The sequence below is a fragment of the Sebastes umbrosus genome, chromosome 12, assembly GCF_015220745.1.
Source record: "Sebastes umbrosus isolate fSebUmb1 chromosome 12, fSebUmb1.pri, whole genome shotgun sequence".
NCBI classification, from domain to species: Eukaryota; Metazoa; Chordata; class Actinopteri; order Perciformes; family Sebastidae; genus Sebastes; species Sebastes umbrosus.
In genome coordinates, this window is record NC_051280.1 from 3,928,540 (window position 1) to 4,505,255 (window position 576,716).

The window sequence follows — 576,716 nt, forward strand, 5'->3', positions numbered from 1 at the left end:
TGACCAGAAGAGCCGGGGATCGCACCACCGACCTTCCGATTGATGGATGAACCGCTCTACCTCTGAGCCACAGACGCCCCCCTTGTGATGCGCCGCTCCGCTCTGCTCACATTAAATAGATTATTTTTGGGTCACAACTCGTGGATTTGTCTCAATCGAGCTGCTCTCTCTCTCTCTCTCTCCTCTCGTCCGTCTGCTATTTTTCCCTCAGTTCAATGCATGATGGTATATAGTGATCGGTTAGTGACCATCATTGTCCACTACTTTTTATGATGCATTGTGGGATACTTTGAGTCCACTATATAGGGTATAATAATTCCCACTATACAATCAGAAAGCATTACAAAATGGCAAACACACTATATAGTTGGTAGTGAGTGATTTCGGACACGGTCATTGTCTTCCAAATATTCTGAATAAAAAGTTGGGCTGTATACTTTACACCCTTTATGCTGCACACCTGGCCACAGGTGTCCCTCCTCTGCGATGCTGGGGGACATTTGCAAAGACAGAAGTGTTTGGTCTCTGTCTCTCTTTCACTTTTTCTCTCTCTCTCTCTCTCTATCTCTCTCTCTCTCTCACACACACACACACACACACACACACACCACCCAGATGGTGGAGGAGCCACTCAGTCGCAGCTCTTATCTTTGAAAATTGCTCAAGTCTGCACGTCGAAAATACCTGCTGCTGCAGTCTTTGATTCCCAGAGAAGGCAGGAAGACACATGTCTATGTGTGTCTATGTGTGTGTGTGTGTGTGTGTGTGTGTGTGTGTGTGTGTGTGAAAGCCTTATAAAGAGACACATAGGAAGGAAGCGAGTGTGTGTCTGTGCATGATTGCCACAGTGGGGAGTATGTCAGCTAGTGTGTGTACACTTGTGAGAATTAGGATTGTGCAAGATGCTGGGAGGTTTGTGTGCGTGTGTGTGTGTGTACCAGATCCGTGACAAGCCAACTGTGACAGGCTCTAATAGCTCTCGAACACATCCGTCTGAACACGCCGCCGCTCGTTGTGTGTGCGTTTCCTCTGTCTGTTTTATCTCTGGCTCCGTTATCACCTCAAGTCTTCTCCTTCGCTCCCAGCTCAGCGCGGCTCTCCTCCACTGCCAACGCCAGCGGAGCGAGACAGATAGAGAAGGAAGTTGGCCGAGAAATGGCATCGATGGGAAGTTCAGCTCGGCGGCGAAAACTCTGAGCTCAGACCTTTGGCAAACACGAGGCGCCCATGTTAGCGTGTGACAGTAGATTTGAGCCGGTCGATGAATTGAGGAGGTCGCTAACATCCGTCTTCACACTCACAACCTTTAAGCTGCCTTAGATATTATCTGAGGGAAGACGGCTTAGAGTGAGTGACGGGATGAGGACGGAAATCAGCCACTTCCAATCACAGTTTCCTCGAGTTGCAACCCGGTCTTCTAAACATTGGGTTCATATACAAATCAACATGTACTACTTTGTGCTTCAAGTGAGTGTAGACTTTTTCATCATTTAAGACTGCAACCTTTTCCTGTCTTTAATATATACTAATATTATGATAAATCTAATCTTAATAAACAGATATCTTCATATGCAGATACAAATACAGATGCTTTGGCAGTGGCCCGTGGCATCTTGATAACGACGCACAAGGCACCCGGTAGCGTCTGTATGAAATGCCCCGGGCTTTCAAAAAACTCCAATGTAAACCCATCCGCGTCATTATTAGATGCTCAGAGCAACTGATGTAGTATTTAGAGCAAGAAGTCCTCTAACAGCGGGAGTGAGGGGTGGAGGATGGGTCAAACAAACACAGGACTTTAACTCAGGGGACGTTCGTGTACACTGTGGAACCAAAAGTTGAGTGTTTTTTACTGACGACGTTTGATCACATGACGCTACGTCTGTAGCTTACGTTATGCCAGGCACACACTACACAAGAATCAAGTCGATTATTGGCCTGATTCTTCCTCCCGACAATGGTCAGCAAAGCCTCGATTTTTTGATGGTTCTAAAGATTATCTTTCCAGATATTCCTGTGGGGTTAGCTATGGTATTTAATAGTGATTTTTACATCGCCCAATCGCCTCGGAAGTCCATTCTGGCTGCACCGATTTGAAATCGTAAATATTAAACATGTTCAGTATTTACGATCGGATCTCCCATTGTGTGTGGGGAACCCCGACGACAGCTGATGAGGCAGTCACGTGGGAAAGAACGATGGCCGATTGAGAACCAAGCTGACTGAAGGTGAAGGACAACTAGCGCCAACCAACCAAAGTAGTGCTAAAACTAACATTGCTAATTCTTCCTGCCTGTTATCTGCCACGTTTGATTGCAAGCGATTTTGCGAGGTTTAAGTTTTTTTTTTAGTCGGGACTTGTTGTCCATGAATGAATCTGTTAGTGTGTGGTGTGATGTTTTGGCCAAGTCGTTGCTCACACTGCAGGAACAAAACTGTTCAATTTAACACAACATGTCGTTATTCGTGGGGTCTCTCACATTTTCAACATCTGTTAAGATCTGAAAAATGTTTTAGTTTGGGCCAGACTTTATGTTTCAAGCGTACTTATTTTAAGCCAAACTATGATGTTCTGTCATTATAGCGATGCCGGGGCTTCTATCCCAAGCTGCAAAATATGATGAGTGGGGAAAGGATCACATTGGCATATGAATGTAAAATCTGTAGGCAACAGGACAGGATTTGGACCGCTCGGAAGAGTTCTGGTTTCCCTCTGTAATCCAAGTAGTATTGACCAATCACGTTTGAGCAGGCTTTGGTTGAATGCAGGTAAAGAGTCCATGTGGAGAGCTAAAGAGCGGAACGCTTTGGACGAAATGCAATCTGGGAACTCGCTGGCTATCGGCTGACGATGATTTAGCTTTTTATTAACTTTGCTACTTGTGAAAGAATCCGGTCGTAGATGTCGTCTCTCAACTCCAACTCGTCTCAAGCTTCTAATTAGACTGTAAATAATAAGCAGTGCACGGAAGAGGAAGTCTAAGAACCTCAGAAATCCCATAAATCAAGTTACGCTGGGTTATGCGCCAAAATCCAGAAGTTACTCGTCACTTTTTCATCTTTCATACTGTATGTTTTGGTGTTTTTCAGTGCCCGTGTTTGGTATTCTGTTTCCCAGGAAGACTGACTGGTTCTCAGTGCTGTGGCAGTAGTCGTGGATGTTAATAAAACTCAACATTGAATGCTGAGCACAGACAGTCCTAGAGTCCTACTGACTCCCCTCATGGGGACTGATTAGCGCTACTGAACTCGTTTCACTCAGCTGTTCCATAATATATGTCCCAACATGCGGGAGGGATGACTGCAGTTTTAGGCTGCTGCATCACTCTGGAGCTGCTTCATAACACCAAACAGAATCCAAATCGAGCATCAAATTTACATTTGACTGGAAGAGACCCGGCTCTTTTCTTAGATGTGCGTAAAGACTGATTCCTGTGGAAGCTGCACCCACTGGACACCGAGGCGGTATAGATGCTCTCACTCAGAGGGTTGTTGGTTTTGATACCAGACTGGAAATCTGAGGGTGCAGAGGGTGTGGAAGAAAACCCTTCATTAACTGCCTTCGATCAGAGAAATTCACCTTACAGCCCCATGTAGTTCTCAGGTGTTGCCCTGCACTTGATTGTTAATCAGAAGTTGGGATTTCCCACATCCTACTAGAAATATGCTCTGACTCGGGAAGTCAGACAGTTTCTCAAACCTCAGTTTCTAAATTCAGACACATGCCTCAGGGACACTGGCCAGCACCAAACAACACCCAGACGAGTTGGAGAGCAGCTGGTGGGACATCTAGCAACTAAAGAGACCAACAGTTTTCTCAGGAGTTTCTTAGACCAAACCAGAGCTTAAAGGAGAGTGAATATTGGACTTACACCTCCACTTGAATGCTAAAGTTGCTAATATGTTAGTCAAGAACTTTGTTTTGATATTTTTTTTCTTTAATTGGCTAGAAATGGATTAATGTGTCAAGTAAAAGTAAAGTTACTTCCATAAAAATCTGCCCGAAGGAATAGTGTAACATTTTGGGTACTAGTCTCGATACTACTCTCATGTCTGTGCATTAAAGGGATAGTTTGGGTATTTTGAAGTGGGGTTGTATGAGGTACTTATCCATAATCAGTGTATTACCTGCAGTGGATGACAGTCAGCACGCCCACAGTTTGGAGAAACAGACAGGAGTATCAGCACGGGAGCAAAGCAATGTGCTGCTCTGGACGGGGGCAGCAGCTAAACGCATTTTAGACACCTAAAGAAATCAATATCAGTTTAAATGTACTGATGCATACTGCATTCAGTTTATCCATTTGATATACTGTCTACTTATTTAATATTTATTTATGTGTTTATTTAAGCCCTATATTTTAACTTGTACAATTTTATGTCTTAGATTCTCATTTATTTCCTTTTTATTTTATTGTATTTTCATATTTGCAGTGTATTGTGGTTTTGTTATATAGATAGTTATATATTTAACTAGATGTGTACTTGGAGAGCGCAGACCTCCGCCAAGGCAGGCTTCATGTACGTCGCTTCTGAAAAAGCCAAGTCTGCTCTGATTGGCTTGTGAGAAAAATATGGTGCACCTTTGTAAAGGTAGTTCTCGAGCTGTGGCCGATATATTCTTATGAACCTGCATGTGACATTCGAAGGGGAGCCACATCTGAACGGCTTGTTGAATCACATGTTTTCTGATCTAGACAGCCCAGAAAAAAACTGACTGGTTTGTCTTATTTCACAGTTTGTGGCGGTAGACACTTCAGATACAGAAATGTATGAGCACAAGCACTGAACAAGTGAGTTAAAGAGAGATATGTCACCTTTACATTTTTTAAATCTTGATTTAAGTTAAAATTAGTGCTCCGGAGCGAGTCACGTTATCGTCTCCGACCAAAACTCCGGTGTCTCCCCTGTTCCCTCCGGCCGCGGTCGGGAGGCTGAAGCAGGAAAAACCAACACTAGGATCAGCATTGATTCATGGAGAGACCTTCGTCTGGTCAGCTAACATTACTGCCAAGCAGCTGAAATATAGAGTGATATTGTGCTTTTAGCTGATGTGTGTCGCCTCACTGTTTTGAGCGATGCTCATTCATGTCTATGTAGAGCGAGCACAAGCACAAACAACAGGACGCTGACTTTCGTTGACTTAACGTCCACAGGTGGCGCTGTTACCAAGACATTTCTGATTCTTACATAGAGTCCCTTTAACAGTTACAATCTTTATCTTTAAAACCTGCACTTAAAACATACCAACATAAAAATAAACCACCTTGCAACAAATAAAACCAAAGCTTTTTCATTTGCGATCGTCCTTCATGTCCACCGACACACATCATATCTATCACAGGCCCATTCTCCTCCTAATTCTCCCACGTGCACATGTCAGTCTGGTCCGGCAGCCGCACATCATTTGTAATTATGCAAAACCGTCCTTTCTCGTCGCATGGAGGAAAGCAATTTTTCTATGCAAATGGTTAAATTCCCCGTGAGGGCAGCCATTGGACACATGCTTATAAACGTGCTAATGATGAGTGACGGCGGGCGATATTGGGGTCACCACACGTGTGACACCGATGAAAATGATCAACTAAATGCCAGAAGTGTCTTCACAACGGGTGAACTGGGCAGGGGAGATGGGGCCACGCGGCATGCCGAGAGTCACAGCCGGGGCCATTAGTAATCCAATTGGACGAGGCAGTAATGAGAAAAGATCTGAGGGGTGATTTAAATTAAAAGAATTTATTTTTTCCATTTTAATAATTTTCTTCCAGCGTCTTTGAGATGCTGGTTGAAGTGGTAATCGTTCAAATCCTTCACAGTGCAATACAAATACACCTGAACGTTTTATGATCTTAATTGGGTTGTAAATATCACTGGAAATTGGGCTCAAATCATATTAAATTGCCGTCATTCACCTTCACTCTGAAGATTTCACAGCAGTGGAACGACCTCTTGATTGTCACACTCATCAGTTTACATGAGAGGAGGCAGAAATCTGGAGGTCAGGGGTATTTACTTCAAGCCTGCAGGGCTCCATCATAACCCCTGCTTTGTTCAGGGTTGGTCTTTGGCGTCCAGTGTGATAACAATTTCCATGATTCCTTTTTTTTTCTCACTTATCAGGGTGTGTTCTAACGTTCTAGAAGTAGCGGTTATCCACAGCGCTGTACAGTGCTGGAGTGTACAGTACACAGCCACGGAAAGGGCAATAAAGGGAAGCTAACGCCACATGCACAACTTCACGCATTGTCGGATTAAGAGAAACCGGAAGTCATTGATTCCAATGGAGGTTGAATGACAGACAGTAAGGCATCAGTACCCCTTGTGGCTGTTGAATTTGATGCATTGGATTTTTCCAAACCGTGTGTTGAGGCCGGACTGTCAGTACTACCGGAATTAGGACAAAAGGACAAAAGGAATCCTGTAAACAAAATATTTTTTAGGCTTTAGTCAGACAAAATGAAATAAGTTCTTTGCCCAAACAAAAAGTTGAATTAAGATTTATACTTTATACAATTATAATGTAACTTGCTTTTTTAAATTCCCTCCAAAATGCATCATTATCGGGACGCTTTCCTGCTCACGATCACATGAATACATGACATTCGCTATCGTTGGACCATTTCCGAATCATGCACCGTGATTTCAACCCTACTCCTCATATTTTGGCGTTAGGGCAAAAGCCTCGGCATCATTTTAGTCATGCCTTCGGCATGTTATCTTGAAGCTGAAGGTTTGCACGTGGTTAACGTTGTGAAACGGTGGCGGTTGGATTCAGGCAACAAAACCACTTAGTTAGGGTTAGAAAAAACATCATTTTTACGAAACCTAACGAGGTAATTTTGTTGCCTAAACCTAAAAAAGTAGTTTTGTTGCATTTTTGTTTTGTTTTGTTTCAATTTACAACGTTATCCATGTGTTTAAAACTGTTTAAAACTGCAACCATAATCCGTGAGGAAATACGTTTCCCTTGGAAAGTAATTGAGAATGCAGTTTAGTTGTATAGAAACGTAATTTTGTAGAGGACAGGGTTGGTATCAAGATGCCATGGGCCACTGTCCAAGTATCTGTATTTGACGCCCTTGGGAGAGAGACAAGCCTGAATCACAAGAACCCAGCTTCGCATTTTGGTCACGATAACTGTCTGCTGTTTGGTTATAATGGCAGGGATACGTGGATACAGCAAGAATTAGGCTTTCCTCAATGTTGTTTTGGTGATTTCGTCCAAGTTCGTGAAGCAAAGAGCTCAGCTGTGCTGTTGCAGACGTGGGGACTACATCAAGAAAAATGAACCACCAAAGTAGCGGAGCAAGTTGTGCACGCAGTGTAAGATTGTACCTTGATTATGATGTCCGACCCCTGTGTGCCCTTTAGACGGGTACTCAACCCCCAACAGCTCAGCTAACAGGAGTCTGCTGATGCTGGAGGTTCCCAGGTGGGAGATTTTACAGCTGTGTTTTCATGACCGCATTTTATTTTATGTGTTCAGTAAACCCTCGGATAGATAATCAGTTAAAACTGACTGTTATGACAGTGTGTGTGTGTGTGTGTGAGTACGTGTGTGTGTGATTGCCATTCACAGTGAAACACTGACATTTCAGAGATGATGAGTCACGCTGTCTACAACGCCTTCTATTGATCACGGAAAATCCGACAGTGTGCGTACGCTGCTCGCAGACTAATGTACGAAAGGGGACACAAAATATTTGAACCGCCGTTGTGAAACTGCAGACATCTCTTTTTTCGGAACAAAACTCCTGCATCCGTCTGTGAACTGCAATAAGCCTTTTCAGATTTCTTCTCGCTGCGAGAATAACAATGGCCCATTAGCAGCCCCGGCTGTGACACAGCGAATAGCTACACCATGCTTTATTACAAATAACAGCAGATGATTTTGAACTGCACACTGACATGACTGCTGACTTTCAGGGAACCTCATTAGCCAGCAGGAGAATAACTGTATATTTCACTCGATGCGGTGCGGAGAGCCACAATGATATTGTAACTGCATGCCCGGGCATCGTGTTTAGATGTAAAGTAAAGTCGACTACTGTGAGTCTCAGTGCATGCTGCTGCTTTCTGAGGGGGAAAAAGTCGAGGCAATTATGTGTTTTTTTTTTCCTTTTTCACTTGTATTGAAAGTTCTCACAGGCGTTTATTTGCTGAATGAGTTTCATGACCTCTCAGGCCCTTGAAAACTTCTTACAATCCCCATTGTACTATTTCAAATATGCCTACGTGTCAAAGGGAATATAAACATACATTTCCTCTTTTTTGAAAACTTCATTTTTGCAAATCCATGTCCGTGTATGTGTGATTTTTTTTCTTCAACATTATAGTGGCAAATTACACCACAGTAATAAAACCTTTCCTGCGTCAAGGACAAAAATCCAACTTGACTTGAAAACAACATTACACAATTATTAATTACAGTAGCAATGTATCAACTACAAGCTTATTGTAGATTTTTTTTATAATACAATTCCTTCAGGCTTTTCTGTGATTCTGTATACACTGCAAAAATTAAATAATAACGTCTCAGTAAAACAGACTGTGGAGTCAAATGTACAACTTGTACAAAGGACAAGTATATGTATATGCTGGAGAGTTGATAAGAGGGTTGGGAACAGGAAGGTCAGGTGATATAGAGAGGCGGAGACATACTGGAGATAACTGATGGACAGAAGACATCAGTGACTGATGAGACTAAGGACAAATGAGGTGAAATATTCTAATAATATAAAGTGGCTTCATCCTTGACAACTTGAGCATCAGTTGTGAATGGTGAGCTGCGGCTCTTACTGTTAGTTAACCAGCGATGGGGGGGTGTGTGATGGAGATGACAGATGGTCTGTTTTTCTCTCGACAAGATGTCTCCATGAAATGTACTGTGGGTATTCATGGTCCCCGGGGGAAGAACCCTTATCATCTCGGCGACCTTGGACTTTTGCTTTATAGCTTCACTTTCCAGCCCAGTTGCCAAGAAAAAATGTTGGCATTGTACATTGTGCTTTTTGGTATGTATGCAAACCACGGATACTTCGAATGTGGATGTTTTTGCATTCGGTCAGAAGCAGTGATGTAGTATATCAAGCGACCGTTATTGAAATTTATATGGTATAACAATGAGTGTAACAAGCGATAAAAACCACTGCGGGCGAGACGGAGGGTCAAACAAACGCAGGAAACCGCTGTTTGTGTCCCATGTGTGACCAAAAGGAAATGTTGACTTTACGCTTGTTACGAAACAATAAAGTCCGCTAAGGGCAGTTATTTATTTACGCTAGTTACATTGTTACGTTACGTTATGTTATTACATTATTACAACATTATCTGTTGCCTAAACCTAACCAATTGTTTGACAACGTGACACGAGGTTGACATGAAGCGTATTTTGAAACGTATTCTGATTCAGAAACATCAACATTCAACGTATCCGTGGTTTGCAGAAATGTACAATGCCAACATTTCTTCTGGTTTATTTAGGATAAAGAAAATAGAATTGTCACTATGTTGTTTGTACCTCCAACACTCCTTCTATTATGGGCTGAATTGAACATTAGATACTAGAGGGGCTTTTTTCCTGCTTATGTATGATTGGATATTTGTAAGCTGATCAACATCTGAACTATGGTCTCATACACTGTTCTTAGCTATACCTACGAAAAGCAATGCACCGTAATTCATGTACAGTATTTCCCACGATATCAATTTGTGTGTAATTCATGTAATTGTGAAGCAGGAAATATAAAGAGTGACGAACGCCGCATAGGAAGGAGGTCAGGGTGGATAGGTGGGTCTAAAAACACAGGACTTTCGCCCAGGAGACAGGCGTTGCTTTATTTGTCAAGTAAATTACGTACTTAAGTTCCGCCACTTCTGAATTTATATTAAGCCAAACCAGGATCTTTTCCTAAACTAAGTAGTTTTGTTGCCTTATCCTAACCAAGTTAATCTTTTCCTAAGCCTAAATAAGTAGGTTTCTTACCTAAACCTGAGGAAGTAGTTTCCTGTGAAGACAGAAGTTAAATTTTTCGTTAAGATATCATACGAACCGTTGTATGGGAATACCTTGATAGAGTAAACAGAGTTGCTTGGACATTATTACTGGAAAGACATGCTCTTGAATTTGAGATCTCAAAACCTCAATAAAACAATAACAATAAAACCAAACCTATGTACATGGCTAAATTGTAGGGTATCGTCTTTCACCACCATTGCAACTCAATTCCCAGTGAAAAGTTTAGCCCCAGTACAAATTACTGGAACCACTAGGTAAGGCAGGACAAGTTTACTTGTATAGCACCTGTTCAAAGATAAAGGTAATTCAAAGGCTTAGAAAAATAGACACAGAACATTCATGTCAAAATATCATATAATGAAGTCTTTAATGCAGACTTTGTAGCTGCATGTGAACCAAATCTAAGGCCCTAAACTTGTGTACACACTTCACAAGTCTATCCTTACCACAGCCTACGGGTTTGCATATAGAATGGTGGAAGGTGGTGTCTGTGTGCAGCTTGGTGTGAAAATACAACACTTAAGACACTCTAAATCTACTCATATGACTCATCATAGAAGATAGCAGCATCTTGCTGAATCGATTCCCCTACTTCCTACTCTCTAAGTCAACACTGCTGGCCGGCAACACAAGCTTATGTACCGAGAGCGTTTTCTCCACAATCAATACCAAAGCTGATGTTTCACCTGAATAAGCACTCTAGAAGAGCTATTCATCCACTCGGCTTCATCTGTAAAGACGCCGGTTGAATAATAATGTCATGCTGGTGTCGTACCTATGTGTAAAAAAGAAAATAGACATTTCATTCTGGCAACAGAAAGGCTAAGAGCAGTGATTAGGGCCACAGATGATCAAACTATTTGACACTGTCTATTTTTTAAAGAACTGAGCAGGTATCCTCAACCCTTAGCTGATCATTATATTGAATTCCGTTTACCTGCTTTAGTTTCAGTCTTGCTATTGTGCATGCTGGCTCAATGGGACACGTGAATAGAACGGAGCCATCCTTAATGTTATTAGTAACACCTGCGCTCGAATTCCTACTATGACAAGTCAAAATGTCAAATCAGATGACAACATTAGTGGGGCTGCTCCTATAGCTCAAATCATGGTATGGTTCAGTTTCAGTCTCCGTGTGTTGAGACAAAGTTAGCGTCTGGCAACTAAAGAGCCATATATTTTTTCTCTGCAAGGCAGTTGCATTTTACAAAGGCAGCTTCCTTTATCATTGATTTTTCAAAAAATGCTTCCTTACATTACTTCTCTCATGATTGTCCGTTTAGAATGGCCTAGTTGCCAGGAAAAGAAGTTGGCATTGTACGTTTCTGTAAACCACGGATACGTTGAATCTGGATGTTTTTGCATTCAGTCAGAGCAAGTGATGTAGTACAACGAGCGTCCGTTATTGAATGTTAAGTGGTATAATAACGAGTAGAAGAAGAAAGAAATTCAATTAGGGCGGGTTGTACGGGTGGTGAATGGGTGAAACAAATAGAGGGCTTCCACGTTGTTTTACGTCACGTTGTTTTACGTCACGTTGTTTTACGTCACGTTGTTTTACGTCACGTTGTTTTACGTCACGTTGTTTTACGTCACGTTGTTTTACGCAACGTTGTTTTACGCAACGTTGTTTTACGCAACGTTGTTTTACGCAACGTGTTACGTAGAGTTGCTATGCTTTTTACATAACGTTACTTAACAAAATTCGCTAAGGCTGGTTGTTGTTTATTTATGCTATTTACATTGTTGCGTTAAGTTGTTACATAACATTAAGTAACGTTGTTAGGTTATGTTGTTACGTTACGTTGTTAAGTTATGTTAAGTTATGTTGTTAAGTTATGTTAAGTTATGTTACGTTAAGTTATGTTGTTAAGTTATGTTGTTAAATTGTTAAGTTATGTTGTTACGTTATGCTGTTACATTACGTTGTTACGTTACGTTGTTACGTTACGTTGTTACGTTACGTTGTTACGTTACGTTGTTACGTTACGTTGTTACGTTACGTTACGTTACGTTGTTACGTTATATCCAAATGTTTCAGTGCCTTTTTACAGCAGGAATTATGACCATTGTGTGTTCCTTACATTTTAAACTCTATGAAAGTTTAGCTTTTGCATTTTATTGTACATTACAAAACCACGACCCCGAAACCTTAATATAAAACCATGAATTCTGTGAAGCCTACCATTAAGGTTGTGGATGTACTAGGTGGCAACTCCCCATGAACAACTTCAAAGAATGATATTGTGAATGAGAGGCAGAGTGAGTGATGCTGAAGGAGAGGAGTAGGTGTTCTCAGAAAACTTTCACTGGATGAAAAAAAAAGGGATACGGATGTTGAGCAGCAAACACTATCTACTACAGGATGCTGCTTTGTATCACGCCTAACCCGACGACTCCGTGTCTGATTTAAAATGCAGCCGGGTGTTCAGTGCTCTATAAAACAGATGTTTCACCGCCCACCCAGATGGTGGGCGAATGATTGTGTATAATTACGTCCCGAGCATAAGTTTTTATGAACAGTGGTAAGACAGAAAAAAGACAGAACTAACAAGTCAGGATTGCATTACAATACTGCATCGACAATGAGACTTTATTCACAATTTGTTTACACCAATAGAACAAAATATCTTCTGTTGTTTTTTTGTTTTATGTACAGAGTGTTAATGCAACAGACCAGCCATCTATTGATACTTGATTGGAGTGTGTGAAAGACAGAACAGCATTGTGGAACATGACCTACTGAGCTGCAAAAACAATACCCATTATAACATGTTGACTTGCATTAAAAATGGCCGGTAGAATTTCAATTATTTCAATGACGTTTCACGTATTTCCCTTTTTCATACATGATGGTAACTTTAAAACGGCAGAAACATTAAGATCCAACTTTACATTGAACAAGCTGTTATAAGGAGCATTTCTTGCAACATGTTTCACTTTTGTGATGAAAAATGAGTCGATTCCAACAACATGACACCAGCTTGCTGCAGTGTTACATCATATTGATACTGCACCACCTTTCAACGTGCTTTAACCATGATCCGCACAGTCGAGAGATGATAATCCTTGGCTTTTGCACTTCTAAAGTCCTTGGAGCTTCCCGTGCAGTACATAGTCTGGAATAAAGTGTTTGTTTGCTAAGATCAACTTTAGGCCACATAAAAGTACAGTTGAACACTCATTTGTTGAATAAATAGCCATGCACTAGTAGCAGAGTGTATGCAAGTCATATCATGGGTGATTCAAATAAGATTTGACAAATAAATCTACAATTTCATAGATAGACATTTGAAATCTGTTCATTTATTGTCAGCTAATTGAAAGTAGTGAAATTAAGTTGATTTTACACAAACTATGAGCTATTTCCCAAAGGCATCTTTAGATAACGGATGTGTTCACCCCAAGCAGGTTAGTCGTGTTTTGTTCAATTAAACCAGATATTGAGCTCCGTTCTCTTACTTATCCCAAAACCTAATGGTTTATATTATTTCTCTCAGCCCACGAACACAGTGGTTTATGGGTAAAACCATGTCCCTGCCCTCATATTTGGAAAGCCAAGAAAAAAATTAAATGACCTCTAGACTGATGCTTGTGTTTAACAGGTTACCAGAATTCTCCAATATACAGGCTACTTGTGAAAAATCTTAATTTTGTTTCCAGGCCCATGGAGGCATTTAACTGGGCAGCGTGAATCTTAAATAAACCAAGTAGTATATCTTTGACTGCATGTCAGAGACTTTCAGAGTTTTAATGCAGTTTGTCTGCTTTCTAGGAAGCCATTGGTTTCCATTCATAGCAATAGCAATATAGTAATAATTTATCTATTTTGGTCCTTATTAACAATTTCTCAAAAGGAATGCATATAATAAAGAATAAATAACAACAAGGCATTAAGTATTTTTGGTTCAGAAATGTAGGATGAAGCTTTAAAGCTTATTAGAAATACGCATTTTACGTAGCATAGTCCAATAAGCAATTTATTCACTAGGTTTAGGCTATACAAAACAAGACAAAAACAATAACAAATGTACATATAATATAAATATAATTTTACATAAAGGCCTATTTTGAATAGATTTTTTGGCTCAAGTTCAATTATTTTTGTGTGGCAATGTGGTTGTGAGTGAAGACTGATTTGAAAAGTTCACTCTGTATTATGTTCTGACAATAATTCATCCACCAATAGATTTTAATCCTCAGAAATGAACGGAAATAAATGGCTGCCTGGAATATAGGCATAATACTGTATGTTCAAAAAAATTGAGAAACACAGGATTTAGTTAGCAGCAATAAAGTTCAAGTGGTTTGAAGTAAATGGGCTAAAACATGTAAAACAATCACTGATATGGTCATTTAATGCTGCTCCTTTCATTTAACAAAACAACAGTTAGTCTCAGGATGCTTTTGGGAAAACCAGCTGAGTGTCACCGCAAACTAGTTATCAATGCAATAAAGGTTCAGCTACCGTACATGTACAAATCATCCATTAATGCTACATAGAAGAACTGCTATTCAGAAGCAAGACTATCCTCTTTTATCATAAAAGTTCTGGTCAGAAACACTTTATTTTACAATGGCCTCATTCCAGCGTTCAGATTGATTAATAATGTATTATTTAAAGTACACAAGATTGCTGCTGTTGAACTGATTCAAAGACTCTCACAAACTTTTGGACTGAAGGGAACTTGCTGCCCTCAACTTATTAAAGCGTGCAGTGTTTATCAGAGGGATTTTCATTAAGCAACAGCACAGCAAACCTTTAATCCACAGGTTAATCCGCTGAAATAAGGCCATTTTAAAACGGAGCGTTACACACGAGCCTAGTTTCCGCGTGGCTGGACACATTTACGAGTCCATCTACTGTGTTTTTATTATTAAGGCAGACATGAGTGTAACTTCACTGACAAGCCACACTTATTGGTTGTCCACGAGAGAAAATGATTCAGGTTGAAGAAACACAATATTGCTTCTACGAGGATAATGAGAATTACACATTGAAAAATATATATATATATATATCCATGTTATTTCACCTCACATCCAGTGCCAGCATCTTTTTTTATATTTCTCACAATAAGTGGAAAATTGCAGATGTTTTAATGGAGTTGGCACAAGTTTTTGGAGACAACGCCCTATTGGCAGTTTTTCATCACTTACTGTTAAGAAAAAGAAAAATCCTCACACTCTTACTGCATGACAACATATCAGAAAGCATGGCTCTAAAAATCAGACACAAATATGATTGACATGAATGTCAACATCACACACACACTCAAAACAAAGACCAATGAAATAGAAACTATGATAAATATACTACAGAAATATTTTTTTTTATCAATCTATGAAAATGTGTTTGAATGTCACTTTGGAAAACAGGCTGCATGGATCGTTACAATAGAAGGAAGGTCTATCTATGTACAGGACTGGTTCAACGGTTTCCCTACACAATGTTTACTAAGATGGGAGGAGAGGAGGAGATGGGGAGAAGTGGAAGGAGGAGAAGGTAAAAGGAGAGGAGGAAAGAGGAAAGGAGGAGAAATTTGGAAAAATAAGGGAGAGATATAGCGGGAAACGTTAGGAGACAACGAGGAAATAACAAGGATAGGGTGGTTAAAAAGATATACAGGAGAAGAGAAGCCACATCACAATGGGAAAGGAGGGGAGAAGAGTATAGGACAGGACGGGAAAGACTGGACCAAATGAATAACAATTGGACTGAAGGTAGAAAAGGATGAAAAACTGGGATGGGAAAAGAGGAGATGAAATGAGACAAAAAAGAAAGAGGGGATAACAAGTGGAGAAAGTAGGAATTGTGGTGATGGGAGGAGGAAATATAAGGACAGTCCTCTAGGTGAGACAGGGGAGGAGGTAGAAGAGGACACAAAAGAATAAAGAGAAGGGAAAGGAAGAAAGTTGGGGAGAGATATAGCAGGAGACGTTTGGAGGAAACGAGGAAATAAAAAGGAAAGGGTGGGTAAAGATAGAAGAGGAGAGGACAGGAAAGACTGGACAAAATGAATAACAATTGGACCAAAGGAAGAAAAGGAGGAAAAACTGTGATGGGGAAAAAAGGAGACGGGACAAAAAAGACAGAGGGGGAGGATGAGGAGAGGAGAAAGCAGGAATTGTGGTGATGGGAGGAGGAGATATAAGGACAGTCCTCTAGGTGAGACAGGAGAGGAGGAAGGAGGTCCATCAGAAGGAGGTTGCTCCTTCTTACTGAGGAAGAGCTTTCAGAATGGCGTTCACCTCCTCCGCAACGGCCGTCAACGCAAACTCAAACTGATCCTGCAGGAACAAAAAGAAAGAGAAAAAAAAGAAGAAAGTGAAAACGCTGAAATGCACATATGGGAACAAAAGTCTGGAGAGCAGAGTTTGATTTCAGTGATGCGTGCTGCCAAGGAGCCCTTTGGCAAGATGATGAACCCGGTGATCCTGCAAAAAAAAGCTTTGGCTGGTTAACAAAGTCCTACTTTTGCTCCCAGTACTTCTGTAGTGTCAGTTTGATTTACTCACTAGAGTCTCTTTGAGCGGTGTCCTTTGAACAGCAAGCTCTGAGTCGCTAAAAGAAATGTCAGTCCAAAAGCCCTCGCCCTATCCCTCAGAAAAATAACTCCCCAAAATGAGCACTAGCTCCTCAACCATAAGGCTTAGATGCAAATATCTGGTCTCCTTTGAAAGGTAAGAAGCCATGGAATAGGAGTCCAATGTAAGTAAACTAAACTATATTACCATTTTCATCCTGGCCTAGTATAAAATCAACATTTCAAAGGCAATATCACCATTAAAACCAACCTCCCAGAGACAATGATGCAACTGGATGTTTTCTCCCACTTTTAGAGATATACTCATGCACTGGGACTTCAAAACACTATTTATTTCTATATAGTCATGTTACAAATAACATAAATATCCCAAAAATATTTAAATAATAATAAACACGATTCATACTGATCAATACTCCTATATGATCAAAGTGATCCACGCTTTACAGCAGATAAATGGAGAAAGGAAGAGCCCACAGTGTTGGTTGATATACCCACAGATTTGTTACAATGACACACAAATAATGATATATAGATTGTTGATGTCAGTACTTCGATACAGTCGCCAGGTGATGACAAATAGCCAAAGGTGGCTTGGAACTGGAGGTGAAATTTGACACAAAATGGTGCCTGGCCTCTCTCCCTGCAGCTGTTCTGGCTCTCTGGTCTTTTATAATCGCTGCAGACGTGTAAGTAACTAAAAGCTGCCGTTTTGGGGCAAAAATAGCATATGCCTTGGTGAAATACTGAAACAAGAACATCGATTTATGTCAGGGTGAGTGTAAAATGTGATGTTTGACGGCTTCGTTTCCTCCGATTCGAGGTGCATATTCGGATGCATAAGAAAGGTCGGAATTTCTAGTTTCCAAACGATACCAAGCATGATATTGTAGACTTTTATAGAAAATGATCGCAGATCTTTTGATCACAACTTATATTTACGAATGTTTATTACTGTACGACTTTATTGTTAAAATACTTTGTGGTAAGATATAGTTTGGAAAACATACAATTGGTTTACAGATTTTGAAAGCTGGCCTCATGTTTTCAAACCAGTATAACATTCATATCTTCTTTGACTTCTAGACCATCATGAAATAGCAATATTTCGTAACTACGTCACGGGTTGCCCCCCCCCTCCACCTCTAGGGTTCAAGTTAATCAACCTCCACTTCTCAGGCTCTTATTTCTCAAAAAGTAGTCGACTAGTCAATTAATCGCAGGACATATATCATATATTTTTTCACCCAAGATCAATGATCAATTCTCCTCAAAAAGGTCTCAAATGCAACCAGTAAAAGGTTAAGTAATGTAGGTGGGGGGTAGGTGAAATAGCAGAATCCTTGTTTGGCTCTGAGAATCTGATTGATCTAAACCTCCAGCAGGCTTGTCTGTCTGTTTGACTGCAGTAACAACATGACTGCTTTCTTGCAGTGACAGCGGGAGTCTTTCCTTTTCTAAATACCTTAAATTATGTTTATTTAACGTAGCATCACGTAGAAAATGATTGTTCAAACAAATCTATGATCAACGACAACCAAAGTTATGCCCACGTTTCTCTTGCTGCGCGTCCAACGCATTCTCACTCCCTTCCGAGCCCCACACTGAGACCCCTGCTGCTACCTGAGATTAAAACACTACTCAGGGCTGAAAAAACTACCTTAACCTCCTCCGCACATTTTTTTTTATCTACAATTTTGATTTACAGTTGACAAAGTGTAATTATGATGTTTTTTTCTAAAAGGATTTGCACACCAATCAAAGATTAAGTAACAAAGAACAGAGTTATTTTTAGTATAGATGCAGAAACAGCATTATCATTTGATTTTAAGTAGGATTAAAAAGCCCTGGTGGTAAATTTAGCAGCTGAGAAGCCTTTATTTTGAATTATTTAGAAGTTATATTTAGTTATGTTTATAAGACCTACACATTTCGTTTACTGTATCAGAGGAGGAGGAAGATGAAGGGCCCCAAACAACATCTTCCCTCATCAAAATCCGAAATGAAATCCGAGTGCTGAGGCTGGGACTCGTGACCACGAGGGGAATCAATGTGTGAGAGACGCAGCGAGAGCGCCGTGACAGCCGTTTGCTGAGGATACATGGTTTAATAAAAGCCTGGATCGATACTACCGATGTTTTACACACATCCCGGCTTTCCTTTCTAATTACGTTCACAGATCAGCCGGTAATTGAAGTTTCCAGACCGAACTGGCGTCAGCCTGCGTGCACTGTGACCGAGGATGACTGTGGTAGTTTTAGGTAAAGCTCTGAGGCTGTGCATAAGTGTGATTTACTGTGTGTGTCCGTGGATGAAATCATCTATTAATGGTCACTTTTAAGGGTATATCATACCAACCAAGGACTTAACTACTTCTAACCTTTAAAATGAGGTGTGTTTACCTTTTGTGACCTTGTGATTATTCACTCTTCAAATACTGAAAAATAACTCAATGGAACTCTATTTCCATTTCAAATACAGATTCTTTTGTAATTCAGTTCATAAAACAGAGATGGCTGCTTCAGAACTTCTGATAGTGCTACCCTGGGAGCAGGTTTTAGCCCAGATTATCACCGCCCATTTGAATTCTATACATATTCCTCTGTGATCTGTGCAGACCTGACTATAATCCCTTCTCAATTACTTTTCAGAAATCGATTGATCTTGCCTGATGTGAAGGAATGAATCTAAAAAAACCTGCAAATCCAGCCTCAATCTAACAACGGGGCACGAAGAATACCAGCCAACTTTCAGATAAAATGAAGTTTTAATGGAGGTGTGATTTATTGTTAGAGGACGTATACTGTGACATGGAGGTCGCGGGTTTGATCCCAGCGACTGTCAACGACTAAATGTCAGATTCAAGAATAACAAAATGACATTTGAGACTCTATGGAGACGATAACTCAACTTTCTTTCCAAACTTTCCTGACAGTGCAGAAGCATCTTTAGCACGGACAGAGATGTGTACAATCTTCTCTCAGCTGATTCAAATGAATGTGCGTTAGATTACACTGTAGTTCCACCAATGTAATATGTCATCAAACGTTGGTTTTCCCTTCGTCTCCTAACGTTTGTTGCAACAACGTCGTCAGATGAGCGATCAGAATCTTTTTTCTGTCTGGTCGTTCATTTTATGCCACGCATGCAGCGGTGTACCAGCTGCAGGAGCACAACAGATACTAGTTGACGGGAGTCCCCAGTTCACCGTCCGGGAGCGTTAACTTAGCAGCTACGATGCTGCATGTAGTGTTGCGGACATGCAGCCACTTTCCCAGTAAAAGTCTCCACCACACATTTAGTTTAGTTTAGCAGGTTGTCAGCTGTGTGTCTGCCCGGCGTTACTTTAGCGAGTGTCCAACAAACAGTGTGTGTATTTGAGCTACGTTAGCAGCTTTAGCATTGCCGGAGGCTTCGTGCTCGCCGCCGCACACGTAGTCTGCGTAACTTTAGCGAGTTTCCAACAAACCGTGTGTGTGTTGGCGGTGAGTGTGAGGTTGTTGGTCGGAACGTAGGTGTAGCAGTGTGTGTACAGTTTATTTGTCGGTGAATAAATGCTACGAAACTACAACTACAACCCAGAGACCGGAGCTGACTTCCTGTATCCTGCAACTCCGGCTCCGCCTCTTAAGGTGGGCTGTTAAGGTGGACCAGCTTTTCTCCTTAAAGAGACGAGCCACTCCTCTGAGCCGGCCAGCTTTTGAATTAATTATTAAAATGTTCTTTTAACCGTTTTAACTGACAGCGTTAATCAGTTAAAATGCTTAATGTCGGTTAACGGTTAAACGGTTAATCATTAACAGCCCTAGTTTTTCCCGTTTCAAAACAGAATTGGAAAAACAAAAAACTGTCGTTTTTGGAATGGAAAAAACCCCCCCCAAAAAACCTGCGAGACAACAGCAGAAGCTCTACGTGGCAATCACCGTCCTTGAATACAGGTGTGGCGATCGGCGAGATTATCGTCCTTGGCCAGCCAATCAGATGTGAGTTGATTTGGGTACTTAGATGTTTGTTTTTCCGTTTTGGTTTTTAAAACAGAAAAATTATGTTGTTTTTTTGTTCGGTTTGAAAACGGAAAAAAACAAAGAATGATCCACACACCGATCTCTGACCTTTCTATGCTATCATTCCGGTTTGAGTGCTGTGAATGTGTATAAATGAATGAACCACACTCAGCAGGATCTTTAAAATGAAATGTTAGTTTGTTAAAATAGGTTGTGTTTTTGCAGTGTATATCATCTATTGGCCTCCCTGCTACAGAACAGCTTTCCACATGAACAAACAGATCCAGGTGTGTGTGTGTGTGTGTTACCTTGGTCTGAACCATTCCCGGCCTCTGGTCCCGCAGGTGCTCCAGAGTCGCTGCAATATCAATCTCCTTGGCACCTGTCACACGCACAAACACAAACAAAAACACACACATGAAATTGTGTTGGATTGTGTTCAAAGCGCCACAAAAGATAATCCAGCTAACATCTGTCAATCTGGTGTTTTATACCGACTCCCTTTAGAACAGCAAAAGGCGATTACATTCATCCTCTTTGTACAAACACACACACACTCACACACACAGACTCCACAAACAGCTAGGTGGTGGTGGTGTTTTGTTGTTGGGATGAAAAAGAAGATAAAGAGGGAAAAGAAACTGTTGGAGAGGACTTTGTGAAGGAAATCACAGGCCCACATGTCCGCGCCGTTTTTCTAAAAGAAACTGAACCGATCTTAAAGCTCCTCGTCGGCCTTTGATAGTCGTCCTGTAGCCTTTGAGCTCATGAAGGTTGCCCACCAGAGCTCTGTCAGCCCCTGCCAAAATCTAAACATGCCTGAGAGTGTGTGTGTGTGTGTGTGTGTTGGTCCCAGTTTACTTGCCAATCAGCCTGTCGGCGTGCCAGACTGGCAATACGCCCCGCAGCTAATGACAGTGTGACTGCCGGCAGTCGGCTGAATGACCTCTGGCCAAACACTGGTCAGATTATCAGACATTGTGATATATGACAGACAGATGATAATCCTTTTAGAGACAAACACAGATCTGTATCTGCATCTGAGGTGTGTTATCATGTGACCAATTTATTAATTACTTTCAGTTTAGTGAAGATCTGAAGAAATACTGTATATGAGAAGTACACGTAGTCTCTGGACTTTGGTTTGAAGCCTTGAGTTCGGCATTTTGTCCGTCGCCATCTTGATTTTTGCCCGTCGCCATCTTTTTTTGTTTTTTTTCAAGATTCAAGATTCAAGATTCAAGAGTTTTATTTGCCATTTGCACCTAAGTACATTGGAATTCTGAGTGGTTTACAACCAGAAGTGGAGCTGAGTACAACCGAACGCTGAATAAGACAATTTTAAGGCACCAAAATACTACAATTAACTTTCATGAATTGAAAACACTCTAAAGTCCCTTTCCCACTGGACAAAAAAAAAAACACCAACAGCCACTAACATCTGGCTTTTGTCTTCAGCGGGAAAGGTCACAATGGACATTTATTCCTGGGACAAATGACTCTGCAGTAGTCACGGGTATTTATCGACTCCAGACTCCAGTGCAATGCTAGGAGATGTGCGTTGAAGTGAATTTAAAATAAATAAAATCAACAGGGATTTGGACAATAATCTAAATTTAGTAACGTACAAAACATACAATTAATATGCTCTCCTCAAAACCACCAGACTCCAGTCAGACAACTTTACCTCGCTGATCATCGAAACACACTTCGTCCAAACTCGACAGAAACGAAATAAAGATCATGAAAACCGTCTTTGTTAGCTTGATAGAGAGACTGAATATGTATCAGATATAAAAAGAAGTAACCACCGAAGCATTTTCACTGTTTACTAACCCTGCTTCCGGTGCCGTCCGGAGCGTCTGTGACGTCAAATATGAAAAAAAATCACCGAAGAAAATACTTGTCTACTGGCAATGGGAAAGGAGTCTATTGCCTATTTTTAGCAGGTTTTCCCTTTTTTTAATTTGTGTGGAAAAAAGAGTATGCGAAAGGGTTAAAGGACAACACCCAGACCGGACAACGCCGTGGTAGCGACCTGTTAATCACAAGGTAGCTCTGCCCTAAAGCATCCCCTGCTTTATGGTCTATTTGACTCTAAATGGGACCATAATTTACTAAATGAACATCATGCTGTATTGAAGAAGACTTGAAACTAGCGATTGAGACCATAAACTCATGTTTACAATGTTTACTGAGGTAATAAATCAAGAGAGAAGTAGGCTCATTTTCTCATAGACTTCTATACAATCAGACTTCTTTTTGCAACCAGAGGAGTCGCCCCCTGCTGGCTGTTAGAAAGAATGCAGGTTTAAGGCATTTCAGCTTTGGCTTCACTTTTCAGACCTGGAGGTTGCTGCCTGGTTCAAGTCTCGTCTCAAGTTGTAATAAGAACATTGTTTTCTTTTCAAAGCTTTGTTAGTTGTGTTTTCTATATTATTCAGGGTGTGTGGCTGAATGCACAATCTGCTTGGCATCATCTTATTAATTTCTCAAGATCTTACCAAACCTTAGAGGTTTTTGTTTTTAAGTCTGAAGTGAAGTTCTAGTCTTTAGGTTGTCAACTATTGGTCACTGAGGTCAAGTCTCCACTCTACTGCTTCAGTGTCAATAACCAAATCTGTATTGCTTTACATGCTGGCAGATCTGCAAATAGAAATTTGATTATGTAAATATTATAAAGGGTGAGCCTTATTTCGGTATACTTACTGTAGGTCCAAAGCAAACATCTCATCAAAGATCTTTAATTCTAGTACAACATATTTTTGCTGTATTAGTGTTTTTATTTATGATTGCTATTCATAAAGATACAATTATTAGTGACATGTACTACTACAATGTTACTTTCATCTCTTACAGTAACTGTAAAATATTCTGCCTTGGTATATTAAATTACAGATTTTTTTTCTGCGAAAAGGGAACATTGGCTTATGAATTCTTATTTAGTATGTTTTACTTTCAGATATCAAAAAACACATTTGCGTCAGTCTCTATAAGGAGTGAAAGGAGTGCAACCTTGGGAAAAGGAAATAAAAGGAAGGTAAGAAAACCACATTGAAAAGCCTGGAACACTAATGCTTTCCAGAATGTAAAGTATTCATGCAGACAAATGAACGACTGATAAAAGGGACTCCCGAGGTTTGATGCTCTAAATGCACTTCATTTCACTAGGAAAAATAATATTTTTATATATATATTAATGTGGCTTTCTTTTATTGAATAGCATTTCTGTCTAAAAAAAATATCTCCATGAGTTTATAATGGCCTTATGTCATCTCATAATGTCGTAGGAGTACGACTAATAGCTACAGGTACACAACCATTCACCATGAAGAAGGAGCAGAACGATGAAGAAAATGGGAAAGAGGCAATTTGAAAAGACAGAGAGGAAAAATAGATGTTAAAGGGGCAGGAAGACATCTGAAAGAAACAGAGAGAAACGGCTGAAGAGAAAAGAGATGAGAGAGAGAGGTGGGAGCAACAGTTAAATTCACAAAGAACAAGAGACAGAAAAAACATTTAATTTGTTTTCTCTCCTCCTCCTCCTCTATCCAAATTCTGAGGAAACAAAAAGCGCAAGATTTCTCTTTACTCCTTTCTTGTTGTGACACATAATAACATTTCTTTGTCTTGCCTGCATGAAGAGGAAAATGAATGGAGGGAGAGCTGCTCATTCACACCATTTTCTTATTCTGTTTCACAGGTTTTGTGAGTCTTTTTTTCTTTTTTACAACACAATAGACTCCCTTCTAGCCAGGAAAGCTGCAACATGCTACTCACTGCTTTAGTTTTTCTTAGGGGGGGAGGACTTAACAAGCCGAGGGCTATTGTGCAGGTTCTGATAAACCTCAAAATGGACGGTATTAAAGAAAAAAAAAAATCCGAGCTTTCTCTCTTTGCAAAACTCTCTCTCTTGAAGGAGACGGTGGAGGCATGGTATGAAAAACCCCGGCCTCATTTCTAACTTCCCTCCTCTGCAAGACCCTCGCTTCGGGGTTGAGGTCGAGGAGGAGGACTGAGGAGGGTGGGAGGGGGAGAGCTATAGAAGAGGAGAAGGAGGAGAGAAAGATGAAAAAAAAGAAAGACAGGGCCCTTGAGGAGGCCGCAAAAGAGCCCCGAAAGCCGAAGCCGAGGACCGGGCTCAGCAGCTGGACCTGGGAAAAAAACGCAAAAAGAAACGGAGGGATGCTGAAAAGCTCTCCGGCACTCGATGGGTTTCATTGGATTCTTAAGATGAAGAGAAGAGTGGCGGGTGGTGGAGGTGGCGGTGTGAAGGAGGGGGTGGGGGGGGATGAGGGAGCCTTTTGGAAAAGAAGAAGCGAAAACAAAACGTGAGAACCACAGCAACACCTCCTCAACCCTGCAACACCGCCATAATTCTCGGTCGAATTTACAATTCATTCCTTGGGAGAAAGAGAGAGGGTGGGGAGTGATTTTGTGTCTGAGAGGGAGGAAGAAGAGGAGGAGGAGGAGGAGGAGGAGGAGGAGGAGGAGGTGGGCAGTGTCTTTGATCAGGATGGAGGAAGCCTGCAAACCTGGGGCCCTCTAGCTTCTCAGGACAGACAAAAAGCCCCAACATGAGGGGGGTGGAGTGCTGAGAGCAGGGATGTAGTGGAGGGAAAACCAGTCGAGAGATTTTATAAGGCTTAGCTACTCACAGAGGTCTAATTCTACATGACACAAGCTCAAAAAAGACAACAGCAATTGAGGCTTATCTGGAAATTATTATTATTTTTTTGATGATCACTAGATGCCAACCTGTATTTTTAACAGTGGACCAGTAGAAGAAGTATTTAGTTGCATGTAGTTGAGTACTACTGAGCTTATGAAAACTGTTCCTACTTCCAGGGTGTCAAATGTCGACGCTTGGGCAGTGGCCCTCGGCGTCTCGACGTGCACGAGGCATCCTTTATCTTCTTTATGAGACACATCAGGCTTTCAAATAATTCCAATGTAAACCCATCAATGGAGTTATTAGACGCTCAGAGCAACGGATGAAGTAGTATGTCCCTTAAGGGCGGGAGGCAGGACTTTTACTCAGGGGACTGGCATTTGTGTCCTGTGTGAAACCAAGAGTTGAGTGATTTTTTGACGACGTCACATGACACTAAGTCACTGAGTCACATGACATTATGCTCACAGCTTAAGTAACATTACAAGCATAGTTAATTTAAGTCAAACCATAATGTTTTTTCTAACCCTAACCAAGTTTTGTTGCTTAAACCTAAACGCCACTGTTTCACAACAATAACTACATGTTACAATGTTAACCGCGACTGTTTCACAACGTTAACCACATTTTACAATGTTAACCACGACTGTTTCACAACAATAACTACATGTTACAATGTTAACCACGACTGTTTCACGTTAACCACATTTACAATGTTAACCACGACTGTTTCACAACAATAACTACATGTTACAATGTTAACCACGACTGTTCCACAACATTAACCACATGTCACGATGTTAACCGCGACTGTTTTACAACGTTAACCACATGTCACAATGTTAACCACGACTGTTTCACAACGTTAACCACATGTCACAATGTTAACCACGACTGTTTCACAACGTTAACCACATGTTAGGATGTTAATCGCGACTGTTTTACAACGTTAACCACATGTCACGATGTTAACCGCGACTGTTTTACAACGTTAACCACATGTCACAATGTTAACCACGACTGTTTCACAACGTTAACCACATGTTAGGATGTTAATTGCGACTGTTTTACAACGCTAACCACATGTTACGATGTTAACCGCGACCGTTTCACAACGTTAACCACATGTCACGATGTTAACCGCGACCGTTTCACAACGTTAACCACATGTCACGATGTTAACCGCGACCGTTTCACAACATTAACCACATGTCACGATGTTAACTGCGACTGTTTTACAACGTCAACCACATGTCACAATGTTAACCGAGACCGTTTCACAACGTTAACCACATGTTACGATGTTAACCGAGACCGTTTCTCCACGTTAAACACGTCACGATGTTAACTGCGACTGTTTTACACCGTTAACCACATGTCACGATGTTAACTGCGATTGTTTGACAACGTCAACCACATGTCACGATGTTAACTGCGACTGTTTTACAACGTTAAGGAAGCGCAAATCTTCAGCGTCAAGATACTACGAAAAAAAAGCGTTGCTCTGAAGGAGCTTTGTCATGTATGACAATATATAATGTCGTCAGGGTTATTTGGAGACAAGTTTTAACAGAAAGCCTGCGTTACATATTGGGGTTGTGGAGTTTGAAAGACCTTAATGGATTGAACAAAAGATGCTTCTAAATTGTATTATGAGTGTTTTGTTTTAGCTTGATTCATATAGGAACTAAATGTCAGGATATTTTGCGGCATGATTTTGACAATTTATTAGAAATACTAATTTCAGTAAAAGTTGAGAAGTATTATCAGCATATTGTACCTAAGCTGAGGGTTATAGTAATAGACTACTCTATATTTGGAATATTAGAACCCAACTAATCCTGGCAACACTGTTTCACATCTTTGGGATTTCTGCCCTTATATCATTGGATTATTATTATTATTATTGATGTAAGCAGCATTTGAATCTTGTCTCAGGTCAAACTAGAGCTAATTTTGACTTCTTTACTGTCGGGCACTTTTTTACAAATCATCATTTTTGAAGATGATCATAGGTTTTGTAAGTAAAAAATGTATCTACAAAGTAGTAGAATTAAAAAGCAGCAGAAAACTGCCATGTAAATTATGTTTAGCTGAAATGTGAACAAACTATGGTAGAATGACTTGATGATGATCATCATCATCATCGCCATCACCACTTTCCTGAGCAGACACCAAAGGAATGAAAGAGTGAATCATAAATAATGCACAGTGAAACTAAGAAAGCAAAGAAAACTCCCAAACACAACGCCTCATGTCACCGCTGTCGGTTGAGATTCTCCTAACTCCACTTTTGAGAGATTTTCATGTTTTAACCTGAAGGATTACATGTTCCTCTGTGAGCTTAAGCAGAGATCCCTCAATGCCTTGGGTTCATGAAACCTCTTCAAAGGCAATTAGATAAAATATAAAGAGAGCTGTCAAGACTCAAAAACAAAGCTTTGTTTCTTTCCATGAAAACTTTTCTGTCAACATCGATGCTCTAACAGAGATTTCACTCTGAGTTATAGGTGCTGAAATCCACTCTGATCCTCACAATAAACCTCAAACACATCCTGATCCTGGTCCGTTTTCATCATGTGTTTTCCTGTTCAAATGGACGTCCATCTCTCATTGACAAAGAGAGAGTTCTGTTTATTTATATCTCAGAGTACAACATGAAGGTTTTTTTTTATCAGTCTTTTATCAGCCTTATTCACAAATATAAAGATCCTTAATAAATGTGGAGCCAAACATACAGCTCTGGTTTTACCAGCTTGAAATTAAGATTAAAAAGATAAGTCACGATGGATGCCTTTTGGGGCAGCCTAGCTAGTGAAGTAGGCTTGTAGAAAAACAAGTTTTTGTTGAAATAATAATAATTTAAAAAAATACAATGAAACTAGACATCATAAAGTTGGCAACTTTAATTTACTATTTTCCAGACAGATGATGAGTTTTGGAATTGGGCTGGATGGAAAAAAATCGATGATGAGAACTCTTCTTTTTTGAGTAAATTTAGGATTCAGGACACAGAGGGGTACAGAGGACCCCCCCTCCCCCCACACACACACACCCTCACATCCATCAACTCCCATCCAGCCCGGCCCTTCTCTCCCCGGGCCCTGGGTGCTGAGGAGGGGCCTTGGGTCCCCCGATCAAAGGCCCCTGATGCCCCGACTGACCCTTTGATCTGGAATTAAAAACCCAGGAGCTCGTTCTGCTACAGCAGCACCACCGTGGGACACTTTACACACACACACACACACACACACAAACACACACACGCACACGCACACACACTTGCAAAGAGTCGAAAATTGAAAATCAAAATAAGAAATAGTGTAAAAATGAGAAATAAATCAAATCCTCATCAGAAATCAAACATTTTTTGAAACATCTGACTTTATTCTCTTTAGTTATAAAAACTAAATAATGATCTTATTTCACCATCTTAACTTTATACTGAAGCCTGTAGTCCTTTTCCACTAATCATGTTAGGGAAAGTTACTTCACTACTTGTCCTAAATAGTAATTCATCTTTATTTATTAAAAAAAACACCCATCAGCCTCTTCTTCAGACAACTAAATAGAAACAAATCGACTGAAAAGCAATGCGCATTGAACTCCACACTCTATGAGGGGACTTGTAATTTGCAGACACAGACTATGTGTGGTGGTAGGAGAGGTTTTTCTTCAGGCACTGAGACGTGAGAATAATGTGAATGTATACAGTAGCACTAAGGAAGGCTCGTCTGTAAATATGAGTTACATAAACTGAAGAAGTAAAAGTCACTTGTTCCCAAAAAAAGCAATCTGACACTTAATTTAATGTCATGAACCGCCCCATTAAATATTCAGTCTCCTACATAATTACTACACTGTGTTTATTATATCATGCTCTAATTATAGTAATTATCATGCACTCACAATGTGCTTCAAATGCACTGGCTGTGAGTCCTGCTGACACTTCAAATAAAGTGTTCAAGGTCAACTGTGCTTCATTTAAATCAGTTTGTAGACTTTAAAAGTTGGAAGATACTACTTGAAAACTTTTCCACCAGTTGTTCCAGCTGTTATCCTTCCCTCCCTTTATCTCTCTTTTCCTCATCATGCCAACAGACGTCACACTTCTCCTTCCTTTGGAGTTTAAATGTGTTTTATTGGCATGACAGGAGAGAAACAACCTGCAGTATGGTGCCAAAGAGGCATCAACTGAGATAATGAAACTGATATTAATTTGCCGTAATTAAACGAAAACAAATCAGTGTTAGTTTTTCTCTGGCTCAGAGGCAACCGTGACTGTTTTGTGTTAATGGAAAATATTGTATTTACCTACTAATCACTGTAATTATCTAATTAAATATCATTATTTTTAATGCAATCATCCAACTTTATATAAAAAAAGATAATAGTGGTAATATTTTCACAGCAGTGTTTTTTGTTTCCTCTGTGCAATTTAAATGGTTATAGGGAGGGGGGGTGTTGCCGTGGTAACACCTCTCCACATAGACAATGAGGAAGGAGAGAGGCGTGTATCTGTGTGTGTGTGTGTGGGGGGAGGGAATAAAAGAAAACACCCACCTTTAGCCATCTTGTTGAGGACCATGTCGATCAGGACGTAGGTCCCACTTCTTCCCGCTCCGTCACTGCACGAATGGGCGAGAGACCAAGACACAGAAAGGAGGAGAGAGAGAGAGAGAAGTATTAATCAAATGAAACAGTTTGTGAGATTATTTCTTGTCTTCAGTCAATGTGTTTCATTCTAATTTTACACATCGCAGCTTTTCTATATATCGTGTTTTTATCGCATAAAATATTAAGACCTGAAGCAGCAGAATTAATCTACTGTAGTTGCTTTTCACTAAAGTATAAACTGTCATAAAGGTAAACGTGCACACTGCAGATTTGGTGACACAGCAGAGATAAAAAAAAAGATGATTTCTGAAAAAAAAAAAAAAAAAAAATGGATTTGTGAGATGTTTTAATGTTGTTGCTGCAACTAACCAACCAGACATTGTTTTCCTTATTTCTTATCAAATCTGTATTAGATCTTTTATGCATTAAATTCATAAACTCCAAGCAAAAAACAGTGAACCTGCTCAGCTGCTGCTTTTGTTTTTATTCTGACACCATCAGCAAAACCAAAGCTACAGTTACAGTTTGGTTTTCTTGCCATGATCTTCCATCACGTTGACCTTTATTCATTTACTTTTACCCAGACGGGGACAAATCAATGTTCTCTCTGTGGCTGCTGATGCAAATTCAAATAAGACTGTGAAATGATTCAATCTTTAGTGTTAACAGGCATTTAAAAAAAAAAAACAGTCAGCGCGTCCCACTGCTGCTCACAGTAGAGTTATAACATGTGAATAACACACACCCACAGATTGACTGTAAACAATGCAACTTCTATTCATGTTATTAGGGGTTATATTTCTGGAGTGGAGACAGATGTAGCCTTCCTCCAGTGTTAAGCAGGTGAGCGGCAGTCGGAGAGATTTAATACGTTGAAGGTTTATGAGTCTTCTAATGCTATTTCAAGGGGATAAACGACTTCAAAGGCGTACAATTATGGAACAGAAAGGATGAAGCAGGTTTTATTTTGGTCAGGAATTAACATCAAAATATAAACAGCAACGCTACATATTTGTTTTTTGTTCGACACAGACATAAATGCATGTTCTTTGATTCTAAACAAACTGAATCAAAAAACAGAATTACTCTGTAATGTATGAGGAGGGAATATTTTGTATCCTAGATTTATTTCAAGTGTTGAAAATTGATGTCTGCACCCCGACCGGTCTATTTCATGGGCTGCTGTGTAATCCAGCAAACTCAAGTGTAAGCGTGTGTGTGTGTGTGTGTGTGTGTGTGTGTGTGTGTGTGGTAGCTGGCATGCGTCCATACTTCCTGAATATTTCATTTTCACTAGGGCCTTGGTTATTTTCTGAAAGCCCACACACACACACATACACACAGCTGTATACTCCAACACACCCGGTGGCAGTAATTGAGCAGTACCACTGTAGTATCACAGTGTGTGTGTGTGTGTGTGTGTGTGTGTGCTCAAACAGATACTACTATCACTCTGATCTCAGGTAGTTTGTGTGTCTCAGTTGTGTGTGTGTGTGTGTCATACAGGTTATTATAGCGTGATTAGATCTGTCGTATTGCTGCACCTCGCCAGGATCATTACAAGGCGATCAAAGATATGTGATGTGTGTGTGTGTGTGTGTGTCAGCAGAAGCCGGAGGGCTGTGAGTAAACACGTCAAGATGTCTGCTGCCTTCTCTCACTCTATTTAAAATGAGAGACGGAGAGAGGGAAAGCGAGGCGGAGAGAGGGAAGGAAAAGAAAAAGAAACAGAAGACAGAAAAAAGAGAGATTTGAAGAAGAGAGAGAAATGGTAAAAAAAAAAGAAAAAAAAGACAAAGTCAAATAAAGAGCGACAGAGAAGTTGATTATAGAATATCTGCATCTGCACTCGTCTGCTCGCTCACTTCTCCTCCTGACTGCCTCGCTCTACTCTCTGTATACATCAGGCTGATTAATGGCCGGGCTCAGTCGGCTTTGACACAAAGCTCTAAGTGAAAGTGCGCAGGATGAATGGAGTTTCTCCATTCTTTCATTACTAACGTCTTCTTCACACATGATTGGCCGGTTGGGTTCAGGAATGAGTTTGGATTGGTCCGAATCAGAGGTTAGGAGTGAGAGTATTGTTCTGCGCTCCAGGCCTGGTGCCTGACATTAGAAAGGGCACAAGGCATGATAAAAAAACCAAAAAAAAAACAATTGCAAATGCCTTAATAAGCATCTAAACATAACGGAATCTCGGACTCCTCATTAAACTAAGTGGCACATTTTCAAAGGACACAGATCTACGGAGAACAATTCCACAAAGTAGGTTCATTGCTGTTTATTACCCCAAAAAACTGCCAACAGAGAAGCCATTGCAGCCATTTTGCACACAGGTTTGGATACTTTTGTAGTTCCCTCAAACACGTTTGACGTATTGTAGTTGTCAGAAATTGGGAGTTAAAACTGGGAGACTGGCATAAAACGTTTTTTTTCCACACTGGCAAACAGAATAGTTTAAAAACACCTGCCTGCGTGTACAGGGCATTTTGGAGCTCTATATGTTTCGATAATCATCCAGAAGTACAGTATATAAGTGCTAAGCATTGGCATGCACAGAAATGACTTTGGTATCAATCATTTCATCACGACCCGTTCTCAGCTCCGAGGCACCCTTTAGCATCTGTACGAGACGCACCGGGCTTTAAACTAACTCCAATGTAAACCCATCTATGTCATTATCAGATGCTCAGAGCCACTGACGTTGTATAATGAGCAAGAAAGTCCACTTGGGGAGGAGGTCAGGGTGGTGGACGGTTGGCTCAAACAAAAACAGGACTATCACCCGGGAGAAAGCCAAGTCAACGTTGACTTATTTTACTGTAGTTTTATTATGTAACAAAAAACGTACTTATTGTAACCCAAACCACAATCTTTTCCAAAACCTAACCAAGTATAGTTTTCTTTCCTAAGCCTAACCAAGTACTTGGTCAATGCAGATGGCCGCCCACCCAGAGCCGGGCTGTGTCCAAGGTTTCTAGCCGTTAAAGGTCGCACCTAGTGCATGCTCCTGGGGGCTCTCCTGTTGGGTCTCTACATTATAGCGTACGCTCTAGACCTGCTCTTTATGAAAAGAATCTTGAGATTACTCAATTTTTTAATTGATTACTTAATTCATACCATTTTCTGAAGTTATGACTCAATTTGATGAGTGCACATAGGTGACGCGAGAAACATGAGAGGGTTTGTGACAAGAAGTGTACATTTGTGGGGAGCTCTTAGATCTAACGGGCGTTGCTTAGATTGTACATTAGCTGGTCAGTTGGTACATTGGCTGTTTGTGGTGAATAAACACCAATAAAGCATGCAATGATTTGCTTCATGTCAAATCCAACTGCTGTGGCTGGTATTCCATAAAGATAGGTTTCGTTCTCAGTCTGGCAGCTTAGCAGAGAAACGTACAGTTTCATCACCCTGGAAGAGCCATTACACCATATTAAATAATAGATCACTTAGTGGAGGAGCGAGCAGACAGAAATAACGGCTATCTGTTGTGGAAGTTACTTTTTTCTCTCTAATCAAATTGTTGCAGGATGTTTCCACACAAAAAAACACTGTGGCAGATATATTTCTGTTAAATACAGATTTAATTATGTCTCAGTTGTCTGGAGTTCTTTCCTCAGGTGGTGGGGGTATGCAGATGTGAGAACACACACACACACTTCTGGCAACTTCTGAAGTGCCTCCAATTAAAAGTTCCTCTCCTCCGTGGACAGTTTGTCAAATTAAAGCACAACTTTTTTTGGCTAATTTCTCATATAAAATGTTTGTCGTCCCCCGCACACGCCGACTGGTGACACGAGAGCTGGTGAGAAATGAAATGGTACTGCGGTTTGGATAACGGAAACCACAAGGGACCTCAGCTTCGAATCATCTGAGCAAGTCATGTATCAGTAAAAGGGCTGTTTGTCTGCTTGTTTGCTCGTTAACGACGTTAAAAAGAATCCCATCTCTGTCGCGACAAACATTTTATAGCCCTGAATGTAAGCTAGACACATTTAAACCAATGAACAGTAAATACAGAGTGCTTTAGTTGTTCTTATACTTGCCTGCAGTGGACTATGATAGGACACGAGCGTCCCCGGTAGCACTTGTTAACTTTTCTGTAAAAAAACAGAGAACAGAAAAACAAGCTCAGTGTTAACATCACAGGTACAGAAACACACACAGTCGGTACATTATGTACCTGTGATCTTAGGAATAATAATCACACAGAACAGCATGCAGAGCGCTGTTAATACACATTTTTATTAGATAGAAATAGACAACAATGTTTCTTAGGACTGACATAATTCTCATTAAGTTGGTTATAGCTGCACGACTTTGTGGTCATCACAAAACTATTTTCGAAATTTGTGTTGTTGTTTTCTTTTAAATCCCTTTTTTAATGTTAATATATGAGTATTGTGGCCTACGGTTCACCGTTTGGCCCGTACCACTACCACACCTTTATCATTTTAACCCAGTCGCCAGAAAAAAATTGGTGGCATTGTACGTTTCTGCAAAACCACGGGATATGTTGAATGTGAATGTTTCTGAACCAAAAATATGTTTCGTAAATACGTTTCATATCGTACCACGCCTGTAGAAACACACAACGCCACGTGGTTAACGTTGTGAAATGATTGGTTAGGTTTAGGCAACCAAACTACTTGGTTAAAGTTAGAAAACAGTTCATGGTTTGTGTTAAAATAATAACGTAACAACGGTAACAACGTAACTACTGCAAATAAATAACAACCGGACTGTCTTACGTAACATTACCTAACAAGCGTATCAACGTAACTACAAAAAAAAAAACACCCTTATTTTTACCATGATTTTCTTATGTCATGTTACGTAACAAGTGTAATAACGTTATTTATTACACGGCTGTGTTGAATACTCAATTCTGATTGGTCAATCACGGCGTTCTGCGGTCTGTACATTTTTTTTTATAACAGACCGTTGCTATGTATAGCAGACCGTTGCTATGTATAACAGACCATTGCTATGTATAACAGACCGTTGCTATATATAACAGACCATTGCTATGTATAACAGACCGTTGCTATATATAACAGACCATTGCTATGTATAACAGACCGTTGCTATGTATAGCAGACCGTTGCTACGTATAGCAGACCGTTGCTATGTATAACAGACCGTTGCTATGGGCGCAGTTCTGATGTCGGACTCTGTAGGACCGTTTTTGTGTCAAAATATTGATTTCTTCAGTAAGTAGCCGTGTAATAAGCGGGATAATGTACAGCTAGCAGGTCATTGTTGTCAAAGAATCCCCTTCAGCCGATGAGAGACCAGCAGCATCGCTCTGTCGGGGATTCTCTCACAACAATGACCTGCTAGCTGTACATTATCCCTTACGCAAACTCCTGTTCATCTCCTGAGTGAAAGTCCTGGGTTTGTTTGACCCTCCCAAATACCCTTAGTAGACTTTCTCACTACTTATTACTATACCACATAACTTTCAATACCGGTTGCTCGTTGTACTTGGTCACTTGCTCTGACCGAATGCAAAAACTTTTGTTTTTCTTTCTTTCTTTCTTTGTTTTTGGCCAAACGTTTCTTCTGTGGTTTTACTATCAAGAATGGACATGTTGAGAGTGATTATTTATTTTCCTTCTGTCATTTTTGTCCCTTCCTGTTTGGTGCTGTAAAGCAACGGCACAATCAGTCCAAGCGGCTCACAATAGTTTATTAAAATACCACAAGTTTTTAAGAACTATGTATTAACTGGATTGATGGAAACCACTTGCTTCCAAACTGTATCCTGAGATGAAGAAACGAGAGCTTTTCTTACTAGTGCTCAAATCTTATTTTGTTATTGATTGGTCTTGAAGTTGCACAACTGAAACTCACTTGACACAAATACCATGATTTTTAAAGAATGAAAACCATCTCGTCGCTGTATCTTAATATTCCACAGCAGACGAGATAGATTTGCATTCATGTTTCTTTCATAGATGCATTGAGACGTTGAGAGACGCCTCAAAGTTGATATGCGTTGAGAATGGCACATCCCTTTTTTAGAAATTGTGGTAAAAACTCAACACCTTGTTCATCAAAATGCACAGCAGCTGGTGGATCTACACAAACATCCAGCTTCTATCTGAGCAAGAAGCGGAGAGGGCCGTGAGTTTGATCCCAGCTGGAAATCATCTCTGATTCTATTTCATGGTGATAACTCTGAATAACAATATTCAGCAGGAGGAACATATTATGTAAAGGCACGGTGTGTGTGTGCGTGTAATCCATAATGCATCACTCAGACCTGCAGTGTTGGTGCTTCACTTTTTCCTTCCTTGAACTGGAACTTTCCACGGTCGTTTAGTTTTACAGGGAATTTTGGGCCGTTTGTGGGCTTGAATCTTCATTGCAAAGAGCTTTTTCCACATTTCAAAACATTTTTCCCAAGCCTTATTTTATAGACCCTTTTACAGCCAATGCCATTAAATAAATAAATATATGCGCGCACATGTTGGCAATAGAAGTGGCGTTTTGCCCCAGCCATTCAGACGAGTTAGCAAACTTTAAACATTGAATCGAAACACTTACGAGCATCAACATATCTGGTTGTTGCATGTTCGGTTGTCCAACACATGCTCATCCCGACTCGTCACATACCGCAGCTTTGTCACGCCCCTTGGTGTCACGCCCCTTGGTGTCACGCTATTTTTGGCATCAAAACCACTATAGTTACCCTTGGCATCACTTTAGGATTTGATAATAAAACCACTATAGTAAGATTTAGGAAAGAACTACATGGTTGGGCTTAAAGGTCCCATATAGTAAAAAGTGAGATTTTCAGGTCTTTTACATTATAAAGCAGGTTTAAGTGCTTTATAAATACTGTTAAACTATCAAAACGCTCAATATACTGAGAAACACACACAGCCCGTTTTCAGAAATTGAGCGTTTGTCCATTTGTGATGTCACAAATCTACAATATTTAGACCATTACACGGTTTTAAGTGTAAACATTCTAAATGTGTCCCAATTTGTTTCCTGTTGCAGTGTATGTAAATAACATCAGCTGACAGGAAGTAAACATGGGCCCAAGCTGTTGCCTAGCAACGCAATTCCATTGTAATTCCACTGAAATGCACTAAAACGGAGCGTTTCAGACAGAGGGTGAATACAGGCATATTCAGGCAGATAGTATGAAGAAAATAAAGTGTTTTTTGAAAGTAACAGCATGTAAACATGTTCTATTAGAAACACAAAATACAAGTATGAACCTGAAGATGAGCACGATATGGGACCTTTAAAACTACTACGTTTGCAAATGACACTGAACGCTGTGAACACTCGAGTTCTACAAAATTCCAACAGGATCACGACTGTTTCGGAGGAACAGGTGTTTCAGTTTAACGAGTGGCCGAGTTAACTGGTGACTTCAGCCGAATGCGTCCGTGGTTGCTCGTAGTAACTTAATGGTTGCTGTAGATAATAAACACAGATGAGTATGGATTTAAAATTGATTGAAGGCTTTTATGCGCATGGTGCACTGGTGCACTGGTGACGCATTGAGTCACCAGTTAACACGGTCACTCGTTAAACCGAAACACCGGCGGCGTCTATGGCTACAAGGTATTAATTGGTTGACTGCCACTGGACTGAGGACGCGATCAAAAATGCTTGTGTTTGTAGGGACAATTTTTAAATGCAATAAACTCAAAACTCTGAGTCTATGTCAGGGTATCTGACGTCCTGTACACGACCACAGATAACGTGGTTGTAAGCATCTAGTGACTTGTATGCTTGTAATTTCTCACTGGTGTAACATTACACTCTAGGTTTCTCCACCAAATATGTGTATATATCTGGCCACTGACTATTGGGCCACCTGGTAATGTCTGGTGGTTAATGCCCTCGCATGGCTCGACAAGCTATTGCACTCGGCCGTACTTCCATTGCTAAACTGTGTGCGCACACATGCGTACCTCATTATTGTTTGCAAACTTCAAGGGTCTATTGAAACATTGATCATCTCTGCTAAGGTGTTTTTTTGGACCTCTTGATTTGTTTCTTAGTCTGCAGAATATCTCAAAAAACAAATAACTGAGGAAGGACCATGAGGTGTGGTTGAAAGGTCTAGAAAAGGCTAGAAAGTGGACCTTGAGTTAGGATTTAAATAAATACTTTATGACGGTTCCATGATTTTTTTATGCATTTATTAACACTGAGATATGAAATGTTTTGGACATTTTTTTTTCATCTCTTTTTTTTCTAACGAGCTCCTGAATTTGAATCATAAAATATCCAGATGAAGATGAAAATAATGTGAAACATTTCCTATTCTCAAGATCACAAATTCAGAGGATCATGAAGCTGTGGCGGAGGCTTGCACTGAATTAGAAGAACCACGATGATTCAACAAATTACAGTATATTCAGCACGAGTTCTGATGTATGCACAGGAAACAGAGGAACATAACTGTCACAGCGGCCCTAACCGAGAACAAAAACTGCTTCTGTTATGTGTAACAAAAAACAAAACCGATATTTTCAGGAATTTCTACGACAAACAACTCTCATGCTAGATTAACAATATGTGCGTTTGTTGGCAGCAGGATGTGAGAGGGTTTCCACACAAGCAGGAGCATCCAAAAAACTGAAGAAAGGAAGTCGTTCCGCTGAAAAACCCCACCCATGTTCATCCTCCACCCCACCAAAATTGAAAAGTCAGAGCTCGCTGCAGACAATTAAAAGTGATGTTACCATGGAAACAGCCGGCACGGAATCACCAACAGGCGGGGGTGTATAGAGGGACGTGGGATTCAAAGGAAACGCCCCGTAAGAGAGATTCAAGCGAGATTCAAGAGAGAGAGACAAAAGAGAGAAAGCGATAGATGGAGTGGATGAAGAGGTAGACGGATGGTGAGAATAAGAGAGAGAGAGATACAGAGAGGGAAAAACAAACTGACAGACTCAGGCTATACCCACACAACCGGCTAATTAGGGAAACGGCTGTTTACAGTTTAAAACAAGAAAAGGTTTTCAGGTCGTCCTCAACAGATTTCTGTCGTTAGTTTTGACGTGTTGCACTAATTAAAACGATACTTGCGGATACATACATCAACAGGTGAGAAGCCTGTAGGATTGGGAAACGGAACTGCAATTTGCGAGTGACGGTCATTTATGAAACGTGACACACAACAAATACAGACACTAAATGTAGTTAAGGTAAGGTAGCTACAGTATATGTGCCAAATCAGTGGTGATTTTAGACTCTCTTTAGAGAGACTCTTTTTACCATAAATTTCATCCCACTGTGTCAAACCCTCTGAGACCCGTGGGATCTCTGACCATCCCGGCCGACATTACTGTCTTTAAGAGGCTGTAGCGGTCTCAGTCTTAAAGCTAGAGTGAAGATGCTGGTATAATATGAAATTATAAAAACCTAAGGAATTAGTATCAACCATGTCATGTTAGCTTGTCGGGAAGGAGGCTAAATAATGCTCCAAAGTTAAAGGGACTGTTTGTAAGAATCAGAAATTGCTTGTTAACAGCGACACCTGTGGCCGTTAAGTCAACGGCCACAGGTGTTGATGAGCCACAACTGCTGATCCTAGTGTTGGCTTTTCCTGCCTCAGCCTCCCGACCGCGGTCAGAAGGAACAGGGGAGACACCGGAGACGATAGCGTTACTCGCTCCGAAGCCCCGTCTATCCACTCAGCAGCAGGAAACAACACTGGAAACCTCTGTTGGTCTGGAGGAGCTGCAGCAGTTATTTCTGCACAAACGTCCACTCTACATTCACTAGATATTCTCAGAGCTAAACTAACTCTTCTGCAGTGTGTAGTGTGCGCGCATGTACGTGAGAGGTGGAGCGAGAGAGTGAGTGAGAACGAGCGCGGTGTGTGAGTGAAGGCAGGCAGGCAGGCAGAGGAGCAGAGTACAGCAGAGACTCCAGTCCTGGAGACCAAAGCTACGGTCTCCTCCGCGTCCTCCGCCCGCGGCCAACACTGTTTAACAGACGGGCTTCACTAAATACAACCAAGAGGTTTTGGTGCTTCCGTGTAGTTTGTGTTGGAGTCTGAGTCTGAACAGCGTAGCCACACACGAGCGCGCATGGGACACCGACCCACAATGATTTATACGTGTAAGAAGTAACAAACAGTCCCTTTAAGACGTAAAAACATTTCCACCATAACTTGATGCAGAAAAGGCAGAAATTTGTATATAAAAATGAACCAGAATGCAGGAAATTAAGTGTTTAACACTCAACATTTCCCCTAATGTTGAAACAAAAGCTATGCCCTTGACTACACATCACATTCTTGTTAGGGGGATAAGCCCCCCTACAGGTCTGGTCCTAGAATCGCCCCTGTGCCGAATTGATAAGAAAATGTCTTCTGTCTATCTAATGGATCTCTACAGCAGCTGTGCGTGTGAAAAAAAAAGAAAAGAAAAAAGGAAGATAATGTCTTTAAATTCTGCTTTTCTGAAGAGTCAATGGGTATCGACGCTGCAATATGTAGGACAGCGAAGTCATCGCGGGTTGGCAGGTGTCAGGATAATATAGAAAACAATGCCTGCAGGTGTTTTGCATGTGCTGTATTTTACTCCCGCACTGCCGACACAATCACAATTTTCCGAACATCTGTATTGTGTGTACTGACATTTAAAATGAGTGATCGCAGAGAAGGTGAGAGGTGACAGATAGTTGCTTTCTTATCCTCACTGCCACAGAGCCTCCAGCTGTAGCTGAGCTCTATTTCTTCCGTGCACAACGCAACATTTTTGAAAAGCTTCTTTCAGGTGCCAAAAGCACTCGCTCAGTGTGGACGAAAGGCCAAAACGGAGAGTCGAACGTGCCTTTTCTTTAGTGTGGATGTATCCTCAGAGGAGAAGTCAGAAATCATCAAGAGGGACAGATAGAAGGACATAAGAGAGAGAGGAAGAAACAGACAGAGGGTGGGAGAGAGGAAGACAAAAGCAAAGAGAGGAAGGGAGGCATGGGGAGGTGGGAGGAGATCAGAGGCAGTCAAGCAAACCATGAGCAAGCAAAAAAGGAGAGAGGTCATCTCAGGTCACCGGGCACAGCGAGGAGAGAGATGAAGGAGTGGGAAAGAAAGGGAGAAGAGGAGTATAAGGGTAAGGAGGGGGGGTCCATGAGGCCCCTTTGGTTGCAGAGTCACAGTCTCCAATGATCACTTTTGTGACTATGCAACTGGGCTTATATTACTAGCTGCAACATCACAAAAATGACACTGGCAACCGCTAGTTAGCTGGTAAAACAGGGGGGTAAGGACGGAGGGGATTTGTAAGCAATGCTTCGGCTCAGTCAGTCAGTTGTGAGTGAGGTTAAAAAAAAAAAACATGCCGACACCGAGCATAAAAGAAGGAGAGATCCGCCGGCCTCCTCGAACCATCGAGGTGGAAAAAAAAGGAAAGACCAAAAAAAGAGGGGAGGTTGTTATTGTACCATATCCGCGGTAATAAAAGTGAAAAATCTCTCCCTCTGCGCTATCTTCATTGTGTCCTGACCCCGCCGCCCTGTGAGTAAAGGCAATATTTCCTAACTGATGGTGGGTGGTGACGCCCACCAGACCCTTTTATAATAGCTGTGACCACAAGCTCTCACTCTTGATATCTCACCTAATTGATGTGCGCCAGCAGCACAGCAGCACCGGGGCCTATATATAAAACCGAGTTGGGGTCTATCGCTCGAGAAAATCCACAGTGAATCAGAGAAAAAGGGGCCGGGGTGGCTCCCACCTAATAGGCAATACGGTATATCAGTTTAAAAGAGGTCGAAGGAGGGGAGCGGCTATAAAGGCGCCGGAGATTAAGGATCACTCCGGCAGAGTTCCCTCATTGCATCCTGAATTACTCTGTTATCGACTGGAAAATGCCCGGCATGTTTGAGGGTATATAGATATTGCTCTGCCTGCATCTCAGGGTCACCAGTCAAAACTCCTGGAGAAGTGGGAGGTTTGAAGTTATTACACTGTGAGTCTTTGTGGTTTAGGTGGGGGGGCAAACAACTCCAGGACCTTCTATTTAACCTCCTTCACTCCGCGTGTCCACAACCATCACACATAGACTCTACCATGCAAAGCATAACTGTAAAACATAAAAAAACTAAAGATGACTGCGGTGCATTTCAGGCCTTACAGGTTTGAATTTACACTAGTGGTGCCCACTTTCCTGCCTTTTCATCTTCTATTTCAGTTCACAATTTCTTACATTTTCCACATTGGCTTTCAACAACCCTCAGTGAAACTGAGGACATGGACTTCTTGCTAGATGAGGAGTGAATACATAGAAGAAACTCAACAACAGGACATATGCGGAGGCTGCCAAACCCACGACAATAGCTGTTGTGTTAATGAACGTGACATCTTTCATAGATACAGATGAAAGATCAGTGAGACTTTGAATAAAACGTGCAACATTTACATATTTTTTTTCAGCTCTTATCACACGGTTCTTATGTCTTTCTATCTACAAGTGGATTTCATTATATATGAAGGCTGGTTTTGTTCAACCAAAGCAAAGACAACGTAAGTTATGGGGCTCTTTCGAGGAAAAAGACTGTAGTGACTTTTTGTTCTTTTTTCAAAACATCACACAAAGTGCTCCTCTTGCTTTGGAAAATGAATCCTGTTATCAAAGTGTATTTTTTCCTCCAAAGGCCTCTTTCAAAAAGACTTACAAAAGTTCCCTTAAGGCCTTCTAAAACCTCAATGCTTCTACTATCAACATTAGAAGAAGGCTTTAGCACTTCAAAAGAAAAAGACTTCCAAGAAACTCTTTAAGTAAAATCCTAAAAAGTCTTTATCACTCGGCCAGTACAGAAAAATACATTGCAAACCGCTCTGAGTGGCATCGACCCAGTCAATCACACTCGGCCACAATGTAGAGGCCTCGGTTAAATAGCCGATGGCAACACCTCTGACTTTGTTTGTGCATTATAAGAAAAAAAAGGCAGTATATGCGCTGGGACGCTGGTGAAGGATCACAGCCTTGTTGCTCCACTAGCCAACCTGTTCTCACTCTCAACTCGTCAAACACTGCAGCTTGGCCGGTGCCCCTCGGCGTCTGATACCAACGCACCGAGGCACCCTTTAGCGTCTGTGTGGGACGCACCAGGCTTTCAACCAACTCCAACGTAAACACATCCGCCTCATTATTAGATGGGCAGAGCAGCTGACGTAGTTTAAAGAGCGAGATAGTCCGCGCAGGGTGGGAGGGGAGGTTGGACGAGTCAAACTGGACTTTCACCCAGGAGACTCCTGTACGTGTCATGTGCAAAATCAAGTCAACGTTGACTTATTTTACTGTAGTTTTGTTACGTAACTTCTGTATGTTACTAACCCCAGTCACTGTAACAAAAAGACTTATTTTACGTAACACATGTACTATTTTAACCCCAACCACGGGAAACAATCTTTTCCTAAACCTAACCGAGTACTTTTGTTGCTTAAGTAAACCTAAAAACTAAACCTACTTTGGAAGTTTATTTTGAAAAGACACTATGCTTGCAACAAGCAGAAACTCACACGCCGTCCCTGACATGTCCAAAACTGACACTTGAGGGGTATCTAGAGTAGGGATGCACCGATACCACTTATTATCAGACCGAGTACAAGTACTTACATTTGGGTGCTCGCCGATACCGAGTACCGATACGAGTACTTCTCTGTGCCAAAAGAACCTCAATATAGCCAGCTGGAGGGTGTGATCGACACATGGCAGGCTGGGGAGTCCCACATACGAGGTGGTGCGCCGCGACCAGCTCTAGGTCGGCTTGGAAAGGCTCGGGGCGAAGGTGGCTCGTCCTCACCGCCCGGACCTCGCCGCACCGTGACGGGGCTCCCTGCTCCCGGTGTGACTGTGTCGACCTGGGTGGACTATATTCAGTGCGCCCCAACCCCGTTGTGCCGCGGCCCACGTAAAAGGCGCCAGGGGTCTGTGGCGATGTCGGCAACCCACCCAACCCGTCTTGAAACACGGACCAAGGAGTCTAATGCACGCGCGAGTCAGAGGGTGCAAGCAAAACCCCGTGGCGCAATGAAAGTGAGGGCCCGTCTCGCCTGCACCGTCGGGGAAATGGAGCGTGAAGACCCGAAAGATGGTGACGAGAGGTTAACGTCACGCTGCTGTAAAGTGGTATCGGTGCCGTTGCATCAGAGCCGTTTTGCGAGTACGAGTACATGAGCACAGTATCGGACCCGATACCCGATACTGGTATCAGTATATCCCTAATCTAGAGCGTCATAGTTTGAAGTGTAGGGGCACTGACCGGCAGTATTTGACGAGTTGGGAGTGAGAATGTGTTGCATTACCGGCTCCTACTGGTTGGTTTCTTGGAGAAGCTTTGGTGGCTCCATGGGTAGCAGAGGTAGCAGTGAAGGACAACAGCACAGGGCCATCAGACAAAAAAACAGGGGAACAATCCTCCCCTCTAAAACACCTCAGTGATTTCAAGAAGTAACTGCATGAAAAACAAGAAGTCTTCGTTGAGTTTGAATGATTGTCTATAGTTTCCTGTAAAGGAGCGCCCTACCTGCGGAAGTCGAGGAGCGTCCGGCTAGTCTCCGGGACGTTCTGGTTGAGCCAGGTCAGGAAGTGGAACTGAGTGACGGTTCGTGTCTCGTTGGTCTGCATGTTCTTCAGATAGAAGCTACGAACCAGGAAATCGTCGCACCAGATGTGTTCGGACACCAGGTTCACCTGCAAGGACACACCACATGTACAATGAATACACACATATACGACATGTGCAAGACATCACATTCATTATACTAAATAGAGAAGTAAAAGTAAAACTGACTCTAAAACCAACGTATCAGTAATTACTAGTCTGCATACAACAATCATACACAGTACTATGAGTTGCATGTGTCACAATAAAACCCATTCTTTCAGATACAAAGACAAGATTGATAGATTACAGGCTTAGGACATTAACGCCAATCAACGCCTGGACATAGTTTTATATTTTTGCCAATTCTGAGCTTATTCTTTCAGTCAGTATCAAGTGTTATACATTATATGATTCAGGGGAATCTACCCTTTCTTTCTGGTGCAGTGTAAGGTCATCATCGTGCCTTACCTCTGTGTGACCATATTTGACATAAAAAAAAATGCACAATCAAAAGATCTTGTGTTTTGTTGCACTCCGTAGTCAAACAGGGAATTTTGTTTTGGTGCAAATACAACTTTTCCTCAGTGAGTTACAGCCATTTATTGGATATTGTCCTGGGCCATTATACTCTTTTGGGATAAATATTCTTATGTTTTGTGATTTGGGCTTTATAAATGTTTACTTGATTGCAGTGATGAAGTCAAGTTTGTACTATGATTATTCAAAGTTAGAGAAATAATGTTGCATTCAGAATGTGACTAAAATCGACCAATCATCACATCTATAGGGCGTCGGATTAATCCAATCAGAGCCCCTGACATGCCATGCAGCTCTTTAAAAGGACAGGGAGCCAAATATTCATGTTTTTATCTTAAAAACTTCATACATATGTTTCATAGAGGCAAATTCCAATGACAGAAAGTTGCAGTTGTGCTCATGCTGAGTCGTCTTACCTCGTAGATGTGATACAGGTTGGATCCCTCGTCGGGCCAGTAGTGGTAGCACTGCTTCACCCCGCTCTCGACGAGAGGCGTCAGCATGACGATGACCACGCAGCCGTTCTCCCACACCATCTGCAAACACAACACGCACTCAGGAAACGCCTTCATATACCACGAGACAGGAACAACGTCACCACTTTGAACAGACTCTCTCTCTTTGAAGGCCTCTTTCTTTTAAAACATGGCAGGTATTTATTTGTGGGAACAAGAAAGTGAACACGCTCGCTTTTTAATAGTGGATATATTATGCTCATTTTCAGGTTTATACTTGTATTTTGGGTTTCTACTAAAACATGTTTACATGCTTTAATGTTCAAAACACATACTCATAATGTCTGTCTGAATATACCTGTATTCACCCTCTGTCTGAAACGCTCCATTTTAGCGTCTCTCTCTTTCCCTTTCCTTTGGTGTGTTGTATAGTTTTTTGTACATGTAAAAGGTCTGCAAAGTTACAAAACCCAAAGTCCAGGCCAAAGGGAGTTACTCTTACAGAAATGCTGCTCCTGAACTGCCTGAAACGCCTTGCTTGAAGTCCCGCCTTTACTTCCGTAACATGATGACGTCACCAAGTAACACATTTGCATAACGGCTAGTTTGGCACGCTAGTTAGAGCGGAGCTGAAGCAGAGTCCGAAAAGTTAGGTATGGTTGACCAATCACAACAGTGGGCCAGCTGACCAGATCAGAGGGGGCGGGTGGGGGGGAGGTACGACTTCGAACAGAGCATTTCAGACAGAGGGTGAAAAGAGGTGCTGCAGTATAGCCGGTGTGAGAAAAATAAAGCATTTTTTGAACACTAAAGCATGTAAACATGTTCTAGTAAAGACGTACAATACAAGTATGCACGTGAAAATGATCATGATATGTCCTCTTTAAGCCCCTCCTCCCGAGCAGCCCAGTCTGCTCTGATTGGCTGGAGAGAAAAATATGGTGCACCTTTGCAAAGGTAGTTCTCAAGCTGTGGGCGATATATTCTAATGAGCCTGCATGTGATAATCTGAATGGCTTGTTGAATCACATGTTTTCTGATCTAGATAGCCCACAAAAAAACTGACTGTGTTGTCTTATTTCACAGTTTGTGGGTTGGTAGGCACTCCAGATATGTATGAGCACAAGCACTGAAAAAGTGACATTTTATGTCCCCTTTAAATATTAATATGTTCCATTTCACAGTGCTTTTTCATCAACTTTGTTTAGCTCTATGCTTGTAACCTAATAAAATGAGTGACAGCTGTTTAACTTAGACTCTTAAGAATTTTTTTTAAATACTTGCAGACATGCAGCTTCTCAAAGGTACAGATGATCTATTTTTTAACCGGGGACTTCTGTTACCTAATGTTTCTTTAAAAAAGTTCCAAAGTTTGTTTAAATGTCAAGCCGTTTCCTAACAGTCGCGCTCTTGAAAGTTGTGGCGAGCTCGATTTGGAACAAGTTCTCACACGAAGCTGTCAACACTCCACAAAAATCTGCTAACAGGAACACTGACATGTGTCCTCGCTCACCCACTCGCTCGGATATTGGTCCATAATCAGTTTAAAGTTGGTGCTATGTATCATTTTTGGAAGGGTAGATGTGTCTGTTTTTGGGGGTGGGGTGAAAATGAAATCTTAGTTTGAAACCAAACACTTCAAGACATGTTTACTGCTTTTCAAACTTTGGTAAGAAACTGCAAGCGAGTTGAGCGTTTGTGGCACGAAAAGTAATTGCTGTGGAGGCTGTTCCCTCCCCCAGCTGGGTCATTCCACAGTGAGACTCGACACTCGGTCGTATTTTTCCTGCTGGCACTCATATTCTCACAGCCGGAGGGTGGGCTGGCTCTGGAGATCCATTCGACTCTGATCAGAGGTAACAGTTAATGGAAGCCATAAAACAATACCGCTCCCCATATCATAGCGTTAGATAATCAAGACGGCCGCACCTGCCGTTTTGGTCAGCAGCGCCGCCACACCTTGCCGAGCCGAGACTTAACCGACATTAATTGCGTCGGGTGTTGAATTACTGCACCTCGGAACACACACTCCTCTCAGCCACCACCGCCTCCCTGATTGGTCTCATGGATCTAAAGATGTGACGGTGCACTTTTTCTGAGAAATGGTGTTAATTCGCTTCAGCTGACAGGGTGAGAACTCGCCGGCGCTGGGACGACAAGTTCCATCTTTTAAAAACTTGCGGTTTTGTTAAAATGCAAATTTAATTGAAACTGTTATTTATCCAGGAAAAAAAAACAGTTAACTGCACACTGTGCTCTTTTCTAAGATCTGCAGAGCTTAACATCACACAGGTCCACGTATTAACTTCTGTAAGCTGGACATTGAGGAGTGTGTCCCTTCAGTACTTTGCTCGAGGGCACCTCAGCAGATTCCTGATGGGGAACATGTAATGTGATGTATGTGGTGTAATAACCCTGGCAGCTTCTGATTAAGGAGCCTGATAAGACACAGTAATGCTGGTTAAGTTACCCGAGCCACAACACAACAAGAAGGCCTGTAAAGCACAGAGAGGACACTCAATGAACCTGAGATGAATCATGAATGATGTGAAGTAGTTCTGCTCTGAGGATTTTAGAGAACATCTTTAATGATCTTTTCAGCTGTGGGCAAAGACGTGTGTACTAAGACATTGACATTTTGAGACATGCATTTATAACGTAGTCTCTAGATTACAGATATAAAGTTGAGGTTTTCTCTACAGCTCTGTTTAGAAAGACTTCACGGGCACTGAGAAGGCCTACCGTCTGATTTCAGGTCAAAAGGATCTAGCCTGGATCTGTAGAAACCACTTCAACTTTAGAGCCTATACTATACATGTGTTTAAAGAGAAATTGTAACTGTTATTGAGTGTGTGGATGAACCTGAGATGAAGGACGGTGGAAGTACAGAGAGAAGAGAGAGAGTGTGGAGGTTAGTGGACAAAGAGGTGGTGTGGGAGAGAAAGGGAAGTGGGCCTCCCTCTTCAAACTGAGGGGGATGAAGAGAAGGAGAGGGAAAAATGGGTTGGAGCAGGATGAAGATGGTTCATCGAGTGTCCACAACGTACACCCCCTCCAACACACAGCCACTAACCCTTTCCTGAAAGAGGAGTAGTGTCCAGCGCTGGAGAGGGATTAGTGCTGAGAGGAGGAGGGAAGTGATGGTGTAGTGGGCTTAAAGTTCATTCTCTCATCCCCCTGAGACCTCCACCTCCACCATCACCACCACACCTTCTCCACAATTACACGACCAACAACCAACATTTCTGTCCAACTCAGTTTGGGCTGCCTCCGGGTCTGAAAAGTGAAGCCAACGCTGAAGTGCCTTAAATTTGCATTCTTTCTAACGGCCAGCAGGGGGCGACTCCTCTGGTTGCAAAAAGAAGTCTGATTGTATAGAAGTCTATGAGAAAATGAGCCTACTTCTCACTTGATTTATTACCTCAGTAAACATTGTAAACATGAGTTTATGGTCTCAATCTCTAGTTTCAAGTCTTCTTCAATACAGCATGATGTTCATTTAGTAAATTATGGTCCCATTTAGAGTCAGATAGACCATAAAGCAGGGGATGCTTTAGGGCGTGACTACTTTGTGATTGACAGGTCGCTACCACGGTGCTGTCCGGTCTGGAAGTTGTCTGTGTTTTTGTACGTGTTTTAACCCTTTCACAGTGTGTTTTCAGTTCATCAAAGTTAATTGTAACATTTTGGTCATCTAAAAATGTCTTATTCAACGTTCGGTTGTACTTAGCTCCGCCCTCTCGTGTCACTTCTGGTTCCAAAAAAACAAGATGGCGACGGCCAAAATACCGAACTTGAGGTTTCAAAATTGTAGACCACAAACCAATGGATGATGTCACGGTGACTACGTCTACTTCTTAGTCTATGGTTGGGTCACAACTACTAGTGTAGTCACCATTTGTGCAGCAGAGAAAACACAAACATGTATAACCTGACTAGAATGGAATAAGAAAACAGAATCATTTACATTAAGATTTTCATTTATTGCAGAATGATTTTGTTAATTAAAACAAGATGTTTGGCACATTTTCAATGGGTGACATGGTGGTTAGCACTGTCGCCTCACAGTGAGAAGGTTCTGGGTTTGAACCCGCTGGCCGGCTGGGGCCTATCAGTATGGAGTTTGCATGGTCTCCCTGTGTGGGTCTCCTACCGCAGTCCAAAGACATGCAGGTTAAATGGGGACTCTAAATAGCCCGCAGGTGTCAGCCTAAATGGTTTTCTGTCTCTATGTGTCAGCCCTGTGATTGACTGCCGATCCGTCCGGGGTGTTGCCCAGCACCCCCGCAAACCCTCAAGGACAAGTGGGTATAGTTAATAGATGGATACTGGATGGACATTTTAAATGAGCTGTCTTTTATATTTCACTCAAGTTGATTAGCAGCCACTGAGCAGTGAATCTACAAGAGTCCGAGATTCCTCTCTTTCCAGCCTGCATTGGTAACCAGCACTATTGAGACACAAGTTGTTTGACAAGGGGACCTTTCCTTCCAACACACACACACACACACACACACACACACACGCACGCACGCACACACACACACACACACACACACACACACACACACACACACACACACACACAAGTCACGACTGGCCAGAATGACTTATCGATCCCCTGGACTCAGATTCAAACCCAATCCAACATTTGGGACAGTGGGGAAAGTGTTCGGTCGTCCCCTGCATTAACAATGTGTCCCGCTGTGGATTGGTGTGTGCATGTGTGTGCGTGTGCATGTGTGTGTGTAGTGGTGGCAGAGGCGTTGCTGGGCAGTGAGCATGATGGTGAAGTAGAGATTAATAACGACATCCACAGAACAAGCCGGTCTCCCGTGTGACTCGCTGCACTAATAAAAATCGGCTAAGTCTTGTTTAAGAGAGGAGAACGTATTGATTTTTGTTTGTCAGTGTGTGGGCATGTACTATGTGTGTGTGTGTGTGTGTGTGTTTGCGTGTTTTTACCTGCCAGAAGTCAGCCACGGTGGAGGGCAGAGGGCCTTGAGTAGCGATGTAGGCCGGGTTCCTGGGATCGTGATCCATCTGAGGGAAAAGGACAAGAGGGAGAGGAGATGATACGAGGTTTACACAATTCATGCCTGTATTTTCCCAAACATTTACACTATTTCATTTTGTTTTACACTGACTTTACTAGAATGGCAAAATTCCTGGACAAAATGGCAGCACAGTTTGCAAGAAAAATGGCAACACAACAGAAAATACAGGACAAAACACAAAATAAGTCAAGTGCAAGTTATGAGCTCAAACACTGGCTCTAACCGAGAGTATTAAATAAAGCATTGCAGTTTAAAATCATTGTGCGGGATTGCAGGACGATTTTTATTTACTGTTTAATGAATTTCATCCCAAGAAAGGAGGAAGTGTTAACCTTAATTATTGCAGTGCAACATTTGAAGTTACTTCAACCTTGAGTTAATTCAAAGGCAAAAACACATAGTAGTGACTGTATACTGTAAATTCAGCTCCAGAGAGAGTTAGCAGAAGTGAAAATACTAAGTTGGACAACCTCAAAGGCAAAACTTTAGAAAATAGGTTAAATTTGAATCAATTTTTAATAAAAAAATACTTGAGATTGAGTTTTCTGAACTTTTTAAATTTCTCAGCAAAAGCTCCCTTTTCAAAGTGTGTGCGAGTTATGAAGAACAAGTCAACTATAAGTCCTGGGGAAAGTAGGTTGCGTGTTGAGTTTTATGAAAACTTAAAGTACAATGTGAAGTGAGAGGGCAACCAACCAATAATAGCCTCATAAATAAAAGTATACCAATGAAATAATCTCTTAGTGGTCAAGGAGGGCCACTTCACCTCAGCATACAGCAGCACAGAGGTGATTTAGTGCTCTGCAGCCTGTTATAAACCTCACAGCATCGTAATATACAGTACAGTACCCGAGAAATGCAACACAGTAGCACGAGCATGCAGCGTTTGTCAAAACCCTTTTTCCCCCCAAATGACCTCCTCTGTCTCATTCTCCTTGTAAAAATCCATTTGCATTAAGACACATACGTTTGCTATATAACGTCTTTTACGGCTCTTATAATCACAGCTGGAAGCTTCTTGGTGAGAATTTCCAGCAACTTCCTCCTGAACTTAATGGAAATTACAGAAAGGATGGCGTAGGCGTTGAGAGCGAACGACAGGAGACGAACGTGAGGTGAATTTGCGAGGAAGTGAGTGACACCCCTGCCTATTACCATGCAAATTGTACGGTAAATGTAATAATTGGGAAGACCAATTTAGCTGGAAGCAATTACAGAGGGAAGACAGATAATTTCTGGGGCTTTTCCTGCACACAAAATTGTCCTTAATGGCTCTCTGTTCCCTTTATGAATGCCAAACAATAAATGCACTTCCATTGAACTTAAAATGTGGTGACTTAGAGAGAGGAGAGGTGACATGGTACCGGGGAGTGCTCATTAAAACAATCCAGAATTTGCATCGCGGTGAAGAAGTCTCTGGAGGCAGAAGTGCACTTTTAGACATCTGAAGGTGGTTGGCCAGAGGGCCTATAGTATATGGCCAAAAGTATATGGACACCTCCGTCTACGTATGTTTCTTTTGGTCTTGGGCTGTTTTGGATTTCAATTAGAGGAATTCCTACTGCTACAGCATATAATGCTATTTTAGTCAATAGTGTGCTAGCAACTTGGTGGCAACAGTTTCAGTCACTGTTTCAACATGACAATGCCCTCATGCAGAAAGCCAGCTCCATAAAGAAATGGTTTCTTTCTTTAATGTTTTCCCAGCTTGGTGTGCTCTGACCTCAACCACATACAACCCCTTAAGGATGAACTGGAATGCAGACTGTGAGTCCGACCTGATCAGCCCACATCAGTGACCACGTTTACATGCACACAAACATTCCACTATTATTCCAAATATGACAATGTTCCAAATTTGATACGGGTCATGTAAACAGCATATTCTGTTTGGATATTCTGAATAAGGCCTTATTACGAATGGAGCATTTTCCAATTAAGGCATGTGGGATATGCTGATATTATTCAAGTTTTAGGAGCATTCTTTGGAAATGTATACATATGCATCTCAATTGTGTTTTTTTCTGCAGTTTGCGACACATGGCCTCTTGCCTGTTTACAGCCAGCTCTGTGCGTTGTACACAAACCAACTAACCGACAGTTTGCAGAGAAACGTGCCCAAAAGAAAAGCCCACATTTCTGTTCTGAAGGACAAACATACCTACTGTTAAACATTATGAAAGGCTCGGATATCCACACGTTTTTGGATACGTGCACATATCGCAACGCCAACCTTTTCAAGAAGGTGGCAGAAGGAATGAAAGAGGGAGGCGGTGTTCGCACGGTTGAATATGTTTGCCCGGTTACGTTAATTGGAGTATGCAGGGCTGCATGTAAACAGGAATATTAGTGGAATATTCATTTTCATTAGCCATGGAAACAGCTTAGTAGGAATAGTGTCTTTTTCAGAATAAGGGCAACAAACTGAATATTTTGTAAGCGTAGTCACTGTTTGACCTCTCTGATGGTCTTCTGGCTGAATGGGAGAAAATCTCTGAATCCAGATTTCCCAAATTACGAATCCTAAATTAGGATGGCATAGACCCTGTCCTAAATTAAAAAAATAACTGTCAAAAATGGCTGCAATACTGTTTTTAGGTCTGTATGAAAATGGGGAACAACATGAACAGTTAGGATTTTTTAACTTAAAGCTAAAGTAAGCATATTGGAGCAAATATGAATTAAAAAAGTTATTTTTATAAAACGGCCACTATATCCTGACAGTAGTACATACACCGGTGCTCCTAACAGCATCTGCAAGATTTCGCAGACCGGAGGAAAACAAGCAGTCAGAGCTGATCTGAGGTCTGCTGTCCAGCTGCCGTCTATGAGAGCCGGCTGTCAATCACTCACGAACTCCGACCAAACGGTCAAACTATTTCTCTCCTCAGATGTTCTCAGAATCATCTTGTAGTGCACGGTTTAGCTGTAAAAATTTGAAAGTTTGTGACGCCGCCACCATTGTGAAATCTGGTGAAGGAACGCCAAGTTCCGGTCAGATGAGCGGAGCACAGCCAATAGGAACACTCTCTCAATGAAATTACCTGTGACTGGTCAATGTCTCCCGTCTCGGGCTAGATTTTCTAAAGCTGAAAACAGAGCCATGAGGAGGAGCAGAAGTCTAGTTATCTCTCAGAACACGTGAATTACAATATGCTGAAAGGTTATTATGGAATTTTTTGCCCAATGATGCCAAAAATATACTGCCTACTGCCACTTTAAGATATAGGAGGTCTGAATGGATAGGACACAGCTGTGAGTTTAAGAGTTGCTTCTGTAATAGGAAGATAGGATTTCTCCTGTCTTTGAAACTTTAGTTAAGATAGGACAAGCAGTTAGGATATTATTCTGGTGTTGAGGTGTCCACATACATTTGGCCATATCGTGCATGTATTAAACATTTTCAGTTTTTTTTTCCATCCGGCCAAGAATACATTTCTGAGAGAAGCATTTAAAAACTGTTTTAACTTCAAAAGCCCATACTGGTCAAAACCCAGTGACATGAGGTCATAATGAGACTAATCAACATTTGACCTGCAAATGACCACAGACAAGACTGAAATTAGAAAAAATGTCCCTTGTCCAACCTGGAGTGTTAAGGCCTAGGAATTAGAGAAATATATCGACCTAGAAGGAATTTGAAAGAAATAACAAAACGTCCCATCTGATTCACAGTGGTAGGGTCGAGGAAATTAAAAGAGAAAGACCAAGAAGGACAGAGAAGGAGAAAACAAGTCGACATTGATAAATCAAGAAAGACAACAAAAGGAGAAAAAAAAGAAAAAGTCTCTCTCCAAAAAAGTTGGAGAGAGACGAAGGTGGAAAAGGAGGAGAAAAAGATGCAGAGACACTATGAGGATGAAAAGATGAGGAAAGACAGACACTTGACACTTTTTTTTATCCCTCTCTGTCTCCTCTTCCATCTCTGTGGACATATGCTTCCTGACATCTCAAGGTGTCTCCAGAATTAAAACCCAGCATTAATGACAAAGGACGACTTTCTTCCTCTCTGTCACACACACTCCTGCCTCCTTAATAAGGGACGGAAGTGGAGGATGTGACAAAAGCAATTATCCCTGTTATTGGATTTTTGTCTTTTCTTCGGAAGGAGTCAGATTTGGTGCGTGTGTGATTACCGTCATGTCCGATCTGCCCGATGACGTTTCACGATGGATCCGACTGTTAGTCTGACACCTCAGTGGGGGTGATGGCACTGGTAAACTGCTAGCTGTCAACTATATCAATTAGCTTTAGCAATTAGGAAATCAAATAACCTCTATTGTTCTCTGTTCTTTTGAGGAGAGACAGAATGTACTTCTTCTCCTAACTGACAGTTTTTTTTTGCTTTTTTATGGTCTCCATTTGTGGTCTAAAATGTATTTGTTAAGACGTTCTCACTCCCAACTCGTCAAATACCGACGCTTCAGGTCAGTGGCTCTACGCTTCAAACTGTGACGCTCTAGCTACATCTAGAGCGTCAGTTCTGGACATGTAAGGCTCAGTCAGAGTCTTTTCAAAATAAACTTTCAACATAGGTTTACTTAACTTTTAGGTTTACATGCGCAACAATAGTATGTTGTTAGATTTATGCAACAAACTACTTGGTTAGTTTTAGGAAAAGATTGTGGTACTTGGAACTTCAAAGGTGGTGTTTTCCTTCTTTGAGTACCTTTAAAAAAATGACTCGTTTTATAGTTGAATTGTTTTACAGTTCAATCCCCAAAGTTAATTTAAATTGAATTTAGCAACATTATCTACCAATGAAGTTTCATTAAGACATCCTAATGAGCTTTTTTTCTGAATTCTGGTGCGGTACTAGTTTGAAGAGAGTGGACACAATATGACTTACAGTCTTTTCCATTTTCTTCACTGACTCTTTTAAATCCTTAATCAAAAAAGTCAATTTAACTGTCAATAAAAACTGTGAAGCTGATTTAAAGTCGATGCTATCAGCACAAGACACGCATCAGAATGAGTGTACGTGTGTGTGTGTGTGTGTGACTGTGCATATGCATGATTGAGTGGTACCTGAGTGATTGACTATGTCTTTGGAAGTGTGTGTGATCACCTGAGTGTGTGAGGAAACTATTGGGTCTGGTTTGGTTTAATTGTGTGTGTGTTAGAGGAGAAAGTGAGTGATTGATTGTGTTTGTGAGTAGGTTTGTGAAACTGACTGATTATGTGTGTATGTGCGACATTGAGCCATAAAAGAGGGCAAACGTGGTTTCTTGACTTCACTTTAATTTTGTATTTTATGACCCATGTTCCCAGGAGTTCTCAGGAAGAATGTTTTTTTTATCCAAGATTTGTATGGTTTTTAGGCTTTTCTTTATTTTGCTTTCGTGGTCAGTCAAGGTTCAACAGGAGCTCGCTTGGTTGAGGGGCATCATCAGAAGGTTCACACCAAAATCTCTTAGGCGATTGGATCAGCAACACCCAAACCTGTACCTGAAAGGACAAATGTGTCTGGACTTGCTGAGCCTTCATTGCATATTGCTTTGGGTTTTTAAACTGGAAAAAAAAAGATTATGGTTTGTCTGAAAATGGTGTCAGATTTTAGGGATAGACCGATACCGATACCAGTATCGGGTCCGATACTGTGCTCATGTACTCATACTGGCAAAACGGCTCCAATAAAACGGGACTGATACCACTTTACAGCAACGCAACGTTAACCTCTCGTCACCATCTTTCGGTTCTTCACGCGCCACCTTCCCGACGGTGCGGGATAGACGGGCCGGTGGTGTGCCCGACCCCACTGGGACGGGATCCCACCTCAGCCGGCGCGCGCCAGCCCTCACTTTCATTGCGCCACGGGGTTTGCTTGTACCCTCTGGATCGCGCGTGCATTAGACTCCTTGGTCCGTGTTTCAAGACAGGTCGGGTAGATGGCCGTCAATGCCACAGACCCCTGGCGCCTTTTACGTGGGCCGCGGCACGACGTGGTTGGGGCGCATAGAGGACAGTCCGCCCTGGTTGACAGTCACACCAAAAGCAGGGAGCCCCGTCACGGTGCGGCGAGGTCCGGGCAGGGAGCACTGTAAAGCTGCAGCCGCGAGCCATTTTCGCCCCGAGCCTTTCCAAGCCGACCTACAGCCGGTCGCGGCGCACCGCCTCGTATGCGGGACTCCCCAGCCTGCCGTGTGTTGCTCACACCCTCCAGCTGGCTGTTAACGAGGGTCTTTTGGCACAGAGAAGTACTCGTATTTGTACAAGTACTTGTACTTGTACTCGGTCTGAAAAAAGTGGTATCGGTGCATCCCTATCAGATTTCATCCAACTACTGTACCTTGCAGATTTGTTTTCTGAGTAAATGTGAAGCAAGAACCGGATCAACGTGATTGCATCCCTTCTCGTCATATTTTGCAGCTTGGGCAGCATTTTGCGTCGTATCTTGACCCAGAAGGTTTGCGTGTGGTTAACATTGTGAAATGGTGGCGGTTAGGATTAAGCAACAAAACTACTTAGGGTTAGAAAAAACATCACGGTTTGGTTTAAAATAAGTATGCTTGTAATGTCATTTCAGCTACGGACGTAAAGTCATGTGACTCATTGACATAGCGTCACGTGACTCCCCTGAGTAAAAGTCCTGCACTTGTTTGACCCAGCCACCAACCTGACACCCTGGGAGTGAGACCAGGCTGACCAGATGGTAGTGTTGCAGAATCAGTCATCATTTTCAATCTAGTCCTGGTTCACCTTCTTCATATTAAAAATGCAGTAGTTCTCATTGCTTGCTTTCTTTTCTGAGGTCCAAGTGAGATGTTGCGTTGGAGGAGCTTATGTGAACCCCTGACAGAGAGCTGAAGTGGTGGAAGTTTTAGTCCTGGCTGATCAAACCATGCCAAGTTCAGAAGGTATAGGGACCAAACTAAAGGACTCCCCCTGATCTTCCATGTTGAGAATGATAACCTAGCCCCATAAAACAAACAATCATCACCTAAAACACCCTCCGTAGCTTGCTGGTTGGCTCAGCCTCAAGCTGCTGGGCTCAATTAAATCTCAGTGGGAGCTTTCTAGAAATATCTAATGAGAAACTGAGCATGTAGCATTTAGGATGGCTTTAATTATGCACTTTGGCTAATTCATGTTACCCTTACTTGAGCTAGCACAGACAACAACATCTGGTTGATTAAATGACAACTGTTCATCCAGTTTTTGAGGTTTTTAGTACACAGCTGTACTGCTTTAAAGGCCTCAGCCAAATGGTAGTGAAGTGGTCCAACCTCTCAGATGATCTTACTTTTTTACATCTGGGTATGTGAGACTTTTTTTGAACTCACGTCTACACTAAACTACAAATCCCAATGTGTAAGGCATGTTGGCAGCACCTGACTGATGTCTGAGGGAGAGAACTGTCTGTCCAGCGACTCACAGGGGATTGCAATCAGTAAGATCAATCAGCAGAATCAGCAGATCACCACCTGTTGGACTGCAGCTTCCATTACTGACATTTTATCATTTTAACCTTACATTTGTCTTAATTATGGATAAAAAAGTCTAGCATTGCATCATTTTCAGGGATGTTCTTCTGCAACCTGTTCTCACTCCCAACTCATCAAATACCATTGTTTGGCCCTCGGCATTGGAAACCGACGCACAGAGGCAACCTTTTAGTAACAGTATGTGATGAACTGGGCTTTCAACCAACTCCAATGTAAACCTACCCGCGGCGTTATTCGACGGTTGGAGCAAGTGACGTAGTATAGGTGAAAGTCCGCTCAGGGTTGGTGGGAGGGGTGGTGGATGAGTAAAACAAACACAAGACTTTCAGCCGACGCTCCATTTCTGGAATCGCGCCACCACGCTACCAGAATGCATTGCACAGCTGCTCACATAGACAATGAATGGGAAGCGTGGAAAGGACGGAGCCTGTGGACACGTACCATAACTTCCTGTGATTCTTGTGTTTATGAATGGATGACAGTAGAACTAACCAGCAGGAATTATTAAATGGTAAATGGACTTGCATTTATATAGCGCTTTTCTAGCCTTCCGACCACTCAAAGCGGTCAGCATTCACCCATTCGCACACACATTCATACACTGATGCCAACTTTGCACCTTAGCAATCAGGATCTAATCTAAATACTCATTCACACACCGATGGCTCAGCAATCGGGAACAGTTTGGGGTTAAGTGTCTTGCTCAAGGACACATCGACATGTGACCCGGAGCAGCCGGAGATCGAACCACCGACCTTCCGATTGGTGGATGACCTACTCTGCCCTCTGAGCCACAGCCGCCCTATTAGCTACATACTTGCTTATAACAAGATAAGAGTAAGATCCCAAACATCTTGTCTTTGCACGTCTTCTTTACGTCAAAGTGTGGGCGAGGGGAAAACTAATTGTCAGCAGAGGAGGTTCCTTAAATAACCTCAGTGTACATTCACATACATTCATCCTTTAGTGTGTGTGTGTGTGTGTGTGTGTGTGTGTGTGTGCGTGTGTGTGTGTGGGAGGAGAGGTGAGAATGTATGCACGATGTTCATGTTAGAGTGTGTGCTTTTTCGTGTCTGTGTGGGTGTCTGCGCTGCATGTTCTATGTCATCTGTAAGTGTGTGTCTATGTATAATATGTGAGTGTGGGTGAGCAGGCATGCTTGTGTGTGTGTGTAAGTGAGTGTGCACATCTCAGTGTCTGTGCAAGCTTGTCTCAAAGTGTGTTTAAGTGTGTGTTTCTTTGTGCAAGCGTGGGTACATGCGTTGCAGCTGTTTTTGCATTTGTGGCATTTGACGAGGCTGCTCCTTTGTTCCTGTATAGTTGTGATTCCTTCTCACTCTCTCGCACGCACGCACGCACGTACACACGCACGAACGCACACACACACTCAGCCACTTCTTGGTGTGATGCCCAGATTTGAAATGCATAGCGTTTCTGTTGCTTTTAATGAAATACCACTGTTTCTGCCTCGGGGAAACGTAAACCTACTATTCCAACACTGGTTTCCAAATTGATACACTCACTTACTGAATTCACATTGCTCTTTCTTCCCCCCTTCTCCTTCCTACGGGCTGTTTTGCTGCTTAAATCTGCACCGCGCCAAGGAAAGGCCTCGACAAGTCGAGCGCACCGCAACAGTAAACACAAACTAGTGTCAGATTAGCATAACCCAAGGTCAAAAACAATCATTTCCCAAGACCCCACAGATCAATTTTGTTTTCCACAAACGAGAAGCGAGCCGAGAGCCGCGCGCATGTCCTTTCCCACGCCTTCCCCGAGCGAACGCTCGCCCGGGGTGTTTGCTGTAAAACAATCATTAATATTCATGGTGCAGAACATACACACACTAGTGCGGGGCTGTCGCTGAAGCTAAGCAAGCGTTGCATCAAAATTTATATTGTACAACGGTAGGCTGCCTTTGTTCCTGCGGAGCCCCATGGGGACTGTGGGAGCCTGGCATAGCGGCGGTGTGAAGCACAGAGTTAGAATGCAGAGGAGGTACTTACGATCGGGCTGGCATTGATGTAATCAGAGTTGCCTTGGCTGTTCTCCACCTTCAAGGTGATTCTGGAGTGATCATCTGGAACACAAATAGAGGATTTCAGGGCATTTTGTCTTTGTAATTCAAGTGCTCAGTGGCCATATTACATGCATTGCAATTAGATATTCTTTGCATATCTGTTGAATATGCAGGATTTTCACTGTAGCCTTGATGTAAATGTCCACAAGCAGCTATGTAAGAATGCTTCCATGACCCAAAGAGTTATGTCAAGGTTGTTTTCAGCTGAAAATGGTTTCATATAAGGAATTAAAAATCAGCAAGTGACTTGTTTGAGAAATCTCCAGAGGTTTTTTGATTTTCCTCAGACAATTGATCAATAAAGATCCCTAACTTAGTCTTAAAGGCACCTCTAACAATTCAACACTAACCCAGGAGTAAATAGATGGCGTGGGAGATAAGGATTAAGTTCTGAAACTATGGATGCAATGGTGGGCCCATCTTTACAAAGTCATGTTGTTTGGGTTAGGTTAGGCAACAACTCCCCGTTAGCGTTCTGAAGTGGTGTTATTGTTGGCGCCGCTGTCACAAAGACAACCAGATCTGATCTAACAGAATATAGTAGCGTAAGGCAGGCTTCTCGTTGCCTTAACTATAAACTTACTTGTTACTTAATTAAACTACTGTAGGGCTGTGGGTAAAGCAAGAGCACGGGGAGAGCTCCGTCTGTGCAACAGGATCCACTTTAATGTCTCAACTCAAGCGTAGGACAATTGAACACCCATAACCAAAAGGTGGCACACATCACTTCTTACTTCATATCACTCCGCCAATCTTAATCATCACTCACCTTACAAGCACGTAAGGTGCACCATATTATATAGTTCCAGATCTAACTTAAGGAGCAGAATACAATATGTATACTGTATAAAATAAATCTAATCTTACAGTAGGCTTCAGTTTCACCACGGCTCAATTCAGAAAGGCCACTGCAAGAAAATGTGTTCTTTGTTTAAATGATCACATGGACAATGAATCATAGATGTTTGTTTTTTTTTGCTCCAGAAACAAATGTAGCTGTTTGTGGCCGGTCCTGGCTTCCTCGTATCTACTGCTTTGTTTTCTGGCTACTAGCGTTAGCAACATGGCTACTGCTAGCAGCCTGGCTACTGTCCAAAGCAAGAAACAACCGTAACTAATTTGAACTAGAAACTCCAATCTCAGCTCTATAATAAAGGAGTAAAACACCCCCGGTGTTTCTGTTATTTATATTTCTCCAGCAGGGCGGCCCTCAGGCCTTCATTTTCCCAGGAGATGGTGAGCCGGTTGCAGACACAATTGCACGGTGAAAGCAAGGCTTATAGGGAACAAATCTAAAAAACAACGTGTCTATTGCCACTTTAACTGACAGGATTTCATTTAAAGTCTTAAGGAGATCCAAACGCTTTAAAAAAATACCAAATTTGTCAAGCTGAAGATTTGGAGAAATGTGTATAGAATGATGCACAAAACATCTTTCACTCAGTTTAAACATCAGTTAGGTTGAAAGAAGAGTTGGAACAAGGTGAAATACAATATATAATGTATACGTGTGATGATGTCAGACGACGGGAGGAAAGTGCTTTTCTATATTTAAAGACATTTTGGGTAAATTGAAGCAAAAATTCAAGAGTCTGGGAGTTTAATTGAATGTGTAGCTGTTCACTGTTCGCAGTATGCAGTGAGTGTATTTTGGAAATGGATTTTAGCTTCGGGACGATCTGCCCTCCATCCTCCCTGGTCCACGGAAATTTTTAGGAGTGGCAAATTTTCCTATTTTGTACCTTTTTTCACTTACGGGCAGAACTCTCAAGTCTGCAGTGATAGTGGCAAAACAGTTCTGAACTCTTTTTTTTTTTTCATGGAGAAGCCAGTGGTGCTTCAAATAGGAAGCACAATTTATTCCTGACAAACTGCTTTCCCTGCTGACAACCTGGATTTCATTAAGCCCGGGCGGTGGAGAGAATGGGACAGCACTTTTTTTTCGATGGGCTATTTCCACAGAAGCTTAGAAATTTTAATCATTGATGAGGTCGGTGCAGGAGAGCTTTAATAGAAAACTAATTTACAACCCTTCTGCTCACTGCATCTGCTCCTGGTTTCTGATAATAGAGGCTGGGCTCAGACTATACGGGGAGTGTTGTGAGAGTAATGCTACAGTACCATGTTTGGAACGCTGACATCAGGAGGTGTATTTTGGTTCCACTTAGAAATTAAGGGTTGTCTGCCCTCCGTGAATAAAAAGGAGATAATGCTGTCTTTCCTTTACGTGTCTCTTTTCCTGCTACATGTGGGGCTCTTTAGTGTTAAACGTGCCAACAGCAAATACCTCCACGATACCAAAAAATTTAGAAGTAAATTACAGGTTGACGGTTAAATAAAATCTCCCGTACATTATACTGACAATAACACTGATATGGTACCAGGAATCTCATTAACGGCACATTGATTTACAGCCCCGCTCACTGAAGAACACATGGTCTGAGTTTTTGCAAATATGAAAACCTATGGCAACAACTGAAATGTAGATCATGTGGCCCCTAAGGAGCAGAATCAGTGTTGTTGCAACTTCCTCTTGATTGCGGATTTTGCAGTGTTGACAGTATGACCACTCGAAGGCTGGAAATAGGGGGTCTTTAGGGGAGACAGCAGTTCAACAGTAAATGTCACATGACGTGGTGTACATCGTCTGAAAGCTGGGAACCTGAAGATTCATTTGAGGTGCAGCTCAGCGCTGTGTGTCAAGTTATTTTAGTCCTAAATAAAAATAATTGATTCATTATTTAATTTAAATAAATGGTGAAAATGTATAAGGGCTTAAAACGTTAGATAAAGGTATATGATGGTCATCCCCATGCTCTATTATGTCTCATAAGTTGTTGCAGTAATTTTGGGTTGTTACCATTTGTTACACAGATTTGGTGCTAAATTTAACCTTTTTTTTTTTATCCCTCGAGATTAAAATGTTCAAAAAATCCCTCTAAAGTACAACATTAGGACACCAAGACCTTGAGGAACACCATGGAAAAAAGCATGATGTGATTTGGTATCAAAAACTTTTGACATTTGGAGATTTCTGTAAGAATAACATTTTTAGGCGATTGGATGGCAAGCACTTCCTGTTTTGGAAACTGCTCAGAAACCCCCTTATTGGTTATATACCCAGGAAAGCCACACATTTACAACTTCTGTGGCCATTTTCATGATCGGAAATCCGCCCAAAGCATGTTGTTTCAGGTCTAAAACAGCAGTCAGAGGATGTGGCAATGAAAATCCGCCCCTAAAATCAACACCTCATGCAAGCAGCAGTCGTATTAATGGTGGATATTGAAGCAGTAGCTCATTTGCTTACATGCCACGACAGCAGCGGAGCGGTTCTTCTTGGCGTTGCCATCCTTCATGCCAACGGTGCAGGCGTTGGGTTCTGCCTGATAGGCACGCAGCGCCTCCCACTCCTTCTCCAGGCGGTCCTTGTTCTTCATGTGATCCTCCATGTAGGACTGAAGGAGGAGAGAGAAGAAGAGAAGAGAGGAGGTGAGGAAATCAGCTGGAGTTACAGCAAAGGGTTGTACATATAGAATCCTACACCGGTTTCATTACCAACATATATTGGTATAAGCGCTGTCAATCCATCAAAATAACACAGAAACCCCCACAGGTACTGCATTTGATTACCCAAAACTGCATGTGATTATCATAAAGTGGGCATGTCTGTAAAGGGGAGACTCGTGGGTACCCATAGAACCCATTCACATTCACTGATCTGGAGGTCAGAGGTCAAGGGACCCCTTTGAAAATGGCCATGCCAGTTTTTCCTCGTCAAAATGTAGCTTAAGTTTGGAGCGTTATTTAACCTCCTTTGTGACAGGCTAGTATGACATGGTTGGTACCAATGGGTTCATTATTATTTAATAGTTAATGCATTAAATAAATTAGTGTTATTAACGCGTTATTAACTTTGACAGCCCCTAATCAGTATATGTTCATTATTGGGGTTCCTTTTATTTGGATTCATCTTTCTATTCATCTAAAAGCTGTCTTTATCTTCCTGAAGCACCAGATGGACAGGCTTTACCCCTTAAGGAAGAGGCTTTCAATTGGTTTGTCAATCACTAAATTCCACATACTAGCCTGTGATTTTGACTTCAAGATAACAAGCTTTCCTAAACTGTATGACAGGCTGTTTGTCTGAATCTCAGAGCAGCACCAGATGGACGGTCAGGTTATTTTGTCAGTCAAAGAAAAATAAATTCATACTAGTGCTCTTTCCTGTGACTGCCAAACAACTTCTCACTCACTGTCTTGACCTATGTGGTAAATCCCAGCCATCTGGTGCTCCACGTAAAAAGAAGACAAATATAAACCTGTTTAAAACACCAGAAGGACGGAGTTTACAGCATCACTTGACTTTACAAGAAATTCAAGATATTATATGGTGATCCTTAAAAATTCTGGCACTCGTTAGAGACTCTATCAGAATTATGAACCTCTGGTCTTTGTAAACTTTATCACACTCTTTGGATCATCCTGTGTGGCGACTCTCCTCCCTCTGCTTCTCCGTGAAGAATCGTTTAGAAATACTATTAAACTGTGTTTGAGTGCTTTCCTCATTTCATTATTTGCACTGAAGCCATCTTAATCAGAGTGTGTATCAGTCTAATCTATTAAAGCTTGGTTTAAATGTTTCAGCCTGACCAATACCTACCATACAATATTCATAATTAAGGAAGACAATGTGACTTGGCTTGGCACATAACACCATGCTTGTTGTCCGCACTGGTTATCTGATGGTGGCCAGTGTAACTTTGTTTTTTAGCACAGCCTTGAAAATCAGCGGCCCGTGCGCACAAAATATGGATGGTAGGACCGTTTTGTAATGGATGAGGGACCGAAATGAGCTGGTGTGGTTCTTTAAATGGCTTCGGCGATGATTTATGATGGCAGTTACAAATGGGGCTGATGTTAATCAGAATTAGCTTCCCAAAAAAAGGCCTAATGGCTTTCTGCTAAAATGAGAGGATTTGTTAAAAATGGAAGGCAACGCGCGGCCAGACGTCCGGCCGCTGGAAGATAACGGGAAAGTGTCCTGATCAAATGCAGATATGTGATTTTATCACACGTGTGTGCTTGTACACTCAACAAACTCTACAAACACGTAGCAGGTCAGGTTTGTTGTGCGTTAACGAGCTTAACAGGCTCAGCGGGATTCACCTCTTCACAGCTACATTATGTATAGCTGAAAACACACACACGCACGCACGCACGCACGCACGCACGCACGCACGCACGCACGCACGCACACACACACACACACACACACACACACACACACACACACAGCGTGTAACACCAGCCTTTCCTTGTTGTAGTATCAGCTCTCTATTATATTTTCTTCAGAGCTGCTAAAAGCAGCAATGATGTAACAGGAAGCCGCAAGCTGCGACCCTCCACCTGCACACAGACGCTTATCAACAGCAGGAGGTCTGGATCCTTCAAAAGACACACACACACACACACACACACACACACAAAGAAAATGTACAAACACACATCTAAAGCACGATCCACACACAAAGGTTTCTATAAAGGTCACATACACAAAAACAGAGTCCGCCCACGTACGCTCACACATATACACTGCAAACACGCACACAAAAAGCAAACACACTTGCTCACACAACTCTATATAAGTCGCACAAAATACAGACAGAGAAACACGACAAGCACACACTTATATACAGATATGCGGCTACGATAAGCGCACACAAAACCCAGCCATTCAAAGTGCAGACACCTACACACACACACATATGTACAAACAACGTGCATACATAATCACACAAACACATGACCTACAAACATTCAGATTCAAAGATGCATAGAGAAGACACACACTGTCCTACATCAGATGGCCCCCCCCTCCCCACTCTCCACCCCCTGCCCTCTCTCTCCCTCTCTAATGCCACAGTAATAGGGTTTTGTGGCTGTGTAAAGGGATTACTGCAATCCAATCAGGAGGTGCTGAGATCACCATGTGCCGACCAAACACTGAATAATCCCCTTACTGCGGGGGGGCTTACAGCTGCCAAAGGTGCTCAATAAAAAAAAAAAACCCTATGCAATAAGACTCTGCCCGAGCCGCCATTGTGGCTCTGACGCACCGTCCCTGAGCACCTGTAGGAAACAGCAGTGTGAAAGCCAAGGCCGCATGGGAGGTGATGTAATGCAGCGGCCATTTTGGTTGGACAGCAACTAAAGGGGGAAGAGGGGACACTCAGCAGGGAGGGGAGTCTGGTGGTGGAAAGCAGAAATATCAAGTGTTGTTTAAGTACCTCTACATGTCAGAGGGAAATACTCTACTTTTTACTTCAGTAAATTTATTATACAGCTAAAGTAAGTAAGTTAGGGATGCACCGATGCCACTTTTTTCAGACCGAGTACAAGTTCTTACATTTGGGTACTCGCCGATACCGAGTACCGATACGAGTACTTCTCTGTGCCAAAAGACCCTCGTTAACAGCCAGCTGGAGGGTGTGAGCGACACACGGCAGGCTGGGGAGTCCCGCATATGAGGCGATGCGCCGCGACCGGCTCTAGGTCGGCTTGGAAAGTCTCGGGGCGAAGCTTTACAGTGCTCCACGCCCGGACCTCGCCGCACCGTGACGGGGCTACCTGCTCCTGGTGCGACTGTCGACCGGAGCGGACTGTCCTCAGTGCGCCCCAACCGCGTTGTGCCGTGGCCCATGTAAAAGGCGCCAGAGGTCTGCGGCAATGTCAGCAACCCACCCGACCCGTCTTGAAACACGGACCAAGGAGTCTAACGTACGCCCGAGTCAGAGGGTGCAAGCAAAACCCTGTGGCGCAATGAAAGAGAGGGCTGGCGTCCGCCGGCTGAGGTGGGATCGCGGGCCAGCGGGGTCGGCCGCACCACCGGCCCGTCTCGCCCGCACCGTCGGGGAGGTGGAGCGTGATGACCCAAAAGATGGTGACGAGAGGTTAACTGCTGTAAAGTGGTATCAGTGCCATTGTATCGCAGCCGTTTTGCGAGTACGAGTACTAGTACATACTGGTATCGATATCAGTGCATCCCTAAAGTAAGTGTGTACAGATGTCACTCCTTTCACTTGACGCGACTGCCGCAGCAGTAAAGGTGCCCTGCGCTGGCGGGAAATGGAGGTTGGACTTATATTTCATCAGCTGATTCCAGCACCTGCTGCACCACCAACCACCAGGTGGCACATGTGAGCAGTCCTGACTGAACAGTACAGTGAGTGAACCCAGCTACTGCGTCAAAGCCGATCCCTGCACTTCAGCTCCTCATACAGTGCACTAACTATTTCAATGTAGCAGAATGGAACTTCATGTGGAGGCAACCTTTTTCTCCTAAAATGACTTTCCCATGCAACTATTTTAAATAATGGATTTTATCTCCACTGAGTGGAACGGAGAGATTTCCAAACGTTTGAACACATTATACAACGTATTCTCATGCAACGCTTCGTATGATATCTTGCGAAAAGTTATTCCTCATTTTTCGTGTGTTTTCCTGCAGCGTCAATTTCAGCTCCAGTCTTTTTAAAATATACTTCCCAGGAAACAACTTAGTTAGGATTAAGCAACAACATCACTTAGTCAGGATTAGGAAAAGATCGACTTGCTTAGGTTTAGGCAAGAAAACAACTAAGTTAGGGTTAGAAAAAGATTGTGGTTAAGTTACGCTAAACCGGAAGTGGTGTAGTATGGAATTTCCATGACAAAAACTCCTTAGTTACGTTGTGGTTTAGTCGTGGTTTGGGTTAAAATAACACTGGAATAGCCGTAACTTAAGTACATAAGTCACGTGACAAATAAATTAACGTTGACTTCTGGTTTCACATGAGACACGCATGCCGGTCTCCTGGGCAGAAGTGCAGTGTTTTTTGACCCACTCATCCATCCCGACCATCACCCTACACTACTACTACGTTGATTACATATAAATTGATTTTGTGGGATATATACGAATTACAGTGCATTACTTATCGTAGGTATAGCTACGAACGGACTGCAGTATAACATGAAAAGTATATCGCTAACAAGATATTTTCACGTCATTACGACATACAAACGTATCACGTTAGGCCTATTCTATTAAGATTAAATACATTATTCTAATATAATCCATTATTATATAGTAAAGTACCCAACAGCTCTTCATTGATCAGCTTCAACATGACAATGCTGATTTTTTGTTAATGCGTCAGTAATAATAATTCAGTGATAACTTTTATGATGAAATTACTTTGAAAACTCTTCTTAGGGAATGTGTCACTTTAACATACATAAGACAGGGGGATAAAAATCTAATTGAAATCTTTGGTGTTTGGAGTACATTAGCTTTTGATGGCCAATACTATTGAATTTAAATTTAAGCTTCCAATTGCCAACATTTTGTCATGGTATTTAATATATTAACATGTGAAACATTTCAAGCCTAAAATCCATAAAAGTATCCAGTGTTTCCCAAAGAAATTCATTCCTGTAATACTACATTTGTGCTATTTTTTTTTTTTCGATCAAAAGCATCAGCATCACTTGCATTTGCACTGCATCAATTCCGGCTTTCCATTTTATGAATTCTACAACAAATCAATCATTAATCAATCATCATCAATCAATCCGCACCCATCCATCCATCATATCACAGGCTGCTGTCTTATTTTTAGTTACAGATGACATCATCCTGGTACATGAGTGTATCTCAGCTCACCACATTACAGTGATTTAACATCCATTTCCTGAAGCCCGCTCCTCCTTTAGCCATCGCCCTGTGTGACCTCTCAACTCTACGGATCACACCGCAGCCGGCCCGCTGGTGAGCTACGAAAACCACAACCACAACACATTCCCAGCTCAGTTAATCTGGATGGAGGCCCTCGCTGCAGTATAATCTATAACACTTACTTGGCCAGCAACAAAAGACAAGATAATGTGCTTTATATATAGAGTCGACTAATCCTCTTAAGACACAAGCATAGAGGATGTTGGGGGAGGAGGAGGAGGAGGTGGTGGTGGTGTGGGCGGGCGGGGGGGGGGGTGCTCGGTCCCAGTCACATGGGACCAAGTAATACATTAACTTAGATAAGATGGTGAAAGCTGTTTCTCCTCATATTAAAATCAGTGGGTGGATGATGACATGGAATTTGCTCGGGGTTTACGAGAGGCAATTAATTTTTTGGGAGGGTTGGTGGGCGAGGTGGGGCGCCGCAGCTCATCAGCCATCACGTTATTCCTTTCTGCGACGCCCGTGATTTGTATTAATCGTTCAACAGTTGCCTCACTCCAGTGCGTGGCAGGGCGTTAGATGAAATATTTGCTTTTCCATGGCGGCGCTGCGCTCATCTTGCTTCGTGATGGATTTGGTCTCTCGCTGTGACGGCATAAAAAAAAAAAATCCCCTCAGCTCTGAGTTTCCTCCCCAAACAAGACGACTGGGTCCCGGTTTCGTTGCCATGGAACTATGCTCGGTCTCTAGTTGACATCATGATGTGAATCTGAAATGAGCTCTTTTGCAAGTGTGAATATTTTTTTGTAAAACCAAGAGCTAGAACTGCAAGAAAAAAAGCTATGAGCAGTGACAAATACGCATTGTTTAAAATTATGGAAAGAGAAATGACAGACAGAGAGGAAGGAGAGGAGGTAGGAGGAGGAGGAGGAGGAAAAGTTCATAGAAAAATAGGACACAATTTTGTATTGCTCATGAAAGAGCAATACAAAGAAACATAAAGAGTTGAAAGGTAGAAAAAGGGGGATGAGTAAACATTGAAGGGAAGAAAGAAAATTACGCAATTAAGGAACAGAAAGGACGTAGTAGAAGATGATGAGCAAACAGGAAACAGCAGAAAATGACAAAAGAAAACATTAAATCAGCGACGAGATGCAGGAAAACGAATGAATGAAAGATGGAGGATGGATGAAAAGAGGATAGTGTCGGCAAATCCATAAAACCTTTACTAAAGAGGATGTTTGGTGGGCGGTAAAAGACATTAAATTGCAATTTCCCAGATTGTCACTGTTATGGGAAAACCTCATAACTCACATTTCTTTCTTTCTTTCCATCTTTTAACTTCAGCTGACGGTTTACATGCCCTTCTGTGGGCTGACAAAACAATGTGACCTTCTGAAAGGCTCCCAAAACCCAGCGGACATGCATAGTAATCCTGAAGAAGCTGACATTTTGGAGATACATGGTTTCCACATGACAATGGCATTATGTAACTCTCCCTCTGCTGTCTATTGTGGGAGGACAAAGACGGTCTGGACCAATCAGAGCTGCAGTTTGCTTGGCTGTGTGTGTGTGGAGCTGTCCGTGGTGCTGAAACACACTTCCAGCTCCGTGTGTGTGCGTTACTGAGTCACAGCTCTCGTTCCACACTTTCACTTTCCTTCATTGCTACAATTCAAAAAGAAAGAATGAAAGCTCACAGCTCCATCACATTAATTAAGAGTCACACATTATCACTTTCTGTGTGAATGAGCATCCTGTGACTGACAAACGTCCTCACTGCTCATTCCTGTTTATGTCCTCGATGGAATAAAAACGCACAGTTAAACACGCCGTCAACAGGCACCTAATGTGCATTTGGACAGGTTTCATAGGTATAAAACATTGGAGTTGTTGTTTTAGGGTAGACCAGGGCTTTGCAACCTGCGGCTCCGGAGCCACATGCGGCTCTTTAGCCCCTCTCCAGTGGCTCCCTGTGGATTTAAAAAAATAAATTAATGGAAATGAATAACGATTATTTTTTAACATTTTTATTTATCATTCTTGTAGGTCTACGGTGATTCCTACATTCTCCAGTTGCAAAAATCTGTAGCCTATACACCGAATAATTTTGTTTTAAATTATTTAAGTCAACCAAAACGCGCGTCATCTACAGCCTGGTGCCTTATCCTCTAATTTTGCCCAACCTCAGTAGCTCAATAGGCTAGCTATGGATTCTAAATCCCCCCAAAAAAGAAAAGTCTCAGAGGAAAATAGAGAATTTAATAGTGCGTGGACGGATTCGCCAACAAAAAAAGTAATTGAAAGACATTTCCAGAACAAGCACACTGGATTTGCTGAAAAGCCAGCAGCAGCAGCTTCCAGCCAAGTGTCCTGAGATGTTTCTTCAATGTCCTGCCTCTCATTTGCACTTATAGGCCCTCACTGCATTAGACTTAATAGGCTGTGTTACCTTCATCACAATGCTCAAATGTTTTACGGCACCAGACAGATTTTTTTTAATTTTATTTGGCCTAAAATGTCTCTTTTGATAGTAAAGGTTGCTGATCCCTGGGGTAGACTATGTTTATGATCCAGTTAGTAGAGGTCCAGTGTGTAGGATCTGGTGGTATCTAGCGGTGAGGTGAGGAGATTGCAACCAACTGAAGCCTTTCCCGTGTGCCGAGCGTGTTGGAGAGCTACGATGGCCGACACGAAAACGCAACTGTCCCTCTCGTGAGCTTTGATTTGTCCATTCTGGGCTACTGTAGAAACATGGTGGAGCAACATGGAGGATTCCATGGAGAGGGGGCATTTTCCCTATGTAGATATAAACGGCTCATTCTAAGGCAACGAAAACACAATTCTTCTTCTCAGGTTATTATAACCTAAAGAAAACATAGCTAATAATATTATATTCCATTTCTACCAATAGATCCCCCTAAATGTTACAAACTGGTCCTTTAAATGAAAACTGTGATAGACTCCTACCTCTCATTAGCCTCTCTGCTGAGTCACTGGATGTAGCAGAACAAGACCATAGCAGACATTTTCTTCATGTACAATTGGATCACATTATCCTGTAATGATTTGGCCTTTTAATGCAGCTACAGTTGGACGTGAATTTCCCCCTTTCTCATATTGATCGTAATCACCGACATAGCAAATCAAACATTGCTCCGAGGCTCTAAAGGCTTCTCACTTTCCGTGTCTCCCTCCCTTCCTCTCCCTACATACAGTATACACTTACATCTATCTCAATCTAAATCCATACTGCAGATCTTTACACAACACTGAAACTGGGGTCAAATTCAGCACATCACATCCAGACTTGGATTGGTTCAACAAGTCTTCACACCAGAACAACAGAATAGGTTGTCAGTGCCTTCAGGAACTGTTTCATTTGAACCATTGCCATGCAGGATCTTTCCCTAACCATAACCATACCGTTTTACAATGTGCAGATGTTGTAGAGAGTGATCATCTTAGACATACTGGCATTTAACTATAAAAGACAGGGTTTGGAAGAGTCGTCCAATATCAATGTAGCAACATGGAACCTGCAGTGCTCAACTTCTGTCAAAGTCAGGAACCTATACCCAAGAGGCATTGCAGAACCATAACAACGTCCTTTGAGGAAGGAGTCATTATTTGCGGATTGTTAAAAGCATTTAAACTAGGGCTGTCAAAGTTAACGCGTAATCGCAAATTTGTGTTAACGTTAATTTCTTTAAGGCATTAATTCAACTTGCGATGTTTAGGTTGTAGCGGGCTAGGTTTTAAGCTAGAATGAAGATACTGGCATCATATGAAACTAAAAAACCTAAGGAATCCACTGGCATCATGTCATGTCATACTTGCAACGAAGGAGGCTAAATAACGCTCCAAAGTTACTACTTCAAAGTTTTGGTGAGGAACTGACAGTTGTTGTTGCCTGTTGGGCTGCAGTTTGCCATGTTATGATTTGGGCATATTTCTTATGCTAAATGCAGTACCTGTGAGGGTTTCTGGACAATATTTGTCATTGTTTCGTGTTGTTAATTGATGCATACATATGCATAAAGGCACTGATAAGAATATTAAATACCTGACAAATCTCCATTTAATGTACATTTTGAAAAATGTGCAATTAATTTGAGATTAATCGTGATTGAATATTTTAATCGATTGACAGCCCTAATTTGAACATTCGAACGACTGATAATGTGACAGATTTGTGACATGTACGAGTGATTTAAAAGAGTTTGTAGCATTCATCGGTTTTCTCATACTTCAAATTTTCTCCCAGGTAAGACTGAAATGCACGCGTGATCCAGACCTGTCATACGGCCCATGTACAGGTCGTCTACTTTTTGCTCCATAGAGGAAAACAACATGTTTGATTTAAAGGTTATATAATGCCTTAATTAGAATGAATTGGGGGTTTAAATATGACACCAAAATTGACTATATAACAAAAATAACCTTAGTGCAAAATCAATATACTGTTCACTATTATTATCATCATTATCATTATCAAGCTTTACTTTTAATATTTTCTTTTTGGTCCTCTGAAACCACTGCTGATGCTACATTCCAGGCATCGGGCTGAAACAAGCAACTTAGTTTATACAGTTCAGAGGGTTTGTTGAATCTGATGTAAGAGATGTAGGATAGGAAGATGAAAAGTTTCTGGCATGAGGCTCATTGTGTATGTTGAGTGGAAACAGAACTTTGAAATTGAATTGAGTGGATTTTATCACCATTCAAGTGGATATTCATCACCATCACCTACACAACATCTTACTAATCATCACGGCCACATCAGATGCACTTGGTCTCCATCCTCCCCTCACACCATTTAGTCTCTATATTATAACTAATTCAATAATCACCCTGACTAGACGGTGGCCCACACACCAAATGAATACTTAACAAAACATGAGCAACACTTCATTTCATCCCTCTTATCTCTCAAGTGATGCCACCTCTGCTGAGACGGCTTCATCTGGAGAAGACAAAGCAAACGTACTTGAAGAACTTCAGACCTCGCCGTCTCAAAAACTCGAATCTATTTTCATTCACATGTGACCGTGGCACATCAAAAGCATGCATCGCATCAAAAGCATGCATCGCATCCTGCTGTGGGTGCGTTTGCCAAAGAAACACTTTAGCTAGGATTGTGCGTTTGTGTAAAACAACAGAGCCGCTCTCTGCGGTGGCACGGGGCTGCGGAGGGAGTTGTTTCTCCTGAACACAACTCTGGTGCAAATCTCAGGGGTAATTAGTATCTTTGTGCCTATTGAGCACATCAAAAAAGCCCGCTCTGTCACATCTCACCGGCAGCTTCATAATGCATTGGAGGGAGGGAGGGAGAGAGAGAGGCTGAGGTGGGGGTGGGTGGTTGGGTGGAGGAGGAGGTGGTGCTGCAGGTGGTGGGTGGTTGAAGTGAATAGCTATATGTCGCAATTACGACAGCGCTCTGCAAAATGCGACTGAGGTTCAATAGAGATTTTTCCTCTGCAGAATAGAAGAGGGTAAGAAGCCTGTCTATAGAAACTGTGGGTGTAATGAGATGTACAGAAACAAAAAAAAAGACACAGAGGGAGAGAAAGATGAGAGAGAGAGTGAGATGGGAGAGAAAATAGAAATGTGTGTGCGAGAGAGAGAAAAGAGTGCTATATGCAGACGAGACAGAGACATGGAAGAAAAACCACTGGTTTTGAAAGAGATAAATGGTTTTAAGGGGTAAGAGAAGTAGGAGACGGGATGTTTGGGATAAAAGGGAAATAAAGGAAGCGTAGAAAAACTGTGGTAGCTGTTTGGAAAGAAAGACAACCGACCACAAAGGTAAAAAATACTGTAGAAATGTAAGGGCAAGAATATTACAGTGATTTTTCTTCTTGCAACATCCCCATTAGAAGTGAAATAAAGCTCACATTGAAATATCAGTATTTAGTAAAACACTGAGGGATGAACTCAACCTGATAATCCGACTGAATTCTTCTCATTTAATTATTCAGTCTGACCTCATTTTCATGTAAGAACATTTCTGTTTGGGAATAGACATTTAGTAGAGAGTGACATATTCATCCCTCCAATGTCATTTTAAATCAACACAGAAGCTGAAGTAATGGAGCCTGGGTTATCCTCATGTTTTTCCTCGATGTTCAAAGAAATAAGTTGATTTAAGGGTTGCTGCATCATCTTATCCGTGCTAATCGATAAGTTTTGTGGCCATTTTTGTGACGATTTTTCATGGATGCAGCAATTTTTCTGCCTGTAGAACACAACAATTGCAGCCCCATTCTTAAAGGGATGGTTTGGATGTTTTGAAGTGGGGTTGTATGAGGTGTTTATCTATAGTCAGTGTATTACCTACAGTAGATGGCGATGGGGGCGCCGCAGTTTGTAGTACTAGCACGGGAGCAAAGCAATGTACTGCTGTGTAAGGGGGCAGCAACAAAACGGATTTTAAACACCTAAAAAAATCAATATCAGTTTAAGTGTATGCTATATTAGGTATTGTTTTCACCGGCATTGGTTTGTTGGTTTGTCTGTTTGTCTGTCTGTTAGCAGGATTACTCCAAAAGTTTGCAATGGATTTGAATGACATTTTTTGGAGGGGTGGGGTGTGGCACAATGAACAATGGTGGCGATCCGGATCATGATCTGGATTCAGGAATCTTTTTAAGAATTCCGATTAGCCTGAGCATTAAGACCACAGGGTATAACACATGCGCAGTGTGACTGATGACGTATGACCCAGCCTCCTTCCTCCTTCTGAGAGCAGAGAGATACGTGTGTGGATGTGTGTGCGGGAGCTGCTGGCCGTCCGTGGTGAGAAAGAAAAAAGCGGTAGATGATGGGATGAGAGACAACGTAGTGTAACGTTACACAGATATAACAAGGCTGCTGAATGAGAGAGGCATCCGCCGATACGTTACGAGGAAACACACCGTGTTAATAATAAGCCGACCACCTCACGGTACCGCCAGCTGTGAGCTGTGATCTGTTTTTAAAGGCGGAGGTCTGTGCTCTCCGAGTGCTATTCTAGTTTAGAATATTTTCCGATGGGGAACTGAACTGAAAGTGAAACTTATCTTTACTGTTTTTGTTAACGGAGTCTGGTGGCTTTGAAGACAGCATAAGTACCTCATACAACCCCACTTCAAATGATCTGAACTACCCCTTTAATAGCGCCTCCACAGCTCGGATTGGTGCTGTTGTTTTCCAACAGGAGAAATGAGCATCAATGAGCTCAACACAAGACGAATAGCTGAAAAAGAAGTTAAGAGTTTGTTCTCTTAGAACTTCACTAACGAAACCCTTCCTTCAGAAGGTACTTTCCTTCTCTAGTATTCCATAAATTCGTGGTCAGAATTTCAGTCAGACATTTTCAACAACTCTGGATGTGCAATACGGGAAGTGGGTGGATTAGATTTACAAATTACCATCAGTCCCACTGATTCAGTCAGCACAAAAAAACACATTTGAAACCATTAGTCATCTCAGAATTTTGTGCAAAATTGAAAGACAGCTATCGATCCTCCTCCAAGACCCTGAATGTATCCTTGAAATCCACAAGTTACAAGTCGTCTGACGTCAACACATCATGCTCATTTAAACTGATGTCCTTGGTGATTTAGCAGAGTCACATCCTCATTATTGACTATTAGAATATTTACAGTCAGTGTACAGGAGCAGGACTCTCACTACCACCGTTCGGTGTGATGATTTTAACAAAGCGACAGGAAACTCACCAGTATCATGTGACCGGTGGAGATGTCCATGTTGGAGTGGGCGGGCTCTTCGCTCCAGGAGGAGAGGCTGCTCCGTGCCGAGGGGCTGACGGCTTGACCGCCGTCGCTGAACTGAGAAGACACGCTGTTGATCCTGGAGGAGATGGGCTCCGGACGCTCAGACGGAGGTTTGACCGCCATGCGCTGCCGACAGAGCTCCTGCAGGAAGGAAAGGCGGAGACAGGTGAGTCATTGTTGTCATGCAGTTAGGGACTTTGTAGTATCGTAACATAGTATTAGTATGTAATAGTAGTAGTATAACTAAAAGACATTTGGTGGTCATTTGAAGTAACATGATAGAATCAAACCCCGTCATAGTAGACACCATTGCCTTGATCTACCCCGCAACCTTCAAAAAGGAATGAAACACTTAAACCTGGCGGTGTTCACAGTGAATGTTCTTAGTCAGGCTCAGATCAGCCTCAGATGTGTTGCGACTGCCTCGGGTGACCCTGTTTCACTTTGATGAACGGAGGGTGAGAAGTATCAACTGCTTTTATGTGGAGAGTTGATGGGTTGTATTTTTACTCTGTATGTTGCTATGCTGCAAATCCCACCATTATGTGTTCACCTTCACTCTGACAGCATCATTATTTGTCTGTAACCAGAGAATATTTCTTTTTGTTAAAAAAAAAAAAAAAAACTTGCAAGGGTGGATTTTGCATGACTTTGGCTCGAGGAAAAGTCATGGAGAGACATCGCATTCTTCAAATTTAAAACGCCACCATCAATGAAAAGCTCGGCAAATAAAACTTCATATCATCTCTGCAAGTGTAGCATTGACAATGTTTTACTGCTCATGCAACAAGCTTCATTAGTTCTACTGACTGATGGGAAGTCACAGGCTTTTAAACCTCTGTGGGACCTTCCAGCCGATTAGACTGTTGTTAAATAGGCATTATCGGCCTCTATAAGCGCCATAGATGTGGGTCAATAGGGGCCTACTACACCTAATAGTAGGTTTTATCATCTATTCACATGGTAGATCAGCCACCTCTCGCAACTTTAATAATGATGGCAGGAGCAGAAGCGGAAGTCAGCCCAGGAGGCCGGGGTTTGCATCCTGTGTGAAAGCAACACCATGTAGTTGTCTTTGTGTTCACAAGTATTGAGTTTCACTTTTGAAATGTAGTTATTTTAAGCCGAAACACAATGTTTTTCCCTAAACTTAGCTAAGTGGTTTTGTTGTCTAAACCTAAAGAAGTTGGAGTTCTGTTGCCTAAACCTCACGCTTTCACTTTTACAACGTAGTAGACATAGTAGGCCTATATTGACCCACATCTATGGTACTTATAGTGACGATAACATCTATTTAATGACCTGAATCGAGTGGACATTGGTGTCACACATAAGTAGCTAAGGCTGGGTCATCCAGGTCACATGGTCATCATGTGACAGTCAGACTTACATGATTTAAGGTGTGATTCGGTGTAAAACCACCTTTGATGGATAATAAAACCATAAAACCACAACAAAACCACAATCTTAAGAGTAAAGGTAGGTTAAATCTAGCTTAAGCTAGTTGAAATCCTGCAGACTGGTTGCAAACATCTGGGCAGAAGTGGTGAATGAGTACAACATTTCTACCACAAGGCACTTCACCTCCAACTGCTGTTATACTGGCCTGCTTCCAGGATGTCAGCATGCATGCTCAGCAAACCCTGGATAAATACAAACTTTAGAAAAAGTTTTTGGGCTAAGTATGCCAGTCAGTGTCTCAGCAGCAAATACAATGTCTTCATTCAGACTCCTGAGCAACTGTCATTTTCTGTCTGCTGGATATGTGACCACAATGAAATGGTGACACCATGTTGAGATATCCCTCCACGCCTTCCCTACACAGCTCCCAGCAGGAACGTCAGTGAGTGAATGACTGCCACTTCATACCGGAGACAAGACAATTACAAAGACAATGTTCTAAATGTAGAGCTGCAATCTTTACTCATTGTACATGTTGGAGACGGACCGCAAAGCTCAATGAGACTGGTACAACTGATCCACCAAAGTGATTACAATTTATCCTGAATGGGACATGACTGTATGTACCAAATTTCTGGCCATCCATCCAATAGTTGTCGAGACATTTCACTGACCGGCTGACCAACCGACAGTGCCATCAGATCTAAAACATCTCACAATAAAGGGCCAATGTGAAGTTATAGCATAGGAAAATGGGTGTATTAGTTACAGGAATGCAATTATAAAAAAGAGTGCTACCTAGGGTCAACAATATTGCTGTCGATCACAAACCCCTATCTGATGATTAATACATCAGTAATCAATATGTCAAATCAACGGGCCCTCGAGAAAGACAATAAACTTCGAACCACCCAATTAATTTAATCCTGGATAGGCATGTAGGCAAGTGAAGCCAATGCTGAAGTGCCTTAAACTTGCATTCTTTCTATTGGCCAGCAGGGGGCGACTCCTCTGGTTGCTAAAAGAAGTCTGATTGTATAGAAGTCTATGAGAAAATGAGCCTACTTCTCACTAGATTTATTACCTCAGTAAACATTGTAAACATGAGTTTATGGTCTCAATCACTAGTTTCAAGACTTCTTCACTTAACCACAAAGTTGTCTTACAACTTTAACCCTTTCACCAGTGGTTTCAGTTCATGAAAGTTAATTGTAACATTTTAACCAAGATGGCGACGATCAAAATGTCAAACTTGAGGATCAAAACCATAGTCCACAGATGGGTGATGTCATGGTGACTGCGTCCACTTTATACAGTCTATAAGCACGAAGTGCTTAAAAGACCACAACAGTAAATGTCACCTGTCACATCCTCTACACGTGAAACCATACATCACACTACGAAGGGCACCGGCTGCAGCAGAAGATGTGGGCTGGATCTCTGTGGGTATCAGTGTTTCTTAATGAGAGCGATGCTGATGATTAACTAACAACCGGTTTGATTGACGGTGGAGGTAATGTGAGCAGGCCTTCATTAGCCTGCACCTGATCCGACTGATATTCTCGTAGGTCGGCGCGCTGACACTGATCTATGAGCTCGGACACAGACTCATAAATGTGTGCAGATTATTAAAGTGCTTCGGTAGCTGGCAGCACTGCTGCTGGGAGGCAAACACAAACATGAGAATGAAGAGACAGATACTATAGGAAGCACTGAAAAGAGCTAAATACAATCTGCATTGCTCCATTTATAGATGTTCCAGTCCTTGGACTTCCAAAATGTACGTGTTTGGTCAGCTTACAATAATTAATGGATGAGCAGAAAATCATTCGACAACAATTCTGATAATCGTTTAAGATATTTATCAAGAAAAACGGCAAACATTTACTGCTTCCAGCTTCAACTTTTGCTGGTCAGACAAAACAAGCAATCTGACAACGTCACCCTTTGGGGAAATCCTGATGGTTATTTGTCATAATCTGGCATTTAATGAACCAAAATACTAATCGATTAATCAAACAAAATCATCAACATATGATTGAGAACAATCATTGGTTGCAGCCCAATAGCTTAAGTGTCATAAAATAAACTTTTCCTGAAAACCAGCCAATAAGCCAATGTCCTGAAATCAGTTATTTTCCCAAAATGTGTTTGTTAACCCAACTCACTGTGGCCCTCAACGTTCTGGTTGCTGCAGAAAAACACCTGACATTTTAACATCACTTTCATTTTTTCAAATGTTCCATTGATAGTTGGAGGCTAAATAGATTTAACAGAATTAGTTGTGTTTCTATGGTTACAGATCCGCAGAGCTTGTAAATCATCTTATATCATAATAAAACCATTTTAATCAATATTCTGTATCAAATGATTCATTTATTTAATAGTTACATGTATAACTAGAAGGGCATTGATTAACCCTGTCAATCTCTGCGCTGTTTTTGGTTTAGTTCAATGTATATCATCCCAAAACATTGAGTGGAATACAATACAATGTACCATTGACCATAGTATGTGCTTCAATGCACCTTTACAGAATTTGGAAAACCATTTTGGATTTATTTTGTGACAGCTGACACTGTTACTGAACTTCTTGGGTTAAAGCTGCAAATATCTGCTATTTCATCCCATTGGTCACCTTTCTATTTGATCATTTTCATGCCAGAACTTTCAAGGATTTTACTCTTTTGAAATCTTGCCAGACCAGGAAGGAAAAAGCATCTGAAGCATCATAGCACATTAACGCTCTCCCTTTAGCCTCTTCTTGGCAAAGCAGATTAAATGTCACTGCATGTTTCCCAGACGGTTGTTACAGTCAGGAGAAGCATTTCCGTGATACCAGCGGTGGATCACGCTAACTGGTCAATTTGGGATGTTTAATAATAACCAAATATTGGCCCCATAAATTGGTCTAACCCCTCCTGGCTGTTAAATACAGCAGTTAGTCTGGTTCCCCGTCTGTGCGTCAGCGCTACATCCTCAGCAACACGGAGCCCAATCAGCACAAAACACGCATTGTGGGTGTTTTGTCTGGAAGGGAAACACACGATCAATAGCATTCATATTTCAACGAGCCCACACAGTGAACTTTGCAGCAGCAGCGAATTATTTTATGATGTAATTAAAACTGATTCAAAATGGCTTCCCCCCGAGAGCCAATTAGAGGACAAAAAGGCAAAAATTTGAAGGAATAATATAACCGCAAGACAGGTTTAGAGTCTAAACAGCGCAAATTTACAGCGCCTCTGAAATCCCCTCCCCGAGCTGCTTCCATACAAACACAAGTATCTTTATTTACAGCGTATTGATTTTCAACGATACATACTTCATCAGGTGGCGAGACGCGTCAACGTTAATCACTGCGGCTTACGATCTGGATGAGAGTCTGGTGTGCATTTTCCAGCTTTGTCTCGGTGTTGCCTTTTTATTTTATGCCCTTAATGACAGAGTAGGTGAGACTAAGTCAGACTCCCAAGGAGACTTACAACGAATGCATTCAGTCTTGTCTCTGCTTAGCATGGTAGCAGGGGAGCCTAGTGGATGAACAGATGCCTGTAAGTGAAACAGGATCAACTGTACCATGAAAATGTCAAGTTACTAAACTATGCACTCACTGATTATGGTATATCATAGCATTGGTTTTCATAAATTGCCTATATGTCTGTTAGTTCATTTTTTCATTTTGGGCGGTTTGAAAACTCCTCATTGTTGTTGTGTTCAAGGACATCTAATAGTTCAGTCTCCTGCCAAAAAGCAGACATTTGAACGCAATAAATGAGAAAATTATATTTTCCAGGACTTCCATATTCTTTTTTTTTTGTCTTCTGGATTAATTTTTGTGACAGCTCATGAATGAAATGCTTTTGTTTTTTCTAAGATGTTGGCGCATCCATCCATTCTCACAACTGCCTTAACTTTGACAATAAATAAAGGCGGATAAATGTTCACCATGATGGATGGTCAATCTCTAGAAAGCCGTAAGTCTTTTCAAATTGATTTTAAAACAACTGAAATTAATGAAAACAAATGTCCGTCTGGAAGGTAGAAAATCAATTGCACCATTTGAAAAACACTCAGCAGAAATTATGTGAGTTTTTTTTTTGTAATTGTTAGCAAATGAACCATCAGTATATAAGAGAAGTCACATTTATTTTACTTCTGGAAAGCCTACCAATATGATTTCCTATGTCCTGAAGATGATTTTGTTTGGTGGCCTGAAACAATGTTCTTTTAGGCCACCCAAAAAGAAATCAATCATCACCGCTAAAGGTACGAGAAAAGGGAGTGCCCACATTGAAAGCAATAAAAACAGTTACCACTGTGAAGTTAGACACATGTGGAAACGTGTGATCAATGCCGGTGCTTTAACAGTGCATGTGTGCCTCATCAACCCTCCCTGCATGAATAAAGGTTAAAAGAAAAGCCCCAACAACCCCCTCTCATGGGCGCCATGCCAGGGAATCCACTTGGCGCCACATGACCGTCTCGAATCATGCATCACCCCGGGGCGACGGCGGGCGTGTCAGCGACGGGAGGCGTGTGCCACCCAAAGTACCCCTTCTTTATAAAAGCCCGCTAATGGGAAGGAAGACTGGGTTTGGGGGTCGGGGTGTGTCAGCAGGGCCCGTCGGGGCCCATCGGGGCCCACGGGGGCGCCTCTGTTTACACGCCCTTCTGACCAAAACAAATGTAGGGGCCTTCATCCGAGTGCTTTGCCTCTGTGCTTGAACAAACAAACAAATAAAAGGGGGGAACATGATACAATATGGTGGAGTCGAGGGAGGGTGGGAGGGCAGGGGACTGAAGGGTTGAAGAAAAGAGCCAATACTGATACCAATGTGTCTGGACTGCAGCTGCTGAGAGCTTTTACAATCATATATTTAAATGTGATGAAGAAATAAATCCACTAAAACTACACGTATGAGAGTTCTGCTCAGAAAAGAGTTGAGCCGATAAAGAATATAAAGCTTCGATAAGAGATAAAAGTGGACGTTTTTGAACTTTTGACACTTAATATTGTTAGAATTTCAAAATGTATCATCATCAACAAACAGTAAGCATGTTAGTTATTGTTTCTTTTATCCCTGTATTTCAATGAAAGCAGTTGCTTAAGATATCACCATCAAAGCTAGTAGATTTGAAAACTCAACTAATTTGGACCAGAAATGGAAGCTAAACCAAAGCTACCATGTTTATTCTCATGGTAGAACCTCAGGCAGTCACCATGCTGAAAGACTTGCTATCTGCAAATCTTGAATTAAAATTAGCATGGACTCAAGTTGCTAGACTAATGACTAAATTAGTGTTGCAAAAGCTATTCTGTCATATATAGGAAGAAAAACGCTGGCTTGTTAAAATTTCCTAAACCAATCAGAATCGTAAAGGACGGATCAGAACTGAGCTCAGCAGTGATTTAATTGGACTGGGTTAAATGTTTGAGGTACTATTGGACGAAAACCCCAGATTATCTTCGCTGACAATGTCCACTTGCCGAAGCTAAAGCCTGGCACCTCCAATGCTTTTAATTTATGGTTAGGGTCTTAAACTACTTCTTAAGAGACAGTAGATGATTAATTTATTTAAGGGAGGGATGGACCCAGTTTGTTTCAATGACCCGCGACTAGTGAACTGCCCAATAAACAACTCTTTTGGTTCTGTATTCTTTAATACCACCCCCTAGCAATATAGTTTAGAGAATATTATAGATCTAAGATGAAACTGACAGAAGGGTAGGACTCAGAAAAAGTTGCTATTACAAATCTGTCTGCTACGTCAGCACCACAGACAGTGTCGTGGATAACAGCACAGTTAGGCTACTGATATTTCAGAGCCATGGTCGGGGCCACAGATTCTGATTTACTGATATTTCAGAGCCATGGTCGGGGCCAGAAATTCAGATTTACTGATATTTCAGAGCCATGGTCGGGGCCATAGATTCTGACTTGTACAACCCCCCCCCCGTGTCTAGACTGCAAGCGTCTCGTCAGCGTTGCGCTTGCATCACGACAGCGTTGACCCGTCACTGAAGCGACTGTCTATACCGGCTCAGTTTTGTGACAAGGACTTTGACAACTGTGAGGGTTTGTGTAAAACTCCAGTGCAAGACATTTATGATAAATCATTGTTGATGAGATTAACACATTTAGACTAATTCACCTTTGAGTCTATGTTACATGGATGAATCACTGGCTGCAGAGAACACCAGGACTCCACACTGAAATCCAGTATAGCACTATAAATCCCATCATTACTGCTACTAATCCCAATACTAAATAATAATAATGACATGATTTAATACTTGGAATCAAATCAAAATATTTCTCTAAAATCAGTTCAGAATAAGGCCTTCCCAAATACGCAGTACAAGACTATGATGTGTACCCAATCAAATATCAATGGCAGGTGACACTGACTGGAAACAGAGTCAGACTTTTAATGAAAGGTTGTTATCAGCAAACAGTTGTATTTGTCCACGAGCAGAAGAGAAAGAGAGAGAGAGAGAGAGAAGACAGGAAATAAAAAAAAACTGAGTTGACACAGAGAGAAAGATGGTGTAGGACAGTCAGGGAACAAGAGTTATTGTTTGCTTGTTTAATCTAAACTCAGATGTACTGGATATGTGTTTAGCACTTATTCTATGGCAGCATAAAAACGATGTTATCGTGCCTGTGAAGGTCCTCGAAATTAAATTGAGACAGAGAGAGAAAACAGGCGCAGTATGTGAGGAAAAAAAAGGGCTAAAAAACATGTTAACAAGTCATTTTATGTGATCTTGTGTCTTAAAAAAAATTAAGAAAATATGCAAATATGTTGAGATATCTGCAAAGCATTTCTCATGTTTTAAGAAATGTCATGGTGCGGGTGATGATATCTTTAAATAGGATAATATTGCTTCAAGATAACATCTCTTGATTTGAGGAAAATCCATGCAGAAACTTCCGCCGCAATCAACTGTAATGATCTCGCCCTGCTGGCTGATAGTTTCTTCTACTTCGAGGACTTTTAGGAGCAGATAAAAGTTTCAATCCGATGTAAAAGATAAACTGAAGGCGACGTTGTAGACTCCCATGTCGGCAGCGGAGTAATCCAGGGACTGACTGACTGACTGACGAGCATCATCCACCATCTCCCCGCCCAGCGCTCACACACGCTCCTCTGTCGACGCCTGTCAATCAACATCTCCTTTGTCAGCGTCGACCAATCCCTTGTTGCGGTTTCACGGGGACCGTTTGATTGACAAGCCGGGGAGCGGAGGAGCGTAAAGCTGAAGGTGGAGGGGATTCACAGGGAGCTAGTGGCACGGTGACGAGAATGGAAGTGTGTGTGTGTGCGAGTGTAAGAGTGTGTGAAGTGAGGCCTCAAACAAACGCGCCAAGGGCAAGAATCATTAACATGCAGTAGCTGGCGAGTGTGTGCATGCATATATGTGTGTGCATGTTTATGTGTGTATGCGAGTGTGTGTGTTTGACAGCCAGTATGAAGGAGACGCAGTAGTAAGGCCGTCAGGCAGCCTGCCGCTTCCTGTCTGCTTTAATTGCATGTAGCCCTAGAGACTGCACACACACACACACACACACACACAGACAGACAGAATCCAGCCCAGGGAACCCCTCTACACAGCAAGCTCTGACAAAGAGACGAGGCTTACACGGCTAAGATGGGAGCTGAACACTGAGGTCTTTCACTGAGGATGACGACGGCTCGCTGTCGAGACTCGATAAAGACGACAGAAGGAAGAGAATCAACTGGAAGGGCTTTAGGAGAGCAAAGCGGGGCTGAGTAAACCTCCCAAGAATGAGCAACACGAGTAGTTTTTTGTGAGCTATTAATCAAATGAATAATGCGTAAACACAAGTCTTACGTGTGAATTTTAATTAGCATTTTCCAATTAGAGGCTTAAAGCGAAAATCTCGGAGGCAAGTAACCGTGAAGATAAGTTTCAAACACCCGAGGAAAAGCAAATATTTTATGTAGACAGAGGAAGGTGTCATTGGACATGTTGAATGTCAGACTTTCAGTCTTTTACTTAGTTAAATCCTGTGAAGTGAGTCTTTTTTTCATATTTTATGTTTCCATCTTCTTCCTCATTAGTAAACAATAGATTATGAAAAAATTAACATTATGAGTCTTTATAAATCCCTAGTGTTGAGGTGAACCTCTGACGCAGCAGTGCGGTCTATTTCAGGAGTTAAAAATCCCCGGAGAAGAGCATAAAATGTAAGCACTTAGGGGATGGGCCGGGCTCATTATAAAATCAATGCTCACAGGACCACTCTCATTTAAAAACATGGCGGGGAAAAGGTCAGGGAGAGAGACGGGAAAAAATCTCAATCTAATTCTTTGCTCAAAAAGCCACTTAATATTGGATTCTGTAAATTAAATTTCACACCCGGCTATTCCGGCCAAAGGATAATTACAGCAAGCAGAGAGGGGAATGGAAATGACTTGGGGTGGAAAACCTGTTGGATTGGTGATATCGCTTCATGTCAAACAACAAATTATAGCAGGGGACTAAGTACGGCGAGCAATCACCACACAGAATCAATCTAGTTATAACGTAACAGTATAAAATAAAAAACTGTTGATGTCTCTGACACTCCCACACTAAAGGTTTTCACCAGTCCCAAAGTCAAAGCTTTCAGCCGCCAACACTAGAAATGCTGCTAAAGTAAAGCATCTAAAAGCATTATTAAGGGACTCAGCATTTTGAGTTTTATATACATCCACATTCTGTGTGATATATCATATACCATATAAATGAAAAAATTGGTATATATCAGATAAATTAAAGAATTGTTTTTGGCACAGTTCTATTTGATTTGTATGAAACAATCCAGTAGTCACAAGACAAATCTGAGGAGTTACTAAAGTACATGATTAACAGGATAGCAGAAAAACAGATTTCTGATATACTAAATTCTTTTTAATTTAACAGACTCTCCTCTTATCTTTGCTTTTTCCCCCAGTGAATTACTAAATACTTGTACCTCTAAAAAGATTCAAATAAATCAATAAAAAATATCACTCTTGAACTTGTTCCAACCAGTAAACCAATGCAATCTGGTGACGAGGGGTTAAATTAGGGGTCATAGGCAAAAACGTTTAGGAACCACTGTTCTATCAGCCCAGCTGCCAAGCAGGGAAAAAAAATGTACCTTTCTGCAAACCACAGATATTTTGAATGTCATAGTTTTTGCATTCAGTCATAGCAAGAGATAGTAGTATATCGAGCGACCGTTATTTAAAGTTAGGTGGTATAATAATGAGTATAACAAGTGAGAAAGTCTGCTATAAGGGTGGGTTTGTAGGGGTGGTAGATGGGTCCAACAAACACAGGACTTTCACCCAGGAGACCGCTGTCCGTGTCCCTGTGAAACCAAAATCAACGTTGACTTTACACTTGTTATGTAATGTTACGTGAGTCTACTAAGGGTGGCTGTTATTTATTTATGCTAATTACGTTGTTACATTAGGTTGTTACATTACGCTGTTACATTACGTTGTTACATTAGGTTGTTACATTACGTTGTTACATTACGTTGTTACATTACGTTGTTACATTACGCTGTTATATTACGTTGTTACATTACGTTGTTACATTACGTAGTTACGTTGTTATTTGAACACAAACCATGAACTTTTTTCTAGCCTTAAACGTGCCTAAAACGAATCAATCGTTTCACAACGTAAACCATGTTTCATTGTGCGTTTCTTCAAGCGTGAGACAAAGCTGATATGAAACGTATTTCTGGTTCAGAAATGTTGATATTCAACATATCGTGTGGTTTGCAGAAACCTACAATGCCAACATTGTTTTCTGGTGACTGGTGTTGCTTCTATACCATCCCAATCCTGCATATTTTATTACAGTTATGAAAAAATCTTTTCAAATTTAAATGCACAAATGGTGCAGTAGCATCTCCTACCTGATAGGTGGCGGTAGCATCGCTGCCAGTATCTGTTCCCAGATTGGTGAGCTTCTGTTTGAGCTTGTGGTGGGAGCGGTGGCGAAGGCAGTACACCACGGTGGAGGCCAGCAGCACGCCGACGATGCACAGGATGGACACGACGGTGAGGACGAGGAACTTGGTCGACTCCGCCTGGCTGTACTTGGTGGGGATCTGGTTGATTTGGCTTCCCTGTGGGCCACAAAAGAACAGATAAAAAAGGGTTAAAAATATGCTTTCATGTGAGGTGAGTGGCTCCGCTGTGCAGCTCAACAGGTAGAGCGTGGTATTCTCATTCGATTCATCCACCGTGCTAAAAATGTCTGCGCTCGTGATGGGAGCAAAACTGCAGGGGTGTAAAACTATGTACATAAAAGTATGCACACTTTCATTCCAGCCAAAAACTACACCAGGTGTTTTTATTGATCAATCAGACAAGAGGAACTAATCCGCAAAATCCTCTGGTGGAGTGTTTGACTGGAACTGGATTAAAGCATCCACCAAACGGACCAAAAACATAACACTAAAATCCTTCATTTGACGGTAATCTATCCCAACCCCCTTAAAAGCCTTCATTATTTTTGCTTCCAATGAACCCCCCTCCAAAAAAAAGGGTTTGATTCTACTTCAGTAGATGAACGTGTAAATCACATGCTTCTTTTATTTCCTTTTTTGGAAAGACATAAATATGCATATCACTGTGCTCGATGAAAAGTATAATCACAAGCGTTTGTTCTGCCATCTGTGCCCACGAGTGCGTAGAATGCATAAACTCCTGTTTAGCAAAGCATTCTGAGTGTGCCTAGACAGCTCAGCACACCGTTACTGCTATATTGGAGGAATTTTTCTACCATTGTGGAGCGGAGACGACAGATGTTCTGCCGTCTCCAGCGAGCGCTTTGCCAACTTCGACCTCGGCGGCACTTTAAACCAGCGCGTGAGAACCAGATCCTTCGGCAAACAACTGGAGATGAAAGATCTCTTTTCACGCGCTCTGCTGCTTAAGATAACACAATGGACACGTACTGTACCGTACGATAAAAGTCTCTGTTTGAACTGCTTCTTGAGTGTGTAAAAAAAACACCATGGCAATAATTTGAGCGAGGGGAAGTCATTGGTATCGAGCTGCAGTTCCAACCGCCGCTTGCTGTTTCATTTTCAGACACCAGTCAGATCAACATATAATGGGACTATTGCTTTTTACCGGACTACTACGAGTTAACAATATAGGCACCATAATTCCCCATTATTACACACTGCGTAAAGATCTTGACAACAAAGAGCGAGGCAAGAACCAAAAGAGAGAAGAGCTACAAATTGCACTGCCAATGAGAAGGCCTACAATTCCTCCTGACACTGAATTATCAAAAGAAATCAATAGCAAAAAAAAAAGCTTTTCTTGACTCATTTCTTCTGGGGAACAAGCGTTTTTTTTTTCTCTGCAGCACAGTAAAAGATCAAATCCCTCCCTTTTATTAGTGAAATGCTCACTATAGCTCATCATTACTCTAGCTTTCCCTGATAGTCATTTTATGCTGCATATTAAACCTGTTTGGTATATTTGTGCTAGAGAGAAAAGTGTTGAGGAAAGGTGCTCTCAGACTCACAGAAAGGCCGCAGGCTTGAGGGGTAAAAAAGAGAGGTACAAAAAAAAACTGCTCCCTGTCCCTCGGTGGTGGAGGTCACGCAGATTAGGCGAGGTGCGGCGTGGTGAGTTAATGGAAAGGAGGCTTTGAAAGCGGTAGGGAGAAAAGGGGACAGCCTTGTCGAATCCCTCCTGCCTGCCTGTCAGCACAGAGAAACCCTGAAACCCTGGGAGGTGGGAAAAGGAGCGCTCTACCCTGCACACGGATTGTTCTGGAATTCTTGTGAGGTTTCAGGGAGTGACCCCTCCCAACACCATCACCACTCGATGATGCCCCCCCCCCCACCACCACCACCCCCCTATGATTTCATTCATTGCTGCCTCTGCATTCAGCACCTGATAAAGAATGTCTGCAGAAAGACCCACAATGGGGGACAACATTTGTCCGATGCTTTGTGGGGTGTCCAATTTGCTTGGGGGAGCTCTAAGCCGTACTGTAAAAGCTGGTTGCATAGTAATGTGACGGCCTTGAAAGGAAACAGTGGGCGTCTCTGACTGGGGCGCTGCACTAAAGACCATTCTCTGAGAGCTAGCGAAGAAATATAATAATAAAGCAGAACAATAAAGATGAGAGAAATCCAGCTCTGAAGTACAGTACTTATAAAAGACTGATCTACTAGTAACGGAAAGTTACTACTGAGGCTGTTCATAAATCAGTAATAAACATAATGCAGGGCTGCTGTTTATGTTAGATTTGTACGGCTGCAGATATTAATATTGCATTCGAAAAAGCCAAACCTGTCTCCTACAAAATGATGTTCCCAATCAACTTAACTGCATTCTCAGTGACGTTTCGAGGGAGACGTTGGAAATTGAAACAAAATAAAACAAAAAACGCAACAAAATTATTGGTTAGGTTTAGTAAAAAAACATCAAGGTTTGGTTTAAAATGACTACGTTTGTTACGTTATTAAGTTACGGATGTAAATTAAAATAAGTGAGTTTTAGTTTCACACAGAGGACATGAACAGCAGTCTCCTGGGTGTGTTTGTTTGACCCATCCAACCACCCACGACGTCCTCCCTACGCTGACCTCCGCAGACTATCATTACAAACATATTTGTGATGCGTCAAAAACAAACGTAATCCGCAATAAAATAAAAAACAACATGTATGGGAATATAATATTTAGGAAACAGGGCTGGCAGAAGCCCGATTTAGTCGATTCCTCGACTAAAGAAGTTGTTCGACTAACACTCAACACGATTTTGTCGACTGATCGATTAGTTGATTTAATTGACAGAAAAAATCTGTTAAATGGAGTTTCTCAATAAAGAATCACACAAACCACTTTAAATCTTGTCTTTACTAGAGATGTGCTCATAAGATTCTTGAAAATAACCCATTCAGCAGGAAAAAAGCATTAAAAATCGACTAAATCGACTAAATAAATCTTAGTCGACTGAGACCAAAACAAGCGATCGGTCGACAAATCGACTAAGATGGTGCAGCCCTATAGGTTTCTTTTTCTATTAATGTGTAATGTAATACTTAACTACTAATTACTTAATATAAAAGATATCGCAGCAGAAATATCAGCCGTTAAAGAAGCATCATAAGCAAAAGTATGTGAGCAGTAGCATGTTGGTGTTGTGGGCTCGGTAAGGTCATTAATAATGCATTACTGCTGATTCCACATGCTTCCACTGCAATCATCTTTTGCAAAATGTATTATTTCTTTTTTTTCCTTTTTTTTTTTTAACACAGATCAAATAACTTCATTTGTCATTTTACTCCCCGAGTCATCTCGTTGTTTTGTCAAATTAGGTTTCAAGGAGAGGGATTGCATCTTGCTCGGCTAGTAATGGCCCATAATTCAAAGCTCTAACTGTAACAGCTCAGTCATCTTTCACGGGACAGATGCCGGTTTTTCTATAGCACTCCCCCCCCCCTCCTCACACTCACTGACTACACCCCCCCTCCCCCCCGGTCTCTTTATCATGGCTGCATATAACACATCTGTCTTTTAATTTAAACAAATGTAGCCTGACCCCACCTGCTTCATCAAGTTTGGTTGCAGTTGTTAGTAACAGTGAAGGGGCGGAGGAGTGTGTGTCGTTGAGTGTAAGAGAGAGAGAGACAGAGAGAGGAGAGAGAGAGAGAGAGAGTCTTGGGGGGGTGTATGACTTGTTAGATCGCAGCGATGAAGAACGAGCAGCCATTCTGCTCGCGCCGCAGAGGCAGATGTAGCAGAAATTTGCAATGATTGAAAATCAAATGTTTGCTCAGGATGGGAGGCGGAACGTTCACACATGAGCCAATGCGTGCCAGTCATTACTGTGCAGAGGACTGTGTAACCTTTTCAGTAACACAGCGTGAAACCGAACACTTGGAAATATTGAGCAAAGTGTTGAATACCTACGTCTGTGTAACGATTCCTATTCTTTGCCGTAAGTGTCACCTACACTCTGTTTCCGATAATAGGAGGTTATCTGCGCCGCCTCTGCAGCTCCGAGGCCTTTTCCTGACTCTCCCTCCTGTGGCTTAACACTTTCCATCAAATTACATGTTGAGGGCTTGATATAGAGAAGGAGAACTGCAGCTCAGCGGAGAGGAATTAAAGGACATTTTTACATCTGTGTTGTTGGTATGATTATAGGTAGAAAAAGGAATAATCTTGGACAATAATCAGTATTGGTTTGGTTGCTAAAAAGAACACAGCCAGAATTAAATAACACTCCAGACACTCAATCTGGATCATTCCTGGCTCAGATGTACGTTTTTTTTTTTTGATAATATGATGAAAAAAGCCACAGAAAATCCAGTTTGTTTCTGGAGGAAAATCAGACGTTTTGATCAAGACTATTTCAGAGAGCGGCAGAGAATGAAAGAGAAATATTGTCTCCCCAAAGGCATAGGGGAGAAGGGAGTTCCTTTCATGCCTCCAACCTCTATTGTCCATCTGCCCCAGCAAAAGCGATTGTACTTGCAAATTTTTTTTTCATTTCACATAGGCAAACGTGATTTGACATACAGTGTGCAGCTCCTCCTGGCCTGAGTATTTCTGAAAATCATTAACATAACCCGTCAAGGATGCTGGCTGGCTGTGTACGCTGCTGGGTCCAGCCCTTTTCAGCAAATATCAGACACACTCCCTACAGACAGACAGACAGACAGGCGTCTTTGAACAGGAGGGGGAAAAGAATAGAAACCCCCCAAACAGAGAGAGAGAAAATAAATGCATTATTACAGAACATCTTTTTTTTTTTTTATTTCTCCTCTGGTGATTCTTTAAGTTTTTGCATTAAAATCCGCTCCCCTTTGACTCAGCACGCTTAGTGCGATGTGTAGGTAGCATTCTAATTCATCTACTTACAATAATCTGCTTTGCAGCCGTTAAAGAAAATGTCACTAATTTCAATTAGGAAATAAGAACGAGGTGAAATCAGGTTTGGGAAGTGTAGTAGGCCTGAAAATAAATGTGTTGTAGCTGTTGTAGTTTTTTCTTTTTGGTTTGCGGATTTGAGATGGAGGTTTGGTGGTGGAGGGGTTAGGTCTCCGGGTTGGTTGGTTAGTGTGTGTGTGCGTGTGTGTGTGTGTGCGTGTGTGTGTGTGTGTGTGTGTGAAGGGGGGGTGTGGATTAGCCAGGCTTCCATAGACAAAAGGCAGATGGATTTGCACGGATCTGGCTTATTCAGAACGGGTGAAAAAAGGTCAGAGGGAGAGCGGCGGCCGGCTATTGTTTTCCACCACGATGACTGCTGTAGGAAACAAAGATCTGTCCCTCACCTCCGATTCATCCAGGGGCCTATGAAAAAGTTCAGCCGAGGGTTTTTAGCAAAAAACCTTCCAGCAAACAAGCACAGAGGAACATAAATGCAGCAGCACATGTAACTACAGTGGATGCATCTGTGCGTAATATGCACACATAATATGCAAAATGATATTACAATTTGATGCACTCACATCAGCAGGTGCACACTGGTACACACACACCCACGCATATTCAAACACTCATGTGTGCACACTGCACCCACACAAATGCAAAGTCCTCACACACTTTGCTAAAAATGTTTTAAAAAAATGCTGTAAAATACCAAAATGTTGCTCCTGAATATGGACTTTCATTTAAAAATCTAACAGAAAGATTATTAATTTCACTTTATATGTTTTTTTTTAATTCCCCTCGTATCTTTGCCAGACAACACAGTGTGAATCCATCTCTCGGTGATATCACAAACGAATCAGGATACTCCTCCAAGTTGAATATCGCTTGCAACATTTAAAAAAAAAAAAATGCACAAACTTTTCCCTCAAGCGGTGCAAAGCCGCAGCTGGACAAAATGCAAACAGCGGTGAATCCCATTCAAATTAATGTTAATACAATGTTACAGTGAGATGCAGCTGCACGAAGCCTGCCGACCGGGGCGCGCCGTCAATCACTGTCTAAACTCCACGGATACTCCCATTGCACGGACACAATTTTACTTTTGCTTGTCAATTTCTGAAATTTATTGAAGCACTTTCAAGACAAAAAAAAATGCTCCAAATGAATATGGCTGCAACAAATTATGATATGCAATATTTAAAAAAAAAAAAAAAAGGACTGTGCGTAAAATGTGCAGAACGCACTCCCCAGTACAACAGAGGAATGAAGAGAGAAGAGCAACAGCAGCAGAGACTCATCATCTTTCGTAAAGATTTTCAGGTTAAATGGCAGAGGGAAGTCAACGGGAAAACATAAGCATGCAGAACAACATATAAATCCTACCAAAAATCCATGGTGAGGTAATGCAACAGACACCTCCTCCCGTGTCTATTTCCCATTCCAGTCCGGCTGCACCGACACCACCGACTCAGAGATGGCAACACACCGGCGACGAAGGCAGAGGAGGAGGAGGAGAGAGTGAATGGGGGAGAGAGAGAGAGAGAGAGAGAGAGAGAGAGAGAGAGAGAGAGAGAGAGAGGGAGTTTCATCACCTCCCATCATCCCCTTTTTCTCCTTTGAAAAAAAAAAAAGTTCCCAGCTTCCTCTCATCCTCCTCCTTCCTTTTTTTCTGCCATTCGCTTCTCATCTGTTGCAAAAAAAATAGGAAAAAAATGCACCAACAGATTTCTCTCTGGTCTTTTCCTTGGCGCAATTTAGTACACGCTCAGAGAGGAGAGGACAGGAGGAGAGGAGGAGAGGAGGAAGAGGAGCGGCAGCCTCCAACACTTCCACAGAGAGGAATGAGATGCTATTTTTTTTTCTGAGAGAGAGAGAGAGAGACTACAAAGTGCACTGTGGGGCTCCTCCTTATATTCCTCCCATCCCTCCCTCCATTCCCTGCCTGTCTACAGCACATGTCACCTCCCCTCGTTGCCATGGCAACGGCTCCACATGTTGCCGACAGGAGGAGGAAGAGGAGAGGAAGAGGAGGTGAGGACAAGAGAGGAAAGGAAAGGGGGTGGGGGGAAATGGAAGGAAGGAGGCGAAAGGCAGGAGGAAGGGAATAAGGAGCGGCAGAGTGAACGGAAGAGGGGGAGAAGGAAGAGGTTGTGAGGAAACGAGGTGGAGGAAAGGAGTCAAGAGGAGAGAAAGGGGAGCGGTGTGGCAAAAAAAAAAATCCTCCTTACAACTCATCCACACTCACGCTGAGCCTTAAAGTCTTGTTTTCCTATAAACAAATTCTGTCAGAGCAGCGACATTCACTCCCCTTTTGGAAACTGGAGGGAATATCTTCAGGCGTGATCGTCCCTCCGCTGCTCCAGTCAAGAACATTCCTATAACTAAACATTCCTCTTTGAGTAACAAGCAGAATTATCTCCACTGGCGCTGCAGTGTCTTCTATTTCAACTTGACTGTGACTTGTTAAGAGGATGTTTAGCATAGTTATAGGAAAACTCAAGCGGATATGTCAACAGCTGTGAAATGATACGAGGTGCTAACAGCGTATAAAGAAGTAATAGAAGTAAAAAAAAGAGTGGTAACATCCAGTCCGTCCAGTCATTATTGAGAAAATAACCATTGACATGAACAACTGAATCAATCATATTCTCAGAAAATGCTCATTGTCATGTAGATGAATGAGGATCGTACCCACAACGAATACAAATACAGCCCTACAGATTTGTCGGAATTTAGCCCATCAACACAAACAAAACGTCGGCCAACAAGTAACTGGAAATTGTCGTACAGAAATTCAAAATCTCTTCAGTCTGTGTGAGCTAATTTAAAAAGAGTGTCTCCATTATATAGTTAATCCATCAGAGGGCTTAGACAAGTTTATTTTTTAATTGTAAAATATCCCTATGAGCACACGGTAACAATTTAACAACTTCATTAAAGAGCTCCTGCAAAGAACGTCCTTTTTAATCTCAAATACTGATATCTCTATTGGCCTAAAAACACAGTAATGGCTACTAAAAAATAATATGGATGTTTATGTTCGATAAAGAAAGAGGGTAAAAATATATTTTCCTCCCTCAATAGAAACTGAGTGGATTAGCCAACAATTTACTGAAACCTGCATTTATTTTAACACTAAATTTAAGCAAAAAGTGTGTCGACATTTGCTTTGAACAAAACAAATGAACGCAGGCTTACTTCAGTCTCATTGGACAACAAGTGCAATGTTCAAAAGAGGCTTTAAACTTCCTGAAATACTGTGTGTGACCTGCTGATTGAGAGCCAACAAAGGGCTCGACATTTAATCAAATTCATAAAACTGATTCCCCAGAAAATTCATAAGAATCCTTCAGTCTCTCTATTATTATATTTTTGTACTTTTAGGAACCTTATTTAGTCTCTTCAAAACACATGCTAGAAACACAGCTGACTGACATTTCCCTTTTTGTCAAAAGTTAACAATCGTCCTTTTAGGTCATCTTCACATATGGATGGATCTACATCTTTCCATCTCTATCCGTCTACAATCTATCACAATCTTCTTCTGCAACGAGAGAGTGCCGTTGACAGTAACAGTTTGTGCTGCTACTTAGGGAGGTGACCCACACACACACACACACACACACACACACACACCACAGCCACCCCAGGCCTAATCAACAAATAGGGCTAATGAGTTATTAGCTGTGGAGAGTGAAGAAGGAGGCGCTGAGACCAATGAAGGACTAACAGCTGCAGCAAACACGGGAGGAGGGTTAGAGCCTTAAGACAGGAAGGTGTGTGTGTGTTTAGATGTGGTAGGCAAAGACACATAGGTGTTTACACTTTGACTTTCCATGCATATATATATATATATATATAACAATAATACATATATCAGTATGCACATGTCTGTTTAAAATATAATGTGTATGTGGTTGTGTGTGTGAGAGTCTCCCATCGTACCAGTGTGTGTTTGCACTTCGGCTTAAAAAAAGAAAGTGAGGGGGTAAAGAGGAGATGCTGCCTAATGCAGATGACAAGGTCCTTCCTGGGGAGTGTGTGTGTGTGTGTGTGTGTGTGTGTGTGTGTATGTGTGTGTGTGTGTGTGTTGATGGGGGGGGGGCTCTTCAGTTTATCTTTCTATTCAACACCCCCCCCACTCCCTCCAACTCCTTCACAGACACCCCCACACCTCCTTTTGTCCCCTTTGGCGACAGCTGGAGGTGGCAGGCAGTGAGGACCCTGCTCTGCTGTGTGTGTGTGTGTGTGTGTGTGTGTGTGTGTCTTTTGGGGGGGTTGGGGTGGGGGGGGTGACCAGTGCCTTTCAGATTGCACCCCCCCCCCCCCAACCTACCCCTACTCTCTGAACACAAGCTAAGGGAGCCTTTGGGCGCCAATATTTCATTTCCTTTCCCTTTTAGCAGCAAGAAAATCGCTTCCCGTTAAGCTTTTATTCTCTCCAGCTATACGCCCCCTAAAACACACCACCACCACCGGCACCTCCTCCCACCTCTACCTGCTCACACACACTCCTTCTGTCTCTGTCTGCATCACAGTTGTACAACAACAGCTTACAAGCAGGAGGTTTAACAGCACGTTTCTGCCACAGCCTCGGTGGAAACGCATCGACTCTCTGAACCTTCAATCAGTTCGTTTCAATATAGTGAACTCGAGGTAACTCTGGTTAATGATTCATTACACCTATCACACCTTTGTATTAAATGTAAAATAGTACTTTTTGACTGGCCTGAGGTGTCTGTAGAAAAACAGATAACAGGACATCTAGCTTACAGTACCAACATACTATATCAGTGCAACAAGATCGATATTTTAAAGCTGCACTAATCAATATTTCTGACATGAACAGTGGACAAAATAACTATGTTTAAGGTGAAATGCTCTTCAGCAAAGAAGCCCTCTGTAAACCTCCCTTCATGTGTCCTCCTCAGCACCAAACAACAGACACGTTTCTGAACAAAGTGCAGCATTTAAAGAGGCAGATCTTTTCACTCAGGACTTGGTGGAGACCAAAGCAGAGCTAAGAGGACAAGGAATATTGTACTTACGTCAGGTAGACGCAAACATGACTACAAATGAATATTGCTCTGTGTTTACTAGACATTGGTTTGCTATAGCACATGAGCCATAACAACATATACTATAACATGAAAGTATATCAGATGTTATGGTTTAGTTTGTTTCTCTGCCAGTGGGCTATCTCCGGTTCTGAAAAGTGAAGCCAACGCTGAAGAGCCTTAAACTTCTTTCTATCAGCCAGCAGGGGGCGACTCCTCTGGCTGCAAAAAGAAATCTGATTGTATAGAAGTCTATGAGAAAATGAGCCTACTTCTCACTTGATTTATTACCTCAGTAAACATTGTAAACATGAGTTTATGGTCTCAATCTCTAGTTTCAAGTCTTCTTCAATACAGCATGATGTTCATTTAGTAAATTATGGTCCCAGAAATTAGGCATAACAGTAACAGAATATTGATTCATATTTGATCAGCGCTGTATAGTTTGCCTTTTTGATCCGAGTTTGCGAGAGATTGGCAGCTGCCACCGTTGAATGAACAGCCAATAGGAACGCTCTCTCTCTGAAATGACCTGTGATTGTCCAAAGTCTCCCGTAATGGGCTAGATTTTTTAAAACCTGAAATCAGAGCCATGAGGAGGAGCAGAAGTCTAGTTTTCTCTCAGAACACTTGAATTACAATATGCTGAAAGGTTATTATGGAATATTTGGCCAATGATGCCAAAAACATTCTGTCTACTGCAAGTTTAATTATTGTAATAATATCTTGGTCGCTTAAAAATGTCTTATTCAGCATTCGGTCGTACTTATCTCCATCCTCTCGTGTCACTTCTGGTTGCAAAAAAACAAGATGGCGACGACCAAATCGGTAGTCCACAAACCAATGGGTGACGTCAGGGTGACTACGTCCACTTCTTATATACAGTCTATGTCCTCTGGCCAAAAAAAACATTAATGCAGCTTTAAATCGTAGATATCCATAGCAACGTTATAGCGACGTACATGAAACCTGCCTTGGTGGAGGTCTGCGCTCTCCGAGTGCACTTCTAGTTTTAATCTATCAGAACACCTCATTGTGTATTATTGCTTGCTTATTTGCAGAATACAAGATTCCAACATTCCAACAAACTTGTTTTATTCTGTACGGGTTGATTATCTTGAATATTTCCTTCTCAGGGATTAGGATTCCCCAATATTTGTAGAGTAAAACAATCACTGTGTGTGAAATGGGCAACAGTAAAGTCCTTGATACAGGAGAAAAAAAGAAGAGTTTTCCTGAAAGTGCATTGATAGAGACTGTAGTAAATCACTCCTTTAATGTACTTTTGTGAACAAGGTGAATGAACATGAACACTGAGCTACACTGGATTTGGTAAACACCTCCACACAGAGCACCTTACAAGGCCACGGTCACACACATACTGTAGTGTTATAAATGGTGCCGGCATGAATGAAACGTACTGTACCTCGTTCTATATAAAAGAGGTCAGTGAAGGAGCAGATGTGCTTTGAAAGACTTGTACCGAACGTTCTAAAGATCTGACAGCTATAGATCTGTCTAATGTGCTCATAGTGAATGATCTCCCTCCACGTTATCTGTGAGCAGAATCTCTCCCGTTGGTTTGCATTGCTCCTGTCCTGATCCTCTATACCCAGCCCCGTCTCCTAAAGCTTACGTTCACTAAACTGCATTGTGAATTATGTTACGTAAACACAGGACATTTACCCTGGAGACCGCTGTTCGTGTCCCGTGTGAAACTAAAAGTCAACGTACACTTATAACATAACAAACGTAGTCACTTTAAAGGTTCCATATTGTAAAAAGTGAGAATTTCAGGTCTTTTACATTATAAAGCAGGTTTAAGTGCTATGTAAATACTGTTAAACTATCAAATGCTCAATATACGGAGAAACACACACACAGCCCGTATTCAGAAATTGCGTGTTTGAAACAAGCCGTTAGGACTTCTGTCCATTTGTGATGTCACAAATATACAATATTTAGACCATTACACGGTTTTAAAGGTAAAGATTCTAAATGTGTCCCAGTTTATTTCCTGTTGCAGTGTATGTAAATAACATCAGCTGATAGGAAGTAAACATGGACCCCAATTGTTGCCTAGCAACGCAATTCCATTGCAATTCCGTTGAAATGCACTAAAACGGAGCGTTTCAGACAGAGGGTAAATACAAGTATATTCGGGCAGACCGTAGGACAATAATAATGTGTTTTTTGAACATTACAGCATGTAAACATGTTCTAGTAGAAACACAAAATGAACATGAAAATGAGCATGATATGGGACCTTTAAGCCAAACCATGATGGATTGGAGAAGTTTTGTTGCAGATTTTCTTTTTGTTTGTTTTCAATTTATCTTTAACCACGTCTTTAAAAGTGTTTAAAACTGTGACCGTAATCCGGGAGAAAAAATGTTTCCCTCGAAACATAATTGAAAAATGCAGTTTAGTTGTAAGGGAACATGATTTTGTAGGAGACAGGGTTGCAGTACCACTGGGACAGCTGGGAGATGGTATCAGGGTTTACTACTCTATAGCGGCAAATATAATATTTGTAGCTTTGTGTTTCATTCCTTGTGACAGACAAAAGGTATCAACAATTGGTAATGTGACCAGTATGTTTAAACATTTGTAGGCTGCAGATTGTATTCAATTATTGCAAATGGCATTATATTAAAAGATTGTCGGTGTTGGTACAATCTCTGATGGTAAAAGCACAACCTCAACGGATCATTCTGTCCATCATATGTAATTGGATTACATCCATATTGGAGACCGTTGCAGGATGCGTTTCTTTACCTCAATGAAAAGAGGAAAAACAAAATCATCTTTCAACAACTTCAAAAAGTCACATCTCATGTGAGACAGTTTTGTATTTGCTTAACCTCCTAAGAATGATATATCCAATACCAATCCATGATATATTTGCATAATGGCACATTCAATCTGCTTGAAAAGTTTTGTGCGACTTTTAAGACGACATCAAAATCCTCCAAAACTGCTACTTGCATCATTTGTGTAAAAATTAGACAAAACAACATTTTAATGGCGTTGCAGGCAATCCCAAAAATGTTTGTTAGAGCAAGGCACTAACATCGCCATGGTTGGGTGTTTAAATCCTGCTGAGAATTAGAGGTACTGTAAAGCAATTTTAATTTGAAGTGTCCACCAAAATGCCATTTTATCTTCACTCATTATTTTAAGATAATAAGTTGATTTAACTACATTTAGATGGTGGTCAAGACAACTGACACCAGTAGTAATAATAGGAATTAGATCAGTGCAAAGATCTCTAAACATCGCTGCTTCTCGCCCTAAAGCGTGTATTGATAATAAGAAGAGCTAAGATTGTTTGCGCATGAAGAACATCACCCTCTCCCTGTTTTTTTGCAGTAAAGTAATCCTGCAGATTCCCTCCCAAACCCAACCTAGAAGTACAACATGTGAAATGTAGCGTGCAAGGTTGAAACCTTCACATACGGTTGCAGTAATCAGACTCGTATCTCATTACCTTTACAGTTATTCATTTGTTTGATTTCAATGCTAACCTTTAACACCTTTAAAGTGGTCATAAGTAACATTTAGAGAAGTAATGTGTTGTGATTTTCAGGAATCATCACTCATTTCTTCTCCATGATACTGAAGTATTCTGTTCATCAGTTTTGTAATAGATTAAGATTGATAGTGACCATAAAGTTGTCTTCTCTGCGTGACTCTCCTCGATTTTATTCTCTGCTATCACTCGACACCTCGCAGAACACCCAGAGTGACGAAGTCTCAGCTGTCATTAGCTGTGGATGAACAGAGGGGTTTTAGACCAACAGTCTCCTCATAATGAGCTCCGAAAACATCACTCATCTCGCAACCTTAAAAAACCCACTCGTCTGCCTCTTTGTCTGACGGCTTCGGAGCGACACGGACATCAACTCGGCCGTCAGCTCTGTCAGATGGAAGCGACATCAGAGGCCGTCATTGGCCATCGCCTGGATACCCCGCAAACAGCTTGTGTGATATTCAAACGGTCACCGGCGGATACAAAATGAAAGGCCCTTCTCTCTTGTTTTCCACCAAAATGACAGCTCATTCAGCCCAGGACCACCAAACTGATGTCCTTTGTGCGATGCAACATATTTTGGATTCCTGTGACCCACCGTCCTGCCCCCACTCGCCTCGTCTTCTGGGATGGCACCCAAGACAAAAGAGCCATCACCCGCATGATATGGTAGCCCCTCGGCCCTGACGCCTCCTGGGACATAAATCTTCAACATACAGTAAGCAAGCATAACATCTGGGCTGACTGACAAACGGACTGTGACAGGCCACTTCATACAGTTACATATATTATAGTGGACAAACTCCTAAGGGAAGTCAGCAGAGCTAATTGGACTATATAAGACAAGACAATTATGAAGCCTTTTTTCTAATACTGGGCAGAAGTGAGACTCAAATGATCTCACAACTATGAGGTACTTTTCTTTCTGCTTTTACTACATTTCAGAGAAAAATATTGTACTTTTCACTGAGAAAGAAGAAGGATCTTTGTGCACACCATTGATGCTAACTGCAAGATGAACGTCAATGGTCAGAAAAAAATAAACATTATCAATTAAAGCATACCCGATGTTCTCTATTCTTTACACCAGAGTTAATAAACGTGAGCCGAGTGTGTGGTAACTATCACACAAATGTGTAGTTCTAATTCTTTGTTGTTAGCTGTAATTCTTTTCTGACTAATGAACATTTAACTCCACCACATTTACCTTCTTCCTTCTTTCTATCTTTGTTTGTTTCCGTCCTTGTTCCCTTTCCTTTTTATGGTTTTGGTTTATTGTTTTTTTAATATATTTATAACAGACAACATATCAGGCTTTGTCAAGGATACAACGATAGAGTCCTGGACATGTTTCCACATGAAAACACTCAAAACTACGGACGGCACAATAACAGAAATTTAGTAGTCGATACGAATACCAGTGAAATTCCACAATTCTCGATAGCCAATTTGATACCACGGTAAAATACAAAAGCCAAACAAACAATTAGAGCTAGTGTTAAGAGGTTAAAACAGGTCATATTTCTCTCTCTAATATCTATTTTATATTGCTGTGAAAACATCTCCTTTGAACAACTGGATTTATTCAAGTTTCTCGCCAAAAACACATCATGATAATGTTAAAATTTACCTTTGCCTAATACTAATTTTTACCGAATAGAGCCTGAATGCAACACAATGCAACCTCCGTTAAAGTTAGCTGTTAGCTCTGCAGGACTGTGTTGCTGACAGCTAACGTTAACTAGCTCTCCTCCTGCAGATTTGAACACAGGTTTGTTGTTCCCATTGTAGCATTATCAGGAAAGAAAATAGAGTGGCTAAATAAGGAGTTTACTATGTCCTTTCAGATTTTAGAAGCCGTTAGTTTTGAGCCCTGACGGTACTTAGGGTACCTGTGGTATTGTAGAAAAATGACTACTGTCGAGTTTTCAGAATTTTGGCATCGACTTGGTACCGAAGTATCCGTTCTGTGACATCCCTACTCAAAACTGCCATTGAAGAGTCAAACACTCACTTTTCCTTCACTGTAGGTATTATCATTATGAATGAAGGATTGAAGGAGTTTGCATCTGAGGAAATATTTAAATGCTGGAACAACTTGTAATGGATTATTTTCACTTTTGTGGTATTGCTACTAAATTAAAGACACTTGTTCCACCATTGAGTCTGAATACCTCAAATGATCTCACTGATACATGGAAACACATCACATATGCACATACAGTATGCATATGTCTCCATATATACTGTAGGTAGGCCACAAACACACTGCTGACACACAGATTTCTTCCTTTCTATCTCTGCTACTCTTTTTCTAGCACACACCCTCTGCAACACAAACATTCTTCATCTACACCATAAACACACACTTTATGCCTCTATACCTTCTATGGTTCTATTGCAACGACTCAGTTTTACAAACACACACACACACACAGACACACAGCATTGTACCTATAGTTAAGCTCACTTCACAAGCTGGAGAATGGCTTGACAGTGGAGGCTGATGTAACTGTCTTCCCTCTGCAGTCAGAGAGACGAGCATGAAACAATTCTCCTGACAGCCTCGACCAGAGCTGCATCACCGCCAGCCGGTCTTAGTCTGTGAGCTCCATTTCACCGGTCCAATCGCACCCCGAGAGCTTAAAGGCACTGTGCACCGCCTGTTGTCCCCTACCATTAAGTAACGGCAGACTGTCCTCACCAGCAGAACAACAGACGGTCCGTTTGCTCAAAGTAAACGGGAACGTTAGCCTGACCAGTGGCCTTGTGGTTACGATTGTGGAAATAATCACGCACAGCTCATTCTCTCTTTTCCTGTCTCATTTTTTTTTTAAATGAATAATGTTTGTGTAGGATAGGAGGGACAGAAAGACAGACATTAGGCCAGAACCACATCATAGGTGTTTTTTGAACAGGTGTGTGTCCATTTCGAACCACGTACACATTTACCCCCAAACAGGTCTGCAAACAAACTGCATCTCATGTTTTACGTTGTGTCATTATTCATTTAATGAGCTACTAAGGTGGGGGTGTCGTGCGTACAAAGATTGTGAGTTTGACACCAGAGACTATGATTTGTTTCCCATTTCCTATCAACAGTCAAAAGCCGTGTTTCCATTCACATATGTTTATGCACATTTTGAAGTATCGTATCAGAAAAGCTGTATGGAAACGGCAAAATTCAATAAAACTTCCTCAATCGCACAAACAAGTTTTTACGCTCGATTGAGGTGTTTTTCTTTGTCTTGGTCAAAAAAGGGGTGATGTCTTAAATGGGATATGGAAATGCCTTTGCAGAATAATTTCTGACATAGCGACAATTTAACTCACATGACTGATCAGCTGTTTCTGCTGTCAGTCTTCTCGGATAAATAGTTACAGTATATTGTCTTTGTCTCTGAACAGCATGAAACATGGCCAATACTAGCTGACTATTAAAGCTTGCCCAATTGAAACAAATTCCTGAAGACCTCTCTCCACTTTTCTCTCGTGGATGGTCAGATGGCCAAGGCGACTTGTTTTGTTTCCCGTTTGCAGATTACAGCCGTGCGTTAAGTGTTGCCTATACTGCCGAGTTTATTCACTCCAAACCAGTTGAAATGCGCCTGATTTGCATTTCGTCATTTAAAAAAAATTGCTTAAAATTCGCTTGACAATTGAATGGAAACGGCTGTTTCGCTAACCAGAACCATGAACACCCTTTTTCCTAACCCTTAAGTTTTACTTTCCTAAAGTTAAGCAGACGTTAAAGGTAGGGTCGGTAATGGTGAGAAATGAGCAAGAATAGTTTAAAAATGATCCAACGAAAAAAAAACAGCCCAGTGTTGCCAACTCTTTTCCAATGAAAGTAGCTAGCAGCACTAGCTCCAAACGTCCCTAAATCTAGAGAGAAAGTCACCAAGTCTACAACACTGACAGCCCATCGCTTCAGGCCTCATTCATTCGGGCTGAATGAAATGATTGGACGGGCTTATTACGGTCCGGGGACAGTCACAGATAGCACTTTTTTGTTTGTTTTTTTGTCAGAGCATTTGATTTATTGATTACTGTCGGGATGTAATGAGAATTTAAACAAATAGTCACACAGGGGTTGTCTTGGAAGATGCTGGCAAATGATCTATTTTGTCATTTTGGTATGAGGACTTGTATAAAGGAGGAACGGGTGGCTGCAGACTAGTCTTCATATATGATGCAACTCAGCACTGCATTGAATACATTTTAAACCACTGTCCTCACATAAACCGTGTCTACTGCAGATCAGCTGCATCTAACCTCTATATTCCAGTATTACTATGTAGATACGTGTCTGCGAAAAGAAAATGATCCCATGTTTTCACACTATTTACTCCACAATTTATACTACATTATATATAAGTAATGGATTTCATCAGACATTGTTGCAGAGATCACAGATGGCATCACTGCTACAGCATGCCCTCTCACAGATATCATTCATTTTGAGTCACTGGGCACGACAGCGAGGCACCAGACTTATTTCAACACCTCGATGTGACCGGTTCAAGGCTGAGTGTGTACACCACCCGGCTGAGAAAGCAAAGACATTCTGAAAGAGCCGGCTTTTGTCTGGAAGCACAGAGAAACGTTTTCTGTCTCCCTGCCTCCTCACACATCAAACGGAGTCTTTTCTGTAGCAGAGGCAGGTTGCAGAAATGGAGGGGAGGGAAGGATGGATGGATCCCCCTCAACTATCACCTTTATCAGCCATCTTCTCTGCTGTGAGGAGGATGCCTCACAGCTCTGCGGAAATAAATTGAGGGTTATTTCCTTATGAGATGCAGACTGAGGGGAAGGTGATAACAATGACTTTTCTCACGTCATTAAAGACGTTTTTACATCTGCTTGTGGGTCCCAGTGGATTGTTTTCTTCTCTCCGTGTGACAAATAAATAATAGCTGTGCGGTGCCGCCACACAACTCTCACATGCCTGCAGCCAACATGGAGGGTTGCTGTCACGGTTGTAAACGTGCTCTTAAGGAGTTTTCATAAAAAGAACATTTAGGACGTTCTTCAGAGGCAGTTCCTGTCTCGTCTCGTATTCATGTGTATCCCAAACTTTTTTTTTACGATCTTCACAGTCAGCGTTGCTTTATTTCAAATATGACCGTAATCTTTTCCTAACCTTGACTAAGTGGCCATATATATGCGTCTCCATTAGCCTGATCGCAAATCTGACTGCAATCCATCGTGGTCTTCCTGGACTAAATGCAAATGAGAGTCGGCCCCGCTCCGGTCTAGAACGTGATGGAAATGCACCTGAAGTGGGTTGTAACGCCTACAAATGGCAGGAAAAGAAGAGCTTGTGCACCTAGCGGTCTAGTTACAACACTAACACTTTGGCCAACACATGTATGACTCAAACGGACGGACTATGATTAAGACAATCCTTTTGCTTGTCTTCACTGGCTCTCACTCACACCCACACAGATCCTTCAATGGTTGCACTGATCAGCAAAATGCTAAACAGCTCGATTCAGCTTCCATATTTATGGACTTATGAGTTGGAATCAATAGAGCTCTTTCCACCTGTTGCATTATATGTGACAAAGACAATCAATCCTAAGTCCCGCCCCCCTTAGTTACTGTTGCTAAGGTGGACAAGCTTGACAAAAAGAAACATGGCAATGCCGGTTCCGTTATATGTCGTGTATATCATAATAAATAACACCAGAAGTTACTTTGGGGCGGCACGAAGCCTTACAGAGATAAAGGAACGAAATCAGTCAAAATCAGGCAGATTCACCACAAACTCCTTCAGCTCAGACTCCAGCTGGGCCTCCAGCAGCGATCAGTCCACTGCGGACTGACCCAGGTCCGGCTCCGCTGCCGCCTTCAACCTGCAAGTCAGAGCTCCAGCGGGAGATGGAGAGCTCTGGCCAGGAGAGCTTTGCCTCGCTGCTCCGCCGGTCCCCGCTGAGAGCCAACACCGTCACCACGCTGCTGGAGGTCCAGGCCGTATCGCTGAGCCCGCTGGAGGGAAGGGAGGCACGGGAGAACCAGAACCAGGACTGAGCGGGGCATACTGATAGACCCTGCTGCAGTAAAATGAGAGGTTTTCTTAAGGGACTCTGGTGCTCAGAAACACTACCGCTTGTGTCCACAGGGACCACCAAAATCAACACAACAATGAAAGCCCCTTGTAGTAACTGTGACTACATACTGTATAATGTAATGTGTCCTTGACTTATTAATGTACCTTTGCATATCTAAGTATAACAGGAATGGAAAAGTTGACCGAGGTCCGGGTCCCAAGCTTGCTCAACTGTTATTGGAGCACAGAGCGAATAGGGGCGGGACTTAGGAAGGGTCAACTGGCTAATTTTAGTGGAATTTCAGCTGCAATCATCACGGGAGAAAGACCCTGTTAGTGGCTCCACCAGATTTCTTCCTGACGTAGTTACATTTTGGAGGAGTGAACATTACAAACATGTCTTTGAGAGGTGGATGCATTTAGTGGAGATTATCCATCCATCTCAAATGTGTCTTGGTTACATTAACACTTGGCTTTTCAGATATCAGATCCACCCAAGACTACGTGTGAGTATGGTTATCAGTTGCCTTAATCATATCTACACCAAGCAAATAAAATATCATTGTGACTGTTTGTGTTCATCATTTTTTCAACCAAAACGGCATTAACAAATTGATTTGACAGGAAGAGAGTATATTACAGTCTATAAATGGCTGTGATGGCCAGTCGTCCATTCACTAGAATTCACATAAAACAGGAATAGATTCAATATAATCAGATATCAGATGATTTTTTTCTGATTAGCTCTTATCTGCTTTTAACACATCCAACCACAAACCAAATGTGTCAGTGACCCTCCCTACACAACCCAGACAGACACACACCCACATGCAGATAATGTGTGTGTGTGTGTGTGTGTGTGTGAGAGACACGTTCTGCCCAGATTAGCTTGATAAAATAGAGCAGCAGCGTTAGCATGCACCGCGCTTCAAAGCCGAGAAAAGGCTGTTGATCAAGGTGAATGCTACGCTTGTCGTCTTGCCTCTCCCTCACATTCAATCACCCACAAACATTTATATGTTTGTAAAGATATTGTGTGTGTGCGTGTGTGTGTGTGTATGCATCTATAGTGCATGTTTTCCTGCACATTTTCCCCTTTCAACATTCAGCTCAGCGGCACCGAAATGTTCTCAAAAACTGCAAGGCTGATAGTGAAAGGGGAGCGGTTCGGAAGTTCTTTCAGGGAGCGTTTGAGGGATTCATGTGCATACGAGCTGAAAGGAGGAAAACCTTGAGGTTAAATGAGCATCGACCACATAAAAACGGCTGTTCGCGGCTTCACACCAGCATTCAGGGAGAGAGATAGAGAGGGTGAAAGACAGAGTGACAGTGGGGGGGGGAGGAGCTGAATGTATACGATGAACTTCTTTACAACATTTAATGGTGATCTGTTCAATAGTTGTTGAGAAGTTTCACCCTGCAAACTCACACTACAGTTTAGTGTAGCTAAAATGATTCAAATTTGTTACACAAAATATAAATTCCCAATAGAGATACACAGCTTTCCAGTAAATACTTTTAAACAATTAAAGCTTGTATTTGTGAGCAGGTATTTGTTTCTGAAAGATTTACATCTTCAGTCAGAAAGCATTGAGAGACGGACTAACACATTGTTGATGTTGGTCTCTTCATGGAATTTGTTGACAAAAAGTAACAGAAAAACACCAGCCTTAACCTTTAAAGGATTTGTTCACAAAAATTACAAAAATAGGAACTAGTCCTTCAGTAAAAAGTACTTCCAATAAAAGTGTTTGTTGTAACACTGTGGGTGCTGTGTGTTTCCAGCACCCAGAGACACATCTCAAAACCTGGGCAAACTCAACTAAAAGTATCTGCAAGGAAAGATACCAGAAGAGGCAAATGAGATAATAGACTTTGAATTTGTAATTTGGGCGAAGTGCCCCTTTAATCCACACCCCAACGATTCAAAGAACCCTTCAAGTAATTAGAGACATCGAAATGTCCTAGTTTTAATCTGGTGAGGACATTTGGTTCCTCCAGTGAAGAAACACCACACACACACACACACACACACACACACGCACAAACACACACACACACGGACAACAATCAATTATTTTAAAGATGTAAATGCTACATGTACCACTTCGAACACGATATGGCAGGTGCATTACTTGTTTTATCTCTGACCCTCCTGCAGTTGTATTTAAGTTCTATTATGTAAACCGTTCCGCCTTCGGGTTTTTGATCCGAATGTGAGCTTCCTGTTTGGCTTAATATTTGTTAACTACAACCTCCCTGCTGTACTGCGTGCTTAAATTCATCAGTGGAGCTCGGCACCCACTTTTAATGCACCGTGCACATGCTAGCACGGTGCCATTAGCTGCACTTGGCAAGGCTGCAAACATCCAGCCGTGGAATATTAAATACATGTGACCCGGAGAGCACATATTACAAAATGGCAGCGACCCCGCCTGAGGGGAGTGTTGTTTCCGCAGCGAACAGGACTCTCTGCAACGCCATTTAGTCTCCATTCATCAAAGTCATTTCTTGTTTTTCCAAACACCAGGAAATCAGGGGCGAGGTCACAATCTTCACAACAGGAGGAGGGAAAAAAAGAACAACAATATATAAAAAAGAAAAAAAAACCTTGCATAATTATTCATCATTAGCTGCACCCCATCGGTCCAGACCCATGTCATCGTCATGACAACGACCCCCTGGGCCCCAATCCCCCCCCTCACCTCCCACTGCATCCCACCCGCGCCTCTAACTCCAGCGGGACGGCCTCCTGACTAAACATGGCCGCCAGGCATTTCTCTGGCGTGCGGGAGCGCTGCTTGAAACCCACTCGTCCTCCTCGGCTGGAACAGGAACACTCCTGCCTCACCGCTGTCGGCCATGTTCCCTACGCTCTCACTATGACCCGACAAGTCACTCCGAATAAACTAAATGGAATTGATCTGAATTCAGACCAATAATCTTCTATAATTTCAGTCCATTATTCAAATAATAATAATAAACTAAACAGAAAAACACAAACTGTACACCGTATACATATTCTGGCCTGGCTCCTTATGGGCATTTAAAAAGAACCAATAACCTCACGGGTCAGTCAGGCTCCTATTTGCATCCCAAAGACGCACACACCTCCGTACAAGCTTGTGTACAAAACAATATGACACTGTTTTCTCTCTATAGTTCCATTAATGCCCCTTTAATGAGTCCTGTGAAGGTTCAGAGATGATAACTAGTAGCTACATGTAAGATGTAAAGAAAAACAAGTTTTATCAGAGGCTTGTGATTGGACTTGGCTGCACAACAAAGATTAAAGGGCGGGTCCATCTGTGTTCTGTTCTATTTTTTTAAAATGGAAACGTCCACTGAGCCGTTGCAAAGAGCAGTGACGTAGGTTTCCAAAGTAATCAATAAGGTTATGAATAATGTGAACGCTAGCAACAGCTGAGTCAACATGTAATTAGAGACTGTGCTAAGTTTGGAAATAACTTAGAGGGTTACTTCTGATTTTTTGAAGTGGAGTTGTATGTATACTCCCACATTCTGTGAGTTCAAATGATGTTTTGTGAATTGAGTCTGGTGTTGAAGGCCACCATATAACGTCTTCAGTTACTGTCGGAGAGCGCTGTCTGACGGCGAGGTAAAGCGGCTCTGGACCTTAGCTACTTAAAAAAAAATCAATACCAGTTTAAGTGCACTATATGTTTAGAATATTTTCACTACTTTACCTCGCCATCAGACCGCTCTTTCCGACGGGGAACTGAAACCATTATATTGCTGTCTTCAAAGCCACCAGACTCCATTAAGAAAAAACATCAGGTCACGTGGGAACAAGTTTTTAGAGGGGCTTGGGAAAATAGCATTTTGATGTTAAAATATACAGGACTGGACATACTTTGACCAAAATTTGAATGTTGGGATTTGAATACATGAGGAACACCACTTTGGAAGATACAGAACCTGATAGCTGCCCTTTAATAGAGAAATGTGCTTTGTGTACGCAGTTTTGGTGACTTTAATACACTGGACACGTGACACCGTACGTCTTGTATTTGCAGTCCCAGCTGTCTCATCAAACATCCTCTATCTACTCTTCAGTAATAAACAGTCTCACTTAAGCTCACTGTATTTTCATAAATAAAATATACTCTAAAAAAGAAAGAGAATAAAACAAACTGTATACGTGAGACAAACAAAATCCAGAGAGAGAGAGGAACGAGAAACACAAAGGATGACAAACAGTGACACAAAATGACATGGAACCTCAGCCGGGAGGAGACTGCTAGCAAAAACAACAAAATGCATCAAAAAACCAAGAGAGGGACATAAAGTCAGAAGTGAATGTTCAAAGAGAATGCACAGGGGAAGATTATGAAGAACTTCATACCGGAGAAAAGGTGGTTTCTGCAACACAGAAATGTACTGGATGTTGAAATATGTTTGTTACACAGAAATTGCATCATGAAGCGAGGATGTGCTGGAAGACTGGTAAGCATGACAATGACATCAAACTACAACAACAAATCATTAACATTACTGAATTCATCCTCAACCCATCAGTCCGTTGTCTGATAAGAAAAGACCAAAGATTCTGAGACGCCTGAGAAAATTTGCTTTACTTCACTGGCATCGCTTGATGTATGAAAACGTAATTTATTTGGGATGTTTTCAGGTGTTTTGATGTAGTTTTTGTGTAGTTAAATGCGGCCTCCATTTACCTCAATTCATCAAGACTTTTCTCTGTTTTTTGATTCTTTGTTCACCGCGGAGGCAGAAAAACATAGTGTTCTTCAAGTATTCAAGGTAACACAAGGTGAGTAATTGATATACAAATTTTGTCGGTGAAGTATTCCTTTAAAGGGACTGTTTGTAACTTTCTAAGCGTATAAATGTACCGGGTCGGGACACATGTGCGCTCGCATATGCGCGGTCGCGTGTGGCCGGCGTCCCCGCTTCTCTGCCTGCTTGCCTTCACTCAGACAGCGCGCGCGTTCTGGCGTACTCGCTCCACCTCTAGACGTGAATGCGCGCTCACTCCACACTGCAGAAGAGTTAGTTTAGCTCTGAGAATATCTAGTGAATGTACAGTGGACGTTTGTGCAGAAATAAATGCTGCAGCTTCACCAGACCAACAGAGTTTTTCCGTGTCTTGTGAAGTGACGAAGCTCTGCAGAGAGAAACCTTGTCGTCTCATTACCGACCGGGTGCCGGTGTCTCCCTGTTCACTCCGGCTGCGGGCGGAGGGAGACGAGTTTCTCGCTGCAGACCTCCGCTGCTTCAGCCTGCGCTGAAGCAGGAGAAGCAAACACAGTATCAGCAGTGATTCATGGAGAGACCTTCGTCTGGTCAGCTAACATTACTGCCAAGCAGCTGAAATATAGAGTTATATTGTGGTTTTAGCTGACGTGTGTCTCCTCACTGTGTTGAGCGATGCTCGTTCATGTCTATTTAGAGCGAGCAAGCACGAGCCCGACGCTGACTTTCGTTGATTTCACGGCCACAGGTGTTGCTGTTAAGAAGCATTTCTGAAAGTTACAAATAGTCCCTTTAACAGCCAGGAACCAATGGTGTGGAAATGACCATAGTCATTTGAAAGCAAGTTACGTTTTTCCCATTGATGGTACAAAAAGTCAAGTTAATGTCATAAATACGTCTGAATACTTTAACTACCACTGAGAAGCTTGTGAGCGAGGCATTTAAAATGGTGCTCAGTGAGTTCAGTTGGTTTATTTTACTTTTATAGCCCTTTAAATCTAGATTTACAAGCACCCAGAAAGAAAGGGAGAAAGTGGCTGACGACAGCAGACAGTGTTTGTACTGGTCAGTGTGAATGTTTATGAACTGCATGAATGAAGTTACAGTGACTCCCCTGGCTGCAGTAAAAAAAGGTTAAAAACAAGCTCATCTTGGACCAGGCCGCTCACTGGGAATCTCTATTTCACTAACTGGTCGTCTGCTTCTCTGAAAGCAGAGGGGAGGACCTGTGGCAGTGAGCCAAGCGTCCCGCCCGGCGCTGTCACCGAGCTCATGGTGTCCTCGCCGTGTCCTGACTTAAGGTAACGGCTCCAATTTCACAGTTTAATTATGGCTAATCTGAGGAAACCGAGCCAATGCTAATGAGACGGCGCGTGCTGGCGGCCAGCGCTCGCCGGGAGGAAAGTGTCTGGACAAGGTGCTGAGGATTTACAGTCTGTGGGTGTGTTGGTGTGATCTCGGCCTGGGAGAGGTGAGGAGCTGCCAATTTTTTGTGAACTTTTAACAAAAAAAAACCCCACAATGATCTTCAGAGATGTTTACCGTTTGGCTGTTGATACTGATAAACCCATATTTTAACATGGCATTAACACCTATGTTCTGATGAAGTGTTGAAACACCGGACTGGAACCTCACCTGACTCTTCACTTTAGTGTACTAATGGCCACCAGTATGAAAGCAGGAACACCTCCCATTTTGGAATTAGCTTTTGGCATCTCTGGCAATTTGAAGAAAGGACATGATTGATTTGTTATATAAGAATAAATTATTGCATCCAATGAACTGCCTTATCTGTCTGTCTGTGTTCTGTTCTGAAATCTCTTCCTGCAGCAATATTTCTGTTCAATAATACATTACCTTCACTCTTAAAAAAAGGGCATCACATTTTCTGGCACATCTACATCTAGTTTTGGATGAAATATGTTGATTGACGGCACAAGGCTATTAATCTTAGCATTGAGAGCTTTATTATATAACAGGAGAATGTTAATTAAGTAGTTTATTATTGTTTTCACCTGAAATGATCCACGGTTGTTTCATCTGGTTTACCAAGTACATTCCAGAGAACCAGAAAATATAAAGAGCGGCGGACATCGTGTAGGACGGAGGTCGGGTGGGTGGATGGGTGGATCTAAAAACACCGGACTTACGCCTAGGAGACCGGCGTTTGTTTCCCGTGTGACACCAGAAATCAACGTTGATTTATTTGTTACGTGACTGACATGCTTAAGTTACGCCATTTTCAGAGTTATTTTAAGCCAAACCATGATCTTTTCCTAAACCTAACCAAGTAGTTTAGTTGCCTTATCCTAACCAAGTTGATCTTTTCCTAAACCTAAGTAGTTTAAGTAGCCAAAATCTATAGAAGTTGTTTCCTGTGAATATTGTGTATATTTTGACCGAATGCATGTAATGAGCGGAAATTGACACATGTTGCTGGACATTCGTAGACCAACAAAAAAGGAGGAATAACTTTTTCGTTAGATATCATATGAACCGTGGCATGAGAATACGTTGAACCACTTATTTTCTATTTGTCATTTTTTACCCGTGATTCACTATAGTCTACATTAAAGAATATTCATAATGAATGTGTGCTTTTTCTCTGCTGGATGGTAAATGTATTGTAGACTTACATTTAATATAAAAGAAGGCAGGCATACAGATGTTTTTCTATGGGATTTTTGCTGTTTGTCTATTTTTGCTCTGTTTTTACTGGTTATGTTTTTGTGTTTTTTTGCACAAATTTGACCGGTGGATTATTTTTACAGCCCAATAAGCCAATGTACCAACCACACACAATCAGCTGTAAGATAGCTAGCAACGTGCATAGCAAAAGTGTGTGTTTGCAGTGTATTTGCATGTGCTCAGGCACTCAGAGTCATCTCTCCAGACAGCTATCCTTTTTTTCCCCCTTGTCTCCATACTGTATGTTTATGAACTGGAGTCATAAAGCCTCTGAAAAAGCATACATTTTTTTTGCTCAAGTTTTCAACTCGTGACTCTTTTTAACTTTGCAATAAGTCTGAATGCACCTTCGAAATGTTTATATAGTGATATTGGAGGCTTTTCTACGTTATGAACGACTTTTCTATGGAATCTATGGCTGTATTCAAAACCGCCCTCTACTGACGAACGCAGTATGCAGTATACAGTATACAGTACATACTGCATACATAAATATAATAAATATATATCAATAGAAAACATTGCTCGCCAAAATTTGTATTACTCAAACTGCTTTTTCAGTTACGGCAACAAAACAGTGGAATGTTATCCCTCCAAATATTACAGTCATGTTGTCTCAGCAGGTATCTCTCTTTCCCTCGCCCCTCTGCTGCCCTATAGCCGCTCTGTGAGAGTGACTGGCCGGCTGGCGACCGAGCTACGCCCGCGGGCGACTGTGGAGCTTTTCAACTCCAAAAAGACAGATGAACACAGGTTCCCATTCATTTATAATGGACATTGGTGTTGTGATTTTTAAACAATCCTCGTCTACTAGGCCGGTCTCTTAGAGAGCTCCAGACAGCTCATAGCGGTCTGTGAGCGTGACTACCCGGCTGGAGAGGTGGCGACCCCGGCAGCCGCTAGCTAGCTGTCGCGGCACATGCGGAACATCTAAACTCGTAGTTCAAATGTTCGATTCATCATCTAATATTGTAAAACGTTAAACATTCAAAATCTACACAGTTGATTTCCCGCCTCAAACATTTTCAGAAGTGAATTTGGTGATTAAATAAGCTACGAAAAATGTAAAAAAACTAGCCATTTTTGGCTTCTGTTGTTGTTGTAACCGTAGCCTGTACCGTTCCAGCACTTTGCATTGTGGGATGCAGTAGGCGAGGTAGACTGGTCCGACGCATACTGGAGATTTTTTCCAAATCAGTACGACATCCTGGTATTTTTGGCATACTGTAGATTTTGCTTTTGTTTGCATACTACATACTACATACTACATTTTGACCAAATGTGTTCATGTTGATTGCCCTTTGAATTCAGTAATTTACCCTACATACTACACACTGTTTGTCAGTCAGAAGATTAATGTGAATTCTATACTGTGTTAGGCAAAACATGTGCAAAAACATCAATAGACACTTTCCCCACATTTCCTTGACATCTGTGCGCCAGCACCTCGCTACAATAGATGCCTTTTCCTTCAATTCTTCATTTAAAAGTAAGAAACTAGATGCACGCGTGTTAAAAATGAGTAATTTTATTTTTATTCATGGTGTTATGGTATCAGATAAACCAGAAGCATCTCCACAATGTTCTATTTTCATTGCAGTGAAGGCTCTAATTAACTTTTCATCGTGGCATTTTCTAATTGATTGGCAATCAGCCGCTTGTGACAGACACCTAGAAGACAGGTATTCATCCATTACACCTGGTGTTGCTCTCATTTCATGGTGGGATGCATGTTAGACACTGGCTGCTCATAGGTATTATCAAAACACAGACAATTTAATTAGTCCCCCCCCCGAAACGTCTCAGCATCTATAAAGCGAAGGCAAACTCTGTCAGGGCCTGCGATTTCAAGGGGGTCCTGTCTCAGATGTCCTTTGAGGGATAAAAGATAAAATCCCATCAACATTCATATCTTCTTTTCCAAATCGGGATGAAATGATCAATTTGTTGAAATCTAAAAATCGGGCATTATCTTTTTTTCTCATCGCTTTAAGGTAGAGAGGATTGCAGTGTTTTGGGGCCGGCTAAAAAGCAGTGGTATTGGTCTGAAAAACAATGCAATCTTTTTCAAAGTATTCATCACCTGATAAAAGCTGCCAAGGTCAGACCTACGGGAGATTGCTTGATCGAAAACATTATTTGTGCACTGGGGTTGTTTGCCTTCGAGAGCACTTTTAAAGGAGCAAAACTGCTTGGGAACAGCAGTAGTGGTGGTTGAAGTGCAATAATGTCTGGTACATTAAACTTTCTTTTTAAAATGTGTGCCATTATGGGTTGTTGTGTGATGGCGTAGTGGGCTAAGAAAACCATGAGCAGAATTCTCATTGCTTTCTTTCTCCCGGTCTGAGCTCTCTAATGAAGACAAAAAAATGGTACACAGAAGATGATGCATATTGAGAGAGCTGGATTTGCATCCACCAGCGTCTGCTGCACCATGTCAGTTCTCATAGTTTCTCTCACTGGTCTGTCTGAACATGAAACTGGACTTTCTGTGCATGTTTTAAAATAAATGTGTTCCTAGCAATAAACTTGTTAACTCATTTACATTGAAACATTTTCATCTCTTACAGACACATATTTGCCTCAATTTTCACCCCCCTACTCATGTCTTTCCATTGACTTGTATGCATTCATAAATCTAAAATTTGCTTCATGTACAATCTGAACAAAACTTCACTCCTACATCTAACACACATGGGAGTTGCGGTTGTTAAATGCTTACAAAATAACCATTGTGTAGTTGTACAATATGTATCATTACTAGAGTGATCTGATTGACCTTATTCCACAGAAACTTGACCAATTAGCTTAGGAAATATTGTACAACACAAATGTTATTGCAATGCAAAAGTAAAGTGACTTCACGAGATTATTAATTCGCAAAAATCTTTAAAGAAACAACCTTGATGACCGCTTGGATGTATTATCGAAATTAGCTAGCGAGTAGATTATTGGTATATTGATACCTCCACTTTAATAAAAAAAACTGCCATGCTCCCTTTCAATAATCATTGTGTTAAACGTCTTACTTTACATCATTTAAATTCAAGCATTTAAAGTCAATCCATGTGGTTTCTTTCCAGACTGGTCTGATACACTTATCGTAGCTATACCTATGAGAAGTAATGCACTCTAATTCGTATATATATCCCACAAAATCAATTTATGCGTAATTCACGTAATTGTGAACCAGTAAATATAAAGAGCGGCAAACGCTGCGTAGGGAGTATGTCGGGGTAGATGAGTGGGTCAAAAATTACCCCAAAGAGACCGGTGTTTGTGCCAAGTAATTTACGTACTTCAGTAACACCATTTCTGGAGTTATTTTAAGCCAAACCAAAAACTTTTTCCTAAACCTATCTAAGTAATTTTCTTGCCTAAACCTAATGAAGTTGTTTCCTGTGAAGACAAAAGTTTATTTTGAAAGGACTGTATGCATGTAACATGTGGAAATTGACACATGTTGCTGGACATTCGTAGGAAAACAAACGAAAGTGGAGGAATAACTTATTCATAAGATATCATACAAACGGTTGTATGAGAATACGTTGTTCTTTCATAGACAAATACGTCTCAGGAAAGCATACTTTTTACTCTGATTTGTGCTCCGACGCCTCACAAAGCCCTTCCAGTTAACATTTGCAGGTATTGTTGAAGGTTGTGTTGCCTTCCTCGTCTACGCTTGGTTAACCTGCTTCACTTTATAATACTTCTAATAGTGGATTAAATTAGACCCACCACGGCGAGTGACTCAGTCATCATCAGCATAGAAATGCATTCCCTACTGCTTGTGATCAGCACAGCAACACAGGAGCTAACAGTGATATGATAAAGGGGGGGATTCATTTCTGCTAATTGCTCACCACACAGCTCATGCTGTGATTGAGAACAGCTACATTAGCCAACAGGAAGAAGACAAACAACAGTAATACAAATTAAGTAGTCCATTATATGCACACGGAACGACCAAATGGTAAGTAGCAACTGAACAAATGAGACCTTGGGTTTGCTGCTGTGACTGTAAATGCGAGGCGACAAAAATACGAAGGGAAATTAATTCTAAATCTGCACAATCATCTCATCAATCAATGTGGTATTGATGATCACTAATCAGAGCTCAAAAGATTTTCTAATAAGTTTGTTCGTGCATCACTTTTCACACATGTTGCAGAGCTTTACAGAGCATAAATCCAAGCCTTGAAGACAAACAACACAAAACGTTAAACGCACAACACGTCGTAATGCAAGAGAAATTTGACAAAATAGTTTTCTTTCCTATTTTCTTTTTAACAGATGACCAAAACCCTAGCCGTACCTCAATTTTAACATCAAAACTTTACAGGAAACAACCATTTTTATGTGACACATATAATTATTCATGCTATTTTCACACAATAATTGAATTATAAAAGAACATAACTGCATAATCTGTGTTCAGGACACAATTTTGTGTTTTCATGAATTAAAGTAGCAGAAATGGTTTATACTATAACATATAGTGTTCCAATAAATACAGTATAGTAGCTGTGGCACCAGTTTTGAACGGTTACTAAATTGCCTGTTTACCTGTTGCAGACAACAAAAGCCCAAGCACACATGCAGCAAAGGAGACAAGCCAAACAGCGTGATATTTTTGCTGACCTTTGAGTCCCAGCGGGCCCCAGCAACATTTTCTAGAGCTGTGCGGAAGTTTAAAATTGCTCCAGATACTGCAGGCATGTAATGCAGGCCATATGGCAACTGACACTTTCTCTACTGTCGCATTCAGTTAAGACTGGAGCATCAGCTGAATGATTAAAATGTAATAATGAATCACGTAGCCATATCCCACTCTGCTGTGTCCTCTGCACCAAAGGAGTTGCTGCATTTTGTTTGAGGAATAAGTCTTTTATTAGTCTTTTATAAGTCTTTATTAATTTGATCCCATAGGCTTTACCTGTCATTTTATTACCTCCCTGGGTAAACAGCATCTGCTAAATGCCTCAAATGTACATTTAAATATTTGTAATCACCCGGCCTGCTGCCTACTCTACAAAGGTAACAGAAATCGTAACGTCAATTGACAGTGGTGAATCACCAGAAGCGTCTGCGGATACAGTATACTGTATATATATATTTATATTTATATGTAGTGTAGTGTATAGATTTATGAAAGAAGGTCTTTTCTACGACAGCATATTAGGGCCATCGGAATAAATTAACAAATAACATTCCAATATTATTTGTAAATTTATGACAAAAAACTTGGACATTCTCTGTGATTAAAGCTTCAGTAGGCAACAATGTTTTGGCATCATTGGGCAAAAAATTCCATAATATCCTTTCAGCATATTGTAATTCAAGTGTTCTAAGATAAAACTAGACTTCTGCTCCTCCTAATGGTTCTGTTTTCAGGCTTTAAAAAATCTAGCCTGTGACGGGAGACTTTGACCAATCACAGGTCATTTCATTGAGAGAAAGCGTTCCTATTGGCTGTGCTCTGGTCATGTGAGCAGTGCTTGGTATTCCCTCAAGAGATCTCAACATGGCTGCCGGGTCACAAACGTTCTCATTTTACAACTAAACAGTGCACTATAAGATGATTCTGAAAACATTTAAGGAGAGAAATAGGCATTACAGTAACAGAATATTGATTCATATTTAATCAACGCTGCCTAGTTTGACCGTTTGGTCAGAGTTCAAGAGTGATTGACAGCTGGCTCTCATAGACGGCAGCTGGACAGCAGACTCCACATCAGCTCTGACTGCTTGTTTTCCTCCGGTCTGTGAAATCTTGCAGATGCCATTAGGAGCAACGAAGGACACCGGAGGAACATGATTTTTTTTCCGATTACCTGTTTCATGTACTACTGTCAGGATATAGCAACCGTTTTATAAAAATAACTTTTTTTTTAAATCATATTTTCTCCAATATCGCCTACTTTAGCTTTAAAGACGAGAAAAAACTCATAAATTTGAGAGATTATAAAATGATACATTTATACAACTTTATACTTCATAATCTCGAACATTTGTGAGTGTTTTCTCGTAAATTGAAAACTTTAATTTTAGAGAATATCCATGTTTTTTTCTTGTAAATTATCGACTTTAATCTTGTAAATTCTCCGAAAATGTTTTTTCTCAGAATATTACCCTCCTTCAGCTCCGTAATTATTGTTTCTAACCTACTATGGCCCCTATATGCCATCATACTTTTCAGTTAAGTTTTGAGCGGTTGTTTTTCTTGGAAAGTATACTGAGGCCTACTACTGTAGATTTACGCTAGCAAACTGAGTGCAATAGGCAACGGCAACAGGTCAAGTATGATGTCAGTCTTTTGTTATTCTGCATAGACGAGTGGATTTCAATTCGACAGCCAGTACATATTGCACCTGACGTGCTGCAGCTGAGCTGTGGTGTTTGCTGTAGTAGGTACAATGGAACTCAAGGCCGTCACCGATGAGGGGGAGCAACACTCTCACACTGTCTGACATTCACCTTCACCGGTTACCACTGAACAAAGACTGCACCTCTCTGTGAGCGCATTCGTGTGTGTTTTTACGAGTTTGTGTCAGTTTCTGAGATCCTCACCTGCTATATAAGTGTGTGTGAGTGCATGTTCGTGAAGGTAAAACAATCCCAACAGCTCAGGCGGACAGAACCATACAACTAGACTCAGTGCGGTACATGATATTTACTCAGAGTATCTCAACGATCATATTTGTAGAGTTTGGCCATCAGACTAGAGCTACTGTTGCTGACATGCGTGCAGAGGTTCAGTACCAACACCAGTAGTACTTCTGTGGTACCAGGAGTTTGAAGAACTTTAAGGTTAAGTTTCTTGTCCATAATAAACTCATGAACCAGCAAACCCCCATGCTAGTGCGAGATCTGATATTGTAAAGAGCTAGTTTTAAACAGTCAAGTGGCGCATAGGTGGCTGCTTTGTGCTGGGGGAATAACACACGGTGATTGACAGTACGGGTGGCAGTGCGAGGGGGGGCGGGGCTTAGTGGACCAGAACGAGCGAATGCTTGTGTTGTTATTGTGCTCGGTGTACTGAAAGTTCCGACATGATTCACGATGCACATATCTGGGTCGTCTGAGGATGTCACGATGACAACCAGACTGTTGAACTACTTCAGCATCAAAACCAGACCAGCTAAGCGGTGTTCAACAGACGAGTTTAAGCGAAACAAAACCAATAAACAAACAAATGACGGAGGAGGCGCGGCAGCAGCTCGCCAGCGGTCCCTCTCCCCTATTATGTACATGCATGCATTCTGCATTCCCGCCTGCGCAAACACACCCACACCACAGCTATATAAAAAGATCACTCCACCATTGACTCATCATTAACTCCGTCAGCTGCAGGACAGCGACGTCCATCAGCGAGGCCGCTGATGCGTTCTGCTCGCCCCATGAAGGGAGGGAGATATTGTGGGGAGCTTGTAATGGTTGCTGTTGTGGGTGGGGGTAATTACGGCTGAGCCTTCGGGCCCTGACACTCATCTCTGTTCCCATCCTGGGAGTGCCGTGCCAGGCTAACGGCGTCTCCGAGCCTGCCTGTCAGTGTCTGGTATGCTCTGCAGACGAGCAGCCAGCCTCCCAGCTAACAGAAACCTTTAGCTGCAGATGCCACGCAGCGTGTGGTGCTGCTGCTGCTCCCATCACCGGGAGGAGAAGGGGATTTGGGGAGGGCAGCTGTGCAGAGGAAGAACAACGCCAATAACACCCAAATAACAACCAACCGATTTGCACAAACATGTACATTATGAATGTCTGGTTCCTTCTATGTCAACCAAACACATTCATTTGTTATATTTTGTTAACAAAAAGGTTCATTTTTAAGTAGCCATATGGTTGGAAAATCAAGTTATTCCACTCTACCTGACAGTGTCACATCTGTGTCAGCTGGTTCCAACTCTTCTTTGAGGCTACTTTTGATTTAAAACTAAATCCTAGTAGTCCATGTTGAAGACTGAGCTAATTTAATGTGAAATCTTAAAAGCTAGTAAGTGGGCCTTGAGTTGTCAAACTACTGTTTCCAAATGAAGAATGACTCAACCGAGAGTGAGTGTTTTTATAGCTTTCATCTGGTTTACATGTAATGTCGTCATCTGGCTTGGTAACGTAAGACGCTGGTTTAGCAACTGTATTCAGGAATCAGATGGGTAGATTCTATTTCTACAAACTAGGCAGCGCTGATCAAATATGAATCAATATTCTGTTACTGTAATGCCTATTTTTCTCCTCATATGTTCTCAGAATCATCTTGTAGTGTACTGTTTCTGTAAAATGAGAAAGTTTTAGACCTGGCAGCCATGTTGAGATCAGTTGAGGAAATACCAAGCACCGCCCACCAGCCGGAGCACAGCCAATAGGAACGCTCCCTCTCTCTGAAATGACCTGTGATTGGTCAAAGTCTTCCGTCACAGACTTTAGATTTTTTTAAATCTGAAAACAGAGCCATGAGGAGGAGCATAAGTCTAGTTTTCTCTCAGAACACTTGAATTACAATATACTGAGAGGTTATATGGAATTTTGACCCGATAATGCCAAACATATTCTGCCTACTGCCACTTTAATAACCATTAACAAAGTGTTACAAGTGTCTGGTCCATCTATCTAATGTTTATAGATGTTTTACAATCAGTTGGTAATCAAATCAAATATTATAATGTGTGTAACAATAAAATGTTACAATAGCATAAATTATAGCATTACTAATAATTAGTATTTCATTTAATTTTTTGTTAACAATGAAATAACTATTAACTAAAGTTTAATGATGGTTATTATAATGTGTTACCGGAGTGGTACATTAAAATAATGAGCAATGAGTAATTGACTAGATTTTAAATACATGCATCCCAACTGGCTGATGTGTTCATGTTGATATGAGGCTGTGATTGTTTCAATCTCTTAATAAACACACACACGTCCTGATCTTCCTCTTCATTTGCCGATAATGTTCATGTTAATGAGTGATTGGACAACCAGCCATCTACTATCATACCAAGAGGCCGCCGGCTAATCAGGCGTGAGACGTACTTTAATAAGACAGGCCATTTCAGAGTAACAGGCCATTTGCTCAATGATGTGTACCGACAACAGCGTTGCAGTGAGTCGTCCGGTCTAAATTACAGCTCAGTATTCAGGACATTAGACGGAGCCTACAGGTGCATATTAGCAGGCTTGATGTTGTTGTCTTTTACACACCGCAGCACCTTGTTTGCTGGAGCGGAGCCTCTCGAGAGTGCATTTTGTCTGAGAAAACAAGAGATCCAGACTGTCGCGGTGCATTGAAATTCTGGGCTTTCATTTTCCTACCTTTTTTTGTCTTTTTTCTGGATGACCTCAACTGTACCTAACAGCCCATTTAGCGCCTGGGGAAAATAGGAGAGGTGGTGTGAGCCTTGTATGCCAGCTGTCTGTAGTGCCACGCTGTTTGCCAGAAAGCCCAGCGGGTGTCCACAGCCCCTGTAAGCAGCCTGCCGGTCTGCTGAAAGTGTAGCTCGGAGAACAATATGTGCTACGAGTACAGCACGGAGAAGAATCCAGACCAGGTATGAGGCGGGCTCGGCTGAACACAGAGACGCTAAGATGTAGTGACAAACTTGGATGACGAGGAAGGCTTGCTTTCCCTTTTTTCACTGTGCTTAAAGGGAATATGTGCAGCATTTCAAATAAGTTACATCAACATTCATTTTGCTATTGATTTCTAATAAAGCAATAGGGCCATAGCTGCAATCTGTCAGCCTCTAGCAGCCTCTTCTCTGCACTTTGCAATGTTAACTACTCATATGGAATTGGGAGGAATTCAAAGACAGTAGAAAAACATGAATGCAGCATCTATGACAGCACTCATAGGCTATTGAAGTGACACGTGTTCATGCCATCAACAACAAAATAGGTCATTTGTCATTTCCTTACAAAATGGTTGTTCCAAAAAAAAAAAAAAACACTAATATGTTTTATGATCTACCTCCTCCATGGTTAAGGTTTGGTTAAAGTTACTACAAGGAACTTTCAACTAGTTATGAAACAGTCCCAATGTAATACTGATGCCTTTATATGATCTAAATCAGCAGATGACACCATCAGCGAGAAGATTGGCTATTGCTATATATATTCAGCTCATGACTTCTGCGGATCCAAATGGGACCGGCCAAAGACAAGGTGGTGGTCAGGAGGATCTTTCATGTGGTCCAGGACGACGTGCACATTGTCATCGACTTTGGCGATGAGTTCAACTGCATGTGCCGGCGGCCAGCAGACCGAGAGATGCTGCTGCAGGGCAGCAGGATCCGTCTGCGGCTGCAGGACCTGGAGCCGCTCGCTTCCTTGGATCCAACACCGACACCGCACTGGGCTGGAGGCCCAGGTCATGTTGCTGGGCCCGCTGGAGGGAAGGGACGCACGGGGAGACCCAGAACCAGAACTGAGCGAGGGCTAACTGTCAGACCCTGCTGCATTAAAATGAGAGGTTTACTAAAGAGTCTGGCAGCTGCAGATCTTAACGACATGAGGCGGTGTTGCTCACAGAAACATTACCGTTTTTGTCCACAAAGGGCGCCGAAATCAACACAAAATGAATGTTCCTTGGTTAAGGTTAAGGAATGGTCATTTTCACGGTTTAAAGAAACCAACATTCACTGTTGGTAGGAGAAGGGATGCAAACGGTACTCTCAGATGTCAAAGTCACATGCTTTGTATGCCAAAATATCTGCTCTAACCTCGCTATGAGATTGCAACGTTCACACTGCCGAAGTTATACCTCTCTCCACTCAAAAATGTGTCGCAAGAGTGACGTATGGATGTAGCTGAGGTAAGTGTTGACATATAGCCACAAAGATGGATGAATGGGAAAACACTTCAACCGATGTTTTTACAAACATTTATAGACAATTGTTAGAGAGCTTAACAAATAGACCAAATAACACATTGTCCTCCATGGCAGAGGCAAAAAACCTGGATTTCTGTTGGTAAGCAAACTGTCTTCCACACCCAGGTAGACCACATACTATGTCCAACACCTGGGATGTATCCCAGCATGCATCTGGCCCTCTGGGACCCCTGCGGTGAGCTGTCATTACCATATCAAAGGCCATTCAGGCGGCGTGTCTCGACCGGAGAGAAAAAGAAGAGCCGGCACTTCAACAGCCTCTCGATTCAATTTTTCACATGGAGCCATTTGAATATCTATGGCAGGAGATCCAGATGGATGCATGGCTGTATAATACACACTCTAACGCTCACATACGCAGGTAATATTGCACGTATGTAAACTCACACGCATGCCATTGTTCTGATCTTCTATGATTTATTTTCCTCTTTGTGATGAAAATTACAGATAGAACAGGGCACCGTGGTGAACTGACAACCTTGATTCTGTGTGTGTGTGTGTGTGTGTGTGTGTGTATGTGTGTGTGTGTGTGTGTGTGTGTGTCTCTGCTTCATGAATATTCTCTTTCAAATCAGGCTCTGCTCTCAGGCACCTGGGCAGGCAGCACAAAACAATACTGTGTCATCACGAGCGATGCTATCACTCTGCTCTCCTCCAGCCGACAGAAACAGGAATATATATTCTGAGTGAAATCATTATGAAAGCCGCTCATTGTGGTTCGGTGGGTAGACGTAAAGGACGTAAAGAACGCTAGCAGTGGGAGAGGTTCTACTCAACAAAAAGCTCCTGCAATATTATGAAATGAGGAGAGGATTCTAAAACCCAGATTATCTGTTGTGGGTACGGATTATGTGGAGATTACATTCCTCCGCTGTGCGTTGAATAATGCGACAAAAGCACAAATTGGACAAACCGTTTTTTATCCGTTTGTGCCATGAAACGATAAGAAAAAGATTAGCTAACAGTTATGTTTAAACAAGTAGACCGGTTTTAGTTGAGGGTTGAGATTAAAGCCGCAGTTGGTAACTTTAATAAAAATGACTCATATTTGCTCAAGCTGTCACTATATCCTGACAGTAGCACATGAGACAGATCATCTGTGAAACAATCAGGTTCCTCTGCCTCCTTTTAGTGCTCCTAACGGTATCTGCAAGATTGTACTGCGCCCAAAGGAAAACAACCAATCAGAGTTCACTGCTCGTGAAACTCGTGAACTCCGACCAAACAGTCAAACTAGGCAGAGCTGATAGATTCTGTCACTGTAATGCCTGTTTCTCGTCTCAAATGTTCTCAGAATCATCTTGTAGTGTACTGTTTAACTGTAAGATGAGAACGTTTGTGACCCAGCAGCCATGTTGAAAACCGTGGAGCCAATAACCAAAACCACCGCCCACCGGCCGGAGCTAGTCAATGGTCATTGTCATGGTCAAAAGAAACAAATGTTGAGTCTTATTAGGACAAATTCTAATACTGTAAAAAAGTACTGAGTGTCTATACAAAAGCTTTAAGGCTCTACTTATTTTTCTGTTGCAGAGAAAGGGGTTATCTGATTATGGCCAGGCAGCTTGAGACATCAGAAAGAGGAAGAATTAGATGATCTATCTACTCTTTGGGCAGATATCTTTCTTTATTATTTGGCCAAAGTGTACAGACTGCATTTACATCCAGCTGACATCCAATCACGCACGATGCAAGCCAAATCACCTCCAGGTGTTGCAATCGTTGCAGCGGCAATCGAGACATCCTGACTTTTAGTCCACTGTGTGGCTCAAACTCCAAATACAGCTGATCCAACAGTGCTAGATCCTCCGTGTCTGATAGGTACCCACATCTTTCAAACTCAAAGCCAAAAGTTTTAATCTCCAAACCAAAGCCCAGATATATCACTTAAGTACTTCTCCCAACTGACTTTCACGAGTTAAAACAGGCCTTCCCTTGAAGAATCTAAACGGTTCGCAGTCCAACCAACCAAAAATTGCAACAGCTGATGAGTTCACTCCTCTCCAGCTCAAAGCAGCTGCTGTAATTTTTAATAGTTGAATCAATCTGAAGCAACAAGCGAGTCTGAGTCTGTGTAAATGGGAGTGTTTGCGCCTGCCTGTATTCTAGTGTGTGTTAAGTGGTGATGGAAAGGGCCATCTACTATTGTTTTTTCTTTTTGTTTCATTAGCTCCATCCCTCCTCCCTGCCTCCCTCTATTTGTGAAATCGCTCTTTCAGACAGACAGATTGGAAGCGCCTTGATTTGCGGTGAACAAAACGAGCTGGCCGGGGTAGAGGGGGATTAGTGCCACTCCAGGACAATTATAATCTGGTTGCTGCCACGACAACCTTATCTCCTACCTCCCTCCCCAACACACACACACACACACACACACACACACACACACACACACACACACATTCTCTTAATTGGACGCAAGTGCTGAGTTCTCTGTGGCCTCGATGAGGCCGTGTTCAATCGCCAAGCCACGTGAGGTAACGGCGGTCAGACTGGAGGAGAAATGGAGGGAGCATGAAGTCATTAAACAGGCAGCAGCGTGTCGTACAAACCTTTGGAAAAAAACTTAAATGAGGATGTTTGAGATTTTAATGAAGGCTTGTAATCTATCAAAGCCACTGAGTCGTCACTGTGTGAGCATGAAACAAACAACAAACATGTTCATCTCCTGATCCGACAGGCTGGGTCAGAAATGGACTTTGTATCATTTAATATCATTGGAATATATGCTCAGTGGCCACTTTATTAGGTACACCGTTATAATCTAATGCAATCCAATACAATAGCTCTATACCGTGACTTCCTGTTTTATGAAGAAGCAGCAAGGTGATAATTCTACTTTGTGCGTGTCACTGATGTTGTAGTGGGTGGTGGTGTTGTAACCCCTTTCAGAATAATTCAGTCCAATACAACACAACCACCCACTATGACCCCAATCATAAATAAAAGTAGCACTTAAAGTTCTGCCACTATCAACAGAAACTTTAACGGCTTCGTAAAAGAAGAATTCACGGTAGAGCTGCTGTATTGGATTGTAAAGGTTTACCTAATAAAGTGGCCATTGGAGTGTCTAACTTGTTATTGTGAGGTGAAAATCCCTCCTTGTTGTATATGTCATGAAAAAGATAGCAAAAATGTGGATGTTGAGTACTTGAACCATAGAAATAGAATAGGAGTAGAATGGACATTGAATGGTTTCCCGTGGTCATTTACCAAAATAAAATGGCTGGAAAGTTGTTATGGTGACAACACACGTCAGTGGGTCTATAAAGTGCAGTCGCAGCTCGCTGGGAAGAGAACGGATGCAGCTCCGGAGATGGAAGGCTGTCTATTTAGAGCAGGTAGCTTGTCCTTCTCCGAGGCGGAGGGACCGTTACACACTGCGCTGCTGCTGGCCACCAGCCCGCTGTCCAGCTCATTTTCTGTTACCCGTGTAGCATTAAAGCATGGTGGAACTAGCTAATTCCACCATGCTTTAATGCTACACGGGTTACAGAAAATGAGCCGAACAAAGCTGTCACTCAGCAATGTCAAACATTTAAAATGGCAATGGTACTTAAATATGTTTATGTTTTCCTGACAAACTCCCTCTCATGGTCATGAGATTGACTTTCTCTTTCTCAGTAGCAAAGGCAGAAGTAGTGTGACATTGTTCTACCATCACAAAACATTCTTTTAACAGGATGTCAAGATGGTTGAAAGGCCATGAAAAGAATGTGAGTCTGACAACAGAGACTATACAGTTCGTGTCTCTTTTTCCAACAGAAGGTACTGACAAATGATGAGCATCTTTTTCATTTAGGTTTGAGAACTTATTGATACTCCTTAAACTGTATTTCAAAGGATAACACGTTGTTTTGTCATGGGAAATGTGATGATAATGTCAGATGTCATCCAGGTCATCAAAACACAGCTCCGGGGTTTTAGAGCTTCCCATTACACGGTGAAGACGTAAAGCTGCAGGGGGAGGGGATGGGGCAGACTAAGCATGAACATAATACTAAACATATTGTGTGCACAAATCAGTATTTAGATGGAGTGATTGGCAATTTGTTGGCACAAATAGCATTAAATGGTTGTTAAACAGCTTTTCAAAACTACAACTGAATCCATTGATTCTTAAAGAGTGAGTGTCTCTCCGACATGTTTGGGCTGAAACTGTTTTCAGATATCTTTTTAACAAACTGATACATCCCCTGCTCTCAGTGTATTTCACATTTCCCCTGATTTATTAAATGGTTGCCTTTATTTTGTAAATTGCCCGCACTTAAGAGTTAGAAAAGCAGATATTTACACTAAACTCATCACATCAATCTGCTTACTGAAGCTTCAGTGCCTTTGCTATCCTGAATTCCAAAGAACAAAAATAGTAGCCATAAGAAAAGGCGAATTACTGCCTCACATTCTCAGATACGTGAGGAATTTGAAAGTGTGGTCACGAATCACGAATGACCCACGTAGAATGAACAGCAGGAGATGTGCTGATTCACTCAGAGACAACTGGAACGGACATGGAAGCTGTTGAAGGGACTGAACCTGTGAGACTGGTTCCTTACCCTATAAACAATATGGACTTGATGGCTTCAAGGTTCAAGTTCAAGGTTCATTTATTGTCATTCTACAACACAGATTTGCAAAAAGAAAAGCAAATCGTAGTCCTTTTCTGGTACACAAGAAAACATTCTGCTCAAAGTGAAAACAAAACCCTCTAAATGAATCCAAATTAACCTGTTAGCGATCCGACGGCCCACCAGCCGGCCCGGCCGACTTACTGTCTTTTCTTTATCATGTGAAACTATAAAATCTAAGGAATCCAGTGGTACCAACCATGTCATGCTAGCTTGTTGGGGAGGAGGCTAAAAAACGCTTAAAATTTAGGCAAAATTTTGGCGAAGGAAAAACAGGCATGGTCAAGGGGTCCCTTGACCTCCGGCCTCAAGATTTGTGAATGAAAATGGGTTCTATGGGTACCCATGAGCCTATTGTATTGATGTATTTGAATATTTTTGCATACTGGGGTCCCTAAACAGTCTTGAAATTGTATAGATTGTGTATCACTGTAAAGCTGAGACTCTTGTGGATCCAGTGAGCCCAACTGTATTCATGTGTGATGATGTTAGTCCCCATAGGAGCCAAGTTGACACACAGTGCTGAGCTGCATCTCAAATTAATCTTCCGGTTCCCAGCTTTCACATGATGTACACCACTGATGTACACCGCTGATGTACACCACTGATGTACACCGCTGATGTACACCGCCGGCCAGTCAAGTTGCTGTTTATATCCATGTCTGTCCAAAATGTCATCACTTCATAATTTTGTTAGACATTTGTGTGAAATTGTCACAATTAGTATATGAATTATTGATTCGTGGCCAAAACCTGAGATCTGAGATATCACGTTCACGAGAATAGGACGGACAGACAGACAACCCGAAAACTTAACTCCGGCCACGGCTGGAGGCATAAAAGGGGTGGTGGGGTGGGGGGATGGTATGAGGTTAAATACAAACATGTAACATAAAATAAAAGTGATGTCGTCAGAATGTCAGTGGGCCTTTTGAGGAACATAAACTAAAGATTGTGTGGCGTGCTACTTCATCTACAGTATATCATGTAACTTATGTCTTTAAAGTCTCATTTCCTGTTGATAACTGTCAAAGAATTGATCCACTGTAATTGAAAGGTTGCAAACCAGCAAACATCCACCTCCTTCTACAGTATGTGCTTAGCTATCGTTCATGTATGTGTTTATTGAGCGGGGATTCGTTCTCCCAGGAGAATCCTTCTAACCACTCACTTTCGTTGAGAGCTACCTTAAACAGCAGAGCATTTCTCCCCGAATCTTGACTGTATAATATGTATAAAAGTGTCTGCCTGCAATGCCCAACAAGGATGGCCTCTCTGACATCTATATTTCTCTTTCCTTCTTTATTCCACAATGACCCCCTCGATGAGGTGAAAGGATTACAAAATAAACACTAGAGACATTTATTGCCCGGTGATTTAAGTCAAAGCAAATACAATATAAAGTGATCTTTGGCTTCTTAAAACCTGTGAGCAAAGGACATATAATAAAATAAAAAAAAACACTGTACGCCAAATAATTTCTAAATATCTGAAATAAATATTTCTGTAGATACAAAACAGATCATTTAAGCTCATATTTGTGCTCGAGCTAACATACTCTTTCCATTTAACTACCGCTCACCCATTGCACTTCCCATGCTGGATTGTCAGGTGCATAAACGTTTACAACCCCACAATAATTTATGTTCTATTTTACTGTTGGACTGTTTTGTCTTTATTAGTTTTATTGCGTGCTATTCTTCCCCATTACCTTTGCTGCAGCAGCAACCCCACAGGGATCAATAAATGTCCATGTTATCTTGGTTTCAAACAGGCATATACATATGCACAGGCGTCAGTGAGAAAACCAGAATTCATTTCTTCTGCCTGCCAAATAAACCGAATGCTCCAACCTGCAGGCCTGTTCACAACGTCCTCACAGAGTCGGGCTGGAAAACAAACGGCCTCCTCTGCACTCCTGAGAAACTCCCTTTTTTGGGGTATTTTTAACCTGTCAGCTGTGATGTAGTATGCTAATATTCCTATTTTACAGTGATATGATAAAACCATAATAAACACCGTACGGGGTGGTGATGGATGTTTTGTTGCAGGTTGAGACTCTCTTGCTATTCCTCTATCTGGCAGCCTGTGATGGAGGGATGTTCTCTGCTTCTCTCTCTCTCTCTCTCTCCTACAACAGTGGTTCGATTGGCCATAATTGGCTCCTGTTTGCAGCTAGGTATCGATCACCTCGATAGACCCTCCATTCTACCCTCCCGACTTCTCTCTCTCTCGTTCTCCTTACTCCCCTCCTCCCCTCCTCCCCCCCTTTTTCCAACCGTTCCTCTCTCAGACCCCGCTGCTGCCTCTTTGATAAGCATGGTGAATGGCGTGCCGTCATCGGTGCAGACTAACTCTTGAATCAATAGGCGAGTGCAGACGCTCAGCAGTCTGTTTATCGCAGAGATGGTGGAGAATAGCAATGCTAAGAGAGAGATGAAAACCAGGAGGGAGAGAAGCTGAGAGAGAAAGAGAGAGGTGGAGGGGGATGGAGTGGGCGCAGAACGTCAGAAATGCTGCTTGGTTTTAGTATGCGCACAATTATAAGGATGTAGTATGTAGGGGTGTGTATCTGTCCCTCTCAGACGATTCAATACGATACAAACGCCTGACACATTTTAAGCCCATTGGTTTTTAGGACTCTTCATAGCTCCCCACTCTCTGCCTGCCTGCACCTCTCTCGCTCTCTCTCTCTCTCTCTCTCTCTCTCCTTTTCTTTCCGCTCATACACACGGATAACACATCCAATGTATCCATATCTGACCAATCCACCTCAAAATTTCAGTCGGATTCAGAGTTTTCTATCAATGTAACCGTATCTAAGACTCGTATCAGTTAATCTTTACACCTCTACTGTAGATGCAGTCCATACAGTAAGTGATAAAAATAGGGAAAAGGAAAGAACGGAAATGAAGGCAATTGGAATTTGGTTGTTCAGAAAGTTAAAAAATCTGAAGAAGAAATCTAGATTTTCTACCAAACATACAAAAAAAATAGAAATGCAAGATATCAATGTTGACATGTTAGGAAATGTTTTTTTTTTGTTAAATGCATGAACTGCATCTTTAAAAATATTGTTTTCTACGCTAGGCTTCATATTTTCATACATGGACCCTCCTGTCCACATACTGTTGTGTACTTTTTTTTGTGTCTGTGGCTATTTTCGATGGTTTCGGTCCTTTAATTCCAATGAAGGCAAATACTTCAGCATACAACGATATATTGGACAACAGTGTGCTTCCAACTTTGTGGCACTTTGGGAAAAGACCCTCTCCTGTTTCAACATGACAAAGCCTCCGTAAAGAAGTCAGCTCCATAAAGAAAAGGTTTTCCCACTTTGGTGTGGAAGAACTTGATTGGCCTGCACAGAGCTCTGACCTCAACCCCATCCAACACCTTTGAACTGTGAGCCAGACCTGATCCCCCAACCAACATCAACATCGTTGGACCTCACTAATGCTCTTGTGGCTGACTGGGAGCAAATCCCTGTAGCCAGGTTCCAAAAGAGAAGAGGCTGCTATACAGTAGCAGTAGATTAACGCCCATGGTTGGGGTTGTCCACATACTTTTTACTCATGTGGGTTGAAAAACCCATATCATAATTTGATACTACTCATACAAACCTTTGATTTAAATTGAAAGTGTAAACTAATGTACTCACATCGGTGACCCCGGCCTCCAGGATGCTGACCTTTGCTTCCTTCTCCAGAGCCTCTTTCTGCTGAACTACAGTAAGAAAAGAACAGAGAGGGGGAAAAAAATAACCATCAATGAACTGAAAAATATCAAACAGAGATTTCTTCTAAGATTTTACAGAAAATAATATGGAATATTTTCCCGAGCTGTGTGTGTAGAAACAAGCAGCCCCACATAAAACTGAAAGGGTTAACCCTAACCCTGACTCTAACCCGCATCCATGGGTGTGCAGACGCTGCTATTAATCAATGATACAAAATCCACCAAAACAGCTTTTAAACTCTGCCCTCGACTGATTCACACATCTATCTCAACACACAACATACAGTTTTTATAGGCTCTAAAACTACTTAGAAATGTTATTTGGTTTAACCAGAGAAACTTTCAGATGACTGAAAAACATCCTGAGTCTAAAATGTTCGATCATCATTGGGATCAAGAAATATATCACAGCAATGGTCACAGTTTTAGTATACAGTAAGAGCCGCGAGAACACTTTATCATTTATGTGTTTTTTCATGTCCTTCAAGGACTTTTAAAAGAAAAAACAATGATGCTAACATTTAGCTCAAAGCACCGATCTGCCAAAGTACAGCCAAGCAGAGCTGCTAGCATCTTATCGAATCTTATTGACTTTATGTGTAGAGAAGATTTAGCACTAGTGACCACACTGACACCACCATAATGGAGTTTAGTTGGATGCAGTCACTTCCTTCTTTGCTGATCCTTTTAAAAAACAGAACAAGATATCCCATGTACTTCAACATACACTCCTTTATTACCATTTGCATACTATTTTTTGCAGATTTATTATTAATACCCGATGATCCGCCTTAAATTTCTCGCCAAAAACTACATTTTACAAGATTACGTTTGAACACATCATGATAACATTATACCCTATACTAATTTTACTGAGTAGAGCTTGAACACATCATGATAACGTTATACCCTATACTCATTTTACTGAATGGAGCTTGAACACATCATGATAACGTTATACCCTATACTAATTTTACTGAATAGAGCTTGAACGCATCACTCAATGCATCATCCATTAGCTGTTAGCTCCGTTATTTAGCCAAGCAGGACTGTGCTGCCCACCAGCTGCTAACAGCTAACGTTACTGTCTCTCCACTTGCCAATTTCAACATGGATTTGTTGTTCACAGTGTAACATTGTCAGGTACGTCGTTACTCTCGAGCCCTGATAACAGTGCCTACGGTGCTGTGGAAAAACCGAGTAACGTCACGTTTTCAGAATTTTGGCATTGACTCGGTACCAAAATATCGTTCTGGTGAAATCCCTAATCACATCTCACTGATTTCAGATTTTATCTCCAGTTTGTGACGTGGTGAGCAGGTAGGATGTCTAAATACAGGGCACAATTAGTGAATGATAACGGAGCGAGGATATTATTATATGAAGCTTTGGTGAACGTTCTTTTCTCTCTTCATACATTTCCAAATTCACCTCACTACCACCACATCCTTTAAAATAATGTCTAGTCTAGACTGAAATTTGGATTTTAGCAAACAGGTGGTGACGGTGTTGATGGCATCGAGGTTATCGTGTGAGCACTTCCCAGACACCAACGTGTGCTGAATTAAGGCCAACAACACCTCCACAGGGCTCGACAATAAATTCTGCCGTTCCAGAACCAAATGAGCTATTACTGTAGCATATCTTCACGTTATGAAATACGGATTTCCAACCTGACCTGCCGCCAGGCAAATATTACAACAAATTTCCCCACAAATAGAATTAAACCCCGCACAAAGCACCCTTTTTTCATCGCCTTGAAGGGAAACAAATGGAAGGCTACAATTGAAATTCACGGCAGAGCACATATTAAAGCCAGAACAAAATGTTATGAAAAAAAAAAGAAAGGGTACATAATTACATTCACTTTACTTTGCATCTGAATACACCGGTGTGGAGACAGAGAGCGCTTCTCCTTTGTTGACACACCAGGCAGATGAAGGATATGCAAATAGCGAGCCTTGACTCTGCCACAGTCCTCTAAATTCAGATTTTATAATCAGTCTTTCAATATGTCAGAGCGTGATTCGCTAGTGTTGCCATGTGTTGTGTAACCACAGACCTTGACCTTAATGAGTAGCTCTTTGCAGTAAAACCACATCATTCACCTTTAGACATACTCAGTTAGCACTTACATCTCTGTAATATCTACAAATAACACATAAGGTACAGACATTAAGTATGTGCATGTGATTACTGCGTGGTACTTTTAAGTGTGTTATATGATGGGAGGTATGAAAAATAGACTCATCTAAGTTATATGCTGTAATAAAACCGCTGTGAACTGTTTCTAATGGAGAAGCAGCGGACTGGACGGTGTCCAAGCCCCAGACAGAGACGTATGAACACCTTGTCGGCGATAGCCAAGTGGGCCGACGTGTCTTAATAGTGCTGTCAGCAGGTAGCGACTGCAGGCTCGGCTCCCTTCAGTGAGAAATAGAAGCTGAAGTGGCTGAATTGGTTTGTCAGCGTCGCCTCTTCTTCTGTTCACTGAGGAGCATCCGAATAGACTTCTGGTTCAGTGTTACACGTGTCTGACGGAGACGTCGGCTGCTTCTTGTTTGGGTTCTCCGACGTCTTCAGCAACACTGCCGTCTCGGGTGTTTTCCATCACTCACCAAAGATGAAACAGTTGTCACGAAAATGGGTTTGTGGTCCGAAGTGCAACGTGCTTGAATGGTTCAGACCACAGAGAGCTGTGCAGCAGCTGTATGTGATTAACTGTAGATTTGCTTTTTAGAACATAGACTGTATATAAGAAGTAGACATAGTCACCGTCACATCACCCAGTGGTGCGTGGACTACGGTTTTGAAGTCTTGAGTTCAGCATTTTGGCCGTCACCATCAAGCTTTTTTGTACCCAGGAGTGACACGAGAGGGTTACATTTCTAAGACGAAAACACCCGGACCAGAGAACGCCGTGGTAGCGATCTGTCAATCATACGGTAGCCACGCCCTAAAGCATCCCCTGCTTTATGGTCTATCTAACTCTAAATGGGACCATAATTTACTAAATGAACATCATGCTGTATTGAAGAAGACTTGAAACTAGTGATTGAGACCATAAACTCATGTTTACAATGTTTACTGAGGTAATAAATCAAGAGAGAAGTAGGCTCATTTTCTCATAGACTTCTATACAATCAGACTTCTTTTTGCAACCAGAGGAGTCGCCCCCTGCTGGCTGTTAGAAAGAATGCAAGTTGAAGGCACTTCAGCATTGGCTTCACTTTTGCCGCCTGTTTTGGAAGCTGCATTAATTATCATTAATTGTCTTTTACTTGCAGTAGCAGGGCTTCTTTTGGTTTTTAAAAGCTCTAGCCTCATGACTCTTTCTTAGCTTCACTTCCTCCTGGTTACTTGATGTTAATGCCACCTTGCAACTCTCATTTCTTACTTCATTTGAATAAGTACTGAATAAAACAAATTGTACCCTTTTTACTTCCAAATATCAGCAGGAAAGAGACTCTTCCCTTGTGCACAGAGAAGGAACATTTCACCTCGCCCATCATGATCCAGAGCTGTGTAAGGTTTAGCTTAGTGTCTGGGCGTACCAGAGAGTAGATGGACTGACTTTTGCTGCGCCATTAGTTGTGGCTAGTTTAGTGAATCTACTTTGCCCCTGCTAGCAAATCCAAGTGAGTTCCATCCCAAATATTTCTGCTATATGCTGGTGTCATACTTGCCAACATTGAGACCTTAAAAATAGAGAGGATTTCAAAACCAAAGCGAGGGATCTGGGGGTCCTACCATCCTTTCTTTCCTGCATTCTGGTGACTTTTAAATAATGAAAATAACAAAATAATATATGATAATAATAATAATAATAATAATAATAATAATAATAATAAATACAACAGCATTTTTATGTTAAACTATTACCTTTAATTCTCAGGAAAGAAAACTGAATAATTCACCCCTCTGGTGTAAACGTGGTATGCAAATCTCTAGCATAAACTAATATTTATCATTTTTTATTCATTTTTCGCCCCTGCCTGAGTATTTCTCTCACTCAGCTCTCTCCATTTCTCTCTCTGTCTCTCACTCACTGAAGGTTCTTTCAGACACAACGTGACATCGGTACCACTGCACTCTGAACCCCATTATTTCCAATGGCTTGCACTGCAACACGACAGCTTTTCGCTACGTCGAGCAAAGCCAGACTTTGGGCGCTGCACGCTGCCAATGTGCGCTGAATCCAGCAGTGAGCGCAGCTAAAACATAAGCTACCAGCTAGTATGGTTGGTGTGGTGGAGCCCCGAGGGGCCGGGTTACACTAGAAAAGAGGTGTGAGCGTCATGTTGTTCGATCACGTCAGAAATCAATATACCTGTTTTGAACAGTCACACTTGAAGACAGATTGAAAAGCCGGCGGATTGAAAAGTGGCGGGAGATACGAGATATATTCATAGTGTTGCACTTGGTTGTTCACATGATAAGTGACAGAAATAGTTGTGCTAAGAATGAAGAAGAGAGCTAGAGAGAGAAGGTCAAACCCTGGCTCTTTTCTCAAGTCCGCACAGCTGGCCAATCACCTCATGAAGTGGGTGTGAATGCCGGATCACCGGTTTCGGTAAGTTATATAAATAGTCGGATGCAGATCCTCCTACTGTGACATCAGGTGGAGGGGGTTTCCGAAGATATTTGAGCATCTGACAAGCACTTCTGAAGGAGTATCCAGGCCCCTTTAGTCTGGCCTCTAGAATACAGTCAGTGGCTAAAAGGAGGCTTTCAGATTGAGATTTCCTAGCAAGGTGATACATACTGTCACACTAAACAATGCAAAGCAGTGTACCAGAAAAACTTGAGACTAGCCAACATTGTGCCGGATAGAAGGACCACATCGCCAAACATTTCCAAAAGAATTGAAGAAGACATGATGTCATGCTGCTGGCCAAAAATGCAGACCTGTCTGTTTTTTTTGTTTTTACCAGATATCACATCTCAATCTGAACAGTTTCACTTTGTTAGAGTTAAGGGTGAAGGGGTGAGGTGTTGTTTGTTTTTGCATCCTCTGGAGCCATAAGCTCTGGCCTCTATAGGGACAAGTAATAATTATTGCAGCTTCAACTTACTTTTAAATTCTACAGATCAAATCTGTTTTATTTGTTTCAATCTGATGCTGTCAATCCTTTTGTTTGTGCCATTTCTTCACTTATACTTTGAATAAAAGTTGCAGCGGTGCCGACAGATTGATTTCTCCGAAATGTTTTAAAGGATTAAATTAAGTTCAAATGAATCACAGGCAGAGATGGTAAACAGCCAGCAACTGTGGGACCAGACTCAGTGAAACAAGTAAAGACTCTGTTGCCCAAAGTGCCTTTGGTAATTGGTGAGGCAAAACCTATTTGAGTTGCATCTGCAGGAAAGCCTAATTGACAGGCGCTCATACACACACACACACAAAGAAACACCTACATACACACACACACACACACATTTAATTCCTGATACAGAATCAGAGTGAAAAGCCTGATATACCCAAACACAAACAAACATGAAAGCGCTCGACATGATTTTTGTTGGGAGCGAATCAGAAAACTCCGCAGCAACACGGGCGCCCGTCTGGTTCCCCGGAGAGACTTGCCACGCAGTCAGCGAGCGTGACTACATCACAGGCGGCGAGCACCCTCTAATTAGCCAACAAGTCTTTGGACCCCCCCAACAACGCGGCACCGCGGCCTCTCCGAAATGTAGCCAAGAGCTATACCCGGACCATCCATTCCTCTCCTCGCCTGCAGACTACAAATGAGTCCAAGTCGGATGAGAGCACTGCTCGTGAACAGGCGAGCCGAGGTGCCTCATTTGTACCCCAGCGAGCTTTCTCTCCAAAACCCAAATTGGATCCATTTTTAAGAAGCTGCAATGGGCTGGGTGTCATGATCAGAGCGACTGGCGACTTTTCTTTCAGCCTGGCTGGCAGCGCGGTGTGAAAATAAGCTGTAATGTGACAAAATGGGAATGAAGCAGCGATGGACTACAGACTGAGGGCGAGTTGAAGGGAAATGATCTATACTCAGATTATTCTCTTTTTTTTTCCATTTGGAGAATATTCCGTCTTCCTTTGTACCTCTCAGATACATTTGGACTGCGGGGGAAAAATTGGGCCTGAAGGAAGTAACGAGGACTAAATCTCATTTCTACAAAAGGGGCCCCTTTATTTTCCCTCCAAAACACACGGAGGCGCTTCATTTGTCACCCGGGCCGCCCCTGTCCTGAATTTTGCTTTATGTTAACTCAATGTATCTGAGGCGCCTAGAGGGAAACACAGCGAGTGCCAGGGATTCAGAAATGCTTCATTTTTCACTGTTGACAAAAGGGGAAAGGCCCAGGCTGGCTCCATGAGTCCTGGACCAACAGAATAGAGGCTTTTGCAGCACTGAGGGGTCGTTATTTCAACCACTAACCACACCCACCCACCCAACCTCCATACTTCTCACTCACCCTCGCGGGTACATTTCAGGAGCCGTATAATGAGAAGAAAACAACAGCCATCCTTCAAAAGCAAAGGCAGGAGAGCAGCGGCATCGCTGCGGTGACACAGTACAGGGATGTAATCACATTAGTTGATCATGAGAGCCACGATCCCTGGGCAAATTAAAATATATCGCTGGCTGCTTTTTCTGTGCCCCTGTAAGATCTGGTCCAATGCTCCAAACCATCACTGAATGTCTTGCAGATATTAAAAAAGCCAACGGGAAAAAAAACAAAAAAAATAGTTGCAGCTAATAAAAAAAAAAAAGCAAGCAGAAAAAAAAAATGTTGCAGCTAATATAAAAAGAAAAACAGATCATAAAGTCAAGAGAAGTTATGGGGAGTGAATTTGTTTCAGCGGGTAAGCTTGTTCCAGATACAAGAAGCCATCTGAGGACTTCAGTGCACTACATGAAATACAGTGCACTTACAAATACGTAAGAGGAAAGAATATAAAGACATATCCTTTTAGTAAAAGTCTACTGATACAGTCTTTACCAGTTCTTTTTTCTTAAAACGGCTGAAAACAATCTGCCCGTACAATGATTACACGTGTGTGGAATGATCTGCTTCATTCAGGCTTTTTTCAAGATTAGTAAAAGAAAAAGAAGTTTGTATAGCTGATGAAAGAGTGCTCAAAGTAAAATCAATTTTAAGAAAATGGAAGTATTGAATATGAGGCCAGGCAGTTACCTTTAAAAGGAAATTAAATTGGTTGACAAAATTGCATTGCTGTAATAGATCGTATATTCCACAGGTTCACTGTAGACAAAATAGTGTGAACACCTCTTGTAAAAGAACATATGTAGTCATACCTACTGCTGCCGAGATGTGTCATATTGGGTACAAATGATTACGTTCAACTATAGACGAAGTGAGTAACACTTTAAAGTGTGAGTTTTATAGCAACAGAGGCAATGGTAAATATAGATATGATATGATATGATGTTATATAAATTTTCATTTATGCAATAGATGTGTGTGCATCATCTCAAACAGCAGAATTACATTTTATTTAAAACTAACAGCACTCTGAAGAGGCATAATCAGTGTGTCCAACCTACACAGGCTACAGCGAAAAAAGAAAAAAGACAACGAGGAATAAAAATGATCAGAACGTAAGAGAAAAAGTGCATCAACACTAACAAACTAACATTCATGAAGTGTTTAACCCGCTGTAACATTTTAAGCAATAAATGACTGACATAGAGCAGACTTTTCCCCTATAAAAAACAGACATTTCGAACATTTTGTAAATGAACTCTTCGTCTCATCATCAACGCTACGAGTCATGCGTTTTTCTGTCAAAACAGATTAGCCTGTCGTTTTTTTCAAAAGCATCTTAATTAGGTATGGTTTCGCTCTCCCTTGCATTAATTTGATTTCCAATATCAACTTTTCAGCCTTCAATCTGTTCCTTGTTGATCCCCCTCCCCCACCCCCCCACCCCCACCCCTGGGTGTTATTGCCTGCAGTGATCTAGGATGCAGTATGAACTGGCAGCGGTGGCTTGGGTGTATTTATGTGTGTGTGAGTGGGTGTTGGGGTGGTTGGGGGGGGGGGGCTCCATGAAGACAATGCCATGTGTAATTAAATTCAAAAGCAGGGGGCCGAAATGGCATCCAGGGCCACCTGGGGGATGAGAGACCATTAAGGAGGAGAGAAAGAGACGGAGAGATGTGACGATTGAGAGAAAAGATGAGGAGAGAGGGTGATAGACAGATGGGGGGAGACAAAATGAGAGGTGGGAGAAAGAGACAGATAAAGAGGGGATGAAGGATGAGGGGGGAGGTGAGGAAGGAAGAAAAATGATGAGGAATGAGGAGACTGAGATAGAGAAAGAGGAGACATGAAAGACAAGACAAAGACGAGGAAGAGGGTAAAAAGAGAGGGAGGAGGGAAGAAGGAAAAGACAAAAGGAAAGACATGGAGAGACAGGAAACAGACAATATGACAAAGAACTCAAACAAGAAGAGAAGGAGCCCTCAAAAACTTTCCAGCCAGAAACAAGCTTGAAAAATGTGATTAATACCACAAACCTGTGACTGTACCACTGTGGTTCTGTTATGTTGTTTCTGTACATATTTGACTTAGTTTACGTCATCATTTTAAGCCCAACCATGATGTTTTATAACCCTAAATAAGTGGTTTTCTTGCCTAACTCTAACTGCGGCCGTTATCGTGGTTTTGTTGCATGCCATAAAAATGACACGCGGAAAGAGGCGTACTCATGACATGCACAATGTTCTTTTAATGTTGTGCTATTCGTACGCCTTCCCATGAGATGGGGTTAGCACTGCGCTCATACGCCACCATGTGGAGAGCCATGTGGAGGCGACTTCTCAATCACAGATGACAGAACAATGTTAAGGATTTGGCGGAATCTAGCGGTGAGGTTGCAGATTGCAAACGACTTGAAACTTGTCCCGTGTGCCAAGCGTGTAGGAGAATTGCGGTGGCCGACGCAAAAAAAAAACGTGAAAATGCGAATGACTCTCTCTAGAGCCAGTGTTTGGTTTGTCCGTTCTGGGCTACTCTAGAAACACGGCGGCTGGCTCCGTGAAGAAGACCCGCCAAGCCATCAGGAAGAGCGCCGGTCGTCGATCCCGACTTTCGTAGTGGCAAAACGGGGGTACTACAACTTCCGTATCAGTCACGTGATGCATTGGGCCCAAAAAGAGTTTTCCCATAGACTTACATTGGGAAAGAGATGTCTGTCACTCAGAAGATCATTTTTTTTTTAAAGTTTTTAAAGTTGTAAAACGCACTAATAGCTGAATCCAGAGTAATTTCCCTTCCTCCGTTCAAGTGAATGAGACCCAGACCGAGGCTGGAGCGCAAGCCATGACGACGGCATGACGTTAGGACCCGTGACCGAGCGGACGCTACTCCGCCAATCATCTCGGACGTTACTCCGCCAAGATCCGGGTACTTTTCCAGACGGAAGTCGAGCCATTTAGGGTTCATGCGCCAAATCTGCAACTCTCATAGGAATGAACGCGGCCCCGCCTCCAACGCTGGATCCAGTTCTCTTAATAGATCCATGCGACCCGCTGCCTATGGGTAGTGTCTAGAAGGAAACCCGCAAGTTGGGGACTCTCATGTGAGATGGATAAGGCTAGGAATTGATCTCTAGATTAGTTATGGTAAGGTTAGCTCGGGCAACGAGTCTCGCGAGAGTTTTTTGCAAGTTTTTGCAGATCTCAGATCAGATTTTAATTTGCGGGTCACCTTCTAGACACGACCCTCCCTATGTAATTCTAAGGTAACGGAAAAAAAAATTCTTATTTTTCAGTTGATTATACACAACCCCCCCACCCCCCAAAAAAACAACAAAAAAAAACAATGAATTTGCGTCCTAGCATGACGTTACCTCTTGCTCTAAAGTTAACATTGGGGTCATCGAGTCCACACCCTCCATCAGTGATGCTGAACTCAGGTTTATTATCCAGATACAAGCAGACAACCACCGTAATGTGTTGTTTTTCACTGTTCACCGCTTTAATTGATGACATTTACCTCTTTGCTTCTGCTCCGATTGATTCATTCCCATTTTAAAAGGCAGGTATTAAACACCTCTACTAGTTCACATAAACAATTCATTAAGCTGATATGACACCGGGGACCCCGGCAGGAAAACATCTCCCCACCACCCACAACAATTAATGACCTCCATCAACCGACGCCTCGCTGCACTGAAACAGGAAGCCCTGTTCCAATAACAAGCGTTCATTAGCAGATCACCGCTCACACTATGAAATGTAAACCCAAATAAATTTGAAACAGTGTTTTTACTGGTAGATTTTGTTTCATCCACTGGCTGATTGGCATTCACACAGTATACAGTACAGACACTGGCCCACTGGGGCCGTTGGGAAATGTGTAAAAGAGGTTTTCTTTCTGAGAGGGAATTGTCATAAAAACTAATATTCCCCAAGTGGAGGTGACCTTTGAGAAATTGAGTCTTGAGTCATAAAACTCCAATACTCCACAAATGGAACTGACCTCCAGTATGTGTGGGGGGGAAAATGAAATAAAACCCTGTTCTGGCTTCAAAAATGTGATGACAAACTGGATTAGTCTCACCTTTTACCTTCACTATCCCTTTATTCACTATACCTTACTTTCTCTTCACTCCCTTCCTTCTTCATCTCCTAATATGTCTCCTTTCCCTGCTTCCTAGTCACTACTTTTCTCTCCTCAGGTCTCCTGTCTTCTGTTATCCTTGTGTCTCCTTTTCCATCATCCAACTGATCCCTCTTCACTGCCTTCTCTCCTCTCTACATGACAACATTTTGTTTTACGAAATTTATGTAAATTTCCACATCATATCCGCTGAAAAGTACTCCTTGTAACATGGCTTTACCTTCTGTAAAATATTTATATGACTAATAATAATAATTCAAATATCACAGGACAATTGTTTGGTTAAAGTTTTGTTCCTTTTACACAATTTTTCCACAACAAAACCTGCGACTTTGACGTGAGAGGCTGCCGTTCGCGTCCCGCCTCCCTTCGGCTGTCAACATTCATTTCTTTTCCCCATGACTACAGTCTTTCCTTGGAGAGTACTCCATCGATTTAGCATTGCACTACTGTAACATTGTTGGATCCATGATGAACTGTTAAAAAAAAAAAAAAAAAGTTGATGTAGCAGAACCAGAGATATCGTCTTTTTTATTCTACTCAATCTTCTTCCTTGTCAAAATCTGGTGCCTGCATAGCCCACAATGCAACCTGACCGCAAACACTCTGGTTGGAAATTCCATGCCCCCAGGAAGAGCGCCGGGCTTTGATGCAAATTTTCGTAGTGGCCAAACGGCGGTACTACAACTTCTGTATCCGTCACGTGATGCCATTGGGCCCAAAAATACTTTTTCCCATAGACTTAAATTGGGAAAGAGACGTCTGTAACTCAGCGGAAATGTTTTTTTTGAGGTAAATCAACTTCCCAGTATGAACACTTGAATAGCCCTTATTTAAATCATCAGTTCCTAAAAGTTGTTAAATGCATTAACAGCTGAAGCCAGAGTTATTTCCCCTCCTTCGTTCATGTGAATGAGACCCAGACCGAGGCTGCAGCAAGGGCTGGGAGGCGGAGTTCAAGGAAAACGTTAGTGCGTCTACTCTATGGGCCCGATGGATACGGAAAATCGCCGGATGATCCGGGCACTTTATCACTCGGCAGTTGAGCTACTCTCATAGGAATGAACGTGCATCCATGGGAGATTCCGGTGTGTTATGCTAGTAACGGCTAATAGCATCAAGCTGAGATGAGGAGTTCTTTCAAACTTCACACCACCATTTCTTCAGCCCCAACCGGTGGCGTTGTGTTTATGTAGCATGTGCTGTAACCATTTGGCTGCCAAGGCGCTCCAAGACCAGTACAGAGACCTGATGAGTCATCAAATCACCTGACCACCAGCTGACCCTTAACCTAATCTTTTTTTGTGCTGACACCTAACCAAAACATAACACCAGCTGTCGTTTGTCACAACTATTGAAGGCACTGACAAACAATGTCATCCTGACGTCAGGATAGGAGCGCCAGATCAGAAAACACTCACACGGATCACTTTTGATGGCAATTATAAATGATGTATTTTATTGTACAGTTTGAAGGACTTGTTGGTATCAAAAACCATCAAGAACCAAAAAGCTGATGATCCCATTTGTAATCTTTTTACTTATTCTTTGATCAGATAGTTCCTGATTTGGATCAGAATTTTGACAATTTTAGACTTTATTTTGTTTAGGCAAAGTTCTTGTACAACTGCTTGGGTTTGTTGAATAAAAAAAAATAGTTTTGTGGGGGGAAAAAAACTGATTTATCAAGGTAAGGAATCAAGAAAAGTTTGGTTTTGGTACCAAAATTCAAGTACTGGCATACCCACCTATCCTCTGCTCTACTCCATCCTCCTTTCCCCCAAGTTTTCCTCTCCTCTCACCTTCTTCTCCTCCTCTTCTCCTTTCCTATAACATTTCCTCATCTTTCGCTTCTTCCCTTCTTCCCTTGCCTTATCTCCCTTCTCTCCTCTCTCTATCTTCTTCACCATGCGTCTTTACTCTCATTCCATCCTCTCTCCACTTCTCCCTTCCTCTTCGCTCACTTCCATTTTCTTCCATCTTCTTACCACCCATTTCTATCCTCTTCCTTCCTTACCTCTCCTCTCCCTACTCTTCCATCCCTCCACAGCAGAGTGTTTGTGGGGGGTGTTTATAGGGCTGATAAGTGGCAGATGACGATCGCTTGGCGGGGCTAGAGATAAGGCTGCCAAAACTGGGGACGTCATTCATCAAACCTCCCTGCAGTCGAGCCAAGCATCACCCAGCCGAGGAGCGAGGGAGGGAGGGAGGACAAGGGAAAGGTAACAGCTCTCCATCTTCACACACAGGAGGAACTCCCTGACAGGCCGGCCGACATGCACTGGATAGTTTCTGTAAATAGTGCTTAGTGTTTGTTTTAGTGCCTGACGGGGAGACGATTTAGGTGAGAAAAGACGACGACAGTAGATGGGAAAATGTGGTTTTACATGTTTTTATTTGGTTTAAAAAAAGACTAAATTAAGTGCTGCTTATTTTCTGTAAAGAAGTAACATTTGAAATTGAGGCACCGTGATTGACTGATATGTATCTGCACTTGTTTGCTGCTCTGTATGTCCAAACCTTTTGGTAGCCATCGTGCTATGCTGGGTGAGTGAACCCCTCTCACAAAAATGTGAATGATTATCTCAAAATAAACCTTGGATGGGTGGACTGCAGTACAGTATGTTCTCTGGATTTGTTAAATGTGCAGTCCAGTTTAAAAACATATATACACATTTGCCGTGTGTCTCTTCACTGTTAAACTGTCAAATAAAGGCAAAGATGCCTAATAAATCATCTTTCAAAATGCATCAAACTGAAGAGAATGAAAGTATGTCAATAAAATGTATCTAAACTTGTTTACTGATCTTCACTATCTATCTCTATGAATAATATTTCCCAAAGAGTCACGGTTTTGTCGATATATGGCTAATTGATCCACCTACATTGACTGTGTTTCCAATGACGTAGTTTGCAATATTTTGTTAAAAAATACAAGATGTGAACCGTACAGCTGTACAGTGGATAAATGGATAATGCTGCAACCTTGAGAGGTTTCTATGTCATGTTTTATACTTTTTTTTTCAATTGTGACCTTTATTGACGTGAATTCAAGCCGACGACAGCTGCTGTTCTCTCTGAAGGACGAAACTACAAACTTTTAACAGCCGGCCTTTCGGTCTACAGAGGATGAGTATTTTGAGTATCACTTGAAGCTTGCTTTGCCCATGGAGCTGCAAAGGACTATAGACTAGGTAGTAGGTTTAAGTAATCAAACTACTGATGTCCATGAGGAAATGTAGCAGGATACAGTAAGATTTCAATCGGTAATGTGTGAGCAGACTGCAGTCCTTCAGAAACTATTACCACTCCTCTTCTCTTTGACATGGCCAGCTCTGATCTGCACACATTGAGTGGGAAGCAACATGTGTTATGTGGGTGTGATTATCCATGAAAGTGTAGGATGTCTGAATTGTGTAAGCATATAATTACAGGTCCTTATGTACATGTGACATACTCATACATATCAGGCTGAATAATGGCTAATATGTATGCACCGGGTTACTTTATATAATGCATTCTCACTGCTTTAAGTTCCTTTCAGATTACTTTCGTTACACACGAGCAGCAGCTCCCCTCTTCTTTATGAAGCTTTACAGTGAGATTCAGCTCATTGTTTAGCTGCAAGCCCACAACTTGGTTTACTCTAACCGCTCTAATTGCATCAATTTCAGAGAAAAAAAAGCTCTAAAAGTCACTGTACACTAGCTGGTGAACATAGTGCAGCATTTGGCAGCTAAAGAAACAGATATTTCCCTCAGGCGTTGGTGGAGACCAAAAACAGAGCTAAAAGAGAGAGAAGATTGAACACAAACATGACTCAAAATGAATGATAATGTTGCACCATAACTGCTGGGTGTGTAAACTGTTTGTTAACAAGTTCATCATATCAACTTAAAAGATGACGATGTGTCAAATGCATGTTCATAATTTGCTTTCAGTGCCCCCAAGTGGCCAAAAAATCTGTTATTGCAGGTTTATGAAATAGTTACAGTACTAAAGTACTTCTAAAAAATGTTATTCTATTTGATCATTGTTTGTGTAGTGTTTAGATAAAGATACAGTGTGTTAATTAGTGAGCTTTAAAGATGTTGGTAGGTGTAATTTTTTTCTTTACTTAGATAGAGCCAGCTAGCTGTTCTTGCCTCCAGTCTCCATACTGAGCTAGGCTACCCACCTAAATCAGAATAAATCTTTAGGTCCATATTGATCAGACAATTCTCATACACCATTCATAAAAAAAGTAATGTACTGTAATTTGTGTAAATCCCACAAAATCAATTTGTGTGTAATTCATGTAATTGTGACCCAGGAAGTATATTGAAGACCGCATTGGAAGGAGGTTAGGGTGGGTAAAAAAATGCCAGACTTTGTTGCCTAAACCTAATTAAGTCATTTTTTTTGCCTAAACCTAACTGAGTAGTTTTCTTGCCTAAACCTAACCACGTAGTTGTCTTGCCTAACCCTCATTATGTAGTTTTGTTGCCTAAACCTAACTAAGTGGTTTTCTTGCCTAAACCTAACTAAGTAGTTTCCTTGCCTAAACCTAACTTAGTTTCCTTGCCTAAACAACTAAGTAGTTTTCTTGCCTAAACCTAACTAAGTAGTTTCCTTGCCTAAACCTAACTTAGTTTCCTTGCCTAAACAACTAAGTAGTTTTCTTGCCTAAACCTAACTAAGTAGTTTCCTTGCCTAAACCTAACTTAGTTTCCTTGCCTAAACAACTAAGTAGTTTTCTTGCCTAAACCTAACTAAGTAGTTTCCTCTAAAGACAGATGTTTATTTTGAAAAGACTGTGTAACGAGCGAAATTTGAGTGTTGCTTGACATTCGTAGAAAAACAATATACGATATACGAACCTTTGTATGACAACACAATTGCTACAGCGCATTGAATTAAAACCTAAATGTTAACACCAATGAAGAAGAATGATATTGTATTGGCTCAGTGGCCATCCTGCTGTCAGTGGCGATATCGCCGAGTAAGACTGTGAAGAAGAATCACCAGGAGAAGAAGAAGAGAGGCCCCACTTACTGCTGCTGACAGAAAAATTGACATGGAAAGCCAACACTTAACGCCTCCCTCCTCCATCACTCTCCCTCCATTCTTCACCCCCTCTATCTCCCTCTCCTGCCTCCCCCCCCCTTCTCTCTGATGGATAACCTTTACAGTATATGACTCATCTTCTCGGTTGACTGGGTGAGAGAGCATGTTAGAGAGTGAGAGGGAGAGAGCCGACAGCGGTGGCCAGGCAGCACACTCGCAGGTACTGCAGCATGGGTTGGTTCAGACAGCACTATGGCATATTACAAAGTGGGAAGGGAACAGGTTGACATGTAAAACATGAAAAATATAATTAGCTGTGAATTTCTCGGTGCCTCTGCACCTCATTTTACCATTTGTCTTTGGTACATTGTGAAATCCAATTTCTCATTCCTTCCCTTTACCAACATGCAGGTTCTCAGGTACAATATAGTTACATCTCTGACTGCTTACGTCCAACCTGTGACACATCTTTCATGTCTGTGCTTCCAGGAGAATCCATACGTTTGAATTTATTTCAATGTGCTTTAGCTCCAATACAAAGATTATCGACTCGGTTGCCAAAGCCATCTCTTGCGATTTGGATGGTTTGCATCTTCAGCTCATCTTGGCTCTATTCACACCACATGATGTTGATCTGCTGAGCTGCATTCAGATGACCCATGAAGCACGTTAGTGCCAAGTGGAGAGGTTTTATGTGACCATCAGATCAGAAAGAAAGACGCTACTGTGTCTTGGAGCGATAGTTGGCACACCTTGCAACTGTTTCTAAACCTTAACAACTGAGCCAAGACACAATGTCTGGCATGTTGAAGTTGGACCAACTTCCAGTGTAAACTCCTCTCGGAGTATATGCCACTGTCCAAGCAATCCACGGAGATGTGTCCTTTAGAGGACTCGAACGTCTGAATGAAGCTGGTCCTCGTCCTCAAATGAGACAGTCTAACCTCACAGAGACCAAAAACTAATGGCGCATTCAGGCTTTCAGGTCAAATCTATCACGAGGATGTTGAGTTTAAACAGCCAACCAAGTGTTAATACAGAGTTAAGTAGAATTTCATGATAGCTTTGTTTAAAGCATAAGTTACAGTATGGTAGGTTAATTGTGACTATTAGGAATGTCACAAGAACCGATACTTTGCTAGTCGATGCCAAAATCATGTACCGTAGTTATCATCAGGGCTCGAGACTGACGGTATCCTGTCATCCCGGGGACGATAGAAATGTGTTTGGGACGCAGTAACTCACTATCGAACAACAAATATGTGTTGAAATCGGCAGGACAAGAGCTAGTTCACGTTAGCTGTTAGCAACCGGTAAGCAGCACAGTCCTGCACGGATCTCATGTTAACGGGAGGTTCCATCCATTTACATTATGATGCGTTCAGGCTCTATTTAGTAAAAATGATTGAGTATTGCCCGAGGTAAATCCTAGAGTTATCATTTGTGTCCAAATGTAATCTTGTAAAATCTAGTTTCTGGTGAGGTTATGTGAAGGTGTGTTATAAAGTAGATGATGGAGATGACCTGTTTAACTTCCCAACAAAAAACAGTATGCAAACAGTAATAAAGGAGTGGATGTTGAAGTATATGGGATTTGTTTTTGTTTTTTTGTTTTTTACCGTGGTATCAAATTGGTATCGAGAGTTGTTGAATTTCACTAGTATTGGTATTGACTACAAAATTTCTGGTATCATGACATCCCTAGTAACTATAGCCGAATAATATCTCTAAGTTATTATTAATCACATATCCTTACAGTCATCTTTCGTTTATCCAGAGCATGTTATGCACAAATACCTTGAAAATACAACAGTTACGTGATAGTTCACAAATTTACGAGTTGTCAAGGATTGCTTGAATGCTACATTAAACAATTAACTGCAACACAATGGATTATGGGATGCTAAGAGCTGCAAATGCTAGTTATGCCCTCCAATTCAAGCATGAATTTACAGGCCAAAACTGTAACTTTCTAAAACAAACAACCCAACAATCACATCCCCGTTAAGCATCCATTGGCCTACAGTAGGTACTTCGAGGTATAACATTAAAGGGGACTTTGAACTTCTCTCTCAAGCTCTCTTTCATCATTCTTTGCACAACTTCTGTCACTTTTTGTGTGTGCAACTGAGTGCAACACCATGAATGCCTTCGAGAAGCGCCTGTCCCAAAGTATGCACCATTATTTTCATTTGTGTAATTACTTGCGTTTCTACTAGAACATGTTTACATGCTTTAATGTTCAAAAAACACATTATTTTTCTCATACTGTCTGCCTGAATATACCTGTATTTATCCTCTGTATGAAACGCTCTGTTTTAGCGCATTTCAACGGAATGGCAACGGAAGTGCGTTGCTAGGAAACAGCTTGGGTCCATGTTTACATCCTGTCAGCTGATGTCATTCACATACACTGCAATAGGAAATAAACTGGGACACATTTAGAATGATTATGTTTAAAACTGTGAAATGGTCTAAATATTGTATATTTGTGACATCACAAATGTACAGAAATCCTAACGGTTTGTTTTAAACGCACTGTTTCTGAATACGAGCTATGTGTATTTCTTCATGGATTGAGTGTTTTGATAGTTTCACAGTATTTATATCACTTAAACCTGCTTTATAATATAAAAGACATGAAAATGTCACTTTTTACAATATGGAACCTTTAATGTGGGCATATACAGTGATGAGAAGCCACCTGACAACAGATTCTTAGTGTCAGTGTGTCTTAATATTGAATCTGTATCGTCTAATGGTTGTTATAGTGAAATATAGCTGACTCTTGTCATACACCGCTCGTAGCTAAGCCAACGAAAAGTAATACACATAATACAATATTTTTTTATATAATCCACGTAATCGTGAACAAGGAAGTATAAATAGCGACAAACGGTGCATAGGGAAGATGTCGGGGTGGATGGGTGAGTCTAAAACACCGGACTTTCACCCAGAAGAGCGGCGTTTGTAATCCGTTTGAAACGAGAAGTCGACATTGATTTATAAATAACTCATTTTGTTGTCTAAAACGAACCAAGTAAAGCCTAGTTATTGTAACCAAACCACAATCTTTTCTTAAACCTAACCAAGTTGTTTCCTGTGAAGACAGAAGTAGATTTTGAAAAGACTGTTTGCATGTAATGAGCAGAAATGGACACATGGCCCTGGACATTCGTAGGAAAACGCATGAAAAATGAAGAATACCTTTTTGTAGGATATAATATGAACTGTTGTATGAGGATACGTTGAATACAGTCATCTACTTTTCTCTAGATCAGCAACTTTAGGCACTACACAATGCCTACAATGTGATTTGTGTCACATGTATGTCTATATGACATGATTGTGTGTATGCAATTGTGAAATGAAGCCTTTAGTACTGTGCCCGTTGGTGCTGATGACTACTCTGGGTGAACTGGTGTTAAACCGCCATCAAAAAGGAAAATAAAGATCATAAAAGAACATTAAAATGGAGGACTGATGCTCTGACTGGCTTTTCCAATCTGCCAATCTCGCCTTCTAAATGCTCACATACACACAACTCCGGTTATGTCTGGGCATGTTTTCATCCCCATGCAGCCCGCTAGCGTTGCGCTGCAGCCAAGGCCAGGCGGCTCGGCAGTCAGGCAGCGGGGTCTGTCACCGGGGAATAGCGCAGGCTTCTCCTCCGCCGAAATTCCACTTACAGGAAATATCTTCCATTATCACTGGAGGGAGGACAAGCAGTCCAAACGCTGGAGGAGAAAAACCTTGAGCTTTCAATTGTTTCCCCCCCGCCTCCTCACTTTGCCTGTACAATAATGTATCTGTAAGACGCTCGAGGTTGTTCAATCTCATTCACGCCGTGGCTGCTTCTCTTGGATCTGTGTCGACGGGAGGCCGTGACAAAAAAGGTGCTGCTTTTGTGCAGGAAATATTGGTAAAACATGCAGCAAAAACTGACCCTGGCACAAGACAACCAATATAAGAGGATGAGAGAGCAGTTACATGCTGGTTTTCTACAAGTCACTGAATAGGAATGAAGCATTGAATTAAAGTATCAAGTATCAGACACCAGAAAAAAATGCCTGTCTAAGCGAGAACTCCATCCATCACATTTTTATAATTAGAAAATGTCACAATCAGCTGATTTTATACACTTATTTTAACTTGGTGTGGATGATTGGAGCTATGTACACTATTTCAAGATGTCATCGCCAGCTGCATTGTCAACTAAAAGCTTTCAGAGAGTGGATAGGCTGCACTAAAGAGATATTGTTTCAATATTAGAATATGCTTTTAGCCTGCACCTGAATCCATATTTGTATCAAACCACACACAGTGAAAGACAATCATTGATTGATTTTTGTAATAATTTGAGTACAAGGGTCACTCATAACCACTGAGTTACAGACATTTAGTAGATCATGTGAAGTGCGATCAAACTCTCAGTTGTCAACTTGTTCTAAGAATTTGGTTGCATCTGTGCGATGTGTTCAAGAGTTACTTAAAGCGGCATGGAATCAAAAAAACAACTAAAGAGTGTGTAAAATCATTTCAACTCAGAGCTTTCAACAGCGTGTCATGGTCTTCATCTGTGAACGAAGGTGGCCTGGGTGTCTTCATGCGGGGGGTCGGCATCAAAATTTGGTTATTGGATCAAATTGACTGGTGAAGTAGTGCACGGAGATTATAAATGGCAGAAAATGTGTGCTGGTGGAAATGGGCTCAGTCAATATGGATACATATGTGTTGAAACAAGAAAAAAAAAGGACAAAACATGTGTGACAAAGTGCTTAATTAATCTGTCTGTCTGCACCACAACACATTTTAACTTAAAGTCATCTTACTGGCTTTTTTGAGGAGCTTTCAACCACAAGAAATCCATGAGACCCCTATGGAGCCCCACTTTCTTTTTCTCATGAGCGCACTCATACACATCCCATTTCGTGTGCCAGGTAGGCAGCGATGTGCTGGCAAAGGCAGAGAAGAAGAAGGCTGCTAGCTGGTCAATATGGATGTAAACAATGCAAGATTCAAAATACTTTAAAGAAGCAGAAGAAGGGAATGCGTTTTTTAGAGCTCAAGGATACACACAATAGGTTTTGGTTAACTTCCTTGATGGAGGTCATAATTATCTCACAACATTCACAGATTTTTTTTTTCCACTTGCTTTTATTGGCATCCTAATTCAAGCCTCAATACAAGAATGAATAACTGACACTGCATCGACATAACTCAGTCTAAGTTACACCTTGAGAGGAAAAACGAAATAGACACGCGCGCCCGGTCGAGCGTGTCGGCATCTTTACAGCAGAATCCCAGAGAGAGAGAGAGAGAGAAAGAGAGAGAGAGAGAGAGAGAGAGAGAGAGAGAGAGAGAGAGAGCTGACCTAACAGATACTGAGGCTACCATGCTTGACACAATGCACAGTGTACGTTCAAGATGTATTAACGCTCACTTCACTTGGCTTGATAGGGAAGGAGTACCATATCAGGATAAATGTATGTGTCGACAGGTGTAAAACACAAGAGAAGAGAGTATTTCTCATTAATGTACCGTCGTAGCTGGAGTCATTGTGTTTATCTGCCTGTTTACTATCAGAACAGTATTTTTTTGCATTGATATGAATCTTAAAAACATCATATTAAATGAAGGCTAACTGATTTATGGGGTTATTGGTTGGTTCGTTATTAAGAATCAAAATGAATGTTATGTTTCCTAAAAATAAAACATTGAGATTAGCCTTTTTGTCGCCTTACCAAGATCCCTCCTCGAAGGCCATCCATCCCTTTTATCAACCAGACCGTGACATCAGCCTCACAACAGGTGCGTCAGACATTACTTTGACCCCTCTGAGAAAATATGTGCAAGAGTGGTTAAAGAAATAAGTCAAAAGAAAAGGAAACGACTTTGGCCACTTTTCACTTCTACAGACACATCTGCTGCCCGCAGCGAGCCTCTCTCAGCGACGGTCACATCAGACAAACCGCCGAGCGGGACGGCAGCACACGTCGTGGTATCAACACAGCCCGGGGGCACAGTGGCCTGATGGGTAAATCCACGATAAGAGAGCCTTTCACATCAAGACGTTATCCTTGCCAAACAAGCCGTCTTGTCCCATGGCTCCTAATTACAATCCAGGCAGGAAAAAAAATAAATCTGGTAAAGCGATAAATTCGACAGCAAACCCTGAAATCTGACAAGCTGTAGCTCTATTGCACAGCAGAGGTTAAAAATAAGCTGCCTTACTACTACTGTACATCTACTAATAATAATACTAACAACAATGATATTATCAATAATAATGAACTCTTGCTGGGAGAGGATGGCTCAGCTTTGGAGAAATGCCAGATGACTTTGAGCAGAAAGAGGCGGAGTGAGGGAGTGAAGGAGGTGTTGGGGGGGGTACCGAGCACCGGCGGTCCCCCTCAGGAGCCCGAGCGATTGTAAATAAAGGGCAGCCTCCGGCAAATAAAAAAACAACACGCCAAAGCCTTGGCTCGTTGCATCGCTAGCAGACTTTAAAAAAAAAAGCCGGAGAAGTGACCGCTGGGTAAACTGGCATTAGGCTGCCAGCGCCCACTCAGAAGCTACATCTGTGGGACAGATTCAAAGGATAAGAGGCAGATATTCCTCCTCCCTGGAGCCTTTGCTGTATCCAAGGCCTGGCTTTCACCTGCAGGGCCAAGCAATTTCTGAGGTATTGACTGTCAACAACAGGCACAGAGATGAAGGAGTTCACCATCATTAATACCGTTTCTATGTTGAAAGAAAGACGGAGAGGCGGGTAGAGGTAGAGTTTACAGATGGATTTATAGGAAGGAAACAAGCAAGGTGGTGTATTATTTTAAATTACTCTGTGATAAATCCCAAATATATGGAACATCAGAGGTCTGATGCCTGATTTTGTGCACCTATGCGTTCTGCGTGCGCCAGGCATATATAATACTGTGGCAGATTGCGCGTAGCATGTCATTTCTTTTTGATTTGGACCCGTGGTTTCCAAATCCTTTGTCAGGCGGTGTTTGATTTATTTGATCGGCGTCCTGAACAATCTCCCTCACCAGGCGCTGGAAGGGCAGCTTGCGTATCAGCAGCTTGGTGGACTTCTGGTAGCGAGGGACCTCTCTGAGAGCCCAGTACCTGAAGTCAGCCACGGCCTGTAACGGGGGGGCGCTCATCATTATACCACATAACTTTCAATAACGGTCACTCGTTGTGCTACGTCCCTTGCTCTGACAAATGCAAAAATTGCCACATTCAACGTATCCGTGGTTTTGCAGAAAATGGGAATCATCCGAGGTTGTTTCTCTCTCCTCCGCTGCTTCTTCAGAGCCGACTGTTGTTTGATCGCTGAGAAGCTTCTGGTTTCAATCTGCCCTTCAGCGAGCAACTCCTCTTATGTGATCTGACACTGAGCTGTGTGCATGAGGTCTGCTCCGTCTCTCTCTCACACACACACACACACACAAGCATATCACAACCAGAAAGAAACAGAAATGCACACACACACCAGGCACACTTACATCCAGTGGTTTGAACACACACAGATACACAGACACACATTGAAAAATGAAATACATACATGCAGTTGATTTGTTGTAGTGAATAATGGTGATAGTGGATGATACCATAGATATGTGATATTTTGATGTTCTGAGTCCTTCATTAATCTGTAAATCTAATAAATTCGTTCTAATCTGTGGTGTCTGCACAACGTTTCTGTCAGATGGAGCGTTGGATTTCTTGTGAAAACAAATTCTCTTTCCATGTTTGTCACATTTTGAAGGTCGCAGTTTGATGGAAATGCAAAAACCACATTGTGATCACGCTGCCTGAGGCTGCATGGCACTCCTACCGTACCTGCATTAGTTGTGCAGTTTTGTTGTACTATAAAGGATTAGAGCAGATATTTCGCTCACTTTCATTTTTACCTCCAAATAAAGTGCTTTAGGGCGCTTTCACCGGTCTGCTGGGTTAGTCCGAGTTAGGGATGCACCAATACCGATACCAGTATCGGTATCGGGTCCGATACTGTGTTCAAGTACTTGTACTCAAACTCGCATGCGTCAGACTCCTTGGTCCGTGTTTCAAGACGGGTCAGGTGGGTTGCAGACAACGCCACAGACCCCTGGCGCCTTTTACGTGGGCCGCGGCACGACGCGGTTGGGGCACACTGAGGACAGTTCCGGTCGACAGTTCCGGTCGACGGTTGCACCGTCCCTCCCCGGCGAGGAGAGAGGCGAGCCTTTGTCCACTATGTGGCGAGGTTCGGGCAGGGAGCGCTGTAAAGCTGCGACCGCGAGCCTTTCTAAGCCGGACTAGAGCCGGTGGCGGCGCACCGCCTCGTACGCGGGACTCCCCAGCCTGCCGTGTGTCGCTCACACCCTCCAGCTGGTTAACGAGGGTCTTTTGGCACAGACAAGTACTCGTATCGGTACTCGGTATCGGCGAGTATCCAAATGTAAGTACTTGTACTCAGTCTGAAAAAAAGTGGTATCGGTGCATCCCTAGTCCGAATCAGAGGGAAAGTGATACTTTTGGTTTGTTTTCTATTTTGTCAGGTTCGGTTTCGTGGTGCACAAATTAAAGCGGACCAAATAAAAACGTTAAACGCCCCTTCATACACCCCTCAGCAAATGATCTTTTCTGTCTCCAGGGCTGCCACGTCTATGCAGAGAATCACACACTTTAATTTATTGCTGGCAAAGTTTTTTCTCTTTGACTCGGCACTGATCTACACTTCTCCTCTAGTTTATCTCCAATGACTTTATAAACGTCACTATTTTGTGGACTTTATTGAGCATATTCTCTATGTTCTCTTCGACCCAGATGTCAAGCAAACATCGGACGTATGCAGAAGTCCAGGTCAGTCTTCTCTCGCTCATATGTTAACCTGTCGTTTACCGGTGTCCATCTCAACAAATGCAAGCACCAGGTTTTCTTTTTTAGCGATGTCACCATGTTCCCAGATCTCTGCAAACACTTTGACCATTGTTTCTATTGGTTATGAAAGCGTTGTACATACCAACATTATGAAAATGAGACCAATGACAAATCATGATAAACTGGGATTATCCTCTAAAGTCTTTAAAGTTTGTTTAAAAAAAATATGTTAAAGATGGATTATGTATATTACACCTATACATCATCTGCTTATTGAGCTTTGTTTGTACATTATGCAATTTTTACATTTATTGTGAAATCTTTTGCATTTTGTTTTCCTCTAATGACTACATTATAGGTATACTGTCTTGTTTCTATATAGAAAAACCTCCACAGGTAGGCGGATCTGCTTGACTTTGACTCTCACTCATCTTTTTCCTGCATCTCAACTGTCTCATTTTCATTCAGATGGCTCTGAATGCCTTGTGATTTTCCTCTGGAGTGGTGCATGTGTGTGTGTGTGAATATGTGTGTGTATATATATATATATATATATATATAAGAGATAGAGAGAGAGAGATCAGGTTTGAAAGTCGGACGCAGACCTGGAGCCCAAGGTGACCTCATTACCGACATTTGTTCCGCTTGTCGCTGCAAATCACACACTGTGTCCGTCAAGATCCGGCACCCACCACGCAGCCACGGCAGCCGGTTACCCGCCCCTCCCCGCGGCGGGGGAGCGCAGAGCTGATGCTTCCTGATCCGTGACCCTGGAGAAAATCGGCAATATCGCATTCACATTGGGAGAGACTCTGGGAAAATCCGAGGGTCTCCCGTCGGTCGCGACAAGGACGGCGAAGGGAATGCAAACGTGACCCGGCAGCTAACCTCATTTAACGGGTTTGATCTCGGGGCATTAAAGGGAAGTTTATGTAGCATGTAGGCAGTTCCTCCCCTGACCTCCTGACCTCTAAAACGTCTGCTGGGCAGAATATCGATGTGACCTGTGCAACAACTTGCAGACAGTTTACGTTTCTATCAGGATGCTGTAGAAGTGTCAGCAGTGTCAGAGGAGACAGCATTACACCGTCTGCTATGACGAAGATAACAACTGCAACCGTAAATGTATTCTTTAAATGCAGGTCGTTTAGCTGACACACTTTGGCCACAACTACAAGCTTTAGGATACTTTAAGTGAGTTCAGCCTCCCCGGGCAGACACCAGTTACATTACTTGCCCGTCGCCCCCATTGTCGTTTTGTTTTTTTAATAGAAATAAAACCCATTTAGTTCATTGTCGCGCATCAGCGCCGCGTTATCAATACATAGTCGGATGAGGGACGTTACAATCTGAAAGTGAAAGTGTCTGCTCTGTACGGCAAGAGTCAGATTTCACAAACACGGGACGAGAGAGAGTTGACAGACAAGACGGTGGTGGAAGGTTTGGTGTCAAAGCGAAAAGCAAAAGCACCTATTTGGCAATATTTCAGATTTAAACTCAATGCTCATAGGGAACCGTAACGTTAATGAGACAATCGCCGTGCGGAGGACGGAGCAGTCACAGCCGGTGTGCACGGCGCAGCGGCGCCAGGTGGAAACCTTCTGCGTCCTCCGCAACGAAAGCTCGACCGGAAGCCAGACACGCCGCAACCCAACGGTAAAGATCAAAGTGAGCACTCTACACATATTTAGCGTCATCTTCTCTTGTAAAATGACCGATGTAATCGGTAATACTGATGTTACATGACAGTGTTACGAGCCACCTTCGCCCCGAGCATTTCCAAGCCGACCTAGAGCCGGTCGCGGCGCACCGCCTCGTATGCGGGACTCCCCAGCCTGCCGTGTGTCGCTCACACCCTCCAGCTGGTTAACGAGGGTCTTTTGGCACAGACAAGTACTCGTATCGGTACTCGGTATCGGCGAGTACCCAAATGTAAGTACTTGAACTAGTACTTGGTCTATATATATATATATATATATATATGATTGAGGGCCGTATTGACCCTTGAAAGCAAGGCAACAACAGAGGGATCAATAAATATGCTACAAAAAAAATAAATCACATTTACAGGTACCTGCTGTGTTTGTCTTTTTGAGTCATAAAACTCTAAGCAGGGAATAGGTTTATGAGGAACGGTGTGAAAGGAATTTCCAAGGTGGTTTTTCACACCTCTGCACACCTGAGCGATAAAACAGGCCTGACTGTCAGTTTGTTGGTTTGTCAGTTTGACAGTTTGTCAAAGCTCCTGACAATGGTGAATTCAGAAAGGAGCTTTTCACTACTTTCTGACTGACTTTTATATATTGCCCTCAACCCCAACCCTGAGAAAAAAGCTAAAGCATGTGATTGGCAGAGTCTTGGAGGAAGCTCAGTTCAGGGCAGAACATTCTTGTTTTTTCTGATACAAAACCTGACCGTGTGTTCACATCTGACAACTGATTTCCACGTGTGCTGCAAACAGCTATTCTATTGACAAAAATAAAATGTGTCTAGTAAAAAAACAATTGATAAATGACAAATACGGCTTTCTATCTCAACTAGAAAAAACAGCAAAGAACTGCTTGTGCTCTTTCTGTATGCAGTTTCCATGCAAAACGTGCCTGTTCAGAACGGGCCAATTGCTTGGCCTGTGATGTTGCTGCTTGTAGCTTTCTTAAGAACCGCTCATACAGACAACTTCACAATCAACACTGCCCTCCCTTCGGTCCTCATGAATACACCTGCCATGACATAGTTGCGTCACACACCCAGTCGCGTCTACTAAGAAACCAGTGAAATCCAGTCCAGTTCAAGGGGACTTGTCAATCAAATCAATCAATCAACATCTATTTTTATAGCTCTTTACAATAACCAAAAGGCACCCAAAGTGCTTTACATTAACATCAAGAAATAACAGGAATAAAAACATAACATATAAAATCATAAAAAGGTACATAAAAAGCAGAGGCAAAATGTCACAGCTCTATTACTGTAGGCATTAAAAGCCAATCTAAATAAAAAAGTCTGGAGCTTGGATTTAAAAACTACTAGTGATTATCAGGGGGTAACTTGTTCTATAGTTTAGGAGCAGCGACAGCAAAAGCACGATCACCCCACAGCTCATAAATCAACCTCAGGACTTCTAAAAAAAGTTGACCCGATGACCGTAAAGCCCTGTTATGCTCGCGGAGAGTTAAAATCTTGGACAAATAAAGCAGGGCAAGGCCGTCAATGGCTTTAAAAACAAACATCAAGAGCTTACATTTTTTTTTCGATTTTTTGATTTTAGATTCTAAAGCGAACTGGAAGCCAACGGAGTGAGTAAAGTACGGGGGGGGTGGGGGAAGGGTAATGCGTTCACGTCTGGAAGTGTTAGTTAAAAAGCGAGCAGCAGCATTTTGCACATGTTGGAGGCGCGCGAAGGAAGACTGGTTGAGACCAACATACAGTGCATCACAATAATCAAGTCTCGAGCTATTAAAAGCGTGAACTGCCTTCTCAAGATCGTGCCGATTGAGGAAAGGCTTTACTTTAGTCAGCAGACGAAGCTGGAAAAAAGCTTGTTTGAACAACAGAGTTAATCTGTTTATCAAATTTCAAACAGCTATCAAATGTTACCCCCAGATTTTTTACAGTTGGTTTGAAATAAGAAGCCAGAGCACCAAAGCTTGAGACTACAACATTAGGCGTGTGCGATGTACCAAACATAATGCATTCAATTTTACCTTCATTTAAATGAATTAAATTTTGTGACAGCCACTGCTTGTCGTCAGAAATAACAGTGAAATATACTTGGATGTATTCATTTCCAAATAGGCATATTAAGGCCCTTACAGACACTATGCGACAACGGCACCACTGCGCTCTGAAACCCATTATTTCTAATGGCTTGCACCGCACCATAACAGCAAAGCGTAGGTACAGCACAGCGCACTGCGCCCTTGAACTTTGGGTGCAACGCACTGTGATGTGCGGCGCTGAAGCCAGCAGCGAGTGCAGCTCAAACCTGTCTGAAAAGGGCCTCTAGTCACTTGCTTTGACATACTGCGCGGCTATAACGTAGAGCATTGATTTAATTAGCAGAGTTTTTTTGCCCGCCACGTTATAACTTAGTGTGGCAAAAACGTACACAATTTGAGTTGCGATGGCAGAGAGGCGCTGTTCCTGCAGTCATGCTCGTTGACTCCGGGGAAGTGAAAAAGAGTTTGGTTGTGACGTTAGTATATCCAGCATTCAGCAGCAAACGTGAACTACATGGTTCTGCCCTCTGCGGATGACATGCTGGACTCAGTCTGCTGAGCCCTGAAGCCCCGCCCCCGAGTGCTGATTGCTTGTTTATTTAAAGCTCCTTAAAGCTTCACAAGGCAGTATATTTTTGGCATCATTGTGCAAAAATTCCATAATCAGCATATTGTAATTCAAGTGTTCTGAGAGAAAACTAGACTTCTACTCCTCCTCATGGCTCTGTTTTCAGGCTTTAGAAAATCTAGCCCGTGACGGGAGACTTTGACCAATCACAGGTCATTTCATTGAGAGAGCGTTCCTATTGGCTGTGCTCTGGTCATGTGACCAGAACTTGGCATTCCTTCACCAGATTTCCCAATGGCGGTGGCGTCAAACGTATTCATTTTACAGCTAAACCGTGCACTACAAGATGATTCTGAAAACATTTGAGGAGAGAAATAGGCATTACAGTAACAGAATATTGATTCATATTTGATCAGCGCCGCCTAGTTTGACCGCTTGGTCGGAGTTCGTGAGTGATTGACAGCCGGCTCAGATCAGCTCTGACTGCTTGTTTTCCTCCGGTCTGTGAAATCTTGCAGATGCCGTTAGGAGCACCGGAGGACACAGATGTACGTGATTTTTTTCAGGTCACGATATAGCGACTGTTTTATAAAAATAACCTTTTTAATCATATATGCTCCAATCTCGCCTACTTCAGCTTTAATACTGAACGTGTCGCATGTCCAAATTGCACCAAATTTGACAAAGGACATCCTTGGGTCCCCAGCAATACACAAACCAAGTGTGAAGTAGATCAGATGAACGGTTTTAGAGATATGCAAAAGACATACAGACATACAGACAGACAGACAGACAGACAGAGATCCCTATAGTTAGATATGACAATATATATGACAGCAGAATGTGTTTGATTCAAACTACATCCAGTTCTGCTACAACAGAGGCAATCCCAACCTATGTGTGTGTGTGTGTGTGTGTGTGTGTGTGTGTGTGTGTGTGTGTGTGTGTGTGTGTGTGTGTGCGTGCGCGTGTGCGTGCGTGCGTGCGTGCGTGCGTGCGTGCGTGCGTGTGTGTGTGTGTTGCTGTTGGAGGCGGCCGGTGATGGCAGCAGCCAGTTAACTGGTGAACATATCTGCCTTGGCAGAGCCATTATGCAGGACTTGGTCCCATGCCAGCCGGCAGTGGAGCGAGAGGAGGAGCTGTGCATGTGTGTGTGTGTGTGTGTGTGTGTGTGTGTGTGTGTGTGTGTGTGTGTGTGTGTGTGTGTGTGTGTGTGTGTGTGTGTGTGTGTGTGCGTGCGTGCGTACGTGCGTGCGTGTGTGTGTGTGTGCATTGGGCTGGTGAAAAGATAGGAAGCCGTAATGGGATGGTGAAAATGTGTGCACCTGCATGTGTGTGTGTGTGTGTGTGGTGTGTGTGTGTGTGTGTGTGTGTGTGTGTGTGTGTGTGTCAGGCAGCTCTCTCTTCCTCAGCAGCTGGTGGTCGGGGATGCGATGGCCCGGCCACGCGTCTGGAGGAATGTGGCTTCGGTGGCGGATCCAAATATCTGTCTCACTCACACTCAGCTGATGCTGATGCTGTCTGGAGGCTGAGGCTCCCTTTGTTTTTTTCTCCCTGGAGAATGAGTACTTTAAACGTCTGCTGTTGGACTGCAGTCAGATTACATGTGAAGCGCGGCAGGTAAACAATCAAGGCTGCTGGTTTAAATTCCACCAATATCCGATCCCAGTGGAGAAACCACAGTATCTGCTGACTGACATCCTGCTCTACCTTCCCTCATCCCTCTGCTCTTTCCTTCCCCACATCTGCCCCACCCGACTCACTCTGATGTCTAAAAAAGAAATCATGACTTTGTGTTTCCAGTGTGAGAATCTCTTGTCTAGTGACAAAGCCTTTAACATCTAACCTTCCATCAAGGTCTAGGAAGCATATATGATTTTTTTGTCAGTTCAGACAAAATCAAGTTTCTTTTATCAGTTTTACAATTTCAATTAGCGTTCCTTCTACTCCTCTTCCTCCACATGAAGGCCAGTCCGGGCAGATGTTGTATAACAAGCAGCAGAGCACCTGGAGGAAGGCTGGGTATCTAACATTAACATTACATTTACATCATGCACGTACAACAATGTGAGTCGAGGCCAGCGTTTATATGACAGTTAGAGCCTTTATCAAAAGAGACTGATTGAACTGGCTGACAGACTGAGTCACCCGCCTACATATCCAGCTATTCATATCCTTCCATCTATCAGATTTTTAATGGATTTGATTTTAATAAAAAATCAGTTTGTCATCAAACAAGTAATCCTACTTTATATAATGACTGCAGTGTAAAAAAGTTAAAACTCTCGCCCATCAATTATGCATTTAAAGTTACTCTGAGGAACTTTTAACTGGTTATGAGACAGTCTCTATTTAATACTGATGCCTCTACATGACCTACATAAGAAGAAGATTGGCTACTTCTATATAGTTCTTCTTAATGCCTGTCATCGGGTCGATTCCCCGTCAAATCGGATGGAAGGATTTACGGCACGCAGGTTCACCAGAAAGTCCTTCAGCTGAGACTCCAGCAGCGACCAGCCCGCTGCGGACGGACCCAGATACGACCTCACTGCTCTTCTGCAGAGCTTCACCTCGCTGCTCCGCTGCAAGCCAACACCTGCTGGAGGCCAAGGCCGTATCGCTGGAGGGAATGGAGGCACGGGAGAACCAGAACCAGGACTGCACGGGGTAGACGGTCAGACCCTGCTGCAGTAAAATAAGAAGTTTTCTAAAGGGACTCTGGTGCTCGGAAACACTACTGCTTTTGTCCACAGGGGCCGCCAAAAACAACACAAAATGAAAGTTCCTCATAGTAACTTTTAACTAGAATTACCGCCTCACAGCTGTATGCCTCCACCAACTAGTCGAGTTGAACTTCACATCCATGTCTGTCCAAAATGTCATCACTTAATCATTTTATCCTATAAGACATTTGTGTGAAATTGTCATAATTAGCAAAAGCATTCTTAAATTAAGGCCAAACATTGTGATTTGTGAGGTCACAGTGATCTTTGATGACCAAATTCTAATCAGTTCATCCTTGATTCTAAGCGGACGTTTGTTGCCAAATTTGACCAAGACATGAAAAGTTGATCCAGAGTTACAGTTTTGTGTTTACTATGTTTGCCTTTTAAATGCGGCGTCCCTGTCGGACTACAGCGCCAGGATGCATCTTCCCCATGTTTAATCAAAGTAGGAGAAGATGTGTGAGAGACATCACGCTAAATTAACATCTAAATGTATACAGCCATGCTTGTGTAGGGTTTCTTTAGATCATAGGTTATAACAGCAAGGGGCCCCTCGGGTAAGAAAGAACCAAGAGGGGACAGAACGAGTCTGCATATTCACACATACATGCGCTGTGACGTAATTATTATTACGCCCATAATTGTTGGATGGTTGAAAAATGGAGAAGCTACTAGAAAATGTCATTGTGCTCATGTTCAGTGGTGATTTTAGAGATTTAGAAAAGGGGTGGCCAGGCAATGGAGGGCAGTTGGTATCTAACGCAGAGGGCCACTGCCCCAGCGTGGGTGATTGATGCCATGTGAGTGAGACCAGGCTGTCACAGGAGTCTTTAACTCACTAAAAGTCAAATAGGTCATGTCCTGATTATGCATCACATCGCAGGTAACACACAGTAAAGCGATATGAACCAAGCAGAGCAGCTCCATGCGATCCTGTCCTGACACCATCCAGAGATTCAAACCCCTCCATCATGTCGGAGTAATCTGTACAAAATGAACTGAATCTCCAGCAAAGTCATGATTCTATTCAATATTCACGCCTCGAAACAAGGCGGCGGCCTATTAAAGCAGGCTTCAAACGGAGCCGCTTATCTTTTTAATTAGGCCGCAGGTTGAGAGCGAGCGATATTGCACTCTGAGCTGATGTATATGTAATGTGAAACAGTATTGATTGTGGGGAGAAGACGACGCTGAGGCCCCATTCAAGGTGTTAGCTCCGTGAACTGTTCAATACCGGCGCTAATAAATAATATCAAAGGCAAAACCTGGCTAAAGGTGGATGAGATGAAATCTCTTTATAATGCAAAACCCAGAGGAGAAGAGAGAGGAGAGGAGAGGAGGGGAGGGGAGAGGAGGGGAGGGATGGCAGATATTTCCTTTCGCAGGCAGCCAGGGCGACAGGATATTGCACCGAGTGTGCAGCTGAAGAAACAAATAACCCGTCTTTCATCACTAGCAGATTAAAACACAAACAGACAGAGGGAAAGAAAAAAAAAAAAGATTCCTAATTATATTCTCTGGAGTTGCTGTTTTTTTCTGACTGTTTTGACACGGCTAATATGCTTTCCCATGAACCTCCCCTCCACCCACACACACACATGCACACAACACCACCATCACCCTCCACCTCGCCAGGTTATCGGGGTCTAATAGGCAATATAAGAAGCTATTTACACTTCAAGGTGCTAATGCAACACTTTCCTCAATCTTATTACCGTCGCAGTGATTTTCTCACCTGGGTGTTGACAAGTAGAATTAGACAAAGTCTTTAGACAGAAGCTTTCCCAACATCATACCCACCACCCACCCTCCAGTACGGAGGCAAGTTAGCACCCTGACCTTTGCCGGCCTATTACGTTGTTGACTCTACTGCAGGAAGCCATATGCCAGGAATTTAATTTAAGAGATGCAAATCTGTCTTCTGTGTTCAGTGGAGCGTGAGTTTTAGTTTAGCAGGTTTTTTTTAACATTTCTAATAAGACTCACAGTATACAGTACACATACGTGACAGCGTAAAGAATAATGAAAAATACAGTATAGTACATGCAATAACGTCCAACTATGCTTTAATTTAAATAACTTGACACAGAGAGAAATATCTGAGTAGAAAAGTGGTTCTCTAAAGGGGGGGGGGGGTTTCTCAGAAATCAAAAGGCAGCAACCAATTGTATTTATTTAACAGGCAGCATTTTTATTTTCTATATAACTTGAACTTTTTATTCTTGAGGTCACTAAGAATTGAGACGTATTAAAACATTTTAGTAAAAAGTGTTTATTAGTACAAGTTTAGCATGAATAAATGTTACCGTTTGTCTTAAGTTTGCCTTTGTGTATTTACATTATTGCAATCAGTTGATATAGCTTCTTCACATATAAAAACTCCATAATCTTAAACACACTTTACTCTGCTTAGTTTGCTATAATTTGCCACACCACCTTTATTAGCGCATAGCGGACTGGAGAAGATCCTGGAATTAGCACCCCTATGTACTGAATCAAGAATTGATTTTGAATCAAGGATCGTTTTGATCAAATCACGACATGTCGAATGATTCAAACTCCTAAGTTCTCTAAAAAGTGTTTCGTGACACAAAGATTCTTATTTTCAAGTGATTATACATTAAAGAAAACATACTTAAACATATTATATTCCATTTCTGCCAATAGATCCTTCTAATTTTTACACACTGGTCCTTTAATATGAAAAAAAAAGAAAAAGATTTTGGGTGTCTTCTTCTTCTGCAGAGTTTCCTGGTTATAAAACTGTTAACATTTTGCAAATCAAAAAGGCTTGAAAGATATTATTACTCTTTAAACTGCTCCAATATTTGGTTTAATTTTGTGCCAACAGGGATTTTTTTTGGGGGTGTCACTTCTTTCAAATGATGGACATCTCGTTGTAGAACAAACATCATTTCAGATTCATGTGTTTTATCAGCTTTGGCTACAACACTCTGACCTGCTGTGTTTGAGCTCGTTTTGACGTTCTTCTCTTTTTCTTCGGTCGATACATAATTAATTCCCCCCCATCACTCTGACAGGCAAACGCAACCTTCTCAATTTTCCTGACAGATCTGTACTCGCCCCTTTCCAGCGGCGAAATACTCAGCACATTAACATGACATGAGCACAGTAATGTACACTCTGGTTCATTTCTTCAGCTCTGTGTACGTCTACAACGGAGAGATGCCTCGAAAAATACTGAGAGGGCCATTTGGTTGATTTCATGTTTGATGAATATTCATAGTTTATCATGAAGAGGACAGGAGGTCACTCTATTGATGCATGTATCCAGAGTGTATCAGGATATAGAGCAAAGCCTTTGTCAGCTCGTTACTCTGAATGGCAACACTGCACTTATTTAGAAAATCCCTCATTTTGGGCAAACAACAGATTTGGACTATTTTCTCTAAAGCTGCCATGTGCTTTGTGTTTTAATTTGATTTTCACACTCCCTTTCAGCCAAAATCACAAAATAACATTATCTCAAACATGTGCCACAAGCATAGTGGCAGGAACACAAGTTCCAAATGCTAACTCTTAGGATTTAATATGTATTTGTGAAAGTATTTGTTAGTGTACAACTTCTCACCAAATGTTGCATGGAGGAAAGCACTGCTGCACTGGGCCATTATGACTTTAAAGGTGCATGTATGTCTACATGTGAATGTAGACAGGTGTGATCTACGGTACGACGCCCACCTGTGATGTACAGTAGTAAACTGTGCTGTAGTGCAAAGGGTGGGACAGAGTATGCAGCAACCCCTACACTGCAGTGAAATGCTGTTGACAGCCTGGGTGTAGTTACCCTTTAAGATAGACATTTAAATTGAAAAAGTACAGAGTAGTTTTTTATTTATTCCTATTTTATTGACTTTGTCAGGGATCATCACATACTGTTGATATGATAAGTCAGGCTTCCAGAGTGCAGGGCGAAAGGTAGGCCATGTTTTCCAATCTAGCAAAACTTTTTGTCACATTAAGGCATAAAAAACATGCATGTCAAACACAAGACATATATACGTACCAGATTCCGCCTCCGTAGCTCCTTTCTATGTTTGATGAATTAAAGGTGTATTTCAATGATAATTAAGCTAAACTAGTCAAATGTCACTGTTCAGCATAAGTAAGGGTAAGGATAGCTACTGTATTTGTCCAGGCAGCCCGGTCATACAAAAAGAATGACACGATGATGCGCAAGGCAGAAGCATGCGAAAAGAAGACATATTGGTGTATCATTTGAACGCCATGCAATCTGTACTGACTGTAAATACAGCATATGCTACGCTCAGAGTTAGTGATATAGAATAAAAAGTGAGAGACACTGCTTATGGTGGGCGGGAGGGGAGTTGGATGGGTCCAACAAACACGGAACTTTCAACCAGGAGACCTGTGATTTATTTTGTGAGTTACTTTTGTGATGTGTTTTCTGTACATGTTGCGTTGTTTCCGTATGTATTTTACTTAGTTTTGTACTTATTTCAAGGCCAACCATACTGTTTTTTGAATGCAAAAAACATCATCATTGGAAAATTTCCTAAACCTATGTGAGTAGTTTTGTTGCCTCCTGCTGGTACTGCACTTTAACACGCGCATATAATATTCTTTCCTCAGCGAGGCAAAACGTGACACTGACACGCTATCCTCTGGTAGACAGGCAGGTCTATTATTACACACTTTAGCGTGATACCGGGTTGGTCTTTTATTGTGAAAAGTAAGAACGGACGGGGTGGAACTGTAATGCGCTGGGTGGCATTAAGCAGTTTGCCATCTTGGTTCAGACTACTGAGCCTTCCTGTTATTATTTTATTACCTTCATCATTACAAACACAACTCAAGAGATATCCTCTTCGTCTGTGCCGTAAAGCAAGCCTTCATTTTCCCCGGAGATCACGACCTGGAGGTAGACGGAATTGCAGTGAAATCGAAGCTCATAGGGAACCAATCTAAATGCTGATGGTGCTGTCATTATTCTATATAGCCAAAAGTCAAAGCAAAAAAGCATGTCTATTGCCACTTTAACATAGACATGCAGCCTGAGATGTTCTTCTTCATATACTGTTTTGGGGCACTTCCGACACTCTTGTCGATCCAAAGTCGCTCTGAATGGATTCTTTGCAGAACTCATGGAGCTTCTTCTTCTTCATTAAACCTGATACTTTCTAGTTACAAAACAATCTTTGATCATATGACCACACCGACTACACACCCCCGACTCTCTAGAACCTCTCTATCACGACACACTCGGTTGTGCAAAACCTCATCAGCCGCTCTGCAGTTTTGAAGTCCCTGGAGTGCAAATTGAAAATTAAGGTGCACTCCCTTAATCTGCTGTTCTAATCCAGCTCTAAAAAAAAAAAGGAGGTAAAAAGGAAGAAAAATCCGTAGGAAGGGCTACATTAATTATACACAAAAAGAAGAACTACAAAAGAGGGCCTGGTCTTTGAAGATACTGAGCACTAAATGTCACCCGCAGCCTTTGAAGCTCTCGACTGCCTTTGTCTCTCACTTCTCCTCTACATGAAACACGGTGCATAGACAGAAACAGACAGCGACGGAGAGGGACATTTCAACTTGGGGGTACACACCCTTAAAAAAAGAAGAAAGATATGTTATAAAAGCAAGGTGCACTGCTCTCTACTTGGGTAGGAAGGTAGGAACTCCAGCTTTACGTTGACAAGTGTCTGTCAGGGTGTTAAACCTGCAGACAAACCCTAGTCCCATGCAGATCAAATATATTCAATCTCTGATCTAAAATACTACATGTACTGCTTAAACAGAAACACACTGCTGCAGGAATATTACTGAGTCCTGCTCAGAGGACTGATGCTGACGGAGGACATCCAGAGGTTTAAATATTTACAGACATCCTTGCAGATTTTAATCACATTCAAATCAGCTGTTTCTGTTATTTATTAAGTTAATGTTTTCACTTTATCCCCTGAATTAACGTCCCCTGGTAATTATCACCTGCATAAAAAAACGGATACACCTGTAGATGCCATTCAGTCATTTGTTTTAGAGGTGCTCTGTCATGAACTGAACTTTGACATGCTGGACAGAGTCGATGGAAGGTGAGGAGATCCTAAAGTTAGTAGAAGTCATCTTCAAGGGAACATTTCATAGCAATCCATCCAATACTTGCCCAGAGCAGTGCTTTTTGTGTTTGTTGTGGCTGAAAAAAAATCTGAAAAAGATTGAAAATAATGTGTTCCATGTTTGTGTCATTATTTTGTTCTTGTCGGTGTAAAACAACATTTGTACAATAAAAACACTTATATAAATATTGTATGGCCAGCAGTGATCCACTTAGTCTGTCGCAGGAAAAATCTGGGATAACGTCATATTTATTTTCAGAAATAAAAATTATTGAAAGGACTGTTTATACGTTTTCCAGACTTCCAGAGGTGACTTGCCAATACTCATTATTTAAAGGGTAAGGTTGCTGATATTCTGTATTTTTGTTATTGCCAACAAATCCCATGAAAAAGACCAAAACCAACAATGTGTTAGTCCATCTCTCCATACTTTCTGACTCCGTCTGTGGCTCTCAGCCCCAAGCCTATTGGTTCCAACTGAAGATGTAAATCTTCAAAAACAGCTCATGAATATATTGTTTTTTTTTGTTTTTTTAAGGGTCAGTAACTTCCTAAAAGAACTGGTCACTGTAGTTTTTAACAAACGCTTCTCAGCCAGGAGGAAATAGTGCATTTGATGGGGTCTAGTTTCAGCGGTGGATTAATACAGATTTTGCTCTTTAGAGAGTATTTCCTACAGCAGGTTGGAGTATGTTGGACTGAGTCAAACATCTGAATTCTTTCTGGATGACAATGAAGCTCTATGGCACAGAGGTAGAAGATCCATCAGGCTTTGGATACATACACATATTACTAAGGAACTGTGAATTAAAAACTAAAATATGGTCCTCTCTCTAGGTTCATGGTGGAGAGGAGGTCGTGCTGCTCTGGTTCTACCTATATGGCGTGGAGAGGAGGTTGTGTTGCTAAGGCTCTATCTAGTTGGCGTGGAGAGGAGGTTATGTTGCCCTGGCTCTACCGGTTTGGCGTGGAGAGGAGGTTATGTTGCTCTGGCTCTATCTGTTTGGCAACGCCTGGAAACTGCTTGACATCCTCCTGGATCCACCTTCTCATATATGTTCACATTATACATATTATTTTTTGTCATGTGGATTGTCTATGCTGCATTTTCATTATGTTGTTACTCTGTACACACAACATCTATTGCACGTCTGTCCATCCTTATCCGATGTGAGGGTCCTACTGTAAAGGACAGAGGGTGTCGTATCCTGTACAGATTGTAAAGCCCCCCGAGGCAAATTTGCCATTTGTGATTTTGGGCTATACAAATAAAATTGACTTGACTTGACTACACAGTGTAGTGTAGCAGGATCAGTTCATTGTTGGTTTTCGTCATTTCATGGGATTTTTTTACATTAAGACAATGTACTGTAGAATATCACTAGATTTATTCTTTAACAGGTATTGCTACAGAGGGATAAATAGGATTCTGAGCATTACTCAGTAGAAGTTTGGTCCCAGAGGGCTAAAGTAGAATAAAGTAGTCATAAATACAAGTGTGCAGACATGCAGCGCTTCTTAAAGACGGCAGACAACAACAGTCAGTCAGAAGCAAGAACAACACATCCCTGTTTTAGGGGGAGATTGAGCTGGCTTCATAAGGCCTCTTGGGGTTTCAGTTTGTCATTGTCACAGATTCCTCTCTCTTGGTGAAGTCTCTATAATTTTGAATTTAAAACAAACAAAAATGTGAAAAAGTCTCATCTGGGCAGAGCCACGGGTCATCTTCAAAAAACAGTTCAGATGATGAAATTGCGGTGTCATGGCTGTTTCTATTTTCTCGGGGGGAATTTTTGAATGCTGTGAGCGCCACAAATAAAATTCAATCTGCATCCACTTTATTCAGGTGGCAGCAGAGATGGATATCGCAAAAACCTGCAAAACATAAAAGCTAAATGCTCCTCATGGCTAGATAAATGTAAAGGGAGAAGAGGTGGTTATTATTTGGGTGAAGTGACCCTTCAAAAAGGTCATATGATTCTAATTAAAGACAAGATTAGATTACTGCCAAAATACCAAAATGCTTCCACCCACCAGAAACAATCTGTACTAAGGAATAATCTGTTTAACACTCTCTCTGTTGTGACAATGCTGCACAGAGCTGTTTATAAGAATACTAATTTATACAGGACAGACCGGATGTGCACGCACAAATTCAAACAAATACAAATCATCCTGTGACAGATTTTCGACACTCTATCGCTTCTCAGTTAAAATATTGATCTAATCCTCTCACATCGAAGTGTGATTCCAAATTCATCTCAAACCGAGTCCTTAACAGACGCCAGGCTCCGTCCTCGCCCCTGTTCTACTTTCCAGTGCAGGCGGAGAACCGATGAGAAGCCAAATCTTCGTTAGTCATTCTGCTCTTTTCTATTCTCTCCTCAGCTGCCTCTCCTTATCCACCCTCTCTCTTTGTAGGGGAAAAGAAATCGTGAGAAAAAAGAGAGAGGAGACGGACTAAGGGAACACGACTGGGAGAGAGAAATCAAGGGAGGGGGTGGGGGGGGCACTTGAGTGCAGTTGTAATCAAGGCCTGTGCGCTCAAGAGGGGCCAATCAATCCAGCTGTCTGCCTCTACATCTCATCAGGCATCTTGAGGACGGCTACAAATGAGTCGCCGGGTCCAGACGGCCTCCTCGGGGCCGCTGAGAGAGCGAGCAACAGGCGGCTTCGGTCAGGAGTCTGTAATAACACGAACCGTCCTGAAAACCTGAGCTGCAGAAAGAAAATGGTTCTCCTCCTGCCGAGAGGAAAGTGTTTACTGCGACAGAGACGGAGTATTGGTTAGTATTAGTGATGTCATTGTAAATACTCAAACGGCAGTCTCCAAAATCTACAGAAATCAACTCATATTAATGGAATCAGCATGATTAGCATGTTCCCTCGCAGGCAGAGTTCAACTTTGGTTTAACTTTGGTGAATGCTGACAAACATATCTGCGCCATAGACTGCTGACCTATGAGGGAATTAGGGATGCACCGATACCCGATACCAGTATCGGGTATCGGCTCCGATACAACGGCACCGATACCACTTTACGGTGGTGCGCCCGACCACGCTGGGCCGGGATCCCGCCTCAGCCGGCGAGCACCGGCCCTCACTTTCATTGCGCCACGGGGTTTTGCTTGCACCCTCTGACTCGCGCGTGCGTTAGACTCCTTGGTCCGTGTTTCAAGACGGTTTGGGTGGGTTGCCGACATCACCGCAGACCCCTGGCGCCTTTTACGTGGGCCGAGCCCCGCCCTGGCGGCGCGACGCGGTTGGGGCGCACTGAGGACAGTCCACCCCGGACGACAGTCGCACCGGGAGCAGGGTCCAACAAACCCGAGGCTTTCATCCAGGAGAACACTGTAGCTTTTTCACATTCACTTCCTGGAATTGGCATATCCAGGCTACTGTACTTTGACTACTTGTTCCAGGTAGTGGCTAGAGGGGAACCAGCAAACTAAGGGAAACTCTCGTGAGATGGTTAAGGTTAGGCATTGACCTCGAATAGTTACGGTTAGGAAAGGTCATCAGGCAGCGAGTCTCGCAAGAGATTTTGCAAGTTTTTTTGCAGATCTCGGATCAGATTTCGCAATTTGCGGGCTCCCTTCTAGACACGACCCTTCTTCCACACCTCTAATGTGCACTATGAGCATTACTGCGGCGACAGGGGTAGAGCGTGTCGCCCACCAATCGGAAGGTCGGCGGTACGATCCCCGGTTCCTCCGGTCTGTATGTTGAAGTGTCCTTGAGCAAGAAACTGAACCCCAAATTGCGAGAGATGCTACAGCTATTACAGTAGTGGTTTAAACAGATAAGAATGGAAGGGGGGGGGTAAGAGCAAAGATGCCCTCACTGTCAACACCAAGAGAGAAAACCTCCTCAGTGTCTCCATGTTCTCTGATGCCATGAATCTGCCTTTTAATATTTCAATAACTGTACTTTCATGATATTAAAGGTACCATATGTCAGATTCTGTGCCAGCGAGGAAGCTTAAAAAAAACAGCGGGGTGATAATGTGATAATTAGGAGTAGTCATCAGACAGACATGGTCATTAAATCTGAGGATATTAAGAAAATTCTACGAGATGATTTCACTCCCATCCACTACAGTTTAAAAAATTGTATATTAAATTATTCAATCTCGGTGCTGTCAAGTTTTGGGGGAGGTCAAGGTCTGTTCTTCCGTTCAGCTGGGATTACAAAGTTAGTGGGATATAAATTATAGGTAATGCAGTGGGATTTAAATTAGATTATAAATAAAATATGAAGCCAAGAGGCACCTTGACACTGTCCCATCATTTTGAATGTAAAAGATAGGACTATTATGGAAGCTATTTAAATTAAAAAGCAGTGCTGGTTGTAATGTGTGTGTATGTTTAATGTGTGTGTGCGCTGGTGGATTCAGGATGGTGAGACCAGGTTCTCTTTTCCAGGCTTTCCAGTCCAACAACTGGTGTCCTGAAAAAGCAGTTAGACAAACAGCCCAAACCACACATCACTGTTGGAAAGTGTGAGAGCTGCAGCGGAGTTTAGTACTCCCACCTCTCACCTACAGTATTCTCACGGCAGAGATGTCGCAGCACAACCAACAGAAGAACCTTCCACTACAGCTTAGTAGCCGGGGGAATGATGCAAAAAGTGATGCAAGCACGAAGCCAGCTTCGCTACAAGGTGGCCATCTGGGAGAGGTCTGCCAACCCCACAGCAAACGTCAGGAGCCGAGGCCAACTCGCAGAGATGCTGCCAGCTGCGGGAGTGGGAGAGAGGGGTTGGCGGTGCCAGCGGGCCGGTGCCAGCGCCGGGGAAATCAGGCCGGCTGCTTGGCTGCTTGGCTGAGTGGCTGGCAGGGGCGGCTGCGCGGTTGGCTCGGGGATCACGTTGCACCGCTGTGCAAACTCAAGCTCGGCACAACACCTGTGTCCCCCTCCCCCCCCCCTATCGACTCGCCTCGTATCCCTCCCCTCAGCTCGACGGCAGGACTCACAGATGCTCGCAAAGCTCCAGAGGACAGCACACAGCTCCACGCTCTCTCTGAAGTCAGACCAAAATAACCACAGGTGACTCTGGATCGGCGGGGGGGGGGGGGGGGGGGGGGCTTTTTAAAACTCAGATGAGGCATCTTGCAATTCACAAAACGCCTTCAGCTCTGCTGTGACGACAGGCGAAGAGATAAAAAACGCAGCACGGTGTCACAGCAAATTGCATCACTAAACACCAGCACACCTCTCATCTCTCTCTCTCTCTCTCTCTCTCTCTCTCTCTCTCTTTCTCTTGCTCTCCTATTTTGATTCTTTTCTTTAGCAACAGGTGAGAGAAACTTCTAGAATCGATTAGCCTCTGGCGTGCGATGAAAACTGATTAGCAAGTGAACTGAAATGAAGTTAACTCAAATAGATTTGCCGGCTCCAGAAGGGCACGGAGAGGCCGCTGGATGGATCCCAATGCAAGAGCTGTTTCCAATGCAATCACTCCGCCAATCAATGGGTAACAATTAAAGGAGTTCCACGCAGTGACAGCGATGACACAAAATCAGTTAGTGGTATTGCTAATGACAGCCTGTATGGATAGGTTGTCGAATAGGACATAAAATGTTTCTCTGCAACTGCGCATGTCGCCTAAAGAACCAAGTCCAAGGAAATGATAGCCTGTGGAATTCAAAGGTTTGAGAGTCATTTCATTTACTCAACTTCTAAACAAGAAGTTAAGATTCGACAAAGATTGCAGTTATGTGTTTTTTTAGTCAACAGTCGATGTAAATACAAGGCTCCCTTGAGAGGCAGCTGATGTCAAGACGGCATAACAGAGTTGACAATTCCCAGGTATGCAATTTACAGAGGAAGAGATGAGAATGATGATGACGATGATGATGATGATGATGACGACCTTTGAAAGGCAGTGTTAGGGAAGCACTCTGCAGCTCTGCGAGATAACTTCAAATCATCCATAATCACAGGATCTGAGAGCGTATACAAAGTCACACAAAGACATCTAGCAGTCGTAGCGACGTGCAAACTTGTCCACACAGATAACAATTTGACCACATTACTTAGGCATAATTACGCATACATTTCCCTGGCTTTGTTATGACACGCAAACACATGCAGAGAGCCGGGAAGAGAGGGGAGGAAAAGGGGACTCGACTGCAGTCTGAGGTCCGAGGGGCCTGCACATCAACAACAGGGCGAAGTGAGGTAGATGAAACACATTACTTTGACCTAAAGAGCCCAGTAATTACATTTGGCATTTTGACAAGTGTTTAGCTGCGGTGAAGGTCAGTCCTGTCAGCATATACGAGATCTATGCTAATCCACTCAGACGGAAGAAAGCGACGAGACAAGAAGTCGAGGGGAGGGAAGGAAAGGGCCCAGACGCAACTGATGCCTTTGTAAAAGTAACCTCCACCCTTCCTCCACCCGGTCATCAGGATCCGCTTTGAGGCTTCGGTGACAGAAAGATGTCAGTTGTCAGAAATGACTTGGTAACCAGTGGGATCACTGGAGACAGGTTTGTATAACACTTTACTACAACTGCTACTAATGATGATAATGATAATACCGATCCAATCAGATATCACGGACGTTATGCGGGCTCTGTGCCGGATCATTGTGGTGAAGAGGGCGCTGAGCCGGAAGACGAAGCTCTCAATTTACCGGTCCATCTACGTTCCGACCCTCACCTACAGTCGTGAGCTTTGGGTAGTGACCGGAAGGATGAGATCGTTGATACAAGTGGCCGAAATGAGTTTCCTCCTTAGGGCGGCTGGGCTCAGACTTAGAGATAGGGTGAGGAGCTCAGACATCCGGAGGGAGCTCGGAGTAGAGCCGCTGCTCCTTCGCGTCGAAAGGGAGCCAGCTGAGGTGGTTCGGGCATCTGATCAGGATCGTCCTGGACGCCTCCCTTTGGAGGTTTCCCCGGCACATCCAACCGTTAAGAGGCCCCGGGGTAGACCCAGAACACGCTGGAGAGATTATATATCTTGTCTAGCCTGGGAACGCCTCGGGGTCCCCCACAAAGAGCTGGAAAACGTTGCTGGGGAGAGGGACGTCTGGAATTCCCTGATATGCCTGCTGCCCCCCAGACCCGGCCCCGGATAAGCAGAAACTTATGTAATGTACTTAACTAACGCCACCTATGGAAGTTTCGTAACAAACGTACTTATTTTACAAAACAAACATACTTATTTTAACCCTAAAACATGATCTTTTCCTAAACCTAACCAAGTCATTTTGTTGCCTAAACACTGCAGGGGGCTTACACAGGTGCACTGATCGCTCATGTTGCTGGATATTTGTGGGAGAACGCACGGAATATGAGAAATAACTTTTCGTAAGATATCATAGGAACCGTTGTATGAGGATATGTTGATAGGTTATATGGGCTTAGAGCAAGAGTATAAGAACAATGTACAGAGATTAAAACGGTAATGTAAAAAAGCCTCTACCTCTGTCTCTGACTTTATTTATTTATCATACATGATCATCACAGAGACACAGGGATATTATATTTAATATCTTACATCTACTGTTAGGACACTTTCACATGCACAGGGTGTCCACCCTAAGACACACCTCAATATGTCGATCTTGTAATTCAACAAAATGAAACAAGTCTTAAATATATATTGAGCTTTATTCCCAAAACATTTTCAGACATGTTACCTTTGTTAAGACAGCATAAAGCACTGTATATTCAAGAGTTCTGCTATTTGAATGCACTTGTATTGACACTCACACTGGTCTGAACCTTGCTGTGTGTGTTGTCAAAGTTAGGATTGTAAGTTTTTAGGATCCATCAGATAGAAATCCTGTAGAAGTCATGTGAAAGAAAATGTCATCTGGTGTAACAGTTTATGCAAAAAAAATAAAAAGTGTTTACATCTAAAATAAAATTCATTGATGTTTAAAAAGAAAAACACCGACACCTGAGACTAAACAACAAAGTACCAACAAAAGACCTTTTTTGATTGATATGTGAACTAGGAATAACAAGCATTTCCCGCCACCTTTTTAAGGGATATTCCATTAATTAGCATGTAAATTAGGCATTCACTGGTCTTTTTAACTTATTAAACTGATAGTGACCTCTCTGCCAGGAAATTATTTACATGTCAACACACAAATTAAACTTCAGATGCAACATTGACTCACTGAGCAGCCAGCTATTGTCTGCCTATAACAAAGACGGGGTTAGTTTAACTCCAGAAAAGACTGTGATGATAGGAAAAGACAGAAGCTGACCAGCAGCAACTGTCCAAACCGTCCATAATCCCCAGAGTGGACAGCTTTTGGGCATGTGTGAGCATCTCTACTTCATGATTAGCATGTATGTAAAACAAGTGCTGGTGGGATAAAAAAAAAGAAAGTGATCTGAACAGCCGGTGCAGGGATGAGGCTATATCAGCTGCTCTCCTCCTGCTTAAGTGCTAATTGAGCTGCCCGCTGTCCTGACCCTGACCCCCGGCCTATTCGCGGGGTCCCGTTCTCACGGCCGTGACGCACCGCTGGAAGTAGCCTCCGGGCCCCCCCGCCCACCCTCAGACGGACAATGAGGGTCAGCACCTCGCTGCCCACCATCTTGACATCCACCCCCACGATTCACAATGGCCCCCCGGTGGCCCCAGAGTGGCTCACAATGGGCGGACGCGCGTGACAGAAGTGGTAAGGTGGCTTCTTAAAATGCAACACCAGGTCTGGCCGGCCTGGTGGAGGCCGGGGTCACAATCGATCCGGTGTGAGAAGGAGAAAGATGACGAGGTTTAAACTGGACTCCTGCGAGGCAGCATTCACAACTGGCTTCAGGTTTTGTCTAAAATCCGAAAATCTGACTACATAGTCACATTACAGTGAGTACTGTACATTTATGTAGGTATATTACTCCAGTGGTGTACAATACTTTTTTATTTAAATTTATAGTACTCTATACTTTTACTCTGCTAACATTTCAGAAGGAAATATTGTACTTTTTACTCTACTACACTTATTTGACAACATAGAAAACATCAAATCGGATCCATCGGTACAGATAAACTGTGCAATCATTTATTAAAGGGTTAAAACCAGCTCTACCTTGAATACATACAACATTAAAATGTTGCTTACATGTTAATAGGACAACAGTCTAAAAAGGGTACTTTTATTTATAATACTGACTTATATGTACATTTTGCTGTCAATATTGCTATATTTAAAAAAAAGAAATAATAAACAAATGTAATAATAATAACAAAATAATTGATGGAACTAAATACTTAAATAAAACTACAAAATATAAATACATAAATATAATATGTGTATAAAATAATTCATGAATAAATGAATGAATGGAATTAATGGTATTTTTATTTTCTGTGTGTGTCATACCATTATGACACGCTCTATTTCTTAGAATATACATGTCCGTGACATTAAGTATTCATGAGAAAATAGAGTAGAAAACTGAGAATACGAAACAAAACTGACTTTCTTGTGTGTTCATGTTAACGAGGTGAATTTGCCTTCAGTGACAAACATGAAATCAGGAAATTTAAGTTCAATCCCAAAGGGAACATAATAATTTCATTTTATCTGCTTGAACGTGAAATTATTTCCCGCCACTAAAATAGTTGTGGGATGGAAACATTCTGTGTTTTCTCATCTAAGCGCTGCCTATATTTACTAGTCAGTTGAGTATGGTTTAGAATTTAGAGCTTAATACATTGGACAAATTAACTATTTCATTGCCAGTGCAGTGTCATCGTTAGTTTTTATTCCATTTTCATTGTCATTACAATATCAAATATTCTCAGATGTTCATTTAAATTTTTAACTTGTATCCAATATTATCAAACTTCCTCCTTCTGTTTAAATATGCTTATGATTATTTTCCTGGATACCAGAAACACTTCTCAGTGTAACACAGTTCAATTGAACAGCAATACAAACTGCAGCCTCCATGAGTGACTACATTCAATGATTTGAAATCCACTGCACATAGTTCAATGTTTAAACCTTTCTTTGGCACACGCTGGTCTTATACTGATGTGTTCGCAGAGATTAAATCAAATAAAACTGAATTATTTTTTAACACAGCTGCCAAAAGCGTTCCACCAAAACACACACAAGTTTGTGACAGAAGAGATGGACGTCCGATCTCTACCATCCGCTGCTGAGCGGCTATAAACGATGATAGAACGACGTCATTACAATGGCCGTGTAAAGCTTAATGTTTCAGAAAAGCACTATAAATCCTGACCGGGGAGGGCGGGGGGGTAATGTACGTTTTGGGATGGATTGATATTCTAGTTGAATATGACAAACGACACTTTAAAGACGGGCCCGCCCACGCTATTGCACTTTAGCTGAGAGGACGCAATATTTCATTTCGAGCACGTTCTGTCAAATGTTTGCATTAATAACAATCGAGGCTCATCTGTGACCCTGCGGAGCCGGCGGGAGTGGCGGGCGGGAAATGAGAACGCCGACAATAGCACTTAAAAACAGGAGAGAAGCCGTTGCATAATCAGCACAAAGTGTGTGTATAAACGTGGGTGTGTGGGTGAGGAGGTGGGGTTGCAATTATCAAGCAGGGAAAAGATGTTGGGGGGAAAAAACAGGCAGTGAGCTACTCATGTTATCCGGTGTGTGTGTGTGTGTGTGTGTGTGTGTGTATGTGTGTGGGTGTGTGTGTGTGTGTGTGTGTGTGTGTGTGGATCTGGAATTGGGCCGAGGGAATATCAGGAAAGTCTCTCTCTCTCTCTCTGGACTGACAGCTTGGCTAATGGCAAACATTCCTCCTCTCTTTATTCCCCACTTCATCAACACCCTCGCCTCATTACCGTGAGTCATACTGTAGCCCGGTATACACACACACACACACACACACACACACACACACGCTCCCACACACATTCACAATGTCTCTACTGCTGGATTGCACTCTGAGAGATTATTACAGAGACCCTCTCCATGCGACAGAACAGGATGAACGGAGTCATTTGGATTTGGAGGATCTTGAAACGGAATCGCTGACGAACCATCTGCCCTTTCTCCAGACAAAAAAATAAGAAAGATGGTGGAAAAAAATCACTTGACGATGAGGAAGTTTAAATGCATATTCCTATCCCCATTTTATGGAGTCCTGGGCTGAGGTCGAATATTAACAAAAAAAATACATGCTAATGTCTTTTCCTAACCACTTTTCTTTGACCTCGATGGAAAACGTCATGAGGTAAAGGAAAGATGTCAAGGAGGATTCAGGAGGACTTAGGAAAAGACAATACGATGCAAAGAGAATCACACTGCACTGGATGGGTTTTTTGGGGGTTCTTTTCTTAAGGAAGTTTCTTTTTTGTAACACAGAGAAAATGAGTACAGTGACAAACTCAATTCTGTACAATTCACACCTCCTGATAAGATGGTTTCAATTTATCAATTATTATCAATCAAAGAGGACATATCATGCTCATTTTCAGGTGCATACTTGTATTTTGGGTTCCTACTCAAACATGTTGACATGCTGTAATCATAGACTGTATACGAGAAGTGGATATAGTCACCGTGAGGTCACCCATTGGTTTGTGGACTATGGTTTTCGGCAATTTGGTCATCGCCATCTTGAGTTTTTTGGCTACCAAAAGTGACACGAGAGGGCGGAGCTAAGCACAACCGAATGAATGAGACATTTTTAGGTGACCAAAATGTTGTGATTAACTTTCATGAACTGAAAACACACTGTGAAAGGGTTAAAGTTGTAAGACGAAGACATGGACAACTCCCAAACCTGGACAACGCCGTGGTAGCGACCTGTCAATCACAAGGTAGCCCCGCCCTAAAGCATCCCCTGCTTCATGGTCTATTTGACTCTAAATGGGACCATCATTTACTAAATGAACATCATGCTGTATTGAAGAAGACTTGAAACTAGTGATTGAGACCATAAACTCATGTTTACAATGTTAACTGAAGTAATAAATCAAGTGAGAAGTAGGCTCTTTTGGCAACCAGAGGAGTCGCCCCCTGCTGGCTGTTAGAAAGAATGCAAGTTTAAGGCGCTTCAGCTTTGGCTTCACTTTTCAGACCCTGAGATTTCCCACTGGCTTTAATGTTTAAAAAACGCTTTACTTTACTCTTACTTTACAGCACCTCTTTTCGCCCTCTGTCAGAAACGCTCTGTTTGAGCTCCTGCCCCCCCGCCCAGTCTGCTCTGATTGGTCAGCTGGCCAACTGTTGTGACTGGTTAACCGAACCAAACTCTTTGGACTCCGCTCTAACTAGCTTTTTAAGTTTCAGGGCGTGCCAAACTAGCTGCTAGGCAGGTACTATGCAAATGTGTTACTTGGTGACATTACCACTTTATGGAAGAAAAGGCAGGACGGGAGAGTAAGTCCCTTTGGCGTGAACTCTGGGCTTTATAACTTTGCAGACCTTTTACATGCACAAAAAAACTACCTAAAGTAAAGGGGAAAAGCACAAAAGCACAATAGGTCCTTTATAAACGGTGAGGGTGGATGTTATTGACGGCCGAATGGTGCGTCACTTTGAAAATTGCTGCCACAACGAATTATGGGACGGCCTTATCTCCTATCCTTTGGTAAAGGATAATTCATTGTATCCTATTCTAAAGGAGATAAGAAAGGAAGCATTGAAGCACCTTTCCTCACAGTATTTAGAGAATTCAACCAGCTCTGGATTTAGCTTCTTCATATGACCACCAAGAACGGAAGATAAGAGCAACAGAGCAGTTTATCCTTTGACTTTGCATTCATCATCAGATTTCTAGTTATGCAAACTAACTACTAAAACCCATCATACTGTACATCATACATCACAGCAGGAAACACACTCAATATAATACAACACAAACTCATGAAAGCTCTAATCAAGCATTAGTTATTGCTTCCTGTTATTCCAGCCCCAGCAGAGATATATTATCTGTTGCTCATCTTTCTGTTACTGGAGAGCCGTTTTAATTGGGTGAAATCTAGTTTTCATTTTAATATGATTATAGTTGCACACAACTTATTTTTTTTTTCTTTGGTATGGATGTGTTTCTCTGGGATGAGACCTTAACTCAAATGAGATTAGCTGCTTAAGCCAAAGCAAAATGAAGTAACGTTCCCACCACGGTCTAAAAACGTACAAATACCGAATATAATCCATGACTGTTTCAATCCACATGTTTGATCCACATTCCTCAACCATTGAAACATTCAGAGGCAGTGATTCATGTATCATTCCTCTACATAAGAGATATGTGTCAGCTGTGTTTTAACGCAGCTAAATGTGAGCTATAGCTGTGGCCTATAAATGATATTAGGCTTGGTTTGGGGGGGGCGTGGACCTGGATCAATTTGAGTAGGAAATACAGTGCAGGCCAGACCTGAAGCGTCAGTCATCACAGGTCCGGCCTCAGTCTGGGAACCAGGAGAAGTAATTTGCACTGAGCAGAAGGTAGCAGAGGTGTGGACTCGATGTAACAGGCCTTGGACTCGAGTCAGACTCGACTTGATAAATCAAAAAAGGCTTGCAACTCCTCCACTTGGACTCCACAATGACTTGTGACTTAACTTGGACTGGAGCCTTTTGACTTGAAAATACTTGATACCTTCCCCCCAAGCTCATAGATGAAAAAGTATGATATTCAAAAAGTGTGACACGAATCAATTCATTTCCCTTCATTTACTGAATCAACTAACGTTAATGCTATTCACTTCCAGCAAGTCAACATTTAATTCCCAAGATTTACTTAGTTTGAACCAATCTGACAGCATCCAATCAAGTTGAGAAAAAAATACCAACGATAATTTCGTTTGTGTACAAAAACTACGCAGTGGTCCACAAAAAAACTAATTGCAGTATGCAAAATGTGTGGGTCAAAAATTACAGAAAGAGATGCAAATGACATTAAAAATTCTGACAGGCTAGACCTTTCCTCGGTGTGTTGCGGGGCGTCCCAGACATGGCGTCGCATTACATGTGACTTGAAAAACAATGACTTGGTCCCACCTCTGGAAGGTATAGCATTAGAAGCAAGTAGTGTTGTGTTAAAATTAAGGTTATCTTTCCTTCTTTAATGTGATGTATTTCCTGTTGAACGATTTTGGGGGTTGCACATACAGATTGAAGATATACCATTTTCTAAAAAGTTTAAATCTTCATTTTATGTGGTCTTATTAAACTTGCATTGACTTGTTAAATTAAACTGCTGCCTGGTTAGCTACCTAGTTCCCCTTTAGCTGGACTGGACTCTTTTAGGTACAATTCCTACTGACTGGCGATAAAAGACCGATGGCCACATTGTGCGTCCTTTTGAGAAAACTCTACCTTTATCAGACTTTTCATATTTTGCAAAAGGCATAAATGAACTGAGTCATTTCCCAAACACAACAAATTCCTGGTGTCTCTCTTTTTTTTTCTAGCATGTGATTTTAGGCACACATCCAACTCTCCAATGGATTTCCACAATGGAGCCAAACAAACATGGCTGCTTGGAGATTTGTGACACAAAAGAAAAATCCTGCTGGCTTCTTTTCAAAATGGGCCAATACCACTAATACTTACCCAAACTAAACCAAACTCAACACAAAGCGATAGTTAAAAAAATAAATAAAAAATTGCCATGAAGTGCCAGTGTGGATACGGAGGAATACACAGTGGGAGAAAAAACCCACATAAGTCACAAGTTTTGACAAATGTTCATGTGGGGCCTCAGGTGCAGCAGCAAGCCGGTGATAATGGCTTGTCTTTTTCTCTGTCAGTATAAAGACAACATTACTCAAGGAGAACCTACCTGCCACGTTGGCCACATCTGCGGTGCTGACGTTGTGAATGTTCGGGCTCACTTTGAAGGTCACAGCTGGGCCCACCACCCTGTAAAAAAACACAAACACACAATCAGAAGCTTCACAAAAGATAACCTCACAATCTATTTTCCATGCAGGAGATGTGTTGTTTTTTTCAGATGGAGGGAGAAAAGGTGTTGTGCTCATTAAAGCTCAGCCATATGTGGTGCTTGAAAAAAAAAAAAAAGAAAAAAAAAGAAAAGCTTTAACCAGTGGCGATCCTTTAGGCTGTTGCAATCCCCATCACCACTGCGAGATAACCTCTTGAATCTCAATGTAATGCGCCCGGCGGCATTTAAGCACGCTGGGAAATGAAGAGAAAGGGGGGTCGGGGATGAGAGGATTCTGGTCATCAACAAGAGGGACGCTCCGATACGGGATTCTCAGATGAGCGAACGGATTTCTAGCAGCCTGGTTCACAATGCATTTACATTTTGATTCGACGTATGGTGATTGCAAACACATATAGTCGTGATGGATGTAAATTGAGGGTGACAGAAAGTGGGGCAGCGAAAAAAGGCAAGAAGAGAGACAACATAGGCAGAAAAGGGACAGAAAGACATCTGTATTGGTGCTTTTTTTTCTTTTCCCTGGTTCATCCAACATTCATGCCAATAAAGCAGCTTGAATTGAAAACACTGAGGGAGCGGCCCGAGAGAAGCTGGGTGGTCAGAGGCAGAGCGGAGTCTCCCAATGTGATTAACCTTTTGTTTTTCCTGCTGTAATTCAGACTAAAGGCCCAGCAGGAAGATATATTACCGGGTTCCCCTCCAGGAGGTATTGTGCGCCGCTATAGGAAGCGACTGCGACTGTAACAACACTATTATAAAATATGGTGACATCATTAATGGAGCAGGTCCCATCCCAAAGCTGCTGGCAGAAAAAAAAAAAAATCGTCCCAAAACGTTTTCAGGGATTAAGAAAAGTGGTTTTCGTCACAGGTTGATGGATTTAAATTGTTTCACATTCATTGTTTTGAGGGTGTTTTTGCAGGCTGTGGGGTCCGCCGCTTCAGTTTCAGTAAAAACATGAAAAAAACACAGAATATGTGTCCTATTTTAAAGACTCAAATAAAGTAAAATAAGTAGCACAAGAATAGGAAAAATACAAAAGATAAAAACAATTCTACCTTTTGAACAAAATTCTATCTTTTCTCAGTGCTGTTACTTTTTGAACTTTGCACAAAATGTCCAATATGCAGTCAAATTTATTCTAAACTAAGTGAACAAACACAAAAAAGTACTGAGATTTTTTTTTTCTCTCCTGGATATTCTAACAAAAGTAGGGATGTTAATAATTAACCGTTTAATCGTTAACAGACATTAAGAATTTTAACCGACTAACGCTATCGATTAAAACGGTTAAATAAATATTAATAATTCATTAAAAAGCTGAGCAAAACTCAGAGGAGCCGCTTGTCAATTTAAAGACAAAAAAGCAGGTCCACCTAACCCTAACCCTAACCCTAACCCTTAAGAGCCCACCTTAAGAGAGTCTGAGCCGGCATCTTGCCAAAAAGTGATTGTCCGCCAAAAAAACTATTTGTAACACAATTGTGGCCAAACGGGTTTTCAGTTTTGTTGTCAGGCATGTCATTTGCGTGATATAGGCAAAAAATAGGCTAAAAATGTTTCAGATAATGTGTTTGGAATGTTAAATATCCTTTATATTTATATTTGGAATTAGACTGCAATTATAATGATTTACGGATGAGTTATAGAAATGATCACCTTTGCATTATGGCTATGTATTATTTGACCTGCTCTGTGCCCTATAGATTATAAACCAGCCCGGTACTTTTTACCTTTTTTGCTATAACCACAGACACACAGTGATGTGTATTTGCACATAATGACCGTTTGATCCAGAAAACAGCAGCTGTAGACTATAAACTGGCTGCTACAGCATTAAGAAGCTGCACATGCTCCCGTGAGTGGCAATCAGTTTTTGTCGGATGATCACTTTTTGGCACGACACCGACGATGCAAGATACAGGAAGTTGGCTCGGTCTGTAGCTCGCTTGAGCGGAGGAGTTGTAGCCTCGTAGCATTTATTCACCGACAAATAAACTGTACACACTCTGTCTGCTACAGCTACGTTCACAGCTAGAACGCCACCGATAAACCCACACTCACCGCCGCCACACACACACAGTCTATCAGAAAGTCGCTAAAGTTACTCCGCGCTGACGGAGGGTATGTTTGTGGTTATGGGGGAACACAAAGCCGCCAGCAGAGCTACTTAGAGCTGCTAACGTAGCACAAACACACACACGATTTGTCGGTCAATCGCTAAAGTAACGCCGGGCGACAGAGTATCGTTATGCCGGGCAGACACACAGCTGACAACCTGCTAAACTAAATGATGCGGTGATGGTGGCGGACTTTTACTGGGAAAGTGGCTGCATTTGTACACGCAGCACCGTGGCTGCTATTCCTGTCACTTAACGGTTAATAATCGGTTAGCAAGGGTTGGTTATCGGTTAAAGGGACTATTTGTAAGAATCAGAAATTGATGTTAACAGCGACATCTGTGTCCGTTAAGTCAACGAAAGTCAGCGTCCTGTTGCTCACTCTTGTGCTCGCTCTACATAGACATGAACGAGCATTGCTCAAAACAGTGAGGGGACACACGTCAGCTAAAACCACAATATCACTCTATATTTCAGCTGCTTGGCAGTAATGTTAGCTGACCAGACGAAGGTCTCTCCATGAATCAATGCTGATCCTAGTGTTGGCTTTTCCTGCCTCAGCCTCCCGACCGCGGCCGGAGGGAACATGGGAGACACCGGAGTTTTGGTCGGAGACGATAACGTTTCTCTCTGCGGAGCCCCGTCACTTCACAAGACACGGGAAACCTCTGTTGGTCTGGAGGAGCTGCAGCAGTTATTTCTGCACAAATGTCCACTGTACATTCACTAGATATTCTCAGAGCTGAACTAACTCTTCTGCAGTGTGGAGTGTGCGCGCATGCACGTGAGATGTGGAGCAAGCTGAGCGAGCGAGAACGAGCGCGGTGTGTGAGTGAAGGCAGGCAGAGGAGCAGAGGAGCAGAGTACAGCAGAGACTCCGGTCCTGTAGACCAAAGCTACGGTCTCCCCCGCGTCCTCAGACCGCGGCCAACACTGTTTAACAGACGGGCTTCACTAGATACAACCAAGAGGTTTTGGTGCTTCCGTGTAGTTTGTGTTGGAGTCTGAGTCTGAACAGCGTAGCCACACGCGAGCGCGCATGGGACACCGACCCGCAATGATTTATACCTGTAAGAAGTTACAAACAGTCCCTTTACATTTTTTTTTTTCAAAATTAGCATCCGTAAACAAAAGCCATACAATTTTTCTAATGAGCATTTCTCGAAACCATCAATCCATCAGGCCATGCCTCTATGGAGGCGTTCGCCCTAATTTTGCAACACACTTTCTATCCTATCTCACCAACCGTCAGGTAAAAAACTCCAAAGTCTTGTTTTTCAAACCGTTGGATTAACAGCCTTCATTTGACATTCCCAGTCATGCATTTTTTTTTAAAATATATATTATTGTGGGTTTTTAATTGGGTTTCTTGGGCCCTGAGGTCAGTGTATCAAAGAAAAACACAAACTCACATTCACTCTATGCAGCAGTAGTACTGTTATACTATTCTAAGGTGCAATAACAAACTAATTAGACTGGGTCAAATTAATGACCCCCAGGGGGAAACTTGGTGAAGCTAAGTGCTTGAATTAGAAAAAGAAATAATAAGGAAACACCTTTCTCTCCTGACTCTTGTTATGAATTCCACATCATACTGCTCTATAATTCACATAATATCTCTTTTGGAGTCCAGTTCAGATAAACTGAGCCGCCAAAGAGACAAAAACTACGAAAAGAGCCTCGGCCGGTGTGTCTGAGGAACCTCCACACAACGCGCCGGCTCCTTTTTCTGACCATTATTTCTCCTCCGAGGTATGAGGCTGATATATTTGTCACATCTATAAAGTGATTTATCAGCCGGTGCAGGCGGAGTCTCCGTGTGAGATGAGGAGGGAAAATCACTCATGTTGAGTTGATCACATATCCATCTGTCGGCCCCTGCCACCCAGGGCAGCTCCCGCACAAAGACACCACATCGACTTTGAACCTCGTAAATAACCTCGTCACTCACCGAAGCTCACACGAGGTGATTTATACGTCTTCTAGTGCTCATATTTATCATTTCGAAAAAAAATGATAGACTATATACAGCAACATGTTGGAAGATATTTGCATGTGAATGTTGATATACACTATATTGTGAAGAAAAAAAGATTTGGTTAGAAATGTTCAGAAGCCTTCAATCTATAAAAACACACTTTATTACTTATGGTATTCAAAAAGTAATAAATGCATCACTGGCATGAAGTCATTAAATGCCCTCTAGGGTGCCTTTCCTGAGGAGAAAACATGATAAAATAACTTCTAAGGTGCCCTTCTAGTGGAAAAAACATCAGAGAGTGCCCTCTATAGTGCCCTTCCAATGGAGAAAATGTGATGAAATGCCCTTTAGGGTGCCCTTCTGGTAGAGAAAACATGATAAAATGCCTTCTAGGTTGCCCTTCCATTGGAGAAAATGTGATGAAATGCCCTCTAGGGTGCCCTTCCAGTAGAGAAAACATCACAAAATGCCCTTTAGGGTGCCCTTCTGGTAGAGAAAACATGATAAAATGCCTTCTAGGTTGCCCTTCCATTGGAGAAAATGTGATGAAATGCCCTCTAGGGTGCCCTTCTAGTAGAGAAAACATGATAAAATGCACTCTAGGGTGCCCTTCCAGTGGAGAAATTGTGATGAAATGCCCTCTAGGGTGCCCTTCTAGTAGAGAAAACATGATAAAATGCACTCTAGGGTGCCCTTCCAGTGGAGAAATTGTGATGAAATGCCCTCTAGGGTGCCCTTCTAATGGTGAAAACATGATGAAATGACCTCTAGGGTGCCCTTTCAGTGGAGAAAATGTGATGAAGTGCCCTCTAGGGTGCGCCAGTGTCCCACCACGTGCAACTGGTGCCCTTTTAACTTTTTCTGCCCCTGCCCCTCAGTCCGCCACTGAGCATTATAATGACTGATTTCATTGAAAAATGTCTCCAAAAAAAGTGACGGCAAGATTGACAGCAGAAAACATAACGTTAGTCTTTGGTTGAAAGAATAACAAAACCTTTACACAATGAATACTCCTTTTCTATACACATCGAAGGATGAAGCTAAAAACACTACCCTGAAATCACACTGTTGGTAATTATTACCTATAAATGTGTCAGTGGTGGAAGAAGTAATAAAGTCTTTTATTTCTGAAACCACAGTAATACCACAAAGGAGAAACACTCCATTTCTAGGAAACGTCCAGCATTCAAAAGCTTTACTGACGTATCAGCAGTTAAATGTACTCAAGTTTCCCCAGTAAAAGTATGAGATACATAACACATCAAAGGGGGTCATAATGACCCCCCCCCCAAAATGTTTTGCATTATTCCAGATTAGTTGAAGGATTACATGCTCTTTTACAAATTGATCTCTAATCCTCCAGACAATGTGTAAAGTCATCATGTCATTGAGCTGAAACAAGGCTGTCCCTTTAGAGTTCCTGAAAAGTGAACACTGTTTGCTTGAATGTCTGTATTGTATGTATAAAAACTGAAAAACGCATAAATAAAGTAAAAAAAACAGAACAGATAATGTCATGAAGATGAAGATAGTCAATATTAGCTTGGAGACTTTTAATTAAATTAAGCTTTTAGGACACACAATTGAGGCTAAATGAAGCTTTTATAGAGCATCAACTGATTGCGATGACTGTATATAATGTGTTTTGTACCCAGATTTAATTGAATCAAAATGTTGGTGGCAGATTGTGTCACTAGTTTCAGGAAAATAAAACTCAACATTTGGACTAAATGACTGATAAAGGTTGATGGTAAATTGCTTATGCAGTGTTCACACATCTTCACACATCCAGCCTGTTCAGACCCACTCTCTCCTCCTAGTGGCGGCTCTGTGATATGACCCCTCAGCTCAGACACAGACATTACATCACCTCGACCCTCCTGTTTAAATATAAAAAAACATCTAGTCTACACTCAGTGACGGTTACGCAACGGCCATGATTATTCAGCGGCCAGCGACGGTCTCTGCCAAGCCACCCACATCAACGCTTCCCTGCCTGCCCGCTGCTTCGCCCTCAACCACTACCAGTCCAACCACGCCGGCTAAAAACATTTCCAAGGCCTTTTTTTTGCTGAAAGCGCTCACCGTCTGTATTATCTAATGCACCAGTATTGAATTGTTCCAAATGAAACGCAAAGGGTGTGAGTGAGTCACTCTCTAGGTTTTGTTTTGTGTCCTGGCACAATGCGGAGTGTAGGCTCATTTTTATGATTCATATGTTTGCCAGTGTGGACATTTTCCGCTGCAGGCTCGCTGAACCGCCGCCGCTCTCTGGCCCTGGCGCCCCCGAGAGGAAACTGTTAGGAATGGGAAGTTTTGTTGTCTTTTTCAGTCGCTGAGGTTGTGCAGGTCGCTAACTACTTTGTTGAGAGACATTTTTTGTTGTTGTAATATGCTAATCTGGTGCTTCTGTGTGAGGTGTAAGGTTGAGGTGCCTGCGGTGTTGCTGCCTGGCAAATGGATGAAAGGGACTTTGTTCAGTGGCTGAGATGCAGGATAAATGTATAGGAGGGGCACATATACTGCTGTGACTGTATATAGTACTTTCAGTTCAGTGTTCAATAAAATAACACATTTGACAAATGAGACATCCTTTTCCTGAATCACTCTCCTGGTGACTTTGGATAACCCACAGACTTCCCACTTTCATTGGAACTATTTACCTCCAAAGAAATTGTTTTTCAATTGTAATTTTTCAATGTGGTCCATTAAATCAAAACTATCTGCATGGCTGGATAACAATGCAAGGAAACGGATATACAGTATGTTTTTTTTTTAATTTGGGTGAACTGTCCCTTTAAATCAGTGGTTCCCAACCTGGGGTCCGGGCCCCACTTGGGGGAGGGGCAGGGGGGGGCACCAAAGATCATAGGGGGCGCGTCAGGATTTGTCTGCACTGAGGTTGTCAATATTAGATTTGCATATGTTTAATTAAAATCATAATAACACACGTACTGCTTAATTTATAGTCTGTATATAAAACTATTTAAAAAGATATATTTTTTTGCTACTTAGTAGCAAAATCTAACAAAATATTCTGCTTCAATCCATATTTGTTGGCATTTAGCCTTTCAAAAACAACATTTTCACACAGAAAGGGAAGCCTGCACCTGTATTAACAGGGCAGTCTAGCAGCAATCTAACACCACCATAAATTAAATTTATTTAACCACAATAACAAAAAAATCTATTTCGGCTCTAAAGCTATTATAGTAAATTAATTAAGTTGTTACAAAAAAATGTCGTATCATGTATCTGCATTCGCTTGACAAATCCGTCAAGACGTCATTAATAATAAATAATTACACTGAATCACTATATTCAAATTGAAGATTTTGTTCGAGGATATGTAATTTTTTTCAGGGTTATGATGTCGGGGGGGGGGGGGGGGGGGGGGATACAAGTAGGGGGGGGCTTCAAGGAAAATAAGTTGGGAACCAATGCTTTAAATTCAAGGGATATTAACAATTACATTTGAAAATAACAAAACGTCAAGAGAAGGAGGCAGTTCACCAGGTTAATAGGTTATAAATTTACTCAAAAAGTTGAATTGCTTTCAGTACAAATGCGTTTTTCTTTAAATGTACTTAATAGAGAGCTGACCTTAAACAGCTTTCTGAGCTGTGCTGGGAAAACCACAGAGCCGGACTTTGTCCTTCAGATAGATAAAAGCAAATCAGGTAATTAATGACGTTGATAATACAGTATGTTCTCTCCTTTACAGCATCGTAAATAAATGTTAAGGCTATTCTGCTCATGCCAGAGTGTTTTTTTTTAAGTCAGTTATTCATAAAATATGATTCTGTAAGTGACAAAATCTGCCAGTATGAGGATACGATGTCAACTGTTTCTTATTTGTCATTTTCTTTATACCAATGCTGTAAACTGCCCTGGTCTGTCTTTTTTGGGGGGATTTTAATCCAAATATCCTTAAATTCATTTTGTGCGGTCTGACTTTGTTCAAACCCAATAGCTTTCTTCATTCTAGTAGCGATCCCAAAGTTTCAAAAACTGCCTCAAAATGAAGCACAAGACAGTTGCAGTACTGCCGTTTGATGGAGTGGTGCAGCCATAAAAGCCATGGCATCTTGTTATTGTTAACATCATACAGCTGGAGTGATGGGCATAAAGTTGACACAGAGTAAAGACAGAATAAGATCATGTTTAATCTTAAATCTATAAAATGGGAACACTGGATTGGGAGAGGCTAAAGGAGGGGAAAAAAAGCTGTGGAAACCAGTTGATGGTGGTGTTGAGGAGCAGGGCGGTAAAAGCCAGAGGCAGGCTGGGTAAATCAGGAGTGTCAGCAGGCTCAGTGTCAGTCTAAATCCTTTGTCTCTGGGCTTAGTTATTCTGGTGGAGGTGACTGCCGTTGCCACAGCGGTGAGGAGCCGGGCGGCCTCGGAAAAATAAGCGTGGCGCCTCTGACAAATTGTCAAGGCGGCTCCCCCTGCTGGGCTTTCACTGTGCTCGCAACAAAAGAGACCCCCGGCTTTCTCCCTCTCTCTCTCTCTCTCCTCCCTCTCTGTATCTATATCTCCCTCTCTGTCGCTCTCTCGCTTTCTCTGCCTCCAATCCATCACTCTCCCCAGTGTGCAGCTCCCGCCTTTCATTCCCAGAATAGGAGAACAAAGACAAAAGGTGCATTAGAACAGGAGAACAGTACGGGCCACCCAGGGACTCAATACAGCAGCCGAGCAGCACGGCGAGGTGCCGCGGGAACAACGGGGCCCGGGCGGCGGGGGCGGAGAGAGGGAGTGTGTGTGTGTGTGTGTGAAGGTATGTGTGTGAATCGCACGACCCAAAGCCACCCAATCCCCACCTGTCCACACACACACTCACAAATAACACAAATGTACACATGAATTCTTCCTCTGTCTTACTTCAAGTTCAATTCAATTTGGAAGTTGCTTTCTCTGCATCGCCGAGTGAATTTGAAGCATGGAAACCTCCGTGCACACACGCATACACACACACACCCTAACAGCACGAGTGTTCATGTATCAAATCAACACATTGCCGGTGTTTCTATCAGTTTAACGGTATAAAAGTTTCAACCAGCTGCTGCAGGGCTTCATTGCCTCTTCGAGGACAAACAAAACTGTCCGACGCTGAGTGACATTGAAAAATCCATACTTGAAAACACCATGAAACATATGCTGTACTAACAAGATAACGGATCAACAATCCAAAATTATTTGGCACTGATCAGAGTAATCACAATTTCATAATTGCCACCAAAACTGAACTCCACTCTACTACAGAGCCCTGCATACACTGTGTTCATATTCACACTGAGTTGTTTTGTCTGTCAAATAATCTGCTTTACAATTTCACTCCAATGGGTCATGATACAACTAAGGTGTGTCCTGATCATAGACTGTCTAGAAGAAGTGGACGCAGTCACCGTGACATCCATTGGTTTGTGGACTACGGTTTTGAAGCCTGGAGTTCAGCATTTTGGCCGTCGCCATCTTTATTTTTGGCTGTCGCCATTTTTTGCAACCAGAAGTGACACAAGAGGGTTCAACTGAACGCTAAATAAGACATTTTTAGTCGGCCAAAATGTTACAATGAACTTTCCTGAACTGAAAACACACTGTGAAAGGGTTAAAGTTCTAAGACAAAAACATGGACAACACCCAGACCGGACAACGCCGTGGTAGCAACCTGTCGATCACAAGGTAGCCACGCCCCAAACCAGGGGTCAGCAACCTTTACTATCAAAAGAGCCAGTTAGGCAAGAAAAAAATCTGTCTGGAGCCACAAAACATTTGAGCAGTTTATAGTCTTAAGTATATAGTATATAAGTCCAATGCAGTGAGGGCCAAAGTGCAAATGTACGACGGAGTATTAGAGACACATTGAGGGAAAAAACATCTGAGATTTTCAGAGCAAAGTCATATTACGAGAAAAAAATCATAATATTAGGAGAATATAGTCATAACTTTACGAGAAAAAAAGAAAATAACAGGTAAAATTAGTACTTTATAATATTATAACTTTATTCTCATAGTACTACAACTTTTTTCTCTTAAACTTATAACTTTATTCTCGTAATATGACTTTATTTTCATAATATGACTTTTTTTTTGTAAACCTATGACTTTATTGTCTCAGATTTATTTTTATTTCCTCAATGTGGCCCTAATACTCTGTCGTACCATCGTACCATAGACCTACAACAATGATAAATAAAAATGAAAATGTAAACAAAAAAACAGTTATTCATTTCCGTTTTTATAAATCCACAGGGAGTCACAGGAGAGGGGCTAAAGAGCTGCATGTGGCTCCAGAGGGGTTGCAGACCCCTGCCCTAAAGCATCCCCTGCTTTATGGTCTATTTGACTCTAAATGGGACCATAATTTACTAAATGAACATCATGCTGTATTGAAGAAGACTTGAAACTAGAGATTGAGACCATAAACTCATGTTTACAATGTTTACTGAGGTAATAAATCAAGAGAGAAGTAGGCTCATTTTCTCATAGACTTCTATACAGTCAGACCAGAGGAGTCGCCACCTGCTGGCTATTAGAAAGAATGCAAGTTTAAGGCACTTCAGCATTGGCTTCACTTCTCAGACCAGGAGGTTGCCGCCTGGTCCTGATTGAAGTCAATTAAAAATTTGATGTATTTACAAAAAGCAAAAAAAGGGTATTTAACGTTAATTGTATTTGCTTTGTTTTGTTTTGTGAGTTGTCTCACCAACATCCATTGTTATTTTTCAGCCGTTCTGTTGAGTTTTGCATTGTGGATCTGTTGTGTCCATTGTGCACTCAAAAACGAACACTTTAAGTTTGAAAGTACACTTCGTTCTGACATGTTTGGAGTTAGAATACAGTAGCAGTGGATCTGAAACGGTTGGGTATCCAAAGGAGAGGCATGACAGAAGAAGAATGAAAACTAAAGATATATAGGATACAGCTTTTTTTACAAGTTGTCTACTACCATATCACAACTTTGTATTGTTTTTTTGCTTTTAGATTCTTGAAATAAGTTGAGGTAAATTACTTGGAAGAAACGTCTTCTCAAATGGTTTGATGTATCAGGTGAGATACACGCACACAGATATTACAAGCACAGACACGCCGTACTTTTCTAACACCTTTCCGCTGTGTGTTGTCACCTTGCCGAATTATCTATCATGGTCTCTCGAACACACACATGGCTATAGTCATTTGAGAGAAAAAAGTGCATGTGCTTTGATAAACGAGTGCACGGTGTCAGCCGTGGAGGAGAGTAATTGGAAAATGGCAGATCATTAAAAAATAGCTAACCAAAACAGCTGGAGGGGGGAGACAAAGCGACAAGTCGTGATGTTCTATTTCATGGGTCTGATTGGCTCCCTGGCAATTTGGAAGAGCTGTGAAGACTAGCTTTGTATGTTGGAGGTGTGCGCGTGCGCGTGTGTGCGTGCGTGTGTGTGTGTGTGTGTGTGTGTGTGTGTCTGACGTGGTCAACCTTACATTAAGGCTTCAATGTCAGAAGTGAAAAGTAAATTACAACTTTACAACTTGGCTCTTATTTTACATGTTGGCCATTATCAGCAATAAACCAAATGATGGATGAACACAGCAACATCACTAACTGTAACAGTAACTCAGTCAGGGAAAGAAACATTACAGCAAATCCAAAGTTTGTCAAACTTATTTAGAAGAGAAAAAATGAATGTGAACAATAAAATGACTACCCAGATTGTAGTAAACATTTACATACCCGCTTTAACGTTGGCCTGTCGTTCTGTTGTTGTGCATGCAGTGAGTTTTCCTGTGCAGTGAATGGAGGAATATCGCCGACATTTCAGATGTGATGTGCTCGCTTTCATTTTTACCTCCAAATAAAGTGCTTTAGATAATCTCTGGATGAACTGACTGCTGGCCTGACTCACTGGTTCACAACCTTTCTGGTTTCGTTAACCGTGAATGGCAACATTAAGTACCACCGTTTCATAACGTTAACCTTGTGTTACAACGTTAAGCACCACCGTTTCATTACGTTAACCTTGTGTTACAACGTTAAGCATCACCGTTTCATAACGTTAACCTTGTGTTACAACGTTAAGTACCACCGTTTCATTACGTTAACCTTGTGTTACAACGTTAAGCATCACCGTTTCATTACGTTAACCTTGTGTTACAACGTTAAGTACCACCGTTTCATTACGTTAACCTTGTGTTACAACGTTAAGCACCACCGTTTCATTACGTTAACCTTGTGTTACAACGTTAAGCGCGTCCGTTTCACAACATTAACCACGCGTGAACCTTCTGTATCAAGTTAATACGCAAAAGGCTGACTAAGCGGTAAAATATGATGAATAGGGATGAGATCATGTTGAGTATTTCAAAGGTTGGGTAGGAACTTTGATGTTTACGCCAATACCTAAAACTGCTTACCGCTTAATGGCCAGTGTTGTAACCGGACCTCAGCAGTTAACTTGGTGAGGTGCAGTGTTAACATAATTGATAGAGATGACTTGAAATACACCAGAAGTTTCTCGGCAGGTTTGGATGAAACATATTGGGCCCACTAGCTGCGTAAAGCTTTTTAACAGTGACCATCGAAGCCTGTACAGAAATTGCACACACACACACACATTTATTTACACATACTATACTGTCTGTATCCTGACTATAATCCCCAGCAGTTGCTTCAACTGCAAACCACTGCAGTAGCACCTGTTTTGCTGTTGCAGCTCACCACATTGAAAATGTTCACAACCCACTGCAAAGTCACCCATGGGGGGGAAATATAGCAACAGCTCTGAAAAGGAGAGAGAGGACCGAAATACATTGAGATTGAAAGGAGAGAAGAAGAAGAAGAAGAAGAGAGAGAGAAGAAGATAAGCACAGAGAATGAGTGAGAGAGAGAAAGAAAGAGAGAAGGTTCAGGCAGAGTTCAGTCTCATTAATAAATGATTGCAGGCGGCGGCGGCTCGACTCCAACATGTCAATAACGCCGAGGAGCAGCTCTCATTGCTTTCTTTCCCCCCCCAGAGCAAGAAAATATGTTGACAGAATGAAAATAAGGCGACGTCCTTGTATTTCTACTCTGTAAGGGCACTGTTTTTTCTGTTTCTTTTTCTGATTTGAACGCCGTTTGCCACTGGAAAACCTCTCTGTTTTGATCCCACCAGTTTGCCCTCTCTGATCTGAAATGCTAGGGGGGGTAACAGCGGAGGAGCCGGTGCTGCTCATCTTCCACAGTGAATATCTGAAGAGAGTTTCAGTACGAGATGCTCGCCCTTTGGGAAAATTGCCGCCCACTTGAGCCTACAGGTACAGAACGGTTGATGTCGGGAACGTAAAGCACACTACAGACAAGATGAGTCATCTACGGACCTCTGCTCCTTCAGTGTTTCTAGTCTGAGGATGGAGGCGTTTGTGATTTTGGAACGTTATAGAGATGAATTTGAAGGGTTTTTTTTTCCAGATGTAATTCTTAATTTAATTGCTTGGCCGTCTGACAGCTGGCAGAGCTACATGTCCAGAGGCACTGCTCCATTACAGGGCAAACGGTTTTAGAAGGACATTATATGTGTTTATTTTTAGCTTCCTGAACACACTGACGGAGCTGGAACTTTGTGTGCTGGTTTACAATAGATTGTGTTGACCCGAACCTGGCAGCCCACTCCCAGTGTCAGGGCTCACCTCCATTTTATAGGGGCTGAAAAGGTGACCTGCACAACTTTATCTGTTTATTTTGAGGTTTAAACTTTGTTTTATGTTATGGTTATTCGTGCAGAACTGATGTTTAAGGATAGAGTCTGCAGACCTTTGCAGAGAAAAGTGTTATGGGTAACGATAGGTTGCAGAGCCGACACGCACACATCCCAAAATTGTAACGTGTTGTGCATATAGCGAGTCGATTGGAGGCGGTTTGAAACAGAAAAGAAAAAAATAAGGCAAGACAAGACAAGACAAGAATCTTTCCTGATAACTTGCATTTTTGACAGCCAAAAAACTGTACACAAATGACTAATTATAATCTCTTTTAAAGCAATATTTACATATTATTTTGGCCACTTGGGGAAGAGCAGACAGACACACTGCCCTGACATACTATCACCTTATAAAGTTTAACGTGTTAGCAAGCAGTTGCACATCCATCTGACAAAGAGCAATATCAGCATTTCTAATCAACATTAGCAATCATTTGTAGTCGGGTTTGTGTCCACCTGATAACGTAAATCCAATATTCATATTCTTTTAGCTTTGTGTTTGGGCTCCACCACCAGTGTTAAAGGGTAACTTTGGCATTTTTCAAACTGGACCTTTAGAAATTGTTGTCCCTCAGTCACCTACAGCACCCAGTAACTTCATTTAGGGAAAATTCCATTTAAGCTAAATAACTACCGTCCATTATGATCAACATCATCACGCCAATAAAAAGTGCTACATCACATTTTACTGCGTCTTCAACACGTTCTCACTCCCAACTCGTCAAATACTGCCGCTTGGTCAGCGCCCCTCGTCATCGGAGATTGACGCACGATGTACCCCTCTTGCGTTACTTTTGGATGGACCGGGGACGGTGTGTCAATATACGCTCGTTACATGCATAGTGTCCTTTCAAAATAAACTTCCGTTTTCACAGGAAGTTAGGTTTCGGCAACACAATCACTTAGGCAGGGTTAGGAAACGGTTGTGGTTGACATTAACTTCACGTGACTAAAGACTCACGTGATAAAATAAGTCAAAGTTACTTTTAGTTTCACAAAGGACACGAACAGCGGTCTCCAGGTTGAGAGTCCTGTGTTTGTTTGACCCATCCACCACCCCTCCCGCCCTGAACGGACTCTCACGCTATTAAAACTACATCACTTGCTCCGACCACTGAATAACGCCATGGGTGGGTTAAGTTGAAAGCCTGGTTCATCACATACTGTCGCTTATGGATGCCTACGTGCGTTGGTTTCCAATGCCGAGGGGCGTTGCCGAGTCGGCGGTATTTGACGAGTCGGGAGTGAGAATGTGTTGTACTTATGCAGCCAGATTATTATATTATAGATAATTGTGTGAAAATGTGCCGTTTATTTGAATCAGTCATTGCAAATGCTCCAGCCAGAAGTATGACACTGCCGGGTTTAATGCTTGTGAAAATACATGAATGGTGTGAAATGTGTCACTTCCAGCATGCTGGCTCTGTTTGAACAGACTTGATTTACTGGCATTTTTAACCAGAACAGGTGCGAACCGATTCTCAACAGCAACAGATTATTATTTAGAGCGCCAGCAAACACAATAAATGAGCAGGTTTGTGTTTTTTGTTTTGATAATCCGCCACACAGTTGGACAGATGAGTGGTTTAAACCTTGAGAATAAATAGCAGCTTTAGGTTAGATGGAGTCTTTCGGTCCATACGGCTCACTCGATGAGAACACACAGCATTAACACAGCAGGGAGGAGGGAGCCGGAGTGCGACTGAGAGATTAAAAAAAAGCAGAAATACGTACGAGAGCTCGGCGAAGTCGGTCATCTGGATTTTAGCCCTGCGAGCCAGGATCTCCATCAGGTGGAGGCCTTCGTCCGTCTGGAGCCCACTGATGACGATGAAGAGGAGGCAAGAGGAGGACAGAGGGAAGAGATGGGGTGAGGAGGTTGGGGAAAGGAAGGGAAGAAGGTAGAGACAGCAAGAAAGAATAGAAATTAAATTAAACTCATCCCAAAGTAGTAAAACAGAATTCATGGTATTTCCTGGGAAATATGCCAACTCACTTTTTTATTTAATTTAGTACAATATAAGTGCTACCAAAAGCATCTGGTAGATGGAGTGGATAGAGTATTTTTCTGAGAACATGGTGTTTTTATCTGTCAATATATGTAAACAGAGGGTCGTTGATGTGATGAAAAGTTCTTGCGGCTTGCTGAAATGATTAGGCAACGTTGTTTTTCTTCTATTTGTGCAGCTAAAAATTCAGAATCTGTTCTTGCGTTATGTGGCGACGTCAGGTAAACACTAATGAGGCCAAATGAAATCCTTTGAAATTCAAATGTGTGAGAACACAGGTTCTCACACAAGGTTTTAGAGTTTGTCACTTCCAAATTTAGCAAAATCAAAACCTTAACTTTGTGCCAAAAAACATATTCAAACTATTTCTCTCTAGAATCCAGTTCTGCCTTCATTTCTCATCACAGGTGGGGGATCTTGAGGAAACACAACTGAGAAAACAGAGGAAGTAATTGAACAACATATTGAGAGTTTGACATGGGAAACTCATTAGATGGGCAGTGGATTACCACCATTAAGATACATCTGAGCAGATACTGAATATCTCTGACCTGAACTGAGACAGAAGACAAGAAAAAAGTCCAAAAAGAGAGAAACAGACCAGGTGAGGTCAGAGAGGTGCCTTTTGGTGGGCGAGGTGAATGCTAAAGAGGTGAGGAAAGTTGTAGATGGAGAGCTTATCATCATCACTCCCTGCTCCCTCATTTTAAGCTTTAAAGTGTGTGCTGACAGGGAGTGAAAAGGTCAGAGCCAAAACACAAAGTATTATCATTGGACGCTCAGAGCAACGGAGCAAGAAACTCCGCAAAGGGGCGGGAGGGAGGGGTTCCTGTTTACACTCACATTATTTATTTGTAATCACTATCAAATTCATACAAATTGATATCATTTCATTGTATATTATATTTTTTAACTTCTGCACTGTTTTATATCTTAGATTCTCATTTTGTTTTTTACCTACTTTTTTGATTCTTATTTAATGAGCATTGTTGAAGGGAGTCTGAGTTCCAAGATTAGCATTGCCAATGACTGCTTTTCTGGAATTGTTGTGCATGACAATAAATAACTTGAAACAAAACTATAATGCGAGGTGGTTGCACGACTAAAATCCCTTCTTTAACGTCAGGACTTTTTACTTTGGATACTTCAGTACATTTTACGGTTGATGCTCACATAGCAGCTACATTTAGAAAGAAAAACTTGCTAACATTTCACCTAAAAATAGCAGAGTAATGGAGGAATAACAAATTAAGTAGTCAATTAAATCAGCCTCAATGCAAGCAAAGGGCCAGGATGGGGAGGGTGTGTGTGTGTGTATATGTGTGTGTGTGTGTGTGTGTGTGTGTGTGTGTGTGTGTGTGTGTGTGCGTGCGTGCGTGCGTGCGTGCGTGCGTGCGTGCGTGCGTGCGTGCGTGCGTGCGTGCGTGCGTGCGTGTCGGGAGACCACGTTTAAAGCTCAATATCCGAACTCCAAGCTAATTGCTTCCTATCTGCTGTGGACTCGTCTGACCTCCCCTCAGCTCCCTCTGCTGAATTCAAATGCAGCAAAAGGAGACGCCTCCAGACACCTGCAGGGTGCACGCTATCTCCCTCAACACCAGGCGTCATCTTCGGATGATTCTGGTGACGCTGAAGGATGGAAGGTACAGAGGAGGGAGATTTTCTGCAAGTTGTGAAAATCACTCACTTTGAAATGTATTTAATTATGGGAGTTAGCAGTTGTTTACTTCCTCATTTCCCCCTGACATTCAATTAAGTTGAGTTCTAACCTTTATCCTTGTCACGTCCTCATATCCTAAAGAAATCAGTCCCAGTTGAATTGGCGATACCTTTGTGCTTTGTTTACACTGAACACGGAAATACACCTGTATTAATCGCATCATAGTTAAGTTGAACAACAAAGAAGTTTCCCAAGAAGTCAAGTAGACTTTTAACACTAACAAGCGCCCCCTAAATACCTTTTTTTGGCCGTCGCCATCTTGTTTTTTTTTTGCAACCAGAGGTGACACGAGAGGGTGGAGCTAAGTACAACCGAACGCTGAATATGTGAGACATAAGACATTTTTAGGCGACCAAAATGTTACAATTAACTTTCATGATCTGAAAACACACTGTGGAAGGGTTAAAGCTGTAAGACGAAAACACGGACAACTCCCAGACCGGATAATGCCCTAAAGCATCCCCTGCTTTATGGTCTATTTGACTCTAAATGGGACCATAATTTACTAAATGAACATCATGCTGTATTGAAGAAGACTTGAAACTAAAGATTGAGAACATAAACTCATGTTTACAATGTTTAGTGAGGTCATATGTCAAGTGAGAAGTAGGCTCATTTTCTCATAGACTTCTATACAATCAGACTTCTTTTTGCAACCAGAGGAGTCGCCCCCTGCTGGCTGTTAGAAAGATTGCAAGTTTAAGGCACTTCAGCGTTGGCTTCACTTTTCAGAACCCGGGGTTGCCGCCATAATCCGCCAGTAAGACAGAGTAGAAAAAGAAGAGGTTTGCGAACCAGAAACTAAACAAGAGAGAACTGGAATGGCACTCGGAGAGCGCAGACCTCCGCCAAGGTGTCCGAGTACGATTACCCCCCCTCTCCATTCAGCTTGCGCCATCATCCATGTGTATTTGTGTTCATGTTAATCTCTCTGTCCCTCTCTCTGAAGGAAAGAGGTCATGCGTCATCAACGCGTCATCGGTTACACTGCGCATGTGTTATACCCAGAGGTCTTAAAGTTCTGGCTGATAGTAATGCTTAAAAAGATTCCTGAATCCGGACCATGATCCAGATCGCCACCAAAATCTAATGGATTGTTGATTGGTTCATTGTGCCACACCACACCCCTCCAAAAAATCTCATTCAAATCCATATCGGACTTTTGGAGTAATCCTGCTAACAGACATATCAACCAATAAACCAACAAACCAACAAACCAACGCTGGTGAAAACATAACCTTCCTAGGCCTTTGGCCTTTGGCGGAGGTAAATACAGAGAGGTCTTCAGGAATCTCCTCTCATGTCAGCTATAGTGTTGGCCATGTTTCATGCTGTCCGGAGACAAAGACAATATAAATATATATCCGAGAAGACGTCGACAGCAGAAACATCTGATCAGTCATGTGAGTTAAATGTTCGCTATAGGTAAGAACTTATTCGGCAAAGGCGTTCCCATAATCCATTTAGCGCATCAACTCTTTTTCAACAAAGACAAAAACCACCTCAAGCGAGCATGGAAACATTTTTGCGCAATTGAGTAAGTTTTATCGAATTTTTCCGTTTCCACCCAGCTTTTCTAATGTGATACTTCGCAGAAATGCAAAAGATAAAGACAAATAAGATACTATGGCCAACTCTGGGTGAACCAATGTTAAGAAAACTGGATTGTGTCTGTAGAAGTTACTAACAGCCGGGGATTGTTCTGCTTCCTCAGCCTGGAGAGCAGACAGCAGCTTCAACAGCCCACAGTATGAGTCAGTCCTCCACAGAGCAGAGCAGCTGCTGCTTCAGATCTGACACCACTGATCACTCTGCTGATAGCTGCACCAGGGACCTCACAGCCCATATTACATTAGCTCTGCAGCTACAGTATATTGGGATGGGATCCTTCTCAGATAAAACAGCAGGATTTATTTTTTTATAAGGAGTAGCTTTGATTTATTTTAGTCAAAATGACTTAATATTCTGCAAATTTTTAGTATAATGTCAAATTCTAAAAACAAATTAGCCTGTACTGTTCAGTGTCTAAGCAGCAAAAACACCTCTATTGCTACCAAGAATGTGACAACGTATTCTCATACAACGGTTCGTCTGATATCTTAGGAAATTATTATTTCTCCTTTTTCGTGCGTTTTCCTACGAATCTCCAGCAACACGTGTCCATTTCTGCTCGTTACGCGCACGCAGTCTTTTCAAAAATAAACTTTCCACAGGAAACAACTTCCTTAGGTTTAGGCAAGAGAACGCCTTAGTTAGGTTTAGGAAAAGATCAACCTGGTTAGGTTAAGGCAACAACAGTACTTAGTGCTACAAAACTGCCAAATTAGGCTTAGGGTCGTGGCTTAAAATAACTCCAGAAGAGGCGTTATTGACGTGACAAATAAATCAACGCTGATTTCTGGATTCACGCGGAATATGAGCACCGGCCTTCTGGCCAGTGTCAGGTATTTTTTGGGGGAAAACCAACACGATCTCATCCCTACTCGTCACATACGCCGCCCCTTGGCATCACAAAACCCCTATAGTTAGGTTTAGGAAAGAACTACATGGTTGGGCTTAAAACTACTGCGTTTGTAAAGTGAAACTGAACGTTGTGAACACGGGACATGAACGAACAGCTGATTGTAACTTGAAAGTGAATCTTAACACAGAGGACACACGTTTGTTGGACCCATCCACCTCCCCTCCCTCTGCCCCGGTGTGTGTCTTTTCGCTATTTAAACCACGTCACCACACTCACTCCCGGAGCACTTTCTCTGAGCGTTTAATGTTGCTGCGGATGAGTTTACATTGTAGTTAATGGTAAGCCTGGAGCCACTAATAAGATTCAACTCATTTGAAATCACCACCATAAAAAGTAAGGACCTAATTACTACATTGAGTGTAAAAATAAATAAATGAAATAATTAATAAAAAGAGACAAAATGTTCAGGGGAAGGCAACAAATCCAGAAGGATTATGGATACATGTTTTTAAAAATTACATAATTATAGATCATTAAACAATCAAGGTAATTCGGGAGTGAAATCCATTAAAAACTGAATCGCGTTTGGCAGTTGGGGAACAAGGGAAAAGCATTTATACTGTAGGTTGGAGGGTTAAAAAAAATTAAAAATTTGTGTGTCTACATGGTCATATGCACAGTATGTGTGGGTTTGGGAGCAGGTGTTTTCCTCCAGCTGTGATGAATCATCCTATCTTCCTCCTCCTCCTCCTCCTCCTCTTTACCCCCCAGCCACAGGAGTAGCCACCAGGAGGTTCCTGCTATCAGCCTTCACCTCTGCCACAACGCCAAAATGTCCGAATTTTACATCTGATCTGTCTTGTTACAACTGTAGTCCTGCATTGTTACTTTTTATAAAAAACATTTCTATCACTGCAGCAATGTTTTTCAAAGGGGGGGGATACACTTCTCCATGGACAATTTGAAGACAACTCAATATCCTGCATCCTCCATGTCTCACTTAAAGCTATGATTTAGCTAATTTAACACTTAAAGGGACAGTTAAGATTTTTTGAAGGTGTTGTATGAGGTACTTCTCCATAGTCAGTGTATTACCTACAGTAGATGACGGTCGGCACGCCCCCAGTTTGGAGAAATAGACGGGAGTTACCACAAACAACCGAAGCGATGTTTCCACTGCTGTGGACGGGGGCGGCAGCAAAACAGATTTTAGCCACCAAAAAGAATCAATATCAATTTACATGTACACAATATTTAGAATATTTTCACCGCTTTACCTCGCTGTCAGACAGCCCTTTCTGACGGGGAACTGAAGCTGTTATCTACGCTCTCATCAAAGCCACCAGACTCCATTGACAAAAACAGTAATTTCACCTGGGAGAACACAAGAGTTGCTGTTCTACCACTGCATCGATCGGTTAGTTTAGGCTGTAAACATGTTTATTTTCTGCTGTAAAGTCGGCCATGTTAATATGGGGGTCTCTGGGGAGTGACTCACTTTTGGAGCCAGCCTTAAGAGGCTATCTGAAGAACTGAAGATTTTGGCACATCCACGTTGGCTTCATTTCTCAGCACCGGAGGTTGCTGCTTGGTGAAACTGTGGATATTATCACTATTCTAGTAGAGAAGAAGCTTCATATCACAGAGACGGCTTTGCCAAGTCTTGAAGTGCATTTTTCCATGTTGTTGTTGGTGCTGCACGTCACGCTCTCGAGGAGAGATCTGACAAAATGCGAACAGTCAAGCACAACGTTGGTGTTCTCTTAAAGTTCAGTGACATCACGGAAATGTCAAGAGACACTTTGAAGAGTCCCTGTAAAGAGTAAGGGGGGAATTTGCCAGGCAGACTGAAGATTGAAGACATCTGTGGTGCAAAAGTGGCTGAGGACATGTTAAACCTTCCAGGTATTCACCGATCATCAGAGCGACACAGTCTCTAATTCATAAAGTTACAGGAGATGTGTCTCGATGTACAGAGTGCTGTCAGAATCTCTGTTCCTCTCACAGTATATCTTCTGCTGACTGAAGTTTTTCGAACCTTAAACATAAGAAAACTGCCTTTTTGAACTGCCTCTTGGTTTGAAGTCACAATTGGGAAAACTAATGATATATTCAGTGTAGGGGTGTTAATAATTAACCGTTTAACCGTTAACCGACATTATGAATTTGAACTGATTAACGTTATCGGTTAAATGATTAAAATAAACTTTAAAAGGGGCTGTTTGTAATTTCTTACACGTATAAATCATTGTGGGTCGGTGTCCCATGCGCGCTCGTGTGTGGCTACGCTGTTCAGACTCAGACTCCAACACAAACTACACGGAAGCACCAAAACCTCTTGGTTGTATCTAGTGAAGCCCGTCTGTTAAACAGTGTTGGCCGCGGTCAGAGGACGCGGAGGAGACCGTAGCTTTGGTCTCCAGGGCCGGAGTGTCTGCTGTACTCTGCTCCTCTGCCTGCCTGCCTTCACTCACACACCGCGCTCGCTCTCGCTCTTTCACTCCACACTGCAGAAGAGTTAGTTTAGCTCTGAGAATATCTAGTGAATGTACAGTGGACGTTTGTGCAGAAATAACTGCTGCAGCTCCTCCAGATCAACAGAGGTTTCCCGTGTCTTGTGAAGTGACGGGGCTCTGCAGCCAGAAACGTTATCGTCTCCGACCAAAACTCCAGTGTCTCCCCTGTTCCCTCCGGCCGCGATCGGGAGGCTGAGGCAGGAAAAGCCAACACTAGGATCAGCATTGATTCATGGAGAGACCTTCGTCTGGTCAGCTAACATTACTGCCAAGCAGCTCAAATATAGAGTGATATTGTGCTTTTAGCTGACGTTTGTCGCATCACTGTTTTGAGCGATGCTCGTTCATGTCTATGTAGAGCGAGCACAAGCACAAGCAACAAGACGCTGACTTTCATTGACTTAACGGCCACAGGTGTCGCTGTTAACAAGACATTTCTGATTTTTGCAAACAGTCCCTTTAAAGGTTAGATAAAAAGCTGAGCAAAACTCAGAGGAGCTGCTTGTCACTCAAAGGAGAATAGCTGGTCCACCTTAACAGCCCACCTTAAGAGAGTCTGAGCCGGTGTCGTTGCTAACGCCGGGGCTAACCGCCTTCACTGTAATCAGCAGGTGGCTGCATGGCAAGACACGGCAGCAGTAGCATTTATTCACCGAGAATAAACTGTACACACACTGCTACTGCTACAATCACAGCTATAACGCCAACAATAACCCCACACACTCAACGCCGCCACACACACACACACACACACACACACGGTCTGTCGGACTCTCGCTAGTTACGCCGTGCTCAGTGAGTACACCAGGCAGACAAACAGCTGACAACCTCACAGCTAAATGATGTGGTGGAGACATGCAGCGGCCACGATGAACCGGGGACTCAGTTGTCTGTTTTGTGCGTACTGTACACTGCAACTGGTGATAAATGATGAATTTAACCTGTTTGTGCATCGGCTTTTGTTGCAGCTGGGCGGCTCGTTAGGCACTAAAAATAGCACCGCTTCATGAAACACACTAATCTTGTCGGTTAACGGTTAATAATTGGTTAAAGCTGAAGTAGGCGAGATTGGAGCAAATCCGATTAAAAAAAGTTATTTTTATAAAACATGAAAACTAAAACAGGTAACCTGAAAAAAATCATGTCCTCTATGTGTCCTCCGGTGTCCTCCGATGCTCCTAAAGGCATCTGCAAGATTTCACAGACCGGAGGAAAACAAGCAGTCAGAGCCGATCTGATGTCTGCTGTCCATCTGCTGTCTATGAGAGCCGGCTGTCAATCACTCGCGAACTCCGACCAAACGGTCAAACTAGGCAGCGCTGATCAAATATGAATCAATATTCTGTTACGTTAATGCCTATTTCTCTCCTCAAATGTTTTCAGAATCATCTTGTAGTGCACGGTTTAGCTGTAAAACGAAAAGTTTTTGACGCTGCCACCATTGTGAAATCTGGTGAAGGAAAGCCAAGTTCCAGTCACACAACCGAAGCACAGCCAATAGGAACTCTCTTAATGAACTGACCTGTGATTGGTCAAAGTCTCGATTTTCTAAAGTCTGAAAACAGAGCCATGAGGAGGAGCAGAAGTCTAGTTTTCTCTCAGAACACTTGAAATACAATATGCTGAAAGGTTATTATGGAGTCTGGCCCACACATAGAAGACTGGGAGAATCTTAATGAGCCCTGAAAACTGCAGACAGAACCTTCAACTACATGTTTTATTTGAAGCTGTTTTTGTTCATTGAATTGCACTTTTTAAGCCAATACTTTAATCATGACCCCTGACGCTTTCTGTGAAGCACTGCAGCGTTTGATGTAAAATAAGTTAGACATTGGGCCTCATCTTTCACTAATATATATTAATCGCCATGCAGGGTAAGAAAGGCTCGTACGGGAGGAGGAACATCTTGAAATGATTTATTTGCACCAAACTGGCCGTGTGTTCCATCCTCCTCCCGTCATGTGAGGCTACTATTGCTCAAACAGAAATGATCACTGCGCTGTAGAGTGATCGAGACAGCTCCAAGCTTTCAACATGTTCTCATCCCTACTTGTCATATACTGACAGTAGCAGACCCCTCAGCGTCGCTCTTTTTAAATACGTGCTTAATGTTGTGAAGTAAACAAAAACACTTGGTTCAGGCAATAAACCACTATAGTTAGGTTTAGGAAAAAACAACATTGGGCTGAAATCTACTACATTTATACAGTAAAAATGACACAGAACGTTGTGAACGGGGGACATGAACAAACAGCCGATTGTAACTTTACGCACGCGACATGAACAGCGGTCTCCTGGATGAAAGCCCTGTGTTTGTTGGAGCCATCCACCTCCCCTCCCACCTGCCAGGTGTGTCTCTTTCTCTCTTTAAACTACGTCACCACAGCACTTTATAAATAAATGAAGATGCTCATATATACCGTAATGATCTGTGGGATAGAGTCTTCAGTAATATAACGTCTTGTTAAGTCTGAAGGAAAACAGACAGCGCTCCGTGCTGATGAACCGCTTTCAATCATTCAACGTACTGAAGCCCGAGTGAGACCTCAACAACAACATCACAGAGACGCCCTTACTATAGAATGTAACATTTACGGCTTCTCTGAATAACAAGTGGTAGGAGAGAAAGAAAGGGAAATGCAGAAGACGAACCACAGCAAACATTTCTAAAGGTCTTCAATCTCAAACGGAGGAGCAGAGGAATCAGTTTGAAAATGACTCTGGCCTTGTTGTGAATACGAACGAATAGAGGCAAAAGATGGCCTGCCAGCGTCCTCTTGTTGCACCCTGGGTAATAATATATTATAAGGCAGGTTCACCTGTTTTGTGATGTATGAGAAACTAGATTTTTCCTTGATAGCAACAGAAGAGAAACAGATTTGTAATTTACGGAGAAAACACATTTCCTGCCTCCGTTACTGTGAGAACAAAGTTACTGTGGATCGCTCAAAACAAAGACAAAAGAAGATGCATCATGAAGAATGTCTCGCCTAGAGACAGACAATACAGCCACATTTAAAGCTAGGGTAGGTAATGCATTTTAGAATTTTTTTTTATTTTTTGTTAAATTCTCGTTTATATCTTAACAACAATCTATAACTCAAATGCTCTGAGTGTATACTGTATCTGTCCATATCTAATAAACCATAAATAAATGAATAAGTCATGTCTTGTTCAATGCAGCAATTTTACACACAACAACTTTATGAAAACTAACGTATCGTACTTGGTGATATTTGCACACTTTGAGATGAGAGATGTAGTTCACAGAGCGGTTTCACACTAAACTGAATGATACTACGACAAACTGAGACTTCCTTGACTTGCAAAATTATCTTTTAAATTGACAAAAATGTGTGTGTGATTCGAGGAACTGGATATCCCACTCATACATACCTACAGTATACATAATCACCATGCTTTAATATTACCATCATTTAAGGAATCCTTGTAAATATAATTTGTTTAAATATCGGCCCGGTATCAGACTCAAAGATCAATCGGGCTCTAATCAATATGTCAACCAATACTGCCTCTGTGCCACCTGCATGTCTGCATGTCAGTAGCTTCTTACTCACTCTGTGTCGGTGATGACGTAGCCGAAGACGTCATCGTCTGCCTTCTTCCTGCCGGTCTTGACATCCAGCTGAAGTTCTGGAACGTGCATCGTCTTCTTGTGCGGCTCCTCGTACACGAGTGCAGCAGGAGGGGGCGCCACTTCCTTGATCCAGCCCTGCAACTCCGACACCTCCTCCACAGACTGGGTGGCGTCCTTCTTCTGCAACGTCATCCCTGCCTCGCTGGTCCGACTCTGGACGTTTTCCAGCCCCACCTGTTGGCCTCCGGGTGTCTCCATGGCAACGTCATCGAGATTTCTTGCTGAGGGAGAGGCGTTGAAGGAAGTTTTGTCCAGGTAGGCGAGAAGTTTGGTGAAGAGGTTTCCACCCTTAGGCTGGAAAGAAAAAGCCAAAGAAATGACGTGCATGAGCTAACCAGAACCAGAGTTGATACTGACTGTTACAAGCAGCCGTTTGTGACCATGAACTGCATTCTAGGCCCAATAAAAAAGGTCTGACTACTGAGGTCCATTTTGAGCTTTTAATGCCTCAAAACACCTACAGCACCCCCACAGCTGTTTCCACTTATTGTGCCTGGTTAGACCTCTTTGCACTGTGTGGCCCAATTCCAATCTGGTCCCTCCACTATCCCACTTCGTTTCTTGTCACACTCACAGCTCAGTGAAACACCCTTCTTTAAGGTGCAGGGTATCAATACAGCGGCCACTTCGGGAAAAACTTCCATCTCTCCGACAAGGAAATAAATAACAGAATCAGAAATACTTTATTGATCCCCGGGGTCCTGTTCTAGAATATATATATATATATATATATATATATATATATATATGTATATATAAAATAGAGAAATTATAAGAAAATATAAATAAGAAATATATATAACAACAGTGCTTATAATACTGCTGAAAAATAGGACCTATGCAAATAATATAAATGCATGTATTTATAAAAATGCAAGAAAAGTGTTTAATAAGAATATTAGTTTAAATGTTCTGCATAAATAAATGCAGTGTTAATGTTAAAGTAAACCAGATTATTGCACAGCTGAATTATTGCACTAAATTATTGCACTGTTAAGTCAGTATTGCACAGTTGAAGATATAATAACTTATGGGGTTATAGCTCCTGATAGGGGTAAAAAATAATAAATGTATATATATATATATGTATATATATATATATATGTGTGTGTGTGTATACAATATACAACAATTTACAGTCTAATGAACATGTCTACCGTTTTCTAGACTGGACAAGGGTATATTTGATCCTAAATACAATCTACTTACTTTATGTTGTTGACGTCTGTATGACGATAAAGTAGAATAAATTAAATGTCTATCAGTTTCAGCAGTTTACAAGTAAATGATTGTACCGGTAGTCACACGGAACTGATATTGGATTGTGAATGGAGTGGAAGTGGGTAGGGACAGGGTGTAGGGGGTGGTTTGGAAATGGGCCTGTGGGTGTCATTGTCTTGTTGCACCTGTTAGGATGGGACAACTACACTTCACTACATTACACTTCATTACACTACATTACACTTCACTACTCTACCCTACACTACACTTCACTACACTACTCTACCCTACACTAAACTTTGCTACACTACACTACACTACACTGCCCTGCCCTGCCCTAGACTAGACTAGACTAGACTACCCTACCCTACCCTACGCTACCCTACGCTACGCTACCCTACGCTACCCTACGCTACACTACACTACACTACACTACACTTACCCTACACTACACTACCCTACCCTACGCTACCCTACACTACACTACACTACCCTATACTACGCTACCCTACCCTACACTACACTACACTACCCTACACTACGCTACCCTACCCTACGCTACCCTACCTACCCTACCCTACACTACCCTACGCTACACTACACTACACTTCACTACACTACACCAACAGCCTGCTTTTTGACAACCATGGTTTGTCTCCTCTGTCCTTGTGATGACGTTACACTGAACATTGTTCTTTGTCTCATTAAAGCAAAAATAAAAAACTGCTAAACGTGCAATCAAATCCAAGGTGCACAGAGCTGATTGAGTGTATATCTGATCCCTGATCACTCCCAACCACTGAATGACCTGTGTGGGTGAGAGCCTGTGAAGATGATAAAACTTTCTGGCCTGGAGGAGGGCAGACCCTGATTTGCATGTAGCTGGAGAAACCAGGATGGATGTAATCAGATGTGTGATCAGGCTGTATGTACTGTGTCTTGTGTCTGAATGGGAGCAAATCCCTGCAGCCAGGTTCAACATCTGGTGGAAAGACTGAAAGCATGCCTTGCACTGCACTATAATATTTATTCTCCTATCTGTTATAGTATAATCTAGACCACTTAGTCCTCTATTTTATTTGACTCTTTTATACTCTAAATGTGTCTTTTTCTATGTCTTATATAAAGCACTTTATTGCCTTACCCCTCGTTGCTTCAGAATTATTGATGCTCGTATTTTTCTAAATGTGTGACACATTTGGGGATTTTTTTAATTCAAGTAGCTATATTGGTAGTAGTACTTGTATTAGTATTATAACAATTTAAAGTTACTACGAGGAACTTTCACTTTGTGTTAATTTTGGCGGTCCCTGTGGACAAAAGTGGTAGTGTTTCCGAGCACCAGAGTCCCTTTAGAAAACCTCTCATTTTACTGCTGCAGGGTCTGACAGTCTGTCCTGCTCAGTCCTGGTTCTGGTTCTCCCGTGCCTCCCTTCCCCCGAGTGGGCCCAGCAGCGTGGTGTCGGTGTTGGCCTCCCAGCGGGGACCGGCGGAGCAGTGAGGTGAAGCTCTGCTCCTGACCAGCCCACCGCGGACTAGTCCAGATCCGGCTTTGCTGCCTGCTTTCGACCTGCCTTAGGCCCCGCTGAAGTCTGAGCTGAAGGAGTTTCTGGTGAAACTGCATGATTTTGTCTAATTTCAATGGAATCCGACCCGGTGGCACCAATGACAAGCATTAAGACAAGTATATAGAAACAGCCAGCATTCTCTCTGATGGTCTTGTAGGTCATATGGAGGCATCAGGTATCTTTTTGGTTATTCGATTTTCCTTTCACAAACGGATATTAAAAAACAAAAAAATTAGTGGTTATTTGATTTTCGTTTTAAAATATAAAAAAAATAATATCGAAATACAAGATGTTTTTCTTTATCAGGGTCAAAAAGGGATGAAATAAAATTAAAAAATGGGTTGATTTTCATTGTCTATTTCTAAAAACAAAAAATAAAATCACTAGAAGACAGAAACGAAAAAAACGCCTGTTTTTTTTTTCATCTTCTGCGACCGGAAGTTGCCATTTACAAAGTAAGAGCGTGTATGAGGATGGTGCTATATGAGAGAAAAAGAAGCACGGTGCTGCTCTGTAACTGAAGGTGATGGACATGGATCAGTATGTCGTTTTTTGAAACATTAAGAGAGTGTCACACGGAATGTCACAGCACAGTCCTCATACGTGCTCTTACGTTGTAAATGGCAACTTCCGGTCGCAGAAGATGAAAAAAACTGGTGTTTTTTTTTTGTCTCTGATTTAATTTTCATTTTTTTAGAAATGGAAAATTAAAATCAACCTGTCTTTTCAAGTTTAGTTCATCCCTTTTTGACCCTGATGAAGAAAAACACCTTGTATTTCAATATTAATTTTGTATTTTAAAACGAAAATCAAATAAACCACACATTTTTTGTTTTTTAATATCCGTTTGTGAAAGGAAAATCTAATGACCAAAAGATACACTGACCCATCAGTATTAAACTGAGACTGTTTCACAGTTAAAAGTTCCTCAAAGTAACTTTGAAAATACTGTAAAACAGAACTGACAGGCAGTAAAAAGTTTGATCTGTACAAAAGTCCCAAAACTTTTTAAGAACTAGACTGGATTAACTTTCTGTCCAACTGCATTGTGAAGTCTCTCACAAGAATACTGAGTTCCTGCTAAGTTCCCAGGATAGTCACTTCACCTTTTGTACAGTAGCTGATGTCAAACACAATTTGAAGTTCTTCTGAAAATTGCAGGCTGTATTTTCTTCTTGACTATTACATAATTGCTTATAACGTCAGCCTTCCCTCTGACATTTAAGGGCTTCTTTTTTTTCTTTACACAAGTTGAATGCTTACCTTGTCCTTCATATCAAGCTCCTCTGTATCCGTGTGACGCTCTGTTGGGAGAAAGAGAGTAAATGTATTCATACATTTTTTTGTGTATGACTCATTGAGAAGAATGCTTTAAGAGAAAAAGTAACCAATCAAACAGAAGTAAAAATGTGCACAAAGAACTAAAAGCTGGCTTTTTCACATTTCAAGGACTTTTTTTAAATCGCAAATTAATTCTACTTCAATATTTGACTGATATGAATTTGCTCCTGTGCTTTCTTAATTTTCCACATTTTTCTTTAGTAAACACTTGAAACAACATCAGATAATCTGCATTAATACTACGCAGGTTTCTACACAAACCAAGCTATAATTATGTCATATTATTATTATTTCAAAGCTATTTGTTGAGCACTTTTAACTGCAGTGTAAACGTGTTTAGTCTCAGTGGACACTGAACCATTAAAACTGTCTGTGTTTACACTGAGCTTAACAGGACTCTTATTTATTCCACATCGATTTTAATTTTGCGGCGAGCTGTTTTGAGAGCTCCTTAGTTTGTTTAATCCTACCTACATGATTATGTATGTGCTATAGACTCGCTCTCCAGCTTTTGCTCAATACTTTAATTGCGTAAAAACACAAAATGAATCACTATAAAAATTACCTTGAAGTGCTGCCGGCACTAGAGCAGTGCTCTCCTGTGGTTTTAGTGTTGGAGCATTCTCAAGCAACTTCTCCTCTTCCTCATCCCTGGCAGCCTCCCCCTCTCCTTCTTCTTCTTCTTCCTCCTCCCTCTGCTCTCCCCCCAGGTCTCTCGGTCCTGGTCTGGCACGGGTCGGGCCCCTGTTTAGTCCCCGATCCTGGTCGACCACCTGCAGGGCGTCAGCTATCAGGCTGGACAGCTGGCTCACGTCGTGTGGCGTCAGGCCGTCCATGTCCACGTGGTGCCTGCCGACACTCTTCACGACGTTCTCGATGAACCTCTCTGGAGGAGACACAGAGGTGTGACAGAGGTGTGACACAGAGGTAAGAGAACAGAGACGGACTTCGCCAGAAAAAAACCCCAACGTAGGTTCAAATGCTTAAAGCAACAATGTTTACTTTGGATTGAACGTTCTTTCTTCTCCTTTGAAAACAGTGGTTGACAAAACAATCTCACCACCAGGTCCATTTAGTTGCTGGTGCTTTCAGCCTCGACATGGATGAGAGGTCCATAAAGCGGCTATTTGATCACTACTTTTATAATAACAATATATCTCAAATGACAATGTGTGTCGCTCGTAGTGATGAACCTCAAGAGAATTATGAGCTGAATCTTCAGCTTGTGGCTTTACGGAGCTTTATAGTGAGTTAGTGGCAAAACTACATCTACCGAAGAAGCTTATGTGATACGGTTAAAAGCTGCAGAAGAGCTATTAAATGGACATTATTTTTATTTAACCTTGTGGTGAAATTGTTGTGTCAGTGACGTATGTTTATGTTTTCCATCATGTAAATGACTGTCCTTATGCAGAAGGAGCAGGATGGTGTTCCTGCCACAAATAGATGCGATCAGAGCGACAGCAGCCCTGTGCAAACAACTCAGCTCCTCTATTCATTTCAATGATACCGCTGCTCTGGTACAGCTGGGGTCCCCACACAGATGCACAACATCTGGCCAACATAATGTGTTGACCAATCAAATACAGGCGAGCACAAATGGGGTAGGACTTTGTGACATGAATTCTACTGTTTCTTTTTAGTAGTTTTATTTACCTAACTTGACCAAAGCTTAAGCTTCTCAAGCTCGATCAGCTGTACAGCAACCTTTAAATGAAATGAACAACCTTTTTCTCCTGAATTAAAATGTCCGACAACATAGCTATATGATATCACAGTGATCAAATCCAGTACAACAAGGCCACAAACTACAGCTTAACCTTTTCCACTCCAGCCCTCTTTTCATACACCCATTTTAGTCTTTTTTAGGGGGGTACAGGAGGTCTTTAGGGGGAGATAGCAGGTCGACAGTAGATGTCACATAGAAGTGGTGTACATCATCTGAAAGCTGGAAACCTGAAGATTAATTTCAGATGCTGCTCAGCACTGTGTGTCAAGTTGTTCTAGTCATAAATCAGAAATAAAAATAATATTAATTAATTAATTAATTAAAATATGTTAGAAGTGTGTAAGTGTATAGAACGTTTTTGGGTTGACACCACTAAATTTAAAAAAAATGTACCACTCGAGAATTGATAAAAATGATCAATAATCCCTCCAAAATATCACATTAAGACACCGAGACCTTGAGAACGCCATAGAAAATGATGTGATTTGGTTTCAAAAACTTTTGACATTGGAGATTTCTGCAAGAATTGCATTTTTTCGGCAATTGGATGGCGAGCACTTCTGTTCTGTAAACTGCTCAGAAAACCCCCTTATTGTCAATGTAGCTAAGAAAGCCATCCATCCTCTGAATGCTCTAGGTCTGTAGTCTGATCCATCCATCCTCTGAATGCTCTAGGTCTCTAGTTTGATCCATCCATCCTCTGAATGCTCTAGGTCTCTAGTTTGATCCATCCATCCTCTGAATTCTCTAGTCTCTAGTCTGATCCATCCAACCTCTGAATGCTATAGATCTCTAGTCTGATCCATCCATCCTCTGAATGCTCTAGGTCTCTAGTTTGTGGCTGTAAAGTTTCATGAGGCTGTGATTATCCTAGAGGTCACCACAGGTCATTTTATACAGAGAGGTATGAAAAAAATGCCCTCACTACAATGAAATGTCTCCTATGGGGACTAACATCATCACACATGAATACAGTCGGGCTCATTGGATCCACAAGAGTCTCAGCTTTACAGTGATACCCAATTTATGTAATTCCAAGACTGTTTAGGGACCCCAGTATGCAGAAATATTCAAACACACCATTTTAGAACAGGCACAAATAACACATTTGTACTGCATTCAAAAACTGCACGTGATTATCATAAAGTGGGCATGTCTGTAAAGGGGAGACTCTTTGTATCTTGAGGTCAGAGGTGAAGGGACCCCTTTGAAAATCGCCATTCCAGTTTTTCCTCTAACTTTGTATTGTTATTTAGCTTTGTTTGGTTGGTACTAACAGATTCCTTAAGCTTTCTAGTTCCATATGATACCAGTAACTTCACTCTAGCTCTAAAACTGAGTCGGCCGAGGGTGGCCGGTGCTTATCGAGGAGTGGAAGTGGTTAAAATATACCAGTGTTGAATCAACAGCATTGATAGTTAAGCAGCTAAAAGATGAGAGATGTGTTTGTATGTATACACATCTTCATGATTTTCTGATGTTAAAATTCATCGCGGTGCACTTTAAAACACGTACCATCCACAGACGTCAGAGGGTCCTTGACTGAAGCCCCTTGAGTTCTTCCCAACTTCAGAAGCCGGGGTTTTGAGGTCTCTTTCTTAAGCCCAGGATTTTCTATCCCGTTGCTGTAGAGGGGCCTCAGGCGGGGCGAGGGGGCCTCCTGCTCCTCGGGGTTCACCCCGCCGTCGTGCAGGGACAGATGCCTGGAGAGATACTGCCTCAGGGCGCCCAGGAGGAGCTCGCCGTCGGCCCTGCGTGGCGAGAAGCTGGTCGGCTGGAGGTCTCTGCTTCTGCTGAGGCAAGAATGATGGAAGAGAGGAAAAGCTGGAGGGAGACGACTTCTGAGCCGAAACCTGGGCCCTGGAGCGATAGAAGTCCGCTGGGATGCCCGACTGGAAACGGTCACTCTGAAAGAAACAAGAAAGCATTTAGAATCACGGAGTTCATTTAAAGAAAACACTGTGTAACTGTTCAGAGACCAAACAATAGACATAACTGTATGGTAATGTGATTATTATATCCTGATTCATGTGACACAGATCTGATGTGTTGTTGGCGTTTAAGGAGTTTAAGGTGCTGACTGTGAATCGCAATGACCCCGGTCAAGCTGCTTATCATTCGCCAGTTTTCTCTGCCTCGTGTCCTGTCAATTCAATGCTGTCACTGTCTAAAAAAGAAGCATAAAATGCCTCAAAAATATAATAAAAATACAACAAGAAAGAAGCACACGTCTAGATGTGTGTGTGACAGAATTGTACTTTATTCAAATTCTGGGACTTTAGAAAAACGTCAATCTGATTGTCCACAGCCTCCCTCATTTCCATGCTTCCGATTCATTGTCTATGTAAGTAGCCGTGCAATGCATTCTGGTAGCATGGCGGCGCAATTCAAGAGAGGGGACATCACGTTGGCCGCTCCTCATTTGCATTAAGTTGAAGTCTAGGCAACTTTCTGCAAATCAGGCACGTCCAGCGCAACTCACCGCCTCTGGAAACTCCCTAGAAACTTTTAAACTAACCGTCGTCGATCCAAAATAAAGACAGATTCAGCAACTGCACGGCTCAAATGTTTTCAGAAACACATTTTGTTGAACTATTTTCATGATATAAGAAAAGAAAGTTTCCAAACGAGCCGCTATGTTGGTTCCGGTTTGAAAGCTGGGAGCAGCAGCCCACGGAGGGAAAGCGTTTGTCCAATCAGGTGCATAGTGCCTTGTGTCTAGTGGCAGACCACCAAGCGTCCAATGCTGGGAAGTGAGGCGATCCCTCGCGTCCAAAAACACCCCTGTGGACACGTACCATAACACTGAATCATTGTCCTGTGATGACGAGCAGAGATATAGTTGTTCATGTGGATGCAGAAAAATGTTGCAGAGGTAAAATCTGCTGTTCTTTTGCACTACATCATGTTGTGTTTTTGCTTAATTTCTACAGGACTGACAATCTAATTCAGTCAGTCCTAACCATCATGCAATGTGTCATATGCTACTGGTCCGAATATGTGAGCCTAGAGTCTAAAAAATATATTCTATTTAAGGTTTATAAAAAAAACCTGTGAAAGCACACATTCTCTTAACCTTTATTCCTATAATTATTTAAATTATGTTATACTGTTTTACTTATTGTACTTGTTCTCATATGTAGCTCCTTCACTCAGTGTTGTACAATTGTTGAACTGTTTTTTTATCATTGTATGTCTGTTGTGTTATTATTATCAATTATATTAAAAGAAATGGCAATGTATTCTTTAAAACGGTTTACTTCTAGTCAAATATGGACTTGAATCTGTTATTGCTTAAAAAGGAATACATGGCAAGTTTCCTTTATAGAGCCATATTAATGAATTAAAATTAAAAACAAAAGAGACAAATTGAGAAGAGACACTGTTGTATCTGGAAGGAGATAATGTCAAAGTGTTTCATATGAAAGAAATTACAGGAATTAATTCAAAAGAGAATATAAAAGAAGATATATGTATATATGTAAATGTACGAGGAACATCAGAATATGTGCTTCACTCAGTTCAGTGAGAGCATTTTGATGCAGCAGCCACCTTTTGCTTTAATAACAACTTTCAACATCTGAACAAAATGATTACCGACATGAAAATAGAGCCTATTTTATGAAAAACAAGTTATTAATCCATTTATGCAATCATATTAACAGATCCATCAGCGACAACAAAAGCAAATTGTCCCTGCCGGCTCCATTAACGCCCACCTGGGAGCACAGAAATGCTACAAGCCTGACTAACGGTAAAATTATCATAACAATACCAACAGAAGCCGTCGAGTTCCTCATACTTCTTCAGGATTTGTATGTGCGAGGCCCCTGCTGGTATTTGTCACTGTCGGCATCTTTATTAATCTACTGTATGTGGCACAGTTGGTGCAGTTTATTCCACCCATGCCCTCCGGGACCCCCTTCAGTCTCCTGCTCCTTTTCCTTTCCACCAAACACATGAACCCGGATAGAAAAAAGGCCACGAGCCGGGAGCGACGCCTGCAGGCTCCACGCCACCGCGCTCTCTGGGTCTTTGGTACAATCCCCCCAGCAGGAGAAAGGCCTCCGCCATTCAGCCATGCTCCGCTGCCCTCAAACCCTGAGCGGTGGACGCGGTGGAGGAGCCGGTCACGTGGAGAGTTATTAATTAGAGCGGTGAACTCCTGAACTCTCGGCTGGTATTATTTCACTCATAACGGTCGTGCTGGGAGAAGCCATCAGTTAGGGTGGAGAAGCAAGAGCAGAGTGACAACGAAGGATGACACCAGACTCCCCGCTGGGAAGGTGTGTGTGTGAGTGTGTGAGTTTCATATGACTGGGTACTTGTTTGAGTGTGTGAGTTTGTGTGTGTTTGTGTGTGTGTGTGTGTGTGTGTGTGTGTGTGTGTGTGTGTGTGTGTGTGTGTGTGTGTGCGTGCGTTTGTGTGTGTGTGTGTGTGTGTGTGTGTGTGTGTGTGTGCGTGCGTGCGTGCGTGCGTGCGTGCGTGCGTGCGTGCGTGCGTGCGTGCGTGCGTGCGTGCGTGCGTGCGTGCGTGTGTGATTGTGTACTGCATGTGTATGTGTTCTTATTTAACAGAAGCAGGTGGCTGTGAGCAGAGGGTGGGGCGACATGCAGACGTTGGGGTTAAAACAAATGTCCCACCTGCTCTTCCCGCTTTCAAATGTGAAACACGGAGCAACACAACTGGAGTTTGGACTATCTGATATCTCACAGTACTCAGTTATTAGTAGAGGCAAACTATCATTAGCTGGTAACAGTAAAGAAAGATGATGGCATTGTACTCCTTACTAGGTTTGTCAAGGCGGAAGATATCACTGGCAGTATAGAGCAATATGGATAAATATACTTCACTGTAATCTTCTATCATGATAGCACCATGTAATGTGATATTGTACTATTTTCTGTAAATTAAATAAATAATTTACCTATAAAATAAACGGATAGGAATGTCTATTTTTGGTATTGAATTAAATACTTGAAAACTTAATGTACTCCATTGCGTTGACGCAAAAATCCTAAATATATTGCCCTAAAACAGTTTTGCAACATTGTCCGCAACAGTTTAATTCAACCAGAGATATTAAAGGGGACATATCATGCTCATTTTCAGGTTCATACTTGTATTTTGGGTTTCTACTAGAACATGTTTACATGCTTTAATGTTCAAACAACACATTATTTTTCTCATCCTGTCTGTCTGAATATACCTGTATACACCCTCTATCAGAAACGCTCTGTTTCAGCACATTTCAACGGAATGGCAACAGAATTGCGTTGCTAGGCAACAGCTTGGGTCCATGTTTACTTCCTGTCAGCTGATGTCATTCACATACACTGCAACAAGAAATAAACTGGGACACATTTAGAATGTTTACGTTTAAGTCTGAAGTTGTCTAAATATTGTAGATTTGTGACATCACAAATGTACAGAAATCCTGACGGCTTGTTTCTAACGCACAGTTACTGAATACGGGCTGTGTGTATTTATCTGTGGATTGAGCGTTTTTGAGCGTATTCATATAGAACTTAAACCTGCTTAAACCTGAAAATCTCACTTTTTACAATATGGGCCCTTTAAAGGAACAGCTACCGTAGGGTGATGCAGAAAAACTCTCCAACCGGTTGACAAAACTCTATCAGCTCTCAGTATTTCATATCACACAACCCTGACTGGTAGTTTAAGGCAGTGGTTCTCAAAGTGGGGTCAAAATGCGTCACGTGTCTTCAGGCGCTAGCAAACAAAGCCATGAAGCCGGCCAAGCTAAAGCAACATCTGATTACAAAGCAGCCGAAATATCAGGGCAAAACAAAGTGGTGTTAACATGATTCAAATTAAAATGTGTTTCTGTTTATCACAATCAAACAGGTCTGAAGTATTTAGGTTGAAAAGTTTTATAATACAATTAGTTCCAATGGCGTCTCAGAGCACAAATGGTAATAAGCATTATGCTTAATCGGTGTTACGAATATGCCGGGGTCTTGGTAAATGTACTCCCCTGTTCGGGGTCCCTCGCCCCCAAAAAGAGAACCCCTGGTTTTAGTTGCAGAATTTTGTTTTGAACCATCGCTACTGCAACTTTGTACAGTGCCGTGTAAACCCTGTGCATCCAGCCAGCCTCTCCATGTGATGAATAGAAAGATGAAACCAAAGACATATCCAAAAAATAAACAACATGAGCCTATTATGTCCTACATTTCAAACATTTTTAAAAACTACAGCTGTATTATTAGACCTGTAGAGTTTTATTTTTATAAGCTATTAAAATCTTGTGATATTTTTTGTTATCATTAATAATTTTGTGTGAAATAAATGTTTCAGTGTAAAACATTAAACCCTTGTATAATTTTGAAGGAACAGCATGGCGGTTTTGCTGCATACAACAGTGTTAAGATGTTCCAATTCAACCCTACTCGTCCTTCAACCAACTACTGTAGGTAGTTGTCCTTGAGCAGGGTACTGAATGATTCAGAAATTAGAAAAGAATGTGATTAACGACTGCTAGCATGTAGCATCCAAGAATCCCTCACCTTGCTCGGGGTGCTCAGACTGGAGGCAGATGACGTCTTGGGAAGGAGGCCGAGACGTTGGAGGTACATCTGCAGGTTCCTGCTGAGCTCCACCTCCACCGGCTTCACCCTCTGGTCTACTGGGTCCATTGCCTCAGCTACTGGCCTTTGGTAGAGAAAAAGAAGAAGGAAAGGTCCACATCACTGTATCACCGCACACAAGTACAGCCATATAATTCCTCTTTTCCAAGTCCCTACTTAATTTAATATGAAAATACTCTGCTATATTTTCAACAGGTGACTGCACTCTCTAAACACCTCTCTCGCGCCTCAACGGAAAACATCATGAGGTCAAGGAAAGATGTATTGGCATGGGAAACAGATGTTTACATCACCAAAGCAACTGTGAACTAAAAACAAAAATCTTGTCCTCTCTCTAGGTTCCATGGAGGTGAGGAGGTTGTGTTGCTCAGGCTCCATCTGTTTGGCGCCTGGAAGCTGCTTGACATCCTCCTGGATCCACCTCTTCATACATATTCACATGATATGTATCAATTTTTTATCATATGGATTATCTATGTTGTATTTTCATTATGCTGTTACTCTGTACACATGACATCTATTGCACATGTGTCCGTTCTGGAAGGGGGATCCCTCCTCTGTTGCTCTTCTTGAGGTTTCTTCCATTTTTCTCCCTGTTAAAGTTTTTTTTGGGGGGGGAGGAGTTTTTTCCTTATCCGATGAGAGGGTCCTACTGTAAAGGACAGAGGGTGTCGTATCCTGTACAGATTGTAAAGCCACTGTGGCAAATTTGGGATATTGGACTATACAAATAAAATTGACTTGACAAGTAGAATTCATAGAGTAAGGACTTAGGGAAATACAACAAGAGAATCCCACTGCACTTACACTAGGCTACGGTGGATGTTTTTTTTCTTTTAAGCAACTTTATTTATAACATATAGAAAGGGGGTAGGCTACAGGGACAAACTCGATGCAGTGCAATTCAAGTAAGGATTCCTGTCCAAAACAGAATCCCACCTCCTGTAGCAACTCATAACGTAATAATGTAATAATTGATCTCAATAGCCCAGAGCTACTGATGGGTAAACTGGGTAAACATCTGACCTGCTGTCGGCGTCATAGACAGCTCCCTTCTGCTGCGGCCTGTAGGGGACTCTCCTCAGTTTGGATAACTCCTTGGACAGAACCTGCTGAGTGGTGTCATCTTCCCAGGTCAAACCTACAGACAGGAACACAGAGAACCTTTAGAACCACATCAGAACATATGGAGGAATTCTATTGTTTCTTCTTGGAGGCAGGTGTACACCTGCGTGTCTCAGACCAAGAAGAACAAACTCTTACTTGAGCTGTGAGTAACACTGCAGTGACATATGGAAAAAGTGAGTTTTAAGGCATGATAGAAGTCCAGATGAAATGCAGTTAAGTATCGTCTAGAAAGAAGGGCGAGAAATTGCTGAACATGCTTTAATTTCCCTAAACTCATTAGGTCACTCATTAGCAGAGGAGACAAGGCAACAGCGGCGTGTCCCTCAGAGACTCAGAGAGCGACTGGATGTTCCAGTGACGAAACAGAAACCATTTCTCCTCTCATCCTCCCGACACTCTCAGGTTTTTACATCACCAACACTTGCAATACTCATACATCAAACTTCATTGATTACATTTGTGCATCAATTGTTCTTATTTGATATAAGTTATCATATTCACTGACAAAAAACTATTTGTCTTCTCTGTTAAACGAGTGCACAACAGGACAAACCGATGAGCAGTTTGGGCATCTGTGTCCCTTTTCTTCTGGGTAACATTTTTATTACCTAGTTGTCAAACTGTCTCAGCACCAATGTCAGTCAGACACTCCTGTGCATTTACTGGCAAATGAAGAGTTTCAGCATCAGTGACAAAAAATCTCTTCTGCATTTCAGCGAGTGTGCAAAAGGACAAGTTTGATGAGCTGCTTGGGCATTCACGTCTGTTTCTTCTGCTTAACATGCATCCAAACACAGCTTTCTGGCATCCGAACAGAGGAGCAGGCGCCAGCACCAGATGGGGTAGCGGAACGAAATGTTACCGGAAATATGGCTGCGCCGGGCAAGGCACAACATGAACCGAGAGGCATTTGGCAGATGAGCGATGACGTTCCTGAAAGATTCAAGTTATACAGACTGCCGCTCCAGATGTGATGCCACAAGATGTGGGTCCGACACGGAGGACGCACTCTTAAAAAGGAGAACGGGAACACCACCGCTGTCAGATGTAAAGCCTGTATCTTGAGGACAATCCACAAACATGAAGATGACAACGAGCTGCAGTTGAACCAGTATCTTTAAAACCAAGTTGAACACAGTTGTTGACAGAATTAATATAAGTGATATAGTATTAGGTGTCCTGTCCTGTATATCTAGTGTTATATGCCGCTGTGTGAATATTTCAATTTGTGACATTCAAGAACTGCAGATGTGAATTAATATATTTATACATCAATAAAGTAAGAGCACACATACTAGAAGCAGTTTTAATTCCTCAGTTTATCCGAGAGGAGCATGCAATCCTTGACCTGAATTGAAAACATGAAAATCACGAGAGTGATGGAGTTACAAGATTACACAATTCACAGCAGTCATGTGTGTTTGCACAATAGTTGTTTTGTGGAGATTTTAGAGTCAAACTATAATGACAGAATGGAACATTCTACTTAAAGGACCTGTGTGCAGCATTTAGGGGGATTTATTGGCAGAAATTGAATATAATGATTAAGAAGTATGTTTTCTTTAGCGTTTAATCAACTGATAATAAGAATCGTTGTGTTTCTGTTACCTTAGAATGAGCCGTTTATATCTACATAGGGAGCAGGTCCTCTTCACAGTATCATGCCAAAGCATGTAATAGACCCGCCTGTCCACCAGAGGACAGCGTGTCAGTGTCACGTTTTGCCTCGCAGAGACGTGAATATTACACGCCTGTATTAATGTGCAGTACCAGCAGGGGGCGGACTTGCGTTTAGGCAAGAAACCACTTAGTAAGTTTAAGGGAAAACGTCATGGTTAGGGTTAAAATAAGTAAATAGTAGTACGAGTAAAACACGTACGGAAACAATGTAACGGCAGTACGGAAAACAACGTAACTTACACAACACAACACCGTTCTCGAACACGGGTCTCCCACTTGAAAGTCCTGTGTTTCTCATTTTATATATGTAACTCTCGAGTTAGACTTCCGTACACTACAAAGAAACGTTACACAAAACACTGCACCTTCATACAGGCGTGTAATATTCACGTCTCGGCGAGGCAAAACGTGACACTGACACGCATTTTTCTGGTGGACAGGCGGGTGTATTACACGCTTTGCTGTGAGACTGGGCTGGTTTCTAGAGTAGCCCAGAACAGACAAACCAAACACTGGCTCTAGAGAGGGTCATTCACATTTTCAAATTGGCCACCGTAGTTCTCCTTCACGCTTGGCACACAGGAGAAGTTTCAGTTGGTTGTAATCTGCAACAACACTGCTAGATGCCGCCAGATCACTGCTCCTTAAGGTGTGTTCAGATCGAATGCAATGATCAAATGTAAGCTTATCCCGACCCGAGGCTTTAAAATCAGGAGGAAAAAGGAGAGAGACTGGAGAAGGATAACAGAAAGAAGTGGAGTTCTGAGTTCACTCAAAGTTTACGCTGTCGCATAAACACACACACAGACACCCTACAAGCACGTCCAATATTGCTCTCTTTTTTAGCTGTTTTTTGTCTCTACCAACTCCTGTGGTAAATGTTTGTTCTCTTTAGCTGCTAAATGCTCCAATATGTTCACCAGCTAGTCTCTAACTGTGTCTGTCTGCTGTTTGCTGCTGAGCAGGTAGTGGACAGTGGCTTTTTTACAGCTTTTTCTCTGAAAACAACGCCATGAGTGAGGATGTAACGAAATTTAGCAGTCGATACCAATACCAGTGAATTTCCACGATTCTCGATACCCAATTTGATACCACAGTAAAAAACAAAACAATAAACACTTAGAGCTAGTATTAGGAAGTTAAACAGATCATAATTCTCTCTCTAATATCTATCTAAACATCTCCTTCCAACACCTGGATTTATTCAAGTTTCTCATCAAAAACTACATTTTACAATTACATTACATTTGAACACATCATGATAATGTTATAAATTCCTTCGCCTAATACTCATTTTTACTGAAGAGAGCATGATCACATCATATCTAAACTGAATGCAACCTCTGTTAACGTTAGCCGTTAGCTCCGCAGGACTGTTTAACCGACATTAAGAATTTTAACCGATTAACGCTATTTGTTAAACTGTTAAAAGAAATATTAATAATTAATTAAAAAGCTGAGCAAAACTCAGAGGAGTGGCTCGTCACTTTAAGGATAAAAGCTGGTCCACCTTAAGAGAGTCTGAGCGAGAGTGTTGCAAGATACAGGAAGTTGGCTCCGGTCTGGAGCGGAGGAGTTGTAGCCTCGTAGCATTTATTCACCGACAAATAAACTGTACACACTCTGTCTGCTACACTTACGTTCACAGCTGTAACACCACCGACAACCCCACACTCACCGCCGCCACCCACATACGGTCTGTCGAACACTCTCTAAAGTTACGCCGCGCTGACAGACCGCACAAAGCCTCCAGCAGCGCTACAGCTGCTAACGTAGCACAAACACACACGCGCCTTTTGTCGGAAAATCGCTAAAGTTACGCCAGGCGACAGAGTATCGTTACGCCGGACAGACACACAGCTGACAACCTGCTAAACTAAATGATGCGGTGGTTGCGGACCTTTACTGGGAAAGTGGCTGCATGTCCGCGTCACTTCACGCAGCAGCGTGGCTACTAACGCTCCTGCTAACGGCTGAACTGGGGACTCAGTTGTTTGTAGCTGGCACACCGCTACATGAGACGCACTAATCTTGTCGGTTAGCGATTAGTAACCGTTATCGGTTATTTTATTTTTTTTCAATATTAGCATCCCTAGTCAATAGTGAGTTTACTGTGTCCATTTCGAAATTTAGATGCTGTTAGCCTCGAGGCCCCCGTTACCTGCGGTACAGTAGAAAAATGAGTACTGTCATATTTTCAGATTTTTGGCATCAACTTGTTACCTAAGTATTCGTTCTTCTGACATCCCTAGTTATGAGAGCGATACCGATACCGATACCAGTATTGGGTATCAGGTCCCGATACTGTGCTCATGTACTCGTACTCGCAAAACGGCTCTGATACAAACGGCACCGATACCACTTAACAGTGGTGCGCTCGACCCGGCTAGGCCGGGATCCCACCTCAGCCGGCGCGCACTGGCCCTCACTTTTATTGCGCCATGGGGTTTTGCTTGCACCCTCTGACTTGTGCGTGCGTTAGACTCCTTGGTCCGTGTTTCAAGATGGGTCGGGTGGGTTGCCGACATGGTTTAGGGGTTCAGTCCTGGTTAAAATCTGACTGAAACCTTTGTTGCCCATCTCTCTCTACAATCGCATAAGAAAGGCATAAAATGACCCCAAAATAACAAAATAAGTAAAGAAATGGTTAATGACTTTTCCCATTTAACTTTGTCTCTTCAACCTCCACAATGCTAAACTCAGTCTATTTTAGTGCTGGGGTAGAGTAGCGTGTCAGTGTTTGATAGAATTTCATAGAATCGGAGTCCTCCTGAATGAGACACTGCCGACATCTCATTATACTGATGGTCGACCAACAGCAACACATTTTACTAACAACTGTATCTACACTTCTGCACTAATTAAATCAGCTCCACTCATTAGAGACCATTTCAGCGCACGGACACCTTCTTTAGACCCCTGCGAAATGAATTACGACCCCAACTGCCACGAATCAGGCACAAGCTTCTCTTTAACAGCTGCACAGTGTGTCAGGCCAGCTTTCGCCATCAAAGAGCCATAAAACGGAGCCTTTAATGGCAGCCGCGGAGGCTGAGAAAACGGGCGTTAGCTGCGGGTGAACAGACGGCATCTGACACGACAGGTTAATAAACGTTGGAGCCCCTGCCAGGATATTCAGAGCGACTCTATGCTTCTCACACACTGAACCCACCACAGAAATGTGGGCAGGAGGCTGCCGGCCAGTCAAGGTATAGGAGGCAAAAGGCGCTTTGAGTGAGATGCCTCCACATTTGAATAGCTCACTAAATGAGACTGGTGCAAAATGGATGAGGATGTATTCATTCAGGACCAAAGATGACAATTTTATCCAGAACCACCAACAGCACATGAGCTTCAGTTCCTACAGAAGATGGACAAAAATGCAAGCAGACAACAGTGAGGAGGTCAGAGGTCAGAGCGTCCATTCCTTGACAAAGAATCAAAAAACTGTTTCGGAAAAGCTCCAGCTCTTTTTTCCCCCCCAGATATAGTAGTTTTCTGTTCTACCTTTTTCCACATTCTGACTAACTTATGCATGTGTGCTCGACCACCACCGATGGCCGTATTCACTAAGAGTCACAGTAGCTACAACCATGGGCAAAAACAGAACAGGCACAGCTTTCATGGGTACATGTGATACTATGTTCAGGAATAATAGTTTCTCAACTCTTTTGGCTTCGGGCGCCTTCAGTTACGTCGTTGGTCTAAGACGATACGAGCCTTGATTCGCCCTTCACAGAAAACTTCCTGGATTACTCGACACACGCTCCCGAAGCCTCGGCACAGCACGTAACATCAGAACAAAAATCCAGTCACCGTTATTGTATTCAGGTGAAGGCAGAAACCTCAAAACCTGGACAAATAAAACCCAAACTATCTGCATGTCTTTCGGTGGAACAGTTTTAGTAAATCAATCATTGTTGCAGAGGAGCCACACAGACACCTAATAATATCAAAATACTGCTGTAAAGACCCTCAAAGGTTGCACCAGGGAGGTCAAGTAGGGTCTCAATGTTGTGTGTGAACTGAAGAGGAGCGTTGTCGCTGTGGGCTAATAGCAGCTCTGACCTTGGCTTTTCAAATGGCTTCACATCTGCGGGGTCTTTAGTTTGCTGTGAAAGTGGGACGACGCTCCAGTGTGTTTGTGTTAATGTGTGTGTGGGCGGGTGGAGGAGGGTGACCGCAATCGCAGCAACAGCTGTTTGAAAATTGTAAACCATTAGAGCCTGTATGGCTAAATCTGGCACATTTACATGATGGACTCAAGTGATCATGTTAATTAATGCGCATTGGCCCTTCTTGAATAAAATAAACATAACACATGGATATGTTGAAGGATCATTCTGTTTTATTACAACTTGGGCCTTATTTTTTGTAGTTTTGGCCATCAACAATAATAACCAGGGCTGTCAATCGATACAAATATTTAATCGGGATTAATCGCATGATGGTCCATATTTAATCACGATTAATCGCAAATTAATCACACTTTTATCTGTTCAAAATGTACCTTAAAGGGAGATTTGTCAAGTATTTAATACTCTTATCAACATGGGAGTGGGCAAATATGCTGCTTTATGCAAACATATGTATATATTTATTATTGGAAATCAGTTAACAACACAAAACAATGACAGATATTGTCCAGAAACCCTCACAGGTACTGCATTTAGCATAAAACAATATGCTCAAATCATAACATGGCAAACTGCAGCCCAACAGACAACAACAGCTGTCAGTGTGTCAGTGTGCTGACTTGACTATGACTTGCCCCAAACTGCATGTGATTATCATAAAGTGGGCATGTCTGTAAAGGGGAGACTCGTGGGTACCCATAGAACCCATTTACATTCACATATCTTGAGGTCAGAGGTCAAGGGACCCCTTTGAAAATGTCCATGACCATCCTCACCAAAATTTAGCGCAAGTTTGGAGCATTATTTAGCCTCCTTCCCAAATATGCTAGTATGACATGGTCGGTACCAGTGGATTCCTTATGTTTTCTACCAACCTCATGTGACCAAACGATGATTTGTGAGAATCATAAAGTCTGAACTAATTTAAAAACAATATTATACAGAAGTGAAATCTTATACTTACACTTACAAAATGAACTAAAATGCTGACGACAAGGAACATATTGGGTAGATAATGACAATATACATAAAAGAAATTTTGAATCTAAATCACCAAATTGCAATGAGCGACTATTATCAACATTTCAGGTGCATTCACTTCCAGTATTACCTCCAAATACTGTAGAGTGCTTTCAATAATCTGGCTAAACTGTTTAAAATCTGCGATCGCCAGGTGGTCTAGCTTTGTTGTAGCATTGTTGTCGTAGTGTGACTAGACCTTAGAAATGACCAGATTAATTATATGGCTGTCAAAGTTAACGCAATAATAACGCGTTAACGCAAATTTGTTTTAATGCCACTAATTTCTTTAATGCATTAACACAACTTGTGATTTTTAGGTTGTAGCGGGCTCAGTTTTAAAGCTAGAGTGAAGATACTGACATATTGTGAAACTAGAAAAAACTAAAAAAATCTATTGGTACCAACCATGTCATACTAGCTTGTCGAGGAGGAGGTTAAATAACGCTCCAAATATACACTAAATTTTGGTGAGGAAAAACTGTCATGGCCATTTTCAGAGGGGTCTCTTGACCTCTGATCTCCAGATATGTGAATGTAAATGGGTTCTATGGGTACCCACGAGTCTCCCCTTTACAGACATGCCCACTTTATGATAATCAGGCTGCAGTTTGCCATGTTATGATTTGAGCATATTTTTTATGCTAAATGCAGTACCTGTGAGGGTTTCTGGACAATATTTGTCATTGTTTTGTGTTGTTAATTGATTTCCAATAATAAATATGTAGCAGACTCAGATTTGTATACATGCATTTGCATAAAGCAGCATATCTGCCCACTTGCTGCTTTTATCATTATGGGATAAGAGTATTAAATACTTGACAAATCTCCCTTTAAGGTACATTTTGAACAGATAAAAAATGTGTGTTAATTTGTAATTAATCGCAATTAACTATGGACAATCATGCGATTAATCATGATTAAATATTTTAATCAATTGACAGCCCTAATTTATTACAATGTTTTTTATAATTGACAGAAATGACGGCTAACAATATAAAAATAAGTCATTAGAAACAAAAATTGTTTGTACTCAACTTTTATACTTAAAGGAATAGTTTAACATTTTGGCAAATACACTTATTTGTTTACTTGCCAAGAGTTAGATGAGAAGACCAACACAACTCTCATATATGTCTATTGATTATAATATGAAGCAACCAGGAGATGGTTAGCTTAGCTTAGCATAAAGACTGGATACAGGGGGAAACTGCTAGCCTGGCTGTAGCTTCACATTGAACAGACAAACAAGAGAGTGGTATCGGTCTTCTCATCTGACTTTCAGCGTGCAAATGAATATTAAATAAAGAAAGAAGACAGTAAAGAAAGAAAGAGTTGATGAGAATACTGTATATGTGCATGTGTGTGTTTATAATAGAAAAAGATAAGGAGAGAGCAAACTGTGTTATCTTTTCCGTGGACTGGCAGGGCCTGAAATGCAGATGCTTCAGTGTCTTTAGAGTTTTGTCCTCCCTAATGGCTTCTGCAGACAGCCGGGGCCAAACATCTCATTTGCATAATTCATTTCACTTCAGAGCGCCTGACAAATGCCTCCAAACTCCTCGCCTCTCTGTGAAATCTGAATATTTCTCCAGCTCTCCCGCCGAGCGCCGATTCGGCGAATTAAACCAGAGGAGCAGTTTTGTTGTTTTGGGTTTTTTATCTTTTGTAGAAGGGGGAGAGGGAGGAAAGCCATCAAATCAAACTCAAAAGAAAGATGGTAGAGTATAAAGGCAAGAGAGAAAAACTCACAAAATAAGTGTTGTACTTTTTTTGACATCTCTCTTCAGCGGGTGCAGCACGGAAAGCTGAACTCTCTAGAGAGTAACAGGCTGCTTTTTCCTGTCCTGTCGTTCAGAGAGAGCTGCATGATGAAAGTGCATGAAATGCTCCCCAGATGCCCACTGGGCTGTTACACAGGTGTCTGCCTCCCTCTAGTGGTACAGTACAGTAACAGCAGCTTCTTACACCCGAAAAAAAAGAACAAGCAACAACTGATCATTAATCATTTCCACACAGGTCATAAAAATATAAATGAAAATAAAATTCAAACAATATTTCATATTTATTCAAGTAATGATGCTCACTCAGGTTATTCATTCTTTATTCCTTCTGTTTTAACCATGTAATCTTACTTTAGATCTCATATGTACATACATATCTACATGCAACCCACCCAGACTGATCCATACTGTTAACTTGATTTGGACATTGTATATATTTGATATATTACACTCTTTCATTTGCACTCTTCCCACTTCCCAACTGCTGCACAGCAATTTCCCTCGGAATGAATAAAGTTGTATCTCATCTTTTCTTATCTTCTTCGTTCAGTCTTTTGTGGGATAAATTGCTGTAAGAAGTGGTGTGCAATAAGGAGTGAACAGTGCACAAGCAGGCAAAGGTTGTTGCAGAGCAAAACACTGCATCACCGGCGCAATTTATTTCTTCAAACCTGTGACTCATTCGGTACAAACTCGTGCATAGCAGCCAAACGTTCAAACCTGCAGAACTTTGGATACAGAATACATACATGACGCTGTCAGACAGGATGGAGGGAATAAGGGTGGAATGAGATGATTTCTCCAATCTCAAAGCTACTTAGGTGGAATGAAAGGAATACAAGAAATAATTTGGATTTTAAGAGGTTAAAGGGACTGTTTGTAACTTCTTACACGTATAAATCATTGCGGGTGGTGTCCCCGGTCGCGCTCGCGTGTGGCTACGCTGTTCAGACTCAGACTCCAACACAAACTACATGGAAGCACCAAAACCGCAAAGTTCTATCTAGTGAAGCCCGTCTGTTAAACAGTGTCAACCCTTCCCGCTTCAGTATCCCGACCGCGGTCAGAGGACGTGGGGGAGACCGTAGCTTTGGTCTCCAGGGCTGCTCCTCTGCTCCTCTACCTGCCTGCCTTCACTCACACACCGTGCTCGTTCTCACTCGCTCTTTCGCTCCACACTCACTTGCATGCGCGCACACTCCACACAGCAGAAGAGTTAGTATAGCTCTGAGAATATCTAGTGAATGTTCAGTGAAAGTTTGTGCAGAAATAACTGCTGCAGCTCCTCCAGACCAACAGAGGTTTCCTGTGTCTTGTTTCATGCTGCTGAGTGAATAGACGGGGTAACGTTAGTAACGTTATCGTCTCCGACCAAAACTCCGGTGTCTCCCGTTCCCTCCAGCCGCAGTCGGGAGGCTGAGGCAGGAAAAGCTGACACTACATTACACGACACTACAGCATTGATTCATGGAGACCTTCGTCTGGTCAGCTAACATTACTGCCAAGCAGGTGAAATATAGAGTGATATTGTGCTTTTAGCTGACGTGTGTCGCCTCACTGTTTTGAGCGATGCTCATTCATGTCTATGTAGAGCGAGCACAAGCGCGAGCGTGAGCAACAGACCGCTGACTTTCGTTGACTTAACGGCCAACGGTGTCGCTGTTAACAAGCAATTTCTGATTCTTACATAGAGTCCCTTTAAATGACTAAATAATAATAATAAATACACAATTGCACCCGTTCACCGCACACACAAATGTCATTGTGAAAATCAACACACTAAAGTAAGGTGGAGGAAACCCTTCAGTTAGCTGATGCAACAAGTTGAGCTAGCTAACTAGCTAACTAACTAGAAAGACAAACTGACAGACAGATATACAGATTTTTCAGTTTGCCGCTGCTCAGACTACTATAGTCAGACGTCATATTCCCATTTTAGCAACAACCTTTCTTTTTTTTTAACTTTGAGCACAAAATTAAGTTATTTGTCAAAAAGAATAGGCAAACAGTGTGGCTTATCAACTTAGTCAGGAAATGACTCAAATAAATATGAAATATAGAAATACCAAAATACACTGGAGGGGCTTTAAGTGACAGCTGATATCTGACACACAATGCATAAACACAAAAAAAGCAGAATCCAACCCATTGCCACTTCCCGTCTACTTCAGCTCACACAACTTGGCATTGTCTCCTCTAGAATAATGAAGAGCAAGTCCAGCGTAGAGAGGCTGAGTGAATGTGGTCTGGACTCTGTGGAGGAGAGTCATGGTTTCACCCACGTTGTAGAAGGACAGAACACCTGCCTTATGATCCACAAACACTCCGACCTTGTAGGACGACTTACCTGAGATCGGAGTATTGATATTGTTATGTCTGAATTCATATTTAGCGAGACAATATAACGCCCAAGACTTGTCATTGTGTCCAAATGCACATTCTTCATAGGTCCCTGATCTGCTCATATCCTTGTATGCAACAGCTATTGTGACTAGTGCGTCCCACTCCACCTCCCAGTAACAACGTCCAGTCAGGCTCTCTCTACTCAGGATCTGATAGTTTTTAAATTTATCTGAAGAATAACAATGTACGAAAAGCTCCATTGGTATTGTTGTTACTTTACGGCGCTGCTCAGAAACTACCATCCAGGAGGGTGCTGTATTTGGATCCAGTGTGAGTTGACATGCATACTGTAAGAATTCCTCTCTGGTCCTCAGTTGTTGTGACAGTAAAGCATCCACTTCAGTCACTGTCCGTAAAATCTTCGGCCATTTCTTACTCAGAACGTCTTGTACTTTATCTCTGACGTCTGACACAGCCGCCGCCACGTCCTCAAAGTACTGCAGAGGGCGGATTTTGGTGCTGGGTAACTCTGTGAATTCACTGAGATGTGAGAGTGAGGAGTCATTTTGTAGAAACTGGTTGTGATCCTCTGTGTGTGAGAGCTTCTCCAGTTCAGCGTCTCTCCTCTTCAGCTCAGCGATCTCCTGCTCCAGCTTCTCCTGAAGATCTTTGACTCGACTCACTTCAGTTTTCTGCTGGGATCTGACCTGCTGCTTCACATCTGAGCTTCTTTGTTGGATGAAACGGATCAGCTCGGTGAAGATCTTCTCACTGTCCTTCACTGCTTTATCAGCGGCGCGGTTGATAGCCTCCACCTCCGGTTGAAGCAGCTTCATGACTTTCTTACTGTCGTGAATTCTTTGCTGGATCTTTTGTCGACTCCTCCCGAGCTCTCTCTGCCTCTCGGTCCTTTCTGCTGCAGCTGAGACGGTGTCGTGGCCTTTATGTTCATCCACAGAGCAGAGATAACAGATGCACTGCTGATCAGTACGGCAGAACATCTTCATCACCTCACCGTGTTGAGAGCAGATGTTCTCCTGGAGCTTCTTGGAGGGCTCCACCAGCTTGTGTTTTTCAAAGGCAGGTGATTCATAATGAGGTTGGAGGTGTTGTTCACAGTACGAGGCCAGACAGACGAGACAGGACTTGAGGGCTTTCAGTTTCCTCCCAGTGCAGAAATCACAGGCCACATCTTCAGGTCCAGCATAGCAGTGATCAGCAGGAGCAGCTTGGAGTCCAGTCTTCTTCAGCTCCTCCACTAAAACTGCTAACATGGTGTTTTTCAGCAGGACAGGCCTGGGTGTGAAGGTCTGCCTACACTGAGGGCAGCTGTAGATTGTCTTCTTATCCTCTTCATCCCAGTGGGTTTTAATACAGTTCATGCAGTAGCTGTGTCCACAGGGAGTAGTCACCGGATCCGTCAGTAGATCCAGACAGATGGAGCAACAGAAGGTTTCCTGGTCCAGCTGAACTCCTTTCTGCGCCATTTCACCTCTCAGTGACGAGTATCGACTGAGTCTGAAACTAGTTTGAGCTCTGATCTAAACAACATGTGTTTGTGGGGCCTGTCAGCTCTTGCACTTCACCACCATGCTGGTTACACCCATCTATCAAACTGTAGATCTGAAGGGGAAGGAACAAGGAAATATGTGAAGAGGTGGAGCTGGCTGTGTGTGAGAGCAGGAAGAGGAGGGAGGGCTTATCAGGCTATGATTCATTCCAGGAAGAGGGTTTTAGAGTGGTCAACGTAACCGAAGACTATATGGCCCTGTTCCAAAGTCCATCCTTACAGACTCAGTGTGTTTGTGAGGCTTCAGCCTGATCACACTGTGAAAACAATACGTGCTTGAGGGCTTTCTTGCTGACTCATTGAGCCCTTTGTGCATGTAACTTTGTTGATGACATTACAATTAACACAGTTGCACATATAGCAGCAATCACACATCCTGTTCTGTATTATATGACTTTTCATAAAGACTACTAATACAACAACTCTTACAGTCACACAGCCATGACTTTTCCAAGAGAGAAACTGCTTTTGGGGGGCAGTCAAGCTTGGACTATCTACTACTACAGCATCTAAAGCTGTTCTATATTATATGATATTTTCAAAATGTAAGCCAGAGCATATTAGTTGCATATCATCTCCATATGAATTTGTCGGAGACAAAGTTGCACGAGTATTACAAGTTTTATGAGTAAAATTTCAGTGTGTTCTTTTTAGTAGAAATATGGTATGTATGGAGCCTAAAACTGTATTGTCACTGCTCCGACAGGTCACGTGTCTGTCCCTCTGTGTGTTATCAACATATCTCGAGAACTGCTCATCCGATTGACTTCACACTTGTCGGGTGTAATGCTTGGGACCCAAGGGAGTGCAGTGCCGAATGTGGTCCAATTTGGCCAGATGGTGGCAATAAACTTTATGTTTTGGCCTGTAACTTTTGAACCATAAAGCCTGGGACACACAGGGAACGTCAGTAGCTTGCGGCTGTGTTACCTGTTTTTTTTTTATTTTGGCGTCCATGTTAACAGGTTAGAGTAGACACACTGCCCGCGTGAGATCCGCGTCTCAGCTGCGTCTCTTCTAGAGGTCTCGCCTATTTTTGACGCGTGCCGCACGCGTCTCACAGCAACAACAGACAGTGAAGGTGATCTATTGACTGTATATTAACATCATATCAGCTACATTACTACAGTTCCGATGTCTATCTGTAGAATATATTACGGAGATGAAAAAAAAGTAAAGACTTATTTTTAAATAAACACTTCCTGCTTTCATTTCAAAATAAAAGCCCTCAAGCTTTTTTTTGTAGACAGAATTCCTTCATTTGTTAACGAGAGGCTTTTATTCTGAAATATGAGCAGTCAGTGCTGTGGAACTTGCAGTGACTTAGAGAGCTCCATGAATTGATAAAGTATGGTGTTTAAATCAACACTTCCTGCTTTCAATTCAAAATAAAAGCCCTCAAGTGTTTTTTCTGTGGACAGAATTCCTTCATTTGTTAACGAGAGGCTTTTATTCTGAAATATGAGCAGTCAGTGCTGTGGAACTTGCAGTGACTTAGAGAGCTCCATGAATTGATAAAGTATGGTGTTTAAATCAACACTTCCTGCTTTCAATTCAAAATAAAAGCCCTCAAGTGTTTTTTCTGTGGACAGAATTCCTTCATTTGTTAACACAAGGCTTTTAATCTGAAATATGTGCCGGACAGTGTTCTAGAACATGCAGTGACTTAGAGAGCTCCATGAATGAATATAGTACGGAGTTTTAATTTTGGATTATTACTATTATTTACAAATTACCACACGTTTCTTAACCTTTCTCTGTCTAAAATAAATACAAATGATATTTATAATGAAATGAAATGGCCATTAAAAGGCAAACTCTATGTAGAAAGAAAAGACTGATAGCAGCAGCTGCAGCAGCAGAAACCAGCAGACACACGACTGAAACGCAGCTGGTGTGAACATCTGACCCTGAATCACGCAGCCACCATGCCACGCAGCCGCCACACGCTCCTGACGTTCCTGGTGTGTCCCAGGCGTAACTCTCTGAAACAAAACTTTTTTCCCTGGATTTTGTAGGTCCAGATGAATCTATGTATATAAGCTACGCCAAATCCAAATCAGATTTTTTGCTACTACTCCTTCAAATTTTGAGTAATTGTCACCAAATTTGGTGCAGAACATCTCTGGACCAAGCTGAAATTGTTACTTTTTTTGGATTGTTAATAAGAGCAGTGTGTGTGTGTGTACCTCTATTGGAGAGCTTCTCCAGCAGCGTCCTGAAGCGTTGCACTACAGACGGGGAGACATCGTAGGTGTAAACCTCCTTCACTGGAACAGGGTGGCACCTCCCAAACATGCCATCTGTCAACACACAAACAGACACTTTAATTAGAGAATCTAACTCACTTTTATATTTTGTATTTCAAGTTTATTTAAAAGGCTAAATATTATCAATCTTTCATGTTCTTTTTTTTTCCCAACTAACTCAACTGACTTAAGTTTATTGTTCATACATACCGCAAATCAAGAATTAGTCCACCTAACAATAAAATTCACATCACATGACATCCGCCTGCAGTCTCAGACTCAATACCTGGAGTTGAACAAACTGTGTCAGAAATAATGCAGCTTTCTCTTCACATGTCACAGTGTCAATGATTTGTTTTGCATGCACATTATCCCATTTTATTTAGGCACAATTTTAGACTTAAAAAAATGTTTCTATTAAACAGAGTCAAGAAATTATTGACTGGACGCTCACTCCAGCAATATGATACAAATGTACCATCAGGTCAGTGGAAACACTGCCTGTCTTCATTCAACCACTTCAGTCAGAAGGGGATTTTGACCTCAGTGATAATGAGAAGGGGCTGTTATTTGGGGGAATAAGTACTTAGAATTATCATGAGTGTCTCCAGTATTAATTGGCCAATCCTGTCTCCTAGAAATTACATAAATATAATACAAATGTTAGTGGTATAATCGCTGCCTGGATTATGTTCAGAGACAGAGGTTGATTTAAGGGGGAAAAAGCACTTAAGGTGAAGGTTAGGGAAAGATTGGGACTTGTGTTGTGTCTCATCATTCAACTCACTTTGAACGTTTTTTCTGTATTAAACCGAGATCACTATCTTACCCTAACCTTAAATGTAGGGGCCAAAATGTGTATTTAGCCTGTGTCGATTCAAACAAAGAGGGTGAGTTAGGCTCCGACATTTTTCTATTGATCGTCTGTCACTTCATCTACTTTAGATAATCCAGCACTGTTATTGTTACTATAAATATGTTCTGAGTAGGGATGCACCGATACCAATACCAGTATCGGGTATCGGGTCCGATACTGTGCTCATGTACTCGTACTCGCAAAACGTCTCCGATACAATGGCCCGATATCACTTTACGGCAGCGTGACGTTAACCTGTCGTCAGCATCTTTCGGGTCCTATCTCAACGGCCCTCACTTTCATTGCGCCACAGGTTTTTGCTTACACCCTCTGACTCGCGCGTGCGTTAGTCCGTGTTTCAAGACGGGTCGGTTGGGTTGCAGACATCGCCGCAAACCCCTGGCACCTTTTACGTGGGATGGGCCCCTCCCTGGGGGCCCGGCGCGGTTGAGGCGCACTGAGGACAGTCTGCCCGGTGACACTTTGTCCACGGCCCCGGGAAGCACCTTCGCCCCGAGCCTTTCTAAGCCGACCTATAGCCGGTCGCGGCGCACCGCCTCGTATGTGGGACTCCCCAGCCTGCCGTGTGTCGCTCACACCCTCCAGCTGGCTGTTAACGAGGGTCTTTGGGCACAGAGAAGTACTCGTATCGGTACTCGGTATTGGCGAGTACCCAAATGTAAGTACTTGTACTTGTACTCGGTCTGAAAAAAAGTGGTATCGGTGCATCCCTAGTTGTGAGTGAACAACATATTTGATTTACTGTTTGCAGCTTGACAGATACATTAATAAAATTTCCTCATAATGTTAATAGAATATGTATCTGGGCTACAATGCAACATTCTATTGTACAGGTAAAGTAAAGAAATGTAATTTCTAGGAGACAGGGTTTAGTTGACATTTGTGGTAGTGTTGTTTCTGAGCTTTGAATTATAATTGCAATGAATTCTTGTGATATATGTTGTAATACTCATTATTTACGGTAAAAGTGCAAAGGATGCGAATTTTGAAGTAAGAAACATCTTTGTGTGTGTGTGTGTATGCATCTGTGCTGTTAACGCTTGAGTCTGTGGTTCTATGTTTCTATGTGGTTGTGCGTGTGCCTCCCACTGCATATCTGCATATATGAATGTATGTGGGAGAGTGTGCATGTTGCATAACGGCACTTCTAAATGGTAATTCAGGGCTCTTGTCTATAAATAGCCTCTGCCTCACTGTGGCCGTCTCAATCAAACTGCGAGCTCCATTTAACAGGCAGCTGAGGATGACCAGCGGCTGGTCTGCACTGCTGTAATCACTCTCAAACGTTTCACTGAGTGCATATTCTGCTGTTTACAACGAGACGGAACAGTGAGATGTACTGTGCGTGTGTGAGGAAGAGTGACATTAAGTGAGGAAGAAGAGAATTAGAGAACAGGGGAGCTGGCAAATTATAATACTGTAAATTAGTTGATTAGAAGTTGTCATAGTTACACAAACTTCCTCAAAGTTGTATGCTTTCCTGGAGCTATATTTTGTCGCTGAATAAATTGTGTGTGAAATAAAGATGAATGGTTCTGTCAAATGATGACATGATATGATAAAATACCTCATTGTGCAACAGTTAAAAGTGGCGTTGGACTCATTTGTATGTAGAAACTTGCTGTCTCTCCCATGCATTACATTACCAGAACACCGTTTAATAGGGAACTATTGTGTCATTGTTTCATTAATCTTAAATTAAATTTCAGGAAACAAAGACAGGGGGAGACCAAGAAACAAATGATCATTCGCTGTCCTCTAAAGCCGCACAGAGCAACAAAGATCATCATTACAAGTCTCCGCTCGCTTCACTTAATGCACTAACATCTCTGTATCTTCCAGGAGCTACAGCTGACTCCTAAATAAACCCATGTAGAGCTGCAGTAATCAAGGCCATTATTCAAATTAGATTATCTCGACATGGGCCTAGATGTTATAAATGTGGCTGCTCCTCAACAGGACTTCTTGGGTTTACAGTAAGCGTTGTGTTGCATCCTGCTGAAGTGCCCCTAAGCATGAAGTTGAAACCCTCCCAACTCCAGGTCCTATTTGCTCCATGATTTTACCCAGGGAAAAAGACGAAGCAGGAGCCAATGTCGCTGAATTTTGAAACCTCAGCTCAAGATTGTCATGCTGGAATTCCTCCAATGGCTACTGGGTGGTGGCTAGAAAACCTGAATTGAATTGAAGTGAGTAGGAAAACACTCTCTCTTGAAACACAAAGCCAGTTCATTTGTTCTGCAGGCAGCAGTCACAAAAGCTAACACCATTCTTCTGTGTTGCCTGGTGTACATTTATTACTTTTTAAATCAAAAAAGATATTAAAGGTCCCATATTATAAAAAAGTGAGATTTTCATGTTTTATTTATTATTAAGCAGGCTTAAGTCCTATATAAATACTGTGAAAGTATTGAAACGCTCAATCCACAGGGAAATACACACAGCCCATAGAAACTCTGCATTTGAAACAAGCTGTCAGGATTTCTGTCCATTTGTGATGTCACAAATATACAATATTTAAACCCTTTACACAGTTTTAAACAAACATTCTAAATGTGTCCCAGTTTATTACTGGTTGCAGTGTATGTGAATGTCATCAGCTGACAGGAAGTACACATGGACCCAAGTTGTTGCCTAGCAACGCAATTCCATTGCTATTCGGTAAATACAGGTATATTTGGGCAGACAGTATGATGAAAATAACTCCTTTTTTTAACATTACAGCATGTAAACATGTTCTAGTAGAAACACAAAATACAAGTATGAACCTGAAAATGAATATAATATGGGACCATTAAGGCATAAAGACAGTTACATTTGGAGGTGTCTCAATCCACCACACTCAATTTACGTGGTTTCCACTGAGGATGCACCGATCCAATGTTTCTCCCTCCCGATACCAATTCCCAGTTCAATAGTGCTCTCCTTTTCCCCAAATTAAAAGCTGTATACCTGCGTGGACCTATTTGGGGTCATTTTTATATAGGTTAATTGTCTTACTCTGCTGGGGGGTGATAGGTAGTTGGCTTTTTAGTATCAAAACCTCTGTATGAAGTTTCTTGTTGTAAAGTTGATAAATGGATACAAAGAGATGCAAAACAAACACAAAGGTACGCAAAATGCCCAGAAAATGACACAAAGCGACCACAATGCCGAGTCACGTGTAGTCGTTCCGTGTCTGTTTCAGTCTGGTGCTTTTCATATTGTTATTAATATTTAAAGTTGTTTATTTTGCATTCAACTGTATTTAATTGTGGATGGGCCACGTCTGACTGATACCCGATCCACTTAATAAGGTCAGCAACGGATCAGCGCATCCCTATTTTCCAATTGGCATTAACAACGCACCCTGTTGAAGACAAAGGTCGAGCTCTAACAGCTAAATCCAGGCTTCAAAATGTCTCTTCAAGAACCAAGTGAAACTCTAGCTCAGTTTCAGCAGAACAGCACTCTCTCCTTGTTTTGTGTCACGAAGCATTCAAACCTAAAATGTAAATGATGATGACTTATTGATGCTGAAATTATACATGAAACTGCGACAGAGTGCAAAAAAAGAAAATTCTGAGTAAACTACTGCACCACAGGCCTTTTTTCTCCTTCAGCTCTGATCTCATATAACACCGTTTCTGTGTCTCCCAGAAGGAACATCTTGAATTATCTCTCATAATTATACTCATGCATATCTTAAGACTCTGCAATTTATCCCAGTTCACTACCAGAGGGCCGTAATTCAGAGCCAGACATGTCTGCTTGTGATTTATGGTCCAGATTAGAGCAGAATGAGGATGCACAGGGCCATTCTCAGAAGCACAGTGTGTATTAAGATGGAAGAGATGGACCGGCAATGCTGACCAGATGTTGCTCTAGGATGCCACAGCTTAAATATAGACGTGATTTGATCAAAATACCAAAATGAACTTTTCTGAACTTTTGCATTTCATTTTTGTTTTGTTCTGTTTTTTCACCTGTGCACTTTCACTTTGTGTATATATGCCTTTGGCATTTTCATCAGGGTGGCCAGGTGGAGGACACTACTCACTTTGGGGTGGCACAGAAAATAGTACCGTATTCCTCTTTTTATTATACTGTTTTAACTTTTTTTAATTAATAGTATCATTAGATCCTTTCAGAACTTTATATCTTGAATCTCTGCTATTTGGAGTTCCTCTGTTTGTATGTTTTTTCAATCAAGGTTTAATTGTTTAATTGTTTAATTGCAATGACAGTGTTGGGCAGAATTCAGGCATAAATAGATATATTAGTTTATCTAAAGGTTTTGCTGTTGCATCATGATCCTTATGGAAGATTCACAGTGCAAAAAAATAACATTTTAAAAACAGAAGTTTCAATGGTAACTGGACTTTTTGTAATTAGTAAAGCTTAGTGAATCCAGTAAATCCATTACTGATTAAAACTACAACGTGTGGTTTAGTTTGGCATGTCCGGACTGCATTGTTGGGCCATGCTGACTGAAGCAGCAAACCAAGTCCTGCCTAATGAACTGGATTAAGACATCTTAATGGATCTGTTGCCTCTGGGGACCTGTACAATTCCATCATCCCTCACAGACTGCACTCTCACAAAATCAATGACATCTGGCATCGCTTGGCAGGACCAGGGCTGCTTCTACTGGCTATAGAGTTCTGCAGGGACGACATATTTTTGTAAACCAACCAGGAAGTTAGCATCGCCCTGGGTTCACTCAATAAAAAGCCAATGGGTTTTTTCCATTGGGTTTTGGATTATGGCAGAAAATAAGCTCTGTGGCAAACAAACATGTAGGATACTCAGCAAGATAATCTTCACACCACCTCTATGATTTCTGAAGTGTGAATGCAATCACCAGAAGTAAAAAGCTAACGTTAGGCTATAAACCAACTACACCATGGTCACATGAACGCGAGTAAACACAACGAGGCTGTAAAGGAGGACGAGTCGGCGGGATGACGTTTAGTAGTCTCATTTAGTCACTTGTTAGCAACCGCCTTTTTTAGGACACGTAAAGGCTTCAAAATTCACGAGTGGGGTATTTATTGATGTATTTTTTGTCATAGAACAAAAAGTTAAAATCTCTTCAGCTTGTATTAACCACAGAACTTATTTCAGGCATCTAACTAAAACCTATTAAAAAAACATTCCACTTCCAGACGACGTAACCGGAAGTGCTAAAATGCTAACTCATTTCTGGGTTTTAGGACTCATTCCTGTAGCACTCTAGAGAAAGTAAAGGTTTTCCTTCATACATGTCAAGAACTGGCTCTGGCTCTCATAGCTTTGAAGGTCACATATTATAAAAAAGTGAGATTTTCATGTTTTTTTTTTTATTATAAAGCAGGCTTAAGTTCTATATAAATACTGTGAAAGTATCGAAACGCTCAATATACGGAGAAATACACACAGCACGTATTCAGAAACTCTGCATTTGAAATATATTTAGACCCTTTACACAGATTTAAACCTTTAACACTCTAAATGTGTCCCAGTTTATTCCTGGTTGCAGTATATGTGAATGTCATCAGCTGTCAGGAAGTACACATGGACCCAAGCTGTTGCCTAGCAACGCAATTCTGTTGCAATTTTGTCACAATTCCGTCGAAATGCGCTAAAACGGAGTGTTTCAGACAGAGGGTAAATACAGGCATTTTCAGGCCGACAGTATGAGGAAAATAAAGTTTTTTTTGAACATTGCAGCATGTAAATATGTTCTAGTAGAAACACAACATACAAGTATGAACCTGAAAATGAGCACGATATGAGACCTTTAAACATGCTACCAATGCTCATGAATGAATAGCTGCACAGGCTGCTGCGTATGCATGCCATGCTCGTTGAGTGCAGTTATGTGTGTGTGTGCTGGTATGGTACTGGGAGAGCAGGAAGGTGAGAGATGTATTAAGTAGTTTTGTGGTATGGTATTTATCTTAAATTTAAATATATAGACTAACCTTGTATGATAGATGCTCTAGAGCCCAAGCACCACAGGTGTGGCGGGATAACAGTATTCTACACAACAACCTGTAACAGGGGCAGCGGCGCACATCGCAACAAACACCAAATAAGGACATGTTAATTGTGGCAACTTATTCATCCTACATAGCCACGTAATTGGAAGAAGCTCAGCCAAAATGTATTGATAATCACTTCAACTAAAACAAAACACAACTCCAACACCAAGCAACTAAATGAACACGTAACAAAAACACGCTAACGGTGCATACCCGCAAAAGCGATATTTCATTATGAAAGCTGAGACTCCACAGATTCCAACGGTATAAGTCGTATCCCTCTACCACCAAAACTCACTGAACTAACAGCTGAAGAAGAGAAACTACACTTTATACAGCCATAACCATGAATCATATCTTACATTTGCTGTTTTGTCAAATTGTCAATCTAAAGTTGTGTTCGAGGGCATATCAACGCTGCTAATCAATGCTCTAATATCTCTGGATCACAACACATTTGATCATTGTGATGAAGGTAACACAGCTTATAGTCTATATATATATAGTATATAAGTCTAATGCAGTGAGGGCCAAAGAGCAAATGTACTACAGAGTATTAGGGCCACATTGAAGGAAAAAATTCGGAGATTTCCAGAATAAAGTCATAATATTACGAGAAAAAAGTCCTAACATTACGAGAACAAAGTCATAACTTTACGACAAAAAAAAGTCGTAATATATCGAGAATAAAGTCATATCTTTACGAGAAAAAAAGTCGTAATATTATGAGAATAAAGTCATAACTTTACGAGAAAAAAAAAATGACACGTAAATTACTATTTTATAATATTATAACTTTAATCTCTTAATATTACAACTTTTTTTCTCGGAAACCTACGACTTTATTCCCGTATTATTATGACTTTATTCTTGAAATCTCAGATTTACTTTTTTCCTCAATGTGGCCCTAATACTCCGTTGTACCGTCGTACCATAGACCTACAACAATGATAAATAAAAATGAAAATGTAAAAAAAAAAACAGTTATTCATTTCCATTTTTAAAAATCCACAGGGAGCCACTGGAGAGGGGCTAAAGAGCCGCATGTGGCTCCGGAGCCGCAGGTTGCTGACCCCTGAAATAGACCTTGTAGTTGCAGAGATACACTCTATTCATATTGGGCATGTCATTCTCGAGCAGGGATTTTTACTGAAAGAGACTGACCTGGTTTAAGGTCAAATAAAGACTGAAAGGATTAGTCAATTAACCTAGTAGTCGCTCAACAGAAGCGATGACTGGCAACTATTTCAGGCTGCTCTCATACACTGTTTATAGCTATACCTACAAATGTAATGCACTGTATTTCATGTATATCCCACAAAATCAATTTGTGTGTAATTAATGTAATCATGAACCAGGAAATATAAATATGCGAAGGCAGGAGGTCGGGGTGGATAGGTGGGTCAAAAAAACACCAGACATTCGCCGCTGTTCGTGTCCTGTGTGAAACCACAAGTTAACATTGATTTATTTGTCACGAAAGGTACGTACTTAAGTAACATCATTTCCGGAGTTTATTTTGAAAAGCGGAAACGGACACGTGTTGTTGGATTGTAGGAAAACAAACGAAAAAGGAGGTATTACCTTTTTTGTAAATATGAGAATACGTTGACTGGAAAGTCTTTTTTTAAAGGAAAAAAAAGACAAAAATTCTCTGAAAACACTAAAAAATAGTATTAATTCAAAGTTTTAAAAAAGTATTTCAATATATGTTTTATGGTCTTCACACATACAACGAAACAATCAACAACTTGAAAGTTATCCTTTTTACTTTGCAAAATACCCTGAAAACCGGTCAGGAAATGACTCAGCACATGGCTCAGTAATCACTGAGTCAGAGTTACTGATCAATAACCCATCAGCTCCCTGCACATACACTATGGTAATTTTATGAGACCAACTTTAAGGAAGACTAAATGTGGGGATGTCTACACTCAGACGTGGCTCCTTATTCTGCTGATCTGCTGCTGCACCGCTGCTTTTTATATAATCATATCATGAATTATGGCTACTTGTCGTCTTTGTTTTAAATTCCATTCTGAAGTCTGAGGAAATATCTTTCTTCCATTCAATCATTTACAAGAATGTGGTTTCAAAGTAGCTCCATTATAATGCAACAAGAGTATAGTTACAGGAATTTACCTAAAAGGGCTGTCAAACACAGTCGCTGTTGATCAATAACACCACAGTCTAATCAGACAGGCGTACAGCAAATATGATGACGATGGTGGACTCAAACATACTCAGGCTTCAGTGTTCACTCTCCATCCTGACCACAGCTCCCATGAGTGATATGCTTCTTGAAAACAAGAGCTCAAGAAGCTACCTTTTCCACCAGTTTTTAATCTGATCTACAGTTTGCACCTGATATTATCTTATTTAGAGTTACTGAAGCAGAGTCTCGTATGTTTGTGGTGAAGCTTTATGCCTTATAAAAACTCACCCTGATACTACTATAGATTTATATTTAGCACTTTAATGACCAATGAATTTCATTTTGAAGCATTAAGAATATGTCAAACGTGTCGAAAGGAAATGAAAAATGACTTTATCATTATCTATTTAACAGTAACCTAAAATCTATTTTCTTTATGGATAGTTTGTGCAAAATACACCACAAAAAATAAACTGTTTTTGTTGAAATTGTCATCATCAAAGCCCCATGGGGAAAGGCAAAGGAAAATGAAATCCCTAAACTCAACAGTTTCAGTGACTCAGTGCTGCTGAATAACTATAGCAGACGATATGTGTGTTGTTATTCCAACTCAACACACAACATAAAAGCCTTCCAGCAGAGAGAAATGAATATGGCTTTTTCAGTGAAGCAACCCCCCCGGTAAGAGCACCGGGCTTTGAAGCAAATGTCTGTAGTGGCCAAACGGTAGTACTACAACTTCCGTGTCCGTCACGTAGTGCCATTGGGCCCAAAAAGACAATTGGGAAAGAGATGACTGTAACTCAGCGGATATTTTTTTGTTTTTTTTAAGTAAATCAACTTCACAGTACGAACGCTTGAATAGTCCTTATTTAAACCATAAGGTCCTAAAAGTTCTAAAATGCATTACTAGCCGAATCCAGAGTTATTTCCCGTTCTCAGTTCATGTGAATGAGACCCAGACTGAGGCTGGAGCGAGGGATGGGAGGCAGAGTTTAAGGACTGTGCCTTCTATGGGCCCAAAGGATACGGAAGATCGACGGATGATCCGGGTACTTTATTACTCGGAAGTCGAGCCATTTTGGCGTCATGTGCCACTGAGCAACTGTCATAAGAATGAACAGGAGCTGGCCTCCAACACTGTATCCAGTTCTGTTAATACATCCATGGTGACACTGAGAGGAGCTTTTAGTTAGTTAGTTATGTAGCGCTTTCTGCATCTTTTTATAAAAGGTAGCGCCCTGTGTTCGTAAAACTTAATTCCCAGGTTGGCTTTAGTTAAACCCTTATTCCTGTTGTTGCTTTATTTTAATAACCCATAATTATTTCTTCCCTATTTTTTATATGTGACTGCACTGTGGTTATGTTTATACCTATTAAAAATCACATAACAAATATGTCCCTAACAATTTACTCAATTTATTAACTAAAAGGGAATGATATCAAAAATATGTAAAATAAAAAAGGTTCACAATACTCTCAATAATAGTATACCAAGAAAATAGTACTTTGACCTTTCACAGAGATAAACAAGTGAGTATTAACCCAAGTCAATCTTCTATGTTCCTTCAACCTTCTGGGGTCACTAGCATATATGTCACCCTTTAATGTACTTGGTCTAGCCAAAAATAACATAAAGCAGTACCAAAGGATATGCAATGAACTCTTATGATTTATTTTACTTTCACCAAAAATAACCTGGTGGGCCCACACACACACTCTCTCACACTCTCTCACACTCACACACACACACACTCACACACACACACATACACACACACACACACGCACACACACGCCAGTAAACAGAAAAGGACCATTAATGAAAACAACCCCTTTGCAGGCCTGGGCGATGCTTGGGAACGTGGTGGCCAAAAACAGTTGAGACGTTTCGCTCTAACAGCCAAATAAAAGCTGAGTACTCACGTTAGCGTAGCAGAGTTAGTATCACAGAGTCCTAATGTTGCACCTCCAAGAGTAGTGCAAAAAGCTAGAAAGGCTGATAGCTGACCATGGCAGTCCGATAGGTCAAACCTTCTTTCTCCCAGGTTGCCAGAGGAGCTACCAGGCTTTTATCCAGGTCACCTGGAGCGCTATCTGGGCAGTCCAGAGTGTCCTTCGGCAGTAGTTAGCTTGGCTAGTTAGCTATAAAGGCTAACGGCGCAATATCAGCTACTGCATTGATAGCCACTTAACTACTGGCAACGTATACATTCGGCGTTTCACTGGCTTGCAGTCCTATGCTCTAGTTTTTACAGCACTACAACTTACAAACACACTTTAAACCATAAATCTCTAATTACTACATCTCTTTTCGTTCCACTTGCTTCTCTCCAATCTCTCCGTTGCGCCGCTCCCTCACTTCTCTCGCTCGACCACCCGCTCCTGCTAGTCCCGCCCCACAGCCAATCACAACCAGGTAAAGTGACATGACACATAAACAACCAATTACATGTAATAAAATTAAACAACATAGGTTGTACTCAAAGTAAACCACATGCTCACCAAGTACACTGCAACCAACCTATTTAAAGTGACACAACATACTCTATGTGTATATTGAACTGAACATGTAAATAAACTGGAAAAACAAAGTTCGGAAACTTGTGTTTGGTCGATTATTTCTCTGTTGTTACAATGCTAATTGGCATTGTATTTTACATCGTTGGAAAGCCTGTTTATTTACCTCCGCAATGATGTCCAACTTGTAAGGATCATGCATTTGTGGGATGAGCAGCACAGCTGATTATGTGGGTAGCGCCCAAGAAAAACTTGCCAAAATGCTCTAAACAGTGTATTCTCATAAGGCTACCAGGAAGCCTGTAATGACTACCCTTCACAGTCAGGTCCGTTTGCGCTGTTGTCGACAACACAGACAATGGAACCTGAACATGTGGGGGAATGTCATGTTCAGTGATGAGTCCAGGTTCTGTCTGCGAAAGTTGGACGGCAGGGTCAAAATATGGAGACGACGCGGAGAACGCTATGCTGATTGTAGCACCGATGGAGTAACAGCTTTTGGTGGGGGCTGTGTCATGGTGTGGGGCGGCATCTTCCTCACTGGCAAAACAAAGCTTGTCATCATTGAAGGCCATCTCAATGCAGGGAGATATCGGGATGAGATTCTGCAGCCAGTGGCGATCCCATATCTCCACAATCTGGCACCTAACTTCATCCTCCAAGATGACAACGCTCGCCCCCACAGAGCCAGGGTTATCACAGACTACCTCCACAATGTGGGAGTAGAGAGAATGGAACGGCCTGCCAAGAGTCCACACCTCAACCCAATTCAACACTTGTAGGATCAGCTTGGGCGTGCTGTACGTGTTAGAGTGACCAACACAACCACGCTGGCTGACCTGCAACCATTCCTGGTTGAGGAATGGAACGCCATCCCACAGCAATGTGTGACCAGGTTGGTGACCAGCATGAGGAGGAGGTGCCAGGCTGTTGTGGCTGCGTATGGATCTTCCACCGCTACTGAGGCTCCTGACATATTGTATTAAATTAATAAAGTGTAAAATAGCCAATATGTCTTGTTTGTTCCTTGTTACTGATAGAGAGTTCAATCATCCAATCCATCAAACAACTCAAAACAAGAGTCAATACCAACAGGAGAATACACTGTTTACCATTGGCAGAGCATTTTGGCAAATTTTTCTTGGGCGCTACCCACATAATCAGCTGTGCTGCTCATCCCACAAATGCATGAACCTTACAAGTGGGACATCATTGCGAAGGTAAATAAACAGGCTTTCCAACGATGTAAAATACAATGACTGTCAAGTTATTGTTTAAATATGTGCAGTGTCCAAACTTGAAAGAGATTGAAATATCCACTGTAAGATTTTAACTGGAATCCACTCAATGAAACAGCTTTTCCTTTTTCTCTCCTTTATTTTTTAGGTTGAGTTGAAGGTTCATTTCACTCTGGAATTATTATCCATTCCATTTAGTGATTAGCCATTAGGCGTTAGGTGAAAAACCTTTCAAATAGAAAAAATACAGAAAAGAAAATATTCACATTATTACAAAATAAGTATAAATAAGAACAAAGAGAGACTATGCAAAATTCATTAATCCTTATTTAAGTTAATACACACACTCCCATTAAATGTCTCATGTTAAATACAAATAAGCCTTAACATAAAGGTAATATATATATATATATATATATATATATATACATACATATACACATATACACACACACACATATATATATATATACATATACATACATATATATGTGTGCATTATATTATTTTATCTAATTACTATTTTTAATTATTTAATTAAGCACAAAGTATTTTATATTTTATAATTACTTTTGAGTTCATATTAAATCACGTAGTAATTTTAAACTACATTTCCCATAAGCCCCCACAATTCACAGTGCCTCTCACTGTATCATCTACCGAACATTCAAAACAAACAATCGGCAGCATTAAACAAATGATCTGCTACAAACAAAGTTAACTACCGGCACAAACAGACGGACTAAAACACCAGCAACAGCGATCTCCGCCAGGTAAACAGTCTCTCATTCTGTGATTCAGTATTCTTACCGGCTGCCTCTCACACTTTGTAGATGTCCTTTTTGCACATAGTTTTACTGCAGATTGCAGTGCTGGTTTGAATGAAAGCCCTGCTAGTTAGCGCTCTGCTATATTTTCAGGACCCTTTTCCCTGTGACACTGAGGAGTGTTGCTTTTATAAACTCCGGGCGTAATTTGATTAATTACTTCCCTCCATCTGGTTTACTCACTGAGCACTCAGTTTTGCTACTGGACTTATTAATTTACAAATTACTTTCTGATTTATTTATTTTCTATTTTTCTATTTATATTATTTTCTTAATTTCTATTTATTAATTTCTTAATTTCTATTTATTAATATTTATAAATCTTAATTTTCTGAAACTTCAGTTTGACTTGACAATGACCATTAGCATTGTAACAACAGAGAAATAATCCACCAAACACAAGTTTCCAAACTTTGTTTTTCCAGTATATTAACCAAAACATATTTATTCTGAGCAGAACCACCAGGAAACTGGTAGTAGACCAGGAAACCAGCCACAATGGCACTCAGGGGCAGAACAAATTGCCCTGGGGCTATAGTTAGTTAGTTAAAAACCTCAAGGCTGACATTATTCCTTATTACACAGCTGTGTTGAATACTCAGTCCTGATTGGTCAATCACTGCGTTCTGCGGTCTGTAATTTCTGTATAGCAGACCTTTGCTATGGGCGCAGCTCTGATGTCGGACTCTGGCGGACCGTTTTTGTGTCAAAATATTGATTTATTAAGTAAGTAGCCGTTTAATAAGTAGGATAATGTACAGCTAGCAGGTCATTGTTGTGAAAGATTCTTTCACAACAATGACCTGCTAGCTGTACATTATCCCTTACTGTACGTATTGTCCTTATTGTCAACAAATCCCATGAAAATCAACAATGTGTTAGTCTGTCTCTCAATACTTTCGGACTTCCTGTGAAGATTCAGCTCCAAGCCCATTGGTCCCCACTGAAGATATAAATCTTGCTCTCCACAGAAGTTAATGGGAAGGATTGGCGTATCACCTGCACACAAAAGTCATGTTGTTTGTACGCATATTGAAGAGACCGGGGTTGAAATCTTTACAAACAGCTCACGAATACATAGTTTCATATTTTTTTTTTATGTTTCCTAAAACAGCTGGTTGCTGTAGTTTTTAAAAAGCGTTACTCAAACAGGAGGGAAAGGTGCGTTTGTTGGGGTCTAATTTGGTCTCTTCTGGCCTTTTCATGAAATTTGTTGACAATCAACAAATATAGAATTTCACCTGTTTTATCCCTTAAGTGCATTAAGAGCTACAGTCACTAATGCATTAAGTGCAAGCTTCAAACCTCAAACACGCATACTCAAGGTGAGCAAAGCTTACTCCCTCACAGATAATGCTTCCCTCTCTCATCTGTTCAGCTGTGGATATTAAATTGTGCTAGTTACTAAGTTTTTTTCACTGCAAAATGTAAAATGCACCAGTAATGTTTTTCCAGTAAAACCTACAGAAATGAAACATCAAGGAGGCAGTCTAAAAAAACTTTGTGACAGTGGAGCAATGTCACAGATTAATAATCTGAATCAACAACACACAGATTGATCATCAAATCTAGACTTGTAGAGGATATTTTCAGCCCTGCCCTTGCCATGGGGTGCTGTGACATGTCGACTGTTGCAATGTTCACGAGACAGCATGCAACAGGGCGCAGATGGGTAATGGGCCAGTTTAGCCCTGCTCCTCCTGGGCCTGTTGCCATGGCAATTTCCATCGTTTTCCATGTTTTGTTGTCTTATTGACTCATCCATCCTCCCCGTCCACCTCCCTACATGGACTTGTCGCTCAACAACAGTGTCACCTGACTTCATCCTCTGCTCCAGTTATTATGAATATGGACACTAGAGGGCTTCGTCACATCAACGTAAACACTTTTTGTAATGGGGAACTTTAAGAAACAACTGATGCTGTGGTTCTTCTTGGGAGGACGGTCTCATATCTTGTGTCGGCACCTTCAAAGCAGTCTGGCAGTCTAATAAATCCTTGAAAACATTGTGTCCAAATTCAGTGCAAAGGTCTGACAAAAACAGTCATTTGGTTTTAATTCAGGCCTCACTGCCCTAATATTCACATTCACCCATTTGTTGGTTTGCAGAATCCATGTTACTATTAAAAAAAAAACTTCTCTAATCCTTTCTGTGAAGCCCCCTGGTCTTTTGATTTAATGTAAAAATCAGAGGGCCATAATGTTTTATACACTCCATATATAGCACAGGAATAACGACACTTATCCACAGCACACAATTCAATTCAGCTCTCCTCTTGCTGAGTTAACTAATGCCAATTAAAGCGTATCTGGAGGCCATATTCTCTGCTGGAAATTAGTGTTTCCATGCTGAGCAAGCTTCTTCAAGATGAGCTCCATTACAACTCTGACAGTAAAGCCGAGGGACCCAATCAACACCTGGTGGGCAACAGAGGCTCCATGGAAGAGCAGGAGATGGAAGACATGTCTCAACAGGACTATAGCTGCATGATCACAAAGAAGTGTTATTGATCACATTGCTTTTTTTTTACACTGCTCATTCTCGTTCACTCGTTCTATGTATATACCAGCACACACAGTGTGCTGGTATATACATACTGTGTGGAGATGAAAATATGTCATCAATGCCTGAGCGACAAACCCCATTAACTGTGTTGTACTTCATTTGTGTGATTGATCTAGAACACTGAACAAGCAGTCATTTGAAGTGTGAGGGAATCACTGAAGTGAAGATTATAGTAGGATTACAGGATTTTAAGGTTGTTTTAGTACGGTGGTTCCCACCCTTTGTACCTTGTGACCCCTTGAAATGAAGCTGCTTGCAACCCCTTTATCTCCAGTTGCATATTGTATGTCTACCAGTTGTGACTAGTTCAAACAAAGACATCATTTTCAATCCCCAAAAGGGTTAATGTTGCAGTACCCTAGATTAGGGAAAAACACAATTTTGTCTTGCAGAAGAATTTGTGTCTGCTTTTCCATCCTGTTAACCAACTCGCAGCCCCTCCAGATATATTTTGTGAACCCCGTGGGTGTCCTGACCTCCGGGTTGGGAACCACTGTTTCAAAACACTAATTAGCCTATTGAACCCGGGTGTCCCCGGTACCAGGGGCAGTTGCGCACATCGCACAAAACACCAGATAAGGACATGGTAAACATGTAGCTACATATTCATCCTGCATTCCCACATAACGGGAAGAAGCTCGGCTAAAAAAACATGGTAACCATTTTTACTAGAACGAAACACAATTCCAACACCGAGCAACTAGATGAGCATGTAGCAAAAACACACTAATGATGCATGCTAATAGTGGCACTCATTGAACTAGCAGCTGAAGAAGGGAAAAAATAAACCTATCTTTATACAGTCATAATCATTACTTATGTCTTACTTTTTAATACTTATAGTGGCATGTAAGTGAAATGAAATTAGTTTAACGGTTACCTGAGAACATTTCAAGTGGCACAGATGGTACCCAAATGTAGCAGCCTTAACATGCCTCTACTAAAACCTCTCCAACTTTTCTCTGCTTCACTTTATTACCGTCAGTCTATGTACAGGTGATGTTCAGATGTTGTGATATGGTTTGCTAGAGGTTTTGGACTGCAACTGCATCTTTCCAAAGGGATATTCACTATGAAAGTGTACTGTTTTGTTCATCAGAAAAAAAAAATGTTTCCTTTATGCTGGCTTCCATCTTCATTTACTCTGACTCATTAACATATTTACTGATGCCACCACCTCTCCAGATATTTCACAAGCGTTACCTTTATTATGATACCAAGATCATTCAAATAGATTTTGTAGTTGCAGAGATACACTATACTCTATTTACTGTATATGGGCATGTAAGTTTTTAGCATGGACCTGAGCCAGAGTCCTATGGTTCAAGAGGCTGTAAAACATAAATGTAAAAAACCTAAAAATTGGTGTTAAACATTCAATCGTCGACGTCTATATCAATCTAATAGTGGATTTTTTTTTTATTTTAAAAGGGAATTATACTATAGCATTATATATATATATATATAATGCTATAATATAATAATTCTATAATGCTATAATATATTTATATTATAGCATTATATACAGTATATATATATAAATAAGGCTATAATATAATTCCCTTTTAAAATAAAAAAAATACCACTATTAGCCTTTATAGATCTCATCAAGATCATGATCTTTTTCACCAAACTGAACAGAGACGACGAAAGAAAGAGGGAACGATTCAATGCTTCAGTGCATAAAACCTCCAGCAAGCAGTAAGACGGAGTGTGATTAGAACAAATTCATCCAAAAGACTGCCGATGCAAACAAAAGCAGAAAGCCTGATTGATTGGGCTTTTCTCCACATCGCTGGTCATCATCTCCCGTCTGAAAACATTAGCGGAGCTCAGATAACCTCGGCGCCTCCCTGATGCAGCGCTGCTGAGCAAACTCACAGTGCAAATATGATCCATCACATCCAGCGCAGATCAAGTCATCTGGGGGTAAAACTCTGATTAATCTATTGCAAGGCTGAATGATCGTCAGAAAAACACACAGACAATGAGTGTGTGCTAAATCTGTTCCATTTAACTTAAAGGGACATTTGGTTCCATTCACTTGCTTTTCATATTCTGTTATGTTTATATTTATAAACTAATTTGATCTATTCTATTATCTGTTTGTCATGGTTTTTAATAGGGTATTAATTTAATTTTAACTGGTTTTATGACTTCTTATAATATGTGAAATCTGCTTTAAGATCAGTGACGTATAAATACATGATTTAGGGAATCTTGCAGCCCTAGTTAAAGACCCAGTGAAAGGGAAGTTAGAGCGTCTTTAGCTTCTGTACCGTGATTATTCCTCAGGAAAACAGAATGTTTGATCGGGGTACAGTTACCGATAGATTGGTGCAGGGATGACATAATTTTGTAGGCCAACAAAGTTAGCATCTCCCTGTGTTCCCTCGACAAAAAGACTATGGGTTTTTTCTGTTGGGTTTTGGATTATAGCAGAAAATAAGCTCTGTAGCAAACAAATGTTTATGATACACATTTTGTTCAGCAAGATAATCTCCACAAGTGAACAGCACTTCATGATTTTTGAAGTGTGAATGCAATCGCCAGAAGTAAAAAGCTAACGTTAGACTAAAAAACAACTACACCGCGGTCAGCGTGACGGCGTTTCGTAGTCTCATTTAGCCACTTGATAGCAACCGTCATTCTTAAGACACATAAAGGCTTCAAAATTCACGAGTGGGATATTTACTGACGTATTTTATATTGTAGAACAAAACGTTAAAATCAAAATAAAATTAATCCATTCAAAAAACCCATTGACTTCCAGACGAGAGAAGTGTTAAAATTAAGGATGCTAATTTTGAAAAATTTTCTTAACCAATAACCAACCCTCGTTAACCGATTATTAATCGTTAACGACAAGATTTTATGCCTCGCATGCAGCGGTGCGCCACCTGCAGTGTATGAGGACAACAGACAACGTAGTCCCCAGTTCACCGTACGGGAGCGTTAACTTAGCAACTACGATGCTGCGTGTAGTGTCGCGGACATGCAGCCACTTTCCCAGTAAAAGTCTCCACCGCACATTTAGTTTAGTTTAGCAGGTTGTCAGCTGTGTTTCTGCACGGCGTAACGACACTCTGTCTGCCCGGATTAATGATAGCGATTGTCCAACAAACAGTGTGTTGTGTTTGTGCTACGTTAGCATCTGTAGCTCTGCTGGTAGCTTCGTGCTCACCATTGTCACACACATACGACTGTATGTGTGTGACTTCAGCAAGTTTGCGACAAACCGTGTGTGTGTGGCGTTATAGCTGTGAACGTAGCTGTAGCAGACAGTGTGTGTACAGTTTATTTGTCAGTGACTAAATGCTACGAGGCTACAACTCCTCCGCTCAAGCGAGCTATAGACGGGAGTCAACTTCCTGTATCTGTAACGCCGCCTCAGACTCTCTTAAGGTGGACCTTTTTTCCTTTAAGTGACGAGTTTTTCTCAGCTTTTTAATTAATTATTAACATTTCTATTAACTGTTTTAACCGATAGCGTTAATCGGTAAAAATGCTTAATGTCGGTAAACGGTTAAGCGGTTAATTATTAACATCCCTAGCTAAAATGCTGACTCACTCCCGGGTTTTAGGACTCATGCCTGCATCACTCTATAGGGATTTAAATTAAATCCTTCACATTTGATCGGGCCGCTATGGGTGGGCTCAGAATGTAGAGCGATACGGAGCCTCCACACACACCCATGATCCTAAAAGTTGCAGATAGATTGATGATGTCTTGATATTACTGGTTGAAATTGGTTGGTACTAGCTTACATAAGCACACTTCATAGGAAGAAAAAATGATTGGATTTTGCATATATTGTTAATTAGGTAGACAATATGACCAGGGAGGTGATCTTAAAGGGCTAAAATTTCATCTCCACACACGTGTAAAAACATAGGAAGAGAGTAAGCATAACTGACAGGCCGCCATTCTCATCCCTATATGGCCAGACTTAGCTGCATGCTGGGGCTCAAATGAGAGGTTCCTACACTGCAAAAAATCTGAATACACGGTTACTGATTAAATACTTACATCCGATTTGATCAAGTGGACTTATCTGAAGTGATCTGCTATCACAATATTATCAATACATCCCTGAAAACAGCTGTAGCAAATACAAGTCAAACTGTATCATGTTACTTTTTATCACTCAAAGCATATACAGTGATTTAAAAACATATTCCCACATTTATCATTATGAGAAGCATTTTTTGCAGTGTCATAAAGCCGACCCTTGTAGGAGTTCGATGCGACCGGCTCTAAACGTGGCACCGCTCCGTCTACTGAGATGACAGTCACAATGAAAATGTCAAGTCACTGATGGAGCAGCATCATTCCACACAGCTGGCCTGCCCCTTCTCCTTTAGTGCCCAGACATGTCTGCGTCACATACACTTTAAAATAGCTAAAAGTCCACAGGGGTGGGTGGACACCATTATCGCTCCCCACTGAATCCTCCATTGTTGCGTCAATCCTTGGATGTCACTTTATGGGGTTTTATGCTGGAGATGAGCTTGTCCGAGGGCAAGGATCATGATGTTATCACATCTGTTTAAAGCCTGAGACACACCAGGAACGTCAGGAGCGCGTGACGGCTGCGTGGCGTGGTGGCTGCGTGATACACGCGTCAGGCGTTCACACCAGCTGCGTTTCAGCTGCGTTTCTGCTGCTGCAGCTGCTGCTGTCAGCCCTTTCTTTCTACATAGAAATTTCATTATAACTATCATTTATATTTATTTTAGACCGAGAAAGGTTAAGAAACGTGTGGTAATTTGTAAAAAATAGTAATAATCCACAATTAAAACTCCGTACTATATTCATTAATGGAGCTCTCCAAATCACAGCATGTTCTAGAACACTGTCCAGCACATATTTCAGAATAAAAGCCTCGTGTGAACAAATGAAGGAATTCTGTCCACAGAAAAAACGCTTGAGGGCTTTTATTTTTAAATGAAAGCAGGAATTGTTGATTTAAACCCCATACTTTATCAATTCATTGGTTCTCTAAGTCACTGCATGTTCCACAGCACTGACTGCTCATATTTCAGAACAAGAGCCTTGTGTTAACAAATGAAGTAATTCTGTCCACAGAAAAAACGCTTACGGGCTTTTATTTTGAAATGAAAGCAGGAAGTGTTGATTTAAACCCCATACTTTATCAATTCATGGAGCTCTCAAAGTCACTGCATGTTCCACAGCACTGACTGCTCATATTTCAGAATAAAAGCTTTGTGTTAACAAATGAAGGAATTCTGTCCACAGAAAAAAAACGCTTGAGGGCTTTTATTTTGAAATGAAAGCAGGAAGTGTTGATTTAAAAATAAGTCCTTACTCCTTTTTCATCTCCGTAACATATTCTACAGATAGACGTCAAAACTGTAGTAATCTTGCTGGTATGATGTCAATATACAGTCAATAGATCACTTTCACTGTGTCGTTGCTGTGAAACGCGCGTGGCACGCATCAAAAATAGGCGAGACCTCTATACTCTAGAAGAGACGCAGCTGAGACGCGCGTGTGACGTGCGTGAGGCGCGCGTCTCACGCGGGCAGTGTGTCTGCTCTAACCTGTTAACACGGACGCCGAAATAAAAAACAACAGGTAACGCAGCCGCCACGTGCTCCTGACGTTCCTGGTGTGTCTCAGGCTTAAGGAGGTTTGTCATAAGCCTGATTAAGTCACGGAGTACGTCATCATCTGTTACAGTAATGGCTTTTGTCCTGCATACATGTTTGCTTTTACGTGAATGCTCTGTATTGACTTTATTTCAGACATGACATGACTGTTACGTAAGGAGCCATAATACTTAAGCGTTTATGTAATGATATAAAGGAAACCAATGGATTGCCTACTCCGGGTAGGGAATGATTCCTTACCCCAAGTGAAGGAGTTCAAGTACCTCTGGGTCTTCTTCGCGAGTGAGGGGACAATGGAACGTGAGATTGGCTGGAGAAATCGGAGCAGCAGGGGCGGTATTGCATTCGTTTTACCGCATCGTTGTGATGAAAAGAGAGCTGAGCCGGAAGGCAAAGCTCTCGATCTACCAGTCAATGTTCGTTCCTACTGTCACCTATGGTCATGAGGGCTGAGTGATGACCCAAAGAACTAGATTGCGGACAAGCGGACGAAATGGGTTTTCTCAGGAGGGTGGCTGGCGTCTCCCTTAGAGATAGGGAGAGAAGCTCAGTCATCCGTGAGGGACTTGGAGTAGAGCCGCTACTCCTTTGCGTTGAAAGGAGCCAGCTGAGGTGGTTCTGGCATCTAGTAAAGATGCCCCCCCCCCCTGGGCGCCTCCCTAGGGATGTGTTCCAGGCACGACCAGCTGGGAGGAGACCACGGGGAAGATCCAGGACTAGTTGGAGAGATTATATCTCCACACTGGCCTGGGAACGCCTCGGGATCCCCCAGTCAGAGCTGGTTAATGTGGTCCAGGAAAGGGAAGTTTGGGGTCCCCTGCTGGAGCTGTTGCCCCCGCGACCCGACCCGGGTTGAAGATGAGTGAGCGATGAAGGAAAATGTTTTATGTATACGGAGCCTCCGTGTTATTAATTTATTATCTTCATAAAGTAAAGGAGCAACGTTATCCTCGGCTACACAATAAACAATAACAAAAGCTGCAGTAGACTGTGTAGTCTACCTGTTTAGGTTACATAAACTCTCAGCTGGTTGAGACAAAGCAGCCCCCCCCCCCCCCTCTCTACCAGCTCTAACGTTACCTGCAGCAGTGAATCACATCAGCAGAGGACAGGAGGACAGAGGACAGGAGGAAGGACTGATACTGACTGATGTCTGTGTTCTTAAGTCTTTGGAAACTTCACTTAGTATTTTCATGTCAGGATATAGTGACCGTTTTATAAAATTCACTTTTTTGAAATCATATTTGCTCTATTTCTACTCACTGCAGCTTTAAAGCATGTAGTAAAAATGAGAGTTTTATGTTCCCTCACAGGCTGCATCAGCGATGCAGATCCTTGAAGCTTTAATTAACAACCATCACGAGCGCTGGAGACACAGTGAATGCCTTAATACATTTTCTCATCATTTCATAATCTATTAGAGAATGATGCTGTTTTATAATGGTGGAAGCATAGAATGACAAGGCGTGAAGTTGGGACTCCCGTTTCCTATTTGCTCACGTGCTGTATCTAATGTGTTTTGCTGGATAGTTATAATTTCTTTCATGCAGTTGGCATGAGTAGAAAATTAAAATATGGGAGGGGAAACTGCAGTTTTTATTCATTCATTTTTTCCCCTCTCTAGCACCACACTGTGAGGAGAAAGAAATCACTTGACTGATCTGACAAGAGATAACTGAGAAATGTACTACAGAGCCAAGTGTCATTGGAAATATTGCTAGGTTTTTAAGATGATTGTCATGACTTACATTAAAGTTTGTGTGTAGACAAGAGAATATTTATGCAGCAAGGTGCATGGGCTTCAGATGGTTATGTGTGCATTGGTTAAACCAGTACAATAATAACAATGGTAAACTTTACTATTTTGCTAAAAGAAAAGCTCAATAAGGTTTTAATACATTTAACCCAAATGTTTGGAAGTATAGTCTTTATTTGTGTAATTGGGTAATTAATTAAACTGTGAAAGACGGCTTCAAGATAAAAATAAGTGCTGTTAGGTTACAGGACTACCCTCTTTGGCCACGCCCTAATCAGTGATGTCATAACACCTTGTGGACAGTAACCAAAATTAGCGCGTATATGCAGGTTTTTTTAAACACGGGAAAACCTGCGAGGGACACGGCGTTAGTAAACAGTGTAAATGTTACTTCTTTTTTTATATCTGTTACGCATTCAGTCTCTCTTTCAAACTCTCAAACCAGACTTGGTGATTGTTGGAACTGTGGAAAGTCTAACAAAGATGGTTTTGATGGGTTTTATTTTAATTCTATTGAGTTTGAATGAAGTGTGTTGCGATGATCTGAGAGGTCTGACTGTTGTCTGACTGGAGTCTGGTGGCTTTAAGAAGAGCATATCAGTTGTATGTTTTGTACATTAATAAATTATAATAATTGTCTAAATCCTTGTTGATTTAATTGTCATAATGTTCACGTCAACGTGCCTCACGTAGCATCGCGCCGGAAAAGGGGTGCAAATTATCGTGTCCACCCGGGTGACGATCGTGTTTCCATCACTGCCGATCGGAGCTGGAGCTGATAAATACCCGTGACTACTGCAGAGTCATTTATCCTGGGAATGAATGCCAATTGTAACCTTTCCCACTGAAGACCCAGATGTTAGTGGGTTTTTAGTCCAATGGGAAAGGGGCTATATTTGAAGTTTTTACCGCACAGAGAGGAGTGGTGCAGCAGTTGCTCTATAGGCTATATACGTATGTTATAATGTGTTACATTATGAAAGCCTGTTTTAATTCTTCAAAAATCTCCAGGCAAGTTATGCATATTTTCTGAATAATATTGTCACAAATGTAGTGTTCATCCAGGAGTAGCTGTCAAGTGTAAAACGTGTTTAGAAGTTTTCCAATTTCAATGTAAAAGAACAACTTCTTTCCTCTGGGCATTGAGATATTTTTCTAGTTGTCACACTCTCCCTTTGTTGTCGGAAAAAGAAGGTAGAAGAGAGAAAGAGAGAGAGAGAGAGAGAGAGAGAGAGAGAGAGAGAGAGAGAATGTCCTCAGCTGAACAATACCAATATTACTCATTGTTTTTTTGTTTTTTGTCTGCCAACAGATTATAGCCAGCTCAGGCAATCAGAGCTGCTGCGTGTCCTGATAGAGTCTGAGCTGCCAATCAGCAACACAACAGACCGGCATTGTGTGCGTGGGGCAGTTTGACAGCAGCTATTGAAGCAGGTCGGACACACGGTGCGTGAGAACAATGGCTGGAGGTGGAGCCGTCGTAGCTTTTCCACTGTGAGATCCAGCTGTCAGCGCAGCTCCACCTCACCTGGCTCACTTAAGAGGAGCTTTTCATGCTCTTTTGTGGACGAGTAGCTGCTCCACCAAAAACAGCCAGCACTGCCAAGGACTGACAGAATCATTTTAATACTGGCGTTTCAAAATGACAATTTTGAGTGAGAAGAGCAACATTTCTGTGTGCAACACCCACCACTCCAGTCATTATTACAGTACATATATATTACATACATACAGTCACCATTATCGTGGCCAATCAATATCGTGTCAAACGATAATCTCGTTATATCGCCCAAGCCTACTGGATACAGCATCGGAGGCGAGGCCCCGTTCATTCCTATGAAAGTTGCTCAGTGACACATGAAGCAAAAAAAGTTTAAATTCTGACAATAAAAGGACCCGTATCATCAGGCAATCTTCCGCATCCATTGGGCCCATAGAGTAAGTTCAGTAGCGTTTCCTTTAACTCCGCCTCCCAGCCCTCGCTACAGCCTTGGTGTGGGTCTCATTCACATGAACGGAGGCAAGAAAATAACTTTTAGGACCTAATGATTTCAATAAAAGCTATTCAAGCTATTTCAAGCTGATTTACATAGATAAAAAAAAACAACTAATTTACAATTTACAGACGTCTTTTTCTCAATGTAATTCTATGGGGAAAACGTTTTTTTTGGGTCCAATGGCATCAAGTGACGGAAACAGAAGTTGTAATTCCACCGTTTGGCTACTACGAAAATTTGCTTCCTGGGGGGGCTTGATGTAAACAGGAGAAGTTAAAAGAGTCGGAGCACTTCCTTGTTGCTGAAGGTCAGTAGTGAAGAGAAATGATCATTCAAAGTGTGGACAGAGTCCTCCATCACAGCTGGAACATCAGCGGAGGAAAAAACGGCACCCCAACTACTGAACAACCACCCGGCTTCTTAATGACCTTTAAGGAACAGAGGCATGAGGCACTAAATTGTATTTACTGCCTGAAAGGCAGTGAGGCAAAAACACACAAAAAAACACACCCCACAAAACTGTGTGCACCACTGAAATCTGCAAAATGGATGAAGTTCGTCTCCCTCTGTTTAGCTGCTGTCTGACAACAGTTGCTGAGCCATCATGAGAATAAAGTATTTTCTCTTTCAACTTTGCATTTTCTCCTTTTATCATTTTCCCTTTTGTATAAATAGACGTCAGCTCTTTTTTTGCATCCGTTGAGAGCAGTTCAGCCAACAGTTTTAAGGCTTTAAAGGAATGAATAGAAGTAAAACTGTTCAGTATTTCACCAGAAAAGACAACAATTAAAGTAAAAAAAAAAAAAAAAAATAGAAACAACAACTTTAAAAACAACTTTCTTGTGTAGCACAATTATGTTCTGTCATTTTTCCTGTGCTTTATAATCATCTTGCAACCACTTAGATATTACTGGTGACGCCCCTCATGCGGTCCTGTCTGCCAGCATGTGAACCATGATGCCCTACGTTGCCCTATGTTGGTTTTAGGTTGTTAAAGCCCCCAAATTACCAGAAAAAAAACATGCAGGACATGACCTTGGTTTTGACTTTCATAATTGCAATGCCTCCCCCTTACTTTTCTTATTTCCTGTAGCGATCACCTTTGTCATATTTTCAGAATCACAAAAACAAATATTTATATGCAGTCGAATAACGAAGGCAGAGGATATGCCAGCAGAGCAAAGGAAAATATGTCAGCAATGAAATACTACAGACCAACTATCCAAATAAAAGCAGTTGACACCTTTTTTTTTCCTCATCAAAGCAAAGCAAGGTCACCTGAGGGAGTCACAACACAGACAGAGCTGTGCTGGGCTAAAAATAAGATGCACGGCTGACATAATGATTTTCTCACAGAACTAGACATGAGTTGTGTTTTTTTCATCTGCACTTCCTCCGTCAGGATTAGATTACGGGGCACATTTCAAAAGGACACCGCACACACAGGAAACGACCGAGCTAATGAATTCAGAACAAACACACCCTGCCTGAAGTAAACACGCGTCAGGAAGCAGGTCAAACAACACAGTCGGTCAGCCGACAGCACGGCCACCTGCACCTCATGCTTAATGACATTATACAACAGCTTCTCGTATTCTGGTATCTCTGGTGTCTCTGTCTTTGCTTTAAAACCTGCAGAGATGTTGATAAGTGAAGCCGATGAAACACAGAAAACAGAAAGGTTAGCTCAGAATAGATAGAGCACGAACTCTGGGGAGTAACCCGGTTATCATCCGCCTGACCCAGTGGAGTCACAGATAAAAGTGTTTCCAGGATTCCAAAATGTATGCAGGCTATTTTCAGTCAACGACTTTCATGTTTTCAGCTTTTTTTTTTTGATTCTGGGTTGATTCTCAGCAGGGGTTTCCTTTCTCTTGATGCCAGAGAGGCCGCAAGGGAAGAGTAAGGCAGAGAGAGTGTGGCGTCATATTTATATGTGGTTGTGAGGGTGAACAAAACCCAGCAGTTAATTCTAAAGAGGCTAATATAACAATAATATTTCTGCTCACTCGCACATGCACACACGCTGATTTAGCAAACGTCTCGCCTCTTGTAACTGCGATCATTAATACAGTAGAGACTGAATGTTATTTTGGACACTTTTTTCTTAACTTTCAGATCCTATCTTCACTGTGTTTGGTTACCATTAGGAGCGGGAAGAAAATCGATGTACCTATGTATCGCGGTATGGAAACACTTTGGGTTTCATACATTGACAGGAAAAGCGGAGCTAGACATCACGGCTAAAGCTGCATGCTAACTCCGTCAGGGACAGGAAACGTTATCGTATTGTGGTAACGTGCGGTCAAGCCAGCCATCACTCTCATCTCCGAAGTCAAATCAGCCGACGCTACAACTGTAGAGCACCCATATACTGACATTTATGTTAAATGCATTCAAATGAGAGACTCTTCCTATCTTAACTTAAGACTTAAGATCGGAAGTTTCTGTAATACGGCCCCTGGTGGCTACACTGTGATCGGCCTTTAAACAAGCAGTGGATGGGTCTACAAACAACTACTGCAAATTCAAGATCCAGCTCAGACAGACGGAGGAGATCCCCAAGACCTCGGTGTTTATATGTGCCCACTCCCAGATCATCAATGGAAAAATACTCCCAGCTTTTAAAATGTGTGAGTTTGTGTGTGTTGGACATCTTACCGTTGACGCAGATCTCATATGGTGTACACAGCTCGTTCTCAAATAGGCAACCTGTTTGCAGAGAAACACAAAAACAACAAAGTGGTTAGCAGGTTGACACATAACTAGCTCACGCAGACATTTCTTCTTTCATGAAAAGAATAATATAAGGACAGTAGCCATATGAACAGAGAGAGAGTTAGCCGAAGAGTTAGCACTGTGGCTGTAAATTGTGGCTAAAAGTTCTCGGTGAAAGTGACCATTAACTGTTAGTCAGTTCTACCAGAGCAAGTGGATTATCCAAAGTAACTGGGACACTGTTTCTAAAAAGACACTTTATTGCTGATTTTCTTTTTAAAATATAATTGTTTAAATGGTTTGAGCAACTCTTTGACTCTCTGAAGCAAAATTCATTATATCTGGCCTGGAGACAGATATCTCAAAACCTGGGCCAATAATAATATCTGCATGGCAAGATGCCATTAGAGGTGAATGAGAAAACCCTGCGACACAGTGTTTGCCCTTCTATCTTAAGACTGTAACATGAAACTAAATGTCTTAATAAGACATCTCTCCTGTTTTTTTGTATTGCTATATTTGTCAGCCGTAGACAGTAAAAGCTTGCCTTTATCCAGAGTTAACAGTGGGCTGAGGGGTATGCATCAAACTGGCTCTTTCATATTTTATTCTGTTCCACTAACAGGAGATCTGGCAGAGTATAACACTTCTTCACACTGTGTCTGTCTGCTGCTCTCTGGCTCATCCAGTACAAACACACACAGTTCTACACACTGTTAAAGACACATTTCTGGACTAACATTTAGGGAATGGAGATGGATTTATACCTGTATCACCAATATTCATTCATTCATTCATTCATTGATGTTACATTAATAACTCCTGCATGGGGAAAATCTCCAACGTGCCCTCTTTGGCTACTAGCTATCCTGAAAATTTGAAAAAGAAAACAAAAAGCTTATCACACTGCATCATGGAGATAAAAGTGCTGCTGAAGACTGAGAGAGACAGACAGCAGTTGCTAGAAGCAGCTGCGAGCCATTTGCAGTAAATGTGCTTCCTGCAGCTGCTACACAATAAAAGCCCTCCAGTGCTGATAATTTGTGATTGTGGCTACAGATGAAGGTCGCTGAGGTTAGTCTGGGTTTAAATGAGCGTACACGTTGGTCTTAATCTCCTATTATTGCTATTACTACTACTACTACTACTACTACTACTACCGCTAATACATCTATATCTACAATACTACTTAAATATAGCTATACTACCAGGGACTAGCCTACAGATGAAGGTCGCTGAGGTTAGTCTTGGTTTAACTGAGCATACACATTGGTCTTAATCTACTATTACTGCTATTACTACTAATACTACTACTACTACTACTTCTACTTTTACTACTTCTACTACTACTACTACATCTATATCTACTATACTACTAACATATATCTATACTACCAAGGACTAGCCTTCAGAAGAAGGTCGCTGAGGTTAGTCTGGGTTTAACGGAGCGTACACATTGGTCTTAATCTCCTATTACTGCTATTATTACTACTACTACTACTTCTTCTTCTTCTTCTTCTACTACTACTACATCTATATCTACTACACTACTTACATATATCTATATTACCAGGGACTAACCTTCAGATGAAGGTCGCTGAGGTTAGTCTGGGTTTAACGGAGCGTACACATTGGTCTTAATCTCCTATTACTGCTATTATTACTACTACTACTACTTCTTCTTCTTCTTCTTCTACTACTACTACATCTATATCTACTACACTACTTACATATATCTATATTACCAGGGACTAACCTTCAGATGAAGGTCGCTGAGGTTAGTCTGGTTTTAACTGAGCATACACATTGGTCTTAATCTCCTATACTACTACTACTACTACTACTATAATTGTTTCTACTTCTACGACTGCTACTACTCAAACTAATTTGTCAATGAAGAAGTGTTTATGTTCCTTATGTAAGCCATACTTTTGTTAAGGCAAACATTTGTTAACTTATTTTTGCCAAATAAACGAAAAACATGTTGAAATCAGAGCATGACCTCCTCGCTGTAACATAAATGTGCCGAACCGAACCGAAAACCGTGACCCCAAAACCGTGATATGAACCGAACCGTGAATTTTGTGAACAGTTCCACCCCTAACTTCTATCACTTCCATTAAAACTACTACTACTATAACTACTACTACTACTATATCTACTTAACTGCTACTTCTACTGCCACTACTATCACTACGGTTTCTACTAACATACTACCTCTACTGCCTGTGCTACTACGATTACAGCTATTAATTATCACTGCTTCTACAGCTGTTAGGCGACGACCACTGCTTCTACCACTTCTGCCGATATTTTAATTCTGTCAATATACTACGATTGCTCTGGTGCTACCAAAAGAATTACTCCAAGGACTGCTACTGCGTTTTCGAATACTTTTGGCACTGATAGATACACACACATTAGGCAAATACTGGAAGGACTCTAACAGGCAGGGAGCAGAGCACCAGCTGAAACCAGCAAAACGATGGGATGCTGTGTAACCATGGCAACACTTGCTCGTCTCTGAGTGTCTCTCTGCCTTCCAGGGATCAAAGAGTGGCAGCGATTACTTCCCCTCTCATCATCGCCCTCCACATTTACACTGTGGGAGCTCCTGTTTGTGCTATCATATGTTGGTAGGGTTTGCAAAACATACATGCTCTATGTTCAGCAACACATTCACACCAGTAAACTAACCACAAAAAGAAAAAAAAAAAGCTTTTGGTCACCGAGTAGTTCAACCCAAACTGCAAATCAAAGCAGCTCAGCATCAGCAATCAGTCTACAGCAGGGCAGAGCTTTTCTGCTGCCCAGACTTCTCCAGCCGGTGACTTTCTGTTACAAACATGCTTCTGCTGCCTTCACAAGGACATCACGCCCACTTTCTTTTCTTTGGTGTGAACAACAGATGGCCTTATGTTGTATTTTTGTGTACTGACAACCACACAAACACACCTTATAGTCACCTGTTGTCCGTGAAGGGATGTTTACAATTCTGTTCCCTACAAATTATGATAACGTGCTACACATTTGCATTGGAAATACATTTCAAAGGAAAGGAAATGATGCAAATTTTAAGCCTTTTATCAACATAAGATTTATATTTAACATTGAGGCTGAACTCATCTTTCGTATTTCTATACGCTCCTGGCAACAAATGAATGAGTGATGTTTTATCGTCATGTTTTGGCAACTCACTTGGTTAAAGTCAGGTAAAGATTGTAGTCCTGGTCATACAGTGATGTCAAGTCAAGTCAATTTTATTTGTATAGCTCAACATCACAAATCACAAATGTGCCTCAGGGGGCTTTACAATCTGTACAGGATACTACACCCTCTGTGCTTTACGGACCCGGATGGATAGAGAGATATAGAACAGATAGACCAAAACTGTTGTACAAATTAGAGGTGCACCGATCGATTGGCCGGTGACCGGAATTGGGTCATTTTCAGCTTGATCGGCCATGACTGATAACTGGATGATCAGTCTCAGATATAGCCAATTCGGTGGCAATCAAATTCACCCGCATGCGCCGCACGGTGGTTCACGTCACGTGCACAGCGACACAGACGGTAATGGACCATCGTCACAGCCACACACACAGTGTTGCTTACTTAGCAATTTTCTAGGCAAGATTTAGCAACTTTTCAGACCCTCTTGGCAACTTGGTGTGGGTCAGGCAGGAGTGTTTATGCATATAATACACACACCTTTACATCCTTAAATAGATACTGATTCATAAATAGTTTTGTATAAATAAATAGATAAATAAATACATAGTTTTAGATACATAAATAGTTTTCTCTATAATAGGCCTACGTAGCCTACATAAATAATATTTTCTATGATTTATCTGATATGTATACAATAGAAAAGTTACAAAAATATTATGCTGTCAGTTATAGTTCTTAGAAAGAAAGACAATTGGAATCACCCAAGAAAATTGCAATCAGCCCATCTACTAGCTATTGTACCAATTAATAAGTACAGCAACAAGGAAACTGGATTCACATGTAGGCTATAGACTAACCGTCTCATAAATTACATTGGTTTTCATGCCAGGAAAAAGTGTCGCCATTCAACAGTCCCCATATGAAGACACCTGTAATTAATCTAAACATACACGCAGAGTAAAAGTAAAAAGAGAAAGATGTAAAAACAGTTAGCCTAACAGCAATTAGCAGTTAAGCTACAGTTGGAATGTTGTAGGACTATCAGCAACAAATTAGCCTCAGACAGCTAGAATACTAGGACTATAATGTCTAGCCTGGTTAGCACTGCAGTAAACCAATCACAGGAAAACTAATTCTCAAAATAATAATAAAAGAGTACCAGATAATGATCCAACAAGGCCATTTGGGGAAGTAAATCAAATGCTGGGTTACAGATATGACAAAGGTTAATGTAACAATGTCAGTTAAACTTGAACTGCCGTGAAACCAAAGAGTATAGAAGTAAAGAAGAAAAACTGTGGTGCTTTTTGACAATGGCCGCTAGATGGCGCTGCGGTAGCGTTGCCGCCATTCTGGACTGAAAATGAGTCTGTGTACATGAATGTATCAAGAGACATCTGTAAATCAGAGGATCAATTTCTTTGAGGGAAATCAACTTCGCAGTACGAACACTTAAAGGGGACATATCATGCTTATTTTCAGGTTCATACTTGTATTTTGTGTTTCTAATAGAACATGTTTACATACTGTAATGTCCAAAAAACACATTATTTTCCTCGTACTATCTGCCTGAATATACCTGTATTTACCCTCTGTCTGAAACGCTCCATTTTAGTGCATTTCAATGGAATTGCAACGGAATTGTGTTGCTAGGCAACAGCTTGGGTCCATGTTTACTTCCTGTCAGCTGATGTTATTTACATACACCGCAACAGGAAATAAACTGGGACACATTTAGAATGTTTACGTTTAAAACCGTGTAATGGTTTAAATATTGTATATTTGTGACATCACAACAGCTTGTTTCAAACGCACAATTTCTGAATACGGGCTGTGTGTATTTCTCTGTATATTGAGTGTTTTGATAGTTTAACAGTATTTATAAAGCACTTAAACCTGCTTTATAATGTAAAAGACCTGAAAATCTCACTTTTTACAATATGGGACCTTCAAATAGCCCTCATTTAAATCGTTCTGTCCTAAAAGTTGTAAAATTCAATAAAATACATTAGTATTTACCAAAATGAATTGAAATATTAACATAACCCTGTTTGGATGCCTAATAGTTACTTGGAAAAGCAACATACAGTCCCTTTTTCACAGCAGACATTTAGAGTTGTTATAGCAGGGAGTGCAGGTGTTACTAATAACACTAACGATGTTTCCTGCAATTAGGTGGAATCAGTCTCACTTGTGTTTCACAATTCACTTGATTCTCTCGGATAAATACCAAAATTCCCTTTTTTTACATGTGCATATTTGCTTTTATTTTGTGCCACCAAAGTTTAGATTGCCAAATAAATCTAAATAAAACAGGAAACGCTGAAAAGTTTGCATAAATCACCCAAAACCCGCTCGTTGTGAACCCACTCAGACTCCTGCCTCCAACCAAAATAAACAGCAGACACTTTCACCTTTGAGATCTGAATTTGTTTTCGGGCTCTGAGCTACATCTCGCAACATCTTTTTTTTTTTTTGTCTCTAACGAAGACATATCTGAGTGAAGCCATTTGCTATACGCTCGTGTAATATTTGCTGGATATTCATTATGTTTCTGTTTTGGTGTAATTAAAAAGGGGAGAATCACCCGAGGCTGTATTTGTTTACATCTCTGTGGAAAAGACGCAGTAATCACAGGAGCAGTCTTGTTAAAAGCAGAAACATGTAACACAGACATGCTGTTTACAGTCAGAGCTTCATTACAGCATCTTTGGGGCGTTCATGCAGCGTTTTGGGCCAATTTCTCCAAAACAGCATAATAAGAGCAAAACAAATTAAACCAAGAAAAGCAATACACAGAGGAAAAGGAATCGAAAACAAAATGCTGTACACACATTTTGGTAAAAACAAAAGCAAAAAAAAAAGTTTCCTGACATTCAATATTCAATAATTTATAACAACTTATGATTCCATCAAATAAAATAAAAATGCTCTCTAACTGAAGCGATCAAAGCAGCTGATGAACTCAATTAGTTTCATTTTTATTTTCATGCGGTGATGAGTTTGTCACACATTTGAAGTAGGTATAATCGTATCTTTTAATGAAAGCAGTTATTTTGTGTTATTTCATTGGGTTCTATTTTATTATTAATTGTACTTATATAATTTGTTTTACTGTCCATATATGGTATTTTAAAGAAAAAAAAACGTTTTGTGCACAAAGCCCCAAAATGACATACCCCAAAATAAAAATATAAAATACCAAGAAACAAAGTTACACACACAAATGTGTTATGATTTTTTTGTTTTGTTTTGTTTTGTTTTTAACTGCCTTTGTTTTGATTTTAATTTGTACTGTTTGATTATGTACATGTTATAAAACTGTTGTTAAAATTATATTAGGGCTGCACAATTAATCAAAATCTTATCGAAATCGCAATATGGCCTACTGCAATTGTTAAATCACAGTATTTGTTAAAATCGCAATATTTGTCACAGGTGAAATATGTGTCAAAATAACATTTTTAATTAAATATTGTGGTGCTGCAGAGATGTCATGGCCTACTCATCATATTCTACAGACTTAAGAAAACATCTTTGTTTGGTACAGATCCCTGTAAAAATCACACCATAATCATTTAAATATGTTTTTCAATGAAAATGAGAATAATTATGTAAAAAATATCATACCCTCTTGTATCGCAAATCCAATATCAGTCAAAATAAATGCAATTAGATAATTTTTTCAAAATCATGCAGCCTTAAATAATATTAAGATCTTAACCCTCCTGGCCCGGGGTTACTGTATACATAAAGATGATGATGATTATTATCATTATAAATGTATTAGATCATAAAATACACATTGTAAATAAGTTATAGGTGCCAAAGTGGAGCCAAAGTTCCTTAAAAAAACGTAACTGTGACCTAAAAAAAATCAAGAAACGTGTTATAAAGAGGATTTAAGTATAAGTAAGAGATAAATAAAGAGTCACTTCCAGATAAGAGCTTTCTTCAGCCAGTTAGAGGTGGAGGATATGGAAGATGACTCCGCTTGCTACTTTTGGACTTTTGCTGCCACCCTGAGTGTTTTTGCTCTCTGCTTTCATCACTCCATGGCAGCAGAGTGTGAAATAGGTCGCGGTGTTGCACTGAGGACCGACGCCAAGCCGGCAATGCGGGAGGAACGGAATTTCAATCAGCTTCACCCTGTGAGCAAAGAGCAGCGTCCAGTCCGTGGCCTTTAATGCCTCCTGGCAGGGCCATTAAAAGCTGCGTTCGATGACGATAAGAGGCACTATATTTCCCAGGATGCCATCTGTCTGTTTGTATCAGACACCTGCTGTTCCCGAGGAAGAGGGCTATGATTTGACACAGAGCGGTCACCTTGAAAAATAAAGCCAATGATCTAATTGGCCATATAAACTTTTTATTAATCCATGAGGTGATTTGACTTGAAAACGACAAATGACCCATACTCATGATCTATTAAAATTCCAATAACAGTTTTACATATGTTTACATACATTAAAAATGACGTGCACCCTCATGTGGAAAATGCATTTGTACCATCCACATGCGGTCAGTTTTTTCACCAAATATCTGAAAATGTCACAGAAAAACACTTTAATCTATTAAATCACTAGCCTATAAGAACAAAGCCAGGGCTTCTGTCTTTACCTGTAGTAATTATGCAGAAGTAAATGGTTAATAAGATGTGACCTCAGAGAAATATACAAAGAACATTTCCACTTCACCAAGGCTGAAATAAATCCCCTTAAAGCTCCATAAAAGCCTTTCAGCAAAAGCAGTTGTAGTTTTATTGTCTAAACCTAAAGAAGTTGTAGTTTTGTTCCCTAAACCTAAAGAAGTTGTAGTTTTGTTGCCTAAACCTAAAGAAGTTGTAGTTTTGTTCCCTAAACCTAAAGAAGTTGAAGTTTTGTTGCCTAAACCTAAAGAAGTTGTAGTTTTGTTGCCTAAACTTAAAGAAGCCTTTTTGTTTGTGTTCAAAATGTAACGTTACATACAGTTTTACTTGTTAGAACATGTTGCTTTTAGGTTTCACTTTCACTTTTGCAACGTAGTAGGCGTAGTAGCTGTTGTTGCCTGTTGGGCTGCATTTTGCCATGTTATGATTTGAGCATATTTCTTATGCTAAATGTAGTACCTGTGAGGGTTTCTGGACAATATCTGTCATTGTTTTGTGTTGATTTCCAATAATAAATATATACATAAATTTGCATAAAGCAGCATATTTGCCCACTCAGATGTTGATAAGAGTATTAAATACTTGACAAATCTCCCTTCAAGGTACAGTTTGAACAAATAAAAAACGATTAACTATGGACAATCATGCAATTAATCGCGATTAAATATTTTAATCGATTGACAGCCCTAATAGTAAGATATTAACTTTAGTTGTGTTTGTCTCTCAGTCTCATTATACAACAAAAGATTGACTTCATGTCTCGTTTAAAACAAATGACTTTCATTATTTTCCTTCAACATTCAGCTCCAACCTCCTCCACCACACAATGTTATCTCTGTTGGGTGTGTTTACATCTCTGGGAAGTTGATAACAGGTCGGGGTCGCGGACTGAAAGGACCGAGCATTTTAAAAGCTTTCCCCGTCTTTGTAGTTTTATTTTTAGCTCATCTGAAGGCTGACTTCAGGTTTTTCACATGGCTGATCAGAAAGGGGTTTTCCCTAATTGGCTGTCCATGTGTTACCTATCTATATGTGAAACTTGTTTTCTGTAGCGCACCATGACTTCAACATGTCCTCTGTTTTTTAAAATCCAATTTGTTTGGGACTCAGCTCAGAGAAATGATCAGTCATGACAACATGCCACCTGACAATTTAAACCAACACAAAAGGGAGGATTTGGAAGCGAAGGCAGCATTTGATCATTTTTATTTTGTTGCAGCAGAGCGGGGGAAATCCATTTCTCAATTAGAAGGTGTGCGCGAACAGCCCAGCTTAAATTGGCGGTAATCTCTCTTTGTCTCCCCCTCCCCCACACCGCTGTCTCCTGCAGTGAAAAAACAACCGCCTCCATCACCTCCTCCCTTGTCGTTTCATCCATTTCCTCTCATCCTCCTCCCTTCCTCTCTTCCACTGATTGTTCAAAGCCGCGGCATTGATCCATCCATCTGGTCGAATGAAGCGGCAGCTCTTTGTATTCCGAGCTCTCTTTCACTGGAGCGCTCAGATGCTGGCTGCCTTCATTATGCACTGAGAGTATACTGTATAGACTGTGTATAGACAATCCAAGTTACATTTTTATGGAGCTACACTAAGTCTCTTGCAGTTCTGTAATGTGGTTGTCTAAAAAACTTTTTTTTAAATTATATGTTGTGGGCATAAATCGTGGGAACATTATTTGTCATTTGCATGTAACATAACTTGTGTTAAAGACAAAGGTTTTGGTGAAGCTTCAATAACACCATACCCTAACACTTTTGCTTTAAAAATATAAGTTTCACTAACACTTGAACTCCACTTTATTTGGAGGTGAAACAGAAAGCGAGTGCACCTGCAACGTTGGGAATAATAATCCCTCAATATAATAATATATATAATAACTATGGCAAGCAAGGGCATGGTTTTAGTTTAAAAGTTGGAGTTGGAGTGTCCACACTCCTTCACTCATCTTTGAAGAGTTTGTTGGATGTAAAATATTACAAATTCATTTAATTATAGGTACAATTCAATGGAAAGACAGAGACATGTCACTTGTCTCATAAATTACGCTCATGTGCAACTAAATCAAACCTGCTAATATGTTTTGCAGTAAATATAACTTGTTTAAGAACCCAAGTTGGACCCAATAACAACCCAATATATGGCACAAAGATATAACAACCAAAGGTGGTGCCATGAAGAAGGTTTAAAGGTCCCAAATCATGCTCATTTTCAGGTTCATACTTGTATTTTGTGTTTCTACTAGAACATGTTTACATGCTGTAATGTTAAAAAAAAACTTTATTTTCCTCATACTGTCTGCCTAAATATACCTGTATTTACCCTCTGTCTGAGACGCTCTGTTTTAGCGCATTTCAATGGAATTGCAACGAATTGCGTTGCTAGGCAACAGTTTGGGTCCATGTTTACTTCCTGTCAGCTGATGTTATTTACATACACTGCAACAGGAAATAAACTGGGACACATTTAGAATGTTTATGTTTAAAACTGTCAAATTATCTAAATATTGTAGATTTGTGACATCACAAATGGACAGATATCCTAACGGATTGTTTCAAACGCACAATTTCTGAATACAGGCTGTGTGTATTTCTCCATGGATTGAGTGTTTTGATAGTTTAACAGTGTTTTTAAAGCACTTAAACCTGCTTCATAATATAAAAGACGTGAAAATCAAAATTTTTACAATATGGGACCTTTAAGTGAGTTGGGTAATATTGCAACTAAAAGTGAAAAGCTTGATGAGGTAATTTCAGTGGTTTATACAGTAGTGTTGTACTTAAAGGACCAGTGTGTAGGATTTAGTGGCATCTAGTGGTGAGGTTAGAGATTGCAGCCAACTGAATACCCCTCCGTTCACTCCTCCCATTCCAAGCGTGTTGGAGAACTACGGTGGCCTTCAGGTAACGTAAAAACGTGAAAGGCTCTCTCTAGAGCCAGTGTTTGGTTTCTCCATTCTACGCTACTCTAGAAACTAGGGATGGGGGGAAAAAAATCAATTTTATTTTACGATTTTGAAATTGTTTTTTTTAATGCCAGAATCGATAAATTTGCCTCATTTGAGTCAACCAAAACAAACAGTAGCGAGCAGAAACTGGCAGATACGAAAGAGCAGAAAACGTTGGAGGATCAGCGCGGATACGACCTGCACCCTCACATGTTAAATCCAGCATGGTAAACCCTACACATCCATTAAAGGATGGAAACACTTTGGGTTTCACACATTGCACGAAAAGCAGAGCTAGACATCACGGCTAAAGCTGCATGCTAACTCTGTCATGGACAGGAAACGTTATTGTAGTGTGGTAACGTGCGGTGGAGCCGGCCGTCACTCATCTCCGTGGTCAAATGGGCCGACGCTACAACTGTAGAGCACCCATATACTGACATTTCTGTTAAATGCATTCAAACGGCCCCGATGGAGCTGACCATGGATGGATAAAGAGAACGGAGCTGACGGGAGAGCTAGAGACGCAATTAGCGAAGTTAGCGGAAGTAGACACGTTTGACTACGTCTGGTTTTCACAATAAGGTTTTGACAAAGGGAACTGTATATACAAAATAAGTCTATGGAAATAAGACTGATACGGCTAGAACGGCTCATTCTAAGGTAACGAAAACACAACGATTCTTAGTTTCAGGTGATATACACTAATGGAATCATAGTTATATTCAATTTCTGCAAATAAATCCCCCAAAATCCTACACACTGGAACTTTAAGTACAATGTTGAGGTTTTTGGACTTTACTTTTTTTTATTTCCATGTTCTGTTATTTTAAACTTCTACTCCACTACAATTCAGAGGGAGATATTCTATTTTTGTACTCCATTACATTTATTTGATAACTTAAGGTACTTTGCAGATTCAGATTAATAATGCAAAATATAATCAAGTAATAAATGATGATGTATTTATTATAGATTAAGATAAAACTGTATTGATCTCTGGGGGAGAATTCACAAGCTACCCAGCAGTATATACTGTAAAATAGTCAAAATTAGCTTTGTTTCAACATAAAACTGATGAACGCATTAATGCATCAATAATCCAATAATATAATATAAATTATTCTGAAATGGGACATTCTGCATAATGAGTACTTTAAGTATATTTTGATGCCAATACTTGTACTTTTACTTGAGTAACAATGTGTATGAATGATTTGTAACAGATTATTTTGCTATTGCTACTTTTACTTAAATACAAGATCTGAGTGCTTCTTCCACCACTGGGCAATTTATTTCCAAACTGAGGTAAACTTCTGATGTTAACATGTGACACTAGAAAGACATATATTTAGTTAGTGTGCTACTCGTGTTTCAATGAGACAGCGATGGTTACAGCAGGTCAGCTATTATTACATGAACCCAACGTACAGTAAGTCACATCGATCGGTGACGAATCGATCAGTTCAAAGCAGGACTCGGTTCTATTAAGACATCCAAACTGTTTAAATCCACACAGCATTGAGAGGCTGAGCAGGAAACACAATAAACCCAGCAGGGCCACACAGACACATTTCACTGCTCAGATTAACAGATGTGCTTTCACCTGAGCGCTGAGAAGAAACCAGAACAGGAGGAGATATCAATCAACACAGCCAGACGCAGCAGCCGGCAGCAGGTAAGGAGCAAAGCAGGGCAACACTGAGAGCGACAGGCTTTTCATCACACTTTCACTTTCTGCACGCAATAACCATCGATCCAGATGAATCAATTCACTGATTCATGTCACGTCAAGGCAGCCAAATGATCAATAAAGCAAACACCAACAAATGGAACACTAGCTCAGTTACAGCTGGGCCTCACCACAGGATGATTCTGAATCCTCCTGAAGAATCTTTAGCAGGAACACCTGAGACCTCCTTTACTCTGTATGACTTCCATCATCACAGCAAAATCCATGCAGCTGTTTTGTTTACAGGTAAAATGAAGGATTGGTATTACTGGCAATCAGGGGTGGGCAATATGCAAAAAAATATCATATTTTTTTCAGGCAGGATCACGATCCACGATCTTGACACGATTTTTTTTCATGCTGGTTTTAAAGACAATTTTGCAAGTTACTGAACATTACAGCCAAACTAATTTCCCCATTTTTAAAAATACAGCCCTATAATCAAGTGTGCAATTCTGCAAAGTACAAACATTCAACAAGAATTTTGACTTGCTTTAGACTTTTGCATAAATCCCATCCCAAAATGAACATTGGTTTCAAAAGGTGAACACCAACACTAAATCAGGTAGCTTATTAGACACAGATCCACAGGTGGAATATAGACAGCCGTAATAGTTACTACTGTCAGCTCTCTGGGCAGATAGAAGGGTCGACGCATCACTGACAGAGCCTCTAAATCAGGGGAACAGTGACTGTCAGTGATTCGACTGTTTGTACACCAGCCATTATGCACATCAATACAGAGACCGTCCCCGATGCTCTTACTGTATCAGTCTTTGCTTCAGTCTAGGTGGTGGATTGTGCGGCCCGCTAGCTGAACAGCAGCGTCGGGTATCAGCGGGTGAAGCCAGGTCTCCGTTATTAACATCACGCAGCAGTCCCTGGTGGACTTGTTAGCTGCCATCTGTAGCTCCAATTCGTCCATTTTGTGAACGATGGATCTGGCGTTAGAGAGAAAGATGCTTGGTAGCGGTGGTTTGTGTGGATGCTTCTTTAACCTAGCCAGCAGCCCCGCCCGGCATCCCCGTTTCTGCTTCCTCTCTCTACGCCACCTACTTGGCTTCTCGGAGCCCATAACAATCCACATAGACCCCGGTGATCTGGACATGTCCGCCGGTATGTTGCACATCCTTTGAAAGTCGCTTGTAACGGCGGTACTGTGCTGTAATCCCACGTTGATTAAGTCTTGACAAACAAGACTTTCAACCAGGAGACCGCTGTTTGTGTCCTGTGTGAAACTAAAAGTAACGTTGACTTATTTTGTCACGTCAGTCTTTAGTCACGTGACTCGTCGATATCATCAGCCCTGTGAGTCACGTGAGCCAGTAGTCAATTAAGTTTCACGTCAATCCCTACCGTTTCCTAACCCTAACTAAGCGGTTGTGTTGCCTAAACCTAACTTCCTGTGAAAACGTAAGTTTATTTTGAAAGGACACTATGAATGTAACAAGCGTATATTGGCATGCAGTGCCTGGTCCGTCCAAAAGTAATGTAAGGTGTTACTGACCAAGCGGCGACATTTGACGAGTTGGGAGTGAGAATGTGTTGGAGGTTGCAGTACTGATACAAGTAGTTGTAGTAGCAGTAACCCTAGTTTTTTTTTTATCTAACTAAGTTTGCTTGTTGTCTTTTGCCCTTTGTTAATATCAACCCACAACTTTGTGTAGCTGTTGTTTGTGGAAAGCTTAAGCTGTATGTTACAGAGAATATCAATTCTCCAGCAAACGAACCAACTAACTCTAGGTTAGTTAACAGCCTTTAACATTCTCTACATTCTACGTAGCAACCAAAACAGCTGATTACTGGTAGCAAGTAAATGCAAAATGTCTTCAGATTTGTTAGGATTTACTGTGTCTCCAGTAGTATCATGTATTATTTTAGTAGCTGCAGAAAAAACAGCAAACATAGAGCTGAACAGAAACAGCTAACTGCCCAGCTCTCTACAAATCTGCCACCTTTCCAATTATGACACAAACATGCCTCACTTACACACAATAAACCAATATTCTCTATTTCGATCACAAGTTCAACATTAGATTTATCCTATGTAAAAAATTGACGGCCTTTATGATGATGTGAAACTGTTCATGCTGAGTTGTGAAACAGGATGGATGACGCCCAATGGACAAGATTGATTCAGACTTTTGATACAAAAAAAGGCATTATTAACATTATGGGATCTTTAACTACAACTGGATCAGATTGCACCGATGCTCTCATACAGCACCCCTCTGTCCATGTCCACATGCGTCACAGTACAGTTACAGTGAAGCACGTCAGCAGCTCCGAAGCCCTACCCTGACCAAGCCAACCAATCAGTACGAATAGAATGTTAAAGAGTGTTGCCATGGATACGGTCCCACCACGTGAACCAGTGGTGACCTTCTCCAGGTCCAGGTTAATGATTAGAAGACCTGAGCTGAACGCACGTCTGTGGTTCACATCCCAGGAGGGGAAATGTGGCTCACAGAGAGGCTTTACACTGAAAACACACTGTGACAATAGACACCAATCACTGTATGGACACACAGCAGCTGATGAGACCAGACAGACAGACAATAGATCAGTAACTGAAAGTGACTCAACACTGAGAAATGTTATTTTAAATGTTATTTTATATACAAAATGTGATGCTTGTCATCAATAGAGCTAAATACTCCTAAGAATAAACAGTGACTGGCTGCAACATCATTTTTAAATAAGAGATTAGAAAAATACTCCTGCATTCAGAGAAATATTAGCAGTATAATGTACTTACTATAAATATCAAAAGAGAAAGTAGTCATAGTGAAGAATGGCCTCTTTCACTGTTAAATTATTGATGCATTAAAATTAAACTGGTACGTAAACACATCAATAATTAACATTTCAAAAACTGAGCACAACAAAAGCTCACATATACAGACGTAGGCAAAGTTGTTGGTAACGTTCCGTTAAAGAAAGAAAACCCCACAATGGTCACTGAAATAACTTGAAACTGACAAAAGTAATAATAAATAAAAATGTACTGAAAATTAACTAATGAAAATCAGCTGTTGCTTTTGAATTGTGGTTCAACAGAATCATTTTAAAAAACAAACTAATGAAACTGGCCTAGACAAAAATGATGGTAGCCCTAGAAAATATGTAAATTAATTTGACCATAGGGACATATTAAACTAAGGTGTGTCCTGTAATTAGCATCACAGGTGTCTTCAAACTTGTAATCAGTCAGTCTGCCTATTTAAAGGGTGAAAAGTAGTCACTGTGCTGTTTGGTGTCATGGTGTGTACCACACTGAACATGGACCACAGAAAGCTAAGGAGAGAGTTGTCTCAGGAGATCAGAAAGAACATTATAGACCTTCATGTTAAAGGTAAAGGCTATAAGACCATCTCCAAGCAGCTTGATGTTCCTGTGACTACAGCTGCACATATTATTCAGAAGTTTAAGGTCCATGGGACTATAGCCAACCTCCCTGGACGTGGCCGCAAGAGGAAAATTGATGACATATTGAAGAGACGGATAATACGAATGGATGATGATGAAAAACACCCAAGAATGGCTAAGAAGAAAACATTGGACTATTCTGAAGTGGCCTTCTATGAGCCCGGATCTAAATCCTATTGAACACCTGTGGAAGGAGCTGAAACATGCTGTCTGGAGAAGGCACCCTTCAAACCTGAGACAGCTGGAGCAGTTTGCTCACGAGGAGTGGGCCAACATACCTGTGGACAGGTGCAGAAGTCTCATTGAGAGTTACAGAAATCACTTGATTGCAGTGATTGCCTCAAAAGGTTGTGCAACAAAATATTAAGTTAATGTTACCATCATTTTTGTCTAGGCCAGTTTCATTAGTTTGTTTTTTTAAATGATTCTGCTGAACCATAATTCAAAAACAATATCTGATTTTCATTAGTTAATTTTCAGTGAATTTTTATTTATTATTACTTTTGTCAGTTTCAAGTTATTTCAGTGACCATTGTGGGTTTTTCTCTCTTTAACGGAACGTTACCAACAACTTTGCCTACGTCTGTATCTGACAAATGGAGTTACCGGTTCCTAGATTCAGATCACAAATTCAACATGAAAGAAGTTATTGCTGCTGTCAAGTAACCACCAAACCTCATGTGTTTAAATTGCCAACACTGAGGATGATTCAGCAAAATCCCAGAACCAAATTGATAAACTGACCTTTTTTTTTTTTTTTTTTTACTTTTCTCTGATTTTGCATCTTTCTTGGGAAATACTGCAGTTTTACCATGGCTGGATTACTGAATGGGTCTACTGGGCACAGGCCCAGGGCCCCCCCTGACCTTCACCTACAAATGTCACTCAAAGAGACATGTACCAACCACAAAGATATGAAAAATTACTACAAAGAGACACATAATGACACAAAATGACCACATGGAGACACAAAACGACTACAAAGAGACACAAAATTACCATAAAGAGACACAAAACAATATAATGAAACACAAAATGACTACAAAGTACAAAACACAAAACACAAAAACTACAAAGAGACACAAAATGACTACAAAGAGACTCAAAATGACCACAAAGAGACACAAAATTACCACAGACACAAAATTACCACAAAGAGACACAAAATGACCACAAAGAGACACAAAATGACCACAAAGAGACACAAAATGACTACAAAGAGACACAAAATTACCATAGAGACACAAAATGACTACAAAGAGACACAAAATTACCACAAAGAGACACAAAATTACCACAAAGAGACAAAATTACCACAAAGAGACACAAAATTACCATAAAGAGACACAAAACAACTATACAAAGAGACACAAAATTACCCCAAAGAGACACAAAATAACTATACAAAGAGACACAAAATTACCACAAAGAGACACAAAATTACCATAAAGAGACACAAAACAACTATACAAAGAGACACAAAACTACTACAAAGAGACACAAAACGACTACAAAGAGACACAAAACAACTACAAACAATACAAAATTACCAAAAAGAGAGACAAAACAACTACGAAGAGACACACTGTCTGTGGGCCCAAGGGCTCGTTGTCTCATCATCCGCCCATCATTTTATCCTTTCAAGCCTCTAAATAGAATACAGAAACAATCAGAGGAGAAAATCGCTCTTTGTTTTCGCTGCTTACGACTTACAGATATGCAACCTGTGACTAGAGGTGGCCAGGAGAAGTTGCTGAGAGTTTTCTTGTAAATAAATAAAGTTTACAGTCAGTGTTTCTCATAAAATGCATCGTGTGCATCCTAGAGCTCTAACACACGAGTGTGTTTCCTCACACGTGCAACATTTGCAAAACCGATTTGTTTTTCAGCAGCAAACAGCAGACGGACACAGTGAGAGACTAGCTGGTGAACGTAGCGGAGCATTTAGCAGCTAAAGAGCCACATATTTCCCTCAGGAGTTGGTGGAGACCAAAAACAGAGCTAAAAGAGAGAGAATACTGCACTAACATTCATCAGATGGACACAAACACAAAGACTCCTAATAAATCACCATGTTGCTCTGTAACTGCCAGATGTGTAAATAAGCAACTGCTTGCTAACAAGTTCAACATATAAAAGGTGATGATATATCAATGCTGTTGTTGTTTTAGCTTCCCCAAAGAGCCCAAACAAATCAGTTACTGGATGTGAGCCGGCTTCTTCTTCCCTGCCTTTGTTGGCCTATTGCTGCACTTGTTGGCGCATTACCGCCACCAACTGTCGATCAGCGGAAGAAGCATGAAACCAACACCGTGGCCAAAAAGCTTAATTCAGAATCAACAAGCTTAATAAATTATTATTAAATACTTTTAGATATATTTAATATTTTTAAGCATTTTAATATCACTTCAAATAAACTTCAAAAATTAGTCTTTTTTTGTATTTTCTCTCCTGTTAGCCCTAAAACAAATAAAACAATGGGACACATGAGTGACCAGCTTAGTAGCCAAATAAGAGAAAATAGAAATAAAGTATTAAATTTGGTCTAATATTTGTGTTATCAATACGAGGGGGGGGGGAATATTCCGGTAGTTTGAGCTCCGGCTTTATTCAATTACTTCCTGGTTACATCGAGCCGTACAGGTCCAGTCCAACAGATGGCGACAACGCATTATAGCTTCTTGTTTTTTGTATGCACTATTGCAAATATGTACTGCTGTAACTACCACAGACACATTAGGTCTTTAAGCATTAAGTCAAGACAATATTTACATTATGTTTATGAAAGACTAAAAACTGCTCATAAAAAAAAAGACTGAAATATCAAAACTGTAACCGGTGGGGTTATAGCAGGAATAGTATGGTTATTAAACTATATACATCAATTTTAAAAATAAACTGTACAGGTAGATAAACCTGTTATATGATACAGAGTATAAATAAATCAAGTATAACTGTATAAATGGAGGCTGAGAGCTGCAGCTCGGTGCTCTCTGTTGTGTCGCTGCTCGTCTCCTCAGCTGAGTCTGTCCTGTGGCTGCCATACTCTCTGTGTGCTGGTTATGTAATCTGAAGGAGAGAGGAGGAGGAGGGTCTGAGGAGACACAAACACACACACACACACACACACACACACACACACTCACACACACACACACTCACACTCACACACACACACACACACACACACACACACACACACACACTCACTCACTCACTCCTCTCTCTTAACACCAGCTTCTTCCTGCTCTTCCTCCTCCTCCTCCTCCTTACACCATCTTCTACAACACATCTCTGCATCAGTCCTCCTGCAGGTTACGAATCTCAAACCAGTGGGGGAATATTAGATATTAGCTATTTATAAACTCGTGAGATGCATGAGATAAATGAATGTCTCCAGTCTACACACACACACACCTTCATATTTCCGATCAATAGCTGCCTCTGTCAGGAGCGCAGAGCTGGAATTGGAGAGTGTGTGTAAAAGCTCATTTTCCACTGCTTTGCATTAATGTTACCACTGATGGTTGTTGCCTGTCCTTGTTTACAAGTTAGTGTACACAGACCCAACACTGCATATTTCATTTTGTATATTTCATTATCTTTGTATATATATTTATATATCTTATTTAGCTATTGCTTTCATGAATTATTTCCCAATATTTAAACCGTTTCTATCAGTTATTCATCTTAATTTTATTATTTTTTCTGCAACTATGTAATTTCTATATTTTATTTTGTATATTTCCTTTGTATGTTTATGTATATCTTTTATTTTCTCTGTATTTTATTAATGGTATTCCTGAATTATTTTACATGATTAATTTCCTTATTATTGTTTAACTTTTACATTTATTATTTTATTTAATTACTTTATTTTTTATTGTAAATACCCATTTTCTTTTCTAGTACAGTCTATATTTTATTCTGAATACTTGTAATTATATATTTTTTACTTTATTTTTTGTCCTGAATTATTTAAAATATTTGAATTATTTTCTATCATTATTATTCTTATTTAATTTAAATGTTTAAGTATTCTGCTATACATATAATAAATAACATTTATTTTGTATGTATTTCTATTTATAATGCATACATATTTTATACGTATTTTCTGTATTGCATTATATATTTGTTTTTTGTATTTTTATTTCTAATAATTTTTAATTTGAATTACTATAACAAATAGCCCTAACCAACGGATATAGCCGGCCTTCTCAATAAATAATAATAATGGCTAATTTGTCTGTATTAGCTCCTTCCTGCAGTTGACCGTCTTGTTTACCAACTTGCAGCGTCTCATCCGTGCGCAGCACTGACTTTACGCGGCTCTAGCATTACTCCTCTGATATTCCTCTGATGTTCCTCTGATGTTCCTATGTGGAATATAGTGTAGGCTATTTGCAGTGCTTCTTTCTGTTGAAACGGATCACAGCATCACCGTGTTTGTTGTTCCTCGGCTCAGATGAAGCTGCAGTGAAGCAGCCGGCCGGGTTCCCGTTCATACAATATTGACTCAGATCAGATCAGATCAGAAACAGAACTAGTCTCCTCCGGTCTGTCTGGAGACATGGCTCTGAGGAGGTCTCTGTAGGACAGGAGACGGTACCGATGATGCTCACTAAGAAAATAATCATCTGTTCATTCACTCACCGAATCTCCGGTCAGCAGCAGTGGGGAAGCAGCTCAGGGAAGCGAGGAAGAGGAGGAGGGAGGAGGAGAAAGGCAAAGGATCCATGTCTCTTCTGGCGCTTCTACTTTCTCAGGTGTTAAAAGGCCATTTCTTCCGGCGAGGTTTGGTTTGTCTTCCTTCCCGCTCAGAGTGTCTCCTCCGCGGCTGGAGGAGCAGAGGAGAGCCGGGGCTCACACCGCGGATGGATGGAGGAGGAGAGGAGACTGGAGGAGAGGAGACTGGAGAGGATGCAGGAGAGGATAGAGGATGCAGGGCGTTTCTGCTACTGCTGCTGCTGCGCTCGAGCTCTCACAGCGTCAAGCTCGGGTCAGGACACGTGCAGTTAGACGCGGTATTTCCGGTGGGTACCTTTTCAAAATAAAGGTCTAATAAATGCAGTGAGCTGTCTATTTCATGGAGCAACAATCACAAACAGAGCATCAGTAAACTAAATAAAGACAAAACACAAATCATACAGACAGCAATGTTTTTTATAATCATTTGTATGTTCTGTCCTTGTTTTTGTGTCTTATTTTCCCACAAAATGTTCTTTTCATGTGGTCGTTTTTTGTCAAAAACACATTATTGACGACCACACCATACAGGCAATGCTTTGAATTAAATTAAATACTTTAAAGGAGATTTCTATTTCTATTTAATTAAATTTATGTGAATCAATATTTGTGATCTTCCCCATTGTGTCTGGTAGCGTTTGTTACAAATATTTGTGGAGGAGGATTTATAAAGGAAATAAGTAATAAATGACATTGCATGTTTATGAATTTACCCATCCATAAACATGGATGTGCAAACATTTCTCCGTGAAAGGCTACTATGTGATATTTATTATATTTTTCACAGAAAGAGTTATCTCTCATACCATGTATTTTATCTATACACCACACCCATCCTTTTAAACTTTTACTTTGAAGGTCATATCAGTCAGTATCCGGATTTATTTATTTTAGTGTGACTTGACGGATTCACGGACCTCTCCGCTCTGATTCAGCACTACTGCTGCCTTCAGGCGCTGTCGGAAACAGAGGTTCAGAGCGAGTTGAAGGCAGGTGAGTGAGTGATCGATGATGAAAAGTCAGAGACGCTGTCTTAGGAAAGGCTGTTAAGGTTTGGAATAAAAATGCCCTCAAATGGCCAGCCGATTAGACTGTTGTCAGGCTATTATATAGGCGTTATCAGTCGCTATAAGCCCCATAGATGTCAATTGGTCAATAGGGGCCTACTGCACCCACTAGTAGATTTTATCATCTATTCATGGTAGATCATTGAAAGAAGGTATAAAAGAACATGACAGCTACCTCTAGCGACCATAGTAATTATGACAGGAGCAGAAGCGGAAGCCTTAACTAAGTGGGGTTTTTTTGCCTAAACCTGAAGAAGTTGTAGTTTTGCTGCTAAACCAAAAGAAAACTTTTTTGTTTGTGTTCAAAACGTAACGTTTCATTCATTTTTATGTAACCAAGTCTAAATATGCCTCTAACAATAACTGAAAAAATAATAATCTCAAGGTCTGGGATTACCACAGTAAATCTTAAAGTGATATCCTGGTTCGAGGATAAAGACAATGTATTTACACTGAATATCTAATTGGTCTTTGGCTGTAGATAATGATTGACTTCACTCAGAGAAATAATGCAGAAACACAATAATTATTTTTCTGTACCAATATTATTGAAAATTTCAACAATCAACCCCCACATTAACTCAGAATGAAAAATAATAACAAATGAATAAATACAATTAAAATAAAAAATCTGGCCTGAAAATGTTGAAGTTTTGCTGCAGCTTTAGTCTCTTCATTTAGTTGTGCACAACTACAGTCCTTATTTTAGTTTAGTCCAAAAGTCATTTTAGAGGTGGTCTTCCCAATCCCAAATGATGGAAAGATCTTACTGGTGTAATAGTAGGAATGAAAGCCAAGTCCTGCTCAGACCTGGAGTCCAGAATCCAGATCTGCAATCCAGCAGCCACGGTCGCTCCTGGCTTTAGGAATCTATGTAGAGTGGAACAGCTCCTCTCCTCCTTCACACCACGACACCTCTCTCAATATCCGGGCTATTTCAACAGAATAAAGTTTTCAGACACCACGTTGTAATATCCCCAGGTCTGGATCTTATTTCCTTTTCTTACAGAGAGCTAACTTATCGTCTTCTCCCTCTACAGCGAGCATCGAAAAAGAGAAAACACACTGCGGCTCTTAACAAACAGGCTGGACTCAAACACATTACACCTTCATACATGTTAGCTAAAAGTCAAACTTAACCACGGTAAAATCATTAAACACTGGCCACATAACTATAAAATCTTAACTAATAGTATGCAACAACAGTTAGCATAAATGTCATACATTGAAAGACAACACACACACACACACACACACACACACACACACTCAAAGACAAGCGGTGTGGCTAATCTGAACGTTTGTATTCACTACGATTGTACGGTAACATTTAGTTTTAAACTAAAAAAAATGACAGTTAAACAAGAAATATGAGCTTACCTATTTCAACAGAATAAAGTTTTCAGACACCACGTTGTAATATCCCCAGGTCTGGATTTTATGTTCCTTTTCTTACAGAGAGCTGACTTAAATCTTCTCCCTCTACAGCATGCATCGAAAAGAAAAACACACCGCGCAGCGCAGCTGCCACCTCCAAGCGTTTGCCAACTGCTGGAAAACAAAGTGGCTTAGCCTGGTCTATCTGTGTCTGATAAGGCAGTGAGATAGAAAACTCATTAATCAATTTAACACTTTTCTTCCAAACTTAAATTTAAGTGAGCTTGTAAAGTTATACTACACGTCACATTATGATAATTATGATTATGATGATAATGTTGATGAAGATTTTGGGTGGGTTACATTTACATGTTAGAATGTGTTGCTTTTAAGTTTCACTTTCACAACATGATAGGCCTAGTAGGCCCCTAATGACCCACATCTATGGTGCTTATAGCGACTGATAACGCCTATTTAATGCCCTGATGACAGTCGAATTGGATGCAGCGGCATTCAAATGTGTATCTATAGTCTGAATAGATATTCATGAATAATTATTATTAATCAAGAAGACTCTTCTAAAACCAGTTAATATCAGAAAATGGTATGGTATGATATAGTATAACTATTGGAAGTAGTAGTAGTAGTAGGCTACACTGTAAGCCTTTGCTGTAATTAAAAAAAAAAGCATTTTCTATATCAAAGAATGACTTTAAAAGAGTTTACTTAACATGATACAATAAAATTGAGCATTGTGTGAGCTGTTTCACTTAATGTTGTGTTATTTATAAATGAAAAGTGTGAAATCAGTGAACATTGTGTCCAACCCTTAGTGGTGTCCTCTTGGGTCAAATCCACCAGAACCTGATGAGAAAAGGCAACAGAGTTCTCTTCACTGGCAGAAATAAAGACTGAATTTAAATGCTGGCATACATTTAATATATTAAATGAAAATATCCTTTCATGTCCAGACTAGATATTTCTGCAAATTAAATATTATTTTAAGTTTCTAAATGCACTGACTGATCATCAAGACTCAAGATCTGAATCCATAGGAATTAACCATGAAACAAAGAATTTATATCAGGATAAAATACATTAATTTGAAGACATTTCCTCAGGATTTAAACTAGCATATAGAATCTACAAGCCCAGTGAAAGTTCATACCTTTCCCAGAAGGCCTTTGGGTTTGGAGAGCAGACCTCCGTTCTTCACTGCGACATCCAGAGTCCGCCTGTGGAGCTCCACGAAGGAAACACTGAACTCAAGCCTGAGCAGGCAGAGACAGGAAGAGCACACAGTACATTTAAAGGGACTGTTTGTAAGGATCAGAAATGCTTGTTAACAGCGACACCTGTGGCCGCTAAGTCAACGAAAGTCAGCGTCCTGTTGCTGGCGCTTGCGCTTGTGCTCGCTCTAAATACACATGAACGTGCATCGCTCAAAACAGTAAGGCGACACACGTCAGCTAAAACCACAATATCACTCTATATTTCAGCTGCTTGGCAGTAATGTTAGCTGACCAGACGAAGGTCTCTCCATGAATCACTGCTGATCCTAGTGTTGGCTTTTCCTGCTTCAGCCTCCCGACCGGAGGGAGACACTGGCACCCGGTCGGAGACGATAACGTTTCTCGCTGCGGAGCCCCGTCACTTCACAAGACACGGGAAACCTTTGTTGGTCTGGAGGAGCTGCAGCAGTTATTTCTGCAGAAACGTCCACTGTACATTCACTAGATATTCTCAGAGCTAAACTAACTCTTCTGCAGTGTGTAGTGTGCGCGCATGCACATGAGAGGTGGAGCGAGCTGAGTGAAGGCAAGCAGGCAGGCAGAGGAGCAGAGTAGAGCAGAGACTCCGGCCCTGGAGACCAAAGCTACGGTCTCCCCCGTGTTCTCCGACTGTGGCCAACACTGTATAACAGACGGGCTTCACTAGATAGAACTTTGCGGTTCTGCTGCTTCCGTGTAGTTTGTGTTGGAGTCTGAGTCTGAACAGCGGAGCCACACGTGAGCGTGCATGGGACACCGACCCGGGTGATTTTTACTTGTAAGAAGTTACAAACAGTCCCTTTAAGTCTGACATATGTCCCAAAAAAAATGTACGGAAAAAAGGCTGAAGAAAGGCAGAAAAATGTTTGAGAAATGATTGAAAACTGTCAGAAAAATGTCAGAAAGAAAGTCCAAAAAATGTTTGAAATATGTCGGAAAAAAGGCTGTAGAAAGGCCGAAGAAAGGCTGGCGTAAGGCCGGAAAAAGGCAGAAAAATGTCCAAAAATGTCTGAAAAAAGCTAAAGAAATCAAAATCCAGATTTCGCCTAGGGCACCAAAAGGGTTAGAGCTGGCCCAGACAACAGTTCTAGCAAATAATCAGCAACTAACACAACTGTGTTTGGCAACAAAGTTCTCGGACATAAAAAGGCGGACATGTAAATAATAAAACATAGAATCCAATGCCAGATACACACACATTTCCACATATATTTACAAACAAATATAAATAAATCCCAACGTGGTCTGAAAACAGATCGGATCTAAAAGGATGTCACTTTTTCTGTGACTTCCTGTAAATTCAGTGAAGGCTGCTGGAAACTGTTCGATTTGACCGCAGCTTTTTGTCACCGCCCCCTGCTGCCGCCGCCTGATCTCGTCTACTTTCCAGGCAAGGCGCAGTTCATCTCCAACAAGCCTTGTGTTTGGAACTGAAAGAAACAGGTATGTTGACAGAGAATTATGTTTCTAAATGTCATTCCAATGTTAATGCATGATACCATGACTATGTTCTGAAAGAGTGATAGAAGACAGTTGTAATGTATAAAGTGGAAGTCTGTACTGCAAGATGTTTTAAAGTTATTGCACAGTTAGCATTGCATTGTTCTCCACTATGTTGTTTGGAAGTGCCGCCGCTGGCGTAGAGTAACACCACGCAATCCGCGGCAATTATGGGGAATGTAGTTTTCTTGTGGGATTTGCATAAAACGAATGTTACGTGTGTTGTTACTTTTCTAATGTTGTGTGTGTACATGCGTGGAGTCACTGTGTTTACCCTGTAATTGAACTGACATGTGAGGCAGAGCATATTTATTTTATTTTGCATTTATTTTACATTGCTATTTTATGTTTCCCTCACAGTAGTCTGAGGAGAGGTTGTGAACTGATGCAGTCCCTGTCACATGTTGTATCATTGCAGTAAAGAAAGACCTCAAAGGAAAGCCGTGGTGTCGTGGTGATTTTGTGGTGTGTCTGCTACAAATTTGGTGCTGTGACCCGGATCAAGAGATCAGCTGCTGCAGATCGCCGGTGAGCTTCTGTACGTTACCTTGACATCACAGGTGCACAATAACTGGGGACAATGAACTTTGCACAGTTTGTCCTTTGTGAACAGTTATGAACCCCAAGGGGCTGCATATGTATCTCCTTCAAGATTTGTTAGTGATCCACTGTCAGATAGTGATGTTAACTCTGTGAATGTGACTCCTGCTCGTACTGAGAGTAATGTTTTGAATAGACGAGGGGGAATGCCTGGGGTTTGACGGGGAGCTCAGTTGGCTAGTTTGATAGGACAGAGTGTCAGAGCCTCCCCTTTTCAGCCTCCACCAGATGGCCATAGTTTGCCAGGTCAGGACTCCACAGGTGGTGAAGCACTAAATCAGTTGCAAGGTATTGCAGATTTGATCAAGCAGTTAGGCAGTGACATAGAGGGTCAGATCTCAGCTAGTTTGTCCCAAACAGGCCAGGCCAGTGCTAATGTCCATTCAAACACTCCCCCAAACACAGCTCAAAACTTTGACTGGTCAAAGATGAACCTAATCTTAAAATCTGACATTAAAGAGCCACCTCACTTCAGAGGTGACAACTCCGATAGATGCAATGTAAGTGAGTGGCAAGAAGTTATGCAGACGTACCTGACAAGAAAGGGCTGTAGTTTGTCTGAGCAAGGCCATGAAATTATGTACAGATTAATGGGGCGAGCGAGAGATGTAGTAAGAATTTGCATTCCCAACAACCAGCTCATGAACATTAGCAGAGATCCTGAGGTTATCTTCTCTATCCTCAGAGAGCACTTTGGAGAAGCGATCTCATCAACCACCCCATTACAAGACTTCTATGAAACCACACCAAAGCATTCAGAGAGTGGTTTAGATTACTGGATCAGACACAATAAAACTATTTACCTTGCTGATGAGTGCCTGCAAAGACAGGGGAAAAGAGTGGAGGATCCAGGTTATGAAGCGACCATGATGTTTGTTAAACATTGTCCTGATTCCAGCCTATACACAGCCCTTAGAGGTAGACCTCTTGAGAAATGGACCATTGGAGTTGTCAGAAATTGATTGACAGTCACCACAGAGACAGACAAGCAGCCAGGGCATGTAAGACACAAAACATAGTGAAACTTAATGAAGAGATGACCCCCAATGCTTGGTGCATGGCATAACAGCCAGCTATTAGTGCTAATCAATCTACTAACATTGAGCCAGCATCTTTGTGTAAAATGTTCTCTCTTATGGAAAAGATTCTTGCCATCTAGCAGTAAAGTCAAAATCAAACCCAAGCTAAAGTACCAGTGGGTGAGCCCATTACAACCCTAAGCTCATGTAGGGGTCTGTAAAGACCATTCAACCAAGAGTGTGAGTGCAGAACCTGAAACAACCCCAAAGAGTCTTGCTGATGTAAACACTGAAATTGAGGCTTATTCAAAGCAGCAAGCAATCTACAAGAGAGGAACCACACCCCAAGCAGCGCCCCCTGATGGCCTAGTGCAAGAAAAGTGGTTACCAGAAAATAGATGATGAGGATGATCTTTTCTATGCCCCAGCAGTAGTTGAAGGAAAGGTAGAACTCTTAGTTCTTGTGGATAACGACCTGCACATTAAGTGAGTCTGCTGAGGGCATCCTCCGGAGTGACAACATTATTGATGGGCAGTCAAGCCAGCCAACAGAAAAAGTTCTGATAGGTTGTGGGGGCAATGAGGCAAAATTTAAATAAACATACGAGTTGAACATGGATCTACTTGGTTGCAAAATGTTGGTCTCTTTCCTAGTTGTCCCAGGGCAGGTAGATGATATGATAGTGGGATCAAATGTGATGAGACATGTAATTAAGCAAATGAAAAAGAGTGACTGGTTAGAAGACTCCCATGAACCCCTACTAAACCTGCTGTCCAATGTGGATCGCTGGCATGGCAATAGGATACCAAAAAGGAAGGGACTGTTGTGCTTAAGCAGTGTGTAATCCAGGGCCACGGCACGGCATTTACTTTGGGGAAAGCTTAAAGAGGAAGTGCCAGTGTCTGTTGGAAGTACCGTTTTGATTGAACCCAGTGAATCTCAGTCTGCACCAAGACACGTGTTGGTAGCATGCACTGTCTGTCCCTTGTGGGGGGATAAAGGTCCCCATGAAGGTAATCAATCCCCTTGATCGTCCCATTGTCCTCCACCGTAACACTTAGCTGGCTCAGTTGCCCTTGAAGAATTACAACTTGATGTTGCCAGCAAAGGGTGTCCTGGCAAGGCAAGGGCAGCTGTGCAGAATGTTTCCCAGGCTGAAACTCCATGCTCAGAGTGTCTCAGGAGAACACAAGGAGACTACATGCTAAAACTGCAGGAACTAGGTTTAGCGGATATAAATATATAATCCTGTGAAGTGTCTGATTTCTGGAAAGCGAAACTCGTTGACCTGATTTTGTCAATATAAGGGAATTTTCTCCCGTGACAAGCTTGATTGTGGAGAAGCAAAGCAAATTGTGCACAGAATTCGACTGGAGGATGAACGACCCTTCCGACTGCCATGTAGAAGGGTCCCACCGTCTGACAACCAGAAACTGAAGCAAACTTTGGATGTAATGGACGAATAGGGCATTAACCGGAAATCCAAGTGAATGGGGCTCTCCGTTGGTGTTGGTTTGGAAACCGTTGGGAGAGCTGCGAATATGTTCTGATTTCAGATGGTTAAACCAGAGGACAATGAAGGATGCATACCCATTGCCACACCAGGCTGATACCCTTGCTTTGTTGGGTGTAAATTGCTTCTTCAGCACTATGGATTTAGCGTCAGGTTTTTACAACATCAAAATACATACAGATGACCGCAAATATACTGCTTGCTCGACCCCTGCTGGGCTGTATGACTATAATCAAATGGCTCAGGGGGCTATGCAATAGTCCAGTAACATTTGCCAGAATGATGACGTCAATCTTTGGAGATCAGAATCATCTCTCCCTTCTCTGTTCTCTGGATGATCTCCTTTTGTTTGGAAAAAGTGAGCAGGAGGCACTGGATCGCTTGGAGATGGTCTTTTCCTGCCTCAGGGAACATAACCTGAAGTTGGCACAGAAAAAGTGCTATTTCCTCAGAGAGTCAGTCAAGTTTTTAGGTCACAATGTAACTAATTGCAGGCATTGTAACTGATCCAGCAAAAGTGTCTGCAATTAACCATGTGACGGCAGCGGACTTGATGGAGGATGATGGGAAAACCCCTTCACCAACCAAGATAAGATCCTTTCTTGGCATGGCCAACTACTACTCACATTTTATCGAAGGGCTGTCAGGCATGGCAAAGCCACTGTTCGGGCTGACTGCAGGACAGAAAACCAAGAGGACAATTTCTTTCATACATATTCCAAAACCCTTGTTCTGAGTGAACAATTGATTTTTCCAAAATCAGGCAAGAAAAAAGTTTTATGCTCTAATAAAAGTCAGCTCCAATCAAAGTTTAATCCTGATGTCTCATGATGCAACTAAGCTGCTTTCCAGTAAAAGGACAATTTATCAAACCACAGGGCCACTTTACTGGCCAATTTGGGATTTTAAAAAGCTTCTAAATGCTTGGAGCAAAAGAGAGCTTAACCACTTTAGGCGACCCCTGCATGCTGATCTGATGGCGCCACGACGAAGCACTTAAGAGAACATCATCTGCAAGTTGTCCTCCTACCCGCAGAGCCGTCTTCATCATGAGGGTGCAGCTCGGTCCGGAGTTCCTCAGGGGGAAGCGCTAGTTCAGCGTAATTTCCTCTGTCTCCTGCAGGCGACTCAGGGGCAGCATTAACGTCCCCAATGAACACTCGTGTTTCTCGTCCTTAACCTAAAAGACACATGGAGGAATGAAAACATCAGCTGATGGGATAATATCAGTCACAACTCACACAGATACCACGTTTAACTGCTTCTAAACATGAGGATGGAGCATCAATGAAACAATCAGCCAACAAAATACTAAAGACGCTGTGAATGTCACTGTGTCCTCTAAAAAACACTACAACCTATGCAGATCCAGCAAATTGCAAAATTCAAGTTATTAATTAATTGAACTAGCAGACTGACAGTTTGCAGCTACAGTAGAAATTTGCCAGCTTTAGGATGGTGGGCGCCACTATTTTACAATAAATAAACCATATTTTTGCAGTCTTCAAAACGTCAACAGCCTGTTTCTTAGCAGCCAACATCATTTTCACTAAAGGCTGGTCCATACTAAAAGATTTATCAAATATTAACAGATGTTGAAAATATGAGAGAGCCCACACATAACGACATGTTACGTTAAATTTAACGGTTTTGTTCCTGTAGTGTGTGGTGAGCAACAATTTGTCCAAAACAGCACACCACACACTATCAGATTCATTCATGAACTACATGGCCCCCTGCTGGCCACAACTCTGTTCACGTATCATTTAATGAGCTTGAAATTTCTCTCCCTGATATTTTTTATTGTAGAACAACACAGCATCGCCAAAATTCCCAAACTAGTCACGTTTCAAATGACAATGCCCTCTGTGCACAAAGCAGCTCCATAAAGTAATGTTTTTCGCAGTTTGGTGTGGAAGAACTTGACTGGTCTGCACAGAGCTCTGACCTCAACCCCATCCAATACTGACTGTGAGACAGACCTGATCACGCTCAAACATCAGTGCTGGACCTCACAGATGCACTTGTGTTTGAATGAGAGCAAATCCCTGCTGCCATGTTTCACATCTGGTGGAAAGATTTGGGAGTCTGCATACTTTTGGCCATACAGTGCAAGTAGGAGTTGAATGTGTGAGTATATAAGACATGTCTCTGTGTGTTCCTCTGTATCCCTCCTCTGTGTCAGAGCGGTATGGGTGTGCTTCATTACCGTGTCGTTACCTTGATGGCCTTACTGACCGAGGCCTTCCTCAGCCCCGATTTGTTGAACTCTAATGGACTGCCCTTTGATTTTCCCCCAAGGAAAAGTCAGCTTGCCTCACACACCGCGCTCGTTCTCACTCTTTCGCTCCACTCTCACGTGCATGCGCGCACACTCCACACTGCAGAAGAGTTAGTTTAGCTCTGAGAATATCTAGTGAATGTACAGTTGATGTTTGTGCAGAAATAACTGCTGCAGCTCCTCCAGACCAACAGAGGTTTCCCGTGTCTTGTGAAGTGACGGGGCTCCGCAGAGAGAAACGTTATCGTCTCCGACCAAAACTCCGGAGTCTTCCATGTTCCCTCCGGCCACGTTCGGGAGGCTGAGGCAGGAACAGCCTCCACTAGGATCAGCATTGATTCATGGAGAGACCTTCGTCTGGTCAGCTAACATTACTGCCAAGCAGGTGAAATATAGAGTGATATTGTGGTTTTAGCTGACGTGTGTCGCCTCACTGTTTTGACTGATGCTCGTTCATGTCTATGTAGAGAGAGCACAAGCGCGAGCGCGAGCAACAGGACGCTGACTTTCGTTGACTTAATGGCCACAGGTGTTAATTTACTTTTTTATTTATTTATTTATCTTTTTATTAATTCCCTTATTTATTTATTCTTCTGTTAAATTTCCCTTTTATTTATTTATGTATTTATTTCATTACATTTTAAGTTTATGTATTTTTGCTTTAGTTTATTTATTTTATATATATTATTTTTTTTAATTATTTATTAATTTATTCATATACCATTTTCACCTCTTATTTACTTCCCCAAACTTATTTATTTCTCTATTCTTTTCTTTTTATATTTCTACCTCATTATGCAAATGAGGGGGCTGTTACTCAACATGTGTCATGGGGTCAGTATCAATTTATGTCACATTTTATCAATTAATTAATGGCTATAATTATTTTTATATTATTTTTGCTATTTGTAATGACATAGTTATTTATCAAGTCATTTATTTATTTTATTTTATTTATTTTCTCTTTTGGCAGGTTCCGTCCTCCATGAAAATGCAGCTCAATGTACCTTACAAGAAAAATTAAATTAATAATTATTAAATTATTAGTTTAGTATGTTTTAAACCTTTTTCCTCTTCAATTGATCGTCTGGTTTGATGCTGTTGCATATATGTGCAAAGTTTTTTTAAATAAAGTACATTACTCAAGGGCTGTACTTAAGTAAGTCCAGTTTTGAGATACATACTTCTTGTACTTTAAAATTTACTTTAATATTTCTCGTAAATTTGTTATTCGTTTTTTTGTAAATTTGTGACTTTTTTCTCATCAATTTACGACTGTAAAATCTCAAAGAATATCCATGTTTTTTCTCATAAATTACAAATTTAATCTCAGAGAATATCGGAGTTTTATTTAGTAAATTTGTTAGTTTTTTTCTCTAAAATGTATGACCTTAATCTCAGAGAATTTCTGAGAATATTAAAGTTTTTTCTTGTAAATTTGTGATTTTTCCTTGTAAATCTGTGATTTTTTCCCAGTAGTTTTACAACTTTAAAATCTCAGAGAATATCTAAGTTTTTTTGACACAAATTAGATTTTTTTTCACAGTTTTAGAAGGGACTTAAAAGATGGTAATGAAGTAGCGAGTCTGATTTCAATAGGCAGAGTGTTCCATTGTCGGGGGGCTCTAACCGCAAAGGCCCGGTCACCTTTGGTCACAAGCCGAGATCTGGGAATAACCAGCAGAGCTGCATCCGTTGATCTAAGGGAACGCCCAGGCACGTAGGGGGTCAATTGATCCTTGATGTAATTTGGGGCAAGGCCGTTTAATGCTTTAAAAGTGATCATTAAAATCTTAAAATCAATTCTGAACATAACGGGCAGCCAGTGTAAATTGGCAAGCACAGGAATGATGTGTTCGTATTTATTAGTGCTTGTTAAAATTCTGGCGAGAGTGTTCTGCACCAGTTGTAGTCGGTGAATGGAGCTCTCGCTGATACCAACATAAAGTGCATTACAGTAGTCTAGTTGGGAAAAAATAAAAGCATGTATAACCTTATGTAAATCGGAAGGAGATAAAAAAGGTTCTGACTTTAGAGATCTTTTTGAGCTGGAAGAAGCATGACTGAACAACTGCCTTTACTTGAGCATCAAGACAGAGATCTGCATCAAATATTACACCAAGGTTTCTAGCAGTCTGTTTCATGTTTGTACTGAGGGAACCAAGCTTGACGTGAAGCAGGTGGTAGAGATTGTTGGACGAATGGCTATAAATTCAGTTTTATCATCGTTAAATTTAAAAAAACTTTGCGACATCCAGCATTTGATGTCATTGAGGCAGGAAAGAAGGCTATCTAAGCTAGAGGAGTTATTGGGGTGGAGAGGGACATATAGCTGAGTGTCATCTGCATAACTATGGTGGGAGACACCGTGGCTCTGAATGATCTGTCTTAGGGGAAGCATATAAATTGAGAACAGCAGTGGGCCAAGAATGGACCCTTGAGGAACCCCACAATTAAGATGTGTAACAGAGGAGATGGCATTTTCTAAAACAACAGAGAAAGTTCTATTAGCGAGGTAAGAGTGCGTTAGCTGAAGAGCTGTTCCCTTTAGACCAACCCAGGTTTCTAGACGGTGCCGGAGAATAGAGTGGTCAATGGTGTCAAAAGGTTGCACTTAAATTTAAAAGCACCAGGACTGAGCAGACACCTCTGTCAGCTGTTAAAAGTAAATCATTAAATACCTTAACAAGGGCTGTCTCTGTGCTATGGTGGGCTCTAAAGCCTGACTGAAACTGTTAAAAGTGTTATTGTTATTCATAAAAGAGATTAATTGGGTTGAAATTCCTTTCTCCAATACCTTAAATAAAAACAATAATTTAGAAATTGGTTGGTAGTTATTAAGCAAAAGGGGTTCCAGATTGTTTTTTTCAGTAGTGGTTGAATAATAGCATGTTTAAAATCCTTTGGAAAGATGCCAGAAATCAAAGAACTGTTGATAATTGATAAAATAACAGGACAGGAAATATCTCTTTTAAAAACTTAGTTGGGATACAGTCTAAAACAAAAGTAGAGGATTTCATTTGAGAAATTAAAACACCAAGTGCTGAGATGTTTGTGGTTTGAAACTGGGTGAGGGAGACAGAATTACTGTTGATGGTGGGTAGATTTCGTGGATTTGGTGAAATTTGAGAACGAAGGCCGGTTCAAGGCCGGTACTGGTTGGTCCATTAAGAACAGAGCTAATGACATTAAAAAGTACTTTAGGGTTGTGATTGTTTTTGGAAATTATATCTGAGAAATAAGCTGATCTTGCGTCTTTTATTGCTTTCTGGTATGTTAGCATATGGTCCTTAAGAGTATTGTGAATAGCAGTGGACTTGGTTAACTTCCATGTCTTCTGCACTGTTGTTTCAGGGATCGAGTGTGATCATTGACCCATGGAAGCGAGTTTGGTTTTGACTTTCTGATTTTCATAGGGGCAATACGGTCAAGAATGGGAAGAGAGTGACTTTTAGAAGAAGTTAAAAATTCATCCGGATTTTGTGGAGGAGTTGTAGTGGGGATAAAATAATTACTGAATTTGGCTGCAGAGTCAGCGTTAAAAATGCGGGACCGAATGATGTGATGAGGTTTTAAAACAGGAGAAGAGGGTAAAGGAGCTTTAAAAATAACAGCTTTGTGGTCTGATACTGGGAAATCTATTAACTCTACATTCTCTGGGGAGAAAACCAAAAGAAATTACTAGGTCCAGAATATGGCCTTTAGAATGAGTAGCTCCTTGAACTGATTGTGAACTCACTCTGGAGCCATTTTACCAGTTTAACAGGTGAACATGTGGATACACAGAACACAAGTCAGTTTATACAGAGTTAAAGGAATACTTCAACATTTCAGCAAATATCCTCATCAATTCAGTTAATTTACAGTGCAACATCACTGTTAAAGCCATTTCTAGCAAGCTCTTATAATTTCATATTGTTTTCAGTTACTTTAAAGTAAATAGTTTTGCAGCACTTGGTGGTACTTTTGGTGCTAAACCAAGTGCACAGTGTCACCTGACCTCGCATCTCAGGAAGCTCGTATTGAAGGCAGGTGTGCTGAATTTAGTGGACTATGGAAGACGCCACAAGGAAACAACCTTCAACCACCATGTGTTTGGCTAATTGTACTGCGGCATCAAAGTTTTCTTGGATAAATTTGTTTATTCTGCCACTGATTTGAACTGATTGTGTTTATTTAGTTTGTTTGGGGTTTTGATTTTGTTCATGACGCTACATTCAGCCAAAGCAGATTATAGCCTAACCCAGTATCCCACAATACACCATTCAAACAACTCTTGGACCACCTGAACCATCGTGGATCATCAAACAGTGAGTAACTAACTAACCAAAGGACAGTGTGTTGATCATGTCTAACCTCATGCTGTCTGTAGGCGGCTATTTCAAACCTGTTCCCATTTAGCTGAGAAGCAGCAATAATCACAAAAGGAATCTCTGTACGCTACAGTTTAAAACAATCACAATCAGCACAGTTAAAAATGTTTATACAGCAACAATTAAATAATTAAGGTAACTAGTTGTCAAGTAGCAACCCGGTCTCACGGGACGGCATACAAATAACACAACATTAAATTTTTTGGGCAACCACTTACTTAGGTTAAGGAAAAACGTCATTGTTGGGTTTGAAATAAGTATGGAAATGAAATATGTACGGAATCAACGTAACACAACGACGGAAAACAAGTCACGAATGTCACTAAAAAACATGTGACAATCGTCATGTGTCAAAGTCAATAACGTAACTTACAATTCAAGACACTGGTCTCCTTGTTAAAACTCTGGTATTTGTTGTTCACACGGGTGCATTTACATTGCTTATAGTACAGACTACATGGCGTTGTTTTTGCACACTGTCTCATAATCCGTCTGTTACTCCCGGTAATATTTCAAATTGATCAACTGACAATAAATTAAAAAAAATGCTGCTGTCTTGTTCTGTGAATACATTGTGTTTCCTGACTGCTTCACAATAAAAGCCCCCCGTGTGTCTACGTGTTTGTCCCAGTCGGCTACCGGCAGGTCTGAGAAGTGAAGCCAATGCTGAAGGCAACAGCTAAAAAACAAAATGGCGACGGCCAAAAACCAAGATGCAACGGCCGAAAACCAAGATGGTGATGGCCAGAAACCAAGATGGCGACGGCTAAAATCCAAGATGGTGACAGCTGAAAACCAAGATGGCGACGGCCAAATACCAAGATGGCGACGGCTAAAAACCAAGATTGCTTCGACCAAAAACCAAGAAGATTTACCAAAACAGCAAACTCAAAGCTTCAAAACCAATGGGTGGGGTCACGGTGACTCGGTCCACTTCTTCTATGGTTTGTCCAGTTGAGGTGTTTTAATGTGAAGCAGTAGCAGCAGGAAATGTTGTGTTAGCAGTAGCAGTAACTTAATGATACGGCTGAAGGAGAGTGAACAGGAAACACTAAACAGTACCAAAAAACAAAATGACGATGGCAAAAAAAAAAAAAATGGCGATGGTCAAAGAAGAGATGGCGACGACCATAAACCAAGATGGCGACAGCCAAATACCGAGATGGCGACAGCTAAAGTCGAACATGGCAACAGCCAAAAACCAACATGGAAACAGCTGAAAACCAAGATGGCGAAGGCCAACAACCAAGATGGCGACAACCAAAAACAAGATGGCGACGGTCAAATACAGAGATGGCGACGGCTAATAACCAAGATGGCGACGTCCAAAACGGCAAGCTCAAGGCTTCAAAACCAATGGGTGTAGTCACGGTGACTTCGTCCACTTCTTCTATGGTTTGTCCAGTTGAGGTGTTTTAACGTGTTAACATGAGCAGAGAGACATCGAGAGAGAGATTACAGCTGCAACTATAATAATAGTTAATGAATCTATAAGTAATCAATCATTGAGTCTATAAAACATCAGGAAACAGTGAAGAATGTGCAGCACAATTATTCAGAGTCTAAGGTGACGTCTTTAAATGTCTTGTTTTGTCCGTCCAACAGTCCAAAACTAGGGCTGTCAATCGATTAAAATATTTAATTGCAATTAATCACATAATTGTCCATAGATAATCGTGATTAATCACACATTAATCCCACATTTATTGTCTGTTCAAAATGTACCTTAAAGGGAGCTTTGTCAAGTATTTAATACTCTTCAACATTGGGGTGGAAAAATATGCTGCTTTATGTAAATGTATGTATTTTGTATGTAATTTTACTCTATAAAAACTGTTCGAACCCTGGTGATTTTCCCTTTTTGTCTTCCTTTGAACATTTGTTGTGATGTTGGTGTGTGTGATCAGTTTGTTCTCTGATTCAAAGATCAAATATGTGAATAATAACACATCCTGTTTAAAGCAGAGTCTTACCTGAGCTCCACAGCAACAGCATCAGCACCAACAGGTGATCCATGACGTCCAGGTAGAGCGTCTCAATGCCCGTCTCTCTGCTCTGATCATCACATGTGCTGTCCTCAGTGTATATCTGCGTACAGGAAGAGGTGGAGCTTTACTGGAATATATCTGATTGTAGTTTTACAGCCAATAGTCCTCGTCTGACTGAGTCTCTGCCACATGTTCACGTTGTTTTTCTGTCAGCCGTGTTCACATTTTAACCAGTGGATCAGACAGTTTTCATACTGGTGTCCAGTCTCTGTTCTCTCTTTGGGCTGACACACAAATCTGTGTGTTTATTTTTTATTTGCTGCTCAGTAGTAGTGTAGAACTATAGTATGAGAAAGGTTGAGATTCTCTTTGTGGTTGCCAAAGTCAAAAATCAATCAATAAATAAATATATATAAATGTAACAAAAATAAAATTAAAAATGAATGTAGTCATTAATTAATTGATAAAATGTGACATAAATTGATATTTCTGTTTTGAATTGCTTCATTATTTATTTATCTTTCTATTAACTTTCTAATTTATTTTCTTCTCTGTTTAATTTTCCCTTTTAGTTATTCATATATTTATTCTTATTAATTTTAAAATGTATTTATACATTTTTGCATTTATTTTTATATATTTTTGCTTTTTTTTGTATTTATTTTTACATTTATTGCAGCTTTCTGGCTAGCATATAAGCGATCTATGCACTCTGACCACATGATGACACACGTTGAGTGACAGCCCCTTCATTTGCATAATGAGGCAGAAATGTAAAAAGAAAAGAATACAGAAATAAATAACTTTGGGGGAATAAATAAGCGGTGAAAAGCAAAGGTAAAATGTATATATCTATATCTATATCTATATCTATATATATGTATATATATTATATATATATATACATACATATATATATGTATGTATATATATATATGTATACATATATATATATGTATACATATATATATATACATACATATATGTATATATATGTATATATAATTATTATTAGTTTATTTCTTTATTGATATTTTTATTAGATTTATTGACATTTATTTTTATTTATTATAATTATTATAATTATTATTATTTTGATTTTGTTTATATTTATTATTTAATTATTTTTAGTTTTTTAATTTAATTTTATTATTAGTTTTGTATTATTACTGGCATTTCTTTCTCCTCCCTTGTTTTTCAATTTGTTGTTTTTCAATTTACAGTTAATATCTGCTATTATATGTGCATATTACTTTGTTAGTTATGTTTTAGGTCATTGACCTTAAGGAAACAACAAAAAGCATGATTAAAATTGTTTCATGATTTTAATACAAGGCTGCTGAAAAAAAAGCAAAACTGTTTTTCAGGGATTATAAAATAAATGCATATGTCTGAACAACCAGCCAGATTACATTTCCAACTCTTTTTTTAAAGATTATTTTTAGGGCTTTTTGGCCTTTATTTGACAGTACAATGGATAGACTGGAAAGGGGGGGAGAGAGTGTGTACATTATGCATTAGACAATGCTCTTTGCTCATGATGCTTATTTCATATAGAGGGCAGCAGCAACCTGCATTAAGACACAGCTGCACTGCTTCACTACAGAAATACATGTTAATTGTACTACTCTACAATTGCACCTCGAGGAGAAATAAAATGATTTGAATTGAATTGAATTGAAAAGTGTGTGATAAATTACAGGGAGGGTCTCTACAGATGTTATCAGAATCTCTCACGTAATTGACACTTCTCTCTCACACCCTTACTATGGGCTGTGTTTTTTTCAAGCACAATGTACCTACTCCTGGAGAGAACTTGACACTTCCACCTAATCCCTTGCACTCTTCTAGGAAGGCAGTGGGTAGAGCAGGTGGTCCACCAATCGGAAGGTCGGTGGTTCGATCCCGGCTGCTCCGGGTCACATGTCGATGTGTCCTTCAGTTAAGACACTTAACCCCAAATTGCTCCCAAAGGCCATCGTTGTGAATGTGTTTCTAGATTAGATCCTGATGGGCAAAGTTGGCACTTTAGCAGCCTCTGTCATCAGTGTGTGAATGGGTGAATGCTGACATGTAGAGTGAAGAGCTTTGAGTGGTTGGGAGACTAGAAAAGCGCTGTATAAATGCGAGTCCATTTACCATTTAGTTGTAGTTCTGTTTTCACCCAGTAGAGTGTACCATACGACCAGTAACCTATTTCATGCTCCAGACTGGAGTCCAGTTGGAGCCAGATACATAGAAAGGATGATGTAAGTCGACTGTAGCTTATTTGAATAAGATTATTTCACAATTAATAAGCAGTGAATATGTTCATAATGCTCTATGATCTAGCTCTCAAAAGACACAAAGGTACACAATCCTTTTTGTTATTTTTCCAGGAACGGGCAATGCAGAGCCTGGCAAATTGCCATTAGGATTGTAATGTACTTTTTAAAAAATGTTTTTTGTGATGTACTATTTAGTTGTGCAGCATGAATTAAAAGTCTAATTAATTATATGTGGAAATCACCTTTGTGGTCCTTTCCAGCAGAGGTCCCTACCCCACGCTACCAAATTATTGTTCACCGTCACAGAGTAGGCTACTAATAACTTCACATTCTACAACATTATCAAGCTAATGTTCAGTTTCATAGCTGTTGTTCATTGTTCATCTATGGATGAATGAGTGAATTCTGTCCACCGATGGCAAGCAGAGCAACAAGGGTATAAGGAGGGAGGCACTTTTATATCAATATCACTATCCATAAATAATAATAATAAAATAATAACATGGAAAAAGCATTCTTGCAGCTATTAGCATCTATGTTTAGGTGCCTTAATTGGTGAGGGTTGGAGTCAGGGGGAGGGTCACTTAAGTATCTGACATGAGGTAACCAGAATTAGGGACAGCGAGCAAGGTCATTACACCAAAAAAGGACTTTTCTAAAATGAAATTCCCCTTTAACTCATCAAGTGTTGGATTTTAGACCCACTTGATAAGGATAGCAATCTGGGCAGAGCAAACAGAGTAATGATTTCTCCTCCCCTCCTAATTACTGGAGCACTGATTAAGGGCAGATTGCGCTCACCTGTGCCAAGTCGACTCCAGACAACACCGGTGAGCCGGCGGCTCCTCCCAGAGCTCATTAGGGTCATGGCAGACATGGAACACTTTCTAACAGTCTAGATGACCGAATACTGACTGCTGTTCAAAGACAGCTTCCACTACGCTGGACTGAGGTATGTAAGAAACTGCACAAATGGAAGTACCGACTCCAGTGTTAAATTTCACTGCATTCCTGTCAATAAACTTGACTGAGATTGATGCATATTAGCAATTAAAAAGACAAGGACATGGAGTCACAAGCCTAAAAGGTTGGGAACCACTGGTTTAATCTTTAATAATGCAATGTAATTTCTGCTTTCTATGTTTCAGAAGAGATGTCCTCCCAAATCAGACTGAGGCTGCTGCCGACAGTCAGATGCTTGTTTGATGAGCCCGTTCAGATGAAGGTGGCTGGGCTGAGGTCGAGACAGGTGGTCACCACGAGAGCCAGATCGACCGACGAGAAGGGGGTGGTGTTCAGCTCCTCGGCCACCTACGAGGCTGATGGGAGAGGGGAGATCGACCTGGAGAGAGACCCCTCTCTCGGTGGGAGCTACATCGGGGTTGAACCCATGGGTCTGCTGTGGTCCATGAGGGCAGACACCTTGCACAAAAAGTTTAAAAAAGTGAACTCGCTAAAACCACATGTGGTGAAGTTCTCTGTGCATGAGGAGGAAGAGGAGGGGGAGGGCAGGATGCTGGCAGAGGCGACCAATGAGAGGTTTCTGGTAGGAGACGGGGTCAGCCGGCTCCCCGTCAAAGAGGGGAATATTCATGGAGTCCTGTTTACTCCTCCTGGTTGGTATATGTCTCTGTCACACTTCAAATCATTTGGTTAAAGGAAAATGCTGGCATCATTTTATCTTGATTATTATTAACAAAGATTATGGTGTATGGAGAATGGTTATTTTTAATACCATGTCTTGGGGTGCTTAAGTTTGAAACATTTCAAGTTCTGCACTCAGTGGCTAAAATGTGTAATTCCAATTTATGTTAATGTACAAAAGAGCCAATATGCGTGGCATCATAAGAAATAGTCAAAAGCAGCTAATAGTTTGCATGTTTTTCCACAGGTGGGCAGTAAAGGAGTTGGTGTAATAAGCCTTTCAAAAAGTGGAGATCTTGCGCTCTCGATAGCCTCTTACCTGCCAGATGTTGAGGCCACAGTGTGTATTAATAGCTGCTCTGCCAACACACTTGAACCCCTCTACTATAAGAAGAGCCAAGTCCTCCCTGCATTACTGTTTGACATCAACAATATGGTTCCCACTGAGTCAGGGGTCTTCATTATCAAGAATGTTATGCATAATCCGCTGGCAGAGGAGAACAAGGCCGCCCTGGTCCCCATTGAACAAGCCAAAGGACGTTTCCTCTTTGTGGCATCAGAGGACGACCTCAACTGGGACACCAAGGCTTACATGGACATCATGGTGGAGAGACTGAAGCGTCATGGGAAGGACAACTTTGAGAGTATGCGTTACCCCGGAGCGGGACATTACCTAGAGCCGCCTTATGGACCCTACTGCCCCTCCAGTTTTCATGTGCTTGTAAGCGAGACAGTCCTGTGGGGGGGTGAGCCCAAGTCCCACGCAGCAGCTGAAGTCCTCCTTTTGAAGAAGATCCAGGAGTTCTTCAGAACTCACCTGAGCTGTGATGCTACTTAGACTAAAGCCAATTATAGATACAAATATCATGATATGGAAGACATACGAACAGATAACTCACCAGCCAGTAAATAATTGTACATGAATGAAGCTAACATTCTAATGTTTGATTTGATGATTGAATATTTGTGTTTCAAGATCATGACCGATCAAACTAAAACAAGAAAATCTGTAATTTAAAAATGTGAGTTAGAAACTGAAAATGGAAAATTACCAAATTGATAAAGACTTAAATGGAGATATTGAAATGAAAAGCTTAAAGGAGCTCAATAGAGAGCTACAGGAATGAGTCCTAAAACCCGGAAATTAGGTTTTTTTTTTAGCACCTCCGGTTCCCACGTCTGGAAGTCAATGTGTTTTTATTTAGACGCCTGAAATAAGGTCTGTGGTTAACACTAGCTTAACCTACTAAATGTCATCAGAACCGACTCCTCCGCCTTTACGGCCTCGTTGTGTTTATACTTGCGCTCATGTGACCCTGGTGTAGTTAGTTTGTAGCCTAACAATAGCTTTTTACTTCTGGCGATTGCATTAACGCTTCAAAGATCATAGAAGTGGTGTGAAGATAATCTTGCTGAACAAAACGTTTAAGTATCATAAATGTTTGTTTGCCACAGAGCTTATTTTCTGCAATAATCCAGAAGCCAATGGCTAGCAGCTAACGGTGCAAGCAGTGCAAACAAGGGCAGTGCTGACAGAGATTACTCTTCTGTATCTTTACAGAGCAAATAGTTATTCGTTGCTATATTAATGCTCTGTAATTTGTAATTCAGTTATATATTTTGCTTGGGAAAGATCACATCTAAATGGTCAAAACAATGGCCGATTAATGGCCTAATTACATTTGTCAATAGAAAATCACACTTCCTGCCTGTGCTTCACAAAAATAAAAATTCTCCCGGTCAGCGGTTGTGAGACTTTTGTTTAACTTTGATTCTTTCTAACTATCACTCCGTAATCACAGACTAGTTTTGAATGCAGAAAAGACGAAGTACAGTACATGGTATTCTCCACCTCCACCAGAGACACTGACTTTCCTGCCACTAAAAATGTTTAAATGGCAATCGCATCAGAAGCTTCCAAACTACCTAAGATCTTTTCTCTTATTTGAACCACGGGGTGTTTTTTTTTACGGTTATTGTAACTGTTTTTAATTCCTGATGTGTGTTGTGTTGTTTCTGTTTTGCTGAATGTTTCTTGTCCTCAGGTCTCTCTTGGAGAAGAGATGTTAATCTCAATGAGACTGCCTGATTAAACAAAAATGTAATTAATTTTATTACATTGCACCTCTACTAACGGCCTTAATTGTCACATTAAGGAGCTTTTCTTCGAGGAGCCTGTCAATCGTCACCGTGGCCACTAGATGGCGATGTAAGCCTCTCTAAATGATGTGTGAGCTGGTACTGCCAGTGTTACAGGAATACACTAAGCTTGGGGGTCCATACTGAAGCTGCTTCTATTTTTGCTTTATTTTGAGTACAACATGAGAGAAAACAAGCGAAAGATGTGTTCAGAAAATGGTGAAAATCCAAGACAAATCGTCACTATTTTTACTCTAAAGTGGCAATCCTTAAGATTTCAGTTCTGGTTGATGAAGTGAAAACAATGAATTGTGCTCAGAGTTTAGCAGCCTGGAGACTTTTTGTTGATTCATGAGCTTAGAAATAGAAAATAAAGATAGATATATATTATTATTATTATTATTATTTGTATTATTATATTTATATATATTGTCCGTTCGACAACAGCTAAACTGACCCTGTCCAGTCTCTCTTTGGCTCACACACATACACACTCCGAGGAGGAGTCATAGATATGAAACCGTTTTATAATGGTTTTATATCTATTGTAGGAACGTTCTGTCCCGGCCCTCAAGATAAGATATTTTAACAGGACAGTGACACAAATGACGCGAAATCCCCATTTAATCCTTTTCATTTTAGATGAACGCTCGCTTTTACTGCAGGTAAGTCACATTTCTACTTTTCTGACTTTTCTTCAGCACTTCCTGACAGGAAAGCAAAGATAAAACAAGACGCTTTATTGTTTTAAAAATGAACTCTTCCATCTACAGCTTGAAAAATGAACATATTTGGTGACAAATCTTTTTTCCTTATGGAACAGATGAGGAATATCAGAACATTAAAACCCATTACGGCCATTAATTTGATCTTTTCCAAGCTCTCTTCTGATTTGTGGCTCCACAGATATCTCTTAATCTTGTCATCATGTGTCAAAAGGGAATACATACACAAGTCTTTATGTGAAGCAGGGAGATACAGAGAGTCATTTTGTGTCTAAGAGGAATGAAGTTTACGGAAACTCTGGAGTTCTTGACATTTCAAGAACCTGTGCACCCAAGACAAATGTGCATGTGCATGCCTATCTTCTCTATTTGCACCAAATCTGGGAACTTATTTCACTGTTGGATAAGAACTCTGAGAAAATACCTCCCACTACTCGGGGGAAGCTACATCGGGGTTGAATCCGTGGGTCTGCTGTGGTCGGTGAGCGCAGCCACATTGCACAAAAGGTTTCAAATATACAGTTCACTAAACCCACGTGGTGAAGTTCTCTGTGCATGAGGAGGAGGGGGAGGGCAGGATGCTGGCAGAGGCGACCAATGAGAGGTTTCTGATGAGAGACGGGGTCAGCCGGCTCTCCGTCAAAGAGTGGAATATTCCTGGAGTCCTGTTTATTCCTCCAGGTTGGTTGCTTTATTGTTGTATTGGTCAGGCAATAATGAATTTGTAAGTTTAAAGGATAATGCTAGTATATTTTTTTCGTTGTATCAGAAATGTGCACCAAAGAGACAACAATGAATTGGTTATATACTGTAGCTGTTTAACCAGGCTTGCTTGGATACTTTGATTCATCTGAAGTCTCAAAAAGTAATTATAGAGCAGAAATATTCTCACTTTTAGCGCCAAATATGAGTTAACCTCTAAAAATATTGGAGACTTTCCATTATGCAACTCAATAGCGTCTCGCGGTAGACCTTGTCTTTCAGACGTGATGACACCATGAGGGTCATCTCTCCAGACTTTAGAAAATGTCCTCCAGAGCCACAGAAGGATTATACAGCTGTTTTCAGACTGAGTAGTATTCCTCCTAACCAGTAAACTCATTTACATTAGGGTAGGGTATGCAGTATATTTTTGGCATTTCAGCATATTGTAATTCAAGTGTTCAGAGAGTAAACTAGACTTCTGCGCCTCCTCATGGCTCTGTTTACAGGCTTTACAAAATCTAGCCAGAGAGAAAAATCTCATTTCAGAGAGAGAGAGCCTTCCTATTGGCTGTCCTCCGGCTGGTGGGCGGTGCAACTGATCTCAACATGGCTGCGGGGTCACAAACTTTCTCATTTTACAGCTAAACAGTACACTACAAGATGATTCTGAAAACATCTGGGGATGAGAAATAGGCATAACAGTATCAGAATATTGATTCATATTTGATCAGCGCTGCCTAGTTTAACCATTTGATTGGAGTTTGTGAGTGATTGACAGCCGGCTCATAGACAGCTGGACGGAGGACTCCAGATCTGGTTGTTTTCATCCGGTCTGTGAAATCCTGCAAATGCCGTTAGGAGCACCGGAGGACAACTGAGGACACAGAGGAACATGATTTTTTTTCAGATTACCTGTCACTACTGTCAGGATATAGCGACCGTTTTATAAAAATAACTGTTTTTAATGATATTTGCTGCATTTCTACCCACTGCTGCTTTAAAACAAACATGCATCACATAATATGTACGTCATTTTACATCCTAGCATGTTTTCTGTTCAAGGAAGAGGTCCAGTCCCTGCTGTATATTTAAGGAGGAGGTTTGTTGGAGAAAAGGGCCTCTCTGCTCGCCAGTCGAGGATTTGTGGTTCTGACCGTGGTGTAATCACAACAGTGTGTTCTTCATGTGTTCTAGTAGAAACCTAAAATACACGCATGCACCTGGAAATGAGCATGATCGGTCCTCTTTAATAATGGCAGGTTCTCTGTGTGAGAAAGGGGTTTTGTCTTTACAACCAGCACTGCCTACACCTCGCGTATTCATTTCAGACATTCGAAGAACACTTGATGGAAATTTGTGAAGCTTTTATAGGTTTATAAATGTTTCAACCTTCCCTTCAGACTCACCATACAACACTCAGCAGTTAGTAACCTCGAAACACTCTCGGCAAAACAGAAGAGAAGAGAACTAAAAAAGGAAATGAGAGGTGGGGGGGAACAAAACGTGACTTATTGGTAACTATCGCATCCTGATCTTTCTATCTTGCTCACTATTCGGAGGCGAGAGATAACACGTTATTGTTCCTAGCAGGCTTGCTACAGTGCAAGTTCATCAAGATAGCGGCGCCAGCCTTGATCTGCCTCCTCGATTTATTGAGCAGCATTGTTGGAAAGCTCTTTCACTGCCTATCCTCTATTCTTTTGTGTTTATGTATCTGACTGCTCCCTTTCTGTCATTTCAGTTCGACGGAGCTCTCATCAGCCTCTGGCTCTTTTGAAAGGCAGGGAATTATTTGTTGCACTACTGTACCTGCACAAGCATCAGAAGCTTGAGGTTTGCATTTGAGCTCCTGTGCTCCTCAGTAACAGTGGATTTATATTTGTGTGTTAGGGATAGCAGCAGGGATACTGTAACACATGGAAACTGGTGATTGGTAGGCTTGCACTGCTTGTGTTTTCTCCTACAAGTTTTCCATGTTGGTACATATAATGTATTTTTCGACACTGATCTCACAGATGTGTAAATCCAACCTCAGAGATACCCAAAACGTGCTATATGCACTTTTAAAACTGCAGGTTTCTTATTCTTATTTATCACGTAATTTCCGTACTTAAGTTACGGTACTTCCGGAGTTATTTAAACCCAAACTGTGATCTTTTCCCTAAACCTAAAACTAAGTAGTTTTATTTTGAAAAGACTGGAGTAGAAATTGACACATGCGTCGCGTGGTTCTGGACATTCGTAGGAAAAAGCACAGATAATACGTTGTTAAAAGTCGTGCTGAACGTCACCAAAAAAAGGGACTTTTGTGTCTATGTACACGAATCAAATAGATTAAATTTCATGACTATTTCACGAACTGCCGTGAGACTGTGTTGAATATAAAGTATGTTGCCATGGTTAAATACTGAGCTGCAAAACAGAACAACATGCTTCCACTCTGAGGACGGAGTGCGTTCAGGACCAGCTAGACCAGTCATTCCCCAAGACTGGTCGCAGGAGATTTTATTAGGGATGCCAAATAAATTAGCAGAATTTCTTCCATCATCTTTTTTTTTTTAAGATTTATATCTGCAGTACACCTTTGAGCCACATGAGGGACCTGAATGTTCGTATTGTTCTGATAATTGTAGCCTACTTATAACATGAAATCTAATATGTAAGGCTTGCGTACATTCAGTTTGTTTTACTGTTGAGAGGGAAAAAAGCCTGTTAAAGGAACTGTTTGTAAGAATCAGAAATTGCTTGTTAACAGCGACACCTGTGACCGTTAAGTCAACGAAAGTCAGCGTCGGGCTCGCGCTTGCTCGCTCTACATAGACATGAACGAACATCGCTCAAAACAGTGAGGCGACACACGTCAGCTAAAACCACAATATCACTCTATATTTCAGCTGCTTGGCAGTAATGTTAGCTGACCAGACGATAACGTTTCTGCTGCGGAGCCCCGTCACTTCATAAGACACGGGAAACCTCTGTTGGTCTGGAGGAGCTGCAGCAGTTATTTCTGCACAGACGTCCACAGTACATTCACGAGATATTCTCAGAGCTAATCTAACTCTTCTGCAGTGTGGAGTGTGCGCGCATGCACGTGAGAGTGGAGCGACAGAGCGAGAACGAGCGCAGTGTGTGAGTGAAGGCAGGCAGGCAGAGGAGCAGAGTACAGCAGAGACTCCGGCCCTGGAGACCAAAGCTACGGTCTCCCCCGCGTCCTCCGACCGCGGCCAACACTGTTTAACAGACGGGCTTCACTAGATACAACTTTGTGGTTTTGGTGTTTCCGTGTAGTTTGTGTTGGAGTCTGAGTCTGAACAGCGTAGCCTCGCACGAGCATGCATGGGACACCGACCCGCAATGATTTATACGTGTAAGAAGTTACAAACAGTCCCTTTAAAGACAAGACTTATTTAAGCCTTCTTAGCAGCTTCCGGTGGTGTTGATGCTTTTTGTTTCTATATAGAGATGAAGTTCAGCCCTTACTTACTGCTGTATCTGGATGCTTGTTTAGCTACCTTTTTATTTAGCTGTATGTCTGATTGATCTCTTTCCTGTAAGTTTGTTCTTTGCAATGTGTGAAGGTACTACTGAGAACCAGAGTAAAAGTCTTGCATCTATGAGCTTATTTGAGCAATAAACTTGATTCTGATTTCAAATACCATCTGCACTGAGCACCTTATTCTTTTAACAAAGATAAAAACACTGGTTGCTAATAACTAGGGCTGTCAATTGATTAAAATTCTTAATTGCGATTAATTGTCCATGATTAGTCGCAAATGAATCTCAAAATGAATCTTAAAGGGAGATGTGTCAAGTATTTAATACTCTTATCAACATGGGAGTGGACAAATATGCTGCTTTATGCAAATGTATGTATATATTTATTAATGGAAATCAATTAACAACACAAAACAATGACAGATATTGTCCAGAAACCCTCACAGGTACTGCATTTAGCATAAAAAATATGCTCAAATCATAACATGGCAAACTGCAGCCCAACAGGCAACAACAGCTGTCAGTGTGTCAGTGTGCTGACTTGACTATGACTTGTCCCCAAACTGCATGTGATTATCATGAAGTGGGCATGTATGTAAAGGGGAGACTCGTGGGTATCCATAGAACCCATTTTCATTCACATATCTGGAGGTCAGAGGTCAAGAGACCCCTTTGAAAATGGACAAGCCAAAATGTAGCTCAAGTTTGGAGCGTTATTTAGCCTCCTTCTCGTCGAGCTACCTTTGGTTTTGTAGTTTCATATGATGCCAGTATCTTCACTCTGGCTTTAAAACTGAGCCCGCTACAACCTCCAAAAGATCTATTGCATTAATGTGTTAAAGAAATTAGTGGCGTTAAAACAAATTTGCATTAACGAGTTATTATCATGTTCATTTTGACAGCCCTAGTAACAACATGAGGATTTGACAACTACACCTCCCATGGGGGCATTGGCAGCTCATGTGATATGAATGTTGAATGAAATTCTTGTGATGCTTGTTTCCCTTCTACACCCCAACATTTTGAACTTTTGAACTTCAGGACACAAGTTCAACTTCTCCAACCCACTTCCTTCATCTCCTCGTTATGTTTAAATAGTGACTTTTGCCAGAGACAGAAGAGTAGGGAGGTTTAGGGGAAATGTAAACACATCCACCTGCATCATAAATCTCACTGTTCCAACAGCACAAACAGAGAGAAACTCTACACTCATACTATCACCACTGTGTTGATGTCAGTTTTCACTACTTTCATTTAAGCTCACAAGAGTCTGTCATTGCTTTTGTTTTCTGATTGAGAACAAATGCCAGTTGGCCTCTGACAGGATATCCATCACCACGCTGGGTTTTGTGATTGTGTCTGCAGGCACCTTGTGTTCACAAGCTATAACTGCTGTATTTTTAATGAGCTATAATGACAAGGAAGCAGGAGGCGTTGCTGAAAGAGAAACACAATCAAAGAGCAAACATCCTGATGCTGATGATATGAACTCAGTCGTTGTCTAAGTTTATTACATTTAAAGGTCCCATATTGTAAAAGGTGAGATTGTCATGTCTGTTATAGTATAAAGCAGGTTTAAGTGCTTAATAAATACTGTGAAAGTATTGAAACGTTCAATATACAGAGAAATACACACAGCCAGTATTCAGTAATGGTGTGTTTGAAACAAGCGTTGTTAGGATTTCTGTCCATTTGTGATGTCACAAATCTACAATATTTAGCCCGTTTCATGGTTTTAAACGTAAACATTCTTAATGTGTCCCAGCTGACAGGATGTAAACATGGACCCAAACTGTTGCCTACCAACGCAATTCCGTTGCAATTCCGTTGCAATTCCGTTGCAATTCCGTTGAAATGCACTAAAACGGAGCATTTCAGACAGAAGCTAATACAGGTATATTCAGGCAGATAGTATGAGGGAAATACTTTTTTTTTTTTTTTTACATTACAGCATGTAAACATGTTCTAGTAGAAACATAAAATAAAAGTATGAACCTGACAGTGAGCACAATATGGGACCTTTAAACTGAAACTGTATTCTTGTGACAGATTGTGTAATTTTCTTTCCATTATCTACATTATGATGTACTGACAGGCACTTGTACCTCATTGGCTGAAAATACGAGTCCTCTGTCAAGCTTTCTATCACATAATGCAATGATACAGCTAAAACCATCCTCCTGAAAACACCACTGCAGTGCCGCCTGCTAGCTGCCATTACAAACATAATACGACAATAAAATATTTATATAAGTAACACAATGTAGTGAGAAGAACAGCCCGATGTTCCTATGTAAATATGCAAAACTATGACAAAGACAACTCCCCACTCTATGCTGAAATATATCACAATTTTTTTACTGTTTATTATGAGTTTCCCCAGCTGTTTTTAACTCATTTTATTCAGGGCTTTAAAAATTACAGATTGGTAAATTTGTAATTAAGGCTGCCTAAATAAGCTTGGCTGATGGTTGCAATTCAAAAGTAAATGCCGTGAAAATATTAAGGAAATGTTCAATACTGCTGTTAACTTAAAGGAACAGCGTAAAACATAGGGGAATCTATTGGCAGAAATGGAATATAATATTAATAAGTATGTTTTCTTTTTTGTATGGTCACCTGAAAATAAGAATCGTTACGTTTTCACAACCCGATCTCAATCCTAACTCGTCAAATACCGGCGATTGGTAAGTGCCCCTCAGCTGCAGAAACTGACACACGGAGGCACCCTTTAGCGTCAGTATGTGATGAATCGGGCTTTCAACTAATGAGTAACGAGTTCAGACGTCATCGGGGAGGCGGTTGAAGCAACTATCGATCATGGCGACAGAAGCGTTGTGTGTGATGCTGGCGGTCTGGTGTTGCGAAAAGAAAAAGAAAAGAAAGAAAAAAGGGTTGTGGATGCACAAAATTCGGATCGGCTAGACTTTTCCTCGGGGTGTCGTGGGGCGTCCCAGATGTGGCGTCGGTTTTCATCGGGCTAGAATCGGGCTGATATTGTGTAGTCTGAACCGGGCATAACTCCAATGTAAACCCACCTGCGTCGCTATTCGACGGTCGGAGCAAGTGACGTAGTAAAAGTATAAAGTCATAACTTTACGAGAAAAAAAAGTCATAATATTACGAGAATGAAGTCATAAGATTACGAGAAAAAAAGTCAACTTTATTCTCAAAATCTGAGATTTATTTTTTCCTCAATGTGGCCCTAATACTCCGTCGTACCATAGACCTACAACAATGATAAATAAAATGAAAATGTAAACAGAAAACAGTTATTCTTTTCCATTTTTAAAAATCCACAGCGAGCCACTGGAGAGGGGCTAAAGAGTGTCTCTGAAGAGGAGCCGCAGGTTGCTGACCCCTGCACTAGGGGTACCCAGAGCATCGGTCTCGGATGCCGAGGTGCACTGACCAAGAGGCGGTATTTGACGAGTTGGGACTGAGAATGTGTTAGAATGAGCCATTTATATCTACAGAGGAAGCGGGTCCTCTCCACGGAGTCGGCCGCCATGTTTCTACAGTAGCCCAGAACGGACAAACCAAACACGTCCAAATCACGTTTTCGCGTCAGCCACCATCGTTTTCCTACACGCTCGGCATATGAGAGAAGTTTCAGTTGGTTGCGATCTGCAACCTCACCGCTAGATGTTGCCATATCCTACATACTGCACCTTTAAAGGTAACAATCAACAAATCATGTACTTTGCAATTCAGCTGATACAACAGGAGACTCTTCATACTCTCTGTGTGTTGTATAGACTCACTTTGTTAAATGCCTTGCTCAAAGTATAATGACCAAACAGACAAAACATATCTCCCTGAGACATTGATTTTATGCACCGTCTCACCCTCACTGCTGAGCCTGTTTTGTGCACAGCCTGTCCCCATGATTACCATCACTTTATATAAAAGCAGTAGCAGCAACGTAGTGAAGAGTAGAAAACAGTGAGGAGCAAAGCTGTGTGAGTTCAAACCAGTGAAAATTACCAGGCTGTCGTGTCTCCTCTGTGTATTACTAGGCATGTAGTCCACACCGTGTAATTAGCTCAGCAGGCTAAAGAGAAAGAGCTGATGGGAGCCAGAGTCTCGGATCCCATCTGGTGCAGTTATCTATTTATTTTAGTGATTGTATAAGATATGGAGACATTATTGTGAAAGTTTCTATTCATTCGATATTTCTGATTACGCTGTGAATCAGCAAAAACTGGTCTGTAGGTTGTGTTGGCTTCAAAAGATGGGGACAGGGTGATTTAAAAAAGACCCCCACAGTGCTTTAAATTCAGACAGCTGTAACTCTTGAAAGCAACGACTTTCATCTGAAACTTAAGAAGAATCTTTCGCACTTTGCTCAATAATGCATCACACGTCAACTTCCTTTTCCTCAGCATTTCAAGCTGCTTTAAAGAAAGCCTTTGGTTTCCAGCATGTGGAATTTGATTTATCAATTCATTTGAAAGTAGTCACATTTCTAAAAATACCAGAATCAGCCTATAAAATATAGAACGACAACTACACCCACGTTGCTAAAAACCCAAATTCCATAGCTACTGTTGCCCTGACTGCAACCTTGGATTTTTTGCTTTGCCTTACTTGAAAATAAATCTTGCATGATGATTTAAGCAACTGTAATGACCCATGAAGAAAATCCCTGTTGTAGCTTTTGAATTCATGAATAAAAAAGAGCATTCAATTCAGATCCACTGTTTAACATTAATTGCCTTTTCATTTACATAACCAAGAGCACCTCTAAACCTCCTCTATCTATGGTCCTTGTTTCTTTCCCTGCCTCATACATCCAGAACAAGCAGAGCTACCGTATCATCTCCTTTTAATTCATTAACAAGGACACAAGGAAGCAGTGATTCCAGAAACATTTATTCAAATCCCCCGGCGGTTCAGTGGCCCATGTGTTTGGCAAACGCTCCTCGGGCCTTCGCCAAGATGCAGACGAAGAACCGGGTGTGAGCCAGGCTTTGAAAACAGCGGATCAAAGACTTCCATGTTTCTGGTAAAAGCATAAAAATTGCTTGTTCGTTCCCCACGGGTTGGGTCGTTTAAACAGATCCCAGTGAGAGCTGCAAAGGTTCACTGAGACTGAGGAACATGGAAGTCCTGCAAAGATCTCGATGTGTCAGAGCTGCATGGGAGTGTACATATTTATAGTTTTCTGAGTCATGTCGGCTAATGCTGTGCAGATTTATGTATTTATGCAAAAATGCAGTAATGCAACTTTATACAAGTTTTCTCTGTTTCTGATAGGTTGCATAGATGTGATTACATCCATAAAACTTTCTGCCTTTTTTATTTAACCTTTATTTAACCAGGTTAGTCCCGTTTTTAAGAGATTAAGAACCTCTTTCCCAAGGGAGACCTGGCCAAGAAGGTCAGCAGCAAGAACACAAAGTTACAGACACAGACACAAATAGAGATAAAATACAATTCACAAACATTAAAAGCACTAACATTTGCATTAAAAGAGAACTATCTAAAGAGAAACGGGGGGACAAAAAGGAACTTTTCTGGGAGTCAGCTGTACAACAAGGGAAGCTGTAAACATTGGCATGCCATAGAGTCTGCTTCTAAAGCCTTCATTTTAGATTTAAACATGTTTAATGATACCAGCTCCTTGATTTTCAGGTGATTTTGGAGCAAATTCCAGGCTGAAGGTGCAAAATATGCAAAAGCCCTTCCCTCAATTTTTGTCCAAGCTTTTGGGACAGAGAGCACAAAGAAGTCCTGTGAACGCAGTGAATACTGTCCACAATTTTCTGCGTAATAAAAACACTTAAAGGGACCGTTTGTAACTTTTTACACGTACAAATCTACCGGGTCGGGATCCCATGCACGCTCTTATATGCGCACTCGCGTGTGGCCGGAGCCTCTGCTCTTCTGCCGGCTTGCCTTCACTCACACACTGCTCGCGTTCTCGCTGTCTCGCTCCCCCTCTACACGTGAACGCACGCTCACTACACACTGCAGAAGAGTTAGTTTAGTTCTGAGAATATCTAGTGAATGTACAGTGGACGTTTGTGCAGATATAACTGCTGCAGCTCCTCCAGACCAACAGAGGCTTTCCGTGTCTTGTGAAGTGAAGGGGCTCCGCAGAGAGAAACGTTATCGTCTCCGACCGGGTGCCAGTGTCTCCCTTCGGGCGCAGTCGGAGGCGATAACGGTTCTCTTCCTCCTTCAGCCCCGGCACCGACCCGCCAACAAACGAAAGGCCAACACTAGGATCAGTATTGATTCATGGAGAGACCTTCGTCTGGTCAGCTAACATTACTGCCAAGCAGCTGAAATATAGAGTGATATTGTGCTTTTAGCTGACGTGTGTCGCCTCACTGTTTTGAGCGATGTTCGTTCATGTCTATTTAGAGCGAGCAAGCGCGAGCCCGACGCTGACTTTCGTTGACTTAACGGCCACAGGTGTCGCTGTTAACAAGCATTTCTGAAAGTTAAAAATAGTCCCTTTAAGTATTGTGTGAGCAGACCCAGAATCACCTTATTAATTATATAAGGATGTGTGCAGTGTCAGTGCCAGTGCAGGCCATCCCAATCGAGAATACAACTCCCAGTAGTGAGTCAGAGCTTTACAATCTGTAATGAACCTCAAGGATGCATGGTAAGCTACATCAACCATATGAAGGCACTGAGCAGAGGCGTGCATGTACAAAATATCTCCATAATCTAAAACCGGTAAAAATGTTGTAGAACAAGACTCTTTTTTACATTAAAAGAAAAACACAACTTGTTTCGAAAATAAAAACCCAGTTTTAGCCTCTGTTTTTTTACAATGTACAGCACATGTGGTTTAAAAGTAAGGGAGTCATCAATCAAGACACCAAGGTATTTCAGCAGATGAGAGGTATATTTTAATGTCTATTTTACTGCTGTCAGCGTGGGGTTTATTACATGTCATGTGTCATCTTCATCCCTCTGGTGTAAAAAAAATGTTTCTCCTAATGTTGCCATGCCTTGCCCAGCCTCATGGGGGTGCTATAGTTGAACATTTTGAGCTTGAACACAACATCACTGGTGGCACAGGTCCAGTTTTGAGGGTGATGATGCATGTTGCTGGACTTTAAAGGATCCTGCATGACTCAAATAAGACTTGACCTAATTTAAAGGTCCCATATTGTAAAAAAGTGAGATTCTCATGTCTTTTTTTATTTTATTACAAAGCAGGTTTAAGTGCTATATAAATATTGTGAAAGTATCAAAACGCTCAATCCACAGAGAAATGCACACAGTCCTTTTGAAACAAGCCGTCAGGATTTCTGTCCATTTGTAATGTCACAGATCTGCAGTATAGACCATTACACAATTTTAAAAGTAAGAATTCGAAATGCGTCCCATTTTATTTCTGGTTGCAGTGTATGGTTTTGTCCGAAATTCCATACTAACATACTATTTAGTAGCTAAAACAGTATGTGAGATATGTCAGTATGTCCGAAACCTTAGAATGAAACCAATAGTACGCAAATTGCATACTATTTCCGGTGAAATATTACTGTATGCAACGCTGGACACTACGGCAGCATAAATATCCCACAATGCAATGCGATAGTGACGACAACGTTCATAACAGACGTTGACAGACAGCTCTGTAACATCAATATCACTTCAACTTAACTGTAAGTATAACATTCCACTTTGCTAAGCGTAGTATATATTTTAAAATTAATTCAGACTTTGATTCTCACAAATCGTCGTTTTGGTCACATGAGGTTGGCACGGGTTACCATGGTTACATGTCTCCAACCGGCAAGGAGGCTCTCAGGAAGTGACGACGTTAATTACTGCTTAGCGCGTCCGAAAAAATCCATACTTCAGTTTATTCACACAAAAGTATGCTCAACAATAGTACACCTGTTGAGTATGTAGTGCATATTATGTGATTTCGGACAAAGCCTATGTGAATGACATCAGCTGACAGGAAGTAAACATGGACCCAAGCTGTTGCCTAGCAACACAATCCCATTGCAATTCCGTTGAAATGCGCTTAAACGGAGCGTTTCAGACAGAAGAGCATATTCAGGCAGACAGTATGAGGAAAATAATGTGTTTTTTGAACATTACAGCATGTAAACATGTTCTAGTAGAATTATAAAATACAAATTTGAACTTGAAAATGAGCACGATATGGGACCTTTAAGATTTCTTGAATTCAAAACTACTCGAAGTACAAAAGCAGCTCCCTCCAAGCACTCAATGTGACTTCCCTCTTTCCCTAGTTAGATGAAGTTACTGAATTTAGGATATGCTCAGTAAGCAGCGAGAGTTAATGTAATTAAAAACTGAACTTAATATATGACTTGAGGTGTCTCATCTTTTTTTTTAAATCCAGGTTCCCATGGTGACAGTACCAAGCAGGTGTGTTGTCCTCCGTCACATCCCTCGTGGCTCTACTGCTGTGCAACAGGAGAATTAGGACACAAGTCTGCATGAATGACTCCCAGTTAGCTGCTGGTGAGGCTTTAACTGGAACCACAAACGAAGACTTTCAGGCCATCACCGTGACTCTACTGCAGCTGTGGAAAATTACAGAGTGAAGGATTGGTGGTGTTTATGAAGTTGATCGGACAAGTCTTTCTGTATTCATGGAATAAAATGTGCACAAACTGATGAATCTACTAGCGAATGGTGCCTCAGTGTTTACACTCCATTATGTGAAATGAACAGCACATTTCCGTTCAGGATATTCTGTGACGTGATACTGCCCTGCATGCGTGCATATTTGTGCTTTTGACTGAAATGTCTCATCAACTATGGGATGACTTTTCATCTAGCGCCATCATCAAGTCAAAATTTGGATTTGTCCAATATTTTACTTTATAACCAAATACCTGTAAAAACTAGGGACATTCCCATCAGCCTCAGCTTCATTTTGGCTTCTGTGCTAATTAGCTAAACTAACTAAGTAAAGCAGCACGTTCAGGACGAACTTCCCTCACTCAAACCCCCCTCACTTAAAGGTCCCATATTGTAAAGAATGACATTTTCATGGCTTTTATATTATAAAGCAGGTTTAAGTTTTATATAATTACTGTGAAAGTATCAAAACGCTTAATCAACGGAGAAATACACACAGCCCGTATTCAGAAACTGAGCTTTTGAAACAAGCCTTCAGGATTTCTGTCCATTTGTGATGTCACAAATCTACAATATTTAGACCATTTCAAAGTTTCAAACGTAAACATTCTAAATCGGTCCCAGATTATTTTCTGTATGTGAATGACATCAGCTGACAGGAAGTAAATATGGACCCAAGCTGTTGCCTAGCAACGCAATTCTGTTGCAATTCCATTGAAATGCACTAAAATGGAGCGTTTCAGACAGAGGGTAAATACAGGTGTATTCAAGCAGACAGCATGAGGAAAATAAAGTTTTTATTTTTTTTTTTTTTTAAGTTATTTTTTGGGGGCATTTTTTAGCATTTTATTGACAGGACAGTGGATAGAGTCTTGGAAAGGGGGGGGGAGAGAGAGTGGATGACATGCGGAAAGGGCCACAGGCCAAATTCAAACCCGGGCCACCGCGGTTAGGACTGAGCCTTGTTATATATGGGCGCCCGCTCTACCAACTGAGCTAACCAGGCGCCCAATAAAGGGTTTTTTAAACATTAAAGTATGTAAACATGTTCTAGTAGAAACCCAAAATACAAGTAAGAACCTGAAAATGAGCACGATATGGGACCTTAAATCCACTTCCACTCCCCGCTAACTGGTTTGGGATGGCACTTAATATGGCGGACCCGCCGCGCAAACGCATAAACGGAGTGGAAGTGGGTAGGGAGAGGGTGTATGGGCCGGATTGGAATTGGGCCTATACCTGCTAGAACTTCAGCATGTTAGCATCGTCATTGTGAGCATGTTAGCATGCTGACATCAACATTTAACTGAGTCACAGAGCCGTTAGCATCTTAGTCCTTTTTGCAGTAAGAAGCACAGTTTCTGTTGTGCAGGAGCCAATTTGCTTTTAGGTAAAGATCTGACATAACCTGACACACTGAATAGTTATTTATCACAAAGTTCTCGCTTTCTTCTTGTCAACAATGTTTTGTCTTTATTTTTGAATCTGAGATGGAAGAACATCGTTTTTATTGTCGTTTGAATTTCCTGACTCATAAAGTCCACCTGCTAGATGAACAGGATTTGGACACATTAAAGAGTATATGGAGGAAACTGCAGAGAGCCGAACAACGCCCCTTAGTTGTGATATAATCACCACATACCACGGCCGGTGGTGAGCTATTGCTTAAATACGGCATAATAAGAATGAGACAAAAGTTTAACGTTAAAATATTTGTGCAGACATGGTTATATTATGTATATCTGAGCAAAAAACGTTGTGTTGTTCAAGCCTGAGGCTTTCAACTGACCTTTCAGGGTTCAGCAGCAATGTTCTTTGTAACGTTCTAAGTCAAATTTCACTTGCCCCTATGCAATCTTTATTTAAGTAAATTAATCTTGTTGTACTGGAACACGGTCAACTCGGGAGTGATGTCATTCCCAGCTCCGACATCCAATTTCAGAGGTAAATGGAACGCAGCGTATGTATGAGCAAGAGGGTCAAAGTTCAAGGCGCAATGTCATGACAAAGTAGTATGTTCCAATTGTATGCATACTGTATGCAACAGTACGTACTTTGTAAGGGCAGCTGCTGTATGTACTAAAAGTAAAAAGAAAAAGCATATGATTTGGAATGTAGCCCTCACCTTTAATAATTTTTTTACCACTGGCCCGATTGGGCAAGCAACTTGCTAGATTTACTAGACTTACTAGCCCGACGTGGCACTTTGCTTGCTCTGGGCAATCCTTACTGTTGATATCTTCCATTTTGTCTTGACATATTACTGCAAATGACGGCTTTGGGTGGAATAAAAGTGAAGCAAAGTGTATCTTAGACTCATACACAGCATGAGACTAAACGTTACTGAAATAGAGGTGTGTGTGTGTGTGTGTGTGTGTGTGTGTGTGTGTGTTTGTGTAAGAGAAGCCTCAAATGAACCTCTGGCCTCATTTTAAGAGCTTGTGACAGCAAAGAGACCAGAGTTTAAAAGAGAGATGGAGCACAGCAGTTATGAAATGAATCATTTAACAATAAAGGAAAGGCAGACGAGGAGGTGTCAGGAGGAAAAACGTTTCATAATATAATGTAAGTCGAAGGGGGTGACAAAGCCAATGACACTTTCAAACTGACTGAGTCGCTCTCACAGCCTGAAGATAAAGTGCATAAGTTATTTGCACATCACTTGTGGGATTTTGTGTTCTTGAACAAATTAGATGAAGGATAAAACCATCAAGGGGAGCAAAGCAAATGGAGAGAATATACATTTTATTTTACCCTCCTTTGCCATGTACTATTGTTGAACTTGTGTCCCCTGAGCAAGGCATGTCCTCGACTAATGGTTGGTGGTTCCCAGGTGTACGGTTGTGTAAAAACAAAGCAGGTTTTTGATGAAAAACTGAAAGTTAGTTCAGGTGAGTCTGGAGTTTCATCCCTGTTATGAATTCCAGTTTCTTCTCCAAATGATGTGATTCTAATAATATGTCTGTCCCTGAAGTCCCGCCTCTTCCGGTGGTCTCTATGGGACCTTATTTCAGATAAAATATCTATGGTAGTTAATGGCAAGAGAAATATATTTTGATCCGGTTTCAATTCTGGCATGAATCACACAAAAGATGTTTGTCAATTTAAAATATACTTTTGCAAGTCAAGAAAGTCTCAGTTCGTCATAGTATCATTTAGTTTAGTGTGAAACCGCTCAGTGAACTACATCTCTCGTCTCGCACAATATACGTCACCAACACTAGATAGCTAACTTAGCTATGTTCCACACCCAAATGTAACGTTATCTTACCTGATGTGTTTTATCCAGCGACTCCTGGTGTTTTTATCAGCCAGGAAGCAAAAGAACGAGCGAGACCCGTTGCTGGTGTGAGTTCATCCAACACAGACTCACGTGAAATAGTAACGAAATTTAATGTATTTGCTTCGTGTACATAGACATGAATTTCCCTTTTTTTGGGACGCTCAGCAAAATTTTCTACAACATGTGACACACCTGTCGATTTTCGACTCCAGTCGTTTCAAAATAAAACTATTTAGGTTTACAAATAGATCAACTTGGCTAGGTTTAGGCAACAAACCTAGTTTAGTTATGTTTAGGAAAAGATCACAGTTTGGGTTAAAATAACTCCGTAACTTAAAGCTGAAGTAGGCGAGATTGGAGCAAATATGATTAAAAAAAGTTATTTTTATAAAACGGTTGCTATATCGTGACAGTAGTACATGAGACAGGTCACCTGAAAAACATCATATGCCTCTGTGTCCTCCGTTGTCCTCCGGTGTCCTCCGGTGTCCTCCGGTGCTCCTAAGTGCATCTGCCAGATTTCACAGACCGGAGGAAAACAAGCAGTCAGAGCTGATCTGGAGGTCTGCTGTCCAGCTGCTGTCTATGAGAGCCGGCTGTCAATCACTCGCGAACTCCAATCAAACGGTCAAACTAGGCAGCGCTGATCAAATATGAATCAATATTCTGTTACGTTAATGCCTTTTTCTTTCCTCAAATGTTTTCGGAATCATCTTGTAGTGCACGGTTTAACTGTAAAATGAGAAAGTTTGTGACCCGGCAGCCATGTTAAGATCAGGTTGAGATGGCTTTAAGGAACGCCAAGTACCGGTCACATGACCGGAGCACAGCCAATAGGAACGCTCTCTCAATGAAATGACCTGTGATTGGTCAAAGTCTCCTGTCACAGGCTAGATTTTTCTAAAGCCTGAAAACAGAGCCATGAGGAGGTGCAGAAGTCTAGTTTTCTCTCAGAACACTTGAAATATGCTGAAAAGTTATTATGGAATTTTTGCCCAATGATGCCAAAAATATACTGCCTACTGGTGCTTTAAGTACGGAAGTTATGTGACATATACATCAACTTTGACTTCTGGTTTCACACGGGGCACGAACGCTGGTCTCCAGGGCAAAAGTTCTGTGTTTTTTGACCCCCTCATCCACCCCGACCTCCTCCCAACCACAATTGCGTGGATTACATATGAACTGATTTGGTGCGGAAAAAAAAAAAGTAAAATTCATGTCTATATACATGAATCAATCCATTAAATTTCCTGACTGTTGTGGGACTGGCCTGATACATCCTAGTATGAAACACACAGGCATCGTAGCTTCAGAGAGAGAGACGTCACTTACGCAACCTTTGGGTGTATCGTCTTTCTAAGAACGTATTTTTACAGTCTGATACTTCAACAGTTTTACAACAAACTGAGACTTTTTTGACTTGCAAAATTATCTTTTTAAATTGACAAACATGATATTTGTGATTCATGGCGCAATTTAAACCGGATCAAAAAATATTTGTCTCTTGCCGTTGACTGCCGTTCATATTTATTTCCAAAATAAAATCCCATGGTGGTCCACTGGAAGGGGTGGGACTTTGCCTCTATCTGCAGGAGGTCCAGAGTGATAGACTATTTAACAGGAAGTGACAGAGAAATCACCAAATGGCACAGTAAATGTTCCAGCTATACAGAAAAGGCCTTTGTGTGCAAAATGATATTCTCCTGATGTTAAGTTGCCCCTTTTGCACAATCAAGCTGACTCAAAGCTTGAAAATCTGTTTCAATCTAATTTGCTTTCTTTGCTGATTTTATTTTGAAATATTTTATAGATTTCTGAAGTGAAATCTATTAGAGGTTAACAGTGTTTTCCTCCATTCATTATTGAGCTTTGTTAAGAAAAAGTGTCCCTTTTCATTCTTCAGTATCCAGGACTGCTCATATGTTCATTTACTGTGACAGAGACACACCAATTATTTGAATGTGTTTGACATTTACAGTGTTTTCTGAAAGCGCAGCTAATTAGCTGAATGACATGATGAATTATTGAAGGGTGGATATCTGCTATTAGGGAATTTGTCTCAACATGACGCGTCTGAGTAGGAAAGATAATAAGCCCGCAGTGTTTCCTGCCAACATTATCATAAGCAACAGCTACTTGAAAGTCATTTAACATATCTTTTTTGCCATGTTCATGTAACCTCCATTTTGTGTTTTTGGTGTCATTTTATTCTTTGCTGCTGCTGCAACCCAATTTCCCCACTGAGATCATTAAAATGTCATCTAACATTATTGCTTTGAATTGAAGACACACACAGCCGTGAGTGGGGCTGATGATAGCTATTCAAATGCATTTTCTAATTTAAAAAAAAATCGACAGGTATTGAGAAAATATGAGTAGACAATTACATGAAATTGCGTTCCTGAGTATGCACCCCATGCTGCTGGAAGGCACTTTGGTTTACAGGCTGATTTTCTCCATATTGCAGACACAAGGTTAGCAGTCATAACTCTGCACGCCTGCACGGTAACATTATGTGTGAGCGTTCCGGAGTGTTTCCTCAGGTGTTTGGGAGAGTCAGGTTTGGTAAGTGGATCTCACACCTCACTGCTCAGAGCTCTCTATACTGGGGAGGTGGGATGCCAGGGCTGCACAGGAGAGGCCGGGGGACGGACATAATCTAATCACTAATAACACACACATGTCCATCTCCACACACTCTCTGGTTATCCTGGAGCCACACACACACACACACACACACACACGCTACATAGATAGAAACTTTCTGGAGTAAATCTTGAATACTGAACGTAAGGATTGGCTGAGTGTTGAAAGAAGAACATACAGAGGTAGGCGTAAGTTGTATTTCTAAGTTTACATTACAAAACGCAGTTCAGGCTGGTTTTGGCAGTGGTGGATGAAGTACCTGAAAGCCACACTTGAGTACAGATATCTAACCAGAAAATGACTTTAATAGATGTTAAAGTCACCTATTAGAATATTACTTGAGTAAAAGTGTTGAAGTATCTGATATTTACAGTCTTAAGTATCATATGTAATTGTCTGATATTAAATGTACTTAACTATTGAAAGTAGGGCTGTCAGAGTTGATAATGGTGCGTTATTCGCGTTATTCGTTTTAACGCCACTAACTTCTTTAACACGGTGAGTGAAGACACTGGTATCATATGAAACTAGAAAACCTGGAATCCATCGGTACCAACCATGTCATACTAGGTTGTCGCGAAGGAGGCTAAATAATGCTCCAAACTTATGCTAAATTTTGGTGAGGAAATATTAATGACATGCAGTTTTGGGGGCAAGTCATAGTCAAGTCAGCACGCTGACACACTGACAGCTGTTGTTGTCTGTTGGGCTGCAGTTTGCCATGTTATGATTGGAGCCTATTATTTATGCTAAATGCAGTACCTGTGATGGTTTCTGGACAATATTTGTCAATGTTTCGTGCTGTTAATTGATTTCCAATAATACATATATACATATATGTATTATTGGACATAACATAACTCAGCCACAGAGGCCTGGGCTACACAACTTAGCAACACACCCAGGACTACAGATCCAATGTGCCGGTATGGAATACATAATAAAACTGCACAAACTAAGATGTGTCTGACCAGTGTGCACCCTGCTATTATAGGGCAAAGGGGTGGGTGCTGCCGGTGACATTGATAATGACCACGGGACCCTTTTGCACATCTAATATGTCTAACAATAAAAAAACAAAAAAAAAAAAAAAGATCATGTTTTTGCCAATTAAATACTTTAAATCACAGCCAACACTTTTGGTGTGAAGTTGAACTTTAAAGCTGCAGTAGGTGCTCCTAACGGTATCTGCAAGATTTCACAGACCGGAGAAAAACAAGCATTCAGAGCTGATCTGGAGTCTGCTGTCCAGCTGCTGCCTATAAGAGCCGGCTATCAATCACTCGCAAACTCAAACGGTAAAAACTAGGCAGCGTTGATCAAGTATGAATCAATATTCTGTTACTGTAATGCCTATTTCTCTCCTCAAATGTTTAGTATGTACAGGATAAAGTTTGTGACGCGGCAGCCATGTTGAGATCTGCTGAGGAAATACCAAGCACCGCGAAGGGGCGTGACAAAGCAGCAGTATGTGACGATTTGGGATGAGAACATTTTGGCTGCAAGCAGCAAGAATCTCCAACTGGACTGTCGGCACTCCAGTTGCATTGTGGGTAAAACATGGAGTAAAATAAATTAATTGGCTGTTGCAACAATTTGAATGTGACCCAATGGAGACTTTTTATGTCAATATGTGCTTATCTAATATTGATAATGTTAATAGACAATTGATGTAAACAGTTTATTTTCATTATAATTGTATATTATAAATTACACAACTCAAGCAAGTTTCAAGAGTATGCTAACTGATTTTAAAGGAAATTGATAAAAAAAGAATCCAAAAATCGAATACTGACTAAGTTGACAGAAAAATGTAAAGAACTAAAACTTAAACATACTGATACTGTCCTTTAAATATCTCTCTTTTTCTCATGCATCGATTTTGTGATTGGAGACAATTTCATAAGGGAAAGCAATAAAAGATAATAAGAAAGGGCATTTTGCTTATTAGTTTTATATAGTCTTCATTCGTATGTACACACACATGCATTGAAACAAATGCCCATACATATAAGCTTACAGAAAACATGCACAAACAAACAAAGAGTGTATGCCGTCACACTCACAGTCAGTCACGCCCTCTCCTGACTTTAACATCAGCAGGAAGGCCTGTAAACACAACACTGGTATTTTTTTTTATCAGCTGTGTGTGTGTGTATGTGTGTGTGTTTGAAAGGTCTGGAAATAATTAAGATAAGGGCTTGAGGGGACGGTGAAGGGGGAGGGATGGGGAGGCTGACAGACATGCATCTCCCGGCTATATTTAGCTGAGTGAGGTATTCAGAGGCAGGACAATTCCTCTGTTGCTGCAGAGGGTTTTTTCACTCCCTGAGCGTATCTAACAACTGCCCCTGAGATTCTTTGATACATTTTCCACAAAACTGAACTGAATGTAGAAAACAGATTGTACGGAGAGCCGGGGAGCAGGAGAACTCCTTGCCACCTCTTTGGCTTTGATGTTAACAGACTATCAGAGAGCAGCACAGTGTTCAAACCTTCATTCTGCACTGTGCTGCGTTTGTGGTATGGCAGAAGTACTAGCATCGACTGTATAGAAGAAATGGACGTAGTCACCGTGACGTCACCCATTGGTTTGTGGACTGCCATTTTGAAGCCTCAAGTTTGTCATTTTCGCCGTTGCCATCTTGGTTTTTGCAACCAGAAGTGACACAAGAGGGTGGAGCTAAGTAGCCTAAAACCAGACTTAAGACTTTGGTAACCAAAAAGGCTTTCATGGGTTGAAAACACATTGGGAAAATGTTACAGTTCTACGCCAAAAACACGGACAATTCCCAAACCAGACAACGCCGTAGTAGCAACCTGTCAATCACAAGGTAGCCACGCCCTAAAGCATCCTCTACTTTATGGTCTATTTGACTCTAAATGGGACCATAACTTACTAAATGAACATCATGCTGTATTGAACAAGACTTGAAACTAGCGATTGAGACAATAAACTCATGTTTACAATGTTTACTGAGGTAATAAATCAAGTGAGAAGTAAGCTAATTTTCTCATAGACTTCTATACAATCAGACTTCTTTTTGCAACCAGAGTAGTCGCCTCCTGCTGGCTGTTAGAAAGAATGCAAGTTTAAGGCACTTCAGCATTGGCTTCACTTCTCAGAGTCGCACATTAATAATGAGTAAAAATAGAAAGTAGTAGAATTAGCAACAGTACTGGTTGTACAAGTAGTAGCAGTAATGAAAGTAGTAGCTGTAAAAGCAGTTGTAATCATATTATTTTTAGTACTACTAGTAGTAGTGGTGGTGATAGTTGTAGTATAATAGCTAGTAGTACAGTAGAAGTACAAATAGTGATAGTACTAGAATATAGCTGATAGCTGTAGTAACTAGAAGTGCACTCGGAAAGCGCAGACTTCCGCCAAAGCAGGTTTCATGTACGTCGTTGGCCCCTGCGGATCGCCACCTAAATCTAATGGATTTGTGAATTCGGATTTCCATCGCAGACTTTTGGAGTCATCCTCCAAACAGACAAACCAACAAACCAACAAACAAACAAACCAACCAACAAACCAACCAACAACCCAACCAACCAACAAGCAAACCAACAACCAACAAACAAACAAACCAACAAACCAACAAACAAACAAACCAACCAACAAACCAACCAACCAACAAACAAAACAACAAACAAACAAACAAACAAATCAACCAACCAACCAACAAACAAAACAAAACAAAACAAAACAAAAAAACAACAAACAAACCAACAAACAAACAAACCAACCAACAAACCAACCAACAAACAAACAAAACAACAAACAAACCAACAAACCAACAAACCAATGCCGGTGAAAACATAACCTCCTTCCTAGGCCTTCGGCCTTGGCGGAGGTAATAATAGCAATAGTAGCAGTCATATTAATCATGCATCAGTAGTAGGCTACAGTAATAGTAGCCATAATAGTAACAGTAGTAGAAGAAGTACTGGTAGTACACGTAGTAGTGATAACAGTAATGATAGCAGTGGCAGCAGCAAAGATAGTAGCAGTATTTCGTACTAGGCATTTTTAGTAGGTGGAATAAGTACTAACCCTAGCAACAGTATCAGTACTCTAACAGCATTAATGATGAACTGTAGAACAACGGTAGGCTAGTAGAATTCAAAACAGTAATGATAGTAGTAGTTGTAGTAAAGGCAGAAGTAATAATAGAATTAGTAATAATGTAGTAGTAATTATTATAATAATGAAAGTATTAGTAAAGGCGCTAGAAGTAGTATATATGAATATATAATTTTAGTTTAAAATAACAGCTGGAATAAACTCCAAATATTGACAGTATTGTGCATTGGTACCTGTATATACCACAAGTATTTCTACTCTAAAGCAGAGTCATGATATTTGACCTTTGAGATACACAAATTATACTGTTTTCTGTTTATAGTTCATGTGCATGCAAATATGTATTTTAAAGAACTGACTTACTGCTTCATCTCTGTCATATTCTGTCTAAATATCAAAGCTAAGTTGTGGATTTTATTGTGAACATCAATCTACATTAGTTTGTCTTGAAACATAACAGTGTATACCGAAAAATTACCTCTAATGGACTGACGCTTATTATAATATTTCATAATTACTGTCTTTACTCAGGGGGGCAAAATATCCTCATTTCCAATTAAAAAACATAATATTGAACGGTGCCGATGTTGCTGCCGCGCAGCTGTCAGCCCCAGTGAATCTATTCTCCCACACATTAATCCCTTAGAAAAGCCTGAAGCTGCTACACTGAATATCGACACTACTGTTACTGTAAAATGTTTAGTTTCATCCCATGTGAATCATCCACTGAAACCATGAATAAAAAGTTTAGTTGCTGAATTTCAAGCCTTTTCAGTCGTTTTTGCTGCAGGCATCTTCCATTCACTCCTGAGTCTCCCTTATACTAACACTCTTTCTTTGATATATCTCTACATGCTGATGTGTTTGGAATCAAATTGCAGGTTTTGTAATGCAGCATTGCCATTAAATATTGTGCTCCGCAAAGCAGGTCTGTGTCTGTTTTGGTGGAGAGGATCAACATGGAGACAGTGCGCCCGGAGGCATCGTAACAAGCACGTCGTAAAGACAGACGACTCCACCTCAGCGGCATTAAAACTGAGAGAGAGGACTGCATTAAAGAAAACAGAAAGACAGAGGAGGAGATGGAGGGAAAGGAGGGAGGGTTTGTGGAACGACAGGTTGCAGTTACAGTTAGGACTGAGAGAAACGGAGAGAAAGGAAGAATTAGAGGTAAAGACAACATGCAGCTCCAGGCCCAAATCTATGTACAGTACGCACTTAGTCTGATGTTTTGTGAGTGTTTTCCTGGCAGACAAGGGATACCATTTCAGTAGAAAATCAATATGCATAAACTTAAAAACAATGCATACTTTTATCTTTATCATAGTTGCCGTTCAGACTTCAAGTCACGCAATGTTTTAAAATGAGTTCCTGTTTAAAGATTTTTTACATTATAAATAAAGATTGACCTAAAACATATATCAGGCAACTTTCAAGTATCCTCAGGTTTTTAAACTGTAGGCAGACTGACATGATCAGCACAAACAAACAAATCTCTCAGTCTATGTAATGTAAATAAAGCATGCACAGATCACTGGTGCAGCCCTTTAACACTGCAGATTCACAGGTTTTTGTTGATGTTTTGACTTTTTGGTGCAAGTTATAGTCTCAGACAAACATCCACAAACATTTTATTCATCTAACTAAACTTGAATAAGTTTACACAGCCTGAAATGCATCCTGCTTGTGCTTTTGCATGCTTAAATAAATTCCTTATATTACCCTAAAAATACCTCTTTGCAATTAACTTGAAGAGTCAAACAGGTTAAATTGGGCCTGGCGGGGATATAGGGTTTCATGTTCTACTGAAATTGTTCAGTGAGGTTTTGACTGAAATATGTTACTTGAAATTAATAACTTAATTTTTTTTTGCAGTAAATTGTTATTGATTACAACTACTGTCACTTAGAATCTTATCTGATATAACCTTATTTAATTCCCCCCAAAAAAGTAATTTAGAAATTTACAGGTAGAGTTCTGCAGGGATGACGTGTTTTTGTGGCCAAGTTAGCATCACCCTGGGTTCCCTCAACAAAAAGCCAATGGGATTTTTCCATTGGGTTTTGGATTACTGCAGAAAATAAATTTTGTGGCAAACAGAAGTTTATGATACATTTTGTTCAGCAAGATAATCTCCACTTCTAAGATTTTTCTTTTTTTTTGTGGTATTTTCTTTTTAATTGATAAGGAACATGTAATGTTTCATACTTCTGGTGAATATAATCCAATCAATCTTATTTCCTTATATGTATTTTGTATATACAGTTCCCTTTGTTTTTTCAATTATACATACATGTACACACACATAACACGATGATACCAAGAAGGAAAGGAAAAATAAATAAATAAATAAAAAGAAACCTGTGTTGTAACCGGTGATTGCTCTGCACTCCCTGACCCTTTTTTTTCTTTTTTTTTCTTTATTTATTTATTTTTCCTTTCCTTCTTGGTATCGTCATGTTATGTGTGTGTACTTCTATGATTTTTGAAGTGTGAATGCAATCGGCAGAAGTAAAAAGTTAACGTTAGGCTATAAACGAACTACACCGCAATTGCTTGAGCGTGAGTATACACAACGAGGCTGTAAAGGAGGACGAGTCGGCAGGATGACGTTTAGTAGTCTCATTTAGACACTTGTTAGCAACCGCCTTTTTTAGGACACGCAAAGGCTTCAAAATTCATGAACGGTAAATGTATTGATTTAATATCTTAGAACAATACATGAAAATCTCTTAAGCTTGTGTTAACTACAGACCTTATTTAACTAAAAACCCATTCAAAAAACCCACTGACTTCCAGACGAGGGAACAGGAAGTGCTAAAATGCTAACTCATTTCCAGGTTTTTTTAGGACTCATTCCTGCAGCACTCTAAAGAGATGGATGTCAAATGAAGACGTAAATATGTTTGTGTTGTACCATATGTTCATCCCTGGGTATGTGTGAGTGAGGTAAAGATAAAAACAATGAACTAAATAACTAGGCTACTGGAAAGGAGTTGGAAATAGGAGATTTCTGGTTTCCCAGTAAAACGTTTACAGCCTCACACTCACCTGGAAGCGGCAGGAAACTGCGGGAACAGCTTAGTTCACATCAAGACTTCAGCCAACAGCCTGGGGAATACAGCACAGGAAACATGAAACCCAACCCCTTCCTGTCCAGCCCTCAGTGAGAGAGAGAGCGATCATATCGTATCACGTGCGTGTGATTGTGTGACTATATGTAACTGTACTCTGCTGATAAAGACATACCCCCTAATTTGATAAACCAGTAGAGCTTTACTGTTTTTCGACATAGATTTCATGCGAGAACATTAATTTCATCAATCTGATCTGACGCAGATCCACAGGTGATATACAACATACACACCTTAAACATGCCATGTGACCGCTAAATCAGGTATTTGTAATTAGGCAACCAGTGGAATTCACAGAAGGCTCCACAGAACATTGAGTTCATGATTTGGTTTGTGTTTCCAGCACTCTGTGTTTCAGCCGCAAACATGTACATGTAGGGTGATTTATAACAAAATGGTACGACCAATGTAAAAGCATAAAATCTTCCCTGAATTTCATTTTAATTTCAAAAATACATTTGTTTCATCAGCGGCCATGACTGGATAGTGACATCACTGAAATGCAATGCAGGAGAATAAAATAGGACGCTGCTCTGTTTTTCTAGCTGCGAATAATATAATGTAAAGCTAACGTGTTTAGCATGTGTTTTTTATTTTTTTATTTCAATGATATTTGATGCTTTGACTTCGACCGGGTCTGAAAAGTGAAGCCAATGCTGAAGAGCCTTAAACTTGCATTCTTTCTAACAGCCAGCAGGGGGAGACTCCTCTGGTTGCAAAAAGGAAGTCTAATGAGCCTACTTCTCACTTGATTTATTACCTCAGTAAACATTGTAAACACGAGTTTATGGTCTCAATCACTAGTTTCAAGTCTTCTTGAATACAGTATGATGTTCATTTAGTAAATGATGGTCCCATTTAGAGTCAAATAGACCATAAAGCAGGTGATGATTTAGCGTGTTTTCAGTACATGGAAGTTAATTATTCGTAACTTTTCGTCACCTAGAAATGTCTAGTTCAGTTGTATTTAGCCCCATCCTCTTGTGTCACTTTCAGTTGCAAAAAAAAACAAGACGGCGACGGCCAAATACCAAGATGGCAACGGCCAATGTGCCGTGAAGTCGAGGCTTTGAAATGGTATTCCGCAAACCAATGAGTGATGTCATGATGACTACGTCCAATTATTATATACATTTGATGCAATCAATACATTTATATTAGTAATGGATCAAATGACTATGTACTGTATATAAAAGTCGTCACTCACAGTGATGAACTCACAGAGAATTACAACCAACTCTGCGGTTCCTTTCAGCTCTATAAAGCGTTTAAAGGTCCCATATTGTAAAAAGTGAGATTTTCAGGTCTTTTATAAATACTGTTAAACTATCAAAACGCTCAATATACGGAGAAATACACACAGCCCGTATTCAGAAATTTTGCGTTTGAAACAAGCCGTTAGGATTTCTGTTGATTTGTAATGTCACAAATAAACAATATTTAGACCATTACACGGTTTAAAACATAAACATTTTAAATGTGTCCCAGTTTATTTCCTGTTGCAGTGTATGTACATAACATCAGCTGATTTTTTTAACATTACAGCATGTAAACATGTTCTAGTAGAAACACAAAATACAAGTATGAACCCGAAAATGAGCACGATATGGGACCTTTCAAAGGCAGGGTCGGTGATCTTGAGAAACTAGTAAGACTCTACTACACTGGATTTTTAAAATGATCCAACTGAAAAATCCAGCCCAGTGTTTCCAACTGTTTTCCAATGAAAGTAGCTAGCAGCACAACTCCAAAAGTCACTAAATCTAGAGAGAAAGTCACCAAGTTGGCAACACTGACAGTCCGTCCCTTCAGGCCTCCCTCCAAAGCCACTCCCCCAAAATTATCATTATGAACATCAACATATCACAATGAACGTGAACGGCAAACATGTTGTTAGTAGACACAGCTGTCAAGCAGCTTGTGGAAGACTCCGGTGACGCGCAATAAATGCACGGACAGAGTGCACGTATAGGCAGGTACAGACTGTCCAATCATTACATTTGGGCCGAATGAAATGATTGGACAGGATTATCAAAGTCCTGCAACAGCCACTTTTGTCAGAGCATTTGATTTATTGATTGCTGTTGGGATGTAATGAGAATATCAACTAATATAACCAAAAATAGTTGGTGGAGACCCAAACAGAGCAAAAGAGGAGAGAGAATATTGAACTAATATTCATTGAGCATAAACATGACTCCAAATGAATGATAAAGTTGCTTCATATCTGCTAGACGTACATTAAGGCAACTTTGCTAACAAGATCGCCAGATCAACTTAAAAGTTGTCGGTGTTTGTTTCTGCTGCCCCCGAGTGGCCAAAAAAAAAAAAATCACTTCATGCAGCTTTAAGGTATATAATATCAGAGAACGTTTGTTTTGTTTCAAAGCTGTGAACATGTTTTACGTATACGTATTCAGGAGTTATGAAAGGAAAAAAAATCTGAACATTTTCAACAGTTATTACAAAATAATAAAACTCTGCAATACGCTTTTAAAGTCATTTTATCAGCAGCTGGTGAAGTTTTTTTTTTTGCCAGGTGTTTCATGGTGTGTACCTCAATAAATACATGTAATTTTTTCCATCAACTACTGGTTACCTCACCTCTTCTCTGAGTCATCGTGCACGTTTCAAAAAGGTTTCATTTGGCTATAAATGTTTCTAAAACCTCTGTGAACCAATGAATCTTTCACATTGAGTAAAATCATGACATTCGCCAGTGTGGAGTCACGCGCATTTCACCTTACGACAGCGGTGGTGCATGTGTGAGAGCTGCAGGTATATGACATGCCTGGAGGAAAGAAAAACAGAGACATGTGGCTTTAATGTGGAGCAGGCCTGGAGCAGGGACCTCCATGCAGCCTGGAGACCTTGAAAACACACCTCAGGATGGAAAGCAGCGTGGCACACACGCACACACACACACACACACACACACACACACACACACACACACACACACGCACACACACGCACACACACGCACACACACACACACACACACACACACACACATTCCTCCAGCCAGATATCTCAAGTATGTGCTGCGGTTTGACTTCAGCTCTTACCTGCGAGAGGCTGAGAAATACAGCCGAAAGCGTGCAGGTTTGGTAATGATTTCAACATGGTTTCATTGGATCAGATGCGGGTTAAACTATTGTTGCATATACCTTTTAGGGCAGATATTCAGACAACTGGGAGAGAATAAGATTCAAAGTGTTCATGTGTAAACCCCAAACTACTGATACACCACACTTTCAAAGTGATGTATTAGTTGTTTATCTTCAGAGGAAACTCTTGGCTGCATGTTAGAGACTTGTGAGAAATGCTTGTCTCTTCTCCCAGAGAGAGACGTTGCTGCAGTCTTTCCCGTCAGATCAAAGCAGCTGAGCTGTGATTTTTAGATACGACAGGGCTGAGTGGATGCCTGCGCTATGAAACATACATGACAGGATTACAAGAGGAAGTTGCTTGAGTAGAAAGAAAAAAAAATATTTTAGGCAGAGGTGGAGAGATGAATTGATAATGTTTAATTTAACTCCAGTGAAAAGAGATGAGCTCAAGATTGTTCTGAGGCAGAGGTAAGACACATTTCTACAATCAAAATCAACCTGTTATGTTCTAAAAAAATTGCTAGGTTATGCATTTTTCCACCTCAAACAGAATCCCATTTATCAAGTTTTGTGATCGTCATTGTCTTCAAGAACAAAGCAAAGATACGTGGTTGTGCCTCCCTTACCAAAAAGAAGTTTATTCAAGTGTGCTATTCGTATACCTCTTTTAAACTTAAAATAAGTGAGAATACTTTCAGTTTAATTTGTTTGTACTTATCAGAGATATACTTAACAAAAGTATACTTAAAGGGACTGTTTTGTAACTCCAACACAAACTACACTGAAGCAGCAAAACCGCAAAGTTATATCTAGTGAAGCCCGTCTGTTAAACAGTGTTGGCCGCGGTCGAAGGACGCAGGGGAGACCGTAGCTTTGGTCTCCAGGACCGGAGTCTCTGCTGTACTCTGCTCCTCTGCTCCTCTGCCTGCCTTCACTCACACACCGCGCTCGCTCTCACTTACTGTTTCGCTCTACTCTCACGTGCATGCGATAACACACTTCACACTGCAGAAGAGTTAGTAGCTCTGAGAACATCTAGTGAATGTACAGTGGACGTTTGTGCAGAAATAACTGCTGCAGCTCCTCCAGACCAACAGAGGTTTCTCGTGTCTTGTGAAGTGACGGGGCTCCGCAGAGAGAAACGTTATCGTCTCCGACCAAAACTCCGGTGTCTCCCCTGTTCCCTCCAGCCGCGGTCGGGAGGCTGAGGCAGGAAAAGCCAACACTAGGATCAGCAGTGATTCATGAGAGACCTTCGTCTGGTCAGCTAACATTACTGCCAAGCAGCTGAAATATAGAGTGATATTGTGGTTTTAGCTGACGTGTGTCGCCTCACTGTTTTTTTTTTTTTTAAAGTTATTTTTTTGGGGGCATTTTCCATTTTTATGACAGGACAGTGGATAGAGTCTTGAAAGGGGGGAGAGAGAGAGTGGATGCGGAAAGGGCCACAGGCCGGATACGAACCCGGGCCGCCACGGTCAGGACCAAGCCTTAATACATGGACGCCCGCTCTACCAACTGAGCTAACCCAGGCGCCCGCCTCACTGTTTTGAATGATGCTCGTTCATGTCTATGTAGAGCGAGCACAAGCATGAGCAACAGGACGCTGACTTTTATTGACTTAACGGCCACAGGTGTCGCTGTTAACAAGCAATTTCTGATTCTTACAAATAGTCCCTTTAAGTATACTTGGCTTATACTGACGAGTATACAGTAAAGTCTAAGTATACTTGGCTTATAGGCCTACTTAGACTTTTGATCGAGATGTACTAAAGAAAAATATAATTAAGTATTCTTGCCTTATAGGTATACTTGGCTTGTAGTTGTGGTTACTTTTTGATAGAGTAGCCTATTAAAGTGTGTGAGAGTTTATAAAAGGATGTTTTAATATGAATTTACTTCAATTCATCAAGAATTTTCAAAGTTTTTGGATTATCCACTCATGATAAAAATATAATAATAAGTTGAGTCTCAAGACTCAAGTCCAAGTCGCAGACTCGAGTCCCCATCTCTGCTAAAAAGTGGGCTACAAATATTACAAGTATACTTGCAGTACAAAAACTATTAAACTAGTGGTTTACTGAAAGTATACTTTAAAATGTAATTTCATAAACTATAAAGTGGGCTACAAGTATAAAAGTAGTAAACTATCAGTGTACTTATAGTATAGTTGCAGTACAAAATAGAACTTGTGTAAACTAGTTGTGAACTCAAAGTTTACTATTCTTATACTTAAAGTATACTTAAAAGTAGTACACTTACATGTATACTACTAGTACATTGAAATTTACTATATAAAGTATACTTCATAAAATAAACTTGAAGTATACTACTTCTTTGTAAGGGCTTTCAAATCTGTCTTTGTATTTGCACAGTTTTATAGACTTTACAGCCATGTACAGTATGTACTGTAAGTGCACGTACAGATATGAGATAACGTGCAGACAAAGTAGAACTAGAATGAGAAGAAGTTTGGTTGAAAGAGGTGTCCTTTTTCGTCTACAGTGAATATTCTGCTTTCAGTTAGAGAGATTAAGATGCCATTACAGTAAGGTCACAGTGACCGCAGGTGAGTGTGGATTAGCTCGTATAAAACTAACAACCTGCACTTAGCTTTTACAACATGCACTCAATCTTACCTCTTAAATCTTTTTTTTTCTTGAGAAAGTCTTCAGTCCAATAGAAATTAAAATGCTTTTTGTTTTATGATGTCATTTCTGCTTGATAAATTTGATGTCCTCTGTAAGACGTGGACACAAAACAGCCCTGAAGCACACCACATAAAGCACACAGTGTAAACTACGTTGTAGTACGGTGTTCACGTGCCTGTTTTCTTTCACAGAAGGCTCACCCTTCTGTTCTGAACCCACCGCCCGACAGAAAGTTCAAGATCAACCGATTGTGCAGGTACGATGTGTTGTTGTGATTGGGAGGTGCGTGTTACCGGTTACCCATAACACCCAGAAAATCGTTGTTTACACGTATGTTTGCAGAACTACAGTGTGTAACGTGGGGATTAATTAGCAGAAATGGAATATAATATTCTAGGTATGCACCGATACCGATACCAGTATCGGGTATCGGGTCTGATACTGTGCTCATGTACTTGTACTCGCAAAATGGCTCCGATACAACGGCACCGATACAACTTTACAGCAGTTGAGCGCGACGTTAACCTCTCGTCACCATCTTTCGGGTCCTCACGCTCCACCTCCCCGACGGTGCGTGCGAGACGGGCCGGGGGTTTCGCCCGACTCCGCGGGGCCGGGATCCCACCTCGGCCGGCGCGCGCTGGCCCTCACTTTCATTGCGCCATTGGGTTTTGCCTGTACCCTCTGACTCGTGCGTGCGTTAGACTCCTTGGTCCGTGTTTCAAGACGGGTCGGGTGGGTTGCCGACATCGCCACAGAGCCCTGGCACCTTTTACATGGGCCGCGGCGCAACGCGGTTGACAGTCGCACCGGGAGCAGGGAACCCCGTCACGGTGCGGCGAGGTCCGGGCGGGGAGCGCTGTAAAGCTGTGGCCGAAAGCCACCTTCGCCCCGAGCCTTTCAAAGCCGCCCTAGAGCTGGTCGCGGCGCACCGCCTTGTATGCGGGACTCTCCAGCCTGCCGTGTGACGTTCACACCCTCCAGCTGGCTGATAACGAGGGTCTTTTGGCACAGAGAAGTACTCATATTGGTACTCGGTATCGGCGAGTACCCAAATGTAAGTACTTGTACTTGTACTCGGTTTGAAGAAAAGTGGTATCGGTTCATCCCTATAATATTCACTATGTTTTCTGTATATTCACTTGAAACTAAGAATCCTGTTTCCGCTAGCTTAGAATGAGCCCTTCATATCTACGTAGGGAGTGGTTCCTCTTCAACGTGTTTCTACAGCAGCCCAGAACGGACAAATCAAACACTGGCTCTAGAGAGAACTTTTAATGTTTTTACGTTACCTGGAGGCCACCGTAGTTCTCTGACACGCTTGTGAAACTGCTGTTAAGTGAGCCGCCGAGTACAAGCCGCCGTATGCCTCGCTCAGAGGCCATTCTTACCATAATAACACTACTTTAGGGGCGGCTCATGGTACCGCAGTCTTGGAAAAGGAGGTGTGAGTGAAAGGATACTCAGTTGGTTTACAATCTGTAACCACACCACAAGATGCCGCCAACACTGTCCCTTCAAACCTGAATTTTAGTGTTTAGTTCTACAAGCTGGCACATACTGTACTGTAGCTAGCACCTCGCTAGCAAACAAAGACCAATGGTGTTTCAAAGTGCACTTAATGTAATTTTGCTGGAGTTATTGAATACTTTACAGATTAAGATTTTATATACAAAACATACAGTATACTGTATGCACCCAACTATCAGGCCGTTAACTAGGCATTATCAGTCACTATAAGCACCATAGATGTGGGTCAGTAGGGGCCTACTATGCCTACTACGTTGTAAAAGTGAAAGTGAAACTTAAAAGCAACACGTTCTAACATGTTGTAAAACTGAATGAAACGTCACCTTTTTAACACAAACAAAAAGGCTTCTTTAGGTTTAGGCAACACAACTACAGCTTCTTTAAGTTTAGGCAACAAAACTACAACTTCTATAGGTTTAGGCAACAAAACTACAACTTCTTTAAGTTTAGGCAACAAAACTACAATTTCTTTAGGTATAGGCAACAAAACTACAACTTCTATAGGTTTAGGCAACAAAACTGCAACTTCTTTAGGTTTAGGGAAAAACGTGTTTTGGGTTAAAATAACTAACCCAAACATAAAGATAGCTACATGTTGTTGGTTTCACACAGGATGCAAACTCCAGTCTCCTGGATGAAAACCCTGGGTTTTGTGTCCATCTCTCCCCTATTCCAGCTGTTATGGAGTTTCACACTGTCTATACTGACTTCCGTTTCTGATCCTGTCATAATTACTACGGTCACCAGAGGTCGCTTTTGTTTTCTTTCATACCTTCTTTCGATGATCTACCATGTAAATAAATGATAAAAACCTACTAGTAGGTGTAGTAGGCCCCTATTGACCCCACATCTATGGGGCTTATAGCGACTGATAACACCTATTTAACAGCCTGACAACAGTCTAGTTGGCTGACATATGAGTTAATGAGGGTATGAAATATGATGCTATATAGCCTATATACCAGACAACCCGAAAGCATATAAATAGTCAAAAGTTTTGCCAGCTACAACATAATAAATTCGGATTGTATAAGGCAATAAAAGTCAAATAATTTAAAATTACACACATAATGGGAGATTCTTCTTCATACATAGCCACATAGCCTACTTTTACTTTGGATACTAATAATGGTGTTTTTAAAAGTGTCTCTGTGTTCAGCTCTTTTGTAGCTTCTACTTGAGTCTAGTTTGGAGTTTAGTTTCACTCGACCTTATTTTACTGTTTACTGATCGCTTTCAGCCGTATTGGAGCAGCACGGCTCTACTTCTTGCAGCCGTTCACGGCATGGCTCAGCACGACTTCCTCCCCTACTATGGAAAAACCCTCTTGCAGTCATACTTTTAGTCAAGTGTTTGTTGGCTTTGCTGATGCCGCAATTCAGTATTTTGCAGTAGAGACGCATGTAGGTTCCAAAAACATGACAGTTCTGTCTGTCTTTTCCACATAAACCTCCTGCCATATGAATACAATCTTTTCAGGTATCTCGCCAACACTGGCCTGCTTGTTATACAGTGTATCTGTCCATTATTTGCACATATGAAAGTCTGCAGTGGTGGTAGCAGACAATATTGGCAGGATTTTTGTAACGCAGCTCCAGAAAATAAGATACGGTGTTGTCAAACCTCCACAGAATCGTCTACCTGAGTAGAGAAATTTCCCGGCAGTGTTCATGAAATCACCTCCGGTTTGATTCTCAACATTTTAAAAGTGAAATCTTTTCTTCTGCTGGGAAAGTACCCCACCAGGTGAACACAGAAATCCACATATGTTTAAGTCATCCTCTGACCTAACGTAGGTGTAAAGTTTCCTGCTGTTAGAAGCGAACACACACACACACACGGTGAAGATTTCTCTGTCCAGCTGGAGACTATTAGTGTTTCTCCAGCCCACAGGAAGTCAGCCATCATTTCAGGCTGACAGGTACATGGAAGGATCTCACCGGCTCTCTGCTCTGCTGTTCTGTTCAGACAACAGCTCTGTAATTCTTTTACAGCGTCCTCCTGGCATTCACTGTGATCATCTGGGCGTTCAGCTGAGGGGAAACAGCTTGCTTTATGGAGTCGTTTTCGACAAGATGAGATGGAGTCCAACTGAGAGGCAACACAGAATTACATTTTTTTTTTGCTTGTATTTATCCTGGCAGTTTGCTGACAATCACCCTGATTCACATTCATACATGTGCCAGTAAAACATAATTCTCTGCTGTCCAGTCACTGAAGCAGTTGTGGGATAACATAATTTTTCCACGTGTAGTTTAATCATGATTCAGCTGAAGATGTCATAAATTAAAGACTAAGACATGACCTGTCTGGAAGGGTAAACTGGTGTACATGTGACATCATATGCAGCAGCTGTGGGGAACGTTCATCCCAACTCATCATATACTACTGACACCATGTCAGACCCCTCGACGTCACTCTTTTCAGTCGTAGTAAACACATGCTTAATGTTGTGAAGTAGACAAAAACAAGTGCTGAGGTTCAGGCAATAAAACCACTATAGTTAGATTTAGGAAAAAAACAACATGGTGTTACGGGCTCTGGGTTAACCGCTCGTTGTTTTGTTTTATTCTGCTGTGCTGCGGTCTCCCTTTTCTCCCCGTTTTCTCTCTGCTGTCCCTCACCTGTCAGTTGGCGACATCACCCGTATTATTTCTGGAGGGATCCCCTTCAGGGCGATGCCTCTGGACCGCCCACCGGTGGATGCCCTCATTTTCCCGCCTTTGTGATCCTGCCTTCACTACGTCACCGAGCCATTATCCAATCGCCAGCCTGCCCGATCCACGCTGCCAAGCCATATATCCTGTACTGTGACTATGCCGGCGAGGACAGTGATTTAATGTGAACTGGAGCAAGAAATAATTTTTACACTAATTGTTACACATTGGTCCTTTAAGGGTAGTGCAGGGAACGCAAAACTGATCATAACAGAATAAAACTGAGGATCCAACAAAGACTGAATTGAAAACCAGGGCTGCAGTCGAATGATAAAAAAAAAATGTCTTTTGCTCACCCCTTTTTCTTGACCTCAATGGAAACACCATGAGGTCAATTCACACCAGAGCAGCGGCGAAGTGCAGCCTGTGGCAAGCTGCCGTGCAATATCTGGAAAGCTGCGGCAGTGAATAGTTGATGCCTTTAGTCATGGTGGACGAAAGCTCAGAAAATCAACCTTGTTATGGAAAAAATGTACGCTTTTTCGCCACATAATGTTTGTGTTCTGAGTGAAAGGCAGGGGGAATACAGGTACTGTTTATTCAGACAGATGACAAAAATTAAGAGTTTTGGGGTTTTTTTACATTAAAGCATGTAAACATGTAGAAACCCAAAATCCAAAATCCAAGTATGAACCTGGAAATGAGCACGATATGTCCCCTCTAATACTTAAGGGTCATTTCACTCAGTTAGGAACCTTCCGAAACAAAAAAAGAGTATTCGACTGCAGCCTAGGACCTAAATAAACTAATGTCACAAGGGGATGAAGTGTAGGTGGAGAGATGGGCGGAGAAGCTCAGGTGAGGGGAATCAGGTGATTAAGCAGGAGAACAGGAAAGGAGCTGATCTGATTGGCTGGGAACAACTCTGGCGTAGGAAAGGATTAACGAGGCTGATTCAGAGCAGGTGTGTAGATGGACAAAGGAGGGAATGGCAGCACAGGAACACACCAAACCCCAAACCCAGAAAACCAGATCCTCTCGATCACTGAGACTATAAGCTGTAAATTCAGACCAGAGTGAAAACAAAAGCAGATCAACAGGCAACGTAAATGATTATCATGCTCCGTTTACAACTCAGTCCAGCATCAACTGGGAAGTGGTCCAAGTAAATGACGAGGAGTCAGAGGACGGCGAGACCATCTATTATACGATAATATACCTCCTCTTGTTATCATATTTTGGTCCAGACTGAAGTATCTCAACAACAACAGGATGGATTGCCATGATCTTTATTACATACATTCATGGTCCCCAGAGGATACATCCTAATGACTTTGGAGATCCCCTAATTTTTCCTCTATAGCACCACATGCTAGGTCAAAGTTCTCATTTGTCCTGTGAAATATGTCAACATGTACTGGATAAATCAATAAGCTAGACATTTCTGGTCAGATATTCGTGATTCTCTGATGATGAATCCTACTGTGAGGCTACCATGAGGCTCACAATTGTGGTTTTGAGTGAAATATCTCAACAAGTATCGGATGGATTGCTTTGAAATTTGGTGCACACATTCATGTTCCCCTCATGATGAATCGTAATCACTTTGGTTGATCCTCTGACTTTTCCTCTATAGCACCTTTAATGGATCAAAATATCAATTTGTTCTATATTTTCATTTATGACCAAATATCCGCAAAACTGATGACAATCTCGTCAGCCTCAGCTGCACATTGTGTTTAGTGCTAATTAGCACTTTGTTCTAAGATGGTGAACATGGTAAACATTATACCTGCTGAACATCTGCATGTTAGCATTGTCATTCTGAGCATGGTAGCCTGCTGATGTTGGCATTTAGCTCAAAGCACAGCTGTCAATAAGCCTCACCTAAAGGTGAAAAGTGAACTTCCATGCTAAAATACATGATTTTATCATGTTAATAATGTTTTTTTGTATTTTATCTTGGAGGCTTGGACTCGAGTCAGAATTAAGTTTGGAAATGTGGATCTGAGACTTGATTTGGACTTGTCTAAAGACAGCACATTCACATCTGAACTGGTAAAATCCCAGAAGAATAAAAACTAAAGCAACAGCGTGGCAATTATTAGGTCAATGCGCTGAAGAACTTTAGTCTGTTTAAAAACACTATTAACACCACTTTGAAAGGAAAATGTTCACACGTGTTCTTCCATGGCCAGCATTAAGCGACCTTGGACTTTAAAGGTCCCATATTGTAAAAAGTGAGATTTTCATGTATTTTATATTATAAAGCAGGTTTAAGTGCTTTATAAATACTGTTAAACTATCAAAACGCTCAATATACGGAGAAATACACACAGCCTGTAACCAGAAATTGTGCATCTGAAACCGTTAGCCATTAGGATTTTTGTCCATTTGTGATGTCACAAATATACAATATTTAGACCATTACACGGTTTTAAACATAAACATTCTGAATGTGTCCCAGTTTGTTTCCCGTTGCAGTGTATGTAAATCACATCAGCTGACAGGAAGTAAACATGGACAAAAGCTGTTGCCTAGCAATGCAATTCTGTTGAAATGCACTAAAACGGAGTGTTTCAGACGTTGGCTGAATACAGGTATATTCAGGCAGACAGTTTGAGGAAAAATAAAGTTTTTTTGAACATTACAGCATGTAGACATGTTCGAGTAGAAACACAAAATACAAGTACGAACCTGAAAATGAGCACGATATGGGATCTTTAACTCTTTAAATAAAAAATAAATTCTGCTCTAATCCGACTGGGATTAATTCTGTAGATTTAGACATAATTCTTATTTAAACATATATATTATTTAAAGCTACTATGAGGAACTTTCATTTTGTGTTGATTTTGGCGGTCCATGTGGACAAAAGCGGTGCTGTTTCTGAACACCAGAGTCCCTTTAAGAAAACAAATTTTACTAAAACAGCATCTGACAGTCTGCTCCGCTCAGTCCTTGTTCTGGCTCTCCCGTGCCTCACTTTCCTCCAGCGGGCCCAGCAACCCGGTCTAGCAGCGTGGTATCAGTGTTGGGTCCCAGCGGGGGCCGTAGAGCAGCGAGGCGAAGCTCTGCTCCTGGCCGGAGGAGGAGCCGCCGCTGCTGCCAGCCTCAGAGCTCTCCACCTCCCGCCGGAGCTCCAACTGCAGGTCAAAGGCGGCAGCGAAGCTGGATCTGGGTCTGTCCACGGCGAGCAGGTTGCTGCCGGAGGCTCCGCCGGAGTCTGAGCTGAAGGTGTTTCTAGTGAACCTGTGTCCAGTAAATCACCAATCTTCTCACTGATGTAGGTCATATAGAGGCATCAGAATTCAATTGTGATTGTTTCATAACCGGTTAAAAGTTCCTTTTAATAACTTTAAGATCTGATTCGAGATCAATACAGACTGATGCCTAATGTCGCCGATGTGTTTTAATTGTTATTGTTCTATACTAATTAATTTTGTCACCCTCTGCTGTGGCGGTTATGTAATTTCACGCCAAGAAAGCACCAACTGAACTGAACTGAGCTGAATTAGATTAAATTGAATTTAGCTGAACTGACATAAAGAGAGGGAGAAAGAAATATGTGTGCGGCGGCGGCGCACGTGTTCGTATGCATGTATGCGTGCCAAATAATGCTCAAAATGTGCACTTGTGCTCGTCACACCACGTTGAGAAACTTCCAGCATCCTTAAGAACATCTGACACCACAGATGGCTGAATGAAACAGCTGGTAAGCACAGCACTTTCTCTCTATACACACACACACACACACACACACACACACACACACACACACACACACACACACACACACACTCAGCAGCACAACATCCCTCTTCAGGAGGTCACGGCTGTCTCTTTGTATTAATTTGCCTGTAAACGCCAGTGTAACACGCTGATGCTGAGGCAGAAGACGAAGAAGAAGAGGGCAGTGAGTGAAGTGGGTTGCTCACCTCATTACAATATGCTAATGAGAAACCAAACCATTTACATGAATTACCTCATTAATCGGCAAAAATCTCCAACCTCAAGTCGTTTCAACTCCTGCGAGCCGTCAAGCGTGCTCACTTGTTCCTGAGATTACCTTTTCTCCACTTCACATGAATTAAAGTGTTCAGCTGACCAGCAACCAGAAGCTCAGAAGCAGAAGAGATTCTAAACGTCTGCAGGACAACTGAAGCAGAAGGTGGAAGAGTGTTGGGTTTCATCTCTGAGTGAGGTCTATTATATTACAGCTATTTTCAGGGCTCACTGGCTTGCACTGTTGTCGTGTATTATATTACAAAGTATAGCTGATGGTATTTTAAGGTATCTGGTGAATCTAGGTAAGCAACATCAGCTTGATGACATCATCTCTGTCACTGCAGGCCTCACAGATGACTGTTGTTAAAATCAAACACAAGGATGAGCAGTGATTAGCGGCTACAGAGTGGAGCCACATGTGCGTTTCCATCCACCGGTTTTGACGTTTCAATTTGCATATAAAAAACCTGAATGGAAACACAGAAAATTCGAAAATGTTTTGAAATATCCATAAAAAGTTTTTCAGGCTTGGCCGACACGTTTTCATCCCAACTTGTCACATGCTAGTGCTTTGTCAGGACCCAGTGGCGTCACTTTCTAACACACTGGGTATTATACAGTAACGACCACTATGGTCGCAGTAAACAAAACAAAAAACACTCCTGGATGAATGCCCTGTTTGTTGGACTCATCCACCACTACTCTCACCCACCCTAGGTGTGTATTTAAAAGGACTGTTTGTAACTTCTTACACGTATAAATTATTGTGGTCGGTGTCCCATGCGCGGTGTCCCATGCGCGCTCGCGTGTGGCTACGCTGTTCAGACTCAGACTCCAACACAAACTACACGGAAGCACCAAAACCTCTTGGTTGTATCTAGTGAAGCCCGTCTGTTAAACAGTGTTGACCGCGGTCTGAGGACGCGGGGGAGACCGTAGCTTTGGTCTCCAGGACCGGAGTCTCTGCTGTACTCTGCTCCTCAGCTCGCTCCACCTCACGTGCATGTGCGCACACTCCACACTGCAGAAGAGTTAGTTTAGCTCTGAGAATATCTAGTGAATGTACAGTGGACGTTTGTGCAGAAATAACTGCTGCAGCTCCTCCAGACCAACAGAGGTTTCCCGTGTCTTGTGAAATGATGGGGCTCCGCAGAGAGAAACGTTATCGTCTCCGACCAAAACTCCGGTGTCTCCCCTGTTCCCTCCGGCCGCGGTCGGGAGGCTGAGGCAGGAAAAGCCAACACTAGGATCAGCATTGATTCATGGAGAGACCTTCGTCTGGTCAGATAACATTACTGCCAAGCAGCTTTAATATAGAGTGATATTGTGGTTTTAGCACGAGCGCGAGCAACAGGACGCTGGCGTTCGTTGACTTAACGGCCACAGGTGTTGCTGTTAACAAGCAATTTCTGATTCTTACAAACAGTCCCTTTAAACTACGTCACCTTACTCTCGGAGCACGTTCTCTAAGCATTTAATATTGCTCCGGATGGGTTTACATTGTAGTTACTTTAAAGCCTGGTGTGACTCATAAAGACGCTAAAGGATGTCTTGTGCGTCGGTTTAACGCGCCTAGGGGGTGACAAAGCGTCTATTCGACCCCTGATGGAAAAGTTGGTCTATGTATAAAGGCGACAAAGTGCAATGGAAACAGATTTAGCAAACAAATGATGATGTCCACTGAAGCTTCTGCTCCACCGAAGAGACGAAAAACAGACTTCTCATCGCGCCACACAGATCTAATGTAACCTTTCTCACATTGATACATGAAACAAACACAAATGTCACATTTACATCCAGTTTTCCACATAGTTTTTCACCGTTTGAGGTTTGAGCATAGACTGTATAAGAAGAGGAAGAGTCACTGCGGCGTCACCATAGACTGTAAACAAAGATGGACAACACGTCCCCGCTTCCTCCCACTGTACAGAAGTGAAGCCAAAATATCACGGATACTGGAGCTGCCATCTTGAGATTTTGACGTTATTTGGAGCCAGAATCTGGGCAGTAGTGATCGGGCGGTGGAACCGCGGTATCGAGGTCACTCGTCCGAACCAATCGCGAGCCGGGCACGGCCACAGCTTGTCAGCAACAGAGACTCCCAGCTGCCAATCATGACATCTCACCCCCTTTTTATAGCATCAAATAACTGATCAAACTTATCAGAAAAATTAACACTTGACTTTTTAGTTTGGCCCATCCACTAACATGAAGGAGGCGGGCTTTATGTCCTATAGTGCAGCCAGCCACCAGGGGACGATCAAGATGTTTTGGCTTCAGGGAAGCTGTCAAGTCGTCCATCTTTATAAACAGTCTATGGACGTCACCCATTGGTTTGTGGACTGCCGTTTTGAAGCCTCAAGTTCGGCATTTTGTCCGTTGCCATTTTGTTTTTTGCAACCAGAAGTGACACGAGAGGGTGGAGCTAAAGACAATCGAACACTGAAGAAGACATTTTTAGGCGACCAAAATGTTACAATTAACTTTCATGAACTGAAAACACATTGTGAAAGGGTTAAAGTTCTAAGACGAAAACACAGACAACTCCCAGACTGGACAACGCCGTGGTAGCGACCTGTCAATCACAAAGTAGCCCCGCCCTAAGGCATCCCCTGCTTTATGGTCTATTTGACTCTAAATGGGACCATAATTTACTAAATGAACATCATGCTGTATTGAAGAAGACTTGAAACTAGAGATTGAGACCATAAACTCATGTTTACAATGTTTACTGAGGTAATAAATCAAGAGAGAAGTAGGCTCATTTTCTCATAGACTTCTATACAATCAGACTTCTTTTTGCAAGCAGAGGAGTCGCCCCCTGCTGGCTGTTAGAAAGAATGCAGGTTTAAGGCACTTCAGCTTTGGCTTCACTTTTCAGACCTGGAGGTTGGCCACTGGGTTCGACTGGCGCTCTTTTAATTACGGCATCTTGTTGAGCCCTCTTATCCTGCAGTGGTATAATGGTTATCCGACTGGAGAACTGGCGCCACTTACTGCTTATCTCGACGATCCAAGTTTGATTCAGATTTGGATGTAAACACACCTTGTAAAGCACCTCCAACAGGTTACAATAGGTCCTTCAAGCCAAACATTAACCTCTTAAACTGTTAGCTTTTATTTAAATCTTTTTTATTTAGATTAGCTTTCCGGCCTACTCTACCAAAACAGTTCTAGTCAGATTTACATCCAATTGATGATTAATTTAATTTGATGTAGTATTAAATTAGTTTAACGATTTTAAATTAGAATACTGAATATTAATATTATTACCTGTTTTCTACTACAAATAATCTCCTTCATATTAGTGAGATGAACTGTGCACGTTAGTAGTGATGCTCATGTCTAGGTAATTCATGAAACGAGGAAAAGGGCACCATGAACTACAAATTAACACTTATTTTTATTATAACCCCACGACAACGTAGTCTGGGGTATATAGCGCTCCGCGTGTCCATCCTTCCGTCATTCCGTTCTTCCGTCCGTTCACGTGTCACACTTTCGTTTTTCCGGAGCAGAACTCTGAAACTATTTAACTTAGGAACTTCAAATTTGGTATGCTGGTTGACAGTGTGGTCTAGTTGTGCCTTTTGGGGGTTAGAAGTCCAGGGTGCCCAACATTTTTAAAATTTTTCCATGGGTCAAGCAGTGAGCGGGAGTATGTGAGCCATGCTCACTTTTGCCTTGTTTCTGTCCACAACCAGTAACATATCAGTCTTTAAGGGTAAAGAAATGTTATGGTAATGCTTAATATTCATGTTCATGCTCAAAATGTTAGCTTCAAAGTGTCAAAGTCAAATGTTTTGTCCACTTACATCCATAGTCCTCAATCCACACATTTCTGCTACTCTCATTGCATACATTTACATACTGGCCTGCACTTTTGCAAGTATTGCTTTCGATCTCACATTGTCACGTGTTTGTGTGACGGGATTAAAGATTTCTACGAGAATACAAGTCAAAAACATTTTTTTCGTAAATGCAACATCACAAAATGCATGTTTAGCAATTTGAGAACTGAAAATAAAAATAATAATAATAAAAAAAAAAAACCATCTACCTCTCATAATGCTGAAGTCAGAGGTCTCCCATGCAAAAGCCTGGTTTCCATTTTCCATCTGAACCATTCAAATTTCAGACACAGTTCATTAGTCCCTTTTCTTTTATGGTGTTGCTCTTTTTAATCTACATTGAGTTACTTTAGAGGCTGTAAGGTGACAACAGCCATGATTTGCCCATTTCATTATAAATGCCAGTGTGAGACGAGCCCCTTAAAAACCCCCACAGTGCAATTATCTGCAAATTAAATATGCTGTCATGCCATTATCGCAACCCTTTCCTTCTGCCTCGCTGGATCTCCATTCATAATTTAATCCTTTATGCACTTCCCCTGTTCTAGGTGTTGCCAGCGCTCCTGGCAAGATGGGCAGAGAGGAGCAGGCAGGAGACGTCCTGCAGGCACACAGATGAGCGGCTGGCCTTGTCGCGGGTCAATTATCAGGTAAAGTGGTTGTTCATGTAGAGATGTTTACATGTGGGTCAAGACTGGAGCTGGAGAAGAGCTGCTGGCTGTTTTTTTACGAGACAAAATCAAGAGAGAGGAAGAAAGAGGGGTGGTTGTATTTGATTATACATTGTTTTACTATAACTGACTTTTGTGAGAGCTTATTTTTTGTGAGTATTTTTGTGAGTATAGTATGTTTATTTCATTCAAGGTACTGTATGTTTTTACTATAATATATTTTAAATGGAATCAAGTCCAAATCCTGTCGCTTTTACTGCATTTAGTTTGTCATCAGAATCTCAGAAATCTCTTTTACATAAGAAAGAAAACAGATTAAAACAGTTTAAAGGGACAGTGTTTAGGATTTGGTGACATCTAGTAGTGTGGTTGCAGATTGCAACCAACTGAGTAACCCTCCGCTAACTCCCCCCTTTCCAAGACTGCAGTAACGTGAGCCGCCGAGTGCAAAACCGCGGTAACGCTGTTCGCCTCGCTCAGTGGCCATCCTTACCGTAATAGCACTACTTTAGGAGCAACGGAAGTCAGACGGCGGCTGGCGGTACCACGGTTTTGCACTCTGCGGCTTACGATAGCGCAGTTACTAAAGCGTGTTAGAGAACTACGGTGGCCTTCAGGTAACGTAAAGTCGTGAAAGGCTCTCTCTAGAGCCAGAGTTTGGTTTGTCCGTTCTGGGCTACTGTAGAAACATGGCGGACTCTGTGAAGAGAACCCGCTCCCTATGTAGATATGAAGGACTGATTCTAAGCTAACGGAAACATTCTTAGTTTCAGGTGATTATACACTAATGAAAACATAGTTATGAACATTTTTTTTCCATTTCTGCTAATAGATCCCCCAAAATGTTGCACACAAGTGCAACAAACATGTCTAACATACTGTATAAGGAGAATTTACCATATGTAAAAGCCTTTTTTATGTGAAACATTAGCATAGAGGCACGTGATTTTCAGATTATTTTTTTTACATATGACATTTGAAAAGCATATAATATCACACATGTAGCGCATATAAATAATACGTTTATGAAAGTAAAACTACTGGAGTGTCCACAGGGGAGGGCACTACAATGAAACTCTTAAACACCTATACTGCATATATGAATACATGAATATACAGCACACTACATGCACACACATCTGCATGCAAATACATAACATGACATAACATATTTCACAAAGACTTTGATCATGGCCACAGAATAGATCATTATTTGTGTATCATTTGTCTGACAAGGGCTGGTACAGTAAAGTTTATTATAAGAATCAAGCTGCTGTCCTGGACCTTTTCAGTTTGTATGCAATCTGATGAATCAAGCCCTGTATGTCTGAAGCAGCATTCAGCATTTATCTAAATAGTCATTTTTACAGGGTGCTACTGTTGTTCACCTGGTAGAGCAGGCGCCCCATATACCAAGGTTCAGTCCTTACTACAGGGGCCAAGGGTTTAACGCCAACCTGTGCCCCTTGATAGGCTATAATGTGTTATATCGTTTTTTGTTCACGTAAAATGTCTGCAAAGTTACAAAGCCCAAAGACGCCAAAGTGAATTCCTCCCCCCCCCCACAGAAACACTGCTCCTGAACTGCCTGAAATGCCTTGATTGAAGTCCTGCCTTTTTCTTTTGTTAATACCTGCCTAGCGGCTAGTTTGGCACCTCCTCAAACAAAGCTAGTTAGAGCGGAGCTGGAGCGGAGCCTGAAGGGTTTGGTTTGGTTGACCAATCAGTGGGCAAGCTGATCAATCAGCTGGTATGAGAAAAAAATGAAGCGTTTTTTGAACATTGAAGCATGTCAACTAGGGATGCACCGATACCACTTTTTTTCCAGGGGCGGACTGTTTTCAGTGTGCCCCAACCGCGTCGTGCCGCCAGATCGGGGCTCGGCCCACATAAAAGGCGCCAGGGGTCTGCGCCGTTGTCGGCAACCCACCCGACCCGTCTTGAAACACGGATCAAGGAGTCTAAGGCACGCGCGAGTCAGAGGATGCAAGCAAAACCCCGTGGTGCAATGAAAGTGAGGGCCAGTGCGCGCCGGCTGAGGTGGGATCCCGGCCCAGTGGGGTCAGGTGCACCACCGTAAAGCCATGTGCGAGTACATGAGCACAGTATCGGACCTGACACCCGATACTGGTATCGGTATCAGGGCATCCCTAATGTAAACATGTTCTAGTAGAAACCCAAAGTACAAAAATGCACCTGAAAATTAGCATGATATGATCTCTTCAATGTAAATCTTGAAAATCTCAATAGTGTTTACTGTTTCCAAAGCTGCATATCAAACACACACATGGTCAACTCTCCTCTCTTGTCCCTCTTATCTTTAAAGCATTCAGTTCACATCAGAGAAACGAGGAGATCTGAAGTGCTCTACCTGCAGGATCTCCATGTTTTATGAAGCGTAAGCCTCTCACTGCCTCTGTGTGAGTGATAAGCACTCATTTGAGAGCACTTCACTGCTGGACTGAAAACATTGCAAACAGGAGACGCTCCAAGCTCCTGTTGAGAAGATGCCAGAGGTAATGCTCTCCGCTAAGGTCTCATCACTTCAACTTTGAATTTGAAATATTTTTTAAATAGCCCTTCAAAATATACAAGACTTTATTAATCACTTATAGAGCTGAAAGTGAAAGCTTAATCGTAAATCATCTGAATTCATCATATTGATACGATTTTCTTTAACCCTCTGAGATCCACAATGGACCCATTTTAGTCTTTTTCAGGGGGGTCCAGGGGGTCTTTAGGGGGAGATAGCAGGTCAACAGTAAATGTCACATAGAAGTGGTGTACATCATCTGAAAGCTGTGAACCTGAAGATTAATTTGAGATGCTGCTCAGCACTATGGGTCAACTTGTTCTAGTCATTAATCAGAAATAAACATTAACTAATTAATTCAAATAAATTGTGAAAATGTAGGCCTATAAGGGCTAAGAACATTATGATAGAAGAATATGATGCTCATTCCCATGCTGTATTATGTCTCAGAAGTTTTGGGGTTGATACCGCTTGTTACACAGATTTGATGCTAAATTTAACTGTTTTTTTTACCACTCAAGAATTGATAAAAATGATCAATAATCCCTCCAGAATACCACATTAAGACACCAAGACCTTAAGGAACACCATAGAAAAAGCCATGCTGTGATTTGGGGTCAAAAACTTTTGACAATTGGAGATTTCTGCATTTTTCAGTGATTGGATGGCGATCACTTCTGTTGTGTAAACTGCTCAGAAACCCCCTTATTGTCAATCTACCTAGGAAAGCCATCCATCCTCTGAATGCTCTAGGTCTGTAGTCTGATCCATCCATCCTCTGAATGCTCTAGGTCTCTAGTTTGTGGCTGTAAAGTTTCATGTGGCTGTGATTATCCTAGAGGTCACCACAGGTCATTTTATACAGGGAGGTCAAGTTTTGAAAAATGGTCTCACTACAATGAAATGTCTCCTGTGGGGACTAACATCATCACACATGAATACAGTTGGACTCATTGGATCCACAAGACTCTCAGCTTTACAGTGATACCCAATTTATGTAATTCAAGACCATTTAGGGACCCCAGTATGCAGAAATATTCAAATACACCATGGTGGTATCGTGGGTAGCCATAGAACCCATTTTCATTCACGTATCTTGAGGTCAGAGGTCTCCAAAATTTAGCCTAACTCGTTAGCGTTATTCAGCCTCCTTCTCTACAAGGTTTTCTAGTTTCATATGATATCTGTACCTTCAGTCTAGCTCTAAAAGTGAACCTGCTAGAGCCTCTGAAAGACAGTAAAGTCGGTCAGATCTCAGAGGATTAAAATAAGAAAATAGGATGTTTCTTCTTTCACACTGATTGATGCCAGAAAAATCTAAACACAAAAAAAAATATCTAAAGTCTGTTTTTTTAAAATGTTAAAAGTGACCAGATAATCATGGTTGACATATTTAATAACCTGGTTCCTCTGTAGTTTAGATTTCCCGACTGGTTCCAGACTGGTTTTCAGTAATCATGCACAAGACAGCAGTATGAGTACATCAAACAGTGCAGACTGTATCTTCCCACTGTTACCCACTTTGAATAAGACCTGACACATTAAAGTGTCGTTCTTAAGTTGAGAAGAGCAGACGAGGTTGAGGATGGCAGGTTTGGGGGGAAAAAATAGGTTTGAATATTAAATGTGGCTTTTATCACTTCGTACTAGATATGCGTCTGATGTGTGAGATATGAAGCTGCCTTTCAGTGACTGTCAAGTGTCAGATGGATTTTGGGGCGAGCAGAGGAAACACTGCGAGGCGGTTTGATCTCGACAAAGTGCAATTAGTGTCAAAATAGTGAGGAGTGGAGGGTAGATGGTTTCTGCTGATCTGAGGGTGATGACAGGGTGAGGCTGGGTTACTACCTGTATGATGATGAATGGCGCTCAGTGGGTTGAAATACATCAGTGTTTGTTTGGATGTACATGTTCCTATCGAGAGCTAATGGGTAGAGATAATGGAAATGACCTGATCTCTCTCTCTCTCTCTCTCTCTCTCTCTGTGTGTGTTGCTGTGACAGATATGAACAGGATAGAGATACATATTCTAGCTAACAATATTACTCTTTTCCATGTTTGCATGATTTGAGCATTTTCTTTGTCATCTCTCTTGTCAGTATATTATGATCTCTTTTGGAATTCATCATGTTGAGCCACACTATAGCGGCATGGCTTTATGGATCATGGCGGTCGGACTGAAATATCTCAGCTAGTGACTGATAAAATCACAAAAATAGAATATAATTGTACAGCAAAAACACAATAAAATAAGTAAATAATTAAAATACAATAAAATAGAATAAAAGTTTGCAGCTTTAATACAATAAAATAAGTGATTAATAAATAACAATAAAATTAAAATTGTACAGTTTAAATACAATAAAATAAGTGATTAATAAAAACAATAATAGAATAAAATTGTACAGCTTAAATGCAATAAAATAAATAATTAATAAAATAATAATAAAATAGAATAAGAATGTACAGCTTTAATAAAATAAAATAAGTGATTTCATGGTATACTTTACACATAAATGGGAGTGAATGGTGTGTCCTAATGTAGCTTCATAGATGAGCTTTCTAAACAATCTGTGCCAAATTACAAACACATGACGTTCGTTAGTCTTGCACCATGTGAGCGTGTAGCGTTCAAATCAGCCCTACAGTAATAATTCTATTAACTGCTCGTGCTTTAATAATATATGAGGCTTTTTCTTTCCTTTCTTTGAACTCCTTTTCTTTTCTTTTTCCCTCCAGTTATTAGTGAAAGCATGACAAGCAGCAAGTCTGGCTATCATCTTGAATAATGTCAACCGGGATAAGTCACGGGGACGTCTCAGCAATGACTTACCCTCCGCTCAGACACAGTGCACTGCTCCCCATCCCATCATACACTGGGGATGAGGCAGGGTGAGGTCATCATTAACGGGACGTTAGACTACAGGGACGGATGGGTTAGGAACAGTGTCGTATTATCCTGCAATAAAAAAAGAGGAATAGGACTTAAGATCCGTAGTATAAAAGCACATAAACACACCTTATATCAGGTGTTTCTGAAATGTTAAATGAAGTACTGAAGCCTGTGTATCATTCTGACACAGCTATGAGGGTTGTGGAGCTGTAACTCCTTTGCAGTACCGCCTGTTACATAAATCTCCACTCATATGCATAGAAATTTCATTGGTGTTTGTACATTTCACCATAGTAGGGGGTTTAATTCAATGTAATTTGCATGCCCACGTGCAAAGAATATTTCATCGTCCCACGCATATGCCCAATGAGCTTATACTCAAAGGTAGCACATACCCCTGTAGTGAATCTGCAGCAAAAGGTCTAACACACAGGGTGTGATTAAAATGCTGGCGCAGGCGTGTGCGATATATATCCATGGATGTACACACACACACACACACACATACACACCTGCGTTTGGACTGCATGAAGAGAATAGAACGGGATTGCTCCACCTGGAATGATGTTTGTGTGTCACACAGACAAACACTGACATCCTGTGGGAATGACAGCAGGGCTCAGTTCGGTAGCATTGTCAGCATGTAGCCTTGTGTGGCATGCTGAAAAACAATGAGTACAGAAAATAATGTAGAGCGAATATAAAAAGTTCAACTTTGGCTTTGCAATTATATATGAAGAGGTTTTTTGTTGTTTTTAAAGGTGCAAATTCAGAGCATATCTATTACCAGCCTGTTCTCATTCCGCGCCGGGGGGGTGGAGACGTAGTTTAAAGAGCGAAAAAACACACAGGGTGGGTTGGAGGGGAATTGGATGGGTCCAGAAAATTCTAGGCTTTCATCCAGGAAGGAGACCGCTGTTCGCGTCCCGTGCGTCACGTTACAATCAGCTGTTCGTTCGTGTCCCGTGTTCACAACGTTCAGTGTCATTTTCACTGTACAATTGTAGTAGTTTTAAGCCCATCTATGTTCTTTCCTAAACCTAACTATAGTGGTTTTGTTGCCTAATCCTAAAGCAACACCAAAGGGCGTGACAAAGCGGCGGTATGTGACAAGTTGGGATGAGAACGTGTTGCTATTGCCTCCGCACAGCTCTCAACATGGCAGCGGCTAAGCTTGCGGCTTGCAGCTAACAGTGCTAACTTGGGGGGGAAACCGGAGGGTGGGCACTACGCTTCTGCACCATAACTGTCAGTTGAGACGGCGTTATCCGCTGTAACCGCCGTGTGAGAGCAGTGCGCGCACGGTTGGCCCGGCTATGTCAACAAAGCACGGGGACAGCGACTTCATTCTCTGCTCATTACTCCTCTATATCTTTATAGCAAATAGTTGTTTGCTGCTATATTAATGCTCAGGGTATCGTATAGAGAACCTTTAATGTAAGAAGCCATGAAAATCTTAAACAAAAGGGTCAAAAAAATGTTTTGCATCTTGACATCAACATGTTAAAGGGAGTGAAGGACAGGTTGTGTTCAGACAAACAGATCTGTGTGAAAAGCAAAATAAATCAGGGTCATTGGGCTAAAGAAATTTAACCTGGCTCGACAGTGGCCACAGCGCAATGTAGCATCATCCAGCAAACCACTGCATTGGCCAGTCAAAGTCATTTAAGTGCACAATACCGGCAGAGCACTTTCTAGGATTCAAAAACCATGTCTCATATTATAATCTGCTGCATTGGCATTTGGTAAACTTTACACTCAAGGATCATATATTTCACCTCAAACAACACATCACCTAACAAATGCTGTGCTGCGAACATTGTTTTATAACTTTTTCTTCTTCTGAGCTTTTTTGCTTGTGGAATACCAGATAGTTTGACCTTTTTATGCCCTCGAAAAATCTGGGAAGGGAAAAATCCAAGTCTGTTCACTAACCACTGATTTTGTGACGAGGGGGTCTTGAGTAGGAAAGAGGATATAAGGCGAAAAGGTTAGGAACTACTGCACTAGAGGAAGTAGAGTTTCCTAGCGTTAAGCTCAAAATGGATACTGTGATAATAAGGTCAGCGGGGTCTGTAAGCAGCAGGCTTTTGTTCCATATGGAGTCGGGAGGGCTTAGTCATGTGACTTCCATGTGTCCGGAGCTGCAGTGCTGCAACAAATGAGGTCAGCCTCCAGGTATGGGCTCGAACAGCAGGCAGCGCCTCAGGACGAGCACTGCTTTACACACACACACACACACACACGCAATAGAAACACACATCTATGCATGTATAAATGCTTCCACTGTGGCACACACACATGCACAAACACAGCGTGTCTGGCCCCAGTGGACATGAAGAGATGCAAAATGACATCAGTCTCTCCCGTTACTGCACGTGACTCATTACACTGGCTGATAAAAGCTCACCGTTATCACTGTTGAGAGTGAGCAAACAGGCCAGGTTATCACTGCACACATCACCTGAACTGGACATGGGTCTATTGATCAGCGGTGTGATGTGAGGAGGCTGATGGTCACTGCAGGAAATTAATGTTGTGCAAGAGGGAGAAGGGGGGGGGGGGGTTGAGCGTGTTACTGCGTCATTGAGAGGGAGGCGTTGATTCATTTGGAGGGTGAACAGTTTGTGTGTTTGAGTAGCTGTGTGGTGGAGTCGACGGGATTTCTATCCTTAAAGCGTTCATCTATTTTTGGTCCCTAACGGGGAAGAAAAACATTAAAACAAGCTGAGTGATATACAGCTACCAATGTCACCAGTTTATAAGGTTTTTATGGCAGACATGAAGTCCCACAAGCTTTAATTTTTATGTTTTATGTCCAAGTCAAACATTCCTTAGTTTTAGTCCCCAATTCCTGTCAAAAATATCTTTATTTCTGGCTCTTTAGCCGCTAAATGCTGTAGCCTCTGTTCATCAGCTTGTTGCTAACTGTGTTGGTCTGCTGTTTAGTGCTGGGCAGGTAGTGTACAGTGGGTTTATACTGCATTCACAGCTTGGCGACAGAAAAACAGGTATCACACCTGATGAATGGTAATTATCTAGCTATTTTAATATATTAGATAGTTACTTACTGTTACTTATACTTACTGTTTTTATAGGTTAAGCAAATACATATTTTTCTACTCATAATATATATATATTTTTTACTCTTCTTTATTTGCACTACTGTTTAATAGATGTGTATACACCGTCAGGATAGTTTCGTTGTACTTGAATAAGATACTAACAGTAAATACTTCATTTTTAAAGAGACTGTTTGTAAGAATCAGAAATGTCTTGTTAACAGCGACACGCCGTTAAGTCAACGAAAATCAGCGTCCTGCTGCTCGCGCTTGTGCTCGCTCTACATAGACATGAACGAGCATCGCTCCAAACAGTGAGGCGACAAACGTCAGCTAAAACCACAATATCACTCTATATTTCAGCTGCTTGGCAGTAATGTTAGCTGACCAGACGAAGGTCTCTCCATGAATCAATGCTGAGCCTAGTGTTGGTGTTTCCTGCTTCAGCCTCCCGACCGCGGTCGGAGGGAACAGGGGAGACACCGGAGTTTTGGTCGGAGACGATAACGTTTCTCTCTGCGGAGCCCCGTCACTTCACAAGACACGGGAAACCTCTGTTGGTCTGGAGGAGCTGCAGCAGTTATTTCTGCACAAACGTCCACTGTACATTCACTAGATATTCTCAGAGCTAAACTAACTCTTCTGCAGTGTGGAGTGTGCGCGCATGGGACAACGACCCGCAATGATTTATACGTGTGAGAAGTTACAAACAGTCCCTTTAATTAGCTAAATTGACTGTATTAGAGCTAATATTGAATTTTATTTCCATTCATTTGCAGGCAGTGATGGCCTTGTAGCAATTTTACCACAGGTTTGTTGACACTTAAAGGTAGGGTTGGTAGTGCTGTTCAATTACATTTTTTGTTATATTTGTTGGAATTCACATTACATCCCGACAGCAATCAATCTTCAATCTACTTTCACCCCTGTGTAAAAGAGTTGGCCACACTGGGCTCGGTTTTTTCAGTTGGATCATTTTTACTCTTGCTAATTTCTCAGCATTTACCGACCCTATACCTTTAAAGGCTCCGTAGATCTGCAGAGTTGGGTGTGAACTCCATCATTCCTGCACTATGAAATGACTGTCTTGCATTACATAGTCAAATAATTCAATGTTTGATTCAAGGATATTGGTTATGAGTAATGAGAAATGAGTATTTGTAGTTAGCTGGGTGATACGAGACAGATATATGTCTTCAAATAATGCTAAAAAATCTAAATGTTTGAACATTGTTTCATCCAAAGAAATCACTTGTCTTTTGATCATTTGAATAAGCTAATGTGGAGTGCACCTCATCTCTTTATACCTGCTTTCCTCTGGTATTTAGACTGTTATCACACAGACAAGCAGAATAACACACACACACACACACACACCTGGGAGAGTGGTCAGCCTACTGACCCCTGGTTTACCTGTCTACAAAGTAAACAAATCAAAACAGACTTTGTCCTGTCAAACACAGCTCTTATCTCAGGTAACAGGATGAAATGAAAATCTGTAGCTCAGATCGAACCGTCTCAATCAATGAGTAATCAATAAAACAGTACTTTGCATGATAGGAAACCCAATAACCACGTTTTAGAAATATCTGAGGTTGTTGTTTTAGTTTTAGTTTTTTACTGTAGACAGTTTAATGAGTCGCCTTAAAGAATAATTATAGCCATATCAGTGTATAAGAACATTTACATGCTATTGAACTGGGGCTTTAAAACCAACCCTTTAATTAACCTTGTCATAAAGCAAACATTTCCCAGCAGATAGTTTCCTTTATTCCAGGTTCATGCCCTTCTCTTTATTCTTAATGCCATGCAGCTTCACAGCCTTCACAGCATATCATTAATGGAGAGAGAGACACAGACACACAGAGAGAGAGGATGAATTATCTCCCTCTCTCCTCCTGCCTTATAAACCCAACGTGAGGACTCGCCATTATCAACTCCCCAGCCACTCATCCAGACAAGTGATTTGTGCCCACATTACTCATCCTGACACAAAATTACATAATTCATCTGTAGGCCACAGAGCCCCTCTATGGGGCTGAACTGTAGAGAAGAGTCGAGCTGAAGTTAATTGATTTGTTCAGAGGAAATGTTACATGTTTGGGCAGATTAACATATCAGAGACAGAGCGATGCTTTACCTTTTGTACCTCACTTTTCACACAAAAGCTTCACGCTAACCTACCACCGGACAAACATTAAAGGTCCCATATTGTGCTCATTTTCAGGTTCATACTTGTATTTTGTTTTTCTACTAAACATGTTAACATGCTGTAATGTTAAAAAAACAACTTTATTTTCATCATATAGTCTGTCTGAATATGCCTGTATTTACCCTCCGTCTGAAACGCTCCGTTTTAGTGCATTTCAACGGAATTGCAACGGAATTGTGTTGCTAGGCAACAGTTTGGGTCCATGTTTACTTCCTGTCAGCTGATGTATGTTATTTACATACACTGCAACAGGAAATAAACTGGGACACATTTAGAATGTTTATGTTTAAAACCATGTAATGGTCTATATATTTTATATTTGTGACATCACAAATGGACAGAAATCCTATCGGCCTGTTTGAAACGCGCAATTACTGAATATGGGCTGTGTGTATTTCTCCGTATATTGAGCGTTTTGATAGTTTAATAGTATTTATATAGCATTTAAACCTGCTTTTTCAATATCCATCCATCCATCCATCTTCAACCGCTTATCCGGGATCGGGTCGCGGGGGCAACAGCTACAGCAGGGGACCCCAAACTTCCCTTTCCCGGGCCACATTAACCAGCTCTGACTGGGGGATCCCGAGGCGTTCCCAGGCCAGAGTAGAGATATAATCTCTCCACCTAGTCCTGGGTCTTCCCCGTGGTTTCCTCCCAGCTGGTCGTGCCTGGAACACCTCCCAAGGGAGGCGCCCAGGAGGCATCCGTGCTAGATGCCCGAACCACCTCAACTGGCTCCTTTCGACGCAAAGGAGCAAGGACTCTACTCCGAGTCCCTCACGGATGACTGAGCTTCTTACCCTATCTCTAAGGGAGACACCAGCCACCCTCCTGAGGAAACCCATTTCGGCCGCTTGCACCCGCGACCTCGTTCTTTCGGTCATGACCCAACCCTCATGACCATAGGTGAGAGTAGGAACGAAGATTGACCGGTAGATCGAGAGCTTTGCCTTCCGGCTCAGCTCTCTTTTCGTCACAACGGTGCGGTAAAGCGAATGCAATACCGCCCCTGCTGCTCCGATTCTCCGGCCAATCTCACGTTCCATCGTCCCCTCACTCGCGAACAAGACCCCGAGATACTTAAACTCCTTCACTTGGGGTAAGGACTCATTCCCTACCCGGAGTAGGCAATCCATCGGTTTCCTGCTGAGAACCATGGCCTCAGATTTAGAGGTGCTGATTCTCATCCCGACTGCGTCACACTCGGCTGCGAACCGATCCAGTGAGTGCTGGAGGTCGCAGACCGATGATGCCAACAGGACCACATCATCTGCAAAAAGCAGCGATGAGATCCTCAGCACACCGATCTGCAAACCCTCCTCCACCCGACTACGCCTCGATATCCTGTCCATGAATATCACGAACAGGATTGGTGACAAAGCGCAGCCCTGGCGGAGGCCAACCTCCACCGGAAACGAGTCCGACTTACTGCCGAGGATCCGAACACAGCTCTCGCTTTGGGCGTACAGGGATTGGATGGCCCTGAGAAGTGCCCCCCTCACCCCATACTCCCGCAGCACCCCCCACAGTATCTCCCGGGGGACCCGGTCATATGCCTTCTCCAAGTCCACAAAACACATGTAGACTGGATGGGCATACTCCCAGGCCCCCTCCAGGATCCTTGCGAGAGTGAAGAGCTGGTCCGTTGTTCCACGGCCAGGACGGAATCCGCATTGTTCCTCTTCGATCTGAGGTTCGACTATCGGCCGAACCCTCCTTTCCAGCACCTTGGAGTAGACTTTACCAGGGAGGCTGAGCAGTGTGATACCCCTGTAATTGGCACACACTCTCTGGTCCCCCTTTTTGAAAAGGGGAACCACCACCCCGGTCTGCCACTCCTTAGGCACTGTCACCGACTTCCACGCGGTGTTGAAGAGACGTGTCATCCAAGACAGCCCCTCCCCACCCAGTCAATATCACATCATTCAAATCCCTCCTCAAAACCCACCTGTTTAAACTGGCCTACTCTCTCTGGTACTCATCATCACCCATCCTATGTGTCTGTACATATGTCTCTGTCATGTCCTGTTTTTTTTATAATGTTTTATCTGTCTATGTTTAAATTGATTCTTGTAAGGTGTCCTTGGGTGTCCAGAAAGGCGCCACTAAATAAAATGTATTATTATTATTATTATTATAATATAAAAGACATAAAAATCTCACTTTTTACAATATGGGACCTTTAAAGCAAAACACTGAGGAGGGAACCAACAGGCATTTAGTCCGGGAGGAAAACTAGAGTTACATCACAGTGAAACAGATCTATGTAAGTTGTGGCATCAATGTCAATTCACTGATTTGTTTGTATTAGCATTTAACATTAGCATTGTATATTAGCATTTGGAAAGCACTCCTCAACTTTCGCTCAATCTGATTGTCCTTATTCAATTATTTATCCGAACCGATATTTAGGTTAAAGGTGCTGAGTCGGTGGCTCGCAGCTAACATTGCTAACAGCACATATAGTTTATTTATTAAATTATTTGCTATTACTGTACCATTAAGTGGAAAATTTGCAGGTCACTTCAAACATGTTTCCCTGTAATTCAGCGTGAAATATTTGGAAACGTACTAATTGGTATAAAACAAGGTTCTGTGTTTAACAACCTAAAAATCACAAGTTGCGTTGATGCGTTAAAGAAATTAGTGGCGTTAAAACAAATCTGCATGTATATGTTCTTTTTACTTGTATGTCATCTGTCAAATGAAGGTGAAAATACCCAAAACAAAATAATAAAAAACAATAACTTTATTGTGCTGCAAACTCTCATCATGTGTTAATCAGTGGTCACAGTGAGCTTCTATCACTAATAGGTTTAGGGGTTAAATTCCCTGTATATCTCAGTGAGATCCATAGCTTCTGTCTTATGGTAGAACCCCTACCTGACGCATGACAAAGGAAACTGCTGAGGAAGGAATAAAGAGGCATTTGGCCCCAGGGGTTCACCTCTTCTTCAAAGAACAATACTCTCAGTCTATTGGCTGACTACTCACTGAGAAGGATTTTCCAGCTGAAATACAAATGAATTCACTAAAGAGGGGGAAAATCCTGAAAGCCCTCTGAGCACAATATTCGTGTCAATACCAAATTAGCATTGAATAATGGCCTCTATTTCCTCTTTCACTTCATAGGCAGCAGGACAGCAGTCTGCTGTAGAGACGATGAGATGTAGCGGGGCAGGACTCCCCAGATAGGAGAGGACATATCCTGCCAGCGGGAGATTCAATTAAAGCATTACTGTTGTGGTGGTGAAGGTGGTGGTGGTGGTGGGGTTTGGTTGTGGTTCGGGGGGATCAAACTGATGGGCAGATCATCTACCTTCCAGGTGCTGAGGGAAGAGACTTTGGCTGCATTTTTAAATACAATGCCACTGATAACCTTCCAGCCATGTGCTGAAATGTTCATATTATTGATGCAACTAAAAAGTATTAAAGGTCCCATATCGTGCTCATTTTCAAGTTCATACTTGTATTTTGTGATTCTACTAGAACATGTTTACATGCTGTATATTATATTACTGTATTACTCTCATCTGTGTGTTAATGTGTGCATTTTAATGTTGTCGTTGGTCAAGTACAATTCTGAGGTACTTGTCTTGTATTATATTTGAGTAATTATACATTTTATGATACTTTGTTCTTCAACTACATTTTGGAGGCAAATATTGTACTTCTCACTCCGCTACATTTATCTGATAATTTGATTAAAATTATTCAAAATACAATAATCTAATAAATGATGATGCGTTATAAAGGATTAAGCTACCTACCAGGATAATAAAGTAGTAACAATTACCTTTACCAGCTGGAACATTAATGGACCAGTGTATAGGATTTAGGGGCATCTAGTGGTGTGGTTGCAACTAACTGAATACCCCTCCGCCCACCCCTCTCTTTCCAAGTGTGTCGGAGAACTACGGTGGCCTTCAGGTAACGTAAAAACGCAAAAGGCTCTCTCTAGAGCCAGAGTTTGGTTTGTCCGTTCTGGGCTATATATATGAATATATATATATATATAAATATATATATATAAACTGGAAAAACAAAGTTCGGAAACTTCTGTTTGGTGGATTATTTCTCTGTTGTTACAAGGCTAATTGGCATTGTATTTGACATCGTTGGAAAGCCTGTTTATTTACCTTCGCAATGATGTCCAACTTGTAAGGATCATGCATTTGTGGGATGAGCAGCACAGCTGATTATGTGGGTAACGCCCAAGAAAAATTTGCCGAAATGCTCTGCCAATGGTAAACAGTGTATTCTCCTGTTGGTATTGCCTCTTGTTGTGAGTTGTTTGGTGGATTGGATGATTGAACTCTCTATCAGTAACAAGGAACAAAAAAGACATATTGGCAATTTTACACTTTATTCATTTAATATACCGTCATGAGCCTCAGTAGCGGTGGAAGATCCATACGCAGCCACAACAGCCTGGCACCTCCTCCTCATGCTGGTCACCAACCTGGTCACACATTGCTGTAGGATGGCGTTCCATTCCTCAACCAGGATTGGTTGCAGGTCAGCCAACGAGGTTGTGTTGGTCACTCTAACACGTACAGCACGCCCAAGCTGATCCTACAAGTGTTGAATTGGGTTGAGGTCTGGACTCTTGGCAGGCCGTTCCATTCTCTCTACTCCCACATTGTGGAGGTAGTCTGTGATAACCCTGGCTCTGTGGGGGCGAGCGTTGTCATCTCGGAGGATAAAGTTAGGTCCCAGATTGTGGAGATATGGGATCGCCACTGGCTTCAGAATCTCATCCCGATATCTCACTGCATTGAGATGGCCTTCAATGATGACAAGCCTTGTTTTGCCAGTGAGGGAGATGCCGCCCCACACCATGACACTGCCCCCACCAAAAGCTGTTACTCGATCAGTGCAACACTCAGCATAGCGTTCTCCGCATCGTCTCCATACTTTGACCCTGCCATCCAACTTTGGCAGACAGAACCTGGACTCATCACTGAACATGACATTCCCACACATGTTCAGGTTCCATTGTCTGTGTTGTCGACACCAGCGCAAATGGGATTGACGGTGAAGGGCAGTCATTGCAGGCTTCCTGGTAGCCTTATTACACTGTTTACCATTGGCGGAGCATTTTGGCAAATTTTTCTTGGGCGCTCCCCACATAATCAGCTGTGCTGCTTATCCCACAAATGCATGATCCTTACTAGTTGGACATCATTGCGAAGGTAAATAAACAGGCTTTCCAACGATGTAAAATACAATGCCAATTAGCATTGTAACAACAGAGAAATAATCGACCAAACACAAGTTTCCGAACTTTGTTTTTCCAGTATATATATATAAATATATCAAGGGCCAACCCGGTCTATCAGGAAGGCATATAAATACCAAGATATTACATGGACATTACACATGTCATGAGGACGCATTTTAGCGTTTTTGCGATTTCATTTGTACGCCATGCAAACATCCACAGTTTAGTTTTAGGTTTAGGCAAGAAACCCACTGACAAAACCACTTATTTAGGATAAGGGAAAACATCATGGTTGGGATTAAAATAAGTTTGTAAACTAAGTAAAACACGTACGGTAACAAATGCAGAAAACATGTGACAAACGTCACTAACGTAACTTACAAAACAAAACCTCAGTCAACGGTCTCAAACACCGGTCTCCTGGTTAAAAGTCCTGCGTTTGTTGGACCCATCCACCTCCCCACACACCCACCATAAGTGATCTTTCTCGCTTTTTATACTACGTCACTCTTACCATAGCATTTTTACGCAGATGCTTTTACATTGCAGTCAGTACAGGATACATGGCGTACAAATAACACACGGAAATCAAGAAAGGCGTACTTATTGCATGATAAACGCCTTGCACATTATTGTAGCATTTATACGTCTTTTCATGTGAACGGACTGGAAAGGCTCATTCTAAGCTAACAAAAATGCAACGATTCTTAGTTTCAGGTGGTTATACACTGATGAGAACATAGTTATTAATCATATTTTCCTTTTCTGCTAATACTACTTTGGGTATATTTTGATGCTAATACTTCTGTACTTTTTTTAAATCTTGAATGTAGGCCAGAGTATCTCTGCACTGTGGTTTTGCTTCTTTTACTTAAAGGCCCTGTATTATGCTAATTTTTAGGTTCATACTTGTATTTTATGTTTCTACTAGAACATGTTTACATGCTGTAACGTTAAAAAAAACTTTATTTTCCTCATAATGTCTGCCTGAATATGGCTGTATTTACCCTGTGTCGTAAACACTCCGTTTTGGCGCATTTCAACAGAATTGCAACGTAATTGCGTTGCTAGGCAACAGCTTGGGTCCATGTTTATTTCCTGTCAGCTGATGCTACTTACATACACTGCAACAGGAAATAAACTGCGACACATTTGGAATGTTTACGTTACGTTTTGTGAAATGTACAGTTGTGACATCACAAAGTTACAGAAATCCTGACAGCTTGTTACAAAGGCAGTGTTTCTAAATACGGGCTGTGTGTATTTCTCCATGGATTAAGCATTTCAGTACTTTCACAGTATTTATATAGGACTTAAGCCTGCTTTATAATAAAAAAGACATGAAACTCTTACTTTTTATAATATGGGACCTTTAAGTAAAAGATCCTTTCCCGCCTTTTTTTTGCTCCATATGTTTTGCTCCTGTATAAAACCTTCACCATCCAATCCAAACTCTCTCTCGTGTTGTCACTGTTGAGTCAGACAGCTGACAACAATGAAGCACCTTTGAAAAGAAATGCACATATTCTCAATGTTTCTGTACTCCTGTTGAGCCTCTGCAGTTTGATTTCATCCCCATGTTCTCAACACAGTGTCAGGATATCCAGAGGAGTCCGGTTGGCTGTGAGAGGCTTGCGGGCGGCAGCACCTGGTGCGTCTGAGCTGGAAACCTGATCATCGGCAGGTACAAGAATAGCTCGACGGGACCGTTAAAGGCCACTCCCCTGACCTGCTGTGAACTGTCATTGAACTTCTGTCCCCGCTGAGGACAAAACCCTGCTCGCTGTCTGTGTGGGCGTCTGTCTTTGGGCTCAGGTTTTCTTAACTCACTTGCTCTAAAGCTCTTGGCATTTTGATAACTGGTTGTTTCCTTTAGAGATGTAACGTGGTGCATTTTAGCATCAAGAAATCAGAGATACAGTGTGTTTACGGTAGGCCACCACTGAGAAGCTCAGCAGCCTCTATGATACATTTTACATTGCAAAGGATTGTATTTGGCAGAAAATATGGGAAACTTTTACTTGGCACAAAACATGAAGAGGAGACTTTTCTTCCAGTGCAAATAGAGATTGATCATTGAGGATTATCGAACAAGTGAAACACCCAACATCCAACATCTTTGGGACAAAAAGCTACACCTTCTTTTGTGTGCCTGAGGAAAGGAAATTATCCTAGCAACACAACTTTGCTGGCAAAATCATGGATAAAAATGTATTAATCTGCAGAATCATACTTAATTTTCTATCATTTTGATTGTGCCATAATGTCCACCTGATTCTATAGTGCCACATCTTCTACCTGCTCTGCCGTACACTAACCCTCCTGTCATTTCAGATCCTGCCACTCCTTCATGCCCTACAGTAACCCCTGTGGTCCCTCTATTCTCCCTCACCTGACCTCCCACGCCCACCTGCACACCTGCTCCCACTTCCCCATTAGCCGTGCAGCGTATATACCGCCCCACTGCCATTAATTTTCTGCCATATCATCTGATGTGCAACCTTCATCTCTCCCTGCCTGATTGAACCCTTCCCTTTGTTGGACTTCTGCCCGGTTACCTGATCCCTAAGTTTGCCCTCTCTGCAGTGGTGGAAGAAATACTCAGATCCTTTACTTGAAGCTGAAGTAGGCAAGATTGGAGCAAATATGATTAGAAAAAAAAGTTATTTTTATAAAACGGTCGCGATACAGTGACAGTAGTATATGAAACAGGTGACCTGAAAAAAATCATGTGCCTCTGTGTCCTCCGATGTCCTCCGGTGCTCCTGACGGCATCTGCAAGATTTCACAGACCAGAGGAAAACAAGCAATCAGAGCTGATCTGGGATCTGCTGTCCAGCAACCGTCTATGAGAGCCGGCTGTCAATCACTCGCGAACTCCGACCAAACGGTCAAACTAGGCAGCGCTGATCAAATATAAATCAATATTCTGATACTGTAATGTCTATTTCTCTCCTCCTTTTCAGAATCATCTTGTAGTGTACTGTTTAGCTGTAAAATGAGAAAGTTTGTGACCCGTCAGCCATGTTGTAATCTCTTGGGGAATACCAAGCAATGTCCACAAGCACAGCCAATAGGAACGCTCTCTCTCTGAAATGACCTGTGATTGGCCAAAGTTTTCCGTCACGGGCTAGAGTTTCTAAAGCCTGTAAACAGAGCCATGAGGAGGAGCAGAAGTCTAGTTTTCTCTCAGAACACTTGAATTAAAATATGCTGAAAGGTTATTATGGAATTTCTGCCAAATGATGTCAAAACATTATTGCTTACTGAAGCTTTAAGTAAAAGTACCAACACTGTAAATAATTGACTGTAGAATGTACAGTAAATACCTGGCAAAAAAGTTGCCAATAAAGTATTGTAAATTAGCTGTTAATTACTGTAAAAATAATTACAATATATTACAGGAAACCTTTTAGTTTTTTGTTGTATTTTTTATAGAAAAAAAACAACAATTGCTTGTAATGTAGTTTACAACTTTATCGTGTTTTCCATTCAAATTACAGAAGCTACCAGTAAATAGCTGTTAATACTCAACAATACAATGTGTTGTTGTAGAATATTTTGAGCTATTTTTTTTTCATTTGCAGCTTTGCAACTAAATTAGCGTTGCCCAATTCCAATAATTGCAGTTTTAACTGTATAAAAGATTTCCTTTTCCAGCATGTCCCTAAAGCAACAGGTGTAAATAAAACATTAAGAACTACTCATCTTTTGCATAGGATTATAATGACTTACAGCAATGTAACAATACTCCATTACAAGTAAAAGTCCTGCATGAAAAATCCTACTTAAGTAAAAGTACATGCTGTACTTAAGTACAGTGCAAGTACATGAAAATTGTACTTGACGTTTTCTGCAATGTACTTTTTAGTCTACCACGTTTGACAACCTGTTTGACAACTATAGTTATTTTGCAGAATAAGGTTTTACACACAAAACATTGGATATAATCAGATCTAAAATATGATTTGATGATGATGAGCAGTATACAAAATACTATATCTGTAATGATAATAATAATAATCGTAATCCACTCTGAAGACGGGCAATCTGCATGATGACTCATTTCACTTTTGATACTTTTAGTATATTCTTAATACTTCAGTACCTATATAAAAACATTTTGAATGAAAAACCTTTATTTCTAATGGAGTATTTTTACAGTGTGGTTTTATGCCTACTATATAGTAGGGTACTTTTATTAGTTAAGTAAAGGATCAGAATACTTCTTCTACCACTGCCACTTTGTTTGTTACAGTTTATTTTGAGCTTTAGTTTCTACGGTTCAGGTTTCAGATAAACAAGTGGTGGAATGTAACTAAGTACATTTACTCAAGTACTGTAATCAAGCACACATTTTGAGGTACTTGTATTTGAGTATTTCTATTTCAGACTACTTTATACTACATTTCAGAAAGAAATATTGAACTTTTTATTTCACATTAGCTCATAATGGTTCAAATTAGGTCCATCTTGACCAAATACAACAATAAAATGCTACTTGCACACTCGTGACTTATAATAATCCAATAATAGTGTAACTCTCTCAAGGACCTTTTTTCTGCGTTAACCCTCTGAGACCCACAATAGACACATTTTTGTCTTTTTTAGGGGGGTGTAGGGGGTCTTTAGGGGGAGATAGCAGGTCAACAGTATATGCAAATGTTAATGTAAATGTAAATCCAATTTTATTGTAACACATTGTACATAGCGAAATAGTGAAATTTTCTCTGCATTTAACCCATCCCAACTGATTAGGAGCAGTGAGCAGCTACAGTGCCAGGGGAGCAGTTTTAGGGGGTCTGCCTAGCACAAGGGCATCTCAGCAGTGCCCATGAGGCAAACTGGCACCCCTCCAGCTACCAGTCCGCACTCCGTACTTGAACCGTGCGGGGACTTCAACTGGCGACCCTCCGGTTACCAAGCCAAGTCCCTACGGAATGAGATAATTGATAAAAATACTCAAACAAAATCCCCAAATTCCTCTAAAATACCACATTAAGACAACAAGAAACCAAGAAAATAACACATTTATACTGCAACTGCATGGTTTATGCCCCAAATGGCATGTGATTATTATAAAGTGGGCATGTCTGTAAAGGGAAAACTTGTGGGTAACCATAGAACCCATTTACATTCACTGGTCAAGGGACCCCTTTGAAAATGGCCATGCCAGTTTTTCCTCGTCAAAATGTAGCCTAATTTGTAGCATTTTTTAGCCTCCTTCCCAACAAGCTAACATGACATGTTGTTACCAATGACTTCCTCAGGTTTCCTAGTTTCCTATGATATCTTCACCCTAGCTCTAAAACTGAACCTGCTACAGCCTGTAAAAGACAGTAAAGTTGGCCCGCAGGTCTCAGGGGGTTGATAGGCTACTTTTGATTCTTCAAGTACATTTTGCTTATAATATATACTTATTTACACAGCACTTTCATTTCATACAACAGAGTATTAGGGCCACATTGAAACAAAATCTGAGATTTTGAGAATAAAATCATAATATTCCGAGAATAAAGTTTACAAGAACAAAAGTCGTATTATGATAATAAATTCATAATATTATAAAGTAGTAACTTTACATGTTATTTTAGAGGGGAAATAGTGCAGCGTGACACCTATGGGAAAATGAGGAACGTGGAGCATCTTGTGAAGGTATACTTTAGTTTCGTATACTTTGTTTATCCGAAGAAAGAACCACCTGATGGACAAACTGACTCTTTTGTGGAGGAGGAAATTACTTTTTCTAACCACCACTAAAGTTATAACTCTGTTCTCGTAATATTGCAACTTTATTCTTGTAATATTATGACTTTTTTTTCTCATAAAGCTTTGTCTTTATTTTCGTAATATTACAATTTTTTTTTTCTCATAAAGTTATGATTTTATTCTCGTAATATTACGATTATTTTTCTCATAAAGTTATGACTTTATTCTTGTATTATTACAACTTTATTCTCATAATATTACAACTTTTTTCTCATAGTTATGATTTTATTCTCGTAATATTACGATTATTTTTCTCATAAAGTTATGACTTTATTCTTGTATTATTACAACTTTATTCTCATAATATTACAACTTTTTTTCTCATAAAGTTATGATTTTATTCTTGTAATATTACGACTAGTTTTCTCATAAAGTTATGACTTTATTCTCGCAATATTAAGACCTTTTTCTTGAAATAGTATGACTTTATTCTTGTTAAATTATGACTTTTTTCTTGTAAAGTTGTGACTTTATTTTTGTAATATTATAGTATGACTTTATTCTCATTAAATTATGACTTTATTCTCGTAATATTACGACTTTTTTCTCATAAAGTTATGACTTTATTCTTGTATTATTATGACTTTATTCTTGAAAAAAATCTTCTCCTCAATGTAGCCCTAATAGCCTGCTCTGTCGTAATTTCAGGATTTTTACTTTTAACGGTGTGTTTTTTACAGTGTATAATGTGAATGCTGACACTTTAAGTTCCCTCCAGCTCTACTCTATGGACACATCTCTACACCTCCACCTGTGGAGAAACACCTCTCCGTTATATATTATATGTTATATATTTCTCTTCTTCCAGCAGTCAGGAAGGAGGAGCAGAGGCAGTGAGAGTCCCGGGACGACCCTCACAGAGCGGTAGGACCACCGTTTTGGAAACCCCTTCCAGAGAACACCCACCCATGTGCGGCCAGTAGGAGGGGCCATGTGCTGAGGTGTTCGAGAAGGTGATGCCGTAAAAGCGGCCAGTGTGTCGCAAACCAGGTGTTTTCTGCGGGGGGAAGGTGATGTCGTAAAGCGGACAGGGGAGGGAGGGGGTGAGGAAGAGGGGGGGGGGGGGGGGGGGGGGGGGGGGGGGGGGGGGGGGGGGGGGGGGAAGAGACAGGAGGAGGAGGAGGAGGTGACTCTCGAGCGGCTGCGCTTCAGACTCAGCGAGAGGATCATGGCGGATGGCCCCAGGTGTAAGCGCAGAAAACAGGCGAACCCGAAGAGGAGCAGCGGTAAGTCCTAACTCCTCCGGTACCGAGCCGGGCCGGGCGGGCTAACCGGGAACTTTAACCCGGTCAACTCCTTCTGGGGACTCTCTGGGAGTGAGTTGAACCACGTTTCGGGGACTTTTTAAGGAGTATTAGTGTGTTCATGTCCCGGTGTGGTGGTGTACCGTTATACCTGGCTGGCTGCTCTCTCTCCGCCTAGCGGTGCACACACCGGACCGTTATCCGGCTCTCCTAATAACCAGAGGAGCGCCTCATTGTTGTCTGTATTATTAGTAGTTTAACTTTACTTTTCTGCTCTTTGTTTCTGCACTTTTCTGCCACTTTTCCCACCGTAGCAACACTTTCTGGCAGGTTGCGGGGCGTTCACAGAACAACGTGGCCCGTTCAGCGCAGTCTGGACTTCACTGGATGGCTTTTAGGGCGAGGTTGTTGCGGGGTTAGTTTCACAGTAACTTGCTGCTCTCTCTCGGCCCCCGGACGGTGCCGTTTCTCCCTCCCGTTCAAAAGAATCCAACTTTATCGGTTTGTTGTGACGGCCGGATGGGCTGTCGTGCTGTTGGCGGTGAATGCGTGTTTTTTCGCATGAGGTTTGGTGAGCTTCACTGCTGCTCTGCTGATGGCAGAGAGATGGGATGTTTATTATTTGATCTCCACTTCACCCCTCCCTGCCACAACTGCTACACCACATGTTCCTCTAGTTAAGGTAAGAAGTGGACATTGTATTTATTAATCCTCCTGAAGTAGAAATGTATCTTCATGCATGCATTTCCTCATCGCCTGCACCAGTTTAGCTTTATTAATATCGCATTTTGTTGTTATTCGGCGTTGGTTTCTGGTTGATTGTCTTGCAAATTGCTCCTATTGCACATTTTAGACTCTTGTTTATTGCACATGCAAATTCGGGATTGTAAACCGTTAGCAATGCTGGAAATAAATGCTGTTTTTGGGGCATTATAATGTTTTTGATTCTAAGTCTTGAATCACTTCATTACATAATATGGACTTTTTGGTGTGTGGTTGTCAGTGTTGACATTATATTGAGCTGATATTACTCAGTGGTATCTGTGATATAGTTGTAGTAATCCTCCAACATCACCTACAGGGACTTTATCGGATCTCCGAATAGGTGTGTGTGTGTGAGTCCACCTGTTATGAAGTAAAGGATATTAAAAATAGATTGTAGGTGTTGTAATAACTTTAAATGTCCACAATAGAGCCCGAGCACCTGATTGGACGGTGTCTTACCTGTCCTCCCCCCCTCTTCCATCGCATCAGCCAATAACACAAGTAAACCCATATATATATTTATATATTTCTCACCGTTATGAGGCACAATGTGTGTGTGAGCCGAGGGGCTGGAAAGCACCTTTTTTTTTTCTTCCTCCTGCTGACGACACGACGGTGACTCTGTGCGTCCGTACAGGAGCATCATCATCATCAGCATCATCATCATCATCATCATGTTTACCTGAACGCGGATAACGGGGCTGACAAATGGCCTAGAAATAAAGAGAAATAACACCTGCGGCTCTCCACCGGTTACCGGAACAGGATCTGATCACCGTTTCCTAAAGCCTCGGTGTCTCGTTGAGGAGCCAGGAAAAGCTCCAAATGTCAACCTGTGCAGGTAGAGAAGATGATTATTTATTTGGGTATAGTTTTCACCGTGTGTTTCATCGTGCCAGCTTCGCATGGATGCTCGCCCTCCTCTCTCTCTTCATTCTCGCGGGATTTATCTCATCGAAACGCATCTTTCTGACCCACTTGTGCATGTTTTTATCTTCCCTTTTATGTCTATATTTTGTGTGCGTGTGGATCGGTTTGTGTGCAGCTCTGTGCGAGTGTGCACGGACTAAACGTAGCGGTGCATAAGGTGGTTTATTCCTCCGTTATTGCTCCTCCACTGTGTGTGCACTAACCGCGCGTACAGGACGCACCGACCACCGGCCATCCGCTCCTCTCCAGCTATTGTGTTGCGGTTATTCCTTATACAATGTCCCTGAGCGGTAATCGGGAGGAGAATGGCGGTCAGTCCGGTTACTGCAGTGAAGGCGGGGTTGCTGCTGCTGGCCCGGAGACAGCCAGGTATACACGCACAAGGTGATGCAACACCTATAAAGGTGTATTTGAACACATCTCCCCGTGATATCCTCGCAGTAAGATGCTCACATACTCGATGGGAATATTCATTCGCATGTATCATATTCACACGTAACGTTAAATGAGATTATAATGTGGAGGAAGGAGCGTGTCCGTGTAACGGGTGGTGCGCACAATCAAGATGGCAAATAAAAGGTGCACTGTGATTCAGTGCGCACCGCTTTCATCCTGCTGCTGGTCTCATCTTCCACCTGACTCCATTCAAAACGTCTATTTCTTTCTTCATTAGTTTTCATCCACATGATGCGAGCTGCTCGTTCACATCCTGCTCATCTCACTGACTCCTTTTACTGGATTTCAAAAGATGCTGCCAAACATTAGCCTGGTGCTAATGTGCCATGACCTCCAGTCTGTCATGATGTGGCACACAGCTGCTGATGTGTGATCAACTGTACTGTCACAAAAAGCCTATTGAATATACTGACTTTATGTTCTATTAATCTGAGGTCATTAACACATCTTAAGGTGGACAAACTTTCATCCGTGTATTAGAAAGTGAGTAAATATAGACTGTGGACAGGCCTTTTCTGATAACTGTTCCTCAGGTGACTGTAGTTACACGTCACTTTACACGTTTTAATGCTTTTTAGTCATCATGGAGCCAAATCTCCTAACGATCATCTTTTTTACAGATTAATCTAATCTTTTTCTCAATAAATTGATTTATTATTTTTAGGGCTGTCCTCAACCAAAAAAAATCTTAGTCGACTAACACTCATAGGATTTGGTCGACTGATTAATTGATTTGATTGAGAGATCTGTAAACAATCACACAAAAGCAGCATTTTAAATCTGGTGTTTCCTAGAAATGTGCTCATGAGTGTCTTATAAATAAATCTTTCTGTTGAAAAAAAAGCATAATAAATGACTAAGCGACTAAAGAAATCTTAGTCGACTGAGACCAAAACGACCATTTAGTCAACCAATCGACAAAGAGGGGGCAGCCCTACTTATTTTGTTTATAAAATGTCAGATAATAGTGAAAAATCCCTGTCATAATTTCCCAGAACAACAGTCTAAAAGCTAAACATATATAGTTTATTACATTTTATATATAACAAAGAAAAGCAGCTTATCCTCTCAAGCTGGAACCAGAGAATATTTAGCATTTTTTGTTTAGAAAACGACTTAAACAATTTGTCGATAATCAAAATATCCAATTATTTTCCCACATTAATTGACTAATCGATTAAGTTTCAGCTCTCCTAACACCTCACATGTCCCAGGGACCCTTCTCCTCTCCTCACTTGAGAGTTTTGCTCCATCTTGTTTATTATTATTATGGATAACGGTATGAGGACATTATAAGGCAAAGCATTACACAGCTTTGACCCCAAATTACAGCACATTACACAGTAATGTATATGAAGAATGACTGACAGCCGTAGTGTACTCGGTTAATAACAGTTTAGCATGTTAAACGTCACGTGTGAAGGGCACGCTCGGCTGGTTTTCGTGGGTCCAAACCACAGTGCCAAAGTTGGCGTTGCATTTTATTTTGTGGTCCTAGTTTCACATTGCACAATTATGTTCTATAGTGAACCAGAACTGTTAATAAAATCATTAGCAGATCGTTATCAGACGGATTAAGTAATCTGCCGTTCTTGCTGGTTAGAGGCAGAAAATAAATCTAGTTAGATAAAACAGTGTCTGTGCTCTTCGCTGCAGTAGTTTTTTTTGCATGAACACTGGCAATCAGGTGTTAACATCCATCTTTTAATAATACCCATAAAATCTTGTGTTTTGGAGTCATTTCCTGTAGTTATGATCTCATCATAGTGAGCCACGCTGCAGTTTGCTTGAGAGGAGACTCATATTCAGGTGTCTGTGCTGTTTTAGTGTGCCACCCAAGTTCAAATGGCATTGTTCCTCCCCTATCTAAACATCTTACCCAAGCCTGCTGGTTGTTAATAGCTGACAGTCAGTTGGCCTTGCTCCGCTTCTTTACAGAGATGATTTCCCACCAGGCAGCAACTGTAAACATGCTGCTATAAAAGCCAGTAAATGATGAGTGTCATCTAGCTATAGGCCTGCAGAGACCCTCAACAACCTTCTCTATTCTTTTACTGTACTTGTTTATGCCTAAATTAAACGTGTACCACACATTAGAGTGAGTTGTAGCAGCATGGACAGTACATAAAACAGTTATTCCTGTGTTTTTAAAGTAATTGTATACGGACACAACCTTGTGAAGGAAAAAAGCGGAGGAGAAATTGTTGTTATTTAAGGTCCTTGATGAACTTGTTTTTAGCTCCACCGCATGTTGACCGTGTGCAGTTCTTCTGTAAATGGCAGGTGTCGGCCCCTCCATGAGCGCCGCCTGTTGCTTCGCCGCTGCCACTTTGGTCACGGCTTCGTCATCCAACGCCTTTGCTTCAAAGTGCTCCATGTTTGTATGTGTGTACGCTCTCAGCTGGGCTGTAATCTAACACTGCAATTTAGGGACTAAAGGAATGCAGCCTGGTGTTAACATACCTTGACAGGATAAACACAGCGGCCTACTCCCAGACTTGGACTGCTCATGTACCTCCACAAGCCTGCCAGGGCCTGGGCCTTCACCAGCGTCTGTCCGGCCGTCCTGTGGAGGATTTTTTGGAGGAAGGGGACACATTATTTGTAAAGGGGACATATGTTAATTTTCAGGTTCACACGTGTATTTTGGGTTTCTACCAGAATATGTTTACATGCTTTAATGTTAAAAAAACACATTCTTTTCTCTCATACTTTCTGTCTGAAACGCTCCGTTTTAGCGCCTGTCTCTTTAAGACCCCCCTCCTGAAAAAGCCAAGTCTGCTCTGAATGGCTTGCAAGAAAAATATGTTTCACCTTTGCAAAGATAGTTCTCAAGCCGTGGGCGATATATCCAGCCCAGTCGCACAGCAGTAGGTGAAATAGTCACAAAATTGAATGTATCGATTCGTGTATGAATGTCAAATTTTTTTTCGTGATGGTCAGCGCAAAATCAATTTGTATGTAATCCACATAATTGTGAACCAGGAAGTTTAAAGAGCAACGAGTGCCGCGTAGGGAGGAGGTCAGGGTGGATGGGTGGGTCAAAAAAACACAGGACTTCCGCCCAGGTGGCTGATGTTCGTGTCCTCTGTGAAACCAGAAGTCAAAGGTGATTTATTGGTCACGTAACTTCCGAAGGCCTACTGAAGTTATGTCACTTCCGGAGATATTATAACCCAAACCACTTATCTTATCCTAAAGCTATCTAAGTAGTTTTGTTGCCTATAAAAAGACTGGAGCGGAAATTGACACGTGCGTCACATGTTGCTGGACATTCGTAGGAAAAAGCAAAAAAAATACGTTGAGTGAAAAAAAAGGGAAATTGGTGTCCATGTACACGAATCAAATAGATTAAATTCCGACGGACTGCTGTGAGACTGTGTTGCTAAATTCTCATTAGCCTGCATTTGACATGTTATGTCACAGTTTGTGGGTTGGTAGGCACTCCAGATACCCAAATGTATGAGCACAGGCACTGAAAAAGTGAGTTCTTCATGATGTGTCCCCTTTAAAGTATTTGAAATCCAGCATTGTTTACATCCATGTTTACCGGCTAGCCGTCTTATTCTGTGCCTTTGCTGGTACTTTGCTGCATATCTTGTTATGTTACCGCCACCTGTAGATCAGTGGAATAGTGTGAAACCGTTGGCAGGAATGTGTACCGCGTCACCCGACCTCATACGTGTGCACAAGATAAAACAGGGACCACTCACAGAAAAAAAACAGCTTCATAACACTACTAGAGGTCAAAATCTCCACAGGGGACCTTTAACTATACGATTCTGGAGTGGATTTTTAATTTTCATATATCATAATAATCCTAGCTTTACTTAATTAAATTGTAGATTTGGTTAAATTAGATGGAGCTTTTTCACTGGCAGTGACAGTGGTGCCTCAGCAGACAAGTGTGTTTACAACAGCTCTCAGTGACTGTTCACTGACTGCTGTTTTCTATAAGTTATATCAGGGAAACAGACATTTGTTGATATGAAAGTGCTTTGAATTAGTGTTTTAAAGGAACACTCCTGTCTCTTTGGTGATAGGCTCTTTGATCAGCTTGCTGTTGTTTGATGCGATGAGATGAGTTGAGTATCATTTTCTCTGTGTATCTGCTATTTATTCAGCTCTCACCTGTAGATGCTGAACCTGTAATGCTCCATCAACGCCTCGCATGTTGTGCAAACAAGTTTTGCATCATCTTATGAGAACTATGACCCTTCAACCGAGCTTCAAATCAGACCATGATACACTGTGGCTTCGTACTATCACAGGTTTTACAGTCCTTTTATTTCCTGTATTTGTATGAATGAACCATTTTATTGAGGTCACCCAAAGCTGTTTCAGTTACAGATGGGGGAGGGGGAAGTGATTCTCTTATGTATCTTTTTTTTTTTTTTTTTAAGAATTTAAAATTGATTTTTGAATGACAGAATCGATATATTTGCTTCATTTGAGTCTATGCCGGGGGTCGAAGGAAATTACTGCTTTTATTGTTGTAGTCTGAGTGACGTGACGTCATATCCGCTCCGTATCCGTCTAAAACCAAAAGAAACCGCAGAGAGCTGAAACAAGAAAGCAGAGAACGGCGGAGGGTCAACGTGGATACGACCTGCACCCTCGCATGTTAAATCGCTTGAGCGGAGGAGTTGTAGCCTCGTAGCATTTATTCACCGACAAATAAACTGTACACACTCTGTCTGCTACAGCTACTGTGCGTTCACAGTTATAACGCCACACACACACGGTCTGTCGGAAACTCGCTGAAGTTACGCCGTGCTGACAGACTGTATGTGTTACAGAGCTACAGATGCTAACGTAGCACAAACACACACACTGTTCCTTAGACAATCGCTATCGTTAATCCGGACAGACACACAGCTGACAACCTGCTAAACTAAACTAAATGTGCGGTGGAGACTTTTACTGTGAAAGTGGCTGCATGACCGCAACACTACAGGAAGCATCTTAGTCATCTATCTGCTAAGCTAACGCTCCCGGACGGGTGAACCGGGGAATATCTGTTGTGCTCATACATTGCAGCTGGTGCACCGCTGCAATTGAGGCACAGATCTGGTCGGTTAACGGTTAATAATCGGTTAACGAGGGTCGGTTATCGGTTAAGACAATTTTAAAAATTAGCATCCCTATTAATAACCAAAGCTACTTTTCATATTAAGGACTCGTCATTCTTTTTTTTTTTTTCCAAGTGATGTGTATTTTTGTGTAATGGGAGTATTTATGCGCACGTGAACCTTTGTTGTGTATTAGGGAGATGGCAGCGTCAGAGGGTTTGAGAAGTGGTTGTGGTCAACAGTAGCTGTTAATTGATCCATGACCGTCGGCCATTCATGTTACTTTCTCCTTTTGCTGAAGAGCCTGGGGCTGTGTGTGTGTGTGTGTGTTGTTTCCCTTGCACAAATGGGCCTGTGGAATGACAAAGCACTACAGGATGTCTTTAGCAAGTCAGCATTAACCCCTCCCATCACCTTTTATGGTCCAGGGTGGGGGAGGTGCGTCCGCCAGACTACTGATGCTGCTGCTGTGACTAATTGAGTAGTGTGTGTGTGTGTGTGTGTGTGTGTGTGTGTTTGTGTGTATGTGTTAGCGAGAGAGAGTGTGTTGTGTGTTGTGTGCGTGCATCAAGGTGGGAAACTGCTACTTTCCTCCAGGCTTTGCATAACAACAGAGGCCTGCTTGTTTGGATTTACATGCATTAACATGGTGCCTGTTAGGGGGGAAATCAGCGGCTTCTACTGACGCCGTTGCGTTTCAATTAGATGACGTCAGCCGATAAAGGCACCTTGACAGATCAGGCGTGGAAAGTTGAGGCAGATGACTCAATACGGCCTAATAAAGGCATACAGCTTTAAACAGCTGCTGTGTCTGACTTGTAAAGTTAAATAAAGGAGTCAGAGTCTGATTCATTTTAGTCATCATGCACTAATACGGCAACTTTTAGTATCATTCAACTCAGTACACAAAACTATGGCTAGACAAAAGTGTAATTAATGAGTAAGTGATGAGTTTATCTGATGGATTTTAAAGGCAGAAAGTGGGAGAGTTTGTCAGTATAGAGACATAGTAGTGAGCAGTGATGTAGACTGTACACCACCAGATGTGTTTTGGGAAAGTCAGCTAAAGCCCTGCCGAACAAAACAGCCACACTCACTTCAATAGCTCACATATTCAGAATGTAGCCTGAATCAAACGACAAATGACTAAAAACTTTAGCCGGCGCAGACGTGCCTATTGTCATGCAGGTGTGATTCGCCCCAGCTACTCACAAACACTCAACATGAGAACTATTTTTAGTCGAGGTGGAAGGGAAACGGTGCGCTGCCCTCTGATTTGATACGAAACTGAGAGCAATTGTGTCATTCAGGCTGCACTGCACCGAGGAGTCTGAATAAACCTGAAAGGTACCGTGGTAGTGTGGCTTTTGAAACTCAAAAACTACAAGTTGTCTGTATTAACAGAAGATGGTGCCCCCCCCCTCCTCCCTCACAGAGCCACCCACCCTCCCAGTCCTCCACAGAGAGGTCAGAGGTCAATGGAGCAGCCCTGGAGCTGTGTTACAACAGAAAGCACATGAGCCACATGTGCCGAGAAGATGCTCAGTAGAGTTTCAGTGTTTTCTCTGTGTGCTGCGTAAAGATTACACAAAACTACACGAAATTATAACACAGATAGCGTCTCGTGCATCAAATCATTACAAAAAGATTTAATAGTAAAGCTAACTGTGTCTTTACTGCTCCAATGTCACTTTAAAAATATCAGTCTTCCCTTTTCGTACATGTTGAGGCTTCCCCCGCTGCCTGGAAAACCTGGAAAACAGTTGACCAATTTTTCAGTGATGGAAAACTCATGGAAAATGAGAGGAAAAAGTCAAATGTTATGGAAAATCTTGTGTTGTATTGGAATTATTTCAGCATTCCCCTATTTTCCTTAGGCTAGGCTATCTATCAGAGCTCCCCAGAACTGATAACATTGGCATCTGAAGGGGCTAAGTTACGTTCAGGATCATATTAACATTCATATGGTAGTTTTTGGATGAGAGTATCAGGGTGATATTTTGTGGAAACGCTGTGAACACACGCCCAAGTCATGTCACATGGAGCACATGCAGGTTGGCTGAAACTCTGAATGATGTCCTTCAATGATTATCCTTCAAATGTAAATATTAGTCACTGCTGGCTGGTAAACTGTGGTAGCTTTTCTTATTATATTTTTATTCTATGATAAATTTGTCATCGTTTCTAAGCACATAAGAGATGATTTAGCCATAGGCTGCATGTCTTTTAAATCAGACTTCCACAGAGAGGAACACATTAGTGTATGGCGTGATCCCTGTCTGTCTTACCAGCTAGATCATCACTGAAAATGTTCTGGAAAAGTCCTAGAAAATGACCTCTAGAAAAGAGGGGGAACCCCGATGTTCATCATTAGTCACCCCAGTCCTCAAGTGCCAGTCCATGCACACCTAAATCAATTTAGGGCTAAACGCCACCTTAATAATGTCAAGTGTGCAAGACTAGAACTGCAGTAAAACTTTAAGGCAGGTGGACCTTGAGGACATTATTATCCAACACTTGCTCTGTGTCTAGGCTGCAGAAATGGGTCTTGTCACACATCAACATATTCTATGGCAAGCCGTTATAACATTTAATAGCTCAGCTTGACTATCCGGAATTAACATTAGAGATATCCACAATTATATTGTGACTAGTCAGAGTTCTCATTCCAGATATCTATAAGGTCATTGTGACTAGTCAAAACGACAGTTAGAGATATCTGTAATTCAGTTCTGACTATCCTAAATAACAGCTACAGATCTCTCAAGCCTCATTATGACTAGTCTGAGTTGTTGTCATGACGTTGCTCATCAAGGCCTCCCATTGGATATCGGCCCAACAAAGCATCTGAACAGTGTCAGCAGAAGCTTTTGCTAACTTGGGATAGTTCGGTAAAGTGTGAAAGATATTCCCAGATTCAAACTTCCCGGATCAATAACTCATCAGAGACACATAGTTAAAACACCAACGAGGGCTCTTTCTAACCGTAGTGAGGTAGACAACGAGCTACAACCTCATTTTAATCAAAACGAGCCTTTAGTCCTCCGAGCTGGATGCTTAACATCAGTCTCTATGTGCAGCCGGCTGTGAGACTAGTGGTCGGGGACCACTGGGAATCAGATAGTTAGAAAATGACATGAAATAGAAAAAGAGCTCATCATCGAGGAATCTGTGGCCAACGAGAGCTTTGTCTCCAGACACACTTTATAAACCCATACGCCAGGCTTCTGACGTAATTACAGATATCTGCAACATCATTTCGCCTCGTCACAACTCTAGTTCTAGATATCTGTAATTACATTTAGACTATCCGTAACTCCAGTTAGAGATATATACAACGTCATTCTGACTTTATTTTTAATTTTAGATATCTGAAATGAACAATGTAGATATCTACAATTGAGGGGAATTAAAAATATGTGAAACTGGAATTACGACTAGTCATTTTTCAGTTGTGGATATCCGTAATAACAAACCCTTTATACATGATTTGAATCCTACTAGTCAAAATGTAATTACGGATATCTAAAATTAGAGTTTAGTCCAAATAGAATTAGGGATATCTTGAATTAGAGTTTTGACTAGGCAAAATGATGATGCAGATATCTCTAATGAATATCTCATCTAGCTCTTAAATGTTAAAATGGCTTGCCATACATATTCACCATAATGTCAAATCACAGAAGAGTACTAATGGTGATGATTTGAGAAAAAACGCTGCCCATTTGTTTTTCTATAAATCAATGAATGAACTCAGTAAGTTTAAAGCTGCTGTGCCTTTAGAAGAAGAGCGGTAGAAAAAGATCCACTTACTGTTAAATTTAAATAATATTACAGTAAAGCCAAATCCTCCTCTGAACTTACAATGCCGTTTAAAATTGATGTCATGAAGACAGTTTTGCTCAGTGCTGCCTACGTTCAAAACAAAACCAAAATGTGGAACCAGAACTGAAATTTACCTCCGGCGCCGCTGGAGCATAAAATCTCAGAGGAACTGCCAAACTCGTATTAGCACTTTTCTTAAAGGTGGCCTTACCCATTTCCACAAGTAACCTGCTTTGCTGTTGCCTTTCATCGTTCTCCATTCACCCACCTGAATATTCATGTATTCAAGAGGCTCCCCGAGCAGCTAACAGCTAAAACTTTAATCTACACTGTGTGGTGCTAACCGGGGCTGAGCTGTAAAAGACGGCCTGTGGTGAAGGGACCCAGTTTATTCTGCTGCTGCTGCTGCTGCTGCTGCTGACCAGCATCCCGCCTCACACCACGCACGTGTATGTGTTAAAACTTCCATATTTTGAGTGTGCATTTGCTTAATGAGTTTATACGTTTGTGTGATCGTGTGGGTTATGTGTGCACGCAGGCCAGTGTGTGTCTAAAGAAAGAGTCCCATTCAAAGTCCTGTGTGTATGGGAGATGGGGGGGAGCACTCTTTCACACTCAGCCGGTGGGAAGCTCCTCTCCCCTCGCTCCTTTGGTGGTGGTGCAATTTGCATATCCTGCACATCCTCCATTCTCTTTTTTTCCCCTGCCGCCTGAGAAGCAGAACAGAGGCCTCCGGCTCCTTCCAGCTCAGAGGGAAATCAGTGAAAACGCAGCCCAAAGCTGCCGCATGCCTCCGGGCACTACGCCGAGCCACAGCCATGGATGCCGTACTAAATCGAGCCGTAATCCCGTGCACGTCGGTCGTTGAAGTGGAGTGCCGCTCGCCTGTGATAGGCTACTCACTTTTATTCGCTTCCATTAAAAATTAGGACACTTCTCAAAGGTAAACCAAAAAGAAACAGGCGTAAGGAAAGCAGAAAGGAAAAGAACTGAGAGTAGAAAAGGAGCGGAATAATGAAAGAGATAAATATTAGAAAACAGTACAAAGTTAAAGCCCAGTTTAACATTAGATAATGACCTCTGTGTTTTTCCCTTTGCTGAAATATTGTTCTTCATCTTAGTAAAAAGCCATGTGTGTCATTCAGTCATACAATCAAACAGAGCTTAAAAACCTTGAATAATTGATCGATTCATTGTAATCTTTCAAGCAAAATAAATCCTAAACATTTTCTAGTTCTAGCTGCTCAATGTGAGGATGTTCTGCTTTTCTCTGTCTTATCTGATAGTATCCAGAACAGCAGAATATTTTTGACTTTTGGACTGTTAGTCGAAGCTCTGAAGATGTAATTTCAGGCGTTTTTCATGACATTTTATAGACTTTAGATGAATTGAATTGAAAAGAAAAGTTAAATCTACTATTTGAATAGATAATTCTACCTATTTCTAATACTGGTGAATCACCTTTTAAAGCGATTTTGAATAAATCGGCATCAAATGTAAATAATTGAAACTTGATTCAAGGACATTCAAGTTAATTCAGTCCTTGGAAACAAGTGCGAATTGTTGTGATTACCGATGCCGAGGTTGTAAGACTCAATGCTACTGACTTGGTTAGATTTCTGCAGGCTGTTCTGTGACCGGCACACTGCTGGAACAGGTTTTTTAATCTCAAATAGCACTGCATGCTTACTAAAGTTCTGCAGTATATAGTAATGGAAAATGTTTCTTTAGGCATGTACCGTGGCATGTTCCTTTTAGAGCTTTTTATGCTCAAATGCCTCTTCACAGGAAGCAGATTATTTTCATTGGGACATTATGGATTAAAATAACTGAGAAAAACCACTGCGGGTTATTTATGCTGATTTCACATTTTATGACTTTAACAAACCAAAGCTGTATAAAACCAAAGAATTCTAGGGAGAGTACAAATTATTTATTATTGAATAAAGCTTTAAAAAAAAAAAAAAAAGGTCAAATGTAAAACCTACAGTAGGAGCTGGGGGGGGGGGCTCCCAGCAGTCCCAGTGGTCTCAGGAGACATAAATCATGAGCGGTGGACAGGTGGGTTAGGAGGAGCCTGGACTCTCTAAAGACACCCCAGAGACCTCAGTGGGTCCAGCAGCAGCAGGACAGGTGGGAGTAGAATAGAGAGTTTGATTAGAAGCACAGCAGAAGGATTTATTCTCCACTTTTACACCGTAGCTACCTGCTCTCAGATTATGGTCTGAATCAAACGAGAAGAGTCACTCAGAAATTGCAAGATTTGATGAACTATCGAAGAAATGTTTTTACTCTTTCTTGAAGCAGAAAATGAAAGTGAACAGAACTGAACATATGCAGCATGTTGCACTAAGTAAAGAGGCTTAATCACCTCACTGTTCAAAAACTAGCTGGCTAGAAGTCTATATTTATTCACCTGCCTTTGGTTGGAATCAGCCATGCCCCCTCTCTCTGGGGGTTGTTGCAACGTATTTTTGGGAAAAGTCGGTCCTTACTAATCTCTTTTTCACACTTATGGATGCAAAGTGACAGGTTCTGTCTTGCCTAGGTTGGGAATGTAAAGGCCCAGACACACCAAGCCAACGTCAAAAAGACACAAGTGGTGATGAAGGCCGACTTCTGCGTCGCATCATATCGCCTTTTAAAATGAACTCTCCCTACCAGCAGGCGGCGGTAGTCTGTATTCGTCATTCAAAAAAGCAAAACCACAAGACCGAAGGTGGCGGATATACAATCCGTTGTTATGATAAGTACATGAAACAAAGCGGCGTCTGCCGACCATTTTCTCACCACTCTCACTCACGACTTAGCTTCATTCCAGATGTTCATGTCGTGAAAATATCCGTGTATTGGAATGATCAGATGAGATGAAGATGAAAAATGAGAAGAGTCTTCTGTGTGTCCTCTTGACTTTACTCGTCAGCTTGCTTTCCTCATTTCTGTTTCTCTTCTCGTGCACTGATTCGCTTGTGTGATATCTCTCACCGACGAGCTCCGTCGCCGATTCATCACGCCGAATCGACCGAAGAAAACCTCCGACACGGGCAGACAAGAGCCGATGGTAGACTAGACTGCGTCTGCTTGGTGTGTCTGGGCCTTAACTCTGATTGGACAGCGATTCCTCCCATCGCCACTATACTGGTGAACAACAAAGCAGTTCATTTCTGTAGGGATGTGTTGTTTCCATGCTTTCTCATCCAAGTCTTAGAAGCTTGTTGAAGTCATGTCTCGGGGGAATTGAGAAGCCGTTGACCACGATGTTCAGCTGATTACTTTTATGCAGCTGAGTTGGAGTAGAAAAAACAGTTCTGTGGTTTTGTTTCCCCCAAAGGGAATTAAATGAACGTGGTTGGTTGTCGGCAGGTTGTCACTCCGACGTGTCAGAGGATATCTGTATCAAGTTTCATCCCTCTCAACTTCAAGTGACGGGTTTGCCATCATGTTGTTCCAGGTTCATTTCACAGTTAATTAGAAATGAAACAATGAATTGTTTAGTCAATTGACAATTTATTGGAAACTCTTTAGGTAATTAATTGATTATTTGATAGTTACAGCTTCTTAAATGTAAAGATTTTCTGGGCTTTATATCATTTTGAATTAAACTTTTTTTTGGATTGTTGGTCAAATTAAACATTTTGAAGATGTCAACTTGGGCTCAGGGAAATTAGATGCACATTTTGTCACTAATTTCTGATGTTTTATAGCCCAGACAATAAATTGAAAAAAGAGAAGATACTGTAATCTATAAATGAATCGATAATGAAATTAATCAGTCAGTTACACTGGTTCCTGATTGGTCTCCTCCTGGGCAGTGCTGCTATTCAGCTTTGAATGAATGTTCCCTCTGAATGTGTGGACCTGTCAGCTAACAATGTAAACGATGCACCGCTATACTGTGGTTCTGTTGACGTTCTGTAGACCTGTTCCTCTTTATTTATTGTGATGTTTCATAGTTGGACATGATGAGGTGCAGGACGGATGGCGAGCGAACACACTGAAATGGAACAGAGGATTTAATTAGAAGCTCAGTAGAGATGTGGCTTCTCTCTTTGTGTCTCTCCTCCATCCTGTGTCCTGTGGGCTGGATGTGGACTAGAGCACGGAGCCAGATATATAAAAGGGAGGAGGGTGGATGACACCTCTTGCTTGCAAAACAAAAATCCATTCAGATCCCTTAATAAACTGTCGGTGTAGATTTAGATTTGTTTGTTGATGCAGGACAACATTAGGAGTCGTCCTTTTTTAAATCATGCAAGCGAACTCGCGATCGAGTGAAAGAGGGAGCTGGAGAGGCTGGAAGAAAGGGAGTGTTGTTATTGAATTACAGGTGATGGCTGCTAATTGGGCCCTCCAGAGGTTGTGTGTGTGTGTGTGTTTTTATGTGTGTGTTTGGTGGGAGTGTGTGTGTCTGGCTCAAGGGATGCAGACTTGATGAAGCTGTTAGGGTAAAGTGCGGGGCCCCAGTGCGCTCCCTGAGTGCTGTGCTTTAGAGGCTGTCCTGTCCCTGCGGAGGAGCGCTAATGGAGGCCACCCAGCCCCGATGAATTACACCCAGACTGGATGGATGGATGGATGGATGGAGGGACGGCGGAGCTGGGGGGTGATGCTGCCGTAATTGAGGCGGCTGCTGAACCAGAAGAGTGCTCGGTTTTTGATGAGCTGCAGGCACGAAGCAACACGTTTGCACCGGAGCTGTGACAATAACCCGCATTACCACCCTCACCGTGGTTCCTGGCAGGGAGTCAGCAGCGCCTGAGACGTCATATCTGAGTACATGCTATTCTACCAGCACTGATTCATGTGACACAACAGTGACTCAGCTTTTAGTCAGTCCGTGAAATCGTAAAAATGTGATGTTTGACATCTATGGTAATAATAGATTCATAATTTAATTTATCTCGCAAAAAATGCCAAATATTTACTGGTTCCAGCTTCTCAAAAGTCAACATTTGCTGTTTACCTAATTGCAAACTGATTAAACTTATTAACAGCTTATTGGAAAAAACAAACTAATTGAAGACTTGTCGTCCCCATTTTTTCAAACTTGTTCATATGTTTTTGCTGAGTCATGACTGAGTTGGTGGAGCTCTTTTATATAGAATTGCATCTAGTGTTTCCCCTATATATTTTCCAGGGAAATGATTTGGCGCTGATGTTTTTACAGGATTTTAATTACATTGATATTCAGTTATGATGTGTGATTTCTGGTGTTTTTTTGTGCACCTCTTTGGTTAAGATAATGGCACCAGCACCACAAGGTTTGGGGTTTTCTTTCCTTGTGTAGTGTAGAGCCGAGACAATTAATCAATTAGTTGATTGACAGACAGCAAATTGAATTGAATATCTTTGGTTTAAGACTGCTAAAAAAAAAAAAAAAGCAATTTGGAAACATCATCTTGGGTTTTGGAAAATCAACAGGTATTTTGCACTATTTTCTGATATTTTATAGATCACACACTTAATTGAGAAAATAATGGGCGGATTAATCGCTGATGAACATGATCACGAGTTGCAGCTCCAGTGGAGTTTCATGGGTAGTGCATGGTACTAACTAAAAGGCATTTTGGATAAAAACAATTTCTTCAAAACCATGCAAACTAACCAAATCTTAATGTCCCTGCCCCTTTTTCACTGGATTTTGGTATTTATTACCGAGGGTTGCAAATAACGATTATTTTCATTGTTGATTAATCTGTAGATTATTTTTTGATTAATTGTTTGGTCTGTAAAATATCTGAAAATAGTGGAAAATGTCCATCCCAGTTTCTCAAAGTCCAAGGGGCTGTCTTTAAATGTCTTGTCAGTACACAGATATATTCACTTTAATATGATAGAAAACAGAGAAAAGCAGGTAATGTCCATATCTGAGAGGCTGAAAGCATTTTCTGACATTTTTGCATGAATAATTATTTAAACGATTCATCGATTATCAAAATATTTGGCAATTATTTCTCTGTCGATCGACTACTCGACTAGTTTCAGCTCTATTAGTATCATCATCACATCCAATTTGCCTTCCCTCTGTAATTGTTATTCTTTTTTTAGGATCTCTGCTGCCACTGAGAATGCCACTCTGCTTATCCACTTTGGGAGATTTCTGTTGATCAAAGCAGTTTTGGCATCAGTGTTGCCGCTGCAGCGGCGTGATTGCCGAGGTGTCAGCTGTTCCGTCTACGAGAGACGAGGACAAACGACACCGCGGGCTTTCTCATCATTTTGTTTCTGTGTTTGTGTTACTGCCACTCGGTGGGATTTTGGCTCCCTCTGCCTTCACTGGGGGAAACCTGTGGGGTAAAGAAGGCCAACACACCTTCATCTGTGTGCATGGATGTGATAGGGGGTGTAAGAAAATATCGACGCACATGAGTATTGCGATATTATGTTGTACTGTACTGTACTGTATCGATTCTCCAAAACACTATTGATTTTAATTATACTCTTTAAAATCTGATGGCCCGCCGTCAAGCCCAGCCGCTATTCGATCTTTCAGAGGTTGTAGCAGGCTCAGTTTAAAGATAGAGTGAATCATGTGAAACTACAAAAATCTAAGGAATCCATCAGTATCAACCATGGTATACTGGCTTATTGCAAAGGAGATTAAATAACACTCCAAAGTTATGCAAAATTTTGGCGAGGAAAAACTGTTCTGGCCATTTCCAAAGGGGTCCTTTGACCTCTGACCTCCAGATATGTGAATGTAAATGGTGAATATGGGTATCCACGAGTCTCCCATTTACAGACATGCCCACTTTAGGATAATAATCCCATGCAGTTTTGTGCTAAAATTCTAAAATGGTGTATTTCTGGTGTGTTCTTTATACCATGACATTTTTCCTAAATTAAACTAAAAACAATTCCCAATATATCACCTTGCTTACATTATCACAATATATCACAATATAACGAATCGTTACCCCTGTATCATGATACGTATTGTATCATCGGATTCTTGCCAACACACAGCCCTACTAGTATGTGAGAGTGTCAGAGCAGCCGTCTGCATCACCATACTGGTCTATGTCGAGGCCTCATTGTTAAAGGGTCACAAGACTGACTTACAAACAGTTCATGTATGAGTGTGTGTTTGTGATTGTGTGGCTTGTTTTACTTTCAAGTATAGGTGTGTCTGTTATGGCAGGATGTGAGTGACGGGGTCTACCGTGCGTCCTTACAGGGGCTCCTCTGTAATAATAGTGCTGCAGCAGTGGTGGGTGGGGTCATTGTGTGGCCTTCTTGTGACCCTCCTGATTGCAACATTTCTATTTTGTTTACTTAAAGCTTCAGTAGGCAACAAGCAGACTCCAGATCAGCTCTGACTGGTTGTTTTCCTCTGGTCTGTGAAATCTTGCAGATGCTGTTAGGAGCACCGGAGGACACATCATTTTATTTTCAGGTTACCTGTTTCATGTACTGCTGTCAGGATATAGCGACTGTTTTATAAAAATAACTTTTTTTTCTGATATTCTTAATGTTGCGTTGTCCTCACAGTGACGTCTCTTTTCTTGGTGCAGCGGGGCTCAGTGAACATCAGGGGAAACTCTGTGCTATCTTTACACCTGCCGAGGTAAACTGTCATCTACACTTTGCACCGTGAAGCACAAACATCAGATGTCAAACCACATAACCAGCCGCGTTACAGTTTATCTTAACAGCTTGTTGACATGATAGGAATGTGACAGCATGCAGAGCTGCAGTGATCTGTGGATGGTATAGGTAACCAGCTTTTATTGCTTTAGACTGACATGTTACTGAAGCCAAAACCTTTCCTTATGGCACTGAACCGATACAGTTCTTAAAATGTTGGGTTCAGCCGTGTCACTCTGAATTAGCTGTTGACTTTCGGAAACCATAAGCCAGCGTATTCAATGGGCAAAAAAGTTTAATTTCCTGCCTTCATCAAGTATGTAACCTAAGCAGAAAGTCTGGCTGAGCTGCAGTTTTCCTTTTTGGGTTATCGGTATAAGAGAACTGGCACAGGTGCAGCTTTTACATCTTGACTGGGTTTCATCAACGGCGCTGTTTGTTTTCCCCCCTCTGGTCCTATGCAGCAGGCATCTTAATGTGAGCTCAGAGATACTTGGAGTTAATCTCAGCAACCTGTAGTGAGCTTGTGTGGAGGCTCATTAGTCACCAGTCGCTTTGCCTCTCAACAGTCTCACGGAGAAGGTGGGCAGAGGCCCAGAATTCAACAAAAGAGACATTTTTAGCAGCATGTACTCCGTGTACAACAAACTTTAATATCCTTACTAATGTTCCATATATAGTAAGGGTGGGTGAAAAAATCTTTACGAATCACATATTTTCTACGATTCTGAAGCGATTCACAAATGCCAAATATAATTTATATATTTTTCAATAACGTTAGTTGATAATGTAATGTGGATGGAACGAAAAAGGCGTAACTCCACCGCAAGGGCACAGTGCAGCACCCGGATGGTTTACAGGCACAGACCCTAGAGTAATATCGGAGTTCATCTTCAAAAAAGGAAAGCGTTTAGTTGCATTTTGGATTTAATGACTTGATGAGTAGCTTTACAAGACAAAGGAGATGTATTTTGTGAATACTTAGGGCCCCATCACTTTCAGCCAACTCTGGTCAGGCCAAGAAAACAACTCAGTCCAGTCTCAGTCTGTTAGTTTGCACTTTATTCTTCTTGTACCAATGACACAAAACCTTAGAGCTGAAACAATTGGTCCATTAATTGATTGGTCAATTAACAGAAGATGAATTAGTAACTTTTTGGCTAATCGGGCTGTTAGCTGTAAACAAGCTATTTAGAGATTTCATATACGGCACTTCTTTTTCTCTGAGAAACTATAATCTCCTGACATTTTATAGACCAAATGATAAATTGAGGAAATACTTGTCGGATTAATCGATCAATGATAATAATTGATAGTTGCAGCCCTAATTTGATTAATGTGTGACAGAACTCTTGGTGTTTTTTCATTATACATAATGTAGTCAGCTTGTCATGAAGATATACACTATATATACGATCTGTTATCATCACCCAAAATCACAGAAAGAAATCAAATGTACACATACAGAAAAAGTAATTAGACAAATAATAGTAATAGTAGATCATTGGGAAATAATAGTAAACATTTTTATTATTATTTTTAAAATATATTGAGAAAAAATAAATAAATACATAGGGTTGCAACTAACGATCATTTTTGATCATTCTGCCTATTATTCTATCGATCAATCGACTAACTAGTTTAGTCCACTAAATGTCAGAGGACAACGACAAATGTCCATCCCAGCCTCTCAAAGCCCAAGGCGTCATCCTCAGACGTCACGCTTTGTCAGTCCAAAACCCAAAGACACCTAGTTCATCACGATATATATAACAGAGAAGAGCAGGAAACATCCACATCCGAGAGGCTGAAACCAGCATCCTCGGACATTCCTGTATGAAAAATGACTGTAGCGATCAATCGATTATAAAAATAGCTGGTGTCACTCTTGAAATAAACCCTGATTTGGAAACAGGAAAAAGCTGCATGTAAAACGAATTAATCCAAAATAGGATTGGTATGTGGAAATATGTTCATGAAGCGTGACCTAAAATTTTCTTTCCCTCAAGTTTGACTTCTTTTTTGGCAAAACTGTAGACGCCCCTGCCAGCCTCCTGTCTCTCCCACTCAATCCATGCAGACAAGTCCCGTTTATTTATGTGCATGTTGCCCTCATCAGATTTGTGATGAAATACAAATACAGCTGAAAACAAGCAAAGTCAAGGATTTGCCGCTATCATACGTGTGTTAGTATGTGTGGATGGGTATGTGTCTGTGTGTAGTATGAACCCTTCCCAGCGTAGCAGGTGTGCCTGGGCTTCAGCCCCATTACGAGTCTCATAAATACCACCTGACACCATTGCAGCAGGCAGGCTTCGATATAAAACTCTCCTCCCGTGGCGTGAGCATGCAGCCTTTCAGCACAATTATATTATAGCACACTTCAGGGGGAGGAAAGCTACACCCCTGCCCAGTACCTCTTAACAGGCCAAGCTGGTCTGAGGCACATATGCTTTCTCTCAAGCTGCGTCTTCAGATTTGAGCTGTTTTTATGTCTTAATTTTAAAGCAGCAAACCTGTTTTCTTAAAGCTGCAGCGGGTAGAAATGGAGCAAATATGATTAAAAAAAGTTATATTTTATAAAACAGTCACTATATCCTGACATCTGCTGGATTTTACAGACCGGAGGAAAACAACCAATCAGAGCTGCCATCATGAAAGCCGGCTGTCAATCACTCGCAAACTCCGATCAAGCGGTCAAACTACGCAGCGCTGATCAAATATGAATCAATATTCTGTTACTGTAATGCCTATTTCTCTCCTCAAATGTTTCCAGAATCATCTTGTAGTGTACTGTTTAACTGTAAAATGAGAAAGTTTGTGACCCGGCAGCAACGTTGAGATCTCTTGAGCAAATACCAAGCCCCGCCCACCAGCCGGAGCACAGCCAATAGGAACGCTCTCTGCTCTCTGAAATGACCTGTGATTGGTCAAAGTCTCCTGTCACAGATTTTTTTTTGGATTTTTTAAAGCCTGAAAACAGAGCCATGAGGAGGAGCAGAAGTCTAGTTTTCTCTCAGAGCACTTGAATTACAATATGCTGAAAGGTTATTATGGGATTTTTGCTCCAATGATGCCAAAAATATACTGACTACTGAAGCTTTAACAGCATGAACTCATTTTACTCTACCTCAGTTGGCTCCTTATTTTAGTTACTTTTAAAAGTGGATCCTCCAAAGCTGTAACATGTAATGTCCAACATGTTCATTTGAGACTTGGCCAAAACACACACACACACACACACACACACACCCAGTGACTTAAATACACACACACTTTCAGAAGCATTACGTGTGCATCACATTTAATGATGCTCAGTGGAAAAAATAACATCATGAAGGTGTTCTGGAGTTTAATCCCCCTGCGTCCTTTAACAGTTAAGAAGGCAAAATTGGGCACGTTTGTGGCCCGAAGGCGTTGGGATTATAATTATTTGTCTGGCATCCAACTTTGTGCAGATACACCTGTGCGGTGTTTTTCTGTTTAGCCTCATTGCTGTCTCGCCTGCGTGACATTTCAGTCGACCGGCGATCTGAGCGCGCTTGACATTTTGCTAAACTGCGTTCGGAAAGGTTCCTGCCTGTCCCTGTGTTTTCCTTCCCCCTCCTCCCTGCATTGTGTGACTGGGTAAACAGGCACGCACACACACACACACACTCAAACATGTGCGTATATCCTCTCAGACTGCCTATACATCTGGGGAGTTTGCTTTGTACGCCTGCAGGCTTAGGATTATGCCTTTGTCTTTAATGCCTGCAACACACAGAGCAGCCTTGAGTTGCTTATTTTTTATGTTTCCACACCTGTAAAGCAAAAAGTAGGTTAGCATCTCATTATGCTCTGAAAACAGGTCATTATTTTCTCAGTCTGTACATGGAAGTTTTCTGCTGCTTTTATTCTGTCTTGTGCCCGGACATTAGGAGTTGTGTAAACGCACCAAATAGGACTGTTTGTATGTAAGACCAAAGATAATCTCATACTTGAACTTTTAAAACACACTGCTGTTGTGTAGCGAGCTGAAGTTCTTTGTAAATATCACGCCTGTAGCTGTGCCTCCTCCAATCGTCCCAGAGGTTCAGTCGAACTGTTAATCCAACGGCCGAAAAGCATATGGAGACCGGCCCCTCATTCTGGTTCTGTGCCACTCAGACGTGAAGCCTTCCCCTCTGCACTGCCAGCTCTGTGGTACCCGGGCACAGCTCTCATCTCCCAGCTTGACGCTCTCCCTCGCTGACAGCCGTTCAAAGCGAGCTATAGCTAGCCGTCAGACATCCAGACGGCAGCGGCATGGTCTTCATTTAGCGAGGACAGAACCGCCACGCCAGGCGAGGCTACGTGCCAGGGAGCTGCCCGCAGAGCTCGCCACGGCTGCTGCCAACTCCTGACATACAGTAGATGGGCAGGTTTTTTTTTGTTTTTTTTGTGCGCTGGCAGTGCCAAAAGTACAGTGGTCTGATTAGGTAATATGATGTAAGATGGCGGGATGGTGTGAAGTAGCCTGCTGGACTTGGAGATGGAGATATTGCTAGTTTAGAAGGAAGGCAGAGGCTGCAGCTCTGTCCACTATCCATCCATGTTCTCATTATGAAGTTAGGAGTCTGTCTGAATACATAGATCCATTCATAAAGGCTGAATGTGTGAGGATGTTGGGACTTCACAATACGATTCATTTGCTTTGGTGTATTGGTGCATAACATAAACACAGTAAGAGCAAAAATCAAGAAACAAACATAGAATAGTGGGAAACATATAATAAGAATATGAAAAAGAATATTACAAAAATTAAGGCTGGGCAGTATATCAATATTATATCGATATATATTGTTCGTTGATTGTGATATGAGACTAGAAGTTGTTTTAGATTTTGGATATGTAATATGGCATGACTGTTGTCTTCTCCTGGTTTTAAAAGCTGCATTACAGTAAAATGATGTCATTTTCTGAACTTACCAGACGGTTCTAGCTCTTCTATTATTTACCTTTATACCCACTTAGTCATTATATCCACATTACTGATGATTATTTATCAAAAATCTCATTGTGTAAATATTTTATAAAAGCATCAACCCTACAACATCATCATAATATCGGTAGAGGTGTTACGGTCAAAAATTCAGTGATATTTGATTTCCTCCATACCACCCGGCCCTAATAAAAATATATAGCAGAAACCTAAATATGGAATAGAAGTTCATACAGTGTGGTTGTGATGCTAGTTTATTGTAGTATTTGGATTTAAAATCTACTAAACCAAATTTCAGAAGTAATATGGTTGATGGTGCTTTTCAAAATGTTGCATATATATGACATTTTAATTTAATTCTATCTGATTTCTTAATGTGGATTACCGTAGTTCAAACTTTGTTATTCAATAAACTATATTTAATTAAACAATCACAACTGCTAATGCTTTTAAGAGTGAAATCAGTCAGTCAGAGCATCTGTATCTTCTCTAATAATAATAGTAATGATCTAATAAATAATTATGTGATTGATTTGAGCAAATACAAAAGGCGAAGCAAGAGAGAAAAATGAATAAATCAGATTGCACTGAACACTTTCTGGAAAATCTAAGTAAAAACACACACCTCTGATGATATTACTCCGCTAGCCTGCAATGAGCTAACAACGTCAAGTGTGCTTTGATATGATCACAGCGGTTAGCTGCGGTTAGCAGTTTGCGTTAAATCAAACTTGATTCTAGAAAAAAAGAAGAAATGAACATGTGTTAAACATATAGCCAAGAATTATTAGAACAGTGATGCAGGGACAAAGAATACAGTTTTTATTTCACTCTGCCCTTAAATAAGCATTACGAAGCGTTTCAGTCGATAACCCATTATAATTCTGTCTCATTGAGAAAAGTGACTGACCCTACAGGTGACCTCAGTTTGCCCACACTACTGAGGTCAGCGGCGTTATCTAAGAGCAATTTTTGACATGACTTCTTAGCAATAGTCTGCGTGTGCTCCGGCATGTTCACCCCGAAGCTCAGGGCAGATCCACATGAGGCTTGTCTCTTCTGGTGTTGAGCTAAGCGCTTGCTTAGTTTAGTGTAGCCTCGCCAAGTGAAGCATAGTACAGATACAGAAACTGCTCAGGGCAATACACGCTTCCCCCCACAGGCTAGCTTGTGTTGCAGAGACAGCTATCTCTAGCAGAGACGCAGCTAAACACACAGATGTCATGTTTTGTACATCACTGCGCTCAGCTTTTACTGATGCTAAGCAGCTCTTTGTAACCAGTGGAAGTCTACGTAACAGTTCTCCGACCTATTTCCCAAAGAGTTTTCTGCCAAAGAGAGAGAGACTGTGTGTGTGATATGAATACTGAGCAGGTGAGAGGAGGAGGGAAATGTAGGGGAGCTGGTAGCGAGTATGAGATCATGGCCACGGCAGTGCGGCGGTACCTGCTGGGGCATAAATCAGCCTCACTGAGATTATTATTGATAAGATGGAAGTGTTTCTTCCTGTCGAATCTCATGGTGACCAATGTAAGGGAGAGGAGAGATTAATTTTGCAGGCAGGACATGCAAGCAAGAGTTTCATGCCAAAATGAGAGAGCCACATTTTTCTTCAAGCGTACTGCTAAAAGCAGGCCAAGAAAAAAAAAAAAATTACTGTTGGCTTACAAGTAAAACCAACCATCAGTGTTGCACAGTATAGAGTGGTGCAGGGATGACATATTTTTGTGGCCAACCAGGAAGTTAGCAACGCCCTGGGTTCCCTCGACAAAGATGGGAGTGAAGTGTGAATGCGATCACTAGAAGTAAAAAGCTAACATTAGGCTATAAAGCACCTACACCACGGTCGCATGAACGTGAGTATAAACACAACGAGCCGTAAAGGCGTGAAGAGTTGGTCTGATGACGTTTAGTAGTCTCACTAAGCAGCTTGTCAGCAGCCGCCCTTTCTAAATTACATAAAGGCTTCAAAATTCACGAGTGGGGTATTTACTGACGTATTTTATATCGTAGAACAACAAAATCTCTTCTGCTTGTCTTGAAGGTCCCAGGTTCATACTTGTATTTTGTGTTTCTACTAGAACATGTTTACATGCTGTAATGTTCAAAAAAGCATTTATTTTCCTCATACTTATTCATACATACATAATGCTAACTCATCTATTTCATTGTTTTAGGACTCAATCCTGTAGCACTACAAAGGTATCGCGATACCCTGCCGTTAATAATGGTACGATACCCCATTTTATTAGGACCGGTACTTTAAGAGTGACGTTGTTTTAATACGAGCCGTGAGTTGCGTTGATGGGCGACAGCGGGGCCATGTGTGTGCATGTGCGCAGCGCTCTGCTTTAGTGGACGCCATCAGGATTGGGATCCTGCAGGAGCAGACCGGTTAAAACTTTGCTGCTGGTGGAGCAAGGTCAAAAACTAAACTCTAGTGTTAACCAGAAGGATGGAGTCAACAAGTGAAGTTCAAAAGAGGATTAAAGCTGGTGATGAACCACTCACCGGCTGCACAGTCTCCCTCTATCAGCAGAACTCCCTAGAAGAAAACAAGGAAATAACAGCACGCCTCTAATTACCGATCAAATGTACCGACAGCATTAGTTTCATCATCTTTTCTGAATCTGTCCAAGCATCTCCTGTAATTCGGCCTCTCGTCTCCTGTGCTGCAGTACCACTCTCTGCCTGAAGTGATACTGATTCGCCGGTGGGGGCGCTGTTTTAGAGAAAAAAACCTTATTAAACGCTGTTTAATAAGTTCTATCAGAATCAGACATGCTTTATTGATCCCCTGGGGGGAAATTACAGTTGTTCCATTTTAGAATAAAATATATATAAACACAGAGAATTTATAGGAAAAATAGAAATAAGAAAAAGGAATAGAGAAGAAATGTAAATGTGTGTGCATTATTAAAAATAATTACAAATATAAAGTTAACTATCAAAGAAATCATAAACTCAAGTATAGGGGACATCAGTTCACTGCACACCATTTTTTTTTTAATTGATAGATTTTTAAATTTTTAATTAATAAAACATTTATCTGTCATGTATTATTCCATTACATTCCCTGACCCTCATTCAAACCGCGGTCTCCACAGGGACAGAATAGGTGGTAACTATGTTGACGGTAGTTTATTGACCGGGTGTATGATTAGCTGAATGCTTCCACATTACCTGATTGCTAATAGCATATCCTCTGTTTGGCATCAGTGAAAGACAAAGCAAGGCCTAATGGATATTAAATTAGTCCTTGTCCAAATTTAAAATACATCACGAGTTACAAACAAAACCACGTCTGGAAAAATCAGAGTGTGGAATTGAAACACAAGATGTGCTGGAGGTAACAGACTCCTCTACTCTGCACTTTAGCGGCTCTGAAGCTCCATCTCTCCCATTATGTTTTATGATAATCATTATATTATAAATGGATTTTAAGGCGGTAGCAGGCAGGGTGAAGCTCAGAGAGTAGACAGAGTGTTATGTGTGATTAAAGACTTAATAGGTGAACCTGAATGACATTTCCAGTGCGATAACCCCAACAGTGTTGAACGGAAAAGGTCAGTGGAGACGATATTAACAGGCAGAGCAGAAACCGAGCAGAAGTCAAGTGTTTCTCTGAACAATTTGTTTTCACTTTCAGTGAAGAGTCAAACTGTCCTCGGAGCTTTCCAGACAGCTCCTGCTGAGCATCTTTTTTTTGTTGCTGGAGGTTCCACTCTCAGCACCCACTGATGAAAGCGAGGCTTGATTGAGAGGATATTAACCTCGTTGCACTACCAAAGATCAACCCAACCCCCCACTTGCAGCGTAGAGTGACAGGAAAGATGGAAGACAGAGAAAAGGGGGGTTGTGTTAAAGGTCACAAAGCAGCACTGCACCCAGAGGCCATGGAGAGTACATGGTCTATGCCCCAGTCCACTGAACAGCCTGGACAGATCCTTCTGTGTTTTGTAATATTGTCCAATCGAATTCTTGATGCCTGTTAGAAATTCTCCCTCTTGCACATGGAGGCCACAGGTCTGGAACAAAAAAGGGATTTACTGTCAAGGACGCTTTAGCAGGTTGGGTGCTTGCTGAGTTGAACCCAGCTGTTTGGGTTTAGGAGTACATCCACACTAATGCATAACTTTTGCTACGTTTATGCCTAACGTCCACACTACTCTGGCGTTCTAGAACCATAGACTGTATATAAGAAGTGGACGTAGTCACCGTGACGTCATCCAGCGGTATGTGGACTGCCGTTTTGAAGCTTCGAGTTCGGCATTTTGGCCGTCGCAATCTTGTTTTTTTTGCATCCAGCCATCACGAGAGGGTGGAGCTACTTACAACTGAATGCTGAATAAGACATTTTGGGATGGAACTGTAATTTACTAAATGAACATCATGCTGTATTGAAGAAGACTTGAAACTAGTGATTGAGACCATAAACTCATGTTTACAATGTTTACTGAGGTAATAAATCAAGAGAGAAGTAGGCTCATTTTCTCATAGACTTCTATACAATCAGACTTCTTTTAGCAACCAGAGGAGTCGCCCCCTGCTGGCTGTTAGAAAGAATGCAAGTTTAAGGCACTTCTGCAGTGGCTTCACTTTTCAGACCCCGGAGTTGCCCACTTAACTGTTAAAAACCCCTAAAACGCATTTTACTCTGGACGGACAGAAAAGGAGACCTTTGAAAATAATGACGCAGACATCCACGTTCGCTTCTTTATCAGCTCTTATCAGTCATGAATCTGCTCCCTATTTACACCGGCATGCACATGCCCAGTGTATGTGAATGGTCATGTGATATGTGTTTTCAGGTGTGTTGGTGTGGATGGAGATTATTTAGTGCTAAAACACTTTTGTACATAGATTGTTTTAAAATTAAAACGTATTAGTGTGGATGTAGCAAGTAGTAAGAGTAGTCCACCACACCACCATTTTTGCTTGGCTGAGGTGGGATCCCCGGCCCAGCAGGGTCGGGCACTCCACCGGCCCGTCTCGCCCGTACCGTCGGGGAGGTGGAGCGTGAGGACCCGAAAGATGCTGACGAGAGGTTAATGTTGCGCTGTTGTAAAGTGGTATCGGTGCCGTTGTATTGGAGCTGTTTTACGAGTACGAGTACATGAGCACAGTATCAGACCCGATACTGATATCGGTATTGGTGCATCCCTAATTGTACATGTGCTGCTCTTTCTTGTGGTTGCTTTTAATGCTCAACAGTGTCTGACAATACAGACAATTAGCTCTTCTGTCATGTATCAGGAGCATCATTATCAGATTCACAATCACTTGAATGACTAAGTATAATAAGAGGCAATAATTTGCCCGGGAGAGGTGTATCCACAGATGACACAATGCATGCAGAGTAGACCTGCTTGGTACAAAGATAACAGTATAAACAGACCCAGGGAACACTGAATGATGCGTGGTAGACAGTAGAAAATAACTGTAATCTAAAATAGAGCATGGGCGGTTGACTCTGGAGCTCATTGAGCAGGTCTGCCTCCCCCCCACCCCCCGAGATTCTGCTCAAACTGTACAAAAGTGCAGCAAAAGTATCAACATTTATTTAATTAAAACCCTGATGAAATTCTGATGTACATAATTTCACCATCTAATTACACAGTTGTTCTGGTTCAGCTTTCATTTTCTCATCTCTTTTCATACAGCCACGAGGTATTGTGTCAGATTGCTGAACTTTTTTTTTTTTTTTTTTAATCCTAGGAAAGTTTACTCAGCACACAAGCTGAGCAGCTTCAGCCCGCTTCACATTCATACACATGGACACATTCAGACCTGGAAACAGCCCAGTGTAATCACAGTCTTCTGCTTTTTTCCACTCACTGACAACTTGAGAAGTTTAAAGTTTATGACCTGCTAAAGGAAGGCATGAAGAAGTTTGGGATTTCTTTAAAAAAAGGCATGGAAGTGCTGTCAAAAAGAGTATTTTTCACTGCTTTTTACACAATCCCTAGTTTTGATACGAAGGGCCAATTGTCATTCACTTCAATGATGAACTGCTCTCTGATATTCTTCTTTTTAATGTTCAATATGGAACTCACTGGGAAAGAAACAAGGAAGCACTGAAATGTGATTACCTGCCGACAACCCGGGGATCCACCTGACAGACTTGGTATAGGAAATGACTAAAGCCCTGTTTCCACCGCAGGAACTTTCCCCCCGGAACTTTCCCCCCGGAACTCGGAACCTTTTGAGGAACTCATTGCATTTCCACCGCAGGTATCAGGGTCTAAATTAAGTTCCGGGGACATTTTACCCCCCCCAAAAGGCCCTAAAGGCCTTCTGAAATTACAGGAACTTTTGGGCTGGTGTTTACCAGTGATGATTGAAGCCGATTGGTGAAATACAAACACAGCGCCACTGCTTCAACTCGTACCGCTTCATTCATAAAACAAGGACGTTCTCTAGTATCGATTTAAGACCATTTCAGGGCGAGGGGAGAGCATTTCTCTTTGCTTTATAACATTAAAAGTAAAGTTAGGCTCTGCCATCAGCTTACCGAGTCTCATCTTAAAAAAGACAGAAAAAAGAGAAAAATCACATGAGCGAGCTGAGAGGGCGAGCGATAGAAGAGGGAAACAGCGTGGCGGTGCTGTGAATGAGAGAATAAAAAGTTATTCTGATTGTTTATGTTCTAAAGCACAAATAACCCTAAACATTCATACCCCCTTTCACACCAATGACCAGGGTTATCTGACCCTGCTTCAACCCTCCTTTTGTCAATTCAAACCAAACCAGTCAACCCGGGTTATTCCCTGGTCAGGACAATTCAGATACAACTCAATTCAATTTATTTTTATATAACGTCAAATCATAACAGAAGTTATCTCGAGACGCTTTTTATATAGAGCAGGTCTAGACCGTACTCTAGAGTTTAGAGATCCAACAAGAGATCCCCCATGAGCATTGCATTGTTATGGTAATGCACTGTGGCCAGGAAAAACTCCCCTTTACCGGGTAGAAACCTCGGGAAGAACCAGGCTCTGGGTGGGCGACCATCTGCCTCGACCGGTTGGGTTTTGAGAAAGAGAAAGAGAGAGAGAGACAGAGAGAGAGGGAGAGAGAGAGCGGGAGAGATGCGCAGCAACCACAATAATAGCACAGCAGCTGTAAGATCTAATACAAATAGGACTAATAAAACAAAACCAATAGCAGTAGATGTAAAAGAGTGATAATACAACTATCGGAATTAATAGCTGTAATAATAAAAGAAATATAACTAATACCACTAGTAATAAAAAGGCTAATAATAATGATGGTAGTAGTGGGTGTCAAGCAGGCAGCAGACGCAACCCCGATCCAGGTTTAACCCCGATCCATGGATACCTGCGAGACGAGAAAGCACAAAGACTCCGGGGAAGGAATCAAGTTAGTAACATGAATGAATGGGACATGAATATATACAGAAGGAGAAAGGAGAGAGGAGCTCAGTGTGTCATAGGAAGTCCCCCAGCAGTCTAGGCCTATAGCAGCACAACTAGGGGCTGGTCCAAGGCAGCCTGAGCCAGACTTGGGTGATGTTGCGGACTAATTTGCCTAATCTTTGCAGGTCTTTAGACCGCTATGGAAACGCAGACAACAGTGGGCTGAAGGAACTTTTTAGTTCCTTGAAAAGTAGTCCCGGGACTAAAATTACCAGGAACTTGTTGGTGGAATCACAGTTTTACCAGTCTGTGTGTTGGGAATGTGAATGCAGGGACAAGACTCAAAACACAATATTAGGAAAACCACCGTGCTGTGGTGCTACTGGGTCAAAATACTAATACTGAGCATCCAAAACACAATGACCTAGATTTGCTCGCACCAATAGCTATCACTCCAGCAGAACAACAGAGGATCCTAAGGGGCTGCAAAAAACAAATCTCCAGAACCTCTGCTGCTTTAGAAAAGTGTCATCCGCTGCGTGTCTGCCTGTTTGTTGTTTGTTTTGTCGTTCAAAAGGCGGCACGGTGCGGCGGCTGTGTACGGCGGGGGAAAGTGTCGCGTAGGCGCATTTCACATGGATCTGGGGCTGGATAATAAGCTGGTTACAGGACTTCCTGCTCCAGATGTGCACCAGGTCTGACAGACGCCAGAGACTCTGGAGCTGTGTGTGTTTTCATGGTGACATCTTTAAGCATTTAGCTAGCGTTCATATCCTGATTGATTTGGGTTGTGTTAAAAGAGAATAATAAATCTGTATTCATGAATCAACAAAAATAGAAAACCGGCGGGTGTGATACAATCTGAAATCAGCTTGTTTGGAAAGTGGAACAAACTTACATGGATTGCTCTCGGTGGTATTAGAGATGAGGCCTTTTTACTGTCTACCAAACGTCTGCTGGCCTGAGAGGGATTGACCAAAAATGTGTATTTGAAATCCAGTAGTGACAGATAAATAGAGCTGAAACGATTGAAAATAATCACATCATCTTTGTTTGTTTCATTATTTTTCAAGCAAAAATGGCAAAGATTCGCTGGTCCCGACATCTCAAATGTGAAATTCTTTTGCCTTCCTTTTCTTTGTCTTATAAAAACCATAAACTCGAACTTAAGAGCTTCATTGAGATCTGTCGGTAGGCAACATTTTGTGCCAGTATTCATTATCTTTTTATTATAAATTTGCCATTTTTATTGCAAAATACGCATTTTGTACTGGCAGTACACATCCCATTTTATTCCGTTTGTTAGCAATTAATTGCTTGCATAGTTACTCACTAATTCATTGACAAGAACATTTTGGAAGAAGCTTTGTCAGCTTGGAGTTACGTCTCGCTATATTCGCGTTTTTTCGGGTGCGTTGTTCGCCATTTTCATAGCTTCCTCTTGGATGCTTACAATGTGGCACCTGATCGCTACGTTTTTAATAGAGGTTGACGCCCAGAAACGTCCTGAATACAGAAAAATAAGAAAATACAGGCAGATGGCTGATACAGACAAGGCCACACACTTCTAGTGGGTCATACGTGATGATTGAGAGGGATTATTTTTGTCTATATAGATTCTTTTAGGAACGTCCTACTCATTCTGCCTTGAAAATGGTGTAATTTAAAGTTTGAGACGTAGCGTGGGAGTTTTGGCAGACGACTAGGCTGCTCGGGCTGGAATACTAAGTCTCATGTAATGCTTCTGTGTAAATTGTGTCTGCGCTGATGCCACCAGGGAAGATTCCTCTGCTGCTCTATAAACTGATTTATATTCAAATGAATGGATTCAGGAGCAGCTCCAACTCTACGCATTGTTGCAAATGCATTTCAAGCACAAGATAGCTGCTCTTCTTTCTTCTATCCTCTAGTGTGTCATGTGGTTAAAGGCCATGTGCTCAGAGTTTCTCCTCCCCCCTCAGTGACCTCTCCTCCTCCTCCTCCTCCTCCTCGTCCTCCTCCTCCCATGAGGTGGCCTCCCCTCTCTGCTCGTTCAATGGGCACCAGTGGCCGGGTAGCGACCTTTCCGACCTCTTTAGCGCTGATTGGCGCAGCGTGGCCTCTTGGCTTGGCTGCACTCTCTCTCCTCTCTTCCCTCTGGTCTTACACTGAAACATGGCTGCTCAGTGGGGGGTGGCAGAGGCTGCTGGTAACCATCAGCATGGTGGTCACCAACTGCACTTCATGCTCATCTGTTGTCAACTCGATATGTTTTGATGAACATAAATTGCACTTGATTTCAAGTCACTTACCACTTACACTCTCTTTATCGCTCTTTATTATTAGCAATGCATTAAAAACTAGACTGGTAAAATAATAAACATGGCTTTTGATCTATAGCATTCTCCACTGCATCCAGTGAGCAACAAGTGTTAACTTTCTGCCATAATCAAAAGTAAGGTGAACTACCAACATGGAATAAGATTTACTATAAATATGCACAAAATATTCATTTTTTATATTCCAAAAAAGACAGTATTCCTACTAAGCTGTTTACGTTTATAATGAACGTGAATATTCTACTGATATTCATGTATACATGCAGCCGTACATACTACGATTAACATAACCGGTGGCAGACTTGTTGGACCGTGAGAACACCGCCTCCCTCTTTCAGTCTTTCTACCACCTTCTTGAAAAAGGTCGGAGTTGTGATATTTGTGCATATCCAAAAACCTGTTGATATCCAAGTCTGTCAAAATGTTTAAAAGTAGGTGTGTTTCTCCTTCTGAACAGAAATGTGGGCTTTTCTTTGGGGCATCCATCTCTGCAAACTGTAGGCTAGTTGGTTTGTGTACAACGCACAGAGCTGGCTGTAAAAAGGGCGAGAGGTCATGTGTCGCAAACTGCCGTATAAACGCCCAATTGAGACGCATATTCTGAATTAGCCTTATTCATGTCCAAAGAATGCTCCTAAAACATGAATAACTAGAATGGCACTTGGCCAAGGTGCGTGACTTTAAAAACAGATCACAGCTCCCAGCTGGCGGTACCGTGAGGTGGTCGGCTTGTTATGAACACGGTGTGTTTCCGTGTAACGTATCGGCAGATGCCTCTCTCATTCAGCAGCCTTGTTATGTCTGTATAACGTTACACTACGTTGTCTCTCATCCCGTCATCTACCGTTTTGTTCTTCTCACCACGGACGGCCAGCAGCTCCCGCACACACATCCACACACATATCTCTCTGCTCTCAGAAGGAAGGAAGGAGGCGGGGTCACGCGTCACCAACGCGTCATCAACGCGTCATCAGTTCTTCATGCTCAGGCTGATCGGAATTCTTAAAAAAAATCCTGAATCCGGATCATGATCCGGATCATCACCAAAATATAATGGATTGTTTATTGTGCCTAACTTTTGGAGTAATCCTGCTAACACACAGACAAACAAACGCTGGTGAAAAAATAATAAACATATCCCTTGTGTCTTATTTGCAAAATGCTCCATTCGGAGTAAGGCCTAATTCAGAATATCTAAACAGAATATGCCGTTTCCATGACCAGTATCAAATTTGGAATATTGTCATATTTGTACGTATATGGATTACTAGATTACTAACCGAAACTAAGGCACATAGCTTGGTTTGAAACTGAAACATGACAAGAATCAGTCACTCAATCAGTTTTATAAATCTTAGCCGATACAGAGCATCTTTAAGAAATGTACACCTTCATATTCCTCTGTGTCCTGCTGTAGACGAAACCTTTGGAGAGCTCAAAGTACTTGGAAAGAATTGACCTCATTACCTTCAAAGAAGAAGAAGGTCTTGTTAGTGCATCAAGCAGGATAGAAAACAGCAGGTTGGACCTCATGTATCGATCTGATGATACTGGTATAGGCATAACTTATGCAAGAAAATCTATTACTGAAAACAGATCTGGGTGTGATTTGCTGATTCACTACAGAAAAAGCTCCATTCCCAGATGTCCTTTACGAACACTAACGCTATCAGAACAGGGCTTTTCTGTGCACCGTCTGAACGGTCCAAGCAGCATAAAACTAATGTTGGACTGCAGCATGGTGCAGTTTGGTCTTGCTCCAATTGGCTGTGAGGACTTCCTGACCTTCTCCTGCTCCGGGTGCCAGATCTCATCTTCTTTGAAGCATAATTTGCTCCTAAACAGTGTTTTCAGTAAACATGTGGAGGGGGATCTCCAGTCTGGAGACTAGTTTCACTGTAGGACAACTGCAGGTAACCTGCAAACTGTTAACATGGGTATCTAAATCTATTCCCGTTGCACCGGCAGGATTTATAACTGTGTGTATACTGTACGTCCTTGAATCTGCCTGTTGGTCAGGCTTTCCAGTAAAGTAAGGCTGAGAGTAGTGGAGAGGGAAGCAACTCCCAGCACTCCAGGGAACAGAAAGCGAAAGAGCAAGTGGCTGCAGTTGAAGTGTAGAAATATCATCACCTGGCACCATTTAAAGTTTTAGCATCACCTGTTTGATGCTTCCTAAAAAACTCCTACAGTACCTCAACATTTTATCCTGAATAAGGTCTCATTTTATTATTAACAAGCTAGGTGTTCTGTTGTGGCTTCTAACAGGCGAGTCGTGTCTAAATTTGTCAAAATAAAAGTGAAACTGCACAACACTAGACGGTGAGGAGGGCAGAGCTTAGCCCACAGGCTGCAGGCTGTAACGCTGCTCTACTAGCACGAAGCAGGGAAACAGGGAAATGAGTGTTGTGCAGCTTTCTGAAAGGAACCTGTTTACCGCGGCTCGTGCTGCGCATGCACTGCAGTCTATTTGTGCCCCGTAATGAAATCAAAGAGTCACATGCAGGTGATGTATGGATAATATATATAGCCTGTCATGAGCCTAAGCACTGTGAAAGAGCGATGCACGCGCGCACACAAGTCATTTAGCAAGCCAACAAGATTTAATGTCTCGTCTCGTGTTGGCCAAAGTGGAGACCTACATAAAAATGGAATTACAAGAAGAAAGAGAAGAAAGGAAAGTGCTAGTATGGCAGTTTCTCTTGGCGCACGCACACACCTCTCTGTCTCTCTGAGTAACAGCTGGGCTTCTTAGGTAAATTGAATCAGTCGCTCCCCCGGTCGGTCGGGCTCTTGTGTGGCCCCTGGCATGGAAACTCAAGCTATGAGATTGATTTTTTTGCTCTCTCGCAGTCAGCCCCCCCCCGCGCCCCTCTCCTTCGCTCAGCCTGGTGTTCCAAGGACGGTCTGACTAGTCAACTGCATCCAGCAGAGTTGAAAGCCTGGGAGGTCGCTAACTGACTGCTGGACCCACAGGAGCCTCCTCTTGTCTGACTCATCTCTGTCACCAGTAGTGCATGTAGTCGTCAGTCAGTCTCTCTGTGACTGACAGTGGCTGTTTGACTGTATATGTGAGTGTCTTCTGGGAGCTTATGTAACCTCCCTCGTCTTTTATCCTCACGGGTCTGCTTCAGGGACGAGTAGAAAAACGGGGTCAGTCCAGCTCCTCTTAATCGCTTATCCTTGGCGAGGCAGCCTTTAGACGGCGCACACACACTTCCACACTCACACACACACACACACACACACACATACACATGTATCTCCTTGAGCTATTTTCTGCCTGACTTCAGGTCCTGCCCTCAAACCTGTCCTCCATCTAAAGCCTTCAGACTCAGAAGGCTATTAAAGAGATATTTCACCAAAATCCAGCCTCTTGTTCCCCCAGGCTGTTTGTCAAACGGCAGGGAAGCAGGTCAGACAGGCAGGCAGGCAGGCCACATCGCTGTGATTAGCCTGCTAGCCTCTTACTCATGGCTGACTGATGGAACACCAGCAGAGAGTCCATCAGACACACTGTTCGTCCTCAATAGTATTTTGAGACTTCAAAAAAAGTGTCAGTGGTGGGAGGGGCCACACAGTGATGGACCCAGCCTCCACGCCTCTAACGTCCGAGCTGTGTACCCATTTATCATATATTAGACTACATTGTGTTATCTAATATGATAATATAGGCTACATTTACAAAAGGATTAAGACTGAAATGTATATTTCACTCACTCCACCATCCCAGTAAAGATTTGCTTCATATAGTAGACCTACTGAAGTTGTTCAGCTGGACATGTGGACAACTGTTGGATAATGTAAGAATTTGTCCAAACATAATAAGATTAGATTGTATTTCATTTAGTTTGCTAATTGCTCGATAATGTAATGAACGAGGGCTGGGTTTGTTATGACAGATGGAACAGGTGACAGATGGATCTTTTTGCAGGTTTATTTGGAAAGATAAAAAGTTTTAAAAGGTAACGTTACAAATAGAAGATGTGTAAACACGCTATAAAAACAGATACTCGTACAGCTGGTGGTGCCGTTTAACGTTACACTACGTTGTCTCTCACCGTCCCGTCATCTACCGCTTTTTTCTTCCTCACCGCGGACGGCCATCGGCTTCTGCACCTGGAAGTCTCGCCACACATCCGTGTTGTACATCCTGGTCTGACCCCGGTCTGAGTCTTTGTATCTGGCTGAATGTAGACGCACAACATTAAGTCTAGAGCTGAAACGAGTGGTTGATTAATTGATTAGTCCGGCCACAGAATGATTATCAACAAATTTGATAAAACAAAAATGACCTGATCGATAAAGCAAAAATGCCAAAAATAAATTGGTTTCAGCTTCTCAAATGTGAATATTTGCAAGTTTTCTTCGTCATCTGTGATAATAAAGTGAACATCGTCGGGTTTTGGACCGTTGGTCGGACAAAATAAGACATTTGAAGACGTCAGGTTGAGCTGTGGGAAATTATAATGGGGTATTTTACAGTATTTTTGGTAGCGCTGCACAATTATATCAAAATCGCATTATGGCCTACTGCAAATTCAAATCGCAGGAGGCGCACTATTTGTTTGTTAAATTAATTATTGTGGTGGTGCAGAGATGTCCTGGTCTACACATCATATTCTACAGTCTTAAGAAAACATCTGTGTTTGGTACAGATCACGGCAGAAATCACACCGTAATCATTTGAATATGTTTTCCAAAGAAGACGAGAATAATGATCATTCCCTCTAAAGTCATATCACAATATCAGTCAAAATAATCGCAATTAGATATTGTTTCAAAATCATTCAGCCCTAATTCTTGGACAATTTGTAGAAGAAAAAAAAAAAAAAAAAAGATAATGAAATAGGGATGGGTTATGATTTTTTTTTTTTTTAATAGTCGTTAAATTCTAAAAGAAAATTGACTAGTTTATGTGACTATTGTCCCGTCTTAAAAAATTGGGGGGTATGCAGGGATTTTCGAAAAATAATTAACTAATTCCCAGTGATTACCGGATAGTACTTTTGCTTGGAATGCACATCCCTATAATGAAATAACTAGTTGCAGCCCTAACATATATATTTACTCACACATTTCATAAAAAGGTGTATAATTCACAACTTTGTCACTTTTTCCGACTAAATCTTCAACATTTTACGCCTTCGCCTCGTGATTTCCAGCAGCCATTAACTCTGAATAAACGGTATCCAACTGAAAGTCACCAATGTCTTTATATGATAACATCTTAGGGCTCTTCCAGTGAACAGCAAGAAGTTTTTTTTTGCTGCTGTGACACCTGTGAGATAGACTCTTTGTTGCAACCATAATAAATGAAGCAGAAAATAGTCATTCAGAAGTGTATTTCCTCTAGTCCATATCATTTTAAAGGGAGTATCTTGGGGGGGGGGGGGGTGAAACCCAGAGGTTTCAGTGTACAAACAGTAGCTGTGCACAATAAATCATCCATGATAGATTACTGTTTAAAGCCCTTTAATCCAGGTGTAGAGCTGCTATGGATGGCTTTTTGGCAGAGAAGATTAGTGCGTGTAGCCTATAGTATGTGTTCGTCCTGATGCGGCAGATTAATGCACGTATTGTAGTATGAAATTGAATTAAAGCTACAGTATATGCTCTCCTCTGCAGCCGCTGTGGTGAAGGAAGATGGGGAAACGCCCTGCCAGAGTGGTTGTATGATTGAGTGTGAGAGCTAAAGAGTGTGTGTAGGTAGGAAGGGAGAGAGTGTGTGTGCATGTGTATGTGAGTGGGAGGGAGTTTATGAGTGAGTATGACAGTGCAGGTTATGTGATTGAATGCCTGCCTGCTTCATCCCTCTCTCTCACACACACACACACACACACACACACATTAACAGGCCGCGGGCTGTTAGGTACTCATTGTTTTGAAGTGAGTACTTCTGTTTCTCCTCCCATGCATTTAAAAGAACTGGACTGGCAGCAGGGAGTTTCCACCAGCGGCCCGGTGCTGTTAGCGATGTTCCTCTCGTTTCCTAGATGTGAATCAGACGTGAGCGGGTGACAAACGAGAAAGGAATCAGTCCATTAGGCCAGAAAACAGTTACAGACCTACAGCTGCAGCTCTGTGACTCTGTCTGTGACTCTGTCTGTGGGTCTCTCTGTCATCATTTGTCTCGTCAAGATTTATGTAACTAGGACCTGATAAAAAAGAGACAGTAATATCTAGATTTTTTTTAATAGTAATAGGGACTAGGTATTTTTAAAAACAAAATGTTTTAATTAGGGCTGTCAAGGTTTCTTTAACTTTCCTCAGTTTTAAAGCTGGATGCTGTCATGTGAAACTCGAAAAGCTAAAGAATTCATTGGTACCAACCATGTCATACTAGCTTGTCACGAAGGAGGCTAAATAACGCTCCAAACTTACGCTAAGTGTCAGCGAGGAAAAACTGGCATGGCCATTTTCAAAGGGGTCTCTTGACCTCTGACCTCAAGATATGTGAATGAAAATGGGTTCTATGGGTACCCACGAGTCTCCCCTTTACAGACATGCCCACTGATCTTGTCGAGCATTTCTTCTGTCGAGGTCAGCCCTAATTTTTATTCAGGTTGTAACATGCATCCAATCTGCCCTGTTTCCATTTTATCTATATTTTTATGTTCCCATATGTACATCAATACGACTGTTCAGAGTGAAGGCTGACCTGTTCATAAAGCAGACTAGAGCTGAGAGTGGAGGACGGGGTTCAGAGGGGAACACAGGAGGAGGGAAGGTGCTAAGGTAAACAGGAAGTGACCACTCACCACTTTAACCCCCCCCCCCCCACTTCCCTACATGTCACATCCTGTGTGTGGACTGACTGTAGGGTTACCCAGAGAGGGAGAACCAGAGGTGTGTCTGACATGTTTTATTAGACTATTAGCCTCTGATAGGTTGATATGTAGGTCAAAGCTGTGTTTATACTGTATGTCTGTATATATGTGTGTGTGTGTGTGTATGTGTGAGTAAATTCCTAACAGCACCGTGTTAGCGTGTGACCCAGTTGTTGTCAGAGAGAGTTAAATCCTGCTGATCCTACACTTGTCACACACACAACCAGCGGAGGGAGTATATGTGTGTGTGTGTGTGTGTGTTTTGTCAGGCAGGTAGTAATAAGTCAGTGTGGCAGGTGAATGTCAAAGATGCATCTGGTCTGCAGATTTAAGACTCAGTGGGACTCTGCATTTCACTGTGGAAGTCCACTCACAAAAGCACACTTTCCTTTACCTTACAACAACAAACCCATGGGGTCAGAGGTCAGAGTGAAGCTGCTTTGCTAAACACAAATGGAGTTAAAAATGAAGTTCCTGTTTTCTTATTCTGCCGATTTGGCCTCTAGTGTACACTCAAACAGAAACAGTCTGGTTTAAAAAAAATTGTTTAGATATTTAAAATAAGAAAGCTTTACAACTTAAAATGTTGCTTGGCTTTGCTGCTTTGTTGAACGCTGCTGAAACATGTCTGAGAAATAGCACTGCTCTGGAAATGTGTTGCACAAAGAATACTGGTTTCAGTTTGACTCTTAAATAGAAACTGAAAAATTCAGGTGAACAGAAAGTAGGGATGCACCGATACCACTTTTTTCAGACCGAGTACAAGTACAATTTCTTACATTTGGGTACTCGCCGATACCGAGTACCGATACGAGTACTTCTCTGTGCCCAAAGACCCTCGTTAACCAGCTGGAGGGTGCGAGCGACACACGGCAGGCTGGGGAGTCCCGCATACGAGACGGTGCGCCGCGACCGGCTCTAGGTCGGCTTGAAAAGGCTCGGGGCGAAGGTGCTTCCCGGAGCTGTGGCCAAAGTGTTACCGGGGCGGACTGTCCTTAGTGCGCCCCAACCGCGTCGTCGTGTCTGCAACCCACCCGATCCGTCTTGAAACACGGACTAAGGAGTCAGAGGGTGCAAGCAAAGCCCTGTGGCACAATGAAAGTGAGGGCCGGTGCGCGCCGGCTGAGGTGGGATCCCGGCTCAGAGGCGTCGGGCGCACCACCGGCCCGTCTCGCCCGCACCGAAGGGGAGGTGGATCATCAAAACATGGTGACGAGAGGTTAACGGCGCGCTGCTGTAAAGTGGTATCGGTGCCGTTGTATCGGAGCCGTTTTGCGAGTACGAGTACATGAGCACAGTATCGGACCCGGTACCCGATACTGGTATCGGGTATAGGTGCATCCCTAGTTTTCACTCAAATAGAAATTCTAAATCACCAGAATTGAAATCTTAAGGGTTGTAATTGTTTTCCTCCACCTAGAATTGCAGTTTTCCAGTGTTTTCCTTACTTCACAGATATACTTGGGTGTTGATCTCCATCCGGCACTCTCTCTGTACTGTACTCCTACTCTAGTTGGCATTAAAGAGGCAGATATTTGGAAGTTTGCCCACCTGCTTTTACCACAGTGCGCCTATCAGAGTGAAACAGTGCTGTTCTCTCTGTTTTAAATAACACCCTGAAGCTCTTCCATCGTGTTTTTCTTTTATTTTGAAGTGGCTTATGATGATTAATTGAACTTCCTCATTTAAACATCTACAGTAGTTCATCTAAGGCTGTGTATACGTTTCAATCAGAGCTGCATCATGAGGTTTTGGTTTAAATGATGTTCCCCATTCTGGCTGATCTGTGAACTTTCTATTAAAAGGACAAGAGAGGAAATGATTTAGTGTTGGTGGGGCCAGCTTTCTCTAAATAAAGCACTCACTCACTGCTGGTTAGAAGATACTTTCTTTAGGTTTAATTCACGTCTTTTTTTAGAGAGAAATACCCAGACCTGGGTTCATTTTCGGCCCTTTTCTGGTGCAGTGCTACAGTATGTGATGCGCGTTGAAGCAAATGTATAAAATCAACATGGATTTGGACAATTATTATAATTTATTAACATACATAACATCCTCTCCTCAAAGTAGGACTGTCAATGAATATTCTAAATCTTAATTTATGTTCGAATAGTAAAAAAAACAGATATTAAGATATGAAAATTTATATTCGATTGTGGAAAAAAATGGGGAGAGACATAGCCCGACTGAATGTAACTTGGGCAAAATGAGCATCTTAATTAAACTTGAAACTCCACTCTAAGGAGAGTTAATGAGACAGGAAGATATTTATTTATAAATGTGGCCTAGAGCAGCTTTATTCCAGACCTCCTCACCCAGTAGTGCTTCTATGATTCACTGATGGACTCCAGTTGGTCAGACAGAAGATGATACAGCGCAGAGGTGCAGTCAAATCAGTGGGTTTTCCAGGCAGCTATAACGGAGCTGAGAACGTTATGTAATACCCCGGTGTACTGCCACCCCCCGTCGAGCATGACTCATTACACATACAAATACAGCACGCCATTAACCTGATGCATATTACCACTCTACAAATGGACTGATTGTATGAACTTTAATAGACATCCCACATGTTCACGTTTGAATTTCATACATCAATTTTTAGAATTGGGTATTCAGTTTCATACTCGCCAACCTTGAGACCTTAAAAATAGGGAGGATTTCAAAACCAAAGTGGGGGGTTTGGGGGTTTTCAAAAATCTGAAGCATCGACCAAAGCCAAACTTTTAGCGCTGCGCGCTGTGGCGAGCGGAGCTTAACGGTACTATATTTAACTCTCAGAAAGTCCTTGTTAATAATGACAGTTAAGTGAACTGCAGTCAGCGTCCTATTGCACATGCTCACACTCCGTAGGCGTGAGCAATCGTCCTGGGCATCGGCCAAAACAGTGACGTGTCATTACATCACAATCATATATCACAGTTACTATCTGTAATATCCAACCTCCATAACACTAACTAGCTTGCCAACTGCAAATGACTTCATCAGCTAATGTTACGAAGCAAAACCGCCCCGAGTCCTTCACATAGAAATCAGTCCACAGGCTGTTATAGGCAACCGAGAAAGTCGGGGATGGTCTCAATAGTAAGTTACATTACAATGTGTTCACACAATGGCAATACAAATCACTTAATACATGTAAATTGTTACATATAGTACCTTTAAACATGAACACAAACTGCGCTGTGTCGCGATCATAGACTGCTCTCTTCTGCCGGGAAACGACAGTTGGTGTAGCTCTATTGTCGTCCTTGTGGAAACCGTATAGGGATTATACACGCTGTTCAGTTCCAGAAACAGGATAAGATAACGAAAAGGAAAAAAAAATAGAAAATTTGCCATAAATTGGTCAAAATACAGGAGAATTGTGACCCCAGGAGGAAACCGGGAGAGGGCGATGAAAAACGGGAGTCTCCTGGTAAAATCAGGAGGGTTGGCCAAGTATGATTCTGTTACTTCTTGTTTTTACTTCCATAGTTAAAGCGCTCGAGAAAAATACATTAAGATTTCAATCACACTTTAATTCACACTCTTTCAACACGCTTGTACACACAGACTCCAGCAGTGATGTCAGTGGTTTCTCAGGTGTAGAGTCACAGCCTCGTCAGCTGCTCTTACAGTAAACGGGAGCTTTGGGGAAATGACATCAGCCACGGTGTTGTACCACCTGTCACCTGTAAGTCACCTAATAACGTCTGGGAAGTTTGAAAGTGATGTAACAGCCTGTAGTCTGCTTTTAAGAGCAGCTTCTAAGAAACTGCACCAGAGTAGATTTCCATAAGTGATATTTACTTTTTGAGAAACTGAATGCTGGCACAAAAATAACATGTTACTATTAAGCCTTTTTCCCACTGGACAAAAAACCCCACTAACATCTGGCTTTTGTCTTCAGTAGGAACGGTACCATTGGCAGTCATTCCTGGGACAAATGATTGCGCAGTAGTATTTATCGGCTCCAGCTCTGATCGGTACTGATGGAAACATGACATCTGGATGGAAACGCTCATTTTTGTGATGCTATGTAACATATGTTGAAGTGAATATATAATAAACTAGAATGGCACTCGGAGAGCGCAGACCTCCGCCCGTAACGTAAAAATGTGAAAGGCTCTCTCTCGAGCCAGTGTTTGGTTTGTCCGTTCTGGGCTACTGTAGAAACGTGGCGGACTCCGTGAAGAGGACCCGCTCCCTATGTAGATATGAAGGACTCATTCTAAGCTAACGAAAACACAATGATTCTTAGTTTAAGGTGATTGTACACTAATGAAATTATGAATATTATATTCCATTTCTGCTAATACTTTCCCCGAAATGTTACACAGTGTTCCTGAAAGCTGTCTACTCATGATTAGCAGTACAATTGCTGGCTGTGCCATTGTTTTCCCACAGGGAGAGCGGTGCCACCCGACTAGGCGGGAGCGCTGCCTTTGGCGTTGCGCACCGCTTGAAATTGCTACCGAGCTCTACGCTCAAAGATAAAATAACTTCAACTTTGACCTCGGCTGCAGCTGACCACTCAAAGTGCAACCAGTGAGAACAGCTGCATCTGTTGTTGTTGCCTAGAAATAGTGAATGGCGTTCCTTGCGCTCTTTTTGGTGACATATTATACCTGCTGCCTCTGCAAGGCTCTGCACGTTACCTCACCGTGAGTGAAGAGCAAATTTCTTTTCATGTGAAGGCAGCCTTAGAGTTATGAATCATCTCAACAGGACTTAGTCATATTGGAATTTGCCCGTCTATGTCTCTCTCTGCCTCTTGTATGTTTAATGTAGTCATGAAATTTTGATTTTCTTTGAGTGGTTAGGTTAAGAGTTCTTGCTTTTTCAAATATTTCATGAGTTTTAAACCAAGTCCCCCAGTTTGATGGCAGAAACTGGTGCGGTCGACTGATAACGCCCGAGCGCTGGTTCACCCAGTGTCCTGTTATTGGATATGATATATTATACCCAGTGATTCTCCTCCGATTACTGTCCAGAAGCTGTATTCTCAGGTAAAGTAATGCGTTTTGTTGAGAGGCCAATGGATGTCAGTGATTTACTGGTAGGGAGACGAGTTGATTTAATCGACAGATCTGTAAAAAAAATCACACAAAAACACCACTTAAATCTTGTGTTTACCAAAGATGTGCTCATACGTTTCTTGGAAATAAGTCATTCAGCATGAAAAAAGGCATAAAAAGCGACTAAAGTCTCAGTCGACTGAGACCAAAATAGGGGGCAGCCCTAACGGATCCCACCGCTGTATGTCAACAATGTCAGCTGTTGATAAAGTTTGCCGTCAATGCTGTTAAAGTAGAGACTCTAATCCTGTAAACAGTTCTTGTGTTTTTGACTTCTTTCACAAAACTATTATCTACTTATTTTATATAATTCTAAAGTTGAAGTTTTTCAGTATTTAACTGACTGCACCACCGACAAATCCTAAATTTACAAAATAGAAGTAGATTATTGTTGTCTTCACTACGATTATTGTGATAAAAATACCCCTGTAAACAGTATTCATCAAACTTTACTTAAATATGACTGTGAGAGCTGAAATAAAATGTAATACTGAACTCCCAAGTTATGAAAACTAAATAACAATAGACCTTTTAAAGACCTCTGCTGTGACACTGAAATGTGAATTCCAGGTAGCTTTTCGTTTCCCCTCCAGAGTGGAATGAAACGTTTCAAATCAATCGCTCACACTTGACACTGACGGCAGTGTGCTAAAAGGTCTACCTTGTAAAAGAGGATCCTTGATCTCAGTGGGACTAACCCAGATTCGTGATGATTCTCTTACACAGAGAGACTTGAGGTGGGTGGAGCAGCGAGTCGGTCTCTCAAATCAACCCCTCTGATAACCTGCCAAGGCTGGTGATGGTAAATAATCGATGTAATGCTGAGAATATGTTGCTGTTTTTCATGAAACTGTGTAGTTGTCTTATATAATCAGATATTGTGTAAAACAGTCATTCAACGCCGAGATGAAAGGACATGAAAAGTAATAAGCAGCAGTAAGCGAGATTGGAGCAAATATGATAAACAAAATTATTTGTCCCGCCCCTCCCCTGTGACGAGCGCAGCGTTTTACCCAAAGTTGAACATTTTTCAATTCTAAGTGACCTGAAAAAAACCCACCAAATGCAGAATAGACGCTCAGCGCCTCGTCACGCTGCTACCGTTTGTAGCAGAGTGTAAATACGTAGCGCTCCCATCGCAAAGAATTCCAAAAAGAAAAAACGTGGATATAGCTGTTGTGGCGGTTTGTTGCCACTAGGGATGCTCATTTTGAAAAATGTTCTTGACCGATAACCGACCCTCGTTCACCGTTTATTAACCGTTAACCGACAAGATTTGTGCCCTGCTTGCAGCGGTGTACCAGCTGCAGGAGCACAACAGATATTGGTTGACGGGAGTCCTCAGTTCACTCAGTCTGGGAGCGTTAACTTAGCAGCTACGATGCTGCGTGTAGTGTCGCGGACATGCAGCCACTTTCCCAGTAAAAGTCTCCACCGCACATTTAGTTTAGTTTAGCAGGTTGTCAGCTGTGTGTCTGAACGGTGTAACTTTAGAGAGTGTCCAACAAACAGTGTGTGTGTTTGTGCTACGTTAGCAGCTCTAGCATTGCCGGAGGCTTCGTAACTTTAGTGAGTTTCCAACAGACCGTGTGTGTGTGTGTTGGCGGTGAGTCTGAGGTTGTTGGAGGCGTTCTAGCTGTGAACGTAGGTGTAGCAGAGTGTGTGCAGTTCATTTGTCGGTGAATAAATGCTACGAAACTACAACTCCTCCGTTCAAGCGAGCTGGAGCTGTTCTTTTAATACATCCATAGAAAGACCGGAGCTGACTTCCTGTATCCTGCAACTCCGGCTCGGCCTCTTAAGGTGGACCAGCTTTTCTCCTTAAAGTGTCGAGCCGCTCCTCTGAGCTGCTCAGCTTTTGAGTTAATTAACATTTCTTTTAACTGTTTTTACCGCGTTAATTGGTTAAAATGCTTAATGTCGGTTAAACGGTTAATTATGGACATCCCTACTTGCCGTCCCCTGTGTTTGGTTCGTCAATAGCGTGGTATTGCAATATTGCAATATTGCAATATTGCAATATTGCGGTTATTGCGACAGCCCGAGATATAAGGTGTTAATTAGTGAGCTTCAGAGGTGCTGGTAGTCCCTCTAAGCTCTCGTCCACCCTGCATCCAATTTAAAGTATTTTTTTCTCAGTGTGTAGCCCTGGTGCAGAATGGTGAGGCCCTTCAGATTTTCTATAGTTCCGGCTATTCTCTGCTGAAGGGCCAACCCTGCAAAAAGAGAGAGCGAGAGGGAGAGAGAGAGGGAGGTCTGATGGGGTCTGATTGAGCACCTGGGCCGAGCAGGAAGCAGCTGGAGAGCCCTGATTACTCTGTGGACACACACAAACACACGCACACAACTCCTGAAACACGTCAGGCTACAGTGACTTACTGGGGTGAATAATAAAGATTCACTGTACAGTTATTAATCACACGCATACACACTGTGGTTTTATCTGCCTCACTCACTGTAACACACTCTATATGAACATACACGTGGCAGATGCTCTGACTCTTTGGGAGGAGGGGGGGGGGAGTCCCTGGCCTGTGGCTTACATTGCTGGCTGAAACACGAGGGGCTTTCCTGTGTTGTGTGTGTGTGTGCGTGCGTGCGTGCGTGCGTGCGTGCGTGCGTGCGTGCGTGCGTGCGTGCGCTTGTCCAGAGGTTGTTGGCTGTATTAAGACAAGATGGGCATGGAAACCCGGTGTGGTTTGCCAGGGAAACGAGTGACTACACCCCTCCTCTCCTGTCTGTGCAGATGACGCAGCCTCAGTCTTACCTCATGATGTTGACTTTCAACAGACACCTCAGGATTATGACTCAGTGCTTCATCGTTAACAACTTCCAGTCCTGCAATGACTCATAGGTCCTGTTCAGACCTGGTATTAACATGCGTCCTCGGTGACCTGATCACAAGTGGACAGCTCTGAGTACAGGTGTGAACGCTCTCACGACGCATTGAGATCGGATCTTTCAGACCACATTCAGAGGTGGTCTGGGCCACATATGGCCACGTTCTGTTAGCAGTGTGTAGTGAATGTGTCCTGGCCACATTAAGGACCGCCTACTCATCCGACGTCCCGCTGGGATCCGCGGGTTCACTGCGCTCCTCATGTGAGGCAGACGCGAGCGCTTGTCTGCCAGGCAGCATGGTAACGGCTTGTGTGCCCTACTGTATTCTGTTGATACAACTGTATTTTATTAAAATTAGGGATGCTAATTTAGAAAAAAATTCTTAACCAATAACCGACCCTCGTTAACCGATTATTATCCGTTAACCGACAAGATTTATGTCTAGCACGCAGCGGTGCGTTAGCTCCAGTGTTCTGAGCACAACAGACAACTGAGTCCCCAGTTCACCATCCAGGAGCGTTAGCGGCCACGGTGCTGCGTTCACTGTACCCAGTTCACCGTTACGAGAATTACTGTAGCAGCCATGGTGCTGCGTGTAGTGTCGCGGACATGCCGGCACTTTTCCAGTAAAAGTCTCCACCGCACATTTAGTTTAGTTTAGCAGGTTGTCAGCTGTGTGTCTGCCCGGATTAACGATAGCGATTGCCCGACAAATAGTTTGTGTTTGTGCTAAATTAGCAGTAGGGATACACCGATACCGATACCAGTATCGGGCATCGGGTATCGGGTATCGGGTCCGATACTGTGCTCCTGTACTCATACTCGCAAAACGGCACAGATACAACGGACAGTCCACCCCGGTCAACAGCGCTGCTCTCTTCATGCCCCTATGGAGCGCTGTAAAGCTGCAGCTGCGAGCCACCTTCGCCCCGAGCCTTTCCAAGCCGACCTAGAAATGGTCGCGGCGCACCGTCTCGTATGGGGGACTCCCCAGCCTACCGTGTGTCGCTCACACCCTCCAACTGGCTGTTAATGAGGGTCTTTTGGCACAGAGAAGTACTGGTATCGGTACTCGGTATTGGTGAGTACCCAAATGTAAGTACTTGTGGACTTCCTGGACTTCAGGAAATGAGGAGGATTTTGCAGTTCTGTTGTTTTTTATCTCATGTTTTGATATTGAAGGTGTCTCATATAAATGTTAATATTACTGTTGAATTGATTGGCCAATTGATGGTTAAGTGATCAACGGAAAATGTGCTGCGTGCAGCTTCTCAAATGTGTGGATTTGCTGCCTTTCTCTGTTTTATATTATTGTAAATTGAATATCTTTTTTTGTTTTTGACAAACAATTTGAAGGTGCCACGCTGGTTCCTGGGAAATTGTGATTGTGGCATTTTTTTTTTTTTTACTATATTCTGAGATGCTATAATTGAAAAAAAACAAAAAACTCAATCAATAACCAAAATAATCTTTATTTGAAGTTAATATATACTAAAAAAAAGCAGGACATGTCACCTTTAAGTCACCAGAATTCCTCACACAACTTAATCCAGCTGTAATAATATGAGGGAGGAGAAAATGGGTAACTGTCCCTTTAAGTGGGCCGACTCTCCCTGCAGCTGCTCACCATGTTAAAGTCTGGTCACATCTAGTAGCAGACAGACAGCTTTAGTGATGTTCACTCTTGTGTTGGGTGTGCCACACACACACACACATACACACACACATACACACACACAGTGGGGTAATTGTCTGTTAGGGGCTTGGCAGAGGTCCCGTGCTGCACAGCTGCACTCAGTCAATATACACACACACACACACACATGGAGCAGGCTAGCTGTGGTCTCGTCATGATGTGTGATGTTTTGCTCACACGTCTTTCTTTGGTCAGGACTTTTCAATAACGCATCAGATATAAAGGAGTTGACTCATTTTCATTCATGTACAGGGTAATGAGTGTTTGCTCAGCCGTAGGAGGTAATCATCAAGTGTTTAGGTAATGATTGATGATGATGAGTTATTCACTATTTATTAGGGGTGTAAATCACCACTTTCATCACAATACGATATTATATTGATTCTTTGGAAAACAATATTTGCTGCCACGATACGATTTCAATTCGATTCAATTCAGGGACCTGTGATCGATATGAGACGATATCATTATGCCCATTTAACACAATCAGTTACGTTTATATTAACTCACAAAAAAAAAACTAAAGTATGATTTGATATTTTGTAGGGATGTGCATTATAAGCAAAATTACTATTCGAAAATCACAGGGAATTATTCGAATAATGTAGCGTCGGCACATTTTCCCATCTAACGCTGTGGATTAAGAGTTTTTTTTCAACCATATTGTTGGAATAGTGAAAGAGGCCGGTGGGAAGACAAACCAAGACGTTTTTGGTGAGTTTTATTTTGTTTCTGTCGGGTTTGAATGACAATATGCTCCGCTGCTGGAACAGCTGATCTACCTGCTGAAACTACTAGGGGCGCGGCGCCGCTTGCACGCGGACACGACGTCGGGGTGCACTCACGGCGGTACAAGGAGTCTGCCCGGGGAGGGTGGTCTGGTGCCAACGGCCCTTGCATGCCCTTCGGAACCTTAAACCCTGAGTGCATGGCCCGCCGTGCGCCTAGGGGTACCTAACTCTCCTTCCTCCTTTGGAGGAAGCAAAGGGGTTTGAGCGGCACACACACACACAACCCTGCGCTGATAGAAAAGAGCCGAACTGAACATGCCACACACGTTTTACCGGTAGTAACGTTACTTGGCAGCGCCTGCAACGGTTAATGCAAGGGAAATATGTTCTAAGATGGGACGAAAAGTCGCATAAACTATTCCATTTTTTATAATTAACAACGATTCGAAAAATCATAACCCATCCCTAATATCTTTATTACTGCGCTCTTCCAGACATTTAAATGAAAAACAATCTATTCTTTTTAATAAGAAGAATAAAAATAGATCTCCTGCTGTTGGAGGTCTGGTAGCTGGTCAATGCTGGTGAGCGGCTGGTCAACAAAATGAGAATAGCTGGTCCACCTTAAAGGTCAGCCCACCTTAAGTGAGCCTCAGCTGAAGTTGTTGCTAACAGCTAACAGCGGGTAGCTAGCAAGACACAAGAACTTGGCTTGGGTCTTGAGGAGCTGTAACATTTATTCACCGACAAATACACACACCGCACCGCTACGTTCACTGCTACAACGCTACTACTACTCACCGTCACACACACACACGCTCTCCTTCTCTCTTCAACGTCTGCTCATGTCCATGTGGCCCTCCTTGTGGAATGCATAACCAAAGCGCTGCTAGCACTGTTTGGATATTTAGGAATGAGGTGCGCTTGGACGGAAATGGTTAAAGATATGTGCCATGGGAATTTCAAAATAAAGGCGCATCTTAAAGATGATGATATGTATTGATGTTTTCACTTTGAATCGATGATGTTGGATAGTTGATCATTCAATCGATACATCAATCCAGATCGATGGATCGTTACCTCCCTACTATTTATTAGTTATCTTGTATGATATCTCAACAGCTATCGGATGGATTGCCATCACATTTTGTACACACATCCCTGTTAGTTTATGACCAAATACCTGCAAAACTGATGACATTTGACCTCAGCTGCACCTCGCGTTTAGTTCTGTTTAGCAAATGTTAGCATGCTAAGACGCGTGAACATGGTTAACATTATATCTGCTAAACATCAGCATGTTAGCATCATCATGGTGAGATGTCAGCTATTAGCAGCGCTGTGTTTGAGTGCAGCGTCACATTGCTGCAAGCGTAGCTGTAGACTCTTATTAAGGCCAGTATAGTCCTGATAAAGTAGACTGATAGTAGTCTATTTCTAGCTCCCCCTCCCTCCCTCTCCTCCCACTGCACAGCAGCTGACCTCTGACCCAGAAAACAGGCCATGTGGTCCATTCAGGGTTGTGTTGAGATGTGTCAGACACACATGACTTCCCCTTCAGGGTCACGTGTCCTGATGTGGGTCTGGCTCACCGATGCCGACACCGGCCAAGTCAGATGCTTTGCTGCTCGCTCACTAAGCTGCTGCTCGCTGTGTTCTGTCTATTTTCCTCCGAGAAACTGATCTTTATTTATTTTGTCCATTTTTTAGTCATTGAAAGGTAAAAGCCAGACACTTTATAAAGTGGCAGTTGAGTGGATACAACAGTATACAGTGCAGAGTAGATGAAGAGGTGGCATTAAACAGGAGAGCTTATTGTGATTCAGGTGTATTTTTTTATTTTATTTTCTACCGTGTTTATTGAGATGACTTTGTTGTTTATCACTGGCGCTGCTTCCTTGCTAAGGTCTTCTGTTTTATTTCAGTCAGACTATCTGATTAAATGAAGGTCAGATGAAATAAGGTCGGACGAGGCAGACAGGATATTATGAATTCCATCCTCTGACTTGTTGCTCTCTCACTCTCTCTGTAATGTTTCCCTGTTTTAATTGAGGAGAAATTTCACTCTGCTAGAAAAGTGCTGTTGGCAGTGCAGCCCGCCATTCATGCAGTCTGAAGGCCCTGACACACCAGGCCGATGGTCGGCTGCCGTCGGAGAGCGTCCGTCGGCCTAGTTTTTTGGTGTGCCTGTGTTGAAGGTTTTTCAGTCAATTAAGCGTGTTGAATTGTCATTTTTCATCTCATCTGATCATTCCAACACACAGATATTTTCACGACACTCGGCCTTCCAGTTTCCCTTTTTGAATGATGAATACAGACTACTGCGACCTGCTGGTGTGGAGAGTTAAATCCTCTCAAGCAGGAGCAGAACGTACTGTACGTGCTAACTGGCCGTCAGCTGTCGTCTTTGCGGTGCGTTCGGGTGCAACTTGTCGGCCAAAACAAAGGCAACGTGAGGTGACGCAACAGGCGTCCTTCACCGCTGCTAGTTCTCTGATGTCGGGTTGGTGAAAAAGGACGACAGGAAGACTCTTTGCTGCTGAAGTTGTCCAAAAACCACAAAAACATTAGTCACACCTGGTGATCATTTTTGCACGTCGGTATAGAAGTTCACGCTGCCAAACTAGTTTGCCCTCCTCGGTATTGTTTTTACGACTCCTTTGCTTCTTTTATTGCAATTTTGAGAAGTGCACTACGCATAAAGTAATAATAATGAAACATGTTTTCCCTCAGACAGCAGAAGGCACAGGGAAAGGGAATGCTTTGTGACTTGGAAGTGGCAGAAATCCAACGTGCAATCAGAACAGAGATGTGAATAAATATTAGTTTGGAGTAATAATGAAGGGGCCTGTTATGAAACGTCTTAATCAGAGAGATGGATGGCAGGAAGGGAGGAATGCTATCGTCTAGACTTCCCTCTTCCTCTCTTAGCTGGCCTCTCCTCTTTACAGACCTCCAGATGGAGGATTAACAGTTCATTTGACGCATTGTCATGATGTGGACAGGTCTGTCCCTCTCTCTCTCTCTCTGTCTGCCTCTAGCTTAAAACACACACACACACACACACACACACACACACACACACACACACAAGAAAGTTGTTGTAGGACTTGTGTGTATGTGTGTGTAATAGTTATGTTTACATCACATGTGTTGGGAAGCACTTTGTGTCTTTCCTACTCTGCTCAGCAGTGCCTCCTGTCTGTTGTTATGGTAACTGCACTCAAGAGAGCAGAGAAAGCAGACGGTGATGATCATTAACCTCAGGCTCACTTGTAGTCATGGGTGCACTCTCATATTGTCCATGTTTCTCATTTCAACCAGAGCGAACTGGATGACTTACAACACTTAGAAATCACACTCATGTGTGCTAACCTGCTCAGTCTGCAGGGCTCGACATCAACGCTCACCCGGGGCAAGTAAACTCTGTGTTCAGGCAAGTGGAACGCCTCATGCGGTTGTCCGATCTGGCAAGTGAAAAATAAATGTGATCTCTTTTAGGGACGCCCCGATATTCAGTAAAATTTTACCATCGGAAGATCGGCATTAATGCTTTTGTTTTAATGGCCAGAGTACGCTCCGCCCCTCTGAGAGTGAGGTGCTCTGAAGAACTGAACTAGGGATGTTAATGGTTAACCGTTTAACAGTTAACTGACATTAAGCATTTTAACCAATTAACGCTATCGGTTAAAACGGTTAAAAGAAATATTAATAATGAATTAAAAAGCTGAGTGGCTCAGAGGAGCGGCTCGTCTCTTTAAGGAGAAAAGCTGGTCCACCTTAACAGCCCACCTTAAGTTGCAGGATACAGGAAGTTGGCTCCGGTCTCTGGAGGAGTTGTAGTTTTGTAGCATTTATTCACCAACAAATTCACAGCTACAACGCCACCAACCACCTCACACTCACCACCTACACACACACACGGTCTGTCTGAAAGTTACGCAGACTCCGTGTGCAGCGGCGGCGAGCACGAAGCGTCCGGCAATGCTAGAGCTGCTAACGTAGCACAAATACACTGTTTGTTTTCCACTCGCGAAAGTTACACCGGGCAGACACACAGCTGACAACCTGCTAAACTAAACTAAATGTGCGGTGGAGACTTTTACTGGGAAAGTGGCTGCATGTCCGTAACACTACACGCAGCATCGTAGCTGCTAAGTTCACGCTCCCGGACTGAGTGAACTGGAGACTCCCGTCAACGAGAATCTGTTGTGCTCCTGCAGCTGATACACCGCTGCATGCGTGGCAGATATCTTGTCAGTAAACGGTTAATAATCGGTTAACGAGGGTCGGTTATCGGTTAAGAAAAAATTTCAAAATTAGCATCCCTAACCTGAACGGTAACGTTACATCCCAACAGCGCTACGAATTTACGAACGGTCCAGTTTGGGCCAGAGTGCGCTCTGGTGCTCCAGAGTGGCTGATAGTTGAAACAGTGGAAAGACTGATCAAAACAGTTTTGATGATTTTTTTTTTGTTTCTGTCGAGTTTGAATGAAGGGCGTTTTATTATGATCAGCGAAGTCAAATGACTGTTTCTGTCAATGGAATCTGGTGGCTTTGAGGAGAGCACATTAATTGTATGTTTTGTGTGTTAATGAATTATAGTCATTGTTTAAATCCCTGTTGATTTTATTATTTTTAATAGGCCTACATTTTCCATTTCAGACAAGTAAGTTTGGCTATTGGGCAAATAAAACATCTCGTCTACTTGCCCAAAGGGCAACTGGCTGAAAAAGCTTAATGTCAAGTACCTGGTCTGTAATCTGATCTAATGGTGCTGCATTCTGAGCGCTATAGTTTGCTTTTGTTTACCACAGTTTATGCTTCATTTTTAGGTTTTGCTTTGTCACTGTCTATTAGAAAGTAGGAGTGATGTACAGATAGAACAAAATTCCAACATCTATACGGTTTGGGATGAGACACTTGAGGCTGGTATTTCTGCAACTCTGCTTAGTGTAGGTTAAATAAATATAATAATTTACTCATTTGCTTAATGCACATTTTTAAGCAGTACTTATACTCAGCCTTATGACTATTCTTTAATGACAATATTATCTGACTGAAGAGACTCATTATAATATGGTAGGCGCTGAGTAGAACAGTCTCACTGTATATTATAAAGCAACAGAGACTTCTTTCTCCTTACCAGAGTCTGGAAAACTATTACAATCAAAACCCTTAAACATTTAGGAATTGCATTTGACGTCTTGAACAGATTGCTTAATCACAATATATACAAGTAAAATCCAAGCAAAACCTCTGACTCAAGTCAAGAAATTGGTGCTGTGCAGCATTTTAACTAAAAATCTGCAAGTCCAATGAAGGAATGAATACAGAATATGAGCGTATGATGTCCTCTCAATAATCCTGTGTTATGTCTGGAGCTCAGCTGGTTGCTGTTCCCTCCAGCCACCATTGTTAAGAATAACTCAGCAGTTTGCAACAGGCAGCCTCTGGTGTGTGGAACAGACACTGGCTGTTTCTGTGAAAGTATAGACCTTTTCTATTATTGGAGTAGCCACAAGCTCGTCTGGTTAATAATGTGTGTTTTTGTCTGAATGGAGAGACACACTGTTTGTTGGTTTTTAGGAAGTCGTTGCCTGCAGCAGGGGTGTGTTTGGGCTGAGTGTCTGCAGTGAAGTTATTAACTACTCAACTGATCTGCATCTGGTCAAACCACAGAGGTTCACCAGTACCATTTAGGTCACACTGTAGTCATATTTTGATGCTCGGGAGCATCGGCTCCTCCTCCGGCCAGGAGCAGAGCTTCGCCTCGCTGCGCCGTCGGTCCCTCCTGGGAGCCAACACCGACACCACGCTGCTGGAGTCCCAGGCCGTACTGCTGGGCCCACTGCAGGGAAAGGGTGACACAGCAGAATCAGAACCAGGACTAAGTGTGGTAGACTGTCAGACCCTGCTGTAGTCAAATGAGAGGTTTTCTAAAGGGACTCTGGTGCTCGGAGACACCACTTTTGTCCACAGGTACCGCCAAAATCAACACAAAATTAAAGTTCCTCGAAGTAACTTTTACTTCTTTGCTGCTGCTGCTGCTGCTTCAATGTCACGACCCCAGTACAATGCAACTTTAACACTCAGCTTACCGTCAGCTCATTGAAATGTGTGACTAAGAAGGCAATTGAGCTACCGTTCATACAAAAAAAGTAGTGAGCTTCGGAGTTAGATTAGGTCACAGCGAATAGGCAAGTCATGACTTTGACCATTTATTTCTTATCAATATTTTGTCTCCTGATAACATTTTTGTCTCTATTTAACTAGGATGGTCTTTTGAGATTAAAATGTCTTTCAAGACCGTAAAGACCACCATGGTAGCTTTTACACATCCTAGATGATGTTCATGTGACGCTGTAATATCTGCTGCAAGGCGATTTTCCGTCACGTCTATCTCTGAACGACGACGTGTGATCATTTGCAAAAGAAATCAAACTTGTGGTGCATGAGGAAGCTGCAGTCGCTATGTTTTTATTTTAAGTGACTGAGCTGAAATGATTAGCCGATCGACACAAAATTCATCAACATCTATTTTGATCATTTATCCGTTGAATAAATCCAGTTGTTCGAAGGAGACGTTTTTACAACAATATTAAATAGATATGAGAGAGAGAATTATGACCTCTTTAACTTCATAACAACTTAACAAGATTTTTTTTTAATCAAAGCAAATATTTAAATAATCATAATCATTTGAATTGTGTGTTTTTATGCAAATAACCACTATAGATGACAATAGCAAAGTACAGTACAGTACTGTGTACAGCAACCTCCCACCCCCCAAATATAGGGCTCCCGCGGAAGCTATGGTGTAATTCAAACACTGTAATTTACTGTGTACATGATTTTTTTCATGTAAAATATATCAAACATTAAATGATATCAGACCTTCATTTAGCGCATAGATTTCAAAAGTGGCGGATCAAATTTCTGAGTGGCAGACAAAAGAAAAATACTTGTCGGCCACAGTGGCAGGCAGTGAAAAAAGTTAATTTCATACCCCTGCTACAGACATGTCCAAGGATTTGAAACAGCAACCAGCTAAAGTTGTTTACAAGACGTCATGTTTCTCTGCTTCATCTGGCTAATATGAAATCACAAACCAGAGCTCCTGCATACAAACATATCAGGCTCCTCAGTCTCTTTGTGCTCCAGCCTCTTACATCGATCCAGACGTGAATCGATCTCACCCCTCCACACACACACACACACAAACACACACACACACACAAACACAGACAGACACACACACGCACACACACACAGACAGATACACACTTTTGCATTCACAGCTCCTCTCGTCTGTCTGGAGCAGTGACAGCATCGTCTCCGGAAAGCACCGCATCACTCCTGGAGGAGTCTGTGTGTGTGTTTGTGTCGAAAGTGTGTATGTCTGTGTGTGTGTGTGTGTGTGTGTGTGTGTGTGTGTGTGTGTGTGTGTGTGTGTGTGTGTGTGTGTGTATGTGTGTGTGTGTGTGTGTGTGTGCATGCTCAGGGTGTGTCTTAGATGGAGGTGGGTGTCATCTGGTCTGCAGTAGGTGCATTTAAGGGTGTGTGAGCGGTTAACGGCGCTACCTGAAATAGCTTCCCATTTCATGCAGACGTGCAGAATCACACTTAGCACACACACACACACACACACACACACACACACACACACACACACACACACACACACACACATACACACACACATACAGTAGAGCTTGTTTTGTGGTTTGGGACCTCTGTGTGTGTGTGTGTGTGTGCACCTGTCACCTGTGAACAAACAACCCAAGCTTTCCTCCTCATTAGGCATCTTCAGCACCTCCGCCAAGACGTACAGCTACCCTGCTGAGAGCACACGCACACACACACACTCACATACATATATACTCATTTGTGCTCACACACAGTCATAAGTGCACACATGCTGACGGTGAAAAAGCAATTAAATACCTACGGCATCATCATCACTTACATCCCCGTATACCCACACGTCTCCGTCATCGACAACTTTTGTGCTAAACACACACACCTGCTAAATTCATTCAGACCATGGTCCATTTCTCACCCTGAGCTCCCATTAAGAAGCTGTAGCCCACAGACAAACTCACTGACTGCAGCACAGTGTAAAATAGATTTGCTTTCTTAAGGCTGACATACAAGTGATTATTTTTCCCCTTGGCTGCAGTTTGCACCTTTTTTTATATAATGCCTTCTCCGTGTACACAAAGAGGGAAATTGTGTGTATGTCGAGTCAGAGATAGATTGATGTGATGAAGATGTTTTGCAAAGCAAATGACAGCAGAGGATCTGGAGACATGAGATCTGTTCAGGAGTTGAAAGTGTTTTAGTTTGTGCTAGTTAGTTAAATGGATTTTGGGGTATCAGGGTCCCTGGAAATGCTATGTATTGTAAATTTATAACGCTGAAGAAGCCTTTTTTCTTTCCTACACAATTTCTTGTTTTTGTCTGGCAACACCAAAAGTGAAAGAGCGATGAACTAGAACTAGAAACTGTGGCTTGTTGTTGTGTGATTTGGTAAGCGTGCAGTTTCCTTTCCTTCCTTACTTCAGTGATCTATTTTTACTGTGAATATGAAACATAAGATACGACGTCTGTGTCTCATTTAAACTGATATTTTCTGATCTGCGGTGGCCTGCAGTCCTGCTTGGCCGAGGTGGGCTAATTGAGGCCCTGCGCTGCATTTCATGGATCCACCTTTCTCGAATTGGTTAGCACTGTTATGTATACACTAATGTAGCACAGGTGCGGGGGGTCTTGTCTTGAGTAAATTAGCATAAAGGTCACAGCATCCTTACGGCTGCAATAATTGACACGTTTTTACTGTAAATCTGCAGTAGATGATTGAATCCCACGGCCGGTGTTGCATTTTTGGTTTGTGGCATTTCTGCACTGTTGTGCCATTTACCTTATTGTGTATTCTTGTAGACTTCAGCAAGTAGAGCTTATAGCACAAAGGCTGTTTTAGTTTAGCGTCAAGACTGCCAGATGTGCCACCAATGCTGGAAATGAATGAAGGAGAGACACTTGAGGAGGCGAGCAGGCTGGACTCCCTCCAATAGTAGCTGTGCTTGTTCCCCATGCAGCTCAGAGGCTGATCACACTGATGTCATGTTTGTCAGTCAGTAATTGCAGTTAATTGCATATATTCTGCGACCCAGATGTAAATCAGACACTGATTACAGCGGCATGGTGCAGGCTCCTCAGCACCGAGAATCAGAAAGAGAGCTACAGTATATGGTGTAGCTGCTAAAAAAATCTTACAATACCAAGAAGTCCATGTTAGATCATCTTCCATCTCTGTGTCTCTTCTCTGCAGTGACAGACTTCAACAATGGCTTGGAGGCCAGTTCAGACTCTGATGACGAGGACAAGCTACACATCGTGGAGGAGGACAGCCTGCAAGAGCCTGAGGTCGCCAGCGCTGACGGGACCAAAACGCAGGACAGCCATGACGCCGCCACCGCCACCGCCACCACAACAGTATTACCCCACAACGGCTCCTTGAACGGAGGTGAGACGCCATCATACAAACATGACATTTATTGTTTGTGTATCAGTATCAGTGTGTGGGTTTTCATTCCAGCCGTCTAAGTAAATGTAGGTCAGACATTCCCTGGCTTTACGCTGGACTTTAAAGATTGATCTTCATTATATCCGTTAATCCTGGGAAGGTTTGCTGAGCATGTTTGCTCTTTCTCAGCACTGCCGTCTTTCAGATTCACACAGTAACACACATTCTCAGCTGGGAGCTGCCCAGTACACCCACAGGCTTACACAAGCTCTGCTGCTGAGAAGTTCAACTTTTACACACAGCTGCACCTTGGTAGTTGTAGTTCAGGGAGTGTTATACACATTCATTGCACAGATTCTCCCAGACCGTCTGCAGAGTTGAATCAACAATACTGAACTTAACCCCTTACCTTTCCGCCCTCTATTTTTAGAGGTGTAGAGATGGGGCGCAGGGGGGCTTTAGGGGGAGATAGCAGGTCAGCAGTAGATGTCACATAGAAGTGATGTACGTCATCTGAAAGCTGGAACCTGAAGATTAATTTGAGATGCAGCTCAGCACTGTGTGTCAACTTGTTCTTGTCATTAATAAGAAATAAACATGAATTAATAAATTAATCAATCAATTAAAATACATAGTGAAAGTGTATAAGGGCTTATAACATTAAGATACAAGTAGGTGATTTCCATCCCCATGCTCTATTATGTCTCATAGGTTGTTGCAGCAGTTTTGGGGTTGATACCATTTATTACACAGATTTGGTGCTAAATTTAAGCATTTTTTACCACTGAAGAATTGATAAAAATGATCAATAATCCCTCCAAAATACCACATTAAGACACCCAGACCTTAAAGAACACCATAGAAAAAGCCATGCCGTGATTTGGGATCAAATACTTTTGGCATTTGGAGATTTCTGCAAGAATTGCATTTCAGCAATTGGATGGTGAGAACTTCTGCTCTGGAAACTGCTCAGAAACCCCCTTATTGTCAATGCCACCCATCCTCTGAATGCTCTAGGTCTCTAGTTTGATCCATCCATCCTCTGAATGCTCTAGGTCTCTAGTTTGATCCATCCATCCTCTGAATGCTCTAGGTCTCTAGTTTGATCCATCCATCCTCTGGATGCTCTAGGTCTCTAGTTTGATCCATCCATCCTCTGAATGCTCTAGGTCTCTAGTTTGATCCATCCATCCTCTGAATGCTCTAGGTCTCTAGTTTGATCCATCCATCCTCTTGATGCTCTAGGTCTCTAGTTTGATCCATCCATCCTCTGAATACTCTAGGTCTCTAGTCTGATCCATCCATCCTCTGAATGCTCTAGGTCTCTAGTCTGATCCATCCATCCTCTGAATGCTCTAGGTCTCTAGTTTGTGGCTGTAAAGTTTCATGAGGCTGTGATTATCCTAGAGGTCACCACAGGTAATTTTATACAGGGAGGTCAAGTTTCAAAATATGGTCTCACTACAATGAAATGTCTCCTATGGGGACTAACATCATCACACATGAATACAGTTGGGCTCATTGGAATCACAAGAGTCTCAGCTTTACAGTGAGACCTGATTTATGTAATTCAAGACTGTTTAGGGACCCCAGTATGCAGAAATATTCAAACACACCATTTTAGTATCAACGAAAATAATATATTTCTACTGCATTCAAAAAACTGCATGTGATTATCATAAAGTGGGCATGTCTGTAAAGGGGAGACTAGTGGGTACCCATAGAACCCATTTTCATTCACATATCTGGAGGTCAGAAGTCAAGGGACCCCTTTGAAAATGTCCATGCCAGTTTTTCCTCACCAAAATTTAGCGGAACTTTGTAGCGTTATTTAGTCAAGTGTTCTTCTCAACAAGCTATGCTTACAGTATGTGGTAACAATGGATTTCTTAGGTTTTCAAGTTTGATGGGATCCCAGTATCCTCACTCTAGCTTTAAAACTGAGCCTACGCTACAACCTCCAAAAGACAGAATAGCAGCTGGGCGTGTCGGAGTGTTAAGGGGGTTAAGCCTGTTTCTGTGACATTCAGGACTATAACCAAACTGGACGGCGAAAGCCAATAACGTGCAGAAAATTGTCCTTATGGCTTGCATGTGTAATTCGTCTCCATCACTGCTGTAAATAAACCTTAAAAAGGTACATTAATGATGGAGTGTGTCAGCTCAGTATATGGTCGTACTATCATCTCTATATGGTCATGTGTTGGCTCAGTATTAGAACAGGTGGTGAGATTATCTACGCAACTGTTGTCAAGTGGAACCAAATCAGGACAGAAGCAGACTTATGTTCACTGTGGTGGATGTGCATCGTTGTGAAACAGTGCTATATTAGCTAAAGTGCATAAACAGTGCCGTTTTTTTAAGTCCCTGCCTGTTAATTGAGTAAATGTGATAAAAACATGAAAACACAAACTAAGCATTCTGCAGCGAGCGTTGGTGTGTAGAAAAGCTGGAAGTACGAGTCAGCTGAACACGACCACAGCTCCCTGTGCAGATAGAGAAAGTGAAAGAGACAGGAGAAGGGGAAAGTAAGCGTGTCTGAGAAATAGACACGCTTCAATAATGTATAATCTCGCCAGTCATGCAGAGGATTTTCTGTATAATCTCCAGCTCTCTCATCCTTACTAACAAATCCCATACATTCCCTAACAGGCTAACAGCTTTCAATAATATAGTACTCTGCCCCGGGTCAATTCTCTACCCCTAAATCCCTGACAATACAGCACCGTTCACACCAAACATAAGTGCATTTCCTCCTTTGTGATTTTGGTCTGGCTTTATACTTTCTGACTTATCCAGAAACCTTTTGTTATCTCCGCCAGGGGAGTGTGTATTTGGTCGTGCGTTTGCATCTCTGTGTCTGTCTGTCCACGGCTAATCTCACATACTGCTGGACCCATCAGCCTAATATTTTTTGTGCTCATTTATGACTGTATGCTCAATGACCTCTCGTGGTCTCAAAACATATGTTATTGTCAACATATTTTACTGTTTTAAACCGTCACTGACTGCTGACTAATGGTACGTGTCCACAGCCTCCGTCCTTTCCACGCTCCCCAGTCATTGTCTACGTAAGCAGCCGTGCAGTGCATTCTGGTAGCGTGGCAGCACGATTCGAGAGACAAAGCGTCACGTCGGCTGCTCCTCATTTGTATAAAGTTGACGTCTAGGCTACTTTATGCAAATCAAAGGCGTCCGACGCAGAGTAACACAGAGTAACTTTTAAACTAACCGTTGTCGATCCAGAATAAAGACAGATTCAGCAACTGCATGGCTTATTGCTCGCATAAAATGTTTTCAGAAACACATTTCAATGAACTGTTTTTGTGAAAAATTTCGTGAAAGAAAGTTTCCAAACGAGCCGCCATGTTGTTTCCGGTTTGAAAGCTGGGAGCAGCAGCCCACAAGGGAAAGCGTTCGTCCAATCAGGTACCTAGTGTCTAGTGGCAGCCCATCAAGCGTCCAATGCTGGGGAGCGAGGTGATCCCTCGCGATAAAAAAGCGCCCCTGTTGACACGTACCATAACCGGCCTGTAGGGCCCGCAAGTGATCAACAAGTGCTTCAGTTTCGACTCTTGTTTCTGCTCCACTCTTGATGTGCACCATAGACTGTATATAAAGATAGACCACACGACGTGTTATTAAGATTTTCTTTTTACTTCATTGCTGCGTCTGATGTCTGAGCTCCATAAACACGACTCTTGTATGGTGCAACTATTACACCCATGACAGAAAATAATGATCCAAACAGCAGAGATACGTACGGTTATCTGGGTCAACTGTGTGTGAAAGACTCAACCTCTTTTCCCAGTTTTTATTGTTTGGTATGACAGCAGTATAAGAGGCAACCATTTACTGCTCTGCTCTACACGGCATGACTGCATGCAGCACAATGCAAATGCACGAGATGCTTGGATGAGATTACTGAGCTCAAAGCTCGAAAGTGAAGACTGGGGAAGTGAAAATCAGAATGAAACTGTAATCCAGTCGGAGTTTTAAATCAGAGAAGTTAAGCTTATAGAATGTATAGAAAAGACAAAATTATGTTTTGTCAAATGGCTGATTTTTAGATTTATGATGTAATGTTGCTATAATGATAGACAGACTTATGTTTTTCATGCATTGCACAATCTGCAGAAGATTCCTTCTATTTCAGCCTTTGTAGGTGCACTTTTTGTTTTGTTTTGTTTTACCTTCTCTTAACCTGCGGAAACACCCTGAAAAGGACACTTTATGTCGTGGGACTTTGGACTGTGTCAGATGAAAGATGACAGTTGTGAGAGAAATGTGAAGGTTGTGGTTGTCAATCTAAAAACAGCGATCGTACAGTAAGGCGTGTCCATGAGCGGCCGATTCAGAGTTTATGTTTATCTTATCAAGCCTGCATCTCAATTCAGACGATCTCAGAAATTTAGGACCAAAGTCTCACAATGTAACTGCTGCTATGAACCACATTTACAAACCACAGCATGAAATGATGCAGAACACACTGGCTGACGAAGCTGCAGTACACATCTGCTTGTATATTTTTTTAAATCGTTAAGACCTAAATTTATGTCAAGGGGAAAACAGGAAGTAACATAACAAGTTTCCCCAATCTTTGTAAAACAACAAGAAAAGGCTGCTGAAGAACTTTAAGTGTAACAATAGATGGCATTTATACATAAGAAAATGAAACCAACTAATTGCAGAAATGGAAGCAAATAATGCATCAGGGTCTCCAAGGCCAAAATAATAAACAAAAAGCCCACACTCAAAAAAACAACAACTAAAAAATGCTATGTTAAAGGGACTGTTTGTAAGAATCAGATAATGCTTGTTAACAGCGACACCTGTGGCCGTTAAGTCAACTAAAGTCAGCGTCCTGTTGCTCGCACTCGCGCTTGTGCTCGCTCTGCATAGATATGAATGAGCATCGCTCAAAACAGTGAGGCGACACACGTCAGCTAAAATCACAATATCACTCTATATTTCAGCTGCTTGGCAGTAATGTTAGCTGACAAGACGAAGGTCTCTCCATGAATCAATGCTGATCCTAGTGTTGGCTTTTCCTGCCTCAGCCTCCCGACTGCGGCCGGAGGGAACAGGGGAGATGCCGGAGTTTTGGTCAGAGACGATAACGTTTCTCTCTGCGGAGCCCCGTCACATCACAAGACACGGGAAACCTCTGTTGGTCTGGAGGAGCTGCAGCAGTTATTTCTGCACAAATGTCCACTTCACTAGATATTCTCAGAGCTAAACTAACTCTTCTGCAGTGTGGAGTGTGCGCACATGCACGTGAGAGTGGAGCGAAAGAGCGAGAGCGAGCACGGTGTGTGAGTGAAGGCAGGCAGAGCAGCAGAGTATAGCAGAGACTCTGATCCTGGAGACCAAAGCTACGGTCTCCAACGCGTCCTCCGACCGCGACCAACACTGTTTAACAGACGGGCTTCACTAGATACAACCAAGAGGTTTTGGTGCTTCACTGTAGTTTGTGTTGGAGTCTGAGTCTGAACAGAGTAGCCACACGCGAGCGTGCATGGGACACCGACCCGCAATGATTTATACGTGTGAGAAGTTAAAAACAGTCCCTTTAACATTTGCAGGGCTTAATGCCCAGATCCGATCTTTCTGCTTAGACTGTTCACATTCATGTTTGAAGTGACCCATATCTGACGTCAGTATGAACAGATCTTAGCCCTGAAACACCTCACATGCAGCGAATAACGTCACACACATGGGGGATTGTCGTCCGACGGCCCATTGACCCGAAAATACACACTGGTGTTGTTGGGAGTCCAGTGATTGCCAGACTCCGTTAATATATTGCTCAGTTTAACAGATCTGGGTTCCCTGTTACACAGACGATACTCCTAAATCATAACTTACGACTTTGTATGACTCCTAAAGAAAGACGTTTTATTTCAGCTGATATTTAACTTTAACAGCTCTTCTGTGAACTAAGTTAAATAAACTAAAGTAAGATGTTTGACATCACGAAACACCACCAGGCGGCACGCCCACGCAATTTTTACAACATGTGATTTCATTAAATCAGAGTTCTATATCCAGCTCTACTGACGATCAAATCATGTTCAGGTGTGGGTGATCAGGTACTCAGAGAGGGGCGTGGCAGACCTGAACCACATGGCGAGAGAGAGAGAGAGAGAGCTCTCTTCTAACAAGAGGCCAGAGGAAAGTCAGTGGACGTAACAATCCTGTTGACATCTCAGTGATGGAATTCACTGTGTATTCATCCCACAGTCTGACATGCCTAAAAATGCAGATTGTACAGTTTATTAGATCCATCTCGCAGTGTGAGCCCGCAGTATCACTGCTTTCACACAGCCTACATTATTTATTTACCATTGGTGATTTATTTGTCTGTGTACATCTGCCTGCTCTCTCTTTGATCGGATTAGTTCAATCCTCCTCTCAGCCTTGGGGAACTCCTGCTCGCTCACACAGCCAGATGTTCTGCTCTCGTCTCCTCTCTGAATTTCTGTACAACACAACATCCTAAAGGCTAATCTGCCTACGACACACCCACACGCACACACACACACGTGCATCCTCTCGTCCTACTGAATTGAATCTCCCCCTCACCGTCCCTGTCTGATTAAACACAGTGATGAGCTTCATCATCGTTCCTCGTCATCTCAGACTGGTGTTCAAAATGAGTGACTCAAGTTTTCCCCAAACGAGCGCCCCCCTAACTATCAGGGTGCCAAGTCTGAAGAAATATTACATCACCCAAATGTGAGGTATTCAAATGTTAGAGTATCATAGGATAGGATAGGATTTATATTGTATATCTTGCTACATATTCAGTAGGGATGCACCAGTATCGGGTATCGGGTGCGATACTGTGCTCATGTACTCGTGCTCGTACTCGTACTCGCAAAACGGCTTCGATACAACGGCACCGATCCCACTTTACGGTGGTGCACCCGACCACGCTGGGCCGGGATCCCACCTCAGCCAGCACGCACCGGCCCTCACTTTCATTCCCTCTGACTTGCGCGTGCGTTAGACTCCTTGGTCCGTGTTTCAAGACGGGTCGGGTGGGTTGCAGACATCGCCGCAGACCCCTGGCGCCTTTTACGTTGGCCGAGCCCCGATCTGGCGGCACAACGCAGTTGGGAAGCACTGAGGACAGTCCGCCCCGGTCGACAGTCGCACCGGGAGCAGGTGGCTGTCCCCGGCGGGGAGAGAGGGAGCAGCGAGTCCTTTTACCACGGAGTGACGAGGTCTGGGGGGGAGCGCTGTAAAGCTGCGGACGCGAACCACTTTCACCCTGAGCCTTTCCAAGCCGTCCTAGAGCCGGTCGCGGCGCACCGCTCTGATGCGGGACTCCCCAGCCGGTCGTGTGTCGCTCACACCCTCCAGCTGGCTGTTAACAAGGGTCTTTTGGCACAGAGAAGTACTCGTATCGGCACTCTGTATCGGTGAGTACTTGTACTCGGTCGAGCACTTGTACTTGGTCTGAAAAAAAGTGGTATCGGTGCATCCCTAATATTCAGTAATGTTGTCTTCACATGCTCCCTCTATATTTATTAGATTTTGATGATCTTTGCTGGATAAATTAACATATTAATGAGGGAAAAGAAATCTACCTTATATCTCTTTTGCTAAATTTTTTGAGTGCAAATAAGAATTCTTTCAGGATTAATTAATCTGCTGATTATTTTCTCAATTAAATTATTAATTATTTGGTGTATAAAATGTCAGAAAATTGTGAAAAACGCCCCTCAAAGCCCAACGTGAAGTAGTGATGTCTTATTTTGTCTGACCAACAGTGTAGAACCCAAATATATTCAGTTTACTATCACAAAAGACAAAGAAAAGCAGCAATACTTCACATTTAAGGAGTCTGAAGAGAGGATATGGGCATGTTTCGCTTGTCGCCGATATATTCTTTCTATTGATCAACTAATAATTTCAGCTCTACTTTTGAGTGATTCCACCTGCAGGGTGTAGCGTGTAAAGATAGGAATATTGACTGAGATATTAGAGAAATAACATTTTAATGAGTTTCCTCATTAGCACCACTGGGACTGTGTTTGACTGTGGGGGAGTTGAGTCAGCTAAACTGCTTCTTGTTTGTCTGTGCAGACAGGTTTTATTTGCACTTGTAGATTAGATTAAAGCTTCAGTTTGCAGAAAGTTTTTGGCATCATTGGGCAAAAAATGCCATAAAAACCTTTCAGCATATTGTAATTGAAGTGTTCTGAGAGACAACTAGACCTCTGCTCCTCCTCATGGCTCTGTTTTCAGGCTTTAGAAAAATTTAGCCCATGACGGGAGAATTTGGCCAATCACAGGTCATTTCAGAGAGAGTTTCTATTGGCTGTGCTCTGGCTGGTGGGCGGTGCTTGGTATTTCCTCGACAGATGTCAACATGGCTGCCGGGTCACAAACTTTCTCATTTTACAGCTAAACCGTGTACTACAAGATGTTACTGACAACATTTGAGGAGAGAAATAGGCATTACAGTAACAGAATATTGATTAATATTTGATCAGTGCTGCCTAGTTTGACCGCTTTGTCGGAGTTCGCGAGTGATTGACAGCTGCTCATAGACGGCAGCTGGACGGCAGACTCCAGATCAGCTCTGATTGGTTGTTTTCCTCTGGTTTGTGAAATCTGGCAGATGCCGTTAGGAGCACCGGAGGACACAGAAGAACATGATTTTTTTCAGGTTACCTGTTTCATGTACTTCTGTCACATATAGTGACTGTTTTATAAAAACAACTTCTTTTAATCATATTTGCTCCATTTCTACCTACTGTAGCTTTAACACAGAACAGGTTTAGTCTGGGGATGCACCGATCCGACTTTTTCGGTCCCGATACCTATAGCGATGCCTGGGCTTTGGGTATCGACCGATACCGAGTACTGATCCGATACCATGTTTAATTAATAAGCTGTGTTCTCACTGTGTGGAAGTGACTTGGATCATTATTTCATGTTTAAGGCAACATCAGGCTTGACACAAACCTTTTTATTGTAGCAACAAAAAAACAAAACATTGTCACGAGATCCGTTCCAGTTTTTTGAGTCAGTATCTAACTTTTTTGTCCACCTGTCACTCAATAGATTACCATTGTTGTTTTGGGCTGGTGAGTGAAGCAAATCCAGCAGCCACTTGCATATTTTACCAGCATTTGGCTGGTGGCTGGTGCTAATTTCCAACCCGATATCCGATCTGGCATCGGTATCGGTGCATCCCTAGTTAAATCATTCAGGATGCATCACGTCTGCTCTATTAAACTCAGTTTATCAATCAATTTCCTGCTGTCCTTCCTCTTATTCTGCCCATTTATAGTTTCAGACTTTCCACCAGCTGTGCAGAGAGAAAGACTCTTTTGGAAGCTTCGTTTTGTTTTTTAAATTTCACTTCCAGACAGCTCGAGAAAGCTCTTTAAAACTCTTTTGCAGGATCAGCTCTTACCCACTCAAGCACACTCTCAAAAGCATGACACACCTTAGCATACGAACCAAACAACAAAACTACCACGAGATTTAATAAGCAGAGGCAGAACTGAGTCTGCATTCGACGCCAGAGGTTGATTGGCTTGTGTTTACACCGCTTCTCAATGCCCATTTTAATCCTCGATTCCCCGCGAACGGCTCAGCCTACGCAAGCATCTGCCTTCATCTCAACAGCAGTCAGTTACAGCCAAGCAGGAAATACTAAAACCATGGAGACAGCGAGAATGTGACACTGAGAGATATTGCTCTCGAGGCTTGTTTCATTGTTTCTGAATAAAGCCTTACATGGTGTGAGCAGTGCTCATGAGTGCTGCTCGCTCTCTTTCACTTTGTGTGTCTCTCCCTCTCTCAGCTCTCTGCTTTCTCCTCTGTGTACGTGCTGTTTTTCTACAGTCGCTGGCCTCTTTTCATCTCTTTGTATTCTTCTAGCTTGCCTTCTTTGCCTTTGTTTCCCTACTTTCCTCTCCTCTTCTCCTCGTTTTCATCTTCTGCTCAGAATCCAACTACAGATATCGTGTGAAAGCCTCCCCTCAGTGTTTGAAGTGATAGGTGGTGTTCCGACTTTGGATATTATTAGCAGTTAATTATCCGCAGAGGGTTTGCTGAGCTTGTTGTTGTTCAGTAAACCTTTTTTGGACAAACTAACTTCTATAACTTTTTTAGGCCTCATCCTCTCCTTGCTCTAGCAGGTAGGCCAACACGTTCATCCCTTTGTCAGTACCACTTGGTGTCACTCTTTTCGGTCGCAGTAAACACGTGCTTAATGTTGTGATGTAAACAAAAACATTTGCTTAGGTTCAGGCAATAAAACCCCTAAAGTTAGGTTTAGGAAAAGAAACAGCATGGTTGGGTTTAAAACTACTACTTTTGTAAAGTGAAAATGACAAGGGACATGAACAAACAGCTGATTGTAACGTGACACACCAGACACAAACAGCGGTGTCCTGGATGAAAGCCTTGTGTTTGTTGGATCCTTATCAAAGCTGTTGGTTTATTGTTATGTGTTTACGCTAAAAATATAGTATTGGCTTGGCTGGTATATTGGAATTTTCTAAGTCTCATATATTGATTGGTATCAGGTTCGGCCTCAAATCCCCAATATCACACAGGCTCTAATTGGTATTCTATATTTGTTTTCCTTTTTTAGAGCACTTTTTTTTTTAAAGTAAATTCTTCAGATAACAGCTATACGAATAAATCGGGCTGTTCTCATACATCGTTCGTAGCTACACCTACGAAAAGTAATGCAAGGTAATTTGTATATATCCCACAGAATCAATTCATATTTAATCCACATAATTGTGAACCAGGAAGTATAAAGAGCAACAAATGGCGGCGTGGTTGGGTGGGCCAAAAAATACCAGATTTTTACCCAAGAGATTGCAGTTTGTCTTCCGTGTGAAACCAGAAGTCAACGTTGATTTATTTGTCACGTAACTTCCATATTTAAGTAACACCACTTCCGTAGTTATTTTAACCCAAACCACGATCTTTACCTAAACCTAACCAAATAGATGTGTTGTTGAAACCACTGTATGCATGTAACAAGCGGAAATTGATGCGTGTCGCTGGACATTCGTAGGAATATTAGGTCTAAGGTCCGGCCTAATAACTGGCACTAACCAACCTATCTACAGATGAATATACAGTATGTAAACAGATTTACCAGAATAAAATACCGGTGATATGAGTGAGCACCACTGTGATAGATGTTTGTTCAGAAATGGGGGAAATGATGTGGAAGAGTCATGAAAGCAAATGACAAAGATGTTTTTTTTAAGTTCACATATTAATGTCTTTTCTTTATGGACCTCTGCTCTAATTAGGGAGCGTACTTGTCCATTGGTTCCTAGACTTCCTGACACTGGTCAGTTGTGAATCGCTTCACTTTCCATTCAGTTCTTTAGGAAAAGTGTCTTCCCCGTCTCCATGGAATTCCAGGAACTTAAAGGGGACATAAAAACTCACTTTTTCAGTGCTTGTGCTCATACATCTGGGTATCTGGAGTGTCTACCAACCCACAGACTGTGAAATAAGACAACCCAGTCAGTTTTTAGTGGGCTGTCTAGATCAGAAAACATGTGATTCAACAAGCCGGTCGGATCTGGCTCCCCTTCCTATTTCACATGCAGGCTCATTAGAATATACCGGCCACAGCTTGACAACTACCTTTGCGAAGGTGAACCATATTTTTTCTCACCAGCCAATCAGAGCAGGAGGGGGTCTTAAAGAGACAGGCACTAAAACGGAGCGTTTCAGACAGAGGGCGAATACCGCTATATTCAGACAGACAATATGAGAAAAAGAATGTGTTTTTTGAACATTAGGGCATGTAAACGTGTTCTAGTAGAAACACAAAATACAAGTATGAACCTGAAAGTTAGCATGACATGTCCCCTTTAAAGGGACTCTATGTAAGAATCAGAAATGTCTTGTTAACAGCGGCACCTGTGGCCGTTAAGTCTACGAAAGTCAGCGTCCTGTTGCTCGCGCTTGTGCTCGCTCTACATAGACATGAACGAGCATCGCTCAAAACAGTGAGGCGACACACGTCAGCTAAAACCACAATATCACTCTATATTTCAGCTGCTTGGCAGTAATGTTAGCTGACCAGAGACATGGGATACCGACCCGATTTATACATGTAAGAAGTTACAAACAGTCCCTTTAAACATGAGATCTGAAACATGGCTCAGTTTGTATTAACTAGACGTGTGCTTTTGATTAGAAAGCAGCTCTTTTTAAGGATGCTGGATGGACTTCTTACTGTTTCTTGCCAGCGTTGCTTGTAGCACTTTTGGTGCAAAATTGTGAGGCCTGAGTAGAATGTGCAGTGTTGAACAGAGAGAAGTAGTTCACTTATTGTCTGAATGTGGTGTTTTTCAACCCTTGACCCTTACTATCAGGTGATAATGTAGGATAGTAAACTATATACAGACAAATTTCATACTGAATTTATAAAAGTGTAGTCTGGACGGGGACAGTGTTTTGGGGGCACTTAAGTAATTGAGTCGTGGCTTTACCTGTTGTTTTACAGCTGCACCTGCAGTAGAAACCAGCCTGCTCACTCCTTTAGAAAAACATTAACAAAACCAGGAAGGAGTAACGTCTGCAGAGTGTGCGAGAGCTCCGACGGTGCTGGAGGGAAGTCATGGAAAAGTCATGAAATGCTGCAGCGCTGTTGAGCCACGTTGGGAACCCTTCAAAGACTTTGCGTGATATTTTTGGATTGCCTGACTTTCACTTCTTTCTTTCTTCCCCGTCTGAGGCGAGAGGAGAAAGCAGGGGAGAGCAGCTGGTGTTGAATTGGTCCTCTGGTGAGAGATTAGTATCTGCTACTCCCCCCTGCAGTCTGGGCCGCACTGCAGCTCCAATCCATCCTACCTTATAAATTCACCACCGACTCACAGTGACAGGTTCTGGCAAGGTATACGAGCGCAGCGCTCTGTGTATGTGTGTGTGTCGTCAGTGGGTGCTTGTACTCGTGAATAACTGTGTGTTTGTGCAAATGTGTCCCATCGAGTGTGTATGTGTGTGTGTGTGCACCACATGATTTCCTGTTTTCATTCCATTCTGATATCCAACATGTGTGTGTTGCGGGGTCCTGGTCATCATTACTGCGTGGCTTTTTGTGAGGCATTAAGTGTAATTGTAGAGTGTGGTGGGAAAATATGCAGAGAGGTGTATCAGCGAATGTGGGGGGGGAGTGATGGAGGGAAATGAAGCAAGCGAGTAAAGGAGGGAGGTGAGGGGCAGAAAGAAAGACAAAGGAGGGGATTTAAAGAAAAGAAGAAGGTGCAGAGACAGATGGAGGTAGAAGTTACAAGACAAACATTTCCCAGTTTCAGCTTCTGAATTGTGAGGATTTGTTCCTTCTCCTGTTCTTCTCTTGTGAGATTGTAAACTGAATATATCTGTGGGTAGGCCTGTCAGGATAACTAGTTGCGATAAACAATATTATTGTCATTTTAAGACCATTTTACGCCACTGATGGCCGGTCATGTCATTAAATGGGCGTTATCGGTGGTTATAAGCCTCATAGGTGTGGGTCAGATGGGGCCTGCTACACCTACTAGTAGGTTTTATCATCTATTCACATGGGCGATCACCAAAAGAATGAATAAAAGAACACGACAGCGACCTCTAGCAACCGTAGTAATTATGACAGGAGCAGAAGTGGAAGTCAGGCGCTGTAGTTTAGACAAACACAGGACTCACCCAGGAGGCTATATGTAGTTGTCTTTGTGTCCACAACCTTAAGTTTCACTTTCACTTTTTAAAATCTTAAGCCAAAACAATCTTTTCTCCTGAACTTAACTAAGTGGTTTTGTTGCCTAAACTTAAAGAAGTTGTAGTTTTGTTCCCTAAACATAAAGAAGTTGTAGTTTTGTTGCCTAAATCTAAAGAAGTTTTAGTTTTGTTGCCTTAACCTAAACAAACCGTTTTGTTTGTGTTCAAAACATAAGGTTTCATTCAGTTTGACAACATGTTGGAAAGTGTTGCTTTTAAGTTCGCTTTCACTTTGGCAACGTAGTAGGTGTATCAGGGCTCTACGGACCCACATCTATGAGGCTTATAACGACTGATAATGCACATTTAATGAACAGTCGAATCAGGCGATATAATAGCATAATAATGCAAGTACATAGGAGGTGACAGAAGCAGCGTGACCAGAAATGGCTTAGACACTGAAAAAACGCTTGACGTCACGCCCCTTGGCGTATATAGTTACCCTTGGTGTCACTTTAGGATTAGGTTTAGGAAACAACTACATAGTTGGGCTTAAAACTTCTAACTTTGTTCAGTGAAAATGACACTGAACGTTGTGAACACGGGACATGAACAGCGGTCTCCTGGATGACAGCCTTGTGTTTGTTGGACCCATCCATCTCCCCTCACTCCCGCCTGGTGTGTCTCCCAGCGCATTTTCTCGGAGCGTTAACTGTTACTGCGGATGGGTTTACATTATAGTTAATGTAAAGCTTTATTGCGTCATATTGGCGCTAAGTGGTGCCTTTTGTACCAAACACCAATGGCCGCGACAAAGCCTTAGTATTTGACGCCTGAGAATGAGAACGGGCTGAGACGTCACCTAGACTATTATCTAGACCAAACGATTAACAGTAATGGAAATAATCGTTATTTGCAGCCCTAAACATTTGTAAGGAATGAGAAGAATCTTAGCTGGTTCTGTCCCCTCCTGCCCTCTTGGATCACTTCTACTCTGATTTAAACTTTCAATTTCAACTTACAATTTAGCGTTTCTTATTTACATATTTTTTTTGGCAGACAACTTAACAAATAGGGGAAAAATAACTCCTGTTCTGCTGCATTGAAACAACAATCAATCAGTTTCATGATCACTATCAGTTGTATAACCAAATCAGCATACAGTACAAGCAGGTTAATGACAACACCTATAGTGTGTGATCAGCTACATTGACATTTAAAAGGAGTGATTACAGAGAGTGTTTAAGTCGTCAGAAAGTTGTCCTCTTTAATGTTTCAGATTGATCAACGGCCAAAAAAGCTCTTTTTTATGTCAAAAGTGCTGGCTCAGTGTGAGGACAATGTCTTTCTAGATTTAGCTGGCTTTACGTACACAATACTGTTCCTGAACACATCTTGTGCTGCTGCTGTTACTGTGGATGTACTCTGGGAGAGATTGGAGAGAGGAAGAGAAAGGGAGGAAGGAGAGAAACAGAATAAAAGGTACACGTAGAGATGAGGATAAAGAGGAGTGGTAAGGGGAAGAAAGGAAGAGGTAATAAGAGAAAGAGGGATGAGTAAAGAGAGAAAGAAGCACGATGAAAGTTCGATGAGTGTGTCTCTGAGCGGGAAAGGAGAGATTTGGAAAGCTTTTGGATGAGATCATGGGAAGCAGAGATCTGTGTGTTTAAAATGAGGCTTAACAGGGCTTGGCCTGGTCCCGCCTCTCCTTTATGAACACACACACACACACACACACACACACACACACACACACACACACACAGCCAGCTGCACCTGTCCCTGACAAGGCTCAGCAGGAAGAGGTGTGGCCTTTGGCACCGGTCCTGCCTGCATTTCAAAATGCTTGATCTCCATGGCAACGCTGGTCGCAGTTTCACCTCGCTGCTTGTTCTTATCAATGTTTTTGCACACAGAAAGTGAGGTAACGTCTCTGCCTCAGATACTTTACCACTGTTGTTAGAAAGATCATTATACGGCATAATACACCACCAGATCTTTAACAAGTCAACAGACACCATCCACTACAAGTGATGAAACGCTGTTCCAACCAACGAGAAACGGATGCTTATTACTTATACGGTACCTTTCAAAACAAGGTGCTTACATGCGAGAGTAAAACATTTTGAGACTTGAAGAAGAGAATAAAGAGAGCAAACCGATAGCATAAGAAGACGCATGGAGCAAATGGAATAAATCTCGGTACGTAGAGGTGCTCTATACGATATGCGGAGCGTTAATACAGCAGCAAACGACTGTTGTCTATGTAAAGATATAGAGGACTAATGTCTACCTGAGCAGAGAATGAAGTCTCTCTCTCTCTCTGTGTTGTAATTAGAGCTTCTCTGTGCTTTATTGACATCGCCGGGCCGGCTGTATGTGCCTTTTAGTGCATGTTAGTGCATGTGAGCATGCCCCACTGGTTCAGCTCTGCACTGCGCTCATATGGCGGTTACAGCTGATAACGCTGTCCCGACCGAGGCAACAGGCATTTAATAAATGAGACATCCTTGCCTCAGAGTCGTCATTTTAAAGATGCATTTTAGGAATTGGGAAGCACCAAGATCGATTTCCGGGTCACAAGCCGGAGGAGCGAGGAGACGAGGAGACGAGGAGGCACAAAATCAGGAAATGAGAAGCAGCTGCTGTCAGCTCTGTCAGCACTGTTGCTGTCGTTTGCACTGTTAGCACAGTTAGCACCATTAGCTGCAAGCCACCGGCTAAGCCATCACCATGTTGAGAGCCATGTGGAGGCAATAGAAATGCTCTGAATTTTAAATTTAGCCCCTTTAAGTACGAAAACAATAGAAACTAAACGATACCAATGAAATGATGTTGCCTTGGCTCTTGCCTCACTTGACTTTAAACCTGAGAGGTGGGGTGTCGAATGAAAGATGTTATCTCGGTGCATTATGGGAAATGTAGGATACCACGTTTTTGGAGCTTGACCCATAATAGAGAGATATCTGAGCCTCTGCTGCTTTGATTTTGCCCATTAAACTCTGTCTCTTGTGAGTACCCTATGGAAGTGCCATACTAAATTCCTTCAATACAGACATTAACCCTTTATAGACTAAACGCTGATATCAGAGTTGGGCCAGTTAAACTGTAATTCTGTAAATGTTAGACGTACAAAATAAGAGACATCTTGAGAATGCTCCATAGACTTTAGTCGCTTTGAGCTCTAGTACATTTTCAGGCCCTAAACTGACATTTTCAAACATACTGTTTTTTTCGGCCACTTTGACCTTTCTATTTTTCATCTGTTGCTTGTATCAATGATTAAAAGCAAGCCAATGTAAATCTTGATACGTGATAAAAGTCTGTCCTCTCTTTCTGCTCTATAAACATCCAAATATCACTGGCAAGTCATAACAGCAAATTCCAGCCTTCATGTCAAACTTGTTTACATCTTATTGCTCACAGTGCCTGTTGAAAAGGCTCAAACGTTCAGCTCGTGGTGGCCGATGACACTCTTACATGAGTTTGTGAGCGTATGCATGCACGTCTGTTTGTCTATGAGTCTCTTACTTGAGGTTCGATGGAATAGAGTGTTTGGTTTAATGAGAGGAAGTGTTGGACAGTGTCGTAGTTTCCTCTGAAGTGCCACACTAGAATCAAGTCCAGCTCTATAATTTTTCCTCGTAAGGCTCATTATAGTTAAAGGGAAACACATAGTGCTCTTTTACAGCAAAACAGCTGTTTCACGTGAACTCAAACATCATCAGGACAGTTCAGCTGATCAGATAAGCAGGATGTAGCTGTGTCCAAGTTATAAATCAAAGATGGTGAGAAAACGTTACAGGAGTATTTTTTTAGCAAGTATCCACAAGGTCATGGCTTCCTGCACAGCACAGCTATTATATGAACAGCAGTTTTGATATTTTTCTTTTAACCTTAGCCTAGTAAGTAATTTTTGAACCTGAAAAGGTCAGTGGAACAAGCTGTGTGAGGTATTTTCTTGTGTGGTTTCTAAAATGTTTGCAATTTTGTACAGAAATGGGGTTGAGAAGAGTCACGAACGCTGAATCATTGGAGTGTTTTTAGTTGATGTTCCTTTAACCTTTCTCCTCTTGTCCTGTAGACGGGTTGTGGCCTCTCCTGTACGCATGAAGAGTTTCAAATGTTTGGCCAATATCTAACTGTCAAAAACTCATTGGGGATTTTCCTCTACATCCTGTTGACTTCATCCATATTTCCCCACACCTCACTGCTAATGATATTAAACTGACCTCTGTACTTTCGTAACATCAACAGTGGGGTAGGTGGATTTTTTCAGTTAATGGGTAGCCACCAGGATTATTGACTAAATCAGGACATTTACCTTTAAAAAGGTTTTTCAGAGCCATTAAGTTTATTCTCCAAATGTCCAAAAAAAAAAACAATTTATCAACTTTTTTGGAAAATTGTGCTCTCTAGGCTTTGATTATAGGAATATAAATTGGTTCAAGAGAGGAACATGCTCATCTTAGGGAATCATTAAGAGGCCCTGTGGCGCTCTCTAGTGGCGCTGCTGCAAAACAACGTCACATTCAGCTGCTGGTTCAGTCATGGCAACAGAGAGTGTTTTTGTGAATATATCTCCAGAATTGGATTGAGCAACTACCATCAACTGCATGTGATTATTGTAAAGTGGGCATGTCTGTAAAGGGGAGACTCGTGGGTACCCATAGAACCCATTTTCATTCATATATCTGAAGGTCAGAGGTCAAGGGACCCCTTTGAAAATGGACATGCCAGTTTCTCCTCAAAAATTAGCTTAAGTTTGGAGCGTTATTTAGCCTCCTTTGCAACAAGCTAGTATGACATGGTTGGTACCGATGGATTCCTTAGGTTTTTTAGTTTCATATGATGCCAATATCTTCACTCTAGCTTGCAGGTGGAGCCCTCTACAACCTAAAAATCACAAGTTGCAGTAATGCATTCAAGAAATGTGTGCCGTTAAAACAAATTTTATTATCACGTTAACTTTGACAGCCCTCACTGAGACTCTTTGTCACTGGTCAATAAGTCCATCACCCTGCTCTGCTGGAGAAATCCAATCCTCAGATTCAAAAACATTGTTTGTGTGTGTTGTTTTCAGTGAAGGAGGAGTATGTGTCAGAAGAGGAAGAGGAGGCTGAGACAGATACTCTAGTAGATGAGATTCTCCAGCAGGGAGACACAGCCGTCATCTATCCCGAAGCCCCTGAGGATGAGCAGAGTCCAGCAGAGACGGGAGGAGCTGATGAAAACGGTAACATTTACACACTGACACGCAACTGCTCATTTCAGCAACTGTGCTGTGAATATTCATTTTGGATCCTGATTTTCTTAATAATGCTGGAATCAAAAGCTTTGTTTTCTGAATGCCCACAAGCCATTATTTCTAGTTAAAGCCTCACTAAGCAAGATTTTAATGTGATTATACAACTGTCACATAACTGGATGACAAAAAAGGAATGCCCACTAGTTCAAGGATTGTTTACAAGTGAGCCAAAGGTCATAATTAAATGATAACTATTGAATAATAATATATTTGACTTTCTGTTTTTATCCATAAAATTGCATTAGAATTTCACACACTATGATGTTAGATCCTACCAAATGTAAACTTCTTCCTGATCATTGGAGGACTAAATGAAGGAAAGAGTTCAGCTTGCTGTTTGTGTCAGTTAACTGTGACTGTGTGGCACTGACAGAAGTGAACAATGTTAAGCAATGCTGTGAGGGATTCCAAGGTTGTATGGTAGCAGCAACACACTCTAAGAAAATACCCATTCAATCACGATCAACTTAAATTACATATCATCGTATGGGACAGTCAGGCGCTACAACCAGAAAACACAAAGACTTTTGACTAGCTGAACGTCCATCTTCAAAGTACAGCAAAGCCCAGACGCGGCACTTTAGTATCAAGTGCTCCGTTAGCAGCTATTAAAGCCGAGGCTAAGGTTGAGGCAACTCAGGTCAAAGAAAATGAATAGTTATTAGGCTCACAGAAGGATACACAGCTGGCCAATCACGGCGAGAAGTAGGCGTGACTGTCAGATCAGTAGTTTCAGAAAGTTACGGAAATGGTGGGACACAGCCTCACCTAATCAGACGTTGGAAAGTTGTGGGGGTGGGGGGGGAGTGGGTTTTTACGCTATTCGACCAAACTGGCAGCTTAAAGGACTAGTGGGAATATAATATTAATAAGTATGTTTTCTTTAGTGTATAATCACCTGTAATCGAGAGTGTTTTCGTTAGCTTAGAATGAGCTGTTTATATCTACATAGGGAACCGGTTCTCTTCACGGAGCCGGCCGCCATGTTTCTACCGTGGCCCAGAACGGACAAACCAAACACTGGCTCTAGAGAGGGACATTCGCACTTTCGCTTTGGCCACCGTAGTTCTCCTACGCGCTTGGCACACGGGAGAAGTTTCAGCTGATTGCGATATGTAACCTTACCACTAGATGCCGCCAGATTGTACACACTGCACCTTTAAATCAGATGAAAGATGGCAGAATTTGAAGCATCACCCTCCATGTACCTCTCCTTGTTGTCTCCATCCCAGGCACGCCAGATTCCTTCTCCCAGTTGCACACTTGCCCCTACTGCTCCCGGGGCTACAAGCGCAACGCCTCGCTGAAGGAGCACATCAAGTATCGCCACGAGACCAGCGAGGACAACTACAGCTGCTCGCACTGCAGCTACACCTTCACCTACCGCTCGCAGCTGGAGAGGCACATGAGCCACCACAGGGGCACCAGGGAGCAGGTAACATCAGAGCCTGAAGGCTGTGGGCTGCTGCAGGATGTGTTGAGCACAGGATCAAATCATTCCTGATAAAGCAGTGGCCATAAGTCTCAAAGTGTCAAATATTAAAAAGATATCTGGTTTCAAGGCTGGAAAGGTCTTACTATATTTAGTTTATTTGTCTTTGGAAGTCTTATATTATGGCTTGTTTCTTTGTATTGGATTTTAATTAAGATTTTACTACAGACTAGATTGTACTACTTGCTGCTTTACTAGATTTATCTGGACCTCTTACTTGTAAGAAATTAATTTCCTGTTGCCCTTTTTGCCATATACTAGTAACTACAATTAACTGTGTTTGAACTGGAATTAGCTGATTTTATCTTTGCTTTTTTTCTTTAAATGTTTTTTGGTTTTGTGTGTGCTGGTCACCTGATAAATTCCTTGACTTTTGGGTCTGCTTTCATGCACTACGATTCATTCAAAATCAACACGCAGCTTTGCAATCTGCAAATCCAGTCATAAACTAAAACCTTCTGCATAGATAATCAATGATCCTCTTAAACCTTTGACCGGCAGTAAAACTGAAGAAAATGTAAATCTTTACTGTGTTTTTAAAAAAGGTCAAAGCTTTTACTCCGTGTTTTTCTTCACCCCCATGAATACTAAACAGCTCATGCTAACAATAGATACTCATCTGGACACACGCAGCTTCTCGTCACCGTCCTCATCGACTTCTTTCATTTTTTTTTTGTCTGTCTCAGCGTCACGTTTCCCAGTCGACAGGTGGATCAGGAGGAACAGGTGGAACCCGCAAGTTCAAGTGCACCGAATGCTCCAAGGCCTTCAAGTACAAACACCACCTGAAGGAGCACCTGCGCATTCACAGCGGTGAGCTGTTGCCGCGACAACTGCCATTCTCACTCGTTCACTTACACACTCGCACAACCTGACACTGCTCAAAACTCCAGGCCGCTCAAGTCTTGTAGCAGTCGTTTATTATCTGTAATTGCTGTGTTTGTTGATTGATGTTATTTTCAAATGTACACAGTTATCACCAGTTCATTAGAGCTGTTTTGTAAATCCAATATCCAATGTTTTATTGTCACACATTGTACATAGCATAGCACCCAGTGAAATTTAGCTACTGCATTCAACCCATCCTAGTATATTAGAAGCAATGGGCAGCTACTATACAGCGCCCGGGGAGCAGTTTTTAGGGGGTCGGTACCTTGCTCAGGGGCACCTCGGCAGTGCCCAGGAGGTGAACTGGCACCTCTCCAGCTACCAGTCCACACTCCGTACTTGGTCCATGCGGACACTTGCGGGGGCGTGCGGGGATGTGCGGGGGCAACCCTCCCGTTCCCAAGCCAAGTCCCCACGGACTGAGCTACTGCCGCCCCCAGGATTTATATTGATTTAGTCATTTCTTTCTTGGGTGCTCTGTTATATCAGGCTTTCCACTTGTTATTTACTGAGTTCAAAAATCATGTGCATGAAAACATAAAAAAGTTTACCATAGAAACAAAGACAAACTGGTAGAAATTCTGTCTAAAATTGGGCAAATTGTGATTTAAAATCAGGAACTATCTGATTAAAGATTCAGTAAATAGGATTGTAAATCCGACCAAATATTTCATGCCAGCTTTTGGTACTTTACTAGTACTTTGGTACTAGTTAATGTGTACTAGATAGTCTGTGCTGCAAACTCATTTCGGTCAGTACCAAAAGAGGTATGATACCTAACATAATAAAAAATAAAAATCAACCTAATATAACATGATAAAGCTTCTTTTTTTTAACAGTTTTTTTGATTTCTCTGTGTGCCCCTCTCAGGTGAGAAGCCGTATGAATGCTCAAACTGCAAGAAGCGATTCTCCCACTCAGGCTCCTACAGCTCCCACATCAGCAGTAAGAAGTGTGTGGGTGCAGCACCTCCCAATGGCGTCCCTCGAACGTCGATCAAATCCCCCCCACCCACCACCCAGACCGCACCAGTCGTAATAGCTCCGGCCCGCGTGATTCTTAAAGAGAAGACTGAAAGCAAACCCCTCCAGGAGCAGCTCCCCGTCACCCAGATCAAATCTGAACCTGTGGAATACGAGTGCAAGCCTGTGATGGCGGCACCGGCAACTTCAGCTGGTACCAACGGAGTGGTGAACGGAGGGACGGCACAGCCAGCTGTGGTTCCAACTACAACCCTGCCTCAGGGTGTGGCTATGGTCGTACCAACAGTCGGCCTCATGTCGCCCATCAGCATCAATCTGAACGACTTGCAGAATGTGCTCAAGGTGGCGATGGACGGAAACGTGCTCAGGCAGGTGCTGGGCACGGCAAACGGGGTGGTGACGCAGGGGAAGCACGGAATTGTAGTCCAGCAGCCCCAGCAGCAGATCATCAGCCTGCCGGCCTTTGTGGATCACGACGGCACCACGAAGATCATCATCAACTACAGCATCAGCCCTGCAGCCGCCACCACTGCCACTACCCAGCCTGCACCGCTTTTTGCCAAAACCATTTCTGTTCCCCCTCCAACTTTCACCACTGCTGCAGCCCCTACCCCCACCAAGACAGATAGACCCTCAACCCCAGAGGTGACCGACCTCTCCATTGTAAAGGCAGAGCCAGAATCCTTGGCAATCACAGACATGGAGACAGAGGCAGTTACACAGACACAAATGACTTCAGACCCCCCAACAGCTCAGATGCCAAAAGTCAACAGCACCAGTACATGTTTACTATGCGATGACTGTCCCGACAACCTGGAGGCGTTACACCTCCTCCAGCACCGCAAAGCAGCCAACGGGGAGGCCGTTGACTCCGCCGCTTTGGACCCCTCATTCGCTGCTCTGCTAAGCGAGGCGGGGGTGACGTTGGAGGAGCCACCTGTGGACGACCTCCTCTCACTCCTCAAGACCTACTTCGCCTCCAATGCCAACCCCAGCGAGGTGGAGCTGACAAAGATCTCAGAGTCTGTCAGTATTCCCGTGAATGTGGTCAGAAAGTGGTTTGCAAAGATGAACTCTGGGAAAAATGTGGGCAAATACCGCAATAAAGCTACAGCGGTTTGCAAAAAGACTGAAAACACAAATTCCAGCTCAGAGGACTTCTCGAATCAGAATGGAGAGGCAGAGGAAGACGGCTCCCAAGAAACATCCAACAAAGCCTCATCAGAATCTGGCAGTGCTTCTCCCTCAGACTCTTCACCACTAAGCCTCAACGCCGAGGACCTCGTCATCGTTAAGAGCGAGCCAGAAGACCATGACATCACGGACTCCCAGGCCGAACCGCTAGACCTCTCCCTTCCTAAACATATCGCAGCAGCATTGGAAACGACCACGCCTCCCATCAAGCTGCAGGAACAGCCCCTGAACCTGACCTGCCTGAGGAAGGAGCAGCTGGAGGGTCGAACCATCTACATCACCACGCCTCAGACCGGAAGATCTGTCAACATCGTCACTGCCGCACAGCTGCCCACATTAGTGGCCATCGCTGGTCAGGGCACGGTGGGCTGTCTCAGCGCCATTAACACCACGACGAAACGCACCATTCTCATCCCCCAGCTAACCTACACCTACGCCACTACGGCCGGCAACGCCACTGGAGCAAAGACTGTCGTACTGAACGGCCATAAGGTTGGTAGTAGGGTTGGGTCAGTGTAAAAAATTTCAAACCAGTTTGATATTAAGCCGAACACCGGACCGGACCATTTTATCATTAGTTGTCGCACTTTACTTAGCAGCCGAAACTTGGAGCGGCTGTAAACTAAAATGAGAATAGCTGGTACACCTTCAAGGTCAGTCCACCGTAAGTGAGCCTGGGCAGAAGTTGTCGGTAACTTCAGGTCTAACCCCCTTCACTTTAATCAGCAGTTGTCAAGGAAGACACGGGAACTTGGCTTGGGTCAACGTTATAACGTTGTAATACACTGGCTGGCTGAAACCCGTCTCGTCACCCCAAAAAACACATGGACTTTCTAGTAAACAAACACAACGTGGGCTTTCCCCCCCCTCCCCTTAAATTTGGTCTCCTTCATGTTGCTGGTGTTATGTCAAAGTCACTGGCCTCGGATCGGCAGTAAATTGCACATGGCCTGTCAGACACTAGTGTTGTGGTTAGTCTGTTTATAAAGTTGCTCATTACTAATGCAATATCAGTTGGGATTAGCACCGTGACACCGTTGACACAGGTTGTTGATGTCGGCTAGTTTTTAATTTGCCAGAACGTGTCATACTAACAAATGCAGGTGTATACACCGGTCTGATTTTATGCAAACCAAAACCGGACTGGCAAAACAGGATATCAGCACAACTCTAGTTGGTAGTGTCTACCAGACGACATCTCCTCTGTGGGAAATTTACTTAGATTTCGTAGCATCAAGCTCTCCTATCTGTTCCACTACTATTACTCTGACCACAGAGTAGCTCCACTGCAGCACCTGAAGTATAATTTTCAAGGACAACCACAATGATAAATGTCATTTTCTTCCATTTACAGCAGGAGAAGAAGTTGGACAGCAGCTCTGATGGCGTCTCCACAGTGGAGGAGCAGAATGACTCAGATCCGGCCACACTGATGAAGAAGCGACGGCTGGAAAATGGCGTCTACCCGTGTGACCTTTGCTCCAAAGTCTTCCAGAAGGGCAGCTCCCTGCTCAGGCACAAATATGAACACACAGGTATGCCTTACAACTAAAAGTTGGCTCAAACATAGGAACTACTGTATGTACACATTTACTTCTTATACCATACTTATAATACTCAACTGAGTATATGTCACGATTCGAAGATGAATTCAATGATTTATTTTAAAAAGCGTACAGGCTTAGAGTCTCAAAGGCAGGCAGATAATAGCAGGCAGGCAACAGGGAAACTGACAGCAAAGGTCCAAACAAAAGATGAAGACGAACTGACAAAGAACAAAGGAACTAGGCTGGTATTTGAATGACAAACTGGGGAAGTATGTACAGGTGAGCAGGAGGTCAGGTGACTGCAGGTCTAATGGCCTGAGAACTGAAGAGTAAAGGCGGAAACCTTGGGCAGAAGGCCCGGGGGCTGGACAGAGGCAAAGTAGGAAACCTCAGATGGACGGCCTGGAAGCAGGGCAGATGGGCTTAACCTCTCAGGAGGGCGACCAGGCGACAGGGCCAATGGGCGAAGCAGGTCTGGAAGGCGACCAGGGAGCCAGAAGAACTCTGGAGGATGGACAGGAGGGCAGAGCACCTCTGGAGGACAATCAAGACATCAGCAACGTAGGCAGGACTGCTCTGGAGGAATGCGTGGAGGTTGGCGATGTTGACGATGGTGAATATGGCCACGAAGACGGGACCGCTCTGCAAGACAGCCACGGAGACTGGACCCCTCTCGAGGACAACTCCAGAACTTGAGGTCAGGAAAGACAGCTGGTAACTGATGTACCGGCTGTACGTCGGCCAAACAGGAGGCTGGCAACAGGACAGTAGAACAGTAGGCTGGAGTGCTGGACTGGAGTCCGGCGGCTGAGAGATAGGCAGGTGAGCCGGTGGAACCAGGAAAATGGGAGACTGACGTGGCACAGCGATATTGCTACAGTTCAGGAACTGATGGGTGCTGCAGCTCAGGAGCCAGGAACTAATGGCTTCTGCAGCTTAGGAACCCGGAACTTGTGACTGCTGCAGTTTGGGACCTGGTGACTGCAGCAGCACAGGATGACTGACCCAGGAACAGATGAGACGTCGGCCAGGACCCCCAACATAGGAACAGACCAGGACAGGACCCCTGACTTGGGAATAGACTCAGGAATAGGTTTGGCGTCCGCTAGGACCTCCAACGCAGTTACAGACAGGATGTCGACCAAAACCCCTGACGCGGGAACAAACAGAACTTCGGCAGGGACAACCAACTCAGGGTCCGGTTCGGGGTCTAACTGGGCATCAATCGGGTGCTGGGCTGCGGAGACCCTGTGTTAGTAGGCAGCTGAGTCTCTGTGGCGCAGGGCAGCTTAGGGGATCAATGTCTTCTAGACCCACGCTTCCCTCTGGGGGTTCTGACCCATTGATACCTTGAGGAGATAGCCAGGGAAGTCCCCAAGAAAGAGGATAGCTCAAAGTCCCCAGGGTCAGGAACTGCCAGGAGGCGAGCTGGCTCAGGGTTGGGAGCAGACAGGGGCCTTGCCGACTGGAGGCTAGCAGGCTGGAGGCTAGCCGACTGGAGGCTAGTCAGCTGGGAAGCAGGCTGGAGGCTAAAGGACAGGAGTGGGGACTGGTTGCTAGCAGGCTGGAGGCTAGCTGGCGGAGAAGCAGACTGGAGGCTAACAGACAGGAGTGGAGACTGGTTGCTAGCAGGCTGGAGGCTAGCAGACAGGAGTTGAGACTGGTTGCTAGCAGGCTGGAGGCTAGCAGACAGGAGTTGAGACTGGTTGCTAGCAGGCTGGAGGCTAGCGACAGGAGTGGAGACTGGTTGCTAGCAGGCTGGAGGCTAGCAGACAGGAGTGGAGACTGGTTGCTAGCAGGCTGGAGGCTAGCAGACAAGGGTATAGATTGGGGGCTAGCAGGCTGGAGAATCAGGCTAGGAATCAGGTGTGTTTAAAAAATCCTTAAGCCACCCAGGTAAAGAGCTCCTCAGCCACGGCTTAGCGATCGCTTCCCCGGCGTGCCATCCTCTGAGCAGCCTCTTTGTTCTCCCTACTGAGAGCTCTTTCCTACTGAGGGCTCTTTTCCATTAACCATACGAGTATATGAGGGAGTGAATGACGTGAAGCAAAGGAAAAAAGTCACCTAAAAATCACACCTCAAATCTCTGTGCTGAATTAACACTAATGTACTAATTGGTTTGTTAATAATTGAAATAAGTTTAGTTTATTTTATTCAGTAGGGTCTCTGTTTTCCTTTTTTTTTTTTGCCTTTACATGTGACATCATCTCTCATTAAATATGTTATACTTAGTGTGACTGTAACCTTTATGGGACAGCTGGCCTGTAAATGCACCAGCTCAGAAAGACTTGACATCAGTATTTATTGAGATGAGACTCTTGAGGTGAATTAATGGATATTTTCCCTGAAGCTCCAACTGGTATCACATTGGAATGTGGTTTTATTAAAGTCTGTTAACAGTTATCTGTGCGCTGCTCTACTGTGCACAGGTGTGTGATGGTTCGGCTATGACATCATCCACATAAACACAAACCACAGACACAAATTCACAGGCTCCGTCTTACATACATACGTAATACATCAGTTTGGTTTATTGAGTGTCCTTAAGGGCATTTTTTTTATACCGATGAGTCAGCAATTACTTTGCCAGCCGAGATTTAAAACATTTTAACTCTCTTGTTTACCTCCACTCTGAACAACTTTGCATACCTTTTTTTAACTGAGTAAAGATGGAGAATGGTGCTTTATTGTGGAAATATTACTTCATTACAGGCTTATTTACCTCAGTGCATTGGCTCCCAACCTTTTTGGCTTGTAAACCTTTAAATTGTTTTCCCCTTCGTCACCTGTTGTATATTTGTAAAATGATTATTATCACAATCGATTGATTAATCCGTTTAAATATAATTAATTATTATTAATTATTTTCCCAATCAATTGTTTGGTCTTTAAAATGTCAGAAAATTGTTAAATGACTCATCACGCCAAAGCCCAAGATGATGATATCAAATTGTTTATTTCATATGGCCAACATCCCAAAACATTTCAGTTCATTGTCACATTAAATGTATATGACGTCGGTATTGTCGGTTGCTGTTTCAAAATTGGCCCCTTCTCACCGGCTCAACGAGCAAGAGAGAGAGAGAGAGAGAGAGAGCAGCGATGGTCGAGCGAGCTATAGAGTGAATGAAGAGAGGGAGCGGTGTTAGCGAGAACAAAGCAGTGAATCAGAGAAATAGAATGTAATTATCTGATCGTGTTAAGGCGGTTACTTCTGAAGCACAAAAAAACACATCCACACCTCCGCACAACCCTGCAGGAAGGTACTACATTGCCGGATTTTGAATGAACGCAATGGAAGCGCACGTTTCATCCTGCCGCTGTGGTCGGCTCGGTCAAACTGACACACTGATAGCAGCACACTCTGCACACAGCACAGAAAAAAGAGAGGAGGTTACAGTGATGTAACAACCTGCTGCTTGTCAAATACCAACGCTCTCTGTCATAGCTTGGTGTTACACCCCCACGCAGGGCCCAAAGGCTCTTTGCTGACACTCAGAAACGTCCCGGACACAGAAAAGACAAAATAAGAAGAAAAGAGAAAATACAGGCGGAGGGCTGCAGGGTCTCTGTACCACCACACACTTCTAGTGGGTCATAAGTGATGATTGAGAGGGATTATTTAAGTACCAGTCTATACATGTTTTTTTTAGGAAAATGCTGCATATTATACCTCTAAACAAAGAAAAGCTGCAAATTCTCATAATCTCGAAGCTGGAACTAAACAATGTTTGGAATTTTTGCTTGAAAAATTACTTACAATAGTTAATTTAATCAAAATAGGTGCCAGTTATTTTTCTTTGAAAACATTCAAATAATTTGTAGATAAAAAGAAAGACTGGAAGAATGTCTTAATAAACAATATTAACATATTAATACATTTCTGCTATAATTTGAGTTGCAGAAATGTTGCTCCTATCTTATCCTGGTAATCATCTCACAACCCCTCAGATTTATTTTGTGACCCCTTGTGGGGGGGCTGGATCCCGAGATGGGGAACCTAAAAGGACAATAAGCCATAAATCACTTTAAGACATTTAATAAACAGTTTTAAGTTCTGGCACTTCACTTGAGTATGTTGAATATCTTTGATAATTTTTTCTCCACTAATTATCAGTTACAGATTTTGCTCTATTACTTTAATCAGATTGTATCAGTTTATTTTGTGATATTTTGGAAGCCAAAGCCTGTCTGACTCTTTGTTCTATCATCTGCAGGAAAACGGCCGCACGAGTGCAACATCTGCAAGAAGGCCTTCAAACACAAACACCACCTGATCGAGCACTCGAGGCTGCACTCCGGAGAGAAACCTTACCAGTGTGATAAGTGTGGGAAGCGTTTCTCTCACTCTGGCTCGTACTCCCAGCACATGAACCACCGCTACTCCTACTGCAAGAAGGACGGACCAAGCTCTGGCTCCGGTTTGGAGCCACGCGAGGTTCAGACGGAGATCGGCAGCCCCGGCACCGGTCTGCAGTCGGACAGTCGGACCACGACCCCGCCCTCCCAACTGGACTCAGACGAGAGGGAGAGTGAGGAAGAGGACGACGACGACGAGGCCATCTGTATGGACGACATCCGGGTCGTGCAGGTGGACGACGGCGAGTGCGAGATCTACGAGGGTAACTTTGAGGACGATGACGACGATGACGAGGAGGGAGAGGAGATTGTGGAGGAAGACGCGACAGGAGAGGAAGAGGCAGAGGAAGAGAAGGTGGACGAGGAGGTCGTTTGCGATGTGATGGAAGTCGAGGTGGGGGATGATCACATGGAGGACGAAGAGATGGAGGAAACAACTGAAGAGAAGGAGGAACCGGCAAGTGCGGATACAGAGGAAACTGCAGACTGTGAAGCGAATACGGACAAAAGCATCAGGGACAGGTCAGACAGCGCCGAACCCATAGAGGACGAGGTGACAAACGCCAAATAGAGGATGGGAAATCTCTTCGGGACAGCTCGAATGCCTCGCTTATTGAAGTCGAGTTGATTAAGACAAAACCGCAGAAAAGTCAAGTAAGTCGGGGCGGTTGCCTGATCTTAACGGTCCACTACTGTGTACAAAAACCCAGGTGTGCCTGAACTTGAAAAAAGAAAAAAGAAAAACAAAACAATGACTTTTTTTTTTTCTTGTGGAAATGAAATATCAGTGTTAAAAATTGTTTATAGGAGTACAGATTTTAAAGCAGAACTCACCCATCAACTTGTTAGACTTGTTACTGAGACATCCCAGGTTGTTTTATTGTTTGTTTGATTTCATTTGGTCAGTGTTACTAACCTTGTTCTTGTTTGAAAACATTTTACCCTGTAAAGATGAGAAAGAAAATTTCTATACCTTTTTATTGCCAATGAAGTTTCCTAAATCAGTATTTTATTGAGTTCTACGAACAAAAACCTCTGCACTACAGTATTCCTGGTTTACCTATGGATACATGCCTCATGCATTGTATGCCCTTCAGTGTTATATACGTACTCTAGCTAGCGGGATGTTGTTTGTGTTTAGTGTTAGTCTTTGCTAGCTAGCGTTACTTTTTGTTTTCAGTTTGACTGTTAGCCTTAAGGAAAACAAAGTATTCTTGGGGAGGGTTGTGGGCGGGATGGGGAGTCCGGGATGAGAAGGTGGCTCCTGTACGCCATAACCAAATTTGTCCAATCAGGGAAGGTGGAGTCACAACCTTAAAGCCAGCATCAGGGCGCCTATGTTTAGCAGCCTGGCGTAGCCTGCACGGGTGGAGTCTCCAGGTGAAGATTCAAAAGCAGACTCCCACCTTGCCGGGCTCAACTGTGGTTCCAGAAACACATGCGCCCATTCTTACCAAGCTTCTCCTTAATTTGGTTGACTTTAGTTCTGAGTCCGTGTTTCAGTGTTATTAGCTTATATATGAAGTCATACTGTATGTGAAGGAACAGGGCTGTTCCCTGCTCCACCCCAATGCCTCCAGCCTTATGCAAGACCTGTGTGCTGTTAAAAGTGCCATTGAACAGTGTTATTATTTCTTCTTCACACATGTAGCCAGTATTATTGCCCTCTGTTACTAACACGAGACCCATATTGACTAATGTTTGTCGACTTGCACAGAACAGCTCATTTGTCACAATTACTGAAACATGCTTCCTGTGAAATTAATTGGAATATATTAAGTCTATAAAATGACAGAAAATTGTGTAAAAGGAACAATTTAATATCTGAGAGCCCAAGATGGGGCCTTCAGATGTTTTGTTGTGTCTGAACAAAAATCTAAAACCCAAAGATATTCAGTTCACAATGATAAAAGGAAACTGAGAAAAGCAGCAAATTAAATTAAATGTTTGGCATTTTTGTTTGAAAAGTAATATCAGTTTTCAAAAAAAGCTTCTGCTTATTTTTGCAGATCGACTAACTACTAATTGTTTCAGTTCTGCATAGTATATCTTTAAAAAATGCTTTTGGTCCTGATACCGATAGTTGCATATTTTATGAGACTTTTAAAGACTTCAATATTTGCTGTTTTCAGTTATGGCTCAGTTGACGGTCCTATTTGCTCTACAGTGTCCAAAATCTTTAAATTGAAGTTCAAAAGTAAAAACAAAACAATGTTTCGAGCCGAGGAATGTGTGGGAACCATTGATAAATACAGTCCAGACTGAGCTTACCTGTAGATATGAATTGCCCTGTAAACTCGCTGATGTTAAAAGTTTTTTGTTTTTTTTAAATGCAAGTTAATATGTTGGACTTTATGTCACAAGTCAGAGTTTTAAAAATGTTTACATACGTGTTTAAAAACAGAAAATGTTCTTTTAAGGTAGATTGAAGTATTTAAAGCTAAAAAAAAACATGCAGGGAATGTTATCCAACTCGGGAAGAAATCAGAAATATACAAAACCAAGATTCAAATAAAATGGAGACAGAAGGATCTTAAATTCAGCCGAACTCATGCACTTGTTTTCAGATAGTAAAAAAAAAAAGAGAGAAAAATTGTGACGAGCTGTCCGGCACTTCAGGTAACAAACGTTAGTGAATGTGGTCTCTGTCGAAGTGTTTTCAGTTGGTTTTACCGAACAGTGTTTATAATATTAGTCTGTTTTAATTGTTTTGTTTTTATGTGTGTCCTCTGTATGTTTTTTCAACAATGGCAGTATTAGAACCCTTTTCACAGATTAAAAAAAAATGTACCTGTTTAGTTTTTAGAAGACTTTTTTATATTTATGTGTCTTATTTTTATATTTTCTTTTATGGTTATTTATTACACATTGTAGTGTACATTACTGTAGTTTGAATTGATACAATAATATATTTTAGTATGAAAAATAATCTCAAGACAAACAAAAAAACACCCAAAATGTGGTTCTGGGAGCTGAAGTTTGTTTTAACAAAAAAAAAAAAAAAACATAAAAAGATAAAACATGTATTCTGTAAACATGACTTCTGTTTTAAGCTAAAAAAAAAAGAAAGAAAAAGACCGGAATGAAGTGAGAAATAGAAACTGTTACATGTGCATCCGCTCTTTGCGTCGTTATGAAGCTACTGAATTCTAAAACTCTGTGATTTTAAAAGCATGAGTCGTTGCCGTTTTAATGAAGGATCTTGTTATGAAGCCTCCCTTTTTATTTCGAAGCCAAATTTAGATCGTCCCGCCACCCTGTTTTCTGTTCTGTGCCAACTTGTTCCATTGTACTGTCGAAGGCTGCATATCGTTTGTTCTGTCCTCACCCTTTGTAAATCCACTGTCTTTTTGTATTGTTTTTATCTTAGTTTTGCTCCATTTTTATGACTCCCCATCACAATAAAATATAAGACAGCATTTCTGAGTCACTTGTTTTACTTTTCAGCTTCCTAATCTATCAGTCTACCGGGATAAATGCAACAGGATGCAATGTTTTATGTCAGGATAGTAGGACATGGTTGACATCCGATAAGCAGCAGTTACCCATCCTTAGAAATCCAAGTCACAGTTGCACACTTGGACTCAATTCGCTTGGAAATAACTTACTCTTGACTCACTTACTTTTTTAAGTAGAGAGGGGGGTGGGGGGTTTGTGGGGGGGGTCACATGCAACAATACCAAGGCCACCAGGACACGCCAGACTTCACTCACATTTCGGCTGTCAATCGATTAAAATATTTAATCGTGATTAATCACATGATTGTCCATAGTTAATTGTGATTAATTGCATATTAATCACACATTTTTTATCTGTTCAAAACGTACCTTAAAGGGAGATTTGTCAAGTATTTAATACTCTTATCAACATGGAAGTGGACAAATATGCTGCTTTATGCAAATGTATGTATATATTTATTATTGTAAATCAATTAACAACACAAAACAATGACAGATATTATCCAGAAACCCTCACAGGTACTGCATTTAGCATAAAACAATATGCTCAAATCATAACGTGGCAAACTGCAGCCCAACAGGCAACAACAGCTGTCAGTGTGTCAGTGTGCTGACTTGACTATGACTTGCCACAAACTGCATGTGATTATCATAAAGTGGGCATGTCTGTAAAGGGGAGACTCGTGGGTACCCAGAGAACCCATTTACATTCACACATCTGGAGGTCAGAGGTCAAGGGACCCCTTTGAAAATGGCCATGACAGTTTTTCCTCACCAAACTTTAGCGCAAGTTTGGAGCGTTATTTAGCCTCTTTTGCGACAAGCTAGTATGACCTGGTTGATACCGATGGATTCATCAGGTTTTTCTAGTTTTGTATGATGTCAGTATCTTCACTCTAGCTTTAAAACTGAGCCTGCTACAACCTAAAAATTGTAAGTTACGTTAATGCGTTAAAGAAATTAGCGGCGTTAAAATGAATTTACGTTAACGCATTATTATAGCGTTAATTTTGACAGCCCTACTAAGTATATGACCTGAGAGTTGAAAGCAAAAACACCCAGGTGACAGGGATTGACCTGGTAAAATCCTGGAGGAATTAAAATAAAATAATAACAGTGTGCCAGTCAGGCCTTGCATTGCCACCGACCTCGAATAGTGTATTTAATAACTAGGAGTGTGTTCCAATCCACGTACTTCCTGAAGTACACTTCAATGTAGTGCACTATGTGCACTCTGTACTCACTTGAGTAATGCGTAAATTTCAACGGGGTAGGGTCGTCTCAAATCGAATACTCTGTGGCGCACTGACCGGAAATGACGATCACAACATTTCAACGCGGCTCACTACCCGCCAAAATATCTTCTTCTTCTTCGGGGTTTTACGGCAGCTGGCCTCCTTTGTGTTGCGCTGCTGCCTCATTTAGGTCCTACCCGTCAACTACCCGCCAAAATATCTGCCTGCTTTGTTGAAGAAAAAAATGAAAGCCAAGTGGAAATTACGTTTCCAACGTCGTCGCCTACACCTACGATGTATCCTCTTCCTCCTGTTGGCTAAAAATGCACCGGTATGTTTGCGTATTGTTTTATTCTGTTATCTACGTATGTTTGGATAGTGGTCGTGGCTCCACCCCTTCCGCTACGTAGCCAAGATGGAGGCAGTTGAGTGTGGAAAGTGTCCAGCGTTCCACACTCAACGATCTGACCGCTTTGAGTACAACATCCGGGTACTTTGAGTACACTGCATTTGCCGTACTACCCAATTGGAACGCACTATGCACTCAAAATAATGAGTATGTAGTACAGAAGTATGTGGATTGGAACACACCGTAGGGCTATACATTGAAAGACCTGGACTTGACTGATGTATACAACGGAAAAGGTCATAACATTAGTGCTATATGAGAAAGTAAGATGGTCCTCACAAGCAACAAGAAGAGCGGATCAGATCAGATCCCAGGACTGGACAACTCTTTACACTCCACAAGTAAATACTGAACTTAGGCAGACTGCCTTCTAGTGCTTTGCACCATATAAATGGTATGAACTTCTAGGATATTAAAGCTTGAAGTCTCATCCAATTGGGTGAATTTTGGACCTTTTAGAGAGGAGTGTGATTGTTTCTGATGCTTGTGTGTCTCATCTTCTCTGATCCATCTCTCCTGCTGTAACCTTCTCAGGTATCTCTTGCAAAAGACATCTTGATCTCCATGAGATTATTAAATAAAGTTTGTAATAATATTATATTTGTGCAGAGGGTATATTATGCTCAGTGCAATCAGGTTTGTTTTGCTGAGCAGAAAACTTCAAACTGTCAAAAACTGAAGAAGACAGTTTACACTGAATGCTGTTTTATAGACCTATCTAAAGCAAAATGAAGACAGCAGTGGGTAGAAATGGAGCAAATATGATTTAAAAAAGTTATTTTTATAAAATATCCTGACAGTAGTACATGAGACAGGTAATCTGAAAAAAATCATGTGCCTCTGTGTCCTCCGGTGCTCCTAACGGCATCTGCAAGATTTCACAGACCGGAGGAAAACAAGCAGTAAGAGCTGATCTGGAGTCTGCCGTCCAGCTGCTGTCTCTGAGCAGCTGTCAATTACTCGCAAACTAGGCAGTGCTGATCAAATATGAATCAATATTCTGTTACGTTAATGCCTATTTCTCTCCTCAAATGTTCTCAGAAACATCTTGTAGTGTACTGTTTAGCTGTAAACTGAGAATGTTTGTGGCAGCCAGGCCAGGCCTCCAAGACAGGGGGAGGGGCGTCACAGCTGACTTGTACATGGTCTGCTCGTCACTTCCTCTGTGCAGCTGTGAAAGGAAACCACCTCGAGGCGTGTGATATACAAGCTACTGTTTCTGTAAATCACTTTAAAACAACAAAAATGTTTAAAACTGTAGGCTATCTTCCTGGGAAACGGTCAAGCAAGGCGATATAGCAGACATCTGTATAGATCAATACTTATCTATAGTATATTTGTTGTTTTATAGCAATTCGAAATTTTCTTTAATCACTCCACAAGGAGCTCTTAAGCTACCATTAAATTGGAACTGAATGGTTCCATCCTGCTGTTGTAAATAGTCACTCTATGTGTATTAATCCACAGCTGAACATAGTCCCCAACAAATGCACTACTTCCTCCTGTTTGAGTAACGTTTGTTAAAAACTAATAAATATATACACTCTGTTATTATCCATCTTCACATACTAAATAATGTGATTTAATAAAATTGATGTATGAGTGTGTGAGTATTTTATGGGTCAAAACACCACTTTCTTCATGTCCCACAACTGTGGTCTCAATGTTGAGATACATAAAATGAGCTCATTCAATTATAATATGAAATTATTTCAAATGGAACTGTTTCATATTCATATTACTTTACACTATATTCAAATTATTTATTTTTTTACTAATCATTTACATCATTTTTTTTCCATCTAAATGTGCCTGTCCCACACTTCTGAAATAATACAACTAAAACCAATAAACATATACCATATAGTAAATGTTTTATTCAAAGCCAAACAAATCTAGTTTCCATGGAAACAGAAGTTAACAGGTGAGCACATGGATGACAGGTTGGGCCGCCCACATAGGTGACCCTCAAGATCCAGAAAAACACGGTGAAGATCATCTTGTCTTCTTCTTCTCAGGTCTAGCTCAGTAACATTTAAACAATATATTAATACTACTGTTGAATTCATGAATATTAGATGCTAAGAGTCAAAGCTAACGTAGCAGACCATGCTAGCTGATATTTATCTGCAATATTAGCATCTTCATCTTTCAGGATGTAGAGAAAACGTTTTTATATCAATATTTACAATGATGCACAAAGCTTGATGAAAATTAATTCAAACGTCTTAAAAATATTATAGAATTTAAATAAGGAAAATGTAGAAAAAGAACATTACTGAACATTTAGTATAAGAATAAGTGATGAAAACCATAAAAAATGAACATGTTACAAATGAAAATCTTAAAAACTCAAAAGGGCTGCAGTGAAGGAATCACTACATTTATATGTATGAACACATTATAAAGTTAATATTAGGAGATTCAGTGCATAGAAACACTATCCATCAGTAGGCAGAGGACATAAAACACATGATTGATAACAGCTGGAGGGAAAACTGAACCAACTTACAGCTAAATCTTAATGATAAACCCTTCATACAGTGATGATGACTGAAACAAACATAACAGTTTACATATTTTACAATAGAGAATCTTGATGGAGTCACATCAACCAGACGTGACTGTTTAGACGTGTTGTCTTAGGCATCAAACATCTGGGATGATGGAAGCATCATTTACCCTGACATTAGTTATATCTGCTGTATTAACACGAAGCGGAGGGGTCTCTCATGGCCCTGAAGGGGTTTATTTCAAAACAATGACCCGCTAGCTGTACATTATAAGATAAGATAAGATAAGATAAGATGAACCTATATTAATCCCCGGAGGGAAATTCAGGTGTCAAAGCAGCAACATCAGCAAACAGAGTGAATCACAGCAGAGGTAAAGGTATACAAAAATTATGAAGACAATAATAGAGATATAAAAGATACAGAGTGAATGGGTGAACATAGTGTGTACAGTCCGTCAATAAATAAATGTAAAATGTGCAATAAATAAATGTACTATGTACATATGTGCAGTCAGCAATAAAGTGGTATATAGGACGTATAGTGTAAAGTAAGTGTAAAGTGCGCCAGTGGTTAGAGTCCAAGGTGGTTGCAGATAGTGCATGTTAAAAGGTAGATAGTGCATGTTAAAAGGTAGATAGTGCATGTTTAAAGGTAGATAGTGCATGTTTAAAGGTAGATAGTGCATGTTTAAAGGCAGATAGTGCATGTTAAAAGGCAGATAGTGCATGTTAAAAGGTAGATAGTGCATGTTTAAACTTCTTAAAGTCCTCATAGTTCTCATATGGATGTCAGCCTTGGTTGTGGAGCCTGATGGCTACCAGCATGAAGGACTGACCCAGGTGCTTTGTGCTGTGCCGAGGGGGGATGAGTCTGTGGCTGAAGGTGCTCCTCATCTTGACTAGCTCATCATGGAGGGGGTAGGAGGGGTTATCCAGGATAGCGTCAAGCTTCCTCCTCATCCTCCCCTCTGCCACCACCTCCAGATTGTCCAGCTCAGATCCAACCACAGAGCTAGCCCTCCTCACCAGCCTGTTCTTATCCCGCTTATTACATGGCTACTTACTGAAGAAATCAATATTTTGACACAAAAACGGTCCGCCAGAGTCCGACATCAGAACTGTGCCCATAGCTACGGTCTGTTATACAAAGCAACTGTCTGTTTTAAAGACATTATAAAGAAATTGACCTCTAATAGTTAAGGTTAGGCACTGATCTCTAATAGTTAAGGTTAGGTATTGACCTTGAATGGTTAAGGTTAGGATAGGTCGTTGGGCAGCGAAACTCGCAAGAGTTTTCGCACGTTTTCGCAGCTTGGGGGTTACCTTCTAGACACAACCTTATCTTAGCAGCAGAGGTTACCACTTGGTTAATCCTGATGGGTTGTTTCTCTGAGAAACTCATCATCTGGACGACTCTATAGATGTTTCCTCTATTGATATATGGTAAATGGACTTGCATTTATATTGCGCTTTTCTAGTCTTCCGACCACTCAAAACGCTTCACACTACAATGTCAGCATTCACACACACATTCATACACTGATATCAGAGGCTACCAAGGTGCCAACTTTGCCCATGAGGATCTAATCTAAATACTCATTCACACATCGATGGCTAAGCCTTCGGAAGCAATTTGGGGTTAAGTGTCTTGCTCAAGGACACATCAACATGTCAGCCGGGGATTAAACCTACGAACTTTCGATGGGTGGACAACCTCCTCTACCCTCTGAGCCACAGTTGCCCCTATTACCAGTAGATTTATGAAAGAAGGTAAAGTAGAGTCCAGAGAGTCCAGCACAGAGAACCAGTAGAGCTGCTGTCAGTCCAACGTAGAGGCCGATCCATCCCCGACTCTCTGGTTGTGTTCTCATTGTTGGTGTCGGAGAGTTGGGCTCATCAGCAGCTGCTGTAAAGGACAGAAAATGAAATGTGGCTGATTATATGAAGTGGAACCATTTTACTGAAACAGGAAACAAAATAAGCCCAGCAGACTGACAAAAGAAAGACTAAATTGAATCCTATTCTTCATCACCATAGCTGTGACACACGTTTTACTGGCGTCTGGTAGTCGCTTTCAGTCCAAAATGGCGGAAGCGTAGCTCTGCTGCTGGACGCTGATGTTGTAATGGAACAACCAATTGACTTTCATTTCTTAGCAATATGCGTTCTTTGGTACAGCTCCGGCAGGGATGTAGCTGACGCAACTTTTAAACTAGGTTGGTATGCTAGCTAACGTATGGTGACCAGACGCCCCATTTTGTCCAGGACTGTCCCGGTTTCAAGCTGATGTGTCCCGAGTCCCGACAAATATCTGTAAAATACTCAAATGTCCCGGTTTTCACCACAATTAAAATAATTATATTGAAGCTGCAAGCAGCGATGAACCGGCCCTCGCACCTTCCCGCGCGTCGGGGGTACTGCCGGGACTGGACGCGGCCAGGCACAATGAAACCAAAACTCTGATGAGTGCAACGACGCCTGCCACAAGACTCTACGACAAACGGTTCATGAGTTATGAAAAGGAGCGGGGCTAATGTGTAGGAGGCGGGGATAACCATACCAATGAAACAGGAACTCTCTTCTTTTTTTTTTCTTTTATTTCTTTTTTTTTTTTATTTAGTGAAGCATGACAAAACAGTTGAAATTTGACAAGACAAACAGAAACAAACAAAAGAGAAAATAGATAAATAAAATACATCGGGTGTCATGACAAAGTGAATGGAACAGGCCAATTCTAACAAAACGAACAAAATGAGACAAATAAATAAGAGATGTTGGTGGAGGGAGGGGGGTGTTATTGACAGTGCAGGGCAGTCTGTAAGGTTCTAGTGTGTGTGTACAGTTGTGTGTGTTTGTATGTATGCAGTGTGGGGGGTGTAGGGTGTTTGTTTGTTTGTATTTAAAGAGGAGAAAGAAAAGGGCGGGAAAGAGAGAGAGGGGATGGGGTGGGGGGTTGAGTATTTTTCGTGGCAGGGGTGGCTCATAATATCCCACAGTCCGACAGTGTTATGTTATCATATTTTGTCTTTATATATTGGTCTTTATTTGTATTTGCATTTGTATTTTTTTTGTTTCCTGTTTTCTTTGTAACTCCCTCAGGACTGGCCGTTCCTGTCTGTCTTTCACCCGGACGGTGTCTCCATCCTGGACAAAATGTCGTCTGAGCTCCACATTTTTCATTATAACAGTCTGAGGCTGTGGCTGTGGTGAGCAACGTGATGTGATAGAGATGGTTGGGGTTCAAAACTAAAGTTGAAAAATAATGTATGTAGGCCCAGACAACAATTTCCTCTTAGGAAAACTCTATACAGGACTCCCAAACTGTCAGTGCGTCATGAGGAGGACAGCCCTGTGATTAAAGGGGGAGAAAGTAGTGAATGTGATAAGTCCAGATTGTCACAGCCTCCAATGCACCTCCCTATAATAATGCCTTCTTTCTGATCCCACTCCGTACTCAAAACCATCCTCGCGCATGTGCGTGCAGTACACTTAAGGTACTATATGTAACAATTTACATGTATTAATTGCTTTGTATTGCCAATGTGTGAACAGATTGTAATGTAACTTAAAAACTGAGATCTTACACAGCCTGTGGACTGATTTCTATGTAAAGGACTCGGGACAGTTTTGGTCCGTAACGTTAGCTGATGAAGCAATTTGCAAATGGCGAGCTATTTGATATCACGGAGATTGGACATTACAGATAGTAATGGTGATATATGATTGTAATGTAATGTCTCATCACTGTTTTGGCCGATGCCCAGGACGATTGCTCGTGCTTACAGAGTGCGAGCATGTGCACAAACAACAGGATACCGACTGTAGTTCACTTAACGGCCACCGGTGTCATTAATAACAAGGATTTTCTGAAAGTTACATATAGTACCTTCAAGGGTCCCGGTTTGGGGGTTTGAAAATATGGTCACCCTATGTACTGTATGACCCCTGCAGCATGCTAACAAACTAAACTAAGATGTGTTTAGCACTATCAGGACTGTAGACTCTTAGTCTGGTTTTACTTACTGAGTTCAACTGAATCATCTCACCTGTGACATTGAGGCGACATATCCTAGAGCTCGTACCATAACCTGTGAGCACTTCACACCGGTACACACCAGAGTCATTAATCCTGAGTCTGGACATATGAAGTCTGATTCGTCCTTCTCTGAGGACGTCTTTGTCCCACCGGACTCGTCCTGTAAACTGTTTATCCTGAGACTCTGGGACCTCAACACCTTCATGGAGATGAAACAGGACTAAGGGTTTGAGATCAGCTAACAGTTCACAGAAGATAAAAAGTGAGTTGGGGGAACTGCCGGTGCTGGTTGTGAACATCCACTCCAGTGTGATGTTGTGGTTCTCCTCTGCCTGATAGGAGGTCTGTGTCACATTCACTACAAATGATCCTGTTAAGGAGACGGAGAAGGAAATGGAGGAGCAGACAAACTGACAACTTGAACATGTCAAACTCCATCTAGAGATGTTTGTCTGAAAGTGTATTTAGTGTTTGTGGATAATAAAGTGAAGGTCAACTAACCAGAGACACAGGAGGTCAGACTGAGGAGCAGCAGGATGCTGCAGATCATCTTCTCCCTGTGAGAGGAGACAGAAACACATCAGATACAAGTTCAGTTATTACAGGTAGAACAGAGACAATTACAGTCTGTCTTCAGTCCTCACAGTACTTCTTCCTCTGTGCTACTGATTACACATGACTGACCAGCAGACTGACACTACTGTATTTTTGCTACAGTCCCAGATTATTGCACAGCTGAATTGTAGTACTGTTTAGTCAGTATTGCACAGTTGAAGATATAATAAATCAGTGTTATAGCTTCTGAAAGGGGTAAATATATATAAATATATATATATACACACATACAACAATCTAATGAACATATCTACTGTTTTCTAGACTGGACAAAGGTGTATTTTATCTTAAATACAATCTATTTATGTTGTTGACATCTATATGACATTAAGTAGAATAAATTAAATGCCTATCAGTTTGAGCAGTTTACAAGTAAATGTTTTTACCGGTAGTCGCACGGAACTTACATTAGGTCGTGTACCAGGCAGGGCTGGACTGGGACAAATAATCGGCCCTGGCATTTTGGCCAAGACCGGCCCCCTTTAAAACAATGAAAATAACAAAATAATAAGTACACTGCAACAGCATTTTTATGTTAAACTTCTAATTTTACCTTTAAATCTCAGGAAAGAAAACTGAATAATTTGCCCCTCTAGCATAAACTTTGCGTGTGAATATTTAGCATAAACTAATATTCTGTTACGATCAGTAATATATTGGACTCAAATGCAGATACAGACAGTGGATTTGGCGATGTAACAAAAAGGCTTTTATTGCCAAAAAGTAGAGATTGTGCATGGGCAAGATAAGGTCGAGGCTGAGGTGGAGCAGGGAAGGCAAGCTGGCAACAGGCAAACAAGGATCCTGGAAACAGGAAAGAAAAAACACATTAAGTCTCAGATGAAGCGAATCAAAACTATGAACAAAGTAACTCAGATAATAGTGCTGAGCGGCCGAGGCGAAACTACCACTTAGGTTGAGTCAACGATCTGGCGAAGAGTGACTGGAGAACCGGGCTATTTGAACTGGAGTGGATGATCCTGATTGGAAGCAGCTATGTCTGATGAGACCAGGTGTGTTGATTGTCTCAGCAGCGCGGGAGAAGCAGAGCCTGCAGGGGAGGGGAAGCTCACACACACACAGACAGGGAATAGGGAGACAGAGGGAAAAGAGGGATGGAACCATAACATATTCATCAGTTATAATTCATTTTTTTGCCCCTGCTGCTCTTTTTAGGATTATACATGCTGTATAGTGCCAGAAACAAGTTAAAAAAAAAGTTAATTTGACATAAATTGGGAGAAATACGAATTGTGACCCAGGGAGGAAACTGGGAGAAGGCAAGGAAAAACGTGAGTCTCCCAGGAAAATCGGGAGGCTTGTCAAGTATATTGATTAGGCCCATCTGCCAGATACTGGGATACGTCTGGGAGGGATACAACTATGAGTGATACATGGCTGTTAATTTATAACTTACCGTGCATTAAGTCACAATATCAATGATGCTGAATTCCTTATTAAAAAATGTTGTGAACTTCAGATGGGTCTCATGAAGTATATCAGTATACATATTACATCATCATTAATGTTTGTTGAGTCATATCGGACCTATCACATTCAGACTCTGATGGGGGGGCGGGGAGGGGGGGGGGGGGCAGTGCCAGCCTCAACCACCACTTTGGCCCCGCCCCTGGCAGACAGACGTAAGTAGACAGACAGACAGACAGACACAGAGACACGGAGAGAGAGATGGATAGTAAACAGCAGAGGATCAGAAGAAGAAGAGAAATGCTCTTCTGATGTGAACAGGCTTCAGCTCGTGCAGAGTTTAATAGCGCGGCGCTTTCGTTCACTACGGGAACCCACGTGGTGCAAATACGTTGGCTCTGCGCCGTTATGTATCTCCATTATGAATCTTCCAGAGAACCTGATATGGTGAGGGCAGAGGAGATCCGGCAGCTTGTGAGAAGCTCCGGTGCGCATGAGCCAGCTAGCCAATAGCTGCTTACTGCAAACTTTCCACTCTCTCCCTCATCTCTCTCCCTCATCTCTCTCCCCCTCATCTCTCCCCCTCATGTCTCTCCCTCATCTCCCTCATCTCCCTCCCTCATCTCTCTCCTCCTCACTGTGGCCGCCCGGCACAGAGTGATTGGGCCAGCCCAGTGTCAATTAAGGAAAATAAATGGACCGATTTACCTGTTTTATGGGCATAAAAAAAGGCATACGTCGGCCCACCGGGAAAACGCCTGGTATGCCAGATGGCCAGTCCAGCCCTGTTTCCAGGATGAACACAAAACGGCGTTGCACGTCCCCAGTTTCTGGGACAATCAAAGCTACCTAAAAGTAAATGAATACATTCATCATAGACTTATTTGTCGTACTTATGTGTTTGTAGTACTGTATTTTCTCAATGCATCAATATATTCACATTCTGTTTCTTCACACATGTAGAGGCACCCCCTGTCCACTATCACACCACATTTGGGATCAATAAGAGCATGCATTATGAAATAACATGAGTTTAGGTGCATCATCTCCCATTCGGCTTGGCTTTATTTTGCATTTTTTTTATTTATAGGGTGTGTCACAATATCTGTCAATTTAACCACTTTTTCAGTAAAATATTTTTATACAAGAATCAATTTCATATATAGGAGACTTAAGAGAATATGAAAAACATTGTTGTGCTTTGTTCTACCTCTGGTAGGGGTATCTCGAAAACTAAAGCACTTATATATATATATATGTATATATATATATATAGCTATATATATATATATATAGTTTTATATACAGTATATATATATATATATATATATATATATATACTGTATATAACTGAAAGTCACAATAAGTCTTAAAATTAGAGGTTGGCCGGTTTATCTAATGTGTTTGTCTGTTTTTCAGCAACGGGTAAACAGCAGTAAATGCCACCGTTAACACAATTAAAGCACAAATGGCAAATCATACAGGATGTTTTAGCTACTTACGTGTTTGCAGACGAGCTAGCAGCTCTCTGTGTGACTGCCCCACTGGCGTTCTTCTGTTGTCAGATGGGGCGGGGCAGTTAAAGGATACTTTCATCTGAGTCATGAGGCTTTTCACTGAGTCATAAGGCCTTTCCCATTTCTTATTTTATACTCCTCGACTCCTCCTCGCATCTTGCGAGCGGAGGAGGCGAGGAAAACACGAGGGGGGTGGAGTTGGGCGGAGACGTCATTTCCTCTGAAGCGTCACGTGAAGCGACGTCTGTTTCTGATGACAGCAGCAGCTGATCACAGCTGAATCAGCTGTCAGTCAGCTTTAACCGCTGTAGAGACTTTAGATGGAGTTTGTTATCTGAACTTATTACTAATAAAGACACAGAGTTCTTCTCAGTGGTAGAGCAGCAGTGTTTTCTCTGTGTGGCCTGATACCTGTTTAACAAACACCTGCACATGAATAACAGCTGCAGTCTGTATTTGAGTCCTGCTTAGAGGACCAGGAACCATCTCTACTGGAACAATATCTTTATATTATGTATTCATTATTAGCATCTGTAGTTATTGATATTCTGATTGTGAATTCATTATTTAATAACCCAGAATATGACTATGGTGTATTTTGAACACTGGACATTATTTATTAGGCTGAATGCTTGAGGGAAAATGTAAATGATATAACTCATATCAAACCCGACATTCAGGAATTATCAGCCTCATGTGACTGAATGGAAATGAAGATAAATGATGTAAAAGGTGTTTGTTGCTGACAGACAGACTCTCCTTCTCTCTCTGACTTTAATAGTTTCATTAATAAAAGTTAACGGGGGAAATAACAGACCATAAAAAGAAAAATCTTTCTAATAAATCCCAAAAGTTATTTTAAGTTCATTTGTCAGGTATTATAAACCCCTTTCAGTGTCAGCCTGCTTCACTGGCGGTGTGTGAAGCAGAGATACTGCAGGTCCTTCTGCTGCTGTTCAGAGCTACAGTTAACACAGATTATAACTAGATGGTAAATCAGAAGACGACTAAACTATAAAACGTTTAATCTGTGATCTGTCTTCACTCCGGTATGAAACTCCAGTGATATTGAGAAGTAAAGTTATCAGATCAGTCCGGTGGGCAGCAGCGTCCAATCAGTAGCTGATATCCAATAAGGGGCGTGTCGGTCGGTAAAAGACTTCCGGGAAGGATACGCTGGAGTATCCTCGCTCATGGCTCCTCGGAGGGTGTAGGGCTGGTTTGGAGTTGGGCCTTCTTCTCCTCTCTCTTTTCCGCCATTACCGGATGCCTCTCTGACCGTGTAGTCTGCTTGGAGCAGACGCACCAGACTCTTTATAACCGGGCTCTTCCACAACCGGTGGAATGAGCAGCTGTAGCTGACCTAGCTGACCGAGCAGCTGAAGCTGACCGCAGGCTCTCTCCTCATGGACCGGTGAGGTTTAACTGCTACACAGCGTAGTGGTACACGGCTAAACACAGGACTGATTAACTGTTGTCATTGTTCATGTGTTGGTCTGGTTTAACGTTATTCACTGATCAGCTTTATTGTTGTCATGTTGTTGTAGTTTTTCTGCCTTCGGCAGCAGGGCTCCTCTGTGGAGCCACTTCCGGTGCAGGCGCCACTGCTCTCAGGACAGGAAATGCACGTAAGAAATACAAAATAAAAATCGTGTAGACCAGTGGTTCTCAAACTGGTGGTACGCGTACCACATTATCTCTGTAGTGGTACGCGGATGAATCTCCAAAATATTTTTTAAAATTTCATAATAAATAGGGCTGACCCATAAATCGTATTTGCATCGTCATCATACGAACATGCGCGATGAACACATCGTCTGAAACACGATGAATCAGAACAATCATTATATTTAGGGATGGTTAACACTTCATATTCTCCTCTGCTGCGCTGTCGGAGCTCTCCACTCACAACAACACACAGTCAGTCAGTCTGTGAACAGCTGAGCAGAGAGGCCGCGGTGTTCAACAAGCATCAACTTGATGAACCGGTTAAACATGGAGGAAAGCAACGTTTCAATCTGCTCTGTCTGCTGTCTCATCCTCCGCCGCTTTAGACAGACACAGTGCGCTAGCTCGGTGGCTAACAGCTAACTGTAAACACGTGAAGTTATTTAGTTGAGTTGTGACTGACTTAAAGGGACTGTTTGTAACTTTTTAAGCATATAAATGTACTGGGTCGGGACACATGCGCGCTCGCGTGTGGCCGTAGCCTCTCCTCCTCTGCCTGCTGCCTTCACTAACACAGCGCGCACTGCTCCACCTCTAGACGTGAAAGCGCGCACACTCCACACTGCAGAAGAGTTGGTAGCTCTGAGAATATCTAGTGAATGAACATTTGTGCAGAAATAACTGCTGCAGCTCCTCCAGACCAACAGAGGTTTCCCGTGTCTTGTGAAGTGACGGGGCTCCGCAGAGAGAAACGTTATCGCCTCCCAGGGAGACACCGGGTACCGGTGTGACGGTTCACGTTTCTCGCTGCGGAGCCCCGGAGGGTGAGGCAAGAAAAGCCAACACTAAGATCAGATCTAAATCATGTTCATGGAGAGACCTTCGTCTGGTCAGCTAACATTACTGCCTAGCAGGTGAAATATAGAGTGATATTGTGGTTTTAGCTGACGTGTATCGCCTCACTGTTTTGAGCGATGCTCGTTCATGTCTATTGAGAGCGAGCAAGCGCGAGCCCGACTCTGACTTTCGTTGACTTAACGGCCACAGGTGTCGCTGTTAACAAGCATTTCTGAAAGTTACAAATAGTCCCTTTAAGTTCCCTGGTCAGCAGTGATCCAGTGTTCAGTGTTCGGGGAGTTTATTGTGAAGGAACGGAAGACGTGATGCACTGCAGACTGAACCTCTGTGTTATTAATTTATTACCTTCATAAAGTATCATAAACCCTCGGCTACACCAGCTAAAACTAAAGCTGGCAGTAGGCTGTGTAGTATCAATGTTTAGGTCAGTTTGTCACATCTCTTAATGGTAAACTCATCAGCTGGCTGAAACCAAGCAGCATCTCTTCCCTCTATCAGCTCTAATGTTACCTGCAGCAGAGGACAGGAGGACAGGAGGACAGTGGACAGGATGACAGGAGGAAGGACTGATACTGACTGATGTCTGTGTTCTTCAGTCTTTATAAACTTCACTTAGTATTTTCATGTCAGGAATATGATTTTTTTTTATTAACATGTTAGATTGTTTCCAGTGAGATATTAAGGAGTTTATATGGTGGCTTTGCTGTTGTAAACATTACTGTTGCTGCTCTAGAAACAACATTTAGCCTAGTTATATATAAAATACAGTATATGTATATGTATAGCTAATATGCACACTTCAATATTTGTTTATTTATCACAAGTCATATCATCATTGTAGTATTAAACAGTGTTATCACACATGGCAGATGTTCCTCATATGGTGCAGGCCTAGAGTGAGAGGATGCTCCTTGCGTAGTATGAGAGTTGTGTGGAAGAGTTTAAGTGCCAATTCTAGTGCTCCCCCCTTAAGTCAACAATAAGTAATGTTCTTATTAGGAATAAATTTGCCTCCTGCGTGAACTGTGCATTGCTGAAAAGGGTAGGCCTACGCTACTGTATTTTAACATCGGTCATAATGGTGGTACTTGGAGAGCCAAATATTTTCTGAGGTGGTACTTTTGGTGAAAAAGTTTGAGAACCACTGCTGTAGACACTTCCGGTGGAAGCCAATTGTGGTTGATTTACACCGATCAGCCATAACATTAAAACCACTGACAGGTGAAGTGAATAACGTGGAGACTGGGACAGAGCATCTCCAGAACTGCAGCTCTTGTGGGATGTTCCCGGTCTGCAGTGGTCAGGATCTACCAAAAGTGGTCCAAGGAAGGAAAACCGGTGAACCGGCGACAGGGTTAGACCCGAGGCTCATTGATGCACGTGGGGAGCGAAGGCTGGCCCGTGTTGTCCGATCCAATAGAAGAGCTACTGGAGCTCAAACTGCTGAAAAAGTTAATGCTGGTTCTGATAGAAAGGTGTCAGAACACACAGTGAGGAGCAGTTTGTTGTGTATGGGGCTGCGTAGCCGCAGACCGGTCAGGGTGCCCACGCTGACCTAATGTTATGGCTGATCGGTGTATATTGAATCAGTTAGTCAACTCTGAAGCGTGAAAACTATTAATTCTTTAACTGTAACATATATATTGATTTTGCTTATTCTGTCTACGTAGTACGTAATGTGAGTATCTATGATAGTGTATGTTATAGGCTACATCGATGAAATAATAACCTCTGTCAAGGAAAAACAACAAACAAACAGAGCCAAAAACATCCATTTGTTTGTTGGTTTGTTTGACCATTTGTCATCAGGATTACGGAAAAACGAATGGCTCGATTTACATGAAACTTGGTGGAATTTTGAAGCGGATACACGTGTTGTTTCACATCAGCCTTGGCGAAGTTCTGCACTCTCTGAGTGCAACTTTAATTAGTTCTACAAGTAACTGTATCCTATTTGCATGCGCTATCTCACTATTCTGTCAAATGAGGACACAAACTCCGTCCTTATAGATATCAATTCATATCATTCATCATCATTCCCTTTGAAGAATATCAACTAGGCTGTATGACAAATTGACCACTGTGGGTATTTGATATGGCACAAGAAGCTGATATATTTGCTTCTACTGTTTATTATTGTCTTAAAATAATTAACCTCAACATCTTATTGTGTATAACATTTATCATGTAATATACACTATTCTGTTGTGTAACAGTAGATGGTTCCCCCTAACTTGTACTGTATGTGCTGCTACTTTATTCACTATCATTTAACTTTTAGACTGTACTGGACTATTGGCTTAAGTTTATGTATATTGCTTGACTTTCACTTTAGCTTCCCTTGTGTATTTTATTTTCTCTTCTTGTTCTTGACCACCATTCAGGGTTGGAAATTATCACCAATCACCAGCTAAATGCTGGCAAAATATGCAAGTGGTTGCTAGATTTACTTCACTCACCAGCCAAAAAAACAATGGTAATCTATTGAGTGTAGATTTTGTCATCTACCAGCCACAGTGGCAGGTGGACAAAAAAGTGAATTTCCAACACTGCCACCATTCATTTAGTATTTGGTACTTATTGTCTGTGCTATTCTTGTCCTTGTGCTGCTGGAACACCTCACTTTGCCCTTGGGATGGGGGGGTGGGGGTCAATAAAAAGCTTATCTTAAAAGACACTAACTTAGCTCTGTGTTCTTCGTGGTATAATCAGTGTATTTTTAAAAGTAAAGCAAAAAACAATCTGACAAAATGATCAAACGTTTTGTTGCCATTTATTCAACAAACACAGCATATCACAATAGTAGTGCACTACAACTTGTATTCAAAGTCATTGCTTGTCCATTCGGTACACAGTATCCCAAATACCCTTTGCTATCTGTAATTTCTTCACAAAACTTCTACTTCTGGAAGCCTGATTCAATTCACTCATCTCGCGATGTCACAAGATCACGCGAGAATCGCAGGATCAAATGTCATACGAAGATTCATCTTGGCAGGCTCATGGATGTATAAAGAGAACGGGATGCAGCGTTGGAGGCGGGCTCCCGTTCATTTCTATGAGAGTTGTTCAGTGGCGCATGAAGCCAAATTGGCTCCACTGCCGTTTCCGGATCATCCGGCGATCTTCCGCATCCATTGGGCCCATAGAGCAGGCGCCGTAGCGTTTCCTTTAACTTGTTTCCCAGCCTTCGCTCCAGCCTCGTTCCGGGGCTCATTATAAATAAAAAAACAACAACTTCGGATTCTGCTATTAGTGCTTACTACCACTTTTAGGAAACAATGATTTAAATAAGGGGCTTTTCAAGTGTTCATACTGGGGAGTTGATTTTCCTAAAAAAAAATTGTGTCCGCTGAGTTTCAGACGTCTCTTTCCCAATGTAAGTCTGTGGGGAAAAGTCTTTTGGGGCCCAATGATGTCATGTGATGACACGGAAGTTGTAGTACCGGCCATTGGCCACCACGAACATTTCGGCGCTCTTCCGGGGAACTTTGGCAGGCTTCAAGTATGTGTTTGTGCCCGGAATGCCAGATCACAGACCAATCAGCTTCCTGTAATGAGCTACTGGTCGCTACGGGCATGGCTTAGGTGTGTGAGACCCGGTGAGACCATAGTATTAGACAACACGGAGAGGGATAGTGTCTAGAAGGGAACCCGCAAGTTGGGGAAACTCTCGTGAGATGGTTATGGTTAGGCATTGATCTCGAATAGTTAAGGTTAGGATAGGTTGTCGGGTAGCGAGTCTCGCAAGAGTTTTTGCAAGTTTTTGTAGATCTCCGATCATATTTCGCAATTTGCGGGTTACCTTTTAGACACCACCATGGAGAGGCGACTGTTCGTTCCAAACAATAACGGCGGCTCCTGAAGAGGTTAGTGTAGATGCTGCAATAACATCAGTTATATCAAAACTGGAGAGAATTTATTTATTGAAAGAAGAGCAAAGTACTCTTAAGATTTTCACCTTCAGTTAGTTTTGCAACAGATGGTTCATCCAATCACCTGCCACGTTTTTTTTGATAGTGCCTGCCCATTTCCAAACAGTTTCCAATGACGGCTTCTTGGATGGTTCTGTGTAACCAACCATAGCTGGTCAGGTAAGGTCTGCTGGTCTGTTTAACGTTGCAAAAGAGTGAATGCTGCCAATTTCTATGCTGAACTCGAAAACCCTTCGACTCTTACTAGCTACAGTATATTGTATATATTGTATATATTTGGTTGTAGTTATTATTTAATTATTAATCAGAGTTCCACTAAGTTTATCAATTCATAAATTAATTTTCCCTTTGTCAAAAAGGGTGGTCCCCCGAGGTGTTATTCAATGTAAATACTGATGGCCGTTTTTGTGCGTTTTTAAATTTTTGTAATTTCTCTGTGTGTCCCTCTCAGGAGAGAAACCATATGAATGAAACTGCAAGAAGCGATTCTCCCACTCTGGCTCCTACAGCTCCAACATCAGCATTAAGAAGTCTGTGGGTGCTGAACCTCCCAATGGCGTCCCTTGAACGCTGATCAAATCCCCCCCACCCACCACCCAGAACACACCGGTCATAATTTCTCCAGGCTGCATGATTCTTAAAGAGAAGACTGAAAGCAAACCCCTCCAGGAGCAGCTCCCCGTCACCCAGATCAAATCTGAACCTGTGGAATACGAGTGCAAGCCTGTGATGGCGACACCGGCAACTTCAGCTGGTACCAACGGAGCGGTGAACGGAGGGGCCGCACAGCCAGCTGTGGTTCCAGCTACAACCCTGCCTCAGGGTGTGACTATAGTCGTACCAACAGTCGGCCTCATGTCGCCCATCAGCATCAATCTGAACGACTTGCAGAATGTGCTCAAGGTGGTGATGGACGGAAACGTGCTCAGGCTGGTCTACAATGTAAAGGCAGAGCCAGAATCGGTGGCCATCACAGACATGGAGACAGAGGCAGTTAAACAAACACAAATGACTTCAGACGCCCCAACAGCTCAGATGCCAAAAGTCAACAGCACCAGTACATGTTTACTATGCGATGACTGTCCCGACAACCTGGAGGCGTTACACCTCCTCCAGCACTACAAAGCAGCCAACGGGGAGGCTGTTGACTCCGCCGCTTTGGACCCCTCATTCGCTGCTCTGCTAAGCGAGGCGGGGGTGACGCTGGAGGAGCCACCTGTGGACAATGTCCTCTCACTCCTCAAGACCCACTTCGCCTCCAATGCCAACCCCAGCGAGGTGGAGCTGACAAAGATCTCAGAGTCCGTCAGTATTCCCGTGAATGTGGTCAGAAAGTGGTTTGCTAAGGTGAACTCTGGGAAAAATTCGGGCAAATACCGCAATGAAGCTACAGCAGTTTGCAAAAAGACTGAAAACACAAATTCCAGCTCAGAGGACATCTCGAATCCGAATGGAGAGGCAGAGGAAGAATCTGGCAGTGCTTCTCCGTCAGACTCTTCACCCATAAGCTTCAACACAGAGGACCTCGTCATTGTCAAGAGCGAGCCAGAAGACCTCGTCATTGTTGAGAGCGAGCCAGAAGACCTCGTCATTGTCGAGAGCGAGCAAGAAGACCTCGTCATTGTTGAGAGCGAGCAAGAAGACCCCGTCATCGTTAAGAGCGAGCCAGAAGACCCCGTCATCGTGAAGAGCGAGCCAGAAGACCCCGTCATCGTGAAGAGCGAGCCAGAAGACCCCGTCATCGTGAAGAGCGAGCCAGAAGACCCCATCATCGTTAAGAGCGAGCCGGAAGACCCCGTCATCGTTAAGAGCGAGCCAGAAGGCCCCGTCATTGTTAAGAGCGAGCCAGAAGACCCCGTCATCGATGAGAGCAAGCCAGACGTCCCGGACTCCCAGGCCGAGCTGCTTGACCTCCCCTTTCCTAAACATATCGCAGCAGCATTGGAAACGACCTCGCCTCCCGCCAAGCAGCAGGAACAGCCCCTGAACCCATCTTGCCTGAGGAAGGAGGTCCGAACCATCTATGTCACCACGCCTCAGACCGGAAGACCTGTTGATATTGCCACTGCCGCACAGCTGCGCACATTAGCGGCCATCGCTGGTCAGGCCACGGTGGGCTGTCTCGGCGCCATTGACACCGAGACGAATCGCCCCATCCTCATCCCCCAGCTCACCTACGTCTACGCAACTACGGCCAGCAACGCCACTGCAGCAAAGACTGTTGTACTGAATGGCCATAAGGTTGGTAGTTAAACATTATGTCTACCAAACAATATTTCCTCTGTGGGCAATTTATTTTGATTTCTAACTATCAAGCTCTTTTATCAGAGGAAGACATTAACATTCACCGTCCAGACCTCTCGGACAGTTCAATTCAAACCGGGATGACTGAGCAAACTTTCCTCACTTTTAGATTATTGCCTTCACCCGACACATCACATTAAATAACATGACAACAATGATAAATACAGCAGGAAAATAATTAATGGGAAACACTGGATAAGAAAACGTGCAAGTTTTCCATGACTTTAATCAAGCAGCAAAAAAGTTGTAGCATGACATGTTTGAGTTAATTTGCCGACATCACCCATCCTGTGTTGTGACTATTGTGCATGCGCAACATAAAAATTAAATTAGATAGAAATCAACCCAATATAACATGATCAAGCTTCTTTTTTTAACAGTTTTTGTGATTTCTCTGTGTGCCCCCCTCAGGAGAGAAACCATATGACTGCTCAAACTGCAAGAAGCAATTCTCCCACTCAGGCTCCTACAGCTCCCACATCAGCAGTAAGAAGTGTGTGGGTGCAGAACCTCCTAGTGGCGTCCCTTGAACACCAATCAAACCCCCCCCCACCCACCACCCAGACCACATCTGTTGTAATAGCTACGGCCCGCATGATTCTTAAAGAGAAGACTGAAAGCAAACCCCTCCAGGAGCAGCTCCCCGTCACCCAGATCAAATCTGAACCTGTGGAATACGAGTGCAAGCCTGTGATGGCGGCACCGGCAACTTCAGCTGGTACCAGCGGAGTGGTGAACGGAGGGACAGCACACCCAGCTCTTGGTCCAGCTACAACCCTGCCTCAGGATGTGGCTATGGTTGTACCAACAGTCGGCCTCATGTCGCCCATCAGCATCAATCTGAACGACTTGCAGAATGTGCCCAAGGTGCAATAGTGCCCTAAAATTGATTCACCTATGATTCGCGATTTTTTTTTTTAACGATTTTTAAATAGATTTTTTAATCCCAAAATCGATATATTTGCTCCATTTGAGTCTATTCAGAAGTAGAAGGAATTTTCCGCTTTTATTGTTGTAGTCTGAGTGACGTGACGTCATATCCGTTCCGTATCCATCAACCAAAACAAACCAGCTGGCCGCAGCGAGCCAAAGTGAAAAACGGCAGAGGGTCTGCATGGATACGACCTGCACCCTCCCATGTTAAATCCAGCGTGGTAAACACTACACATCCAGTAAAGGATGGAAACACTTTGGGTTTCACACATTACAGATTCAAACAACCGTGGATGTATAAAGAGAACGGAGCTGATTTGGAGAAGTTTGCGGAATAATACATGTGGGACTACTTCCGGTTTTCAAAATAAGGTGTTAATAAAGGGAACTGTATATACAAAATACATTTATATAAATAAGATTGATTGGATTATATTTCAGAAGTATAAAACATTACATGTCCCTTTATAAATTAAAAAGAAAATACCACTACATTTCGAGGGAAATGTCTTTATTCTTTTATATTTTGGGGTTGCTGGAAACAATGTAATAAATAATTCCTGACAATGACGGATATATTTGACTTCAGGACATCTCTCACTACATACATGCAAAATCAAACATTCTTACTGTATTAATTTAGATATTTTCCCAAGTAAAAGTCCCTAGAAGTGTATGATTCAACTCTTTCCCCATGGTCTAGTGTTAAAAAAGTTAACAAAAATCAAAATAAATCACAATATCGAATCGCAATACTTTAAAATCGTAATACATATTGAATCGGCACCCAAGTATCGTGATAGTATCGAATCGGGAGATAGGTGAATCGTCCCAGCCCTACCTGACACATGGCGTTAAATAATTTAACCACTATGATTAATGTAATTTCCTTCCATTTACAGCAGGTAAAGAGACTCGGCGGCAGATCTGACGGCGTCTCCACAGTGAAGGAGCAGAATGAGCCAGATTTGGCCGCAGTGACAAAGAAGCGACGGCTGGAAAAAGGCACCGTTTACACGTGTGACCTTTGCCCCAAAGTCTTCGTGAACAAGTACATCATGCTCAGGCACAAATATGACCACACAGGTATGCACCTTTTACACAGTGTTTCCCCTACCATTGCGCCCAGCCTGAAAGAAAGAAAGAAAATATTTTATTTACCAAATTTATGTGCACTTGTTTCATTTCAGCTCAGTTTAAGAGTTATAATTGGACGGGCTTATTACAGTCCTGCAATAGCCACAGATACCAGATTCTTTTTTTTAAGCAGAAGATTACCAACTCTAGCTTTAATCGGACAGTTTCAGTTTAGTTTGTGTTATTTTGGAAGCAAAGGCAGTATGAGTCCCTGTCTGACTCTTTGTTCTATCATCTGCAGGAAAACGGCCCCACGAGTGTAACATCTGCAAGAAGGCCTTCAAACACAAACACCACCTGATCCAACACTCGAGGCTGCACTCCGGTGAGAAACTCTACCAGTGTGATCAGTGTGGGAAGCGTTTCTCTCACTCTGGCTCATACTCAGACCACATGAAAACACACTACTCCTACTGCAGGAAGATCTGGCTAAACTTTGCCAAATAGAGGATGAAAAATCTCTTCGGGACAGCTCGAATGCCTCTGTTATTGAAGTCAAGTTACAGTTACAGCCGGAAACCAAGAATGTTTGGCATCTTTGCTTGAAAAAAATCACTGAAACAATCAGCTGTCAAAAAATATTTAGGCCTTTGCATTGAAAGAAAGATATCTTAGCTCTGTAAAAAAGACTGCTTTATACAACAGAGAAGGTCATACCATTTCTGACGGTGTCTCCACAGTGGAGGAGCAGAAGGACCCAGAAATCATCACCGACTTCCGGTGTGACCTTTGCTCCAAATATTTCCTGAAGAAGTCAACCTTGCTCAGGCACAAAATTGAACACACAGGTATGTCTTACAGTGTTTCCCCTACCATTGCCCCCCCCCCCCCCCCACCCCTCTCCCCCTAAATAATGTTCACTTGATTGAGAAGAAGATTACCAACTGTAGCTTTAATCAGACTGTTTCAGTTTAGTTAGTGTTATTTTGGAGAGAAAGGCCGTATGAGTCCCTGTCTGACTCTTTGTTCTATCATCTGCAGGAAAACGGCCCTACGAGTGCAACGTCTGCAACAAGACCTTCAAACGCAACTACCACCTGATCCAACACTTGACGCTGCACTTCGGTGAGAAACCCTACCAGTGTGATAAGTGTGGGAAGTGTTTCTCTCACTCTGGCTCATACTCAGACCACATGAAAACACACTACTCCTACTGCAGGAAGATCTGGCTAAACTTTGCCAAATAGAGGATGAAAAATCTCTTCGGGACAGCTCCAATGCCTCCGTTATTGAAGTCAAGTTACAGTTACAGCCGGAAACCAAGAATGTTTGGCATCTTTGCTTGAAAAAAATCACTGAAACAATCAGCTGTCAAAAAATAATTAGGTCTATGCATTGAAAGAAAGATATCTTGGCTCTGTAAAAAAGACTGCTTTATACAACAGAGAAGGTCATACCATTTCTGATGGTGTCTCCACAGGGGAGGAGCCGAAGGACCCAGTTGCGGCCGCACTGAAAAAGAAGCGACGGCTGCAAAACTTCACTGAACTCCGGTGTGACATTTGCTCCAAATATTTCCTGAACAAGTTCAACTTGCTCAGGCACAACTTTGAACACACAGGTATGTCTTACAGTGTTTCCCCTACCATTGCCCCCCCCCCCCCCCTCCCACCTAAATTATGTGTACTTGTTTTAGAAGAAGAATACCAATTCTAGCTTTAATCAGACTGTTTCAGTTTAGTTAGTGTTATTTTGGAGGCAAAGGCAGTATGAGTCCCTGTCTGACTCTTTGTTCTATCATCTGCAGGAAAACGGCCCTACGAGTGTAACATCTGCAACAAGGCCTTCAAACGCAAACATCACCTTGTCCAACACTCGAGCATGCACTCCGGAGAGAAACCCTACCAGTGTGATAAGTGTGGGAAGCGTTTTACTACATCTCGCACACACTCTGACCATGTGAAAAAACAGTTCCCCTACTGCAGGAAGCTCTCGCTAAACTCCGGTTTGGGGCCTCGCAGGGTTCAGTCGGAGCTCGGCGGCCTCCGCGATGTACTGCAGTCGGACAGTCAGATCACGACCCCCGCCCTCACAACTGGAGACAGACGAGAGGAAGAGAAAAGAAGAGGAGGACAAGAAGATTGCGGAAGGAGAGAAGCTGGACAAGGAGTTATTTTGTGATGTGATGGAGATCTAGGTCGGGGACGAACACATGGTGGACAAATAGATGCAGAAACAGCTGAAGAAAAGGAGGAAACAACAAGTGCCGATACAGAGGAAATGCCAGACTGTGAAGCAAAAACAGACAAAAGCATCAGGGAGGGGCCAGACAGTGTCAAACCAACAGAGGAAGAGGTGACAAACACCAAATGGAGGATGGAAAATCTCTCCGGACAGCTCGAATGCCTCGCTTATTGAAGTCAAGTTAAAGTGGCAATAGACAAGTTTTTTGCTTTAACTTATCATTATGAAGTAAATGTTGATTTCATTATGTAATGGCTGTAGAATAATGACACCACCAGTGTTCAGACTGGTCCCCTTTAAGTCCCCCTTTCACTATGTCTGACACCGGGTCGCGATCTCCCGGAGGCTGAATTAATGGCACAAAAGAAGAGGATAGCGCTCGAGTTGCATCTATACTTATACTAAGGTGATAAAATAATAAGTGTTTCCAGTTCAAGTTGGGGTTCTTATGGTTGTTTCTTGCTTTGGACAGTAGCCAGTCTGCTAGTGGTAGCCATGTTGCTAACTGTGTTGTTGGTAGCTCTTAAGAAAACTAAAGCGATCTGGTTGTCTTTGTGACACCAGCACCAAATAATAACACTAGTAAACACCTGGGGGGGGGGTAGAAAGTCTGTTGCCACTTTAATTGAGACAAAACTACACAAAAAAACAGGTGTGCCTGAACTTAAGAAACAGTCAAAAGTGACTTTTTCTTGTGAGACAGAAGTTAAGTTTCTGTGTTTAAAATTGTTTTATAGTTTTTTTTTAATAATTGTTTTTATATATTTTAAAGCAGAACTCATACTTTACTGAGCCCTCCCAGGTTGTTTTTTTGTTTGTTTTCATCAGGTCAGGTGAAGATTCAAAAGTATTATGTCCCTCTGTTACTAACACGAGACCCATATTGACTAATGTTTGTCGACTTGCACAGAACAGCTAATTTGTCACAATTACTGAAAGATGCTTCCTGTGAAAGGTGCTATACAAATAAAGATGAGTTGAAATTAATTGCAATATTTACAAGGCCTATAAAGTATTTTGGACAGAAAGCTGGGAAACACAGTATTAGGGCTTCAACTAATGATTATTGTCATTATTGATTAATCTGACAAGAATTTTTTTTTTTTGTTTGATTAATCAATTAATTGTTAGGTCTATAAAATGACAGAAAATTGTGTAAAAGGAACAATTTATTTCCCAGAGTCCCAAGATTGGCCCTGTCTTGATTTGTCCGAACAGCAATCTTAAGATGATTAGATACTGTATATCTTATTAAGCTATATACACAAAAGCAGCAAATCATCACATAGGAAAAGCCGGAAACCAAGAAGGTTTGGCATTTTTGCTTGAAAAATCACTGAAATTAATCAGTTATCAAAAAATAATTAGGCCTATGCATTGAAAGAATGAGATCATGGCTCTGTAAAATAGACGGCTTTATGCAACAGAGAAGGTCATAACATTTGTTCTGTATGAGAAAGTAGGATGGTCCTCAGTAGCAACAGGAAGAGAACTTCACACTAACATTTGTTTATAAATGTATCTTATGAAAGCTGCCTCAGGACTTCACATCTTCTCTCATTTGAAACTACTGTTCAGATCCCAGGACTGGCCAACTGTTGACACCCCACTAGTGAATACTGAACTTGGGTAGACTGCCTTTCAGTTCTTTGCACCATATAAATGGTATGAACTTCTAGGATATTAAACCTTGAAAGTCTCATCCCATTTGGATGAATTTAAACTTTTAATTTTGCACTTTTTTAGATTGTTTCTGATGCTTGTGTGTCTTCTCTGATCTATTTCTCCTGCTGTACTCAGGTATCTCTCTCAATAGAGATCTTGATCTCAATGAGATTATTAAATAAATTCTATAAATAAATACATTTTTCTTAAAGTGCAAAAGGGTCTTTTTATACTCAAACATAAAAATCCATAAAGTGCCGTCGGGTTTGTTTTGCTGACTGAAGAAGAGCGTTCACACTGAATGTTGTTTTTTATCTAAAGCAAGATGAAGATTTGTCACCGGGTGGCGCTAGAAGACCACCCAACACACCTTTACAAGACCAGAAAGAATCCAAGTCTGCAGAACACAGTGTATTAAGAGAGCAGAAAGCAGCGCTAATCATTGATAAATAATTGAGTTCTGATCCATGGTTATTAATTTGTCCTCTGAGTGCTGAGGAGAATTTGGAGCTCTGTCCAAATATTCATCCATGAAATCTAACCATCCGTTTTTTTCTTGCTTGGGAAAATGACAGATTATGTGCATGGCTGATTTCAGTGTGAAAACATTATGTGCAATTAGAGGAAAAATCAATGATATGAGATTGAGGGGGAGCGATGAGAAGATAAAGCAGTCAGCGTTTTTGAGATCCGAGAGAATAAGAGTTACTTTTTCATTTGTCTGTATTCCCTCAGGTGATTAGAAAGAGTGGAAGCAGCTTTTTTAACAGGAGAAAAACCTCCTGATGTCCAGGTAATGACATCTTAATGCACTTTTACCCAAAGCAAAGGGATTTCAGTAATATCGTTCTAATGAATATTCGTGATGCACCTGATGATCGTGTTGTGTTTGCTGTGGGCCAACTGCTGTGTGCATTATGAAGGGATGTAAACTTTTATTTCAATTGGTGAAGCAAGACAAAACACAGCAGGATACATGACATAACATACAGTGAGATAAGCATTACCAGAGGATAGTGCAAGACGGGAGGTTGATATGGTGCAGCAAAGCATATTAAGATGAGATACGTGTGTTAGGAAATGGCCTTTTTTGTGTGTATGTGGGTTAGTAAATTTACTTTTACAGGAAGTATGTACAATAACAATATAAGGGGGAAAAAAGAAAGAATGAGGATGAATAAGGTCCCATAATGTAAAAAGTGAGATTTTCATGTCTTTTATATTGTAAAGCAGGTTTAAGTGCTTTATAAATACTGTTAAACTATCAAAATGCTCAATATACGGAGAAATACACACAGCCCGTATTGAGAAATTGTGCGTTTGAAACAAGCCGTTTGGATTTCTGTCCATTTGTGATGTCACAAATCTACAATATTTAGATCATTACACGGTTTTAAAGGTAAACATTTTAAATGTATCCCAGTTTATTTCCTGTTGCAGTGTTGTGAATAACATCAGCTGACAGGAAGTAAACATGGACCCAAACTGTTGCCTAGCAACGCAATTCTGTTGCAATTCCATTGAAATGCACTAAAACGGAGCGTTTCAGACAGAGGTAAACACAGGTATATTCAGACAGACAGTAGGAGGAAAATAAAGTTTTTTTTTTGTTCTAGTAGAAACACAAAATACAAGTATGAACCTGAAAAATGAGCATGATATGGGACCTTCGATAAACACACAGAAGCAGACAGATGTTAGGCAGAGGTGTGTTTGAAGATGGTGGGCAGAAAGGAGGTGGGATGGCAGAGGGACTGAGTTGACTTCCTGGTATTTAAATAAAATCTCGACCAAAGATGTAGCCCTGGGATGGTCTGGCGACCTGTCCAGGGTGTACCCCGCCTTCGCCCAATGTCAGCTGGGATCGGTTCCAGCCCGCCCGCGACCCCGAATGGTATAAGAGGTTACAGATAATGGATAGATGGATTTTAAATGTAGCCGATATTACGACATCATCCTACACTACATACTCAACAGGTGTACTATCATTCAATGTACTTTTGTGTGAATAAACAGTGGTATGGATCTTTTCGGACGCACTGAGCAGTAATTTACATCGTCACTTCCTGAGAGCCCCCTTGCCGGTTGGAGACGTGTAACCATGGTTTTGGACATACTAAAATATCTCACATACTGTTTTAGCCTACTAAATAGCATGTTAGTATGGAATTTCGGACGCAACCTACTTCCGGTTGCAGTGTATGTGAATGACATCAGCTGACAGGAAGTAAACAGAGACCCAAGCTGTTGCCTAGCAACGCAATTCCGCTGAAATGTGCTAAAACGGAGCGTTTCAGACAGAGGGTAAATACAGGCATATTCAGGCAGACAGTACGAGGAAAATAGTGTGGTTTTTAAAAAAACATTACGGCATGTAAATATGCTCTGATAGAAACATAAAATACAAGTATGAACTTGAAAATGAGCACAATATGGGACCTTTAATTATAGATAGCCTATCTTTAGAATAAGTGGTGAGAGCAAAATATCTAGGATAAAGGAAGCTCTGGGGCTTTCTCTCTTAAGACCTATGCAGTGGAAGAGAAACAACAACATACAAATACATCAATACAAAAATCCAACAGACATTTAGAGCACAGAGAAGTTAACATTTTCATGCAGAGAAATGTCAGTTCAGGTAAACAGAGATCATCATGAGCAGTGACAGCCTCCATTGCTGAACAGACACAGGAAGGAGTGCCTACCTAAAGACACTCAAACATTTACAGAACAACTCATGAGACGATGTTAAAGTACCGCCCATAATGTTTGATTGACAGCTGATCTCTGTGCAGTGAAGACATGAAACGAAAAATCAGCTCTGCAGCAACAATGATGGACACGACATAAGTTTAAGAGGTAAAACACAGAATTTAACCAGTTGTCCCTTAAAGGTCCCATATTATAAAAAAGTGAGATTTTCATGTTTTTTTTTATTATAAAGCAGGCTTAAGTCCTATATAAATACTGTGAAAGTATTCAGAAATTCTGCATTTGAAACAAGCTGTCAGGATTTCTGCCCATTCATGACCCTTTACACAATTTTAAACGTAAACATTCTAAATGTGTCCCAGTTTATTCCTGGTTGCAGTGTATGTGAATGTCATCAGCTGACAGGAGGTACTGATGGACACAAGCTGTTGCCTAGCAACGCAATTCTGTTGCAATTCCGTTGCAATTCCGTCAAAATGCGCTAAAACGGAGCGTTTCAGACAGAGGGTAAATACAGGCATATTCAGGCCGACAGTATGAGGAAAATAAAGTTTTTTTTTAACATACAGCATGTAAACATGTTCTAGTAGAAACACAAAATACAAGTATGATCCTGAAAATGAGCACGATATGGGACCTTTAAATGACCTCTGTATATTTGAGTTTACACTCAGCAGTGTCTCCAGAAGGATAAAACAAACATAGGCTGATGTGGTGTAATGCTCCTTTGTTCTGTTGACAAAGGAGAGCCACTGAATTAAACTACCATAGGTCACTGTGGCCAATGACTCATGACGTCATCTGATCAACAAACTCGCCAGCTGGGCTAACAAGGCAGCTAAAGGAACCCCTCTCTCTTCATGGACTGAGGTTAACTGGGCATAAAGCGTAACAGCACACGGCTAAGCATGCAGTATGACTGCTTAACTTTTGTCAGTGCACATATATTGATTTGGTTCAGCGTTATTTAATGAGCTTTATTGTTGTCGTCACGTTATTGCACACAAGGCAGTCTGCCTGCAGGGGGCTCCTCAGAGTCACTTCCAGGGCAAACCAAACTTCTCCTATGTGGGTCCCAGTGGGTTGTGTCTAGAAGGTAACACGCCAATTACGAAATCTGATCTGAAATCTGCATATGTGCGTGCGTGCAGGCTCCACCAAAGAAAGTATATTGCTAGGAAGTGAAAAGTTGCGTCCGAAATTCCATACTAACATAACATGCTATTTAGTATGCTTAAACAGTATGTGAGATATTTTAGTATGCCCGAAACCTTAGTATGAAAATCAATAGTACGCAAATTGCATACTATTTCCGGTCCCACAATGCAACAGTAACGTCAACGTTCATAACAGACGTTGACGGACAGCTCTGTAACATCAATAATGCTTCAATTTAACTGTAAGTATAAGATTCCACTTTGCTAGGCGTAATATATATTTGAAATTAGTTCAGACCAACCGGCAAGGAGGCTCTTAGGAATTTGATGACGTAAATTTGCTGCTCAGTGTGTCCAAAAAGATACATACTACTGTTTATTCACATAAAGGTATGTTGAACGATAGCACACCATAGTACACCTATTGAGTATGTAGTGCATAGTATGTGATTTCGGACGGAACATTTTAAGTTAATTGTTAGTTCGATTGCAACGTCAGCGGCTCCAGCGCCCAGCAGCAAAGCTATGCCTCTGTCATTTTAGACTAAAAGCGACTACCGGACGCCAGTAAAACGTCCGCCTACAAAGTGACGTACAAAGTAAAACAATATTATTTCTATTCTATTGTCATAATTTAAATGTCCCTACTGAAGTAGCCTGTGTTGAACAATACACATATTTTAAATGTGCATACTATTATAACTATTTACTTACTTACTTATTTATTTATTAAACCTTTTTCCCAGCCGCTTCCCAGAGGAGCATAAATCAATGTCAATGATCACCAAAATGGAGTCCAACAGACCACAGACCATGGATGTAGAAGAGGGTCCAACAGACCACAGACCATGGATGTAGAAGAGGGTCCAACAGACCACAGACCATGGATGTAGAAGAGGCTCCAACAGACCACAGACCATGGATTTAGAAGAGGGTCCAATAGACCACAGACCATGGATGTAGAAGAGGGTCCAACAGACCACAGACCATGGATTTAGAAGAGGGTCCAATAGACCACAGACCATGGATGTAGAAGAGGTTGTGTCCTGTGCTTTTGTCCTGTGTGTTAGTAAATAGTCTATAACTACATTAAATTCTGTTTATGTCATGCTACTAGCACTACTAGCTACTGGCTGATAGCCGGTTGTTTGGGAACAGAGACGTTAATACATCCACCACGGTACAGGCTTACAGCATACAGCCCATCGGTGTATTAGAAGATAATAAAAGTGATGAATTACAGCCAATCTCTCCATTATTATAGCGGCATACAGCTAGCAGGAAGCTGGCAGAACTGGATATGTCATATGAGCGTGCAGGGCGGTGCAGTCCAGTGGGTCTGATGCATGTTTATTATGCTGAGGAAAATAACTCTGGATGCAGCTGTTAGTTAAATTTACAACTTTTAGGAAATAACGATTTAAATGAGGGATATATAAGTGTTCATATTGGGAAGTTGATTTATCAAAAAAAAAAAAATCCTCTGATATACAGACGTCTCTTTATATATCCATGGCAATGGACTCACTGGAAATGGTAATGTGCTACCGCAGCGCCATCTAGTGGCTCTTGTCAAAAAAGCACCAGAGTTTCGCCTCTTTGCTTCGTTCTATACTCTTGGCTCAATTGTCAGGACAGGAAATGCACGCAAAAAATACAATAACATCCTATAGACACTTCCGGTGGAAGCATTCTTGTCGTTGATTTATATCTCGTCCCATCCCACTACTATAAATGGAGAGCAGTTTGTGTGTCCCACTACTCCTTCACTCCTATTCCCCCAGCCCCCTCCAAAACTTTGCATAGTTTGTTTTCAATGTATTTATCATTTAATTTAATCATTTTTTTAAGTTAGATAACAGTATATCATATGGGTGCTGCTAAATTGATTATTGATGCAATTTGGAATAAGGCTAATGTATTGAAATCCTATGGTAGACACTGGGCGTTTGTGAAATTTAAAATCAGAAGATTGGCTATCCAAAAAGGGGAAGGAAATAGCAGCCAAATGAATAAAATAAGATATTATAACGATAGAAATAACTAAGATGTAAGTCTATATCAACAAGATAAGGATAGGTTAACCAATTTACAATTAGAAATAGACCAAATATACTAAGATAAGGCAAGAGGAGCTCTTGTAAGATCTAGAAGGAAATGGTTATATATAATTAGAATTACAATTATATATATAATAACCACGCTGGCTGACCTGCAACGAATCCTGGTTGAGGAATGGAACGCCATCCCACAGCAACGTGTGACCAGGTTGGTGACCAGCATGAGGAGGTGTCAGGCTGTTGTGGCTGCGTATGGATCTTCCACCGCTACTGAGGCTCCAGGCGGTGTATTAAATGAATAAAGTGTAAAATAGCCAATATGTCTTGTTTGTTCCTTGTTACTGATAGAGAGTTCAATCATCCAATCCACCAAACAACTCAAAACAAGAGTCAGTACCAACAGGAGAATACACTGTTTACCATTGGCAGAGCATTTTGGCAAATTTTTCTTGGGCGCTACCCACATAATCAGCTGTGCTGCTCATCCCACAAATGCATGATCCTTACAAGTTGGACATCATTGTGAAGGTAAATAAACAGGATTTCCAACGATGTAAAATACAATGCCAATTAGCATTGTAACAACAGAGAAATAATCCACCAAACACAAGTTTCCGAACTTTTTCTTCAGAGTTTATATATATTTTAATATCGGAAAAAACACACAATTTTCCTCCTTGATTAAACTTAATATTAACAGAAAACAAAATATATCTCTTGTTTTGAAAATGTATAAAGGAATATTAGGGACGTGTCCTTTTTTCCTCCATTAAGGAGATATCAGTCTATAGATGAGGAATTAAAAAAATGTGTCTAGAATATAAATATTTCGTCTGTTAACTGCATCTAATAACTTTTAGGACCAAATGATTTACTGTAAATAAGGGCTATTTGAGTGTTGATTTATCTAAACCCAGTATACCTGCTGGTAGACAGACATGTCTCTCCTATGGGACAGAGGTCTCTCTCCTATGGGACAGAGGTCTCTCTCCTTTGGGACAGACGTTTCTCTCCTATGGGACAGACGTCTCTCTCCTATGGGACAGAGGTCTCTCTCCTCTGGGACAGACGTCTCTCTCCTAGGGGACTGACTCTCTCTCCTATGGGACAGAGGTCTCTCTCCTCTGGGACAGGCGTCTGTCTCCTATGGGACAGACTCTCTCTCCTATGGGACAGAGGTCTCTCTCCTATTGGACAGAGGTCTCTCTCCTATTGGAAAGACTCTCTCTCCTATGGGACAGACGTGTCTCTCCTAGGGGACAGACGTCTCTCTCCTATGGGACAGACGTCTCTCTCCTATGGGACAGACGTTTCTCTCCTAGGGGACAGACGTCTCTCTCCTAGGGGACAGACGTGTCTCTCCTAGGGGACAGACATCTCTCTCCTATGGGACAGACGTCTCTCTCCTATGGGACAGACGTTTCTCTCCTAGGGGACAGACGTGTCTCTCCTAGGGGACAGACGTGTCTCTCCTAGGGGGAAAAGGGAAAGGTCTTTAAGGGGCCAGATGGCGTCACGTGATGAACCCGGAAGTAGTAAGCCACTGTTCTCTTTGTACATCCGGGGTTTGGTTGTTTGGTTGTTTGTAAGAGTTAGCTTCTTAGCTCGCTGCTCTCCTGCTCTCCTGCTCCTCTTGCCCTCTTGCCCTCTCTGGGATCTTAAGTTACACACCATGCCTAAAAAGAAGCGCAGACTCCTGTTGGGAACTCGTTACGCCAGACGCAAGAGATTGTTGCGCAGTACAGAGTCTGCAGAGGAGGCAGGTGAGTTCTCTAATCACCTGATTACACTGCTAGCATGCTAATAAAGGAGCTAGCTAGCTAGCTTAGCAGTTCATGCGTCTTCACGGTCCAGACGGCGCACACGATCTCTCCGTGCGTCGATGCTCAATCCGAGAGATCACGTCAACATCAGTGCTGCAGCTGTTCTCCAACACATGACTGTTTTCATTAGTAACTCTCTCATAGTACACAGTGTGATGATTGATGTCTGATCAGAGATCTAGAACAACTGTTTTCCAACACGTGATTGTGTTTTCATTAGCAGCTGCCTCACAGTTCAGTGTGATGGTTGATGTCCAGTATTGGGGAGAAACTATGACCGAACAATCAGTTTCATTTACTGACAAACAATAATAAGTAGTTAAATCATAGTTACTAATAAAAATGTTGCAAAGGGGTTACATCAAAATGTGTTATTAAAATCGCATATACATAATATAACATTCAAGTTATATTGATGAACTTTTAATACAAGTTTGACAGTAATCAGTGTTGAATACTTTGGTGAGGTTTACACTTCCTGGTTTAAGTTTTAGGGCTTTTCAGCTTTAATGCCAGTTTTTAAACATTTCTTATAAAAGAATCAAATTTCACAACTTTGAAGTCATTAAAATAGTTACATTACCTATTACATTTTTAAACAGGGTAACTAATAATCTGTGATCTATTACATTTCAAGAGTAAAACACTGTTGATGTCTAATCAAATATATAGAAATTAAAGCTGCAGTGGGTTGAAATGGAGCAAATATGATTTAAAAAGTTATTTTTTATACAACAGTCATTATATCCTGACAGTAGTGCATGAGACAGGCAATCTGAAAAAAAGAAAAATCACGGCTGTGGTCGATTAGTAAAAAAAACCTATGTCCTAACGTCTTTTCCTAACCACTGTTCCTCGACCTCCATGGAAAACGTCATGAGGTCAAGGAAAGATGAGAAGGAGAATTCAGAAGGACTTAGGAAAAGACAACCGTGGTGTTCAGAGAATCCGACTGCTCTTTCACTAGGCTCCGTGATTATGAGGCGACAGATGTTAGTGACGCGGGTCTGCCGTGGTGAAACTACAATGTTCTGAAGATGGACTACAAAAGGCGCTGCTTCCCCTTGTACGTTCTTAAATAGCTCTCTCAGTGCTGTTTCACCCGCGGTGTGTGACAGAGAGATACCGCCGGTCCTTCTGCTGCTGGAACACTTTAAATCAACATATAATAAAGGATTATCTGACCTAACGTGGACAACCAGTGAAAAATATCACTTCATTACCAAGGCTGGAACTGAAATAAACAAGATTTTTCTAAAGCCTGAAAACAGAGCCATGAGGAGGAGTAGAAGTCTAGTTTTCTCTCAGAACACTTATAATATTTGCCCAATGATGCCAAACATATGCTGCCTACTGCCACTTTAATACTTCCATTTATTCCATGTGTTTCCACAAGCAACCACCTCATAGTTCACAATGGGATTATGCATGTAAAGCCTACTTTCATGCATGGTGCCCACTTTAGTTACGTTATAATTTAGTCCGTGTGTCATAGCCTACATAAATATTTACCAAAAGTGTAGGCACCACTGTCTCATTTCACACAACTCTCTGACTTTTCAGCTAAGCGTCTTGAGGACAATTGCCAGAGAATGAGACAGTGGAGGTCATCGCAGCTGCCCCAGGCTACAGGTAAATACTCCTTTAACCTTTTTTTTAGAATGTACAAATCAACACGAACATGTTGTGGAATCATCGTCTTAGCTAGCTGCTAGCATTACCATTCTAATAAAGTCCATAGCTGTCTAGCTGATTCATCCCACAGTAATAACATTTACATGTGGGTCTATTTCACATTTAGTAAGTGCATGAAAACCCATTGAAAATATTTACTTTTCAGCTGAGCGCCGTGAGGATAGTCGGCAGAGAATGAGACGGAAGAGGTCATTGGAGACGCTCGTGTCTACAGGTAATTACTCATGCGTTTCTATTAACCCTTCCATCTATGGACTAGGGATGTTCATTTTGAAAAATGTTCTTAACCGATAACCGACCCTCGTTAACCGATTATTAACCGTTAAAGGGACTGTTTGTAACTTTCTGAGCGTATAAATGTAGCGGGTTGGCACACATGCGCGCTCACATATGCGCGCTCGAGTGTGGCCGCTGTCTCGTCTCCTCTGCCTGCTCACCTTCACTCAGACAGCGTGCATGTTCTCGCGTACTCGCTCCACCTCTAGAAGTGAACGTGCGCTCACTCCACACTGCAGAAGAGTTAGTTTAGCTCTGAGAATATCTAGTGAATGTACAGTGGACGTTTGTGCAGAAATAACTGCTGCAGCTCCTCCAGACCAACAGAGGTTTCCCGTGTCTGGTGAAGTGACGGGGCTCCGCAGAGAGAAAGTTACCGTCTCGTTACCGACCGGTTGCCGGTGTCTTCCTGCTCTCTCCGGCTTCGGGCGGAGGGAGACGAGTTTCTCGTTGCTGAGCCCCGCTGCTGAAGCCTGCGCTGAGGCAGGAGAAGCAAGCACAGTATCAGCATTGATTCATGGAGAGACCTTCGTCTGGTCAGCTAACATTACTGCCAAGCAGCTGAAATAGAGTGATATTGTGGTTTTAGCTGACGTGTGTCGCCTCACTGTTTTGAGCGATGCTCGTTCATGTCCATTTAGAGCGAGCACAAGCACGAGCCCGACGCTGACTTTTGTTGATTTCACGGCCACAGGTGTCGCTGTTAAGAAGCATTTCTGAAAGTTACAAATAGTCCCTTTAACCGACAAGATTTCAGCCTCGCATGCAGCGGTGTATCAGCTGCAGGAGCACAACAAATATTGGTTGACGGGAGTCCTCAGTTCACCGTCCGGGAGCGTTAACTTAGCAGCTACAATGCTGCGTGTAGTGTTGCAGACTTGCAGCCACTTTCCCAGTAAAAGTCTCCACCGCACATTTAGTTTAGTTTAGCAGGTTGTCAGCTGTGTGTCTGCCCGGCAGAACTTTAGCGAGTGTCCAACAGTGTGTGTGTTTGTGCTACGTTAGCAGCTCTAGCATTGCTGGAGGCTTCGTGCTCGCCGCCGCCGCCACACATACAGTCTGTTAGTGTGACGTAACTTTACCGAGTGTAAGTGTGTGTGTGTTGGTGGTGAGTGTGAGGTTGTTGGTGGCGTTCTAGCTGTGAACGTAAGTGTAGCAGTGTTTGTACAATTTATTTGTCGGTGAATAAATGCTACAAAACTACAACTCCTCCGCTCCGCTCAAGCGAGCCAGAGACCAGAGCCAACTTCCTGTATCCTGCAACTCCGGCTCCGCCTCTTAAGGTGGGCTGTTAAGGTGGACCAGCTTTTCTCCTTAAAGAGACGAGCCGCTCCTCTGAGCCGCTCAGCTTTTGAGTTAATTATTAACATTTCTTTTAACCGATAGTGTTAATCGGTTAAAATGCTTAATGTCGGTTAACGGTTAATTATGGACATCCCTGCTATGGACTCAACTATAGTCGTAGAACGCAATTTAACTAGGGCTGTCAAAGTTAACGCCATAACGCATTAACACAATTTACGATTTTTAGGTTGTAGTGGGCACAGTTTTAAAGCTAGCCATTTGTACCAACCATGTCATACTAGCTTGTTAGGAAGGAGGCTAAATAATGCTCCAAACTTGCGCTAAATTTTGCCAAGGAAAAACTGGCATGTCCATCTTCAAAGGGGTCCCCTTGGCCTCAAGATATGTGACTGTAAATGGGTTCTATGGGTACCCACGAGTCTCCCCTTTACAGACATGCCCACTTTATGATAATCACATGCAGCTTTGAGCAAGTCATAGTCAAGTCAACACACTGACACACTGACAGCTGTTGTTGCCTGTTGATTTGAGCATTTTTTTTATGCTAAATGCAGTACCTGTGAGGGTTTCTGGACAATATTTGTCATTGTTTTGTGTTGTTAATTGATTTCCAATAATAAATATATACATATATTTGCATATAGCAAGCCTATTTGCCCACTCCCATGTTAATAAGAGTATTAAATACTTTACAAATCTCCCTTTTAAGGTACATTTTGAACAGATAAAAAATATGCAATTAATTTGCGATTAATTGCAATTAACAATGGACAATCGTGCAATTAATCCTAATGAAATATTTGAATTGATTGCCCTAAATTTAATATATTACAGATTTGCTGTCTTGGCTAGCTGCTAGCATTACCATGCTAGTAAAGAGTCCAGCTGTTTCACCCCACAAAAACAATTATCAGTTACATATACCATCTTATTCAGACATGGTCTAACATGGCTTTGGTTTTGTGGCTCTAATTTCAAATAAAGTAGGCATATGAAAACCCATTGGAAATATTTACTTTTCAGCTAAGCGACGTGAGGATAGCCAGCAGCGAATGACACGGAAGAGGTCATTGGACCAACCTGAGGCTACAGGTAAATGACTCATGCTTTCCTATCAACCCTTCCATTTATGGACTCAACTGCAGTCACACAATACAATTTAATACATAGATAACTAACTGCTTTGTGCTTCTCATTTCAAACAACTATCTGACTTTTCAGCTGAGAACATTCGTCAGCGAAGGACCAAGGCCAAGTCATTGGAGCTGCCAGGGGCCACAGGTAATTCATTACTCATACTTTCATATAGTGCTGGGCGGTATTCTGGCTCATCCGGTCACCAGATTTGGCAGCATCGGCTCGCCTCGCTGGGAGCCAACACCGACGCCACACTGCTAGAGGCCCAGGCCGTATCGCTGGGCCCGCTGGAGGGAAGGGGGGGCACAGGAGAACCTGAACCAGGACTGTGCGGGGCAGACCGTCTGACCCTGATGCAGTAAAATTAGAGATTTTTTAAAGGGACTCTGGTGCTCGGAAACACCACCGCTTTGGTCCACAGGGACCGCCAAAATCAACACAAAATGAAAGTTCCTCGTAGTAACTTTAATTATTCATTGATAGTTCAGTATATTTTGGTAATGCTAGCAGCTAGCTAAGACAGCAAATCTGTAATATATTAAATTTAGGGCAATCAATTCAAATATTTAATTAATTAACTGATTAATTGTCATTTTCCCGTTGTCAAAAAGGTTGGTGCTGAGGTATATTTAATGAGTTAAATTCTGTTATCAAGACTGCTATCAGTGTTTATATTGAATGCCTAATTAAGTCGTTGCACCTACACTGTGACACATGCACATTAAAGTCAGTATCAAAAAAGTGCTGAGGTTTGATGCCCAGCCTAACTGACAACTGAACTGTACAAAGAGGAAAATGACATACATCGCAATTAACGATGGACAATCATACGATTAATCATGATTAAATATTTTAATTAATTGCCCTAAATTTAATTTATTGCAGATTTGCTGTCTTAGCTAGCTGCTAGCATTACCATGCTAGTAAAGAGTCCAGCTGTTTCACCCCACAAAAACAATTATCAGTTACATATACCATCTTATTCAGACATGGTCTAACATGGCTTTGGTTTTGTGGCTCTAATTTCAAATTAAGTAGGCATATGAAAACCCATTGGAAATATTTACTTTTCAGCTAAGCGCTGTGAGGATAGCCAGCAGCGAATGACACGGAAGAGGTCATTGGACCAACCTGAGGCTACAGGTAAATGACTCATGCTTTCCTATCAACCCTTCCATTTATGGACTCAACTACAGTCACACAATACAATTTAATACGTAGATAACTAACTGCTTTGTGCTTCTCATTTCAAACAACTATCTAACTTTTCAGCTGAGAACATTCGTCAGCGAAGGACCAAGGCCAAGTCATTGGAGCTGCCAGGGGCCACAGGTAATTCATTACTCATACTTTCATATAGTGCTGGGCGGTATTCTGGCTCATCCGGTCACCAGATTTGGCAGCATCGGCTCGCCTCGCTGGTAGCCAACACCGACACTACGCTGCTGGAGGGAAAGGGGGCACAGGCGACCCACAACCAGGACTGTGCGGGGCAGACTATCGGACCCTGCTGCAGTAAAATGAGAGTTTTTTTTAAAGGGACTCTGGTGCTCGGAAACACCACCGCTTTGGTCCACAGGGACCGCCAAAATCAACACAAAATGAAAGTTCCTTGTAGTAACTTTAATTATTCATTGATAGTTTAGTATATTTTAAGAGACTAAATTAATTAATTGATTAATTGTCATTTTCCCGTTGTCAAAAAGGTTGGTGCTGAGGTATATTTAATGAGTTAAATTCTGTTATCAAGACTGCTATCAGTATTTATATTGAATGCCTAATTAAGTCGTTGCACCTACACTGTGAAACATACACATTAAAGTCAGTATCAAAAAAGTGCTGAGGTTTGATGCCCAGCCTAACTGACAACTGAACTGTACAAAGAGGAAAGTGACATACACCGCAATTAACAATGGACAATCTTGCGATTAATCATGATTAAATATTTTAATTGATTGCCCTAAATTTAATTTATTGCAGATTTGCTGTCTTAGCTAGCTGCTAGCATTACCATGCTAGTAAAGAGTCCAGCTGTTTCACCCCACAAAAACAATTATCAGTTACATATACCATCTTATTCAGACATGGTCTAACATGGCTTTGGTTTTGTGGCTCTAATTTCAAATTAAGTAGGCATATGAAAACCCATTGGAAATATTTACTTTTCAGCTAAGCGCTGTGAAGATAGCCAGCAGCGAATGACACGGAAGAGGTCATTGGACCAACCTGAGGCTACAGGTAAATGACTCATGCTTTCCTATCAACCCTTCCATTTATGTACTCAACTACAGTCACACAATACAATTTAATACATGGATAACTAACTGCTCTGTGCTTCTCATTTCAAACAACTATCTGACTTTTCAGCTGAGCACCATGAGCACATTCGTCAGCGAAGGACCAAGGCCAAGTCATTGGAGCTGCCAGGGGCCACAGGTAATTCATTACTCATACTTTCCTATCGTGCTGGGCGGTATATCGGCTCATCCGGTCACCAGATTTGGCAGCATCGGCTCGCCTCGCTGGGAGCCAACACTGACACTACGCTGCTGGAGGCCTAGGCCGTATTGCTGGGCCTGCTGGAGGGAAGGGGGGGCACAGGAGAACCTGAAACAGGACTCTGCGGGGCAGACCGTCTGACCCTGCTGCAGTAAAGTTAGATTTTTTTAAAGGGACTCTGGTGCTCGGAAACACCACCACTTTGGTCTACAGGAACGCCAAAATCAACACAAAATGAACTGAAAGTTCCTTTAATTATTCATTGATAGTTTAGTATATTTTAAGAGATTAAATTAGTTAATTGATTAATTGTCATTTTCCTGTTGTCAAAAAGGTTGGTGCTGAGGTATATTTAATGAGTTAAATTCTGTTATCAAGACAGCTATCAGTATTTATATTGAATGCCTAATTAAGTCGTTGCACCTACACTGTGACACATACACATTAAAGTCCTGAGATTTGATACCCAGCCTAACTTACAATTGAACTGTACAAAGAGGAAAGTGACATACATGGAAATATAAAGATTAATTTAAATAAAAATCAAATAACAGTTTTTGTTATTTCTCTGTGCCCCTTTTAGGTGAGAAACCATATGACTGCTCAAACTGCAATAAGCGATTCTCCCATATCAGCAGTAAGAAGTGTGTGGGTGCAGAACCTCCCAATGGCATCACTCAAACATCAATCAAACCCCCCCCACCCACCACCCGGACCACACCGGTCGTCATTTCTCTGGCCCGCGTGTTTCTTAAAGAGGAGACTGAACGCAAACCCCTCCAGGAGCAACTCCCCGTCACCCAGATAAAATCCACCTCACCCACCACCCAGACCACACCGGTCGTAATTGCTCCGGCCCGCATGATTCTTAAAGAGGACACTGAAAGCAAACCCCTCCAGGAGCAGCTCCCCGTCACCCAGATCAAATCCCCCTCACCCACCACCCAGACCACACCGGCCGTAAGTTCCTCGGCCTGCATGATTCTTAAAGAGGACACTGAAAGCAAACCCCTCCAGGAGCAACTCCCCTTCACCCAGATAAAATCCACCTCACCCACCACCCAGACCACACTGGTCGTAATTGCTCCGGCCCGCATGATTCTTAAAGAGGACACTGAAAGCAAACCCCTCCAGGAGCAGCTCCCCGTCACCCAGATCAAATCCCCCTCACCCACCACCCAGACCACACCGGCCGTAAGTTCCTCGGCCTGCATGATTCTTAAAGAGGACACTGAAAGCAAACCCCTCCAGGAGCAGCTCCCCATCACCCAGATAAAATCCACCTCACCCACCACCCAGACCACACCGGCCGTAAGTTCCTCGGCCTGCATGATTCTTAAAGAGGACAATGAAAGCACACCCCTCCAGGAGCAACTCCCCGTCACCCAGATAAAATCCCCCTCACCCAGCACCCAGACCACACCGGTCGTAATTTCTCTGGCCCGCGTGTTTCTTAAAGAGACTGAACACAAACCTCTCCAGGAGCAACTCCCCGTCACCCAGATAAAATCCACCTCACCCACCACCCAGACCGCACCGGTCGTAATTGCTCCGGCCCGCATGATTCTTAAAGAGAAGACTGAAAGCAAACCCCTCCAGGAGCAACTCCCCGTCACTCAGATCAAATCTGAACCTGTGGAATACGAGTGCAAGCCTGTGATGGCGGCACCCGCAACTTCATCTGGTACCAACGGAGTGATGAACGGAGGGACGGTACACCCAGCTCTTGTTCCAGCTACAACCCTGCCTCAGGGTGTGGCTTTGTCCCTACCAATAGTCAGGGCGCCCATGAGCATCAATCTGAACGTCTTGCAAAATGTGCTCAAGTTGGCAATGAGCGAAAACGTGCTTAGGCAGGTGCTGGGCACAGCTAACGGCGTGGTGACGCAGGGGAAGCAGGGAATTGTCCAGAGGCAGATTGTCAACCCGCCAGTCTTAGTGGTTCATAACGGCACCAAGAAGATCATCATCAAGTACAAGATCAGACCTGCAGCCGCCACCACTGCCACTACCCAGCCTATACCGCTTTTTATTAGAACCAATTTTGTTCCCCCTCCCACTGTCACCACTGCTGCAGCCCCCACCCCCACCAAGATAGATAAACCCTCAACTCCAGAGGTGACCGACCTCTCCATTGTAAAGGCAGAGCCAGAATCAGTTGCTGTTACACAGACACAAATGACTTCAGACCCCCCAACAGCTCAGATGCCAAAAGTCAACAGCACCAGTACATGTTTACTATGCGATGAATGTCCCGACAACTTGGAAGCGTTGCACCTCCTCCAGCACTACAAAGCAGCCAACGGGGAGGCCATTGACTCCGCCGCTTTGGACCCCTCGTTTGCTGGTCTGCTAAGTGGGGCGGGGGTGATGCTGGAGGAGCCACCTGTGGACGACGTCCTCTCACTCCTCAAGACCTACTTCGCCTCCAATGCCAACCCCAGCGAAGTGGGGCTGACAAAGATCTCAGAGTCCGTCAGTATTCCCGTGGATGTGGTCAGAAAGTGGTTTGCAAAGATGAACTCTGGGAAAAATGTGGGCAAATACCGCAATAAAGCTACAGCGGTTTGCAAAAAGACTGAAAACACAAATTCCAGCTCAGAGGACTTCTCGAGTCAGAATGGAGATTCATCAGAATCTGGCAGCGCTTCTCCGTCAGACTCTTCACCTATAAGCCTCAACACCGAAGACCTCGTCATCGTTAAGTGCGAGCCAGAAGACCCAGACTTCCCGAACTCCAAGGCCGATCTGCTTGACCTCTCCCTTCCTAAACATAACGCAGCATCATTGGAAACGACCACACCTCCCGCCAAGCAGCAGGAACAGCCCCTGACCTGCCTGAGGAAGGAGCAGTTGGAGGGTCGAACCATCTACGTCACCACGCCTCAGACCGGAAAAACTGTCAACATCGTCGCCGCTGCACAGCTGTGCACATTAGCGGCCATTGCTGGTCAAGGCACGGTGGGCTGTCTCAGCGCCATTAACACCACGACAAAACGCCCCATCCTCAGCCCCCAGCTTACCTACGTCTACGTCACTACAGCCGGCAACGTCAGTGGAGCAAATGTACTGAACAGCAATAAGGTTGGTAGTGTTAAACATTGTGTTTACCAAACAATATTTCCTCTGTGGGCAATTTATTTTGATTTCTAACTATCAAGCTCTTATATCTATTCTTCTACTACTACTACTACTCTGACCACAGCGTATAGTATAATTTACGTTTCTATTTGCGACCGGATGCAACTTTTGGGCTATTTACACCTGGTAATAGTAGTAGTAGTAATATAAAGAGCGACCGAGTACATGCAAAGGAGTAGGTTGTGGTGGATCAGTGGGTCAAACTCAGGACTATCACCTTTGGAGACTGGGGTTTGAGTCCCGTGAGAAGCCTATTTTTCACTTAGTTGACTTATTATTTTCTGTTTTTTTAATTATTATTTTCAGTCGCAGTTTGGTTAGGTCTAGGAAAAATACATGTACAGTATCTAATGTGTGCTTGGGTCGGGTGCAAATAACATTGTTGGTTACGGACACCTGGATGCTAAAAGCATCTGCCAATACACACTCATCACTCACTCACTCACCTTCAACCGCTTATCCGGGGCCGGGGCCGGGGCCGGGGCCGGGGCCGGGCTCGGGTCGGGCCACATTAACCAGCTCTGACTGGGGGATCCCGAGGCGTTCCCAGACCAGTGTGGAGATATATTCTCTCCACCTAGTCCTGGGTCTTCCCCGTGGCCTCCTCCCAGCTGTTTGTGCCTGGAACACCTCCCTAGGGAGACGCCCAGGGGGCATCCTTACCAGATGCCCGAACCACCTCAGCTGGCTCCTTTCAACGCAAAGGAGTAGCGGCTCTACTCCGAGTCCTTCACGGATGACCGAGCTTCTCACCCTATCTCTAAGGGAGACGCCAGCCACCCTTCTGAGAAAACCCATTCCGGCCGCTTGTACCCACAATCTAGTTCTTTCGGTCATGACCCAGCGCTCATGATCATAGGTGACAATAGGAACGAAGATTGACCGGTAGATCGAGAGCTTTGCCTCAGGCTCAGTTCTCTTTTAGTGTAAAGCGAATGCAATACCGCCCCCACTGCTCCGATTCTCTGGCCAATCTCATGTTCCATTGTACCCTCACTGGTGAACAAGACCCAGAGGTACTTAAACTCCTTCACCTGGGGTAGGGACTCATTCCCTACCCGGAGTCGGCAATCCATCGGTTTCCTGCTGAGAGTCATGGCCTCCGGTTTAGAGGTGCTGATCCTCATCCCAGCTGCGAACCGATCCAGTGATTGCTGGAGGTCACAGACCGATGATGCCAACAGGACCACATCATCTGCAAAAAGCAGCGATGAGATCCTCAGCACACCGAACTGCATACCCTCCCCCCACCCCCAACTATGCCTCGATATCCTGTCTGTGAATATCACAAACCGGATTGGTGACATAGCGCAGCCCTGGCGGGGGCCAACCCCCACCGGAAATGAGTCCGACTTACTGCCGAGAACCCGAACACAGCTCTTGCTTTGGGCGTACAGAGATTGGATGGCCCTGAGAAGGGACCCCCTCACCCCATACTCCCGCAGCACCCCCCACAGTATCTCCCGGGGGACCCGGTCATACGTCTTCTCCAAGTCCACAAAACACATGTCGACTGGATAGGCATACTCCCATGCCCCCTCCAGGATCCTTGCGAGAGTGAAGAGCTGGTCCGTTGTTCCACGGCCAGGACGGAGTCCGCATTTTTCCTATCTGCCGATAATTTAGTATATTTAAATTTTCAAGGACAACTCAATCAAAGGAAGAAATTAACATTCAGACACCATCCAGATCTCTTTATTGCCTTCTCCTGACACATCACATAAAATAATTTGACCACAATCAAAAGTAATTTCTTCCATTTACAGCACGAGAAGAGGCTGGACAGAAGCTCTGACGGCGTCTCGGAGCTGATTGACCCAGAAACGGCCGCACTGATGAAGAAGCAACAGCTGAAAGACCGCACCGTCTACCGGTGTGACGTTTGCCCCAAAGTCTTCCGCAACTACTCTGTCCTGCTCAGGCACAAATATGAACACACAGGTATGCCTTACAATTAGAAGTTGGCTCAGACATAGGAACACATTTACTACTTATACTATACTTATATTATACTAAATTGAGTATACGGTGTTCTAGTTTCTGTTTACCTTTTTTTGTCCAAAGGTAGTTCTTGTTTTCAAGGCCGTGACTTTAAATGTGACATCACTCATTAAATATGTTTTACTTAGTTTGATTGTAACTTTTATAGGACAGCTGGCCTGTAAATGTACCAGCTCAGAAAGACTTGACATCAGTATTTATTAGGGGTGTGACGAAATATCGTGCCACGAAATATCGCGATATAAAAACATGACGATATGCATCGTCGAGACGGAAAACTGAATCGCAATATCGGTGCATAATAGGTACTACGTACATGTGGGCTCCTAAGCTAAAGCTGCAGCCTCTTCCTGCTGCTCTGCAAGGCGTCTTGAAGGAGGCTGAGTATGCGTGATATCTTTGGGGTACAACATATGCGCAGTAAAATTTGGTGTGCCCTTGACGAAATTGAAGTTACAAAAAAAAAATTTAGTTACACTGGAGCCATGCCCGCCCGTGATCCAGCCTCCTTTCACAGGCCAACACACACAGCGCAGTCAGTGAACAGCTGATCAGAGAGGCCGCGGTGGAAAGACGAGTTGACGTTGACGTTTTATTGCAGCTCGTTGCGGCAATAAAACTTTGCAAGTGTAAAGCAAAGATACGTTATCACACCTGTTCAACAAGCATAAACACGATGAAACGGTTAATCCGCTCTGTCCGCAGTCTCTCATCCTCCGCCGCCATGTTTACCAAGCAGAGTGCGTTAGCTCGGCAGCTAACAGCTAACTGTAAACACTTGTAAGTTATTTAGTTGATTTGTGAATGACTTTAGTTGCCTCTAGTAAGCCGTGTTTCAGTGTATGTGTCCGGGGAGTTTATTGTGAAGGGACGGAAGACGTGATGTGCTGCAGGCTACGGAGCCTCCGTGTTATTAATTTATTATCTTCATAAAGTATAGGAGCAGCGTAATCCTCGGCTACACAAGACTGAAACTAAAGCTGGCAGTAGGCTGTGTAGTCTAACTGTTAAGGTCAGTTTGTCATGTATCTTACTGGTGATAGTTTCCACCGCAGGAACTTTCCCTAGAACTTAGAACCTTTTGAGGAACTCATTTCGTTATGACCACAGGGACCAGGGTCTAAATTAAGTTCCGGGGACATTTCACAGGGCCTTTTTGGGGGGCCCTGGTTGGGGGGGTAGTACTTTTTGAAAGTACCGGAACTTTCGGGCTGGAGCTTGCAGGAATGACCGTCGCTGATTGGTCAAACACTCATACACAGTGCCGCTGCTTCAACGGCTTCAAGTTGTGTACCGCTTCATTCATAAACAAGGAAGTACTCTAGTATCGATTTAGGACGACAGGAGAACCCATTTCTTTGTTTGATAACATTAAAAGTAAAGTTAGGCTCTTGTTATAATCAGGATAAATGTTATCCTTTTACCTTGTTATTGTCATCTATAGTGGTTATTTGCATTGACAACACACAATTAAATACATATATATTTTTATTTATATACTTATATAAGTATTACTATTATATGCTTTTATTTATAAAAAAATCTTGCCATTAGTAGTTTTAATTTTGCATTATAAGCTGTTTTGAGCCAGCGATGGTGTTAGGAAGTTAAACGGGTCATAATTCCTTCTATAATATCTATTTTATATTGCTGTGAAAACATCTCCTTCAAACAACTGGATTTATTCAAGGTTCTCGCCAAAAGCTAAATCTGACAAGATTACATCATGATAACGTGATGATTTCCCTTCGCCAATAGTCATTTTTACTGAATATTGCTTGAACACATCATAATGTAACCCAATTGAACCTCAGTTAACGTTAGTTGTGAGCTCCATTATTTAGCCAAGCAGGACTGCTTTCCTCCTGTCGATTTCGACACGGGTTTGTGGTTCAATTCAATCTACGCACCATTGATTAACGACACCGCAAACCCGCACTCCAGAGTTATCAGTTGTAGTTTTTACTCTGTCTTACTCTTTGTTCTATCATCTGCAGGTAAACGGCCCCACCAGTGCAACACCTGCAACAAGGCCTTCAAACACAAACACCACCTGGTCGAACACACAAGGACACACTCCGGAGAGAAACCCTTCCAGTGCAATAGGTGCGATAAGCGATTCTCTCACTCTGGCTCATACTCCCAGCACATGAATAAACACTCTGACTACTGCTGGCTAAACTCTGGCTCGGGTTTGGGGCCACGAAGGGTTCAGTCGGAGCTCGGCAGCCCCGGCGCTGTATTACAGTCAGACGGTCGGACCACATCCCCGCCCTCCCAACAAGACTCAGACAAGAAGGAGACTGTGGGGGAAGAGGCGGAAGGAGAGAAGGTGGACGAGGAGTCATTTAGTGATGTGATGGAGATCGTGGTTGGGGATGAACACATGGTGGCGGACGAATAGATGGAGGAAACAATTGAAGAAAAGGAGGACATGTGCAGATACAGAGGAAACTGCAAACTGTGAAGCGAATACGGATAAAAGCCTCAGGGAGGGGTCAGACAGCGTCGAACCCACAGAGGAGGAGGTGACAAATGCCAAATAGAGGATGGAAAATGTCTTCGGGACAGCGCGAATGTCTCGCTTATTGAAGTTGAGTTCATTAAGACAAAACCGCAGAAAAGTAAAAGAAAGTCACGGCGGTTGCCTGATCTTAACGGTCCACTACTGTGTACAAAAACCCAGGTGTGCCTGAACTTGAATACAGAAAAAAACAAAACAATTACTTTTTTTCTTGTGGTAATGAAATATCAGTGTTGTTTTATAGATTTTAAAGCAGAACTCACCCATCAACTTGTTACTGAGCCATCCCAGTTTTTCTTTATTATTATTCATTTTCATCAGGTCAGGTAAAGATTCAAAAGTATTATGTCCCTCTGTTACTAACACGAGACCCATATTGACCAATGTTTGTCGACTTGCACACAACAGCTAATTTGTCACAATTACTGAAAGATGCTTCCTGTGAAAGGTGCTATACAAATAAAGATGAGTTGAAATTAATTGGAATATTTTCAAGGCCTATAAAGTATTTTGGACCACACAGGAAAGCTGGGAAACTCAGTATTAGGGCTTCAACTAACAAACTATCATTTTGTTTGATTAAGTCTATAAAATGACAGAAGATAGTGTAAAAGGAACGATTTAATTTCCCAGAGACCAAGATGGGGCCTTCAAATGTCTTATTGTGTCTGAACAGAAATCTAAAACCCAAAGATGTTCAGTTCACAATTATAAAAAAACAACAACACAAAAGCGACAAATCAAATGAATGTTTTGCCATTTTTGCTTGATGAATGACAGAAATAATTCAGCAGTTATCAAAGAAAGCTGCTGCTTATTTTTGCAGATCAACTAACTGATTGACTCATAATTTCAGCTCTATATAGTATATCTTAAAAACGCTTTTGGTCCTGATAGCTATAGTTGCATATTTTATAAGACTTTTAATGTTTGGAAGCGGAGGAATGGGTGTGGAACCATTGAGAAATGCAGTCCAGACTGCATATCTCTGGCTTATCTGTGCCTTTTTAAAATGTTTTTAAAAATGTGAGTTAATATGTTGGACTTGTTGGAATGTCACAAGTCCGAATTTTAATAATGTTTAGAAACAGAAAATATTGTGTTAAGGCAGATTGAAATATTCAAAGCTTAAAAACATGCAGGCAATGTCCTCCAACTCTGGAAGAAATCTACAATATACAAAACCAAGATTCAAGTAAAATGAAGAACAGAAGGATTTTAAATTCAGCCAAACTGGTGCACTTGTATTCAGATGGTAAAAAAAAAACTTGTGGCAAGCTGTCCCACACTTCAGGTAACAGGAATGTGGTCTCTTTATGTGTGACCTCTGTATTATACTGCCATTGTTGGAAAAAGTGTGTGTGAGTGTGCCAGTCAGGCCTTGCCTTGCCACAGACCTTGAATAGTGTATTTAATAACTAGGTCTATGCATTGAAAGAACGTGATCTATGCTCATTCAGAAACGTGGACATGACTGATTTATGCAACAGAGAAGGTCATACCATTTATGCTGTATGAGAAAGTAGGATGGTCCTCAGTAGCAACGGGAAGAGAACTTCACACTAACATTTGTTTATAAATGTATTTTATGAAAGCTGCCTCAGTACATCACATCTTCTCTAGTTTGAAACTACTGTTCAGATCCCAAGACTGGCCAACTGTTGACACCCCACTAGTGAATACTGAACTTGGGCAGACTTCCGTTCAAGCAATGTCTCATCCCATTGGATGAATAGAAGCTTTTCATTTTGGACTTTTTTAGATTGTTTCTGATGCTTGTGTGTCTTCTCTGATCTATTTCTCCTGCTGTACTCAGGTATCTCTCACAATAGAGATCTTGATCTCAATGAGATTATTAAATAAAGGTTATATTTTTTTCTTAAAGTGCAAAAGGGTCTTTTTATACTCAAACATAGAAATCCATAAAGTGCCGTCGGGTTTGTTTTGCTGACTGAAGAAGAGGGTTCACACTGAATGTTGTAAAGCAAAATGAAGGTTTGTCACCGGGTGGCGCTAGAAGACCACACAACACACCTTTACAATACCAGAAAGAATTCAAGTCTGCAGAACACAGTGTATTAAGAGAGCAGAAAGCAGCGCTAATCATTGATAAATAATTGAGTTCTGATCCATGGTTATTAATTTGTCCTCTGAGTGCTGAGGAGAATTTAGAGCTCTGTCCAAATATTCATCCATGAAATCTAACCATCCGTTTTTTTCTCGCTTGGGGAAAATGACAGATTATGTGCATGGCTGATTTCAGTGTGAAAACATTATGTGCAATTAGAGGAAAAATCAATGATATGAGATTGAGGGGGAGTGATGAGAAGATAAAGCAGTCAGCGTTTTCTCTGAGCCGCCTGAAAAAAAAAAGATTTCTAACGTCGTGTTTGAGATCCAAGAAAATAAGAGTTACTTTTTCATTTGTCTGTATTCCCTCAGGTGATTAGAAAGAGTGGAAGCAGCTTTTTAATGGGAGAAAAACCTCCTGATGTCCAGGTAATGACATCATAATGCACTTTTACCCAAAGCAAACTACTGCTCAATAATAGCAGAATGCTTGCGAGTGTTTTCAGTGTAAATGGACTTAATATCGTTCTAATGAATATTCATGATGCACCTGATGGTGTTTTGTTTGCTGTGGGCCAACTGCTGTGTGCATTATGAGGGAAGTAAAGACATAACAGTGCTACTGTACACCCAGTCATTGGTAAATCACAACAGGTGATTGTAACATAAACAGACACAACATTAAAATAGAGTGAGACAAGAATTACATTAAAGGTCCCATATTGTAAAAACTGAGATTTTCATGTCCTTTATATTATAAAGCAGGTTTAAGTACTTTATAAATACTGTTAAACTATCAAAACACTCAATCCATGGAGAAATACACATAGCCCGTATTCAGAAACTGTGCGTTTGAAACAACCCGTTAGGAATTCTGTCCATTTGTGATGTCACAAATCTACAATATTTAGACCATTACACGGTTTTAAACGTAAACATACTAAATGTGTCCATGTTTATTTCCTGTTGCAGTGTATGTGAATGACATTAGCAGAGAGGATGTAAACATGACAGACTGCCCTGCACTGTCAATAACACCACCCTCCCTCCACCAACATCTCTTAATTATTTGTCTCATTTTGTTCGTTTTGTTAGAATTGGCTTGTCCCGTTCATTTTGTCATGACTTCCGATGTATTTTATTTATTTATTTTTCTCTTTTGTTTGTTTCTGTTTGTCTTGTCAAATTTCCACTGTTTTGTCATGCTTCAATAAGCCATTTCTGATACATATAGCCCCTTTAAATTATATAATTTTAGCCCAAAACAAGGCATCCCAACCATCATAGGGAGGTGAAATTTTGGGAAAATGCACTCCTTGTACATTTAAAGGTCCCATATCGTGCTCATTTTCAGGTTCATACTTGTGTTTTTGTGTTTCTACTAGAACATGTTTACATGCTGTAATGTTAAAAAAAAACTTTATTTTCCTCATACTGTCTGCCTGAATATACCTGTATTCACCCTCTGTCTGAAACGCTCCGTTTTAGCGCATTTCAACGGAATTGCAACGGAATTGCGTTGCTAGGCAACAGTTTGGGTCCATGTTTACTTCCTGTCAGCTGATTTTATTTACATACACTGCAACAGGAAATAAACTGAGACACATTTAGAATGTTTACATTTAAAACCGCGTAATGGTCTAAATATTGTATATTTGTGACATCACAAATGGACAGAATTCCTAACGGCTTGTTTCCTAACGCACAATTTCTGAATACGGGCTGTGTGTGTTTCTCCATGGATTGAGTGTTTTGATAGTTTAACAGTATTTATAAAGCACTTAAACCTGCTTTATAATATAAAGGACATGAAAATCTCACTTTTTACAATATGGGACCTTTAACAAAATAGTGCCTTTCAAAATTGTGGGTTGGGCTCCAAAAAAACTTGATAAATTGTTAGTAGACACCTGTATCTGTTCAGGGATCAAATTATTTTCATTACTGTTCGAGTAGCCTGTGAGTAATGGAAGGTTATTTGGTGTCGATTCCGCTCTCCCCTATTTTATGTTTTGAAATGTGAACTCCGCATTAACTTTGTGCCCTTAAGAAGCCCAATGTTTCACAACACAAACACACACACACACACGCACACGCACACGCACACGCACACGCACACGCACACGCACACACACACACACACACGCACACACACGCACACACACACACACGCACACACACACACACACACACACGCGCACACACACACACACACATCTACTTAAGCCTGAATTGAAACAGTAGATGTTTGAATTCAGCAAAGCACAGATGGTCAAAGATGCCTTGGAGCATTTTCATGGGATAAGTGATAAATCTATTCCTATAAAGATGTTTTAGAGATGTTCATCCTCAGCAACAACGACACATTCTGCTCATCTACAAACCAAACGAGTCGGCGTCTGCTGGAGCGAAACAAAGCACAAACAACATCAGAGCTGTAATAACTGGCAGGAATTAAAGCTCATTTCACGCCGCTGCAGTTTGTGAAGCTGCACACGCGGAGCTATTTGTCAAAATTAGTCGGGATGCTCAGAAGCACATCACACCTGTCAATCAAAGCACAACCTTTCTGGCCACTGATCAGCAACACCGATGCTGACGGAGGCTGTACGGCTGAAATGAGTTGAGGGTAATGGACAGGAAAGACACAACTCATTCATCTTTGGAGAGTGCTGTCACGTTTTAATGTTTGTTTAATGTTGTTGTTTGTAGCACTTCATCCTTCAGTTTTATGCAACTATGGGCATTTTTGGGGGGATTTATATTAACATTTGCAGTACAATGCTGGATACATATATACACAGTGTTATTACAATTATATAAAATAATAATTACTAAATAATGTGTCCAAATGGGTCAAATAATGGGTCCAAACACCACTTTTATTCATGTCCCACAACTGTGGTCTCAATGTTGAGCTATGTAAAATGAGTTAATTCAAATATAATATGACATTATTTCAAACAGAATTGTTTCAAATACATATTATTTCACACTATATTAAAACAAGGTTTTACTAATCATTTATATGATTTTTTTTCATCTAAATGTGCCTGTCCCACATTTCGCCTTACCGTGACACTGAACAAATGGCATGGTAAAAGTTTTATGCAAAGCCAAACAAATCTAGTTTCCATGGAAACAGAAGTTAGCAAGTGAGCACGTGGATGACAGGTTGGGCCGCCCACATAGGTGACCCTCAGGATCAGGAATAACACGGTTAAGATCACCATTTCTTCTGACGTATTTATCGTGTGTCCTTACCATACAGCCTAGTCATTGTGTATTTTGAACTACATTTAAAACAAGACTCGCTAAAAACCGAGTCTATGGCTGGACCCTATATGGTCAGTATGTGAATTTGTGGCTAAATTGTTACACAAATAGTCAGTGGTCATGTCTATAATGTTTTGTGAACAGTTTTTTTTCCACTTATATCTTAATGTTTGATTGAAAGACAACTTATAATGAAGCAAATGACATTCAGTAATAGTAAATGGTAACATTTTCAAGATTCCATATTCCAGATTCAAGAGTTTTATTTGCCATTTGCACCTAAGTACATTGGAATTCTGAGCGGTTCACACCGAGTCAGCTTTAAGAAAAGAAAAAAGGTAGAAAAGGCACAAGGTAATTACAGTACAAAATAAGTAGCACATTCAACTCAACACAATAAATTAATAAATTATTAAAATATAAAACGCCCTCAGTGTAGTCAATAAATAAACTAAACTACTCTCTGCATAGGAACGATACCCCAGAATACAAATACAAATATACAGTATATATATATGCTCCATGACCATGTTAAAAGAACTTGTAACTCTCAAAAATATTTAAAAAAATAAATAATTAATATATTTCAGACAATTACGCAGTGGAAGGCAGCATATTGCACAGCATTTCAGTTCATTCAGTTCAGGTGTACTGTGTGTCAATAATGGTATGGAGGTGAGGTGTGGGGTATTAGTGTCCCTCTTTAATGTCCTTTGCCACCAGTCTTATTGTAGCTGAGATGAAACTGTTGTGAAAGCAGAGGTGCTCTGTGAGTGGAGATGCTCTCTGGCCTGTGCTGCCTCGGGTTGTGTCCTGATTCCCTCCACCTGAACAGAGAGTGAGCTGGGTGGTGTCTGTCCCTCAGGATGCTCTGTGCCGTCCTCCTGCAGCGCTGGGTGTATATCGTGTCCGTGGAGGGGAGGTTAGAGCCAATGATTCTTTCTCAAGTTTTTATGACTCGCTGCAGCAATTTCCTCTCAGCCTGGGTAGCGTTCCCAAACCACACCGTGATGCCGCTGGTGAGGATGCTTTCCACCAGTCCTCGGTAGGCCAGGGTGAGGGGCTGACGTCTGAGTCCAGCCTTCTTCAGCAGCCTGATGAAGTGCAGCCGCCGCTGAGCTTTCTTCACTGTTTCAGTAGTGTTTTTGGCCCAGCTCAGGTTGTCAGTCAGGTGAAGGCCGAGGAACTTCAATCTGTCAGCCCGCTCCACCTCTGTGTCCTGGATGATGAGAGGCTGCAGATGGGGGGCTCTCCTCCTGAAGTCCACAATGAGTTCTTTTATTTTTTCTATGTTGAGAACAAGGTCGTTGTCCTCTCCATAGCTGATGATTTTTTTGACCTGTTCCCTGTAGGTGGACTCGTCCCCACCTTGGATGAGGATGGTTGTGTCATCTGCATACTTAAAGGTCCCATATAGTGCTCAATTTCAGGTTCATACTTGTATTTTGTGTTTCTACTAGAACATGTTTACATGCTTTAATGTTCAAAAAACCCTTAACCCTTTACACTGACGTTGTTGCTGCCGTATTTATTCCTAGATGGAGTGTTAATGGAGCAGCTACAATGTTAGCATAGCCTGGCCCTGATCGATCCGAACTCCGTTCAGAAAAAAAGCATTTTAAAAGTTGTGTGCTTGTTGTCTTGCGGACAGACTTGATAAAGCATGAATTCAGACTTTTTACTTATCAACATCATTATGTAGTTATTTCGGCACACTTTTGATCCGTTTACAACAACGTCGCTGCCGTATTTAGGCCTAGATGACATTATTGAGTGTTGATGGAGTAGCTACAATGTTAGCATAGCCTGGCATTGATCGATCCGAACTCTGTTCAGAAAACTAGCATTTTAAAAGTTGTTTGCTTGTTGTGTTGCTGACAGACCTGACAAAGCATGAATTCGGTCTTTTTACAAATCAACATCATAATGTCATTATTTTGGCATCATTTTAATCCGTTTATTGTATTATTATTATGAACACTCGTTCAGTGTCATTTTCACTGTACAAACGTAGTAGTTAGGGTTAGGGTTAGTCTTGTGGCTTTGTGCCCTGGGTGCTTTGCCAGTTTTCATAGAAGATAGACTTGGTGAACTGATGCAAAAGTCAGTAAAACTGAAGAGACTATACTGCTGAATTAGGCTGAAAGAGAGTATTTGGAGAGCCATGGATAATATGGTTCTGTTATTTTTGTAGAGAATGTTAATTGAAAAAAAAGTTCAGCAGGGGGAGGTGGGGAAGGGCTGGAGAGTTAATAGTGAGAAGCTGAATGAGGGAGGAAGGGAGGAGACAGGAGCAAAGAGCAGAAAGAGAGAAGGGAGAGGCTGAGGAATCAGGAACGAGGTTCTACCTTTTTGCATTGCATTGAACAGTGTTAGATTATGTTAAAATATGTGAACACATTAGTTCAGCAGCATTAAAAATAAATATGATTTTATAGTTTTCACACAATTTATCATTTTATGCATTGGTTTGGAAAAAACAGTTCTTCAGTTGAAAACTTAAACGCATGCTGTCCAACAAAGTGGACATGTGAAAAATTCCTTGAAAAAGTGTGTTTAAAAAAAAATGAAAGTCAATATTTTTTTTTCATGCCTAAAGATGAATAAAAACACTTAGTTAAAAAATCCTGACTGAGGTTATCATAATTCATGCATGAAAGGGTTAAGCCCAACCATGTTGTTTTTTTCCTAAACCTAACTATAATGGTTTTATTGCCTGAACCTAAGCAAGTGCTTTTGTTACTTCACTACATTCAGCATGTGTTTACTGCGATGGAAAAGAGTGACGCCGAGGGGTCTGACAAAGCGTCAGTATGTGATGAGTTGGGAGAACGTTGGCTCAGCTTACTCATTTGACTGTGCTGTGAGTCCATCTGCAGATGCTGAATTAAAGTTACAGGAAAGACACGTTTTGACTTTGTGCTTTATTAAACAGAAATTGCCACCACACTGTGAAGCTTCATTTTGTATTGTTTGTGAAAAACTCATCCAGTCCAATAAACCGTAAAAGCTGAATCTCATCCCCGAGTGAGAGACCTGAAACGTGTATTGACTGGATGGACATCAGAGGACATTTGGCTTATATATCTGTGTGTGTGTGTGTTTCCTATACCTTTTCTTTAAATGCTTTTATCATGACCATTCACTCCTCAGAGAAGCATTTTTCTCTGTCTCTGCATAGATGAACCCTTCAGCTTTTATGTGTGTGCAGTTTTATTCCTATTTGAAGACCCCAGCAGAGTTATAGATTTTCCAGCAGTGTGTGTGTGTGTGATGGCAGATGTCTGCTGAGGTTTGTCCCAGTGATTTGTTTGTCCTGCTGAATGAGTTTGCTGCCTGTCATTAAAGCAGCCGAGCAGGGAGAAACAGTCTGTCAGGAGGAGTCCCTTGATGACCGAGTTCAGCTTTCCCCGGCTCGCTCTCTGCCTCCCATCGTCTGTGTAGAGCTGAATCTCTCTGCAGCAGACACCGGCTCTACATTTAACTCTAGGTGTCTAATCGATGCTCTTATGCAAAGCAACTCACTCAAGTGTAACAGCAAAACACAGATCTTAGATAAATCTCCAAGCAAGCAAGCAACCAGCCAATAGTGCACGGATAGCAAAAATATAAAATATATTATCCTTTTATGCCTCACAAGCATGAGGGCTCAGAGGCAAGGCTTTGTGGCTCGTGGCTCCTTATTACTTCTACAAACAAAATGTATTTCTCAGCAAGATTACGAGTATAATATAAATGTGGATGTAAGAAGTTTTATATATTCCATAAATCATTTCATAACCTCGCAAAATAATCTTGTAACCACAGACCCTCCAGGTTGAGAGGAACAGCTGAGGTACACAAGATTTATCTAAAGCTGTATTTAAATCTCAAATTATTTACAGGGCTAGTATCTGGGATTGGAATCATTCACACCTGGACCCTTCATTCCTGCAATGGCAGGATGGATGAAGAGGCAAAGAGGGCAAAGTCATAAGTGAACCTTTATTTTCGAAAAATCCTGAATTAATGAATGAAACAAGTCTGCAGAAAACATGTAACCTGCCTGCATTGTGAATCTAGTGCAGAACATGTATGCCAGAGAAACACCCCAACTCTCCTCTCTGCTTTTTGGCTAGGCAGCAAATGTCTGTCCCTGGCCAGTGTGAGTGATGGAAGTTTGGTCGGTCCAGTATGGGAGTTTCCCCATTGGTTGTTACTCCTTTAAAGGGACTAGGCGCAGACAGTCCTCAATTACGTCCTCAGGGGGCTTTTACAGTGCTTCAACTCAATGACTGCCGCTCATTTCAAAAAGTTACTGATCTAAAGAATCTTTGAAAAAGTTGTTGCAGTATGATGATAGGCTTCATTTCCTTAGATGTATTTGAGGTACCCCGGCGTTTTGTGATGGAGGAGAGCCTGACCAGTTGGCTTGTGTTTGTCAATTGAGGCTGGTCTGTATATCCCACAAACCAATTAGTGTGAAATTCATGTAATCGTGAACCAGGCAATATAAATAGCAGCTAACGCCACATAGAGAGGAGGTCATGGTGGATGGGTGGGTCAAAAAGTACTGGACTTTTGCCCAGGAGACTGGTGTTCGTGTCCCGTGTGAAACCAGAAGTCAACGTTTATTTATTTGCCACGTAACTGACGTACTTAAGTAATGCCACTTCTGGAGTTATTTTAAGCTAAACTACGATCCTTTCCTAAACCTAGCTAAGTAGTTTTGTTGCCTAATCCAAAGGAAGTTGTTTCTTGTGAAGACGGAAGTTTATTTTGAAAACACTGTATGCATGTAACAAGAGTAAATTGACACGTTTTGCTGGACTTTCGTAGGAAAACGAACGAAAAAAAGGGGAATAACTTGCATTTATGCATTTATCTTCAGTAGACTCGACTACTGTAACGTAGTCTTTACAGGTCTCCCTCAAAAAAATCGATTAGACAGCTGCAGCTGATTCAGTGCGCTGCTGCTGTTTGAGTCCTCACTAAGCCAAAGAAAGTGGATTACATCACTTCAGCTCTGATGTCCTTACACTGTTTTCCTTTCTCTCAAAATAATCGATTTCAAAATACTACTGTTGGTTATAAATCACTGAATGGTTTAAGTTAAAATACATTCTGATCTGCTCTCTGAATCAGAAAACATGACACATCCTTCCTGACCTGGGAACACTTCAGGATCCCTCGGGAGGAGCTGGAGGCTGTATCTACATGGCTCCTCAGCAGAGCCATTATTCAAACAGAAGATGGTGGAAAAGCTGCATCAACAGACAGAGCCTGTGATAGAGTGCATATTGGAATGAGCGTGATGTGAACGTTATCTGTCGCGTAAGTGAGTATACTGTGTGTTATGAGCCTTTATCAGAACCTCGCAGCTCCCTGGACATTTCATTTACCGTATGTATGGACCGTTGTCTGACAGCCCAGTCTGTATTAAACCTGTTTATTTCCATCCATATTTCAGAATAATCCCTGAGCTGCAGCTCCTCTCTGCAGAGTCTCTGATCTGTTGGGATGCGTCTGATCTGCCATACATTTCAAATGTAATGATCCTTTCTTTTATGGATGAGATCATACGTGAGAGGCTGTCTGCTCGGGTGGGAGAAAATCCAATTGCATGTCTGTCTTCCTGTTTGATTAGTGGAGCTTTAAGAGACATCAGACTCAATCAGGATTTTGGGTCAAATGACTGTAATGTGAAAGGGGTCTCTCTGGTAGTGACAAATTATCACCCAACTCTGCAACTACAGCACATTTACTGTGTGGTTCACTCTCACCGCTTTCATCAACACTTTCAGGCAGCTTTGTTATACAGTTGCACATATTATTCAGAAATTTAAGGTCCATGGGACTGTAGCCAACCTCCCTGGACGTGGCCGCAAGAGGAAAATTGATGACAAATCGAAGAGACGGATAATACGAATGGTAACCAAATAGCCTAGAACAACTTCCAAAGAGATTAGAGGTGAACTCCAAGGTCAAGGTACATCAGTGTCAGATTGCACCATCCGTCGCTGTTTGAGCCAAAGTAGACTTAATGGAAGACAACCGAGGAGGACGCAAATCATAAAAAAGCGAGACTGGAATTTGCCAAAATGCATATTGACAAGCCACAAAGCTTCTGGGAGAATGTCCTTTGGACAGATGAGACAAAACTGGAGCTTTTTGGCAAGTCACATCAGCTCTATGTTCACAGACGCAAAAATGAAGCAAACAAAGAAAAGAACACTGTACCTAATGTGAAACATGGAGGAGGCTAGGTTATGTTATGGGGCTGCTTTGCTGCATCTGGCACAGGGTGTCTTGAATCTGTGCAGGGTACAATAAAATCTGAACACAATCAAGGCATTCTGGAGCGAAATGTGCTGCCCAGTGTCAGAAAGCTTGGTCTCAGTTGCAGGTCATGGGTCCTCAAACAGGATAATGACCCAAAACACACAGCTAAAAACACCCAAGAATGGCTAAGAACAAAATATTGGACTATTCTGAAGTGGCCTTCTATGAGCCCTGATCTAAATCCTATTGAACATCTGTGGAAGGAGCTGAAACATGCATTCGGAGAAGGCACCCTTCAAACCTGAGACAACTAGAGCAGTTTGCTCACGAGGAGTGGGCCAAAATACCTGTCGACAGGTGCAGAAGTCTCATTAAGAGTTACAGAAATCACTTGATTGAAGTGATTGCCTCAAAAGGTTGTACAACAAAATATTAAGTTAAGGGTACCATCATTTTTGTCCAGGCCAGTTTCATTAGTTTGTTTTTTAAAATGATTCTGTTGAACCATAATTCAAAAACAATAGCTGATTTTCATTAGTTAATTTTCAGTGAATTTTTATTTATTATTACTTTTGTCAGTTTCAAGTTATTTCAGTGACCATTGTGGGTTTTTCTTTCTTTAACGGAAGGGTACCAACAATTTTGCCTACGTGTGTATATCAAAGGTGGTATAAGCCGTGGTGAGATTAGATATATTCCCCATGGTGTCTAGACACTGCTGGTGGTGGTGGTGGTGAAGAGAGTTGCTGAAGATCCGATGAAGGGATGTAGAGCAGGACTGGGCACTGAATATGATGAAGACTGGAGGTGATGGGTGGAGGCAGGTTGCATTGGTTCGTACTGCAATGCCAACTGACAGCAGCAGAGAGGAGAACAGTTTTAAAATTTGATAGCAGAGCAAGCTGGAAGAATTTATAAACTGATAATGAATGGATTAAATTCACAATGAAAACTTGGCTGGTTAGAAGAAAACAACTAAATCTCTTAAATTCTATTTCTAGAGCACTGAAGATAGCTCTTATTCCTGATTTCTTACCCAGTAAAATAGACAACGGTTTCAGAAAATGGGCTGATAGAGGGCTCATAACTGTGGATTAGCTTTTTTGTGGGGAAGTTTTGAAATCATATGAGCATCTTCAGAAAGAATGTGGTTTGACAGGAATGGATTTTTTTTTTATTTCTTCAAATACGGCACTACTTGCAGACACATGTAGAATGGGCGCAGATATGCTAATTACCTTCTAATTTGGAAAAGATGTTCCTGTTGACTATGGAGGGAATGATAAAAAATAATCTGATGTCCCACTTATATAAAGGACCTCAAAATTAAGTAACAGGAAACACTATAGAAACGAAACAGAAATGGGAACTAGAAATTCATATTATTATAATTGATGAAATGTGGGAAAAGACGTGTCTTGTTTCATTAGTTAACAAACAGCCCTACCTGGAGGGAGTTTGAATGGAAAACCAGAATGAGAGTATTTAAGACTCCTCTTATGTTAGCAAGATACAGCAGCACCTCAGGATTATGTTGGAGACAATGCGGGAAGATTGGCGATCATACTCATATTTTTTGGGATTATCCCGAATTGCATCAATATTGAAGAGACATTCAGGCGGAGATCAAGCAGGAGTTCAACTGGTATTGGAATCATATACAGACATGATTGTGACTGTGTATAAGTGCATGTATAGCGGTGACTAGGGATGTAACGATACCAGAAATCTAGTAGTGGATACCAATACCAGTGAATTTCCACGATTCTCCATACCAAATTTGATACTTCAGATTGCAAGCAGTCGTTTAAATTCACTGACATGGTGACATTTCACTGGGTAAAGGCTACCAGAGGTGGGACCAAGTCATTGTTTTTCAGGTCACAAGTAAGTCTCAAGTCTGTGACTCAAGCCCCAACTCAGGTCTCGAATCCTAAACAGGCCATATGCACTCTTCACCAAATGTAACATCATTACAACAGCAGAGTAACTGGATCCAACTGGTTCTCAGTAACATAACGTTACTTCATCATGGTATTCTCCTGAAACTTGATTGGAAGCTGTTGGATTGGTTCAAACAAAGTGGATCTGGGGAGTTAAGTGTAAGATAATCAAATGCAAGTCCCAATAACATTCACCGGAAATACAGTTCAATAAAATAAAATTAAAAAAAACACTGTTTACCATTGACGGAGCACATTTGCAAATTTTTCTTGGGCGCTACCCACATAATCAGCTGTGCCGCTCATCCCACAAATGCATGATCTTTACAGGTTGGACATCATTGTGAAGATAAATAAACAGGCTTTCCAACGATGTAAAATACAATGCCAATTAGCATTGTAACAACAGAGAAATAATCCACCAAACACAAATTTCCAAACTTTTTTTTCCAGAGTTAATTTTGTCAATTTGTGTTCATTTGGTGCCCTATAGAGTTACAAGTCACATGTATGGTCTGTAAAACCAACCTGAACTTGTCATGATAACACATTTGAGGCTTTTCGCGTGTCATTTATACACCAAGTTGTTACAGTGAAATGGTCACAGCTATGTTTCTGCCAAACCTCCCGATTTTCCTGGGAGACTCAAGTTTTTCCATTGCCCTCTCCTAGTTTCCTTCCAGGGTTTTTCACACCTTTTTTTTTTCCTTTTCGTTATCACAACCTGTTTCTGGCTCTGTACAGAGTGTATAAGTCCTAGTGTTTCCGGCTGGATGACAATAGAGCTACACCGAATGTTGTTTCTTGGCGGAAGAGAGCTGTTAGCGGGGCAACGTGGTTTGAGCCGCTCTTCACAGCGTGCAGCGCCCAATGTTGGGCTTTGCTCAACGCAGCAAAAAGCCGTCGTGGCGCAACACAAACCATTTTAAATATTGGGTGTAAGGTTGGTCGAGTGGCTAAGGCCTACAAACTGAGAAAAAATTCCAGTTAAGCAGTCCAGGTGTATTTATTTACAAAAATGGAAACTGACAATCCAATGCAGAAATATGTACAGTGCAGGCCTGGCTTTAAGAAAACATTTCTTTCCAAAAATAATGAAAAATATTAATTAGCAAATTGAAAAACTCTATAAAGATGCAGCATAGGCAATGCCCCTTTAATTTTTGGGCCCTTGCAGCTCTCCAGTCTGGCTTGTCACTCTTTGAAGTCTGATCTCCACTGAACCACCTCCAGGTATTCCAGCCTCCTCCTTTATTAAACCGGGGGCCTACTAAGGCACATTGATAATAATTAGTAATCAATCATCCAACAGGAGAATAATATCTGGTCCAAAAAATAGGACGACATTTACAGTTATATTATAAAACATTCAATATCACATTTTGAGGCAAGTCCTTATTTAAAACCAATTCAAATGACATTGCCTATTGTCACCCCAAAAACACCCCTCCAACTCTACCGTACTTGGTACATTCCCCGTAAACCCCCCTTACATAAGCCAATGGTACGCTCCTGTGCGGTTTTGGCAGTTCCGGGTCTAAACCAAGGAGCCCATCTACAGCAGAGGACAAACGGGTGACAAACAATTTACTTTACTGACTATACATTTTAACAATAAATGGAAATGTTCAGTAACCATACTTGTACCTGTGTGTTATTCAGTAATACATTTATGATTCCATCCCTTGTCCAACAGACCGTGTGTGTGTGTTGGCGGCGAGTGTGAGGTTGTTGGTGGCGTTCTAGCTGTAGCAGTGTGTGTACAGTTTATTTGTCGGTGAATAAATGCTACAAAACTACAACTCCTCCGCTCTGCTCAAGCGAGCTGAAGACCGGAGCTGACTTCCTGTATCCTGCAACTCCGGCTCCGCCTCTTAAGGTGGGCTGTTAAGGTGGACCAGCTTTTCTCCTCTGAGCCGCTCAGCGTTTGAGTTAATTATAAACATTTCTTTTAACCGTTTTAACCGATAGCATTAATCGGTTAAAATGCTTAATGTCGTTTAACGGTTAAACGGTTAATTATGGACATCCCTAACTGATGCCGATGTGAAATCATGCTACGGTAACACTAAACACCGACGCCTCCAAGCCAGATTGGTTTAATAATTGATGGAGGTGGTGTGGCAGTGTGTGTGCATGCATCTTACTTCATAGGGCACGAGCCGTGACAATGGGTTTCAGAGTGCAGTGGTGCCGTCGTCACGTTACTAAGTACTAAGAGAAAGAAATAAAGTTCACGCCAGAGGGGCAAATTATTCAGTTTTCTTTCCTGAGAATTAAAAGTAAAATTCAAAGTAGGCTTAACTACGCCACCACAGAACTTTCCCTGAGCGTTTACTGTTGCCGTGAATGGGTTTACATTGTAGTTAATGGAAAGCCCGGTGCGTCTCATACCACTGCTAAAAGGTGCCTTGCACATTTGGTATCGTACGCCGACGGCCGTGACAAAGCATCGGTATTTGACGGGAATGAGAACGGGCTGGAATTGGAATAATAAATGCTTAGACGAAAGACATCTGGCAAAAAAAGAGACTGTGAGGTAGTGAGTTCTCTAGAAGTCAGTAGTAAACAACATTAAGAAGTCATTAGCACGAGTCAGTAGAACTCTGTAGTAAAAGTCCTTGTAGAAGTCATTAGTAAATGTGAACGTCTTTGGTGAGAGTCATTAATGGAAACCTTTAGTCAAAGTTGCAGCCTTTTAAAAAAAAAGATTGTCATTCTTTAGTGCGAGTAGACTAAACAGCATTCTGCTTTCCTGCTGACGCTCCAGCTCATTAGCCTTCACCCTTCTCCATCCCTGCAGATCTCTCCTTCATCCTCGACCACCTCCTTCAGACCTCTTCTGCCAACCCTTAGCTTTAACCCTCTATCCTCTTATCCCTCCTTCATCCTTCCCTTCTTTCCTCAGTGATAGGAGTCTTATTTTTTGTATTTTCTCCAACAGAATGAGTTGGCTCGACTCCATCTCGTTTTTATTTTCACATCCTGCAGTCATCAGGCAGTAAGTCAGTCCTGTGTCACAGTACAATCCCTTCTCTCAGTGTTTGCTATCAGTTTGTCTCAGAGGAAAAGTCCATTTTTTTCTGTACAAGGTGGAGTTAAATAAGTGTTTGCTGTCTCAATCTGTCTTGTAAATGGAGAGAAGGTCAGGAAAAGGAGGGATATAAATATCAATGCCTCAGTTTGAACTGTGTTTCCTGCATTGTACCTGCAAGAAAAGGGTTTATTGAAAGCAGAGTTAAATGTTTGAATGTTAACTCTTTAAACTCATCTTGTAATTGAATCTTACATTGTTGGTGGCTTGAAGACTAGATTAGCAGCTCTAGTGTCTCATCCTGTCTTTTAAAGGGACTGTTTGTAAAAATCAGAAATGCTTGTTAACAGCGACACCTGAGGCCGTTAAGTCAACGAAAGTCAGCGTCGGGTTCGCGCTCAGGCTCGCTCTACATAGACATGAACAAGAATCGCTCAAAACAGTGAGGAGACACACGTCAGCTAAAACCACAATATCACCGTTACCTCGGGATGCAAAATCACGTTTGCTCCCGAGGTCTAATAGCGGGGGGTGCAGCTGCTCAGCCTGCTCCATTGATCAGGCGCCTATGTGTGTGGCAGTACAACAGTTTTACAATATTTTAGAAGTTTTACAGACGTCTTATTTTACATCAACAGGGAAAATGTTTATTGGGCAGTACCATGAGTGGCCAATGGGACAAATTGGCAGCAGGGCTGAGTGGAAGTGCCTCTCTTAATACATCCACGCTCACTACTAACTACTTCCTGGATTGGCGCTCAATATTGGTAATGGACATAAATTGTTGCATCCAACATGGCCGTAATGCCCAGGGATACTTGCCTGGTTTATTTGTGTGTGGATGTGTAAGCAGATGGTCATAAATTCAAGTGTGAAATTTTGACCTTATCGCCCTGGTTGAAAAATTGAAGAGCCCACTAAAGGGTGTCGGCTCTTAAGATGGCAGTCTCCATGTAAAAGCACCATGCTGGGTCTGTGTATGACCCCTGCTCATGACCCTGGGAGACCATATATATATATATATATATATATATATATTTATAAATATACTGTCAGCATGTTTCAGTTCACAGCGCTGCTGTTCTGGGATTCTTCAACCCTGCCAGTGAGGAGAGGAAATAAGCGAAGCTGCTGAAGCTTGAAGACCAGCAGAGGCAGAGCTGACAACACGTCACCAGTTCAGACTCCTCTACAGCTTAAACAGAAATATGACAGTAAGTCCTTCTGCAGGTCGAACACGGTGGAAAAGCAAAAGCCCTCAGACTGGCCGAAGGTCATTCCAACAGCTTGTTGAGAAAGTCCTTTCAAGTGCAGCGGATTTAAAAGTTATTCTGTGGCTTTTTTCTTAAGACTCCATCAAACCCTTCTCGGCCTTGAGCTACATTTGTCTTCTGACCTTTACGTCCAGCTCCAGGCTACAGCTTCTGTCCAGTCCCTCTTCACTCATCAGTGTGAGTAAATCTAGTCCCCGATGTCATCATCCCAAACATGACTGATGGAGAGAAACATCAGTGAGCCGCCCTCTGAGGAACACAAATGAACAGCCTGTGGTGCAAAATGACCTTGGAACTTTATGGAAGGAGTAAGAAATTAAATGTGGGCACAAAATACCTCCAGTAACTAAGCCACAGTCCATTTGACTACTCTGAATTACAGTGCACAAATTAAAGCAGACCAAATAAAAAATATAATTTGCTGAGGGATGTGTACGAAGGAGCAAATTTATCTCTTTCGTCTCGAGAGCTGCCACTTATATGCAGGGAATTGCGGACTTGGATATATTGCTGTTAAAGTGTTTTCACTTTGACTTGGCAATGATCTACTGTGCACACGAATCCCTTCTCCAGTTTATCGCTAATGACTTTATAAACGTCACTATTTTTGTGGACTTTATTTAGCGTATTCTGAATGTTTTCTTTGGCCCAGATGTCGAGCAAATATCGGACTTCTACCGCACGAGAGTTCGATTAAAACGGACTAAATGTTGGCTTGTGAAAGACCCCAATCAGTTAGAGATGCGTCGCTACAGGCGCTTCAAAACGCCCCTTGGCAAAAGGCATCAGGCAAAACAGATGATGCGCCTGTGGAGCGGGGCTGGGTGCAATATGGTTTCTTTCTCTCTCGCTCTCTCTCTCTCTTTCTTGATTTGATGGCTGCCTGCGGCAAGTTTGACATTGACAACCGGAGCAACTCCACGCTTTGCGCTGAAAAGTTGAAAATATTTGAACTTTTATGCAAATCTAGAACTCGCTAGAAAGACGCAACGCGCGGCGCCAGAAAGGATCACGCGCCAGACGCGCTGTACCATAGGAAACAATGGTTTTGCAGTCAACGCGTTTCTAGCGACAAATCTCCATTTGATCTGGGCCTAATGGTAGGTGTCCACAGCCTCCGTCCTTTCCACGCTTCCCAGTCATTGTCTATGTAAGCAGCCGTGCGATGCATTCTGGTAGCGTGGCGGCGCGATTCGAGAGACGGAGCGTCGCGCTGGCCGCTCCTCATTTGCATAAAGTTGAGATCCAGGCTACTTTATGCAAATCACGGGCACCCGGTGCGACTCGCCGCCTCTGGAAACTCTCGAGAAACTTTTAAACTAAACGTTGTCAATCTAAAATAAAGACAGATTCAGCAACTGCATGGCTTAAAATATTTTTAGAAACACATTTCGGTGAACCATTTTCATAATATAAGAGAAGGAAGTTTCCAAACCAGCCGCCATGTTGGTTCTGGTTTGAAACTTGGGAGCAGCAGCCCACGAGGGAAAGTGTTCGTCCAATCAACTGTCCAATGGCAGCCCATCAAGCGTCCAATGCTGGGAATTGCGATCCCTCACAATAAAAAAAAAAACACCTCTGTGGACACGTACCATAAGAGTGCATGCGTCAGTATTTTACACTTTAAACATCTTTTTAGTGCAGTTGAATTTTTTTGTACGAATGTTTCTACTGCACCTGTGGGCCGCTGTGTGTGATTTATGAGAGCCTGTGACAGAGATAATATTGTCTTTGCAATCTAGGTGTGAAAAATGGAACAGAGTTTGGTCAGAACATCAACCCGTGTGCACCCTGAAGCAGTGAAAGTAAAGCAACTGATAAAGAACCAGTTTATCGGTGGAAGTTGGACTGTCAGCGACACAGAGAGACAAAATGCTCAGAGACAGCAGGAAATGTGTGTGGATTTGCTTTAGATTAGAAGATTGGCACCACTTTCATATCTCATAAGAACCAGAAGAGATTAGTTTACTTAGTTTATTTTATTACGGATTAAAACAATATATAACATTCAGTTTTGAGCTTTAGAGGAGCTTGCTTTTGTCATCTTTGGACAGAGCCATGATAGCTGTTTCCCCTTGTTCTCCTTTAGCAAGCTAAGCTAATCAACTGCTAGCTGTAGCTTCTTTTAAAAAGTTGTCAATCTGAAAAATATCATGTGGATTTCAAAGTTCATCAAAAGTGCAGTTAAAAATGATCATAGTGCTCTGAAAATCAGATCAAAAGAGATTTTTCTGGGAAAAAAAATAATTGAGTTAACTGTCAGGAGTCAAATACAAACTCCTCTAAATGACTCAGGCACAAGCTCAGACACCTGAGAGTAGTTTGGGTTCACAGAGAATAAGGCCTTAACCCAAAACCTCATCGTGGCCTTTCTTGGCTCCAGATGCAGGCGCTCACCTCCAATCCTGATCCCAGCCCAACCCCACCTTTTACCCCTGGCCTCAGACCTCTGCATCCCCCTGGCAAGCGAAAAAACCTCTCCACCGGTCCTCACCCTCTGCCCAGCTCCCTGTTCCAGTCTTTTAACCCTAAACTGTCAATCACCTGCAGCTGCCGACCGGTTGCTCGGTTTTCCGCCGCGGGCAGCAAAACCAATTAGTGTCTCTGACAGTCGGCCGTGGAGCTTCTCCTCAAGTTTCCAAGTTACCACAAAACAATCCCGTCCATTGACCCGTGTCAGCGCAGGTCAGGCAGAGAGGAGGCACTGCAGGATACCTCGGTGTTGTTGTGATTCGTTTGTCCCCAGACTGTCCAAATCAGATCATGTTTTGTTTGTGTTTCCAGAAGGGCTGTTTCGAGTCTCTGACGTGGTTCATCTTCACCCACAAAGCATTTTTTTTTTTGCATTTTCTGACTTAATTTTCACACTGAAGAAATCCCAGAGAGGATGTAACAATCACAGTCAAACTACCGGCAGCGTTTGTGTGATCTTCCTAAACTGAGATGAGACCAGACCCAAATGACCCTTGTGAAGCTGGTAATTTTCCTTTAGCAGCTTGTGTCTCTTTTATTTGAGTATGAAATGTTTGTTATTGTTCTCTGATGAGTCTTTAAGCTCTGTGGCATTTGTGCGATTGTCTTCAATTGGCAAAGCAATGTGAGAAAGAGCCAACCATGAGAGGGATGTATGACGACATCTGTTGTTTCTTTGAATCATTTCATCAACACTCCTCTTGTTGTTGGGAAAGACAGTAATTAAGTTAAATCTCTGCCAGATCTTTGTGATTATAGAAGTATCAGAGAAGCCCTGTGGGGTGGGGGGGTGTCTCAAACAAATGACGCCTACGCGAACAAACAGATTGTGCATGAAATCCTTAAAGGGACTGTTTGTAACTTCTTACACGTATAAATCAATCCGAGTCGGTGTCCCATGCGCGCTCGCGTGTGGCTACGCTTTTCAGACTCAGACTCCAACACAAACTACATGGAAGCACCAAAACCACAAAGTTCTCTCAAGTGAAGTCCGTCTGTTAAACAGTGTTGGCCGCAGTCGGAGGACGCGGGAGAGACCGTAGCTTTGGTCTCCAGGACCGGAGTCTCTGCTGTACTCTGCTCCTCTGCCTGCCTTCACTCACACACCGCGCTCGATCTCGCTCTTTCGGTCCACTCTCACGTGCATGCGTGCACACTCCACACTGCAGAAGAGTTAGTTTAGCTCTGAGAATATCTAGTGAATGTACAGTGGACGTTTGTGCAGAAATAACTGCTGCAGCTCCTCCAGACCAACAGAGGTTTCCCGTGTCTTGTGAAGTGACGGGGCTCCGCAGAGAGAAACGTTATCGTCTCCGACCAAAACTCCGGTGTCTCCCCTGTTCTCTCCGGCCGCGGTCGGGAGGCTGAGGCAGGAAAAGCCAACACTAGGATCAGCATTGATTCATGGAGAGACCTTCGTCTGGTCAGCTAACATTACTGCCAAGCAGCTGAAATATAGAGTGATATTGTGCTTTTAGCTGACGTGTGTCATGCTCGTTCATGTCTATGTAGAGCGAGCACAAGCGTGAACCCGACGCTGACTTTCGTTGACTTAACGGCCACAGGTGTCGTTGTTAACAAGCAATATCTGAGTCTTACAAACAGTCCCTTTAAATGACAAAATGGATTTGGGATTTCAAAATCAGCATTTCCATCAACAACTTCCCTTTCACCTGCTTCACATTCAGAGACTGCTGGACGTCTGAAGGAGATGTTTTAGACATCTGCAGAGTGGGCGCCCTGATTACATTGTACAGCATTGAGTGAAATGACCAAAAAAAATCTGAAATAGCCAGAAGAAAAAGAAAGATTAAAGACGAGATGTTGTTAAGCTCCAAAAAGATACATGCAGGCACAAACTTTAGATTAAGTCCTTGGGCGTTAAAAGAAAGTTTCACAAATTGGAGAAAATCAAAAATGGGTGAAAGTGAAGGAGAGGTGATGTGGAGAAACTTCAGGAAGACGAGTGTGGTTTATTATTTCACCTTGAGTGTCTTAATTGTTTTAGTTCTTTTCTTTCCTTCGTCTCTAATCTCATCATCGACTCACTTTTCTTTCCATGTTTTCTCTTCTCTACAAGTCCCACTCAATCGCCCCCCGTGTTACTGTCTCCAGCCTCTCCCACACTGCAAATATTAAGCAGCATTTTAACATTTTTAGCCTTTACCACTCCCTGTCATCCCACTCAGTTACTGTGCGGAACTTTTACCTGGTTATGAAACAGTTTCAATTTAATTCGGATGCCTCTATATGACCTACATAAGCAAACAAGACCATCAGTGAGAAGACTGGCTATTTTTAAACAGGCCAAGTTATTTTTAATGCTTATCATCGGTGCCACCGGGTTGGATTCCGGCGAAATCTGACGAAATCATGCAGGTTCACCAGAAACTCCTTCAGCTCAGACTCCAACAGGGCCTCTGTATGTGACCAGCCCACTGAGGACAGACCCCGATTCGGCTTCACTGCCACCTTTGACATACAATCGGAGCTCCCGCGGGAGGTGGAGAGCTCTGCGTCCGGCAGCAGCGGCTCCTCCTCCAGTCAGGAACTGAGCTTCGTTTCGCTGCTCCGCCGGTCCCCGCTGGGAGCCAACGCCAACACCACGCTGCTGGAGGCTCAGGCCATACTGCTGGTCCCGCTGGAGGGAAGGGAGGCACGGGAGAACCAGAACCAGGACTGAGCGGGGCAGATTGTCAGACCATGGTGTGGTAAAATTAGGTTTTCTAAAGGGAGTCTGGTGCTCGGAAACACGCTTTTATTCACAGAGACCGCCAAAATCAACACAAAATGAAGGTCCCTCCTAGCTTTAGTGGGCAAATTAATATGCATGCTATTATGGGGAAAACTAATTATTCACTGGCATTTTGACCCCAGCCATTATTATTCATTGGTTTGTTCTCGTTTGTCCTAATTTTAATTTTAAAACCATCCTCTGCCAGTTGAAATGTTTTGTTAAATATTCATAATTTTCCTACTGAACTTGTTGATTACTAAAAACATGGACGATGTTTTAGGTTTCCAATCAGACAGTTCACATATTTTTATTCCCACACAGTAACATCGAATTAATATATTGTCTCTAAACTATTTTGTGCCTGTGCTTTGAAAAGAGCATGAGAGTTTGGATTCATTTGGAGTTCAATGTATTCATGTTCACACCATCTATGCTAATTGTGAGAGAGAGAATCACCAGGCTTCTATCCAAATGTAGCACAAATGTTAACAGTTTCCAGTGTTACAACCCGGCTCTTAGGTTGCGACAAAAATGGGAGTGGAGACGAGGTAAATGCCAAAAAGTACAGAATTTATTTCAAATTAACAAACAATAACTAAATAAACGTGGAAAGTCAGTAATCAGTAATGTAGGCATGTGTGGGTGTGTGAAAATGTCTGCTACAAACAAAACCAAAAACAGGTGTGCCAGCCAAGGAAGAGAGAGAGAGCGAGAATGGGCTGAAAAGTAGAGAGCTTTTATTCCAGCCACACCAAGCCCAGGTGTGGCTCATCAGCCTGACGACCCTCTCCTGCAAAACAAAGGAAAGAGCAAAGACACGGGACACCTAGTGGATAGGAGGGGTCGTCACACCCCCCTCCATAAAAACGGTGTTCCCACAGGGAATGCCGACAGACAACAGTTCAAATAAAATACATTAAACTACATTGCCTAGTAATTCCAAAAAAAAAACCTTTCATACTGACCAGTTCTATAGTGTATTTCCCCGCAGCCAACCAACCCCCATCCCGCCCACTCAGCAACTCCGGCGCCTGAAGAAGCATTTAAGGTGACGGAACAGGGACATAGCAGACCAGAGGGGTTAACAATTCAGTCAGAAATACTTAAGAGCTAGGAGCTCTAGATAAGGCATCGGCCACAACATTATCAGAGCCTTTGATGTGGCGAATGTCCAAACAATAAGCTTGCAAATACAACATCCATCGCATCAACCTGCGATTTGGGCAATGTACTGAGTGCAAAAAAGTTATGGGATTATGATCTGTGTATGCGACCAGAGGAACACTAGAGCCTACATAAACATCAAAATGCTGTAAGGCCCAGATGAGTGCCAGGGTCTCTTTCTCAATCACCGAGTAGTTCAACTGAAATGAGTTAAACTTTTTTGAGTAGAAACTCACGGGACGATCCACACCACTACCATCCGTCTGGAACAGCACCGCCCCTGCCCCCACATCACTTGCATCCACCTGCAGTTTGAAAGGTTGATCCATGCAAGGAGCTGCGAGAACAGGAGGTGAACACAAAACAGACTTAACATTGTCAAAAGCCTGCTTACACAAGGCTGACCATACAAATCGAGCTTTTCCTTTCAGCAAATCCGTCAGAGGGGCTACCACAGTCGAAAAGTTTTTACAGAAGCTGCGATAGTACCCGACTAGGCCAAGGAAACGCTGAAGTTCTTTTTTCGTGGTGGGAACTGGATATTTCTCAATGGCCCTCACTTTGGCCTGGACTGCACACACCGTCCCCTGTCCTACGACTTTACCAAGGTAAATGACAGTGGCCTTGGCAAACTCACATTTTGCCAGGTTTACTGTTAGACGCGCATCACTCAGACGGTCAAACAATTTTTTGATACGAGCCAAATGTTCTTCCCATGTATTGCTGTAAATTACAACGTCATCCAAGTACACAGCACAACCTTCCAGCCCCGACACCACCATGTTCATGAGGCGCTGGAATGTTGAGGGTGCATTCCGCAGTCCAAAACTCATGACATTATAAGTGAACAAACCGTTGGGTGTGATAAAGGCAGAGATTTCTTTTGCCCTCTGAGACAGTGGAACCTGCCAGTAACCCTTCAGTAGATCAAATTTACTTACAAATTTCGCAGAACCAACCTGATCAATGCAATCTTCGATCCGAGGCAGTGGATAAGCATCAGGTTTGGTAACTGTATTTACTTTTCGATAATCTGTACAAAACCTAGGACTTTTGTCAGACTTTTCAACAAGCAAACATGGTGACGCCCAGCTCGAAGAGGAGGGTTCTGCGATGCCATTTTCGAGCATGTATTTAATTTCTGTGTCCATTACCTTGCGCTTCTCTTCAGACACACGGTAAAAACGCTGACGGATGGGCTGCGCGTCGCCTACATCTATGTCATGCTCGACCAGATGAGTTTGGCTTGGTGTATCACCAAACAAGCATGGATAGCTGTGAATAAGAGCAGACAACTCAGCACTTCTTTCCGCAGACAAATGAACAAACAAAGAATCAAGATTACGCAATGTTTCAGCGTTCTTCAGTCGCCCACGCAACAAGCTTTCATCTGGTGCGGTAACCCCATCATCCTCCCCTGCAGGGAACTGACTCCCAACAGCCGCCGCTGCTGAGAGAGGTCTAGACTCGCGAGCATAGTACGGTTTCAACATGTTGACATGGCAGAGTTGAGTTGCTTTCCTACGCTTCGGCGTGGAAAGGATATAATTTTGGTCAGACACCTGCCGCAGTACAGTAAAAGGGCCAGTAAATTTAGCTTGAAATGGCGACTTAACTATTGGAAACAAAGCAAGGACCTGATCTCCAGGACTAAACCCGCGCTGCTCGGTTTTCCGATCATACAAACGCTTCATTTTTTCCTGGGCAGACGACAACTTTTCTTTAGCCATCTCCCCAGCGGAGTACAAACGATGCCGGAACCCGTTTACATACTCTATTAGATTACTAGGCGGTTCTGATGGCGTGACAGTGTCATGCAGCAGCGTGAGCGGCCCACGCACTGTATGGCCAAAAACAAGTTCGTTAGGGCTAAAACCGGTGCTTTCCTGCACAACTTCTCTAGCAGCTAACAGAAGCCATGGCAGCCCTTCCTCCCAGTCCTGATTCAGCTCAACACAATAACTACGCAAAAGAGACTTCAGAGTCTGGTGGAACCTCTCAAGAGCTCCCTGACTCTGTGCGTGATATGCGGAAGACTGGTTATGTTGGACCTTCAACTGTTTCCACACTTGTGCAAAACGGTTGGATGAGAAATTTGAACCCTGATCACTCTGTATCACTTTCGGGATTCCGAAGATGGAGATGAATTGTGTCAGTGCTTTCACTACCGACTTCGTGGTGATAGAACGCAGTGGATATGCGGCTGGATACCTCGTGCTCTGACACATCACAGTAAGCAAGTAGTTACAGCCTGCTTTGGAACGAGGTAAAGGACCGACACAATCAATGATCAAATATTCAAATGGCTGTGCAGTCGCTGGGATGGGGCACAGTGGAGCAGGTTTAATGCTCTGATTGGGTTTACCTGTCATTTGGCACGTGTGACATGATTTAATATAACGAGACACATCTTTCTTTAAACGAGGCCAAAAAAAATACCGTAAAATGTAATTATACGTCTTACGGACGCCCAGATGTCCTGACTGGTTATGTGATGTTTGAAGGACCTCGTCACGAAACTTTACAGGAACCACAATCTGAAACACTGGCTTACCGACAAAGTCTTCCCCATGCGACAGCCATTTTCTCACCAAAAGCTCTCCTTGCAACAGATAACCACTGGCGGCGCTGTTTCCATCCTCAGTGGAGAGAACAGCCTCAAACAGCTCGCTCAGGGAGGGATCAGCTCTCTGCTCCGCCACTAGGTCACTGCGAGATACAGACAACAATGAGTCAGGAACAACAACAAGATCCCCCTCACTCAACTCCTCTTCACCCTGCTCAGGTTCCCCCTGTGCACGGCTCATAGCCCGTGTCACAGCGCAAGCGGTAAACACTTCTGGGAAACACAGAGCGTTCTCATCTGGGTTACCAGTCACAGTGGGTGAAGATGACACTATAGGAGGTGGTGGACGCTCGGCCCACACCTGGCTGCCAGCCAGGCCGTTACCAAGAATGATGTCCACACCTTCGATCGGCAGTGCAGGACGGACTCCCATGGCGACCTTACCCTGCACCAAACCACAGTTAATTTCAACAGAATGCAGAGGAACAGGCACAACGTTCAAACCCATACCCCGCATCAGGACAAAGTCCCCAGTATCAGAATCATCACAAAATGGCAGAACAGAGCTCAAAATGTACGAGTCATATGCTGCGGTATCTCTCAAGATTTTTACCGGCACACTGTTTCCTCCCACCAGTGACACACAGCCGTCAGACACAAAGGCAGAGAAGTCAGGTTCCTCCAACCTGCATGGCTCTCCAATGTTAACCTGTCGAAAGGGAGAGACAACAGGGACAGGTTCCACAGATACAGCACAAACACCAGAGTTCAACCGACCCCCGTTATACCCTCTTCCAGCATTAGCTCTGGGACAGTCAGCTTTCCAGTGCCCTCTACCCCTGCAAAAGTTACATACTCTTGAAGAGTCAAAATGCGTCTGGCCTCGTGTATAGTGTTCCAACCTACCAAGGCGTGGATGAGGTTTCTCCTCTCGTCTACCCGAGGCACGATACATACCACCTCCGTCTGGGACCCTGAAGTTGCGGTCACCTCTGTGCGTCAGTACGTAGTCATCAGCCAGGGTGGCGGCCTCAGCAGCAGTCTTCACCTTATGCTCACCGATATAAACAGCGATGTGGCTGGGGATGGAATTTTTAAATTGTTCCAAAACAACCAGATCACATAAAGCATTATAAGTGTCTACCTTTACGGCATTGCACCAACGACTGAAAAAAGTGACCAAATCTCTGGCAAACTCCACATGACTCTGTTTACCAGACTTCTCCCAGGTCCTGAACTTCTGTCGATACGCTTCTGGGACTAACTCGTAGGCCTTTAATACAGCAGATTTAACAGTTAAATAGATTTTACTTTCTGCCACTGTCAGAGCAGAGTAGGCCTCCTGAGCCTTACCTATTAAAACACACTGTAATAATAATGTACGATCAGCATCAGACCACTCTCTGCTCTCTGCTACACGCTCAAACAGTGAGAAAAAAGTGTCTGGGTCTCGCTCACTAAACTGAGGAACTAACCGCAGATTACTGGCAACATCAAATGACGAAGTCGATCTACCAGAGAAGTCAGAGGCACGGCTAGGACCTCCAGCAGGTAAACTCAACCTGTGCTCTATCTCCAGCCTTTTAAGTTCTGCCTCTCTCCTCAGTTTCTCCACTGCCAGCTTCTCCATCTCTGTCTGCAGTAGCAACAGCTCTCTCCTCTGCTCAAAAGTCAGACCTGTATCTCTGCAGCCAGACACATCAACACTGTCCACCTCAGGACCAACAGTATACATTTTACCTCTGAAAATACCCCTATCACTGAGATTTGCTTTAACAATACCTTTAATGTTTTCCTTCATCCTCTTATCACCAACATCTAAATTAAAATGTTCGGCAATACGGATTAACTGTTCACGTGAGCAGCTCTCCAGCAGCTCCTCCGATGGCGCTCTCAGAAACTCCTCTACACTCGCCATAACTCACTTACCTACACGCACAATCCTCTACTGACGCGACAAAAACACACCTGGCACGCTGAGCTCACACAGCCCGCACAGCCGTGACGTCACCGTGCACCGTCCCTCTAACTGCCTGACAGAGAACTAGGTAAACTCCCCCCTAGTCTTCAAGTGCTAGTTGCGGTGGGTATTTATGCACTATCTACCGCAAAGCCCGGCGAAGCAACCGGCAACCGGCGACTCCCCCCGCAGCCTCGGCCGTGCTCCCGAGCTGACAGCAGCTCTAACCGCGTTCACACCACACTAACACCCCCCTACGAACTCCAAAGGGAGTCCGCACTGAAGCCTAACAGGGACAGAAACACCGGTAACTTACAGTGGCTGGACCTGACTGCTGAACTCACTGCCAAACATCACCAGCACATCAAACCTGGCGACACTAAGAAACAACCAGCGGCTTCACTGAAATGAACACAAACAGCACTTACCCTCGTCAACGCTACTCCCAAACATTTAGCTGAGCGCTCATTGACAAAAAAACGCTCCTGAAATTGGCAACAGCTGTGTGTCGACGTCACACTACAACCGGTCCTTCTCACTAACTCCGCCCAACAGACCTCTTACTACCTGAGAAACTAGGTCCACCAAAATAGACGAGCCCCCATTTGTTACAACCCGGCTCTTAGGTTGCGACAAAAATGGGAGTGGAGACGAGGTAAATGCCAAAAAGTACAGAATTTATTTCAAATTAACAAACAATAACTAAATAAACGTGGAAAGTCAGTAATCAGTAATGTAGGCATGTGTGGGTGTGTGAAAATGTCTGCTACAAACAAAACCAAAAACAGGTGTGCCAGCCAAGGAAGAGAGAGAGAGCGAGAATGGGCTGAAAAGTAGAGAGCTTTTATTCCAGCCACACCAAGCCCAGGTGTGGCTCATCAGCCTGACGACCCTCTCCTGCAAAACAAAGGAAAGAGCAAAGACACGGGACACCTAGTGGATAGGAGGGGTCGTCACACCAGAAAATCTGCCATACTTCGCTGTTACAAGTATCAGGAGTTTCATTGAGATAAACAACTTGTGGGCCAAATTCTCTCGTTGGGTTTTATTAAACCATTGCAGAAGAAGGGGGCATAAGGAGATGGTGTAATTAAAAGAGTACCAGTCAGAGCTCAAAGAAAAAACAATGTAGAAAACATGATGGATATATGGCATTTATGTTTCACGTGTTAATTTGAGATCTCCTAATTGTTCCACACAGATCGGATGTTTTCATCTGCAGCCGTTTTTCATCTCTTCAGTGGAAGCTTCAACGGATGTTTAAGTTGCGTGTTTTGTGTATGTCACGATTAAGTCTGTTTCCACTGCACTTTGTCACATTTTGTTTTTATTGATAAACCACCAATGTTTCCACTTCAGCCAAGCATTGTATTTTTTTGTGATATTTCAAATGTTTTTTTCCACCATCAAATTTTAACGCCCGTTTTTTGATATTCAATACTTTTTTTTCTCTCATACACAGCACCGTCCTCATACGCGCTCTTGTGCAACTTCCGGTCGCAGAATATGAAAAAGCGGGCATTTTTTCGTTTCTGTCTTCTAGTGATTTTATTTTTTGTTTTTAGAAATAGAAATTGAAAATCAACCCGTTTTTTTTAAAGTTTAGTTCATCCCTTTGTGTCCCTGATAAAGAAAAACGCCTTGTATTTCAATTTAACTTTTTGTATTTTAAAATGAAAATCAAATAACCGCTAACTGTTTGTATTTGAATGTCCTTTTGTGAAAGGAAAATCGAATGACCAAAAGATACACTGACCTTATTCTTGGCTGTCTCTTGCCCTCACCATCCATCCTTCTTTTATTCCTTTTGCCCATAACAGGCTGCAGTCGGCTGATAGCAGGCCTTCAGTCAGAGAGGACGGAGCTGTGATGTTTCTATCAGCAGACAGACGAATGGCTACATTTCCAACTGTGTGTCTGAGCCTCTGAAACTGGATCAGCCCTCTTCCTCACCACTCTGCCCTCTCACCTCTGTTCTGTTTTCTATCCTCTCCTTGCCTTCTGTCAGACCTTCCCTTTGTCTGGTTCTCATCTCAGTGTTGTCACTCCTTGAATATCTTTTATTCCTCTATCATCCCCCTTTAATGTTCTCGTTGTGTGTTGCAGGAGCTGTGAAACATTTCCATGTGAAAACAGCAGAGTCCCATTAATCATTTTAGAGTCCATCACCCTATTCGGGTCTCTGCGTTTCTATTTTTTGGACTGGTGGTTGGCGTTTGGTTGGCGTGGTGCTTTCGACTGGTTTCTCCTCAGCGGAAGTTCCTTCTAGAAGCTGCTGTTGAAGCTGAGATTAGAGCTGCTGCTGTTCAACAGCCTGAAGCTATTTGTCTGATCATTAGTTCACCAGATGTGCCAAGACACACTTCCAGTCAACAAAATCATTTTGGTCAACACTGTCCTACCAGCAACGTTTCCTACTGAAGAGACCCAATACTCTGAACTTTGAGCCTCTGCTGCTAAATCTGCAACAAAACCAGGCTGCCTTCATGCAGACCTTTTCCAAGAGTCATCTGAATTCATATTGTAATGAAACTAGACTCCCTGCACTTTCAAACAACTAACTGGCATTTATTTGTCACCCTTGTGTTAATCCAGAAACCAGATAGGCTGCGTTCACCCATCCACACTTTTGTTAAACATGATTTGACGGTTGATAACTGTACTCAACTGCAACACCATTTGTGTTGACATGTTTATTGTTTTGTTTCTGTATTTTTTTATTTGGCATTCAGTTGACACTCTTCTGGAGGATTTGTCCGTTTTCACCCCCGTCTCCAGAATTCATTTGCAGACTCATTATCAGTGCTGACATGCCACATTTCCTCCAGGAATCACAGAATTTATTCTCGTCACAGAAAAAACAACAACAACAACGTTATCATGTCATCTGTTTAAGTTGATCCACATTCTGCTCCGATGACAAAGTGTTTGTAGAAAACGCTCAGCTGAATTGATTAGGATCACTTCAAGCTGTTCAGATTCATTTGCACTCACAGCGGTACAAAGACCCAATCTTCCTGTTTTCCGCAGCCGGCGTAAACACGGAGCTCAGGAGATTTGAAAGTGGTGATTAGATTCTCTTGAAATTTAATGCGGGTTTCAAAAGTCAAGACATGAAGCAGACAGTTGTGTTTTGGGGGTTTTGCTTCAAAATGAATGGGATCAAAACAATGTGCTTTATGACAGTATGCGTTGATCATTTAAATGTGTTGTACAGCACAATTCAAGTCTGGCGTGCCCGTGTGTTCTGCAACTTGTTTTGTGGATCAGAGTGGGTTTGATAAATTAATTTCCCATTGCTTTTTGGCTTTTTCCCCAAGGCTTTTGTTTAATTGACAACATTAAGCACATATTTACTGCAAGCGAAAAGTGACGTAGAGGAATCTGCCAAAGCTTCAGTATGTGACGAGTTGGTTTGCGAACGCATTGGAACATCAGGTACCATAAAACAAGTTATTAATCTTTGCGTAAGAACTTAATCAAACCACACACACACCTGTACACAAAGAGCAACACTGAAACCTATCGATTCTATCTGCTTGGCCACGAACCAGTTAATTTGCATAAAGAGCAACCAAACACCTTATATGGTCAATAACATTACCTTTGATTAAATTCAATATTAGATTTATTTCAAACATGTACAATTAACAGTAAACACACACAGCAAATTCTACATAAACTAGATAAAGAAATATTATTTGAAAAGGAGTAGACAGTACAATTATCATGTCCTACACCTTTCTATAACTCAAATAATTAATTTAAATGTTCATCACATATACACAAGTAATCATCTTAATATAAAATACGAAACAAACAAAAATAAAACAAACAAGCGTCACAGTTCCGAGACTAGACGAATATAGAGCCCTAATGTAGGATCACTCATTGTGCTAATGTAGCAGTTGAGAAAGATAAAGACAAACATCACAGACAAATAAAATGAACTTCAGGTAAATCAAAATGTTTGTCCAAAACAAGAAGCAGTGATACAGAAGAGACAAGGTGAAATAGAGGCATTCCTGGCAGCAATAACAAATGGAAGGAAGTCAGTATATTTTCATTAACTAAATTCCATCCTGGAAGACCCACTTGTTTTCAAAATAATCCATCTGACTTGTAAAAGTCAATATTTTCAAATGAATCACACTGTAAAACACTGGGTTATCCAGTGGCTAAATTGTACTGTAGCAACAATGGACAAGAGGGTCAAACATTTCTTTAGGCAACATATTTGACGACCAATTGTGCTTACATGGTTGAATATTGTCTGTCTGTAATTTGAGAATCAGATTCACACTTCTCCACAACTACATGTTTGTCAGGAAGCGTTCTAAATGTATGTATACTCTCCAGCACAAGAAGAAATTGATCTTTTACGCTTACACAGACTGTGTAGTGAAAAGGAACACGTCTTTTATTCATCTATCATCCTCCCTTAACTTTCTCGTTGTGTGTTGCAGGAGCTGTTTATTTACTGTTTACTGTTTATTTGTTTTGCACAATTCAAGACTATACAACATAACAAGAAACTAAATGAATAATATACAGTGCAGGAAGTGGTAAAAAACCCACTGGGCTTATCTGAAGCCTCCACCTAGAGACAAGATTATTGTCTATAAAGATATAAAGAAATAATATGACTACATAATAGTGATAACAAACAATTAGGAAAAGATATATATAATAACAATAATAACAATACAATAAATATATATAGAAAAAGACAAGTGTGTGTGTGTGTGTGTGTGTGTGAGAGTGTGTGTGTGGTTAGTGTTTGTGAGGAGGATAATGATTTAAATATCTATAAAGACTTCTGGGCAATCATAACCAAACAACATTGTGAGTGGGAAAAAAATAAAAAACATAAAAACAGATACATGGACAACATGGGGAAAAACAATGACAAGACAGCAATTAAATTACCCTTTAAGCGACTTTTGAAACATTTGACAGATGAACAGTTTATTGATAGATGTGAAAAGCTACTCCATAATTTGGTTCCCCTAAATCTTATCAAAAATTGACCTCTACTAGTGAGGAATTTAGGAGGATGAAGATCTAGAGATTTATGGGTTGAGTAAAAATGGACCTGAGAATTTGTTTTAAAATAGGTCTTGGTTGGCGTGGTGCTTTCGACTGGTTTCTCCTCAGCGAGAGTTCCTTCTAGAAGCTGCTGTTGAAGCTGAGATTAGAGCTGCTGCTGTTCCACAGCCTGAAGCTATTTGTCTGATCATTAGCTCACCAGATGTGCCAACACACATACACACACTGCCAGTCAACAAAATCATTTTGATTGAATCTCAAACAATGTGTAACCCAATATTAGACAATTTAATTACGGAGGTAGGTATAAGTGAATATCAACGGCTTCTCTGAACAGCTAATCAAGAGGTTTTTAATTAGCTTGGTGACATCTTACTATAAAGTTGTTGTATTTCCTGGAAGAAGACATTGTTCAGTACAGTTTACAGGAAGTTATATCCTGTTGTGGTGAGAAACAGCTGCAAATGTTGTCTCATTCAAGGAAACACAAATGAGCTGCTGACATGCCAAAGTCCCTGAAAGTAATCAATAAAAAAAAAATCATAAAATTCAGAGTTGTGTGCCGCACTACATATTTATTTTCACAAACTTTGAAAGAGAGACTCACCGTTGAATAAGCCTGTTTGACAGAAACAACTTAAGGTAAATTATGTGTTTGTGTTAAGTTTGTGAAGTTATTTAGCGTTCTTCCCGACAGCATGGTCGGGGATTCCTTAGGTTTTCTAGTTACATATACCAGTACCTTCACTCTCGCTCTAAAACTGAACCTGCTACAGGCTCTGAAAAAAGTAAAGTCGTCGGAGCACGCCAGCATCCTCAAGGAGTGGAAGGGATTAAAATAGAAGTGTATCTGTTCTGTCAGACAGCTGAACAATGTGGCTGAAACACCTCTTGTGGTAATTCTCATTAAATTTGAACTACAGGAGTAACAGGTAAAAAAAAAAATCTTCACTTGTTGCTCTTCCTCCTTTGTCTATCCAAAGCTTGTAAGATTAAACCCACTAGTCTTTTTCACTCTGTAAGATCTTTAGGTACTACATGGTGGCACAACAGGGGTCAGGTAAAACCTTAAAATAAAGCATATTCCATACATATTTAGATCAGTATCAGTGGATTCAATGTACACAATGCACAAGCTAACATACACAACATTCTTTCACATAGTTACTTTAATAATTTTCTTCAGTACTGGAGAGAGCTTTACATTTTGGACAATAATAATTATATAAGCAGTAATTGTTGTTAAGAGTGGGAGTGCATTTTGGGTCTTAACCAGTGAGGCTGAAATATTAAACAATGGATAATGATACCTGTGTCTAGACTTACAGGGGATGAAAGATTACCCTGGAGCCTCCTGGGGCCGTACCGAGACATGCAGACAGAGGCTGTATTCGATACCGCCTACTACATACTACTGAGGAACGCAGTATACAGTACATCCTGCATACTGTGTACCTCAGTAGTATGTAGTATGTGACGGTTAAAGCGATGTATTTAGCAGTATGCTAGACAAGGCTTTAGTCTTTAAACCAGCTCTCAAAGCACTGGACAAAAAAAACAAACTCGTACCACTATTACAATATTATCTAACAATATAACTTTGATTTAGTTGTTTATGTTATGTTAGTTTACTTTATAAGATACTGCAGATTTAAACTATTTATTCTAACAACTCATAATGAAGTCAGACAAACAGGATCATCAACGAGGGGAGACGGGAAATATAAAATATTGATCCACAACATTTACTCAAACTGCTTTTTCAGTTACAGCAACTAAACAGTGGACTGATCTCCCTCCAGATATTAGAGGAATGTTAAAAAGGGTCATGTTGTCACAGCAAGAATCTCTCTGCCCCATCAGAGGCTGCTCCTCCTCTCCTCTCCTCTCCTCTCCTCTCCTCTCCTCTCCTCTCCTCCTCTCCTCTTCTCTCCTCTCCCGCCCGCGGGAGATTGGAGCTTTTCAACTCCAAAAAGGCAGATAAACACAGGTTCCTGTTCATTTATAATGGACATCTCTGTTGTGATATTTAAACAAACAATCCGTCAACAAGGAAATAAAAGCCTCTTGTCTACGAGACCGGTCTCTTGAGAGAGCTCCAGCCAGCTCATAGCGGTCTGTGAGCATTACTACCTGGCTGGCTGGCAGCGACTCCGGCAGGCGCTAGATAGCTGTCCCGGCAATTTGTGGAGCTTCTAAACTCCGGTAACGGTAGAACAAATGTTCGATCCGCCATCTAACTTTATAAAACTGCTGATATTAAAAATCTACACAGTTGATTTCTCACCTCAAAAACTTTCAGAAGTGAATTTAGTGATGAAATAGCTACGAAAAATTTAAAAACGAGTAGTTTTTGGCTTCTGTTGTTGTAACTGTAGCCTGTAGCGGTCCAGCGCTTTTCATTGTGGGATACAGTAGGCAAGGTAGACTGGTCCAATACATACTGGAGATTTTTTCCAAATCAGTACGACATCTGGGTATTTTTGGCATACTGTCGATTTTGCTTTTGTTCGCATACTACATTTTGGCCAAATCAGTGCATACTACTAGTATAGTATGCAGTTTCGAATACAGCCAGAGTTGTGTTGGTCAACGAGTTGACACGGTAACGAGCTGTGAGCCTGCGGCCTTCTGGGAAGAAGCAGCCATGACAGACTGAATGAGAAACACTGAACGTTCAGACTCATGATGAATGGCTGCTGGTGGTTTAACAGCAGAGAGGAATATAAAAGTAAATGATATTGTAGAAGCAGAAAAGTAGCCAGAACAGAACAGTATTATAAGAGAGAAAAAAATAGGAGCTGCACAATCATTTGTTGATACATATGTTTTTGGTGTTGGGCTGCAGAGGAATGAGAAGGTCTGAGCAGAAATGACCCAACAAAGGGCCGTACTGAGGAGATGTGAGGCTCCTGGGAAATCAACATAATGAAACCTTCTCACCTGAAAACACAGGTCGCCGGGCCGCACAGTGATTGTCTTTCATCTGGATCAGATGGAAAAATGAGCCGGTGACGGTGTGGACCAACAGCAGCTTCTGGGTGAGGAGGATTTAAGTGGCCTGTAAAGATCCACTAGTGGTGGTGTACACTTTGTGTTAGACTATAACTGCTCTATGGCTTTATACACGGAGACACAGAGGGAAACATTTGCTCGGCCATAAGTTGGATGTCAGAGCAGAGTGATGGGAACAGACTTAAGAGAAGTACAAATGTCCCAGCAGAGGTCATACTGGAGCTATGAGGTCCTGGATCTATAAATATAATTAAACAACCATCCTAACAGACTGAGGACTGCCAGCAGCACATAAACTGACTGACTGTGATGCAGCCTGCTGGATAAGACACTAAAAAGGAGCAAATCAAGTAGCAGAACATGGCATTTGCTGTTTTAAAAAGGGGTTATACTACTATGGGTAAGGTCCTGGGTACTTTCAGTTGTAGTTTGATGCTCTAATCTGTGATAATAAATGATATAAGTGGCTATATCATCCAATTTTGTATGAATTAGAAAGCAGGCTCAGGACCGAGCGATGCAGTTTGTAGATGCTGTGATGCATTGGCATAGCATTAGCTCTCAATGACTATGTTTACATGCACATTAATATTCCCTATTACTCCGAATATGACAATATTCTGAATTTGATACGGGTCATATAAATAGCATATTCCGTTTGAATATTCTGAATTAGGCCTTCTCCTGAATGCAGCATTTTCCGATTAAGCAACACATTCTCGTCCTAACTCGTCACATACGGCCACTTTGTAACGGCCTTTGGCATCACTTTAGGATTAGGGAAAAAAAAACACTTAGTTAGGTTTAGGAAAAAAAACTATATTTGAGCTTAAAACTACTACATTTATACAGTGAAAACGAAACTGAATGTTGTGAACATGGAACACAAACGACCAACACGGGAGACAAACAGTGGCCTCCTGGATGAAAGCCTTCTGTTTGTTGGACCCATCCACCTCCCCTCCTTTTTGCTCTTTGAACTACGTCACCACACTGCTGGCGTACTTTCTCGGAACTGTGTTACCTTGCCTGACACACCACTAACACCTACTGCTGATTTACAGATAGATAGATAGATAGATAGTAACTTTATTAATCCAGATGGAAATTCAAGTGTAGTCACAGACAAAGTTTGGTGTGGTCCAGATGGTAAACCTTATTTACCAAAATTTCCCCACTATGCAAAGTTGACTCATACTAGAGATCATGCGTCAAAGGGGTGTATGATAAGGGAAATACAGAGATATTGGTTCACTAAAGGTTTCTGTAACTACTCCCAAAAACTTTGTCAAAGCTGTGTGATCTGCGCTACTAAATGTTGGTAGAAGAATCCAAATCCCACAAAGCGCTCACCCAGCTCCACAGAAACCATTTGATAATTTGCAAATGGATTTTATTGAGCTAACACCAAGCGAGGGAAAGAAATATTGCCTTGTTTTTGTTGATTTATTCTCAAAATATGTTGAAGCACTTCCAACATCAAAACAGGATGCTGCAGCAGTCACTAAGGCATTAATCAGAGAGATAATTCCAAAATGGGGAATCCCTGCTTAAATCTCAAGTGACAATGGCACACCATTTGTAAGTGCTGCTCTCAAGAGTGTTGGTGAATATCTGGGCATCAACATGAAACAACACTGTGCTTACCACCCAGAGAGTAGATGACGCCAACGGACGCAACATGGCACCCATTCCAACGATTAGGGTGCAGCCGTAGGGAACGAATCTGCTATCTATTCCTGCTCACCATCATCATCGTCCCACCACTGCTACTGCTACATGAAGGGTCTTGGCGGAATCAAAGCCAACCTTGTGGTACCCTGAACGTCAGACAACACAACCGAACCAAAAGAGACCTGTTGCACGACTTCCCCGACAGTGACCAAACCTGAAGAAAACGCATGGTATGCAGCCACGGTGATGACCACAAGAAAAGTGACCACCAACGGTTGCTATGTTTGTGCACAACTCTCTCATGGGGTGGGCACCACCCTACCTGTCCAACCAAGCCCGCTAAAAGTCTCAGAAACATTAGGGGTCATGGTGGCTTTCACACTGGGTGTTTCTCTGCAGGACAGAGTTGTGAAGGACATGACTGATGACTTAAGACTATGCAATATCAGTATAGTAAATTATGCTGGTTCCACAGCAAGATTCTGGAACATGTCTCAGGTGACACATCAAGGTGGCCACCAAAACATCATGACGACAAATCCCACACGCCAAAGAGGAACTGTTTGCTTCACTAGGAAATGTTTTACACCACAAGATCATTTCCTGGGTGAATCACCGTGCATACAAACAGTCACAGCCACGTGTGGACCAACGTGGGACGAGGGAAACCAACAGACATGCAAGTATAAACATCCATACCTTGCACCATTAAACCTGACTGACACTGACAGCCTGCACCGCCCAGGACATGACAATCCTGTGGTTTTGATGCCCTCTAGTGATGGTTTTGATCCTTGAGACAACACGTCTGGGTGTGTGGACGGCATGTGTATCCGTCCCTTCGACCCGGTTGGTGCGGAACCTGCTACCTTGCCAAGTTGCTACCTTCTTTCACCATACCTCCCAACCTCACCTACTTTCACACTTTCTACTCTCATTATTACATCCCACACAGAGGGAAACGTTGCACCTACATTCCAGACACTTCAGACAACATGACTCATGTTGTCTCCCACGTTAACGACTTACTGCATGAGGAGAAAAGCAAAGACTCCCAGTCTCCCAAGGGATGGAGTTGGTGGTCTTGGCTGATCAACGGTGGTTGGAAAAACACGTTGCTGAAGATGTTAACGCCTTTATTGACAATAATCACAATGTTTGAATTATTAGTATGTTGTATTATGCCTTGTGCTAAAGCTATGATTGCCTCTTTGATCAAGTCTACTGTTGGACAATATGTACATATGCCACAGCTGGAGAAAGGCATTCCTGACCTTTTTCCACCTGCAGGGTGGACACCACCATTTTATGATGATATTGTTTGAGATAGCTTAATTCCTTCTTTCTCATACACTTAATTGAAATCACATGGTACCTTCACATTTTTATTTTGTGTATTACAATGGTAATGGTAGTAATCAGATATGTTTGTTTATTAAAGTGAGCATAGAATGCTCAAAGAGTAGTACATGTATGTAATTTGGCAGGCCGCCACCTATACATTAGCCACGTCCCCTTTCATAACTCATGAACCATTTGTCGTAGAGTCTTGTGGGAGGTGTCATATCACTCAGCAGAGAGTTCCTGTTTCATTGGTATGGTTTTATGCGCCCACCACACATTAGCCACGCCCCCTTTCATAACTCGTGAACCGTTTGTAGTAGAGTCTTGTGGGAGGCGTCTTGCGTTCATCAGAGTTCCGGTTTCATTGTACCTGGCCGCATTAATGGGCGTCCCACCAGTACCCCTGACGCGCGGGAAGGTGCGAGGGCCCGTTTATCGCTGCTCGCAGCTTTGTTTTTTCCTTCTTTTCCCCTCACTTAAAAATACTGGTGTTGTATTTATATGTGATAATCACATTATGGTATGTCCTGTCTTGTTTTATTTATACTGTAAGACGAAATGAGATCATTGAGAACAAAGTACATGTATGGATGAAACAAGTTAATAAATAAAAGGTAATAAAAAAGGCAAAATAATCCATTGCTTTTTCTAATTTTTTAAATTTCTTTTATGATTTATTTCTCTTTACAACTATTAATATTTCAATGAATTTCAATTAAATTTTTTTTTAATTTTTCCTTCTTTTTTAACTTACGTATTTACTCACTATTATTTTATTTTTTGTTTGTTTTTTCCTTCTTTTTGCCTCACTTAAAAATACTGCTGTTGTATTCATATGTGATACTTAACATTATTGTATGTTCTCTGTCTTTTTTTTATTTATTCTGTAAGACGAAATGAGTTTGTATCATGGAGAACAAAATACATGTATGGATGAAACAAGCCAATAAATAAAATTGCATTTAAATATATTGTCTTTGTACATAGTCCTTGCATACTCAGACACAGTTGACTTATTCATATATTGGTCATATATTCAGTTATATAATTTATACATTTACTCACCATTCAACTGTGGTTTGTCTGCCCAAGCATTGCTCCATCAGATATTTGATTATGCCATTAAAAAGATGCACGTTATCTACTTCGAAAAAGTAAAAACATCTGCTCTGTTTACTTCAACGGTATCACTAGCTAGCAGGAATTAGGTCACACCATGGATGTATGAAGAGAGCTGGATACGACCATAGACTGGATAGAAGAAGTGGACGTAGTCACCGTGACGTCACCTATTGGTTTTGAAGCCTCGACTTCGGCACTTTGGCCGTCGCCATTTTGTTTTTTTGCAACCAGAAGTAGTCTACGCCAAATCATAAAGTTCATCTTCAAATAATTCATCTGCTGGGTCCATACAATATGGCCAGTTAATACTTTAACGGTGTCAGGAAAGCAGTTTTTTTGACCCAGATGCAGATGAAGAGATGAGGAAGCAGCAGGGAGAGTTTCAATGATTTAATTAACCAAAAAATGACTTAAAGCTTGAGTCCAAAAACAGGCAATCGCCCGAAGTAACACAAACACTGAACACTGATGAATACAAGGCTGGAACGTAGAAACAAGCAGCTACAGTGGAAACAAGGAATGACGGCAACTGACACAAAGAGAAGGAAGCACAAAGACTAAATACACAAGGGACTGATTATTAACAGATGAAATTCAGGTGTGGCAAAAACAGGCGGGAAAACACACAAAGACAGGAAGTAAAACCAAACATGACACATGGGCACAGCGTGTTTCAAAATAAAACAGGAAACAGACTAAACAAAAACCCAAGATCATGAAAAAATTAAGTGAGAAGTAGGGTCATTTTCTCATAGACTTCTATAAACAATCAGATTTTTTTTTTTTTCAATTTTAGTGGCAATATTTATCATTGTTTTGTGTTGTTAATTGATTTCCAATAATATATACATGCATAAAGCAGTCAATCATGTGATTCATCGCGATTAAATATTTGTATTGATTGACAGTCCTAATTTTAATAGATTTCCATGCTGTAAGAATCACAAAGTCATTGAGTGATGATTATTACTTTTTCCACATGGAAGAAAACATGCAGTCCTGCTCCGAACAATTTGCACAAAAACGTGAAACACTATTGATGCACACACACGTACACATGCACTAATATATGTATGAACTGCAAACCTTCACACAGCAATTAATGACTTTGAAGACATGGGAGAAGGAAGATCAGGAACCAACACTTCTGGTAAGATGGGAGCTTTATTTATAATAATGTTATTGTGGATTTAAATGTTTTATCAGTTTGTGTATTTAAACTGACGACAGTAGCTGATACTATGTGAAGTGGGGAAACAAAAAAACATTTTTTTTACATTAAAAAGGGACGACTATGATTTCATTTGGACTTTAACATAAAGTGTAGCATAAATAGTCCAATTACAAGCTGAGTAATAAACTACAATATTGTTGTCCATTGACACTAAATTTATTAAATAATTTTAGTGTGCTACTTTAATACTTCTTGGGACTAAATTGGCCCACTTTTTTTAGTTTATAAAAGTATACTTTTAAGTATATTATCTCTGATAAGTATATAAAAAGTAAACATATAAAGTACACTCTCTTCTTTTGAGTTTAAAAGAAGTACACTAACAGCAGACTTTAATAAACTTATTTTTGATATGGGAAATAAAAAAAATGGGCCAATTTAGTCCCAAGAAGTGTTGAAGTATTACATACAACAGTACATTGATATTAGTATACTTTATAAAATAAACTTTTTTTCAAATACTTTTTTATGACTAAGTACCTGCAAAATGAATGCCATTCCCATCAGGCTCAGCTGTACTGTGGCGCCTGTACATTCTTATTACATTGTTAATTTCAGTAATGGCATGTCTCATTTCTCTTTTTTCTTTCCTTCCCTGTAAACCTAATTCCCCCTCCATCTCTATTCCTCTCCTCCTCTTCAGGACTGTTTGAAAATGTCAGTCAACTATTCCGGTAACGACTCCCTTCATTCTTCCTCCTTCAACACCTTCCCCTATCTATGCTTTGACTCCGTCATTGGTTGGTACATGTTCGCTGCCTTAGTCTTGACTAACGTCGTCGTCCTCCTCCCTCTCTTTTTCTTTGTCCTCTATCTGGGATTCCAGCGGTGGAAACAACAGCGTTGTGTTTCCTCGGCAGCCGTCATGTTCTTGATGATAGACTACTTTGAGTTCACCCTTATACTAAACGCCTGCCTAATGGCGTTCTTTTTAATTGCCATGATTTTCAGCAGCCTTTCCGTTCTCTGCGTTCTGACTCGCTTGCGGCTGGGGGAGGCGAGCGGGGTCGGGGTGCGGGTTGACCAATCAAAGCTGAGGGCTTTCCACACCATCATGATCATAATGGGAGTATGGTGAGCCTCTCAAAAACAGTGAGCCACAGTGCTCATTGTGTGGTGATTGCATTTTCAGGGTGGTTCAATCTTGTGTTACCTCTGCTGTTTCTGCACAGAGCCCGAAAAGGTGGCAGGCTGCAAACACAAAACTGAATCAGGATGAGGATCGGGTCAGATTAGTGTGAAATTAGATTGCATGAGATAAGAGTGAAACTATTATATTTTAGTTATCATCACAAGGGAGTTGCAACCCAGTCGCCAGAAAACAAATGTTGGCATTGTACATTTCTGCAAACCACGGGAAACATTAGACGTCTCTGAATCAAAAATATGTGAAACACTTCATTTTACAGGTCCGCAAATTTCACGGTAATTAGGTGATAAATAGCAAGTAACCTATTTGAAATTTCAAATTATACAAAAATTTTTCCTCAAAATTTATCAAAAAGGCAACACAACTTAAGGTTAGAAAAAACATCATGGTTAGTGTAAAAACAATAACATAACAACCGTAACAACTTCACTACCGTCAATAAACAACAACCACCCTTAGCGGACTTTCTTACGTAACGTTACATAACAAGCCCAACAACGCTACGTAACAAGTGTAAATTCAACATTTAGTTTTAGGTTCACATGGGACACCAACAGCGGTCTCCTGGTTGAAAGTCCTGTGTTTGTTTGACCCATCCACCACCCCTTAGAGGACTTTCTATCTTGTTATACTCACTATTATATCATGTAACTTTCAATAACGGCCGCTCAATATACTGCGTCACTTGCTGTCGACATTCAACATATTCGTGGTTTGCAGAAACTTACAATGCCAACAGGAAACTGTGCTGTTCCTCAAATTAATAAATAAAATAAAGGCGCCGCCTTCTTCTGCAATGGTTTAATGACACTAAACTGGAGAATTAGAGCCACCAACTGATTATCTCAGTGCGCGCAATTCCTAATACTCACCAGGCGGCAACCTCCAGGTCTGAAAAGTGAAGCCAATGCTGAAGTGCCTTAAACTTGCATTTTTTCTAACAGCCAGCAGGGGGACTCCTCTGGTTGCAAAAATAAGTCAGATCTAGTTTATGAAAGTCTATGAAAAATGAGCCTACTTCTCACTTGATTTATTGCCCCAGTAAACATTGTAAACATGAGTTTATGGTCTCAATCTCTAGTTTCAAGTCTTCTTCAATACAGCATGATGTTCATTTAGTAAATTATGGTCCCATTTAGAGTCAAATACACCATAAAGCAGGGGATGCTTTAGGGCGGGGCTACATTGAGATTGACAGGTCGCTACCACGGCGTTGTCCAGTCTGGGAGTTGTCCGTGTTTTCATCTTACAACTTTAATTTGATCACAGTGTGTTTTCAGTTCATCAAAGTTAATTGGTCGCCTAAAAATGTCTTCTTCAGCGTTCAGTTGTACTTTGCTCCAACCTCTCGTGTCACTCTGGTTGCAAAAACCAAGATGGTGACAGCCAAAATGCCAAACTCGAGGCTTCAAAACTGCAGTCCACAAACCAATGGGTGACGTCACGGTGACTACGTCCACTTCTTACATGCAGTCTATAACACATAACAGTAGTAGCAGTAGTGGAAACATGCATTAATTTGCATTTGCCAATTTAATGAAAATCCTGTTAAAATCTGCCGTAAATTTGGATGTAAACTTGGCCCATTAGGAACCATGTGAGTGGAAAATGTTTGACAAAAGCATCAAACTTAAACCGTGACTTCCCAGAAATTTTAAAAGAGCTGAATAAGGTTAAATTGGAGTAATGTGTCTAACAGCGTCAGGAAGAGAAGTTCATAGGTTCTGAAATATTGAATACCTTTATAGCACAAGATAAAAAATTAAATTTCATACTTCATGGACTTGCTTCATAAGTCTTTGCTGCACAGTAAGCACACAAATGATTTTATAACATTTTTGATTGTCAATACTTAATACATAGTATTAGAATATAGAAAACGTCACATGTTATAGACTTAAGAAAATATATTAGATATGATTTAATATACCAGGATTAGTATTAAATATATTAGATCCAAAACCTTACCTATACTGTATGTCCCTGTACTTTTAGAAATGGTTAATGTTTTATATCATTTAACTAGGCTGGAAAAATTGGGTGGATGTCATCAGTGCTGCTAAATGTTGGACTAAATAATCTGTAACCTGTAACTTAATATTCATGTTTTTCAGTAACACTTTTGGTGTGCCACAGGGATCAATTCAAGGCCAAATTAAGTTAATGAGATAATGCCAAAGAGACACCACATTATTGTCATGTCATTTTCTGCATTCAATTGTGATAATTTTGAGGCATTATAATCTACAAAAAATAGTTTTACTAGTTTACTACCTTGTCTGTGTTGTATAAATGAGTTGTGTATAAATGGTTTGTGCATTCTGTTTTCTGTGATGTACATATAAATGGAGATAAAAACTGTAAATACTATAAATATACAATAGATATAGATATATAAACCTTGACTCAGAAATGTTTGTATGTACCTTGACTTAATTGTATTGATTTGATTCAGTGCCTTTCCATAAAATCAAGCATGATGAAACATTTCATTTGAAAATCTGTTTCTAAATATACTTTAGCTTGAGCAAAGTATATTTGGCTAAGTACTATAAGTTCACTTAAAGAAAACTTATACAGATATGTTTAAAAGGTTATTTATTCTCCAACTGTCTGTTGAGCTACATTTCAGTTAAGAGTTTTATTGTATTAATTCACAGTGTTCATATTTTGTTAATTTGAAAGTAACCACACAAAATAAAATACCGGCTGTCATGCTAGTTAGATGGATATCTGACTAGGCCTTTAATTCAATGATGCTTACCAAAAATAAGTTTATTCAAGTGTGCTATTAGTGTACTTCTTTTAAACTTAAAATAAGAGAGTATACTTTCAGTTTTCTTTTTATGTATTCATCAGAGATATACTTAACAAAAGTATACTCAAGTATACTTGGCTCATACTGACAAGTATACAGAAAAGTACAAGTATATTTGGCTTATAGGCCTACTTGTACTTAATCCTTTGATTGAGGTATAATTAAGTATTCTTGGGCTACAATTATACTTGTAGTATAAAACTCTTAAACTGTACTGAGAGTATACTTTAAAGTGTACTTTCATAACTAAAAAGTGGGCTACAAGTATAAAACTAGGAAACTAGATCAGTATACTTATAGTATAGTTGCAGTATAAAATAAAACTTAGGTGTAAACTAGTTGTGTACTCAAAGTTTACTACTCTTACATTTAAAGTATACTTAAAAGTACACTTTTATGAACTAAAAAGTGGGCCAATTTAGTCACAAGAGGAATTGCAGTATTACACTTACAAGTATACTACAAGTGCATTGATATTAGTATACTTATTACCTGAAATATACTTGGGATTATACTTGAACTATACTTAAGTTTACTTCATAAAATTAAATTAAAGTATACTTCCTTTTTGTAAGGGTACAACTGCATTGACTCATTTAACTAATAGAGTGGAAAATGGTGATGATTAAGTCACACCTGGCCGTGGTCACACTTCACTACAATTATAATAAAAGCTTTATTTGTAGAACACAATTGTTATGTTTGTTGTTGTTAGGCTGATCCTACGCTCTGACATCACTGTGGAAATATACTGTGGAAAGAGAATTTGCCTGCTTTACAGAGTGACATGAAATCCATTGTTTGGTTGCCAATATGCAAAAATACCCCACAGTCCTGCTGCTGTCTGTTATACATGGTAGCATTAATACACACAGAAGCATTAATATAAGTTAGCATCAGGTGCTAGCGAATAACTGTCAGTGAGTTTTGCCATGCTGAAGATCAGAAACAAACACTGCTGACAAGGTGGGTGTCCTTTAATTACACAATGATTTTCAGTTAATATTCTTAAATGACTGCTTTTCCATGGATATTATCCAACACTGTGTCCATGTTTGTAAAAATGATCACTCACCATTACCATTTTTGTCATTTTTATGAACCTAAAGCTCCACAACCCTTACCAAAATAAAGTTTATTCAAGTGTTCTATTAGTATACTTCTTTTAAACTTAAAATATAAGAGTATGCTTTCAGTTTACTTTTTATGTACTTATCAGGGATATACTTAAACTATACTATAGACAAGTCTAAGTGTACTTGGCTTAAACTAACAAGTATCAATAAAAGTCTAAATATACTTGGCTTATACTGAAAAGTATACTGAAAATTCTAAGTCTACTTTGCTTAAACTGACAAGTATACAGAAACATATATTTGGCTTGTGCTTACTTTTTGATAGAGTAGCCTATTAGAGTGTGTGAGAGTTTGTAAACATATGTTTTGATATGAATTTACCTAAATTTATCAATAATTTTCTATGCTTTTCCATTTTCCATTCACCGTGGAGGCATTCGATAATTTTTTTATTTTTAAACTAATTTTCATCATAAAACATCAAGTCAAACAGCAAAAGGAGCAAGTCTCTTCAGAGATAAACTTAACAAAATTATTCTTATGTATACTTAGCTTATACCGACAAGTATACAGAAAAGATTAAGTGTACTTGACAAGTATAAAGAAAAGTCCAAGTATACTTGGCTTATACTGAAAAGTTTGCAGAAAAGTATATTTGGCTAAGTACTATAAGTTCACTTAAAGAAAACTTGCATGTATACTTGCAGTAAAAACTATTAAACTAGTAGTTTACTGAGATTATACATTAAGTGTACTTTCATGAACTAAAACATGGGCTACACCAGTGGCGGCTGGTGGATTTTTTTTTGGGTAGGGCCAATCAATTTCAACAAACATCCTAGTACGATTCAATGCAAAAAAAGGTATCAAAAACGCATTACTACTTTGCAGTTACATTTTTATCATTTATTCCAACACTGACATAAGGACATCTTATTCATACAATTCAGTATGTTAATATAACATACGACAGATCATTTATAAAGGAACTTTGCTCTTCTGTCCTTCTGAGTGGCAAACCTCTCAATGACCTTCTTATTGAAGTCAGGCATGTTCCTGACTTCCTCCAGAATGTAATCCCTTACAACCGACAGCATGCAGTCCAGCAGCTCGTTCTGTACCGTCTTCGACGTGCCTTTGAAAACGCTGGCTGTCTCGAGGTGCTCCTCCAGCACACTGTCGAAGGACGCTACAAAGTCCACAAGTTCCTTGAACACGCCGGGGTTGTCCGAGGAGTCAGTCTCGTCATGCCCACGCAAGGCTAACTCAAAAGCCCCGCAAAACTTGACACAATCAATTATTTTTGATAAAATGTGCCGGTTTTTATCCACCTCCTCATTGTGCTTCTTTACCGCAAGCCTGTGTCCTTCGTCCAGCTGCATTGCAATGTTCACTCTGCCTAGCATAGCTAGCTTCACGGAGTTATCTATGTGCATCCTGGTGTTCTCGTGTTTTCTTATTTTTTCAGACAAGTGTTTCATGTCTCTTACTCCCGTCTCTGCCCATGCTGAATCTGACCCTGTCGACTTAAAAAGCACGCATGGGAAGCAAAATACAGCATTAGCTTGACTGCATCCAGCTAGCCAGGCCTTCCTCGTGTACCAGTCTTTACAGAAGCTCCGCATGTGTGGCTTGCCTTGTACGCCGGTCTGTTGTTTTATGCTGAGTCCAGGAGGTTGATCTGGGCCCAGTTGTTTCACCAGGAGTTTCTCCGCCAAAGTCCTTCTCTCAAACGGGTCTTGGAGGAGAGATTTGATCGAGTTAGGGTTGAGTCTTGCAAAAGTAGCGCTACTAGTGCTTGGCTGTTCCATTGTTAAGATCACGCGAGAACTGACATGAGCCCTGACGAGAACAGAGAGAGACACACGTGAACGTGAACGTGCGCCATGGGCCAAATCAGTTTGGCCCCCCCGGAAGTCTTTTTTACGGCGCTGATTGGATGAATTGTATGTCATTCATGCTTGTAATCATATATCTTTAATCAGTGATTGGCTGTACTGCTTATTAGACCCGCCTTCCTTGGGCCAAATCCATTTGGCCCCAGAAAGTGCATGTGAGCAGCTGAGAGGTGCACTAGCAGAGAGTTCAAGGAGGAAAGCAGATATTTGGCGCAGTTATCCTATTTTACAAATATTACGGGTATATTCCATAGGTCAAAAACACACATATTGACAATTTTTAGAATTTTTAGAATTAATAATTTTATAATTTTTTTTTTTTTTTTTTTTTTTTTTTTTGGTGGCTCAAGGTGGGTGGGGCCAGGCCCCGTGGCCCTCTATTGGCCGGCCGCCACTGGGCTACACATATGGAACTAGTAAACTAACAGTATACCTATAAGTGCAATTGTAGTATAGTTCACATTATAGTATAGCATGCTTTACAAAATACAACTTAGATGTAAACTAATTGTACACTCAAAGAATACTATTCTTACACTTAAAAGTATACTTTTATGAACTAAAAAGTGTGCCAATTTAGTCCCAAGAAGTATTCCAGTAGTACACTTACAAGTATACTACTAGTACATTGATATTAGTATACTTACTACATAACATATACTTGGGAAATATACTTGAACTTTACTAAAGTTTTCTTCATAATAATAACTTGAAGTATACTACTTTTTTGTAAGGGAAGGGACTGAGACACTATGGGCCTCAGGGGCACTATATTTAGTTCCTGCTTTTTAGCATAACCAATAAGGAGCAGAATAACAACAATTTAACTTGAAACTTGAGATATTGAAGATATTTTCTCAGAATTTTTACTGACTATGGCTACTATGTTTTTATTTTTTAAACTGTTTTTTTTTTTTTTTTTTCAGAATTATGAAACATTTGTATTGAATACAAAAACAATTGCCTTTTATAATGTGCCATTGAGGAACAAATACATGTATTTTTATAAAGAAGTGGGCACTGACCCTCTCGACCCGAGGCTATTTTCATTTTTGTAAAAAGTGGGCATTGAACTGAGGAATGGACATTGGATAGGGGTGAAACAGGGAATCTCAGGTGGACAGCCTGGGGGCAGGGCAGAGGTGTAGCAGGGAAAGTCAGGAGGTGAAGCAGGGAAAGTCAGGTGGACGGCCTGGGGGCAGGGCAGAGAGGAAGCAGGCCAAAAACCAGTGGACAGGGACTTGGGGCTGCTGCAATCACAACATGACTATACAATGAATGGCTAAGATAATGTGTTGTAGTTTTGAATCACTTTAACCATCTTTGAAATGAAACGGAATGTTTTCTGACTATCTCAGTTAATTTATTCAAGTATATTAATATTAGTACACTTATTACCTGAAATATACTTATAGATTATATTTGAACTATATTTAAGTTTACTTCATAAAATAAACTTAAAGTGTACTTCCTTTTTGTAAGGGTACAACTGCATTGACTCATTTAACTAATAAAGTGGAAAATGGTGATGATTAAGTCACACCTGGCCGTGATCACACTTTACTACAATTATAATAAAAGCTTTATTTGTAGAACAATTGTTATGTATGTTGTTGTTAGGCTGACCCTACGCTATTACCTCACTGTGGAAGAATACTGTGGAAAGAGAATTTGCCTGCCTAATTACAGAGTGACACAAAATCCATTGTTTGATCGTCAATATGCAAAAATACTCCACAGTCCTGCTGCTGTCTGTTATACACGGTGGCATTAATACACACAGAAGCATTAATATAAGTTAGCATCAGGTACTAGCGAATAACAGTCAGTGAGTTTTGACGTGCTGAAGATCAGAAACAAACACTGCTGACAAGGTGGGTGTCCTTTAATTACACAACACAACGATTTTCAGTTAATATTATTAAATTACGTCTTTTCCATGGATATTATCCAACATGGACACAGTGTCCATGTTTGTAAAAATTATCACTCACCATGACCATTTTTTATGAACCTAAAACTCAACATCCCTTTTTCAAAAAAAAGTTTATTCAAGTGTTCTCTTAGTATACTTCTTTTAAACTTAAAATATAAGAGTATGCTTTCAGTTTACTTTTTATGTACTTATCAGAGATACACTTAAAAAATGTACACCTAAGTATACTTAACACTTACTTAGTATACTGGAGTGTATTATAGAAAAGTCTAATTATACTTGGCTTATACTGACAAGTATACAGAGAAGTCTAAGTATACTTGGCTTAAACTGACAAGTATACAGAAAAGTCTAAGTATACTTGGCTGATACTGACAAGTGAACGGAAAAGCATATTTGGCTTGTGCTTACTTTTTGATAGAGTAGCCTATTAGAGTATATGAGAGTTTGTAAACATATGTTTTGATATGAATTTACTTCAATTCATCAAGAATTTTCTATGTTTTTCCATCCTCTGTTAATTTTTACTAATTTTCATCATAAAACATCAAGTCAAATAGCAAAAGGAGCAAGTCTCTTTATGTAATGCATAAATCCTTGGATAAGTACTATAAGTTAAAAAAAACTTACAAGTGTACTTGCAGTAAAAACTATTAAACTACTAGTTTACTAAGAGTATACTTTAATTGTACTTTCATGAACTAAAACGTGGGCTACACATATGGAACTAGTAAACTAACAGTATACCTATATGTTCACTTGTAGTATAGTTCACATTATAGTATAGCATGCTTTACAAAATACAACTTTGATGTAAACTAGCTGTGAACTCAAAGCATACTATTCTTACACTTAAAAGTATACTTTTAGAAACTAAAAAGTGGGCCAATTTAGTCCCAAGAAGTATTGCAGTAGTACACTTACAAGTATACTACTAGTACATTGATATTAGTATACTTACTATACAACGTATACTTGGGAAATATACTTGAACTTCACTTAAGTTTTCTTCATAATAAGAACTTGAAGTATACTACTTTTTTGTAAGGGAAGGGACTGAGACACTATGGCCCTCAGGGGCACTATATTTAGTTCCTGCTTTTTAGCATAACCAATAAGGAGCAGAATAACAACAATTTAACTTGAAACTTGAGATATTGAAGATATTTTCTCAGAATTTTTACTTACTATTGCAAATTGTTTTTATTTTTCGAAAAAAATTTTATTGGGTTTTGCCGAATTATGCAACATTTGTATTGAATACAAAAACAATTGCCTTTTATAATGTGCCATTGAGGAACAAATACATGTATTTTTATAAAGAAGTGGGCACTGACCCTCTCGACCCAAGGCTATTTTCATTTTTGTAAAAAGTGAGCATTGAACTGAGGAATGGAGACTGGACAGGGGTGAAAGGGAATCTCAGGTGGACGGCCTGGGGGCAGGGCAGAGGTGAAGCAGGTTAACTAAGGCGGACAGCCGGGGGGCAGGGCAGAGACAGAGCAGGGAAAGTCAGGTAGACGGCCTGGGGGCAGGACACAGGTGAAGCAGGGAAACTCAGGCGGACGGCCGGGGGGCAGGGCAGATGCAGAGCAGGGAAAGTCAGGTGGACGGCCTGGGGGCATAGCAGAGGCGCAGTAGGGAAACTCAGGCAGACAGGCGGGGGGCAGGGCAAAAGCGAAGCAGGGCAACTCAGGCAGACGGCCTGGGAGCAGGGCAGAGGCGGAGCAGGGCAACTCAGGTGGACGGCCTGGGGGCAGGGCAGATGCCGAGCAGGGCAACTCAGGCAGACGGCCTGGGAGCAGGGCAGGGGCGGAGCAGGGAAACTCAGATGGACGGCCTGGGGGCAGGGCAGAGACAGAGCAGGGAAAGTCAGGTGGATGGCCTGGGGGCAGGACACAGGTGAAGCAGGGAAACTCAGGCGAAGCAGGGAAACTCAGGCGGACGGCCGTTGGGCAGGGCAGATGCAGAGCAGGGAAAGTCAGGTGGATGGCCTGGGGGCATAGCAGAGGCGCAGTAGGGAAACTCAGGCAGACAGGCGGGGGGCAGGGCATAGGCGAAGCAGGGCAACTCAGGCAGACGGCCTGGGAGCAGGGCATTGGCTGTGCAGGGCAACTCAGATGGACGGCCTGGGGGCAGCGCACAGGTGAAGCAGGGCAAAAAGAAGGGGATAGGGACTTGGGGCTGCTGCAATCATAATGACTGTACAATGAATGGCTAAACTAATGTGTTGTAGTTTTGAATCACTTCTTTGAAATGAAGGTGAATGTTTTCTGATTGTCTCAGTTAATTTATTTCTGTTCCTTCTTTCTCCTTTTTCTTCATAAAAGCAATACCATGCCAACCAATGTGTCAGTCAACTCCACTTCCTCCTACCCTTACCACTGCTCAGACTCAACAACTGCACTTGGCATCTACATTGCCTCCATGGTCACTAGGATGTTGCTCCTCGTCCCTCTCTCCATCCTTGTCCTCTACTTGGGTTACCAACGATGGCGGCGGCAGCACTCCTTTGCGACAACGAGCCACTCCGACATCTTCACCTTCCACATGGCTGCTATGAATCTGATCTATGTATTTGGGTGCACAGC

The 576,716-nt window shown here is 41.7% G+C and overlaps 6 protein-coding genes and 1 pseudogene across 12 annotated transcripts; 4 read left to right on the top strand and 3 right to left on the bottom strand.

The window, feature by feature from the left end:
* Positions 1-12,573: 12,573 nt before the first annotated feature.
* Positions 12,574-290,466, bottom strand: LOC119499358 (receptor-type tyrosine-protein phosphatase N2-like). The gene is given in 24 exon segments (XM_037788647.1): positions 12,574-16,309; positions 20,879-20,952; positions 29,806-29,870; positions 33,909-33,962; positions 44,377-44,543; positions 45,411-45,530; positions 50,415-50,492; positions 59,958-60,031; positions 63,342-63,489; positions 76,475-76,672; positions 87,859-88,071; positions 134,093-134,157; positions 186,578-186,657; positions 202,260-202,346; positions 212,813-213,186; positions 216,945-216,985; positions 217,588-217,908; positions 220,267-220,492; positions 220,494-220,658; positions 225,282-225,426; positions 226,389-226,503; positions 241,213-241,326; positions 269,509-269,559; positions 290,149-290,466. Coding segments are annotated over 24 exon segments (3,132 nt in total). The 5' UTR covers positions 290,234-290,466; the 3' UTR covers positions 12,574-16,237.
* Positions 236,729-239,850, bottom strand: LOC119499360 (tripartite motif-containing protein 16-like). Its single transcript, XM_037788648.1, has one exon. The coding sequence runs from the start codon at positions 238,938-238,940 to the stop codon at positions 237,273-237,275; it is 1,668 nt and encodes a 555-aa protein (XP_037644576.1). The 5' UTR covers positions 238,941-239,850; the 3' UTR covers positions 236,729-237,272.
* A 19,712-nt stretch (positions 290,467-310,178) lies between the features above and the next one.
* On the top strand, positions 310,179-313,272 carry LOC119498794 (annotated as a pseudogene).
* A 67,955-nt stretch (positions 313,273-381,227) lies between these two features.
* LOC119498866 (zinc finger E-box-binding homeobox 1-like) lies at positions 381,228-474,244 on the top strand. Of its 2 annotated transcripts, none has more exons than XM_037787960.1 (8): positions 381,228-381,351; positions 441,156-441,350; positions 460,138-460,290; positions 461,595-461,797; positions 462,541-462,667; positions 463,613-465,411; positions 466,274-466,454; positions 470,684-474,244. In XM_037787960.1, exons 1-8 carry the CDS (start codon positions 381,294-381,296, stop codon positions 471,394-471,396), a joined length of 3,429 nt encoding a protein of 1,142 aa, XP_037643888.1. In that variant the 5' UTR covers positions 381,228-381,293; the 3' UTR covers positions 471,397-474,244. The 2 variants fall into 2 exon arrangements, with proteins under 2 accessions (XP_037643888.1, XP_037643889.1); XM_037787961.1 differs by having other exon boundaries at positions 466,277-466,454.
* Positions 474,245-479,593: 5,349 nt separating this feature from the next.
* LOC119498869 (butyrophilin-like protein 8) lies at positions 479,594-487,860 on the bottom strand. Of its 6 annotated transcripts, XM_037787964.1 has the most exons (8): positions 486,024-486,227; positions 485,230-485,370; positions 484,002-484,144; positions 483,501-483,897; positions 482,980-483,035; positions 482,489-482,848; positions 480,184-480,348; positions 479,594-479,870 (listed from the first exon to the last, which is right to left on the bottom strand). In XM_037787964.1, coding segments are annotated over exons 4-8 (795 nt in total). In that variant the 5' UTR covers positions 483,503-483,897; positions 484,002-484,144; positions 485,230-485,370; positions 486,024-486,227; the 3' UTR covers positions 479,594-479,658. The 6 variants fall into 6 exon arrangements, with proteins under 6 accessions (XP_037643892.1, XP_037643894.1, XP_037643893.1 ...); XM_037787966.1 differs by lacking the exons at positions 485,230-485,370; positions 486,024-486,227 and adding an exon at positions 487,849-487,860; XM_037787965.1 differs by lacking the exons at positions 485,230-485,370; positions 486,024-486,227 and having other exon boundaries at positions 483,501-483,573; positions 483,811-483,897; positions 484,002-484,649.
* On the top strand, positions 487,194-499,884 carry LOC119498867 (zinc finger E-box-binding homeobox 1-like). The gene is made up of 10 exons (XM_037787962.1): positions 487,194-487,452; positions 492,951-494,740; positions 495,215-495,670; positions 496,639-496,822; positions 497,115-497,198; positions 497,554-497,661; positions 497,855-497,938; positions 498,294-498,434; positions 498,621-499,658; positions 499,757-499,884. The coding sequence occupies exons 2-9, from the start codon at positions 493,130-493,132 to the stop codon at positions 498,992-498,994; spliced, it is 3,042 nt and encodes a 1,013-aa protein (XP_037643890.1). The 5' UTR covers positions 487,194-487,452; positions 492,951-493,129; the 3' UTR covers positions 498,995-499,658; positions 499,757-499,884.
* Positions 499,885-508,184: 8,300 nt separating this feature from the next.
* Positions 508,185-524,939, top strand: LOC119498865 (zinc finger E-box-binding homeobox 1-like). The gene is made up of 12 exons (XM_037787959.1): positions 508,185-508,414; positions 510,038-510,106; positions 510,315-510,383; positions 512,774-512,842; positions 512,972-513,031; positions 513,962-514,030; positions 514,160-514,219; positions 515,057-515,125; positions 515,255-515,323; positions 515,970-518,470; positions 520,294-520,468; positions 522,526-524,939. Exons 1-12 carry the CDS (start codon positions 508,324-508,326, stop codon positions 522,930-522,932), a joined length of 3,708 nt encoding a protein of 1,235 aa, XP_037643887.1. The 5' UTR covers positions 508,185-508,323; the 3' UTR covers positions 522,933-524,939.
* The last annotated feature ends 51,777 nt before the right edge of the window (positions 524,940-576,716 follow it).

Coding starts and splice junctions, on each gene's coding strand:
- LOC119499360 (XM_037788648.1), bottom strand. CDS start 238,940: ATGGCGCAGAAAGGAGTTCAGCTGGACCAGGAAACCTTCTGTTGCTCC.
- LOC119498866 (XM_037787960.1), top strand. CDS start 381,294: ATGGCGGATGGCCCCAGGTGTAAGCGCAGAAAACAGGCGAACCCGAAG. Junction 460,291..461,594: donor GGGAGGAGCTGATGAAAACG/GTAACATTTACA, acceptor TCTCCATCCCAG/GCACGCCAGATTCCTTCTCC. Junction 465,412..466,273: donor TCGTACTGAACGGCCATAAG/GTTGGTAGTAGG, acceptor TTCCATTTACAG/CAGGAGAAGAAGTTGGACAG.
- LOC119498869 (XM_037787966.1), bottom strand. Junction 482,849..482,979: donor TCTGACCTCCTGTGTCTCTG/GTTAGTTGACCT, acceptor TCTCCTTAACAG/GATCATTTGTAGTGAATGTG. Junction 480,349..482,488: donor ATGTCGCCTCAATGTCACAG/GTGAGATGATTC, acceptor TGTCCTTTACAG/CAGCTGCTGATGAGCCCAAC.
- LOC119498867 (XM_037787962.1), top strand. CDS start 493,130: ATGATTCTTAAAGAGAAGACTGAAAGCAAACCCCTCCAGGAGCAGCTC. Junction 495,671..496,638: donor ACTTGCAGAATGTGCCCAAG/GTGCAATAGTGC, acceptor TTCCATTTACAG/CAGGTAAAGAGACTCGGCGG. Junction 497,199..497,553: donor ACACTCGAGGCTGCACTCCG/GTGAGAAACTCT, acceptor GTGTCTCCACAG/TGGAGGAGCAGAAGGACCCA.
- LOC119498865 (XM_037787959.1), top strand. CDS start 508,324: ATGCCTAAAAAGAAGCGCAGACTCCTGTTGGGAACTCGTTACGCCAGA. Junction 510,384..512,773: donor GGAGACGCTCGTGTCTACAG/GTAATTACTCAT, acceptor TTTACTTTTCAG/CTAAGCGACGTGAGGATAGC. Junction 515,126..515,254: donor GGACCAACCTGAGGCTACAG/GTAAATGACTCA, acceptor CTGACTTTTCAG/CTGAGCACCATGAGCACATT.